Raw genomic sequence first — 576,716 nt, 5'->3', positions numbered from 1 at the left:
ATCTCAGCAAATGCTCCTGAAATTGTCAAAAAAAAGTATCTTTTGCCCATCACTTCTAATTATTCCTTCAAAGGTTGCATAATAAATAAATACTGAAACAAAATTAGATATTACTTTAATTGAAGTGATAAATCAATCCAAAGATAATTAGAGTGTGGGAGAAAAAATATGTTAAAGAAGAGAAGAGACCAAAAGGCCTGTATCTCATTTATTATGAAGAGACTCTAGTTTCTTGATGCACGACTTTAAGTATAGTTTTGCAAGAGAGGTTAAACATACCCCCACATATCTGTGAGTCACAACCCCCTCACTCCACTTCTGAGTATTAAGGGGGACCTGCAACATTTTGGGGTTATAATGAATCAGGAATGATGAGTAGATTTCAAACCACAAAGAAACTACCATGTACACGGTAATGTGTACAACCTCCAATTTACATCACAAAACAGACAAAAGTTTCAATGTGTGTAGAGTCATTTTGCCGTCATTGTCTGGATTTTAGAATGAGGCAAAAAAAACTTTTCACGGACATGAAAGCGGCCCTTTTGCACCGTAAACATGTCTTAGAGTATTTTAATAAACCGATATAATAGTGTTTTATGTTTATGATTTTATGTATATGATGTTGATAGTATTTAATATTTTCATGAACTAACACGTAATGTACAAGGCAACACATTTTTTAGAGTATTGCAAAAAAAGAGCAACCTGTCAGCCAACTAAAATACACTTTCACGTCACAATTCGCACATTCTTCTTTCACATTCACAATTCTCAACTCTTGCTCTGGGCCTTGGCGAGACCAACGATTTCTCATCTGCCTGTGACAATATGGTAACCATACAGTAGTTTCACAAAGTCAATGATTTTACACTTTTTTTGGGGTAAAATTGTGATACCATCAATTCATTTTTTCACAATTTGAGAAATTTGGACTGCAAGTCCACCTCCTTCTAAATCTCTTGCAGCAGTCTCTTGACTCAATCCATGTACAGTATTTAGGGAGAAGGGATTCCATTAGCCTCAGTCCTTCTGGACAAAGGCTAACAATGTACCTACAATTACTCATTTAATAAAATACTCAATAACATGATAATTGCCTGATGTTTCAGAACCTCTGTATAAAAGTGTGCTCTTCAAATCTGTCATTTAGTTCCAAAACCTTTTTTTATTACAGTAGGAGAATAACAGCAAAGCTGTACACTTTCAGGATGCCAATTTCAAATTGACATTATAAGTATACACATTAAATGTGGAAGTGTTAAGGAATTACAATCAAATGAGTAGAGCTCAAAGTAGAGCTGAATGAAATACCTAAAAGTATAAAGAAAAAAATGCTCTGGATCCTTTTTCAAGAATTTAGGGGAATGAGAGGAGGTACTGGAATAAATATAAGGACAACATCAGAAACACAATGTGAGAATAGGTAAAAGGAAGTGAGAAATAGGGTCCAAAGATATAGAAATCCGGACGAAATTCCAGAGGAAGTATATTTTTGGATAACTCACTTAATTTTGCAGAAGCTCTGTCAAGTTGGTTGGAAATTGTTGATGGAGAGAAGGTTTGAAGGATTGTCACAGAATTTGAGCAAGTCAGGACATTCACTCTCTTCTTGTTAAGCAACTCCAGTGTGCTTTCAGTCCTGTTGAAAAGTAAATTTTCTTCCCACTCTTTCTGCAGACTAAAGCATTTTACCTTTAAGATTTATTGTACTTTGCTCCCTCTATTTTCCTCACAATCTTGGAAAATTTCAAGCACCTACTGTTAAGAAACAGCTCAGGAGATATTTTTAGCCAACGGATTCATTAAAGGCAATTTCCAAATAAATCTCCCTTATACTATATAATAAAGTTCAGATTCCAGTACTCTAAGAGAATTCAGATTACCAGGATAAAAATCAGGTTTCAAGTCTGAAAGAGCCACTCTCTCACACCCATGCTCTGAAAATTACATTTTGGATGATAATAATGTCTGCTACTGTATTAATGCCATGGTCAATTCCTATGGACACACTATATTACCTCATTAAAAACAACCCAGTCACTGTCTTCTCTGCATGAACAACAAAGTATGAGTAACTGAGAGAATGAAATCCTTTTCATTATGTTGAAGATGGAAAGAACCTTTTCCTTGTGTTTCAATCAGTGGGCTTTGTAGCTTCAGTTTATTTCCAGTTCCAGAATGAGAAGGGAAAAAAACACTTAGTTCTCAAATCAAAATTAAATTCATTCCAAAAATCCCTGGAAACATTCTGTGGGCTAAATGACTATGTGACAGAATAGGAACAAGTAATAGGTTTATTCCATGCTGAAAAAAAGAAGAAAGAAAACAACTTTTCGGCCGTGGAGCCTTCTTCAGTTGTGTTGCGGAAACGCTTCACAGCCAAAACGTTGTTTTTTCTTTCTTCTTTTTTTCAGCATGGAATAAACCTATTACTTGTTCCTTTGCAGCCTACGCCTTGTACCCACCTGAACTATGTGACAGAATGCCAACTGTACCAAATTAAAACTTGGTTGTCAAACACACCTTAGGTACTGACGCATGGAGGAGTTGCAGGAAAGCAAACAAAGAAGAGATGGGGCATACTCACAGTTCTCAAATGGCCCAAGCGTCATCCTGATAATGTACTGGGCACACCCACCCCTGACAGAGACAATGGAAAGCCCCCTGAGGGGTAATTGCTAATAGAAGGATAAAAAATATCTGAGCCTGGACAGAGGGGGCTGTCTCTCCTCTTCCCACGAGCCCGTAGATACTGTACAACACAGACAGCGCAAGGGAAGTCGCAGCCTGCAAGACCACAGAGGAGAGGAACAATTGAACTTGTTCCAGAAACTGCATACCACGGGAGACATTGGCAGTGGAACAGAGGCACTGTGCAGAGACCTTTAAGACCTGGAGGCAAGGAGCAAAGAGACTGACCAGATGAGCCGACACTGAACTGAGAGTAATGTAGTGCAGCCTGCAGGAGGACTTCCAATACAGCCCAAACTGGACTGGGTGGCTGTTCTTCTCCATACCATCGAAGACTTTTACAGATTAAGAAAAACACTTTTGTAGCACTCTCTCCTCATTCCCTAAAAGAACTGCTGACCTGCTGGAATCCATTGTGCCCCTTGGAGTTACCTTTTGTTGCTGCGGATCCTGTTTTTTTCTGCTTGCAGTAATTGTGAATGTTGAGGTATTTCGAAAATAAAAAGGGCACTTAGATTATACTGAAGAAATAAAAGGATGTTCTTCGATTTAAAATAAACATTTTTGCTATAGCTTAGACCTGCTGCATCCTACTTTAACATAAGAACAAGTAAAAGGTTTATTCCATGCTGAAAAGAGAACGGAGAAAACACAACATTTCGACGATGCATCATACTTTTGACTTTTAAAGCTTGTCTGAATTGCCAAGGCGGAGGCTAACCGAGATGTGCAGAGCCACAGTAGGACTGTAAGTGAACTGGCATAATCGAGAGCCTGGGGCTCCAATTAAAACAGTGTTCCCTATCTGCATTTCAAGGCCTCAGTGTTCCAGCCCCAGGCAAAGTTGGAAGTACTGTATGTACAGTACAATGCGTCAAGTAGATTCAATCTCAGCAGATTTGACAGCAAGCCTTGTGCTTTCTTGGCTAAACACAAACTCTTTCATGAAGCAGAAAGAGTTAATCATCCATGAAGACTTCTTTTCAGCTTGTAGCACCTTCACTCATGGCTGAAGGCAACTGGGAAGAAAAGCCTCCAGGACTAAGGATGTATTACAGTTCATGCCCTCTTCTATGCCCTCTTATCTGCTAAAATGCTGACTCCTGTCTGTGGTTCTGAGAACTACCAATTCAAACATTTTAGTATTAATTTCCTTTTTGTATTTTTTACTTTCCCATATCTGCACTGCTTCCATCTCTTATGTAATAATTGGCCTTTTAGAGTGTCCAGAGCTCTAGAGAGGAATACAGCTTTTCTTTCTTTTTCTTATTGTTGTTTCAGAAACACCTTAGACACTTTAGACACTGTGTCCCCTAGTTTTTTTTTCTTAATCACAGGACAAATGTATCAATTTGGGGGCATTTTTTAAATAAAAAAATCAGGCAACTGTAAAAGTGTTGAAGATAATATCTGTGAATAGTATTAACCCTGTACAATTTAGTCAGTTTCAGGACTACCCTCATTGAGGTGCTCTGCCTGAAATGTAACTACAGTAACTATACCTCTGTAGAAGGGGAAAATAACTTTTATTGTGGATGTGTTTGCAACACTATTGAGTATTCCCATCTGCACCTGCTCAAACAATCATGTGGATTAATGAAAAATGAATTAGTGCCAATGAGAATCAAATCAGATGAAACGAAAACCAGCAGATACAGGGGATTTCCAGCACAAGGGCAGAATACCAGATACCAGTGGAACAGGGTTGCCATGTGATGCAGGATCTCTTTACTGATGTTTTTATAAGAGAGGTGATACATCCGATAGTCTTAATATTCTTAATTCTTAATAGTCTTAATTCTGATGATGTTTCTTTCCATCAGAGTTCATGTCATTTGAAATGGTGAGTTTACATCTCAGCAAATGCTCCTGAAATTGTCAAAAAAAGTCTTTTTTGCCCATCTCTTCTAATTATTCCTCCAAAGGTTGCATAATAAATAAATACTGAAACAAAATTAGATATTACTTTAATTGAAGTGATAAATCAATCCAAAGATAATTAGAGTGTGGGAGAAAAAATATGTTAAAGAAGAGAGGAGACCAAAAGGCCTGTATCTCATTTATTATGAAGAGACTCTAGTTTCTTGATGCACGACTTTAAATACAGTTTTGCAAGAGAGGTTAATCATACCCCCACATATCTGTGAGTCACAACCCCCTAACTCTTCTTCTGAGTATTAAGGGGGACCTGCAACATTTTGGGGTTATAATGAATCGGGAATGATGAGTAGATTTCAAACCACAAAGAAACTACCATGTACACGGTAATGTGTACAACCTCCAATTTACATCACAAAACGGACAAAAGTTTCAATGTGTGTAGAGCCATTTTGCTGTCATTGTCTGGGATTCAGAATGAGGCAAAAAAAAACTTTTAACCGACAAGAAAGCGGCCCTTTTGCACCGTAAACATGTCTTAGACCTGAGGTTTAGAGTATTTTAATAAACCGATATAATAGAGTTTTATGTTTATGACAATATGTTTATGATTTTATGTATATGATGTTGATAGTATTTAATATTTTCATGAACTAACACGTAATGTACAAGGCAACACATTTTTTAGAGTATTGCAAAAAAAGAGCAACCTGTCAGTCAACTAAAATACACTTTCACGTCACAATTCACACATTCTTCTTTCACATTCACAATTTGCACCTCTTGCTCTGGGCCTTGGCGAGACCAGCGATTTCTCATCTGCCTGTGACAATATGGTAACCATACAGTAGTTTCACAAAGTTAAAGATTTTACACTTTTTTTGGTAAAATTGTGATACCATCAATTTATTTTTTCACAATTTGAGAAATTTGGACTGCAAGTCCACCTCTTAATCTCTTTCAACAGTTTCTCGACTCATTCCATGTACAGTATTTAGGGAGAAGGGATTCCATTAGCCTCAGTCCTTCTGGACAAAGGCTAACAATGTACCTACAATTTCTCTTTTAATTCAATACTCAATAACACGATAATTGCCTGAAGTTTCAGAACCTCTGTATAAAAGTGTGCTCTTCAAATCTGTCATTTAATTCCAAAACCTTTTTTTTTTACAGTAGGAGAATAACAGCAAAGCTGTACTCTTTCAGGATGCCAATTTCAAATTGATATTATAAGTGTAAAATCCTGGGTTTGGTGAAATGTTTCAGGCATTCATGTGAAGGACAACAGAGCTTTCACTGGCTGATTATCAAACGTTATTGATAAAAACAAAAACAAAAACTAGCCGACCAAGCCAGAAGAAGACAAAGAATCCAAATAACGGACACAGCGCGAGCCTGCATTCTCTCCTCAACCGTCCACACCACACTTTTCCCTGGGTCAGAGATGAAATAAAACTTCACTCGCACCAATCAAATTACCACACACTGAACACTGAACATGTTAACCCAAATATGTCTCACATAAGTATTTTACTTTACAGTATATTTGTCTAAAATGTGGAAGTGTTAAAGAGTTACAAACAAATGAGTAGAGCTCAAAGTAGAGCTGAATTTCACCCTAAAAGTATAAAGAAAAAATGCTGTGGATCCTTTTTCAAGAATTTAAGGGAATGAGAGGAGGTACAGGAATAAACGTAATAATAATAATATTAATTGCTTACACTTATATAGTGCTTTTCTGGACACTCCACTCAAAGCGCTTTACAGGTAATGGGGACTCCCCTCCACCACCACCAATGTGCAGCATCCACCTGGATGATGCGACGGCAGCCATAGTGCGCCAGAACGCTCACCACACATCAGCTATCAGTGGGGAGGAGAGCAGAGTAATGAAGCCAATTCATAGAGGGGGATTATAAGGAGGCCATGATTGGTAAGGGCCAATGGGAAATTTGGCCAGAATGCCAGGGTTACACCCTACTCTTTTTTGAGAAACACCCTGGGATTTTTAATGACCACAGAGAGTCAGGACCTCGGTTTTATCTCTCATCCAAAGGACGGCACCTGTTTACAGTATAGTGTCCCCGTCACTATACTGGTGCATTAGGACCCACACAGACCACCACCCCCTGCTGGCCCCACTAACACCACTTCCAGCAGCAACCTTAGTTTTTCCCAGGAGGTCTCCCATCCAGGTACTGACCAGGCTCACACCTGCTTAGCTTCAGTGGGCTGCCAGTTGTGAGTTGCATGGTGATATGGCTGCTGGCAGGACAATGTAAGGACAACATCAGAAACACAATGTGAGACTAGGTAAAAGGAAGTGAGAAATAGAGTCCAAGGATATAGAAATCTGGATGAATTCTAGAGGAAGATTATTTTTGGATAACTCAATTAATTTTGCAGAGGCTCTGTCAAGTTGGTTGGAGATTGTTGATGGAGAGAAGGTTTGAAGGATTGTCACAGAATGTTAGCAGATTCATGTCAGGGCATTCACTCTCTTCTTGTTAAGCAACTCCAGTGTGCTTTCAGTCTTGTTGAAAAGTGAATTTTTTTTCCCAGTCTTTATGCAGTCTAAAGCATTTTACCTTGAAGATTTATTATACTTTACTCCCTCTATTTTCCTCACAATCTTGGAAAGTTTTGTTGTGGTAAATCCTTGATCAAAGGAGCAGGACACAGTCTTGCGTGGATTCAGTTGTTTTATTGAGCTTGTCGTGGAATTTTATCGAAGAAGAGCCAGGAGAGGTATTCTCATTCACTTAGTAAGGTCTTTATTCATATTGCAATATGGGAAAAAGCCATCACCCATCTGTGCAGAGAAGCAAAAGCTGATTCAAAAGCAAGCAGGGAGAGCCCTTGTTTCATATCTTTTTTAAGATGATGCAACACTTCAAGGACAGGCAAAGTAGTAATTTACCATTCCTTATAGGTTTTTGCTTTAAGCAAAGAAGAGCAGTTATTCCAATAGTTTCTCATACTCCCTTCTTCAAGCAGCAGAGATAAACATTATTAAAACATCCTGTGCCCTTGACGAGTTGGGTGCTATCACACTTTGTGCATCACAGCTCTGTCTGTAAACAACATTTTTAGGATAAAACACCTTTTCTCAGTAACTTTCCACTACAAGCTCAATAATTACATCAACACGTGTTGGGTCTGCCCTGCAGGACAGACAATCCTGCAAGGGTTTCCCAGTTCTTATATACAGTCAGGAGAAAGTTTGTTTCACAATCTGATTGCTTGTCCTGTTCTTTGATATGTAATAACTTCTTGTCGTGTTCTTTGATCTAGGTTCTGTGCTTGCAGCAGACATTGGTCTGCTGTGTCCTGTTTGTGGGTGTCATTTCTGTCTTTTATTATGTAGCATTAAGCCACTTGGGCTGCTAAAGCAAGTCAGCTTTATGGCATCTTACTGTAAATTTTGTTTAAGGCCAAATAAACTGACCCCATCAACAGCTCTCACAATGTGCTTCAGTGGTGAAACTTTGATGCTGGATAAGTGAGATATACTGTATACATGTCCCACTTCAGTTTTCAAGCACCTACTGATAAGAAACAGCCCAGGAGATATTTTTAGCCAACAGATTCATTAAAGGCCATTTCCAAATAAATCTCCCTTCTAACATATAATAAAGTTCAGATTCCAATACTATTATTAGATGATAATAATGTCTGCTGCTGTATTAATGCCATAGTCAATTCCTATGGACACACTATATTACCTCATTAAAAACAACCCAGTCACTGTCTTCTCTGCATGAACAACAAAGTATGAGTAATGAAATCCTTTTCATTATGTTGAAGATGGAAAGAACCTTTTCCTTGTGTTTCAATCAGTGGGCTTTGTAGCTACAGTTTATTTCCAGTTCCAGAATGAGAATGGAAAAAAACACTTAGTTCTCAAATCAAAATTAAATTCATTCCAAAAATCCCTGGAAACAGTCTGTGGGCTAAATGACTATGTGACAGAATAGGAACAAGTAATAGGTTTATTCCATGCTGAAAAAAAGAAGAAAGTAAACAACTTTTCGGCCATGGAGCCTTCTTCAGGTGTGTTGCGGAAACGCTTCACAGCCAAAACGTTGTTTTTTCTTTCTTCTTTTTTTCAGCATGGAATAAACCTATTACTTGTTCCTTTGCAGCCTACGCCTTGTACCCACCTGAACTATGTGACAGGATGCCAACTGTACCAAATTAAGAATGGTTGTCAAACACACCTTAGGTACTGACGCATGGAGGAGTTGCAGGAAAGCAAACAAAGAAGAGATGGGGCATACTCACAGTTCTCAAATGGCCCACGCGTCATCTTGATAATGTACTGGGCACACCCACCCCTGACAGAGACAATGGAAAGCCCCCTGAGGGGTAATGGCTAATAGAAGGATAAAAAATATCTGAGCCTGGACAGAGGGGGCTGTCTCTCCTCTTCCCACGAGCCCGTAGATACTGTACAACACAGACAGCGCAAGGGAAGCCGCAGCCTGCAAGACCACAGAGGAGAGGAACAATTGAACTTGGTCCAGAAACTGCATACCAAGGGAGACATTGGCAGTGGAACAGAGGCACTGTGCAGTGACCTTTAAGACCTGGAGGCAAGGAGCAAAGAGACTGACCAGATGAGCCGACACTGAACTGAGAGTAATGTAGTACAGCCTGCAGGAGGACTTCCAATACAGCCCAAACTGGACTGGGTGGCTGTTCTTCTCCATACCATCGAAGACTTTTACAGATTAAGAAAAACACTTTTGTAGAACTCTCTCCTCATTCCCTAAAAGGACTGCTGACCTGCTGGAATCCATTGTGCCCCTTGGAGTTACTTTTTGTTGCTGCGGATCCTGTTTTTTTCTGCTTGCAGTAATTGTGAATGTTGAGGTATTTCGAAAATAAAAAGGGCACTTAGATTATACTGAAGAAATAAAAGGATGTTCTGCAATTTAAAATATTTTTTTTTGCTAAAACACTTTTGTAGCATTCTCCTCATTCCTTAATGATGGGGCATATATCATATATGGCACCGTCTTAGTGGCAGCCTGCTACAGCAGCTCTGTGTCTCTTTGTTGTCTTTTTGTTTCTTTCAGTTAGTGCTAGTGTGTTATTTGAGATTTGAGATCACAACATGATGGATACTAGGAAGCTGAGATACTTTTTCTTGTTTTTTCTGATGCTCTGACCTCTGTTTCTATCGGGTTGGAATGCCGATAGCTACAGAGGCATTGTGTACATGTGGGACCAGCTGATTAGCGCATCCGGCTCTACTCACTGAAGAGGAGCCATCAGTTCTGGAGGAGCTGAGGAGAAGCAGAGGCTGTAGGGCTGGTGCAACGCGAAAGGCGAAGAGAAGGAGATTTAAACCCTACCTTCCTTCGATCATCATGGGAAATGTGAGGTCCTTAGCGAACAAGATGGACGAACTGGGAGCATTGGTGATGAGCCAGTGGGAGTATAGAGAATGCAGTATCATGTGTTTCACCGAGACGCGGCTGCAGGAACTTCCGGACTCGAATGTTATCATCGGCGGCTTTCAGACGGTGCGGGCAGACAGAAACACCGAGAGCGGTAAGAGGAAAGGAGGGGGGCTCGCTGTGCTTGTCAACAACAGATGGTATAATCCTGGACATACTCATGTTAAGGAGCGCGTCTGTAACCCGGACATCGAACTGGTAGCCATAGGACTGCGTCCATACTATCTGCCGCGGGAGTTTATATGCACCATCTTTGTTGTTGTTTACATTCCACCTACGGCAAACGCAGAGGCAGCGTGTGATGTCATAAACAGTCACAGCCAGGCTACGAACAAAGCACCCTAGCGCTTTTATGGCTATTTCAGGGGACTTTAATCACTTCTTTTGAGTAGACAATACCATCCCCACCAAAGACGTACACTGCTTTACCAATAACAAACCCTGGATCACCAGCGACCTGAAGGCTCTTCTGAATGACAAGAAGAGAGCCTTTAGGAGGGGGGATAAGGAAAAGGTCAAGCGTGTACAGAGGGAGCTAAAGCAGAAGTTAAGAGAGAGCAAGGACGCCTACAGGAGGAAGGTAGAGGACAAGCTGCAAAGGAATAGGGTGAGAGATGTATCGAGCAGCATGAGAGAGATCATTGGTTTCAAACAGGCTGGGGGTGCAACGGAGGGGAACCTGGAGATGGCCAACGAGTTGAACCAGTTTTTTAACAGGTTTGATTCAGGGCCCTCTGTGGCTCAACACCCATCCCCCCACAGCCACACGCTCCCTAACCCTTCACAGCTGTGACTACCCAACGCCTCCTCCATCCCCCCACAATCATGGCCACCCACAGCTACGACCCCCAACAGCTCGGAGTCATGACGGTCTCTGAGCAACTTTTTAAATAGGCGTGTACTACGGGCAAACCGGGCTCCTTTGTTTACACCAGAGACCAGCTCTTCATGTTACGAAAGCCGGCAGTGTTCTCGGGTGAGCGATTGGAGATCCCCAGAGAACTAATTCAATGGAGTAGAGGCTGTAGATCCGGAGCAACGTATCAGGCTAAAAAAAGGAGATACAAACCTTCTTTACCCTCCATCATAATGGGGAATGTACAATCTCTTGCCAACAAGATGGAGGAGCTAGCGGCGCTGACAAGGAGCCAGTGGGAATATCGTGAGTCCTCTATTATGTGCTTCACAGAGACTTGGTTGAATGAACTGGTTCCCGACGCTAACACTACAATAGAGGGTTTTCAGATAGTGCGTACGGATCGGAAAATCAAGGAGAGCAGTAAAAAGAGAGGAGGAGGGCTAGCAGTGTTTGTGAGTAACAGATGGTGTAACTGTAATCATATAACTGTAAAAGAACAGCTCTGCACCCCGGACATTGAGCTACTAGCAGTTAGCCTGGGGCCATATTACCTACCTAGGAAGTTCACGCAGGTTATTGTTGTGCTGGTATATGTCCCGCCCTCTGCCGACGCAGCCTCAGCGTGTGATGTCATACACACTGTTACAGCTGGACTACAGACTCGTCACCCACAAGCCATGTTCTTGATAACTGGCGATTTTAATCATGTTTCGCTCTCCTCTACCCTGCCTACTTTTAGTCAGTTTGTTAAATGCCCTACTAGGGGATAACAAGACTTTGGACTTGCTGTATGCTAATGTCAAGAATGCCTACAGCTCCACATCACTCCCCTCCCTTGGCAGATCTGACCACAACCTTGTTCACCTCCTATCTCTGTACAAGCCTCTACAGGCTACTACAGCAACCAGTAACCACCAGGACAGTGAAGAGATGGTCAGCTGAGGCTAATGATGCACTGATGGACTGTTTTGAAACAACGGACTGGGAGATACTCTGTGAGCTTTATGGAGATGACATTGATGGTCTTACCCACTGCATCACTGACTACATAAACTTCTGTGTTGACAGTGCAGTGCCCACCAGGAAAGTGCGCTGCTTCTCCAATAATAAACCCTGGGTCACCAGTGATCTGAAGGCCATCTTAAATAGGAAAAAGAGGGCTTTCCAGGCAGGTGACAAGGAGGAGCTGAAGCAAGCACAGAAAGAGCTGAAGGTGAGAGTTAGGGAGAGCAAGGTGGCTTATGGAAGGAAAATGGAGGACAGGCTAAGGGAGATCAATGTGAGAGAAGTGTGGAATGGCATGAGGAAGATCTCCGGATACAAGTTGTCCGGCAGTCAACAGGGTGAGGGAGGCCTGGAGAGGGCCAATGAGATTAATCTTTTCTTCAACAGATTCGATACAGGGTCCACTGTCCATTCACCTCACAGGCCTTCACCCCAGACACCCACTTCATGTCCTCAGTTACCCCATCATGTGATTCCTCCTACTCCTACTCCTACTCCATCTTCCCCTGCCCTCCTCAGCCTATCCATCACTGCTAACCAGGTCAGAAGGGAGTTGAGGAGACTCAATGCAGGGAAAGCAGCGGGTCCTGACGGTGTCAGCTCCAGGGTGCTAAAGATCTGTGCGGACCAACTGGGTTTAGTGCTGCAGTACATCTTCAACCTTAGCCTGAGATTGGAAAAGGTTCCGATGCTCTGGAAGACATCTTGCCTGGTGCCAGTACCCAAAAAGGGGCACCCTAAAGTCTAGAATGACTACAGACCAGTGGCACTTACATCACACCTAATGAAAACTCTGGAAAGGCTTTTACTGGACCATCTCAGAATCCTGGTGAGTACAGCACTGGACCCCCTGCAGTTTGCCTACCGGTCACACCTGGGAGTGGGGGATGCAGTCATCTATCTGCTACACAGAGCTAACTCTCTCCTGGAGAAGACTGGGAGCATTGTGAGAGTTATGTTCTTTGACTTCTCCAGTGCCTTTAACACCATCCATCCACCTTTGCTGAGAGATAAGCTAAGGGCGGCGCGAGTGGACACTTCCCTGCTGTCCTGGATTATAGACTATCTGACCTGCAGGCCACAGTATGTACGGCTACAGAGCTGTGGGTCCGAACAGATTGTTAGCAGTACTGGGGCTCAACAGGGGACTGTCCTTGCTCCATTCCTGTTCACCTTTTACACCTCTGACTTCAGGTACAACTCTGAGACATGTCATCTGCAGAAGTTTTCGGATTACTCTGTAATTGTGGGGTGAATTAGAGAGGGGAGGGAGGAGGAATATAGGAGCTTGATTACCAATTTTGTGGAGTGGTGTCATCTTAACCATCTCCAGCTTAACACCAGCAAGATCAAATAAATGATTTTTGACTTTCGAAGGAATAAGTCTCCGCTGAACCCTGTTTCCATCCAGGGTGAGGACATAGAGGGCGTACATTCCTACAAGTACTTAGGGGTACACCTGGATGATAAGCTGGAGTGGTCTGGTAACACTGATGCCCTGTACAAGAAAGGTCAGAGCCAACTCTATTTTCTTAGGAGACTCAGGTCCTTTGGTGTGTGTGGAACACTGCTACACATTTTTTATGAATCAGTGGTGGCGGCAGCCATCTTCTACGCTGTGGTGTGCTGGGGCAGCAGCATCATGACAAAAGATGCAAATAGGCTCAATAAACTCATCAAGAAGGCTGGTACTGTGCTGGGGATGATCCTTGACCCCATGGAGGTGGTGGCTGAGAGGAGAATGCTGAACAAGCTCACAGCCATCATGAACAACACCTCTCATCCGCTTCATGGGACTGTTACTGGGCAGCGGAGCACATTTAGCAATAGACTGCTCCAGCTACGGTGTTCAAGGGAACGTTTCCGCAGGTCTTTCCTCCCGGCGGCTGTCAGGGTGTATAACACTGCCCTAGGCTAGGACTGTTAGCCCTTCATTTGCTCCTCTATGGACAGCATGTTTACTCCATTGTACTTTTGGGCAATCAGTCTGTATAAACCTGCACATTTTGCACATATTTTATTGTTTTTACAGTGACTATGATCAGCACATTTTGCACACACCTATGTATTTATTTATTTTTATTTTGTCTATTGTTTTATAACTATTCTGATGTCTGTTTTGCTTGTCTTGGGCTGGACTGCTGTAACACATCAATTTCCCTATGTGATTAATAAAGTATTATCTATCTATCTAGCTACTCACCCCCCCATCCCCCACAGTTGCCATTCTCCAACACCTCCACCATTAACACTTACAGCATTGACAGCACTATGAGCACCATCCCCCAGGCCAGGCTGACCATCACGGCTGACCAGGTGAAGAAGGAGCTGAAGATGCTGCACCAGGGTAAGGCCACAGGACCAGATAATGTCTGTCCCAGAGTTCTGAGGGCCTGTGCTGATCAGCTGAGTGGAGTGCTCCAGCGACTGTTCAACCTGAGCCTGCGCTTGGAGTGTGCTCTGGAAGACATCATGCCTGATCCCGGTACCAAAGAAAGGGTGGTCCTCAACAACTACAGAGCAGTTGCACTGACTTTTCACGTCGTGAAGACACTGGAGAGGCTGGTCTTATCCCACCTGAGACCCCTGGTTAGCTCATCACTGGACACCTACAGTTCGCCTACCAGCCCAATGTTGGTGTGGAGAATGCGATCATCTACATGCTGCAAAGGGCCTACTCACACCTGGACAGGGCTGGCAACACCGTAAGGATCATGATTTTCGACTTCTCCAGTGCCTTCAATACCATCCAGCCCTTACTTCTAAGGAGGAAGCTGGAGGAGATACAAGTCGATGCATCCATGACCTCATGGATCACTGACTACCTGACAGGCAGACCACAGTCTGTGAGACTTTAGAACTGTGTGTCTGAACAGGTAGTGAGTAACACAGGGGCTCCTCAGGGGACGGTTCTTTCTCCCTCTATACTTCAGACTTTAAGTACAACTCAAAGTCATGCCACCTGCAGAAGTTCTCAGATGACTCTGCAATTGTGGGATGTATCAAGGGTGGGCAGGACGAGGAGTACAGAGGACTGGTCAGCAGCTTTGTGTAGTGGTGTGGGGAGAACCACTTGGAACTGAATGTAACAAAGACAAAGGAACTGGTGGTAGATTTCAGGAGGAAAAAGGTCAAACCTACTCCTGTCTACATCCATGGGAGTGGCGTGGAGATGGTGGGCTCATACAAGTACCTGGGAGTGCACATCGACAATAGACTGGAATGGTCTAAGAACATCGAGGCCATCTATAAGAAGGGACAGAGCCGACTTTACTTCTTGAGGAGGCTCAGGTCCTTCAATGTATGTAGTAAGATGCTACATATGTTCTATCAGTCGGTGGTAGCGAGCACCATTTTCTATGCAGTGGTATGCTGGGGCCCTGGGATTAGAGCAGTGGATTCTAAAAGGCTGAACAAGCTCATCAGGAGAGCAAGCTCTGTCATTGGGTCACCCCTGGACCCCTTGGAGGTAGTGGCTGAGAGGAGAATGGTGTCCAAACTAGAGGCCATCATGGACAACGTCTCCCATCCCCTCTATGACAGGCTTGTAGAAATGAAGAGCACGTTCAGCAATAGAATTATTCACCCACACTGCGACAGGGAGCGCTACAGGAGGTCATTCTTGCCTTCTGCCATAAGACTGTACAACGCATCCACCTTGTGTCTGGGCAGAGGCAACATTGACAGTGACCTGTTTCTGGACTGAACAGTAAACTGCTACATCTGTTCTTTTTCTTTTCCCATTTACAACCGTTTTTTGTGCAATATATGCCAGGGACCCATGCAATACATTTATATTTACATCTATATTTATATTCATATGTGCAATACGATTTATCGGCGTACTGTTCTGTTCTAGTTTGTTCTTTGTGTGTCCTGGACTGTGAGTAACTCTTTTAGTGCACCCCTCAGTGCACTGATTGTATTGTATGTATTGTATTATTATTATTGTATCATTCGTTACACTGTGGCTGTGTTGTCTGTGTTAAGCTGCTGTTGCACTGCAATTTCCCTCACGGGATCAATAATCTATCTATCTTAAAAGGACTGCTGACCTGCTGGAATCCATTGTGCCCCTTAGAGTTATCTTTTGTTGCTGCGGATCCTGTTTTTTTTTGCTTGCAGTAATTGTGAATGTTGAGGTATTTAGAAAATAAAAAGGGCACTTAAATACTGAAGAAATAAAAGGATGTTTTTTTATTTAAAATAAACATTTTTTGCTATAGCTTAGACCTGCTGCATCTTACTTTCACATAAGAACAAGTAATAGGTTTATTCCACGCTGAAAAGAGAAGGGAGAAAACACAATGTTTCGACTGTTTAGCCTTCTTCAGACGTGATACTTTTACATAATTGGCTTTGCAACCAGAACATAAAAGTGAAATCTGTCTTTGTCAATAAGCCAAGAGACACGACTTAAGTTATAAAATGCTTGTTTGGCATATATGCCATAACCTTTCACTTGTACAAGGAAGTTCTGCTTGTACCTGTAGATTTGAGCAGTTTGTCATGTATCATCAGGCAAGTTCATTGAGACACAGCTATATGGGTGGTGCACTAAACAGCTTGCTTCACTAAACTTTACATAAACTTTATGTAATATAGGAACAAGTAATAGGTTTATCCCATGCTGAAAATAGAAGCAAGAAAACACCATGTTTCGGCTATGGAGCCTTTTTCGAGTGTAAGAAAGATAGGGCAGTCAGTTAAGATAATATAGCATGGGAAAACAAAAGCCAGGAGAGAGGAGGAGGCGGGAGCAGGGGAGAGGCAGAGTGGCAAAACAAGTGGTGTGAGGTTGAGAGAGGTGAGGAGAGGTGTGAAATTAAACCTACAAATGAATAGAGAGAATTAGAAGAAAACAAGTCTGTCGTAGAGAGAAGGGGGAAGGTGTGAACCAAGTTTCAGGATAATTTAAGTTTCTGATGTCTTTCTGCTATAGAAGTTAAGAACTGTTGGGGGGGTGTCACTATAGCTTGTTTGTTTCACTGTATAAAAGACCATCTTTTTTTACTTTTCTTTGAGTCGGGTTTGCAAGAGCTTGGCTTCCATATGTGTATGCAATAAAGAAGACATATGCTACACGGACACCCGAATTTCTGTCATTTTGTTTGGCATAACAATACTAATGTCTGTTGCTGGTCTGTGTGTGCATTGGCGATTCTGGGAGATGAACAGAACATGTGGTAAAGCTTAGGGAGCCTAGCACCCTGTCTGTATTTGGTAGGTGGCGTAGTTCTACATGAGGCAGGAATAATACTTGGTTGTGAGGTACCTTACCGTGACAGCTGTTTGACTGCTGAAAGAAAGAAATGAACGATTATTTAGTTTTAGGTTTCTCACTTCTATACTTCCATAGTCAGATCACACCTCTCAATGCTTTTGTCCCCCTCGAATTCATATATTTTTTGTGCATTGCTTTTCACTTCACCAGATTAGGATTCATACCATACCCTGACTCTAACAGTCATGACATTTTTAAACTCTTTAGAGACCTTATCTTATTTTGTGCATTGTTAACTATTTAGTTAATCTGTCATTTAGAAAAACCTTATCTCTACTAAAAATTCCACAGATTCCAAAACCTGCCTATCTTCATAAACCTCATGACTAGTAGGATTACGTTCTGGAAGGAAATACTGTTGGGCAAGACTGAGAGCACACAACTCCAAAACATCTGATTTACTGGAATTTGATTATCGCTGTCCAAAGAATTCCTGAAATCAAAATATAACTACCAAATACCTAAGGGTCTCAGAAATGAAATAGCAAATGAGGTTAAATCATGCAAATTATGTTACTAACCGGATCACTTTTTTCTAGAGCTGTTAAAATACCTACATACTGTATCTGCTATCAAGTTTTCTTGATTTGTTGATGGGCCTTACAAGGAAAACTTGCCTTTCCTTTTTTAAGTATATATAATATTAAATTAATGTTGGTTACTGATTATTTTAAAAATCTATTGTAGATTGATACTGGATGACTGTCCTTTTTTTGTTGTAGCAGTTTTGTACTTAGCAAGCAATTATTTGATTATGTTAAGAAAGTATTTACCTAACAAGCTTATCACACTAATTTGAAAATAAAATGGATTCTCTATCATAGAAACCAAAATTTAAATTAAATACACAGCTGGTGAGTATTTTATAGTATCTCATCTGGTACATATTAGTGAGTGTTTTTAACTGGGTGTTCTGTTACAACAGCTTCCTTAAAAAACGTTTTCAGTGATTAGCTACAGTAGGCCTGAAACAACAACAGACAACTCCAACCCTGATCCCAGAAAACCCCAGTCCAACTGATTGTATGATTAACCAATTAATTAGCAATTTCTAAACACCTGGAACAACTAAATTGTGATCAATTGCAAAGGATATGTTGAAGTAGTTTAGACATCATTTGTAGCAGAAATTGGTAGCTATAAAGACTCAAACCTTAACCCGATTAAGCACATTATTGTTTCCTCTGTACTCAGCTGTTTCAGTTTAGCTGCATGAAGCTAGCAAGAATTGCTTCCAACAAAATGGAACTTCCTATCAACTTATTTTCTAAGTATTGTAATGCAACGGGGGCGCAGGCGGGCGCCCTTGCCGCATTAGGTCGGCCCCATCCCGACTGAGGCTTAAACCCAGGACTCCCACGTCTCTCTGCAGCGACCTAGCCCCGTGAGCTAGAGATCTCTCTATAGCCCAGTAGCTGTAGTCCTGCTATCACAGGGAAGGGCGGTGACGTCACCTGCTCTGGTACGCCGGCTCTTACACAGTACCTGTCGGCCGTAAGCGTTACAGTATTTTTAAAAGGAAGTCTTAAAAAATAAAAAATACATCTTAATCATGCCTTTAAATATCTATCTTTTGAAGGTAGTATTACACCTGAACAAACTAGTTATCTCATTTTATGAATGACCTTTTTTAAAAAACAAAGCTCAACATAGAAGTCAATGAACTTACGTCAACTCATCCAATAAATACTAAGTCAACAGTTCCTATAAACATTTGAACTTTCAGAATTATTATAGGCAAGATACATCTGTGTTTTGTAAGCCTTGTTGAAATGTTTCTCTTTCTATATGTTTAAATTTTATTCTGTAAGAGACTGACAAAATCTCACAATATAGAATTAAATTTTAAATATAATTTGCTTGGATTTTCAATACATTTTTGAAGCTTTTATTTTGACTTAGAGGCAGTACCCTTAGAGGATGTGCCTTTCTGTTGCTAGAAATTGTTGCTAGCTTGTTACTGCTGTTCATTTGCACCCTCTAGTGGAATGAGTTTCCACTTCATTTGACCCAGGCACTGCGATATCCATCTACACAGTCCTGATTTCTCTGAAATTAGCTGCAGTTAAAATTTGGCAAAGCACCTCAAAAGAACATATCAAGAGTCTGGTGATACTGATGGGTCTCAGACTTGAAGCAGTCATTGCATGTAAGGGGTATGTGACACAATACTAACTTTACACTAGCTTAATTTACTTTCAATTGTTCTATTACTTATGCCGATGTGAAATTAGAGTGGATTGAACACAAAAAAAATTCTAACATGGTTTAAAATGTATGCACAAAATTACACAAGTATCTCCAGAACTAAAAGCTGAAGGTCTGTACTTTTGTCTCACTTTAATCTTTTGATCTGAAATACGAATGTCATTAGTACTCAGCAAAAATGACACATCTCATACCACTGTACCAATACTTACACTTTTTGCTGTAGATTGTCTGCAGTGCCACAACCTCTTAGACCAATATCAGATAATTCTGGTGCCTGCTGTTTTGTCTTCTCTCCTTTTAGCTTTTAAGGGAGCTCGTGCAGCTCTTTTTAAGGCTTCTGATCCAGGATGTTCTAGTTTCAAAAGTTGCCAGATATTTGGTGTTATCACTCAGTTCACTAAAAGAGCTACACAAATATGATAATAACTACCATCCACTGAAGATATACATTAAGATTAAGAAAAATCTTAATCTTGACCATAGCATGAACTGTACAGCTAAACCTATGTAACTGTACATACCTATGTATGTAACATTTTCAAATAAGATGTTATTAACAAAGAAACACAGAAAGTCAGACAGCTACATAAAAAAACAAACACATTAAAACACTGTGTCCCACAATCCTTTCCCACAGACTTGGCACAAATTCAACCCCTAGTGCAAGCTCAAGTGGATGGTATGGACCATTTGCCTGTGTGTGGTCTTGAAAGCCTGGTCACATCCAGTCAAGAAGTGCTGCAATAAAATAAAATTAACGATTTTTTAAAAAAGTTACAGTTATAAAAAGATCCACTTAAGGCAACACTTACTATGCGTGCCTTTCAAGGTCATAGCAGGTCATTACATCAAGGAAATAACAATTTCCTTCAGGTTTATTATGCCTCTGAGAGTAGCTTTACGGAATAGTAGCTGTATAGAATAAATTGACTATGCATTTCTTCCCTGAATCTAAGTTTATTCTGAGCAACATCAAGATAATATTTATTTCATAAGCAAACATTTAACTGTGTTTAGTCAATACCTGTTAGATTTGATAGTTTATGCCCTTCTGTGTAAGTTAAGTGCTATTTTTAGTACGGGAGGAATGTTGTTTATATATAAAATGCAGTCTAAGTCATTCAAGAGTAAGCACAATACTATTCGAGACACCTCACTGTATCTCTTTCACAATACTGCAGCTACTGCATACAGTATGTGTGCATTTGTTATGTGACCTTAGATGAAATGTTCATATTGAACGTATTTACTTTATTAAAAATTGGAAAAATACATTTTTGAAAAGTGACAAAAACACTTCACTATTTTGAGATATTAATTATTTTACTGTACGTTTGGGTTTTATGTGGAAAGCAAGTCTCTGCCATCTGCCCTCACCTCTATAAGTACTGAATAAATTTGTAATTAAATAATAGTAAGAAAAAAAATGGAAGTGATAGGTCCAACCTTCAGTAATGCTTTCAGAAATTGCTTGTCTTTTCAATGTTTCTGATCCTATGATGGTCTTATGACCACCCCTTTGACTCTGCCATACTTTGCTGAGACACAGCTGTGAAGGGGAGCAAACAATAGGCAGAATGGGGCCAGTGACTGGCTACCACAGTTGTGACAATGCCTGATATTGTGACATGATGTAAATTGATGATAAATTAACCTTTGTCACATTGCAAGTGTCAAGTTTTTTCACTATGTACAGAATCATAAGCAGGTTTATGAGATCCATCTATTACTATTTTAAGGGTTAGGTCATAATGTTCCTGGGAAAACTAGGTCTCCAAGTCTGGCTTGGATTTGAATCAGTTTTAAAATTGTGGTCTGAAAATAAACCCATTTCCCTTTTAGGCTTCTTTTTATATAAATGTAGGATAAAGTTAAAATGTTTACTTAACTTTTACTGATTGCTGATGTAGATTTAGAATAATCCACCAAAGTTATAGCATGTTTAGCTATTTTTAAAATGTTATTGGTTTACTGGCAAACATTTAAAATTGGACTAGTATGATGTTGCTGATCAGAATTGATGAGGAGCTGAATCTGTTACAATGTGTGCAGGAATCAGCAAAAGGAGCATAGATGATCAGCATGATAGCATACTGGCACTGTATGGTAGTCTATAATATTTGTATGTTACTAATGACTGTTAGTTGAATTAACAATGTGATCAAATCGTTAAGGGATGCATGGTGGCACAGAAGTTTGCATTGCTGCCTTGCAGCACTGGGGCCCTAGGTTCAATGCTGGATCTGTGATGCTATCTACAGGGGGTTAATGTAATGGTATTCAGCTTTCCCCCTGCAGTCTGAAAACATACTGATAGGCTAATTGGCTAAATTCATTCTTTTGTGAATGTCTGTGTTTGTCTGTACTCAGGACCTCAATGAGTACCTTGCTAAGTAACAACTGGAAAACTGGGTGAAATACATTATAAATTATATACTGTGTGTATATATACATACATACAGGTATTTAAGTGTATACTACCTGTATAAGCTTCTAGGACATGCTGTATATGCAGAGCCCTGAAATCATACTAATAAATCAAGGTCTACATGGACATATCATATCAGAAGTAGGGACAGCTGTTTCTATAATGCTTTTCAGTTCAATGCAACTGAGCACAATCACATTTATTTCGGTTGGGCACCTTTATGTGACTTTATAAGGGAAGTAGGTCAGGTTACTGTTTTAGTTCCATCATATACTGTTTACATATCAAGTTATTTAAATATGCATTTCATAAAAATGATCATACAGTATGTCTAATATTTTGTACACAATTCCTTTAAAAAAAATCATACTTAGGAGAAACATTTCAGCATTTTCAGCAACATTTCAAATTTAGAGAGATGTTTTAGTTTTGTGCTCACTGCTGTGAAAATGTTGTTAGATATTTTAGACACAAGGAGGAGGTATATAAATGTTATGAACAATGTGTTAAAAACCTCCACCTTTTTTACTAAAAAATATATTAACATAATTTAATAAGGATGAGAGGAAACCAACAATTAATCTTTAAATCACATGAAAAAAATTAAAAAGCAAGATCATAGCAACTCACAATAGGTATATGAACATCCTATGGTATGTTGCAGTGTTGAGTGTCATGGAAGTTCATTATATTTACCACTCACATCTAACTGGTAGCTTTTACACATCATTAACGTCTTTTGTTGCTCTTAGCATAAATGTGGTAGAAGTAGGGAATATAAGACAAAAGAAAACACAGGAATGGGTAGGGGAGAGGAGAAAATTGAGGTAAAGAATTTGAAATCAGGATCCCAAATTCCAGGAAGAAATTGAAAAATAAAATAAAAAGGTTTGAAAGACTGGACAATCGCTGAGTGCTGGGGTATACAGTAGGTTTCAAATTTTAAGCATAATTTTGGCTCTCTTTTTAGTATAGGATTGATTTTTAAACTAACCATTGAGGAAAAATGTGACAGAGGGATCACTGTCACCGTCCACAGACAGTACATTACAAGACACTCGTTATCCATCTTGAGTTACACACGACTTCGCATACACTTTCCTATCGGCTAGCTAGCTCATGAGGGTGCACACTCGGGGCTTGGCTAGCAGTTTCCTATTTTCACACACGCAATACATTATCTCCTATTTCAAAATCAGTTTCCATTACCTGAAGAGACACAAACACAAACTCTGTTTCTGTTTATTTGTACTTATCTGTGTGAGAGCGCGCTCTGTTTGTTTTTCTCTTCCGTCTTGCTGTCCAACTTCCTGGTATGATGGCCTCTTGGGTCCAAACTCGATACCCGTTTTCAGCTTGGCTTTAAAATGTCAACGTGGAGTGGTGCATGCGCACATCTTCCGGTAAAGGAAGTACAATTTTTACAGGAGGTTAAATATAAGTGAAATATATTCAGGGTTGGTGTTTTTTTTTGTACATTCTGTTTACACTATTCTTTAAAGGAAAGAAGGAATTCCCATGTTAAGGAAATTAGTTTATCTGGGGTGAAATGCAGCTCCATAATTTTGTAACAGTGGTATAGTCCAGGGGGGCAGGGCTATATGGTACCTATTTAGGAAGGGGGGGGAGATCTAACAGGGTTTTAGTCTTGCTATCGCTAAAGTGTGGAGCTGATAGAACCTGAAGTGTGCTAGAACTCCTGACCTCTTTCTTTAGAGAAAGAGTTTGTTTTTGTTTCTTTTGTGTATGTGTACTAGTTCAACTTTGTTGTTTTTTTTGTATATATAAATAGTCTGTGGGGAGCATTGTCATAATATACCATCATCTTTGCACCTAAGTACAATTGTGGCTGAGCCATCATTTAGTTTTAAAAGGACTCACTTGGGCACCCCTCCTGCCCTCCCTGTGACATTTGGTGGCAGCGGTGGGATGGCTAGCTGCAAGACAGTGCGTCTTTGGAAAAAACGTGCAGGCCTGCGTTCACAAGGAAAGGCACTGCCACAGCTCAAAGCAGATGAGCCTTGGGACACGGTGGCCTCATCAGAGGAAGAAGGATGCTGTGAAGAGCTGGGAGCTAGACCTAGAGTAACCTCTCAACAAGTAACAGGTGTGAGACATGTGTCCAAGACAGAACCTCAAATGGAGATGGCGAGCCTGCTCCGAGGCTTTCTGTCTGGGCAACAAAAGAGAGAGAAGAGCGCCTTAGCTTCCTTGCAGGATATATTTGTTTGTTGAATTTTTTTTATTTTTTATTTTCTATTTTTTTTAAAAAGCATTCCTTTCCAAATGTGTGGGCCGGAATTTTTTCCACTTGCAAGGGTTTGCATTTCTCCATTTTGCATGATGTGTCTTGGAGGAAAAAAAGTCCTGTTTTGTGTGTTTGTGGAAATAAAGCGAGTTGGAATAGGAGGCGGGTGCCAGTTGCTGTTGTGGGCTGGACTGGCCACGGAAGGAGCAGTCTACACTTAAGAAGTGTGGATTCTGTGAAGGCCACTATGCATCTTTACCGTCACTACACCTTGATGGAAAATACCCAGTGACGGGCGGCATCTCATTGCAATTAAATACGTGTGTTGTTGGAGCTGAGATCTTTCTTGATTGTGTCCGACAGCTTCCAATGGAAAGCTATAACTCTTTGTTTCCGAACTGGCTGGATGTTGCTTGTCAACCCCGCAAATGGATTCTGTCGTGAATCTTCCACTTTGAGACGTTCTTGAGGAGAGACTCATGCTTTGGCTTCTGGTGGCCTTTCTGATGGTCGTCTGCTTCCTTTGGGATTTTCTTTGTAGCAGCTAACAATGTCCAGCAGCTCCTTTGGCGGGTGTACAGGAGTGACCCTTCTGAGTGTTGTCTGTTGGAATTGGAGCAGCTTAGGCGCTTGACAGAGTTGAAGCCAGCCGGGGGGGGGGGGGACGTGTGTCCCACACTCTTCTTCTGAATCCGAGAGGGAGGCGGGAAGGAACCCTTCGTCGTAGCGTCCCAGGCCTCCAAGAAGGAAAAGAAAAGAGTCTTCCTCAGCTGAGGAAGACATCATAGATGGGTTTTCTATAGCCGGCTTTGTTACCCTGGAGGCTTTAGAGCTGTATATGTGCCACAGAGCAATGTTTTCAGACTCTTGACAGTTTCGACCTGAGAGGGAATTTCTGTCTCAAGTCATTGTTGAGTTCAAAGGTGTTCCTGTTCAGTGCATTGAAATCAAAACGCTCCACTTCCAGAGTTGCAGACATTCTTTACAAGTGAACTATTACGAGCAGAGGGTTTATTAAACGTGATATTTGGAAGCAGAAGGGCTGAGCAGCAGTGAAGTAGTTCAGGTGGGTTTTAAAAACACATTACTTCAAGTAGTCTAACATCTAAACCGTACAGTAATTCCCATATGTGTTTGTTGTACGTTTTTTCATTTCTATCTTAAAACTCACTTGGATGAAACCTATACATTCCATCAAAATCAATTCAGGTTCAAGTAGCACAGCTTTTTGTTCTGCCTTGTTCTTAATTTTTTTAATTCAGACATAGCACCACCCTGCAGACTCTTTTTGTACTTAAGACTTCTCCCTGCTCTGCAGGTGTTGTAGAGAAGTGTAATCTGTAAATGTTTTAGCTATGGCCAGATATATAGCTTCTTTTTGTGTGGTACCAAAAGAGGAGACAATCCTTATTTCTTATGGGTCTGGTCTTGCTGTCCAGGGATGGGAAGTCCCGGCTAACATTGCCTCTTTACAGCGGGATGACTTATCTTTGCAACCCTTGTTTGTAAAAGCAGGTGTGGAGAGTGGGAAACTTAATACAGAATATCACTGCGGGGATGTTTATTCCATTGTTAATGATTTCCTATATGTCAGGGAGATGGGAAGCAAACGTTTGGTTGTACCTAAAATATGTAGACCATTAGTACACCTCGCACACACAATCCCCTGGGCAGGTCATCTAGGACAGCAGAGGACATACAGGCACATCAGTTCACGTTTTTATTGGCCCACTATGTACACTGATGTCCAAAAATACTGTACTACTTGTGCAGTTTGTCAAAAGACAAGTGCTGTCCGGAGATCTGATAGAGCTCCATTGTATCCATTGCCGGTGATCTCCTTTTCAGCGCATTGCGACGGATATAGTGGGACCATTAGAGAAGAGCCATACAGGATATCAATATATCCTGGTTGTATGTGATTATGCCACCTGGTTCCCAGAAGATTTTCCACTTCGCTCTATCACAACACCGAAGATCATAAGCGCTCTGGTGCAGTTATTTTCCAAGATGGGCATTCCAGATGAGATAATCACAGACCAGGGAACTAACTTCACATCCCGCCTGATGGGTCAACTCCACAAGCAGCTTGGCATCACTGCTATCAAGACCAGTCCCTATCACCCACAGACAGATGGCCTTTAACCAAACCCTCAAAAATATGCTGAGGGAGTTTGTCTCTGACACGGGTAAGGACTGGGACAAGTGGTTGCCATTCCTTCTCTTTCCATATAGAGAAGTGCCACAGTCCTCTACTGGGTTCTCCCCCTTTGAGCTCTTGTATGGGTGCACTGTCCAAGGACCTTTCAATCTTCTGCGGAAGACCTGGGAAGCCACTCCTGTTCTAACTTCAGAAAAAGGTATTGTGCAGTATGTGTTGCAGATGAGAGACCACCTTGAGAAGTATCGGGAAGAGGCTCAAGAGAACCTAAAAGAAGCCCAACATGCCCAGAAGCGTTGGTATGATCAGAATGCACGCCACCGGGAGTACCAGCCAGGACAGAAGGTATTGCCCCTGCTTCCCTCTGCAAACAGTAAGCTGCTGGCCACGTGGCAAGGGCCTTACACCATCCTCCATAGGGTAGGGGCGATAACATATGAAGTGCACCACCCAGACAAGGGGAAGGAAAAGCAGACATACCACATTAATCTCATTAAGGAGTGGAAGGAATGGAAGTCTGTGACCTCGCTTATGGTGTGTAAAGTGGAGGAGGAAAAGGATGACTTTGCCGGCTTAGAGGCATGGAAGCAGCAGACAGAAATTAACCTAAAAAACACTGTTTGTGGAGTTTCCTGTCCTGTTTGCACAGAAGCCTGGGAAAACCAGCATCCTTCACCATGCCACTCATCTGAAGAATCCTACACCAATTCGCCAGAGACCACATCGCGTACCTGAGAGACTAGCAGGAGCACTGAAAGAAGAGATCCAAACCATGAGAGACATGGGAGTTATTGAGCCATCGACCAGTGAATGGAGTAGCCCCATAGTCAATGTGCCCAAGAAGGATGGGTCACTAAGAGTTTGCTTGGATTTCCATAAGCTCAACGCTGCCTCCCAGTTTCATGCTTACCCAATTGATGGGGAGAGATCTAACGGGGTTTTAGTCTCACTATCGCTACAGTGTGGAGCTGATAGAACCTAAGTGTGTTAGAACTCCTGACCTCTTTCTTAGAGAAATAGTTTTTTTTTGTGTATGTGTACTAGTTCAACTTTGTTTTTTTTGTTTTGTTTTGTTATATATAAATAGTCTGTGGGGAGAATTGTCATAATATACCATCATCTTTGCACCTAAGTGCAATTGTGGCTGGGCCATCATTTAGTTTTAAAAGGACTCACTTGGGCACCCCTCCTGCCCTCCCTGTGACAATACAAAAATAGATTTTTGAGGGACATTTTTATTCTAATAAACTTGACTGGCTATTTTTAAACATAACTGTTGGACTGTTTGTTTTACTGTAGTTGCACATTGAGTACCTGAATTCTGCCTAACACACTGTTGTAGAGAAAGGGATTGAAGACATCTAAAAATAACTTTTTTATTAAATGAGAATGCTGTGCCACTGCAAGCAGGTTATACCAACTCCATTACTCATGAACTCCTCTTACCATGGCAACCAGTGAAAACAAATTGAACATGCTGTCATATCAGTACATGAACTGATGGTACCCCTGGAACACTAAGAACATACAGTACAAAATACCATGCCAACTTCTGTTAACTCATGTAATGGTTTTATAGTGTATCCTAATGCTCATTGAGCCCCAGGCTAGGGCCACCAGCATACTTTGGTATGGGACCCAAAATTAAATGCAAGTCCATGTCCATGGATGAAATCTTGCAGCAACTAGATGATTCTATTTTCTATCCACTGTTTCATTTTAACATTGCTGAATGATGCCAGTTTTTTATCATATGTACTGTACATAAAATGTAGAAATAAGAAACACACATTAGTTCAGAAGCTGTTATGGTCCAGTAGACCCTCCATCTGCAATGCTGTGTCTAGTATCCATCATATTAACATACATTTAGAAATTATATTTAATGTTTTGCACCTGCATCATGTATATTTAAATAGTCTGTTAATATAAAAATCAGCTATCAGCCCTATGATGAACCACAACATGTTTTTACAAATCAGTGTCAATATGTTAAATGTACAGTAAGATACAAATATTATTTTTCAAAAGTTCACATGCATGCTTTTCATGTACCAGAAGGGAACAGTTCCAGAACATGATCTGGAAAATGTTGTCATATCAAAAACACACTCCTGTTTAATGTGTCAAGGAAATAATGTTGCAAAATAGAGTGTTTTTAAAAGTAATGAACCCTTGTGTTGGTCAAGTGACCATCAGAAGAAAGTCTGAGGCTCCTCCTCTTGCAAACATGATCTCCTGTAGACCACTGCATAATATCTTAGGAAACAGTTTCAATTGTATGTTGCAGTAACTCATCTTTCCTTCTGTATTTTCCATGCATTTCCACACTCTATTATTCAGAAATCTTAGGAAGCCTAAGAAGGCGAAGGAGTTAAAATACTAATGGCACTTGACTGCTTTGAAAACAAATGATGGTCTGGGCAATAGTCTGTCATTTTGAATCTTCAAAGATTCCCAGAGAAGCTACTGGGCTTGTCACTTACCTAAGGAACTATCTCTATTGCAGCATAACTGCCCAGCAGTCCATCTCTCTGCCCATCTCTTAGTTACCCATCACAATCCCCTACCAGGCAGTCCTGGAGCCCCCCTGACTCAGTGTCACTCATCTGCCCACTCTATGACAGTATGGCAGCACCACAGGGATTTCCTGACTTTTACTTGCATTCAGGAGAGAAATAAACTATAATGCCTATTTTCGGCAATGCATTGCAAACAATGTTTGCAGCTAGAATAGATCATACGTAATTTAACAGGGAATCATTTTTTTACTTGAATGCCCATTAATATATTTTGACCTTGTCTAGTTGCAATAGCAATCGTCTGCCCTTGCAAAAAGCATTTCTAAGAAAAATAATCAACGTACAGTAGCTCTGAAATAAGTAATAAATAAGAAATGAAATCATAAAGTTAATCATAGGTAATACCAATAATCTGGCTCAGCTCATGCTGAAAACTATTTAGCCTCAGTGCCTTAAAGACATAGATTAATTTTATCTGAATATATCATAATTAACCAGCTGTGGTAGTGTGTTAGCAAAGGTATTTCAATTTTATTAAAGTTATTATTTTATTAAAATTATGTCTATTATCTTTAGCCAGGAGACCGCTTTACCATAGTGACAGAGCAGCATAGTTTAGGTATTAGGCTACTACACACACGTGCAAAAAAGTACTGTAATATAAAGCATAATTAAACAAAATACATAAATAATGTACTCTGTTAAATCAGTTCTTCAATAAAATAACTGATTTAAACTAAGCATTTACCACTTTTTGTATTGTTCATTTTACTATATTTTAGAATGTAGTTTTCTGTCTTTTTTACCAACATACAACTGACAAACTGCACTCTGTATAAAGCAAGCGATTATTTTCATTGTCATTTGTGATATACCTACAAATGACTACTTAAGGAATTACAGTATATTTTAAATGTACCTCTTTAGAAAACATTATCACTTTTTTGTTTGTAAACATTTTAAGTAGAAACCATGCAACGTACATATACAGTGTAAAAATGAAAAAAGGGAAACAAAAAGAAAAAGTAAGTCACAAACTTCAGTAATAATAAATTAAGCTCTTTTGTGAAAAATGCTTTTTTTCCCCAAAGCAGCTTCTCCTTTTTCTGAGTTCAGATTATGCCCGAGTCTATTCTCTCTAAGTCTGACTGTAAACATCCCCTGGCAGCAAAGATGTGTTGGAATTAATCTTGATCTCTGTTTGTTAGTTTTCTTTCTTTGTTAAAATCACTTCCATGCGCTAATCTTCTATAGCAATTCTACCACAGTTTACACAGTAAAGATTTATAAGGTGATTTGTCAGATATTAAAATAACTAAAATTTAAAATTCTTGACTATAGAATGTACAATTCTTTAACACATATACAGTATATGAAGATAATTTTAAAGGTTTGTGACTACACCAAACATTTCATTGCTTCTACTTTCTAATATTACCTTTCATGAAATTTATTATGCAAATGTTAAAAATCCTGTTGAAAATAATAAAAAGGCAACAAAAAACAAGGAGAAAAAGAGTCACCATTGTTTAAATGCTTGTTGGTCACATGAGGACCATCAGTTCTAGAAGATATCAAATTACTGCAAAGTTCCAGGCTGAAAATAAAGAAGAAACAATGTTTCAGCTGTTATACTGTACAGTATATGACTGGTATTTTCTTAACACGAATAATAAAAATCCATATTTTGGCAGCAAAAATCATTGTCATTACATTTGTTTTTTTGGTAAATCAATTATATCCTATATCCTGACAAAATACCCCCCCCCTCCAGAGACAAAGGCATCATCCCCTGTTGTCCCAGTTGATCAAGTTCCCACCAGAGCACCAGTTAGTTCCTCAAGAAAAGGAGATGCTCTTCACTATATGTGCCCTTGTAGAGGGGGTTTTAGGCCAGTGTTTACAACAGGCCTCTGGCTGTTGTCAGTGCCAAAGTAAACATCTGTTTTACTTCCAGGAGTTCAGTGTTTTCCTTTGGGACATGAAGGAGAGGCATTGCAGTATTTCCCATTGGAACTGTACCACTATCACTGCCACCACTCTGACTGGGTCTATTGCCATCTCCCTCCTGCTGCTTCCTTCACCAGGCTACTGACATTCTTAGTAAAATGAAACATCTCTTAATGTTTTAAGAGACAAAATACAGCTCCCTTTGAAAACATTTGAAACAGATTTAGTAATTAGCAGATGTATGATGGTAAACCTCTGATCTTAAAATCAATTAAGCCAGTATTAAATATTCTATAAATGTTTTAAGAAAGTATTTTCATGGCTTTTCAAAACAATTAAACAACATTTTTATATGGATTTTTATATGCATATTCTCTAATCTACTGCATTTTTGCGACTTTCTTAACTCAAAGGGTTTTAGAAATTGAATATGAATTTGCAATTTAAAGACAATTCCGTCAATCAAGCTAGGTAGTGCATTGAACCATAGTAATTTAGCTTTTGAATTCAACGGGGTCTTTAATCGAATAGCAAACCACATGTGTAATAGAGTTTGCAAAAAAAGTAATAGTTTAATAGCATAAAAGTTATATCCCAGCAAACTGTATAACACAAAAAGAAAAAAATACCACTCTACACCAGTACTGATGCTTCTCAAAGCAGCTAGTCATAGCTATTGAGGGATTAGGACATTTCTATACAAACCTTTTGGTTATTGTCCATAAATCCATTTTTTAATCCGTTTATGCAGTGCTGTACAGGTGTATCGAATGAGATCGATAGTATCATCGGTCCTCAGAAGAGGATAAACCGTGGACGTCAAAGACCCTGTGAAACAGTTCAAATCCGGGATTATTTTTGTCTTTTGTTAACCTTGGGATAAAAAGCGCTATATAAATGAGCAATTATATAAAGAGAGAGTACATTAAAATGAGTTCCAAAAGGGAAAAATCCAAACACGAAATCCACATTTCCAAAAAGGTTTGACTATAAGAAATGTGACCTTATAGAATTAAACGGGATACTCTCGTAACTATTGTACAATACTGCAGAACTCATTCGCTTTCATTCCGTTTTTACTACATTCAACTCCTCCCAGAGATTCCACACCGGGTTAAAGACCGCGAGGAAGACTTGTTAAAAGTGTTAAAAGAAAATGCCATTTGGTTTATGGAAAAGTAATCTACACCTTGGAATTTTTTTGGTTGCCTGTATGTTTGTGGCGATTGTTGTACAGATATGGTCTCCACATTGACATTAACGAATACACACACGCTTACTTCTGTCTGCTGATACCAGTGACATCACTGTTATTTGCTAGATGGTCTGGACGCATGGAGACTGTTATACTGTAGCCTTCACTATAAGTGACAATTATTGTCACGAGAGGAAGGGATGCATTATTTTTCTAACAAAATAAAGAGGAATGTATGCAGGGAGTTTACCTAATGCACAAGTGCGACGAAAATCACTTTTGTCTCTTGCTTGTGTAAAGAAGCGCTTTTCTTGTTAAAGAACAGAAAAGGCTATCCTGCACACGTGCATTGTGGTATTTTATCATCAGACACGATAAATAATTTACCGCCGTGGGGGCAAATGGAGTTGTGAGTATATTAATTTAATACATTCTATGTGAAGATTGTTAAAACCCGGTGAACACGCCATGCCATTTAATTGAATAAAATACGTAGCCTGAAAACTTTTCACGTTTAATAACCGGGAAGTTTAATGTGGGTGGTGTTTTGACTGTGCTTTTGCATTTTTGTTTTGATTATCAGTAAACAATCTTGTGTTAAGGAAAAGACAAGTACTGTGTTTATTTTTTCGGATTTTGGGATTAGCGATTTATATCTTAAGTGTTCAGAGAATTCGTTTTTGATCAGACATCAGACCTTCCTATTAAACTTTTGTGTTTTAAAATTGCCCTTCACGCAAATTACGTGAATAATTGGAAGTAGAAAAATATTTTTTTTATAAAACTGTTTCAATCATCTGTAAAAAGCGGCGATAACATACCATGTTTCCAATGTATTTCAAATTAATTATCTGTTGTTGCGTGGGTACTGTGTGTAATTTATCATTAGTATCGATAATAATAGGAGAAATAATAGATTAATATACCAATTGATCAAATCAACACAGAAAAACAGCAGAGTGTTCAAATAATGGACTTGTAATTGATCAAGACCTCCAACTTGGCCAAGAAATAATTGAACATTTCTTTTCTGAGATTTGCATCCTAAATCATTTTATATACAATTTATATTTATTTTTTGCATATTTACATTTTATGTTAATCCCATTTAGGAGTATTTTGTTAAAGGTCTAACACCTCTACTAAAGCTGTGTAAAGCTTTTTAAGGATTACTCATTTATCGTCTTTTGCCAGGGGCTGCAGACACGGGAATGTCAGTCTTTGCGGTGGACCAATAACTGTTTAAACTTATTTTAAAAATATTCTAAAATGTGTTACAAAAAAGGCTTAGACTCTTGTTTTGGAAATATACTGTACCAGTATGTTTTCTACACAGTTTGGGAGGTACTCTTTAAAACCTGTGTGTTCATATTGAGTGGTTTCCCGGAAACTACACTATATATAGTTCTCGTTTTCTTTAACATTATACATTATACAATATACTATATTTACCGTTAACTCTTTGTTCTTCTAATATAATTTTTTTGTGATTTTAATGTAACCCTGTATCTGAATCTGAATTGTATCTGAATTGTGCCCCAAAAGGAACTTTTTTTTATGTTTCACACTTCATGCGTTAACAGAACTTGAAATGTGTGTTTCATAACATTATGCAGAAAAGTAGCTGAAAAGAATAAGTAATTATATAAATCTTCGAAAGTAAAAAATGCGATCTTTAAGTACTGAATTGAAATTCCAGGGTTCTCATATTGATATTGAGAGAAGCTAAGTATGATGATTCTGCTGTGAGAGTTATTTTTACAGTTGCTTATCAAGACTTTATCCAGTTGAAGGTGATTCAATTGTAAACTTGTGGCCTGTCAGTGCAAAAATAAAAATGTTAGTTCATTCTCAGAAATGAAAATGAAAGAAATGACATAGTGCAAATCAAATCACACATGCTGTAGAATTTTGTTTCACTATACACATCTCAAATTGAACTGTATTTCATAAAGGATAAATTAATTGTGCTGTTCATTTATCAAAAGACCCAGGGCCAAGGTACGGTAGGATACAGCATGAATGGGAAATCAGTTCATTGCATGACTCACACACAGACATTGTTACTAATTTTCAGTACCAGTTTGTCTTGGACTGGGAGAGGAAACTGGAGCACCCAGAGGAAACCCATGTGAACAAGGGGAGGACATACAAACTCCACACAAGTAGCGCCCCAGGCCCAGAATTGAACCCACGGCCTCAATGCAGAAAAGCAGTAATGCTAACCATTGCATCAGCTTGCTGCCCATTATAATTAATCATAAATGTAATATTATTAATTATTTTTCTTATTAATAATCATCTCAAAGAATCCCAGAGAGCTTCGACTCTGTCCACATTGCCCTCCATTGAAGCAGAACCCACACCTGGGAAACACACTGCAGCCATTTTGTGCTGGCAGCCCTACCACACAGCAGAGCTGGTGGAGAAAAGCAAAATTCCTTTATCAATTGAATTATGTTTGTGCAAGCATGAAATGGAATTTAATGTGGGCATCAGGGTTAATGCGCCTGCTAGAACAGTCAGGACCTCAGTTTAACGTGAAGGACAGCACCTCCTGCAGCACAGTGGTCCTGTCGTCATACTGGAGCATTTATTTGGAAACTCTGGTCCAAAGAGAATAATGATACTGATTGGTCTTCCAACTGGTAACAGCAATCTGGACTTTAGAGGCCTCCCATCCTCATACTGACAAAACCTGGTCTTGCTTAGCTCCTGAGGTCTGAGAAGATCAGGTCACAGTTTTCCAGGTGGGTCAGTTAAGAACAAATTCACTTTGACAATTACAACCGGGAGATGTGCTTAGTGGAGATACTTAAGTGAAGCATGTTGCTCAAGGACATACTGCAGCATTTAACCTGGGATTTGAACTCATGGCTGTCCAGGCCAGAGGCTTAACCACTGTTAACATTGTGCCAGTTAGTTTAGTCTCCCTTCAGTGTGTCACAAAAAATGAAATATCAGGGTTTATTAATCAGAATTTTCTGTTTATTGTTGGACTATTTTTGTGTCCTCAAAACTTTATAATGTTCACAAATCATGTTCGTGTTCTTTTTTAAATGTTTAAATTTATCTTAATGTATTCATTTGTGTAAACACTAAAAACACAAATTGTTACAAAGCTTTGAAACTTGAATCGTGAAACAAAGGAAAACCCTATTTGGAGTGTAAGCAATAGGTTCTTTGATTCTTACTTTGACTGGGAACTGAAATAATGAATTTCATTCCAGATGAGCTCTGAATGACCTTATTGGATCAATTCATTGCTTAAATAGGAGCTGACATGCTTTCCATATAGTATCTCTGTTTATTGACCATTTAATGCTGCCTACACAGAACTTTGGCTTTCTAGGATAAAGACAACAAACTGATATTTAAAAAAATTACAGTTTTCTAAGCAGGCATTAAACATTTCTCTGCAAAGATCTGCTTGTTTTTGAAAGGGATACATTTCACTTGTAACTGCATTGATCTGAATAATTGCTCCGCAATGGGATGGTTTCTCATCCAGGGTGTATCCTGCCTTGCATCTGTTGCTTGCTGGGATAGATTCCAGCTCCCCAACCCTGAACTGGATTAACAGTTAGACAATTATATGTACTGTACAGTATATATGTCCAGTAAATAAGTAAACCATATGCAAAGAAGCAAATTCTGAAAGAATATTATTGTGCCAAGTATGATCCTTGCATATATGGGTCTAAGTACAGCCAACAGGATTTTAGTCAGCATATGTGGAGTATTTTGTATCCAAATTAATTTTACTAAGTTCAGAATGTTTCATTGTTGACTAGTTAAAACAGTTTTGATGCCAATATGACAGTAGACTCAAGGAACTTTAATCAATTAACTAGTGGTTGCTTGGGTGGTTTTAGATGTATTGTTGTACTGTTACCTTAATTTTGTTTCAAGGAATGGTTTTATTTCTGTTAGTTAAACCAAACTGATGTTTAGAAGTTGCTAATCTATGAACAAAGCAACAAAAAGTAACAGAAACTTACATCAGATTTGTTATGTACTTTTAAACAGCACTGACATGAAATAAGGCTTCCATTTTTGTACTTTAGGAAAATCCCCAGTCAATATCATGCAGATTTAAACAAAACAGATTAAACATAACAGGTTAAACAGGTTTGCAGTGCTGTGTCAAACAGTGTTCATTTCTAAATTTATGAATCCTGTTTTTACATCTTATCAATTACAACATACAGTACATCCCTAGCTAATGGTTCTAGACATTTTGCCAGTGAGGTAACATGCTGTACTTGTACAGTATGTATCTATGAAAGATTTGAATCCCTGACAGAACTTTCCTACTCCTTGAGTGTGATTGTTTTTAAAGAATGTGTTTTATTTAAGAAACTTTTTGATCTATAGAGTTTCTGTTTAACTCTTCGTTTGTTTTTAATTGTTTGTATTCTAACTTGATCAAGTACCGAGCTGCACTGGTTAAAGCCCATTCATTTCAGTTTGTCTTGTACAAATTTACCGCTTTCTCATGGTTCCTGCATGTTGGTACATTTAAATTCATGATTTTAAAAGCACATTTCCTTCTTTATTAGAATACTTTTTTTTCACAAATGATTCTGACTTTCCAAAGATATGTAGTGTATGCTATTAGTATTCTTGATGAGCTGGTACAGTAAATGTATAATTAAAAGCTGGGAGTACTTGAGGGAAGCACACAGTTTGAGTCAGAAGTGGTACATTCCTACCTGTGTACATAGTAGAGGTGTCTATGCCAATTAGACTGTGTGATACTGGGTCCAGGCTCAGACTGGCAACATTTGTGCTGTACAGCTTATCCTGCAGACTGTATAAGCAATGTTACTGGTTACACCATATAGGACCCTCCAGGCATCCATACATCTAGAAGTTGATTCAGATATTCTTGTGCTAAGCATGGCATTATTGTATTTGGAAGTACTTTTCTTTACAACCAGTTGATTTTGCATTAATACATACTGTATAAACCAGCCTTTGAACCACACAAGTAACTCTTAGATTTTACACAGTGCTCTAAAACTACATCTTTTAGTGCTATAAATGGCTTAAAACTGGCTTCCTGGCTACAGGTGGCATGCCTTCTTACACTGATCCCACCGACAAAATTTCCATAATTTCTGTATGCAGCCAGCCAGTTAGAAAGCGCTGTTGTAGTTTTTAGCAGATCATGACAAGTCAAGGCCACAGATAGTTGTAATGTATTGTGACAAGCACCAGATGTTTTAATGTAGTGTGTAACTTTCCACACCAGACCAAACCCACCTGTTTCCACTCAAACAATGAACTAGGAGAGATGTGCTTTGTCAAACAATTCTTCTAATGTTTTGACAGTCACAGTACATTCTAAACAGACAGTCATGCCTCGACCATTTCCTGTGGTTTCTGGGAAAAAAAAAACAGAGCAGAATCATTTGATGCATATTCTTAGATTGCATTTGAGCAAAATGAAAATAAAGAGAATGAGATATTAAAAGAATTTCAAATAGTTGATATTCTATTTAGCTTGTTCCATTTTTCAAATGGAAATTTTGATACTTTTTAATTTTCAGTGTTTTAAGAATATGACATTTTGTTGCTTTAAATTAGCAAACAATAAAAATATTGTGTTATCATAGCAAATGATAGTTTTTTACCATAGCATTTTTTAAGCATTAAGCATTTTACCATTATATACAGTTTTATCTACTGTATTTGGGGTAATGATGTTTCTTGGATAAATAAACTAGCAACCAGTACTTATACATGTTCAGTTATAAACATAAGTAATGGTTACTTAACATCATCTGTAACTGTTAAGTAGAAAAAAATACTTTATATTATCATTTTAATTTAACACTATGTGAGCAGCTGTTTAATATACTGTATACAGTTAAGACAAAAAAAGAATCACATGTATGCTGTTTCATATTCATGATTCATCCATTTTTAAACTTATTTTCAAATAGAAAAAAAAGATAATAATTATTATGTTTTCTGTGTAAGCATATGTTATTTCATAGGAACAAGTAAAGGTTTATTCAATGCTAAAAAGAGAAACAACATTTTGGCTGTAGAAGTTCAGGTGGGTAGCTGCGTCAGCATGCGTAGGCTGCAAAGGAACAAGTAATAGGTTTATTCCATGCTGAAAAAAAGAAGAAAGAGAACACAACGTGTCGGCCGTGGAGCCTTCTTCAGGTGTGAAGAGGCTCCACGGCCGACACGTTGTGTTCTCTTTCTTCTTTTTTTTTCCAGCATAGAATAAACCTATTACTTGTTCCTTTTTGGCTGTAGAGCCTTCTTTGGGTGTCAAATGTATGTTACGTCATGGAAGTCCATTGAATTCAGAGCCAGTAAATGCAAAATTAATATTCCAAGATACCTATCCCAAATACCTTTAAAAAGAAGTTGCACAGTTATGCTTTTAAAGTTAACTGATAGAGATTTTATGATAATGTGGTCACATTCATGTTTCACATTCATCTTTCAACCTATTTCATAATTTGTTCTCAATCAGTATCAAGGCATTTCCCCCTTGTAAACACACTTGTTTTTAAAAAATATATCAATATGTACAGTATACTGTATATTAGCACATTTCTATGTTAATTTCTCATAAACATTGGATGTACATTTTTAGGACAGTGATCTAAGAGGGAAAATAATATGTATTAGTATGAGTAAATCTTATATTGTATCTTACATTAATAAAAAATCATTATTGACAATAGATTTGTACTGACATATGTCATTATACATTCATTTTGTGTTTTAGCTTAATACTGTATATTATTTGTATGAAACTGTAAAAATGTGTAATGAAGTATTAGTATAAAAAAAATCTTTGTAATGTTTAGTGAAAACACTTCTTACACAGATGTCAAATGAAGGTTCCTGCAGCCATTCCTAGCTTTATTATGGATTGAGACAAAACACTTTATAAAAACAGCAAAAAATCCTCTAAAGATACTAGATACAGTATCCTGCTTAACTCTATACTGTACATACACATGCGCATAGTTACCACTATCAATCAATCAATGAATCAATCAAACTTTATTTATCAAATGCACAACAATACAGTAAGCAGCAGTAATTGCTGGCAGTGAAATGTCTTTTCTGCAAGCTCACCGGGGGGAAATAAAAATAAAAATCACATAATTAAAAGTTACAAAATAAAGTTACATAATAATTGTACAATAAAAATTGAATAAAATAAAATAAAACTCAATATAAATAGAACTGCTATATGCCCAGGGTGAATGCAATACATTATGACCAAATAGTGCAATATGCAGTATGCCAAATACAGCATATTGCACTATTGCATGTATTGCACTAAATCCTCATGTCTAACAAACAAGTCTGGTCTAACAAACTCCATGCTCCCAAACAGTAAGAGATTATCACCTGATTTATAAATCCTTCTAACAAACCCCCTGTGCACATTCATATCCAAGATCTTTGTCAGGTAAAGGTACAGTACATGAAAAAGAAAGCCTCTTAGCTCCCCCTAGTGATAATCCCTTTGACGCTGCACTTATTGAATGGGCAATCTACCATATTTTGTAGACTGGAATCTGCACAAGGTTTAAAAAGAGTGAACCATCAAATCAGTGTGGCATGGTGGTACCGTACAGCTCTTAGATCCTGGGTTTGGTCTAACTTGGGGTGGCTTCTGTGTGGGGCTTGCATGTTCTTGCAGTGTTCATGAATGTTGTGTTGTATGTATGTGGCTAATTAGTGTCTTTAAATTGTCCCTGTGTGTATGTGTCTTGTCCAGGGTGTAGTTTTACCTTGCACTCTGTGTCTCAAGTTTGTTGTGATTCTCTGGTGGATGAAATGACTATGGGTGATGAATGATGAATTTGTAAACAGGCAAGATTCATGAGTTTATTGCATGTTTAAAATTCTGTCCTGAACCCAAAATATACAGCTGAGTCGTCTCATGTGTTGTGTTTTTGTTATGTAAAGTGTTTTATTATTTTATTATTCAAAATGCTAACAAAGTAGATGTTATAATTCATTTCAGAATGGAATTATTCATATTCTTTCTCCTTTATAACATCACTTTATTAACCCTATGCAATTTCTAGCATTAGGAATTTGTCTTTCCACATACCCCAGCTTGCTCTCCATGAGACACACAGATAGGGAGAGCCTGGGGTCAGAGCACAGGATCTGCCATTGTACAGCACCCCTGGAGCAGCTGGGGTTAAGGGCCTTGCTCAGGGGCCCAACGGAGTAGGATTCCCCTGCCGACCGTGGGATTTGAACCCCCAAAACATTTTTTTGGTCTAGTCATCAGTATGGTAAACAAATGAACAAAAAGTCTGAAATTATTATGGATACTGGTCAACATCGTCTTACATTTCAGAAGTTGGCCAGTATTGCATCATTTATTGCAGAGGATACATTTCAGACCAATCATTGTCTGGGAATAAACTTTTATAAAGTCATTTATATTATGGGTTCAATGTTCTTTACTCAGGAGTTCTCAGAACAATCATTTTAGGACAAATTGTGAAATTGTGAAAAGCAGCTGAAATCCCAGACAATTAGCTGGCTAGCACCCAGGTCTTGCTCTGACTTCAAAGACAAGTAAGCTAATTCCAGAGGTAGTCATGCATACCCAGGTCAATGACTCCTGAGCTTTCACTGCAGGACAGAATGTTGAAGTGTTCAGAGAAAAAGTGTACTTACAGGGAGAATAATCAGCCAGTTTAATATAATTTTCTGCTTATTTGCCAAATAACATATTTTAGTCAGTAATTTATTTTGTTTAGCTTTCAACAAGAGTAATTTATTCATTAATAATGTACATTTTACTTTGACTTATAATTTTCAGAGGCTAGTCAGTTTCTCAAGAGGTTCTGAAAAAGTTATTGTAAGCAGGACATCTGACAGCGTTTAAGCATCTGTAGAGAAACAGAAAAGCTATTTCTTATTTCCAAGAAAATATATTTGCTTGATCATGAGTAGTATAGATGTAATACTAAAAAAAACATGTGAAGGAACCCTAACATTCTGGCTACTATGCATCTGTGGTAACTACCACAAAATGAAAAAGTTAGTTCCAAGGAGAAGGAGCTAAAAGCACTCAAAAGGTCTCCAAAAGAAATGTCAAAACTACCTTTTGGGGAGGCATGCACCGCTTGACTGTCAGAAAAACAACCTGTACACCAGACAGAGAATCTGTTCTCAGCTTTAAAAAAATAGCACTCAACATCACCAAATCAATTTGCTATTTTTCAGGATCTGGGCACTCAAGGCAGCAGCTCACAGGACATGACTACTGCCGACCCAAAATCTCAAACACTGGTCTCAACTACATTTATTGCCAGTTCTGCTAGGAAAGCAAAAAGAGAAGTGGCATTTTTTGGAGACTATTCTTCAGAACACAGCAATAAAGATCTGCACTGGGGGCCAGGAGACAGCAACTCCAAAATTAAGGCACATGTAGGCCCAAACAACCTTGTTATAAACTGCACACTTTCCATCCATTACAGGTACAACGAAATTGGAAGCCACAGGAGTAAATTAGTGGTTTTCTCATGAATTGAACAAGAACCTGGTCAAGCTGAACAACTACACACATTAAACCTTCACCACAACACATGAGGATGAGGACATCATGTGCAGAAGAAGTCTTTTTTCTCCTTCACTGAAAACCTTTCCATAGCAAAGATCATCTATATATTTGTGATATATTACATCTAAATGAGACAGGTACCATTCATCTTAGTAAAATAATCCACAAATCCAGAAACATTTAAACTGAAAGGGAAGTGTGGGAAAAAACCAAAGTAACTTCAAAGAAAAGTCACTCTGGAGGCAAAGACAAAGGGAGAACCAAGGAGAACACCAAATCAAAGACTAGATAATTAAGAGCTAATAATACCTAAGAAAGAAAGATAGTTAACTTTATTGCCAAACCAACTCTCTGGTTGGGAATGTTTTGTGGTGCACTCAAAATGTCAGAGATACAAACAAAGAAAAAGCGTAAATACCATACACACATGATAAACAAATTCTACATTACAGTGAAAGTAGAAATCATTTCAATCAAGTGCAGAATACCATCCTAGCTGTCTGGAATGTCAAAGTCTTTGTGCAAAAATATCAATACATACTTTTATACCAGTGTTGAGTTAAAAGACTGAATAGAACAGCTGTTTTTTTCACTACTGCTCTGGTCTAGCTTTGATCCATAAAATCTCAAACAAGAAGCTCAAACAGTGAAAAAGCTGGATGGAAGTGGTCACTGATAATCTTGAGAGTTTTCCCGATTTAAACGTGTTGCATATAGTATATGGAAGCAACTATTCTTATGATCTTATTTACTGTACCATGACAGCTAGTTGGCTGCTGAATCATTAGCATATTACAGTGAATGCTACAGTTATTTTTGATAGAAAAGTAAAGCTAGCTAATTCTGTACTTACTTTATATTAGCTTGATACTAAGCTGCTGGGTCCCTGGGTTCAATTCCTGGGGTACTGTCTGCATGGAGTTTGCAAGGCACTGTACATACTGTACAAGGACGGTTCTGCACAAAATATTAAATACTGAACTACTTTAGAGCCTGTGATCTAACTCTGCCACTCAATGTAGTATTTCTTTGCCATCATACTTAAAGAAATCCTTTTAACAAAGATAATGATTATTCTTATTAATACATTTAATTTCCACTTTTGATATTTTTGATTGGACTTTTGATTCCACTATTATATTTGCTTTTAATATTCTCCTTGGTTTGAAAGGATTTCATATGCTGCACTGTCATGTGGATCGGAATAATGATGAACACATTGGTAAAAGATCTGAATGAAATCTAACAAGACTTTGATTGATAAAATAAAAGTACTAGAGAAAAAGAGCCCTGCCCAATGTGAAACAATAAGGGTATTGGGAGAATGCTGGGTTCTTGTGTGTGCTGCCTGTACTTGGTGGTGAGAGGCTAATTGTACAATGCCTTCAGAATGAACCATTGTCTTCCTCTTCTTGTTTAAGGCATAGAACAGCTAACCAAGGTCTGGAACACATTAGAGGATGCTCTGAAGATACTGGAAGTAAATCATCACCACTTTTCTCTTTATAGGAAGGTATGTACAACATTTTATTGGAAAAGGGCATTTAATTTAAGTGTTGAAAAGCGCCAGGACATTATGAAAAACAAGTCTTTTTTATTCAAAGGTTGGATAAAAGTTTAAGATTTAGGTATCATATTTGGTAGCTGAATCACTTTTTAAATAGCTGGCTGACTAATAATATGACTTGTTTTTCCACTGTCGTTATAAATTAAAATATAACAAAGGTGACTCATTTTAATTAGAGCAGTGAATAGTTTTTTTTTACAAAAAAGTAATTCTAAAATAACCAGAAGTGACAATGGATTGATATTATTTGTGCTACTCATTCTCATCATGAATGCGTTATCCTTTTATATTCCCATTTGAAGTCATTCCCACTTGCATTTGTGAATCTTTTGTCATGCTCGATTAACACAATATAATCTCTGTATAGTCATCTTGTAGCTTCTTGAGCACAGGAATGGTATCTGTAATTTATTTTTCAGATATTCCAATGGGAATCAGTATGTAGAATCTTTCTGCATGTAAGTGTATCTTTGTCTGCTTGGATGAATGTGTGCACATGAAGATAGATTGAACATATGAATCAGTTAATTGCTTCCTGTTTTTTCTTTGGTACCTTTGGATAGCTGAAAATAATTTACATGCAAAACAGAACTTAACCTTCATTCTTACTAATTAGCTCATGCCTGTACACATCTCTAGCTAAAATCATTGAACATCGAACTGGAACACATCCCCATGGTTAACATACTGAGGAAAAGAACAGTGCCCTGAGGCAGATTGTCCCATCATGTGATCTGAACACAGGGGTTGGCAAACATTCAGCTACAATCAATGCTGTGCTCTTACAGTGCAGTGCACTTGCACAATTGATTAATATGCGTACTTTCAAGTTTTTCTTGAAAACATTACCTGTTTATCTGTTATTTGTAAGTAAATGAAAAGTGTTCAGCCTCATATGCTGTACATGCATAAATGCTTTAGTGTGCCTATCCTTTAGTACAGTAGTATCAGTTAAATTAAATATTGACAAACATTTATATGACTTATTATGATAAACCACTGAGTTTGTTTCAACAGTATAATATGAATGTAAATAAACTGGACGTTTAGACTTTATTTGCAATCATTTTATACGAATATACATTAGTAAAATAGATAGTAATAATAAGTAATTATAATAATACTATTTTTGTATTTTACTACATATTTGCACTAGTTATTTATTACTTTAACAAACACATTCAAATGTTGATTCAGATGTTGATTGCTTTTTTATTCCAGTTGACATTATCACCTTAATAACATTATTGAGGGACAACATTTTAGAAAAAGCTCTATACAACATATGAAGATATTATTAAAATATATTGGGATTTTTTATATCTTTAAAATCACACCATGTAGTTTTTATTTTAGATATTATTAATAGGTCAACATTCCTTAAAATAATCAGAAAAAAGTTACATAGTATAAAATATAGAATAGCCTATTAATTGCAGTTCTGTGCTTTTATGCACATTTGCCCATTTACATTTTTTCTTTAAGCAATATACACATACAATTATATTGTGATAATATGATTTGATAAGGTTATCATATTATGATAAAATTATTTTCCCACCCCTAATTCAGAATATATAAATTGCACATGCATACAATATGAAGTAAGGCTATATTTGTCCATGCCAACAGATACAGTATTTGTAGCTGTCACTTCTTCAGTAAAATCTGTTACCTGCTGAGTGATGATGCCAAACGTTCAGTTGCCTAAATCCATGTATCTTTTGTTCAGATGTATCAGACTTGTCAGAAAAGGCTAGTAAGTTAGGGCACTCATCTTTTATGGACTTGACACTGAAATACAACATTCACAACATGACAAGACAATCAAAAGCAATTAACTGATGACAATATATAAGAACATAATTTCTATTATTTTTTAAAATGTTTTAATTATTTCATTATCTTGTAATTAAACTACAATACTAGCAGCCTCACTATAAAGAAGACCAGCTGTAGGAGAGGAAAGTTACTCCAACAACTAAGCTTCGGGGAAAATTGAGGAACCCCTGATTTTGTAAAGTATGTTTTATGCCGTGGCCGGCTCCTGTGCACTGTCATAGTTGTATTGAAAAGCTGAGATCTACACTGGTCTGGCTCTCAAGTTCAGATGGAACGGAAGTACTCGTGGGAATGCCATGGTTTCCCGTGGCAACCAAAGGCAGCGAGCCTTTCAGGCTCCCTTGGGCGTAACAGTCTAGAGTAGAATCTAGAAAGAACGCACTAGTTAAGATAAGATCACTTTATTGGCCATATACAATTTCTTGTATTAGGAATTTGTCTTTTCGCATACCCCAAGTTGCTTTCCATGAGACACACAGATAGGGAGAGAAGCTTGGGGTCAGAGCGCAGGCTCAGCCAATTATACGGCACCCTGGGAGCAGTTGAGGTTAAGGGCCTTGCTCAGGGGCCCAACGGAGTAGGATTCCTCTGCCAGCCGAGGGATTCAAACCGGCAACCTTCCAGCCACAGACGTAAATCCTTAGCCACAGAGCCATTGCACCGCCCAGTTATGACCTCTTCCAGTCTTTAATGACCAAATAGTAAGGACCTTAGTTTGGTAGCTCATTCACAGAACAACACCTCCTAGCAGTGTCATTAGTCATCATAGCGGAACATCTGTTTTGGAGCCACCTGCTGGTCATGTTGTACCACTTACTGTAGCATTCTGGCTTTGTGTTCTCCTCCCATCCCAGTTTTACCAAAGCCCACCATTTACTGTTAATCTCTTGTTCTCAGTACTTTGAAGATGATCAACTTTTGAAACCGTGTAAACAAGGTCCTATATGTATTCACTTTGTGTTTTATATTTAATTTTAATGTTAGATTAAAAAAAAAGTAGTTTGGCTTGCAGTGAAGGCTGGTTTATGTTAGCACACTGGCTACATGCAATACAAGTGATAGTGTTTTCCATTGATGCAGTGATCTTTTCCTCTAAATTATGTAGTTATCAGGAAGATGGCGCACTTGTGTAAGATTTCTGAGGTTCATGAAGGGATAAATCAGTTGACATCTGTACGAAGTGTACAGTGATGCAAAGTGTTCCTCAGGCCAAACACCTGGTGCTCCTCAGATCTCTGTTTTTTATACAGCAGACATACAAATATATATTTAATCAAAATGTATAAAAAGAAAAAAAAGCTGCCAAGACATTGTTAAAAATGACACCTTGACTTCTTTCAAAAAGTGGCTACTTTAAATAAATAAATTCTCAAAGGTCCTATAAAATATTACAACTGATCTGATCTTCTGCCTGAACTACAAGATATTTACATAATGAAAGTGGAAGAAGATATCACATCACTGATGCATTAATATATTCAATGACAAAAACAGAGTGGTCTTGACAACAATGCAAAGGTATCCGTAAATTCATCCATCCATTTTCTAACTGCTTCTTCCAACTCGGGGTCACAGAGGAGCCAGAGCTGATCCCAGCAAGCGACAGGATGAAGGTGTGATCCACCCTTTGTGGGATGTCAGACCATCACAGGGCACACACAGACACAGACTCACCCTTAGGGCCAGTTTTCCCAGTAGCCACTTAACCTACCCATATGTTAATTGATTGTGAGAGAAAAACTGGAGCATCTGGAGGAAAGCCATGTGAATTTGGGGAGAACATACAAACTCCACACAGATAGCTCCCCAGGTTTGGAATTAAACCCAGGGCCCCAGGCTGTGAGGCAGCAATGCCCTCATGCCACGGTGCCACAGTTGTCATTGTTTAAAAATAATAATAGTTAGTGAGAAATTAATGTTTCCAGTTACAGTATGCTGAACTAACAATGTCAAGGGAGGTCAGCCTGGGTCAAGAAGAACTAAAATCCAGGAAGTCTTTAGGTTTCTCTGAAATCTTGTGATACATTTTGATTATCAAGTTTTCATTAACTTGTAATTGGTAAAGCTACTGTAAATCAGGATCAGGTCATCCCTGATATATATTTTTAAATGTAGAATCTATAATAGATTATTTCAATAGGAGAACCAAGATGACTAATGTCACCTTCAACAACTGTATGTAGATGCTGTATTTTTTAAGCTTCTAATGTATCCTTTCAATATGTACTAATGATTCACATTCTTAGGCAGAATTTAAATTGAGCTCTTAGTAAATAAGATCCCCGAATTATACATTAGTATTAATTATACATAACCTCTTTTCTTTCTGCATCACAATAGGGAAGACAACACAGAGTAAAACATGTCTTAGAGGTAAATGTTAAAAGTGATCAGACTGGTATTTATGCCTAAGGCATAGCTATAAGAACTTAAACACATCAACATTTCAACTTCTGTTCTTAAAACAGAACCTCAAAAAATAGATGTGTTTTTTAGAAGGAGTGGGCTACCCGAGTTTAAAAAGTCATTCCCAAATGCAAAAGCAAATATTTAGTAACTTTAATAAAATTGTATGCTTTTGAAATATTTGTAGTTTATTAAGTGGAATTTCTTAATCAAAAGTATAAATCGAGGATGTGGGTATATTTCCATCATACTGTATAATATATAGTATATACCGTATATATACCTTACATGATCAATACTTATTTGTGAGACATTTCAAAATTCCTGTGACATGTCATATTCTACTATTCCAGAACATGTGTTTTGTGCATTCACTTATTTTAATAATCAAACCTTAAGGCCCAATGTCATAAAAATCAAGTCTCAGTTTATGATCTTTTAGAACATGACATCCCCAGGCACATACAAACACAAAGCTTTGTTTTTCTAATTATATTTTATCTCCCTGTGTAAAAAGCAAAGAAGCTGTGTAAAATATTAATTTTTCTAATTTTATTTTTTTCGGTTTTCATTTTTGTATTTTTAGATAAACTCTTGGAATAAAAAAATAAGTTATTGTTGTGTATTTAAGAAATTAAAGATTTAAACTTTGATAGGTTTTGGCTTTGTGGTGCAGTGGTTAGCATTTCTACGTTGCAGCACTGGGGCTCTGGGTTTAAGTGCAGACCTGGAGTGCTATCTGCATGTAGTTTGTATGTTCTCCCCATGTTTGCTTGGGTATCCTCCAGGTTCTCTGGGTTCCTCCCACAGTTCAAAGACATACTGGTAGGCTAATTGGATTGTGGGAAAATTGTCTCTGGTGTTAATTGGTGTGTGTGTCTGTGTGTGCCCTGTGATGGACTGGCATTCCTTCCCAGCTGTATCCTGGTAGTGCCTATTGCTTGCTGAGGCTCTGATGAAGAATTGGATGAAGAGATTAGAAAATGGATGAGTAGATGCCATGCCAGTGCATTACTTCGGCCCCATTATCTCAACCTCCCTCATCCAAATGAGGGATAATAAGTGCTTTAGTGAACATTCATCTGTATTGAAACCTTATTGTACCATTGGGATGATGCTCTGTCATTGAGCTGCTTTCTGACATTCAACAGTGCTTTCTCAGTACTGGCCTACATCTGCAAATGTTTCAATCTACCTGAAAACTTCCTAATCAGACCCAAACCTGATTTGCCAGAGAATATCATCCTCCTGCTCTACAATGGATGAGTGTCTCCATTTCTCCAGCTACATTCACTCCCAGCAGCATATTTTCCCAGTCCATTGCTGCCATGATGACTGCGTTCACCTTCTTTTTAGTCCTGAACACAACCTCCTTCACTGGATATTTTCCTTCACTATCTCCATCCTTCCTCAGCCTTGCCTGACTTTTCTGACATCCTTTGAATTCCACCTCTTTGGAAATCTCCTCCAGCCTCTGGAGATCACCATCCTCCTAGCATTTGGATTCCAAGCCTGTCAGTCAGATGTGGGTGTCAGTATCAGCAAGCCATGCCATACCAATAGTGAATTGTCACTAATTTACCTATTACTTTCTTTCTTATTAGCAAGCTTTAGATGGCAAACTTTGTGGTAGTTTTGCTGGTTTACACAGTTACTTACCCATGTTTTCTCATGCTGTGGGTGCACAAGTTGCAAGAACAAGTTGGAGACAGAGGTAGGGTAAGGATACTGGATAACAATTAATACTTTAAGGCAGGTATAGAGGAAAGGTAGCAATATACCCCCACTTTAATTTGTATTGGTTTGCAAGCATGTTTACTAGGTTTAAGAGTGAAGAAACTGTTTTCAGGCCTAACTTCCAACTTCCTCCTAACGAACCCTAAGGAGAAAAAAGACCTACAGTATGCTTTTAGTAGGCCTCTTATATGCCTGTGGAGACAGCAGTGGGAATTTACCAATGCAAATGGGAGGGGGTTGAAGTGACACATAAAATGTGTATGTATTATGAAAGATTTGATGTACAGTATGTCTGTATTATACTGTTTTGTTGGTCTTTAATTAAGTGTGTAACAATCTAGATTGTTAATGTATGTTTGATGTTTGTCTGTTTTATGATTCATGTTATTCCATTGATAATGGTATGGCTCAAACATATACAAAGGGATGCTGCAAAATGTTTTGTCAGTAATAGTGACTCAGGAAGGAGAGTTCTAGAAATATTAAGCTAACTGGCTAATGTGTATGGTCTAGTTTTTTGTAGTTATTGTACTGTGTCTGCATTTCTGTTATCTTTTGTGTTTTGTTTATTGTGGTTGTTGTGGTCCCAGATGGGACACATTGCAAATAAATGAGTCAAGCTATTTTTTTAACCTAACTGTCAACTTGCCATTGTGAGACTCTTTCATTAACATTTTGATCAACATGCATTTTGGCGATAGCTAACCATACAGGATTGTGTTGACCATTCTAGTTAGTTTGCTTGCTAGTAAATAAGTGATTCAAGGCTCTCTTCCATCCATTTATTGAAACAAGCCATGGTATTAGCTTCAGCATATACAAATAAGTTGCATTCTTAAATCTGTACAAAGTAAAGGAGCCAATAGTTCTCTCTCTGCCAACTGAACTTTGCCAAAAGCATAGGCAAAGATTAGTATTATTAATTATTTAGTCCTTTTTGGTTTTAACATTACAATTCTTCAGTATTGACAAATATTGGAAACCAAAATAAAATGTCAATTTTTGTAGGAAAAATGAGGTGAAAGCATAAATAACCTTAAAGTATATAGTATTATATTGGCTGTTGGTTAATTGAATAATAATAGGTGTTTATTTTGTTATTATTTACATCAGTCAGTCAGTTACTGTAAGTATTACTTATTGTTTCTGCTTTAATAATTGTTCAAGCATAGTTGACATGAAACCTTATAAAAACATTTTCCCTTATTTTAAATAGGGGAAGAGTGTTTGCATTTTTATGCTGCTATATATGAATATGTACATATCAAAGCATTTTTTAGAACATTCAAACTTGATATAAAAGACAGCAAATGAAATAATAATTTAATTTAGTCTAACAATTTTAATACTTAAATTATTTTAGTACCTTGCACCTTCACAAAGTTGGAGCCCTGAAGCAAAGTTTTAATGGGAATCTGATCAACATTTATGGTTACCATCAATGGAGTGGAATATGAGACAATTATGAATTACATTATTTATAACCAACAGCAGATGGCTGTACACGATGGTAGCTCAAGAGTGAATTGAGGATATAATGTTTGGAAGGACCCTTCGTGACCCTTTTGACAGAGTACCCCGGAATTTGTCAGATAATATTTTTCTAGACACACAAAAGATCATCCCCAAAGGAGCACACTGTTATCATCTTGCATCTTACTATCATAGCCTGAAATATGTGACCCAGAAAAGATAGTGAAATCCTTTTTATACAGTGTAGCTTGCTCTGAGGAGAAATAATTTCCTTAAAGGAGTGCATCAGATAATAACCGCTTTGACAATGGTCACTAAGGTGACTTCTTCTGTTTTTTAGTAAGTGCTACTAAATTCCACAGTAGTACAGTGATTTTTTGTGTGTGTGGGTGGGCATAGTTGAAGTATATTAAAATGTAACGATGTTTGTATGTTTTAATGAGGAATGATATAAATTCTTTGGGGTTTAATGTATTTGTTAGTATTTGATCTGTGAACTTGTGGACATTGTGAATATTTGTATTTTCTGGAGGATGGAATGCTGAGAGGAAGCACAATATGCAAAATCCAGAATTAAAATAAAATGATTGGTTAACACAACAAAACAATTTAATGAGAAAGGGTTGATTATGTATTCTCAGTGATTACATTATGTACTTTATTATGGGTATATTGTGAAATGGTATATTTTGGATCAGGATCATATATCTTCTGTTTTTTTGCAGAAGACTGATCACTTCCCTTCCCTCTCCAGATGTTCTGCTTTTCTTTCAACTTTTGCCTTTTCTCTCAAAGTGTTCTTTTCTCTCAGGGCTCTTTCCCCTCTCAGCGTTTCTATGCCTGAAGTGTTCTTCTTGATTTGTACAATGAAGCCTAGAGTTTTGTAGATTTTCGTTGTCTTTTTGGCAGCGTTTAAAGCAAAAGACGTTCATTTTAATTTACTTTAAGATGCCTACAGTCCAATCATATACAGCGAGAAGATGTGCAGCTGTATCCTATCTGGAGTCAGGCAAAGGAAGTTACAATGCAGTACATCTGTCTGATCCCTGTATATTACTATACCACCCCTTACAGTACAGTATTTCCTACCACACAATTTGCCAAGTTCTATAGGCCTGTTAGCCCAGCATGACCACCAGCTCCTTAGAATCTTTAGCGCTACACCTTTCTTCCTGTTCTTTCAGTTGATTCTTACAATCACTCTCGTCCTGATCTATTAAACTTGATTATGATATATTTGATTTGGTTATGTATATTTTTGTAATATAAACAAGAACAGTAATGAGAATTTTTTATGTAAAATGTTTTTCAGCTTTCCAGCACAATTACTTGAAAAAAATCACTGGTAAATTAAAATTAAGTGACCTAGCTGTCATGGACAATACATTATTGTACCACGAGCAATGAGCATTGTACAATAGTTTTTCAGAAAATAGTCTATGAATGATACTTGTTCTTGTAAAAGCACAAAGACAAAAATGGGCAAGAGCCACAGGATAAACACAGATGAATATGGATACTATTTATGTTTCTCTTTGACTGTGAAAATATGACAAATATTGAAGTGACAAAAAAGCGATTACCAGAAACAGATTGATTTGGATAATCAATAATTACAAATACATAATCATAACCTCCCAAAGTAAAGATTTTACCAAGCATATACCTGAGTAGATGCTATAATTAGAGGCTTCTGTGTTCTCTGACACAGCTTTAGTTAAAAGAATGATTAAAAGCATTATGTTAATTTTCAATAGCTTTCTGATTTCTGAGATTAGGATGATAAAGAATCATCCATATTCTCTATTTTTGCAGAATAGGCCCTGTGACAGTGTGAAAAGTTTTTCCACTGCACACCATTAGAGGGCCCCCCAGCTGTTCCCTCTCTAACCAGTTTTGCATGAGAATGGGTATTAACACCACCCAGATCCTCATTAGAGAACCCTATAAAACATTCTCACACAATTCCCCTTGTGTTCGCCTCAGAATCCCGACATCGGCTGCAAGACAGCGGACATTCATATAACTTCGCAATCAGTGCCCAAGTGTCTCTCACTATTGGTTTAAATTTGACGGCTAAAAGAAACACATCTCAGAGACTGTGCATCGGCTCTCTACTTCTACCAGAAGTAGAGAGCCTTCTACCAGAAGCCAGCGAAAGGCAGCCCAAAAACCCACTCTGTCACAGGTCATAAATGTAATGTCTAAAAGAAAATGGTAACCACAAGCTGGCAAATTTAAAAAAATTTCAAAATTTCTTTATTCTTGAATGACTCATTCTCCTATATAATGAACCCAAAATTCAGAAGGAAAATATTTGAATGGTACAATATTTAAGAACAAGATTTAAAAAGAAATATGCAGGTGATTTATCTTGTTCACGGTTTTGTTGCTATTTTAAGTACCCAGACTCTCTGTATGCACCCAGTACAGTATCTCAGATAGGTTCTGCCTATCACATCCATTCCTGATGAATTACTTTATAAATAAAAACCAGACACCATATACCAACATATACCCTAACTTAGAGTGACATTTTCACCTTTGAAAGCTATTGTCATGGATGTTGGAAAGGGTGAACCGTGGAATGACAGGAGAACGAAAAGACCCTATGCATAGTGGCGAGACGGGGGTTAGCCTGGGCTCAGCTGTTCAGGAAATGTCGTATAGAAACCTATGCCCTCAGGTAGTGGACATGGGGCGACCTAGTGCTAGGCAGGTCTCAGGACATCCGAATGTCAATGCTGAGCGAAGGCAAATGAAAGACCCAGAAATATATAGCCCCAAAGGGAGACACTGGAAGGACAGCAAAGCACAGGAAACAAGAGACAGGACATAGAAGGAGTGCCCTCTGGCTGCAGAGGGTGTGACAGTACCCCCCCCCCCCCCCTTAATGGGCATCTCCTGACGCCCAAACAAATAAATGAGCTGCACAGCACTGGGGGGAGGAAAGACCTCATTTAACTGAAAGAAAAACTCCGGGAGTCCACGGCTGAGAGCTGCCCCCTCCTCCAGGGTATAAAACTTTATTGGGTAGAGGAAGGAGGGGTTGAGTAGAGCTCCAGAGACTAAAAACAAAAAAGACAAGTACACAAGCACAAACCACAACAAACAGGTAGGAACCAGAAGTTTAGACACACAGGGAGCAGGGGGGACCAAATAGGAGGGGAAGTGAAAAATCAAAACACCAGGCAAAAGAATAAAAAAGAAAAAACCCGGGGAAAAATACCGCAGACTGGGCAATAGGCACGTTCACATTCTATCACTGATATCGGAGTGGACAACCCGAGGAAAGCCAGACCGTAGTCCCCTCACAGGCATGGATGTCCGGATAGATATCCAGCGAAAATAATGGAGGAACGGCAAAAGGCTCACCAAACTAACGCTGATATCGGAGTGGACAGCCTGAGGAAAGCCAGGCACAGGACCCGCTCACAGACACTGAAGACCGGAGTGAAGACCGAAGTGATATCCAGCAATAAGGATGGGAGAGCCAGCTCAACATTCAATCACGGATGCCGGGAGAGACGACCCGAGGAAAGCCAGGTATTCAGGAGTGTATGTCAGGATGGCATAACACAGAATGACCTGACTACAGACACGGGTCAGGAGTCGCATCCTGCAATTAGAATTGAAGAACTGAAAAAAAAAGCCCAGAGAAAAAGAAAAAAGGCTGCAGAAAAAACAAAAGACGCCGCTTGTGGGGTCGAAAAAGGTTCAGCATTCTGTCACGGATGTGGGAAAGGGCGAACCGTGGAATGACAGGAGAGCGAAAAGACCCTATGCTAGCGGTGAGACGGGGGTTAGCCCGGGCTCAGCTGTTCAGGAAATGCCGTATAGAAACCTATGCCTATGCCTATGTACTTACACTCACTAGAAAATCAAGGGGATTCTATGTATGTTGTAAAGCCCAGAGTTGTTTTTGCCTTATTTTGCTACTTAACCTTAAATTAATATAAAATGCACTTTTATCTAACTATCTGCAGAATTTAGCAAAGGGTTATTTTATGGTAGACGTACAGTATGTTACTGTAATGAGGTAATACAGTTACCAGCAGTTTGGTACTTAGATGTTTAGAAACATTTTAGTAAACAGTAGTAAACAGTCAAATACGTAACTGGATTTTCCCATTGAGCAAAGTATGAGCAATCTGCCTACTTCACAGGAAATGTATGAGATAATCAGTTTGCCCTCAGGAAAATGGTTCCTGTGATACAATAACAATGATGCTGTTGACAGTTAAATAATATTAATTAAATAATGTGTTTTATCATAGCCATCACATCTTCATGTAGAATGTTATCTTTTTCTAAAATATCCAAAATCGGTTAAAATGGATCTATTAAAATCCTATTATCCTAATTTAAGGGACCATATCTGAACCTTTAAATTTTACAATTTATATTCACAAATTATTTTTAATTATTTTCTTGTAAATTAGAAGAACATATGTTAAGACGATCATAATGTACAGTATATGATTTTACTTTTATTTAAGAAGGGCTGAGATGCCACTTTAACTATGCCAAAGGTTAGTATGAAGTACTCTTTCATGCAGTTGTAGCCATAATGTTTTTAGTAAACCACAGAATTAAGTGTTGCTGTGGATTTTTCAATGAAGCCCCTTTCCGTATTCTGAACCATAGAATAGCCTATTAATGCTTGCATGCTGGAATGCAAGCAAAGATCAGCTTTTTGATAAGGAGCATCTCTCAGGAACAGTGGCAGAACCTAGGACAGTGGTTCCCATGATGGATGCCCACTCCTCGCTCCTGGATGTCTAGCAGAGAGTTATAGGAACATTGGTCTTTAAGCCACAGGTTGTGAGTCAATCATCCAAAAGATGACCAACCAATCAGGGATGTAGGGCATGGTGACCTTTCAACAACCGTATTTGTTGTATTTTAGGCCCTGGCTAGCTCTGCTGGTAGAGCCTGAGACTCATAATCTCAGGGTAGTGGGTTTGTTTCCCACGTCGGGCGCCAGGTCCTCCATGTTGGAGATTGGGCACAAGGCCACACGTAAGCAACTCACTTTCTTCCTTCAGAAGTGACTCACCTTGACCAACCATTCACCCTTGTGCATGAACTTTATCCTCATTTAGCTCAACACTAACCAAGAGGTCCTACTGAAGAGGACCAACTGTTAGCATGAGGCTACAGCAAAACTTTGTCTCTCTCTCTCCCTAAAATTCCAAGCTGCACTAGGACTGGTTGACATTGGGCCAGCAGAGCACAGATTGGACAGATTGGACCCCATCAGCTGTTCCTTCTGTGCTGGACTTGAGGATGTGTATAATTCTTTATTTAACATTATCAATCTCAAGAACTCAATTGCTATCCTAATACATGTTTGATATCAATTTATTTATCTAAGTAATAGTATTTAATTATGAGTTCTGAAATGATTAAGTTGGTATAATTGATGGTATACTATATCCATAATCCTTCTGTTTTTATGTCTTCATAATCTTGATTTTTATTATATCCTGGTAGCCCTCACATAAGAAATCTGGTGTTTCTATATAGGAAGACTGTTTCAAGTATTTGCTTTGTTTTTTTTTAATGTACACGTTATGTATTAATACATGCATTCAGTAGGTTTTGAATCTTTGTGACGTCTGCTTGTTAGCCGATTGATTCCTAATAGCCCAAAACAAAACTCACGCAATTTAGTGGTACTATTAATAAATTGTGCCAGTAAATTCACACAAACACCCACACAGTATCATCATCTGAGGCAAAGTGTTGTCTTCACATATCTACATTAACATTGATTTTCTGTATATGTGGTTATTTAAATTAATGTATTTTACATCCTCTGTGGAATATTGCAATAATACTTTATACATTGTAGAAGACCTATAAATTCATCATATTTTATCAAGTGGGATGACTGATCCATAGATTACACGGCAGTTGGGAAGGGATCCTACTACAGGGACTCGGTGATCCTGGGCAGCTGACAGAGAAAGCTAAGGTGAAGGCACTCAGGACGCAATGAGGAATAGAGTTGTAGTTGAGCTTTGGCAGACAGAGGGAAGGAATTGGGGAACCTCCAAGCTGGCAGCTGTGGGAAAACAACCACTGGATTGGTGCTAGTATTCAGGACTTTAGGCATGTTTTGGGTGTTAGGTTTCAGATCTCAGGGTCTGAGTTTCCTGGTTTAAGATTTTTTGTGGATATTACTGTGTCCTGGGGCAACCAAGGATAGTGAGCTGCTGCCCACACAGGCATGACAATCATTATTATGTATACATTTTACTGTTGTTTTAATCCTAGGCAATGATATAATAATAATTAATAATTGCTTACACTTATATAGCGCTTTTCTAAACACTCCACTCAAAGCGCTTTAGAGGTCATGGGGACTCCCCTCCACCACCACCAATGTGCAGCATTCACATATGATTTCATTTTTATGTAATGGAACATTATGACCTCAGAGGTACCTGTATAATGGTTGTATACTACCAACGTATATATAGACTAGGAATTCCAGCCCTAGTCCTGTAGAAAAAACTGTGTCTGCAGGATTTGATTCCTACCGCAAGGGGAAAAAAATATAGAAATTGGTCACAAATAGAAAACTGAAATCAATTATCCTGAGATTAAGAGTTTGGGTATAGCAAAAAACAGAAGATCTTCCAAGTCCAAGGCTGGGAAGCACTGGTATAAACCAAGAGTAGGCAACCTTGGTACCCATGTACCACGTGTTGATAGGTTTTTATTCTATCTATAAGGTGGTTAAGGAGACAAATCAACTGGATTTTTAAGGTTAAATAGGTTCTAATTGAAAGGCACATCTAAATTGTGCAGCAAGGACTAGGGTTGCTTACATATGGTGTAGAGTATAACAAAATGCAGGACTTAGAAACATACACCTAATGCAAAAAAAACACAGATGATCTAAAATATTAAAAAAATTATGCTATACAGTATGAGTATCAGAGCCAGTAAGTAATCTATGCAAAAAGATTTCAAGTAAAGGTGCTTGTGATCTGAGTATCAGGAAGAAACAGTGTTAGGTAGTACAACACTGGTAATAAGTGTTCTTTGGGATCTAGGGATGCTGACTAAGTGTGCATTCAAAAGAAGGTCATAAATGATATTTCTACACTGATGGTTCTACAAAAGGGAGTAAAATTGTGTAATGAAATTGTGTGGTCCATAGGAAGAATAGTGAGGAATTCAGTGAACTACCTACACTTCACTTGCAATTCTCCAGCAACTCGATGTTTTTGGCAGGCCTGGTCAGATTCACTGCAGTGTTTGAAAACTTTTTCAATGGCATTCTTCTTTATTCGTACAATTTATGACGACTATAAACACAAAATGTAACAAAGTGCCTGAATTAGAAGTTCACAGAGAATATGTCCCTTGCTGCATTGGGACTACTTTACAGAATCACAGATGGCTAGAAAATAATGTTTATATATGAGTGAATGGTTACAAATGGTTAGAAGCTCCCTTGTATGGGAAATGAACAAAAAACCTAAAATACTTGTTTTTAATGTACTGAACATTTTCTGGATTGTGTTATAAAATTATTAACACTTCATATTAAACTGTAGATTAAATAGCTCTGCCCATGCTTAATGATATTGACAGATTTATTGTAATAATAACATCTTGCATATACATATGCTTTTAAACCCAAATCACAAGTTTATATAGCAATAAATCTTATGTACCTCCATTTATAACATTATTGCAATATTATTTTAAATTATGGAATAAATCAGTTTATATGCTATAAGTGCAGTCATTTGACATGAGTATTTCCATTCTTGTAGAATCTGAGCCCAAAATCACGTTTAGAGAGTAGCAACGTGTCCTATTACTTGATATTTGAATAAAATATTTTGCTTTTCAATTTTAAGAAACTATTTGCTAAGATTAAATCATTTGTACATAACTAAGAGCCAAAGACACTCAACATTAAAACTTTACTATTTACGAAATATCACGTGTTTGTTGCAAAATATTAAGCTACCCATCCCCCCCTTCACATGCAAAGATGCACACTCACCAATCCTAGGACAGTGATAGTGTCTCGTGCTCATCCTCAGGCTGAAACACTGAGATTCTGCTAAGATACAGGCTTTGTCTCAGAGGTGTCTCTTCATGTCTTCCACTGGTCAAAGAGCCAGGGAAGATTTTCTTCAGATCTGGCTTGCAGGTAAAAATAAATATATTTTAGTCCTTTGTGCATTGTGTTTGTGTTGATTTTTTTGTTTTGTTATTTATATCTGAAACTTATAAACATGATTTGTTGTGAAGCTAATTATAATTGTGATTATAATTAGAATTTGGGTGCTACTACTGTAATTAAATGTAGAGAGAAAAAATGTTTGATTCAAAGTATTCTAGATTTTGTCCTCTGCATGTTGATTATTGCAAATCCAACTTATACTGTTGTTTACCAGGCATGTGAAATATTGTACTATTTTAATATTGTATATTATTACTATGTATTTGTTTATTAGTTATTTCCATTTCCAGCATAAACTCTACAGAGGAAGGAGACCTCCACTCAATACTTTCAGTTAAGGATATTTGAGAAGTTTACTTTCCATATTAGTCATGTTTTAGTGATCATAACATAATTTGTTTTTATGTCTGTCAATGTGCATTGTTCAGCTAACTGACGGAAAGCCCATCTTATTTAAATAACATTTGGCAGCTGACAGTTGAAACTAGTGTTGTGTCTGGTGGCAGACTGAAAAATACCAAAGGCATTAATACTGGTTAAGTTTGAGGAGAGGGAGCAATTCGGGTACAGACTCTATTTGCTGTATGATCTGTACCCTGAAATTCAGGTATATCATCTACAAAATTGCTTATCCATAGGTATTATTCTGATGGTGGCAGTTATCACCATTTAGTGACGTAAAGACTCAACTTAAACATCCAGTGTAAAGTGTAAAGCCATTTTGGAAAGTTTGTAAATGTGAATAAAATGTGATGTAATCAAGTTGCTATGCATGTATAGTATACCTAAGTAATAATACAAAATAATAATAAAAAACCTTTTATTTTGTTTCAGTTTTGTATGTTTAAAAAAAGGAGGATGTTTATGTTCTTATTAATTTTACATTTTCAATCTTGGTGTGTGGAACTCTGAATGATTAATTTGAAATATTGAAGTCTGAGTTTTCGTTCATAAAAAGAATATGCTTCTATGTCAAATAACAAGTTAAGAACCCTGTTCATGGGAAAAAAAATCTCCTTAGAATGTTTTCTTCTAGAAATATGAATCTCAATTACTTTAAAATTGCGTTTTATAATGTATTTCAGCAGTACCAGTTGTATTTATAATGTGAATTATCAGGAGTCAAATGCATTTTTCCTGTGGCTCTTTTCTTTTAATGTTTCAAAGAAGGTGTGATTAAAGATTTTTATTTGAAATACTTTTTGGCCTTAACAACCTTGATTATAATTCCAAACACTTTATGTCTTTAAATAAATATACCATATCATTTTGTGGTTGGCGCCAGTGCATGTTTTACAGTTCATGTTACATTAGATCATAGTCCTAATGAAGTTAAAAATAAAGTAAATGCATACCAATTCCAACATGAAAATAGCACAATTAGACCATTTTCACCTGGTTTTTGGCAGATCAGGAGTGAAATTCCTAACTAGAAAACTGTAAGCAGTTTTAAAGTTTACTAAGCAAATCCCTATTCTTTACTTTGTGAGTGAACAGTAAGCAAATGTAGCTCGCTGCCTGGTGAATTTTGAAGAAGAGCAGTTAGCAATACAGAGCTCATTTTGCCAAGCGGTTTAGTGTGATGAATCCTGCCAAATTTTAAGAACATTGGCTGGTTTTCAAAAAATGACAGGCAGACATCTTGGTATAAGCACGAGCCCTATTTTGAAGCATGTTGACTTAGTTGATCTAACAGTTTTTGGTAGGGGCAGTTAATAGTATGGGTAAGAGATACTGTTAGACTATGCATAACAGAATTAAGTGGTGGTCAAACAGCTGTCTTAGTTTAAGTAGGAATTCTATTTAAATGTATTGAATTTGCACTTTCTGTAAAATGATGTTTGGTTTTCAGTAAATAAGCCAAACAGAATTTGTAGTAAAGGGGTTACCATTATGGGATTGTGTGGTCAAGCAACACAATGACTTAGTCTGAGTATATAAAGTATTGCTGCAGTCTGTGATGTCCAAAGTATGTCAAAGTGAAACTAGCCAGACTTTAAGTCATTTATTTATTTCTATATATATACAAAAATGCAGGCTCACTGTGAATTAGTAGTTGTAACACTAACAACACCTTCATCCATGATTAGTACATGACATGTAGATGTATTGTGGTAGGAGCACAATTTCAGTTGAATATTCCAACATATATCCCAGCATTGAATGAATAAAAATATTCCATAGTAACATTTCAATAATTAGATACTGCTACATTCAGAGCTTTCCCACAGTGATCCAGTGTTCCACTTAGTATGGTACTGAATTACTTTGTATATAGCAAGAGTTGTACAAACTTAGTTCTGTATCTTAGTAACCTCTAGAGGGCAGCAGCTGTTACTTTGGGATCATTGCAATTGAGAACATTTGGGAACTGATTCCAGCAGATGCATTAACTGCAACTGGTATTTACCTAGTGTGCTAGTTTAGTATGGAGCTGCATACTAACCAATATAGGTCATACTATATTGAAGGAACATGGAAAATTAAATTGAGGAATTGCTTACATGTGAAAGGATCCGGGGACTTTATCAGTAGTTAATCTGAATAAATGCACAAAATAGAGTGCAAATTTATTAGAACACCTCAACATCTGTCCTTGTATATACAGTACCTTTGTACTTTCACTCAACACTACCTCATATAGGGCTGTGCTCATTCACTAAAAAAATACTGTTTATGGCTTAGGCAAACATTTGAATTTCATTAAAAAAACACACTTCTTATAGGGATTCTTCTCCATCCTTCCAGTTTTTTTTTGCTATATATTTTTCCTGTATAAACCTATATGTAGAATACAGTGATGAATTAAAACTATGCAGATCCGTGAGTCCGTCTATTTCGTTTGCAAAGCCAAACCTTAAAGAATGAAGATATGAATACAATTTGAACGAAGTCTAAGCTCATGTTTTCAAAGTATTAATACAATTGTCAAATAATGTTTATTATGAGAGTTTTGACAGGATTGTAATGTATCAAGTTTGGATCTGGGGAGGCACAGCGGTGCGGTCATTGGCATTGCTGCTTCACAGTGTTGGGGCCCTGGGTTCAGTTCCTCATCTAGGGTGCTGTCTGCGTGGAGTTTGTATGTTCTCCCCTGGTTCATATGGGTTTCTTCCGATCGCTCCGTTTTCCTCCCACAGTCCAAAAACATAGAGTACTCATAGATTAATCGGTTTCTGGGATCACCTGCCCTGTGATCGACTCGTGTCTCATCCAGGGTGTACCCTACCTTGTGCCTGTTGCTAATAGAGATATGCTCTGGCTTCCCTGCAACCAGAACTGGAAAAAGCAGTTAGAAAATAGATGAATGGATTCCATTTACACATCAATAAAGATGTGTAAAAGATGTGATTGCATCAATAAAGATGCAATTAAGCTAACTAATGATTGCACAATATACTGTATTTAATAAGAATATGGAAAGAATATATATTAATTATTGTGATTGCATTTTGACTTGGTGGTTATTACTGCTGCCTTGAAGGTTTTGGGTGCTAGGTTTGACTCCAAGCTGGCGTTCCTTCTCTATGGAGTTTGCATGTTTTCTCCATGCATACATAGAAGATCTTTTTACACACTAGTTTCCTCCCACATCTGAAGACGTGGTGATGGTAGAGTGTCAACCCATCCTGAGAGCAGCCGTGTGTTCAAGTCTCTCTATGCTTACTTTATTCTTAAAATACATGATTATATTTGCTATTATGTCCTTACCTAATCAATGATTAAACATTTGTATATAATACTCTTTGATAACTTTCTGAGCTCTTTTTCACTCATGCAAAACCCTGTTACAAATAAGTATTCTTAAATGTTTTTTTTTCTTATTTCTGAGAAATTTTACAAAATGAACATCGCAGCCTGTATCACATGATAAAGACTTTCAAATAGTTACACTCATGGCAAAATGCCCATCATCGATATTATCTTACAGTTATGATGTGAACAAGGCAGTGTCAGCTGAATTGCTCACCAGTCAAGCTGAAGATCACGGAGCCAGTCACAGATTATTATACGTGAATGCAGTTGTGAACCCAGTCTTCTGCTTCATTCTTCAAAGATCGTCTGTGGGCATTTGCGGCAAATGCCTGCTGACTTTGTGACTTCAGCTTCCTGTGATAGACACTGCTGGTATGATATAAGTCTTGGCCTTGGGCTTAGTTCAAGTCAGCTCAGTGGATAGAGCCTCAATCAAGCTAGAATAAGGGCAGTAGTGCAGGGAAGGGGTAGGTCTTCTTTATAAAAATGCATGGTGGAGAATGAGTGTTGACTGAAATGCCTCCAAGTATTCCTCTAACACATGACCTCTGGTAAGACTGCTGTATAGCAGTGTATATATGGCTTGTTTTGGCCTTTGGGTCAATATACTGCATAGGCTCTTTTGTCAGTTTGCCTTTGGGTTACATATATAATCACATGGTGGTGCTTGAGCTATTATGTAAACTGAGATCTTTTTTTCATCTTTGCCTAGAATTTGTAGTAATCTTTGAAGGTTCAAGGTTGGTTACATCAGATATTATTGAGATCTGCATGCATATAAAGATGTAAACATTTGAATTAATTAACATGTTTTTGATTTTTGTTTAATAGTTAGGGTTTGGATAATAAAGAAATAAAAAGTAAAAAGGTACCAATAATAATAATCCAAGTCAAGGACCAGAGATAGTTCCTCTTTCTTATTTGCCTCAGTGCTTAAAGATGCTAAAACCTGGTTTATATGTGAGCAAGATTTGATACTGTATGTGACAGAAGGTATTTTAGACTAGAGCTTGTCAGATATGCAAGATAAGAGATATTAAGCAAGTAATACTGAATCCATATTATATCCATATGCACAAGTAGTACAGCAATTGTATGAAAAGAAAAGTTCAAATTTTGTAGCCTATTTCAGAAGACTGGGGCCTAAGGGCAAATGTCTGCTCTCACTCTGGAGGACATCAGTCCACAAGGCTGTATTACAAGGTTGTAAATATTTTATTCAGTTAAATACTACCTACTCATTTATTACTGTGTACTGTATGTGGAGAGGAAGAGAATGCATTGCAAATAACTTAATGGTCACAGAAAACTTTCAAGCTAGACCATAGTAGCACAGCTCACTATTTTATTTAAGCTATGTCAAAGAAGACATCACTCTTATTGACCTGTACATTTTGTGACATCTCTACTACTTGAATATTTAAGTAAAACATGGTAATGCATTGCATGTTGATTTCAAATACCTGGCAATTGTTCCCTTGAGCATGCTACACAGTACCCTCCAACACTATTCATACCCCTGAAGAAATAGAAACAATAAACAGCAAATAACAGATGTTTTACCAATTGGATAAAAAATGTTCTAAAGTAACCTTAATATCATTGCACAGAGCAAGGTCATTTTTGTCATAAATATTTAAATCCCCAAATCATGAGGTTCATGTTTATTCACAGCCCTGTAGTTAGTATTTTGTAAATCTTTCTCTTGCAGGGCTTGAACTAAATACATCCTGTAGTTGCTATGTGGTTCTGGCACTTCAGAGGGGAAATGTATGATCATTCCTCTATGAAGTATTTCTCAAAACTTTGTTTCAGGGAAACCGAGATGTCTAAATTGAGATGGAACATTAATTTTGTTTGCAGTTAGCTGTTCCTTTGCTAATTTGAATATAAGCTATAGATCACTGTTATGCTGGAAAGTTAATTTTTGGCCAGGTTTGAGGCTCTTAGCAGAAAGAACCAGGTGTCTAAATGTCCTGGTACATGTTGGAGTTCTCGCCTCAGAATAAAGTAACCATGGAACCCAAAATAAGGAAATCTAGGGGGGGCGAAGAAAAGCAATTTAATAAATTAAATGATACTGTATAGTAATGACTAAAATATAGCTATAATCTATCTTTAAGAGAAATTATGTAATTTGTGTCCCTCAGGAAGATGGAGATTAGGGATAAATTAATTGAACCCTTTCTGTCTGACCTCTGAATCTCCATATGTATGTCCTTGGTGTCATTGCACAGATATGAATAATATAGTTCAGGTGGGTAGCTGCGTCAGTTTGCGTAGGCTGCAAAGGAGCAAGCAATAGGTTTATTCCATGCTGAAAAGAGAAGGCTCCAGTATAGAGTGTGCTCTGTTTGAGAGCGACTTGGAGTCTCTCGAATTTATAGTTCCCATGTCTCCTGTCTCATGCTTGGTTTGGATTCTCTCAGATCACCCCTGTCCTTGTTCCTTTCTATGTTGTTTACTGTATCTCAGCTTAGACTCTGGCTTGCTTTGACCTCATCTCATGGGCAATCCCTTTGTGCTTCTGCAGTGTTGTCCCAGCTTCAATCCTCTCTAGGTTTTACCCTGAAATCTGTTTGCCTGCTTTGCTTGGATCCCTAGCCTGCTGCCAAACTATGCTGCTTGCAGCTTCCCTGTTTTATTTCTCTCTCATGTGGTTCACCTTACAAATCAAACCGCTGCTTAGTTCCACCTAATTCACACTACACTTTTAGTTCTTAGGTTAGATTTAGTTAGGATAAGTGGAGAAACTACTTGCTAACCACTCAGCAAACACAAACAAGCACTCTGTCCACCTGTTTTCGAATCAAATGACTTTCCAGAAAATTCTTTGCCATGCTCTTTCAGACTCTGTGAAAGACTCAACTGAAAACATTTGCTCCTCATAACATAGGGTTTAAGATAGCTGCTGTTTGTCAAGTTGCCTTCTGGGAAAAGTAGCATTGTCCTTAGTTAGAAGGACTACAGTACAAACTTTAGTGGGCAGGCCTACACAGGATTGAAGCTTCTTAACATCCTCAGTCCATCTTACACTACCTGTGGAACTAACACCTTCTTATATTTTGTTGCAAAATGAGTTATATTCTGCAATTAATGAGGTTTGTGTGAATTTCTTACTCAGCGAAAACAGACTAATTGTATTTTTTTCCAGTTCCAGTGGTTCACCTCATGTCTTGCACTGTTATTTCACTTGCATTGCTTGACTCAGATCAGTTGCCTTGCTTCAGGGACACATTCAGAGCCATTAAAACTTAAAATATGTAGGTCATATCCCATGAGTGTGCAACAGACATGTTATGTACTCTTTGTTCCCTTTCCCCTTTTGGTTTCACCTAGAGAACCAAAATCCCATTGGCTTTTTGACAAAAAAATTACAACATGAGCCTTTTCAATTTTGTGCTCATTGGAGTGTGAAAACTTACAGAATGTGACAATTTCTTTCAAATGTGGAAATTAAAACCTAATCTCCTCACACATTAAAGAAAGGTACTCTACTATTTTACTTGCTTCTTTCGTATTCAATAAAAATGGGAACTGTGATCCAAACCTCAAAGCAATATTATTTTGTGATGTGTTTTAATAATGACCCTTTTCAGATCAATTGCAAAGCATGTGTATACAGTACGTGTTGTACATCCTTGTATTTTCAGAAATACAATCATGAGTGACAGCTTTATCTCATAGTCTGACAATTTGAAGGAATTTGTAAACATAATGCAGAAAGCTGTTAATGTTGTTGTGTCTACTCATCAAGTCAAAAATAATAACAATAGCTGAGATTATTCTTGTTTTTTTGTTTAAAAATAAATTAGTTGCTTACTTGGGGAGACGGAAATGCTATTCAGGACTTCCTCAGAGTAAAGTTGCTTGAGGAGACTTCAAGGGCTGCCATCAGCAACTGAAATACCCCTGACATTCCAGGCACCTGACATTTTTCTATTTCTCAATCTTTAGATTAAATTGAGCTTCAGAATCCAATCAGGCAAACAAGTGTCACAAGATCTTTTCATGCTGCTAAGGAAAATGAGGGGTTGTTTTTTTATATTTTAAAGTTTTATGAGATGATGCTGAGTTTTTTTTATTATTGATCATGAGTTTTATTAAGTATGTGACCTGCCTGCACAGATCCCCGCCTTTTTTGTTGTCAGTGGCAATCCAAAGCATTTTTTAAAAAATAACTCTTTAAAAATGTAAGGCACCAGGGAAATAGTTGTGTACCTTCAAAGGTACCACTCACTGATATCCTGTAGAAGAGCTTTTCACATGTAAAAAAAGTTTATATGTAATTTATAATGTTTATATGTTTATTTCCATCTCTAGTGTTATTGCCTACCGTATACATATTTGTTGAATTTGTTTCTATGTACAATTATGGTTCTAGAATAAGAACTATATGCTTTGAATTGTATATGAAAATGTTTTGCATCATCAGTGTGTTTCATGGATGTTTTGATGGATTTAATGGTTGAAACTTCACAAAGAATGCAGAGTGTAAACAACTTTGCTGTGAATGACTAGACAAAATGGAATAGACAGTACAGAGCCTGGCTGAGAGTATATGTCCTGGCTATGTGCCTGGACTGAACGTATAAATATTTTGACACTTGATATCACTCATTCTACCTGTTAAGTAAACATATATGTGCTTTTACTTTCAAATGTGCTTTTAAAGGCATGCCAAATATTCCTGTTCTTATTATAGTTTTCCTAGTTAGTATGTATTGTGTATTTCTTTGGTTGCTTACCATGTTCTGCACACATTATAAGGCTTTTATGTTGACTGAGTACAAAAAAGGAACCACCCTCAAAATCAAATTACTGTATGCTACTACAGTACATACTACTGCTGATACTGTACTGTGTGTACTCTTATGAAAGGGAACAACAGACATAATTCCCATACAAGTTACATATGGGACCACTGTGATGATGAGATACATTTCAACTCAGAAAACACTATAGGATGCAAAGTTTCTGTGCACCGGAAAATAAGTATGTTGCGTGGAATCAAAAAATGATTTTAATGGATGGACTAACTAATTTACTGTGCTGGGATATTAATTAATTTTAGCAGCTAACTGTCCTTGTGTCTAACCATTGGATTGGGGTTATTTGCCAGTGGACATTTGTGTGTGTATGGGGGGGGGGGGGGGGCAGAATGATGGCGTAATAGAAACCAGACACTGTGCAGGATGTGAAGCATTTGTACAGGAGGGAGACTTAGCAAAAGGAGAGAAAAGCAGGGAGCCTCTATTATCCACTTTGACTCTTTGATTTTATACATTTCTGTATGTGGAATTGCTAGTGTAACGTTAGCATGAATCAGGTTTTAGAGTTGATCACCCTCATGTGAGAAAAGTCTACTGCTGGATATGTAAAGAAGCTGCTACATGGGTTGATGAGGAAGAAAGCATGGAGAGTTCAAGTAGGTGTCTCTTTTTACGTACTGTACTGCAGGTTACCAGCTTTTCACTGCTTGGAAGAAAAGTTTTTGTTTGGGGGGAAGGGGGGTCAATTTCAAAAGCATTTTTCATAACAGATAATGAAAACAATGACTATCATGAAGATTTAACTAAGAATTATTGTACTGCTTCTGAAGGCACATATTTTGGTCCTAACAGCAACCCTACAAATAACTGTACTCCTTATTTAACTTCATTGTATTATTTGGAGTTTTTCTTGGTGGTGGTGGTTTTTTCTTTGAGGTACTTAATCTAGGTATTAAAATAGCCACAAAATTAAGAGTGTTAGAAGAATAAATCTCAGGATAGATTAGATAGTTATAAAATGTGATGCAGTCATGTTTGTTGTAATATTCTGATATACAGTATGCAGAAATATAAGAAAACAGTTTAATCTAAGATCTGAAACTCATACAGTATTTGTAGGGATCTGAATTTTGACTGAAAAAGTCACAGTTTTAAAGTGTATATGACTTTAAACATCTGTCAGGTTTAAACCCTGATAACTATGACCCTAATTCTTTTAAGTTAGAAAAGTTATATTTTTGTTCAAAGGTCTTCTAAGTCTCAATATTTTAGTTTTATTTTAATGTTGATACTAATACAGTTATTTACAAATGTAATATGTGAATCAATTATTATTGTTCTGACAATGAAAATAGTCAATTTATATATGCACTGATTGTTTTGAAATTATATACATGTACATTAGTTTATGTTCTTGTATGAAAATATATTAAAGGCTAACATAGCTTAATTTTGTTGTCTTAGTGTAAATATAAGTTTTCTTGAACTAAACTACTAAAATATGAGTTCATGTATGTTTCTGATCCTTGTATTTTTCTATTGAAGATTATACATATATAGAAGCATTAAAAATTCAACATTTTTTATTGTTTAAATATTGATAAATATTATCAATGAACGCATATAATGTTACAAGTACTGTTAGGCCCCATTCAGTCTATGGAAGAAACAATGCTAAAAAATAACCATTTAGTGCAGATGATATTGTGATTTCTTTTATATATAAATAATTTGATTATTAAAATAAACTGAGAGCATTACATAATATTGAAAATGATAAGTATTAATAATATTTATTTTCTTATATTATTATTTTACTTTTAAAACAGATGTAGATTTTTGTCCAATGTTTAAAGAACCTTTAGCAACAGAGCAATTTTAAAATATCTTGTAGCTTTGTAAGTATATAAAGAATTTCATTTTAAACTTTGCAATGACAAGAAAAATATGTCAAACAGAGTAGACAGAAATAATCGTGGATATTCTTTGAAGAAGAAAATGCGTACCTGGAAATTGAAAAGGGATTTCAGTAATGCAGAGCTGGTTATTTAAATTTGGTAGACAGTTGTCTGAAGAGACACTTTCCCTTGTTTGTAGAGCCAATTGCAATTGCCTTCAGATGGCTTGACATGGAGGTGACCTCACTTTGTGAAGTATTCCTTGTATTCCCTGAACTATGACCCCTGTGGTCTACCAAATCTCTTAAAAAATTACATTTTTCAAAACAATAAACAGATCCATATGGATTCGACCTGAATATAGCAAATGCAATGATGAGACCAAATGAGGTAATACAGTATATCATCTGATATGAGGAACTTCCTTTCTCATAGGGTTGATACACTGTATTTAAGGATCTTATCAATTTCATAACGTTTGTAACAGGGCAAACAAAAAGAGGTATTAAGAGATTGTCAATGTTTACTACTTACAGTAAGAGTGTGTATACTGTAATTTTAAAAGTTTTGATCCATGATGTATAAATACTTTGTGTCTGTGGATTATGTAAATTGTAAAGTTCCTCACTCGTGGGTACAACAGCAGAATCTGCAACATACCTGGCAGTTATGAGTTTCTACCCTCATTCGGGCTTAGCCAATTATGCGCTACTGCTTGGGGAATGCCACTGACAGTGGGCTAGTCACATGACACAGGCTGATACCTGTAATACCTGTATCACACAGCTCATTCAGCTTGAGTAGTTTTACCCATTGGTGATAATTATTATTATTATTATTATTAGTCTCCTAAAACAGTTCTAATTACTTGCAACGGTAAAGGTGAATGATGGTGAAAAGATTCCTACACTTATCTACACTGCTAAAGTGCTTTTCCAGTTCTGGATCCGGGGTGCGGTCTACATACAGTTTGGATGTTCTCCACATTTTTGTGTGGGTTTTTGTGCTCCAGTTTCCTCCCACACTCCAAAGATATACTGGGAGGTTAAATGGCTTCTGAGAAAATTGCTCCTGGTGTGAGCATGTGGTTGTGTCTGTGTGTGATCTACGATGGACTGGTGTCCCATCCAGGGTGTATGCCCTGTGCCCATTGTTTGGCAAAAGAGGGTCCAGCTCCCCTGCGACCCTGGATTGAATGAAATGGTTCGAAAATGCATGGTAGGATGATTGTGTATCTACTTTTTGATAAACCTAAATTTGAATACAGTAACTTTGGATTACAATATTTCAAATTCTCTGTTTTGGTTTGTATTTTTTTTTAAAGTATCCTGATGAACAGTGGCAGTGGAGTAATCACACCTTCACAGCTGCTGCAGTCACACTCACATATTGTAAATAATAGAGCAAAGACCCACAGACATACACATTTCATAAAATAACCCTGTAGCCAGCGACTGTGGGTGTGCAGTCTTCCTTCCACAAATCGAGCAGTCATCTTAGTCCTACAAAAGCCTCTAGCCTGGCAGCTCTGTGTCTGTACTGTGGGTGAAGACTGATAGTGAGTCTACTGGGAGCTCCTATTGTGCTAAACCATCTGGAGCACATTCTTGCTTCCCTAACTGAAATTAGTACATTAGTATTTAATTTACTTTAAAAGATACAGAAATATCTCTTATTTGTGGTTGAGGATTCACTCATTACTGTAGCATATGAAATCTGCATCAAATATAAAACCCACAAATCCTTATTTCCAGTTCAGGCTTCATTTTAGACTATATTTAGAATTAATTGTACAGTATATAGTAACTTGTTTGTGGGGGAGGTGAATGCTGCAGTGTATAATTGTATTACAGAATAAGTTTAATCAAAATTCTGTTTTTTTAAGTTGACGTGTACTGCTGTACTGTTGTAAAGATTCATTATTTGAGCATTCAGACTACTTGTACTCTAACTCACTCCATTTTTTAAAGATCACTCTGTTAACCCTGTATACCCAGTCCTAGCTCTTTGGGGGCTCTAGGCAAAATTTTGAAATGCGGCCACAATTTGCACATACAGTACACTACTATTATCAGCTCCTACCTGAACCTTATTTTACTATTTAGAACAATTAAATAAATGAATTAAATAAATGAAAAGAACAATTACATAAATTAATCCATTAACCAGCTTTGAAGAACACGTAATAAATAACTTACAAATAAGAATAAGGAGCACTCATTTTACAAAAATAACATATTTTAACATTGAAAGTAATAACGTGAAACATAAATCTGCGAACATCTAGTAAAACACTTCAAGTTGTCTATGTGTCTAGCTAGAAAATCTCTACATGGATTCAATAGTTCAATACTTACATGGATTGACAGATTCAAAACCAAATGGATTTCAAATGCACTATTACAGTGATTTGATGTGGTGTAGCTCTGTTTTGAAATCACTTGTCCTGCTCTTCTTTTCTGAGCTTCCTTCTTGAGGACATTATGCATTTATCAGTTGCAACTACTGTACATGATTTGAATTTTGAACCACTACAACATAGTTTAGAACACAAGTAAAAGGTCACTTGTATTGTTTCATTACATGTTTGATGTAATGGAAGATTAATAAAGATTAATAAAACTGACATTCACTACTTCCCAAAATTAAACAAATAGCATTTGGTCTAGTAGCTGCTGAAACTGCACTGATACTGTTAAGGTGAAAAGCGACAGTACGTCAACAGTGGAATAATAATAATAATAATAATAATAATAGTTATAATAATAATAATAATAATAATTGCTTACACTTATATAGCGCTTTTCTGGACACCACACAAAGCGCTTTACAGGTAATGGGGACTCCCCTACACCAATGTGCAGCATCCACCTGGATAATAATAATTGCTTACACTTATATAGCGCTTTTCTGGACACTCCACTCAAAGCGCTTTAGAGATCATGGGGACTCCCCTCCACCACCACCAATGTGCAGCATTCGCATATGATTTCATTTTTATGTAATGGAACATTATGACCTCAGAGGTACCTGTATAACGGTTGTATACTACCAACGTATACATAGACTAGGAATTCCAGCCCTAGTCCTGTAGAAAAAACTGTGTCTGCAGGATTTGATTCCTACCGCAAGGTGAAAAAAATATAGAAATTGGTCACAAATAGAAAACTGAAATCAATTATCCTGAGATTAAGAGTTTGGGTATAGCAAAAAACAGAAGATCTTCCAGGACCAAGGCTGGGAAGCATTGGTATAAACCAAGAGTAGGCAACCTTGTACCACGTGTTAATAGGTTTTTATTCTATCTATTAGGTGGTTAAGGAGACAAATCAACTGGATTTTCAAGGTTAAATAGGTTCTAATTGAAAGGCATATCTAAACTGTGCAGCAAGGACTAAGGTTGCTTACATATGGTGTAGAGTATAACAAAATGCAGGACTTAGAAACATACACCTAATGCAAAAAAACTCAGATGATCTAAAATATTTAAAAAATTATGCTATACAGTATGAGTATCAGAGCCAGTAAGTAATCTTTGCAAAAAGATTTCAAGTAAAGGTGCTTGTGATCTGAGTATCAGGAAGAAACAGTGTTAGGTAGTACAACACAGGTAATAAGTGTCCTTTGGGATCTAGAGATGCTGACTAAGTGTGGATTCAAAAGAAGGTCATAAATTTACAGGTAAAGGGGACTCCCCTCCACCACTGATCAGCTATCAGTGGGGAGGAGAGCAGAGAGTAATGTAGCCAATTCATAGATGGGGATTATTAGGAGGCATGATTGGTAAGGGCCAATGGGAAATTTGGCCAGGACGCCAGGGTTACACCCCTACTCTTTTTGAGAAATGCCCTGGGATTTTTAATGACCACAGAGAGTCAGGACCTCGGTTTTACATCTAATCCAAAGGATGGCACCTGTTTTCAGTATAGTGTCCCTGTCACTATACTTGGGCATTAGGACCCACATGGACCGCAGGGTGAGCACCCCCTGCTGGCCCCACTAACACCTCTTCCAGCAGCAACCTTAGCTTTTTCCAGGAGGTCTCCCATCCAGGCCAGGCTCACACCTGCTTAGCTTCAGTGGGTTGCCAGTTGTGAGTTGCAGTTTGATATGGCTGCTGGATGATGCGACGGCAGCCATAGTGCGCCAGAACACTCACCACACATCCGCTGTTAGTGGGGAGGAGAGCAGAGTAATGAAGCCAATTCATAGATGGGGATCATTAGGAGGCAATGTGGGCTTCAGTGGCTTCAGTGTAGCTTCAGTGGGCTGCCAGTTGTGAGTTGCAGGGTGATATGGCTGCTGATAACTACATCAGTAGTTAACGCAGATTCTATACAGAAGGATAACTACACTTACATTCACAACTGATGACATTTTAAGTTGTAACAAACAAACTTTAACAGCCTAGATTAACACAGCAGAAACAGAAAGACACACTGGGGGAAATTTTTTATTCTCATTTGTGAATGTGCCGATTAAAAAAATAATATGTTGCGTTGCACCCTGGTGGCCATGGGGCTTTATTCAGTCGCCTAGTTCACCTAAGCCAAGTGCTGGCCCTGGCTGTGGGTACTACTGACAGGTAAAGTGACAAGTGAGAAATGTTCATGTTGTAATTTTATGATAGTAGGAGGAGGTGTGCTGCTTTGTTCTTATTCTTAATCCTAATTAGCACCTGACTGACTGCCAGCTCAACCATATAGCAAATTGAGTTTGACACATTGCACCACTATTCAGAACTCATCATGTGCTACGATAAACACTGATCTTACCATTCCTTAACATTAAATCAGATACCCCCCCAAAACTGATCCAAATGATGGATTCTTTCACCCAGAAAAGAACAGTAGGGTCATTCAAACTGTACTCAGAATTGTGTGTTTGAGCCCTGAAAATGGGAAAATGAGCCCTGATGTGAATATTTGTGTCTGTCTGCCCTGCCTGGGTGTACCCTGCCTTGTGCCTGTTACATGCCAGGATAGGCTGTGGCTCCCCTGTGACCCTGAAATGGTTGAAACAGTTCAAACATGAATGGATGGAGCATGTCACATGGTCTTGGTTAACTCATCTTTGCTAAGAAGCATTTTAAGATGATTTTGAAAGCTACTGTAGCTAGCATTTTTATTAAAATGTACTTACTTAGCAGATGTTCTTATCCAGACATAGGGTGCAAAACAGCAAAATGTTTTATTTGGTTTATAATATAATGAGGCAGTCCTCAAGTTGGTGGTTATATTAATAAAACAACACAACATAAATAAACCCACAAGATGGGGCCTTTATTTCAGATGCAACACAAATAAGTGGTGTTTTTTTGGTTTTGTGGTTCAGTTATAATTCTTGCCTCTTCTTTAGGGCAGTGACAGATAAGCTGCAAGGGAATTTTGCAGGATTACTGGGATATACTGTGCTCTGATTAGCTTTAAATTGCCTCAAGAACAGGACTCATGAGTGGAAAGCTTCATGTGCGAAAGCTCATGTGAAAGCTGCTGCTCTTTTTTCAGCATTTTCTGAAAAAAAAAATTCTCATCATCGCTCTGGGTGTGTTCCACCATCAGCAATGCTGGAACACTGAAACAGCATGTTGCTAGCAAGCAGTAAGCCAGAGTTTGAAGCTTGAATGCATTCCAGAAAATTATATTTATTTTAGTCAGTGTGGCTGTGCCTCAAACTGGTCTTTTTGATATTTCTCTGCAAAACTCCATGCTTTACTTTTGTAGCACAGGTAAGCTAGTATGACTTCAGGTATTGTGGTGCTGACCCACTTGTAATTAAAAACAAATGCTGCAACGTCTGGTTTTATTCTTCTGTCATTTTCCAGTAAACCTTCCATTTCTAATCAGCAGATTTAAATACCACAATCAGTACATTTCCCACAGATGTTTGCAAAGAGAGGGTAATGTAAGTATTGTCAATTGCAAAAAGCTAGTTGAGGGAGTTTTAAATTTTATATCCATACACTGAAACACAGATCTAAACCTGGCCTTGATCAGATTCATTCTGTTCCAAGAAAAACGTTATCATCAAGCAAACAACAAGAGACTATTAAAGAAATCTTATGATTGTGACAGACATCCCATATTAGTAGCATAAATACTGGTTAATCACAATTTGCATATTTAAAAAATGCATTTAATTTTCTGAAACAAACAACATGAACTCAGTTTGTGTCGTAGTTAAAATCAGGCCAATACCTAGACACAGGAGGGGTGGGGGGGGCTACCTTCACCAGTGCTCTAAGCCACACACCTGCAGTTCAAACTGACACAGACAACTTGGAGAGACAGCTGTTCTCTGTCACAGTAGCATTTGTAGTGAAAACGTTTGTTTGAGGCGCTAAAGGCAATGTCTGAAACAGATGAATCTGAGGAATCTGAAATAAATCTGAAGGAAGAGACCTATGGTCTATGAATGTCACAAATAGAGCTGTGTAAATACATATTTATATACAGCAAACAAAAACATGAAGTATATATCAAATTATTTCCACATATACTAAAGTTTGCAAATAGGAGGCCATTCAACACATTAAAGCCATTTCACTTGACTGAACCGAGGATCTCGTCATCATGATTCCATCTACAATACATTCTCTTTAGATTGTGGTGGTGAATTTAATCTTCTGACAGACATAATAGCAGAATTATGTATCTTTTATACTTGTTTATTTACTGTATACAGCATAGTAATGATTCTAAGCTATTTAAGAGGTTTGAGTGGGCACCTGTGTCAACTTGTGTTGGCTGCAACAAGTAAATGTTAATTTCACCGTGAGAAATACAAAGGAGAAATACAATATTTCAGTTGTTCTTCAGATGTGTGTGAGAGAGAGAAGGAGTGAGGAAAATAAAGCACAGGAGAATAAAGGACAGAGTAGGTAATAAGGGGAAAGTAGGTGATAAATCGGTGATTAAGAGTGTCCAGAAGAAGGGAGGTCTAAGAATATCAAAAACTGTGTTATTTAATATTATCTTGGCTTTTAAGGAAATTTATTTCAGACTTCCAAAAAATAATTTGGAAATCTGTTTTTTTATTTTTTGCAATTACCTTAATATAACCTTCACACTTTAATATACCTTAATATTGGATGGTGCGGTGGCTCTGTGACTAAAAATCTGCACTTGTAGCTGAAAGGTTGCTGGTCAAATACAGTAGTTTGCTTTTTGTTTTTATTTTTTAATGTTTTTTTTTCTAAGAACATTTTGACAGTCTGCTCTGCAAATCTGTATGCTTCAAAATGATACCAATGCCTCTAAGGAGTTTTTGGTTCCTTGGCGTGGGTTAAATCTGTCTTCTGGCTAAGGCAGCAAGCTGGTCAGGTTAGAGTGTAAATAAATATGTCACTTTGTCAAAACACATCTGATAGGTAAAAGAATCTGAAACAGTAAATGCTATGAACTGAGGGAATCTGTCAGGTTTACCCTTGCAGTATACCACGAGAGACCGATCTGTAAATATTTGAGTGATTATTCTGCATTACTGTCAGCCAATTTCTAGTAATTAGAGCTACCTCCATCCTGCCTGCCATTCGGAAATGCCTGTAGTACGGCTGTACTGGACAGAAGGAGCAGACTAATGTACTGTATAAATTGTTGTTCCAAGCCACCTCTTTGACTAACGTACTGATACTCTCCAAAATTAAGCATGATAGCTACAGTATGCATTTATTTAGCTTGAAATATCCTATAAAATTAACTAACATTCTGTACTTTATCAGGGGACATTAATAATGTTGGGAAGTTGTAATTCTGAAATTTCGCTTTATTTTTTCATTGTCGATTAAGAGCTTCAGTACAAGTTGATGTTTGACCATTGCCCTTTTATGACTGTAATTTCAAAAAGTGTGTGGTTTTAAGTTGATTTTGGAATCACTCTAAGTAATCATCCAATCAAAAAGACACAGTAGAAAACTAGTATGAACAGGAGGCATTGTAATCCTTTACAGTGTATTATCCCGTTTCTTCAATTATGTTAATGTGTTTATTTGAAAGTGATGCATTAAGTTAATTGTTTTGTGCACACTTTGATTAGCTCTGCCTCAGTTCTTCCTGACTTCTTCCAGAAGCTTAGTAAAGTAATGTATGGTAAATGAACATGTTTCTTGTGTTAGCTTTTCTAGGGATGTGATTTTTATAGTCTGGAAGCTTTGTCTAAGATAGAACGTTTGTATAACATGGCTTTGTATAGTATCATAAAACATGTTTATTTGAATGTTGAATTATTTTAATAACAAAATCACTAAAAATAATTTAAAAAATAAATTTCATTTTTCCATTTTAACACCCATTCATGGAATTATTTTTTTAACTTTTATTCTAAATTCTAAAAAAGTGTTTGAAAATTTGCATCACACTGTTCTGTGTCACAATTGTATGACAAATCAACTAAAAACTTTTTACTTTATACTCACCAAACGTTATGAAGATATAAAGGTTCACATACCTTTAAAAACTCTCCTTGCTTTTTCTAATACAAATATTTTTGTAGTCAAGCATTAGTATATGACTGAATAATTTGAGTTTTTTTATTTCTCTGCCAATGCATTAGCTTAATGTTTACTAAGAAGCAAGTATACATGCACTCTGAAAAGTACAAGGAAAATAAAATTTTAGTTGTGAAGCCTTTAGGAGAAAAAACAGCAGACAACAGAAAGACAAAGGACTTTGATTGGAAAAATAAGTTGAATAGGTGAATGTGTAAGAGGGGAAAGGTATGACATAGAAAGATGGTGAAAAATTCCAGAAAGCAATCTATTAACAAGTGTGGAGTTTAGAAAGAGGTTAGTCAGGTGTGTTGTTGGAATTTCTGTGTGGACTATGAAGAGACTGCAGTAGCAGTAGACATGCCACTAGAGTTCACTAAATTCATCCATCCATTTTCTAAACCACTTTATCCAGTACAGGATTACAGGGGAGGTGGAGCCTGCCTGACAAACAATGAGCAGGATACACACTGATCGGACACAGTCCATGGCAGGGCACACACACCATGTTTTTTGCACAAGCTAATAATAATAATTGCTTACATGTATTTAGCGCTTTTCTGGGCACTCCACTCAAAGCGCTTTACAGGTAATGGGGACTCCCCTCCACCACCACCAATGTGCAACATCCATCTGGATGAATGAATTTACCAGTATGTCTTTGGATTGTGGAAGGAAACCTGAGCACTCAGAGGAAACCCATGTGAACGTATAAACTTTACACAGATAACAACCCAGGTAACCCCTCTTCAGGAGACTGGGAAAAGAATCAGAGTCCAGTCTACAGAGGTGAAGCGATCATCAGGCCTTTATTTCAGCTAAAGTTAAGGCACCTTACAGCAGCATGAGAGGAAGAAATTTTCTCTCCTTTTTCTTTCTCTGCTGGTTTCCTATGGCAGAGCTGTCTTTATAGAGAGATACCAGACATTAAAATTCTCATTCCCTCTTCCAGCAGCTGGATGACTTTCCTTCCTTGCCTTTCTGTTATTAAATACTTAATTTGTAGCTACCTGCAGTCTACTGTACATGTTATGTCAGAATCACAAGGACTTTTCACAAGGACTTTTTAAACACAAGAAGCATTTTAAACAACTTTTTAGAGATGTGAGGTCATTGGTGCTTTGGGTACTTACTGCAATTTTTGATATTATCATGGTGTTATATAAAATATATATATAAAAGTAAACTGAGGGAATCCTCAAGGCCAGGTGTCACATACTGCATATAGAAATTCACCCCAACATCTGTTTTTAATTGTATAAAATTGTGGTTATTAGTTCTAAGGTATAACAAATATTTTTAAAAGTTTTTTTAAACTACTTATCATGCAAAAATGTACTGTATGCAAATTATTGTGCAAAGTAGAATTTGTAGAATTAAGCAGTTTGTGAAAATTAAAAAAGGCAAGATTGATTTGAAGAAGTTATTTCCTGGTTTTGCGATACGTGTAACTAAACATCGTTTAGTGAAAACAGTTTAGTTTTAGTTACTATTACAGTACAATAACTGTATTCTGTTTCTGCTCAGACATTTGAGTAGCACAATAAACTGATGTTTGCCACAAAACGATAAGACAACAATGTAGAATGTATTAAAACAACACATCCAAGCACATATAAATGGGAACACCCCACTCATCTTCCTCAATTATTTTGTCAAGTCTGATAATTCAATTTCTGGTGAATCAACTGTGTTTTAAAGGGGAAGGCATTAGAAGTGAAACACGATGAACTAAAGATGAAGGATCTACACCAGTTATACAGTCCTCAGACAAGTAAACATAGAATGGGATGTTTGTGCTATTTGTTGTTCACCTAAAATCCAGTATTAGCACAAATTCATGCATCTGGTTTGTTATTAAACAGGTATAATTGAGAATAAACTTAAAAAACTGGATGTTTCTTTAATTTTATCATGTGTGTTGCTCAGACGTTCTATTAGACCTGGAGTTTTAAAGCATAATCACAATTCAATCTAAATGTATTATCATTATCATATCAATTGTTATTATCATTTTATCTCTTTTTTATCTCATTTAATATCTTGGCAATTTTGAGTCTATCATTAATGCCTGATATCTAACGGTAAAGCCACATGCTCTTGAAACAAACTTTCCTTGATTCTGGGTGGATCTAAGGATAAGAGAAAACTTGTTAATTATTTATAATATATGCATACATTTTTTAGTTTAAGAATTTGGACCTTGAAAATTCAAATGAAAAATTAGCAAAAGTTCATACGGAATTAGAGCCAGCATTTTACAAAAGCAATGCTGCCATTTTGTTTCACATACAGTACATCTCTTACAAATACAAATGAATTTATATAACATAAGCTTCAGGTAATGATGCCCCCTCAAAGCACAGCCTGGGCCTTAAAGGCCTGAAATTAGCACTTTGTATCTACTGTATGCTGTTAGCAGAATTGTCCATCTTGTGGCACACAGTTGTTTGAGAACGAACAGGATTTGTTTATTTGAGTTTTCTCAGAGCCTGTGAATCTGTAGTGTAATCTGAAAGACAGTTCTGCACTGTTTCACTTGTATGTCGGATGCCATAAGTTTGCCATAGCCAATGTACTGTAGTGCTTGCAGTGTGAAAAATCGATGGCCTAACAGTACAGATCTACAAAAGAATGCATATGTTTAACAAGGTTAATAACTAAGAGTGTAGTTGATATAGAGGTGATGACAACAAATAGGAGTGTTTAAAAAGAAAATAAAAAAATCCTGCATCAGTTAGCAGCTACTATTTGGATTAGTATTGTGATGCACACCTACTTTTCACCTTTCAGATTGATTTATGCTCATCTTTATTGAAATTGCCTGAAGGTAACAGAATGAAGATGTGAGGTAATGAACTGTGCTTACTGTGGCTTCAGAAGTTTTCTCAGTGCCATTTCTATTTGCCTATTTGTTTATTAAATACTATTACAATACAATTGATTGTTGTTAATAATATTTACTTATTTACATGATTATTTAACTATTTTAGCTATTAAATTGAAGTTGTCTTTGAAGTCGTGTGAACAAAAAACGTATTACAGAGAATATGTTTTATTTACAAAAACAAATATTTATTTATGAGTGCAAGATATCTTTCAATTAAATGCATGATAATGCACCTTTTACAATAACTTTCTAAGATGGTACTGAAGACCTAGGTTTGAAAACCACAGCTATTTGAATCTTGCCCTCAGTGGTCATTACCTATAAATCCTGAGTGCAGTATTGTTAGGTAAGAGAATATGAGGTGAAGGAGAACTTTCTCTGTACATATGTAATTTCTTACAAATTTACCAAGAAAGTTATGAAAAAACAATTAATCTCTGTGATTAATGTGAAATTAGTATATATACAATAAAACAATAGAAATTGAATCCCTCTCTTTGATAAAGGAATGATCCATTATGTTGTCCAGCATACCCTTTAAATCACGTGAAAATTTGTCTAAAACAAAAAGGTTACTCCGTCATCTTATTTATAGTGCCTTCTATTTACTGCAACACTGAAGGTTAATCTAATGTTTTATTTCTCAGTACTTGTTAGAGGATTTGCTTAATGGAGGATTGTACCTAGTCTATGAATAACAATTGACAAATAGTATTCATCACATGTAATATCTTTGTTTCACGTGTCAAAATTCTACAAATTATCAACGTTCTGGTCTTTAATGAAAATGTTATTTATTCTGCATTAGAAATGGCTTAATGCTATCAGCTTAGAACATGTTTTGTCAATGGGTGGATAGACTAGACCCATTTTTTTTACTTGTTTTGTCCTGCTTTGCATTCCTTCAATTCCCTACTTGTCTAGACTGAGATTTGTATGGAACTAATGAAGAGTGTCTTTCTCTATTGGTATTGATGCCTGGAAAAACTCCAGCACATTCCTGCATTCAATAAACACATGTAGTCTTCATGCCAACGGAGTAACAGTAAATACAAAGTATGGATTACTTTTCTGAAACAGGGCAAATCTTGCTATTTTTTTTATAAAGGATCCTTTTTTAACTCTTTTGCAGTAATGTTGTAAAAAAGTAGGCCATTCTAACATATATCAAGAAAATAATCTCACAGAATTTTTTTGGAAAAAGGAAGAATACTGTAAATATTATACAGACTGGATGGCCAAAAATCAGGCATTACTTTATGTTTCCATTTAAAATTGTTATTATGCTGTCATTATCATTTTAAACATTTAAAGACTATAAATGTTTTAGTTATGTTGAATATGTGCCATTTAAAACTTTATAACATGGTTTTAATCATTCCTAACTCAAAAAAATTTACTTGTCTTACATTCTACATTACATATGTAAGGCTATGAATGTGTTATGAACGTATAATTTTAATATATAAAATAGTGGGTGCAAGTGAAAAGTCCTGGGTTTAGAATAGCCAATAAGGCCTAGGCAAATCTTTGGCCAATGCAAAGAAATTAAAACTCCAAAACCACTCCAACACTGGGAAAACATTACTGCTATACTGATAGAACAGTTTAATCAAATCCAAGAACCTGGACCTGCTGTCACGGACGTCCAAAGGGACAAACCGTGGGGAGCAGGAGAGCAGAAAAAGACCCATATGCGTAGCGGCGAGACGGGAAAAAGGCCCGGGCTCATTAGTGCAAAGAGTTCAGGAATGCCGTATAGAAACCTATGCCCTCAGGGAGCGGACGTGGGGCGCCCTGGTGCTAGGCGGGTCTCAGGACATCCGAACCTAAATGCTGAGCCAGGACAGAGTGCAAGACCCGGAAATATATAGCCCAAGGGAAAGAGAGGGACAGGAAGGACAGCAGACCGGAAACTAGGGACAGGTCAGAGAAGGAGTGCCCTCTGGCTGCAGAGGGCGTGACAGTACCCCCCCCCTTCATGGGCGGCTCCCGACGCCCATACAAATAAATAAGCTGCACAGCACTGGGGGGAGGAAAAACCTCATTTAACTGAAAGGAAACCTCCGGGAATCCACGGCTGAGAGCTACCCCTTCCTCCGGGGTATAAACCTTTATTGGGTGGAGGAAGGGGGGGTAGAGAAGAGCTCCGGAGACTTAAAACAAAAAAGTACACAAGCACAAACACAACAGACAAAAACCTGGGAAAGACCAGGGAGACGAACCACAAAAAAAAATAGGAACCAAAAACAGGTAGGAACCAAGGTTCCGAGACACAGAGAGCAGGGGGGACCAAAAAGGAGGGGAAACCAGGAAGAAAAAAATCAAAACAAAAGGCAAAAAACAAGAAAAAGAACACAAAAACCCCGAGGAAAAATACCGCAGACTGGGCAAATGGCACGTTCACATTCTAACGCTGATATCCGAGTGGACAACCTGAGGAAAGCCAGACCGAAGTCCGCTCACAGACACAGATGCCCGGAGTGATATCCAGCGAAAAGAATGGAGGAACGGCAAATGGGCACGTTCGCATACTAACGCTGATATCGGAGTGGACAACCTGAGGAAAGCCAGACCGAAGCCCGCTCACAGACACAGATGCCCGGAGTGATATCCAGCGAAAGGCATGGAGGAACGGCAGAAAGCTTACCATTCTATCACTGATATCGGAGAGAGCCAGACCAGGAAGAGCCAGGCACGAGAACCCGCTCCAGACACAGAAGCTCGGAGTGATATCCAGTAATAAGAATAGGCAAGCCAGCTCAACATTCAATCACTGATATCGGAGTGATCTACCCGAGGAAAGCCAGGTGCAGGACCTGCTCACAGGCACGGAAGATCGGAGTGATATCCAGTGATTAGAATAGAGGAACTGAAAAAAAAAACAGCCCAGAGAAGAAAAAAAAAACTGCGGCAAGACAAAAAAAACGCCGCTCGCGGGGTCAGTAGGTGGCTCAGCATTCTGTCACGGACGTCCAAAGGGACAAACCGTGGGGAGCAGGAGAGCAGAAAAAGACCCATATGCGTAGCGGCGAGACGGGAAAAAGGCCCGAGCCCATTAGTGCAAAGAGTTCAGGAATGCCGTATAGAAACCTATGCCCTCAGGGAGCGGACGTGGGGCGCCCTGGTGCTAGGCGGGTCTCAGGACATCCGAACCTCAATGCTGAGCCAGGACAGAGTGCAAGACCCGGAAATATATAGCCCAAGGGAAAGAGAGGGACAGGAAGGACAGCAGACCGGAAACTAGGGACAGGTCAGAGAAGGAGCGCCCTCTGGCTGCAGAGGGCGTGACACCTGCCAGACATCAGTCTGGCAGCAAACCACACCACCACTCATGTCCCTGTAACATCTACAAAAGAATATTGTACAACGTTTTTGGTTATCATTATACAAACAGTTGCTGACCTACAGTATAAAGAATGCAAAGAAGAACCACCAGAACAAGCCCTCATCTTAAAGATGTGATACACAAAGAAGCATTATATTCTGGTTTGTGCAACAATGAAAGAGCTTAAACTGCATGCAATTCTAATTTAATTAATTTGCCTTGAGCTGTAATATTAGAACCCAAATACACGAAGCGTGTATCACCTCAAAGTACTATCAGGCAGGAAAAGGAATGTGAAGAACTACCCATTTCACTATGTATTCTTTTAATTAAGATCTGCTACCTTGCTGTTTTCATGTGGTTCATATCAAATTCTACCAATAATATTGTACTGACACATACAGTACTAAGGCCTTTTAAAACCAAAACTGTCCATTAAGGATATAAGAACATAAGAAAAGTTAAAAAGAAGTGCCAATTTGGGTGTTGTAGGAAATGTATTCAGTTTTCTCATTTAAATGTTTATTAAAAGAAGCCTTGTTCCTTCTAGCTAGTGGAAACATGTTATCCCGAACTGAACTCCCAATTATAATGGTCATTTTGGTTGGATTGACTTGATCTGCACCAGAGTCTGAGAGACTTACTTTTTAAAGAACTATTAGAAATATAATTATTGTACTTGTTTTAAATAATTCTAGGAGATTTTTTTTAACTCACCTAAAGAAGAACAACAGAAACAATGATTTATTGGTGTCCCTTAGTTTAAAATGTCACATATAAAGACTAGATTATTTCGCCTTTTTTGTGTGGTATACAGCATATACAGTATATAAACTATTATTGTAGTCACACTGTGTTTCCATAACAGTAAGTTTCATTAAAATTGCATGTCCTGTAAACTAAAAAAATATTATTAATAACCTGAATATGAGAAAGGTGTATTACTAAATAACAAATGCGCACAATGTGTAACTGGTACATCTGTTGTGGCATTCATGCCATACATACCAGTAAATAATAAATGTTTTTTTTATGATTTATGAATGGTGTAGGACAGTGTTATCATTCATTTGTAACTGAAGTGCACTATACAACAAAATATGACTTCTTGGTGGATGAGTGTAATGATCACTAACAACAGATGTGATACACGGAGGCTTGTTTTATAGGTGTCAAAAACTAAAGTTAAGACATCTATTCTGAAAACATTTTCTATGTAAATGTACTAAACTTGTTTTTTTGGTAAATGTTTACACTCTACCTTTTTGTTGATAAGCACAATCATGTCATTCTCTAGTCATTGAAACGTTGTAGAGGGTACTGTTGGTTGTTTATGAAGAAACGTACCACTTCAAAGCCACCAAGATACATGTCTTATGTGGTCTAGAGAGTGTGAGCATGTCTTTTTGGGGATCTAGTCATCCCCACTGCCTCTAGTGTCCACTCACTGCATACAGTAATGGGACATTTGTTGTGTCATTCTTTGAGTTTGCAAAAACTGGCTTTATTATTTTCATTGAATTTGTGAATACCTCTTCCACAAATAATAGACATTTATTTTAAATTACATTCAAAGAACCTGTTGACACAAAAATCAAATCAGATGCAGGATGATGGAATTTCAAAGACAGCTTTGTTGTAGCATAAAATCAAGTCATAAAGTCATGTCTGGACAAGACATTTCAGATGTAAAGAATTGGCAGACACTTGCAAAGGTGGAAACCAAAAGGTATTTCAGTAGGCAGAACTTCCTAAATTTAAATTCCATCACTTGAGTTTGTAATCTCTTCTCTTTGGAAACAACTGTGGTAAGCTCTGTATTTATCTTTTGAATTTGTCAGCTTTCCTTATTAAGGATTGTGTATAGTCACTGTGCTGTAGTTATTGTTCTAAAATGCTCAGTCAAAGCCATTATTTAGATTTTTTTTAATTGAAAGACTTTCATTCAAATTGGAAACACTCTTCTTTACATCATTATTTTAAGTAATGTGTCCATCTAGAAACTTCCCAGCTTTTTAAAGTAGGTAATAAGTTAAAAATGTAAATGGAAATAGGAGCACTTTAGAGAAGCTGAAACAACTGTTCAGTTGTTTCAGTTGTAAATTTTGGGAGCTTGAGTCTGTATAAAATTCAGAGGATTAAAGATTTGAAAATGTTTAGATTCTCATTCAGTTTCTGATGACTTCTTTTACTTTTGTGCTATGGATGTGTTGCTTTGTTTCTTATCACTTGTCATTTTTATTTCTACTATATATATTTTACTTTCAGTGACATTCTAAAGCTTTAAAGTATCCACTTTTATTTCAAATATTTATTCCATGTAGCACATGTGGAAATTTTGTGCAAACCTTTGTTTGTTGAGTTTTATGGCACAGTTGTTTTAAAATTTGTAAGATACTGCTTTTAACCATATACTGTACAGTATATTGTATTTCAATTTTATCTAAAAGTGTGCTTTGAAAGCTAGCATGTCAGTTAGTTATAAGGGAGCTGACAAGATCTAGAGTCACTGCACTATTTTCTTCTAAAGCAAAAGACAATGCTGATGTAGATTAGTAATACAATTAAAAATAACCTTTTAAATGTAAGCAAATACAATATGGATGCATTTAGTGAGGCAAATTAATATTTAAATGTCTATGTAGAAAACAAAAAGGTATGTTACATGTAAAGAAAATGCAAAGAACTACCCTGTAACTGGGAGTTCTTGGAAGATCTACAGTATCTGCCAATTGAAAATATATGACTATGCTATATAATTTGTAATCTTAAAGGCCTAATTAACTTAAATAGGTGTAGTCTTTCTCTTAATTGCCACAATCACTCCAATTCACAATAAAACATGAGTCAGATCACATCTTCAGCTCATGGTAATTGAAAAACACTTATAGAGGGACCTGTAAGAATTAATTTAAAACATCACACAGATTTCTCTGTTCTATTAATTGGAAAACAGCTTGGCAAAGACTCACACCAAGTAAATACTATAATGTGTCTTTTAAATTATGCTTACGTTCAATTAATCACTTCATTTTTTAATTGGAAAAGAACAATACATCATATATACAGCATATATCATATAGTAATACATATGTATCACAAATCTAATGATACATTAGATTGAATGGAATCCTTTTTCATACCTTCTCACTCACAACAGCCATATTATTAACCCAAAAAACGAAAATAGTTTTTAGAGTAATAGCTGGAGCCTACCCTGGCAAGCAACAAGCACAGAGCAGGGTACACTCTGGATGGGATGCCAGTCTATCACAGGGCACACACAGACACATTTACACATCGGCCAGTTCTCTCAAGAGCTAATTACAGTACCAGTATGTCTTTGAACTGTGGGAGGAAACTGGAGCACCTGAAGGAAACCCACACGAACAGGGGGAGGACATACAAACTCCACAAACTGCTGTACCACAGTGCCGCCTACTTAGATTTTCACTAAGCCTTAGTAAACAATAATTTATATGGAAGTATATATGAATTATAAATGATTTTTTAAAATTTTAGATAGGCCTTTTAAATACAACATTGCAAGCAGTAAGTCACTGTCTAATGCAAGAACTGTCTACCACATTTAGCTAACTTAACTGACACACAGATGTTATGTATTGTAATTCAGTGTTCACTAAAGAAAGGGTATTGTTGCCCTTTATGTTTCTAATTATCCATTTACTGTATTTACTTAACTATAATCTTACCAGCAGCTCTGAAATCTTCTGTGGCAACAAACCCAAGCAAGTGTCTGTTTCTCATTTGCTGTATTTGCAAGAAAAGATTATTTAAAAAGAACAGCACTACCCTTTGAAGAAAAATTATGCACAATGCAAAATTAAATAAAAAAAATGTCTTTAAACTGGATGTGTGTAGTACCACTGTATGTCATGGATTACACAGTTGATCTTACAAAAGTGTGAGAAAGTCAATTGAATTTGAATTTAAAGTGTGATCAGTCATTTTATGATTTTGTGTGCTTTATTAATAAATAAATTGCAAAAGAACTGTGCTCACAAGTTGCTATTAGTATTAAACTCCATGTAGAAGCCTTTTGAATGTAAAACAACTATTGCAAAGATAAATGAATGTAGCATGAAAGCTGTCAGTATTTTCACAGAATTTTGGAGAATTTCTAAATACCATCCACACACCACTCTGCTTTTAATAATTTGAGTCCTTTAGTTTTCTTTAAAAAAAATATCAGTCATTGCTAATTTTATGATCTTGCTTTTCTGATTTGTTATTTTCCAGATTTTTGTTGAACAGCCCTTATGACCAACATGAGCTGGAGCTTTCTCACCCGTCTTCTGGAAGAAATCCACAACCACTCCACCTTCGTGGGGAAAGTGTGGCTGACCGTGCTTATAATTTTTCGCATTGTGCTCACGGCAGTAGGAGGGGAGTCCATCTACTCAGACGAACAAGCTAAGTTCACATGCAACACCAAGCAGCCTGGCTGCGACAACGTCTGTTATGATGCTTTTGCTCCTCTCTCCCACGTCAGGTTCTGGGTCTTCCAAATCATAATGATCTCCACCCCTTCCATAATGTACCTAGGCTATGCCATTCACAAAATTGCCCGCAGTTCTGAAGAGGAGAGGAGGAAGTTTAAGAAGTTCCGGAAGAAGCCCCATGCCATCAAGTGGAGAGCAACTCATACTCTCGAAGAAGTCTTGGAGGAGGAAGAAGAGGAGCCCATGATCTATGAGGAAACCCTGGACGTCCATGAGATCAAGCCAGAGCACAAGCCACCAACCAGAGAGCAGCAGAAGCATGATGGCCGCCGTAGAATAATGCAAGAAGGGTTGATGAAAATCTATGTGTTACAGCTTCTGGCAAGAGCAATTTTTGAGGTAGGCTTTCTGGCTGGCCAGTACCTCCTGTATGGTTTTAGGGTCAGTCCTTCATATATTTGTTCCAAGAATCCATGTCCTTACAAAGTGGACTGCTTTGTGTCCCGACCCACAGAAAAGACCATCTTCCTTCTCATCATGTATGTGGTTAGCTGCCTCTGTCTGTTCTTAAACGTGTGTGAGATGTTCCATCTAGGTATTGGCACCATCCGAGACATCATCCGCAACAGGAGGAACAAGGACAAGCGCCCATCCTACAGCTGCCCATATCCCAGGAACATCCCTGCCTCTCCCCCAGGATACAATTTAGTAGTGAAGTCAGAAAAACCAAACAAGATGCCCAATAGTCTAATCACACATGAGCAGAACTTGGCAAATGTGGCACAGGAGCAGCAGTGCACTAGCCCAGATGAAAACATACCCTCAGACCTGGCTAGCCTTCATAGGCACTTAAGGGTGGCACAAGAGCAGCTGGATATGGCCTTTCAGACCTACAACAGCAAGAGTAACCCTCAGCCCTCCAGGACAAGCAGCCCTGCTTCAGGAGGGACTGTAGTGGAACAAAACAGGGTTAATACAGCTCATGAAAAACAAGGGGCCCGGCCCAAATCCAGCACTGAGAAAGCAGGGTCTATCATTAAAGATGGAAAGACTTCTGTATGGATTTAGAAATTATTTAAACGTGCTTATGACATTTTTTTTTGTTTTCAGATGGTCTAATTTTGCAGCACTGTTTCAAGGGTTGCTTACAGCTGCTTTATGACATTAATTGCCATAAAAAAATGTTTGTGTGGGTGCCTGGAAAGGTCTGTAAAAAAACTTCGCTGAAGAGAGTTTTGAGAATGTGCCTGATCTGGTACAAAGACATAAGAGGTGTTTTTTGCATTTGTTGCAAACTGAAAAGTGTTGAAAAGAACAGCTGCTTAAATGGTGGAAATAGAGTTAATTTAAAATCAGATTTTTAAGGTGCATACTCACTCACTGCATACTCAGTCACATAGATGAATATGACGGCTTTTATACATTTACACTGCAGTAACAGAAATGAATAATAGCTTAGCTCAGAAGGTAAGAAACTTTCTGGATACAATGTATCCAATTTGTTAAAGTTTAATAAATATGATTTTCTTTCTACGTAACCTAATTGAACTGAATAGAAAATAGGCTTAAATAATATAAGAGAAACAAACTGACATCCAGATAAAGCAACAAAGAGAATGGAGACCCACAGGATTATGTTGATAAAGTCTTTATAGCTTCATCCGTTCTATTTTTTTCCTTCAACCTATGTGTTTCAAAATTCCAAAAGATGCAGTACAATTTTTCAGTGGAAAATTGGCACGCGTATAAACGGAAAATGGTTGATGTTCTGTTTAAGAATCCGTGCCAAAATGTACCTTACAAGACAAGATGTGCAAAGTACCATAATTTTTTATTCCCACTGAAATAACAGTGCTGCATCTCCTGTAAGCCTCAAAGGTATTATTTATTATTATACAGCAAGCATGGCTTAGACAGCGAGCCCTCCCTAACACAGATGTTTTATTAGAGTTAGTATATTCCTCCCTTGTGATCAGTAACTTAGCTTACCTGTCATTATCCTAGGCAGCTAATAACAAACCTAGTGTCAGAGCCTCTGGCTTATGTTAGGGCAGCATGGTGGTGCAGTGATTACTATTGCTGCCCTGCAGTGCTGGGGCCCTGGGTTCAGTTCCTGGGTTGCTATCTGTGTGGAGTTTGTATGTTCCCGCTTTGTTTGTGTGGGTTTCCTCTGGGTACACTGGTTTCTTCCCTCAAGCCAAAGACCTACTGGTAGGTTAATTGGTTTCTGTGAAAATTGTCCCTGCCGTGGTTTGTGTGTTTGTATTTGTGTGTGCCCTGCAATGGACTGGTATTCTGTCCAGAGTGTGCCCTGCCTTGTGCTTGTTGTTGCCAGAATATGATCTGAGTCCCCCGTGACACTGAATTGAATAAATATCTTAAAATGCCAATCAGAAAAAAACAATCCAATTTGTAATCAGAATTTCTAGACTGATTAAAAAGTATTTGTTTTAGACATTTTGTATGGCTCTCCCATATTACTGTACGACAAACTGTTTTATATGTGGTAAAGGCAGGTAATTTGCTGTGTAAAAAATGATCATGGAAATTAGTAGACATTAATTTGAATTTAAATTCTAATGAATACATGAAAAGCAGGAATACAATTGCAAGTATGATTGTGCTCCAGTCAAATCAGTAAGTCAAAGACAAATTCCTAACATTGCATTTTCATGTTTTTTGTTTAATCATTTGCCTTAAGGCTCATTTGATAGTATTTTCACTTTTACATACAACACATTTCAGTGTAATTTATAGAGTTTTAAGACAACAGATTATTAATTTGGCAAAGGCACTGAGGCTCTGAGAACCAAGTTAGCACCAGTGTTGACATACATACTCCCTGTGAACAAGTATAACCTTTTGATCTGCAGTATGGCAGTGTTACACTGACAGATCACCTTGTACCTATCCTGGCATTACGCTGTTTATCTCAATAATTGCACAAATGGAAACTGTTACAAGTGGACACAGAGACTTAGAAATGCAATCTGTTTGATCAAACAGTCCCTACATTAAAAACACTGATACTCTATCGCATGTGTTAAGAAATATCGCAGGAATTTATCAAAATTCAACAATTGGCTGTATTTGTCACATACAGATTATGGCAGTAGTTTCTATAAGGAATATTTGTACTTTTTTATGAATCAGCACAATATTGGGTACTACAGATTTGAAATAGATTACCTGCTTTCATATACACCCAAAACAGTACATTTTATTCTAAAACAGTATATGTTAAGTTTGGTTAGAACATTGTACACAATACAAGTCTTTCAGGAATGCTTTTGGAGGCAGAAGTGTTCAGAATGAGCAATGGGGATGATTAATTTGCCTTGTGCATCAATATATTGACAAAGTGTGCCTTAAACATCAGCAAATACAGTATGTTTCTCTTTTGTATTTTCACTTCAATGTGTATTTATACATTTTGAGTGATGGATGCAATTTCTTTGCCTATACAGTAAATAAAACCAAAATAACAATGTGTTAAAATTCTTGATTCTCAAACAGAAATTCAAATAAGGATATTTTTATTTTGAAAGTGCTAAATTTCAACTTCAAAAGAAATTAAAATCACTTTACCTTGAAATTAAGATACTTTAACTTCACAAAACTTAATGATTAAAACAATACTTTCTTTCTGAACAATAATAACTTTCTTTGAACAATAATAGAATTGCATCTTTCTTTTTGGTTTTCAATTTTGTGTAAGAAAATCATTAATAGAATTCCATTTACCCAACAGACTGTAAACCTTTAAATGTATAAATAACTACAGGGATAAATATGTATGTACAAGGTATGTACAGTGCATATGTGGTAAAAACATATTAATGTATGTGTATAAGGAATAATATTTTGGGCATTAAAAAGCTCTGTTTCATTAAAATATATTTTACAATATCATTCATATCAAAATAATGTAAATGCTTTCATCTTTGGAGCTTTGTAGCTACTAAATGAAGAGATTCAATTTACAAAATACAAAGTGAACATTTGCAATTTTATGATATATGTAATTGATATGTCCATGTGTAATTTTCTACTACATAATTTGCACTATGGAGGTATGTGTGGGAATGGGCTGTGAAATAGCACAACTTATTAAATAAAGTAAGTGCTTCAACTTCCACAGCTGCTCCTGGCAGACTGCAGTTAGGCTGATTGTGCTTTTCTTTTGTGTTGTCTCACATTGTGCCAGGCTTCTACAGATTCATGTGTTACAAACATGAGAAAACACATGGCCACCTTCTCTCTCTGCAGCATCTTGTATTAGTATGAAGGAAAAAGGAGTCCTGACCTTTGAAACCTCTCTTCAATATATTTCAGAGGTGGAGTCCTTCTCACTACTTCATCTAGATAGCTCCTCTGTTTGGCTTCTGTCCCACAGTTGTACGTTACTGTTACTAATTCAACACATTTTGTTTTTACTAGTAAACAAAAAGTACTGAAGTGTCAGAAACTAAATAAATTAATGGAAAATCAAATAATAAGCATGCTTAAGAGTACAGTCAGTTTAAGATTAATAAGAAAGCATACCAAACATGAAAATGCACAAAACCAGGCATATGAGTTACTGGTCTACAAGATAAATACTGGAGATTAATAGTGTTTAAGTGTTTAGAGAGAACAGAAATGGAATGCATATATTAAATAAAGTGTTGTATCTCATTGTATATGCACTGCAATAACCACAACTAGTTTGCTTGGCTGAATATCATATTTACAACTTCTATTCCCACTGTACAGTTCAGTACAATTACAATTATAGTGCTCCTACTAACCTGTAATATATACAGTGCCTTGCGAAAGTATTCGGCCCCCTTGAACTTTTCAACCTTTTGCCACATTTCAGGCTTCAAACATAAAGATATAAATTTTTTATTTTATGTGAAGAATCACCAACAAGTGGGACACAATTGTGAAGTGGAACGAAATCTATTGGATTTTTGAAACTTTTTTAACTAATAAAAAAATGAAAAGTGGGGCGTGCAAAATTATTCGGCCCCCTTGCGTTAATACTTTGTAGAGCCACCTTTTGCTGCGATTACAGCTGCAAGTCGCTTGGGGTATGTCTCTATCAGTTTTGCACATCGAGAGACTGAAATTCTTGCCCATTCTTCCTTGCAAAACAGCTCGAGCTCAGTGAGGTTGGATGGAGAGCGTTTGTGAACAGCAGTTTTCAGCTCTTTCCACAGATTCTCGATTGGATTCAGGTCTGGACTTTGACTTGGCCATTCAAACACCTGGATACGTTTATTTGTGAACCATTCCTTTGTAGATTTTGCTGTATGTTTGGGATCATTGTCTTGTTGGAAGATAAATCTCCGTCCCAGTTTCAGGTCTTTTGCAGACTCCAACAGGTTTTCATCCAGAATGGTCCTGTATTTGGCTGCATCCATCTTCCCCTCAATTTTAACCATCTTCCCTGTCCCTGCTGAAGAAAAGCAGGCCCAAACCATGATGCTGCCACCACCATGTTTGACAGTGGGGATGGTGTGTTGAGGGTGATGAGCTGTGTTGCTTTTACGCCAAACATATCATTTTGCATTGTGGCCAAAAAGTTCGATTTTGGTTTCATCTGACCAGAGCACCTTCTTCCACATGTTTGGGGTGTCTCCCAGGTGGCTTGTGGCAAACTTTAGACGAGACTTTTTATGGATATCTTTGAGAAATGGCTTTCTTCTTGCCACTCTTCCATAAAGGCCAGATTTGTGCAGTGTAAGACTGATTGTTGTCCTATGGACAGACTCTCCCACCTCAGCTGTAGTTCTCTGCAGTTCATCCAGAGTGATCATGGGCCTCTTGGCTGCATCTCTGATCAGTCTTCTCCTAGTCTGAGCTGAAAGTTTAGAGGGACGGCCAGGTCTTGGTAGATTTGCAGTGGTCTGATACTCCTTCCATTTCAAGATGATCGCTTGCACAGTGCTCCTTGGGATGTTTGAAGCTTGGGAAATCTTTTTGTATCCAAATCCGGCTTTAAACTTCTCCACAACAGTATTACGGACCTGCCTGGTGTGTTCCTTGGTCTTCATGATGCTCTCTGCGCTTTCAACAGAACCTTGAGACTATCACAGAGCAGGTGCATTTATACAGAGACTTGATTACACACAGGTGGATTCTATTTATCACCATCAGTCATTTAGGACAACATTGGATCATTCAGAGATCCTCGCTGAACTTCTGGAGTGAGTTTGCTGCACTGAAAGTAAAGGGGCCGAATAATTTTGCACGCCCCACTTTTCATTTTTTTATTAGTTAAAAAAGTTTCAAAAATCCAATAGATTTCGTTCCACTTCACAATTGTGTCCCACTTGTTGGTGATTCTTCACATAAAATAAAAAAATTATATCTTTATGTTTGAAGCCTGAAATGTGGCAAAAGGTTGAAAAGTTCAAGGGGGCCGAATACTTTCGCAAGGCACTGTAGCTGTCATATGGTAAGTAAGTCCCAGAATCTTTGGAAAATTCCCATCAACAAATAACAGTAAAAGAATATAAATGGAAAATATCTTTATGCACATCTCCTTTTGCCACACTGATCCTGCCAACACTAGAATGAGGCCCCAAACAACTCATATTTACTGCATGTAATCAGTTTAAGCACAGCAATTGTAGCTCCCAGGCTACTAACAAAATTAAGATCAATTCATGAATTGGGAAGGACTTTTCACATCAGACAAGCCATTAATTTTATCTGTTAATTTATTGTCACATTCCTAGTATGATCAATACATTCTGTTTAAACCAATAGAGTATCTGATTGTCTAGTTCTGTGGTTACATGAAAATGGGAGTTGCAGAGTTGCTCTGTTCATAAAAGAAAAAAAGCCGCAGTAGACTATGGTATTTTGAATGGATTAGAGGAATCTGTTTTCCATTAATTTGTGGCGTCTGTCCCAGAAACTGCTTACTTTAATGTGAGACAGTTCAACCAACCTGTACAGTGACAAACTCCTCCATTCTAGTGGCTAAATTATCTCTCTTGAAGCAAAGCAGATCTGCCACACAAAACCTAAAAATCCTAACGCTACCTACAGGAAGAACATTAAGGCAATAATCTCCTTCCAGACCTTCGAACTTTAATGGATGTTAAAAAAAGTTAAAGCCATTTCTTATTTTTTCTTCAGGAAAAATATGTAGCTTGAAGTTAAACTTGTTAGAATTAGTAAAAAGGATGAATAAAAAGAAAAAAAAAGTGTGGTTGGTTTTGAATTTAAAATAAAGGGACTTTGTTTCTTTGTATTTCATTTGTAGACTTCAGCATCTAAGTATTTTTATTTTTGTGACTAAAATTTCAAAATAAAAAGATCTTACTAATGAATTGCTATATTCATTGAACATCAGACGTTTGGATGTTGTAAATAGATGGAACTAGGGAGGTTTCAAAGGTTACATTCCTTTATACAGTATGTGCATTTAATTGTCTTGCCTATCTTTTGGTGTAAGTATTTGGGTTTGCCTGTAAATATACAAATACCTTTTACAATAGCATTCATAAAGGGAAACAATAAGAAAAGTGTTAATAATAAGGTAGCTGTCAGTTAGCAAATCTAAGAACTAGTAAAATTACTATATAACTGCCATTGTTGAATTTAGTGTTGTCTCTGGAAATACTTGAAATAACAACACAATAACATAAAACCTTGCATAGGGTTTGATGAAGCCATTTGTTATAGCTGTTGTGTTCAATATAAAATTTATATTTTAGATTTTTTTAGGTACTCAATGTCACAATTGTGACAATGCAGGCCCTGTTGTAAAATTAGGAATAATGTGTAAATAAGAATTTTATTTTATTTTTATATCTCAGTATAAAGGAAGATGTTAAAGTCTGTATGTTTTTTTTTTGTTTAGTTGCTCTCAAATTTCATGGCAGAATCTGCCTTTAAATAAAGTGTATTAAAAAAGTGTTTTAAGATAATCACTGTTCAAATACACTGTTAAATATCTGACAACCTGTGCTCTGTTCCCTAGTATGTGATGAGGAAAATACACAGTTCAATGTTTTCCAGATATCTACACTATATACTGTACAGTTTGTTATGCCCAGCCAATCCAGAGTCTCTACAGTAACCAGTCAAAACAGCTCCTGGTGCCGTGAGAAATCATTTAGGATCTCTGTCCCAGCCACCTGCCCCCACTTAACAGGTAATTATTTCATTAGCTCCAGGTAACTTACTGTAAACTCTGATCTGCCCATGGTTAGGTGCTCTGTTGTTGGGGTTCCTACTGAAAATTATTCTGCCTGATTCACCCTGTCTGCTCAATCCTAGCACAGAACTGTTCTGTCAACCTGATGCCTGTTTGCCCCCTATTCACTGCTCCTGCTCAGCAATCTACCAGACCAGCAGCATCATGCAGCTTTCCAGTGCAAGCAGGATCCTAACCTGAGAGAAGAGGGTGCACGAGACACACAAGCACATTCAGACAATTTAGAGATAGCAAGCGAGTTAACCAGCATGCCTTTGGTAGGCTGGAAAAAACCAGAGCACCCAAAGAAGACTGGCATGAACATAGGACGAGCTTGATTCAAGGTTCAAGGTTCAGGACCCAAAGGTTATGAGGTGCGCCAACAGTGATAACCACCATACTATACAAGTCAATCTGGCTTTTTACCTTAATAAATTACAAATAAATTGGCAAAAATGTGGGACAGAAAATATCTATTTTTGCAGCTCTCTTCTGACCTTTGCCTCTTCTGACATTGTCTGTACACAAAAGTAATACATTTGTGTTTATATACTGTAGCTCGCTTACACTATACATATTAAGCCAGTGTCTTCCAACAGATTTCTGACATTCTTCAAAATCATCATGTTATTGTTAATTTATTTGGCTAATGTGTTTACCTAAACATTTGTACTCGTTTATACAGTTGGACATTTTACTCAAAAAAATATTTCTGAGTGAATTTCTATCAATCTGATATTCTATTTGGTGAAAATAAGAAAAATACATTATTTATTGTACAATCATCTTATTTTGTCTATGTAAAATATATCTATACTGATGGAAAAAAGAAACGCAACATTTTCTGGAATGAGAATACTATAGTTATAGCTTATGTACTTTCACAAAAAGTTGTCAATTTGTTTTAAGCCCTCTGACCAGCAATACAGCTTGTACAATTCAAATCTTAGGTCACTGCAAGAAGGTCACACTTAGTCAGTTTTCTTTGCATTCCCTAATGCCTCGAATTATGAGTTAGAGGGTCATTAGCATGCTGCAGACAGGCATGTCAGGTGCCAGTGTTGCCAGACACTATGGAGTAAGCCGCTCCACTATGTCCCGACTGCAGAGAAGGTTTCAGCAGACCGGCAGGACAGATGACTGCCCAAGATGACCACACCAGAGCAGGACCGACACATCAGACTGCTCCACCTGAGAGATCATATCAGATCTGCCACCTGTACTGCTGCTGAAACTGCCAGCAGACACAATGTCCGCATCAGTGACAGGACAGTGAGGCTCCATGCTGCTGGCCTTAGAGCAAGGCGACCTGTCAGAGGCCCTCTGCTCACACCTCCTAGACATCACACCTGACTCGGAGGGCCAGAGTGTGGAGGAGGAGGTGTTGCATTTCTTTTTTCCATCGTTTCCATGTTCAAAGAAGATTAATTGTCCCAATTTTAAACTGCTTAAACCATTCTGTAGAATTCCTGGATGTTAAGAAGGTTAACCATGGAAAAGCATGTTTAATATAAAATATAGCAAAAGAGAAATGACAGCATTATTTTGCATTTGTAGACTCCCATGACATAGTTCAAAGCAAAACACAAATCAAGGTGAAAATGAAAACAGTAATGGTTGAATCATTCGTATTTTTTATATGTTAATAATCCAATTGCATCAGCCATGTAAATATCGGAATCCCTGGATATGTAACAAACACTAGATCTCAAATATTTTTACCAACAGAAATAGCAAAAGTATTGATTTTAAAAGCCCCCCTTGGGGACATGTAATAGCCATGGTATATTCGAAGTCTGACTAATTTCTGGACAGCAGTGTTACAATTTTGTAACCTGATCACCTCTGTAAATACGTATGGCCTGGTCAGTGTTAAGATGGGAGCTCTCTAACAAAAGCTAAGTTGATGCTTTGCGTGCTGTTGGTGCATTGGTACATGGCTCTCCTCTTCTCTCAGGACCAAACCAGTGTCCCATGATACTAACCAGGGACACTATTGCATGAGGTACTGTTCTTTGGAAGGGATTTGCAACCAAGTTCCTGACTAATTAGTCCCTTAAAAATCCACAGCACTGTCTGTAAAGGTAGTGGTTCTACCACACTCTTGGCTTGAACAATTTAAATTAACTATATTTCCACCTGAATTCACTTGATGAAATAGTTTCTCACTTCTCTACTTGATCTGTGCACGGGGGAGTGGCACTAGGTCCTATTAGTATGTACAGTATATGTATAATCCTTCAATATTAAAAATGCTATATAAATGCAATTTCATATTATTCACAAAAAATATTTTTATTTGTTTCCTTCAATGTAAATAAATTGCACAGGCAAAAAAGAGAACGTTTTAGAAGAGGATTATATTAATGGACTGGTAGAGCTTTAGAGCAGATGTTTGCTTGGACACAGGGTGCCATGAACTATAAAAATGGACAGGATTAAACAATTAAAAACTGCTTTTGATTCCAAGATTAATTGAAAGCCCTGATCCTTCTTTTCTGCATTGTTTAAAATGATTTATATTAATGAAGCTGCTTGAAATTAGTTTAAAAGAAAATCATTTGGAAAGTTGGAGAATACAGTAAGTGGTTCATGTCATGTTCTTAAAGGCATGCAAATGCTTACTGACACATTGCCTCTGGCTTTTGCTATTCCAAGGTTCAAGAAACATCTGTGTATTTCAGGACAACCTGTTCCTCTGGGATATCTTTAATTACTAACAGATCAATTGTCACAAATTGCTCTGCCCTTCCACAACAACACCCATATTTCAGCCATTCTTTAGCAATATTGCGGTTTCCTCTGCAGCCATGCCATGTCTTGTTCTTTCTCTTTTCATATTTTTATGGTTTTTTTTCTTCAACATTTCTTATTCACACACATATTCATAAACCTTTTTACTTGCAAAGATGTTATAAGGAACATGGACATTGTATTTGAAAATACACTGTGAATACACTTCATACAGTATATACTTCACAGCTGCCATTTCTCACACTGAATCCGTGCCTTAAAAGAAAAAGTTAGTGTCAATCAGAAGACTGAAGTGGCTCGCGGGGACGATAACTTAAGCTCACTGGTGCTGATCACAGAGGTCACTGGCGAGTGCAAAACTAAAAAACACCTAACCAAAATTTCCACTCACCGCAAGCAAGATATGGGGGATTCCAATCACACTCAGCTAATAACACAGCTCAGACTTAAACCAGAAATGTCTGGGAGATTTCTCTCAACCTGTGCCCTTTCATTTAAACCTCTTCTACTCCTTCTCTTTCACCGTTTAATCAATTTCTTGTTTGGCGAAATATTGAGAAACGTTTAAAACACAAACCTTTTTAGTCAAAGATTTATAAAGTACAGACACCACAAATTACAGAACCATAAAAATGTAAAAAAAAAAACAAGAAAATTACTTAAGAATGTAATAGCCTTCAATGAGTGTTGCAATATAGAAAGAGTCAATTGATGAGGAAACTAGATGCCAAGCTTTCTTCTGTTCATCAAGTGTTCTCATTCAATGTGTTATAAGGATGAAGCAAATACCATGCATTACAGTCAGCTAGTTAAGTCAGCTAGCCTATGAATCAAAACGGCACAGTTTTTTTTTCTAATTAGATTTGAAACAGTGGAAGGGTATCTGTTTTGTGCCTTAGTTGCTATGTTATGATTTATTATACAACCTCCCGAATAACTGACTTATTTTAAGAATGTGTGAAGATTTGTACTACAATTGCTGTTAAAATTCTCTACAACATTGTGTTTAATAGATTCCTCCAGTAGTTGGAAAGAACCAATTCTGGTCTAAGTTGCTAAGCCCTAGACTATGGTCTGGATTATTAAAAAATACTCTTTGTATGTCTCAAGTAATCAAAAATGGAATACAAGGTAAAAATTACCACACCTAATTAATGAAAATCAAAAGCACAATGAAGCTCATAACAGACATTTGGTGAGGACAAAATGACAATATTTGAAAATCATCTCTCTAGAGTTTAAATACAAAGACATCAGACCTTCCTTTCTAGCATTCTTTCCTGAAATGTTCTTCCACCACCTTTGCCTGATTTAAGGGAATCCATCTGCCTCATCATCATGGCCAGACTGTCATTTCTCAATTCAACTAGCCTAAGAGATGGATTAAAAATGATCACAAAAATCAGAATTAATTACAGTACAATTTCAGCACATAACAAATTAATGACATCTCCTGGAATGGTCTGTAACACATTTTTTTGGTTGTAATGAAAAGCATAGGCAGCACAGAGGTGCAGTGATTAGCATTGCTGCCTTGTAGCATTGGTTTCATTTATGGACATTGGGTGATATCTGCTAGTAGTTTGTATGTTCGCGCTTTGTTTGTGTCGGTTTCCTCTGGGATCTCCAGTTTCCTCCGACAGTCCAAAGACATACTAATTGGCGTCTGAAAACAATGCCACTGGTCTGATTGTGTTTGTCTATGTGTGTCTATGATGGACTGACATCCTGTTCAATGTATCCTGCTTGCCGGGTTAGACTCCGGCACCCCCCATGACCCTGTACTGGACAGAGCAGTTAGAAATCTGATCTGTATACAAAAGAACCTGCCACTTCTCTCACATAAGGGCAAACCATTTTATGACTGTATTTGAAGTGACAAAAGGTGATGTGAGGCTTGACAGGCAGCAGCTGAACATCCGAATCCTGCCGTAAGAGACAGTGCCCTTATTTCCACATTGAAGTACCCCTCACACCATCATGTTCAGATCACAGGTCATAGAAAGCATCCAAACCCAGTGGCTCATTCTAAATATCTTGGCCTGAAAGCATGACTGCTGTATTAATCTGTCATCAATTAAGGTTAATTTAACAAAAAATAGCATAGTTGTAATGATAAATAGGGCCTTCATAATGCCCCAAAATTGAAAAGGTGAGGCTGTGAATGAATGTAGCCATTTTTCATAATTTATTCGGATGTTCTTCTCAGTTTAAGTCACTGCTACTACTAGTAATTCAAGTATACACATGAATTGTTCATATCAACAGCAGAACTGAAATGTTTTATTTTAGTAATCACACACCTTAAAATTAAAATTATAATGCATTTTAACCATGAGTAAATTTAAAGGATATTTTATTTTTTAAAGAAATGTCTGATTTGGTATTTTTTATATACCAGAGTGAATAAAATGCCCACTGTTGTCTGGGTCATTAGTTCTTGTTATTGTTTCATTGAAAATTGTCATCAAACATAAAAACTATTTTTATATAAACAGACAAGTGAGAGAATTACAATTCATAGCTTTTTTAATGTCCACTTTGTTTAAGTTTGTTTCCAAAATAATTACTTCAAAATTCTCGCAGCCTTTACACTTTTAGACCACTAGATGGAAATATAGCAGAAAGAGCCAAGGCTTTAAAAACAGCAAACGAGGAGACATGTCTCATTCTGCGGCTTTTTCATAGCGCGCAAAGACTTCTGGGATTTAAAATGGCTTCAGTTTTGAAAAGTTAGTTATGGAAGATTCTCCTTGGAGAAAAGAAAACTTGTTTTTCTTAAACGCTGATTTTTATCTGTTGTCTTAGCACCTTAAAATATAATAATGTATAACTCTTGTGTGTTTCATGGCATCGTTGGGACGGCGGTGTATAGAACTGTGTTCAGGTTGAACTCCACTCATGCAATGACAGGCAGACCCCGGTCCTGCCAAATCATTACAGATGCTAAGAGAAATTGCAGGCAATTGCATGACAAAGCAGGATCGAGCAAGTTTATCCTGTACAACCTGACCCACAGGACTTTGTTGAAACTTCAAGGAAAGGACACCAGAATTTTTCTACAGGGTCTTATTACCAATGACATCGAGCGCCTGGCGGTTAAAGGTGAGCAGAGAGCTCTCTACGCACACATGCTGAACGTTCAAGGGAGGACGCTGTTTGATGTCATTATATACAGGTATAATGTACCTTGCGTTTTCAATTTAGTAACGTTTCTCACGCTGGCCTTTATTAAGGTTGTTGTTGTTCAGTATTGTTGGACAGTATCGTGACAGTGCATATTTTTGCAGTAAGTAACGCATACCGTTAAAGGTTGAGTTTAGCTGTCAAAGGCAGTTATATATGGGAGTAATACAGTTTGGAGGAGGAGAGAAACATGCTATTTATCGAAGCAAAGTGGAAAATTATCTCGACATTAAAAGCCAATTGACTTCCCTTTAGTATATTTTGCAGTGAACAGTATAATTGCAGCAACGAGCAAAATTGTATCTTAAACATCGTGTAAATTGTGGGCGTGTGGGTTATTGCGCACACGCCTGTGCACTAGAGATTAGTGAGTTTAGTCCTGTCTTCTAAGATAACGTTGGCAGCAAAGTAGAACGAGCAAATGCAAACCTTTACAGTACTTATTTCATTCATTATCTTTGCGTTACATTTGTGAAAGTTATTTCATAGTTTTGACTTGGTTTAAATCTTCTCACCCCCTACCTCCTTTTTTAATTGAAGCTTGACAAATAACGAAGAGGGTGAATGCAGCGTACTCTTGGAATGTGACAGCACAGTGACAGACTCCCTTCAAAAACACCTGAAGGTCTATAAAATCCGTCGGAAGGTAACTGTTGCGCCCTGTTCAGACCTGTCGCTGTGGGCAGTAATGCCCCAGGGAGGAGAGGAGGACAGCAAGACTGCCGACTTGGAGCTCACATGTTCAACTAGCGTGCGGGTGTGGGAAGCAGACCCTCGTGTGGCAGTGATGGGCTGGAGGCTGGTTGTGGACAAGCAAGTGAATCCTCAGGAACTCATACCACAGAGCCAGCAGGGGGACATTGATGACTACCATAGATACCGATACACAATTGGTAAGGACAGAACTATTGTGATAATGAGTAGTCTAATGTAAAATGAGTATGGTATTTGCTGCAGGTTTTCAGCTAATATGTAGGAAATTGGTGTCTTCTCATGGTGAGCTACTGCCTTCTCCTCACCTGTGTGTGTGCTGCTTCTTTTCAGGGCTCTCTGAGGGTGTGGAGGACCTTCCTCTGGGGGTGGCTCTCCCCCTGGAGTCCAACCTGGTCTACATGAATGGGGTCAGTTTCACCAAAGGCTGTTACATTGGTCAGGAGCTGACAGCCAGGACTCACCACACTGGCGTCATCCGCAAGCGCCTGATGCCTGTGCGTCTGTCTGGCCCTGTCCAGGAGCCCGAGAAGGACATCTGTACTGCGTCAGGGAAGTCAGCGGGGAAATACCGTGCCGGCTTAGGATCCCTGGGTCTGGCGCTGATCCGCCTTGCTCATGCTAACGAACAGCTTATCCTCCAGTCCTCAGAGGGTGTCAGACTCACGTTGAAGGCTTCTGTACCTAACTGGTGGCCAAAGGACCAAAAAAGTATTAAGGAATCGTAAAGGAAATTCTTAACAATGTAGGCGCAATACTCAGGATAGGCACAAAACTTTGAAATGCTTGTGATAAGGACAGTAAAGTAATGGTATTAAATAATGTGTTAAACTATGTACATATTATCTATCCCTTTGTATAGATAACACTGGTGTTTGTTTCTTGGAGTCTGTATGAGTTTGAATTTGATTCTTTTGCAAATTGAACCACATAAATAAACTTTAGTTAAATGAACTATATTCTCTAGTGAAGTGCTATATTGAGACCATTAACTGGCTAAGCTTATCATAAGTTTGTCATCACAGGCTCTGAAGTACTGTGTTGATATGCAGTGCATTTTCTTTCTGTTCTGTAGGTGATATCTCTTCTTTTCTGCTGTTTATATTTTACACTGAGAAAATGCTACACAAATGGTATGTTTTCCTTCCTTTAAGAATTTATGTACAGTATGTACTTTTAAGAAGTATTAAAATATACTGCAAAATTATGTTTTATTGCTATTCATAACAGTATAATTTACATTTAAAATGGGATATTCACGTACTAAGTTAAAAACAAAAATACTCAGAATAAATGGAAGCAAGAAGATAAGATTACACAATTTAGCTAAATAAAATACATTTGTTTCTACTATTCAATACTACGGTATATTTTCGTTCCATGTTTTGAAGAGCTGTTCTGTACTGGATTGTAAAGCTCCGCAGGGATTATAGGGTTCCAGTACAATAGCTCTGAATTGCTATCATTTCTTTGGCAATATAGTTTCAGAACACAATTGTAAAACTGTAACAGGCTACTTTAGAGTGAATATATTTATATAAAAATCTGCAAGCCTTAGGTGCTTCCAGTAAATTCACACTTAATTGGGATGGCAAAGTGTTTCACTAGGAAGTCACAAGCATAAAATCAGCTCTTCAGTCAACTAAACAATAAACTAAAAATAAGATAAAATAACAGCGACCAACATCATTTTTTACTGTGCAAAGCAAAATCATACGGTCTCTCCTGAACTGAGGTTATAAAGAAAACACTTTTTTTTTCTTGCTACAGTGGTATTCTAAAGTGGATAGATATACTACAGTCATATGAACTGTAGAAACAATACAAGTGTAAGTAAGACTAAATGCCAGTAGAAATCATACACTGGAGTACCATTGGTAAACTTTGATACAATTTTAGTCCTACTCTTTTAAAACAGAGAAGTGTTTATTATTATTTCTGTATTTTTTGTAGTTTTAATGTGGGATTTGCTGACCAGTTAATAATTCACGTGTTAAACTTAATCTTGTTTTTTAACTGTATACGACAATTACATAAGTTTAAATTAGTTGACTAATCTAAACTAAAATTTTAAATTGGTGAGAATTTAATAATAATTATAATAATTGCTTACACTTATATAGCACTTTTCTGGACACTCCACTCAAAGCACTTTACAGGTAATGGGGACTCCCCTCCACCACCACCAGCATTCACCTGGATGATGCAACGGCAGCCATAGTGCACCAGAACGCTCACCACACATCATCTATCAGTGGGGGGGATAGAGTAATGAAGCCAATTCATAGAGGGGGATTATTAGGAGGCCATGATTGGTAAGGGCCAAAGGGAAATTTGACACCCCTACTCTTTACAAGAAATGCCCTGGGAATTTTATGACCGCAGAAAGTCAGGACCTCCATTTTACGTCTCATCGGAAAGACGGCGACTGCTGGCCCCATTAACACCTCTTCCAGCAGCAACCTTAGACTTCCCCAGGAGGTGTCCCATCCAGGTACTGACCAGGCTCACACCTGCTGAGCTTCAATGGATTGCCAGTTGTGAGTTGCAGGGTGATATGGCTGCTGGCTTTTTTTAGATGTATAGATGTGATAAAAAGTCACATTACATACACATTACCAAGTCTTTTAATGTTTAAAACTGGGCAATTCTGAAGGTTCTTGATATCTTTTGACAATGTCATATTCAGTCAAATACAGTGGTACTTAACTCCTGCATCACTTAAATGCATCACATCCTGTGATGTAGCCTTATTTAAAAACAAAATGGTAGTGTCTGCAGTGATGTTATATTTGAGACCTGCAGAATTGAGCAATGCATCAAGGAAAACTCATAGCATGACAATTAAAGTGAATTATTTAAAACATTTCATTAAAGACATTTTGAACCCACTGCTTATGCCTCACATTTCAGTTTATCTTTCTTTAAAAAATCTTCTTTAAGACTGGGAGCATTGCAAAAACTTAAAGTGGTTAGGTACCATGAAACATAGCTCCATATTTTAATTTTCAAACATTTATCACCACAGTTCAGTTCAAGAAGAAATCTTGAAGTAAAAAGCTTATGATGCCCGAACAGTATCAGTGTGCTTAACATCAAAATCTATGTGATCTTGAAGCTTTTTGGCTTAACTTTGAAATTCAGATGGGTTGATAAAATGCTAGATATAAAATATACTGCTATGTAAATGAAACTTTGAATTCTGTGAGAAAAAGAGCAGTAGCTTAAAGATGTTGATAGAGATAAGAAGGTACACTTGATGAAAAGATTGGTGTTTTTAGGGTGCAATGTGAAATTTTACTTCCAGGTATCCCAACTAGTAAAATCTTCAAAATTTAAACTGTGGCTTATCCTTTCACTGTGTGCTTTTATCATAAAAGGTGTATATAGGAGATAATTTTGTTACAGCAACCGAGCCCTAATTCCTACTGTGTTGGGAACTAGCTTTGATCATTTATCCTTATATGTATTCTTGATTTATATTCTGTAATAATTTCAGCTTGTTTGGTTATTGCATAGTCATAAATGTTTATTAAAAATGTTCATCTTGAGACCTTCACATATTTATTGTAATTACACATTTTCTAAACTGTCTTTTCTGTTTATAAATTGGACCAGCTACCATATGGGACTACCGATAGTGGTGGCCATAAATAGCTTAAAGAAAGCTTCAAGACACTAGAATAAAATAGTTATAAACTTGGGCATGGGAAATACCAATTACAACAAAAGGAGTATTAAAAGTAGGAAATCTTTAACAAGTATAACTTATTAGTTATAAAAAATCTCCTACAGAAAGAAATGTTTCCAATTCTAAGTGCCCTCAAAGATGGACAAACCTTAATGCAAACTGAGAAGGTTAAGGGAGTTAATGCTGGTTTCTGCACAAGAAAAGACCCAGGACAATCTGCTTTCTAAAACTAATGCCACATTGGGAGAATTGTTTCTCTAAAGCAGATACTTGGATCAATTATGAATCTGAGATACTGTATCTCTGTATCTAAGAGAGTAAGCTGTGCCTTTGGGTATAGAAGGAAATAAATATTTCCTCAAATATCTTCACCGCTATCTCAAGGTCTTACCTGTTAGGTTTTAGTCCTCGAAAAGGAGACTCAAGTTGTGGAAGCTTTGGCCTGTATGATTGGTAGAGCTCCCTCACTAAACTTTAGCTGAGTGTCTTCTACATGGGCCACTCACTGACCATTCACCTCTTAGCTTGTAATAGCATTACTTTATTTGGGTGTCTTGTATTTCTTAAACAAGTCTCTGCCTATTTGTCAACTTTTTGTTCCTCTTTATAGGCTATTCAGAACTTGGTTTTACTTTATAGTTTAATATGTTATCCAAAAAATCAAGAGAACAGCAGGGGAAGAACATTTAAAAAGTGGTGATCGTGATCAGCAGTATTTTTGTATTTAAACTTATGGTTTGGGACTGAATACATCCTTGCTCTCTGAATTTAATTTTGTGCTTATTATACAGTTATTCCTAGTTATGAAATGATGAATGAGGACTTTGGGAATTTCTTTGCATTTAAAAAATCTGTATTGCAGTTCATCAGAACTTCATGCAAGGAATTTCATTCGAAAGCTACAAAAACACCTAGAAGCATTCTAAGCAGAATACCTACTTACAGAAGAATCTTGAAATATGATTTATTAAAATATAAAACAAAAATATATTTTTGCTTTGAAATACTGTGAGAAATAGACCTAAGAGCCCTTCTGAAAATTGAGGTGGAGATTAAGTGTCTATTCCTATTCCAGTTCTGAAGGTGGTTCTGAGACCAAATTGCTGTTCAAGCACCTGACCAAGAACTCTATTATTTCCCCATCTAGCAATTGCTTTGGCATCAAAATTTCATCACAATCAATGAAGCCCCAGCTGAGGAAAAAAAAAAACTATTGATATGCATTGAAACTGGACACATTGTTCTCCAAGGGAAAACAAAAATGCATTTGAAATGTTCGTTTCAGAACAGGTATTTTTCAACTGTTACCTCTGCAAAAATCAGTTTAAGCTTTCAAAAGAAGGAACAAAAGTTTCTGCACACTGAGCATAGAGTGGAAAATAGTGAATAAAAATGTAATGGAAATACAGTATTTTAAAAACTAACATAAAACATGAAATATTTCAGTAATGCAAACATTTGGAAAAAATGAACAAAGTGCAATAATGCAAACTGTATTTTGCTATATATGTATGAAGGTATCAAGAACCCTTTCATGAATGGATATTTTTCTTATGTTTTGATTAAACATTGGTGGTGGTGGAGGGGAGTCCCCATTACCTGTAAAGCGCTTTGAGTGGAGTGTCCAGAAAAGTGCTACATAAGTGTAAGCAATAATAATAATAATAATAATAATAATAATAATAATAATAATAATAAACTACAGTGAAGCATTGTTAAATCATTAGACAATGCAGGACATCGAATGTATAGGAGATAATATATACTTACTGTATGTACTGTAAGTCAAAGACAAGGCTGTAACATTTTACAAAGTGTAGCTGTAGCAGAGATTTGTACACGTAGTGTATTTAGAGTGCATTAAATGTTTTTTGAAAACACTGCTCAAAAACCATCAATAAAAATAATTGTTGATGGTAGTGAAATTGAAAACAGAACCTTATGAAAATCATCATATTTGTTTTCACCAGGTCTTCTCTTTTGGTATGGCAATGCAATAAATTGGACTATAAAGAGGGAAGCACAAATTATTATAAGCAAAAATTGCAATCAGTCTCCATCTTCATTACTTCATTACTTCATTACTTCAGGGCATGAAATAGGATCCAGCAACCTCAAAAGACACTTACAAGAAAGTCAAAGAAAAAGTGCAAAAGCAGAAACTTGCCTATAATAAAGTGTTTTGTTTTTACAAAAAATCTTAATTGTTATATTTTCTATAATAAAAACCAAATTCCATCCATGACATCCTACATCCTGTATGATAACATCCTGTAGGATAAGCTATTTAGCTGACTTAGTTATGATAAACTATTTTTTGTTTTATCCTGTAAAACAAACTGTAAATACAAATTGGGACACACCTAGCTTGAATAGGTAGAAAAGACTTGGGTGTTTATGTTAACACATCATTTAAATTTTCCAGACGTGTGGGAAGCAATAAAAAGATAAACGTTTGCTAAAAAAGTCAGAATTGTACAATGCCTCATTACAATTGGTCACCAAGGATATTGATGCTCTGTAATCAGTCCAGACAAGAGAAGCAATGTATATTCTGGGGTTTATGGGAATGTCCAACACTGAGAGGCTGGATACAACTGAACCTTTTTAGTCTTAAACAGAGAAGACTAAAAGGGGACCTTATAGAAGTACTCAGGATCTTCAAAGAAATTGAAAAAGCAGAAGATTTCTATAGAATGAACAGTGATACAAGAAGCACAAGACCAAGAAATTCCTTATCTAAAGGGTAACAGGAGGATGGAACATACTACCAAGCCATGTGGTTCAATCTGATACCTAGACCTCCTTCAAGAAAAGACTGGATTAGGTCCTAGAATCAATACATTAAATGGGGCAGATGGCCTACTTTTATTTGTAACCTTTCCTATGTTCTTCAAATTAGACTACCTGTATTTACAGTAAAAAATTAAAAATTACCAAAAGAATATTGGAACATAATTCAATGCATCCCTGCTATACTGATGGATCCTTTATCCTTATTTTGAAGTTTCTCTCTTTTACAAGGAATGCTTAATGTTATATAATGGTTTACAGTAGACAATTTCACTCACTCAAAATACATTTCACCTGTATTTCCACTCTATTGTCTCATTGCATACATCTAAAAACAGATTTTGTAATACCCATATTTTGTGCATTACACAAAATTACATTTATTTCCCATAGCTTAGAAAATGTTTCATATATAAAATGAGATGTTTTGTTCTGAATTCTGCTTTAGACTTTCTACACTGCAGACCAAATGTATTCAATAAAAACAAGCTTGACAATTGACAGAACAGCTCTGCAACAAGAGAAACTGACACCCAACTGTAATTTCTCCTGACCACCTTAACAGTACAGTTGGTCTTTAGTTGTCACCACTGAATTCACAGTAGTGGTTACAAAAAAGCAGGAGAGCAGACTGAGCTTCTGAGACTAATTAGAGAGGCAGTCTTTAGCTCAAGGCTTGTCAACAGGACACCTTTTGTCAGGCAGGCTGCTTATATAGAATATAAATAAAAGCAGCAGACAGATCCAGCTATTCCTCTCCATGTGAGACTTAAAATTCTCAATAAAAACCGGACCTCGCCAAACCTACTACTTTGAATACATAAACTGCACATACCACAGTTGAGAATTAAGTTATTATTCCAAACAAAACAAGAATTAATCCTAGAACGTAATCAAATATTTTGTCTTTCATAGGAATGTTGTAATGTGTTGTGAGAGTTATTATGATTACAATAACACAAATATTATAGTTAGAATATCTGATCCCTGGGAGTTTAATTTATATATTGTATTTACTCTTGTACTGGTTTGACACATATTTCTTGTATGAAAAAATGCATATTTTCTGAATAACTGTGTGCACCATTTGTTTTTACTGATAGATTCCTAGAAGCCACAATTCCATAAGGAATGTCATTCCCAATTTTAAATTGTGTCAGCAAATTCACAATATTGATCATTGCACTGGTGACCAATAAACCATTTATGGGATCAACACCTTAATTACCAAGCAGCTTGCCAAGAGAAGATAGCCACAACTTGTCAACCTTTGTCAGTTGCCTGCAGTGGTAAAAGAAGAGCATCAATTAACAGCAGTCTAACACATTAGTGCAAACAGGTGTGATCCGCAATACTATCAGAATATTTTTAAAAACAATTTTTACAGTTACACTGTAAAAAATATTTAAATCCATTAGACACAAGTATAGTATTTTTTCCGCAAAACTATATATTCTGAAGCATTTTAATATGCATATCCCCAATTGTTAATTATGCAATACCGACTGCTGACTGTGATATTCCGTATTTTTGGAATACGCCTAACAAAAAGCAGTAGTTTACATCTGTTTATTGCAGACTATCCCTCTTTTGAATGATTGTCAGACTTTTTTCTGTATTCTTATTTACAATGCAAATTTTATGATATTTTAACATACAAAAATGTCCAAAGGAAACTGACTCACTTAAGGGGGTGATAAGGTTTGCAATATGCTGAGAAATGTACTGGATAAGCACAACAGACCTAGATAGCTACTGGAAACCAACATTTTGGTATTAGATGATTCCACAGCATCTGTTCAAAACTCTTTTTCCATTTTCCAAAATCTGTAGCTTTCCAACAACCTGTTTCAAACCTAAAACAAATGCTTTAAGATAAATGTTATTGTTTATAAATAGAAGTTCTGCAAAATACACAACAGCTATGGAGAAAAAGTAATAGAACGTCCTCAAAGAAACAAAATCAAGTGAACATAAAGCAGTTTAAGTTTGTATTTAAGAGAATTGTATGCACTAAACTTCAATATATTCTCTAAAGGTTAACTCTTGAAAATTAAAACCTTTCAAAATTGAAATACATTTTTTCATTTCAAGAAGGTGCCTTTCTTCAATAAAAAAATCATTGCTTTTGTGAGAGCATTTGTTACCATTTGTATAAGATGCTGTATTTGAAAAGCTAAAAAACTGCAAATAAATGAAACATGAAACAATGTATCAACTGTAATTTTTGATGTGATTATCCAATTATGAAAACAAAAGGCAAATCCATCCATCTTCTAAAAGCTTTAATCAATACAAGGTTGCAGGGGAGCTGGAATCTATCCCAGAAAGCAACAGGTACAAGACATGACGCAACCTGGACAGCGTGCCAGTCCACTGCAGGAAACACACAGAGACAGACACACGCACAACAAATATCAGGGCCAATTCTCCCAGAAGCTCATTAACCTACCAGTACGTCCTTGGACTGTAGGTGGAAACTGGAACACTTAGCAGAAATCCATGTGCACACCACTACAAACTCCACACAGATAGCATCTCAGGAACTGAACCCAGGGCTCCAGCATTGCGAGGCAACAATACTAACCACTGTGCCACCCTAATCACAAATAATTTTGCAAGTAAAGTTAAAGCTACTTTAAAAAACAGCATCTTTTTGTTTGGGATTTTCAAGAGGGGAAAAAAATCTGTTAAATTAAAAAAAATGCTTATATTTGTGCCTCCTCTTTAGCAAACCATTTACTGTCAAGAAAAAAAAATATGTAGGCCGCTAAAAACAGGTATCGTAAAAAATATATGAAACATTTATATACATATTATGTAGAGACAGCTAAGGAGGTAGTTAGAATATCAAAAGGCAAAGTATTTTAAACATTTGTCATTTTATTCCCTTAAAATTAAAATGTATTTCAGACTATTTGGGTTAAGAACTGCTTAATGCATATGAAGCAAAATATCCCTATGCCTCAATTTACAAATGTAATCTTTTCCTCAAAAACCATAAACCAAAAACAATGTCCATTACATTAGATGTTAAAACTTCCCAGGGTTTGGAAAATAACCCATTATTACCTGTTTTTACCTGAACAGAAACCTGAACTGTCAAAGTACACTGGGACATGTTTATGATAGCTACTCTTTTTACTGTAGTACCAGAGTTGGCAAGACAAATAGTCAAAATAAACTGTGTAGGTGCAGAGGCGCTGAGGACTTGTGTTGCTATGAGGAGGGCATCTTCCATTTGTCTACAAAGGACACACCTCCGTAATAGTAAAAATCTCTTCATAGCTAAGAAAAACAGGTATAAAAATGTATATATTCCTTGTAGAAAAAATTGGAAAACTGGCAGTTCTTAACTTAAGGGATGAGTATATTACTTATTTTTATCCCAACACCGCACTGAATCAAAGTAGAATTATTGCCTGCTTACTCTTAATTCCAACATTTGCCTTACTTAAGATACACTAAATAAATTTGTAAACACTAAAAACTCTAATGCACTGGTGTACTGAACCTGAGGATAGAACGTCACCTTCATCTACAAAGGACAAAACTCAAATACACTGATGTACTATGGAACCTGAGGATAGCACGTCACCTTCAGCTACAAAGGACACCTATGCAGGTAGCAAAAACCAAATTTATAAATACAAAAGGGAAAACACTGAGCTTGAAGATGTTAAAAAAGACAAGTGTGTCAGCATTATTTTTTAGCTGTAGGGATGCAATAAATAAAACAATTAAAATTAAGCATGATACCTTAGAATGGTACAATGAACTAGTGAGACTGTCCACAGAATGACTAATGAGAATGTCCACGATATTAGTTATCACAATAAAAGATAACTAATGAAAAGATGTTACTACTATGGAACTCTATACTCAGAGGAATGTCCTACACTTACAAACTAAAATAAATGTTTACAATTGATCAAAGAAAACTGCTAAAGGACTTGGTTCAAGTATTCAAAATCCTAAAAGGCAGACAACATTATCCCAAAGAGCTCCTTCAGAATCAACAGTGAAACACTACAAGTTACAAAAGAAAGTTACTTAAGTTACTTAAACTAGAGGGAGTCCATGAGGCACACAAAGGGTTGTGCGAGTCTGAAACATATTGATGTTTCAGCCATGTTGAAACAAGTCCAGCCATGTTGTCAAAACAATACCACTATTCAAGAGATACGTGATTCATATGTTTAGCTATTGCTTTACTAGCTTGTAGCAAAAATCATACTAGCTAGAGTGATTGGTCTCCTCTTATCTGTAAATATCTTATGACAGGAAGCCAACAATTATTTCCACACTAATGGGAAATTAGCATTGAGACAGTTGTAGTCTCTAGATGAAATTCTCCAGAATTATATTTTTTGATGGAATTTTGATGAAAGGATGTTTTATCTGTTGGCAAGGTGTAAAAGGAGACCAGCTATTCAACTGAGGAATGTATACAGATTTAAGAAATCTCATTACTACATTTCTCTCTTAATACAGATAAAGTAAACATTTCAAGCAGAGCAATTACATTACCATTGAACAGTGAGGAAGTCTGCAAATCCTTTAAAGGTAGAATCAATTCAAGTGACACAGACAGCACTTCTAAGTCACCCACCCATAACAGAACAGATCAGATAAACAGATTTGCTCAAGGACAAACAAGTTTCAATGAATTTAACCAATTGTGGGCTCCAAGCAAAGCTAGGAACATTCTATTAAAAACCACTCCTATGATAGTCACATTATTATATTATGCAATTGAATGTACCCTAGAGGCTACTATTACTTTTCACCTTTGGAATTTATTACCATGGTCACAACTTAATGAAATTACAAAACTTCCAAAATTATTTTTCTGCGCAACATTACTTCAGTAATAAAGAATAAATAAAAATCGTATTTGAAAATCTTTCAATGAAGCGGATTTTCAAGAAAATAACACAAAGAGACGTCACCAGTAAATAAAAGAATGCTTTAATAGTTTTCCAATGCTTTAAAAGCCCTATTTTACACAACTTATGCTTCAAGTCCAGACTTATAACATCAATAATGCCTTCTCCACTAAAGTGAAAATAAACAGCAAATAAGAGGCACTGCTGGGCTGGTTGGTGAATTCTTGAAAATCCTGCAGTGCATTTCAATATACCATTGTACTACTCCTCTCATTAACTTTGCACACCTGCCAATCACAGGCAGCCCACCGGATTCAGACTGAATTCCTCTGCAGCACAAATGAAAGGAGAAAAGATGGGCCCCAACTCTACAGGTAGACAAAATAAGCCAACCATTTAGTTATTAATTTGAAAAAATACAACATATATCCAATTTCATTATAATTTCAGAGGGTGATTTTACTAGGTAGGAAGGCATGTTCTATCCATGATTAGATTCCCATTCCAACATTTTACAGCTCCTTTAAATACATTTTTCCCTGCCTTGCTCAAATCAGAAAGACAACCGATGGCCATCTCACTCAATCTCATCTCAATAAATCACGGATTGCTCACGAACGGAGTGAGAGGACACAGTAAGTGAGGGACACGGTGGCAGAGTCAGTCAGCCTATCGACGATAGACTCCAAATGCTGCAAAGCTGAAGAAGATGGTGATGCCAACAAGGGAGGCGGTGGCAGGGGCGGTGAAGAACTGGCGATACTGGATCTGGAAGTACCACAGAACTGAAAGCATGAGCACGAACAAGGGTACCATCAGACTACCCATGTTAAGGGCCACATGAACCTGGTCAGCTGCCCGTGCCCCTGCAGGCACCTGTGGCGTGGCGTGCTGAGATATGTGGCAGTGCAGGACACAGTTGTCAGGCAGGTTTAATGAAGCAAGGGTCTGGGCATCATCTCGCAAAAGCTGTCCCTGGTATATCAACCGCACCTGGTGCTCCTGGCCTGCAAAGTAAGTTCTGCCAATAAATAAAAAAATAACAAAAGAGAGAGAAGAAACAAATATCAGTTACTGTTTTGGGTCTTACTTTAACAACACAATAGGTATACACTGGGATAACCTATAACAATTAACCTTTGCTTAATTTATGTACATTGCTTATTGAAAAATCACATATGAAGTGTTCATGGACAAATAAATTTCATTCATTTATTGTGAAGTGCCCTGTATAAGGGCATCTGATATTTCACAGTGACACTGTCTTTCCTGCTCACAGCTTTTGACCATAGCTCAGAAAATGGAGTGCAAAATGGGTGTTTCAATTTTATCCAGTTACACCATTATGTAATTACCACTAGGTGGTACTGTTATAATACAAATCTGAAGCAATGTGAAACTAAATTATTATTCATTATAATTTGTTTACAAAAATAAAGAAGAAACTAGATTTTTGCAATATAATGACAAGACTAATGCAATGGGGTGCAAATTACAAATTGTAAACATTTATACCTAAAAAAAATACATAAGAAAACTGGCACTTATTACCAGATACAAGTACAGCATTTCTACAGCATATTGGTATGGATTGTCTGCAGAGAACATGTAGGTTTAAACTATCTGTCATTCACAAAGCTCTAACAAAGATTCTGATGTATACTACCATAAGTAATAGTTATATTTGAACCAAGAAAATAAAGTACTCTTTATTCTGTAAGTCTCTGGTGAGTCCTTTTGCTGGAGGCTACTCCAACAATTCTACGGGTATTAACATACAATATCTTCAATTCTCTTCAGTCACAACACCTTTATAGGCGATACAGAAGAAAGAAAATACCTCTTGCATGGAGTTTCATAGACAGACTAAGGTTGTTTTTTTTTAGCCTGGAAAGATCAAATGGGAATTTGATTTGGGTATTCAAACTTCTGAAAGGCACTGACCAGGTCAGCTGAGGAGACTCCAACTTCAACATTTGTGTGTCATTTAGGACAGAAAACAGTAGATTGTTCTGTACGCAGAATATTGTTAATCTAGAACCAACTTTGACGACTGGATAAGGGCATCTGCTAAACATATAATGTCGTTGAAGCCAACTTAAGCTACTTATGACCAAACAAGAAAGATAGCCGGAGTACGCTTTCATTTGTCAGTTCCATTTTAGTTTGGTTTAGGTTTTTCAGCCCTTAAAAGAAGACTTTGAACTGTTCAGTACAGCACATACCTGTATATAGAATGCAATTATGACATGATATTGTTACTGAACTGCTACTGACATGGGGTTATTTCAAAATTCTGCTTTTTGGGGAATTGTTTTTTCACACTAAGTTGCCTTTTTATCTAATTGGCTATGATCTCTAACTGAGTAGGCTTTGAGAGTCTTTGGAGCAGTTGTGTCTGTCACATCGTCAAAGAAAGAGGTAGAGCTGTACTCCATCTACACTACTCTCTGTGCTCTCCTGCTGTGACAAGAGGAACCAAAAAGAACATTCACAAACAATTCAAAATCCACCATGTAGGCTTTCCCAGAGATGATTACTGACAAAAACGAACTAAAACATAACATCTGTATAAGCAACTGGTATTTCACCATGACAAACTCATATTGAAAGAAGAACTAACAAGGACAAAGGCACAGAACGGGATTGTTATTTTCATCCCAGGATTATTTTACTCTATCTGACATCCATAAAACAGTGTGGCTACCAGACCTGTCTTAAAATGTGATCTAATTCAAATAAAGTACCACCATACCTCCCCACTAAGCCTCTTTCAAACTCACTATTTGTAAGCACTCTTACTCCATCAGTAGTTTCATCAGGCATTTCATCATACCATTTACATAGTGGAAACTGTTACCTATCTACATGAAGGTGATCTAAGCCTACCGAAGTCCACTGTAATTTCATATGGAATACAAAGTTGGCATTGTATTGGGCATTTAAAACTTCCTGCCATCTAAGAAAAGATTTAAAATAATTCCACTAATACAACAACAATACTAATAGCAAGAATGAAGACTAAGATGCCCTGTGTTTTTGTAAATATTCATGCAAGACATCAGATTTTATATTTTATTAAAATCTGTGTTTTGTATAAATAATAAGGTCTTGTAACAGATTTAACAGGCACTGGATTGTATAGTGCTTTTTTTCTTAATTTAAAACATCACTTTACCCTAACTTCAAAACCTTTGCCTTTTATCATTAACTGCATTATCAAAGATTACACAACGGGTCACCAGAAAGTATTACTGAGCTCTTCACCAAGGAGATATCCATAAGAATATTTTTTCTGGGAAAAAATAGACAAAGTGTATAGACAAAAGGATGCAGTTATTTCCTTAGAGCTTGAATGGCTAAAATGCATATCTGTTATACAGCAGTAATAAACAAAAGAACTGCATGGAACCATGTCTATTAAATGAAAGTCTGACATCAGGATTACAAAAAAAAAATTGTGTACCATGCCTTTGAGAGAAGTGTTTCCAGATTTTTCTTACTGCTGCTGTGAGATTCCCCTAGTGTCATTCCCAAGCACAGGCAATGACAAACACCAAAACATGGAAGAACATTAATGCACAATACTCAGACTAAAATGGGGCATAATCAATACTATCTTTGACATTCACATTATAACTGTGTCAGTATCTGTTTTATCTGCAGAAACTTTTACGTTTCACTGCAACATCATTACAGAAAAAAACAACATAGCTGAGTTTCTGAGCTTAACATAATAGGGACTAGTCTTTGGTAAAGGCAGGTATTCATTGTGCATTGCAAAAGTATAAATGTATTGATAACCCTGCTGATACAGGGTCAAAATATCATATAAGTGAAAGATTCACTTATAGGATAATGTGTCCTGCTAAAAAAAACCCTAAATAAATCATTGCAATGTTAATAGCACTGTGATGGGCAAAACTGTTACAAGTACAATTCTCCCTATGTTAGATGACACTCAATGCAAATTTGGCTTTACATAAAAATATTTCTGTGGTGCACATAATAAAATTGTTTCTCAAAATGGAGAATTTGTCAAATTTACACGCATAAAAAACAAGTAGTGCAGCAGGTTCCTTTTGCGGAAGAATATCATGGAGTAAGAGTAATGCAATCTCCACCAGCATCAACCAGAGCAGTTTTACACTTCAGTGTCACTTTGCTTTCACATATGTGAGGAATCCTGTGTCTATTACTACCGTTTTTCATTGAAAATTATGCGCATGCGCAGTAATTTTTATTTACTGTATTTAGTTTTTAGTTACTGAGGAGTACAGCGTAGTGTAATGAATTAAAAAGCAATTCTATTTACAGTCACAGCCAGGTGATATAAGGGAGGATTGCCACAATATCATGAATAGTAATTCTCAATATGTATTCAGGGAACAGGTAAGAAATTGTCATTTCTGACTTACAGAAGACTTGGATTCCATAAGGAATACAATTTGCAATCTGTAAATCTCTGATATGTTTTTCTTCTTATTTAATCAGGACTACAAATATAACTTGAGCAAACTGTATGCAATTACTATTAAGTCTAAGTCCCTATTCTGCATTGCTTCAAAATGAAGGGTTTGTTTTGTGAAAGAAGCTGATTTATCAGTTAAAATGTCAATAACATAAGAAGAGTCTCTAGAGAGGGTCAATCATGAATAATGCATAAATGTATTTAAAAATTTAAAAACTCCAGAAAGAGAAATCAAGACTTTTAATGTAAACATTCAAAACTGAAAAGTACAATTTACAAGACAACATCATTCTTTTTATTTTCCTTTATCAACACTGCAGACAGAAAATTGGGTATATAAACAAAAAAGACTTAAAATGCAATTTCAACAGAATTTTTGTTGTGAAGTGAATATATGTGTAACCTTCATGTACTGAAAAATCAATTCCATGGGTTTATATTTAAATTATAACCCAGTATCCAACATTTTAGGATTATCCTGAAAATATAATGACATACCTTTTTATATAGCCAATGGTGTCCTCAGGCTTGACTTGTGCCACTCTTTCAGTATCATTTAAGAATTTAAGCCGGAGCACCATGTTCCTCTGGTCACTGGAATCACCTTGGGAGGGCTGGGCATCGGCATTTGAAGCACTGGGCTGAGGGAAGTCGGAAGGACTAGGACTGATTAGGTGACTTCCTGCAGTCTCTCTGTGTCGCAGACCTTCTCTGAACACCCCACCATCATGGCTCGCTCTCTCTGGGCCCTCCTCCCCCCCTGCTTCTGATGGGGGCATCTTTCCCTCATCCTCCTGGCTGTCAGGGGCTGGAGTGGTTTCCTGGTGGTCTGTGCTGGATGGTGCTGTTGCTCCCAGTGTGCTCTGGGTTCCAGTCCTGTGCTGGGGGACTGTGGAGGTTGTCGGGTCTGAGGTGAAAAGCTGCTCAGAGCGGTCAGCAGTATGAGTGGAGGCCCAGGCCAGCACCAGCACCAGCACTAGAAACACCACTCCAAAGAGCAAAGTCACCTCGTCCCCTACACCTTCAATCAGAGCCATCCTGGGTGTGTTCGGGACCAAGGCAATGTTCAGCTAGGCACCTAGATGGAGTAGAAAAGTGCTGTCACATTATCAGGCAATAAGAGTAAATTTTACTACTGAGCGCTGCATTACTGTAACTGCCACATAATCAAGCTGTACAGTTTCTCATTATTTCATGGAGATATTATTTTATGCAGCTTCATAAGGATCAAAAACATGGTCATTCTTTGTTGTGAAAGAACTGTTCTTAGTAACAGATTACATTTATATTTATATATAAATTATAAATATAAATTATAATTTATATATATTTATATGAAAAAACAGTTGACTGTATATCCACTAATGATCTTTTCCAGGGCAAGATTTTCAGAAACGTACGGAAAGCATTAAAACTAAATGTTTGCCATTTGCTTTCTGCCTAAAGAATGTTCATTTTTCTTACAAAAGGGTAGGGAAAGGTGAAATAAAGCGATAATCCCATGAAAAATGCAACAATAAGTCAGATTTTAATGAAGTGATAAGGAATTTATAGCGCAGTGGAACTAAATACAAGATCTTTGAGTTCCACCTCATTCATCATCAGAACTGCCACCAGCTTCCGAGAGGGAAACATTTCCTCAAGCGACAGGGGGTATCCTCTAGGCACAGCTACATATGTCATATTTCCATTTTTATCTCTCTCTTAAAAAGCACATTGTGAAAAAACTTGGCACAGGCTTTCTGAGCCACAACATCTTGAAAATTATGCCTGGGTAACCTAGTTTTTTTTTTAGAAGTCCAAGGCATTTCCTTGGTTAGATTAGTGATGACTTTAACTTTGGCAGGAGACAAGTGGGAAGCAGGTGATTACACAATACAGTACATGAAAGCAAACCAATTAAGGCAAGAAAGATGGACCGCTGTTGCTATAGAAAGCTTCTGGTACATTAATAATGGATTAGGTGAAATCAGCGTATTGAAACGTATGTAGCTGCTCTGTACCAAAAAGCCTTATTAACACCTGTCACTTACAGGTGGCTAAGCTAATATCTGGAAGAACATTAATAAAAGATTAATCTTTTTATCAAAATCAGGGATAAACTGAGAACTGCTTTATCTTTTAATTTTGGCTTTAAACAGCAATGTTGCAGTTAGTGATATACAATTTTTTGTAAATTCTTTGGAACCTGCTTGGACAAATAGAGTAAAACCTGAGTTCAGACATTCAATACAGAAAAACAACAGTGCCTTGAAGGATCATTTGAAATAGCTTTAAGAAGCAGGTATTTTAATTATTTAACAACAACCCTAACCTAATGTAGTTTAACTCTTCATGCCCTTCATATTATAGAAACACTTTCTCTGAAAGAATACTAACTCAAAAAATAATAATCTAAAGCTATTTAAAGTGCCTTGTAAAAGTATTCAGTGTCCCCAAAAAAAGTGTCCCATTCTGTGATTGTAAATTAATGCATTCACATTTTTAAAAACTTAAATGCTCAAACTGAAGGTTTCTAAGGGTTAAGTTACAGTTCATGTCAGCAAAGGAGAAAACAATTGACATAAGTTGATTGCATATGTATTCAGAACCATGAACTTAACATGTGGTGAAAGCACCTTTGGTTGCAATTATAGGTGCAAGTCTTTTCAGGTAAGTCTCTACCATCTCCTCATACTAGCTTGGTGCAATTTTTATCCATTCTTCTAGGCAGATTTGCTCAAGTGCTTTCATGTTGCTGCAGGATCACTTATCAACAACAATTTTCAAATCTTTCCATAGACTCTAAATATAACACAAATCAGGACTTTTACTGAACCGCTTAAAGACAATCACTTTCTGATTATTTTTTTCACTCCACTGTAGCTGTGACCTTGTGCTTTGGATCACTGTCTGTAGTGTCTGAGCGAAAATGATGAAGCAAAGAAACCGAAAACTTACCATTACCACAAGAAATGGGAGCATGATTATTTTTTTGTACGATCGCATTCAAATCTGCAATGCTAGCATCTACGTGAAAAAGGGAAATATAGAACAACATTTCAAAACTGCACACAAAACATATGATGTGGACTTTCCCGCTAATACTGAGTTACGGAAAAGAAAAGTGGAAAAATTAAAATCTCTACTAGCAGCGGTCAGTTTTCACGAGGCCTCATAAAAGAGGGAAAGCAGCGATCATCGCATCGTTCCATGTGAGCCACGTTCTGGCTAAACACAACAAGTCATTTAGGGATCGAGAAGTAATAAAAAAGTGTTTTCCGAGGCTGTTTGGAGATTTCAGAAACAAACATTTTTGGCGAGGTTCAGACAGCTGTTGCCTGAAATCAAAGTTTCTCAAGTTGTCTAAACATGGTGAATATGCCCAATTAGAGGATGACCAGTGGCTTCTAGATTTAGCATTCCTCACAGACTTGACTGAACTGCTGAATGAGTTGGCTGGCGTTGGGAACAGCACCAGATACAATACTTGACATGTAGACCAAAAAAACCTTTTGTCACTTTTTTGCAGGATCATGCTTTGTTGCAAACTCCAGGATATGGCAGGATATAAGATGGGTGTCACTTTGAGTGACTGGGATAATGTTGAGAGATTCACATTCTCTTTTATCTCTGCCACTAAACTCTGTCGTTCTTTCACGGTTGTTATTGGCATCTCTTGCCAGTTTCCTCCCTGCCTGGTGAGTAGACTGTGCTCACAGTGATATTCAGAGACTTATATTTTTGTACACTTCATCTAATCTTTGCTTTTCAATTACTTTATTGTACACTTGCTTTGATAGGACCTAAGTCTTCATGGTTGTGTCTTTGCGTGAAATTCACTACCGTACCAAGGATCCTAGTTCTGAAATAATGAAATCCACTATTACTGCCCCCAATTTGCACTTAAATTAATTTAGGTTGCTTAATTAAATGCTACTTCAAAGTGTCATATTTGAAAGGGTCTGATTACTTTTACAATGCACTGGACAGGCAGCGGCACTTAGAAGTCTTGAGTGCTGAATATTATTAGATTCCCCCCGAAATTTCAAAATCAAAAATGAAGTTTTTTTCCATTCATGGAAAGGAAATTTTTGACAAGTGTGAACTTTAAATATAGCCAAGATTCTTTTTTTTTTTAGTGAGACTTAATTCACATCTGGCTCTTTGGGAGTCTCTGGCCAGTGTCTGCCTCAATTCTGCAGTATCTTTTGACATTACTTTGCAGTTCTGCCAGACCAGAAGCCCAGGTTCAGAGCTTTTCTACTGGCAAGACATTCAAGCAGAAATCATCTTACATGTGTGTTTTCTGCTTCAGCTGCAAATGTTATCATTTGATGAGGTTCCAAACAAAATGGTGTTTATTATAGTATTTATCTTGCCAGTGCAGTGGTGACAAGGATGTTTACATGGATTCTGCAACTAAAGTGTCTGCTGTCTGGGGATTGCACAGCCATGTAAACCATTAATCTAAGGTGAACAAATTCCAGTACAGCACTGTAAATGTGGGAATGAAACCTTTAAAAATGTTTATGCAGGCCTCTAAAATAATGATGGAAAACTTGTTTTTATGTTGATCCTAAAAATCATAAGCTCTTCAATTCAAATAAAACCTCATTAGTGTTAGCCATGCACTGGCTGTAATTTCATGGGTGTATTGAGAAAAACAAAACCAGAGATTCATCTTATTTCTTAAATACAACCATTTCATTTTTTGCACTGATAAACCACATGGCTTCCACACAATGTTCCTCATCTCACGCTTCTTAACTTTTAATTCTAAACCAAATTCTTACATTCAGTGCACAGATTTTATAATGAAGGTTCTTTAAGAGACTCAAAAGTCACTGTCAAACATAATTATGCAAGCAAGTATAAATGTGCTTCTCTGACTCATTTAGAATGTTCCAGAAGCTGCGATAAACTCAATATTGCTCTGACCTGCTACCATACTGTAATATTTAAAACAATTAATGTGGCATTAATGATATTACTACCATTTAATGTCAATAGCTTATAATAGGACAATGCATTGATGACAAGCTAAAGTTTGTTTTAAAATTTGAGTTGCATTTTTTGTAACAGAATATAGAAATTCTACATAGATAATTTTGTTCCCCCAAGTGATAACACTTCATACCTATCCTCCCACAATTAAAAAAAAATAAGTCGTCATTAGAAACTAACATCATTAAAAGACCCTGAATTTTTTTAACTTTGTGTACACTGCATATTTCATACTTTATCAAGTCTTTTCCAATGTCCAAATTCAAAAGTGTTCTGCCTGAGTAAATTTCATGATAAAATCCTTGAATTGTTTCATATTTAAAAGCTAATTCTGTAACACTAACCGTATTCATTGGGTAGTGATTTGCCAAGTCTCAAGAATGCCTTATTCATAATACACGAAAAAATCATGTTTACCGTATCATAATCTTACCCAGGAGCTGGTCCTGCAAGCTGTGCAACAGCTGCTGTGTTCAAAGCCTATAGCCTTTATAGACTTAATTTTTCCACCCCAATGGGTCTCTTCTGCTTCTTTCCCCATCAGTCCAAGTTGAGTAGCACCTCAACAGGACTATCTGGGCTAGAGGCTGGTCTGTACACGGACAGGTCCCAAACAGGTCTGAAGCAGTCCAGTTTTACATCATATTTAATTAAACACTCCAGGCGAAAGTTTCCCCAAGAGGGGTATAGATGCAATGTGTCGAATGTTTTGGATTCCATTTACAACATGGCAGGAAACATTTGAAACATGGGGAAAAAACTAATTTGAGACTAAAAAATAAAAAGCTTTTATAAGAAAACCTGACTTGAAATGGTTTGCAGTAAACTGTAAGCAGTAAGTTTCACAGGCTGTGAGGCATAATTTGTTTTAATTGTTTAGCTAGATCTTGTGAAAATATACTTTCTGTAATTCAGAAATATAATGTGGTAGGCACATATCTTGGGAATATTAATATACGGTATGACCTACATGTTACTCATGTCTTTGAAACAGGACAACAATCTATCATAAAGCCATCTAAAACATTTTACACTGAACAAGTGCTACTTTTGATCCATTAAATTATCAGGTTTGCTGATAATTTCGCCAAATATTCTAAATTTTCATTGCCTTCCTTATTTTTTATGTATTTCAAAACTTGAATGAATTAATGTGAAACCCTTCATAATTGTTTTGTGTTAAGGGCAAATGTAAAAACTGCCCATTTTGTAAATCTGAACTATGCAAAATGTACAGTGTTATCCTACAAGGACCAATTTTTGGGAAAAAAAGACTAAGGTAAAATATTGTGAAAGCCCCAAAATAAAGACTCCCACCCTACAAAATGGTACATTTAAACCAGCAAGTGCTCATGAGTTTTGTCTGAATGGCTATGGTTTGTGCAGCCTCCTGTTAAGAAACAGGCTTTCATCTGAGTCAGAAACAATAACTGTTTAAAATAAGTGTTTCTTACATTTGTGTTTGAATAGCTCATGTTTTCAGACATGTAAAAGACCTGCATTCTCCGTGGAAAAAACAATGGAGCTCCAGCTTCACTCACAGGAGACTGCCTACAAATGACTACTACAAATGTACATGATGGAATGAATTGTTAATGTAGACAACACACTGCAGATGTAAATGTACATGGATTTACTACAGATATTAGGTCAGAGGCACACTACATAATAAATCAAACTAAATAGTACACGGCAAACGTCTCAAACATTAAAATAAGCTTCAAAATTAGTTACAGTACATATAATTCCAGTGTACTTATTTGTATAACAACTGTGCCAATATGACTGTTGTTGTCAGGGAAACATCTAGGATTAAGGTTTTATGGATCAAAATAGACTATCATGGTTGTATTTGATTTTTTTGCTTCATTTTAGAAATGGTATTCTTCCTGTACTGCAGATAAACATGCTGTAACAATTTTATGCATTGCTGTGAATCTTCACTGACACTGTCATAGTATTATATATAAATAATATACAATACTGTTTGCTTCACAGATGCCCTTATCCAAGAACATTATCAAAATCTACAAAAATAAAAAAAATAATACAAATGACAAGAAAAACAAATCAGTGAAAACAAAAGTGCAATGTTAGTGCATTAAGTGAAATAAAGAATGTCTATTTAGAGGTAAAAACAATTGATCACAGTAAAGAAGGAATACCACTGAGCAGAGTGCAGTAATATTTGGTGGGAAGCTCATGACAGTGTGAAAGCTATCAAATGTGCCATCTAAATAGATGAGTCTTGAGGTTAGCTGTGCTTATAGCACAGTATATTTTGGCCTAAAGTTAGTTTGTTGTTAACACTTTATTGCACAAAACATGCATTTTCTCTAATATCTCTATAGCATTAGTAACCTTTTATAACAATGTGTATGCCATTACAACAAACCTCATCCAAAAAATTCATGTGGATCCCCATAAGCTTTCTTTTTTGTTTCATAAATCAGGCAGAAATAATTTCCTTGGTATTCTGTATAATGTATTGCAGCACATATGATAACATCTCCATATTTTTTTCCAGGAAGTTAAAGAAATCAGGTTTTCTGGGGAAAGGCACTGCAATGCAGATATAATTTTCTTGCTCCCATTATAAGCCATAAACCAATTTTCTTACTGCCCGCTCCGATAAACTATCAGTCCAAAACTAAAAGTAATTCCCCAGATATTACAGATAGTAGTAAGTTAGAATGTTTTCCTATAAGCATCTTATAAAAATAATGTATATTGGTATATTTAGTGTCAGAGTAACTTTATTTCAATAGTATAGATACTTTGATTTAAAACGATCAAATTCTCAAGCATCTGTAAATGTTTCTTAAAAAGTAATGTTAAAATATGCCAATACTCACAATTCAAAAGTACCCAAGACGTAATAAATGTAAAATGAAACAAACATCTAGATTAATAACTGGATGCAGCCTGTCAGTTACCATTCTAATATCTAAATTTAATCTAGATAACATTTACTGGGTTAAAGAAAATATGAAAAGGAGATTGATGTTTGTTATTTTATAACCTTGCAGCATGTTGGTTTGAACATTGTTGTATGCCAGGAGGTCTCTTGTCACTAATTTTCACATAGGATTTCCCCTACTCCAGGCTCCAGCGCATCTGGGAACACTAGATAAAAAGAGTATTAAGGTGTTCGCACAGCTGCAATGATATCTAGTCATCAAGTCTGATCCCAGTGGAGACAGGCGGCTGGACCATGTATCAGGTTGTAACTTTCCAGAAGATGACCATCTGCTCAGGGCGCCATGTGAAATACTCAAAACTACTAACAGCAAGGAACATATATATAGTTTTCAGAGAGAACAGAAAGGAGTGATATAACAGCTGTAACAGCAAGTTACAGCCTATTGTACTCTTCCACCACTGGATTCCTCCATGATGAATTGAAAGTTATGAGATATTGAAGGGGTGGGAAGCAAAGTTAGGAAATAACTCACCTGTAAATACTATATTTTTTAGTTTATGAAAGCAGTTCTACCTAACCTTCCAGGTTAAATTATCGTGTTACAGATGTAGAGGAAAGGTTAGGATGTAGGTATTTGACTCTAGAAACTCACTCCTTATGTAAATAGTTAATTTACAACTAGTACAAATATTTGTTAGTTTATGTCTTGGGTACACAGGATATTAGTTACGTAATGATGCTTCAAATTAATTTTTATACCATGAAATTAAAGAATCACATGACCTCATTCAGGGCCGATATTGACTTATCTTTAAACATTTAAATATTACCGCCCTCTATTTGTCAGTAACACCTATCGATGTAACCATAAACCTCTGTGCAAAAACAAATAAACAGTTACAATACACACGTCACAAACTTCAAAAATATACTCATAGCTTCTGTCCGTACAAGTAGTGGCTAAAAAACAGAAACCCCAATGGTATATCACTTAATAGGCTACCAAACATGAGCTGCATGTGCTGTGGCACAGAGTCTTCCGGCACCTGGAATTTTGCACAAGGGATGCGTCAGTAGTCTTCCTCTCAAAAGTCAATCAACACATGCCTGGCTCCTGGAAGCGCAAAATGTCGTCTCAAGAGTCCTTCCTAATTACCACCATTAACTATCGATAGCAGTTTAACTTCATATTATGATTTATTTATTCTCTGTGCTTCATGATCGTAAATTATACCAAACAGCAGGCATGACACATAGCTAGCTACATGAAAGCCTCAAAAGGTAGGCTAATGGGTAATACAGTCTGTGAATGCATATACCCAAGTACTCAGACACCATACAAATAGCCGTTATATAAGAATAATTGCAAGGACTCAAGAAATTCTTTGATTTATTCCAATGCCACTTTGCATACTTTAAAAAAATTAAAGAGCACGCATATTTTGAAACCTCAGGAGTGAGTGATTTATCCAAACAGATGCCTTATGTGGGGCTTCACCATGGATTCTGTCAATTAAAAAAAAACACCAAAAAGTAAACATTGCAGATAACTTACTCTACCCTGGGTACCTGAGCAGCTGGACTATTTTAATAATCTTCACCATCTGTAATTGCCCAAATTCCCAGTGTTCACTAGCATCGTCTCTGTATGCTCACATTTCAAATGTAATTCATTCATTAGGCAAATTAATTTTGCATGGTGACTTTACAATGAACAATTTAAACAAACAGATATTCAAACAGAGAGGATTTAATTTATATTTAGAGAAAAGACCTTACCTTTGGAAATTTCTTAGGTATTTGTGAGCATTTTGATAATTACCACAAATGCTGCACTATCGTGTCTGAATGTTACAAACACCATATTTTATTGCAGAGGGATTTTAATGTCTCCTGTAACAGCCCAAAAAAGAAAGAAAACTTGTTTATTTTTACACCCCCTTTTAATGGCAAGAAATGTCTTTATTCGTCCTAGTCTTAAAATACCGAAAAGAAATACTTGATTCGAATAATTATTCAAACTTGTGTTATTAAAACTGATTTGTTTTTGCCACACGTGTCTAGAACAGGTGTGTACAAAATATGTCCCACAGACAGGCCTGCAAAATCCATTTGGCCTGTGTGGAAGTTGCAGTCAGAGCCATCAGCCAGGATTCTATCTGCATCTTGCTTGAACCTGCACAGCCCACACACATCACACCTTGGTTACTGTTACTGTAGCAATCTCACTAACATGCTTCCTGTGGTTCTCTTCCACGATGCGATAACACGCCTGTTTCAATTGCCACAGATAAGAGTTTGACCAGGGAGTATCTTTGTAAAAAAACAGGAGGGGAAGGCCTTCCCACGAGATCCAAGAACAAACCTCTTCTTTAATTTCTCCAAAATCTGAAGCTAGCTCAGTAATGGAACTACTGTATCATCGCTCTCACTGAAACTACAGTGTAGCAAATTGATATTTTTTTAGTAATAAGGGTCCTATTAAATAGTGATAAGGGTTTAATAATTAAGCAATGAGAAGAAAAATATTGCAAAACAAGTGGAGAATTTTTTTTGGTAGAAGTGAATGGAAAACCAAATTGCTTGTTTTGCAAAACAGGTCAAAACAAAAAGTTAAAAAAAACAGTTTTAAAAGTTATTTCTCTGCCATTTTTGTATTGCGAATATCTAAAAAGTACTATTCTGCATTTTCAATGTTAATTTGCCATACAACAACCCTTAAACCTTGACTTTTGCTGATTACATTTACAAGTTAAAAACACTAAAGCTAAGATTACTGCTAATCACCAATCCCAGGGCCCACATAATTTGCATTTAGTCCTGTGGTCTACAGACTGATATACAATATATATGCTTATCCCTCTGTTTAAAAAAGTGATTTGGTCCTCAAAATTGGTCATAATGCAAAATTCTATATAACGCAAAATAAACATTACTTCATATGTAAAGACAGGTTTAGAAAAGTGACAAATGTTACTCGCTATTACCTTAAGAATGCTAAAGTGACAATACAAAATTGCATGATTGTATATTTATGATAATTGGCCCATTTAACATAGTATAGGAGTTATCAAGATAAATAACATCTTAACTTTTGCGAAGTGCATCTAGCTTCAAGGCAATACCAGTGTCTTTCTATCCACCTCCTTAAATGTTTATCACTTCAAGTTTTACAGTACATTCAGGGGGAAGTAAGGGCTTTCTTAACTTTCTCTGCCCTGTAACATCCAGAGCAATGTCAACATCATAAAAAAGGAGGGTGTGCAACTACGGCTGGGCGATATGGCCAAAAACATTATCACGATAAACATTTTCATATCAGTCGATATCGATAATTATCACGATAAATGTCAAATCATTATTTCAAGTTTAAAGGCAGATTTTTTCTCCTGAGTGAAAGTTGAAGAAACCAGACAGTTAATTAGTAAATTAAACAACTCTTTATTTTAAGAACACGACAAACACTTGCCAAACAGCAGAAACATTAAACAAATCTGAGGTAGAGAGTATTCAAGTCTTTTTTATGTCAAAATATGCATGAGTAAAATTTACAAAATAAATATCTTAATAGAAAAATTAAATACTGCAGTGTGATAAAACACACATAGAAGATGGCTCAGACAGACTGCAAAGTTTAAAGTGCTCTGTTTTATGTCTGATCGTAAAAAGCCAAAATATCTCCAAATTACCGAAGTTGAATGACCTTTTCCGTCAACGATGTCATCGTCCTTCGAGCTGGTCGTTGGCAGCACTACATTTGTTTCAGTGTCGCTCATTTCTCCACTCTAACTACAATCCTGTCAGCCACCACCGTGTGGGTAAACAACACCACGTTAGCTGCCCGGTCTGCAACACGCACGCGCAGTATTTTGTGCGCATGCGCATATCATGAGCAAAGCATAAACATATATATATGTATATATATATCGAACATTTATCGAACTTTTGTTAAAATTATATAGCGGAAAATTATCATTATCGAATTATCGCCCAGCACTATGTGCAACCATAAAAATCACTAAGTTTGGCTGCTTCCCTTGTGATTTACCTTAAAGAATTGTCTTTGTAGCAAAAAGTCATAAATTGAGGGTCTGTATAGGATGGGGTGGGCATTGCATATTTCTTACTTTCAACTGAATAAAGACTTACATAGTGTACAATGATCACAGCTATCATAATTTAAGTATGGGTAAAGCTAAAAACACACCATGCTCATAGTTTAAACAGTTTTTCTACACTGGCAGAAAATCTGGAAGCAAAAGATTCTAGTGAAGATGCAATAACTGCTACAGATCAAATATGATTGCTGTGCCAAGTATTTTGATAATTATATATATGGCCTGCTTGAAACAGATTTAAATGAAATCCATCTGACCATAGCAAATTATTTTATACCTCTGGTTTAGAAGATCTATTTGCCTTTAATAATGCCCAACACTTGATGCATTTGGAATGCTGATTGTAGGCTGAACAGTAGTGCAGGGTTTCCTGGCTGTGCTGCAAATATCTGGCAGCGATTAGCTACGCAAAGGCTTATCCAGCTGTAGAGGCAGACTGCAGCAATATGAGACAGTATAACAGCACAGAATTAGCATAATCCACTCAATCCAGATTTTTTCTATTGGTGGAATTACATTATCTCATGCTCATTAAATCAAGATTGTACAAAGGTCTTGGTGAACAGTGCAAAAGAAAAAGGAATTCACATTGTTGAAAAGATTACACATTTCAGACTGCATGGCACGTCAAACAGAATGACATGCTGTTCGGCCATGGGATCATAAACTTGTAGGACAACAGCTGCATATTAACAATTACTGTAAGTGTGGACTAAAGTCAAGTAAAAGTAAGATGCTAAGATTTTAGTGCAAGATATTTCCTCATTATCTTTAATGACGAATGTGGTAAAACGAATACAACAGACAGCCTAAGCGTATACAATTCTTATTTCAGAATGGCCTAGCACATCAGTGCCAGTATACACAATGAAGCTATGAAAACACATTTTCTACATCTTTGAAACACCTTTTCTAGATATAGATCTATAAATCTTTATAGATTTCTTTTTTATTGAACCTATTCATCTTTTACAATACCACCTTCTCAAATTTTCAAAACTGAAAGGTAACAGGGATGGATTTTTAAATATCCTGCTTTGATCCTCATCCTTTGAGACTGAATTTGTTTGATGTAGGTCTAAAATTAGTACCAACCTACAAGTGCATTTTTAGAGAGGAAGTAAAAACTAAATAAGCATTGCTCTCTGACCTCCAAACATTAAGAGCAGCAATCACAAATCTCATTAAAAAACAATTTTCATGAGTAATGCAGCAGCATCAAAAATCAATAATATTACACCTCCCATAGGCTCACTAACCCCTTCAATGCTACAGTCTCCAAGAGGTTTCAAAACAGATGCAGAACCACTCCCCTAACAATATGGAATAAATCATTTTCTAGGACAAGATAACACCAGGCATGAAAAATTGTTAAAAAGCACCTACAACAGAACTGGAGTGTAGTACTGGAACAGAACATGTAGTGGAGTACTGGAACTCGAAGAAACGTCATAAATGCAGCTCGGCTTGCAGACTTGAAAGCTTACTTCTGATGATCTTTTAGTCTGGAATGTAATTGAAAATGATCAAGCTGACTGTGTATGATAATTGAAACATGCGGGAAGCTTTCAATTGTGAAATGACGTCCAATGTCTTAACATGCCTGCGTGATTTCTTCTCTTAGTTTCTAACAAACTACTCGATTTAGCTGGAACAAATTAACTTACCACACTTTTTAGTTTATTTTGGATTAATTTCTTACTATATGTTAAGAGTTTGCAAATTAAAACATTAATTAGGTTTAAAACATAAATCACAATAAATTGCAGTGCATTTTACATCATTGCGTAATACATCACAGATTCCAAAACGTCTCTGTAATGTCACGTTACCAATCTCACAAACGGGTCCTCTCAGTGCAGCCTCCTGAACCATGGACAGATTGCAGTGACTTTTTCCCCAACACATCAAAACCACTGCAAAACATCTCTAGACAAACTAAAATCAAAGACAAAAAAAGGATTCACTCCAGTATAAAAATAGTTAGACATTCAAAAATTTAAGCTTGGGTTGTCTATCTTTGAATGTTAAATATTGTGTCTTTACCCAAGGAGTAAGTTAGGTAGACTAAAAATTTAGTTTCAGATTGAGATTGAGGTGTTCTCTGCATAGGAGATGGATGATACAGAAGAAAGCAGAACACCTAACTCACTTCACACAAAGTATATTCAAGTCTAGCTCTTCTGCTTCTTAACAGTTCTTTAAACAGAACAAACTGTTATATAATGCTGGATCAAAAAACTGTTCCGAGGAAGAGACATGAAGTAAAGGATACGTCACTTTTGAGTGAAAAAGACATTTAATAACAATTAATGCACACTTTTGGGAGTCCTTGTGTTTCTCAAGTACAAACTTTGTCAGATGAAAACAATAAATATTCAAAAACTCTAGAATGCAACATACTAAGATATATTCAAATATTCTATTGCAATAGTAATACATGCAATTTTTAAAGTACAGCACTCTACGATTTACATGATTACTTATCCACTGCTCTCTTGACATAAAGCAACACTACTGTAAATTTAAATAAGCAGTTTCTGAATCACTTCCCACAGTCTCCAACTAGTCCATTACACCGTATAAGTAAGCCACTTACCAGATAACATTTTAAACAAAAGCCTATTTTTCCTATCAACCTGTCTGTATGTAATTGACTGGAAACAGAATAATAGAGATTGTAGTATAACAGCAATTAATCACTCTCAAACCACAAAGCTAAAGAATTTTCAAGCAAGTATGTAAAGGGGCATTTCAATTGCCTCACCATTTATTGCAAAGTGTATGTATAGAGTGCAAGAGAGATAAAGTACTGTTGTTACAGCACCAAACCTTGATAACACCCTATACATCTCTCTTTTCCTTTTGGGATACTTCACAAGTTCTACTATATATAACTAAAGAAATGTACCCCAGAAAGTGAACCTTTTGTCATCTTTGATCCCTGTCAGGTACAAGTCTTTCAAGCCATAACTTGAGAAAAACAGCTTTCCTCTTGCAGGATAGATACAAAACAGCACAGTAGTTCAGGACTACGGACATCCTGATGACAAACGCTTTACAGCAGAAATTCTCAAACGGGGGGGGGGGGGGGGGGGGGGGGCATGAGATAAAACATCTCTTTTGTTAACACCTGTCAGAACTGTTCATCCAAATGTTAAAAAAGAATACAGTAGATGCTAAAGATAACTTCTCCTCCACCCAGTCTTCTGGTCATGCTTATATAAACACTAACTGACGATATACATGTTGTAGTCTTTTCCATTTCCTTCATGGGGGAAAGTTCCTTGCTTCTAGATTCGTTTCAAGAAAAACCAACAAGACTACAGAAATTTGATAAAACTGCTCCTCACTTTTCCAAGAGCCCTGAATCAGTCAGCGAGTGAAAGTTCAAGGGTAGGTCCCTTACTGGGCAACTATGTCTACACATTCCGAGTAGAGCTGAGCAGCTCGATTTATTGTTAGAGGATTCATTTGATTCAGCTCTGTTAAGTGAACCAACCTTGATTACTAGGAGACCAGCCTTGGCCTCCTAATAATCCCCATCTATCAGTTGGCATCATTACTCTGACTACTCTCCACTGATGTGTGGTGAGAGTCCTAGATGGATCATCCAAAAAATTATTTCCAGGAACTACAGTATGTCCAGAACCATGGCACTTAAGTGCCAAGTCTAAAAAAAATCTGAACATATTTCTCCTGTGCTGAAAACCTACACTGGCTACCAGCCACTTACTGGACTGATTTTAATTCTCCTGGTGCCCTACCAGTTGGTACACAGTCTCCCATGTATCTTCAGGAGTACCTATCCCCAAGTTCCAGTTCGCTCACTTCGTTTGCCTGATAAAGGCTCCAAACTGGTCCAAGGACTTCTCATCACATGTTAGGGTACCAAGATTTTCAGTTATAGCTCCCCATCTATGGAATACACTTCCTGTTTAGATAAAAAAATTACTTGTTCTTATTGGCCTTCAAATCTTAACATTAATCTTTCTTTTACTTTAATAATTTCTACATTGTTGGATTATTTTTGCTTCTGTACACTCTCCATTAATTTATGCAGAATTTATGGACAGTACTTTGAGAATATGCCGATTGAAAAGCACTGTAGAAGAATTAAACTGGTTAATTGGGGCATATCCCCGTATTTTAAAAAATCATCAACTTAAAAAGAACATATTTAACCTTCTACAAATGTTATGAGAATTTCCTTAAATAAATAGGACTCGAAGTTCTCTGTAACAAGGCCAGACTCATTCAAATTACTTAGCCAGAATCTGGTCTCTGGCTCATCAGGACAAAGACTGATAACGCCAAGGACGTCTACCATAGCACAAGCTTAGAGGAAAAGATGGGCAAAGGTCTATCTTTTTCTGTCTCACTCTGTTTCCTTCTTATCTTACTGTAGTTTCCTCTTGCTATTTTTTTCCCCTAGTCTTTTATCGCTCTGTACCTTTCTGGTTTATGTGTTTGTTTAAAACATCTATATTTGATAAAGTAGAAGATTCAGGTACACAGGAAAACTGCTCCATTTAATACCTGTAAGCATCCCCTGTAGCTAGACAAACACCTCCAATTCTACCCATTGTTCCCAGGCTCTCTGTTAAGGGCTTTCAATAAGATGTGAAATGCAATTTTTGCACACAGATTTTGTCACACTTAAAGGTTGTAATAATACTTAAACTGTATTGTGTGTATACACTACTTTCTGATGAGAGCTTAGCCTATCATGCACAGTTGGCATCTGCAAAGTAAAAATCAGCAAAACATAAGTGGTGTAGCGGCGAGGCTTATTAATAAGAAAGAATTAAGTGTTGTGGGCCTTCCCAAATGAGGCCCCATTTCTATGTTCATCTCTGTGGTGCAGCCACAGAGAAACTATTCATGCAGGCTGATTTAAGGTTCCTTTGATAAGGTTTCCTAGGACAGCTCCCAAAGGGGGATGCACTTAGCTAAGCCTGGCTATCATGATCAATGGTCATCCATTGGCACCTATCTGTCTAGGGAGTGCCAGTTGGACATCTGGACTGCATTCCTAAGTGTCAGGAGTAAGTGACTCATATCTCACCTTGATCAACCAATCAGGGACTGGAAGGGCCGAGTAACTCACGTGGGACTCTGATGCCCATAGAACTTTCAGCCAATCAACAAGCTGAAGTTCCTCCAGGTAAAAACAGGCAACACAGAGAGCCTGAGAGATTCAGTAGGATTTTTGGAGAATTCTGTGGACAATTCTAAAGGGAATTCAAAGGAGAATTCCAGGGCAGGACGGCCCATGAGCAGAAGGCTCCCAAGGGCAGGACATTCTCGCAGCGCGCCTCCTGACCATCCTGAGACTCAGCCCGGACAACCACGGAATGGCCAGTGTGTCCGAGTGCCAGAACTTTCTTTTGTTCTAAGAGTCTAGAGTGGAGGTTGCCAGAGTGTAACCAGCAGGAGGCCTCGTGAACAGGTCGGAACTGTGGACAGCTGAATCACTATTCAGAACTAGCTCTTCATCAGGAACGAACCGGTCCTCTTCCTGACTTGCTGGGACCCACAGTCACCTTTTCTCCTGTGCACAAACTGTGCTAGTTAAAGCCAACACTAACTAGCCGTCAGTGAACATCAGCAGCGCACCGTCGCAAGCCGCACAGCACAGCCTGGCACCGAGCCAGAGAGCGCGGATTGGACAGCAACAGCCTGCAACTGTTTCTTTGTGCCCGCAGGAGATCTGAATCCCCAGAGATTGGATGAGTATTCAACTTCAATGCATTACAGTTCGAGAATTAAATTGTTATCCCAACCAGTTGATATCAATTTAATTCTTAAGAGTTATGTACTTGTTTTGAGTATCTAATGTAGAAGTTATAACCAAGTTCATTTATGAAACGGTCTTAATGAATGATATACTGAACGTATGTCCTCTTGATATATGTAACTCTTTGTAACTGATTGATTATATATCTTTTGTATTCTGATAACCCTCTCGATAAGATCTGTTAGGTTTATATGCATATTCTATGTATTAATAAATGTATCCTCGTGTATTAGTACCTGTGTGTGTGCGTTGTTCGAGTTATGTCGCATGGTTGGATTCTAAAGCCATCAAAAGAATCAATTTTGTGATTTACTGCTACAATTAATAATTGTCCCAGTAAATGCCCAAACCCTACAGAACTGGTGCCTTCAGAGAGCCACTACATTTACATTTTGGCTATGGCAACATTACAGTGGTATCAAAAGTATGCCCTAATAAGAGCTTGATATAACCAGCAAAATACAGTCTCTACACACAGCCCTCAAAAGCCCATGTTTTACTTATGCATTTATGAGGAAATTGACAATTTATGACTGCTTAATGTTTACTGTAGCACTTTCAATGCAAGTTTCCATGTTCCTCCTTTCATTCTCTGAGTGCTGAGATGGGAACCGAATACTTTTCGGAGCTGCCGAGTCTTGTCTCCCTGAACAGAATGGCTTGAATCAAAAAATCACCAGGAGAAAAGAGATTTGTTTTTGGTTTCACTGAAATGATTTGTTCAAAAACAGCAAATTTCTAGAATTCTTTAAATACACAGCTCTTAGCAATGACGCCATTACACCTGGCCATTGGGAATGACATCTGAATGCAAACCAGAAGGAATTAAAAAAAAAAGCCAAAAGGATTGAACGCAGCTGGGCACTACCAGATCTTTTCAACTAAACAACAATCAGATTGAAATGGACAGTGACTTGAACAGCATTCTTTCATCCTTCAAACCTACATTTTCTGAGCTCTGAGAGAAAACCATCTGTTAATTAAACTCATTTGATTCAAGACAAATTCAATGTCAAGACATGTAAATGATTGCAAAAAATCATTGCTTACTGCAGTTTCCGTTAGGTTTGAATCTGAAATATTTCAGTAGTACGTTTTATCAGCATTACTACAACTACTCAAGTGTTAATTAACATATATATTGACTGTTCATTTTGAAATTTTCAGTTGTTTTTCAGTACATTATACTGAAGCACAGATACAAGGGTAAAATTAGTTGATCATGTATGACAACATTAAATATATTAATATAAAAACAGACAATTAAATATTGCACAAAATAACTTGCAAATAAGTCCACATGCAAAGGGTTACATTTCTTTCAGTAAGAAACTGGGGGAGGCATGCAGGTTTGGTAAAAACCAGAAGGGGGGGGGGGGGATTGTCAAAAATGTACAAAATTATGCTCTACACACTTTTGGGGGGTTTCAAAACCACTGATACTGATGCTCACAACTCTGGTCTCCTCCCTTCCTTTAGTTTTCTGTAACCATGACTGTTAAAGAGAGAAAAGAATACAGCCGCACAGTCTATTTATATCATCCAGATATGACCCATTTTTTGGGGTTCTGACTGATTCTGACAGGGCCTGACAATTTGCCATGCTGGAATTCATATACACAACTGTAACAACCAGAGCGATTTGTTTTTGAACTAATCACTATTACATGCACTCAATTATCACAATGAGACAGGTACAGCAGCAAAACATGGAGAAGATCTGATAAATGTTTCTTTGTGTAATAATATTTTAAATACTTGACATTAGAATGATTTTTGTACTTGTCACAAGACCCCAAAGACATGGGGTAACACAAGACTGAATTGGTTGTTTTTGTAAAGAGAACCGGCTTATCTGGTACCACACATCAGTTCAACAACTTCCCAGTATTTATGCTGCTTTTTGAGTCACACCCACTGAATGTTAGGTTACTATAAAGCCCAAGGCAACAATGTAAAACAACTAATCTGCCTACAAAACAAAACACCCAATCTTGTGAAAAGTCAAAGAAACACAGCCTAGGAACAAACTGTCCAAGTCCTACTGCTCAGGCGTAGTGGTGATATTATATAGATATTATAAAGAACAGATGGTTACTACACTAGGTCAATCTAGCAACATATTAGCTTCACAAACATTTATAAAAGCTTACTGTATTTGATGAAAGTGTACAATTTAGTTTATGATCTCTATCAACAGTTAGATTTAGATAGTAACTGTGAAATATTTATCCTCCAGTTTTGAGCTTCTATTTTGTTGTTCTTGATGCTTATTACATTTACAGCCCTAAATAACATGGAAAGAAGTGATGCCTTCTCAAGTATCAGCTAGTATTCTATATTCTTCAGTTAGATTAATTTCATTTAGTAATGCAGCTTGTGCAAGCCCAGAGTGCAAAGAGCCAGGATACCAAGGTAAACACTTCTCTTATGAGCATTACTGTGGGATCTTTCCTAACTAAGTAGTCAGGACCTTGACTTAACTTCTCTTTCAAAGGCCAACACCTCCTACTGCACAGTATCCCCAGTTTCAGTACTGGAGTACCAGCTGAAAAAAAGGATGAGAAATTTTGACATAGATGAGAGAGTGCCACTTACTAGTCCACCAACACCACTGAAAGCAGGACCTATTTCTCCTTAGAGCGGGAGATCCCAAACCTGGCCCTGGGGACCTACAGATCTGCTGTGCTTTATTCCAGATCAGCTCTCAGTTACCAAACTTTACCATTAATTGACATTATCATAATATTATATAAGAAGTCCTTGTTAACCATTTCTAAACATGCTATAGGCTGCCCTTTAGCTACTGTTTTAAATAAGTAATTTAAAATCTCCAACTTTTGAAAAGTTCCATTCAAGCAAACTCCTAGTTCAGTAAAGAGCTGAAGTAAAGAACATTGCTGGAAAACTTTAGGTATGTGTACATCAAGGAAAGGATCTGAGGACACCTGCCTTAGAGATGTCCCAGATCCTGTCCTAGGCCCAGCTTTGCTTAACTTCCGAGATCTGACAAGATCAGGCTAGAAGGTGGACACTCTACTATTTACCTTCCATTTCCTACAGTCATAATTGACAACAAATCATAAAATTGCATGGAAATGAAAAAGTAAATACAAGCTACAAAAAATAAACTAGTGTCTTCTTAATCTAAGACTGCAGCTTTGAATAACAAATTCAGTAGTCATTATTATGGCCATTTCTTAGAATGACTGTAAAATTATGAGAGCCTAAACATCTGTAATATACACGTTTCTAAATTAATTACAAAAGCAAAAATGTCCAGCTTAAAACAGCAACAACATAAGAATTACATTATATATCAATAAAATACCAGAAAGCTGAAGCACAGGAAAATGGGTAATTAGATCCTGAAACCCAGGAATGGTCTATTTATTCTGCTTTTGAGGATGAGGACATGAGGATGAATGATGATTTTTCTAATTATCAGCATAAAAAACAAACTCTCATGGATGGCTGATAGGTGAAAGTTATTAAAACATGGAGTTCATACCCATGATATTTCAGCACTGCATTGTGACTCATGCATTTTGAATCTCTAATGCCAAAGTCAACCAACATATCTGCAATCATACAATCTTCCCCTGCAGAGCTCCAGCCATGAAGACAGGCACACTTTAACCCATGTCAGTTCACACATGCACCATGCACACATCAGGACTGAAATACCTTCCTTAAATTGTGGATCTGAATGATACAGAGAAACTGTGGGATCTAAGTCTAACTCAAGTCTAGTTTTCTGTTATACAACATTATAACAATTGAGAGAAGTGTTACAGATACTAGAAACACGTAAGATAAATCTCCAGGGCCCAATTGCATTCTACCATTTCTTCTAAAGGAAACTATGATTTTCTATTCCACTTATTTCTATTTCATGTAAGGTTATGAAACCCAAAATACAAAGATTGCTAGAGAATCACCTGTGTGGGAGTCGTTTCCAAAGGTTGATGATCATGAATTAAGAAAAGGCAGGTCTTTCAATATGCTACAGGAGGAAATGATACACACTGATTATAAAATAGAGTATTCTTACATTTTCAATTATTACATTTCGATTATTAATTTGCAGCCTGTTGGCCTTCAAGCCAATGCATATATTTTGAACAGGTTATTGCACAGAAAACAGATCAGATAAAGATTGGATGCTAAAATTTAGGTAATAAGTGGAATACCTCAAGGATCTCTATTGGGAGCACTGCTCTTTTTACTTATATAAATGCTCTGGCCAAAATTCTGGTAAAATAAGCAAACGAATCACTTTCACAAAAGATAATAAAAGAAGAGAGCTAACAAACACTACACTCGTGGTAAAGAAAAACCAAAAACAATACTGGGCAAACGAGTACACTCAAACTCAGTGAAACGAATTTACTTAACTATTGTAAGGTATCTGCTCTCTACAATATGTAAAGTAAATAGGATAATTAACCTGCTGAACCGCTACGTGAGCGTATCGAGCCACTTAAATATAGATGTGCAACAAACTGTATTAATTTGAAATTCTATTTTTAAAATACTTTATGACATTTAAATGCAACACTATTAATCTGACACTGGTTACATTCCGGAAAGAGTGGAGAATAATACTCGAAAGGACCGCACGGAAAATTCCAGTGTTTATTAAGCGGCATACAAAACGACGGTTTATGGACACGTCAAAACAGAAATCTGAAGACCTCTACTTGATTCGTGCAGATCGGAAATATCGCCCTTAGAAGAGAAACCTGATTTTAAGAGGCCCTTCACGTTCACATGCCATGATTTATATTTGAGAACAATCACCCAACACAGAAAAAAGACAGGCCGTAAAACAAAAACAGTGATGGGGAGATAATATATAAAATGTACAGAACTCCAACAGGGACTTATTTTATACTGAATACAATAAATTTAGATTGTTTTAACAACTCCACGTACAACCAAATTACATGCACCTCTCATAATAAAAAGTAACCATGAATACTTTTACTCTAACGACTCTCTGCTGCATTACTGTTAGTAACAGTATTGCATTTAACACGCAGCAACACATACTAAATACTACAGCATAAATTTCTATAATTAATGTAAACTTACTGGTAATGTTTTCGACTCCATCGCAAACAATTCTCACTCCGCTCCACTTTCACACTTCCTGAGTGCAAGTCGAGCAGGATATGACTCAGAGTTCTTGAGCATTCTGGGAGTTGTAGTGCTCTCATGAGTTACCACTTTCAACCTGAAATTTGTAATGTATGTTTTTTTTCCGTTTTTTTAAATTTAATATCGAAATATTGTATTCACTTTATTTTTTAAACTAATTATCTTTGAAATCCATTGCACTTATTACTCTGTGCATCAAGACTGGTTTTGAGATATTTCCATATGAATATGATATTTCATATTAATTTTGAATGCATGAATTAAAAACAAAACTAAATATACAAGCAGAGTTTGGAGTTTGGGGTAAATTAGGGTGTACAGTATGTGTAAATCAGCATGCTTTAGGGGAACTGGCAGGGGACAGGGGAGCTAGAGCCTATCCTAGCAACCAAGGCAGGATACACCTTGTACAAGACACCAGTCCATTGCAGGGCACACACAGACATGTGCACACTCATGCCTAGGACCAGTTTTCCCAGAAGCCAATTAACCTCCCAGTATGTCTATGGACTGTGGGAGGCAACCAGAGCACCTGGAGGAAACCCACGCAAACACAGGGAGAACATAGAACCTCCATGCAGACATCACAATGCTTTATCTTTGTGGGCAATTAGGAAGTTCACATTTACACAACAGGGAGATTGAGTAATACCTCTCAAATCATGATGCTTGTACATTGATCTCATCTGTCAACACCGAGCTGGAAAAGCAGTTTATTGAAAGTGATGGTGATGAAAGGAGATGAACCCTGAATGGGAGACATTTTCTTTTGCTTTATTACATTAATATAGGGCTTAGCCCCAAACAGGACAATTTTAAAATTGAATAGCCATGTACATAGCTGGACATGAGAATATTTATTTCTAAATAACTTCTCAAGATAAAACAGAAAAACATTATCTTTAACTTTAACATTCTTTAACTGAATGCTTACATGCTACATTATCTGTTGTTTTTCTTGCAAAACTCTTTCCATTTGGTGTCATTGACCACTTTATCCCACTAACAGGTCAAATATGTATTAGAAAAGTCCACTGTCTTCAACTAAATCTATTATACAGTGTGACTGCTGCTTTTATTACACTGTACAGTATAATGATTTTCTATTTAAATGCCTTTACCATCTTACAAGTTACAGTAATTTAAAATACTTAACTTACAATATCTATTGTGTTCATTTAGTACATTGTATTAAGTTGAAGTACAGTGTCATTTGTAATACTAGCCCTGAGTCTAAAACATCACCATATTAAGTAGCTCAGGTGGGTAGCTGTGTCAGTACAGTATGTGTAGGCTGCAAAGGAACAAGTAATAGGTTTATTCCATGCTGAAAAGAGAAGAAAGGAAACACAACGTTTCGGCTGTGGAGCCTTATTCCGGTGTTAGCCGTATGAAGTTTAATTGTTTTTGTCTACTGAGGATGTACAGTGTAGTATTGGTTCTGCCCCAATTTCTGTCTCTCTTGAATCAAGTGGTTAACTATGTTTTTTAATAACTGAATTTAAAGAAAAGATTAAGTCAGTCAGCTCATTTCAGGTAGGTCAGTGGATACCTAATACTATTCACTTCTAGTTTTATTTATGATTTCTTCATCAAAATAAATAAATGTGGAATGCAAAAGAGAATAATATTTTTCTCATGTCTTAGAATTTGAAATAAATGTGCCATATATAATGTGTAAAGATACCTTTAATAGATAAAAAAGATGGTAAATTTAATTCTAATAATTGGTATACTAGTCAGGTTGACGGATTATACCAAATCAGTGGATTAGCAAATGCTGCAGAAGCTGCAAAGGAACTTCAAAAAGATTTAGATGGAGTGGATGACTGAGCAAATGTCTGTGAGAAGACAACAGAGACAAATGCAGAGTATTAAATGCAGTTACGAAAACATGAACAACTAATTCTTTTTCATAGCTAGCTTCTTTAAACTCTGTGTTTCTCAGTGTTATTAATTTATGTGGACAATTCATTTCTATCTTCTACATAATGGAATAACAATAAAAATAAATGGAAAAAGGCAAACAGAATGCAAGTACATATACTTAATGGCACATAATTTTTAGTCACAGCAGTATTTCAAAAGTAAATTTAATGTTGTGCAATACACTTAAAATACAGCTTTGATCACTTGTTTCAAAACCAGGTATATGTATTGTTCTGACAGTATACAAAACAGATCTATGACAATCAGAACTTTGACAATTGACTTTAATATTTTTTAAATTCCATCCATCCATTTTCTTATCACTTTATTGAACAGATGGTCATTGGGGAGCCAAAGCCTATCCCAATAAGCAATGGGCACAAGACAGGATGCTCCCTGGATGATACACCAGTCTACTGCATAGATAGATACTTTATTGATCCCGTAAGGGAAATTGCAGTGCAACAGCAGCTAAACACACACAACACAGCCACAGTGTAACGAATTATATAATAATAGTACAATACATACAATACAATACAAGAGTTACTCACAGTCTGGACACACAAAGAACAAACTAGAACAGAACAGTACACAGAAAAATCGTATCACACATATGAATATAAATATAGATGTAAATATAGATATGGATGTAAATATAGATATAAATGTATTGCACAAGTCCCTGGCATATATTGCACAAAAAATGGTTGTAAACGGGAAAAAGAAAAGAAAAAGAAAGAGAACAGATGTAGCAGTAGATGTGTAGATGCGTTTAGTCCAGAAACAGCTCACTGTCGATGTTGCCTCTGCCAAGACGTAAGGTGGATGCGTTGTACAGTCTTATGGCAGAAGGCAAGAATGACCTCCTGTAGCGCTCCCTGTCGCACCGTGGATGAATCAGTCTATTGCTGAACGTGCTCTTCATTCCTGCAAGCCTGTCATAGAGGGGATGGGAGAAGTTGTCCATGATGGCCTCTAGTTTGGACATAATTCTCCTCTCAGCCACTACCTCCAAGGGGTCCAGGTCAGACTCAATGACAGAGCTTGCTCTCCTGATGAGCTTGTTCAGCCTTTTAGAATCCACTGCTCTAATCCCAGAGCCCCAGCATACCACTGCATAGAAAATGGCACTCGCTACCACCGACTGATAGAACATATGTAGCATCTTACTACACACATTGAAGGACCTGAGCCTCCTCAAGAAGTAAAGTCGGCTCTGTCCCTTCTTATAAATGGCCTCGATGTTCTTAGACCATTCCAGTCTATCGTCGATGTGCACTCCCAGGTACTTGTACGAGTCCACCATCTCCACGCCACTCCCATGGATGTAGACAGGAGTAGGTTTGGCCTTTTTCCTCTTGAAATCTACCACCAGTTCCTTTGTCTTTGTTACGTTCAGTTCCAAGTGGTTCAACCCACACCACTCCACAAAGCTGCTGACCAGTCCTCTGTACTCCTCCTCCTGCTCACCCTTGATACATCCCACAATTGCAGGGTCATCTGAGAACTTCTGCAGGTGGCATGACTTTGAGTTGTACTTAAAGTCCGAAGTATAGAGGGTGAAGAGGAATGGAGAAAGAACTGTCCCCCGAGGTGCCCCTGTGTTACTCACTACCTGTTCAGACACACAATTCTGAAGTCTCACAGACTGTGGTCTGCCTGTCAGGTAGTCAGTGATCCATGAGGTCGTGGAGGCATCGACTTGCATCTCCTCCAGCTTCCTCCTTAGAAGTAAGGGCTGGATGGTATTGAAGGCACTGGAGAAGTCGAAAAACATGATCCTTACAGTGTTACCAGCCCTGTCCAGGTGTGAGTAGACCCTTTGCAGCATGTAGATGATCGCATCCTCCACACCAACACTGGGCTGGTAGGCAAACTGTAGGGTGTCCAGTGATGAGCTGACCAGGGGTCTCAGGTGGGATAAGACCAGCCTCTCCAGTGTCTTCATGACGTGAGAAGTGAGTGCAACTGGTCTGTAGTCGTTGAGGACAGAGGGACACCCTTTCTTTGGTACCGGGACCAGGCATGACAAACACAGACTGAGCCCAGATTGGCAGAAACGCCTGGCCTTTATAGGACAAGGGGCAGGAACCGGAGGCAGGTGCAGGGGATGAGTACAGAACAAGGAAGGGCTGGAGTGTCCTTAAAAGGAGGGGTTTATGATCGTGACAGTACCCCCATCCTTTCCAGGGTGGCTCCAAAGCCCTAAACAAAAAAACAAGGAAAAATAAAACCAGATGGAGTCCCGGGCTTCCAGAGTGCCATCTGCGGGGTCCTGGTGTTGGCTCAGCTTTGGAATATGGATGCCCAGAAGCCCGCCTATCCGCGAGTCCAGGAGCGACTCGACGGCACAGGCTTCATCACAACGTCCTGACCTTCTGAGTCTGGGATTAGGGGGTGTCTGGTCCCGTTATCCCCTTTTATTCCCCCGTACTTCCGCTGTATCCCGCTCCGGCTTTTAACTCTGTCTGTCAGGATAGATTACCTGGTCTTGGACTTTTGCTACACTCATGGATTTGCCTCAGCCACACCTCCCCCGAACACCAGCGCACCATGAACATGCCCCCTGTTTTCCTTTCAGCCCTTTGCATGCTTTTTCCCCCGTGTTCTCCTTACTCCTCCCTGAATTGTGTTGTCTGCATAGGGTCCTGAAAGAATGCTATCGTGACATAACTACTCTATAGTCCAAGATGTTTCATTTTGGTCCGTTTATACACTGCTCAACTGTTGAAAATAAGTTGCCTTTCATGACGATCAAAACTATGCTGCTTACCACAAGGAGTGTGCAAGTCAAGAACAAATCACAAAGCTACAAAATATTAGAATTTTAATGAGGTGGTATTCCTAATAAACAGAACAACAAGTGGAAATTCCACATTAAGTATATGGAATATTGCCATTATTGTATTAAGAATATTCACAGATGTGTTCTTATCTTATATAACTTGGCATGGAACAACTATTCAGAATGTCTTGATGGCTATGAAGTTAATTCCAGACCAAAGTAATCTAAAAGGGTAGGATTCATACTCTGCTATACAAGTCTCTGAGTCTTTGAGACTGACTGCAATGCGGGAATAAATTACTTCCATACAAAACTTTCCTAATTTGCTGCCTTTATTAAAGTTCTGAATAATTACATTTCTCAATTTGCATGAGCTGCTGGCTGTCTCTTAATAATTGAATTCTTAATATACATATACTGTATGTTAAGAGTAAAACAATCTAGTTTTTTAAATGCAAAGTTCAAACTTTTGATTGCTTTTTTGTGAAGTAATTTACATTAATTTGAATGTCTGGAGACTTTTAACAGGCCGCTTAAAAAGCACTTCATCAGATGACTACATTGCTGGGGAAGAGTTGAATTGTGTGTTAACATTAATTTAGAGATCCCAATAAATTATGGTATGTTTCACAATCAGCTTTATTTTAAGTTCTTATCAAGCTCTTCACTGTTAAAACTTTTACTTGTTCACTTTCTACTGTGTAGGCAATTTCAGCAGTGCTTGTTATAATTTTAGTTGGCAGCACACTAGATATATAATAGTTCACAAACCTTCAGGATTCTTCTCGAGTCTCCATCAATTTAATTTTCACTTCCCATCACTTTTTCCTAGCACCCTGGGAGGTCTGAGAACTCTGACATGAAATATGACATTGTTTTTCTGTCCAAAGTTGTGTTCTAATTCCCCAGCAATAAGTTTCAGTCAAGCAAAAAAATTGCCTATGTGATGCAATTCAGTCACAAATCATTTTTCTCTGACATCTGAAAAGTCTTTCTTAGCCTCCATAATCACAGCATAGGATTTAACTATACGGGGATCCCTGTCCTCCAGACACATACTGTACATACTTTTGTGGTACAAAGAACCATAGCTGTCTATGTAGCTGTATTTTTATCAAAATTGTCTGATTTTCAATAGAGGGCCTTACTGCAAATATACAAGTAGCAAATCATTTTGAAGAACAGCACATATTATGGTATATTACAACCACTGTCCTGCAGCCCGTGGCTGCCCTGAGAAACTGAGAGGTCTCACAAGGGATCAGTTTTCCATGGACCTTCTTTCAGCCTGTTCTCTATCATCACTAATGAGGATAACAGTGATTCCATTACCCCTTTTCCATACATAGTTCAGAAGCACCTCTGTTGCAGTGCTTCATCATTACTGTTCACTGGTAGTACTGCCAACACACCCTTCCACCCCACCCTCCGGCTTTTTCTCTCAAACTCACTCTTCGGTGTTTTTTCTCCAAGCAATCCATTTTCGCCTGAGACCTCTGCCCTCTCCCCTGCTGTCTTACTCTTGCCACTACCCAGGTCTTTTCCTGAGCATCATCATCATTCATCCCAATTCCCAGACTGTCCTCACTTAGCCAGCAAAGCGGCCTTCACTCTTTGCAGTCCAAATCCACCTGGAACCCCAGACTTCTAACCATCTCACCTGTTTCATTCTTGCTACCTACCCAGCTCCTGAGCAGCTTTAATTACCTGGATTTCTAGAACTTACTTTGGACAGTCTCAGTTTTGTTACTAAGCATTCATCTTTCTGTGTAGTCCTGTCCTGCCACATATTCTGGCACTCACAGTGAACTCCCTCTGAACAGCTACTGAATCAGTCTTCAGTCCATGCAGGCCATCCGCACCTGGAACCTTAGACTCCTCTTTGACTATCTCATCCTCGTCGCTGCTCAGCTTTTTTTCCCCAGTAGTATCAATTGCCTGAATTCCAAAGGCTTGTCTAGGACTTCCCTCTCTCTGCTACTGAAGCAGCATTCCCTTTGTGCAGTGTTACTCTTCCGGGAACCCAGTGCTTAACTTGAACTCCCCATATAATTAGCTAACTTGGCCTTTCCTCCATGCAGTCCCATCCGACTAGAAACATCATTTGCCCAGGAGCACCGGCACTCATCGTGGACTGCCCCAGTACAGCTGCCGAGTCAGCTCTAACTCCAAGCAGTTCAATTCCACCTGGAACCCCAGACATCTATCCTGCTGTCTCTTCCTTACTGCTACCCAGCTCCATTCCTGAGCACCGCTTCACCTTTGTTTTCCTTTCTCTCAAGCGGCAACTTCCTGCTTCCCAGCAGAGCCTTCCCTGTTCCTGGGCTCCGTCTGGGAGCTCTGCCCATGACTGTGTAGTCCAGGGTGCCCTTAGGCAGCTGCAAGAATAATGGAGACCAGACAGATGCTGCACACAGGTGTCACGGACCTCCAAAGGGACTAACCTTGGGGAGCAGGAGAACGGAAAAAGACCCATATGTGTAGCGGTGAGACAGGAAAAAGGCCCGGGCTCATTAGTGCAAAGAGTTCAGGAATGCCGTATAGAAACCAATGCCCTCAGGGAGCGGACGTGGGGCGCCCTGGTATTAGGCGGGTCTCAGGACATCCGAACGTCAATGCTGAGCCAGGACAGAGTGTAAGACCCGGAAATATATAGCCCAAGGGAAAGAGAGGCACAGGAAGGACAGCAGACTGGAAACTCTGGCTGCAGAGGGCGTGACAACAGGCAGAGGTTCAAAGCCAGGGGTGGGATGGTGGTGTAACAGGCAGGCACTCGAAGTTGCACAGCCAGTCAGCCACACCACTGAGGTGGAGACAAGTAAAAGCACTTGGGGGTAAAATCAAGTGGGATGGTCAGGCGAGCATGTAGTCATTGCACTGGTTCAGAAATTGGGCGATCCAGATATACACAGGGAGACATAAACACAGCCAAGGGGAGATCAAGGTATCAGGGTCAAGAGCATGTACTAAGGTCAGGAATCCAAAACAAAGCACAGAAGACAAAACAAAGCTAGAGACTAGGGAGTACAAAGCTCTTAGGGACTCAGAAACAGAACTCTATGATGGAGCCCTGAGCAGAGTCTGAACAGCCCTTAAATATTTCCCCAAAACACCCGAGCAGGCAAGATGATAATTGCATCCAGGTGATCTGGGTCTCCTGTTATTTGGTTTCCATGGCAACTGGAGACAAGTACAGGGAGGAGTTTAAGTATCTTTGTAGACATGTCACTTTCACTATCCAGGCAATGTGGTGTATTTACATGTAAAACACAAGGCAAACAATATTAGAATATATCATTAAAAGGTCAGGACTTTAATCAAGGGGTTATGTTAAAAGTAAACAATGTATTAGTAAAAGCTCATTTGTAATACTGTAAACAGTTTAAGTTATTGGATCCAGTTCAGAGAAGAGCAACCAAATACATTCTTGGACTCAAAGGAATGTCCAACTCTAACTCCAAGAGTGGACGAAGGTACATCTACTGTGAACTTAAGAGATAGAAGGAAGTGGAGATATGGAAATTCTGGTAGTTGATTGCTACAGCAGGTGGCAATACCTTCACATTCATCAATGAATTGATTAATTACAGCCAGAAAAACAAAGCAAGCATCACAAAAGGACTAGAAACATTCTTCTACCCAGCCTGTAAAGGTGACAACATTGTTTTGTCCTGTCTTGGCACCCATGGTGACTCCCTGATCTGGTAGTAAAAATTAATAAAATTAAAAGCATTTAGGGTGACATCTAATATGGAAGTAAGGTGGGATATCCTGTCTTTCAGAGCTGTGAGATCATCATCACGAGGAATGAGGGTTTACAGAGATATACGATTATCCACAATGAAGGTATGACACACAGCTGGAATGTATGTCTATTATCATTTATATATGACGGCAGACCCTCTGCAACTGGTTGCATGAAGCTAGCAAGGAAAGAGAAGACATGAATCAGGTTTGTGAATCTTCAAAGGCAGCTGAATTGAAAATTATGGAAAGTCTTCAATAAAATGATTATCAGCAGGAAGTTAATTTTTCATTTATTAAAATAGGATTTTTTTTGTACTGTATGTATACAGATTCTTTTGCCACAGAATGCATATCCCTTGCAATCTTTTGATAGCAATTCTGTGTTCTGTGTTCAGAACGTCTGGAATTCTCTTTGTGCAAGGCTGGCTATCTTGTTTCCAGGGAACAAAATGGTAATGGAAGCTAAGACATTGTAATGGTTATGTAAAACCAGTCTAGCATGTCCTGCAACAAACTCCAAAATTAAACTGCTTACTTTTATGCAAACTCTGAACACCTCTCCCCATTAAACACCATCTCTCTTATAATATATTAATTTATACAGGACCAATGCACCTACATATACACACGTATTATAGAAATTAACCTAGAATCCACTCAGTGACTTAATTACAGTATATCTCAGGTGAAATTGTTTCGAAACATCTTTAGGGGAGTTTTTGATGGTCTCAAGTGGCAGGTGGTTAGTGCAACCCTTTCATGGAACTTCAAACAGTAAAACACAATTCATTCCTAGGGTAAAAAAAAAATCTTTATTTTATAGGCTGACCCTTTGAAAAGGATGTTTTCTATTTGCAATGCAGACTATCTGATGTATGCACCATTCTCATCCAAAGTATCTTTAACCACCGACAGACATTTTCTATTCCAGACACCTGGTGCTGCAACAGATGTACCTTGCAAATACAACAGACAATATATACTGTACATGATCCAACTAGCCACTGCAGGATCACCCAGAGGACTTTGTGCTTGTACAAACTGTCCTGACATTTATATAGGGAAAGCATGAAGAATACTGGCAGCCTGGGAACATGTCAAAGCAGTGAAAATCAAAGACATGTACAGGCCAATTGTCCAACATAATGCCCTAATTGATTCCTTATGATTACTCTGATCTCTGTATGTGTGTTTTTTCACAGGTGCTCAATGATTCCTGTGCAAGAAAGACACCAGAGGTCAGTATTATCATTAGACTGGTTTTACACATTCTCCTAGTGCTTGATAACCTGTTTCCTTTTTAGTCCCTTCAATTCACAGACCTAGCTTCCACATTTCCCTTTGGATTTTGTCTCCTTGTTCCTTCACATTAACCTCCAATCATTCTCACCTCTTCTTTTACTTTTCCTGCCAGACATTTCAACCACTGATTCCTTCCATCAGTCACACACTGTGTCTATAGAAGGCTGCAGGGATGATATGTTGTGTATTTGAAATATTTTACTCTTTCTATTACAAGTTTTGGAATGGAATTGTCAAGGAAATAGGTCTCTGCTGTAATCTATTCTAAATAAATGCTTGAGCAAATGGACACCCGCCTGTGGGAGAGAAAGTGGTCATCATGAAGTGGAGAAAAAAACCAAATTACAGTAGTAAAAAGCGACAATCGACTGCTGCTGTACGTGCAGTAGACAAGGTCTAGTATTCCTTGCCACAATCCATTGTAGCCAGAGTTTTCTAAAATAATAAGGAAATAGCTCTGTTAATACTGTATTTTATATCCTTCAGCAGTGCTCAAACATAGATGTAATACACTAAATACTACAAAAGTATTAATTGGTGTTTAATCTAGTAAGGGAAATCTGCCGTTTGATTATGAAGACCCCACTAGATTGTGAAATTAATTAGCATTATTAATAATTATATACTAATATAGAATCATTCTACAAAATTGGTAGAACTGAACAGAAATTCCAATGTGTTTAATTAGATAGGTTTATGCATGAAAGCACTAAAATGGACATTTTCATTTGGTTGCTTATACCTGCTGGCTATAATTGCAACTAAAATCTGGTTGTGATCTGAATCTGATGCAGATCTTAAAATACTCTATTGATAGGAAAATACATTTTAAATGAAGTATGAGCTGGTTTAATTATGGACTCTATTGTAAATATTGTAAATAAGCTCTAAAGTATAGTTTAACTGACTTTTGTTAAAGAGTAATATAAAAATAATTTAAATGATAATTATATTGTAATTATTTCTCAGAGCAAAAAGGCATGAGAATATTTCATTGTTAAGATCAGAGGGCCTCTGCACCTGCAATCATTGAAATATCCCCATCAAAGGGGACAGATATGAAAATGAAAGCCTGATGGAACAATACGCATTTTAAAAATGGAGAATATCTGAATGGATCATTTCCAAGTGCACTGATATGAGTAATTTTTACACAAATGGCTGTAGGAAGCTGGGACAAGCTTCCCAGACATATTGCCAAAGCTAAAGCTCTTCTTTTGTGGAATAGCTGGATGAGAACATCTGGTCATTCAGCTAGTACTGTAGGAACTAAGCAAACGTAATAGGCTGAATGGCAAAAATAAGTGACCTTATTTTTTATTTATTAGAGTTAATTCTAATTCTGTATTAAAATATTATCGAGGATTTTGATGTTCATGATATTTTTCTTTACCTGTTTAACTTAATAAACTGTCATTCGAAGAAACTATAGGGTTGGCTGTGTGTTAGAACCATGTGGTAATTATCATTCTCTATATTAACTTGCAGGGAAAAAAAACATAACATTAACAACAGCAACACTCCTTGTTTTCTGTTCTCCCAGCAAATAAACTAAAAATACACGAGTCTCGCAGCTGACATTTTCACAGCTAAATAAAATCCTTGTTCTCCTAAGATGAGAAGGGAAGACCTTAACTGACATGGAAATAATAATATTTTCACAGTAATTTAAAAAGCTCAAGCATGCTACATGTTGGGATTCTTTCTGAGCATGAATCACAGCCCAGGATTATAGATCAATGAGCTGCCAAGACAGGGGAATTATTGTATGTCATGGACTATGATAATTAAAAAATACAGTACTTGCTCATCAGATCTGTATTTCATCATTTGTGCTAGATATCATACAAATACTCCATAGACCCATACTCTACGTTAAGAGATAATTCTTTAAGAATTTAATTCAGGTAGCCGTGGGGGTTGACCGGGTTGGTGTCTTGCTTGGTCAAGTTTGGGTTTGTGGACCAAGCTACACAGCTGCTTTATTTAATTTGATAGCATAGCTTTTTAAAAAAATATCTATATGAGATCCTTCAATCACTTAGTTAATTAAAAGAAAATTAACTCTATAGGTCTCACAGCATCCTCTGATTTTTGAACATTCTTAATGTATGTTCATATGTGTTTTTGTGTCCAGTGTACAGGATGTGTCCTTAAGGTACAAAAAACACAGTTTCCTTTTTAGACTGTGTCACATCCCATGTATGATTCATTGAGTGTCCCTACTGTCAGTCTGCAAAGTGCCAGTGGGATTGGGTCAATTACAGGTTGCTGTTGTATCTACCTGTAGTACTTGCCTGCATCAATTGGTTATATAATACCGATGGGAACTAATCTTACCCTGAACTTACATAAGCATTGCAACACATTTCAAAAGACACCCTTTGGTGTCAAATTCCTCCTGCAGGTAAGATGGGTTGCACTGATTGTAGGATATTAATACATTACTGTTTTTTCACCTGAGTGAAAACATAACTAAAAGATATACAGTACCAACCAGATGTATTCACTTGTAGGAACAAAAAAAAACATTATATACAGTACAGTAACAGGAAGATTTACAGAAAATGTGCCCTGTTGAAAAACTCTAAAGCATTTCATGCTGTAATCCGAATAGCATTGCACAGAGCTAAGTCATACCTGATGTCCATCGTAATCGTACAATTTAAGTGCAATCAGCATGGATTAATACTATTTTTTTTTATTAAATCAAACAAAACTATGTCTCAGGAACAAAGATGCCATGTGACCAACATGACATTCCATAAAGTCTTATGTCATGAATGAACTCCAATGAAACCTGAAACTAAACAAACAACCTAAACTTACAGCATTAATTGTACTGTAACAGGGGACACAGAACTTCGCCTGAAGTAATCCTTATTGCTTATGTCCTTTCCAGTCATTCCTATCAGCATACCAAGACTTCTATTCTTAAGAATGTTAATAAATTTTCCTAAGATCTTAGCAAAAGCCAACACTGCTTCAGATCAAATACATTGTTGTTCTTTGCAAAAGACATTTTAAAAAAAAGTCAAAACACCCAATCTACAGTAAACCTGTAAATCAAGTCTGTGCTGCCCCAGGTCATGGTTACTATTAAAACAATCTAGGAATTAAAGTTGAATTGGTTAAATTGCCATGGTAATATACTGTTTGGTGTGGCACAGTGCAGAGTCATCCCATGTCATCTTGTGCACGTGTTCTCTTCTATTGAAATCAGGCTATGCCTTTTTAGCCTCAGCACTGATGAGATTTACACTTTTAATACTGTATTTTTTGCATGTTTTTTGTCTTGTTATAAGCATATGGAAAGCATTCTTGTGCAGTTTCTACTTTTACTGAGCTCAGTACAGCATACAGTATACTGCAATGCAGTGGATAATCAAACTGCTATATAAATTTATCTACTGTATAAATAACTTTATACAGTAAATAAAATAATGTGGTATGCGACAGAAACCGTCTAAAGATGTTTCACATCTAAAACACACATCATATCACATTTCACATCGATAAAGATGTTCTACTTTGCTTACTGAGAAATACCTGTAGGTTCCCCCACTACCAGGTTGTAAACCTATTTTTTGTTTCTTTGCAGCCTACGCATGCTGACGCAGCTACCCACCTGAACTACATCAACTATTACTACCCCTTCCTTGCTCTTGGAAACTTTGGTCTCACCAGGTGACTGAATGAATTCAGATGGTACATGAGGATGCTCAGGACCTTCTCCATTCCTGCCCCTTGGCAGCTCAGAGGTGACCCATGGCCAATGCTCCACTATCTTGGCCCTTATCAAGACTCTGTGTGAACAAGATGGGTGAACTGTGGGACACACTGCTTACACTGATCACAGCATGCCTACAATCTGCCAGAGTCAGCTGGGAGATGTGGACAAGGATTCAGTATACCCAGTCTGTACCCTGAATCAGGATGCAGATTCAGACTAACTTTAATGATCTAGTTAGTAGATCCCAGAGATTAAAGGAGTTTTTCTGCTAAGTGTTGGACCCCTGCAACCTATCATGGCAGGCTTCTGTAAGCCCACTGGTCACCTTATGCCATGCTGGTCCAATACAGTTTTCACTCCTGACATAGTTTTCAGTAGATGTGTCCTTCCCTACCTCACCTGTCTCCCAGCAGCTGGGCCTTACAGAAGCAGCCTCCTATGCACGTGTTCCCTGCAGTGCAAGTTCCGTTCCTGGGCACTGGGCTCCCTCAACGATGGTTCACAGTGCCTCGCTGTGTCAGAGTCATGTCTCCAGGCTTTGTAGAAGTGGCAAGACCTAGACAGCATTGCCTCTGGCATGGCTGTAGGGCAGAACATTAGGAGAGAGGTCCCGACTACTGATTCACTTATGGTTGTCTGCCCCCCAAAACATTCCAGAATTGCAGAGTGTGTGGCCTGCCATTTCCTACCCATGTTGAGATAGAGGGCATATGCCCCATAGACAACCTAGACCCCAGAGGCATACAGTATGTACAGTACATAATGTGGTGGCTAACATTCTGTGCAGGAGTGGGCCAGAAGGTACAATGGGTCTGGAGGAGTTTCAGGAGGTGAACATGGGTGAACCTCTTTGACTCTGAGAATCAACATTCCCCTAGCAGCAGTTGTCCATTGAGGAATGGAGAAGCTCCCCAAGGCATTGATTTTAAAGCACATCGATGATCCAGGCTGTTAATTCTTGCCTTAAATTCAGTTGCACCCCTTGCACTGAGTCCTGACTGTTAGGATATTTCATCCTCATTGGTGATGAAACAAGGTTTTGGGTCTTTCTTTCACACAATGTGTAGCATATAGTGGAGCTTGGTTTCATGTTACCAATCCATGTAATCGCATTCTTACAATTTCAGTGAAAAAACACACATTTTTGGAGAAGAATAGACCACGTTCATCTCTCACTTAATGAAAACATTGAGAAAAAATCTCTGTGAATATCTGAATTTCTATCCAACTCTAAGCTCATTTCTGCTTGGTGTTTATTTAACATGAATTGCAAAGTTTCTGAAAATCCTGATGAGACAAAAATACTTTTAGTTTTAAAAGTACATGTACTGTATACCTCTGTGTATTTGGTCATTTGATCTGGATTCTGAGAACAAATTACAGTCATTTTTTGTATCTATAAAACTGTTCTTGCTTCCTATGGGGAGTGTTGTGAAGTCTCTGTAGGAAGTAGGAACATTAAATACATAATATATCTGAAATATTCTTGCTGTCCAGGTCCAGTACTTGGTTTTGAGCTCAAGATGACATTTATAAACCAGTAAAACATTGGTATTCTCTGGGTAACAGTTACATTTTTATGTTCTTAATACATAAATGAAAACATTTTTCCAGCTTTTTGGTAGTATTTCAATTCCTAAAGAGTTCTTTAATATGATAGCTAACATCAATTTAAAAAACAATTATTTTAATGTCCAGTATACATATCACTTACAATTGCAAAAAAACAAACAAATTTACCAGTAAAAATTCTGAATTGCATATCCAGTGTATCGATATCTTATTGAACTTACGTGACATAGCTACTGTAAATTCATTATACTGATTAACATGGGTGGTAACACTAATGAGAAAAATGGTGTGGAAGCAGGATCTTTAAACAGAATGGTCCTGGATCACAGACACAGTAAAGGTAAAATCCTCATTTTATTTAGTGATAATGGATTATACGAACACAAGCAACACCTATTTAGACTCTTCTGCAGACTCTTAGTAGTAGTCAAATGGCTAAGCTATTTGATGACTCTGAAAAAGCTTCTACCTTGTGCATTTTGCAATTTCAGCTCTCAGAGCTCAAAGTTCCAGACTTCAAAACCTCAGAACTTGTTTGGCTTTTCTCTTTCATTAAATGATGAAGTGCATCTAAGTGGACCTGCTTCTTGTTCCCAGATATCAAAAGCAGGACTCTGGAAGCCTGTGCTTCTTGTATTTCTTTTAAACCATCACCTGACCAATCTTATTTTTTCTGGTCAAGTAACAAAATACAGAAAGTCCTTCCTCACAGCTTTCTGGGAAATAACGTCACTTTTGGAAGCAATGCAAGCTCTACAGTTATGACTCAGATATAATGTGCTTTTGCACCAGGTCCATTCTTCTCAGAGAGCTTGGACAAACATGTGGCTGTTCTTTGGTCTCTGCATCCTAAATCACAGACATTATCACTGCCCACTCCACAAATGTACAATTGATCTCTGGTCTGGTGAGTAAAGCATTCACAACATAATAATGACATTCCTATCATGCAAGAATACGTCCTAGGATATCTAAGTCCTAGGTATCAATAAATATGGGTGGAATTTTGTAGTGACACCTGGCTAGAACATTATACTGGGACCTTGACATCCATTTTGATGAGTTGTACTGGCATTGATGAACTTTGTCCAGCTGTAACATTTTGCCATGTTAGAATTTACTGGTTGTGAATGCTCCAGACAGAAAGCAACAATACACTTATTGTTTAGTCCAGTCTTCAAAACACTGATGGAACAAAGAACTACTAAAGATGTGCGCATTGGTACAATTCTGTGTTTTTTACTAGGTTGCAGTGCCCAATCAACTTTCTCACTCACGGAGGAACAAGTACAGTTTAAGTCCAAGCTGAGAAGTAGAAAAAAGAAAAGAGTGATATTAGCCTTTACTTATTCATTTGCAGCCAACGCACGCTGACTTATCTCCCCACTCTTCTTACCCTTATCTCCCCCTTATCTCCCCCTTGCCTTCTTACTAATGAAGGTATTTAGTACTCATGCATCTAAGTCACTTGACATTGTCATGGTGAGTCATGGTTAACATATTAATCAAAAAACAAAGCCAAATAGCCAAAACTCATCTTTATTTTTTTTCTAAAACAGATAGATAAGACTTTATTGATCCTGAGGGAAATTGATGTGTTACAGCAGTCCAGCCCAAGACAAGCAAAAAAAACAGACATCAGAATAGATGAAAAATTAGAATATGTACAGTAATACAAAATAAATATAAAATAAATAAATAAAAATAAATACATAGATGTGTTCAAAATATGCTCATAGTCCCTGTAAAAACAATAAAATATGTGCAAAATGTTCACAGGTATATACAGATTGAGTGTCCAAAAAGAAGTACAATGGAGCAACATGCTGTCCATAGACGAGCAAATGAAGGGCTAACAGTCTTAGCCTAGGGCAGCGTTGTACACCCTGTCAGCCGCCGGGAGGAAAGACCTGCGGACACGTTCCCTTGAACACCGTAGCTGGAGCAGTCTGTTGCTAAAAGTGCTCCGCTGCCCAATAACAGACCCATGAAGCGGATGAGAGGCGTTCTTCATGATGGCTGTGAGCTTGGTCAGCATTCTGGCTCAGCCCCAACACAGAGCCAGCATTCTTGATAAGTTTATTGAGCCTATTTGCATCTCTTGTCATGATGCTGCCGCCCCAGCACACAACAGCGTAGGAGATGGCCACTGCCACCACTAATTCATAAAAAATGTGTAGCAGTGTTCCACACACACCAAAGGACCTGAGCCTCCTAAGAAAATAGAGTCGGCTCTGACCTTTCTTGTACAGGGCGTCAGTGTTACCAGACCACTCCAGCTTATCATCCAGGTGTTCCCCTAAGTACTTGTAGGACTGCACCCCCTCTATGTCCTCACCCTGGATGGAAACAGGGATCAGCGGAGACTTATTCCTTCGGAAGTCCATGACCATTTCATGTTCAGACACACAGCTCTGTAGCCGTACCTGCAGGTCAGATAGTGACAGATAGGGGAGTGTACACCTGTGCTGCCCTTAGCTTATCTCTCAGTAATGGTAGATGGATGGTGTTAAAGGCACTGGAGAAGTCAAACAAACATAACTCTCACAATGCTCCCCATCTTCTCTAGGTGAGAATTAGTTCTGTGAAGCAGATAGATGACTGCATCCTTCACTCCCAAGTGTGACCGTTATCAAATATGTTTCATAACACATCCATTAATTATCTAATATGACCCATCAAGCAATGGGAGCAAGATGGGGTGCACCCTGGATGGGATGCCAGTCCATTACAGTGCAGATACAAACACCCACACACTCAAACCAGGGCTGATTTTGCAAAAGCCAATTAACCTACCATAATATATAATATATAAATATATTTATATATTTATATATGGTTCACAATAAATGGTCAGGATTTTTCCTAAAGTAGGAGTAGGGCAAAGTAGTGATTCTTAAATCAGTTTTGATAAACGTCCGATATCTCACAATTAGATTACCTGCAGTGCTAATAAATTACCAAAGGTCAAAGGTAATGAAATGAAATCCAACTACTGCATAGTGTGGCTTAGGACATGTTGTGTTCTTTTCAGTACAGGAAAGTTATCGGTTCTTCCTTCTGTCCTGAATCATGCCAAAGGTTTAACTCCACTGTTTCTCACTATGATGAAAAAGACTAAATGACCAGGGGATGGGAGTACTAAGCTTTTAACTTTGAAGATTTTAACTTCTTCAGACATATATCCTCACCATTTTCTTTGCTCAATATTGAAAGTAATTTTTGAACCTGCCTCGGAGTTTAAATTCTTTTTTCAAACCTGTCTTCTATTAGGAATATCATTGCTTTTTAGTTTAATTCGAGCAAACAGTTTTTGAATTATAATATACTGATATATTTCAATGTCATTGTTAAACATTATTTAAGAACATCATAATTGCAGTTTTACCTGCATGGAGTGCCTCACAAAAAATATGAAAGGCAGTTATCTAAGAAATGTGTCTGTAAAGCCCTGGTTTAAAGCACATAACCTAAAGATCAAAGTTCAAAGGGAAAGGTAAAGAAAAAGTAATGATCTCATCAAGTAAGTAAATTGAGTTTATTTAACAGAAATATAATCTACCTCCAATAACTATAACAGACTTGGGATTTACAGTCCACAATCAAAACTAGATTCTTTATTATTACATCTTTAGAGTTTTTATTTTATGCCCACACAGTTTTTCTCTACTTGTCTGCTTAAAGCAAGGATTTCTGTTTTGTTCAGGGAGAAGTAAGAAGGGCAGAAAAGGTCCTCTGGCGCAACTACTAGAATGCAACACATTTTTAACACTTCAGTTATGGTGAAGTTACATATTTCCTGAAATCATAATTGAGATAGTGAATATCAATCCATTATCAAAAAGCTGCTTCTTCCTGGTAAGGGTGGGATTACACCCTTGTTGTTTTTGCCAGACTTTGCATGGGGATATTCAACATGCTGTTCAATTTACTGGCCATTAATTTACATTTGTGGGATGAGTGGAGAAACTGTATCACTGTGCATTGACTGCAAAGGAACAAGCAAATGTTAATTCTGTGCTGAAAAGGTGAAACTCTACATTTCAGCTGTTGATTGTTCTTCAGGTGGTAGTTCTTAGACTGTCACAGATTTCTTTTGATCTGGGCATGATGAGTTACCACAAACCTGAGTGCTTAAGACCAACCTTACAATGTTGAGGATTGTATGTACAGGTGGAATCACTTCCTGATAATCACCCAATCATTTGTACATTTGGTACTCCTAATTCTACATACCCTCTTAATTGAATTGAATTGAATTGAATTAATTTTTTCACACATAGATATTGAATGCTGGCTGATTGTTTAAAATAAATAATGGCAAATCTGAATTTTTGTGCGTTATTTTTCAAATGAGGTTAATTTTACCTACTATTAGGACTTGGTGAGGACTAGATGAAGGTCAAACAAGTGTAAATATGTTAAACTATGAAATCTTCAGGGGAAATACTTATTTTTTTACTACATTGTATGTACTGGGAACCTGTGAGTTATCAAGCTCAGAGGTTGTGTGTTGCATAAAGGCAAACAATGTTGATGGACTGTGCGACAACATTGTACAAATTGATATTTTGGAAATAAAAATAGTTTGGGAATATTGTTTACACCAAAATTGCAACAGATCTTTAGCTCCTTTATGGTCCATTATCACTTGATTTTAGCAGCACTAACAAATTAGAGGAAACCCAGATGTGGTCAGCAGTATTCAATGGTTGAGATCTAGGTAAATGTCAAATCTTAAGGGGGTGTACTTACTTTTTCACCACACTGTAAATATACTGTTATATTCATAAGGAAAGAAAAGAGTGCAAAATGATGACACTAACAAAAATACAACAACAGCATCTGAATGAAAGTCATGTTAAAATCCAGAAGCGAATAACAAACTTGTATTCCAGAACTAATAGCAAGGTGACATTTTGCTGAATACAAAAATTGGGAAAAGGATTATATAAAGAAAAAAAGCAGGAAATCCTGTAGCAAATGTATGAAAAGTTTTCTGGGACCTCTGAGTAAACTGCCATGTCTAGTGTCAGTGAATTGTTCAGCTATGAAAGTAAAGAACATTGTATTAAAATTGAATTTGGTTCTATTGCTGACAAAACAGAAAGATCATAATATTGCGTCAGTTATACGTTTTTTGCTATACATGCTGGTTTGAAAAAAATGCCTGTCAGCATTGTGCACTGGTGCATTCCAAATCCCCCCAAAAAAACATTAAATGGAAGAAACAGGAACAGATAAACAGATATCCATTGCTTAAATTAATATATACAGTAACACACATCCTAGGTTATCATGGTACCACACTTCACACTGCGTTCCATAATTAACATTTGCAATGTCTGCTGCATACAATATGCAATAGTCTTCTGACTGTCACTGTAAAACCTAAAGGCTCTTGTTGAACTTCCATCTCAAAGTGAAAATGTTCAAAAAAGTATAGTGAAACATATTTATGCACTTTCATTAGAGGCATTAGTTGCCAAAATAAAAACAGGTTATCAGGTCAGTGGATTACATTTGATGTAATCCAAGCACTTTTGGACAGAAAATTCTCAAGAATGCTCTCCCACAAAGCTTTTGATTAAATTTTTTGCAATAGTCACTGTAACTTTTACATTACAGTCCACACTTCTATAGGATTGGTTTTGCTTCTCGGCATGGTAGACTTTTCAAAATCCAACAGCAGCAAATTTGGTCGTCACAGAGGATTTAAAAGAGAACAGAGATGATGTATCTATACTTTGATTGTTCAATTTGTGCATGTGTTGGTCAAGAGCATCCTTTCCCTGTTTGTCCACATCACAGCCACACAGGGTGCAGAATACATGATGATCAACCTTTCCACTTTTTGTTATAGATTTCTGTTCTTTTGACCACTCTGAATCAAATTAATTTTTTTGTTTTGGTATTTGGGGAGTAATCTAATGTTACACTAGTGGATAATGCACAACAATGATTTAAAGTCTCTTTAATGGTAGCATCACTATGTAATACATCACAGGAAATATTGAAAATATACAGTAGTGTTTGTTGCCATTTGTAGGATAAATGTAAACACATGATTAAATAACATACATAAACCTATAATATGAACACAGAGTGAGAGAAGTGGGAGCAGGTCAACAGTTTGGGGGGGTTATACAGTATTTTCCTGAGTTACACATACAATCCAAAGGCCAGTGTTTTTGTTCAGTGGTATGTGGTGTGTTCTTTTCCTCAGAGAGACAGGATTGGGCAGAATGGAAGGAATGGTCCTTGGGAATTGTGTTCTTCTTCTGTTTAATAGAAATTATTATGTGTTTGTTTTTTTAGGTTAAGAGACACAGATGTTTATTGTAATTGTGTACTGTATGTGTATAGCATGTAGAATAAAAGACTAATGTATGTAATTTACCGTACTGGTCTTGCGTGAATGATTTGAGGTGATCCTGCAAGTCACTGTATGGAAAGCCACAGTTTAGGTAAATTGTGTTAGCTGGCAAATTCTTCACATTAAACACAAAAGAGGGAAAATGCCACATTGTTTTGAGTCTAGGGAAACGGATTTTGAATTATACATTATTAGAAAGAAGACATGTACAATAGTTACACAATTTCAAGAACACCTGATGCCAAGTGCAAAAGTTTCAGTCTTGGAGCCTTTGTCCTTGCAGATTTTAACAAATAAATCAGCAAGAAATGTTCATGAAGACACTACACCTTGTTTTGATTAGCAGCTGCTTCTTCATTTACAGTGAACTTTGCTTAGCTATCACCTAAGCAAGTGAACGTGGCTGACCTAACCTGGAGAACAGTCCATTCAAACATTTATGTCACCATCAGTAAATATTTGACAGACTTCTGGGGCATCAGTAAAGTTTTGTGTGTATACTGTATCTCTCTGCACTGAAGTAGCAGTTTTAACTGCATGGTCATAGTCAAGTTTATTTAATACAGCACTTTTAAAGGAAATAAAAGTTTAATCTAATGCCTAGTTTATAGGAAGTGCTTTATTTTGTGGGTTGATAATGATAAACATGCCAGAGAATATAATATACGGTTATGTTCCATATAATGTAGATTAGTTGTAGCAATGCCACCTGGTTATAAATGTTTTGCTAGTGCAACTGTTAACAGTTTGTGCTCCCCCAAAATGCTTTGGAAGTACTGCTAAAGAGAAATCAATTTGCAAGAATGTGCAGCAATGGCACAAGGAGGGAGTACAAGGAAGTGCATTTAGGATAGGATGGAAGAATCTTAAAGAAGCTACCCAGCCTTGTTGTTGAACATACTGTAAAAAAGGTCATATGGCCCATCTAGTCCATTCAATAACTAGTATATAAATGATCCATCAAGCATCTCATCAAGCTCTTTCTTGAAAGTAACCAGGCATCAACAATGTGGCTGGGTAACTCATTAAAGAAGCTGGTACTCTAAATATGATACCTTGGTTTCTGTCATGAAATGGCTGGGGGTGATCCTAAGATCTGGTACTGGCAATCAAACCAATTAGATAATAAGGTATCTTACAAGCTCTTTCCATGAGATTCCATGAGGATGCATGAAAACAAAGAGCAAAATATCTTTGCATTAATGTTTTTATTGGAATTGTATTTTAGATGTTGATTTTTAATTGACAATATTGTAATAAAATTTATTTTTGCAAATGTTAATTGCATTTGTATTGGTTTTTGTAATTGTGCTTGTGTCTCACCTGTTGTAGACCCCGCATTTTCCTTGTTTCCTGTCTGTTCTGCAAATTGCGTGTCAGGTTACAGACTGTAAAGCAAAGTGTAGTTCAGGACCCTATGCAGACGATATAATCTGGAAGTAAATAGAGAAGGACGGCAGGGAGGAGACGACAAGGATCAGGATGGGTTAACAGACAGGGGGGCGTGACGACGGTGAACTGGTGCTCGGTGGGCGTGGCCAAGGCAAACAAGGAGTCCATGGGGAAAATCCAGGTTGAAGTCCAAGGTCCAAAACCGGGTGATCCATCCTAGATGAGACAAGACATGGTTAAAAACAGGAACGAGATTTTACAGGCACAGGGAATAAAAACAGGATGAGGAGGCCAGACGCTCCTAGCCCCGGACTCAGATGGTCAGGATGCCCTGATGAAGCCTGTGCCATCAGGTCTCTCCTGGACCTGCTGGTAGTCGGGCTTCGGGGCGTCCATCTCCCAGTACTGAGCCCGGAATAGTGAGAGCGCCAGGCTTAAATAAGGAAGGGCAGGACTCAGGGCAGATGCATGTAATCAGGTAAAATAGAAAAGAGCCGGAGCGCCCTGCGTCGCCTCTGGTTTAAACGAAATCTTACCTTATCATCAAGGACACATGGAGGTGGAGCTTGGTGTGCAGTATTTAACCTACTACTAATTGTGTAGCAGTGTAGTCTAGTTTTAATCTTTGTTGTAAGTGTAGCTGCGTCTGTGCACTATACTGTTGTAGTGTTTGGATTTATGTAGGTTGGACACATTAAAATGATCAATACGACATTTCCTGGAGAAACAGCAGTTTATTTTTGTGAAATGTTTTGTGTTTTCTCTTTTATAAAGATTTTTTCCTTTCACAAAAGCAGCTCTGAAAATAGTCACGTTTTTGGTTTTTTCTGTCCTGCTTATTTTTCATTAATTCTGTGACAGATCCTGGACTAACTACCTGGTAATTTAGCTGTAATTAGTCTTCACCACATTTGTAGAGAAACTTAAGCTTGTGTTATAGCTCAGTTTTCTGAACATTATGAGAAGAACATTATGATTGACTACTGAAGAAAGTATATATGTCAGCTGTGGGGAAGAGTGGATAGGGCTTTGGCTCCAGAGCTGGAAATTTGCAAATTCAAATCTTGGATCTCAATGTGAGATGCTATTATATACCCTAAAGTAAGGTACATAAGTACATAAGGCCAGCAGCCATATCACCCTGCAACTCAAGCTAAGCAGGTGTGAGCCTGGTCAGTACCTGGATGGGAGACCTCCTGGGAAAAACTAAGGTTGCTGCTGGAAGAGGTGTTAGTGGGGCCAGCAGGAGGCGCTCACCCTGCGGTCCATGTGGGTCCTAATGCCCCAGTATAGTGACAGGGACACTATACTGTAAACAGGCGCCATCCTTCAGATGAGACATAAAACTGAGGTCCTGACTCTCTGTGGTCATTAAAAATCCCAGGGCATTTCTCAAAAAGAGTAGGGGTGTAACCCCGGTGTCCTGGCCAAATTTCCCATTGGCCCTTACCAATCATGGCCTCCTAATCATCCCCCTCTGTGAATTGGCTACATTACTCTGCTCTCCTCCCCACTGATAGCTGATGTGTGGTGAGCATTCTGGCGCACTATGGCTGCCGTCACATCATCCAGGTGGATGCTGCACATTGGTGGTGGAGGGGAGTCCCCATTACCTGTAAAGCGCTTTGAGTGGAGTGTCCACTATATAAAACTATATATATATATAAAGCGCTATATAAGTGTAAGCAATTATTATTATTATTATAAGGATAGAAATGGATGATGTTTAAAAAAATGCATCAATTAAATAAATTAAATGCTTTTCACGTTTGTTCATCTCTGGCTGCTGAGAAATACAGTTTTGTTCCCCATCCCTGGATTTTTTGCTTTACATCTCTAATTCTTAACAATACAGTGGCAGCTATAGAAAATGTCTGGAAATCAGTCCTCTTTTTCATTGTTTCTTCTTTTCTACTTAAATGCATTTGACCTATATTATAACACCATGTTTGGTATATCTTGCAAGTCTAAAATTACAGTACCTGAAATATTTTTTTCTATGCATGTATCCTTCTTCAAGTGGTTAAACATGAGCTAGTACTACAGGAAATGTTGCTTGGTCTAGCCCTGGAGACCCCTGAGCAATGTTAAAGATGATTAGTATTCACTTCACTCACAGAGTCTGCCAGCATCCAGAGATGCGAACTGACAGCTGCTTGCAGTTCACTAGGAACAGCAGGCTGCAGTAATTAGCTGAACAGTGAGAATCTTTGGCCATTAACAGAATATACAAAGCCAAATGGAGAGTAGCCCTAGCTCCACATACCATACATCTGCAAGTACCAAATTACCAGAGATAAGAGCACTGGAGATTGAAAGATTAGGCCAGCCAAAAAAATAACTCTTTTCCATACAGAGTTCTGAAGTATTATGTGAAAAGATAAAAGTAACAAAAAAGGTAAAAACACATAGTAAAAAGCAGAACTCAATGTATGCCAACATCCTCTCACAACGTTAACCTCCTAGTTAAAGGTACTTAAGATGGAAGATCCCACAATTATAGATGTAGGCCATCATTGCATATTGATTTATGAGACCATTGTTGTTGAGATGAGATGAGATGAGATGAGATGAGATGAGATGAGATGAGATGAGATGAGATGATGAGACCATCCAATTTGAAGTGTTTCTAAATGGGCATTTTCCTGTGTCTAAGGAACCTGCAATGGGTGTGATGCCAGAGAATGTGTTGGTACAAGTATTACTCCTACCAAATCATCATAATGTACTGTTTTTGACATTTAGATGACACTTTTTTGGCTTACACCTTAACAGTATTTGGTCCTGACTTTTGAGTTAAGGAGACCCTATTATGTCCACTCTTGCTATACTCACATTTCAATTATTTCCACTTCCCAATTCATCTCCCCAAATACATGTTCATGCCACTCGAAGCAAGTGAGCAACTCCACACCCTCACAGAGAATTGTGCCAACTGCCATTTGCCTGAGAGGTCCTATATTACCAATCACATCAGTGAATATCGTATGGAATTAATGCTGCTATGTGTAGCACCTGTAATCACTACTGGAGGTAATTTTTTGTAGTACCATTTGTTTCTTGAAAAAATGGCATACCATGGTAACATCAGAAGTTGTCAACAAAACAATGTAATGGGAAAAGGATGGTTAAGCACAAAGAGGTATGAAGAAGACTGACATAAATGGTAGGAAAATTACCATGACTAAATAGTAGGAAAATGTGCATTTTCTGTGGATATTTACTGTCGTAGGTGGCACTCTGAGTTCGCTCCTTGTTTGCGTGGGTTTCTTCCAGGTGCTTCAGTCTCCCAAAACAGTCCAAAGACAGACCGGTAAGTAAATTGACTGCTGGGAAAATTGGTGCTGGTGCGAGAGCATTTGTGTTTGTGTCTGTGTCTGCACTGAATCTGTATATTCAGGGTGTATCCTGCCTTGTGCCTATTGCTAGCCAGGATAGGCTCTGGCTCCCCTGCGATTCTGAATTGGATGAAATCGTTAGAAAATGGATGGATATACTGTCCTAAATTTTGATGAAGGAAATAAGGTATGAAAGGTGTGAGTTATACACAATTAAAGAATGTAGTGTAAATGAGTATCTCGGAGAATATTTAAAGAATATTTATATAGCATACACACATAATGTTTGGATGATGAAGTTGGAAAGATCTGCTTTTTAGTGATGGACAGCTTTGGGACAAAGGGGGGTCTGCTCACAGTCACTGGCCTCTGCCAGACAATCTGTTTCTGCTTGCCCTTGGTTTCTCCTCCATGTTTTTGTTTTCAATAAGAGACAGGCCTCCAACTGGCTTTTGTTCTCAAGCCAAGGGTTTTGCAGTTTCACCACTGCCTAGGCATAATCCGATGCCAGGAAAAAAAAAAGTAGTTTTCCACTTAAATTTTTTATTTGGTTCTTTACAATAATGCAGCTGCAGCAGATATCAACAAGCAGAATTGGTACAACACAAAACAGTGTTTATTCATTAAATTTCACCATCTATACACAATACAGAAGACTCACCTGACTTCTCTATAATCCCTTTAACAACCTCCCCAAATCACACTCTGAGTAAACAGTAAGGAAGGTAAGTAAACAGATTACAAAGATTTGTTTTAAAACTAAAATTGTACTGTGATTTTATGAGAATACTTCTTATAAAAAAAACAAATAATGGATTTACTAAAGGAATGTTTATTCCGTTAATCTATTTGTTATATTATAATACAAATGAGAATTCTGAAGAAGAATATAAGAGAAACTTTTGTTTAACACTTATCTTTTCACTTATCTATAGGACAGCAATAGTGTTTAATAAAACTGTGCTTTTGTGGGAAACTTTATTAAAAGCTGATTGTTTTTTGATTTTCCATCACATTACAATAGTGATGGACTTGAGCACTACATTCCACATGTCAGTAGGGACAAATTATTTAACTGTTTTAATCATAAAGATAGGTTAAACATAATGTCTCGGAGGAGAATATCATACTGCAAAATAACAATAATAAAAAACCCAAATCCATTTTAGGCGGAACCCTAAATTGCATAAGTGTTATTAATAAGTGAGTACTATAAATTGTTATTTATGTTAGAATTAAAAATAAAAAATACTTGGTGGGAAACAACACATGCTGTAAAACATCACAGGAACAACTTTTGTTTCTTGGAAGTATGGCATCTCCTCTCATGATATTTTTTACCTATTTTTGTCAGGAATATAGGTAACATATGGGTTTTATGGTTAGAATTGCACAAGATTGTTATAGTGATTTAATATTTAATAAACAGTTCTTTTATTTTTAAAATAATGAGGTGCTCATGAGTGGCATATGTTGATGTAGAATTTTGTGGAATATTTACAATTTTGTATTTGCATGATACTGAGTGCAGCTGGCAGCTATTTTATTCTATAGAGTCAGTATGGTTCACTTAATTATTTACCATTTTTAAATGATAATTGTTGGGCTTTTATTATTTTTAAGGAAATAATTACATTCATACAGTAATGCACCATGTTGAAACTGACTGCAATTTGGATAATTTATTCGTCACCTATCCTACTCATTGAATAATGCATTGTACACATTGGCAATCTTCGGACCACTTTCAGATTCGCTCTTTATGTGAACAAAAGAGCTTCCTTTCTGTATTTAAATTAATCAGATAACCTGTGTAAATTAAACTGCAAATGTGAACCATTTTAATGTTTCTAATTGGAATTTCCTTGATCCAATATCGTTGCTGGGTGGCATCATTGCTAAGCAACTACTAATCAGTGTTATGGCCACCATGAGAAACTGTTCAACTAGCCTGACTATTGGCATCATCCTAACACTCATTATCCAGGATTATAGAAAATGAGAAATTATCAAATAAAAGACACAGTATGTATTGTAAACCAGTGTCACTCGCATGGGTATAATAAGAGGATGTAACTTCCTGGGTTGGGCTAATTTCCTGATTGATAATATTAGGAACGCCACATAATTATTCAACAGTAAGTTTGCTGCATTTATTTATGTTTTCAAAATGATTTTAAAAAAAGGATTTATGTGCTTTTTGAAGAACTACTTCAACAAAACACTAACTTATATAGTTATCTTTATCCCAGAGAGTTCAAGAACACTTTACTTATAGGAAGACATAGAGTTCATACACTAATAGTTATGTAGTAACCAAGTAATCAGGAGCTCAGTGTTACATCACGCACTATCCTCTTAAGAAGGTGTAGATCTCCCTTGAGCACCTAGCCACTCACCTGTCCCGTATCGTCACCATACCCCCTGCACTTCATTATTTCTGTCTGATTTATTCAATCCCTGCTCAGTACTTTGGAAGCTCTCCCTCCATATACTCTGTGTACATTATTTGTCTGGTATTTTCCTGGTTTCAACTAGTCTTTCTCCTTCTGACCTAAGTTTTCTGGATTGCATGTTTGGCTTGTTGTCTCGGTTCCCTTGTCTACTGGTTTTCAGATACTCAGATTTATGAACTTCTGGCTTACGACTTAGGATTGTGTTTTGAACTCAGCATTACATTCTGCACAGGATTCCCCTTTACTTTCCTGGCAACCGTAACATACTGTAAGACTGAGACGTATATGGATCCCGCAGAATTGGATGCCATGGAGAATCTAATGGACCAGCAGTCACAGGCTCTTCTGCAATTATAGGCTTCTCTGAGTCAGATTTCAGAACAGCTAACTAGCCTGTATAACACTGAACATGTTCTGACCCCGCCTGCAACTCCTGTGGCTTCTGCTCCTACTCCATCACCCACTCCTCGTACCGCCGCTAGTAACTCCGGAAAGGTATGATGGCAATCCTTCTAAATGTCAACAAGCACTCTCAGAGGAACTCAAAGATCATCTGTCTATTTTTCCTCATGGAGGAGGATTCACTGGATGAAGTAATCGAAACTTGATAACAGAATCTGTCAACAGCGTGAGGAGAAACCTTTGCGATCGCAATTGACTCTCTCCCTTCCAGCCCTTCCTTCTAGTACTGAATAACCCACGGAGATAGCTCACTCATGCCTTACTCCTGAAGAAAGTCAAACGCCAGAGAGAGGGTCCTGTCTTTATTGTGGACATTTTGGACATCTTCGAGCCTCCTGCCCTATTAGACCTCAGAGATCACAGGTTCACTCCCCAGGCCAGGTAAATCAACCCTCAACCCCTATTAAGAATTCTAATGGTCTTTATCTTTTGGCTGTGTTATTTTGGTCTGGTAATAGTTTACCCCTATCTGCTTTTATTGATTCAGGAGTGGCCGGTAACTTCCTACTGTAGATACCACCCTCGCTAGGAAGGAAGATACCTTTGTTGCCTGTCAATCCTCCTCTACAATTTTGGACTCTAGATGGATCCCCCATGGCATCTGGACTCATCCCTTGGCAAACCTGTGTACGTTCCCTCCAGATTGGGTCTACTCACTGGGAGTAGCTCCAATTCAACCTACATTCCCGGCTCGAAGAGCTCCAAGGCGGATGCGCTCTCATGCCAAATTGACCCTCCAGAAATGACACAGGAGCCGGAACCCATTATACCACCTTGCAAATTCATATCACCCATCAGATGGGACATTGAGGAAGAGATCAGGCAAGCTCAGAACAATCACCCAGTCTCCCCTCGGTGTCCTCCTGATAAACTTTTTGTTCCTAATTCTGTCAGATCCTTGATTCTTAGTTGGGGCCACGACTCCTGATTTGCTGGGCATCCTGTGATTCAACGTACTATACCACCAAGTTCATCTACAGACACTTCTGGTGGCCCACTATTAAGGAAGACATCTCTGGGCATGTAAGAGCATGTCATCTCTGTATCCGAATTAAGTTTCTGCGACAAAAGATAGCTGGCTTCGTTCAACTGTTGCCAGTACCAGAATGTCCATGGTCTCACATTTCGGTAGATGTCATCACCAATCTCCCTGAATGGCAAGGACACACCACCATTCTTGTCATTGTGGATCATTTTTCCAAGTCTGCTCACTTCATCCCTCTATCAGCTCTACCTTCTGCTAAAGAACTGGCTGATCTCTTTGTGATTCATGTATTCAGATTACATGGAATTCCTAGAGATGGCGTTTCAGATCGTTTCAGATAAGCATATCATCAACAGACTAATGGCCAAATGGAGCATTTTAATCAGGATCTCCAGACCTTACTCAGAGCCTACATATCCTCTGCTCAGGATAACTGTGTTACTCTCTTACCCTGGGCCGAATATGCTCACAATTCTTTATCCACCTCTGCTTTGTCACCCTTCCAGTGTGCACTTGGTTATCAACCATCCCTTCTCCCCACTATTCCCCTGGATACTCCAATCCCCGCAGTTATTGAATATATTGTGAACCTCCAGAAACTGGGACAAGGACAAGAGCTCTCACACATGCTTCTATTAAGCAAAGAAAATATGCTAAAAGACTGTGTTGTTCTATTCCTCGACTCCGATGGGGGCAGTTAGTTTGGTTGTCTTCACGTAACATTCCGCTAAGGCAGTCTTCGCGTAAACTTGGTCCCCGCTACATTGGACTTTTTCGTATCTTAGCACAAATCACCCCAGTCACCTATCTTTTAGCACTACCCTACACTACACTCTCAGAATTCATCCCACATTCCATGTCTCCCTACTGAAACCATTCCATCGATCTTCTCTTTCACGTCCCCTCTCTCGACCTCCACCACCTCATATTAAGAAGGCGTAGATCTCCGTTGAGCACCTAGCCACTCACCACACCCCCTGCACTTCACTATTTCAGGAAGTCTTGGTTAATTCAATCCCTGCTCAGTACTTTGGAAGCTCTCCCTCCATATACTCTGTGTACTTTATTTGTCTGGTGTTTTTCTGGTTTCAACTAGTCTTTCTCCTTCTGACCTAAGTTTTCTGGATTGCATGTTTGGCTTGTTGTCTCGGTTCCCTTGTCTACTGGTTTTCAGATACTCAGATTTATGAACTTCTGGCTTACGACTTAGGATTGTGTTTTGAACTCGGCATTACATTCTGCAAAGGATTCCCCTTTACTTTCCTGGCAAACGTAACACTCAGCTTATTGTCTCATTGAAACAATGAGGTATTATTTTGAAATTTGTGGTACTGTCACGACCACCAGTCATCGGAGATCTACCCACAAATGAGCTTACCAGTTACAGCAGCTGACTAATCACAACAAGTGCCGCCGCACCTGTTAATCATCACCACCCGCTGTGCTGTTTTCATTCATCGCTCTGAACTCTCTGCTCTTTGCTCAGTATTGATTTCTCTCCTAGAGAGCTCCTTGTGGAATACTCTTTCAAACATCCTCTTTTGGCATTTGCTTTTGACCAAGAACACGCCTGACGATTTGGATTGGACACCTGTGTTTTTGCTGCCTCTACTCTCTCTCTCTCATCTGCATAGGATCCTCCTACTTCCTCACTTGGATTCCTAACAGGTCCAAAGTGAAGAGTACCTCCTTATCATCCACCAAGACCACCTATAGCAGCACCTCCGTTATCCTTAAAAGTCTCCCATTCCTGTACCAAGCAGATCAAGACAGCAGATCTGGTCTCTGAAAAATCAGGCAACACTGCTCTCAGCCTTTCTTATTAATGGACTATGGTCTGAAACAATTAGCTTTTTTAAATATCAAATTTACTTAATTCATGAAATAAGTTTTTTTTTTCTCCTGAATAGCTGTATGCCAACCTTTGTATTATACAATATTGTTCCACTATAAGGACTTCACTAAAATACTAAAAAAGTGCTATCCTAGTTTTATACATTCCTCTTCTACAGATAGCCTATTGAAAAATTAAGGTAATTTATTTGTACTTTGCTGCTTATTTATCTTAGTCATAATGATAAAAATATCCCAAATCCTTCTATTCAGTGTATATACTGTAGTAATAGTGTTGCTTTATTTTCTATATCAGAATATTTTAAAAACTGAAGCTTGCTGGTTTAATATAACATGCATTATTCTTTGGGCTTTCAAATTAAAATCCTTGAGCATTTGTACACTATGAGCTAAACAGTCCTTAATAATACTGAACATGTGATTATATAAAGGAAGTCTGTGATCAGGTTGGATAATTTGGCTGGGGAATCATTTTTGTTCTCAGTATAAATGCCAACAGGATCATGCCGCACAACTGCAATCCATGCTGTCTTCCAAATGGCACTTAATCTTCTCTGTTATGGTTTGAAGTGTGACAAGAACACATTGCTTGATGACTCATTCTCAGAGCAAACCATGTTTGAGAGGAAATAAGTAATAATTGATTATTTTAATTAGGGATTAAGGGTAAATTAATTGGGAAATTTACATTTTAAATCCAGAACATTCCATCTATAGTCAGTCCTGCAATACAGCTAAGACAGCATTTCTTTCATTTCCTTAAAGTTTTAGGGACACAAGGATGTAAAGGTTACAAATGAGAAAAGTTTATTTGACATGTTTGGGTGCAAGCAAGATCTGAAGACCTTAAGCAGCTGTTTCTTGAAGGATCTTAGAAAATCTGCTTTGGCAAAATGATTAGAAAGCTTGTTACAGAAACCCACAACCCTTTCTGTAAAGAAACACTAATCTTAACAGTCTAAATGTTAGGAATTATTAGTGAGGACCCTTTACAGAAAACCAGGGCAATCTCCAGAGGTATAGTCGATAGAACAATCCGAGGTCCGAAAGCCGAAGGTAAACAAGCCGGTGCAAAAGTACAAACCAGAAGCGAAGCCGTAAACTATGAGGAAGCTGAGAGTCGAAACCAGAAAGCGAATCAAAGTACCAAAACCGAAAACCAGGAGACATATTCGAAAAACAAACCAGGATCAGGAAGCCAAAAACCAAGTAGTAATTAATTGCTAGAATTGAAGTAGCTCCACCCAGGAAGAACCCTAATATTGAGCACTGTGGAGAGTGTGAAGCAGCATTAAATAGGCGGGGGTTAATGGGCTAATTGGGAACAGTGTTGGAATGCAAGGTGGAATGACGAGTCCTCTGGGGGCGTGGTGTAACATTAAAATGCAAATTCCTTACATAGGTTTGTTATGAAAGATTGACATACTGTATCTGTATCTCCCTTATTTTTATGCTTTATACTGGGACCTTCCACTGTCTTATCTTTAGGATATGAGAAGACTGAAGGATTTCTGAGTTTTGCATAATTAGTTTCCTTCACCCTTAACCTCAAATTCAAACTCAAACTCAAACAGAAAAATGAATCAAAGAGGGAACATGAATTGCAAGTTAGTCCTAGAGTCAGACGGTGTTGTGCATAGAGACATAGACTATCTTCAGGATTGATCAAGAAATGCTTCTTGCCAGTTACAGGCCAAGTCACGTCACTAGCCAACTGTGACTGGGATTCCCCAAGTGGCAGTGAACAATTCACAAAGCTTTGCCAGGGTACAGTTGGGATTAATCTGCCAGGGCTTTCACAGCTTTTGGGCAAACAGTGACTCCTGTAATGCGCCAGGTACCTGCAGGCTTGTAATGACAGATAGGTTACTCCTCCAAAAGGTATTAAGTCTCCTGTTAGGCACTATGTAACTTGCAACCTGTCAAATGATGAATGACTCTGCAGATAAGCGTGTCAGAGAAACATGTCATCAAATCTCACTCTCTCTTGAGTGGGTGCAGGATGATATATTACAAACAATACTGATTAAAAACAATAAAACTTAGGAAGTTTGCCGGTTCGTATCCTGCGGCCGGCAGAGGAATCCTACTCCGTTTGGCCCCTGGACAAGGCCCTTAACCCCAACTACTCCAGGGGTGCTGTATAAAGGGATGACCCTATATTATGAACCGTTCTTTCAGGACCCTATGCAGAGGACACAATCCAGAAGGGAGTGAACACACATAGGGAGGAGACGAGGAACTGGGCTGGCAGAGGAAACGGCAGGGGGGGCGTGATGAAGGTGCTCAGGGGGGCGTGGTCTAGGCGAACAGTCCAAAAGGGAGTCCAAAGAGAAGTCCAGTGCAGGCAAAGGTCCAGAGCCGGATGATAAATCCAAGACAAACAAAACAAAGTTAAAAGCCAGAGCAGAATCCTACGAAGGATCAGGGGGAAAAGGGAGAACCAGGCGCTCCAGGTCCCGGACTCGGCTGATTCAGAAAACCAATGCAGAGCCTGGAACAGAGTGAGCGTCTGGCTTTTGTAGAGAGGCAGGAACAGGGAGCAGGTGCACAAAAGAAATTAAAAAGTGAACGAGACAAACAAACCCTCAGTGCGAATCAGAGAATATGGAGGAGCTGGAATAACAGTGTGGCACATGAGCCTCAGTCAATACCAATTAGTATTCTGGTGCACACGTTCCCCAATTATGAGTCAAGACATTGTAATCAATTTGCCACAGAATGAGCAGTGTATGCAGATTTGTTTAAATCACTTGAACACAGAAAACTGAGGCCTTTTTACAGGCACAGTTTCCTGTACAGTTGGAATCTGCTCCAAGAGCTTTAAGATTTAGAGAGGGGATGTAACGAATGGTTGAATGGGAGAATATTTCAGCAGTCAGTCTTATTTGACTGCAAATTAATCTTTCTGTTGATTCCCCTTCATAAAAATACTTAATTTACACCTCTGATAGAAATGCTTGCCACATAAACCCTCCTAGAGTAGAAAGGCTACAAAGAGGCTGAATCTCCCATCTGTAATCTGTGATTTCTTTAAAACATTGTAAAAAGTTGTTGCCTCTGGTATTTTTTCATTTTTAATTATGTAATCATGCTTCTTTTTCTTGCATTAAAAGGGTTATACAATCTTTGCTACATTCAGTCTCCATTGCGGTTGTTTCCTCAGAGTAATATCGGCAGTGTCTTACTATGGCTGCCCACAAGGCCCCCACTCTGTAAATCTGGAAAGGTCAGACACCTGTGTTAGCAGTTGTCTGAGGCTATCAATATTTTTTTTTTGTTTCTCATTTTTCAGTTTTCATTTTGTTCCATAGTTTGTCCCGTCTTATTTAATACAGAAGCCTTTTCATATTATTTTTTATATTTCTGAATAAAGTTTTTGCATTGACTCTTCGAATGTGGTAAAAGAACCTTTTTTGATTTTTTAAAAAACAATTCTTACAGTCAGTATGCCAGAGTGTTATTGAAATAACTGTCACTGCTCCAGCGGTCCTCAGGGAGCCCGTGGAAGTGTCACAAAAGCTCTGGCAGGGAATTTTCCATTAATAATTTCCTTAAATAATTCACACAGTGGGGATGGGGGTCTTGCAGAGCAATTTATAACCAGTGTGAATTGGACATGATCCAGGCATAATAAAGGGCAAATAACTTCAGAAGACACTTACCCTTTAGAGAACTAATGTTTGTGTCACCATAGTCTGTACAAAAAACACAGCACTTCAAGAACTGAATTATTTTAATCACATTTCTAGTACTATAACACAATTTACTGTCACAATGCATTAGCTGTGCTATAAAATGAGACTAGCTGTTTATAACTTTTGAAATTAATCAGATTTTATTGCAAGGTTCTCATAAAATATCAAAAATTGGGAAAGCATCATAATGATATACTGTTCTGTACATACACATAAGAGCATCTCTCAAGCAGCTTCAGGTCTTCAGAAAATATTTATCGCCACAGAATACATATACTGTAGATCAGTATAACTGAAAATTGGGGAGTGTCCATTGATTTCACCACATTTCAGATCATGTTTTTCTTGACAAATCCAAATGGAAAAGTTCTTTAATTCACTGTATTATTCAAGAGGTCTATATTTGGCTTTATTTTCTGAAGATACAGGAGCTGAGCAAACTCAGCGGAGTTTGCTTTGGAATAGTAAGACAGTATCAGAGTCTCACATTCCAAAGTGCTTGGATAGTGAGTCATTTCAGAATACCACCTCTCCTAAAGAAAATGCTTATGCACATCTTTCATACACATATCTTTGAAATTGTGACATTGTTTCAACAATGTCAACAATTGTCCCTTATAATTTCTATTATTAGATTTTTACTATTTACTACAAATAAATAAAAATCAGAAGGAATATTTGAATATGAATTAGCCTAGACAATTCTGTGTTTTTACGAAGGGAATACATATTTGCTTACCTAGTGTTCAGGAAAAAATAGGAAAATATTCCACATTTGTTGACTGTTGACTGAACAGAAATGAAATATCCTAGTGAGTCTCACAGGTATGTAAGAGCATACAAAATTTACAAATGAGAGAAGGCCATTTGACACATTCGGTTCCTTTGGGTTTTAGTGGTAATTGATTTGAAGATCTCACCCAGCCATTTCTTGGAGGAAGTTATGGTATCAGCTTTGACAATTTGTTTGATACCCTTTGTCTATAAAGAAAGCCTCCTGTTGTCGGTTTTAAATTAACTTCCTCTTAGTTTACATTTGTGTTTTTTCACAGTTCATTCTAAAGGAGCAACTTTTCAATTTTTTGAGAATTTTGAGTAATACTCATAGTCTCTTTTGCTCCTAAGTAAAAAGAATAATTTTCTTTAGCCTTTCAGAGCAGGATAGTCTTAGGAACCCAGTGTTTTTAGAAACTAAGTAAGGTAACCATTTGTTAAGCAATATATTAGTCACATTCCTAATCGCAAAGGCTTTGGAATTATTAATAATTGTATTAGTACAGTTCTTAATGATAAATTATTAATTACAATCAATTTGTGAGATTCTAAAGTTCCTTAGGAATGCAGAGAATGATATTGTTGTAAACCTCCAGAGATTGCAGTTCAATCTCTGATTTGTGTTTCCTTAAGCTGGTGCTAGTTATGACCAATGTCAAGTGTGATCCTTCATTGTTAATGATAACAAGGTGGTTTCGTTGATAAAACTATGGAACATTTACAATATCTCCCTTCTACCCACATTTACTGGACTTCAGTAACCAATTTAATTGTTCTTTTGATTTAGTTGGATATTTAATCCAATCCTCTGAATATTTCTAATTACTGCTTCTCTATTCTAAACAGTCTGTGTTGTCATGCAGGGTAGTCTCTGCATCATTCTGTGGCAATGGATTGGCATTTCAAGGACAGTTGGCAAACCAGGTCAGTGATGTCAGACAGGCTTTGTACTGTAGGCTGTGCGGTTCCTTGGATAGCTGAAAAGGCTTTTCTTCCAGAAGGTAAGTTCCAGCACACCCATCTGTTTTGAGGAACAATGCTTCCAGGTGAAACAGCATCTCTGTTTGTCTTTTTAGAAGGAAAATGTGTTCATGAGAACACTTTAAGACAAAACTGACATTTATAGGTAGACTGTTTAACTTTTTAGAATCACAAATACAAAGATTTCACATTCCAAGAAAAATGTTCTTCCTGCCATCCGATTTTTTAACCCTTTAATCCAATACAGGGATGGGAAAATCCAGAACATATCCCATCAAGCAACGGATGAGACACAGAATACACCTTGAACAGGACACACAAGACAAAAGACACAGACATAAACACACACACTCAACCCAGAGCCAGTTTTTCCAGAAGCCTACCGTTATGTCTTTAGACTGTGGGAGAAAATCGGAACACCAGGCAGGAACCCATACTAACTAGGGAAGAGCATGTAAACTCCACGCAGATAGTGCACAAAAGCTTAAACCTAGGGCCTGAATAATTCAAGACGTCAATGCCTGCCACTGTGCCTCTCTTTTTCCCAGGAGATAATATTGCTAATCAGAAATTCAATTGAATTGGATCATATGACATATGTTCAATATTCCTTTAAGCAATTGTTATTTTTATTTACTTTACAGCAAATATATTCACACAACAAATGTTAGTTATTTTTACCACATTAATAAAAATGCTTTTAGGCTAGAAACAGCCTACTCAATACAAACAAAACGTTAAAAAAAGTTGAAAGACAAAAACACTGTTAAGACAAACTACATTTATTTTGTATATAGTTATCAGGAAACTTTTAAATAGGACAATAATATGATACAGAATATTGCTCTCATTGGTTGTGGTGGTTGTGGTTTTATTATTTGCAAAAAAAAACATTCTACTCAATAAAACAAAAATTTGTGTACATTTGCTGAGTTATCCAGCAGGTGGAGCTTTAGGAATAATGTGTTTTTATTCCACCCACAGCTGCAGTATTAGGTAAAACCAACCTTACAGCACTTGTCATTGCTGCAATGCCATTTGGAAGAACAAGTGAATTGTTTCCTATAATGATGCAAGTTCATTTTTGCAGCAACCTGTTTGTCTGTAGGACTCAGACATCTGTAAATGCTTGCCCTAACACCTCAACTCAGTGTGCTGGAATTGCATACATTTATTGTTCTAACCTCTCTTTCAGGGTCACAGAGCTAGTTTTTTTCTCTTTGACTGTTTTTTCTGCTGCATTATGATTTTCAGTGCGCACCACAGAGAACTGTGGAAGGAAAAGACAGTAGTGTATCAAGTGAATAGAAATACGTAATACTGCACACAAATTGATCTGTCTGCCTTTGACTGTTTCCACTTTGTGATGTTATGTGCACCCAAGTACCAGATTATACGATTCCACTTGCACTGCCTTTAAGTGCTCAAAAGTACTGTAATCATTAGTGATTTTATGGTCTTTTAATCCAATCCATCTTTCCATTTCAGCTGTATCATTTATGAGAATGATGTAACTAGAATTTATGAGAATGGTATAACCATTGTGTCAGAATCATCACTGATGCCTGGATGAATCTTTGGAGACATGAGGTTTTAAGGATGGCATGGAGGATTGCAGTATATAAATCAGCATAGACTTAGAAAATATAGGTTTTGCAGTGCTGGTGGCCTGGGTTCAATTCTGGACCTGGGATGCTATTTGTACATTTGTACATTTTTTGTACATTTTCCCTGTGTTTGCATAGATTTCTTCCAGGTGATCCAGTTTCCTCTCTAAGTCCAAAGATACTGGTAGGCTAATTGCCTTCTGGGAAAACTGGCTCTGGTGTGCGTGTGTGTCTTTGTGTGCACTGTGATGCACTAGCTTTCTGTCCAGGGTGTATCCTGCCTTGTGAGTGTTGCTTCCTGGGATAGGCTCTGTCTCCCCTGCAGATCAGAATTCTGAATTGGAAGAAGTGGTTAGAAAATTAGGTCTTGCCTAATGAATTTTTTTTACAAGCAATGGAAACAACAAATCCTCACAGCATATAATACAGTGTATTTAGATTTTCAGAAGGCGTTTGATGAGGTTCCACATACTATATCAACTCTCAATTTGCAGGTGATCAGCATTCAGGGAAACAGCATTGTTTATACTGAGAATTGGTTCATAAATAGAAAACATAGAGTACATACAGTATAAGTGGTGAATACTCAAAATGGATAGCAGAAATTAGTGGAATACCACAGAGATCTATACTAGGATTATTGCTCTACTAAAATATCAATGATCTAGATTCTGGTATAGATAGCAAACTTGTCTGCAGATGAAACCAAAATAGAAGGATTAGCAAACACTGTAGAAGCAGAAAATGATAATTAAAAAGATTCAGATAAAATTCAAGGCTGGGCAAACTCTTGGAAGATAACATTTAATATGCAGTAGACAAGTGCAGGTTTTTGCATGCAGGTAGCAAAACCTGAGACAAAAGTTACTTATGAAAAGACTTTAGTGCTTATGTTGACTTATGATTTACATTTGTCTAGACAATGTGGGGAAGCAATTAAGTAGGCAAACAAAATGGTAGGATACTGTACATAGTTAAAAGAGTAGAATTTAAATCAAGGGATACTACATTACAACAATACTCATTAGGTTTCATTTAGAATCTTGTGTACACTTTTACTCATTACATAATGTCTAGAGCTTTAGCTGCTCTACAATCAGTCCTGAGAAAAGCCACCAGATTCAAGGGAATATCCTACATACACAGGCTGGAGAAACAAAAACTTTTAGGTCTTGAAGAGAGAAGACTATGATGCGAACTATTACAAGTATTCAAAATCCCCAAAGGCAATGACAAAAGCAATCCAGTTCATTTCTCCATATTGAACAGTGAAACAGGAACCAGAGGACACATCTGGAAACTAAGTGGAAATAATATTTAGAGTGGAAGTGTATTTAAAACTGAGAAGTGGAAGGCATCTATCCAAAGGGCAGTGGGAGTATGGAACAAGCTATCCAGCCATGTTGTTGAAGCCAGCACCCTGGTGTCTTTCAAGAAATGGCTTGGATCAATTAACTACTAACTACAATTGGAATAGATTAACCAAATTGATTCCTCTGATTTTTAACCTTTATTACATTCTTAATTTATTACAGTGAAGGGTTGTTCACACTCACCAATGATTCATTTTTATCCTTAGTTTATCTGTTATTGTCAGCTGTAAAACAGTTACTGCAGGTTGGCAAAGGTATAAAAAGATCTGAATTTTTTGGGGGACAGACTATTTAGTGTAATTTTAATTTGAAATGTATGAAGCGCTGCAGAAGAGATATACATTTCAGTTACTTTAAGTAAGCCAGACTGTCTTTAAGTCAGACTGGGCATTTTGATTATCTGAAAACAGATAGCAGAAAAGTACTGTATACAGTACCTCTCCAGGAAATTCATGAAAATCAAACCTAAAATGTATTTTCTAACTTGAAATGAAGGAATTGTTTTTTTCTCAAAGAAAGCTTTAAACACACACATCCGTCAAAGTTTGTATTTTAATGTTTATTTGTACATTGGATAGGCATATTTATATTACTTTTAACTGGAAAATACAGTTTTGATTGAAATTCAGACATTTACGTTAAAAAAAGATTGTTTTAATGTAATAGTTTTTTTAGTATACCTAGTCAAGCACTGTGTTTCTAGCAGAAGACCAAACACTTCGACACTTCTGCCACAGAAACATGGCCTGCATGAACTGCAGTTAGGATCAAGTATCAGTAGCACAGCAGACAAGCACATTGAGGACACTTTGGTATATAAGGTTAGCAGAAAATGTTGTGCATGACAGGCCTCCTTATAAGTAGGCAGTTCATGAGGCCTGAGCACATGAATCTCACACTGGACAATATACTTCAAAAAGAGTTTTTATTGTGGCAAAAACAAAATTCATGATGCAAAGAACAAAAACCTGATCTAAGACAACCCGAGACCCACCTATGACTAAGTCCCTTTATAGTCTATACCAAACAGTCTAAATGATTCACATGTGAAAATAAGGCTCTTATCCCTCCATCAATTAACTAATTAACCAAACAATGCACCTCATGTAAACTTTTTTATAGACAACAGAGAGAGATCTAATGGCCTCTAGTGGTAGATGAGCTGTAACTACCATCCTCTCTACAGCTAGTCTGCCACAGCTGGTTAAAAATGAATAGTTCCGCTCTGTATAAAGAATGAAATTTGTTAGATGTGATGTAGTTAGAAATAGGAATCAATACTTAACTGTTCCAAAGCTTTTTTTTTAAGTGATAATTATTTCAATGATAAAATGACACCAGTAAACCCCATTGGAATAATAAGAAAAGTTTGGTTTAATTTTGTTGGGTATTCAACTGAGCCACTCCAATGCATTTTTCTGACACTCATGCTGAAAGACCTTTTACATGGCAAAGGACAGTGATTATTAACCGAGATTCCCATAGTGGTTCTGCTGTTTTAAATTGTCAGCTCCCAAGTGAGTGGAACAAGGAATCAGTTATAGCTACACAAGGCTGACTTGAGCAAAGTTAACTGTAAGCTCAGGATGATACGCTATTAATATAGGTCAGTGTGTAAATGACACAAGGGAATGAAACAGTTGTGAACATAATGTTTTCATTCAAGTCTTTCCTCCTGGGCACTCAGGTGACATTTTTCACTACTTGCCTCATGGACATATTTGTATGCATATTTTCTTCCTGTGGGCTGATACTTGTCTTTTGCTGGAAAATCTTTTAAACTACCCATCCATTTTCTCACCACTTTATCCAATTCTGGGTCACAGGGGAGACAAGCAATGGTGCAAGACAGGATGCAACCTGGACAGGACGCCAGTCTTTCGAAGGTCACACGCAGACACGAGCACACACTAACAACAGCATCAACTTTTTGCAGAAGCCAACAATGAGACAATGGACAATGAGAGGAATTTGGGGCATGTGGAGCAAACCCACATGAACATAAAAACTCCACACACATAGCTCCCCAGGAATTGAACCCAGTGCCCGAGTGCCAAAAGCAGCAATACTACCCACTGCACCACTCTGTCTTTCTTTAAAGTAACCAATTACAAATATTTTTAAAGATACTGCAATGGATGTACAAGTAATTAGATTAGTTAAATTCTGAGTTGTACACCAGATGCTGAAGCATTACCACCTTGTAGACTGATCTTGAGAGATTTCAGGAATTAAGTCTGTGTCTGGACAGCATTAGGATAGCAGACACTCCAAACTTCTATTAGTACTGTTGTTGGACCTGTTGCTTGGACCTTCTGGATCAGAATTAGCAAATTAATGCTATAGAATAATACCAAAGAATACTGTGTGGTAGGTGATGGATGCAATGTAAAACCACAATCCTGACTACTCAAGATAATAAAAGATCCCATGGAACATATTTCAAGAGTATACATGTTAAACTCCGCTTTAAGCTCATACATTATGGTTTTCTTAAATTATCTTAATTAAAAATGATCTCAGTTTCAAATTACCTTAATTCAATTGATGAAGAAAAATTTGGTGGCTAAACGGTTGTGTGCTACTTCCATGGCTAATGCACATCAGTGTTAGATGAAGTAGATCTCCTCCTATGTACTGTATGAAGCAATCTAAAATTCTTTAAAATTAAATGTGTTAAACATTCCAAGTGATTCCTTTTCTTATTCTTAAAATTAGGGTGCTAGTTTACTGCCTAAGTGTGCATTTAATTCCGATATGATCTACTTTTTTGTTTAAAGGATTATTATCATATATTCTTTATATATGTTTTAATATTTTCACGTTTTAAAATATGTCTATATTTATTTTCTGATATGCTTGCATAATATGAAAATATTTTCTGCATAATCAGCAGTTTCCTGTTGCATAATCTTTGTTTGCTGACAGCTGCATTTTTATTTTTACAGTATGAAAGTCAAGGCCTTGACTGAGGAACTCAGGGGAACATACTGTGTGTTCCTCTTCACTTTTTAATAATGAAATAAAGTATTGAGTTGACACTCAGATCATATTTTCTGTTTGTACTCAGAATTAAAGGACAGTTATCTTCCCATAGACATGGTGGCTAGACCTACAGTACCTTTGGGAAATGTGATCAACATTTTTAGAAATCATATGAGATGCAAATGATAAAGTAACACATAGTAAAGTTTAAGTGAAAACTACCTTTGGCTTAATTGTCATTCACTAATACTCAGAGTAATCCATGAGCTCACTTTTCAATAAGACAAATTCTATGAATCCTGAAAACTGATTTTATATCATAATATATTGTTAACATTTCTTTTAACGTCTTTTGAAAATTAATTTATCCTCCTACAAATACATTAAAACACCTACTGTATATCACTTTCTAGGTTATATATGTATGTACAGTATAATGTGAGGTTCCAGTATATAGTAACAGTTTAACAGTTGGTTGGTCATCCTTTCATTTTTTTAACAGCAGTGTACTTTTCATCAACAAGACTTTTTCACTCTTCATTTCTTCATAGACTGGCTCAAGCTCAGTAAACTGATGCAGGGATCATGGTTTACAACATATTACAAAATTGCTTCTCCAATTTAGGGCAATGTCATACCCAGTGTGCTAATCGTGGGTCATAGTACAGAGACTACTGTAGGTAATGCATACAGTATTTATTTAGATTCAGCATCTACAGTAAGACATTTATTTTATTTGTACAATATTGTTTCTGTGTGTATCAACAGCTCACTATTAATCTCACTTGATTACCATTAAACTCAATACGTACAGAAGAACATCATAAAATATGACAGTTATAAAACTAACAGGATGAAACAACTAGTGTAACAAGTTCACTCGTGATGAGCATACTGATTGCTGGCAAATAACATAGTGTTTGTGACAGTTTTATCTGTAGTTCTCTTGAAAATAAAACCTCAGTTATGCTGAGCTTGATATTCTAAAATGTACATCACATCACATGTACTGTAAGTAGGAGCTCTCAAGTGACTGAACCTATAAATGTGCTCAGTCAGCCCTATAAACTCAGGCATCCATCAATCCAGTTTCTAAAGGCTTCATCCACTTTAGGGTTGCAGGGGAGCCCAAGCCTATCTTAAGCAACAGCTGCAAGATGGGATACACACAGATGCAAGACACACACAGGGATGTACAGTAGATACAGACACACTCACACCTAGGGCCAGTTTTTTCCCAGAAGTCAATTAACCTAGCAGTATGACTTTGGACTGTGAGACAGAGCCAGCACACCTTGGAAAAACCCATGCAAGCATGGGAAGAACATGCAAACTGCACACAAATAACTTCTCAGGTCTGGAATTTGACCCTGGTCTCAGTGCAGCAAGGCAGCAATGTTAATCAGCATGCCAACCTAGCTCACACAGCTCCAGTTCAAATCTGGCCTATGCCATTAGCCATCTGTCACTAAGTTACCAAATTGATGGTGCACATTTGGGTTGGGTGAACTTGCCATCCAGGACTTACTTTGGAAAGAGGTCCCTGTGACTTCTTAGCTGTATTGTCAGTGTTAGTCACATTATTCTGCACATCAATGGTAAGTTTGCTGTTGGAATTGTGAGGTTTCCTGAGAAGAAGTGGCAGATTGTAAGAGCACTCACTTCAGAAAAAAATCATGCATAGTCCTGCAATGTCACAAGGGTAAAACAAGTTGATTAACATTTCGTGCTTATAAAAAATAATAAAATGTAATTAAGAATAGAAAGAAAAAGGCAACTAGCTTGTGTATTATCATTATAATTAGAAATGACTAGGAAAAAGCATGGTTTCCAGTAAAAGACCTCATTGTCATGCAAATTACTACACATCATTATGTGCATTGAATTTTTGGTGGCGATCTCTTAAATCATTTCCTGTGTTTTTTTGTGATATTTTAAAGCATGTTGATCCCCAGTTGCTGCCTGAATTTTCATTCTTTGTAATTGTAGCTCACTTCAGCATATCCTTTGCAGACCCGGGTTAATCTGTAATTAAACTCTTGTGAGTTCCAAACTTATGAAGGCTTCCTGCCAGATCAGTAATGAACCTAGGCAAGCTAGTCCATTAGTGATCCTCTTGAATTTACAAAGTAATGAAGCTGTTGTAAAATCATTTTATCTCAGCAAATTTAGAAGATGGATTGATGACCCGGTTGATCTTTCTTATACTTGCAGAAACTGGAAAGTCAATACGTGCACAAGGACTGTTTCTGATGTACAGTGGAAGTTGTAAAAGTCAAAGATCCTGTGAGACCAGTGCTCCTCTGTTGTGCTCAGCCATCAGGCCCTTTACATATTAATTGTATGTTTATGCTTATTCGGAAATCAGAATATTTATTTAAATGCTTTACAATGTTTTCCTAAGTGGTAAGCCCTTCAACTTTGAGTGACAAGACCCTAAATGAGTTTTGCACCTGACATTCTCCTCCACAGAAAGAGAATAAGCCGAGGGTCATTTCTACATATTGCATGACAAAGGAGTCCATACTGAGCCGGCATCCATTGTACCCAGGAAGGCTGAACAGAGATTGACAAGGTCAAGATCAGCTTTCCAAGGCTGACAATCTGTTTACTTTGTACTGTATGTTGAGTAAGAACGCCAGAATGCCATCAGACTGACAATGTACAGAAAAAATGACAAGCTAGTATCTCACTCTGAGCTTTCATAATTAAAGTGTGGAAGATTAATTGCTTACTACATGTACCTGTAATCAAGCTTGCTTTCCAATAAGCTAATGACAAATGGCACCACATTTATGCAGTTTTTTCTATGTCTTCTACAAGTCTTATGAGCATCTAAGGACAAATAGCAGTCTTTTTTTATATTGTATGTGTACTGTGTTTCTGGAATTCATGGATTTGGATTTTGAATTTTTGCAATGATTACATATTTTCAGAAAACATTTGATTACTCGACCTGACTGTAAAATGCTTGAATAACATTGGCTGTGCTTGAGCACTAGACCATTTCACATTGATGATGGGGAACAGGAAATGAGGTGAATTAATCTGTTGGATGTCAAGCCTGGTGAAAATGAAGAAAACAATCACAAACAGGAGTCCATATGTGCAGCTTATGGACCAAACACTGCCTTCATGCCAGTACCATGTTCTCAGATCACCTCAGGTGGACTTGCCACCGATGGAACCAAGCCTTCTTTAATGAAAAATTAAGTTTGTGAAGATCAGCATGATGAATGTCCTTGAGTGTGGTGGGAATGTGCAGAATGATATACATTATGCTGAAATGATTGATAGGAAATCCAAGTGTGATTTAGACAGGAGTGCCTAGTAGATTCAGGACTCTGCTTGTATTGATTAATGACAACATGGCTGCGTGATGCTACATTAATTGGATCCTGGGCCCTTGCTACTCTTTCTCTGAGCTTACAATGATTTGACAGCCCAGCACTACAATGCACAACTTCATGCTGTTTATGTAACTATGGCTTTGTTGTGAGCTGAAAAGGTGACAGTTATGCCAGGGGCAATACTGCACATCAAATCTGAGATCCATCGAACACTAGTGAGATGAGCTTAGTTGACACAGGGCATCCAGGACAGAGACCAGTCAACAGCACTTGCTTGTCCAGGCTCTATGAGTAGGACAGAATCCCACAGGAAAGCATTTGCAGTGTGGTGCAAAGCATGCGTCACAGATGTACAGCTTGTACTGTTTCCAGCAGTGGCTACACACTATTGTTCTGTAACTTTCCCAGCAGACCTCCTGTTGATGACAAATGTTGATCAGTGTAATGAATTTACCTAGGACATGTCTGATCTTTAAAATTGTCAGGTGCACCTTGGGAATATGTTACAAATGATATATGCTAGGTTTTATATTCAGTATGTTCTAAAAGTTGTATCAGTTGAGTATATTTTCAAAATTTAAAGTTTGGATCTATTGTTTCTGTAAGGATGATAACTTCTATTCTGAAAGGAAACTGTGTATTTCAAAATAGCACAATATAAAAACAGTATTATAAAAACAGGATTTTTTTTTTATTCAACCATACATAATCCCATAGAAAATGTTAAAATATGTAACCTCAAACACTCTGCACAGCAAAGTGTTCTTTACTTCTAAAAATAAATACCTCAATACTTTTATTAAAACTGGTGTCATAAAAGGATCTAAACTTAAAATTAGAAGAAAAAAACAGCTATGATGAACATTTATATAATTTCTTTTAGAAGAAAAACAGTACTGTTTAAGCATCCTGGCAAATTGTCAAACATTTTAATGATATTTATATAGATGTGAAATGCCCTGAAGAGAGAATTTGCTGCTTTTGTTTAGTCAGAAATTTGGCATCTCTGGTCAAAACCATCATCTAAGGAACAACTCTGTGTTCAATGTTTTCAGTCCAACAGAATTACAAAACTGATCATTCAAGGCCTAGCCTTTTGTTTTGAAAGTACTTTAGGGCTTAATATACAGTGTGAGTTCTGGTATATTACAACAACAGCTTTGAGGGTAACACATATTCTTGAAATCTTTATGCTTGACTTTTTATATGGTGCTCTTTTTAAGTATACAGTACTTAGACTGTCAACTAACTGGGTTGGAATTCAAAAGTGAGTTTTTCTTTTCAACAACACAGTACTTTCTTTAAACTATCGAGAGTGTGATGGCAGTGACAGTTTGTAGAGTAGCCACTTGTTTAAAAACTCCAAAAAGGCACAAGAAAAAAAATCAATATGTTTTTGTAAATGGAATATATTAATTATAAACCTCCTTAGTTTCATACATTTTTCTCATTTGCAGTACATTCCTCATACATGTGGGCAAAAACGTTTTGAATGAAATATTATAATAAATATTAATCACAGTTACCCTCAACCCATCAAAAGCAATGTGTAAGCATTTATGAGTTTGTACTCTGTATCATTTTAATGAATGCCTTAAGCAGAGTACTGTATAGGCTCTGTGGCTTGGGACGCTTCAAGCTACTCTATCAAGTTTCTGTCAAGGTTGTCTTATCCTTAGGAATTCTGGTGGCACAAAGACAAATTCCTATGACTTTGTACCTGTTTTTCCATTGTAAAATCACAGATGATGAAGTAAAGACAAAAATAGCAGGATAAATTCAGTGCAGCCAGAACCATCTGGTACCTCCTGACTGTGTAACTCACCTTCTCAGCATGAAGGCATGCGGTTACAGATGACACCAACATCCTGGACTGCTGTGATTGTTTGACAGCCTCAGGCATCTCAACATCTACCTTTAACTATTTATAGTGGAATCCATTCCAAAGAAAATCCAAAGTGTGTAAGGACTGAACTACTTTACCTTGGCCTGAGTAGCTCAGTCTTATTTGATGGAACCACAGTAGGTTTGATGAGGCTCTAATCAGAAGATGACTGTATGAGGCTTTTAAGTTTGCCTCTAGGCTCTTGGTTTTCAGGAAAAGTTACTCTAATCTTGTTTGGAGGAATTGATTATAAGAGGGCTCATAATAAACATTGGGCCTCAATCACTAAAGGTTTTTACGTGATGATATGTATTTTATCCACTGACATATCTTGGGGTAGATTACCCCTTATGTTCTAAATAAGGCCCAATATGTATTATTTTGGATTTTTATAATTATTTTATACTTCATGGTTTTTACCCTTTTTTGTATTCATGCACATACTGTTTAAACTGGAGAATCATTTTTAATCTTCAAAAAAGCATTTTTCACTTTTGGTGTGCGCATCCATACTTTAAAGTTTTTAATTTTGCCTTTGGAAGACAATATTGTCCTAATTGGTATGCAGATGGCATTTGCAAAGAAATCTATTGCATGTGATGGAGTTCTACACAAAGTCAGCTTGAAATAAACAGTGACATAAACAGGAAAACTATCCAGCTGCTATTTCGTTCTGACTGCAACAGTCAACAGCAAAGGATATTATTATTCTGGATTCCACAACAGACAAGAAGCCAGGCAATCATTTGGAAAAACAAGTTTGGCAACTTCTAAACAAGGTTACATTACTGTCCACAGCCACAAAAGCCTCATGTTTTTCATTTTAAATCCCTACTCTAACGTCAGTATAAAAGTTTTTCACTGTGTCTAGGCTGCTTTTACTGTAAAGTACAATGGGATTTTGTGATGCTTAAGCATTGTATATGCAGTTTCTAAAGAACAGAACTGTTGTTTCAATCAGTCCTTTTAACCATATCCTGTAGGTTTACTTGTATTTTTATTCTTGATTTTTTTACAACAATCTTGCATATAACATTGAATGACAGGAAAATAATTAGGCATTCTTTCTCTGTATATCATCCCTATATTATGATTTGTCTGTAACCTCAGCAGGGCACGTTTGCTAACATGTAATGTCTATGTATTCTAATGTCTGATTCTAATAGACTATACAAAAACATTCTCTGAATTGCATCACTTAGCATTTCGAGTCACAAAGACAAATAGAGGGCGGGATGCAGCCATCATCACCTAAACTGCTGTCTGAAATATGTATGTGACATTCTTGTGCTTTATATAATGAGGGCAAGTCCCTCTATCCCTTTCCACATTTTGATGCAATATATAGTGAATTAATTAGAAAAAAATACAGGGAGGAAACTTGATTTTGACCCTAAAAAATTGCCAGAAAGTTTCCTGGCCTCTATTTCTGATGCTCTGTTAACTTCCACTCACCCTTAAACTTTAATGGAATTTTTAATTGGTGTTAAAGGATGTACACCAGGACATGGTTAGGTGAGGGAGAAGACAAAATGTGAAATGCATGACTAAATAATATCTACAGTTACACAGAAAAAAATCATTTCATGCATTTAAATTATTTTACCTAACTAGCCTTGTACATTGTGCCTTGTGCCGTGCGTCGGTATCATAATATATTTGTAGTCTTCACTCAATAGCAATATATTTTGATATTCATTATTTACTACACATGAACACATTTTCTGTTTCCTGAAAAGTTATTCATTTCAGAAATCCAGGTTTCCAATTGTAATTATTACCTTCTGTGGTACACTGTTACTTTGATGTGTAGCTGGATAATGCTAAAAAAATATAAAACCATATATAGAACGTTAATATACATTTTGGCACAAAATGTACAAGTTTACGTGTTTAGAGTGGGGTCATATAATGGCACTGGATGTTTTCAGGTCATTGTTATCACAGATTTTTAAAAGCCTGGTGTGAAATTCTTGCATACAACAAGATGAAAGTTAAAGTGCTAAGATGAATCATGCATTTTCAAATAAATCTGCCAGCTAATGACATAGAATAATAATGTGGAACTAAATCAATCAGTCAAACATTTTTGATTTTATAGAGTGCATTACAATGGACAAAGCCATTTCAAAGGCCCTCACAAAAAGTAAATGATTTAAAGGCATTTGGTTTTTGAAAGTTTACTTTAAAATTAAAATTTAATAGATCCTATATTCAAAACCATTTTAACTTCCATGTATTTATTTGAAGGATGTAAAACTATGAAGAACTGAAATACTACTTAACAAGGATACCACATACCAGGTCATATACAATCATACAGACAATCATGTAGCAAAGAAAGTAGCAAGCAAGAAGGGACAGAAAGGTACTGTAAGTCTAAATAACTTCTGCAACAGTAAGAGGCAAATCAGTTCAAGAGACAAAGGTGTAGTAGATGAAATAATGACACCCAGTTGCAGGCTTCTTAGTTCGAGAAAATATATGAAGGCCATAGCACACAGAAAAATACAGTCAGAGAATTCATCTGGTCCAATGACTTGCAAGGTTTACAGATGACATAGGTTGCTGCAACCAAATCAATTATCCTTATTGCTTAATGTTTTGGTGTTCACTATTTAACTGTGTTTGCCACAGGTTTCATGATTTAGTCAGTTATCATCATATAAACACTTTCCAGTAATGAACTGTCTCAAAATATCATAAGCCAGGAAGGAAGATAGTGGATCATCTCAGCTTCAGAGAAGAGGCGACTTTTGCAGATTTACACAAATTATGTTTAATTTGTGTAAATCTCTTATGTTATGTTATGTTATGTTATGTTAACAAATTATGTCAAATAACACACAAAACAACAAAAGACAAAGCTATTATCAGGGAAATGACAAAACAGTTTTGGTAGCACATATACTGACATCAGGGAATGGTATTGAGTAGTGGACGTTGAGTATCTGACAAGAAGCTTTCTCTTGAATTGAGGTCAGTCATTGACAGACCATATTTGGCTTGTTGGCTATGGTAATCCCAGTTTAGAAAAAAGTGAACTGACATTGATTGTACTGTTCTTTTGTTCCATTCTGTGTTTTTCTTTTGTTCTTGATTTTTGCTTGGCTATGCTTAACATTCAGCAGGTTGTCCTGTATCTGATCACCTCTGGCACTAATGATGTGATTTAACACTTATGCAGCAACCAATGTCACTTAAGAATATTGAAGTCAGAAAATTAATCAAAACAACATTGACAACTTTAAATAGACTTCTAATAACTCTGTATTATGCTTTTTGTAAAACTCATCTGCATAAATACAGAGATACTTTTTTTGATGCTCAGCATATGAAATTGCAAAACAGAAGACATTTTCTGTAGGTTGAATTTCTATTTCTATTATCTGTAAATTAAGAACAATCACTGAATATTAAGCAAAATCAGTCTCTCACTAAGCAACCAAATGGTCTGATTCCTCATTATGTCACTTTTCATATTGGATATTTCCCCCCTAAGGAAGTTCCAAGTAACTTTATATCTTCTTAAGCCTACCGAGCTCTGAATTGTAAATACATATAGTAAAAGATTGTATTGAAAATGTAAAACATGTGCTGTTACCAAGATCATCCCTTAAAATACTGAAATAATGCTTCAAATAAATGATGGCTGAATAGTGCATATTCAGTATATCAATTTTTGTCACTATATATACTCAAGAGACAGTGACAAGCACAGTATATATTTTAGAAATCTTAAAGTCTTTCTAATAAATCATTAGGCTCTTATATTGAGAATACATGCTGAGAAAGACCTATTTTATCATACAACTTACTATCTTGTAATTGCATACTGGTAGCTCAAATAAATGTAGTATACACTACAACCTGACACTTCCCTCATTATTATGCATATTTATGCAAATTGAACATGGCCATGTTGAGTATCTGTGGTAAGAATATGTCATTAGATACGAGAAAATGGAAACCAAGTATCTCAAAAGCATTTTCTTCAATTGTGAGTGTCATATTGGAAAAAATGTTGACTCTTTTTTTTGAAAAATATAACAGAGTTGGCTAATTTATAATGCATATCTCATTTCAGAATTCAGAACATTATAAATGATCGAGGTGAAAAGAAAATAACATTTAGTTTTCTTCCATTGAACTCTTTTAATGTTTAGTTTTAGTTTCAAGCAGCATCTAGTATTGTATTATTTTTGTATTGGATATAAAGATGCTTGACTCGCCCCCAGGCATTTCTTCTGCTAATGATATGCAACTGTCCATCTAGCTGACAAGTCTTCATCATTATATCTTATTCCATGTGCTCTGATCGATGATCTGTTAGAACCTCTGGATGGTGATATAAGTTGGGAAAGCTAGCACAAGTAAATATGATTTATTGGAACTTGTGTCAAGCTTTTACTCCAGTCTCGTTCTGGGACTTCACGGAATCCCCTTACTGGCTGTGTAGGAGCCATGGTGAGTTTCCTAGAGGTATGCACACAAAGAAATTGACAAACCTGATTAAAAGGAAAAAAAATACAAATAATAATCCAAACGACTAAATTATTCACTTTAATTCAAAATGTAGTCATAAATATCAAAAATACAAGAACAAAAGAACACAATAATGATAATAAACTAAATGTGCGGTCTACAAAATGTTAATGAAAAGCCCTTTAAATTGCCAGCTGCCCTGTCTGACCAGACACACCCGATTATAGAATTCTTGAAGTCTTTCTGGTTTGGAAGGAATTATGTTCTATCAACTTTACAACATTACAAAATGTTGAGAATTTCGATAATTTGATGAAACTGTGTTTGCTGGTCTGTAGACAAGACCTTCCACAGGCTACAGTACATTTCAAGAACTGTGGAGTGGATCCATACAACATATACTGTACTGGACCACACTGGGCTGGCATGCTCAATTAAAGGATTTACTACAAAAGGTGTGGGATAACCAAGTATTTTGTAGCTTTTTTGGCAGGTAAGCTCATTACTCTTGGGATTTTTGTATGCTGTTAATGCCAACTGCAGGGAATTACTTGGCTGGTTTTAGCTCATTACACATAAAGTCGAGAGAAATGTGTGGTAACGCATTGTCTGTTTCTTGGAGATAATGAATTCATCCAGTTTTTTTGGAAAGAATTAAACACATCAGGTATTTGTCCATATGCTTCATGCAGAATAAATCCTTTTAGGGATTGTTTGCTGAGATCAGTCTGTCCTTAATTTGTTTGATGCTGAAATGAAAAGTGCTGTCATCAGCAAAGAGGCAGAGAGAAATTGTCAGAAGTTTTCCTAATAAAGATGAAGACATATAAGTATGTCTTAGTTCCCTCCCTAGGCGGTGACTTGAATTTGCTTTGCCCAATACATCCTACTGAAATGCACCCTACTGTGAAGAACAGTGGTGTGGTGGTTGATGAGGGTTTAGTTTTATAGACATTTTCTTTTTTGCTGTTGTTGAAGCATGCAGTCAAAAGCACCAGATGTGTGAACTAATACTTCTTTTGGCCTCCAGAAGTAAAATGCATTCTGTTTTGTCTACACAGACCAGTTTTCATCAGTGAATATAGTTTCCATTCTCCTGTCTCTTGCAGCCTTGATGCAGTATAAAGTCCCCTGTAATTCAGTAAACAGTAGCATTTAGCGGGTTTACGACCACAGCAAGTAACATAATACTTCTTGTGCTGAAAACCAATTTGTTGCAGTTTATTATAATATATCGAACTCCAGAGTGACAAGCAGAATTTCAGTTTCATTATTTGTCTGAAACCAACATGTTCCTGGTCAGTGCTGTGATGAGAGACCTCTAAAGAAACCCCAGTTGTTGAAGTAAATGGTACTGGAGGATTATTCTGTGTCATTTTTCCCTCTGTATGAGAAATTCTCACCCAATGCCCCTGTATACTGTGCAGAAGGAGGTGCAAACCTTTGGATGAGATGTTAAGTCAAGGACACTGCTCATAAGAGGAATGTTAACTTAGGTGATGTAGGTAATTACCCTCTGGGTTTGCACAATCTTTCCTATCTAAACCCAACCCTTCAGTCAACTGGTAAAGTGATTTCTACTTTCTCTGCCAAATCTGCTGTGTAGTCAGGAAGCCAGGGCAGAATGGTTAGCAAACATCCATCAGGCGGGGGCTGCAATTCAATTCAGTGAAACCTAAAAGCAGAAGGTCTAAGTCAGAAGAAAATTGATAAAAAAAGTTGAATGTAAATCTAATGGATGATGTCATTAAAATTTAGTTAAGTAAATTGTCCACTTTCGGAAAATAAATACTTTACATATGTTTGCAAAACAGATATGCTGGTTAGCTTACATGTACAGTGCCTTGAAAACATATTCAGACCTTTGAAGTTTTCACATTTTGGTGATGATTTAAAGCTGACACTTTGAAGCAGCAATTAATATTTGTTATATAGTCTTCTTCACACATTCAAAGCGTATAGCCAACCTAAAATAATTTGTGCACAAAATTACCTTAATGGGCCACATTATTTAATTTAGTTGAGTGGCATCTGTCTGTGTGTGATAATAGTGGTTCAAAATAACTACACCTACCTGTACCTCTGGTTGCTCTCTCAGTCTGATTGTGAATTTCAAGTAATGATTCAGCAATGAAGACCAAGGAGCTTTTAAAAGACATATAAAAGCACAAGCTGTCCCTCCAAACTGAGCAAACAACTGTGAAGGAAACTGGCTAGGGAGGCCCATGAGGTCAACGGCAGCTTTGAAAGTTACAATTTAATGTCTGCAATTGGAGAAAATGTCCATGGGTGAACAAATGAAAGAAAACATTGCAAATCCTGCATGGGGTTTGCAACAAAGTATCTAAGTGTCACGATGGCTTCTCTCCCTCTCAAGGGCGCTCCAGCCCTTCCTAGTTTTCTTCCATTGCTTACACCTGTTCCTTTGCCCAGCCCCTCTTTAGTTCCACCTTTAAAGCCAGATGCAGGCGTTTGCCTGGTGCTTCTCATTGAATCCTGTTTTGTGAGAGCCTGGGTTCCGGTTCCGGTTCCGGTTCCGGTTCCGGTTCCGGTTCCTGTTCCTGTATTACTTTGGATGGATCCCCTGGTCTTGGATTCTGCCTCCTGTATTGGATTTCCCTTTTGGATTTATGCTTGGATTGTTTGCCCCGGACTCACTTCCCCTGGACACCTGCTCACCTCGGACACGCCCCCCTGTCTCCTGACCCACTTCTGCATGATATTTTTCCCTATTGTTTCTTCACCTTCCGGATCGTGTCGTCCGCAAAGGGCCCAGAAAGAACTGTTTCTGACACTAAGTAATACTGCAAACATGTGGCAAAAGGCTTTGGAGTCAGATAAAACAAATTGGACATCTAGCACATATGCACACATACAGGTCATTTATTAATCATTCAACATCATCCTTATTGTCAAGGATGGTGCTGGCAGCATTATTTTATATTTCTGTTTCTCATCTGCAGGGACTCAGAAGCTAATGGAAACTTAAAGATTATAGATAGAGCAAAGTACAGGGGTATCTTAGAGGAAAACCTTGACTTAAAACTAGAACAATAATTCAAATTTTAACAGGATAATGGGTCAGAGCACAAAGACAAAGGTACACTGGAGTCACTTAAGAATAAGAAAGTTAATGTCCTTGAGTGACCAAGCCAAAGTCTGGACATGAATCATATTGAGAATATGAGGAAAGACTTGACAACTGCTATTGACAAGCAAACCTCCAGCTACTTCAGAGAGCATGAGCAAATGTGCCCATAAGAATGAACAGAAATTGCACCAATCCAGTGTCCAAATTTCCTAAAGATTGACTCAAAACACTTGTGGCTGTAAATGCTGTCAAAGGTGCTTCTACCAAATATTGAATTAGTGGGTCAGAGTGCGTATCCAATCAACATATTTCATTTTTTTTTTCAGTTTAGTTTCTACTGACATTTAATGTAAATTATCATGCCTTTATTGCCCTTAAGAATTCAGTCTGAGCATTCAATATTACATTTAGACAATGTACAGTATATGCATCATTTTGGAACTTCACAAAACTTGACTCCATATAAAGGGACCAGACAATTTAAAAATGTAAAGCATATATGATTTCTCCAGAATGATTAATGTAAAAATGCAAATATCTTACTAGTACAGTAACATTTCTTTGGCAGGCTAAATGTGCAAAATTATCCAGCAGAAATAAACGGTACAAAATCAAGATCATTTCTCCATTTTAAATACTGTATATCTAGTTTTTCATAAGGCTTTAAATACATTTTCTCATAAAATAATAATTCTCAAATTGTTGGTGTTCAAGAAAACACAGGTATTTGTATTCAGAATTGGTTAAATGATATAAAACAAAAAAGAAATAGGAGAATTCGCAAAGGAATGTCAGAATTTAGACAGACTGCACAGACACCTGAGAGATGACATTTTAATGTAGACAAGTTATACGCAAAAACATAAAGAAGAAAGAGAAACTGGGAAACACTAATCTGAGAAAAGGTAGGTGTTTACACACTGTAGACACACTATTTTCATTTTCTATAACAGATTGTCATTCATGGTACTGGAGGTCCACACAATTTATTTATTTTTCCACCTGAGATCACTTCTTAATTGATTGACTTAATTGATTCTTAATTAATTCTTGACTTGAATGAACAATGTTTTCTTTTTCTATTTGAAAGTTAGAGATTTTAAGTAACTTATTGTTACAAATGGGCAGTTATGAAAATGGTGAATTTCAGGAATTGACTGAACAGTTTAGTAAATTAGTAAATAATATTCATGAGCCCCAACTTGTAAGCAATTTCACCAGAACAGTCGGCAAAATTAGAGGCACATGAATTATTGATTCTTTGGCACAGCTTTGATGGAAAGAGTAATAATCTAGGCATACATGATTAAGCAAATATTTATTAACAAGGACAAGACAAACACTATACTACTGTATATACAACAAAACATACAAGACAGAAGGTTACTATGTTTACAGATTGTACAAACAATGAACTTCATAGACTAATTATTAAACTCTTAAATAATACCCACAGACGCATAATAAAAGATAAACTGCCTTCTTAATAAATGCAATACAGCCTGCAGTTAAATATCTCTCTCTCTTCAAACCCGGGTGCCACAAAATAAATGGAAGCCTATCTCCCTGTTCTTAATCTTATTTCAGGAAGATTCCACTTTGTCCGTGCTTCCTGCACTCCCATCCCCACTACTCTGGACCTTCAGTTCTCCTCCTCCGGATTTGTCACTTTTTCCTGAACCATAGCTTTCCTTTCCTCTTAGAGACACTTTCTAGTCACCTCTAGCTGTAACAGTATGAAATTCAATAACTAAAATGCAACTTCAAAATATTTGCTGAACTTCAAAATTGATTTTAACATGGTTAAAGAAACTCTTAAGGTAGAAAAGCCTGTTTTTATATAAAGCGTGTAAAATTCAGATCAGATTATAGATACTTTTTTAAATTATTGACTTGAATAATTTTATTTTAAACAAATAAAAGAGCCCCTTCAATCTGAAGTTCAAATATCGAATGAATCATGAATAAAGATTTGTTCCCACCTTTGCAAGCAAGCTAGCCCTTTCTATGCATGAGATGCTGAGACTGGAACTGCTGCTGCTCCATGCTCTTTGTCATTTTGATCTATATTTGAAATATTTATACTGAAAAAGTATCATGAAGATATACAGTATGTGACTTTATAAAGCTAATTAAGAGTACTAACTATCCTCCTCATTAGGGGGATAGCAGTTTATTTAGAAAAATGCTGTGTATTTCGTTGGTTTTCAAGAATTGTTTGGAAAATTCTGAACAAACAGTTAAAGTAAGAACAGTAAAATGTTGTTCTGTTATGACTGATTATATAAGAGTGGATACTTTTAGTATCACAATGATTCTGACTATATTATTTTTCTCCTCTATAGTAATGACAGGTGTCCAAGAGTCCTTTGAGTCAAGGCTAACTTAATGATTCCTTTACCAAAGTTTTTGTTTATTTAAAATGCTTCACAGCATTTTTATTTTATCTTGTGGTGCAATTAAATGGCACACAATATAGTTAACACAAAAGGTTTGTTAGACTAGTCATTAGATTTTACTGTATTTATGTTCCAAACTAGTTCTTACAAACTCAAACTGTAAATGTAATCTTCAGCATGTGTTTGATGAAGTTTTGAGTGCAGGGTGCAGGGTGCTGCCCCCCACTTATTTGTTAAGTGAGGATACATGTTGAACTATTCAAAATACTCAACCTTTGAAGATCAAATTTATCAGAAAGATTTGTCAAATTCTTCATCAGGAGCAATTTACATTCTGTACTTAAAAAAAGCACAACATCAGCTTCTTTGATGCCTAGACCAGGCTGTCACCAGAGTGAGACAATAAATAGTCCTTGTGTTCATCCATATAAAAATAGGTTCCGTGTCTAAAAAGTGGAGAAACAAGACAATTTGTTAAGGTTGCAAGTGTTAAGGTACAAGTTGTTAAGGTTGCAAATCTCCCCAAGGGTTTTCCCAATAAAAGGTAGGTCCCATGCAGGAAATTCAAGTACTACAGCAGCCAGGCACAATCAACACAGTACAGTACAAATGTAGTACAAATGTACTGTAGTAATACAGTAATACAATACAATTAATACATTTAAGAAAATGGAATAAAGAATTACAAACAAAACAGAAGTACACACAAAAAAGTATGAATGTACAGAACACAAGGAAGATGTAATACACATTATAGATATTCCACACTCTCAAGTATATTGCACAGGGTAGGTGGCTTCTCTAGCATAATCTTATACCTGGAAATACAGTATTACAGTATGCTATATGCTGTACCTGTCTTTGGAGTCTCCAGATCGGATTTATAACTTTGTTATAATTTCATAAAGAGTGTTTGTGCTATTGAAAATGTAAATCAAAAATAATCTATTGTGTGAGAAAGAAGGCACATCTCATGAACATATACTGTACAACACTTACATACACACAAATATAAATTATTCATCTGATTCTGGAATTTCTTCATCAAGGTCCCAGGCAAACCAGAGATGTGAAGGCTGGAAAGTGGAAACCTCCATTTATTCCTTTGACTAAAATACTTACCGCTAGACTGCTAACTCACACCTGAACTTGGGAGCAAATCTCTCCTACAATTAGGTCTCTACATTAGTTGCATATAAAGTCATGTGTTGAATATATGATCATGTTACTGAATTTCAAGGCTCAAAACATTCTGTATCCATCAAACATCTCAGAACATATTCAGACCTCGTCACTTAGGCCTCATTCAGGTGACGCTGGAGTTTTGCTCCCTGTACCAAGGAGTAAATCTCAGACTTTTGGTGCCCATGCCTTTTGAGTCACTGCTCCAGTGTGATGGAATGACCTTCTCCAGACTCAATTTGTTCAGAGACAAATTATTTGACTGTCATCAAATACAAAATTTAAAGTAACTGTTTTACCAGGGCCTATGTTTGACTGCCCTACATTCTATCTGTATAAGCCTGTGTGCAATTGGTTTTTTTGTATTTTACTTTTTATTGTATTTTTTGTCTTTTCCTTAATCACTTTATACAGCGTCCTTGGTTTTGTAAAGGTGCTACAGTATATTATTATTGTTATTATTTACATCTCTAATGTGTGTAATTGTTTGTTGTGTCCCATTGTGTCTATCTGTTACTGTGTTGTAATGTAATGTTACAGGATCTCTGCCAATCAATGTTTATGAGCTGTACTGTCTTAAGATCACATGCTGTTGTTAAATGAACTGAACAGAGCCCAGTCTTAGTAAGTGTGTTCAAGTACAGTATGTGCATCTCAGGTGGCTGACAGTTTGAATAATGACAAGGAAGAGTTGTTTGTAAGAGGCTACAGTTTGAGAATTAAGGTGGAGCAGAGGTATGATTCATATAGTGAGCTCAGGGTAACTCATTTAGCTGACAAGAATGACAACCCATCCATAAATTCAAGGCTGTGGAGACTCGCAAAATAAACTAGAGCCCCCGTAACGCGGATGGTGTACAGATGTTATGGTGAAAGCAAGGTTGAGAACATCGGAAACAGTAGATCCTGAGGCAACGCACATAACATAGTTCAAGTGACTGAGGACGTTTAAGAGCTCATGTGGAATAAGTGGAAGGAAGTGGCAAGAACAGTCTTAATGTAGTCAAGCTTGGCATGTGGCAAAGAGACACAAAAGGTATGATTCATGGACAATCACGTGAGGCCCAAAGAAGGGAAAATGCCTTTTCCTCATTCTGAAGGAAACTCTGAAAAAGGAGAGAAAGTAATCCATGAAAAGAAGGATAGAGTGGACCTTGTAATTGAAGGAAGATTCATCAGAGTGCTTCTGAGACTGTCAAAAAGCATTTGGCAGATTACAGTATGTCAAATTACACTGCCAGAACACTTGTCAGTAACAAGAACAATTACCATTGTGGAATTGTAATCCACTGATTACATTGCCCTAATTCAAGGGTTCACCTGTGCTTTCTGTGTGCGATAAACAATTAAACCACATGACTATATTTTCCTGCAAATTTGTTTTTTTTTAAATAAATATGCTCATTTTGTCAGCTTTGTTTTACTGGAATGCAAATAACCTTGATCTAGCAAGAGAAAGAAAACAAAAGACCCTTTACATAACCCTCTGTTAATTTCAAGCCATAGCTTTGTTTTGCTCTTTGGATAACAACAAACAATGATATATGAGTGTTACATGAGAACATTGTATTAAGTTATTGCATTTGGCTTTAGCCTTTTTTTTTACGAAAAGCAACAAAATTCAAGGATCCATCTGTGTCATTGTTTTATAATTTCATGTGAGATGTAGGAGTGAACACCCACTCTTCGGGTAGGAATGCAGCACTACAGAGAGAAAACTCTTGTTATCTTCCTCGTTGAAAAGCCTGGTGAGGCGCTTATCTGAGGAAAAAGAGAAACAGATGTGAGAAAGAAGAGACAAGGTGGGCGGGTGAGAGTGAACTTGAATACCAACTGGCTGTTTTCAGGATTAAAGAGATCTCCCCCAGCATGTACACACTGCTTCTTAGATCCTCTATTGTATATAGTGGTGCAAAGAAGTATTGGGAAAACAGAACTGATCTGCACTTGTCCTTTTCCTTCCACTCACTTTGCAGAAGGGGCATCCTTCCCCACATCCTTCTTTTGACCACTCACTATATTGACTTCAGACATTTAAATGTTCTGCTTTTAAGGAACTGTTTATTCCATTTTAAATAGTGGTTGTCGAGATTACAAGTGAGGGGAGGGCTTCTATTTGTGGGATTCGGGTTATCACTGAGAGTTGTTTAGCGAAGTAATGTCAGCTATCTAGAGTATGTGTTTTATTTAAAATGTGATGCACTAGGTATACATTGTTCACAGATGTTTTTTTATCCAGCTGGATTTACAGCAGGTGAAGATTAATTTCTTATTTTTTTCAAGCAATATCTTTCATATTCATGAAAAACAGAATCACAAAATGTAGTTTTGTGTCTGACTCCTAATCTGCTGATAAGACAGCACCTTTTTTTCCAAATAATGTATCTATTGTATTGTGTTATTATCAAATGCAATTTAGCTGTTGCATGATTAGTTTGCAATACCTTGGTATGGAAGAAATCTTTTTATTAGTTTCATCTGTTTCAACAAAAGAACTAATGAAAATAATTCCATATCAAAGAGGTTTTCAATATATATATATAAAATTAGCTTTTGGAATGATGGGTTAATCTAGGGTTCAATAACAAGTGAACAGGGATATGCTTTTCAAGATTCTACAACAAGAAGTTGGTAAAAACCCACAAGACAGCATGGGCAAACTGTTACAAAGCAAGTGTCACAGATGTACAGCTTATACAGTATTGCTTTCAACCATGCCCACACATGCAATTAGCCTAAGATTTTCAAGGTATACCACAGTATACTCTCAGTCATTCAACCCTGTTGCTAAAAACTGTTAATTGACATAATTAATTTCCCTACCTGATCTCTGTAAAATCCTGAATTGGTTGTTTGAAATCAGATGGGTGGATAACTGTAAAATAAAAATAAAATAAAATACCAGTGCACCTGTTACAGAAATATTTTGTCATTTTAATGATGATACCTTTGTGAATTTATTGCTGTGATAAGATACAAGTTTCTATGATGTTCAGTATACTGTAAATTGGTTTCTGTTTTTTAAACAGAAAAAGAAGTGAAGCTTGACTTTCCCCAAGAGGAAACAATTTCAGAACATATGAGTTAAGGTGATAATTGACTCATTATTTATAGATACAAGCATGTAGGATCACATAAATCGAAAAGGGTGTTTTGCACATGACTCTCCATAAATATCTCACACTCCCCCATATCACTAAACCAGTGCTTAGATGCAATCAGAATTAAGTATGCCTTGTGTCTGGGAGATCCCAAAATAAAATTTGCAACTGCTTTAGCACAGACATTCCTGAGATCACAGGAACATAGAAAGTATTGAGTACACTTCCAATCTTTAAACGACAGAAGTGGTGTCTTTTGAGGTTCGGCAGAAAACAACCTTGTAAATTTTCAAGAAGACATTTAATCTATTTTAATTTTTTCTTTCTAATTTAGTAGTGTCCCAGCTATCTCTAAGTGCATTTTCCCCCTTTTTAATTTCAACAACAAATAACTTGTTTAATAACATCTTTCAATACAAATTTAGATCCTACCAAAATCAAACCCTTACCAAAATCCTTTGACAGCAGACATGTACGTCACCAAATGCATGCTGCTTTGATCGCATTTCTTGTTTAATGAGAAATGTGTTAGATCATTTTCCCTTTGATTTGATTTGATCCATCATTGATTTGATCCCCAGCATCAATACCTGAGTTTAGACTGTTAGTTTATGAGGCAGGTTGCATACTATATAAACCAATACCTTAAGACACACGTTTCAGTGACTATTTTTTTTTACTTCAGAAACAAAAAAAAATGAAAAGCATAAACACCATACAAATGCAGTATAGTGCAAATGGTCGAAACAGATTTAGTTATAATATTGCTCACACAAAACCCATGCATCATGTCATCAACATATAAAAAATATTTTTTTAAATGTTGAATGTATCTTAGAATTGGTGTAAAGAATAATTATCTGTGCAAGGGCTTGTTGTTACGAGTTCGGTAATAGGGACCGAACTAATGAGTGAACCCACTTGCAGGAGCGAACAAAGCCAAGTCGTAAACCGAAAGTAAACCGTAATCGTAGGAACGAGCCGAGAGTCCAGGGGGAGCAAGATATCCGAAAGGGAACGTGTACCGAAGCCGAAGTGTGATCCGAAGTCGTAGTCCGTAGAGCAATCCGAGAATCCAGAGGTAGCCAGTTATCCAAGACAGAGCGAAAGTACCAATCCAAGCCGAGATCCGAAAAGCCGAAGTCCAAAGGGAAAAACCGTAAGCCGAAATCCAAGACAAACACAGAGTAGAAGAAGCGCAACCAGGAAGCTCGATAGGGAAAACCAATACTGAGCAACGAGGTAGGGAGGGACAGGTGTTTAAGTAGGATGAGACGGGGGTGTGGTGGTGAATGGGAAAACTGATAGGTGAACTGATGGATAGGGGCTACACCTACTCCGTTGCCGAGAGGCAGGGATCGTAACATTACCCCCCCCTCTACGGGCGGCTCCTGACGCCCTAACGGGACGATCCGGGAAGTTAAGGTGGAAGTCTTTGATGAGATTGGGGTCCAGAATATCCTTCTCCGAAACCCAAGAGCGCTCCTCCGGACCATAGCCTTCCCAATCGACGAGATATTGTAGGGCTCCACGAGACCATCGGGAATCCAGGATTTTATTGACCGTGTAAGCAGGGAGTCCATCAATCACTCGAGGCGGTGGGGGTTTTTGTTGTGGTTTAGACAGGGTGGATCTGTGAAAGGGTTTAAGGAGGGAAACATGGAAGGTAGGATGGATCCGAAGAGTAGGAGGCAAGGCCAGTCTGTAAGTTACAGGGGTAATCTGGGCGAGGACACGAAAAGGACCAATGTACCTGGGAGCAAGCTTGCCAGAAGGTTGCTTAAGAGGAAGGTTACGAGTGGATAGCCAAACAAACTGACCGCGTCGAAGTCTGGGTGGGATCCGGCGGCGCCGATCAGTTACCTTTTTCTGCTGAGCTGAGCTGCGAAGAAGGGTGGCTTTGGCCTTCCTCCAGAAGGTCTTCAGGTTAGAGATATAGTCCTGAACCGAAGGGACCTCTGTGTTGGGGTGGGAGTCAGGGATCAGAGGAGGCTGATAACCTAAGGCACACTTAAATGGAGACATGCCAGTAGAAGTAGTATACAATGAGTTGTGTGCATACTCAGCCCATGGGAGCAAGGACACCCAATTATCATGGGTAGAGGAGATATAAGTCCGTAAATAGGTCAGCACTTCCTGATTTATGCGTTCTGTCTGACCGTTGGCCTGAGGGTGGTAAGCTGAGGTAAGTGAGACTGAGGCGCCCAGTGACTTACAGAAGGCCCTCCAAAACCGGGAGACAAACTGAGGGCCCCTATCTGAAACAATATCCTTAGGGATGCCATGCAATCGGAAGATATGTTGTACAAACAATTCTGCTAGTTCTCGAGCTGTAGGTAAAGATGGTAGGGGAATAAAATGAGCAGATTTAGAGAAACGGTCTACCACTACCATAATAGTTGTGTGTCCATGACTGGGTGGAAGGTCAGTAACAAAATCTACTGAGAGGTGGGTCCAAGGACGATCCGGGATGGGTAAGGGTTGAAGTAGGCCCGCTGCCTTCATTCGGGAAGACTTCATTTGGGAACAGATGGCGCAGGCCTGGACATACTCCTTGGTATCCTTAGCCATAGTTGGCCACCAGAAGTCTCTGGAGATGAAATCCAAGGTACGGTGGACTCCAGGGTGTCCAGCGAAGCGGGAGTCATGACCCCATTGTAAAACTGCCGATCGGAGGGGATGAGAGACAAATAACTTGTCCTGAGGACACTGAGGAGGTACCTTCTGCCCAACCAAGGCTCGTCGGACAATCACCTCAATGTCCCATCTTACCGCAGCCAGGAACTTACCAGATGGAATGATGGGTTCTGGGGTCGATTCGGCCTCTGGGGGGTCATGGATCCGCGAGAGGGCGTCTGCTTTGACGTTCTTAGAACCTGGAGTATAGGTGATCAAAAAATTAAACCTGGAAAAAAAAAGGGACCACCTAGCCTGGCGAGGACAAAGACGTTTGGCCGACTGCAGGTACTCCAGGTTTTTGTGATCTGTGTAAATCAAAAAAGGGTGATGAGCACCCTCTAACCAGTGCCTCCATTCCTCCAATGCCAGCTTAATGGCCAAGAGCTCACGGTTACCCACGTCATAGTTCATTTGGGCAGGGGATAACTTCTTGGAGAAGAAGGCGCAGGGGTGGAGAATCTGTTTTTCTCCATGACGCTGAGAGAGAACAGCCCCCACACCATGACCAGAGGCGTCCACTTCGACTACAAAAGGCAAAGATGGATCAGGGTGTTTTAGGATGGGGGCTGTTGTGAACAGGTGTTTCAGACGCTGAAATGCTTCTTCGGCTTGAGGGGTCCATTTGCGGGTCAAGGAGGTTATGGGAGTGACCACCGAGCTGAAGTTTCGAATAAACATCCTGTAAAAATTAGCAAAGCCGAGAAATCGTTGAATGTGTTTGAGGTTCTTGGGTGTGGGCCAATCAGTAATCGCCGAGACTTTACTCGAATCCATTTCCACACCCTCTGGAGAGATGACATAACCTAAAAAATGAATCCTTGAAGCATGGAAGGTACACTTCTCCAGTTTGACATATAGTTTATTCTTGATGAGCCGGGAGAGTACTTCTCTGACGTGGAGAACATGATCCTGGAAGGAATCAGAAAAAATTAGAATGTCATCTAGATAGACCAAGACAAATCTTTGTAGTAGATCACGAAAGATGTCATTAATAAAAGACTGAAACACCGCTGGGGCATTAACCAAACCAAAGGGCATGACCAAATATTCGTAATGTCCATGGGTAGTCATAAAGGCCGTCTTCCACTCGTCCCCTTCCCGAATGCGGATTAGATTATAGGCCCCTCGTAAATCCAGTTTGGTGAAGACTTTGGCTCCATGCACCGACTCAAGTGCTGCTGGAATTAGTGGCAAAGGGTACCGATTCTTGATTGTGATCTCATTGAGACCACGATAGTCGATGCAGGGACGAAGCCCACCATCCTTCTTTTCCACGAAAAAAAAACTGGCACATGCTGGTGAAGTGGATGGACGTATAAGTCCAGCTTTCAGAGAATCCTGTATGTAGACTTTCAGGGCCTCAGACTCAGAACTGGAGAGCGGAAAAATACGACCTTTAGGAGGGATAGTACCTGGCAGAAGGTCAATGGCACAATCATAAGGTCGATGAGGTGGGAGGGTCAAGGCCTCCTGCTCATCAAAGGCTTCCTGTAGATCGGAATATTGAGGGGGTATGGTAGGAACCCCTGAAGGGGATGTCGCCGTGAGCTCAATTCGTACTGGAAGACGACAGCAGTCTTTAATACATCTGGGTCCCCAAGCTAAAATTTCTTTTCGGGACCAAGAAATGTTAGGGTCATGCTGTTGTAGCCAAGGAAAGCCCAACACCAGAGGATGTGTTGGGGTCTCAAGGAGATAAAACCAGATGTCTTCCACATGGGTGGCGCCAATCTGCAAACTTATAATTTCAGTTTGCCATCTAATGAGTCCTGGAGATACGGGGGAGCCGTCAATCGATTGAACACGAAGTGGTGTAGTCACCGGGGTCAAAGGTAATTTCCAAGTTTGAGCGATGGAGGCATCAATAAAGTTTCCTGCCGCCCCTGAGTCTATAAAAGCTAGAAGAGGTCTCCTTACAGTACCCCAGAATAGTGTAGAACGAATAGAAAATCCAGAGGAAAACTGGGGGGATTGAGAAATCTCACTCACCTTAGGAACTTGAGAAGGGGGGCTGCGCCTCAAGGACGAGTATGAGGCAGGGCAGGCCGCTTTAAAGTGTCCTAATTTCCCACAGTACATGCAGCGACCCTCTCGTTGGCGCCTCTCTCGTTCTTCCGGGGTTAACTGGGTTCGGGCTACTTCCCTAGGTTGAACAGAGTCGAAAGATCTGATAGGAGAAAGCCGAGGAGCCTTTAATATTGAGGTCCGAGATCTTTCAGCACTCCTTTGACGAATTCTGATATCCAATTCCAATACTCGTGAAATTACTTCTTCCAAGGTACTGCCCAATTGCGGCATATTTACCAGACGATCCTTTATTTCTTCACTGAGTCCTTGACGGAAAAAAAAAAAATTAGGACCTCGTTGTTCCAGTGAGTCTCCGCTGCTGCTACTTGAAAATCTATAGCATAGTCTTGTACAGACCGGCAGCCCTGGCGGATGGAGGAGAGGCGGAAGGCAGTGTCTTGACCAACTACAGGATCACAAAAAACCCCCTTAAATTTTCCTAAAAAGAGATCATAATCCTGAATTTGAGGAGCCTCGTGATCAAGCAGAGCAGTAGCCCATTCCAAAGCGCGGCCGGTTAGCAGTGAAACTATGAAGGCGATCTTGTCCTGAGGAGAAAAAAAAGGTTTCCGGATGGAGCCTGAAAACCAGCGCACACTGTGCTAAGAAGCCCCGACATTTCGTAGAGTTGCCATCAAACCTGTCAGGTGGAGTTAGTGGAAGAGGCCGAGGGGCAGGTGTAGCAGCTGGCGGGGGTGGAGCCGAAGCGGCAGCTCCAGCGTTGCTTCCTAGATTGCCGATGGGCGGCATTGCAGACAGGTGCGTAGAGATCTGTTGGACAGAAGCCTGGAGCTGGAATAAGGCTTGTCCGTGCTGATCCAAAGCCGTGCGAATCTCCTGTTGCTCCGCTGGGTCCATGTTTAATGGCTCAGTATTCTGTTACGAGTTCGGTAATAGGGACCGAACTAGTGAGTGAACCCACTTGCAGGAGCGAACAAAGCCAAGTCGTAAACCGAAAGTAAACCGTAATCGTAGGAACGAGCCGAGAGTCCAGGGGGAGCAAGATATCCGAAAGGGAACGTGTACCGAAGCCGAAGTGTGATCCGAAGTCGTAGTCCGTAGAGCAATCCGAGAATCCAGAGGTAGCCAGTTATCCAAGACAGAGCGAAAGTACCAATCCAAGCCGAGATCCGAAAAGCCGAAGTCCAAAGGGAAAAACCGTAAGCCGAAATCCAAGACAAACACAGAGTAGAAGAAGCGCAACCAGGAAGCTCGATAGGGAAAACCAATACTGAGCAACGAGGTAGGGAGGGACAGGTGTTTAAGTAGGATGAGACGGGGGTGTGGTGGTGAATGGGAAAACTGATAGGTGAACTGATGGATAGGGGCTACACCTACTTCTGCCTCCTCCGTTGCCGAGAGGCAGGGAGGCAGGGATCGTAACACTTGTACACTGACAAGATAAATAATGAAATCATTACAATAATAAATGAAAAAGTGGTGATTCCTAAAAGGTGTTCACAAGTGACCCAAATGTACTTTTGTAGACCTGAAACTGAGGGAATGAGTGGATATGAAGAATATGTGCTTTAGGACCTGGAACCATACTGTAGGTATTTCTTTTACAAAACAATTTTAACAAACAGGGAACCAACTATAAAGTCAATAATAGTTTTTATGTGATAAACCTTCATAACATGTTACAATTAATGAAACAACAAATTGGCCATTAGTAACTAAATAATACAGAATGGTAGAATGTAACATTTACACAATAAAAAGCTTGACAAATAAAATGTTAAGTTTTAGGTTTACAATCCTATTCAAAGGCAATTTTTTTTCTTCTCCTGTATTACTTATCAATTAAGACAATAGTATTTGTATGCAACATTAATTCCCAGATTTATGAATGCATGCCCTGGGGTTTGCACATTTGTATAAGCTCAATATATAATCAGAAAGTAGAAAAAAATGAAATAAGGATTTGTTTTATACAATTATCTTTTTGTGCACAATGTATCCATTTTTAGTTTGAAAACTGTAAGCATATTAATGTTAATCAAATTAGTTTCTAGCAAGGTTGTTATGGTATTGTTTAAATCACTTTAATCAGTTCTATATACAGTATCCAAAATTAGAATTGAAATACATTTTATTGTCTACATGCAGTGGAAATTTTCAACAATAGACAACAATAAAACCAGTGTATATACAGAGTTCATAAACATTCAGTGGATTTAACAGAGGTACTACATATAATCAATGTAATATGAAGAACAATGCTGTAGATAATATTCAAATGTGAAGTGTATCAATATCTATAAACTGTTAAATCCGTTTCAATACTTCATGAAAAAGCTTTTCATAGTAAGACACAAGTACAATTAATAAATAAGTTATAAATACACCTAGCCTCACAACCCATAGCCACAACACAATACTACAATACTAAAAGTAATCTGCATTTCTCAAATGGACTTAAAGGTCATATTAACAATGGTGCTGAAAATATTTTAAGGCTAATGATTTATGAAGTTTTATACAAAATTTAGGAGGAGGTCAAACCCTAATCTCGCCCACTTCCACTCTCCTATGTATAAATATCACGACTCTAGAACATCCACTCACGCATTATCTTTCACTCCCACCCCTCCACGCCATCATCACCCTTACAGCAGCTCTCTGGCGTATCCTTCGTAGAATGAGGAGGTGTTCATACACCCTCATCCTTACAATCAGGCTGCTTTTCCCTCCTCCAGGGGAGTTATGACAATAAAGCAAGTAATCCAAATCACATCTTTACTGTCTCATTTAGGGCTTGGGTTACTGAACTACTCAATTAAAAGAAGGTATACTTTACAAGGAATTCCTGGTAATAGTAAAGCAGCAGTGGAAATAAAATAATAATGTTATAAATGATTCCATCAAACTAATGGTAAACAAGAAATAGCATGCTTTGACTTCACTGGACTTCATGCAGGGTGTCACACAAGCATGTTGGTTAATGCTGCTGCTTCATAGCTCTTGAGTCTTGGGTTCTGTTCCAAAAAGGAAATGTCTTGTGTGTGGAGTTTGTATGTACTTCCTGCATTTGTTCAGGTGGGTAGCTGCGTCAACATGCGTTGTCTACAAAGGAACAAGTAATAGGTTTATTCCATGTAGAAAAAAGAAGAGAGAAAACACAACATTGCGGCTGTGAAGCCGTCTTTGGGTGTGAGAAAGACAGGGCAGACATCAAAGATTAAATAGCACAGAAGAACATAAGCTGGGAGAGCGGAGGAGGCAGGAGTGGCAGAGAGGGACAGAGGCCACTCAGGAAGTGCAAAGTGGAGAGGGGTGAAGAAAGGTGTGAAGTCAAAGAAAGATTACATTAAAATAAGTCGGTCATTGAGAGAAGGGGGACGGTGTTTCTGTTGTCTTTCTGTTATGGGAGTTGAGAAACCGTTCTTTGAGAACAGAGACAGAGAGGTAAGTGTGATCATGGCTGTCTGAGGTGAAATGAGAAACTATAGGCTTGGAGAAATATTCAGTTTTCTCAGCCTTAACATGTTCTCGGATGCAGTCTCCTAGTCTCCTCCTGGTTTCCCCAACTTACATAGCTGGGCATTTTTTGCAAGACATACAGTAAATGAGGTTGCTGGAGGTACAGAATTGACCTGAGGGGCCCTAAATGAGCATGTTGTTAGATACTGTATGTATTTGCAGGTGATGCAGCAAGTTCTGTTGTAGAGGAAGGTGCCTGGTGGGCAGGGGTGGATTAATGAACAGGCTAGCAAAGGCTGTAGCCTAGGGGCCCCAGATTGATCATGGGCCCCTGAGTGGCTGGGGTATTTTTTTAAACAGACCTGCGGGCCTCCATTGGTCCATACAAATGTTGAATAATTTGTGAACCAATGTTGGTGATACAATGAGTTCGCAGTTAAAATTTATTTTGGTGGATTCATCAGGTGATCTCTGGTGCAAGTTTACAGTAGCTAGCCTTAAAATGTGCGATAGAAAATATGATAGCGGGGCACAAACATGAAAAGCACTCCCACTTCCTATAGCTCGGATCCAGCATGCTGGGGTAAAATAAATGAACAGATGCGGGCATACTGGGCTAAATTGGGTTCGAAATCGTGTCAAAACCTAGATGCGGATGTTGCAGCATCAGAAAGACAACATAAATACCAAAAGAGGTATTTCTCTAAAACCCTCTTCAAAAGAAAACTTGGTAATGGCGAGTGTATGTCAAGAGAATGGCTGCTGTATTCCCCTTCGAAAGGTAGTCTTTTGTTTCGCATGTAAATTATTTGGGGGTGGTGATAATCAGTCAGGACTGATTGTAGGCTATAGTGACTGGAAAAATGCCGCCGCCGCACTCTTGATTAAACACGAAATGTGGGAGAGCCATAGAAAGGCTATGGTTGCATACGTTATCCGCTATGCTGATAAAGGTCTAACAGATTCAGAACTAAAAAGACAGTTTGACAATGAATATGAGTACTGGACTAATGTCTTGAAAAGGGTGGTTGTAGTGGTAAAGTTTGTAGCAGAGTGAGGGCTACCTTTTAAGGGACGCAGTGACACGTTCGGGTGTCCAGACAACGGGAACTTCATGGGTGTCCTCGAAGTTATCGGCGAGTTTGATCCCTTCTTGAAAGCCCAAATAGAAAAATATTTAATCGTTGATGCAATGTATTGAATGATTTGAGTCTATTGACTGCAATGGACTTGCACGAGTTGGGAGTGTCCCGCTGTTCTTCAAATAATGCGCTCAAACAGGATGGTCATTGGTCTCTGCTGTGCTGATCTGATTTATTGATTGCATTGCTGTACTTGCATTAAAGGTTATTGTAGTGTGTGTGTGTTTGGTCACATGTGTGATCCCTGCATGTTCCACCTTACATTCCGTTTGAATCGGCGGTAGCAAGCTCTTACCCCAAACACGTCACTGAATTATTACAGTATTTTCTCTTGCTTTTTTCTGGTAATGGGTTGGGGGGGCTACACAACGTGTAGCCTAGGGGCCTCTGATCACCTTAGTCCGCCACTGCTGTTGAGGATGATTGCCCAATGTGGTCAAGGGAGCTGTGAACAAGAAGTTTATGTCGATTGGGTTTTCGGCAATATGAGATGATTGGGTTGTCGGAAAAAAGGGTAGTAACGGAGGGATCGGCCTGTAAAATGGAGTAGTTGTTAATGATGGTCTTGGAGATAGAAAGTGTGTTAGAGTGGTGAGGAAGCACCAAAGGAATGTGGTTGTGAGACCGGGAGTTCCTGGTCGAGTTGATGATCTAGGGGTTTTTGGCCTGGGTGAGGGCCCTATCGATAACATAGGTGGGGTATCCCCTGTTGATGAAAAAATAATACATTTTGAGTGCTTGGTTCTGGAAATCCATGTTGTCACTGCAGAGTCGACATAGCCTGGGAATTGTGAAAAAGGGAGAGAGTTTTTGGTGTGAGTGGGTTGAAAAGAGCTGTACAGGAGATAGCTGTGTGAATATGTGGGTTTGTAATAGACAGAGGTGGAGAGTTCTGCATTTGTATGGGTTCTTACTGGTCTTCCAGTTTCCTTCTACCTTCTAAACACATGTTGTCTGGCTATACTAATTGGGGTTTCTAAATTGTTTCCATGTGTATGTCCTGGAGTGAACTGGTATCCTGTCCAGAGTGAAATTCTGCCTTGTTCCCTATGCATCTAGATTCCAGCCTGCTGTGATCTTTTCCAGGAATTAACAATAATGGATATTCACAAGTACAGGATAACAATTTCTATTGAATCAAATAGATACATTTGTAAGTTTGTTTTACCCTTTTTATTAGTTTGGTTCAAATTTGAAACCAAACCGATATTAGATATTTTAAGTAACAAATACAAACTATCTTGTATTGTGGCATATATACTGTAGTAATGCTTTACAGCTGTCAAAGCTGCTACACAAATGAATAACAGGACAATGAGGCTCTTTTTCTATACATAATATAATATATATTATGAAAACCGTGATTAAAATGATGAGTAAATGTGTGTACACAAATAGTCATAGAAACCTATTATTCAACAACACATAAGATAAAAGGTAAATCAGATATTAAAAACCATAAAGAATGTCTTGGATCATCTGGTAAAAGACACACGGAATGATTGTAAATGAGTTATTAAATGAAAGATAGCAAACATTATTATAGTTGACTACTAGTTCTCGAAAGGGGCTTTCATTGACAGTTGTACCACATACTGAAGTGTGAGGACAAAAAAACAGATCATTCTCACAGGAGGAAGAATATGACACCTTATTATGAACAGTAGGTTTTCATAGTAATGCAATGGACTGAGAACCACTTGTACACTTTCACTCAGGATGTACGAAAGGTTCACTGAATAGTAAAAGCAATAAAACCAGAAATTATTCAATTTCATTTCAATTCAATACTTTATTTCCATAAGAGTTAAGAACATAAAAAGAAAATTTTCACAAGAAAATTGATTGGAATTTGCCTCAGTGCAGCGTACATAAAAACAAAACAAAACCCCACATATTACAGTATACTAACACAGTATTGTACATATTGCTCAATCAAAGGTCTATTCCTCTGTATATTTACAACATATTCACTCCCATGTAATACTTGCAACATCCACAATCTATATATTGAGGTGCCTAATGGCCTCTAAATAAGTGCTATTATGCAAATGAAGAGTACTATATACAGTATGTTGCTTTGACACCTCCTTCTTGAAGTAAGAAGTTTGAAAAAGAAGCTGGCGGAATGGATGTGGTCTGTTGACACTTTTATAGCTTTCCATTTGATGCAGCTGTCAAAAATAGTGGGAACAGAGGGAAGATCGAATCAGATGATCTTGGATGCTGTGCGTATGATTCTTTCTGTTTCCACTTTTGGGCAGTTGTATTGTCATACCACATTGTTATTGAGAAGGTGACCATGCTCTAAATCACAATTCATTTGCTTCCTGAATAACTTTCATTCATATGTTGTTGAAAATACAAAACTACAGTATAGGCAAAAACTATTTATGAAATGGCTTTGAATGGCTATTCGTTGAAGTGGTTGACTGGATTAATTTTACATTTTGATGAATATCCAACTTTCTGTGAAACACATTTTTTTAAAATAATAGCCTTTTGTTTTATATAGTTTTCATTACTATGGTGGTTTCTCAACTTTACTCATATTGCTGACATATCAACGTACCTTCAGCCGACACTCTGATTGATTTAATCTTTAAATTCATTTGGCACATCATCCAACAGGCTTCAGTCCCTTAGATACCCAAATTAGGTGAAGATGTTAAAATGTGATACATTCCCTTTCCTGTAGTAAAGCTAGACCTATAAATCTTTTTTCATCTTCATTTATACAGTAGTGATCCATCTCATCTTTGACATCTTTAAGCTTCCACATGCAAAATGTTCAGCACGTTATAGGGGTTTCTTTTGTTCACTGAACACTCACTTGAACATTTTTGTTCAAGTGAAGAAAGTATTTGAAAATGATAAATATGATTTATTCCTTTTTTTAAAAGGCTTTTTTTCTGATATCCTTTGACATCACCTCTGTTTTTTGGGATTGTGTCACGCCCCACACATTAAAATGGATCCAGCGGACCAGAGTCAACTTTCTATTCTCCACGAACACTCCCAGAACCTGGACCTGCTAACTACGGCAGTCCAGCAACTAGCTGACCACTTTGCACTTCCACCGTCTCCCCCACCTGCAGCTCCTGCCCCTTCACCCCCACTTCGAACACAAATTAATCTTCTACCCCCTCCCCTCCCAGAAAAATTTGATGGTGAGTCCTCCAGCTGTCAGGGCTTTCTGACTCAATGTCAGATGGCTTTCCACATCCGCCCAGACTGCTTCCCCACCGATGGAGAAAGAATTGCTTTTATGGTATCTTGCCTCTCTGGACGAGCTCTGGAATGGGCTGGACATCTCTCTCGAAACGCTCCTGAGACTACCAACTTCTACCTTTTTCAGACAGCTCTACAATCTGCCTTTGGGCAGTTGCACTCTCGCCACCTCATTGTTGCACGCCTCACTTCCCTGACTCAAGGATCTCGCTCTTTTCAGGACTACTCTTCCGAATTCTGTTTTCTGGCTGCTCAACTCGCTTGGGATCACAATGCCCTGATTCACTACTTCCACCTCGGATTATCTGATGAACTCAAGGATCACGTTGTGCACCCCTGGACTTCCCATCACTTGACTCCTTCATTTCTCGAGTTTTTGAACTAGAGGTCAGGCTTCAACAGCGAAGGTCGGACAATCGAACCCCTCCCACACCCTCCCAACTGCCTTCCTTCCTTAGACTGACCTCTGAGGAGAGAGATTGCCGACTTCGTGAGGGGCGATGCCTTTACTGCGGTTCCCCTGATCACCTCCGAGCCACCTGCCCAGGTCTCCCTCCTCGCTCCTATCCACCCGCTGTTATGGCCAGTGTCACTTCTTCCTCTCCCAGATCCGGACTCTTTCTCCCAGCCACCCTGTCATAGACTACTGGACAGACCTCTCTCTCTGCTTTTGTTGATTCGGGCTCCGAAGAGAACTTCCTAGACTCTGGACTCGCTTCGTCCTGGAATATTCCCCGTTTGCCAGTCACCCAGCCCATTCGGCTCCTCACTCTTGATGGCTCCCCCCTCTCCCCAGGTCTGGTGAAGTGGCAGACCCCTCCCCTCACTCTTCGCATCTGACTGTCCTATAGACCTAATTCCATGGGTTTTACCCCCTAAGGGCCATGTCTATTCACTCTCCAACGAGGAGACTCAGGCTATGGAAGATTATATCCAGGAGTCCTTGGAATCTGGTTTCATCCGCCCCTCTTCCTCACCTGCCTGCGCTGGTTTCTTCTTTGTTAAAAAGAAAGACGGCTCTCTCAGACCCTGTATTGATTATCGCGGTCTGAACAACAACTATCAAGAACAGTTATCCCCTTCCTCTGATTTCATCGGCTTTGGAATCACTCCGGGGCGCCACTATTTTTTCTAAATTGGATCTCCGCGGTGCTTATAATTTGATCCGCATTCGGGAGGGTGATGAATGGAAAACGGCATTCATTACTACCCACGGTCATTATGAATACCAAGTAATGCCGTTTGGACTGGTTAATGCTCCTGCTGTCTTTCAGGGGTTCATGAACGACATCTTTAGGGATATCTTGCACAAATATGCCCTGGTATACCTGGATGATATTCTAATCTTTTCCCGTAGTCCCCAGGAGCATGTCTCTCATGTGTGCGAGGTTCTTCATCGTTTGATTCAGAACAAACTCTACGCCAAATTGGAAAAGTGTACTTTCCATGTTACCAGAATCCACTTCCTTGGCTACATCCTCTCACCCCTGGGCATTGAAATTGACCCTGCCAAGACTGAATCCATACAGAACTGGCCAACACCCCAGAATTTAAAACAAATTCAACGCTTCCTGGGATTTTCCAATTTTTACCACCGTTTTATTAGGAATTTCAGCTCTGTTGTCTCCCCCATTACAGCTCTGACCCGAAAGGGTCCTGATCAAGGGAGATGGACTCCCGAGGCAGACCAAGCTTTCCTTCATCTCAAGAGACTGTTCACCACAGCCCCCCTCCTCCGTCACCCAGACCCCAACCTTCCATTCATTCTCGAGGTGGATGCCTCAGCCAACGGAGTCGGTGCCATATTATCTCAACGTCATGGAGAGAAGGGTATCCTCCACCCCTTCGCCTTTTTCTCCAAAAAATTGTCCCAGGCCGAGACTAATTATGATGTTGGAGACCGAGAACTACTGGCTATCAAACTCGCCCTGGAGGAATGGAGACACTGGTTGGAGAGGGCCCTACACCCTTTTACAATTTCTTACGGATCATAAAAATCTCTCTTACCTATAAAAGTAGTACTGCCAAACGTTTGAATCCACGGCAGGCCCGCTGGTCACTTTTCTTTTCTAGGTTCCATTTTTTCATTACTTATACACCGGGATCCAAGAACATAAAGGCTGATGCCCTATCTCGCCTCCATGATCCTCCTGGCTTTTTGGACCCTCCTGAACCTATTATACCCCCTGAGAGAATCGTGGCTGCTATTAGATGGGACCTGGAGAACCAAATCAAATGTGTACTTCTTAACCAAACCGTTCCCCCCCAATGTCCTCCAGACAGACTCTTTGTTCCTGATACCATACGCTCCACTGCTCTTCGCTGGGGTCATGACTCACTATTTGCAGGTCACCCCGGTGTCAAACGTACCTTGGAATTTATCTCTAGACATTTCTGGTGGCCTTCTATGAGGACTGATGTTACTGGGTACGTGCAAGCCTGTCCCATCTGTGCCATGTCCAAATGCTCCCGTCTTAAGAAGCCCAGTTTACTCCAACCACTCCCAACCCCTAGAAGACCTTGGTCCCACATCTCAGTGGACTTTCTTACAGATCTTCCTGAGAGTCAAGGCAAAACTACCATTATGGTCGTGGTAGATAGATTCTCGAAGTCGGCTCATTTCATTCCTCTTCCTGCCCTTCCATCTGCTCAAGACATGGCTGACCTCTTCATTCTTCACGTCTTCAGACTTCACAGCATTCCTGAGGATATCGTATCAGATCGAGGACCTCAATTCATTTCAAGATTCTGGAGAACTTTTTGCAAATCTCTTGGGACTTCCACATCTCTCACATCTGGCTATCATCCTGAATCCAATGGACTGACGGAAAGAACCAACCAGGACCTTCTTACTTACCTTCGATCTTACGTCTCTGCTTCTCAAGATGACTGGGTCTCTCTCCTCCCCTGGGCTGAATATGCCCATAACTCTCTCTCTTCCTCCACCACTGGGATGTCCCCCTTCTATTGCTCTCTAGGATACCAACCCTCTCTTCTCCCAGACTCTATCCCCGATTCGGATATTCCCTGCCTCCAGACGCGCCTCACTTTCCTCAGGAGAATTTGGAGACAAGCCAGATTCGCCCTCCTGAAGACTTCCTTGCGGCAGAAGACCACCGCTGACCGTCATCGACGACCTGTGCCCAGACTACGACGAGGACAGTTTGTCTGGCTGTCTGCTAGAAACTTACCCCTTAGACAGCCTTCACATAAGTTGGGACCCCGTTATATTGGACCTTTTTGCATCCTCTCCCAGCTCACCCCTGTAACCTATCGTCTTGCTCTTCCTCCAACTCTCAGGGTGCACTCCTTCCATGTCTCTCTCCTGAAACCCTACCACAGATTCCCCCTCTCCCGGCCTCGGCCACCTCCACCCCCACCACGTCTCATTGACGGTCTACCTTCCTACACAGTCAATAAGATCTTGGATGCCCGCTGGCTCCGAGGCCGCCGACAATTTCTAGTCGACTGGGAGGGCTATGGTCCTGAGGAACGTTCCTGGGTCTGTGAGAAAGATATTTTGGATCGCAGCCTCATCGATGACTTCATTCGTACTCGGTCTCTTGGGTCGTCAGGAGCCGACCCTAAAGGGGGGGTACTGTCATGCCCCACACTCTCCCTCGCAAACGACTTCACATTCCCGGAACCTCTGCTTCCCAATCTCATCCCTGATTGAACCCAGCACATTCTCACATGCACCAGATTCCTCAAATTCACACTCCCTAACCAATCATCCAATCACACCCCTTTCCTTTCAGTATTTAAACCCCCTTCGCACACCTTCCCACTCTCACTATTGAGAAGCCTTCATAGTATTCTCCAGTGCGCGTTTCCAAACCTTTCGACTGATCTCCCGTTACGAATCTTCTGCTTCTGCCTCTTGACCTCGCCTTCTGGATTTTGACTTTTGGATTGTTTTTGGATATCTCTCATTACTGGACCCTCTGCCTCCCTTATCGACCCAGCCTTTGGATTGTCCCTTTGCTACTCTGCGTCCTGTGGGATTCCGGTCACGCACAAGGATCCTCCTATTCCACATATAGGTTCCGTGACAGATTGGTGTTATGTAACATGCAAATCAAAAGTAAAAAAATAATATAAAGTTATAGCACTATTTTTTTACAGAAAAGACAATAGCAAACAGAATTACCACTAGAACCATCTATCTCTCTGGACCTTGTAGACATCGGCTCCACTTGGTTGGTTTTATCATGCGGTTGTCAGACTCCAGGCTATCAAAGGAGATCTTCTGCTCCCAGCTTACCCAAGGCAATCACACCAGAAGAGGAAGCAAGGCATGGCAAAACAAAACTTGAAGAAATGCAACATTGATATAAACCCCCGGGAGTTCATGGCCCTTGACCAAAACAGATGGAGGAGGAATATTTGGACGAGAGCCCAGCACTTTCAAACTGAAAGGTGTCAAAACAAGGAAGCAAAACAAGAGTGTTGAAGAGAACTCGCCGTTGCCGGATTGCACAGAACATGACTAGATATCTCCCGAGATGACACAGAAGACCATCATCTGCACAAGGGACAAGAGGGATAGCCAGTAAATGAGCAATCAAACTTTTGTAATAGATTAGTCTCCCATTTGACTTTTGTCTTAACACCAAAATTATTTCATCTAAAAATGCAAATACTATTATAAACCATAACAACATGAAGACGTTTGAGTGGGGGAGATGCACCAGCATACGAGCTGAGGAGAGCAAGTAGTACTTAATTGCCTACCAAATAGTAGAAATAATGTTTTTATTTTCTTTTTAGTTTTGCAACTTGGAATGAAAGCTTTACTTTTTCTATCATGGCAATAAAAAATAATAATAAAAAGCAAGCTTGAAATTGTTGCTGCACACAAAATCATTCTGTTGCCCTGGCTAAGGTACTTACTTTCAATAACAGTTTTATTAAAATATTACTTACATTTTGTTTTGAGTAATATTCCACATAATTTAGTAGAACCCAAACTGGATCCATACATATTTAATTACATTTTATTGTTGATTACTTTGGCCATGCTTGTTAGTAAAATCAGCTTTGAATATCAAGCACCAAAGGACATTTATAGTAAGTAGTTAGGTGTAATGTAATGACAATAAGAGAGCAGAACCCAATTAAAAATGAACTGATAAGGAAATATAAATTCCACATACTGTATACGAAAAATGCAAGTATGCAAAAGAAGAAAAAATGTCTCAGAGTGCAAGGCTTTGTACATTCCATCACTCATTTCAAGGACCAACAAGAGTCCGTGTCTATATACAGTACTTCTTCGTTCTGCTTCATTGACTCACAATCACAAGCTATCAAAAGTTAAAGCTTTAAACTTAAATCATGGAGACCTTCTTCAAAGCATCTGACTTTTTTAGATGTAGCCAAATGACAAAAATCTGCATTTTAGTCAGATATCACTGACACAAAGATTATATACAGTACTTCTTTCATTTTTTACATTTTTCCTTGTTTGTTTGGATTTTTTTTCTCATTCTTAACACCTTTTTGTAGAAAACAGTTGATTTTGTCATGTACCACTAAAGGCCTTCTGCATATTTTTAAAAATGTTTTTTCAATGTTTAAAACATCATTTTTAAAATGTATTTTACTATGTCATGTCAGTACATGATACATTTGAACATGTTTTTTGCTAATGATTTTTGGAGTGTTCACACCTTACAACCGTATTATTTTCACCACATATTTTCTCTTTGTACAAGTTTCTGGCAACATTTCTGTAGCTATCAAAACAAATGCAGCATATACTATGCAACTTGAAGATTTTTGTTGCTCTTCTTTTCTATGTAGTAATAATACTAAGCTGCCATAGGTCATGACAGAAAGCCCGGCAACATTTTAAGGCGGAAAAGTAGGTTTATGAAATCTCGTGAACCTTGAGACGATGTAAGAATCTGTACAATATATTCAATGCATCCATTACTGGTATGCAGCAATATTTTTAAAATGCATGATGGAGGATTCAGATGTCATAGTTGGATGCTTAAGCTTTAGATTCTGATTCACAGAGGTTAATCATGTTCATTAATTTCAGGGATCTGCTTTTTTTTTTTACTCTAAAACACTATTAAATGATGTTTGTCAGCAAAACATAGAAAGGTCTGCAAGGTGCCAGAAGACTTTAATATCTCAACTAAAATTATTTGTCAATTTCAATCTTATTTTTCAGATCATCCGATAAACAGTATGGAAGCATTCATCAAACACTAACAGATTACGGAACAGCTTCTACCTCCAGGCAATAAGATTGCTAAATAGCCAAGCTGCAGCTCCTTCAGCAAATCAGCCGTAATGGCTACATGGACAACCAGTTTTCATTGTATTCGGCATACTGCAGTACTTGGACATAATGTACTGCATACACCCTGGACACATCACAGCTCTATTTATATTGAGCTCTGTCTGAGTTTATTTTATTCAATTTCTATTGCACTATTATCTATTATTATGTAACCTTATTTTGTAATCTTAATTTTAACCTGTAAGCTCATAGAAAATACATTTCATTGCCAGCAACTTCTGCTGCACGCTGTATTGTTGTGCATTTGATAAATAAAGTTTGATTGATTGATTGATTGATTGATTGATTGATTGATTGATCAGAGGAAAGAGGCTCACATTCAATATACTCCATATGATCAGTAAATAAATTAGAAGCTAAATCAATTCAAGTTTTTTATAATGCTATAAACAGCAGCTTTAACATATCAATCAGAACCTTAAAACTCCTCACTATAAAGTTCCAGCTAGTACAACAGTTGTCAACAAAGGTCAAACATCTTTGGTTATGGAATGGCACTGTCTGGAGATGAAAAGATGAATGTACTGTAAAGCCAGGGTCTAAATGAATTAAAAGCTTTTATTACCTTTACCAATCTTACTCAGGGAAAGCTTCATGAAAACTACCCACAAAAGTAACAAGATGAAAGCCTTTTAAAAAGGGAATTAATCCTATCAATGATTTTTCAAATACTGTTTGCTTTTTTCTCTTGTCCCTGATTAGATACAGTTAGACAAATAGTTCAGTGAACAAAAGAAACCTCTATGAGGGGGAAAACATTTGGGATTTTGAAGCTTAAAAATTGTTAAGGTGTTAATTGAGAGCAAAGAAGAGGTGGAATACTATAAATGATGTGTATATTTATAGTGTAATATTTAATTCGTTTGTGATTTGGAAAATTAACAACCAAAATGAAATTCAAACTCTACATCCAAATAAAGTAATAGTTGGGAAATTAAAAGGCTATAAAGGCTCATAAAGGCTATAAAGATGTCATTGATTTTTTGAGTTTGTGATGATAAGCTTTAGCCTTTCAAGCTGATAATTATGATAATTCATTAAAACAGTACTCTTCATTAAAACGGCCCCTAACTATTGTGCAATATACCACACAGCCTTTGACAAAAATAGCCTTTTAATCATTAAACCTTGGTAATCTAAAAACAAATCATCATTACTAAATACAAATCAATATGATCAGTTGATCAATTTTCACTCAAATGGACACAAATATGGTGCTTGCAAGACAATGTCTCATTTATTGGAATTCCTACAGATACAGTATATGGAGGACAAAGCTTTATTAAAACCATGTGGTCATTAGCTTAAGGATGTTCTTGTTATATCACTGGTATGCATCAACAGCACAGCATGTCTAAAGTACATAGTCTATCTCTACCAATATAAAGAAGAGCTCAGGACTCAAGTTATAGATAGACCATGCCTGCACCTTCTTCATATTTTAAACAATGGCTTTACAATTTGACAATGATCAATTAAACAGGTAGATACAAATAACAAATTTGGAGACTTTGGTCAACCATTAGTTTTTCCTCCATTGGAGCATTGCTTTTTTAATTGATCAATTACATAAACAAGTTTTCTTCATCTCTCAATGGCAGTTTTAGGCGACCTATATAAATAACTGAATTGCAGTATATGAGGTACCCATGACAATGGTGGAAAGAGTGGAGAGAAAGATCAACAAGCACCTTTGAAAGTGGCCGGGCCCCTCAAGCTTCAGTGGGGTTTAATGTAAGATCAGGACAACTCCAACTCCACCTGTCTTCAATTGTGGAATAATTTATGGTGGAAAGATGGAGGGTAGCAAGAGCTGAGACAAACTTCCAGCATTGGGAAAAAGCCAGCTTAAAGGAAAGGAGAGCTATGGTTCAGGAAGAAGTGAGGAATCAGGAGGAGGAGAACTGAAGGTCCAGAGTAGTGGAGATGGGAGTGCAGGAAGCACAGAGAAAGTGGAATCATCCTAAAATAAGATTAACTTGGACAGCATTTTGGACAGTTTGTACAACTGCAGTATGATGGAAGATAACACCATACAGGCTCAGTGGTGAGAGGGGTACCATGGAACATATCCTCTCTGGGTGCAGAGTAGCACCAAAGGAGGAACAGATGGCACCAAGACAAGGTCATGATGACACTCACAGACATCCTGGAGAAAGAGAGATGGGAGAAAAGATAAGCTCACGGAGTATCTACAAACACAGTTTTATTTGTCAGGGAGGGTGAGAAGTGGACAAGGTCGGGGAAAATCAAAGGTTTTATCTTGCATAAAGCTACATCGTAGGGGCATGCGATTGACCTTGGAGGATGTCTGCAGTTTGTACAAACATCCCAAAGGCCAGATGTGGTGATGTGGTCCTAAGGAGCGAGACAGATCATCCTCATTGAGCTGATGGTCCCATGGGAGGAAGGATGTGAGGAGGCCTTTGAGAGGAAAAATGACAAATATGAAGATTTGGTACAAGACTGCAGAGGGAAAAGGGTGGCAGACATGGTGGTTTCTGGTGGAGGTTGCATGCAGAGGATTCCCTGCACAATCAGAGAATACTGACAGCTGTGGGGCTGACTTGGAGGGACAAAAAGACAGCAGTTCGAAGGCTGGGAGAGACAGCAGGGAGATCCTCATGCTAGGACTGGAACAGAAGAGAGGAGTTGAGCTGGTGGCAGGGAGGAAATGATCAGTGACTGAATATCACTGCTGACCTGTCAGCCAGAGGGCATTATGGATAAGGGTTGAAAGGCCTGGTAAAAGTTGGGTTCCACTTGATGACATTGATCCTTGCCAACATCAATAGTGAACTATTGACTAAGAAGAGCATCTGTAGATGTATATAAGATGACCACTGCAGAACTGCAGGACCTGTAAGCATAGTTCAGGACCCTATGCAGATGGTATAATCCGGAAGTAAGTGGAGTAGGACAACGGGAAGGAGACAACGAGGATCAGGGCAGGTTGACAAAAGGGGGATGTGACGACAGTGAACTGGTGCTCGGGGGGCGTGGCCATGGCAAACAAGTCCAAGGGAATCCAGGGGGAAATCCGGGGCGAAGTCCAAGGTCCTAATCCAAGTGATCCATCCGCAACAAAGACAAGACAAAGTTAAAAAATCCGAACGGGAACAGGGAAATAAAAACAGGATGATGAGGCCAGGTGCTATGAGCCCCGGACTCAGCTAGGTCAGGACATCAATAGGAGGCCTATGCCCTCAAGCCACGAACGTAGGGCGACTTGGAGGTAGGCGGGCCTCTAGGCATCCGCCCTCCAATGCAGAGCTGGGAGTAGCGAGAGCTCCCGGCTTAAATAAGTAGGGGCAGGATTGAGGGCAGGTGCTTCCCCTTCTCAATGAGTCCATACACATGAGAATGAGAAGTCTGCCTTGTTCTTTCCATCATAACACGGAACACTTTTAGAAATATGAGGTCAAATCTACATAAACCACATGGATGCCTTGTTTAAAGTTTACTGACTGACATTACAAATGTATTGGAGATCAGAAAGTGCCATATACTCCATCATCTTGAGGGACAACAGATTATAATGGACTGTTCATGTACAGCATGCTTGTATCTCTGAGAATGAATTGGTAAGAAAGACAAATTACAATTGTAATTTTCATTTTCCTCTTGTTTTACATGAGTACTGTGTCATAATCTGTACTTCTGGGCAAAAAGGTGCTCTGACAAAGGAATGATGATGTCACAAGAGTAATCATTAGCAATATTTCGGGTTAAAATCAAGCACTGAAGCTGCTGTTAAAAGAAAACATCCCTGTCATCTTTATTATTCACTTAGTCTGAAGAGTTTCTGACTTTGAGCCTATTACCCTTCTAATGATTCTCTAAATGCATACATTTAGGGAGATTTGTGAACTTGAATGAATTGAAAAGAAATGTAATCCATTAAAGTCTCATTTATTGTAAAAAAGAGACTAGCTGAGTGCTTTCATGTCATTCAGCAACTTTATGATACCATTATCATTTAAAGCTCTGAAATCCCTCATGCTTTATTGAGTTTGATTCTTTTTAGTTTTTTACTCATCATTTACTGAGTACGAGGGGTTATATGTTCTTCCCACTTTTTCACTGTTGATGTGAGGATGTCTGAATTTAACTTGTTGAATTCCTTCTGATGGCAAGTGCTGATATTCCTTCAGGAAATCAATAAAATGCAGATTTTTCTATTGGTAATGCAATTGATCCAATTATACAACAAAGAAATCTTAACATGTTTACTAATAGCAGTCAGCTGTATCTTCTGAAATTGATGATTTTAATGGAAAGCAGAGATAGCAACTCTTATTTTACAAATGGTAAAGGTAGGGTAGGTGCATGTATGACTGGTTTAAGGCATTGATCAAGAAATTGACTCCTTTTTAACTTATCAATACATTGGAGCTGCCTTAGATGAGTACCAAGTTCATAAGATGACCAGGAGAGAAGACTATATTTTAGCTGCATTGAGATATGAGATGATGTACTGTATGATTGGTTAATTTGTTAAGACCTGTTGTAAAAGACTTTTCTTGATGTCTCTGGTCATAATGAATACTCATATTTTAGGATTTTAGTCTTTAGTCTCAAGTTGTGTTAGACTCTCAGATTTGAAAGTTGCACTGAAGGTTGCACATTTATTCAATATATTTGTTTAAAAGTAACCACATAATGGGCCAAAGCAACATATAAAATAACGGATGACTAAAAAGTCTAACAAATCAACTAATCATAAAGACTACCTGTTACGATCCCTGCCTCCAGGCTACGGAAGAGGCAGAAGAAGGCGTAGCCTTACTCCATCAGTCTACCTATCAGTTTTCTTATTCACCACCACACCCTCGTCTCATTCTATACTTAAACACCTGTCTTTTCCTACCTCCTCGCTCAGTATTGGTTTTCCTTTCGAGCTTCCTAGTTGCGCTACTCCTCCTTCTGCCTTGTGTTCTTCTTGGTTTTCGGTTTAAGTTTTTTTCCCCTTTTGACGACGGTTTTTCGGATCACGGCTTCGGTAACTCGTTCCCTTTTGGATCTTTGGCTCCCGGCTCGTTTCTTCGACTACAGCTTTCTTTGGATCACGGCTAGGCTTTATCAGCTCCTGCAAGTGGGTTCATTCACCGGTTTCGGTTTCTCTTACCGAATCCGAACAGAATACTGAGCCATTTAACATGGACCCAGCGGAGCAAGAGGAGATTCGCTCGGATCAGCACTGGCAAGCCTTACTCCAGTTGCAGGCTTCCGTCCAACAGATTTCCGCGTACCTGTCGGCAATGCCACCCACCGGCAATCGAGAAAGCAACGCTGGAGCTGCCGCTTCGGCTCCGCCCCCGCCAGCTCCTACACCTGCCCCTCGACCTCTTCCACTTACTCCACCTGACAGGTTTGACGGCAACCCTACGAAATGTCGGGGCTTCTTAGCACAGTGTGCGCTGGTTTTCAGGCTCCATCTGGAAACTTTTTTTTCTCCTCAGGACAAGATCGCCTTCATAGTTTCACTGTTAACCGGCCGTGCTTTGGAATGGGCTACTGCCCTGCTAGATCGCGGGGCCCCTGAAGTTCAGGATTATGATATCTTTTTAGGAAAATTTAAGGGTTTTTTTTGTCGTCCCTTAGTTGGTCAAGACTCCGCCTTCCGGCTCTCCTCCATCCACCAGGGCCTCAGGTCTGCACAAGATTATGCCATAGATTTTCAAGTAGCAGCAGCGGAGACTCACTGGGATGATAAGGTCCTTATTTTTCTTTTTCGTCAAGGACTTAGTGAAGAAATAAAGGACCACCTGGTAAATATGCCGCAATTGGGCAGAACCTTGGAGGAAGTAATTTCCCAGGTGTTGGAATTAGAACTCAGAATTCGTCAAAGGAGTCCTGAAAGATCTCGGACACCAATACTAGAGGCTCCTCAGCCATCACCTACCAGAACTTTAGACTCAGAACAACCTATGGAAATAGCCCGCACCCGGTTAACCCCTGAAGAAAGAGAGAGACGCCAACAAGAGGGTCGCTGCATGTACTGTGGAAAATTAGGACACTTTAAAGCTGACTGCCCTGCTTCATACTCATCCTTGAGGCGCCGCCCACCTTCTCAAGATCCTAAGGTGAGTGAGATAACTCAATCCCCTCAGTTTTCCTCAGGATTTTCTATTCTATCTACACTATTCTGGGGTAATAAACGGAGGCCTCTTCTTGCTTTTATTGACTCAGGGGCGGTAGGAAACTTTATAGACGCCTCAATCGCTCGAACTTGGAACTTACCCTTGACCCTGGTGACTCCACCTCTTCATGTTCAATCTATTGATGGTTCCCCAGTATCTCCAGGACTTATTAGGTGGCAAACTGAAATTATAAGCTTGCAGATTGGCGCCACCCATGTGGAAGACATCTGGTTTTATCTCCTTGAGACCCCAACACATCCCCTTGTACTAGGCTTTCCTTGGCTACAACAGCATGACCCTAACATTTCTTGGTCCCGTAAAGAAATTTTAACTTGGGGACCCAGATGTATTAGAAATTGCTGTCATCTACCCGTAAGAATTGCACTCACGGCGACGTCCCCTTCTGGTTTTCTTACCATGCCCCCTCAATATTCTGATCTACAGGAAGCATTTAATGAGCAGGAGGCCTTGGCCCTCCCACCTCATCGACCATATGATTGTGCCATTGACCTTTTGCCAGGTACTATCCCTCCTAAAGGTCTTATATTTCCGCTCTCCAATTCTGAATCTGAGGCCCTGAAAGTTTACATACAAGATTCTCTGAAGGCTGGATTTATACGTCCATCCACTTCACCTGCATGTGCCAGTTTTTTTTTTTGTGGAAAAGAAGGATGGTGGGCTCCGTCCCTGCATTGACTATCGTGGCCTCAACAAGATTACAATCAAGAATCGGTACCCTTTGCCTCTAATTCCAGCAGCACTTGAGTCTGTGCATGGGGCCAAGATCTTCACCAAACTGGATTTACGAGGGGCCTATAATCTAATCCACATTCGGGAAGGAGATGAGTGGAAGACGGCATTCATGACAACCCATGGACATTACGAATATTTGGTCATGCCTTTTGGTTTGGTTAATGCCCCAGCAGTGTTTCAGTCTTTTATGAATGACATTTTTCGTGATCTGCTACAAAGATTTGTCTTGATTTATTTGGATGACATTCTAATTCTAATTCCCTCCAGGATCATGTTCTCCGTGTCAGAGAAGTACTTTCCTGGCTCATTGAAACAAACTTTATGTCAAACTGGAGAAGTGCACCTTCCATGCTTCTAAGATTCATTTTTTAGGTTACATCATCTCTCCAGAGGGGGTGGAAATGGATTCAAATAAAGTCTCCGCTATTACGGATTGGCCCACACCCAAGAATCTCAAACACATACAATGATTTCTTGGCTTTGCTAACTTTTACAGGAGGTTTATTCGAAACTTCAGCTCGGTGGTCGCTCCAATAACCTCTTTAACCCGGAAAGGACCAAGACAAGGTAAATGGACCCCTCAAGCAGAAGAGGCATTTCAGCACCTGAAACACCTATTCACAACAGCCCCTATCCTAAAACACCCTGATCTTTCCTTGCCTTTTGTTGTCGAAGTGGACGCTTCTGGCCATGGTGTGGGTGCTGTTCTCTCTCAACGTCATGGAGAAAAACAGATTCCTCACCCCTGTGCCTTCTTCTCTAAGAAGTTATCCCCTGCACAGATGAACTATGACGTTGGTAACCGTGAGCTCTTGGCCATTAAGTTGGCATTGGAGGAATGGAGGCACTGGCTAGAGGGTGATCATCATCCATTTTTGATTTACACTGATCACAAGAACCTGGAGTATTTGCAATCGGCCAAACGCCTTTGTCCTCGCCAGGCCAGATGGTCCCTTTTTTTTACCAGGTTTAATTTCCTTATCACCTACATCAAACACCTACAAGAACATCAAAGCAGACACTCTCTCACGGATCCACGTCCCTCTTGAGGCCGAATTGGTTCCTGAACCCATCATCCCTTCTGGTAAGTTCCTGGCAGCTGTAAGATGGGACGTTAAGGTAATTGTTCGACAAGCCTTGGTTGGACAGACGGTATCTCCTCAGTGCCCTCAGGACAAATTGTTCGTCTCGAATCCAGTCAGATCCGCAGTTTTACAATGGGGACATGACTCCCATTTCGCTGGACACCCTGGATTCCAACGTACCTTGGATTTAATCTCCAGAGACTTCTGGTGGCCAACTATGGCCAAAGATGTCAATGAATATGTCCAGGCCTGCTCTATCTGTTCTCAAATGAAGTCTTCCCGGATGAGGGCGGCAGGCCTTCTTCAACCCTTGCCCATCCCTGACCGTCCCTGGACCCACCTCTCAGTTGATTTTATTACTGACCTTCCACCTAGCCAAGGACACACGACTATTATGGTAGTGGTAGATCGCTTCTCCAAATCTGCTCATTTTATTCCCCTGCCTTCCTTACCTACGGCTCGAGAACTAGCAGAATTGTTTGTACTGCATATCTTCCGTCTGCATGGCATCCCTAAAGATATTGTTTCAGATAGGGGCCCTCAGTTTGTCTCCCGATTTTGGAAGGCCTTCTGTAAGTCGCTGGGCGCTTCAGTTTCACTTACTTCTGCTTATCACCCTCAGGCCAACGGTCAGACGGAACGCATGAATCAAGAACTGCTGACCTACTTGCGGACCTATATCTCCTCTACCCATGATAATTGGGTATCCTTGCTTCCATGGGCAGAGTATGCACACAATTCGTTGTATACTGCATCTACTGGCATGTCTCCCTTTAAGTGTGCCTTAGGTTATCAACCTCCTCTTCTCCCAGACTCCCATCCCGACATGGAGGTCCCATCGGTTCAGGACTATATCACAAACCTGCAGACCTTCTGGAGAAAGGCCAAAGCCACCCTTCTTCGCACTGCAGCTCAGCAGAAGAAGGTGACTGATCGGTGCCGTCGAATCCCACCCAGATTTCGACATGGTCAATTTGTTTGGTTGTCTACCCGTAACCTTCCTCTAAAGCAACCTTCTGGCAAGCTTGCTCCCAGGTACATTGGTCCTTTTCGTGTCCTCACCCAGATTACCCCAGTAACTTATCGGCTGGCCTTGCCTCCTACCCTTCGGATCCACCCTACTTTCCATGTTTCCCTCCTTAAGCTTTCACAGATCCACCCTGTCTAAACCACAACAAAAACCCCCACCGCCCCGAGAAATTGATTGACTCCCTGCTTACACTGTCAATAAGATCCTGGATTCCCGATGGTCTTGTGGATCCCTGCAATATCTAGTTGATTGGGAAGGCTACGGTCCAGAAGAGCATTCGTGGGTTCCGGAGAAGGATATTCTGGATCCCAACCTCATCCGGGACTTCCACCTCAACTTCCCTGATCGTCCCGCTAGGGCATCAGGAGTCGCCCGTAGAGGGGGGGATAATGTTATGATCCCTGCCTCCCGGCTACAGAAGAGGCAGAAGAAGGCGTAGCCTTACTCCATCAGTGTACCTATCAGTTTTCTTATTCACCACCACACCCCCGTCTCATTCTATACTTAAACACCTGTCTTTTCCTACCTCCTCGCTCAGTATTGGTTTTCCTTTCGAGCTTCCTAGTTGCGCTACTCCTTCTTCTGCCTTGTGTCCTTCTTGGTTTACGGTTTAAGGTTTTTTCCCCTTTTGACGACGGTTTTTCAGATCACGGCTTGGCTTCAGTACTCACGCTCTGTTTTGGATCTCTGGCTTCCCCTGGAATATCGGATTGCTCTATTGTCTACGGTTTTGGATCACGCTTTGGCTTCGGTAACTCGTTCCCTTTTGGATCTCTGGCTTCTCCTGGACTCTCAGCTCGTTTCTTCGACTACGGCTTTCTTTGGATCACGGCTAGGCTTTATCAGCTCCTGCAAGTGGGTTCATTCACTGGTTTCGGTTTTTCTTACCCAATGTAACACTACCGTCCTAAAATATTATTATTCATTATGGAAAGAGACATTAAGAAATCTAAATATTGTGTACATTTAGTACTACTGTACTATACCATTGTACTGCACATACAGTAAATGCCAATTCTTCCAATTTACAATATCTGTATTCTTCAGTAGTGATTTCTATATAAAATAAGTGCCAGCTACACATTCATTAAGTCCAGTTGGGCTGAAGTGTAATGGGGGTGAGAATGGAGATATACCTTCTAGTCCTTTCAATTCATTCAGTCAGATAGTCAACGTGTCCTGGGAGGCTACCTGTCACGGACGTCCAAAGGGACAAACCATGGGGAACAGGAGAGCAGAAAAAGACCCATATGCGTAGCGGCGAGACGGGAAAAAGGCCCGGGCTCATTAGTGCAAAGAGTTCAGGAATGCCGTATAGAAACCTATGCCCTCAGGGAGCGGACGTGGGGCGCCCTGGTGCTAGGCGGGTCTCAGGACATCCGAACCTCAATGCTGAGCGAGGAGAGAGTGCAAGACCCGGAAATATATAGCCCAAGGGAAAGACAGGGACAGGAAGGACAGCAGACCGGAAACTAGGGACAGGACAGAGAAGGAGCGCCCTCTGGCTGCAGAGGGCGTGACAGTACCCCCCCCCCTTCATGGGCGGCTCCCGACGCCCATACAAATAAATAAGCTGCACAGCACTGGGGGGAGGAAAAACCTCATTTAACTGAAAGGAAACCTCCGGGAATCCACGGCTGAGAGCTACCCCTTCCTCCGGGGTATAAACCTTTATTGGGTGGAGGAAGGGGGGGTAAAGAAGAGCTCCAGAGACAAAAAACAAAAAAGTACACAAGCACAAACCCAACAGAGAAAAACCTGGGAAAGACCAGGGAGACAAACCACACAAGACAGATAGGAACCAAAGTTCCGAGACACAGAGAGCAGGGGGGACCAAAAAGGAGGGGAAACCAGGAAGAAAAAAATCAAAACAAAAGGCAAAAAACAAGAAAAAAACCACAAAAATCCCGGGGAAAAATACCGCAGACTGGGCAAATGGCACGTTCACATTCTAACGCTGATATCGGAGTGGACAACCTGAGGAAAGCCAGACCGAAGCCCGCTCACAGACACAGATGCCCGGAGTGATATCCAGCAAAAGAATGGAGGAACGGCAAATGGGCACGTTCGCATACTAACGCTGATATCGGAGTGGACAACCTGAGGAAAGCCAGACCGAAGCCCGCTCACAGACACAGATGCCCGGAGTGATATCCAGCGAAAAGCATGGAGGAACGGCAGAAAGCTTACCATTCTATCACTGATATCGGAGAGAGCAAGACCAGGAAGAGCCAGGCACGAGAACCCGCTCCAGACACAGAAGCTCGGAGTGATATCCAGTAATAAGAATAGGCAAGCCAGCTCAACATTCAATCACTGATATCGGAGTGATCTACCCGAGGAAAGCCAGGTACAGGACCCGCTCACAGGCACGGAAGATCGGAGTGATATCCAGTGATTAGAATAGAGGAACTGAAAAAAAAAACAGCCCAGAGAACAAGAAAAAAAAAACTGCGGCAAGACAAAAAAAAAAACGCCGCTCGCTGGGTCAGTAGGTGGCTCAGCATTCTGTCACGGACGTCCAAAGGGACAAACCGTGGGGAGCAGGAGAGCAGAAAAAGACCCATATGCGTAGCGGCGAGACGGGAAAAAGGCCCGGGCTCATTAGTGCAAAGAGTTCAGGAATGCCGTATAGAAACCTATGCCCTCAGGGAGCGGACGTGGGGCGCCCTGGTGCTAGGCGGGTCTCAGGACATCCGAACCTCAATGCTGAGCGAGGACAGAGTGCAAGACCCGGAAATATATAGCCCAAGGGAAAGACAGGGACAGGAAGGACAGCAGACCGGAAACTAGGGACAGGACAGAGAAGGAGCGCCCTCTGGCTGCAGAGGGCGTGACACTACCTCTAGCTATAAAAACTGTGTTTCCGCTGCAAGTTTCATTACTGTTCCTGTGACTGTCACTTTTCTGGTGGGAACAGAGAGATCAAATATTACTTTTGTTTTTGTCAGCTGCTTGGTTGTTTTCTTGTTTTGTATCAGTTCTGCAATGCATTTGTGTTTCTTCAGTTAAAGTACTATTTTGAACTGTGTGTCTGATTCTGCTCCTACTTATTTTATACCGTCTGAATCGTCTGTGACTCTGTCACAGTAGCAAATAATGTGACCAGAAAAGGTCTAGGAGAACATCCAGATAGAATTTTTTAAGGAAAACATGTCAGATTGTAATGGAGAGTGGGATTTTTTTCTTCTATATTTTTGCTTCTCATTTGGAAACCTGTAAAAGTAGGAGTACGCTCAAGACGACACATAGCAGGAGAAAGAGCACACTCCATGCCCCCTCCAGTAGATGACAGTAGGCTGACTGTGAGTTTTGTGAGTCTGACACCAGTTTTGTTGTGGGCACTTTCTGTAACTAAAATGCCTCACAGGTTGGTAAGCTGGCATTAGCACCAGCTATTACAATAGCCTTTACAGCTTCTACACCAGCTAATTTCTTTGTCTGTGCAGGCTATCCAGAAATGAGGGGTATCCTTGTACAAGTCACACAAAAAGCAGACAGCTTTGGCCATTTCCCAGAAACCCCAGTCATATCTGCTTTAGTACCTTCCAGATCCTCTGCCCAGCAAACCCTGGAATTATGGATTTATTTTTCTTATATCCTAGTCTCTAGGGTCATTTTTACTGGGGACATTCAGTCTGGGGTTGGACCAATACATGTTTATTTCCTCATTCAATATCCTGCCAGTGTTGGGGTTGTGTTGTCTACATTCACCACCACTGCAGTAGGGTCATGTTAAGTAATGTCAGATAAGTAGCTGCCAGATATCAGGTTCAAAATAATTCTTCACGTTTATATGGTGCTTTACATAACAAAGTATCCCTAAATGCTCTAGATATTGTAACGAACAGTTTTTTCCGGACCCTATGCGGACGACACAATCCGAAGAAGTGGGGAAACACTGGGGAAACGTCATGCAGGAATACGGGGCTGAAGACAGGGGGGCGTGTCCAAGGTGCGCTGGTGCACGGGGGAGGTGTGGCCGAGGCGAACAATCCAAAAAAGTAATCCTTAGAGAGTATCCAAACAAATGGGTAAGTCCAAAACCAGGAGAACCATCAAAACAAGGAATTAAAACCAGAGGCCGGGTCGGAACCGGCGAACAGGGAACAGGAACGGGAACGGGAACGGGAACGGGAACGGGAACAGAGATTAAAACCTTAACCAGGTGCTTCCAGGTCCCGGACTCGCACGATACGGAAATCAGATGCAGAGCCCGGATGAGCGTCAGCGCCTGGCTTTTAAGGTGGGCTGGGAATAGGGATCAGGTGCACAGAATAAAGTCTAAAGTGAAAGGGCTGGAGCACCCTTAAGGAGGGGGGACTATAAGCGTGACAGATATATGACGGGACCCGCTTCTTCCACTACTAATGTACAACTTCCCCCTGGGGAAGCGCTTTGCTATACAGTAAATGAGGTGGAAAACTGAAACATTTCCGCAGCAATTTAAATTAAAGGCAGTTTTAGGAAGGCAAGATCGTGCAAGACCAGGGTGGAAATTATCAAAGATACCAGGAATAACACTCTTAATGTTATCAATATTGTCATAGGATCTTTAATGCCGAAGTAATCTGGGCTTTGTTATAATGTCTTTTCTGAAGAACAGCACCTCACCTGTGCAGAACACTGTCCCAGATCACTGTACTGGGCATTGGTCAAACTACTGTAGCTTTGAAGGCAAGATTCCATTACTTATGAAGCATATAACAGTGTTATCTCCTGATTTATTTTCAGCATTTACAGTATTTCATAAAACTAAACTAGAATTAAGAAATTTAACAAAAAAGATATGCCCTATGAAAATGTACCATTTTTTAAATGAAATATACACATTATGCACAAAAAAGCAGTATGTCCTTTTGAATTATTTTCTCTATTGTATTGAATAAAATCTCATTCAATGATGTTCTTACCAACCAAGCAAAGCCTTGTATTGAATTAAATGACATAGCCCAGACCTTGGTAAAATAGAATAATTAAACATAGAAGGTTAAAACTAGAAATATAAAGGGTGCATTTCAGTTCATCACAGGGCAAGGAAGGAGGTTTTTTAAAGTGGTTTCCAAGGAGATCAGAAAGTTGTAAACAACGTCTTTTAGAAGGAAGAGATTAAGGTTCTCTTTAAAACGCTGCAGAGAGAATGAGGTCATACAGTAAGCCTTCCTCTGGAGAGACAAAAACATTGCATATCCAGATACTGTACCTAAGAAGCAGCGGTGCAACACACAGAAATTGGCTACTGTTAAGAAAGGATAATTAATATTAATTGACTCAATCACGTATTGATCCTGATTATTAAAACACATATTAGCTGTAGATGTACAATGTCTTGCAAAACTATTCATCCCTAATTAGATGATTTGGATGAATAACAATGATTATTATTATTATTATTATTATTATTATTATGCACCCCCCTCTCAAAGTACAAGTAATGAGGATCACCCTCCACCTTGTGTAGTAGCATCCACCTGGATGATGCGACGGCAGACAGACTGCACCTGTATACTTACCACACATCAGCTACCAGAGGAAAGGAGAACGGAGTAATGAAGCCAATTTATAGATGGGGATTATTACAAGGCCATGATTTGTAAAGGCCAAAGGAAAACTGGAGTACTGGAGTAACACCCTACTCTTTTCCAGAAACACCCTGGAATTTTTAATAATCACAGAGAGTCAGGAAATCGAGTTTTATATCTCATATGAAGGACGGCTCCTTTTTTACAGAATAGTGTCTTCATCACTATGTTATGAATGTCAGTTCCCAGAGAGGTTGTGTAAAGGACCCAGTGCAAAGTATTGTAATGACCGCGGGTTTCAACAACGGAATTGATTAGGCAAAGGACTCAGGGAATGGGGTTGAACAACACATTTATTAACTCGAACCGGGGAAAGGTACACAGACAGGGAGAGGGGTTACAGCACTGCACCTTCACTAACACACAGACACGAAGGGAAGAGGCTGTCTCTAAGCCACCCCACTATTTAGTCCTGCAGTTCTGCCCCCAGGTGCTGTTCTCAGCCAGCCTTGCATGTGCATTGCAAAAGCACCCCCTGTGGTGCTACAGTGCCCCCGCCTAAGGGAGTTGAGCATCCCGCCGACCACAAACCATTCCTCCAGGCTGCACACTCAAGGCAGGCTGCTCCGCAGGCTCCTCCTGCTTGCCTCTCCATCTGGGCAGGCCCTCCGTCTCGGCTAGGGCTCTCTCACCGCGCGCTGGGCCTCTCACCGCGCCGCTCCGGGCCTCTGACCACTCTACTCTGTCCTGCTTCTGATACCAATGTAACGACCACAAATTTCAGTACAGAATGGAGCAGGCATGGAACTCAGGGAATGGGGTTGAACAACACATTTATTAACCCCGAACTGGGGAAAGGTGCACACACAGGGACAGGGGTTGTACCTACTCTAACACACACACTGAAGGGAAGAGGCTGTCTCCCAGCCTCCGTCCCACTATATACATTCACGTAGTCCCACCCCCAGGGGCTGTTCTCAACCACCTTGCATGCGCATGGCTAAAGCACCCCGCATGGAGCTATAGTATTAAGGAACAAAAGGTTCGGGAATGCTTATCCTCATATTAGATCCGAAGGGCGGAGGTGCCAAAAAACGTTAATCCAAGAACGTAGTAGAGAGAAGCTTTAGTCTGGAAACCGGGAATGAACAAACATGAATAATACTGTAGGTGAAGGCGAAGGGAAGACTCTTAGTGGAGTAAACAAAATACTGAGCGGTTAGCATACTGTGAAAAGGCTTTACGTATGATAGTATTGCGGGGGTGTTGTAGTGATATGGCAAGATGATAGTTTGGCTGATGTAGAGGCCTGTCTGTGCTGAGGTCTGTGGTTGTGGGGAGCTGGAACCGTGACACACTATACTGGGGCATTAGAACCCACCCCCTGCTGGTTTCACTAACACCTCTTCCAGCAGCAATCTTAGCTTTCCAAGAAAGTCTCCCATCCCATACTGGTCAGATTCACTAGCTTAACTTCAATGGGTTGCCAGTTGTGAGTTGCAGGGTGATATAGCTGCTGGTATATATGATAGATAGATAGATAGATAGATAGATAGATACTTTATTGATCCCGTGAGGGAAATTGCAGTGCAACAACAGCTTAACACACACAACACAGCCACAGTGTAACGAATTATATTCTAATAGTACAATACATACAATACAATACAAGAGTTACTCACAGTCCTGACACACAAGAGGAAGCTAGAACAGAACAGTACACAAAAAATTGTATCACACGTATGAATATAAATATAGATGTAACCATAGCTATAAATATAAATATAAATGTATTGCACAGGTCCCTGGCATATATTGCACAAAAGTGGTTGTAAACGGGAAAAAGAAAAAGAAAAAGAAAGAGAACAGATGTAGCAGTAGATGTGTATATGCGTTTAGTCCAGAAACAGGTCACTGTCGCTGTTGCCTCTGCCAAGACCCAAGGTGGATGCGTTGTACAGTCTTATGGCAGACGGCAAGAATGACCTCCTGTAGCGCTCCCTGTTGCACCGTGGATGAATCACTCTATTGCTGAACGTGCTCTTCATTCCTGCAAGCCTGTCATAGAGGGGATGGGAGAAGTTGTCCATGATGGCCTCTAGTTTGGACATCATTCTCCTCTCAGCCACTACCTCCAAGGGGTCCAGGTCAGACCCAATGACAGAGCTCGCTCTCCTGATGAGCTTGTTCAGCCTTTTGGAATCTACTGCTCTAATCCCAGAGCCCCAGCACACCACTGCGTAGAAAATGGCACTCGCTACCACCGACTGATAAAACATGTGTAGCATCTTACTACACACATTGAAGGACCTGAGCCTCCTCAAGAAGTAAAGTCGGCTCTGTCCGTTCTTATAGATGGCCTCGATGTTCTTAGACCATTCCAGTCTATCGTCGATGTGCACTCCCAGGTACTTGTACGAGTCCACCATCTCCACGCCACTCCCATGGATGTAGACAGGAGTAGGTTTGACCTTTTTCCTCCTGAAATCTACCACCAGTTCCTTTGTCTTTGTAACATTCAGTTCCAAGTGGTTCACCCCACACCACTCCACAAAGCTGCTGACCAGTCCTCTGTACTCCTCCTCCTGCTCATATTTATACATTAATATTTGTATTCAAAACTTGAATTTTCAAACAGAACTGAAAGAAGTTATACGTCCGCAAAAACTGCATAATTAAATTAAAGCTTAAATATGTTGATTGCACAAGCAATCCTCCCCCCTCCCCCCTAGTCAATACTTTGCCAATATCGTTGTGAGTCTTAGTCTCTAAGTCTTACACTGGGATCTATTTTATTTTTTCTTTAAGATGATGTACTTTTCTTGCCTTCTTTCTTATACCGCGGCAAACCAGGGTCTGAGGCGGACAGATTTCACAGACATCTGCTCTTTATTGTGCATAACTTGTAACTGACACAGAATGGCAAAAACCCGCCAAGGCACACAAGTGTCGTAAAGCGGTAACCCCCAAAACCCAAAGCACAACAGTGTCATAAACCCCAAACGGACGATGTGTGCGACATAACATTCCACCCCCCCTTCGGAAAATGAAACAAACATTAACTGGTGTTAATAAAGTAAATGTATAACATAACACTGATCGCTAAATGGACTGAACAACATAGAGATGCAGACCACTCTCCACTCTCTCTCTCCTGACCTCTGACCCCAGAACCCAGTCTTATATAGTATCCCTGTGCACTGTGTTCTAATAAAATAGTGCCGTCACAACACAGTGATGACGGTTGGCAGCCCACAGTGGGCAAAGAGGGATTTCAGGCAGTCTATGACAGCTCAGGTAGTGATTGATCCTGTGGAGGCTACTTCTGGCCATTTTGAATGGAGGTCACAGGCCACTATGAGGAAGCACTGATGGGGAAGGACACCATGCAGTTCCCCACAGATGTCCAGCTGAAGCTGATCCCAAGGCTTAGCCAGACAGTCTAGGGACTGAAGAGGAGGACGAGGAGGCCCTCCTGTTTTCACGCTAAGGAGACAGATCTAGCTGTTTCTGACCAGTGCCCCTATGTCCCGTCGATTCCTGGCCACCACAATAGATCCCAGCACTGTTGCTTGACCTTAACAAAGCCCAGTTGCTCTGCATGTGCCATCTGGAGAACACATGCCTGGAGAGTAGCTCAAACAACCATGCAGGCCGCCCGGGCAATACATGAGTCATTCCAGCAAGAAAGCTCATCTTTGATTCAAAGGAAGCTGCCCAGTTCGAAGGGTCTTTGGAGGGCCAGCCTGAGCGTATAAAGGTGCGGAGCTGGAAGAGCACCGGGTCCAGTTCTGAGGCCTTCTGTAGTTCCTGGAAAGAGACTGTGGCTTGAAGTGGAGTGTAGAGCATTTGGATGAGGTCGGGCCCGAGTGTGTCTGAATCAGGACCTCCAGGCGGGTTAGGAAAGGAGCAGGACAGTAGATCTGCAACTACATTCTCACATCCTGGAGTGAACTTAAGTGGAAAATTGTACTGCTGTAGCCTCTCAGACCAGCAGTGGAGTCTGAGTGGTTGAGGCCCTGTTGCTGAAGTGGCGAGCAACGCAGTGAGGGCCTGGTGGTCCGTCTGTTGCTTGAGTGCACAACCATACAAATACATCTGCCACTTCTCACATGCCCAAACACAGGCCAGGGCTTCTCATTCCCAAAAAGAGTACTTCTGTTCAGTTGGACTGAGAGCCTGGGAGGCGAAGGCGATAGGTCTCTCCACCCCATTGTGAAGCTGGGACAGTATGTCCCCTCACGGCGGTGCTGGAGCCGTCGCAAATGACGAAGGTGGGGCTGGAGAGGTCAAAGTGTGCTAGGACAGGCGGTGAGGTGAGCTGAGCCCTCAGGAGACGGATGGTTTCGTAGCTCGCAAGAGTCTACACCCAAGGGGTATCCTTCTGCAGCAGCTGTTGCAGCTGGGCTGTAGTGGCTGAGTAGTGTGGCAGAAACCAGAGATAGTAGGCAGTCATTCCAAGGAAGGAGGCGACCTGAGCTGGCATGGTAGGCTCTTTGATGCGCTGAATAGCCTAAATGTTGGACTGCAGCAGGGTGAGGCCGGCAGCTATAAGACAAAAACCCACAAACTCAATGGTGTAAGCAGCCAACACACATTTCTCTCTGTTGAGGGTGAGGTGGTTGTGGTGAAGCACCTTGAATACCTTGTGGAGTCGTTCATCATGGCTGGCACAGGTTGGGCCATGAACCACATTGTCATCAAGATAGAAGACTACTCCAGGGATTCCAGTGAAGATAGTGGACATCATTTTCTGGGAACAATTGGGGGCGGAGCTCAATCCGAAGGGCACCCTTGTGTAGCGAAAGACGCTGATGTGTGTGACAACAGTTGTCAAGTTCTGGCTGTCAGGGTGGAGAGGAATCTGGAAGTAGCCCTGACGAAGATCCAATTTCGTAAATATAGTGGAACCGGAGATCTGTGAGGTGAGCTCTTCCACTGTGGGGAGGGGGTACTTGGTACTGGTATGACAGCTTTGTTCACTACCTTCAGGTCCACATAGACTTGCAAGCCCCTGGACTTCTTCTTCGCAACCACCAAATTGGACACCCATGGGAGGGCGTCGACCAGTTCGGAGGGGAAGCAGAATGTGGCGCAGTGGCTGGATGACTGGGCGCACGGTGGTGTCTATCAGGGGATTGTGGTTAAAAGAGGTGATGCAACCAAGGCCATAGAACACTGCAGGCCACTGGGACTGCCACAGAGAGCTGACAGTGAGAATGGCTGAGCCGCTGTTGTCCAGAAGAGAGAACCCGAGGTGAATAAAAAGGTCCAGTCCCAGGGGGTTGGCGCCATGGCAAATTAAAGACAAAGACAGACCTGGTGCCATCACGCACTGGTAACCTGAGTGAGCCCACTATATCAATTTTTGATCTGCCATAACTGCCAGAGGGTGGTGGATGGTGCTGAGAGAGGCAGGTGAGAGAAAAACTGCTCCACTGTTGAGAGATTGAGGATAGAGACAGCGGCCCTGGTATCCAGCAACAGAAGAATACACACAGCTTTCAGCTCAACAGTTCATGTTTTGAAAGCTCTGGGTGCTGCATTCACTGTGTGAACTGTGGTGGGAGCAGAGGATGGCGAGGCTGAAGCTAAACGCTGCGGGAAGGCCGGCTCTGAATGGCAGACCTTAGCAAAGTGATTATACTTGCCACATCGTTGACACTGATGCCTTTGGGCAGGCCAGTTCTCAGCCCTGGTGTCATGAGAGGATGAACAGCAATTCCCGCAGCGCCTGGGAGGAGACGCACGCAGTTGCTGCTTGTGCAGCACGTCTGTGTAATGTTTGAGAGAGTCTGGGCTGTCCAGATGCTTTGGCTGCTCCACATGGCCGGCAGCAAGTGTGGGAGAAGGAGCAGGAGAGCACGCTAGTGTAGAGGACAAGAAAGCGGCAGCCTCTGTTTGAAATGCTATTTGGGTAGCCTTATTCAGCGTTAGGTCATCTAGAGCTGCAAGCAATCTTTCTCTGACTTGAGGTCAAGTGCAGCCCAGTAAGTCTCGAAAGAGTCCCGCCAGCAAGTCCAGGGCAGTGGGGGCTCGCCAGGTAAAGCGAGGAATGGGGGAGGTGGTGGGAGTGAAAGCTCCATCCTTGTTGCCAATGTTACACCGCGGAAAACCAGGGACTGAGGCGGACAGATTTCACAGACGTCTGCTTTTTATTGTGCATAACTCGTAAATGACACAGAACTGCAAAAGCCTGCGAAGGCACCCAAGTCCCGTAAAGCGGTAACCCCCAAAACCTAAAGCGCAACAGAGTCGTAATACACAAACGGATGCTGTGTGCAGCATACCACTCTCCTCACAATTTAAATGACTGAAGTCCTTTATTTTTTAATTTTTTAATTGTTTTCTGATTTCTTTTACATTAGTTGTAAAATAATCTGTATGGTTTTGCAGCCAAAGCAAACCTTACTAGGAATGTCTGCTAATAGAAGTTTAATCTGACTTTGTCTGATTTTTCTTATTGCATTACTGTGACAGCCAACCATTGTAATGCCCTTGATGATAGATAGAGATTGCCCCAGGAATGAATATTCTTCTCTTCCATTCATCAGTTTTTCAAAATCAGAGTCACCTGATATAAAATCAAATATTAGCCATGAGGTGTGGAAAGTCACTTCCCCTGAAGACTATTTCCCTGGAAATTGTGTCTTAATACAATACACAGTCTGTGCTATGAAAAACATATTTCCCCCTCAATTTCTTCTCCATCATTTCAGATTAAAAGTCAAAGTTAGATGAAAAAAATGCTTAGATATTTTAGAAAGTGCTTATTATTGATATACAGTAGGCCTCAGCTCACAAACCAAACTAATGCATCAGAAAACAATTTTAAATTGCACTTTCTTATGACAAATATTAAATCAGATTATTTGTAGTCTGTCTAGTAAGACTTTTAGACAGATTCATGATATTGTGACAGTGGTTGTGACATTTTCAAAGCATTGTATATCAACTAATAACAGGAGGTGAGTAGTCTTTTTTAAAATTGGCAAGGTTAACCATGTTTTATTTTTAAAAAGACATTATATGACCTTTAAGGTCTTGCTGCATCATGTACTATAAACACTCACATTTTTCTCATACTCATATCTCTCTGACTGAGCTGCTGCTACTGTATGTGGTCACATTGTGTGGAGGACAAAATGCTATCATATATTGTTAAATATTTCGAATTTGTGTTTTTAGGAAGAAATTGTGCATACCATAACAATCAATTGCAGCAAAACCACTGTGCAGTTTCAGTAATAAGTTTTATTATGATGAGAAAATAATAAGATTGACACCACAATCACACCCATGCTATCTTTCTTTTTGGACTTGTTTATATTAATGAGTTAGACTGCAAATAAACCAACAAGATTTTTTTGAGAACACTTGAATTTAAAATATTGCTTTGATCAAGACAGAAACATATGTATTCTTTCAAGACTAAGTGACTAAAGGGAATATATGAAATGACTTATCAGATAGGTTTCCATTTCCTGTCACTTAAAAAAAAAGTCTACATATTTAAAAAAAACAACTTCCAGAAATAAATGTGACATTTAGAAGCAATATCTGAATATTTTTTGTAAATACTAGATGATAAGTGATAACATATGCAACAAGCTCTCTTAAATTTTGTTGTTACATTGCTATTTCTGACATGTATTATGTCTTCTCAGAATTGACAGAACATTAACCCACTGTTTAATTAATACTCAATGCTTTGCAGTTAGTATTAGAGAATCCTCTGATGTGATCAGGCAGGGTGGATGAAAAAAATATATTTGCAATAAACACACTTTCCTAAATAACATATTGTAACACAATCTATAAGTGAAAAACAAATATGGAAACATTCTGAAAAGAAATTACAAATGAAAACCTAGAAAAATGGGTTGGATAAGTGAACTTGGCATGAAGACTTTCTGTAGGCACTGTACAGAATGTCTTGCCAGACAAACAGCCCTGTCAACTACTTTAGGACAGTCCCAAGAAGTTACCATGGAGAATGCGAAGAAAGAAAGCTAAATGAAATATCTAGATTCTGAAACTTGTGGTATCCTTCCAGTGTCTTATCACTTCAAATGAAGTATCCCTCAACTTATCGGTCCAGTTTTCCTACTGTTGTTTTCACATCCTGATTATTTTAAAGAATATATAAGTAAGCAGTGTAGTTGTTACACAGTATTGTCTTTAAAATATTTTACAAGACTATTTAGTCATCTAATATAGCTGTTTGTAAGGGACTTGGGGTATTCTGTGTGACATTTGAAAAAAGTCGTAAGGTCAGAGTCAAAATGATACAAGATGAATATGTCAATGAGTCTCTACTCAAAAGCTACTGTATTTCCCTCTTCTGAGGACTTCCACACATTCCTGTCATTCTACTGGCTAAAGTGGTGGATTGTATTTGCATCATTTAAAATGATGTGCATTGTGCACAGCAAGGAAAGGACATTCTACATTAAATCCAACTGTATAATTTAATGTGAAAGACAGTGTTGTTTTCTCTTTGGTAAACTGTGAGAGGATGTAGGACTCATGCCATTTACAGAAACACATACTGTACAGTAAGAACTGTAAAGCAGTTGCCCTCTTGCTTCTTATGCATGTCTATCACCCAGTGACAATGATTAAAAACAAACTTAACTGCTGTAAAATGCCATTTATTTAGACAGTACGCACAATTATTAAATCTGAAGAAACCACACTTTTCTCAGAACAAAAAAGTGCACCTATACAGTTCACTGTAGTATTCAGTAAATCTACAACAACAAGGATTGTCCTTATTCACAACACACTGTATTAGTCTCACTTTTTTATTACTGTCTATACCACAAAGTGTATTACTATATATTGTTAAGGAACAAGTAAAAGGTTTATTCCATGCTGAAAAAAAGGAAGAAAGAAAACACAACATTTCGGCCATGGAGCCTTCTTCAGGTGTCACACCTGAAGAAGGCTCCATAGCCGAAACGTTGTGTTTTTCTTTCTTCCTTTTTTTCAGCATGGAATAAACCTATTACTTGTTCCTTTGCAGCCTACGCATGCTGACGCAGCTACCCACCTGAATTACTATATATTGTTTACTACCAATTCCTTTTAGAGACTACTAGTTTCAGGTTTTTTTTTCATGTATCTGTTATACAAAAGATTTTGTATTTTTGGCAGGAATAAGCATTTATTCCAGAGATTATGTTTTTCAAAACTCAATAAAAAAACTTAAAATACAGTGAAGATTCAACATAATAAAAAGGATCAGAAAAATTTGCCTTTAACTAAAATGTGTTCATTTTAATTCCGTGGGTTGCTGTCACCCACTTCATATTCAATTTCAACACCCTACACATACTTACTCTTTTCTTTCTACAGACTTTTGATGCTTACCACAGAGTAACTGTAAATGTATAGACCTTTCTTATTTTCTTTTTATTTCTGCCTGCATATTCTTTTATTTCATAATGGAAAAAAATGAAAAGCTGTTGACAAGAATATTTGACAACCATCCACAGGAATCCATGTAGCCTGTAGCCTAGCAACAAGCAAGAAAAGTCAGGTTTAGTGGGCAGATGGAAAAAGGAGGCACCAAAATAGAATATAGTTAGATTAATGTGCCTGCAAATGTGTAATAAATTCTCGTATCGTAGTAGGAGATCAATTAGCAATTAATCAACTATCAATTATCTTCCAACAATTGAATGTTGTACTATGGACTGTTTTTTAGATGTGGAGTTGCTGCAAAATGAAGGATTCCTGTGATAAACAAACATTTCCACTGATGTCAGCTTGTCTGAAAGTACTGTAATTTTATAATTACTGTAAGATGGTCACAAATCACTCACAAAGTCTCATACAGATTCCTCTCCATCTGAATCATATCTTCACCTAAATCAGTGAAAAACAGGAGCTTCTTCTTCTCAGTTTTACTATTGATTAATCTATTCTGTGCCAAGAATTAAATTGACCACATTTAAGGTGTTCAGGCTTCTTACGGATGACTACAGATAGAAATGTCTATATACAGTATGTTCTAATATTTTCAGAATGTTCCAATTATAACGTTAAAAATGTCATAAATGTGTCTTTTGTAAAATGGCCAGAAAATGTTAAGAGAAATTTTAATTGATTTACAGTATGTAGTCAGAGGAAGTCACTGAACACTAAGCAATTCCCTTTAGTTCCTTTTGGTGTTAAGCCTCACGTTGCCTACTTTTTTATATCTCTCTGTGTTGAAACATATTTTTGGTTCATTCATTTAGAAACCCAGCTGGAGCCATGTTAATTAGTTTAGTTAATTTAGTTTTGTGTGGTCCAATTCCAGTCCTGAAAGGACAGTGTGTTTGCAGGTTTTCATTCCAACTCATCTTTTAATCACCTACTGTAAATCAGATTGCTATTGTCTTAATGGGATTAATTTACAAACATCTTCCTGCTCTTGAGGTGCTGAAGCTTAAAAAAGACATAAAAAGAATGCAATGTGAAATAGTAAAACTGCAACTTGGAGTGGTTGGAATTGGATCTCCCTGATTTATTTAATTGTACAGTACGTACAGAAAGAGAGTTTGAATCAAAGTACAGAATGTGTCACTAGTTTCTGTATCACTAGTCATGTTTGGGGAAGGAACATTACAAAAATGAAGACTCACTAATACTCTTACAGAGTAATGAGGGGGACATATTTCAACTACATTAAACTCCATTAAGCAAGTACAGAAAGAGTCTGATCAATTTCTAAATATATCCTATTTGTCTATTTTTTTTAATACATACAGAATAGCAAATGAGTCCCTTTCTTTTTTGTAATACCAAATTACGATACAGTATGTAATGGTAGAACATGAACAAAACATGAACCTGGTATAACATACAGTGCAAAAAGAACTGGCTTTAATCACATGATGTAGCACAAAACATTACTTTAAACTTATTATTAAACTCATTTCTTTCTTATCATTTTCTCCTTAATATTAATAAAGTAAAATAAACATTTACTTTAAAGGTATGAAAGCCCTATCTACAAACCATATATTTTTGAATACACAACTGAATTCTTCTCAAGATGTACCCTTGTAGGCAAGATTAACAGTAAAGCTAATCTATTTGGTTGGCATGTGTTCCTTGTACAGAATATAAAGAAGGAGCATTGGAAGGGTGTGAAAGCAACTCTAAAGCCTTGATATACAGTACAGTAAAAGTATGTTCTGAAAGACAGACACCTTTCCACATTGATAGCATCCCAGGAATTGAACCCAGAGACCCCATGCTGCAAGGCAGCAATCCTAACAGCTGCACCACCATGCCCTCCAATTCAGTGTTGCAGGGGAATCCAAGCCTATCCTACCAAGCAATAGGCACAAGGCAGGATACATCCTGGATAGAACGTCAGTCCATCACTGGGCACACACAGACACAAACACACACCCACTCCAATTCTCAATCAGTTTTCCCAGAAGCCAATTAACCTACTGGTATGTTTTTGGACTTTGGGAATCAACTTTAGGAATAAATAGAGTGCTTTGTGTAATGGACAGTGTGCTATGTTTGATTCAGTTCATTTTCTTAGATTTTGTTGGACTCTCCAGGCTAAAGTATTCAACTCAGAATACATCACTTATCAGTATTTTGAATGACTTCAGTTCCAGATACCATGGAGGATATAGGAACGAACAATTCATTACAAACAACAAATGTGTTGTTCGAGAGGAAGTGTAATTGTATTTTCAAACCATCTATGTTGTTATTTACTGGAACTGCATGTACGACAAACTGAATCAATTTAATATAATGTCATTGTAACTGATAGATGTTAAGGACTGCAACTTTCAATTGCATATAAAAAAGTATATTTTATTTTGAGTACTTAACATGCTAGCTAACCTAAGCAGCAGTGAGCTTGAGAAGAGTATCTCTAGAGGGCAAGAGTTTTACACTTCAGATTTAGGTACATAATTTCCTACAGCCATCCTGTTGAGCTGTATTATGAGAAAGTAATACAGTAATAAACACTTTATAATCCTGCCCCTTGATTACACAGAATCAGCTAATTCTTTTCTTTGCAATAAATCTTATTGGTTATGAAACACAATTATGATGCTGTTTACATAGAATGAAATAGATGGGGTGATTCTCTCTACCAATCCCCCTGCTATTTGCCTCTTCCTAATAGTGTTATTAAACAGGAATTCATAATATGAGATTTTGGAAATCCAACTTCACATAGAAAATTAATGTGCAAAGCTATGCAGTCTAAGATACACATAGGTCTTTATATAAAACAAATGCCCATAAGAAGGTGCTAAACACAAACATCTTATCAGCACCTATAAACAATGAATTTAATCACTATTAATTATTTGTACTTATGTGTTTTGCATGTATGTTATCAGACATCAGACTGCCCTGATAATGATTCCCTTTCTTCTTCTCTTTCTAAGTGTCTTGTGATACAAGACTTCAGACACATTGCAGCACTGTCTCAAATGTTCATACCCAAACCTAAAATGTGATTAGGATTAAATATGATTAGAATTTAACTTCTTTGGTTAACAGTGTTCCCATTCAAGTGAAAACAAGGATAAATGATTGTAACTTAGAGAAAGGCTGGCAAACTTCTCATTTTTCATGAGACTGATTGCTCCCTGAAGCATCAGCAGAAGCTCAACTTTGTTGATGTCTGTATTTGCAAGATGAAAATGTGCGATATGTATCATGGCTCAATTAAAAAATAATTGTTCTATGACATATTAATACATCTCCAACTTCAATTGTAACTAAGCAAACAATATACGATATAGTATTATTTTAATTATTATCAATCCATTTCCAGCCAATGCTTTATGCTCAAAGGATCAGAGTGAGCCTAAGCCAGCCAGTACAAGGCAGTACTACTTCCTGTGCAGTTTACAAAGATACCGATTAATCGGCACATCATGCTTTGGGATTGTTGAAGGAAACCATAGTGCCTAGATGAAGCCCATATGGCCAAAGGGAAAAAAGTAACACCACACAGAAGGTGTCTGGGTCCAGAATCGAAACCAGGGCCCAAGAACTAAGCAACTCTAACACCACCTTCATCACACCTTCTTACCCATCCATGAATTTTCTAACCCTTGTAGCCAATTCAGGGACGCAGGGAAGCAGTAGCCTAACCCGACAAACAACGGACGTAAGGCAAGATATGTCAAAGATGGTACTTTCGTCCAAAGCCGGACACACACAGACACGCACAATTTTCCCAGAAGCCAATTAACCTACTGTACCAGTATGTCTTTGGACGGTGGGAGGAAACCCACCAGAACATGGGGAGAACATAAAGACTCCGCACAAATAGCACCCCAGGAATGGAACCCAGAGCCCCATTCTGCCACTCAGTTGTATCTCCTTTTAATTTAATTCTAATTTTATTCTTATAAATTACTAATCTAATTATTTTATATTTTATTGTAAAAGCTTGTTGTTTACTAGTTTTTAGCAGAAGCATAGTTTCTGCTTACCTTTGATTGTAATGTATATGGTATGATTCCATTCGTTTTTGTAACATTTAACTGCCATTTTCCATCTTAAGTAGATTAAGTGTCTGGTTTTTGAGGTTATATTCAGTATATTGCAAATTACAAAATAATTATAAACTAAGCCACATACTTAGAATGGATTAGATATTGCGAGCTGCATATCTGGAACACATTCCAAGAAAAAACACAACAATCAAATAAATATCATGAAGAAAAACAGAGAAATGAAGTAGAATGAAAATGAAGCAGTATATATACTGTATATATATTAATCTCTGAAAGACAGCCAGAAAGTTAAGAACACAGGACATAAAGTATGGCCATTCAACTGTGATTTAAATGCTAACATTTATTGAGATCAACCAAAGAAAGGTCAGGCTCATGGTAGAAATGACCTTGATCACCTGACCACTTTCCAGAAGCATAGAGTGGGGAATATCTTTTTATATTGTGGGAATATAGCTCTGTGGTGGTGCGGTGACTCTCTGTCTAAGGATCTGAGCCTGTGGCTGGAAGGTTTCTGGTTTGTATCCTGCGGCCGAAGAGAAATCCTACTCTGTTGGGCCCCTTAGAAAGGCCCTTAACCCCAGCTGCTCCAGGGGTGCTGTATAAATGGCTGACCCTGCGCTCTGACCCCAAGTTTTTCTACCTTTGTGTGTCACATGGAGAGCAAGTTGGGGTATGTGAAAAGACAAATTCCTAATACAAGAAATTGTATATGGCCAATAAAGTGATCTTCTTCTTCCTCTAGGGATAGACATGTACTGTAGCATTGTCTTTTGGGGACTTTTCTGAGAAGACACAGCTTGTCCTGGCGAACAGTTATGATTCTGAAACTAAGAGCAGATGATTGAAATTGGATAGCCTAGGCCCTTTGCAGATTGTATGCATATATTCAGGCCCTAACTGGGAACTGTGGAAGGACCACAGAGACACCTTCTCCCAGCAGAGAATTAAAAGCACTGATGATTATATATACTGATGCATCCATTCAGAATGCATGTTAAACTTCATGCCAGCAGAAAGCACACTATTGTATACCACAGTTCTGACTAGCATACCAGTCCTACACTGCTCAAAACAGATCACTAGGTGGCACTTTGTTGCATTACATGTTACTTAAATGACAGCTTCATGGTTTTTCTCTAATAATCATATTTCTTGAAAATATAAAATATTTTAGACGCTACTGTATATACACATAAGATATGGGGTGATTATGTGTCATCAATAGAGTCTAGATCCATTAGACTGAAATCTCTCGTATTAGACCACTTTGGTACTTCAAAGAATAGTACTGTTACATTCAAATGTTCGAAACCTACTTCTTTAAATTCACTTAATATGGAATCATGTACTGTAACTAAAGGGAAGTTTTGATACCTGAAAATAAACCAAAATACAATGTTTCCAAATGTTATTAATTTATGAAAATAAAAATATTTATACAGTAGCTGGTAGTGATAGGTGAAAATAAAAAATAGGTACAAATGGTATTCCACTTTCTTCATAAACATTTTCTGCATTTAATTCTTTAACTCGCTCTTTATTTTTCGAACATTTTGACATAATCATTTTAACTACATTTCCCATGAGCACTTGCAAGGTTCAAATAAAAAAAAACAATAAAAAACATATAAATGAACAGACTTATACCGTTCGTACTTGTAAACCAACAACACTCAGTGGGGCCTGCAGGACCTAAGGAAGCAGAACCATGGATTTCTGGGGGTGCAGCTTTTGCAGACAGGGGAAAAACTGGGCCATATAAATTTATGTTTAATGTTTTATTTTCAGAGGCTGAAAAAAAAAGTGAAATACTGCAGCATAGTTTTGTTGACAAACTGCTACTCATGACACAAGTAGAGCTAGAGAGAAATTAAGTTATTTATAAGTTATATACTGTAAGTAATTTTATTCAGTATACTGTATACTGAAATTAATGTAAATAGAAATATGTGTGGATAAATTAGTTACAATAACTCCTGTGTGCTGATCCTACTTTTTCAGTCTGTTCACAAACGTTATCTGGCTTATTTGTGTATTGTATGTTGATGATAGGCACAGATTTGTCTAGTTATTTCATATTTTATTTATCGTTCCTAAACAAAATCCCAAATTGAAACTTTAACTTTATTACATTAAACTAATAGTATTTCTGGATCCCTTAAGAAAGGTGACTGTAGGAACTTGGAACTTCTTCTAGTCAGGGCAAGGGGTCTCCTGTTGGAGCAGTAGGTGTTCTGAAGAGAACAACTGACAGATTAGTCAGACAAGGAATGAATATTCTAACTGCCCATCATTTGTTCAGGGCATTGAGTGATGCAGACCTAACTGTAAAGCTGTTTTAAATGGACAAGGACACTTCATACAAAGCCACAGAAGAAATGTCTCTAAGTCAACCAGTTTTACTTTCGACATTCATCAACACTTATCTCAAGGAAGATGACATACAGTATAGAGATGTGAGCTTTATATGCTCAACACAAGTGCTAGAATGTGATTCCTTCAGCTTTCCCTATCATCCCTTTTCTACTCAGCTTTCTCTAGAGCTGTTTATTATTATGCAATTATCTGTTCCTTCTCCAATTGATTAACTTTCTAATTACATATCCCCTCAAATATAAAAGTTTGTTTTTGAATATTTCAATTCAATTATATAAGTTAATTTTAATTCATTTGAAATAACTTATTACTGCTGTCCACTGTGTTACTGTCATGTCAACTATGTTTTAAATTGATTTATCTAAAATAAATAGCAGTCTAAAAACATTTGCTGTGTTTGGTTTGTATGACACAAAAATAGGACTATTATCTACAGTAATTTGCTCAAATTGAAGAAAGTTTTCATTTTAATTGTAACTTTTGTGAGAAAATGGTAGTAACCTTTTTGTGGTTTCATATTTAATGGATGTTTAATCTAAGTTCATCTTTAGATAAAAAGAAGCTTTAAATAAAAAAGTGGGTCAAAGGAAAGTGCTGTATATTCATGAAATGTTTTAATGACCTATACACATTTCTAAATTCTGTGCTGTATAGTATGCTTATAACATACAGTAGTTAAAAATAAATACTGTTTTTATCCATGATAGTAGCAAATAACACAATAACTTGTTTTTTTACATTACACTAAACCAAGTAATGTACATAAAACAAAAGGCTTTTTTGAAAAAAATATTGTCTACTATTTGTAGACAAAACTGTATTTGACATTAAAATTGCATGAGAGGTGTCTTTATCATGTAAATCAACCCAGAAACCAAGAATTCTGATAGCAGGTTGTCTTTTTGTCTTTGGAAATAGTTCCTGCTGTCAGAGGTTTCTGATATTTGTAGTATCTGCTATCAGATGGGAATTAATTAAGATTCAAAATCAAGAATCAAGATCTTGCCATATAAAAAATCATAGCCAACAAATGCATAAATATTTTTCTGCATGCGTTTGCACGGACTTAAAATGAATGAAAAGACTGAACCTGTTCAGCAATGCTGTATACACAAACACATCACTGCTACAACACACGTGTGAATCAATATTAGATGGTAAAGGTGCAGTAGATGGTAAAGATGGTAGATGGTAAATTAGATGGTAGAGAATTGCAATTATGTTTACCATTGTAGTAACAGTAACAACTAGTTATATAACAAATCTAAAATCTTTTAAACTTGAAAATATGAACCATTTCTATCCCACCATCAACATGCAGCTCACAACTGGCTACCCACTGCAGCTAAGCAGATGTGAGCCTGGTCAGAACCTGGATGGCAGACCTCCTGAGGAAAACTAAGGTTGCTGCTGGAAGAGATATTAGTGGGGCCAGCAGGGTGTTCTCACCCTGTGGTCTGTGTGGGTCCTAGTGCCCTAGTATAGTGAAGGGACATTATACTGTCACAATGCTTGGTGGAAAGCGAAGGGCATGACAAAGCAAAGAAAGGCATCATGGCCATCCACTGCAACCAAGGAAGTCTCCAGTCATGACGATTACTCGTACCACATGACCCAGGCATCTGAGGTCGAGAGAGTGGGACTGCCCCAGTGCAACGGCTTCCCCACTTCAAACAAAGCTCTCCTGCACAGGTTTCTTCATGCAGCTCATCTTCCAAACAGATGAGCTGCACAAAGTACAACTGTCATCAACGGACAACCATCATCACTCACTTGTCTCTGGCAAGTGTGGAACCATGACTTTGGCCAAAATGCCACAATATTTAGACAGAATTGATTTACAATATGCTGTTTTTGGTATTTCATGAATGAAGTTTTCATTCATCATTTTTTATTCATGTAATTTTTATTTTTGAAACATTGATAAACATAATTATTTTTGTTTATATAAAGTTTTTATGTATCATATAATGTTTTGTTTACAATGTAATGGAAAATTAAACTTCCTATCAAACAAGCCCATAACTTACATATGGATGCTACAAAGTGATAGGGAAATCTCCCTACTTCCCTATTGTAAAAATGCATCAAATAACCAGGAGAGACCATTTTTAACTTTGGGATTCTTTTTACAAGAAACCAGAGTTTCCTTAAAATAGCAGAATGTCCAGCTCTCTTAACAAGATTCAAGAATTTAACACGAATCTGGTCTTTAACGATGATCTGGACAAGATCCTCTGACCTGGTACAATGCTTTCTTCTCTCTCCTTTTTCTTCTTTTCGTCTTGTCTTCCCATGTCCTTTCCTTTCTCTCTCTCCAGAAATGTACTGTACCTCTTTTATCGCCTGTTGATCCCTCTTAATCCTTTACCAAGAACCTAATTAACTTAGGTAAACCAGACAATTCCTTTTATCAATATGTCCCAGACCACCTACCACTCAAGAAGTACAGGACCTTATTTTTTTTTCTTGTTTCAAAGCTCCAAAGAACTGCAAATAATGATACTAGCCAGGTGTTGATCATTGTCTCTAGTTTCTTAAGACACCTCAATATCCAGTTTCCAATAATCATAACAATACATACATTCATTTTCTAACTGCTTTATCCAGTGCAGGGTTGGCTTGGAGCCAGAGCCTATCCCAACTAGTAATTGGCACAAGGCGGGGTACACCCTTGATGGGACTGCAGTTCAGAGCAGGGCACACACAAAGACAAACACGCACACACTCACAATATGTCTTTGGGCTGTGGGAGTAAACTCTATGAGCACCTGGAGAAAACCTACTAGAACACAGGGAGAACATATAAGCTCCACGCAGATAGCACCCCTTGTGCCACCACATACTGTACATACTGTATACATATACATATACATATACATATACATATACATATACATATACATATACATAGAGAAGAGTGTTTTGCTCTGTAACCACAGCTGAAGGGAGTTTGCAATATAACAACATTTAGCTGGTAAATGTTGCTTTACTTACAAGAGCAGGCAAAATACTACCCTGACAGGAGATAAAGCTATGGTGTCAGTCTTTGGCCAGCTTCAGGGCAGAGAAAACATTAGATCAGGTCTCCTGTTTAATATGCACAAAAGTGAGCAGCATTCCCAGCACAGCAGAACAAGTGAGATATTGAAGTCTGGAGAGTAATATGTTCACCTAACTCATGCTGAGGCACGGCATTGAGAGTGGCCGGGCCGAAGCAATGAGAGAGAGACAACCGTTTGTCTTTGTGTTTGCAGCAGGTGTGAGATGCTGCTGCTGTCAGTGTTGGGAGAGAACAATACTGCATCATGGGAAAGCAGACTAGTAGGCTGCAGCTTTAATACCCTAAAAAAGAGGGGAGAAGTGGGAGACTGACAATCTGAGAGCACAACAAGATGGTTGGTGAAATGTCAACTGTGTTGTGAGAATCAGTAAGCTAAATCAGTAGTGTGTGTACCAGAGATAGGTAGGGGTGTATAGGGTATAGGGGTGTGATAGAGGGCCCCTCCCCTTGGCAATAATAGGTATCGGGTGAAGAAAAGGGTCTATCAGGCTGCTGACCTCTGTTGGTAGGCATGCAGTGGAGGCAGTGTGAGGGAGCCATTGAGCCAGATGTGTGAAGACAGTGAAGACTGGGCATCAGTGGAAAAGCAGGCTGTCAGGCTACTGGCCTCTGGCAATGAGTAGTACAGAGAACAGAGGTGTAGTAGAGGAACCTCGCTCTATAAATGCAAAGTGTGGAATGGGAAGATGAACCAGGAGAACTGTGAGCTGAGTGAGACAGAATCGTCTGGGTGAGAGAGATGCATTGGAAGCTATAAGAAGTATGAGTTGTGAGTAAAGGCAGTGGTGGTTGGAGAGAAAAATGTGCATGGAGCTGTGAGAGCAGTCTGTGATGTGAAGTTAAGGCATTGGAGAGGTTTTGTGGTGTGAGATGAGTTATTATTGCTGTGTGTGAGATCCAGTCTGGTGGTGTCAGGTACAGCAGCTGGCAGCAAACCTGGAAGTCTCAGGGCTGGCTCGCAGAGAGTGAATACGCTAGTAGCCATCATGACAAAGTTACAGCAGGGAATGGGAGGCTTTGTGAGAGTTGAGGAAGCAGGAGGCTGATTGAGATGTGTGTGACATTGGGGGAGCAGGACATAGGAAGAATAAAACAGGAAGACAGGAACCAAGAGACTCCATGTGTGTTGTGTCTAGGAAAAGAGAGTGACTTCCCCAGAAGTATTTTAAGGGGTATTTTAAATAAGAACCCTTAATGACAGCAAGAAACATTTTGATTTTAAGGTGCAGGTAACAGTAGCAGCATTGGCTGTTGCTTTGTTGGCCCCCTGGTAAGGTGAAGAAGGTTGTAGAGCAGGTCTGACAAAACAAGTCTGGGGTTTTCCTCTGCTGCTCCACAAAATAGACTAGCGTGTACTGTAGATGAGAGAGCTGGAGATGAGGTTCTTTGAGCCCGGAGATCTGCGAGTTAATGGCTCAGTGATATGAGTGAACCTCAAGATGACCTTGGATGATTATGAAAGGACAGAGGCGTATATGAGTAGGAGACTGAGAATCCATGAGCCAAAGGCTCAGAGTGCTTAATGTGTATATACCTCATCGCCTAGCTGCCCCGACAAGGAGGCCATATAACTGTACCATTCTCGGAGAAGGATTTCCTGATGATGGCCATGACCCATAGTGTCTCAATTTACAAAGGTTTGCTATTAGACTGATTCAGTATAGTAAACATTTTTTTTTTATTCTGTATCACTGTTTATTTTAATCTGTAGCACTATTCTTATCATGGTGAACCAGTACTACTCTATCTTGTTCTAATCTTTTTGCAAATCATGAATAAATCTGATAGATTGGGACTTTTTATTTTTATTCTGAACAACTAATTGCATAGGCTTGGCCAGTCTCCATTTATGGCACAAAAATACCAAAAGATAATAGAAAATGATGAACAGCAATCAGGTTTTGGCTGTTCTCCTGCTCATACCTATTATTAAATAAACAATAACACTTCAGATGTTGAACAAGAACACCAATCAAACCAAACTATATTTTTCATATTGTTGGCCTACTTAAAAACATTTAGTGTAAGGCTAAGCTACACCTGATGTAACAACTAATATTCTGTTTGTACATGAGAATCAGTGGCATAGTAAAGATTGGCCATTTTTGCCTTTGGATAATTTGGATGGGAAATGTATATACTGTATAACAAAACCATCTGCTGTGCCACTGGCTCCTAACCATGGTTCTGGAGAAACACTGTATTTTTTGTTTTTTTTTGCTTCAGCTGATAATATCTTAATATTTGTAAATTATCCTAAAATGTCAATAAGATTTGTAATTGTCAATCCTGCCCCTATTTGTGAGATTCAGATCTTCCTTCATTCAGGTGTGTTCCCTAAAATGGCAAAACTAGATCTCTGTTGAAGGCCTCTTTGTGTGAGTGCCTGATAGCACAGTGAAACAAAACATGTTATAACATTGTACTGTAGTTCCTTGTATAATGCTAAAATCACAAGACATAAAACACAAAATGACAGTTTTTGTATTCTTCATTTCTATTCTATTTCACAGTAAAGAGGACACAAGACAAACTGAGTTGATTTCTTTATTCTTTTATCAATAGCTACGCAGTTCTGCACAGTCCATTTAACCTTAATGCATGACAAAAGAACCTTCCCCTGCATTTGTGAATACAACTAGTGTTATAACATACTCATGAGTACCAAACATGACAAATTATTCAGATATAGGAGCCATTCTTCAGACTGGGAGGGTTTTGTGTGCTAACATTGCTCCTGATAAAAATGTTTTAATTTTTTACTATCTTTGTTTAAGACCTGAGGTTTTTAAAAGTGTAGAAGATCTCATTGGATCTCCAGTCTGGAGTGACAAATTAGCTGGATAAGAAGGTATTGTTTTGTAGGTGAGGTTATAAGTTCACAAGTTGAATAACCTTTTTCATTACACTGAATGTGGTTTACTGAATAAATTCACTAGACAGCAGCCTATCAACTCCAGAGTCAACAGAATCCCTTCTGTCAATAGGAGACTGTACAGTATATGAGGGACCGATAGAGGAAGATGACTTACTCTCAAAGAGAACAGCTTTACTCCTAGAGTTATGAAAATCAAGATATTTCATTTTAGTTCATGGAAAATTCTCATTCTTCTTTCCCAGCTGATAGGAAATGGTGGAACCAACCTGGGACAAGAACAGGGCCCAGCTGTTCAGTCTTAAAACAGTCCTTGGGTTGACATTGTCAATACGGGGAGCATGGTGGAGCAGTGGTTAGCATTGCTGTCTTGCACTGCAATTGTGTATCCACTTCCACTTCAAAGGGCAATGAGAGATATGGTTGGCAAAGGATCAGAGCTGTGGTGAAGCAGGACTTCAGTTTCTCAAAAACCTCCAATGCCTCAAGGGTCTACCTGCCCTGGCTGGGCCCCTTCTTGGTGGGAGACGTGATGGGGGCTACAAATGTTCTGAAGTTGCAGGTAGAGAAGCAGTAGAAATTGGCAAAGCTCATTCAGTGTTGGATCTGTTTAAGGGTGGTGGGAGTGGGCCTGTTCTTTACTTGCACAACCTTTCTGGAGTCCATCTGCAGGCCAGAGGACGAGAGGATATGTCCCAGGAAGGCCACCTCTACCTAGTGAATTACTTCTTCAGTTTTGCATAAGGTCGCGCTCCCTGAGATGCAGAAGGACCCGTCGAATATGTCTGTCATGTCCTGGGAAATGTTGCTGCCCCAGTCAGTAAGCACTCCTCGCTGCTTTTTCTAGCTGAGGTGGGCAGGTCAGGCACCAGTGCCCCTTCCCACTGCAAAGACCAATCCCAGAGGATAGATGGAGGCATTCAGTAGGTGAGACGTGGGTCCTTCCCAGTTGCATTGGCTCTCCCTCAGCCCCCTCGGGTGATAGATACTTTATTGATCCCATGAGGGAAATTGCAGTGCAACAGCAGCTTAACACAGACAACACAGCCACAGTGTAACAAATGATACAATAATAATAATACAATACATACAATACAATCAGTACAGTGAGGGGTGCACTAAAAGAGTTACTCACAGTCCAGGACACACCAAGAATTAACTAGAACAGAACAGTATGCAGAAAAATCATATTGCACATATGAATATAAATATAGATGTAAATATAGATATACATATAAATATAAATGTATTGCACAGGTCTCTGGCATATACTGTATTGCACAAAAAAACGGATGTAAACGGCAAAAGAAAAAGAAGAGATGTAACAGTTTACTGTTCAGTCCAGAAAGAGGTCACTGTCAATGTTGCCTCTGCCCAGATCCAAGGTGGATGCGTTGTACAGTCTTATGGCAGAAGGCAAGAATGACCTCCTGTAGCGCTCCCTGTCGCACCGTGAATGAATCATTCTATTGCTGAACGTGCTCTTCATTTCTACAAGCCTGTCATAGAGGGGATGGGAGACGTTGTCCATGATGGCCTTTAGTTTGGACACCATTCTCATCTCAGCCACTACCTCCAAGGGGTCCAGGTCAGACCCAATGACAGAGCTTGCTCCCCTGATGAGCTTGTTCACCCTTTTAGAATCCATTGCTCTAATCCCAGGGCCCCAGCATACCACTGCGTAGAAAATGGCGCTCGCTACCACCGACTGATAGAACATATGTAGCATCTTACTACATACATTAAAGGACCTGAACCTCCTCAAGAAGTAAAGTCGGCTCTGTCCCTACTTATAGATGGCCTCGATGTTCTTAGACCATTCCAGTCTATCGTCGATGTGCACTCGCAGGTACTTGTACGAGTCCACCATCTCCACGCCACTCCCATGGATGTAGACAGGAGAAGGTTTGACCTTTTTCCTCCTGAAATCTACCACCAGTTCCTTTGTCTTTGTTACATTCAGTTCCAAGTGGTTCTCCCCACACCACTCCACAAAGCTGCTGACCAGTCCTCAGTACTCCTCTTCCTGCCCACCCTTGATACATCCCACAATTGCAGAGTCATCTGAGAACTTCTGCAGGTGGCATGACTTTGAGTTGTACTTAATGTCCGAAGTATAGATGGTGAAGAGGAATGGAGAAAGAACCATCCCCTGAGGAGCCCCTGTGTTACTCACTACCTGTTCAGACACACAGTTCTGAAGTCTCACAGACTGTGGTCTGCCTGTCAGGTAGTCAGTGATCCACGAGGTCATGGAGGCATCGACTTGCATGTGATGTCAGGAATGTTGGGGATAGCTGGCGCAGAGGCTGATGGTACTGGTGGTCATTCAGTGAGTTTCAGGTGGGGTCCTCCATCGCCTCTCCAGTTGGCACTACCACAGGTGTGTGTCCAGCAGGATGGCCATCGGTGAATGGTAATATGTCTTGCAGATAAAGACTTAAACATAGTCAATCACTAAACAGCACTAAAATGTCTGACATACATTTGGAGCATTAAAACAAAATATATATAGTACAGTATATCCATAGGAAATACTGCCATTAAAATATGTAATATATTTTTTTAAATCTTGGAATATCACAATGAAAATCAAATAAGGAACTGGGAGTGTATAACTAATAAAGTTAGTGATGTTATAAAAAGAAAATATACACTATATGCTGTATGCTATGAAATCATTCTCTGATGCCTTTTAGTTTTATTCCCATACAGTAACTTTTACTGTTAGGATTACGACCTTGGGCAGGAGAGGATGTCTCACAAAGTTGTCTGTCTTTTTTTCCTTGTGTAAAAGTATGAGTATGAATTAAAAGTTACAAGGATTTTTCCCTTCTGAAACCATACTTTGTTCAGTGGAAAAGTGACTAAGGCCCCTTTACATGTGAGTTGATCCTCCCTGTAATGACAAAAGACAGTTATGTCATCCTCATGTCTACATTGCATCATTTCAAATATGTTTTTTTATGTGTGAACAAAGAATATTCCTTTCTAACAATCATAAAATATCTGATGGAAAACACTGATTTTCGAACTGACATCCTATTTTGGTGAAGTGTACCAATTGTCACATAAATCACACATTTAATGTTTTGCCTATTCTATCTTTTCACTCAGAGCTTTGCTACTCACACAAAGTATAAGAATGAGATACTTTCTCTTCCTTGGCCTTATTTTGCAAAGCAGTCATCCTTAATCTCAGTGCAGTTTTCCCATTTATCTTTTACATTTACGGTTCCTTTATAAGAGAACTCTTCTGACTGTTTCTTCAACCAATGGCAAGGAATGTAAAGGAATCTTCATAAAACCATGTATTAGGCAGTGTAGGCTTCAGATGACAAAACAAATAATAGTCACTCAAAACTAGGTTAGGGCTGTCAGGTGGACGATTCAGCTCCCAACCCACATTAGGAATTTGCTGTCATTGCAGCCCTGGATTTGTGAGCTAGTGAATCATCAGGGCTGGATTTACATAGTTGGACAAACAAATCAACATGATACTGACCAATGATTACAGTTTTGTGCAGAATGTCATCTATTAACAGTACATCTTTTTCAATCTTTTTAAATCCAAATGTTTCTAGGTCATAATCATGCCATACCGCTATAAAGACCTGAAAACCCTCTACAAAAATGAAAACTAAATAACGCAGATGTTCTTGGTTTAATCTGTTGATTCCTTCCTCGCTCACTTTGTGCTGTTAGGTAGTAGGTGGAGGATTATAAAGCAAGTGAAGGGTTTTAGACACAGGAGCCTTGAACTTACAGTTTATCAGAAATCTTAACACTTTCCTCTTGTTTCAATTTGTGGGATTTGCTCAAGAATTCAGTTTCATGCATTCTCATGAAACTGATCTATTGATCACTAAAACTTCAATGACCAGTGAATTTATTTCTTTCAGTGGTCAGTATCTGATTTCACAAAATCCTTAGAGAATACCATGATAATTTTGCAGTTGTTTCTTTAAGAAAGACAATTTTGGAAACATGACACATGACAAGCAAGGCTTACTTGTCACAGCATAATAAGCATACTAATCTATGAGATATAAAATCAGTATACATGTAGGTAGATGATTAAGGGTTGAGTTGACAAGCTTTTGTTTCCTTCAAGTCATTCTGCATTATTTGGCATTTTGAAAATGTCTGAGTATTTGGAATATTCTATTCCCATCTGCTCATAGTCAGTTACTGTAACGGAGAAGGTATAAAGTTGTAGAAGGAATACCTGAATCCTTCTAGATGAAAAATCTTAATATTTCTGATGCAGAACATTTTGAACTTACTCAATGAGGGTGTTGATCACAGTTGCCACTTTTCAAGATTTCGGACCTGAAACACCTGCTGTTGCAGCATCTGCCATGTCAGGTAGGTATTACAGCTGCAGCTGGTCTCAATTAACCCCTCATTATCCAATTTCCCTTACACACCCCTTCCTTCACTATATAAACCCTAGGTTCACCTGGTAACATTGCTTGGTACTAGGATATCTTGGTAATAGCCTCCTGGGCTCACCTTGCCCTTTCCTCCTTAGTTGACGCTTTGTTTTTTTTTTCCTCACTCTTGCCTCGCCCTTATTGGATTTGTTTGCCTCTCTTCTTGTGTACTATCTGGACTTGACCCTGCCTGGAAGAACCGACCACTTGACCTTGTCACCTGCCTTGGATACCTCGCCTGGAAACCCGCACAGGGTTTGTGAATTACATTGTTCTCACAGTAGGGTGGTAGCCAAAACAGTGCAAAGGGATCTGCCTCAGAATTCTCAGTACAGTGCACTCTTGGCAATCGCAAAAATGACCTCAAGGTCCAATAGCAATGTGAAAGAAGCAATAGAACCAGGTGGAGGTGGAAATATTTAGTCTTGCAGTGAGTGAGGGTAACATACTTTTTAAAGAGCTGAAGCAACAACAACATTCACCTCTCACTGGGATCATCTTTTTTTAAGGGGCTACAGATTCTTCAAACTGGAAAAAGAGAAGAAAGCAAAACTTGTTCACTTTTGTCATTCTGTTAGTCTGCAATGATGAAGGTTTATTCAAGCATGTCACAAAAAAAAGATAAGGCATGCTTTTAAGTTCAGTATAATTTGAAACTACTTGTATAAAGTCCAAAAGAAGTTGTAATTTCAGGAAAGAACATAATGAGCGTAATGAGATAGTTTAGGGAATAAAATTCCATAAGATAGATATGGAGTCAGTAGAGAATGAATGGCAACAGTATAAATATATACTGCTTGAAGCAAGGAACAGATTAATCACAAAAGTTAAATCAAGAATTAGTGGCCCAATTAAGAAAAAGCTAAGTAGAACCTTTTAACATTTAACAAACTAACATTGAAAAATAAACAGGATCTAACTGCAGAGCTATAACAAATTGTAACTAGTCAAGGTCGTCAAAATGGGTCATCCTCTCATTTTTAACTTTTCTTATGTTCTTATGTAAGCACAAATAAAATGCAATATTAAAAAGGAGTGTATAGAAAATATTAGGCTAAATAGAAAATTATATTAAGACTTTAAGGATAAACAAATAACTAGTGTATCAAATTAATATTAATAATTTCCAGTGTGTAGGTATCTACCACAGAAGAGACTGAGAATATGCCTGAGGGGGAAAAAGGTGTATACTAAATAGTAATGACACAGGAGAGGCAAAAGCTTAGAGGTATTAGAAGCAATTAACTAAATATTCAAATTAACCAAATATTTAAACTTGATGACATTATAGCAATTGCTCTTAACAATGGTATTTATTTGAGATGTTAAACCGAGGTCCTGATTAACCATCATTATAAAAGTTCCCATGGTACTGTTTAGAAGAGTAGAGAGCAGAGGTGTTAACTTCAGTGCCTGAGCTTAATTCTGCTTGGGCAAACTGACCAACTTAAAGTTCCCCCCTTAACTAAATTGCTTAATTCATTTCTAATTTCTCTGCCTGATCGACTGCGTAGTGGGGCTGCTGATGCAGAACAGCTACTGCACATCATCCAAGTGGGTGGTGCACTTCAGTGGTCAATGAATTGGGTTTCTCCCCATTTGAACTTTTTTGGGATCCTTCATAATGAAAAGTATTGCAAACCGTTATTATGCCTACTAGAACCCTACTAACAGTCACTCAAGAAAGGGATAATACCTATTGAGATGAAAATTGATAAAAAAGCGCTCATCAATACCAAGGGAAACAAACCCGAATCAAGTATTATTGACCAACATGTGTATTTTATCTTACATTATGGGAAATAAACTAAAGTTTACAAAGTAAGACAATCCATACTGCACTATGTTGCAGACACATATTTCAACACTAATTTAGAAAAGGCAGGTCTTTTTTAATTTACTTATTCAGTCTTTTTAACAATCAATAGCAGTAATGGATGCAAACATAGAATACAGTATGGTGCATTTAGAACTTCAGAAGACTTTTGGTGGTATTCCTTGTAGAAGATTAATTTTTAAATTGCATCCAATAAACAAACTGATTAATGGTTAGAAATGAAGTACAAACAAGGGGTGAATGCAAAAATTAGGGTGATATAAGCGCACTTGGGTTCTGCAGCAGGACAATGATACAAAACACACCAGCAAGTCCTCCTCTGAATGGCTTAAGAAAAACAAAATGAAGACTTTGGAGTGGCCTAGTCAAAGTCCTGACCTGAATCCGATTGAGATGTTGTGGCATGACCTTAAAAAAGCTGTTAAAAAACCCTCCAATGTGGCTGAATTACAACAATTCTGCAAAGATGAGTGGGCAAAATCACTTTTTCACACAGGGCCATGTAGGTTTGGATTTTTTTTCCCTTAATAATAAAAACCTTCATTTAAAAACTGCATTTTGTGTTTACTTGTGTTATCTTTGTCTAATATTTCCATTTGTTTGATGATCTGAAACATTTCAGTGTGACAAACATGCAAAAAATAAGACATCAGGAAGGGGGCAAACACTTTTTCACACCACTGTATGTTCTAAACACTCAGAAAACCCTCAGACTGCTATCAATTTTTACATTGCATCTACAAAGGATAAAATAAGAGATAATCCGCCTTCTAAACTAAATAGAACACAGCTTGTGAGTAAATATTTCTCTGCAATCCTGGATGCCACCAAATGTATGGGAACCTGCACATATAATATGCATAACATATAAAATGCATCCAAAAACCAGGAGTGGCCATTTTGTTTCAGAATAGAGATTCTTTAACCAGGAAATCAGAGTTCCTTAAAAAAAATCACAGGATAGCAGGCTCTCTTAACAAGGTTCAAATACAGTATGTAGCTCTAATCTCGTCTTTCCAGTTGATCTGAAACAAACACCTCTCACCTCCAATATCCTTCTCTGCCTTTACCTTCTCCTGCCCACTCTAATTCATGTCACTAACTTCCACTTGTCTCTCAAATATACAGTTAACATATCTTCCACTACTCTTCCGTTTCTAGACATCACCTTTTCCATTAACTACCCCCGACTCTCTACTTCGGTCTATTACAAACCCACTGATTCACACAACTATCTCCTGTATAACTAATTTCACCCCAAACACTAAAAATCTCTCCCTTTCTCAGAGTTCCTTCGGCTGTGACGATTCTGCAGTGACGACATCGATTTCCAGAAACACACACTCAAAATGTATTCTTTTTTCATCAACAGAGGAAACCCTATCAGTGCTATTGACAGGGCCCTTGCCCGAGCCAAAAACACCCCTCGGACCCCTCGAACATAAATTCCTGCCGTAACTGCATTCCTCTGGTGCTTCCCCACCATTCCAACACACTTTGTATCCCCAGGACCATTAATGACAACTTTTCCATCCTACAGGATGATCCCTCCATTGGGGCCCTCTTTTCTGACCACCCCATCATCTCATATCGCTAATCTGCCACCTAATCTACCACCTAATCTGCATAACCTTCTTGTTCACAGCTCCCCCGACTGCCCTCAGCAACCATCCACACCGGGCACTTTCCCTTGCAACAGATCTCGCTGTATCACCTGCAAGTACATATCTAACACCACACTCATTCAAGGCCCCTCAGGACAATTCCAGATCACTCAGATGATATTTTATACCTCCAGCAACGTTATTTACTGTATCTCTACAGTAAATGCCCAGCCATTTACATTGGGGAAAAAGGAAGGAGATTCGGAGATCACTTCAGAGAACATGTTAGGGCTGTGAAGATGAAAGATTTCTCCAAACCTATTGTTTTTCATTTTACCTTTGATGGCCATTATCACACTAATGTCTCCGTCTGTGTTCTCAAAACTGGTTTTCCTAACTCCCACATCAGAAAGACTCCAGATTCTAGACTCCTAAAATTATCCTGCAGCTAGGATCACACCTTTCCTCTTCTCTCAAAGACAAATTTTCTTCTAAATTCTCTCTGTTCATTGTAGGTTTCATTTCCCACCTCTCTTCACCTATCCTGACTTCACACTACCTGATTGGCCACTCTGTCTGTCTCCTGCTCCCACCTCTCACTCCTCCTCTCTCCCAGCTTTTGTTCTCCTATGCTACCTTACCTGCCTGTCTTTCTCACACCTGAAGAAGGGTTCACGGCCGAACCATTGTTTTCTTTCTTCTCTTTTCAGCATGGAATAAACCTCTTACAAGTTCTACAATGGCCACTTTGCCACTGTGTTTCAAAAACTTGTCTCATTGCAAATAAATATTGATTCTGAAATCTAACATCTATAAATATCAACAATATTAACCATGTCCTAACAGTTTTTATCTTGTAGATATCCTCAAGTTATTACAGTTAGAAAAATGTTCATACTAAGATTCAAGACAAGATGAATATACTATAGATTAGAAACACAAATGGCACCAAGGCTTCTTTTTTTCAAATCTTTTTTTCAGGGACTGACCAAAGAAAATCTCTCTTAATTCCCTTTTTACTTCTGGTACACAATAACCTTGTAGCTTTATGCTTACTTAAATGAGAAACTTCTTAATTATCATTCCACAGGCCAGTCTTCAGGGCTATACATTGAATGGTTCATTTCCTACGACAACCAAAGAATCTTTCCACATTAGAAAATGCATTAAAACATTTTAATCATCATGGAGGAGAGTAATTTCCGTTTTAATGGACCAACTTGTATAGAAATTCTCATGCTTATGGCAATGATTTCACATAATGTGAGGTTTAAGTGATAACTGACAATGAGAGAAAGAAAGTCTCTCTAAGTTAATTTAAATATGAAGTTAGTGAAGCAGTTTTTGTCCCTTAAAAGCATTATGTTTAAAGAAGACAATGTATTCTGTGCCGCTGATGCAAGTGATAAGCATAGTCAAGGGAACAATATCTGAAGTAACTGAAAGCATTTTGGTTGATTACATAGCATGCTGAATATCTTTTGCAGTCCAGTGAATCAATTTACAAAATATGATCTCCTTCCTAACAAATATATACTGATGGAAAAAAGAAACAACATTTTCTGGAATGAGAATACTATAGTTCTAGCTTATGTTCTTTCAAAAAAAGTTGTCAATTTGTTTTAAGCCCTTTGACCAGCAATACAGCTCCTACAGTGAGGCATTGCAACTTGCCAATCACACGAAAGTTCGTTATGTGCACTTTTACCCAGGTGGAACAATGCCTGATCACCTTTAAAAAGGCCTTAATTCAAAGCTTAAGTCACTGCAAGAAAAAGGCCACACACTCAGTTTTCTGTGCATTCCATAATGCCTCAAATTATGAGGGAGAGGGCCATTGGCATGCTGCAGGCAGATATGTGATGTGCTAACGTTGCCAGACACTACGGAGTAAGCTACTCCACTGTGTCCCGACTGCAGAAAAGGTTTCAGCAGACTGGCAGGACAGATGACCATCCAAGATCCAGTTGCCCTCAAGTGACCAGAGCAGGACCAACACATCAGACTAGTCCATCTGAGAGATTGTTCCAGATCTGCCACCCATACTGCTCCTGAAACTGCCGGCAGACACAATGCCCGGTGACAATGCATCAGTGACAGGACAGTGAGGCTCCATACTGCACCTCCTACACATCACATCCTGCTAGCTTGGGCCAGACAGAGGCTGCGATGGACTCGTCAGCAGTGGCATCAGGTCCTCTTCACGGATGAGTCACTCTTCAGCCTGTTCCACGCAGATGGGAGGGCCAGAGTGTGGAGGGGGAGGTGTTGTGTTTCTTTTTTTCCCCATCAGTATACTGTATGTATAATCTGAATTTAGAAGAGGGCTCTATCCTAAAAACACTACTCCTATTTGACCATGACTCCTTTGCTGATAGGATGGTGGGTTCAGATGAGGTGACAGCCCTAACCCAAGCACTTGTCCCCAGACTCAGTAATACTTGACTTTTTGAAGGAAGATAAGGGAAGCCTTGAAGCAGCAGTCTCTACTTATTGAGAGCCCTTATTTCCATGGCAGATGTGGTCCATGTTGACAAGATGACCCTGGAGACAAGGATAGCTGAGTCTGAGAGAGTTATCAGCTATGTGTAGTCTAGCCAGGCTGTGAGTGAAGAGCTAAGGAAGTCCCAGATCAGCAACAAATTTCTTCTAACAGGAGCTGGAAAATGCCAGGCAAGAGGACATGGCTTCCCTCACCTGTTCACAGTTTCCAGCCCAGTGATGAAAGCGAGGGGCACAGGTAGGGAGTCTTGAGTCTCAGTTCTTTCAGAATGTGTTACATCGTGGCTGGTTGTTGTGTACTGCCACGGTTGGAATGACGCGCTGAGATCTAGTGGGAGGATTTCTCTGTGAGGCTTCGGCAAACCAGAGTGTAAGAGAAACAGAGTCAATAAATAAAGGCAGACAGACTGTGAAGCTGTCTGACAGGAAAGCCTGGTGCAGAAAGGCTGACAGGAAATGCACACCTCTGGAATCAGTGCTGAAGGGGCGTGTAAGAAAACCGGCTCAGGGACGCCATAAATGTAACGTTGCCATAGCAAAATTAAACGTAGTGGCTCTCTGAAGGCACCAGTTCTGTAGGGTTTGGGCATTTACTGAGACAATTATTAATTGTAGCAGTAAATCACAAAGTTGATTCTTTTGATGGCTTTAGAATCCAACCATGCGACATAACTCAAACAACGCACACACACAGGTACTAATACACGAGGATACATTTATTAATACATAGAATATGCATGTAAAACTAACAGATCTTATCGAGAGGGCTATCAGAATACAAAAGATATATATTCAATCAGTTACAAAGAGTTACATATATCAAGTGGACATACGTTCAGTATATCATTCATTAAGACCATTTCATAAATGAACTTGGTTATAACTTCTACATTAGATACTCAAAACAAGTACATAACTCTTAGGAATTAAATTGATATCAACTGGTTGGGATAACAATTTAATTCTCGAGCTGTAATGCATTGAAGTTGAATACTCATCCAATCTTTGTGGATTCAGATCTCCTGTGGGCTCAAAGAAACAGTTGCAGGCTGTTGCTGTCCAATCCGCGCTCTCTGGCTCGGAGCCAGGCTGTGCTGTGCGGCTTGTGACGGTGCGCTGCAGATGCTCACTGGCCTGCTAGTTAGTGTTGGCTTTAACTAGCAAAGTTTGCGCACAGGAGAAAAGATGACTGTGGGTCCCAGCAAGTCAGGAAGAGGACCTGTTTGTTCCTGATGAAGAGCTAGTTCTGAATAGTGATTCAGCTGTCCACTGTTCCGACCTGTTCACAAGGCCTGCTGCTGGTTACTCTCTGGCAACCTCCACTCTAGACTCTTAGAACAAAGGAAAGTTCTGGCACTCGGACACACTGACCGTTCCGTGGTTGTCCGGGCTGAGTCTCAGGATGGTCAGGAGGCGCGCTGCGAGAATGTCCTGCCCTTGGGAGCCTTCTGCTCCTGTGCCGTCCTGCCCTGGAATTCTCCTTTGAATTCCCTTTAGAAAAGTCCACAGAATTCTCCTGAATCTTACTGAATCTTACTGAATCTTACTTTCTGAATCTCTCAGGCTCTCTGTGTTGCCTGTTTTTACCTGGAGGAACTTCAGCTCGATGATTGGCTGAAAGTTCCATGGGCATCAGAGTCCCACGTGGGTTACTCAGCCCTACCAGTCCCTGATTGGTTGATCAAGGTGAGATATGAGTCACTTACTCCTGACACTTAGGAATGCAGTCCAGATGTCCATCTGGCACTCCCTAGACAGATAGGCGCCAATGGATGACCATTGATCATGATAGCCAGGCTTAGCTAAGTGCATCCCCCTTTGGGAGCTTGTTTCTTATCAAAAGAAAACATCTTAAATCAGCCTGCATTAATAGTTTCTCTGTGGCTGCACCACAGAGATGAACAGAGAAATGGGGCCTCATTTGGGAAAGCCCAGAACACTTAATTCTTTCTTATTATTAAGCCTTGCCGCTACCGGCGTTAAGATCAGGAAGCCAAAATAGAATGGTTTTTCTGAAATTCTGAGTTTCACAAAGGCAGGTTTCTAAAGCAGCAGGGAATTGCAATATGTATCTCAATGTCAAAACACTGATTCAACTGGGTTTGGGGGCTTAAATATAGTGCCTGATTGGAGGATTGATTGGATGATTGTTCCCTGATTTTAAGGGAGATGGATGTGCAGACAGGCAGTGCAAGTACGATACTCTATTTCCCCAACTGAAAGAAGAAATTGAACAACAAAAGATTAGAAACCACAATTTAGTGTGGAAAACTGGGAAGTAATTGAAGAACTACTGTAGTATTCACTAAGGAAATGAACAAAGAGAAATTCAGTTCTGCTCAGACCATGAAGGATGCTTAAGAAGCTCTAGGTACAGGAATATAAGCAGAAAGCCAAGACATTCTCAGACCTTGTCAGAATTGCTGGATTTGATAATGAAGCTCAAGGTCTAACAGTACATTACAGGAAGAATACAGTATAAGCAGTACAGAAGTATTAAAGTGGAAAAGTCAGGTATTCTGAAGGGCCTTCAGGAAAATGTGGAGCAGACTTGGATTGCTAAAATACCCAAGTCTGAAACAATGGCAAAGATAAAGGAATTGTCAGAGTCTTAGAGCCAGCTACAAATGGCAAAGCTAGACGCACAGAAGGAAAGCAAGGAGCAGACTTCAGTTCAGCAGCTCCTGAGCAAGACAGTGCAGGTAGAAAAAACCTAAACTATGAAGAAAAATTGGAAACCCTGAGACAGAAGAGGCTACTCATGAAAAAGAACTTAGGTGTTTATGTTGACACATTTGTATTTTCTAGACATGTGGGAAAGCAATGCAGAGGCCAATTAAATTATACCGTATATATATAATGTCAAAAAATAATCTAGGAATATGATATTAACATTTTACAATGCAGCAGTAAGACCTTATTTAGAAACTTAGAAATTTTGGAGGCTACAATATGGAAAATACTGTATTTTACAGTTTTAGAATCAGTCCAACCTTGCCTTGCGTTAGAATTGGCTTTGCCACCCTGAGACCCTGAATTGGAAAGAGCAGTTAGAAAATGAATAGACGAATGGAATCAGTCCAGACGTGAGCAACTAGATGCATTCTCAGAATTAAGAAAATGTTCCACACTGACAGGCTAAAGGAACAAAACCTCTTTAATCTTGAGACAGCCGAACCGATTTCTTCAGAGTTAACAGTTAAGTACAAACCAGAGGACGCAAGTGGAGACACCTCTTTACATAAAAGATAAATAAATGTGGAGATGGAAATGGAAAAGGCTCCTCAGCCATGTGGTTGAAGATCCTGGCTGCCTTCAAGAAATATCTGTTTGAGATCTTTGAGTCAATTAATTAACTACACCAAACAGGCTAAATTTTACAAAATGACTCTGGATGGATTGTATTTCAACCAGTTACAGACCCAACTGAACCTAACCATAGCAGAGGTGTAGGTCACCCGAGAGCATCTAGTCATGGAGAAGGAAATAGACAGGACACTTCAGGAGTACTTTTAGGAAATTGAAAGTAAAAGCCCTTTGTTAGGAGAATCTGGTCCAGAAGGTACCTGGTGGCCTGGTGGAAAACTGAAGACACTGACCAGGTCTCAAGTATTGCTGGAGGTAAAAGAAGAGAAGGTCCTGTCCTGAAAAGAAAGGAGATTCCAGAAGGAACACACAGTGGGTAACTCAAGAGGTAATTCTGAAGTGAGTAATTCTGAAGATTAAAGATCTCTCCAAGCACATTGTTTCTCATTTCACCTCTGATGGCCATGACCACTCTAATCTCTCCATCAGTGTTCTCAAAGATGGTTTTCCGAACTCATACATCAGAAAGACTACAGAAACCAAAATTATCCAGCAGCTAGGATCACACCTTCCCCCTTCTCTTAACGACAGACTACTTCTCTTTGAAATGTTCTCCATTCATTGGAAGTTTTATTTCACACCTCTTTACACCTATTCTGACTTCACACCTCTTGATTGGCCACTCTTTCTGTCTCCTGCTCCCGCCTCTCACTGCTCCTCTCTCCCAGCCTTTGTTCTCCCTCTACATTACCTTTGCTTACTGCCTTGTCTTCCTCACACCTGAAGAAGGCTCCACGGCTGAAATTATATAAAAAATAAACCTATTACTTGTTCCTTTGCAGCCTACGCATGCTGACGCAGCTACCCACCTGAACTAATTCAGGAGGTAGTTTGGCCAGGCTCACCCATCTTCCACTGTTCTCTGCTATGACCCGGGGGGAGGTGTGGCCGTTGAATGGCTGATCTTAGGTCAGAAAGTGACTTACCTTATGGGAAAGGGGGATATGTAATGAGGCGGCAGTTTCAGGCAAGATAGCAGCTCTTGTCTAAACTACATTCCCTATAAATAAATGAGAAGATGGTTGTGTGGAATGACCTGTCACCCTCAGTCACCTGACCAATTGGAAGAAGACAATTTTAAAGAAGTCTGAGAAGTGATGCATCAGAGGAAGAAGAGTGCGAGAGAGCCATTGGCAGAGGGGCCTAAAGGCCTATGTTTTTTGTTTTATTTTTGTGAGTTTTAGAGCTGGTAAGCAGCTTAGAGAGAGTGACTGACTGAAGAAGATTAGCAAGAGTTCAAATAAGAGTTAGGTTTTGGTTCTGTTTGTTTTCTCTCACTGTAAATAAAAGAGATGTTTTTTCACCCTACAGCAGCAGTTGTATGTCTGCTTTTCCAAGTTCCCTGCTAAGACATCCTACTCCTGAGTATATCACACTGTGTATGACCTTTTTGGGGTTGCTTTGTTTTTCAATCTCATACATACGCAACAAGCCAAATTAACCTCCTCACATTTCTATAACATATTGACTGTACTTTCTCACACTTGTGTTTACAGTTGTAGCAGGTTTCTCCATGGAATTTCAGTGGGATTAATTTGACTAGACTTGGCCATATATTTCCACAGTTTGTTGTTGTCACGGACGTCCAAAGGGACTAACCGTGGGGAGCAGGAGAGCAGAAAAAGACCCATATGCGTAGCGGCGAGACGGGAAAAAGGCCCGGGCTCATTAGTGCAAAGAGTTCAGGAATGCCGTATAGAAACCTATGCCCTCAGGGAGCGGACGTGGGGCGCCCTGGTGCTAGGCGGGTCTCAGGACATCCGAACGTCAATGCTGAGCAAGGACAGAGTGCAAGACCCGGAAATATATAGCCCAAGGGAAAGAGAGGGACAGGAAGGACAGCAGACCGGAAACTTGCTTAGAAGTGAAATAAGTGAATAACAAATAAAAGAAATAACTTTGAGTTCATGTAAAATATAGCCTTTTAGCAATGCAAATTAACTCTTCACCACACATCTATGGTGCTCCAAAGAGGTCTGATACACAATCAGAAGTTAAAATATACAGTACATATAGATATCAACACTTGATTCAAAGCCTACACAAATGTTTTCTAATATAAGACCAACTTACTTATCAAATGTAACTTAGTTTGGGTAAGAGTAAGCTAAGCTTGTCAGTTAGCCATATTTGATTTGCGTTGCCAGAATTTTCAACAAGTTGATTACAACAACCCAAGATAAACATTACACAAGCAGAAAGTATGAACAGTTGTAGCGGTTAACTTCTCATATTTAATAATCAAATCTAATTGACTCATTGTCATGTGTTTCTTGTCATTTTAGGAAAAATATGATATATAAAAATGTAGAACTAGAATATAGTATATACTATATAGAAACACAGAAAATAAATATATATTTAATATTAAATTTTAACTGAAATATAGATTGTCTCTTTGCATGCATCTTATTTCCTGTAGGGGGTCTAGGATAAACTTTTTGCCATTTTTTTTGTCTCTAAGAGTGACAGTTCTCATGTGAAGCAAATACAGTAGGTAGCCAGAGTAATCATGTTTTTATTTTTAAATTACTTTTGAAGGGTATTAAATAAGTGTTTTGCTTGTAGCACGGTTTCTTTTTTCTTTCATTTACTTTTTAAATGACGGCTTCCCATGCCATGAATGCACCATGATACCAAATCTTTGGATTGGCCTGATGAAAACATCACTTTCAATTGAGGCTTTACATGTTTATTTGCAACAGCTGAAATGGAGTTGTAAAAAATGCATAAGACACTGAATTGTGTATTCTGAAGCTGTTTATTTTCAATGCTGTTTTCCGTTCAGGCATTGTATCATACTAAAATAAAAACATACTTTGTTTTCAGCCCATTTAAGTGTTTGTCAATTGTTTTGGTTGCATACATAAATTAAACAAAAATAAACATATCCTCCTGTGGCATTAACTATATGAATTCTGCAACCCATTTAACTCACCAAACTTTGTATAATCATTGGAGAAGTTTTTGTAGACTAGTGAAATTGCTCTTTTTTTGCTCAACACTTTGCTTCACCAACTTTGACCAACTTTGTGCATTTGCTGCCTATTCCTGTTACCCCTCAACATTTAAAATACATCAATTGGAATTATGTTTGGAGAATGATGTAGCCAGTCTAAAATTTTAAACTTTTTTCATTTGAAAATGATGGGCTCATTGGTTGCATTGGCCGTATTTTTTCAGTTGGGCCGTCTGTTTGTGGATTCATGTCCCTTTCAGTTACCCAATCTTTCAATTAATCCTCTAATTTGACACCACATTTAACCCCAAACCCCGCCGAGTCAATGCTCTGACATTAAGCTTACTGAAGTAGTGAAGTTCCCTATCACTGAGAGACTCCAGTTCTCCAAAATGCAGCTTTTCTTATGGCGTCCAGTCAGCACCGATTTCAGCAGTGTGCCAGTCCCATCAGCCTTTTTTTTTTCTCCAGGCTTCCGGTAAACCTCACTGCACCCAGCTTCCCAGTCAGTCCACCTGCATCAACTCGAATCTCTACTAAACTTAAATCTCAGTCTGTCATTCCAGCTACAGCCAGCCAGTGTAATACAGGCACAAGCACAAGCCATCAGTGCAACACAAGTGTTTCTATACATTGAATTATTCTCTGCTGATGACATCATTAGTTACAGTACATCTTCAAAAAAAGATTTAGGTTGTGGACCTAAAACTGTGTAATGCATTAGTAAGGCTTTAAACTAATAATAGAATAGTTATAGACTTTTAAAGATATTGCTGCTCTGGAATTAGTCCAGGAAAAAGAAAGGAGATACAAAATATAAATACAAAGATTTACAATAAATACAAAATACAAAGATTAAAGACATGTCCTACACTGAGAGGATGAGGGAACTGAAATACTTTAGTCTTCAACAGAGATGATTACGAAGGGACCTGATGCAAGAAAGAATAAGACTTGGATAATGTCCATACAGTATATCCACCCATTTTCTAACCACTTTATCCAGTTCAAGGTCAGGGGCGAGTCGGAGCCTATCTAAATAAGCAATGGGATAAACCCTGGATGGCTTACACCCTGGACAGATGTCATACAGTACAGACACACACACATTCATGCCAGGGCTAATTTTCCTAGAAGCCAAATGTACAGAAACTGACCACAAGAGGCACAAGAGTTGTGGGAGTATGAAACAAGCTACTGTACTCTGTCATGTTACTGAAACTGACATTTTAGGATTAAGATCATCATTGAAATCATAAGATCAAGAGTATGAATGGGGCTAGGATTAGTTTTGGTTTTTTGATTTTGAGTTTTGGTTAAGGAGTTAGATGAAAAGATTTAGTCTTAAGTTTAGCATTATTAAGTATTACTAAGTATTACTAAAAGTTTGAGTTTTAGGCTTGGGGTTAACATAAAGATAATTATTTTAAGTTTAAATAAAGGTTTTTAGAGGAAAGGTCTTATTCTAAGATTATCTTACAGCTTAAGGTTGTACAGTATTTTGAAGGCTAGGTTTAGTTTAAGGTTAAGTTTAAAGTTTAATGTTTATGCGTGGGCTTAAGTTTATTATTTTATAGTTAAGTTAATTATTTAAGGTCGGAATTTAATTTGTTAATATTTGTTAAGCTTAGATTTAGAATTTAAATGTTACAATTTGTCTTCAAGAACCATCAAATCCCTGTTTTACTTCACTTGTAATGCATTTCACTTTCAGTAGTGTGTAAATTACTGTAATATGTATTAGTGACCAACTATTCCCTTACTTCTTCTCCAAACACATGTTAGCATATTTGGGTAAAAATATGTAAGAATAAAATTTCTTTAAACTAAGTCCGAACTAACCAATTCAAATCTTAGCACTGACGATGTTGAGCCATTTGTGTGCCCTGGGGTGTTTAAATGTATCTTCTTTTTTTTTCAAAACACTAGCTTCTGTCTCCTAACTTTGCTGTTTGAACTTTAGGTTAACCAGGGTTTGCTCAACAAAACATGGAATAAGCATTTGAATTGGTTTGCCAATCAATTTAATACTTTTCCAAAACTATTTCAATCAGTGAAGAATTAGAGACCTATATGGCTGGTCCTTGAGAATTTTAGTTCAGAAATTACAGTATGTGTGTGTGCTCATAAATATGAAGTTTAAATTTATTATAACATATTAATCATTATAATAATAATTTATTACACTTATGTAGCACTTTTCCAGACACTCCACTCAAAGCGCCTTGCAGGTAATGGTGACCCCCTCCACCACCCACCAATTTGGAGCCCCACCTGGATGATGTAACGTCAGCCATAGTGCACCAGTATGCTCACCACACATCAGCCAGCAGTGGGGAGGAAAACAGAGTGCGGAAGCCAGTTCGTAGATGGGGATTATCAGGAGGCTATGACAGATAAAGACCAATGTGAAATTTGGTTAGGACACCGGGTTAACACCCCTACTCTTTTCGAGAAACACCCTGGGATTTTTAATGAGTAGAGACAGTCAGGACCTCAGTTTTACATCTCATCTGAAGGATGGCACCTTTTCACAGTGTAGTGTCCCCATCACTATACTTTTCCCAGGAGGTATTCCATCCAGGTACTGACCAGGCTCACATCCGCTTAGTTCTGTGGGTTACCTGTTGTAAGCTGTAAGGTGAAATGGCTGCTGTTATATGTAGCATCTGTAATCATAATCACAGTATTAATAGTGTATGTACTATATAAGAATCCAGTGGTAAAATATGCTATTTATAGCAACTAATTATTTCTCAAAGACAGTTCAATTGTGTTGGCTACAATGGCAGTGATGGTGCAGCACTGCCTTTTGTCAGACAAGATTAAAATAGCTTTTCGAATCACAGCGATATTCTGTGCCTGTCTAATCCATATATGGTGTTCTTCCGGTAAGACAAATGAAAACAGTTATGTCAATACAATATTGCAGCTTAGTTACTAGTGTGATGTGCCTTTAGCAGCAATGTGAATCAGTAATAGCCAGTACCACACACACCCCTGTGTATCTGGCTGTTTTTCAGGTTTTCAGATATGCAATAGAGAGGATTTGACAGTAAAACACTGCAACAAACACAGTTTGAAACCATGACTGTAACAACAAATACATCACATAAAATATTGTTTTTCAAAAGGTAATAAAATATATTATCCTTCAAAGGACAATATGGCACACAAACAGACACAAACCAATATGTCTTTGGACTCTGTGAGGAAACTGGAACACCCAGAGGAAATCTTCAGATTCTCAGGGAAAACATACAAACTCTATTAAGATAGCAACCTGGGTCCAGTATTTAACCCTGGGCTTCAGAACTGCTAGGCATTAGTGCTAACCACTGCACACAGTGCCATTTCAAACTAATTTGAGCACATACACTTCAAGAAACCCTGTACGTCTTTTCCAGACCATGGCTAAACTTAAGTAACACCATCAGAAGGCACTTTCTATCTTCTTACGTGTACACTCAGTGAAGTTATGGAGACAGACTGAATATTCATGCTTGTTGGTCCAACATAGCTGATGACATTGAGGGAACATTGACTCAGCATTGTTCATCTGGGTCAATACTGATCAAATGCTTCCTAAAGGAAACTTTGGTACACTTTTTCACTTGTAAAGAAACATATTGACAATCACTGACTCCACTCCTCTACGCATTTCATTACATAAAGCAGGAGGAGAGATAATGCAATCCAACAGATAGATAGAATATTGTATGTTGCACATGGACTTTGGTTCTCTCAGTGGTCAGAAATGGTGTAGGTCAGTAACAAAGGAAGACAAAGATTCTAGCCAGGCATTTATGTGACCGAGAAAATATAAGTTGTTTTATGGCCTACTTATAGTATTTGTTTTTATTTATTTTCTAAGCAGACACCCTTACCTAGTTTGGATCACATCAACAGAAAGATAAATATAAATCCACAAATAATAGCACAGTGACTTTTAAACAATACACGGATCAATGCAGTGATATCACAACAACACTGACATTAATTACTTCATCAATATATTACAAGTAGGAGCAAAAATTACTCAATTTAAGACATAAATATAACCATATCCAGAGATGCTATTAAATACCAACATTGTGTCAAAGTAAGTAGAATGAGGCTTGATAAGATGTGAACGATACACGAGTTGTGTCTTGCATAGTGGAAAGGGATAGCAAGTCCAGTAAAGCTGGAGTTTTGTTAGGTGTTTTACAGTCAGAAGGCATTTGAAGATGAAGAACATAGGGGAAGAAGGACTATTCTGATGGCAGACGAGAACAGAGAGAGTGAGAAGATGTGTCAGGTGTAGAGAGAGAAGGTTACAGGCAAGGATTGAAGTGATTAGCACAATCAGTCTGAGCATAGTAGGACAGAATGGCAGAAGAAAGGGAGAGGAAAGACGTTAAGCAGAAGAATTGTAGATGAGCTAGAGCAAAAGTATAGCATGAGCATGGAGACTATATAGACGAAAGCTGCATACCTGTATGTAACACCAGGACAAAACCAAAATGTGGATGAAAAGCTGAGCAGTTAGTAAAGAAAGCATGGATTCTGTGAATGGTGCTGAGAACAAAGTGCCAAAATACAACCAGATGTCACTGTCTTTTGTCAGCTTTTGTAATGTCAGAGTGCTAGTTGACCTGGTGTGTAGTAGGCAATATGCAGTAAAAAAGCTTGATTTTTTACTGTGGTTTTGTTTTTGGTTTGTCCACATTGCTGTAGCCTTTTCAAATTGATTCTATTAAACTAACAATCTATGAATAATCTCTCTTGTTTCCTTAAGTACAACTGCTACAATACACTCATCTCCTGGGAAACTGGTTATCTTAAATTCTTCTGATACCAATACCACTTCTGCATCTTCTATGCTAAAACTTTTTAATATTCAACTACTGTACGTGTTTGCTTAGCTTGTCAGATATTTTCTCAGTAAGCACCTGAGTTTATTTCATTCCTTACTGTTCTTTTTCAGATCAGAACAGAAACAGAACAGAAACTTTATTGTTGTAATATTCTTTATTACTTGCTTTTCTAATATCCTTTTATACCTGTGCTTGCAATTTTTCATTGTTTTATTTTACTAGGTAGGTCACTTGAGAACAACTTCTCTTCACATTGATGACCAGGAATTCCATTTTTGCAGCAGTGTATGTAATGGCAATTTGAGTGATGTATTGTATCTTGCTCAGCATCCCACAGAGGAGTTTCACCTACAGCTCTGTGATCCAGAGTCCTAACCGTTACTTTATACTGCTCTCCTAATTTATTTCACTCTCAGTTTATAGAAAGAGACAACTGATATAGAAGGTTAGTAAACATAATGTTAAATCACAATAGAACAATATGTGATAACCATACATTCAGGGGTTCCATACATAAATTATACTCTACAGCATGCATTGCATGAAAGCAATCAAATGTTCCCATGAGAAAACATGAGTAAATCCAAGTATGTGGCAATAATGTGGCAATCAGTATACAGTATCAATTAAATATAGAAAACTAGGTCTAAAAAATTGAAAGCTCATAGAATGTGAATGAAAACCTAATCACCTCGCATATTCTGATAGATGCTAAAACCATGTATTACTAAGCTACTGTAACTCTATCACTTTACTTGCACAGCATGCACTCACAGGTGTTGTGCAAAATTTAAAGTGGTGTATACAGCTGGCAATACATGAAAAACCTGGCTACAAAACAATAACATGATTTTAAATTCTGCTGCTAATTCTGTGGTTTCAATTAATCTGAAGTGATAACTGTGGAAAATGCCTCTTGATTATTGAGACTGATGTCTCTTCCATTCTCTGCTCAGATGAAAAATCCTGTGGGTGTCTGAGGTACAGCTTAACATTTGAAAAGCAGATCCAGATTTGTTTTGCTGTAGAGAGGGTGAGCACTGCTGAAATCCACTCTAGGGTACATGTGCCAATTTTTGCATTTGTCCTATTTTTCAATGCAGATTATAGTTATTTAACCAGGAAACAACAGTGCTACTGAGAGAGGGACCTCAGCAGTGCGACAGTCATCTACAGTCAAAAAACTACTTATAGTATGTGTATATAGTACTATAGTATACAGTTATTGTACTTATAGTTAAAATATAGTACACATACTATTACACATCATTGTATTTTAAGTTATAAAGCAGAATTATGCAGTCAATTTTTGCATAAATTCCATTAGTGTATTATCTAGACACTGCAGTGTTGGAATGTAAGAAATAATAAGCAAATTGCACTCTTAAAATAAAGGTGCGGTTGTGGGCAACTGTTTCCAAAACACATGGGATAATTCGGGGGCCACTTATTAGACCCTTCCTGCTCTTAGTCTAACTTCAGGCCAACCTAAACTTTCCAAACACTTGAGCCAAAAACATATAAAGAATCTCTATGTGACTTCTTCATTTGTAGACCTGTCACTTTCTGCTCGTAAACTGGATATTTTTTTTACAAAGCTGTGAAAGTTTCTAGAAGTATCTAAAGTGTCACTGAGGAGTCATAAAAATAACTGTCATAAAAATGCAGCGCTATAAGAACTTGGAATGTAGGGTAGACATTACAACCCACCGTGGCAATGACAGCAACATTAAAAGTATCCTTTTATAGCAGTTTTTTTTGTAATTGGAATGTCTAATTTTGAATGAATATCAGTTGAATCTAGTAAATGGTGCATGGTGTTTCTGTACTCTGAACTGCATGTCAGCAAAATATGAGTTTTGGACATCCCTATGTGCTGTGCTTTAAATGTAAACATTATGGAGGCATACTGAGAATATATTTCAGAATTGTTTAACGTATTTTAAAAAATATATTTTACATTTACACGATGTACTAAACAGTTATCATGGTACAGTCATATAGATTACCATGCTACTGTTATGCATTGAAGTCTCAATTGTAAAATAGAGCCAAAGCCAAACTATAATGCACTTCAAAGTACGTGTGCTGTTAAAACACTGAGCCCATTTTCACATTACTCATATTATAAAACATTTAAATAACAAAGATAAAATGACTTGTGGCTCCTGTAGTTTGAAAAGATAAGGTCTTTCGAAAGGTCTCTCATTTGATAAAAAAGAGCAAATAATTATAGCCTAGTTGATATTTAAATGTCTTCATGTTTTTTGAATACTTCATTTTGAAATACCAGTGGTTCCACAAAAAGTAACACTGCCATAAATCCAAATAACATTTGGTCTATCTGGATTATAACATAAACCTGAACTGAACTGCCAGTTACAAAAGCAATCAGTTTCTGTTAAACAGAATGTGTCTGCCATGTACCAGTTTTATAAATCGCAATGACTTGGCAAATGAAAGGTTTTTGGGCATTAGAATATGAGATGATGCAAAATTAAGCTACAAGCTCTACAGTTATACAGACAAGATTTAGCACTGATCAGAGGAGACCTGTGTCCCATACTGGCAACATTGCAAACCTGCAGGCATGTGGAACATTGGATGGTTGCTGTTATGCTGCAAACCAAGAAAGCCTGAACTAACCAATTCGAATCCTAGCACTGACAATGTTGAGCCATTTCTGTCTCCTAACTTTGCTGTTTAAACTTTAGGTTAACCAGGATTTGCTCAACAAAACATGGAATAAGCATTTGAATTGGTTTGCCAATCAATTTAATACTTTACCAAAACAATTTCAATCAGTGAAGAATTAGAGACCTACAGTATATGGCTGGTCCTTGAGAATTTTAGTGTCAGAAATTATGTGTGTGTGCTCATCGATATGAAGTTTAAATTTATTATAACATATTAATAATTATAATAATAATTGCTTACACTTATATAGCGCTTTTCTGGACACTCCACTCAAAGCGCTTTACAGGTAATGTGGACTTTCCTTCACCACCACCACCAATGTGCAGCTTCCACATGGATGATGCGACGGCAGCCATAGTGCCCCAGAACGCTCACCTCACATCAGATATCAGTGGGGAGGAGAGCAGAGTAATGAAGCCAATTCATAGTCGGGGGTTATTAGGAGGCCATGATTGCTAAGGGCCAACGGGAAATTTGGCCAGGATGCCAGGGTAACACCCCTACTCTTTTCAAGAAACTCCCTGGGATTTTTAATGACCACAGAAAGTTAGGACCTCGGTTTTACGTCTCATCCGAAGGACGGCGCCTGTTTACAGTATAGTGTCCCCATCACTATACTGGGGCATTAGGACCCACATGGATGGGAGGGCGCTTCATGCTAGCCTCACTGACACTTCTTCCAGCAGAAACCTTAGTTTTTCCCAGGAGGTCTCTCATCCAGGTACTGACCAGGCTCACACCTGCTTAGCTTCATATTAAAAAGCCAATTCATTCTTCATTGCCAATATGCAGCCAGTTATATTGTTTGAAAAGCATTTGGCCACTTAATGGTAAGTATCATTCTATTAAGTGTACTATGGATATCTGATGCACTGTTTTTCCTGTTTATGCTAATAGGACTCCACAACTGCCCTGCAGTCTTGAATTTAAATGTAAAAGGTTTTGTCACACTAAAATCTCCTTCATTCATATAGCTCACATGATGAAGTGATGATAAACCACCAATTTGGCAAAACTGCTAAGTGGGTTTCTTCAAGAAGTGTTTGGCCAATGCTTTCTGAAATTGGTAGGTGCCGTTCCAGTGATTACGCAATAACAAGAGTGAAAAAGAAATCTAGGATGGCCTCCTGACCACTATTTTGTTTTACTTTCAAGATATTGAAACAGTTTTATCAATTGAATTAAAACTAGGCATGTTTCATCAGTGGTCAAATCTGTTTCAGACTTAAATCTTACAGGTTGCAGAGAATTTCGACCAGGTCACAAGGTACTTGGCACAATCTGGATTGTAATACAAACCGGTCCTATACAAATTATATTTTGGTAAATTGACTCCATACACAGTTGGTATCATTCTACTGATGATATGTTTACTGTACATTATGATGAAGTGGGGATTCTGTGCAAAAAAAAGATGTAGATCTGATTGCCTTTTTTCGGTAGTTCTGACTGGTACAGCAAACCTCCATTGTTGGTCTACACAGTGCCACATAATTTTACTTTACTATTTTGTGACACTGGAATTTCATTGGAAGTATTTAAAACTGCTTGCTGTTTTCAGTCAGCCTTTGGTTTTTGAATGAACATTGAGCCAAAACAGGAAAGAGTGCATCGTGTTACCAGTTAACAGTATCTTGTTGTAGTTTTCTATGTTGCATAGGATACATGCAGTACTCTGTTATGAGCAGAGATTGATGTGAATTTCCCTGTGTTGATGACTGTGGGCTGCCCTGCATCTGAAATAATGTTTGATGCCTGATAGACTTGGCAAAACTATAACTCTGCCTTTTACTGCTATGAGTCATGAAAGATATGTTGCCACAGTTTTCTCTCTTAATCATCACTTACCCTGACTTTTGCAACAACTGACACACTCTGACGGCCTATGTCCCCAAGTAGCACACCAAGATAATTGTACTCCCTATTGTGGTATTTGTCTGAGGTGCTGTCACCATCACTCCTTTCATTAAACTTGTTTGCTCTTTGGAATTTTCCTCAGGCCATAAAATATTTTCAGACTTTTCAGGAACTCTAAACTTCAAGCCACTGTGAACACCATGTATCTCATCTGATAGTCACAGTTTTTAGCATTATTATTTAACCAGTGTAACAGTAACATCCCCAAAAAAGCTTCCTTATTGTTTGACTGACGTGTAAGTAAATCAAGAAAGCAGTCGCTTGTTGATTAACCTTAGTTAAGCATTTCCAATTATTTTCCACTTTCAATTATGACACACAAGCATAAAACAATTAAGGAAATTATAGCGGTTGATGCCTTGTGTTCAATAAAATCAAATGCTTCATTGTTCATTCAATAATGTATTGAATATAAAAATAAATTATATTTAAATGTGCTGCAACCCTTACTAGGATTAAGTGGCTTTGATAATGGATGGATATATTTAAATGAACCAAACTGTATTAGAAATTTTTATTCAAAGCAAGCCTCAATAGGTACAATAATTGCAGGCATTGAAGTTAAAGAACATAAGAAAATCTTCAAATGAGAAGGGGGCATTGAAATCATCTACTTAATTTTGTATTTTTGTAGCTAATTCTGCATAAGGATATGCAAGTAAAGAGGTAGTTTAGTCACACAAATGCACTTTGCAAACTAAACAATTTTTAGATGTGGCCCTAATTTTGGATTAACTCAACCCTCTTGGTCTCCTTCCTGTTTATTTCTGGACTTTAAATAGTACCCTAAAGACTGATTTGGCACAGCAGGAAGCACAGACTTAACTACACTATGTCATAAAATACAGCTGCTAATGATTTCTGGGATTCCTAATCAAGCACTAGCTCTAACACTTAATGATCCTATGGTGCTTATCGAGAAGAGGAGTGATTATGACCTCAATGTCATGGTTTATATTACAGAAAGGGCTTGTACAATCTGGCCTTCCTAAAGTCACCCCTTCATTCAACCAGTTAACTAACTATTCAGTGCTCTACCTGATGTGCTGTGTAGTGAGGCAGCAGTATAATGGTAACCAGGTGGATGCTGCACTTCGGTGAAGGATGAAGTGGGTCCCTTTGTATACTGTATGTATAGTGGTTTGGGATGAAAAACTGTACATAAATTAAAATAAATTAATTATACTTTTTCACACTGTCTCAGGGGGTTCACTATTGATGAAGTTCTACAGGTCGCCCATCTTTTAGAACACTTTAGAACATTTCTTGGAACCCTAACATTGTATGCCTGAAGGTCTCAAATTCAAATTCAAGTTCAAATTGTTTTTTGTACCGATATAAAATTAGCTTTTTACTCTCAACACATGAATGTGAATTATTGTCTTGATGAGGGCTACACCTGAATATTTTGACCATCAAATGCTAAAATGTATGTGAAAAGCTAGATTATTGTTGCTGGGGTATACTAGTTTTAAAATAACCTAGCTTCTCATAAGAACCTTTTGGGTAAGCAATTGGTCATCACTTGACAAAAAAAAGTGTTCCAAAACATTTGGGTACTTAAGTTTTGAGCCTTGTTTTAGGAGTATTGGTTTAGCACATTTCAAAGCTACAATATGTCAAATTTCTGATCTTCTTGTGTTGAATGCTGTTTTTGTTTGAAAACAGTATCGGGACATGTGAGCATGTCAGAGTCTTTGACCTTCACTCATCTATGCCCATGAATACATGCACACAATAAAAAAAAAATCAATCATCACAAAACGTGTTTATGAAGGGCAGGGGTAGAGGTTAGTCCTTTTAACTGTACCAAGTGAGCTTTCATTCTGAAGGAGTTTGGGTTTTATTGTAATAACGTCGTACAGTTTCTGTACACAATGTGCACACACCTCTCGATGTTCTATTGTTTTCTTTTTTGAGTAATTGCCTAGAAGAAGAATTTGTTAAATCATGCAGCACTGCTACCTACCCAAATGCCTTTAAAGTTGGAAATTGATACACTCTGAACTCCTCTGACTCCCTTTGTTTCTATTCCCTAGACAGTTCTTTTTTCTATGATATTGTCATTTTATCTTCTTCCAAATTATTCTGTTACATAATACACAGGTATTAAAATTCCGTGCAGGTTCGCTTTAGCCTGTCTCCGCTTAAGCTTCCCCATCATGTTAACCTCCTCAATAAGCACCTCAAGCACTATTACGTGCGTGGTGACGCCACAGCGTGCGGAGGAGGAGGGTGGGCTGGGACCACTTGGACTCGAGGCGGATTCGGTGGCGAGTTTATTTTAGCGCAGCGGCAACAGAGCTAGTCACTAGAGCTGGGTGCTTTGCATTGCATTATTTCATTGTCTACAGCTGACAGAGCAACCAAGGAGAACGATTTTAATATATTAAAAGTAAATTGAAAGAGAAACGCGTGGCACGCACAAGAAGCGTGCAGCTAACAGATACTGTAGCTATCATTGATAAAAGCGCAGGACCCGGCGAAAAAGAAAGAAGGAAAATGAACCGCTACCAAGTTTTAATAATATGAGCAAGAATCGCTTATTGTTCTAGAAGGAAACATTCAGAATTACTGCATTAAAATTCTCCTGCTTTTTAAGTCTCCGGCTCCCTGAATCTTACGGACTTCTTTTGAAATAATCTCGACCAGTCTTGCATTGTTTACATCTCTTCCCACTACGATGAATTTCCAATCTTCTGTCCCGGTATCGGTTTCGGTGTCTGGTATCTCTCAGCAGTCTCAGCCGGCGATGCCCACTCCTGGTACCGTCCCTGCTCCAGTGCCGGTTCCAGTGCCTCCATCTATACCATCACAATTCGGATCGGGACCGTCCTCGGGCTCGGCGGCGGCTCAGTTCGGTTCAGGAACTGTATCCGGACAGTCTTCCCAGTCCGGCCCACCAGGCTCTCAGTTCGTGCTGTCCAACTCGGCTGCCATCAGAGCTGAAATCCAGAGGTTCGAGTCAGTCCACCCGAACATTTACGCCATTTACGACCTGATCGAGCGTATCGATGACCTGGCCCTGCAGAACCAGATTCGGGAACACGTAATATCCATTGAGGGTAAGTGTGGATAATTTGGTTTAATATCATTAATAACTGCTGGTGATATTCAGTGGAAATTGTCGCTCGCGAGTTTCATCACAATGGCAGCTGGGCAGTATTGTCCAACTCCATGTACTAACACAGCGGCGTGATTTGACTTTGTCAAAAGCTGCCCAAGCGGGAGTGTGTCCTTTCTGTAGGTTCATGTTGAAACTGAAGAGACCATTCTCGCTATGATCTCACAATTTCAGTTGCACTAGTAGTTTGCACAGAATAGTTCACCATTAGAGGGGTGTACAATTTACGCGGTTTTGTCTATACGTGAAACATTGCAAAATGCAAAATATGTAAATTGTAAAAACAATAACAGCGTTTACTGATTGTTCCAAAAAATGTTTTAAACGGTTACAATGGCAGTGCATATCACAAAAGTTATTTTACTTATAGGGTGCAATCTCTAAAAACGCGAATCCGCTCTTTTTTCACTGCAGAGCAACGCTACATTAGTTGCAGTAATATTGGATACATCTACAGTTGCAACAGTACTTTGCGTAAGGCAGCACACCAGAATCCTCTCTGTTCAAAATGCGTCGCAGTAAGAATTTTGAACGCAGGAAAAAGGAATGGGTATAGTCATCACATTTTCAAGAGAATTCCGGAAACAGATACTACACTAACCCATTCATTGTGTTTCAGTTCAAGTTCTCACCAACCGTATATTTCTGTATTTAATGCGTATGCTTCTTTGCACTGCGTTTACAGAATACACTGTGTAGATTAGACACTTCACAAGTTTGTCTTCTTCGCAATTTGAAGCGTTAAATAGAAGATGTGTTTTTATAAAGCGGCTTTTATGTACGTAGTATCCTTTTTTTTGCCGTTTCTGGTTATTAAGTTTAAATCATCCCTATTTTGGATGTAATCACATTTCGTACTGTAGTACTGTATTTTTTTAAAAGATTCTCTGTTAAAGTTTTAAAAGTGTTAATATATACTTGGATCAGGAGTGGCCTCTAGTATGTCAACACTCGAGTTAGTCATGTAAATTTATTAGATTTTGTGCATCTGCTTAACCACATAATTATTTTCTGAAGCTGGGTGGATGGAGACAACAACCTTGTCTAATGAATCCTCTCTCAGCTGTGCAATACAGTAACTGTAAGGGTCCAGGCAGTGTTAAACAATTACTGACGCCCTCACATCTTTTTGAGTGGAAAGGGCAGATACATCTGCTGGCTTTATTACCTGAACATATCTCTCATGTGGTGTAATTTAAAGGCCTTGAAGTACTCTTGATGTGTTTATCTTTTGCACTTTGAGGTTAATATTGGATTTCTCTCCTATTAAACACCAGTAGTAAATTAGACAAAGGGCCAAATGGCTTAGAAGGTAGATCAGTAGGGGTTGTTTTTCAGATGATTTGACAATGCTACTAGGCAAAGTATGTTTTGATAAATATAGCCATCAAAATTATTTCTGACGCATTTTTAGTCATTTGTACCTAATAATGGTCATAAGCATTGAAAATGGTTGATAACCCTTGGGAGGCTAAGAAACAAGTGCCTGTACCTGTGGAAATGTTGCCATTTTGTACATGTTGTGTGATCAATATTTGAAGACCATTTTCAAAACATAGTTCTTGCTGCTGTCTAATGCAATGATGGAATGTGTATATTCTCCATAGCTGTAGAAAAGAGCATGCTGTACTCTGTCAAAACTCTGGATAAGTACTATAGTAGGCAAGTAGTAACTATATATAATACATGTTTTAGCTGCTGCAAAGCAGTTCAGTTGTTACAAATCTCTTGATCAACACCATGGATACACACATGCCCAAAGGATATATGTACATATTAGTCTATCAAGCGTAATAGACAATTAATAAGCTTTAGTAACTTAATCAATGTGAACCACAAAACTATGCAATGTTATGTTTGGTGCATCTTAATTAAAATCCAAACATTTTGTTTGTGCTGCGGGGTATACTGTGGATTTCATGTAGTAGAGCATAATAGTGCAAATCAAGCTGACATTGTAGGACTCTGAAATAAAATCCAAAGTGGTGTCTTGTAAAATCTGAATATCTTTAAAAAAGATGATGCTACTGACAAGGCAGTCAATCTCTTTCATTTAAAAAAAATCACTGTTTATTGTCAGAACAATGCTTCTTTTTATAGGAGCTATATATTAGAAATTCTGAAAATGTTATGATAATGAATCATATGAATCAAATGAAGATAAACGCTCTTCACATGTGATTTGGGAAACAGTCATTTGTTTCCTAATTCAGTGCACTTCAACTAGATAGTATAAGCAGAACACAACACCTCAAGAATGCACAACTTTATAATCTTTGCAGAACACAATGTACAGTATGTATTTAGATATACAGCTTTTATGTGCAAAGAATGGGGTTTCTTATTAAGAATGTATCTTATCCATGTTGCCATTTTGAGCTCAACCTGCAGGCATTGTGTATTTAAGTAAACTGCAGTAAGTAAACATTCATGTCATATTTTCCTTAAAGTGATTTGACATAAGTCATCACAACTAAATGATGTATTCAGTTTCTGTGGCCTATAAAATGTAATTGTGCTAGGATGCTGTAGTATAACTGTCAATCATTTTACGGTCTTCTGTGTTCCAGAGACGAATCAGCCAAACCTTATTTTTGAGTTTTTCACAAACAGTGAAACTACAGTAGTGTTGTTGTTTCACTTTGTGTTTAAGCTTTAACTTATTGTTTCAACGGGATATATGCATTTAACCCTGTCAGCTATCGCATTTTTCTAGTACTTCTAAACATTTGGTTTTAATCTCATATGTCCTTTTGTCAGTTTAAAATAATCTTCTGTCCTTCCAATGTACTGTATAGGATTTATTTTTTGCCTGATGGTTTGTGCACACTGGGAATAAATTACTTAGTACAGTAGTTTGGTAAATAGTCCTGAAAGGGTAAAAAACTAACAGATATTGAGATTGAGGATTGTTTTACTAGTGTTACAGTACATATTGCACATGCTACTGTTCAAAACGGAACTTTAATGTATTGCACTTACCTAAATATATAGAGAAAATCATCTTTGAAAGATGAACTCAAACATTAATTTTGGATCGGAGGTGAAGGTTTATAGTTAGCAGCTCTTTTTTTTTACCTATGGCAGTTTATGCTTAGCTTAGTGTGCTACTGTACACAAGTGTTTTGTGTAGTGGTTTTGGCTCCTTATTCTATCTTGCAGAGTCATTTTGATGGGTTTTGTTTTGGTGGGGGGTTAGTTGTTGTGGTGAAGGTTTAATGCTCTGCTTTAAACATGGCCCCACTAAGATTTTTCTCTTGCAGCTTCTTTCTCGCTGCAGACTGCCTCCAGACTGCCCAGTCTTTGATTTAAGCCTGCTTGTTGTACTGTGCTAGATTTGTGACACTGTCACCTTTCAACCCTCAGCTCTTGTTCTCTCCTTCTGTGCAGTCAGCATTAAACCAAAGCAAGAGCAAAACAGGGCATTCTGCAGTACAAAAAGAATGTTCACAACTGACATTTAGAGCTGCAGATCTAAAAACTACAGTAGACTTGGGAAAAGGAGTCCACAAAAAGGGGTTAACATTGAAGTGATCATTGATGGTATTCTACTGTCATGAATTAAGAATATTGTAACAGACAACATTAATATAAAACAAACTGCAGGGGTTTTGGCATGTTCTTTGAAAGCTTTGAAATAGAGATTTTTTTCTCTTAATGTGCTACCTCTGTGTCTAGCCATTTATTCACAAAACCTTATCTGTAGCATCTGTTGCATAGATCAGTAGTACACAACAAACAGAAATGGGGAAATGTCATGAGATAAAAATATGATGTGATCTGGTAAAACCACAGTCTTAAAAATCTTTCTTCCATTGCATTAAAGCTGCATGAATCTTTAACAAGACTTAAGTCTTACCGTTTAAATGCTAATGCTTAGTGAATTATTAATACAGTTGTTTGTTCATTATGTATAAAACATTGATCCAAATTTATCACCTATATAATCTACTTCTGTATGCACAGAATTTCTTTTTTTTTCCAAGTGTTATGCATAAAGAAATATGCAACAATATGTTATCCAGTGCTATTGTGCTGCCCAGGTAAACAAACCTAAGAGGCTCACAGAGGATGTGCAATATGACAGTCTGTACCTTTAAATCAAAACTCAATGTATTATAAGGTGAATGAGAGAGATGTGTGCAAAAGGAGAACCACAGGATGTTAAGGCCAAACAGGCTGCTGTTTGTTTTGTTTTGTACAGTACTTTGGTTTTAATATTCAGAAGGTCAGAATGGAGCAGGCCCTTCTCAGTCAGACAATATGAAGTCTACAAAACTGTGTTTGTAATCCTGTGGTATAGGTGGACTCAATTGCTGGATGCTGTTTTTTCCAATTTGCAGGAGCTGAATATTCCATGCTCTGGGGTCATGATCAAATGCAGTGCCAGTTTTAAGCTTGTGTATCCTGTGTTGAAAATGCCAATGTGATGTTATAGTTCTGCATAGTGTAATGTTTTTTTTTTAAAAAAAAACAATAAAGGCCTATAGTAGAATAGTGTATGAGGGTAACAAGTTTTCTTTTTAAATCAGCAAAGTGTTTAAATTAAAACGGATTGAGCAATTTGTGTGGCCTTGATTAAAATGGTTACATAACAGGTTTTAACAAAGGTAGAACAAATGGGAGAGAAATTGTTTGATCATTATGTAATCATGCCTTGTATGAAAATTAAATACTCAAGGTTCGGAGCTTAGGTTACTTATTTAAATCTGATTATTTTTTAATTGGTATGAGCAGCTTTCTTGTGTATGTATGCCAAAATCACACTATAAACTGCAATGTGAATGTATTTTATTTCTAATTAAATTTAGCAAAAAACCTGCCAAAATGACATTCAGTTTGGTCATTGAAGTTGTATGTTGTTACCTGGCTTCTATTTCTGAAATTTAATTTTATGGCAGCTCCAATGGATATTAGTGAAGTTTCATTTTTATCACAGGTCAAAGGTTGCAAGAAGCGTGTCAAGGAGTGTGGAAATGCAGTCTTTCTACAATGGCATATTATTATGATTCTGATCCTGGGGAAAGATTACTTTCATTAAGTAGTCATTAAGATCAATTATTAATGACAGACATAAGACTTCTCAAATGTTAAATGGCTATGATGAAGTATTTTAATACTTTTTCACAGATGCATGTGCATTTCACTTGGTTAACGTAATTGAATTGAATATCTGAAATTGAAAATACTATCCCAAATGATAGGATTTTTTACACAATATGGTTAATGTTCAGCATTTCTTGAAGGATAACATCAGTCTTTTACTGACATTCAGTTAATATGGTGAATAGAAGTAGCAAATCCTATTTCACATTTTTAAAGAAGTCTGTATGCTTTGTTGCCGAAATTCTTTTTGTAGCCATTTTGGTAGCTGTGACTTGTGAGAGCATTGAGTTGTTAGTGTAAATTTGTGCACAGGCCAACAGCGCTGCTTTTGTAGAGTCATTCGTGTCATTATTATTCTTAAGGAATGGATATAAGCTGTTAAGCCTTGATTAGTCTTGTAAATATTTAACAAAAAGCCATTAAAAATGAGATGAGGCCAATTGGCCAATCTAACCTATTTGGTAGTTTGCAGCTAATTGATTCAAGAATATGCAGCCTGATGGTTTTATTGACAAAGCTTTGTTATTGTCTATTACTTTAAGATTTTGCAGACTATTCAAATTTCAAGTATTATTCCGTATTTTTAATTTGGAATCACCAGATGTCAATCAGATTGGTTTTATGTTGTAACTCTCTCACAGCAGGCACGGCATGGGAACTGTCCATAACTTTCCCTGGAAAAAAAAACACTGATAAAGTCTTCTGCCGTATTTTAACTGAGTTCTGCAGCACTGCTGGAAGACTGATAATGTCTGACTGGCAACAGAGCCAGAAGGCAGATGCAAGCAGTGCATCATAGGGGTTCCTTCTGCACGGAAAAACATTGGCTACCTTGGCGAGTGAAAGCTTACTCAATCCTGCTGTCGCTCAGTGAGTTGTGTGCCTCTACTTGTGGAATCCTGGTTGTGGCTGGCTATTGATAAATTATATTAAGACAATGGCTGCACTCAATACAAGTGTTGTTTTTTTTACTGATTGAAACACACATTAACCTTTATTCTTCTTATTTAAATGTTCTTTTCAAATTAAAACTCTATTAAAGACATTTGAGAACAGGATAAAACTCATATTTTTCTCAATGAATTCATATGAATTGTAGTGATGTAAAGTGTGTAAATCTCTGGTGATGGGGTGATTTCTTTAATTTGTTTAAACCTTGTGTACAACATACGTTTTCAATAATTGCACACTGCACTTCAACCTTTCTCTTTTTAACAGCAGATTTTTCTTCAACATTGCATTTCATGGTTCATTTATCGAATGTTATTGATTAGTGTGTCCTGCACATGATGAAAGAGAGATGTCAGTCCCACTAGAAATACTGTACTACAGTATGTGTTTCTGCTCTTCAAAGCTGCATTTTTCTTACCAGCCATGTACAGTACTACAGTTGCTGTTGCTAAGGAACAAGAAGTGCTCATGCTTTCAGATCCCAGGGTTTCGATAGTTTACTGTATATGCAGGTCTTTTTTTGTTGGATTGTGCCATTGAAATCTTGTCAAAACCAAGAATGTTAAGGTGCTGTATCACTCCACTGTATTAGTCACCAAATAAAAGACCACACTGACATGTGAACATGGATCAGATCTGCCAGCCTACACATCCCTCTTATCTATTCTGTCTTTCAAAGTTGAGTATTCTTATTCCTATACTTTTAGTGTTTAGACTGAGAAGGAGACTAAAAGACTCATTTCTCTATTTCCATAAATCTACCTGTAGAAGATTTTAATAAAAATGACATGTTAAGCGTTTGTCTGGTACACTGTGTTTCTTATACTAGATTAGTATGAAATCTGTACGAAGGACTGGCCTTTGCATATCTTAATGTCCTTAGTGCAGAAGGCTCATGAAGCAGGTTATCACCAAGAGACACTGCTCTCAATTATTAAATAATATTAATATTGCAGTGGCTTAATGTGCACTTTGCCTTGGCCAGTGGAAAATGTCATAATGCCTTCAGGAAGAATGACTTTACATTAAACTTGCACAGAGACCTCTATACTTTAGGTGTTTATCAAGGATGATGCCCATCTGGCTTTTGCTCTGGTGTTGAGACTGGATTTCCTAACAAAAACTCTAGATAGTTTTTTTGTGGGTACATGGTAAGGGGTTAGATATGGAAGGACATATAACTTGTCCTTTCTTGCAGCCAAATACATATTTGGATTACTTGTGCCTTGCCTTCTAAACCACAGGATGCCCAGTTTTTTTTTTTCTACCTGCATGTGGTAAACTGTACTCATCTGTATCTGCCAGGTGTTTGCCCAGTATTGTTTTTAATCTACATTATATCCTTCTGAATTTTATCTGATTCTTCTGCACTGTTTCTCTAATCCTTCTAATTTGGGACCATCTGCAAACTTTTACTAGTTTGCTTACTACAAAATCTAGATCACTTAAAATATAAAAGAAGAGCAGTGGTTCTAATACAGATCCCTCTAGTACTCCCATAATTATATCAACCCAATTAGAGTATTCAGTACTTCTCTGTACTCTGTTTTCAATTTGAATACTCAATTCAGCCACTCACATTTCCCTGAATGCCTTCTTTCTGCAATTAGGGAATTCCTTATAAAAGATTAGCTTTCAGTCTAGTGAAAGCCTTCCGAAAACACAAATATACCATATCAAATGCTCTGTGTGTATTCATTGCTGTTGTTGCCTGTTCAAAGAAATCTAACAAGTTAAGCAACAGCTCCATTTTCTGTATGCATGTTGACTGTTCCCTGGGATATTATTTCCATGTACTGTAAGTGATCCTCTAGTTTTAGTTATGTTTTGCATTAAATTAATCCTGTATGCTGATGGGGGGCTGTTTTTATGCGTTGATTGGTGATGCTCCAGGTTCAGTGGTGTTGTAATATTTCTGTCGACATATGTAACCCCACCAAAACAAAAAAAAACTTTCAAAATAAAATTAAAACCGGTGTTTTCAGTTGTGTAAAGTAACAGGGATAATGAGTGATTTATGGTTTATGTTCCACTCCTTGTGCTAACTGGACAGAACGTGTAATTGACCTGGGACACTGAAATTTAATCTAGAGTTCGTTCAAATGTATTGTCCACTAATGTGCCTGCTGGTAGTTTTTGGAGGCAATGAGCTGCAGAGTCTGTCTAGTATGAGTAAAAACAGCTTTTCTCAAGCATCAGTACAGGTAATATTGGTAATTTATAGTCTATCTACTCAATACCATGCTACCTCACTCTGAGCTGTTGCTTATAATCCTGAACTATTGCAGCTTTCATTGTGATTTACAGTATGTTAATACTATAGCTGTAGTGATTACTGTAACACACAGATTGTCTGAAATAAGACTGGTCTGAAACTAAATTTGAGTCTGTTTTTAATTCTTTATGTTTGAAAACCGCCATAGAAAGACTTTTGTCCAAAATGTCCTGAAACAAATTATGTTTTTAATTACTTAAGTCTTGTACACAACATAATTTCCTTTTTTTCCATTTTTATACTACAGTTTAACTGACTCTATAAATACATTGTAATTAAGTTGGAAATCAATGCATGATGCAAATAGGTTGCGGTACCAGAGCTTACCACAGAGAGAGGCCTGGTGTGCTTAAACTCGCCAAATACTTGTTGTGGTTTGTAACTGTGGAAAAATTAAAGCATACAGTTTTAGAATGCCAGACTTTCCCGTTGACTTAAGACTTTGCTGCTTAATTATTTTATTAAACTTCTTTTATTTCTTTCATTAGTAGCTTTCATTGTTCCCTAAAACAATGAGGCAAGGTAACTTGGTGATTAGCTTGGGGTTTGATTCTGAATTTGGGTGCCTTATGTGTGAGTTTTGTTAATTGTGCCTGTGTTCATGTGTGTTTTCTCTGTGGGTGCTCTGGTTTGGTCAGAGTACACCAAGATAGGCAGCAGTAATTAGGCTGCATTGTCTGTTCTACGGTGTCCCTTCTTTTTGGCTTGTCAATTATTGTTGTTCTATTATGGGCGAGTACTCTCAGCCCTGCCTTGCTCCCTGTGCTTAATGGCTTAATGTTCTTGTGATTGTCACCACAACAGGCAACTTTCAGATAATGTATGGATAAATGTTTCCTAAAATAGAAACCAGTCGTTGTCTAAGTATTTTGTTTGCTACTGTCTAATTGTCCAGTATAGCAGAGACATTTGTGCTGTGCTATCTAATCTGTCACAGTGCTGTACGTTGGCAAAAGCAAGCTAATTATTACAGACCTTATTAATTTTGCCAAAGATTTGGCCATACCACTTTGCTTTTAGATAACTCTATAACTTTAACAGAGAATAGCATTATTTTTTGCTTGCAATTTAGTTTAATTGAATCTGAACAATTCTCATTTATGTCAGTGTGTCTTCTAATAACCTTCAATACCTCTGCAGAACAAGTTCTAATTACTAACGATGGAGAGATCTTGATGTGAGCTTGTCTTAGAAAATGGAGGTACATTTAAGGTGCTTTCAGACCTGTGGGTTTGGTATGAAAGGAAGTGCTTTGTTGGTGTATTAACTATAGAAATCTCATTGCTTTCTCATGTGTTTAATTTTGAATATGTTAGAATTTTTTATAAACATAGTGTAAGGTGTTGTTGAATATCAGTAGTTCTTACATTCTCAAATAGGTTTTTACAGTTGTTCAGTTATGAAAGCTCCACTGGGCTTGGAGCTTTTAGTGAAGTGCACCAAGTTAATGTATTGTAGTTCTAGAAAGAGATGACCCACCAAATTAGGATTATTATTGCTTTCCCACCAGTATCTGAACAACACATGCTGATGAGGTTCATTCTAAAGCAGCATGAACTGATTATTCAATTATTCAATTGGAGCTTGAATTTCAAGAGGCCGATTTTTGGGGATACTTCATCACTTTAATCAGAAGATACCTGCTTCAATTAAATTTGATTGCTATGAGTACTTTCTCTCAGGTTTCTCCAATTATGTGATCAAGTGAAAATTAGCATTATTTCTGTTATTTAAAAACATTTGCATTTCATTTGGACTAATAAACCATTTCAGAACAGAGCTTTGTGTGCGGTCATAAATAATTGACAGGTTTGATTGACTGGCTTTTCTACATGGTCCCTTTCACAAACAGTTGTCCTGTTCTTGGGTGAGGACACTATTTTCAGATATTTTATGTAGAATCCAATCCATTGCTTAACACCAAGTTATAGAAAAGGTGCAATTTTTTTTGTTTTATATGAATTGATGTCATGACAAAACTTAAGCAATCGTTTTTTTGACCTGATTCAAGTTCGCGAAAACCACTGACCAAAAATGAGTGTCTTATGAACTGAAAATTTATTCTGTAGCCTCCAAAGTGAACTCATGATCTTCAACCTGCTTTCCAATTGAAATACCAGTTTCCCAGTCACTTATCACAATTGAAATCTACAGTAAGGTGAGGTAAATGGAGTTAAAACATTTGACTGCCCTTTTTGGAATCATGATTCTTTTCAGGTTGTTTACAGCTTAGTGTCTTTTTCATCAATCATTTTGTTTCCCAGACTTCATTTTATTGTTGATTCTGATGAGTCCCGTCCATCAGTGTCACCGTACTGTTGCTTTCTCTTGATTTACAGCAGAGGAAAAAAAGGTCTAAAAATTGGTCTGCATCAATTCCTAGGAGAAGAATAAGATCAAAGCACTCTGATATTTCTGACTTCCTTTTTCTAGTGCTTATTAAAAGGAGGAGTGAAAAAAATATATTTTTATTTGAAGTTTTGTACATATGTGATTTTTAGTGCAATAAGAATACAAGCAAATGATGCTTGTTACCAGTCTTGGTTGAAGCACCATGTTAAATTGAAGACCTAAAAATAAAAAAACTATTACTTGTGAACTACAGTGGATATAAAAAGTCTACACACCCTTATTGAAATTGTAGGTTTTTGTGATGATAAAGCCAGTAATCAAGATAAATCATGTCAGACATTTTTCCATTTTTAATATGACCTTGCAACCAACAAAATTCAAGAGAAAAATAGATAATTATTAGAAAAAATAATTGAAATTAAAAAACCTGATCCCTGGTTACCCTGGTTGCGTAAGTGTGCACATATTTTTATAAAATATTCAGAGTTAACCAATCACATTCAAAATCATGTTCAAAGGTAAGTAGCGTACACCTGCCATCAATGAAAGTGATTCTGATTAACCCCAAATAAAAATCAGCTGTTCTTGTAGGATGTCCTTGAAACTTTTGTGGTTGTATCCTACTGAGATAGCCATGGTCCGCAAGGAGCTGACAAAACATCTATGGATCTTATTGTTGAAAGGTACTGATCAGGAGATGGGTATAAAAGAATATCAAAGGCATTGGATGTACCATGGACTGCAGTGCAAAGACTATCATCAATAAGTGGAGAAAATGTGGCACCACAGGGACATTGCCAAGATCAGGAAAAAGTTGAAGACAGGACAAAGAGAAAACTTATCAGGGAGGATACCAAGAGGCCTACAGTAACATTAAAGGAGCTGCAGGAATTTCTGGCCAGTACTGGTCACTCCTTGGATGTAACAGCAACCTCCCGTATTCTGCACATCTGGGCTATAGGGTAGGGTAGCAAGACAGAAGCCATTTCTCACGATAAAGAACATCCAAGCCCGTCTCCGTATCAAGATATTTTGGCACAACACCTGAGCCCAGACCTCCCATAGAAATCCTGTGGAATGACCTAAATAGGGCTGTGCACCGGAGATCCCCTGGCAATATGAAGGAGCTTGATCTTTTTTGCAAGGGAGAGTGGGATAAAATTGCAAAGTTCAGGTGTACAAAGTTGATAGAGACTTATTCACAAAGACTTACTTCTGTAATAAATGCAAAAGGTGCTTCCACAAAGTATTAGGTGGGGGGGGGGGGGTGTGTGCACACTTATGCAACCAGGGTGTTGTAGGTTTTTTAATTTCAATTATTATTCCTGAAAATTATATATTTGTTTTTCTCTTGAATTTTGTTGGTTGCAAGGTCACATTAAAGATGAGGAAAAATGTCTGACTTGATTTTTCTTGATTTCTGGCTTTAGATTACAAAAACCTTTAATTTCAATAAGGGTATGTAGACTTTTTATATCCACTGTATGCTGTTCCTGCTGAGGAGTGCTTAAAGAAAGTTTCAGTTTCTGGTTTTGTACTTCACAAATTCATTTCCACTGCCAGTTAAATACCATTTAACTTCTTCCACCTCTGAAACCATCATTTATTTGTTTTTTTTTTAAACAAAATTCCTTAATTTTCATTGTGTTTTCACAAGAGATGTTTTTGGTGATGCGACATCTTCCAAATCACTCACATTTAAAATTTCACTGATCCTAAAGTATGCTATCAACCTACCTGTAAACACCTAATATGTCTAAGGTAACTGTGGGCCTCTAAACAAGACGCAGTTGGTAACTGGTGACATTTGGTAAAATTAATCCACATTCTGTTAAAAGCTCTTGAAGGTGCATTATGTTATTTATGTACTCTGACAATTCTCAGTGAAGATCAGGGCAGCTTTTTTATAAAATGGTAGTGGTATTGCTGTTCTTTTATGGTTTGGAGAAAGAGGTACATTTTTCTCAGTGACCAATATTTCATGCAGAATAATCCTGGTAATATTCCTGAACAGGTGGGTTTTAATTATGGTTTTAATTTGTGCCAAGGCCTCCATTGTTTTTATCTTGTGCCTTCCAAATTGCAAGCATACCATTGCTGCCAAAGGAGAACAGAAAATAAGAGGAGGATGCAATTAAATGGATCGAACTTTCCCTCCCTCCATTAGATCTGAAATTTGGCATAGTGAACTGCCATCTTTAGCTCTCTTTTGGTTTTTCATCTTCACCACAATCCTGAGGAATTTGTAATGGACATTTCTGCTAACTGAATTATGTTCCCTTCAACAACAGCACCACATTTTCCATGTGTTACTGCCAGTTTCACAAAATGCGGTTCACATTACGAAGAGTTTGAAACGGCTTTCAAAACTGGAATCAATATGTAACCATAATACTCAAGTCTGCAAACCGGTCTAACCCACATCTGCAAGGGCATTTTTGATGGCAGCTCCCATGTAAAAGATGATGAAGTCAACAGTTTTAGCTCTGTTTAATTTATTAACAACACATTGCGCTACTGTTCTTGCAGGGTTTTTGTCGCAACTTGGTGGCCAGGAAAGATGCTTCTACTCTGGGGCTTGCACGGTCAGCAGGAGTCCTGTGTAATCCGAGTCATCCCTTCAACAGCTGCTTTTTGTTTGTTTGGATCGCTATTGGATTTTTATCTAAGTCTTTCTTATGGGAGGCGTTTTTCTCCTTTTTAAAAGGGTATTCTAAGCAAAAAAAAACAATCTGCTGGGACTTCTAGCCTTTATATTGCAGGACCATTTCAAAGTTCACATTCTAAACAAACCCAAACATTTTGGGAATTTTGGCTTTTATGATCGCAATACAGTATTTTGGGAATTATAGACATCTCCTTGCTTTTGATTGTCTGTTTGCTTTTTGGTCACACACTCATCATGCTTAGCTCATGTATGTGCTTATGAACCAAGCTGACAAGGGAAGAGTTCATTTTAGTTTTTACAGTCATGTGCCATCATTGATCTTACAAAGAGGGAGAAAGTGCTAATATGGGTTACTTTGCAAGCCTTGCAAAGCTTTAATCTCTGGTGCAGTGTTGAGCTCCAGGTTACCTTATAAATTAAATTAGTTTATTGTGAATTCTGACAGTTCGTTACCATTACAGTATCACAACAAAGCTTTCCAAAATGGGATTTCCTTAAAGAAGGTTCAGAGTGACACTGAAAAAAACTGTACACTACAATCTCAGCACCATAGTTGTAAAATACTGGTTCCATAATGTTAAAATATCACAGGAAATATGCAGTCTGTTTAAGAAGAAAAAAAATAAAAGTTTATGTGCAATTTTACTTATTGGATGGGAGTACAGTCCTACAGTAAGTAATTAAAAAGCCTTTCATTTGTGAATACACACAAAAGGTCGGACTGTAGTTGATCTCACTAAACGCATGAAGAAAAAACATTGAGTAGAATTTCATTACTGTGATTTTCGGATATAAGATATTTTTCTTTACTGTTTTAAGACTTTTAATAGTTTTGCTTAAATTCATGTTTTTATAAATGTTGCTATTAGGGAGGTGAGAAATTGTTTCCGGTATGCATTTTATGTTGTAATTTCTTTTTCCATTTAAGGGTTATTTTGCCTTGCTGCTGCTGCTGGGCTTCTATAAGTTCTGAAATGTATTTGGTGTTAGCTTCAGTTCTTAATATTTGTGGGTTCCTGGTCTTTAAATCGTTTGATGATGTAGCTATGGCAGTGCAGTACAAAGAAGGATTAAGTACATCAAAATCTGGAACCATATCAGTTCAAGGCTAAACAGCTTTATTCTTCAATAGCTGCTGTTTCATACTGTTAAGCTATATTGTGTCAAAGTTTAGACTTGTACCTCACTGTTTATACTGTTCTGTATTGTAAAACATGACCCTGTCTTGGAGGGAGAGAGTAGCAGAAAGTATACTGCTAGTCTTGGTGTCATTTTAATCCCAAAGAGAGTAATGGAAAAATCTAATTCTATTCACGTTTTTTGCTCGTTATTTTAATCAGCAAAGTATTGGTTTTGGAGAAACAAATACTAACTAGGTTATTGTAGGCCATGAGATGTTTTTGTAGTCTTATGTGAAGCAATTTAGAGAAGTGTACCAGTGACAAATCTATTAAACATTATGGACAGAATCCTTGGAGTGCACCTTGCTTAGAAGTTGCACATTGCTAGACTTTTTGTGGTAACTGGAAGCCCATGTCTTACCCGTGTCAGCTTAGCTGAGTTAGTGACTCATATGGAGGAGAACTCGTGCCTGTTCACCACATGGCACTGCTCCCTTCTGAACATCAGTCTGCTGAACTCGGCATGAACTGAGCAAATGCCATCCCTCTGTTCCACAGGTGGACAGTTCGTGTTTCAGAGATTGAAAAGAAGGTCAGCCTTTACTTAAAGTTAGGAAGACCCTTAATGATCTAACTTTGTCTTTGCCTGTATAATTATTGTAGAAGTTGGATTCAAAAGAGTATTGCGCAAAAATGAAATTGAAGCCCGCATGAAATGAGGAAGAGGAAGTCGGGGTCGGCCTTGTTTATCAATCATAGTTGTAACTATGAATAGTGTGGTGAATAAAAAAATAAAATTACTTGTTTCTTCCTGGTGATTATTGTAACTTGCCACTAGCTCCTACCTGAGATTTCAACCTGAGGTTGATGCAGTTGTGTGGTCTGTTCCCATGGTAACCTGGAGCTGAACCACTACCTCCTGCCAGCCTATCAGCAAGAGCCCTCACACCAGCACTGAGTAGTTTAGTCAGGGAGATGTGCAATAAACAGCAACTGGATCACTGCTTTTAATTATAGCATATTGCGGTAGGAATATACACATAAAAGCTATAAACAGCTCTAAATACTGTTAGCAATTTTATTTCACTTCCATTTTTACACTTGTCTTGAGAAGCTAAAACCACTGAAGCTGTAAATTAAGGTGGCATAGTAGAAGTAACTGGTTTACAGAACAAAATCTCAAAATGAAGGATTGAAAACAGCTTGAAGCTAACTAGTTTTTGTAAACCTTCTATTTGCCTGGACACCAGAGTCCAGGACAGCTCAGAAAGAATTTGGGATAAAAATGCTTATTTGTATTATTTAGCAATGGTCATTTAGGTCTTCAATACCCATGCAGAGTGCTTACAGTATTACACCACTCCCAGTTACAGCCTGTAGTCTATTAAATAAACCACAAGCAGACTTATTAGAGTGTCCTTGTAAAAAATAGCTCATAACCTCAAGAGGATGCAAACTGTACAGTATATACATTTGACAGACATCTAAAGAAATTTAAGGTCCAATAGAAACCAAACTGAAATTTGCGTCTAGGTAAATAAAGCACAGACAGTTGCAAATCATTATAATATTGTAGGTTTTAATTTTCAAAAGGGCTACATCCTTGTTGAACCTGTTACAGTCTGTTGAAGAACCGCTGTCAGCCTTTGTGTCTGTGGTCAGTTTTGGGGGGAAGAAAAATGAACAACATCCTCTGGGGATGAAAAGTCATGAAATGGTTAGCTTTATTTTTACATGATCGCCTTGATATTCCCACCTGAATTATATCCCTCACTTTGTGATCTTAAGGCACTACAGGCACTTCTTACACATTTCTGAGAGTCAGGATGTGAATGATTTTTGGAGACCAGTTTGTGCTCCAGTGTCCAATATTTTGTCATTTCTCATCCTGCACCCTTTAGATAATGATACCAATCTTCGTCTTTCACAGCCCCTGAAATGGCATCTGGGTGGCTGATTTCGTTAGCGACTGAAAAGGTGATGATATTTGATATTGTTATGATATCTGTGCTGTTCATGTTCATGGAGCTGGGACAGAGTGTTCAGAACAGTGGGGGAATGTTGGACCCATGACTCAGTCAGATCTTTAATGCCCTATATGTCTGCTTCTGTTGTTTTCATTTAATTTCTGGGAGCCTTTGGCATAACGCATAGTAATCAAAATGCTACATCAAGAGGCATTTTGAGGGGTGGGGAATATTTAGTTTTTTTTGTTTCTGAAAGTTAATAATGTGTTCACAAAACTAAACTGCATGCCTTTCTTTACTTTCAAACATTTAGGAGTTGCTGTGTCCAGTGAATGCATTTCTAAAAAATACTTTAGCATTGTTTCTTACAGCATAACCTAAAAATATTTCTGGAATCATTATGGTCATCAACACAACATTGTTCCTACTTCCTCCAAAGGTTGCTGAACTTAGAACTTAGAACTTTTCAGATGTGTCACTTAAGTGTGAAGTGTAGTCAGAATTACTACTTTTGCATTAAAAAACATCTTCCTCCACCTTTTGGAAAGCAATGAAAACACCTGTATACAGTATGTCCAGTGTCCACTGGTTTTCATTCCAGATATGCTCATAAGATAAAACAGCAGGTTATTAGCTTAACTAGTCCAATTCAACAGCTTCTGCCAGCTCTTCAGCTGCTATGCTTTAAAGAGACCTTGAAAACCTTCAGACTCACAACACCTTCAGGACCAGGAATGGATTTAAGTTTCTTTATCATCTGATGAATTTTATGCGAGGTTGTTCCCAGAGTTTATTCTGTGCCTCACACGTTGAATGCGATTTTAGATTTTAATTAAGTTTAAGTTTAAATTAAGTTTTTTTTTTCATTGCGAGATAAATTCACTCCAGTTTTTGTGCTTATTTATTTAATATTATATTGGTTGTGCACTTATCCCACTTTAAGGAAACCATCAAGACCAAAGTGCCATTCCCTGAAGTCCAAGGTGAAATCTGAATTCAAATCTTATTATAGATTTCTGATGCTGTTACTATCGCTTATGAGTGCCATCTTAAACGAAGGACATTCATTAATTTCCTATCGCAAAAAGGACACAAAGTGACATGATAAATGTATTCTTCATGATATATAGAGTATTACCAGGCAGCAGGTCAAATTCACTTTTAAAACATTTTTCGCTTCTGCCCGTGTCAGGTTGCGATCTATTGTGCTTTATAATTGGGATGAAAAAGTGGCAGTAGTTTCATGAACAATGTAAAAAGTGATTATAATCATCTACTCCCAAGTGTAGCTTTGACCAAAAACATTTTTCTTGAATCCCATCCTGTGTTTGGGCATACGCTGTTCAATTTCTCCCCTTAGTTGTTTGTCAAGGTTGAGTGGAGCTTTTCTTTTAATACTAGAAACTACAAATTTTTAAACACAGATCTAAGCGGTTTTATATGATGTGCATGACTTTTAGTAAAGATGCCTCAGCATTAATTAGCATTAACAGCATTATTACAATGATAATTATGCACTCAGAGATAAATGTTTTTTGTTAGTTTTTCAGTAGAATATTTTTACGTATTTTACAGGGAAAAAAACGAATTTGTTATGCAGCATGACTTTTGCCAATTGTTGCTTGCAAAATGGAAGGTTTCATCTTTTAGGACAGACTTGCAACTGTTATCTGTCCAAAATTAACTAATTACAGTTGAAGTGACAGCTGTGACAAAATTGAAAATCAAACATCTCTTCAGCACTGAAGGGATCAATCAGAAATGTAATCTCTGCTCTTTAAACTGATGGTGTCTGAGTTTACATTTCTTCAGTGTGTTATAGATTAGGAATTTCTGGCTAATGTATTGCTTCATTTAGATTAATCTAATTCTACAAGGCCAATTTAAGATGTTGCCCAGTCTTGCACAAAGTGCATTTGCATTCATAATTAAACTTAGTTTGCTTGAGACAATTACCAAAGAATGCTAATAAGCTTTCCTTCAATGTCAGAAGCTCATCCAAGTACGCATACAGCAGCACTCTGACGGTACATTAATTGGCATCTCTTTAGGGTCTTGAGGTTTTACAGTTTAACAAAAAATTGATCATAATGGACGAAATGTGTAAACTGTGGAGAAAAGGAGACCTTCATACCAGCTCTGATGAATGCATAACTTTTTTAAAATGTTTGTGTGAAAATTCAGTTAATCTTAATTTGGTTTACACTTTTGTCTAAACTGTCTTCCATTTACACAGCATAATACTGGACTCATGCAATCTGAGTGAAGTACCATGTGCTAGATGACCAGCAGCAATATCCCTTCAGAAATTTTAATCCACAGACCTCCAGCTACAGCATAAGTTTAGAGACCTAAGCATTACTCTTCAGGTATGCTCATAGAATTTTATGTATGAATTGTGTAGCTTTCACATTATCTTCCTGATTGATCCATCTCACCTCAAAATTGAGTACACGTACTGTATGAATGTAGAATGAAAAAGTACCAGACATTGCTTTCCATTTTCATTACCTGTTACTGTATAATCTCTACAAAAGACATCTTTGCCATTGTGCCTAGGAATCTCATTCTAAATGTAAAGTGCTTTGGTATCCCATTGGATGAGAAGAAGCACTATAAAGGTAGAAGGAATTATTATATTAACATAAAAACATTCATACTTTGTGTTAGCTGAGCCTCCATGTGATTTTTAGTGCAGATATGCAGGTTTGGTTCCAAAAAAAAGTTCTGAGTGAGCACTGAGCTGACTTTCCTCTTCAGTATTTTTCTTGGACCTGCAAAGTTTTTTTCCCTTTTACTCTTTTGGGGTCACTGAAGCTTTGACCTACATATGGGAGAGAGAGATCACTTAGTTGGCCTTATACAATTTCTTGTCTTAGGAATTTGTCTTTTGATATACCCCAACTTGCTCTCCATGAGACACACCAACGGAGAGAAGCTTGGGGTCAGAGCGCAGGGTCAGCCATTTATACGGCGCCCCTGGAGCAGTTGGGGTTAAGGGCCTTGCTCAGGGGCCAAAGGGAGTAGGATTCCTTTGCCGGCCGTGGGATACGAACCGGCAACCTTCCAGCCACAGGCGCAGATGTACGCCGAGAAGAAAAACAAGTGCTTAGAATGGACGTTTGTTCTGCTATACATTAAATGTTAACATGTTATGAAAGACTAATACCACAATTCATTGTCTTGATCCGTTCAGAGACCAGCATTTTGAAATTTAAAGCAGAAAAAAAAATAGTAATGAAAGTGAGTAGTTCAAAGCTCCCTTTTCTTCATGTTCTATGAAAATCCTCTATAATGCCACAGAGGTATGCTGGGTTGTAAATGTGAGACACTGAATCATTCTCCTGTCCTTGTAATATACAGTAAAGGTTCACACAAGATTAGTCATCCTGGGGACAATTACAGGCTTTAAATGTTTATGACTTGAGACTCAGATCCAAAGTTTTTTTTTACTTCAGAATTAGAGGTCTTCAAATGCATGTAAAAAGTGGTCTAATTCTTTGTGTGTCTGCATTCCTATTTTAAAGTTGGTTTTTTAAGAACATGCAGAGTAGTGAGTGTCTGGATTCTCTACAGGCATGTAATGTGTTTCACCTGGGGGAATGAACACTTTTGCCTTGTCCTTTCATTTATCTTAGGCATGATATTGTGAAGGAAACAGGAAACGATTACCACATTATAGAATCAAACTTCTGACATGGTAATAGAGTGGCTGAGTTTATTTGCTCCATGTGGTAATATTTCAGATTTTTTTCCCCATTGTGGTTCTGCTTATTAGTGTAATCAACCGATTATAATTCTTTAGACATTAAGTAAATGAGTTAGACAAGAATTAAAGTGTATTTAATTCTTTAGGAGTCTGAAGTGCAAAGAGCATTATTTGTCTTTAAAAAATAAAGTATGTGTCAAATGTAGGGGTGAATAAAAAAACCTTAACTTCCAATGTGAATCTGTCATTCTTATTGGAAGAAGTTAAATGCTACAGTATATTAATAATGGTCCCCATTTACTGTAGCTAAGATATGAAACATTAGCAATCATGCATTAATTTAGAGGAATGACAAAGAAAATGCCATTTTGTGTACTTAGATTAGAATGTAGGCAAATGTATTCAGCTGTTATATGGCTACATTAATCTCATAATCAAGAAATGGGCATGCGTGCACTCCGACACATGAATAGAACCCTGGCACATCCTATAGTCAAAAGGCAGGTACAAGAGTTTGGGATGTAAGGAAAAGATCTCACTTCTTCACTTCTGACTGGTTAGTGTTTGCAGTTGGGGGCACATAGATCACTGGTATCACTCATTATGACCCAATGTGCACATACTGTAGCATGTGGTCGGGGAAAAAAGGAGCTATTGACTGTATAGTAGGGGGTATTCAGGTCAAATCTGTTAAGTTACAATGAGAGGTGAACTTTTGTGGAACACGTTGATACTGCACTTCTCTATAGTGGTCACTGTTTCTTCTTCCTTTTTAAAAACACACTAAGAGTAATAACAAAATACAAAAATGTTATTTGTCTGGTTGAGTTTAAATGATATGCTGGATGTCAGATGATTTTTCCAAAATAATTTGACATGTAGCAGTGCCAGCTTGGTCTTTTTTAGTAATGATAAATTTAACTGACAGTTTTTTTAGATTTGCCTTTTGCTTTTTTTGGTATTATTTATTAAGTAATACAGTGGAATCAGAAGATAGCGTTTGTGCTGTAGATGTGCAGAAGCCAGCAACACAGTAGGCTCTTTTGTTTAATTTCTGTTTTTTTCCATTCATAATGTGCTTTGAAACTTTATTGCCATACTGCTGTGGTCCAGAACACTTCTGGTTTGAGTTCAGTGAAGGATATAAACTCAACAGATCAAACAATTTCAGCTTTGCCAGCATTTTTCTTGTCCTATGTATACTACAGGTCAGAAAGGTTTTGTTGCCCTGTCTCCTTTCTGGCAGCACATGGCTGTGCTTTTTGTGAGAAAGACCAATTTGGAGGTGTTGCTTTCCTTTTCAGAATGCTTTCTGCGAGCTGGAAGAACCCTCTTGCCTTCTAGTTTATGGAAGAGGTGTTACAATGATTGATGACACCCACTACTGGCATGGGGTAATAAATGGGGTGTGAGCTGACCACAAGGAGTTCCTAATGGTGAAATATATGTCCGTCACATTTAAGTGCATTCCAGTGCTTCCATTATTATGAACAGTATAATTCATGAAAGTCTCCCTGATCCAAGCAAGTCTTTCCTTCATCAGAACAGTCAAGTGAGTATCAGTTTATTCATTGAGAACTTACAACAGCAGTCTGTGGACTGTCGGAATAAATCATACTCATAATGAACAGAAGTTGCAACCCTGTATTGTGAATGAGTTTTTTTCCCCCCATATACACTAATTTCCACAGTCATACTAGACAGACACTGTATTAGATGGTGGTGTACTGTATGTCTATTAAATAAGAGACATAATTCAGAGACGTATATTGGCTCCAGAGTGGTTTTCAGTATTGTTAAACATAGCTTTAATAAAGGAGTGGACAATAAATGTACTATCTATTCATTGGCAATGTGACCTAACCTAGACAATTTAATTCAATTTAATGTTAGAATGCCTGTAAAGTAAAATGTTCAAAAAATCTAATTCAGTAAGCTTTACCATATAACATATATATGAGAATGTAGAAAAAGGGACACTGATATAATGCTGTTTGAGAAAGTGAGCTTTAATGGCTATACAAGTGATATTGTTGGTTGTTTCTCAAAAGCAATATGTTATTTTTTTCATGCAGATTTGCAGTATAGATGGCATTATACAAAATAATGTAATTAACAACATGAAAGTCTTAGTCTTCTGTGCAAAACACAAGCATGGTCGCAGCATGGGACAGCAATGATTTCCAGTATTCCCAGTATTGAGGATTGAGGTTCCATATGATATCATCTTTTACAGAACGTGTGCAGTTGAGTTTGCTATAAAGTAAAGAACTACTACTTCAGATGCTGTGTAACATCAGTGGCTGGTATGATTTTTTATGGTTGGCTTTTCAGGAAGACTGAATAATTGTAAGATTATTCTTCTTAATAATAAAACAAAGTTTTCTCAGAATTCAAGAACAAATATCAGTGCAGGTCATCTATGATTATATTGGGCACCTTTAATGCTGCATAGAAAATGTAATTTATTCATCAGTGAAAATGATGTACATTGGCCATAAGAAATGTTTCATCTTAGGCAAGATGCAAGAGGATGTTTTACATGGAGGGCTTTACAGAACTATTCATGCTTAAAATTGAACTACAGAATGGAACTTTATGATAAAATCAGGGATATTAAGACAAGTCGACGTGCCAATCAGTAGGTAACAGTTTTTTAAAAATGTATATATGTTATATGATCATTTAAAATTGCAGCTTATCCAAATGGAAAACAAAATAACCTCCCAATTTTTGACATTTTTTAACAAGTCACAAATTTCTATTAGCTTCTCAGGGGCAAAGTACTAACTTGTTTTAAAAAACATGTATGAAACAGAATGGAAAAATGCAGATCTGAAATGTTTTTGATTACCTTAGTTTTAAAAGTGCTGAACAATTCCTGCATTCAAATAATATATGAAAATACAATCCAACGAGTTGGTCTAAAATGTTTTATGAGACTCCATGAAGCATTGAGTTTTATAATACATGTAAGAAAATTATGGTTGAGACAGCTTATGTAATTAGTGTTAACATGCGTGTTGAATGTAGAATGCTGAACATTCACTCAAGGTCTGTCTCACACAAGTTATACAACTGTCAGATATAGTTTATCAATCTTTTGCTCTTATGGATTACATTTTTATGTGCAGTGTTAGTCATCTAAGCAAATTTGAATTATTTTTACTTTGGTTACAGAATCTTATCTCCATTCAATTAGTTTTGCTTTCATTAACTGAAAGGTTGTCTTTCATTGCAACATTTCAGATATTTTATACCTAAAAAAGCTGTTAAACTAGACCCTTTTGCTGTTTGTCATCCTAAAAATTCAACTTTTGGAATGTTGTGCTACCTTTCAAAGATTATTTTAATTCTTTGAAATGAAGTTATGTTTGCAATGAAAAACAGTTTTTATCTAAAAAGCATTACAATCATTCAGTCATTTTTTCCCCCAATTTGAATGGCTTTAATGGCCCTAAGAAAGTAAGCGATATCCTGATTTTTCTCTTGGAGTTAAACTATTTTCAGGTTAGATAAGTCTTGTTGTTCCTGAAACTAAGCAATTAATTAATTAATTTTAATTAATTAATTAAATGGAAAGGTGTAAAGATATTTTAATACCTGAGTTTCCATGAAAGATTACTGTACGTACACTGTAACTGAAATTCAGTGGTGGTTTCAATGTATTTCTCATTTTAACCGGTTTGTGTGGATAGAGAATTAGTTACTGAACAAAAAAGTAGTATTCAAAACATGAGGTAAAATACTCAATAGAACCATTTTAATATGATACTGGAAGAGATAGAAGGCTTTTTGGCGAAATGATTAAATCATTTTATTCTAGCTGATTCTTGAAGAAAGTCAGTGTATTGGCATCAGAAACATGACTAGGTAGCTTGTTCCAGAATCCCTAACCCTCTGCAAAAAAAAGTGCCTCTAGATATCAGTTTTACTGTAAATGTACTTTACTGTCATTGTGTCCTCTGATTCTGGTTTGATGGGGTCAGGGGTCAGTATTCACACCAGCACAGGGGATCTTAATGTCCTAAAATCTGATGACCTCAGCAATTACAAAATTGACTTTTAGAGCAATGAGGTCACTTAGAATAACCAGATATGCTTACAGTTAAAAAACTAAGACATTGATTTCTAAACCATGCCATAACAAAGACTTTTGGGGTTTTAATGCTTTCAAAATAAACTGAAGTGGTTGCTATAGTCTTATAAAAAGCACTGTGCACACATGATGGAAATTAATTCTTGCCTGAGATTAGAAGGTGCTACTGTACTTTCCTTACACAAAGATCACTGGGTTTCACCTGCAGGATTGCCGTAGAGTGCTGGTTCTTTGTAAATTGAAAGGAAATAGCTTGATGTGCTCTTGAGATTAAGTCACTATAATCAGCTCTTTTACAAAGGAAGACTGTTATGTCCTGAATTGCACAAAATTTGAATAAATAGGGAACATAACTGAATCTCATATTAAGAGCAGGAGTTTGGAAAGCCAGGGGACTTGACATCTAGATCATAAAAGAGACTTGCAAGACTTAGCACCCCAGTGGAACATTATACTAATATAATTTTGGTGTATTTTTAGCATATTTCTATTGAGGTGAGTATTTCATTTACAAGGCCATATATCCTGAGAATTGCTGATTTTTCTTTTCCATTACCACTATCATTTTTTAAAAATTAATTTTGGTGTTATTTTTTGTTACAACAGTGACAAGGAGCTAGTAGAAGGTAGAAATGTAGTATTTTTTCTGTAATAAAACTTAATTCAAGTAAGAATTCATTTGCCCTAAACCATAGTGTAATCTCTTAACAAGGCTGCAATTGTTTAAGACTTTGAGGTACAGTATGTTTTGAATTGCTGTTCTAGTGTTCAGTTGTATAAGATGCATAACCCCGTGGAGGCCATGTAGTGTTGGCAGAAACAGTATATTGTTTTAAAACTAAGCTACAGATCCACTTATCATTATTGCTTAATTTCAGATGGATTGTTAATTTGTAGCCATACAGGATGTGTTATTGAAACCACAGTTTTTTTCCGAAAGCTCAAGTACAGCAAGGGATGTTATTAAACAAGGCAGTGTGTACTATTTGTAATCTCCAGTATGTTAAGAGCAAATTCCAATTGAAAAGGTCATTGTGCAAAGAGATTCTATAGCCTCCCATCAACACCCTTTTCTAGAATGAGTGGGATAAGGAACTGGACCAAAATGATAAATTGTGCCTAATTAAATATACTTCAGTGAATAAAACAAAGAGAAAGACCTCTTAGATGAATAGAAAATGACATTACTATCAGGATAAGGAGGCCTCTATTCAGTCATCTTGATGTGCTGAGTGAAGAAGAGTATACATCACCTTTCACTGTACATTCTTTATGGCACACTGGGTCACTGAGCATCAATATTGTTGTATGTTAACCTACTGGTATGGAAATTGTGCTATTATATAGAAGACCACATTACATTGAGCCATTCATTAGAAGTGTTAATGTGGTAGATAGCCATTTGTTTGAATAACACGAGAGCCCCTTTAAAATACTAATGCATACAAATGCTTAATGCTTTGGTAATAACGTCTTAAGAGTGCTATATCCTGAACAGTCACTAGTACTTGTTCCTTCATTCCTCTAACATCTGCTTTACTTTCACGCTCGAGGAAGAATTACATTAAGATCTTATGAGATCCATTACAGTGTTGAGGCGGTGATAATCCCCAACATTTACATTCGCCTTTCCTCACTCCTGCACTGATTCACATCCCTTCCAGCACAGACCTAGTGTACAGATCTGTGGATTCAGTTTGCTGAAGTGGTGTACATCCTCATTTTATATTTAGTAGCTGTGCCATACCATATATCTACAGTACAGTGACGAGCCTGTGTCCTCTGATGCTTTGATTTGCCTAATTTGACATGATATATGAGTTGTTACTTTGACAGGCTTGAGAAAGCAGTTATTTTTAGCTCTGTAGAACTTGCATTGTGAATGGAAATCTCATATGTATTCATTCATTTTGGGGTGACATTTTCACAATTGCCTTGCTCCCTCACTCGTCTTTATGATTTTTTGTATGTTGCAGGCATTACTTTATCCTGTTGTTATTGAGGATTATGCCATGGACTTTAGTGTAAGTAGATGGTTATAATGACCATATGTAGCCAATGTTATGTTGGTGGTGGCTTTCTATGTAGAAAGCCGAAGCCTCCTGGGTACAGTTGCATGATTGTGTCAGATTTTTTCAGATGAATATAAAGGAAAGACCTTTTTTTAATGAAAGCTTTTTCTTCCATTATATTAGGATGCCTTCAATGGCATGCTGTTTTGGGTTCTCAAATTTGAAAACCAGATCTATTTCAATTCCTCAAATGAGGCCAATCTGTCCATTTCTTCAGATATATCGTTGCTGTTAAGTTAAAAAAAAAGTTATTTTTCTTATTTCACATTAATTCATTTATGCCGATAAAATGAAAGCAGTAGCATGAAAAAAAAGTTTTGTCTTTCTGTAATCCAAGTCTACATTAAATGTTAGGTGGTTGTGTTTGTAAAGATTTTTTAAAAGTATTTAGCAACACTATTGGAAAGAACTTGTCAAAGATTCTTGGAATGACAACTAATAAATATAACATTAGTGAAAACACTTTTCTGCAGATGTATGTGGGGGGGGTGGACAAAATAACAGAAACACCCTTACAATATATTAATTTTAAGGACCTAATAAGTAGTAGGGCCACCCTTTGCCTTCAGAACAACTTCAGTCCTTCTTGGAATCCTGTGGTACAAGTCCTGAATTGTGTGTAGTGGGATATTGCACCATTCTTCAAGAATAAAAGACTCCAGTTCTTCGAGGAATGAAGGAGGTGGAAATCTACTTCACACTCTGTGCTCCAGAACTTCCCATAAAGGTTCAATGATGTTTAGATCTTGATGATTGGGGAGGCCATGGAAGGCATTTGACTTCATCCTGTTGTGTTCATGAAACCACTCTTGAATTTGATTAGTGGTGGGGACATTATCGTCCTGGAATATGGGAACATCATGAGGGAGCAATGTTTGCACCATAGGATGCACCTAGTCCTTTAAAATGGCCTCATCATACGACCATACGACCATGCAGAGCAATCATCAGACCTAATGACTCCCACTAGATGGCTGCCCATACCATTACAGATCCCCCCCCCCAGTGCGTTGGCCTTGGATACTAGCGGTTTACGAATGGCAGCCCTGCCATAAATCCCAGCTTTGTGAAGCTCACAACCTACAGCTTTTGTTGAGACTGGGACACAGAGGTGCTGATTCAATTCTGTCGTAATGTTTGAGGCTGTACTTTTGTGCCATTTAGGAATTATCCCGTGTAGTGTCCGTCTGTTCCTGTTGGTGAGCTTCGTCTTGCGACCTTTGTTTCTCTTTGCTGATGCAGTTTGTCCATGTTTGGCATATGCTGTCATTATTTTTGGGACTGTTCCCCTTGACACATAATTTTGCAGTTTTTGTGACCAATGCACCTGCAGTTCGGGCACCGACTATTGGGCCTCTTTGGAACTCTGTTAGTTGCCTCATGTTGCTTTTAAAACTCGCATATCAAAGTGCTAATTGTCAGACCACTTTTATAGCTGACACATACTGCTAATTGGCAGTCAACCTAATATGACTCACCTCTGCAGCTAAATCACAACTAAATTGTGATTTAGTTACTTCAAAGTTAAACTCCTTTTTCATGTGCTGTTTCTGTTATTTTGTCCACCTCCTGCATATATAAAAGGTGTCTGTATATCAAAAAGACTATTCAGGCTCAGGAGCTAAACCTAAAGGAATCAAGAGTCTTTGAATCTTTATGGGACAGATTAATTAAACATTCTGAATGATGTATTATGGGTAATAATCCCCATATACAGCATAATGTACTGTATTACGGGTATGTAATTGACCACCAAATATAAGAAATATGTTCATAATTTGATGTCTCCAGAAAAATGGTTGACATGGTTCATGACTGCCTTCTTACCTAGTTTGTCAGAGCACCTACAGTACAAGATTCAATACTTGTATTGAGGTCATATTTTGTGAAGACTGAGTGAGCCAAACAGGTGACAAAACTGAAACAAGAAGTTATAGATCAACATATCTGACCTCTATAACATACATAGTCTATTTTCTACACTAGTTGTTAAATGGTTTTTATTACACTATATGGAAAGTTGTAGAAATTATTAGAAGGTCATTTATTTTGAAGAAAGGTCCGATAGATCCTGAAGTAAGATGATGCCAAATTAGGTGGGTTATCAACCATTGGTAGAAACAGCAAGTGTTATTCAAAAAGATTAAGGCAAAACTAAAAGAAGCAGCAAATAAACTGGCAAGATGACATTTAATGTCGGCAAATGCAGGGTTTTATATTCAGGTTGAAAAAACAAATTATAAATACAAAATAGATAACTTTAGAGGTTATCAGCCTCTTGTACAGAAAAATAGAGATACTCCTTAGGAATGACTTGGGTGTTTATTAAAACATTATTACATCTTCTAGTTAGAGAAAAGATATTGCCGCTCTGAGTCCAAAGAAAAGCAGCCAGGTGTGTTTTGGGGCTTAAGACCATGTCCAACACTAACAAGCTCAAGGAACTGGACCTTTTCTCATCTTGAGTAGAGAAGTTTATTAGGGGACCAATTGCAAGTATTCAAAATTCTCAAAGGCTTTGATACAGTCAACCCAGTTTACCTCTTCAGAATCAATATTAATACATGAACCACAGGAAACAAGTTGACAATGTGGAAATACACTTAAAACCATGAACAGGAAGCTCTTCTTTACCAGGTGAGTTGTAGGGCATAGAACAAGCTACACAGCTCTGTTGAAGCCGGTACCCTCAATTCTTATAGGAATGATGGAATAAGTTCATCGAATTAACTCATTTATTTAATTTATACTAAATTCGACATTTTTTTAAAATACAGCAAACATCCATTATCATTTTATAACCCTTCAGTGACGTACTGGGACTGGTGTTCACCAACCATCTTAGTCAGTGTTATTATTCTAATTTAAATTTGACAACTGTTAATGATTTAAAAGTTTATCAGCATCATTATGACTAATTTATACATTATGTCTGTCATAAGATATTTGATAACAAGATCCCTTAATACTCCTGGTTTATCTTAACTGAGTAATGAAGTATCAGTGAAATATTGTATGGTACAATAATGTAGCTTTCAGGATTGATAAAAGTGAGGCTGCACACTTCCTTAGAATTATGACTTCCATATCTTTGGAGTAATGACACGATTCTTCGATCTTCTGGTCTTAATTTGGCATTTTTTTGGTTTCTTCAATTTTGATACCTTTGTGTTTTACCATCTGATTGCAGTGCCACACAGATTTCACTCACCACAATACTTTTCCAATAATATTCAAATTCCTGTCAGTATGGCGAAAAAGTCAGTTCAGTTAATTGTTTTTCATTAATACAGTATAATACAAGCATGTTAATTGTTTTTCATTAATACAGTATAATACAAGCATGTAAATTGTCTTTCAACTTTGAAATCAGCTTTACAGATTTGGTGTGAAATGTTTGAGTTTGTGCAGTGGGAAAAACTTTACTTTTGTATGAAGACCAGTTTGAATTGGCAGGCCTGCTGTCTGTTTTAAGTGCTGGGGGATCTGAGGAAATTGTTGCTGTACTGTGCGTGAATGCTATCGAATCCCTCTGCTGCTGAAAAGGAGCAGATGCTTCATAATTCAATTCCCCAAATTAATGGAGGGGTTAAAGTATTAAAATAACTTTATGGAACTTAATTGTTTACTAAATAAAGATCTCATATACCTTCAGGCTGTTGAAACACGCTGAGTTGCTTGTATAGGGTGAGCCATATTTCTATATCCATAGGGTTTTGCGTAGTGTCTATGACAGTTGCATTGTTATTTTGTTCTTTGACAGTACCTGATTTTCTTTATTCTTAAGGACCTTGTTACACAAAGCAATCTCCTGAAAAGTTTTATCCTTTGTGACCCCATATCCCGTGTAGGTTGCCATGTGTACCACCCCTAGCAACCTACTGTCAGCGCTTAAGCAATCACCTGGGTACTAGATCCATCAGTTTAGATGGCAGCCCTGCTCCAGGTGACAACTTATCTAATCAGGTGCAGTGAATTAAGTCACATGACTGCCAGCTCTGGAGAATAAGTGATAAAAAATGGGCTCCATTAAACCCACTCTTCCTGGACCCAGGAAATCGAACGCTTGCTGATAGCATTTCAGAAAGGTTAGCAGTCAATTAAAAGTTTTCTGATTTGATCAGATAGTGAATCTTAGCTGTACTAAATGATAGTTATTCTGTATAAAGGAGAATGTTCTGGCCCATGCTACAGAACCTCATATCTACAAATATACTTAATGTAACTTTCAATAATTATGAATTAATAACAGAATTAAAAATAGAAAACCGGAATTGCTATTCCTTCATGGAGGTGTTTTTATATTTTCATTTCCTATGGCCTCAAAAAACAAACAAACAGGAGTTTGATCAGAATGTGAGCTGACAATCTTTTGTACAGTGTACATGGTTAAATCCCACTGTAATGATTTGACAGGCAACAGATTGCTATAACTTTTCTTACTAGCACATTTACTCAGGGGTTCAGGACCTTCTCGTTTTGTATATAAAATCTTTTGTTTTGAAACAAAGCCAAATAAAACTATATCCCACAGACTAAGCTTTCTTGGGATATTACAGAACAGACAGATACCAAATCATATTTTCCAAATATCAGCTCTGCCAGGGACTTTATGACAGAAGATGGCGTAAACTGATGGATGACCTGTATTCAGTTTTAATCCCTTGAGTCTCTAGGATCCATCCTCCTTCTCTTACCTAGGCCATCAGGGAGAGCGTCTTGACCTTTCCTTTGTGTCTTGATGACAAAAAGATTTGTCAGCCTCCTGTATAGTCACCGTTGGCAATTGAAGTTGGTGTCTGTGCTGCAGGCGTAGGACGAGCTAGTGGCAGTGTAAACGGGATGTCTATCTCAAACTCCCATTTGTAATTTTAAGCTTTGATTATTTTTCTCTTAAATTATTCAGTGCTCTCCCACAATACACCCCCACAGCTCCCCCAGCTGTCAGTACGGCAGCACAGATATCACACCTACTGTACAAAGGAAATCTACCGCACTAGTTCTTCAACATTGCAATTTTCTACTTTAGACAGTGTGCATAGAAAACAAATGAAATGTTACTGTTAATTTTGCATGGTATCTTACTTGCATTTTATTTACAGTCCTTGATTTACATGTTCCAGTTAGAATTTATTTAAAATAATATTTATTTCTAACACTATAGGGATTTTCTAAACACTCCACTTAAAGCGCTTCAGGTAATGGGGACTCCCCTCCACCACCAAAATGTGCAGCATCCACCTGGATGATCCGGCGGTACACTCACCACACACCAGCTATCAGTTGACAGGAGAACAGAGTGATGAAGCCAATTTATAGATGGGGATTATTAGGAAGCCATGATTGGTAAAGGCAAATGGGAACTTTGGCCAGGATGACAGGGTAACACCCCCACACATTTCAAGAGGTGCCCTGGGCTCTTTAATGACCACGGAGAGTCAGGATTTCGGTTTTAAGTTCTACCCGAAGGACGGTGCCTTTTTTTATAGTGTCCCCATCACTATACTGGGGCATTAGGAGCCCCACAGACCGCAGGCTAAGTGCCCCTTACTGACCCCCCTAACACGACTTAGTTTTTCCCAGGAGGTCTCCCATCCAGGTACTGACCAGGCTCACACCTGCTTAGCAGCAGTGGGTTGCCAGTTGTGAGTTGCAGGATGATAACGGCTGCCTGCATATATTCATATTAAAATTTACAATGCAAAAACATTTTACCTTCTGAGTATTTACATGTAGGTTTTCTTTTTCACAAATTTGTAGCTTTGTGCATTCCTGTTCATGATAGCACAACTTTACTTGCCCTGAAAATACTCAAATCTTCCGTGATGCACATTACCAGGCCTGCAGCTTCTTTTTACACGATAAGTTAAGACTCTGGTTATACAGACAGCTGAGATATAGAAACATTTAACAATGTTAATTTCTAACATGGGTTAACCTTCCTTATGCCTTTTGGCTTTAGGGAAAAACGTTTTTTTTGTTTGTTCATTCCTTGCAATTCCAATTCTTCAGTTAACAAGAATATTGTATGTTTTTTTTCTGGGTTTCAATGCAGTTTCAATTCAGCAGTCCATATGCCATCTTGGATGCTTTGCACCTGTGATAACATCAGACAACTTGCATTACTGTGAAAGGATAAATTGCTCAAATGGACTTTACAGTTACTGTAGTAGCTACTTGTCTTTTTGACCATTACTATCCAACATTAGGCCAGATTCCTGTATTTTCTGGTCTTGCTAATGGCTTTGGTGTATTATTTTAGATAACCCCTGAACCTTTTAGGTTTTATCAATTCCTGACAAAAAAGCATAGTCATTTTTAAAAACAAAATAAACCTGTAAGATTTTCGTGTACTGATTTTGTAAAACAATAGACAATTGTTAAAATGTTAAAATCTTAAAGATTGTAAATCTTAAAATATTACAATCTTAAACTGATGATAATGCAGAAGTGGATAATGCAGAGTGGATGTAGTAACATCTCGCTGGAACCTATGATTCAGGCTTATAAAATAACCAGTCTAATTTTATCTACACTAAAATGTTTCTTAAGGGGATATGAGCTAGCTCAATGGGTGCAGTGTATATTCATTAATATTTTGACCACACTGTATATTGTATCCCGTATAATTAAATTCAGCTTATACCTTTGTTCTTTTGAAGAAAGATAGAAGGCAAAATTCAACCTTAATATCACTTGAGATGTTGGCTGTATGCTGGAGGTTTTTCTCAATACAAGTTGCTACAGTATGTCCAATCATATTCCATTATAATAAAGGCCCTGTTGCCATCAAGAGTTGGCCTTGTTGGATGAACATGGCCACCCAGGCAAAGCTATAATCTGAGCTATTTCAATAAGCCTTCACCTGTAGCTTGGTATTTGATATGGGGACATATTCCAAGGCTCTGAAAAGTTACAAGTATATGTTTGAATCTGTGTTTTAGCTTATCACATTTCTTTCCGCTCTTGTGTTGTTTATTATATATATATGAATGAAGATCTGGTGACTGATCTGGTTTTCTCTAATTGCAAGATTACAGAATACATGTTTGGGTGCAGTTAAGTTATTACCATCACAAGTTTTTTTTTTCTCCATGGAATGCGATAAAGAAGTGGCACTCACAACCAAATCCTGACAAAATTGTGTTGTTTTTTTTATAATGTGATGCTGCATCGTTTGAGGTATAAAAGATAATGCATTGGGTTGCAAATATACCACTTCACACAGATGACACCTACTGTAAGGAGCATTCTTTGAATGGCCACCATCATGTTCCATGTCGTCTGAAATAACAATGGCAATCCTCTGGAAATCAGTGACACTGTCATAGTAGTGTTGTTTTGTTCAATATTTGGTCCAAATAGTAATTCACAAACTGCTCTCCACAGTTCCCTTCAACTCTAAAGTGCTATTGAACATCATCTACCATGTGTCTATTTATAACGTCCACTGGTAGACTAGATAATTGAAAATGTAGGGGAATTGGATTAAATTGTAATGGCCTGGAATGGAGAGCCAAGGTGTTTGAATTTTCTGCATGTGATTAATGTTGACTTGATTTGAATGAGCTATTACCCATAATAAAGGTGATACTGCATCTCTTGTAGAACATTATACCAAATATAAAGAGAACAGATCTAAAAACAAAGATTTTTGGTCATTTCTTAGCATACATCAAAGATGGTCTTTTTAGGCATACAGTTTATGCAAGAAACTTTCAAATGATACAAAGATAAGAAAGAGGTACCTAATAGCCAGTCATCAAACTAGTGTCACAATTGGAGATCTGTCCCTCTCTTGAGTACTACAGTGCCTACTTTTATGACTATTTTGTATTTTTTAGGCTACAAACTGGTATGAGTAACCTCTCATACTTATCTATTGTACAACATCTCTTACATAATAAGTTAAAGTGTTTTTTTTAAATACAATTTTATTAAAGGTTATTTGGATATAATGACTCATTCTTTTTCTTGCTCCCTAACCTTTGTTGTGAAGCATGTTTTTGCCCAAGTGGCACTGTGTAGGAGTTTATCGCTATACAATTTTATGGTTTCCTGACGTTTTATGCCATTTTGTTACACGTGAGCATACTACTGGCACAATCTGAGTGAAATACCTGGTTTAAGCGTAAAGGTATTGATTTTTTTTATTTATTTCTTCTTCATAACTATTTAATGCATCTGTGGGTTTTAAAAGGTGCTTTAGAAAAAAAAAGTTACTATTTTATAAGAGAGCAGTTTCCTAACTTGGTTTAGATCTAATAACCTTGTATGGGTACTTCTGTGTCCGGAGCCCTAACCACTGAGAAACTGAGAACAAGTTTGTAATTTGGTTCCCTGCTTCTTGTCCCTATGGCTTTGTGTAATGCGTGGTTTGTATAGGATGTTGATAGGAAAGCAGCGGTGGTGGTAATGGAGAGAGGAGCTACAGTTAAAAATATGTAACCATAAATACAGGAAATCATCACCCAGAAACATCTGTTTTTCTTCTGCTTGTAATATACGGTACTATTAGTGCTTACTGAATTTGAATAATCCCAAGTTTTATCTTGTGACTTTGATAGATGTCATCTTTGATTTCTATAAAACATTTTCTATCATGGTGAAACACTCATCACTAATTATTTGCTAAATATTTTCTACACAGTTTTTTAGCTCAGATTTTTTTAAAAACTTTTAAAGTCCCCAATCTCGCTGGTGCTGAATCAGTCATATAGGCAGAAAAAGAAACTTTTGTGTTAGTCTCTAATGCAGTGGCATATAATATATTTCATACGGTGAACATCAGAGGAATGGGGTATGAAGATATGTACATGTGACTTCACACAGTGATGATAAAGTTTGCACTTTATACATGTCTGCACCACACATTTAATACTGTATATACGAGATCCTTTAAAATGTTTCTATACAATTTAGATTAGTAGTAATTTTATTTTTAATGCAAGGTTAATAAAAGATTACTAAAACAAACATCATTGTGAATCATCAGATTTGATAATTTCATGAAATTAGTAATTAACATTAAAATTTTCTTTAGTTAGAGCATTTCTTAATAGTTGTTAAAGGATATACCATGCTCTCTATTTGACAGATCTTTCACTCACACTAAGTGCTTGTCTGCTGCAGACAACTGTAGCATTGATGTACAGTAGTTAATAAAAGAACCAAGTGATTGGTATTGATTTCAGAAAACAAGGTAACAGTGGTGGTGGGGGAGACTGGATGTAGTTTCCATGAACTAGTTAATTACTTTGGTTACTGGTATTGATTGGTTGTAGAGCTATTATTTAGTTTGTCCTATATTCTGAAGGGAATACATTTTGTTGTAAACTTTATCCAGGTCTAGACTTCTTGGTGCTAAAGGTTACCATCTATCAAGATTATTTATCAGAACCTCGTGTAACCTGGCTGGTTGTTCTTAAATGCTATTATTCTGTTTAGAATTTAAGTCTTTAGACATGTTATGTTTTGTTGATCTGACATTGTCCATAAAGTGTAGATCACTGTTGATGTATTTTTATATACCTAACTTTGTTTGGTCTAAAATGTTGTAGAATATACTTTCAGCTCTACTGTTAAAAACACAATTGATACCTTCCAGCTCCTACATTTGAGTATGGTGAATATATCTCATTTACTGTAATTACTGAAGAACTGATGAGGATGGTAACCTACCACGTCAGACAGCAATACTCATATTACTACCTTGTCATCTGATTTCAATCGATCTTAGAAACTAAGCAAGGCTGGGCCTGCTCAGAGCTTCAGTGGGAAATTTAAAAGGCAGACAAATTGGCTACTTTAGTTGGTGTTGGTGGACCAGTATTTGGCACTTTTCCTTCGCTATCAGAACGTCCAAATCCCTGCTCCTGTGTGGTGACTGGGGATGCTGTGCTATAGGAAATGTTGAACCTGAGGCCCTTACTACACAGGTCATTTAAGCACACAAAGTAATCCTGGTCTCATTGTCTGAATCCTTTCTCGATTTGAACAATCTGTCCCACCTAAAATTCTGTTGATCACTGATCTGCTGTGTGATAATGTTGCTGTTGCATAATGAAGTATTATCGGTTACTCAGGTGTATGTTGTACTTAAGTGGTGGCTGAAGTGGGACCTGTACTATATGAAAAGTTGTAGGGGATGCAAAGGACCTTCATACATGCAATAAATTATGATTGCTGAATTCCTTCCCTTGTCCTCCCTAAGTAGGAGCTTATTGTAGCCTGAGGATAAGGCGGCATGACACAATAGTTCAGATAGTAAGTACAGTATGCTATGTGTAAGTAAATGGTAAATAAGCTTCTAGTCCTAATGATTGGTTTCTATTCAACATGTAAACATAAAAATATATCTTGAGTTCTTCTATTCATTTCCCTTAGCATCCTAAATTTAATGTTGTGGATATTTGAATCTCATTACCTGTCCTGAGTTTATCTGATCAGTTGGACACCCCTATTCCTAAATGCACTTTACCTAAGCTGTTCATTTGCATGTTATTGAATGCTATTGAGACTTCTAGTATAAAGGTTCTTTTTGTGCAATTTTATGTAGTTGGTGCTTTAACACAAACATTATTAATTGAAGAATCTCTGGACCTAATCCTAATCTTTAAATCTGTTCTGTGCAGATTGAATGGTAATTCTTGACTACATCAAAGCTCTCATATTGTAGGACAGGTAGCAGCAGAGCCTTCAAGGTTAGAGTAATTCTGTGCTTCCTCTCCAGCATGCTTTAGTTTGCAGATCATTGCAGTACTGCATAAGGATTTAAGAATCTGTTAAATTTCTCATTAAAAGGCACATGCATTAGGAAAGCAGAACATATGCTTTTCTTTTTTCATCACATGGTGTTTTTCTTTTTTGTTGCACATCATACTCTGTTATTCATTGAAGGTTTAGTTTTTCAGAAAGGTGTGTAGGATATGGACATTGTGCCACTGAGCAAGCTTACAGTATAGGGTGGCTTTGTAACTTTATCTTACCAGTTATATCCTTACACAGCTCAAATGAACATTGTTTCACTTTGGCCACATTGATGAATTAAGGATTGATGAAAGCAACTTACTGTAGATTTTTTCTGGAGATCTTATAAAGCCAGATTCCTCAAAATATTGTTGCAACAAAATGACCATCCTAAAATTACTTCCTAAATTCTTGTAATCATGACTTTGGTCAAAGTACAAAGACTGTAATGTACACTTTGTGTAAGAAACGTCATGGACGCCTGCTCTTTCCTTGAAATAGACAGACCAGGTGAATCCAGGTGAAAGCTATGATCCCTAATTTTATTCTCCTTGTTACATCCACTTCAATCAGTGCAGATGAAGGAGAGGAGAAGGATTTGTAAGCCTTGAGACAATTGAGGCAAGGATTGTGTATGTGAGGGAGAATGGGCAAGAAAAAAGATTTAAGTGCCTTGAAATATGATAGTAGGTGTCAGGCGCGCTGGTTTGAGTCAAGAGCCCTGTATGTCTGGAATGGTCCACTACCCATAAGACATCCAGCCAATAGCAGACAAGAGGTGGAAAAACGGCTCTTTGATGAAAGAGGTGAAAGGAGGCCAACATAAATTGTGCAGATCAAGAGAGTGTCTACAGTTAGTCAACTGAGAGTCATGTACAACATTGGTTCTGAAAGGTCCATAAAAGAATACTGCTTGACACAAATGCTGTGTGGCAGCCAGTGACTTTACAGAGATCTTTTAGCGAAAAAACAAGAATCTGCGGTTGCAGTGGGCTAGAACGAAAATATTGAACGTGGGAGGATTGGAAAAACATTGCCTAGCCCTGCTGTTTCACGCTGAAGGGGGGACTAGGGTATGGAGAAAACAACACGAGTCCATGCATCTGTCATGTTGTGTGTAAACATTGCAGGCTGGTGGTGGTGGTGTGATAGTGTGGGGTGTGTTTTCATGGCACTCAGTGGGGTCCCTTGATAAAAGTAGAGCAACATTTGAATACCCCAGGATATCTGGACTTCATTGCTAGTCCCTTCATTCCATCTGCAAATTGATTTTTTCAGCGGAATAATGACCTGTCCCACAAGGCTAAGATTGTCCAGAAATGGTTCCACGAACATGGCAATTCAGTTTAATGCAGTAGCCTGCCCAGTCACCAGATCTCAATCCAGTTGAACACCTGTGGGATGAAATGGAACAGGTGTTCAATCAGAGTACAGATGCACTACCAGCCAATTCAACACAACTGTGGGAAGCACTGGAGTCAGCATGGGCCTGCATCCCTGTGGAACGCTTTCGACATCATGTTGAGTCTGTGCCTTGATAAATAGAGCCTGTTCTGAAGGCAAAAGGAGGTGCAACTTTTAGGAAGACGTCGCTAATGTTTTATACACTCAGTGTATACTGTACACCTATACTGTGTTTATCGGTGGTTTCAATTTGTTGCCACCATTAACTTGACTTAAAGCTCCTAGGCTGTTATTTGCCCTTTTAGTCTTGTTTTTTTCCCTGTCGAATTAAATTGAGATGTAGCTTTTCAGTTTTACCTGCCTCTTTTTATGCCAGTATGAGTAATGTGTTTACTTTCATTTTTAGGATTTCTTATGACAAACCCATCAAAATACAGCAGACCTGTGTGTGGGTTAAGGGGGGGGGGGGGTGCTTACAATATGTACCAAAAAATGTTTGATGCACAATAATGTTGTTTCCTGCTGTTGTACGTTTCAGCTGTAAGCTGAATCAGCTCTAAGCATGATTTGAGAATTCATTAGCACATTAAGCATCCCATGATTATTTTTTATTCCAGCTCCACAAAAAGCATGCTATTCTGCCAGTGCAAAGGGTGGCAGATGGCTTGTGACAAGAAGGGAGGCTGAGCTGTTTGAGTTGTGCAACAGATGGAAACGCGGAAGTAGCACCTAGTCTCTAAACTTGCCAGGCTTTCTCATATCTGTTCACCGTGGAGGGGGCCAGGTTGCATTTTGAACACAATTTAGGAGACTAGTATTACACACTTGAAGGATATGCTGTTACAGTACATCTACCTTTTTTTCTGTAATTTGAACAATTAGGTTTAGTTCCTTCAAGTTATGTAGGGTCAGAGTGAATCCTGGTTATTTCTGTGTAACAATTTCTGGTTCAAGATTTTAAAACCACAATAAGTATTTAATCTGACCTAGTAACATGAAGCAAATGAGAAAGGGCACAGAACAGACCCTGTGATATCATTTTTCTTTCATCCACCTTCTGGCTAGTAGGTAAAGGGCCTCCCTCCCACACAAAAACAAACTCTACAATATAGTGAAGACCCTTTAAAAGCTGATTTAATCATTTTTTCCAGGTACCCATCTTGGCAGTGAAGCCTGTGCTGTTCTAAAAATTTAAAAAGTATTAATCAAGCACTACTAGCAGTTGTCAATTTTTCCTCCCAGTTTAGTGTTGAAAATAGTTTGCATTCTAAGGGTGCTTGTTGAGTTGTGAACTCAATAGTGAATAAATTAGAGACACTTAACCTGTCACCGTGGTCTTCAGGCTTTTTCTTTAAACCATACTTAGCAAGTTGGGTGGTTTGGTTATGATTATAGGTTTATATTCGATTTAAGATCTGATCGTTTGTGGTATGACTATTTTGAAGTTTAAAGCTCTGTAGTGCTAACTGAAAAACATTACTATGCCCACGTGAAAAAAAAATGTTTTGTGCGTTGATTAACCAGGTGATACATTTTGTCTTTTAATAAAACAAATTTTAAATTAGTGCTGCAGCAGTAATCTGCTGTATCATCCAATTTGAGACTATGAATGAGAACATGTGTTGTGAAGTGATCAACACTTTCTCTCTGAGTCAGACCATGTGATGGCTATATCACCTGATACTTCTTTATGTATCATCCCTGTGCTTCTCATTGTCATTCACATGCAACAGACTTTAACAGAGAAGCCCATTGGAGGCCTGGAATCTATTTGAGGATTACTGGGCTGTGGAAAAAAAATAAATCCAATTTCTTAAAATCAATTAAAGTACAAGACCTTGTCTCAGTTTCTTTTTGCATTAATTGGCTTTCAAGGACATTTTACTGCTGATAACGTTTGTATAGCACAAGTGTCACCTACTTTTTACTTTTAGGAAATTTTGCTACTTTTTAAAAGGCATAGTTTGCAATTCTTAAATTGGGCTACTCTTACTGGTTTCTTCTTGTTTTCATTCCAGCTGAGCTCTGAATGCTGTCTCTGTTCTGAAACACTTTGCTTATAATAACTTCTAACTTCTAATCTAAAATTCTGGAAATCTAAAATTCACATTTCCTTTAAAAATTCTTGAAATGTGCAAATTTGTAAAAGCTGAAAACAACCTATCCAGGAAATTAACAACTAATTGGTATAGTCAATATCCATTAACTTGCCAGTAGCTTTAATAAAATGAAAGCTACTGCACTGCACTGGGGTCACAAAGAGTGCAGTTAGGAAATGAAGTGCTAGAACGGCTCCAAAATTATTACTGTTGACTGAACACAGTCAGATATAGACTCCTGGTATCAGCAACACCTGTCTCCCCTTGAGCAAGATCAGTGCAGCATCAGTAATGTATCTCATAATGCAAATACGGCGGTTTAATATTGAGGCTTCAAGAATAATGATTGGGGGTTCGGGGGAAAGGATTATGCAGAAATGTGTTATTTGTCAACTGACAGCATGTGTGGTTTCTCATACTCTACCTAGACGTCAGCAAGTCGTCAGTGGAGTTTGAGCTTGACTGCCTATGGTGTGTGCTGCAGGGTATGTGATAATGTAGAAAGAAAAATTGATGTGTCTGGAGCCAGTGAGATTTGCACCATTACAGTGTAAATATTTCTTTGCTTGTTTTTTTCAACATTTTTGGGATGGTTTTTAAAGTTTTTTTTCTCTTAATGCTGCCTCCTACAAGCTCTTCAATGGCTATGCTGGAGACACTCTAAGTGTTCTTGCAGGCCTGAGTAGATATTACTGCTGCAGTTTCTGTAGTTCACAGTTGTCTGATATTAAGATGTGGGTGCTACAGAAGAAAGCTAAACTATGGCCAAGACTGAGGTTGTGCTCATAGGCTTCCAACATCAGCTGCATCTGAAATCGGTAACGTCTTTAATGGTGCTGCTATCAGCTGTCCTGGTGGATGCTGGAAACGTTGCTGTTATCACTTGAAGTGCCTGCTCAGAATTTCACAAGGGTATCTTTCCTCCACCTGCTTAACATTGCTCAGTTAAGACCCTTAACCTTGCTATACCTTTGTGAAGCTGAAGTATGTCTTTATTTCACAGGGATTGAACTACTGTTACACCTTACTGACTGGAATATTTTTTATGGTTCTGTATAGAATTCAGTACTTACTTAAAGTGCTGTATATCAGTATATACTGTAACTTCTGCCCTTTTAAGTGTACTGGTTTAGAAAGCATTTTAATTGCCCCAGGTTTACTAGTGGTGAACTAAAGGCACCAAATGGTGTCCAGGCTACCTTAAAGACTCATCATATTGAGAACTAGATTATACTAATAAAACGTGCTTATTCAAGTCTTCGTACTTTGTCAAAGACCGGGCTCTACACATTTGGAGATTAAACCTTGTGTGCGGTATCATGTCTGTGGAGTTCATTGCCTACTGTAGATCAGTTACAGCAAATTTTGTTGACACAAACTGGTGACTTCTAATGTACAATTTAGGACTATTATTGTTTTTTTAAGCTTGTGGTTTGCTTTCCTCAATTCATTTTTGCTTTAGTTTTTTGTTGGTTTTTTTGTGTGGGGGGGTCATTGTACAGCTTCTGGGGTTTCCTGAAAAGTTCTTAAACTAGAGTACACTACTACATACTCTATAGAGTACTGTAGAATTTTATTTGACCATCTTGACTACATTTATGTATCTTGATGTCTTCAAAAGACATGCCTTTTCTTTTAAAATGTCTCAAGTTCCAATCTGCAATGTTACATAAATGACTGTTATAACAAATATGGTTTCTGAAGTGATGTTGTAAAAATAACATAAGGAATAATAATCATTATGCCAGTTAGTTTTATTTAGTATCCTCTAAAACTTATATTTTCTGTATGTTTTTAATATGTAGATATACTCCACACTTTTATAAAGATGAGACATTAACTGCAACATGTTGAAGACCCCTTTAAAAGAAAATGTGTGTGTTTCCTTGGGTTTATAAATAACACATCATGGTGTTTTATTAACATTATGTAAAATGCTGTTATTAACTACATCTACTGTATAAAACACTGAAATTTAGTTTGTAACTTTTTTTGTCCCTGTACTTGACTGTTCTCAAGAAATACTGCAGCAGCCAATTTAAGAATGCCAAAGCAGAATGTGCATCACTGGGATCTTGCAACCAAACACTGCTCTGAGGAAACCACTGATAGACTTAAAAGCCACATAGAGATTGTGCTTAGATGGAAAAACGTAAAGATGCCATTCGTCTAACCCTGTTAGACGTAAGTAAATTGCATAAAAAACGTCTAGTGGGCAATTTTTTTTCTATTTCATTAATCTTGGTATTAAAAGACCTTAAATCTTTTCACTTGCAAGAAAAAAGCAGTACTGCTTATATTTGTTTTAATCTTGTCAGATAAACAGCATCGTCCTGCTGCTAGATTCAGTTGGAATGTTTGCATGTAATCTCATTTGCAAAGCACCCTGGAAGCCCCTTCCATAATGAAAGAACTGTCTGACCTAAAGATTCCAATTGGAGCTCAGCAGAAACCTCAGTAGACACATTTCTGGACTTAGTTATAAATAAAATACTCCAGGTTCAGTTGCTCAGCCCCACAAATCGTTTTAGGTTTAGTATAACAAGTACAATATCTCTTAAGCTTGTACCCTCTAGTGACAGACAGGATGCAAATGACCAAGCTGGAAAGATATAACTTTTCAAGCTATAAACATCTTCATTTCAAGCACTCAACCAGTAAAATTTTATAAAATGTTAAGAATAGCAAAAAAAATAGGGTCATGCCAGCTACAGGTTATTCAGTGAACTTTATTAGTCAAACCACTTACAGTGACCATATGATACTGTCACTGGTCACTCTGAGTAAACCAGAGTTTAAAACTAACATTAAAATGAAAAGGTATACATTTGTTAGTTCAGCATTAAGGCTTTGCCTTCATAAAATAAAATACTAGAGCTCAATGCCTGTTTGCTCTAAATGTGTAATAATGATCAGCTGTTCACTATATAACTGAACCTGAAATCAGATTGGTAGCAGTGTTTGGCTTTTCATGTGGTTTGCTTGTTGGCAGGAACAGTGCACAGCTGATCTGTATAAATCATTTATTACAATTGAACAAGTAATGGGTTTATTCCATACTGAAAAGAGAAGAAAGAAAACACGTTTCGGCCATGGAGCCTTCTTGACACCTGAAGAAGGCTCCATGGGTGAAACGTGTTTTCTTTCTTCTCTTTTCAGTATGGACCAAACCTATTACTTGTTCCTTTGCAGCTTACACATGCTGATGCAGCTACCCACCTGAACTATTTATTACAACTGATTGGATGTGATTATGGAGCACACTGTTCTTTTTTCCCCCCATCACGATTAGGGCAAAAGAGGATGGTTTAAATAGTGCTGAACATTTTCCCCTTTGCTCCAGTTCAAGTACAGACACAATGCAGCAGGAAAGAGATAAAATCACTCAATTAATGGGATATTCCAGGACAAAGAAGCACCGCCTGTGGATCTCGTAGTTCAGATCACATAGCTATTAGTCACCTGAAAGCTGATCTCTGAAAATATCCAGTAGTGCAGTGGTTGAGCGCTTTTTCCATTGCCCTAGGAAACCACAGCAGGGAGACGGATGTCTCTGGAGACCTGTTCTCCAGCTGGCTGCCAGTTTTGGAGTCAGTAGCAGGCTGTGCTGCTCAGTTCTCTCTGCTTTCTGAGCCCATTCAGTCACCGGGCTGGAATTTTAAATTGAGATTCACATTAGATTTTGACTGCATTTTTAAATTATTTCCCTGAATCATACATGCATTGTGAACTATAATATTTTGTCAGAATTTATTTTAAAAGCACATCACTTACATAGTGGTAAAAAAAAGGATTACAGACATACGTGAATCCTGTTTTGCTCAATTGAATTGGAGATTCTACCTGCTTTAAGGATTAGTAGTGAATAATTTAGAAGACCAAGAAATAGTAATTCCAATAGTCATTGAATAAGAAATAAAAATAAGTAATAAAGAAAAAATCCATTGTAATTTTACTGTCCTAAAGTAGATTTATTATTACTTACAGTACATCTTGCATTGATGTTTGGTATTTTTTCCATGATTAAAACAAATTTTAATCTGTTTTTATTTTCTCTGATATTCACTCACAGGCCTGGAATCAGGTTTTATACAGTAAGTAACTTACAATATTCAAAGATTAAAGACTTGGAAACAGTAGTAATAGAGCAATTGATTCAAATAAAGACACTAAGAGCCCAGAGTGGAATGAAAACCAGAAGCCACAGCAGCCTTCTGGGGTCAGAAGTTAATATCAGTGAACATGCGGAAGGTTGCAAATGAGGAAATCTGGCCTGTTGTCGTTGCAGCTATTAGAGCTGAGGATATTTTCCGGCCGTTTCTTGAAAGATACCAGGATATTGGCTTTAACAACATTTGGGTGTGTTGCTCCATACTGCTAAAACCCTTTGTGTAAAGCATTTTTAAATGCATTGCCTCATAGTTTCTAGCTGGTATTCTTGTCTGACAAAAAAAACTTTAACCTGTCAATATAGGACAGTCTTTGTCTGGGAATGTATCTAATTGTTTTTATCTTTATTCTACTTATTTTTTGTAATGCTAATGCAGTATCCAAAATTGTTTCCTATATTCTAAATGAGATCTTATTAGTGCATTTTACATTTATAACATAATTCACCTCAATATAAATTCTGTACTTTTAACTATGTGTTTTAACATTCTGTTAAAACATATACACCCAAGTCATTTTCAGAAATAGTTTCCTCAAACTCAGCGTTTCTTTTTTTTATTTGATACCTGCAGGGAACACTCTGTACTGTTAAGCATAATTTGACAGGTGTTTACTTAGTCTTGAAACCTGTCTAAATCTTTTTGAATTTCCTTTGCTGCTTCTACAGTGTTTGCTAATCCTTTTCTTTTGGCTTCATTGATATCAAATTAAAAGCCTTTATCATTATACAGATCCCTGTAGTATTCCACTAATTACATCACCTAAATTTTGGTATTCATCCCTTATTTGTGCTCTCCGGTTTTTAGCCAGTCCAAATCCACACGTTACTTTGAATGCTTATTTTCTTTACCAAAAGCCTTCAGAAAATCTTAACATATACAATTGTATGAAGTATCTCATCATTGATGCTGTTGCCTGTTTAAAGTACTCTGCAACAAGTTTGAAAAGGTAGGTCTTAACTATAACCATGTTGACTGCCCCTAGGAGCTACTATCTTACCTCTTAAGCACTTCTAGTATGAGTATCACTTCTGCCTTTTCTATACCAATACAGTTTATTCCATAACTTTGTCCTTCCTCAGCCTTAGGTATTTTGTTGATTGTTCATATCCCCCTTTTACACAGTGGAGAGAGGTTCATATAAAAGCACTTCCTTTTTCATTATCTAGACATTTCCCATTATTACCACTGGTAAACTTTATTTCATCCTATTGTGTTCTTTTGCTGTTATAATGATGATGGGGAAAAATAGCTTGTATTAATTTTCGTTTTCATTGCAATGATCCTTTCCATCCCTCTATTACTCTTTCTAATACCCCTTTTTACCTTTGCTTATAAATCATTACTATTGTTCTTTAACTGGATTCTACTGTTTTTAAATGTTTTAAAGTGCTTTGTTTCTCCTTGTGGTTTTAATTGATCAATGGATTTATTAAAACATTAAACCCACTGCTGGTTTGTTCTTCAATTCAAGATGAATATATTTAGTTTCCTTTTTTTCTATACTGATTCCTATTTTTCTTTTTTTTTCCTCTCCGACTTATTCCTCCATAGTCAGCTTTCCTGAAATTGTATGTTTATGATTTGAACTCAACTAGAGCAGGTTCCAGGTATACTTCATAACATGCCATATTATGATCACAGTCCCTTAAGTTTTCTTTCACCTGTTTTCATTATTCCCTTAATTGTTTGTAAAAACTGTAGGTGGTCTAAAATTCTCAGTTAGAAAGCTGTCTTATTTAACTGTTTCTTCTGACATCTTTTGATTTTTCTATGCGAGGACAATTGGAAGTCTCCTGCTGTATGTAAATCACTTTTTTCTTTGCACATTCTTGATTTTATTTTACACTGTTGAATTTTGGTATCTGGTTTTGGTGTTGTGTTGCATACTACTAATGATTTATATACATCAGATGCATATAATTTTAGAGAAACCTCATTCCTCTGGTGATTTAAAATGAAACGTGCAACACATACAGGACTGTGGTAAGACCTTTTGTTGCCAGTTAACGTAGGAGCATTAAAAACATTTCTTTTTAAAAGATAAAGTTAAAACTTTGTGAATTGTATTTTCAGTTTGTGAACATAGCACTTGTTTGTTTATTCAAAGGGGAGCAGGAAACAACAATGTGAAATCTATTGTTTTTTAGTTTTTTTTTAGTTTTAGAAATCAAATGAGGAACTTCAAAAGGTACAGAATTGTTTTGTTTTTCTCTTTAGTTGGCTTTTAATTCAAAAACCTGATGATAAGCTCATCTGTTTGCCACCACACAACTGAATTTTTGAAATCTGCTTAAAATCAATGCATCAATCCATCTGTTTGCCCTCACTATCTTTTTATCACTCTGAAAAAATAAGGAAGAAAGGAAAATGGTGCATTTGTGTACATTTTGGTCACACACACAACAGTTGAATCTAAAAACCAAAATGATAAAGAATGTTCATGGTGGGAATACTAAACTCTTTATCCGTCATTAATAAGATAAAGGAAAAACTTTGGCTTAACGCTTCCAGGCACAAGTGCATGGATTTTTATTTGAGAAATATTTATTTTGGATGACATGGTGGCACAGTGAATAGCATGGCTGCCTCTGGCACTGGGGCTCTGCATTCAATTCCTGGAGTCTTATCTGTGTAGAGTTTGTATGTTTTCCCATGTTCATGTGGAGTTCCTCCAGGTACTCCTGTTTCCTACCACAGTCTAAAAAATACTAGTAGGTAAATTGGCTTCTGGAGAAATTTCAACCTAGTGTGAATGTGCATGTTTGTGTCTGTGTGTGTCAATAATGACCTGGCATCCTATTTAGGATGTAGAGTATCCTTGTGCCCATTGCTTGCCAGTATAGGCCCTGGCCCCCTCGCAACTGTACTGGATAAAGAGGTTAGAAAATTGATAGATGGAGAGGAGGAATACTGCGCTATTTCACTGAGACATACACCTGTCAGTGAAGGATGGAGGAATGGTATTTTTTCTGCATTTATTTGCCAGCCACAAAGCTTGTTCATCCATTAGAGATCGTGATTGAATTCTTAAGCAACACCTTCAAATCTCTACTTTTGCTTCTGGGCTTTTAAATCATACGAGTTAAAAGTAAAGCAAAAATGTCTGGACTTTTTCAGTCTAACCATGATAAGGTTCAAAGATAGTGAGTTTGGGACTGAATAAGATGGCTTGACAGCACTTTACATAATAGTAATTATCTTGGCAACTTGGACCACTGAAATGTAATGCTAACATGATGATTTTTAAAGACTGGAGCTGCCTGAAGCTGTCATGGCTTTTCGTCTGTAATATGTCATCCCTATTGTAGCTTCTTTCAAGAAAATGCTGGATGAAATCCCCAAATAAATTAGCTGCTAGCAACCAAACAAGCTACTGTAGATGAGCTCAATGCCCTTTGTAACCTTTAAGTTCTATAGAGTACAGGGCCAGGTGTGCTAACAGGTTGTAAATTCCCATGAGATGTGATGTCCAATTCTATTTTCTGTAGAGCTTGTTAGTTTTTCTGAGTGGAGTCCATTTGTGTGCATTATAACCAGATGTTTTGTATTTTGTGGTCTAAGATGAGGAAGAAGACAGTTTAGGATATCAACATCCAGTAAACAGGAATTTCAGCTGTTTTGTACATGGTCAGTGACCAATTTCCTTCTGGGCCTCCAAGAGAACATTTTGTATTGTACATACGAATTATATTTACAGGATGGAAACACTTCATTAATTCCTAGCTTGGTTGTTTAATGGTTATCTTGTTTGAAAAGGTGTGCATGCTGTGAACTCCAAAATATTCCTGTGGTTGGAGAAATAGTTCGTAGTCAGTATTGTTTCAAACATTTTCTGCCTTTTCTTTTTGCTTCCTTGTTTCTTGCCACTACTTTTTTGCCCACTCTGAAGTAACTTATTTAAATATTTTGCTCTGTAATTGTTGAACAATAGATTTTGCTTTCTTTGGAATTACTGGAATATTTCTTATTGATCATGGAGTAGATGGCTTAGCAAATCTTGTCACCTTGTTTTAGTTTCCAATTTAACTTTAAGTGGTTTAGTCTTTTTCATCTGATTTTGAATAATGTATGCAACCTATTACAGTCCAACACAGTGAAAAGGCCAGTTAATTAAAGATAAATAAAACATAATGATCAACATGCCAGAGCTTGAGGCAGGCTACCAGACGTATTTTGGAATGAATAATGAGCTACTGCTTTGTTAATAGCTTATAAATTTTAATTTTTTTATGGGTTTTACTACATATTCATGCATGTTCACCTTGAGAGCTATTCTATATACAGTAAACCTGAACCAGTGTACTTCATGAAATTTTTGCATCAGCTCTTTGCTGTTGAGTGATGTGATTATCCTTAATTTTTATGTCATGACTCTCACAAGCACAAATGGAAATGGCATGGATGGACTGACAGTCATTTTTTAGAAAAACAAAATTAAGTGCTAATGTACAGTAATAGTGTTGGGAGGCATTTACCAACTCCTGTTTTGTGACCTGTTCATGTTCCTGTTGTTCGATTAATAAAATCTCCAAAGCTCTATAATTTTAATTTTTAATTTAAGGTCAAAAGAAAAAAAGTAAAACCAAAAAACTTGAGGAGACTGATGTTGACAGAGTAAACTTGCATTTACTGGCCTTTATTGTCATTTAATCAACTGTTCTACTATGTTTATTAAGACAATTATATTACATAAATATAATTACATAAGAAATTTTCAGGAGATGCAATTGCATCCAGTTATTAACACCCCTACCAACCCTGAAGTTTCTCCCTTCCACATGCTCAGTTGTCGAAGAGTTGTTGAAATTGGAATTTAAAAAGACATTGGGAATTAATCCCATTCAATTCTTTTAGTGGAATTTATTCACCTTTCAGTTATGTATCTGGCAGACATGAAGAATTGGGGGAGAAATATTACTTCCAGAATTCTTCCAGATTCTCTTTCAGCTTTACGATCTTGATCTGTTGTAGATTATAACCAAAATAAACCCACTATGAGTGGTTCAGTAGCTGAAAATGACAGGTCTATAAACAGAAGTAAGGGTGGAATTGTTGTAAAATGGAGGAAAGTTCAGGAAGGTCAGATTAAGTAGTGCCTGTTTCAGTAGAGGCGGACTTCTATTGTGTGTTTTCCTAGGATTCTGGGGGTGCTTGAGGTGCCAGAACAAAGTTCTTGTATTAAAAAGCAAGAATTTGGAGCAATATTAATGATGCATAGAGAGCTACTAATGCACCTACCTATTTGCTAGAAAATCATAATCAGCCAGCTCACCAACAGTCAAAAATCCATAAATAGCTTTTTTTATTGAGGCTATTTGTAGAAAGTCTCAAGACTGGAATTTACTTTTACAGGGGTAGTTCTATATATAGGATAAGAAATTGTTAAGGATGTTTTTTGACCACTGTGCATATAAAACTATCCTTCCAGCACCTGGATAAAAATCTAAACATGCTATAGGTTGCTGGTTTAGTTGATGAAGAACAATCAAGAGTGAAGTTTAGTTTAAAAAAGGGAAGAGGAACTGAAAAAATATTCTGCACCTAAAGATAATGAAAATGTTACATGTATAAATTGTATAGTAGCAAAATGGCTGCATGTTTTAAAATTACACATATTCTGCATAAAGATATAACAGGGTTTTGTATGCTGTGAAGTGCTTAAAACATTTGTCTTCGCCTGCTAGTTAGGCAAGCTTTTGTGTATTTAGATCAGTAAAGATATACTTTTAAAGCTGATGGAAACTGAACATACAAGTGTTTTACTGATTTTAAATGCCAGTGTTAAGTTTTGGTTCTACAGTGATGATACACCTTTCTCACTGTAGTGAAAAAGCCTAACCTGTGTTGATTTCTAGGTATTGGGCTTCTGCCATGACTCTCATCTTCTATTAAATTAAGGCATGAAAATACAGTGAAGGGATGGAAGGAGGAGGTTGCCTTTAGGGCATAACAGCAAGCATTCAAGTTGAAGCTTGCCTCAGTTTTCATCAAGTTCCACAGCTTTCACGCTGCTTTTAAATTAAAGATATTAGGTTTAACATCAACATGTACGGTATGTATCGTCTGTATACGAAGAAACATTAAAATCACAAATTACTATTGAAATCCATACAGTATGTTTTTTTGCAAGCTTTCACCATGGGACTTTAGCTTTCTAAATGAACATTTAGCTGCACCACATTGAAAGATGGATGAATATTTACATTTTAATATTTTTAATTAAATTTCACCATTGTGAATGGCAAGAGAGTGGTGTCATAGTTTGTAATACATCATATACAAATTAGTGTCACTTTTTATCTAATTTAGCTCTGCCTGTGTGGAAATTGCTTATTACTCCATATTATCTCTTGGAGGTTTATTTTGCAGTAAATTGCTACTTTAAAAAATATTTTGAATTTAATTTGACAATTTTTTACGCTGAAGGTCTCTGCATAGCATTTGTGCCAGACTTGCAGCTTAATAACAATCATAAGAATCAGAAAATGTTTAAAAAGACCTGATTATTTTTTAGGACATTTTCTTTTTTATGATGGATATACTTAGCAGTGTTTCATAAGATAATCAATTTAGGATTATTATTACAATAATAACTTACTATTATTGTAAGTTATTACAATAGTATATATGGGTCAAATTTAAATATTCAAATCTTTGTATGTTTTTTCAGTCATATGATTTTTTTTTTAATTTCCCTTTACTGCATGGCAGTGTCTTCTACACTGGATAGAGGATCCCCAAAATGATAGTTCTGGAAAGATGCCACACTTTTTAAAAAAATATTACTTTTCTGTTGTGTGGAAATATTAAGATGTGTAGATCCATAAGATCCAAAATAAATGTGAAAGTACAACTTTTTATTCTTATTTGTATTTGTACATTTATTTTATTCAAATATAAATGTAAATATAATTCCACATATTTGCTAATATTTAAGTACCTACATTTTAGATTAGTAAAATCAGTACAAAAGTGCATATATTCTAAGATGTTATGATATAGCCACATTATATAATATTTTTATTGATATTGATAAGTATGGATAGATGCACTTCTGTACTTTTCAAAATAGGTTCACTCTTTTGTAACTCTATACAGTATTGTACACTTGTCTGTTCATCAAAGATCTGGATAATCTAAGACAAAACAGGAATTTCTGGAAAGAGCATTGACCTGGTTGGAGGAAAAAATGTCTAGTAATCCTGTAAACAGATTTTACTCCACTAGACCAACATATTTTGCAATACATTGTCTCTATATCACACAGGCTACCTGACATAACAAAGAATAAATTACCCCTGTAAGTCTTTGGTAATGAGGAGTCCTGCCAGTTATTAAAAAATAACTTTAAATAGTCTTAATCTGAGGGATTGACATATTCAATATATTTTGAAGGTAATATTATCAAACTGACTGGTTCTGATTTTGGTAGTTTTTATTACCTCCTAGTCTTAAACCTGCAGCAACATGGCTCGGTTTATTCCTACTGTACCATAATTTTCATAAGGAAAAGGCCGACGAGTGTTGATGAGTTTATATAGGACTTGTTCTTCATCTTATAGCTGTTACGCATTGTTTTAATGCAGGGGATGAGTGTGGTTTTGTACTGTTTGAGATGCACTTTAAAACCCCTTACAATAATTCTTAGTAAGAAAATGTTTGTTTGATACGGTCCTGTGTAGCCTATTTAGATAATTTACATGAAAATTGCTTCCTACTGCAAATACTAGTTGTATTTGAAGGACTGCACTTTGTAAAGTATGTTTTGGAGTCCCAGCTCTTTTATTAGTTTGTGCACTTCATTTACATTCTGAATGGAATGGGCAGACCAATATTTAGCAGAAAACAAGGGGGAGAGGAGAATACATTTCCATACATTTTGTGATTTATTACAAAGCCATAAATGATACGATCAAAATTGTGTTTTAAAACATGCAGACTGACTCAGGTCCTTTCTGTATAATTAATCTAAATGGAAGTACAAGCTTATTTTTACCCCCTCAGCAATGGAAGTTCACAGCTCTAGATTATTGGATAAGATGCAACAATTACAGAGCATTAGTAAACAAGCACCTTTATGATAGTACTTTACTACACAGAGTTGATAAATTAAACTAGATATGTTTGTTATATAATTTTTAAAGATGACTATTTGTTACTGCATGGGAAAGATAATGAAGGACACTTTTCTGTTTCTAAGCAATCGGTGTTGGCTTGCAGCTTGTTTTAGTACATGTGTCTCTGTGACAACGTGTATATACATGTGTGCATTTGTAGGTCACGTGTAGGTGGCAGTGAGGGGGTGAAGAGTCCATTATGTGCTTGGTTATTCAACTGAGCTCATTGTTAGATGTTGTTGTTGATGCTTAATATGTTAATGCCACAGTCCAACCCCCGATCCTGTGCAAATGTTTTTGCCTTATTGCAGAAAACTCCAGCAACAGGCTGTGGCAGTGAGAATGAAGTGTGTTATATAACAGCAGGGAAGACATTCTCCTGCAGCTCTTTAAGTTCCCGGGATTTACAGGTTATCAAGTTGCCCAGTCAGTAACGAGTTGCGGAGTGTGGTGCCACCAGGCAGCGTGAGCACACAAAAGCTTGAAAAACTTTAGCTTCCGTCCCTCCTGGTTTGTTTATGAAATTAATCATCCTCGCAGCATGGCAGGCAGAATCTCCCTCACCAGGTGTTCTTTGACTGAAATTTCAAAATAGCTGATGCCCCTGGTGGTGCATTGATTGGCCCAGTTTGTTTTGTTTTAGCTTTCAGGTTTAAACACCAGAAGTAGCTTGCTGGAAAAGGCACATACTAGATACAAAAAAAATGCAAATGTAACTTTTGGGAAAATATATCTCTTGGTAGACATTTTCAGAATGCTACTAGAGGAAACCTCTGAGAATCCAGTGCTTCAAAAATACCATTTATTAAAGCCTATTTCATGTTACTAAAACTTGCATATCTGTTAGAGCAGTTATAACTGTGATTCATTGTCAGTTTGGACATTTCTTGGTCCTGTTGAAGGTCAGGATTACAAGTGTAATAAACATTTCATCTGATCTCCACCTGACTTCAACAGGAGCATACTGCACTGCAACAAGAATTGTTAAACTGTTTAAATGGCAATTGCTTTAAAACTAATTATCTTATCTTTACTGATAAAACTGATTCTATTCAAGTTAGGTTCTGCATACAAGGTAGGTACAGTACCTCTGTTTCACAAGAACGGTTGAATTGTCTGTTAAATTGTTCTTGATTTTTTTTATACCTTTGTAATTCAGTTTGACTTCAGCTTTAGTTGGAACACAAATCAACAAAAACGGTCATTTAGCATTTCAAGGTCATTTAACAAATTTCAATTTAAAATACTGTATCCCAGAATAAAACTGGATGGAGACTTACATAAGCCATGTATTTGATATTTTCTAAAATACCATGCTGGACACTCAACTTCTCTTAACTATAGATCTTTTAGTATATGTTTTTTGGTTTTGCTTTTTGGTATTATTGTACATATTAAGAATGAGGAACTGATGGGAGGGTGAGAGAGCTTAATGTGTTCAACCAGAAGTATTCACCACAGAAGCAGTGACTCAAAATGTAGTACAGATTCTATCTTCCCATTTATGATTCATGTTTTTGTCGTTTTGCTTCTTAAAGCTTATTTACCACCTCATTGTTCCAAACCTAGACAGACTGATTTGGTAACTGTAACTGTTATTTAGTCAGTTGTAGCTTTTTTTTTTCTCCAGAAGCTTTTACCTGGTAATTGTTGGCCTATCTCAGTCATGGCAGTTGTAAAATCAGATTTGTTCTCTTCTTCCTTATCAGAAGTAGTTTGTTACTATAACTAGTTGTATCTTATTGTTAGCAGTCTAAATCTGCCAACTTGGCGATTAGTGAGTACTGGCCAGTGTTTTTTTCTGTATTAGATTTCTGAAAGGAAGCACAGTTTGTTTTGGGACCTCTCAGCCTCAAGCAGGGCAGTGCACTGTCCTAATGATAGAAGTGTAGAGATCAGCCAAGCAGAACTCTTCCTGTGTGGCTCATATACCCAAGAAAGGAGATGTGAAAGGTGGAAATACATTATTAGAACAACCATACAAGGGAGGTTTTTGGACATTGTCCTTGAAAAAAGACATTTGTTACTTGCCAGATTTTTTTTCATCTTAAATGTTACATTTGTTTTTGAAAGCATGAACCTGCTTTGAACTTACTGTGTCAGTGTGTAAGCACTTGAATTTCAATGCCAGTTGGAAACCAAGCACGTTATTGTAAGCCAGGATACTGCACAGATTTCCCTTTTCTTCCGTCAGATTTTTTTGTGAAAAAGATTAAACAATTTAGGACATCAAATCTGTTTCTACTGTCTCTTACAAGCACTTATAAAAATGCCATTTTACTTTGGGGAAAACATCCCACTTTCCGCATGTCATAATTTAAGTGCTGTAAAAATCATTTTAGACTGGATGTTTTAGGGCAAAAGTTTAACGATAATTCAGATATTACAGGCTTACTTTATAGGCTGGGGATTGTTAGCTAAGCAGTTGGTTTTATAATCAAAGGACCTTATTACCCATCAATCTGTGCCTTAATATGTCCTTGGATTGTGGCTTGTCCTTGAGTGTGACAAATGTTAGAAATTATAGCAGGAAAACTTTGCAGAGTGTAGTGAACTACACTAAAGAGTAATACTAACTTGATCTGTTTGAGCTTAAAAGACAGCTACTTTTAATGATTTTACAAAGATGAGTAAGCTTTAAAAGGCCTTGATTAAAAATACAGAGGAAATGATTTGGTCTGAGAAGGGAAGTGTATTAGGTCTTCCAAAGCTGTGTTTAAGGTTAACAGTGTATTTTCCTAGTTAGGCATACTGTACCACAGCTAAAAGAGGAGTATTTATGATGATCAGAAGAAATTTACCCTAAAGTCTAAAGAGGCTAAGGCTAGTTTAGAGGGTTGTGGTTTGATCTGACCTCCTGCTGCTTGCCAATACTTCTGTTACTAACCTGTATAAAAGACCAGGTTCCCTAGTTTTGAGGGAGTGAAATGTGCTGGCAGCTGCTGGAATCATTTGTTGATATCGGCAGGCTATTGGGGAGGTAATAGAGCTGACGGTTCTCTTTCCTGCACATCCTTCATGCGTTTCAATGCTCATTAATGCATGCAAATGTCAGAGTGAGTACTGGCAAGGACAGTACAGGTGGGGCCAAGTGCAGCAGTCCCTGTAAACAGATCCTGTGAATTGAGTGCTGGGCCATGGAGGCTTCATTCAGTGCTGTAGACTTTAAATTGGTGTCCTTCCACAGTACTTAAATCAGTTTTAAACATATTCCTTTAAATGAATAGGTTATAGTTATGTTTGCAGTTTCTCATTCATTGTGGGTTCTTATGTATAAAACAATCTCCATAATTCTCAGGACAAAAATGGCCACATGATAAATTATAATCCCAAAAGACAACATGCATATATTTGGTACAAGAAATATACTGTACCAAATAAATTAAGTAAGGAAGAGCAGCACTGTGGCATGGTGGTTAGTATTGCCTTCTCACAAAAACATACCGGTAGGTTCAGTGGCTTCTGGGAAGATTATCCTTGCTGTGAGTGTGTGTCTGTGTTTCTCTGTGTGTCTGCCTAGCAGTGGCCTGGCATCCCATCAAGGGTATACCCTGTTTTGTGTCCGTGTGCTGGGATAGGCTCCAGCTCCCCCGTGACCCTGAATTGGAAGAAATGGTTAGAAAATGGCAGTAAGCAAGAAAACAAAAGCTGTATAGATGTATAAAGATGTATAATCCTGCCATTTAACAAGATGTGTTTTCATGTACCGGCATTTAAATAATTATTATATTTAATTGCTTGGCTTTCAAAGAGTGAGAGTTTATATACAGTATATATCCACCAATAAGTGGATGGTTTATATGCATTTCTTTGTTTGCTGAGGCTGAGAGTTAATATAGCATTTTTCATTTCTTAATGTTCCACCAGAAAGCTGGATTCACATATTTAAAATTGTGAAAAACAATGCTGTCAGGCAAACAAGTGAACTATTCTATATAAAAATTAATGAGTGCTGTAATGCAGAGTGTTTGTCGTAATTTTCTATAAAAAAAAGTTTTAGATGGTGTCACAGCCCGTCTTAATACAGAAGACTCATTATGCAAAACTGTAACTCAAAAGAAATTTAAACAATGGAGGAAAAACAATTTATTAGCTGTCTTCAGGTGTTTGCATCTCTGGTGTGTAAAATGGATTGGAAACAGTTTTGTTAGATCAGAGCACTGATATTTTCGCATAGCAAAGTGAGCAGGGAACCTTAGATGTCTGAGAAAAAATAATGGCATTTCCCACTAGTCTTACTTTAATCCCGCATAATATGTGGCTTCTTAAGACACAATGAAGCATTAATATGTGACAGAAGAACTATTTTTTTTCTATGATCACATACCCCTTTGTGTGGTAGTACTTGTATAGCAGAAAGACCCTCATTCATTTTATCTCTCATTGTTAAAAAAATGCTGTTCAATAGCTAAAAGTTCAGTACTTTTAAAGGAATGGTTTTTTGAATGCTTTTTCTTTTGGCGTTTTCTGACCTGTTTCTCATGTGTGATCGAACAGAATCAACAGGAAGTGCATCTTCTTATCCATTAATTTGTTTCCAGTTCCCTTGTTATGGTGAACTGGTGTTCTGGTGGCAGCAGGGGTTCATAAATCTTAAAATTAAAACGTAAATTTACATGGCAAACAAAAGCAATGAATACTCCAAAACCTTGCATCAATTAAAAACATGAGACAGCCCTACAGACATAGTGTATTTTTATTCCAGTTCCAATTTTTCTAGTCAGTTACAAGTTGCAACACATCTCCACACCTGAAACCGCTGCAACTTTTTCTCAGGCCAGAGTACTGATGCCCTTTGTCTTAACAAGAAGAGTGAGTCCTTAGAAGTGGGAGGAAAAATAATGATGTTTTCTGCTAGTCTTTCTTTAATCCATCTTTGTGGCTGCCTAAGACACAATGAAGCATTGTCACATCAGGACGGCATCATATTTTAACATTGGTGTGCTAATTTATGCAAAGGAGGTTATTTGCAAACTGTAACAGTGCAAGTACATTTGCAAACTCAGACACCCCGATTGGATTTGAATCCTAGCACATGTTTGCTGTTACCTTCTTTGTTGAAAAAAGGTGGTTAACCCATTGCCTTTCAGCCATTGAATCCTGCATAATTTCCTTTTTTCTTCTGTCATCATACATCTTGATTTAGCCTTTGGTTTTTGATTCTAAAAGCAATTATGGTTATCTTAATTGTACATAATGTTGAACTTTACAGGGGAGGCAGATGCTGACAAGTGTTTATGAATGACCACTAGGTCATTATGTTCTGGAGATGCCACAGTTTTGATTTTCTTGAAGCACACTTGACTGAAACAAGCTCACTTCCCTACTGTAGTTCATATAGGTATAAGAATTACAGGTTAGACACTTGTTGTTTCTGGATATACTGTATGAACATTACACAAGCCTTCACTGGATTGTACTCATGCTGCAGACTTTTCAATGAGTTCACTTTCTTCAGATCCTTCATGGTAGGGAAAAAAAAGCTGAGAAATGAACTGCTGCAGGAAAGAAAGATAAAGGGCACTCAATCTCTCAATTAATTTCTCAGAAATTTAATGTGTGGAATCAACACTTTATCACTGTCAAAATCCTCTTTTCCCCTCCCTGATCTCAAAAAGCAACTTAAAATGAAGGTTACCTTGTTAGTTGTACCCATTAGTTTTACCCAGAGCTAAAATGGTTAGATCATGGAGTTCCCAAGGAGAAAAATACATTTTTAATATCCATATTCAGGCAGAGTTACTTAGAGAAATGACTAATTAGAGGCCAGCAGGAGTGGATACAAGTCATTAACAAAAAATGGTATGTGTGTATTTTACCCATGAGCCATCTTCTAGTGGTTTAATTATAAAGTCTTAATATGCATAGATATGTTCAGAGTTTTTAGAAGACCTTGACACTTTTCATGTGCACTATTTCTTGCATTACTGTCACCTAGCACATACTGTACTATATGTAGCAGATGGGGTAAGTTGGAAAAGTGGTGTATAGTGTAACATAATTTCCAAGGATAAGGGGACACATCAAATGCAAAACATCACAATTATGGTTGACATCTGCTGTGTAAAACAAATCTGCCCAATCCATGATAATAGAGGTGAAGGAGCTCAAGGGAGACTAGGGCAATTGACAATCTATAGTAATGTAGGCAGTTTGGTTGTGCTGGAAAAGTTAAGAAAAGCTTACTTTTTTTCTGCATGTACATATACCCTTCTTGCAATGTGTCGCTACTTTATCCACTGCTGTATTTATCCAATACTGCATTAAAACCAGGCATGGTCCTTTACTCTATGTGGTTGTTGCAAAGGAATCTATGGCATTCACTGCTGATGCAGGATCTTCTTCATTTTCTTTTGTTTTGATCTCTTTTTTTGTTAGTTTTCCTTAATGTACCCCAGCAGTCTTATGTAAATATAAAGTTGCATTTATTTTATAACAGGAAGGACAATTTCTCATTGCCAGTTTCTCCAGTAAAATAGGAAGTCTATGAAAGAATCAAAGTTTGCCTTTGGAGTTTTGATTTGTTCTTTGTTCAGGGTGAATGTGTGAAACAGTAAGGTGTTACTACAGTAAATACATTGACATCCTTAGCAGCCAGCCAATATTTGTGCTGGTTTGAGTTCTATTTTCTCTAACACTTACACACAGCCTTTTTTGTTCAGTGTGAATTAATATAGGAGTAGGTTTCAGCAGAGCTGAAGAGTGGGATGGAGTGAACCTTGGGCAGAAAATGCTTGCCATCTAATAGCTGCCATGATTAATATCTGCAGGAGATATAAGAGGCTTTTCAGATTTGATGTTTTATTCATCCCTACAAAGGAGAGAGTGTCAAATAATGGTGATAGTGATTTGCAAAATCAATAGAAAATGAATGAAAACCTATAGTAAGAGATTTTTGCAAATTAGTTGCATTGTTTAATTATATATAAAGTGCTCAGAAAGAGTATTTTACACTTTTAACAAAGGTTTTGGGTTATTTATCAAAAGCTTCTCTCAGTCCAGAAGGCTTAGTTTTAGCCTTGCGCCTGCTGCAATATAGGATGTGATTGTCAATCCATCTCCACACTGAACAGACACCCTGAATTCACTCCTAAATCGGGACTGAATTTGCTAATCCAGAATAGCAAAAACCTTTTGTGTTCCTTAAGTGAGCCCACTAAACAAAGATGCATCTGATTCAGTGCAATGTGAAGCTTGGAGGAGACAGGTTGCCTTCGAAGCTAAATATTTAAACCAACTGTTTGATTTAATATTCCTCAGCCATAGTTATCATTAATTAATTAGATGGAATCCGTCTTTGTCTCTTTGTTTTTGCCCCCTGCTCTGACCTTCTGTCCTCTTGTGTAAAATAAGGTTTTCTACAAATTACAGTGCTGTTTTATTATTCAAAATGGTCTCAGGCATTGTTGTCAGGGTAAGCCAGAGATGTATCGTTCAGAGTTGCATATGTGCAAACAGCCGAGTAAGAAGTCCAAACCAGTATCAATTTGTCTGCAATAATATCTTAAATTGTTACTCCAGTGTGTCAATACACAATACCACTTTTATGTACAGTAAGAAGCCTCAAATGCACGGTTGCATGTGCACATGCAGCCTGAAGCTGTTCCCTCCAGACATGTGGCTATGCATGGTGTTTTTGGACATTTCTGTATCTTTGAGAAAAACAAAAAACACATTTAATAAGAAAAAAAACAGCCTACAGTACACCCACAACTTGAAGTTGAACATTACAGCCTCATTTAGTCTACAAAAATCCAAGCATTAGTGCACGAGACATTATTGAAAGTGAATAATGGAGGTGCTTTAATATGTAATTTGGTGCTGTTTCAGGCTCCTTTTGAATTCTAGTTGCTTTTGGCATCTTATTGATATTATTTTGAATTTATATTTTTTTGCTGCCAAATATAACTTCTAATCTGCCAGGCCATCACTAATAAATATTACATCCTACATATGAAGGACGAACTGCCTTGGAGTATGAGCAGTGATAGCAGTGACCTTGCACGTGTGGGGAAAGTACAGTACCTGATGTGTACTTTCACCACCATTAGAATTCTTACTACTTTTTTCTGTTTAATTTTTTTCTGTAATTGTACTGTAGTAGACATATTTCTCTGTCTGTTTTGGATCACTTCACAAAGCGTTATTTGCCTAACCTGTATTGACCTTTTCCATTACAACAGACAACCTAACTAAATGTACAAATAGTTTTATTTTTGTTTAGTGATATGGTCTATTAAGACCACCAAACTCATTTCACCTGCAACTGGATCTGAAAACAAGCAACAGGCACAACAGATTTGTTTTTCCATAGTTGTGCATTGAAAGTACACCACATTACAAAGTGTAATTTTACACATTGATAGTTTTGTCACTTGAATTTCTATTGCATTTCATGAATTGATATTTTAGTATTTCAGATAATTTGCCCATGTGAACATTTTACTGGTTTTGAAAAGCCAGTTAGGATTGCTGTAGTTTGCCCTTGACCTTGATCATACTGTGCCCTCTGTATGGCCATGCTGTCCCAGCCCTCCTGGCTCAAGATCAGTGCTGCATCAATTCTTCAATTCTAGCAGTGAGTTCTTTCTTTTTATCCTCATTAGATTGCAGACGCACACTCCCTTAGTGCTTGGGGTACAGTCTTTTTACAGCGTCGAAAGCCAGGGCTTCTCCAGCATTAATTTCATAGCTTCACTGCCTTTGTGCTTTGATCATTTCTTCTTCAATATTGACCTGGGGATTTTTATTTTTCCTTCTCCACATAGTAAATGTAATCTCCAAATGTAATGCACAATTCTTTGGTGTGTCCAACATTGGTTCACAAGTGTCGGGTGAAATCTTATTGAACTGTATCCTTCACGTTCCCAGTATGCCACCAATCTGATCATTCTATTTTAAGTTGGGAAACTACCAACCATCGGGAATCAGGAAAGCACTTTATCTTGTGCTGAGTGGATGAAAAATGTGTTTAAAGAAGTAATCAAAACAAGACTTTCCAATAATAGAATACCAAAGAGCATGGCACCTTAGAATGAACATTCAAACATTTAATAAACTAAAACAGCACTGCATAAGAGATGTTAGGAGACTTCATTGATCTATCATAAAGATTCCAGAATGAATCTTGATGAATGAAAGCTGGCCCTCACACTACATACTGTACATCAAATTTTAGAAATGTAGACAAAGCTGGGCTCTTATATAAACATTTAAAAAATAAATTGCTGAAAAGAACACCTGTTCAAGTGTGGAGGTTTGACTTAAAATACAAAAATATGATAACGAATTTTACCAGGAAATCTGTTTTTTTTTTAAAGATTGGTTTTGGCTATTGCAGGCTTTATCTGAGGGTCTTTAACCGGATTTGAAATTTATTTTTGAAAAAATTTGGCATTCATTTCATTGCTCTGTTTACATTTAAGATATAAGTGACAGCAGGTGTTTTCACCAGATAACAGCCTACTTCAACTCCGTTCTGCTCTGTTGAAAGATAAAAGCCTTTTATCTTCTTGGCTGGAAATGTAGGAACATTAAAATGTAATACATGCCACTGTTCTCTTGTAGTGAAGATCAAATCTTGGCCACACCCAATTCAGGATAAGAAACAGAAGTGGCACAAATTGTTGTAAGACATCCTGGAGTGGCCTGGGTTATTTTCTTTTGCAAGTATATATTTACATCTATTCTTATTTATATATTGTACATATACTGTACACTAATAAGGAACAAGTAATAGGTTTATTCCATGCTGAAAAGAGAAGAAAGAAAACATTTTGTCCGTGGAGCCTTCTTCAGGTGTCTACCCATGCTGACGCACCTACCCACCTGATACTGTATCTACTAATATATAAATATATGAACATGTTAGGGCTGTGAAGATTAAAGATTTCTTCAAGCCCATAGTTTCTCTTTTCACCTCATATGGCCATGATTGCACTGATCTCTCTGTCTCTGTTCTCAGAGAAGGGTTTCTCAACTCCCATAGCAAAAAAACAACAGAAACGAAACTCATCCTGGAACTAGGTTCACACCATCCCCCTTTTCTCAATGACTGTCTTATTTTCGTGTGATCGTCTCTATTCTCATGCAGGTTTTGACTTCACACCTTTCTTTACCTCTCTCCACTTTGCACTTCCTGAGTAGCCTCTCTGCCCCTCCTGCCTCCTCCCCTCTCCCAGCTTTTGTTCTTCTGTGCTATTTCATCTTTGCTGTCTGCCCTGTCTTTCTCACACCTGAAGAAGACTTCAAAGCCAAAACGTAAGTTTTCTCTTCTCTTTTCAGCATGGAATAAACCTATTACTTGTTCCCATATATAAGCATATATAACTAATCCCTCTTGGGAAAAACAGATTATTTGTGAATTCATTTTTAAAAAGCTTTGCATCCATTACAATATTCTCTTCATTCAAGGTGACACTTTTAAAATGCTCCCTGTGGATACACCATTGCATAAGTAACTGGATAAGTGCAGTGATGGGTGTATGTTTGAATATTACTTTTCCATTAACATGTTTAACAAAATGCATTTATTCCTACTTGACTTAAAATATTTTGCATGAAGCATTTCATGTGCAGTGGAAAAGTTATCACTTGGAGTACCGAGATTCTGAACTTGTGAACTGAATACAGCAAAATCAGAAGCTCAGATTTCACTGTAGCTAGAATTTTTCTAGAGAGCTTGTTTAAAGAGTGATAAAGTGCCAAACCAAAGGCTGGAGCCTGCTCTGCGGCACATCAAGTTTTCCAGAACGCAACAGGCCTGCTTACCCGTGCCATAGCCCTGAACTATCATGGTATAGAATGTGTGGGAACAAATTATACCCTTTATTAAATAAGCTCTATGTCCTCTCAAGTGCATGTTTATTCCATCCAAGGATCAGTTCATATATATATATATGAGATAAATATATATATATTAATTTTAAGTGTAAATATGAAATACCTTGCACTTGCAAAAAGAGACACTTTCTACAGCCATACAAAGGCAATAAATGTTGGGTTTAAGGCCAGCCTTTTTTCAAGACATGTTTATGGATGCATATCAACTTATTTTATAAATTAATTGTTATAGTTCCAAATAAAATGGTCTGAGATGAGGAAAATCAGTTTTGCAATTTTTTTTCAGTTCTGTAAGAAAGCTACCAAATGGGTAATGAGAGCCATCATGTGGGAGCAAAATATTGGCTGTTAGAGTTGTGTGTGTGTGTGTGGGGGGGCTCTCTAGGTCAATGACTCATAACTCCAATCCACATTTGCTCTTAATGACCTAGCTGGTAATTAGCTTAATTTGGGTAATTTAACACATTTCAAGGGTCTTCAACTGTTGACGATTTAAACAAAACCTGGAAAATCTACTGGGGGTAGACACTTGAGGTCTTGAGTTGTGTATCTAATGCTGTAAGTCAAGCCAGTTCAGACACAGTTCAACTGAAGGAAAATGAAATTTATTCCTGCACTGTTTTTTGTGCACGTTTTCTTTTTTTTCATTAACACATTTTTATTTTAATTTAAAGCAAAGAACAAATTAGAAAAACATAAAACATGGATAACAATACTCCCTCCACCTGACATTGGTGATACCTTTCTTCTAGCTCCTGAGTAAAGGATCCCCAAACTAAAATTATAACACTGCAACAAAAGCACCATTGGAAATGCCTTTGACTGCATTGGCAGCAGCCCTCCTATCCCCTATGATTTCACAGCCCAGCATCCAGTGATGCCTGAGGAGGCGATGTGGAGGATCCCAACCCAGAGTCAGCATCTTTTTAGCTGTAGTCAGATAAACCAACCAAATCTATTTCTGTCAATGTTAGAGCCTCATATTAGTCATTAGCTAGCAAGTGTACAAAGTAAGAACAGGGAATATCCTTTTTTGAAATTATGGACAAAAAGGGAGAAACCTGGTTCTAAAATTTAACCGCATCTGCATTGGTTTAACACTCATTGTACACTGTATTTATCATACATTGAATAAACATGGTTTCTCAGTACTGTGCATGGTGGAAAAAGGGATACATTTGTTTATCTTTAATCTTTGTGTTAGGATTTTTCTTGTCTTTTTTTATTTGTAAAACACTATCTGATGCACTACATTGCTTACTTTCTAACGGGATTATTCCATGCTGAAAAGAAAAGAAAGGAAACGCAACCTTTCGGCTGTAAAGTCTTTTTCAGGTGTAACAAAAGTAAAGAAAGGAAATGTTGCGTTTCCTTTCTTTACTTTTCGGCGTTGTGGACTATGCATGCTGACACAGCTACCTACTTGAACTTCTTTCTAGTAATAGGATTTATCATGTTAAATATTCATTATAATATTGTTTATTGTTTATTGATTTCAGTGCCCAGAATTATTAAGCTTGGCCTGGTCCTGAAGATATTGGACAAGAGGTTAAAACATTGTTCAAGTTTGAATGAAGTTGTAGTGGCATAAGTTAAAAATCAAATCATTTTAAATAGAACAGTCTTCCTTGTTCATGGCCCCTGATGCCTGTACTGAAATTTGATAATTGCCTCTCGATAGAATTCAGTCGCCCTTTGTCTGGATCTGTGTCAAAAAGGAGGCAATCACATAGTAATACTTATTTAGCAATCTCCTTGTTTTTTTGTTTAGGCATATGAGGCAAATTGCAGCAAATCCAACAGCTAACATGTCATTTGGGAGCATTTAGCTCATATATGTTCCAGGACAAAACAGAAACATTAGTCATTCATGTCAGAAACCAAATCCAATATCAATGGGGAATTAAAGTCTTGAATAAAAAAAGAATATATAGCAGCTGCTAAGCAAAAGTGAGGAAACTGAAAAGGCATAAAGTCCTTAGTCTTTCTCATTAAGAGAATCACCCATTTCTTGTAACAAAAAGACAAGGTATTAAATGACACTGTGTTTAAAAATACTGCATGTACATGAAATCGAAAAGATCCCAATTACTTTTAACTGCTGTAACACAGAACCTGAGAGCTGTCACCCATATACAGCTGGAAGTCAATCCCAAGAAAGCGTGACACAAGTTTTGTTATTTTATTTTCTCCATCCAATTTGGACCTCTCCCTTTGTCTTTTGCACAGAGATAAACAGATGCTGTTCATCTACAAGGGTAACTTAAGCACCTCAGGGTACACTGGAAACAAACAGGAAGCTTGCTTCCCTTATTCATCTCTTCATTTTTGCATCTCTTCTGGGCTGATGGTCAGGATAAAAATACATTACAGACTGCGCAGATGAGCAGACTGAGCAAATATGACCAGGTTGCCTGCATTTTTTTTCAAAGGGATATCTACCTTGTTTACTGGATACATTTGTAGACAAACACCTGGGGCTTGTTGTGATCTTCAAAAAGGAATGATCTCCGTAAATCCTGTGTGGTCTTTCTTCAGTGACCATTTGTCGTGCTGAATTAAAAATAATACGTAGGGAATGCTTTTTTAGGGATTCTAATAAGAACATTATGTTCAAATTATTTGTAGTGTGCCCATCTTGACCACCTTGCATTCTAGGCTTTCCAGCTTTGCTGCAAGTGTCCTTTATCATCTCTATGCCCAGTTTTATCAAAATCCAAATTCAAATTTAGAATCTGCATGCAAGTTTGTAGTAATTGTAGCAATATAGGATCTTACTGCTGTCATCTCAGTTTTAATAGATATGCTTACTTTTCCTTTGACTGCTGCAGCAGAGACATCCATCTTAACCAGCTGAGGTGTCTTTTAGTTTCTTCTTCTGGAAGGAAGCTGGAGAGCAGGCCACTGTTTTCACAACCCCGCCATCTTTCTGTCACAACAGAGGCTCAAATTAAATATTTAGATGCAGGCGACTGAAGAGAAGAGGTTCTGGCAATAAAAACGTGAACTTTGGGTCACCATCATAACATAGTGGTTACATAATTTGTCTTCACTCTTTTATTTTGATTATGAGAAGAAGTCGTAATGACTGAAATGGTAAACTTTGAAGTTTTATACTGTCACAGAGCCCTTAGTTTGGCTCTGTGACTGATATATTGTTTTTCCCATAGACAATTAGAATTTTCTAAAAGCATTGAAAAATGTTGCATGGGACCTACAACATGTATCACTCTTTTTTATTGGACCCCCACAAAGTTAATTTCTTGTTTCTCAAAGCCAAAGTTTGCTTTCTGTGACAACAGATAATATAACTGTGTTAAACTCTACCTATTCTGAGGTGTATTTTAGTGCATCTGCAGTAGAACACTCATAAATACATTGCATATTTATTTTAAGGAAGTCACGTACATTTTGTGTGCTTGTTTTACTTGGATTTTGTTCTGCTCTGCTATGTGCAATAATTGAAAGATTGAAATGCCCTTTAGAGTTTGACAATGAGAGCTGCTCCGTTTTACGGTGTGATTCACATAATTAATATTCAGCAGCGTTAACAGCTCACAAGGCACTTGACTTGACCTTGATCTTTTATGCCATAGCGTTGTCAAAGGCAGAACCAGTGTTTCTGAATAAACACGGGATGAATAAGATGGAGTGCCATTATATTCTTTATCTGCTACTGTGTGCACTACTTTTAAATTTATGTTCATGTATTTAAACACCCCCTCTTCTCAAAATCATGCTCTGAAGCCATTTTTGCATCAGTATCTCATACCCACGCTTTGTACTCAGTTGATTGATGTCCTCTGAAGTGCGTGTTTTGTGGTTTAGAATTCTGTGCAGTTGCTGATGAGATCTCTGTTTACTTATGGCTCCGGCCATCTTTCAGCTGGGTCAGGGAATGAGCCCTTTGACCTGGAGGTGAAAAGAATCGTATCCTTCTGTCAATCTTTGAGTGATGTACTTCAAACAGTCTGTGGAATTCTTTTTCTGGTTTCAGACTAGATGCTTCTATAGATGTTATTGAAATGTCAATTTAAGAAATCAGAATCCCACTTGCTTAACTTTATCAAATTGTTTTAACTGTATACTAATTATTGTAAGTTTATTTTTTTTCATGTGGCAAGAAAATTAAATTTTCTTTAGAGAAGGTGGTGGAACTGAGGAAGCAGCAAGGATTGGGGGGCAGTCATCCATAGTGTTGTCTCTCCCCAGTAATCTTTAAGATTGCAGTGCTGTTTTTATTGCCGGAAGTCATTGGGAGTAATGTCAGGAAGTCTCATAGATTTGAGCTTGTTGAAAGGTTCCTTCCGGAGTGATTGTATCAGAAACATGCTTTTGGGTTAATCCCCAGAACAACTGGCCTTGGTGCCCTCTGTGAAACACTGTGTTGCAGGTGGGGGAAACTTACCTTTTAGATATATGTGGCAGTGCTTCTTAGGACACTCAAAGTATGAATGTTTATGAAAAATTTAAACAGAAATGCTATCAAGAAATGGTTAGCAATCTTAAACCTTTTATTTTTTAAACAGTTATTTCCCTTCTAAGTTACTATCTTTATAAACCCCATTAGTCATGAAAAAAAGAACATTTGGAGTCTGTAGAGAAGTTTAATTTACAATTAAAATTCCATTTATTCTATACCAAATAATTGGCTGAAAATATGCAATTTGGTCCTAGTGGACTTTCATTAACATACTACTTATTCATGACAGTTGTGGCTCAAAAGCTGTGAATTAATTAGGATCAAATGGTACTTTAACGCAGCACTTCCTGGCTAACATAACTATTTAATAATTAGATGAGATTCATCTTGTAATACAGTTATATTCTAATATACTGTTATTAAAAAATGAAATGTACTAAATATCAATTTTAATAATAGTCAATTATAATGTTGACAACATTCTAATACAAAAGGAGATGAATGGGACAAAAAGTATTAGTATGTTACTGTATATAGTCTAGAAATGCCAACAAAGTCATGGTGTGAACCATGAAATCAAACGTAATGCTCTTTTCAGGATCTTAGTGATGTTATGGAGATTAGTAAAGAAGCATGCAGTTCTAGTAATTGTTGAGGTAGCCTTAGAGCCATCTTTAACATTGTTTAACATTGTATCATAGAATTAAATGTAGTACATGTATCTAATTTGTTCAATAAAGTTGTTTAAAGTTTACTTGAAACAGCTCTTTGGTCCTCAAGGATAAGAATTATTTTAATTGAACACACTTAATAGATCAATAACTTATTTTTCTAATCTTTAGGAATCGGGGACTTAGGGTTACTTATAAATTGTATTAAACTGAGGCTCTGTCCTGCAGCAGGGCTGGAGAGCCCTCAAAGAGATTTGTTTGAATTCTCATCTGTCTGGGAGAACTATAAGGATATCAGGATACCTTTAATCCATTGCCCTTCACAAAACACTTGCACTGAGGCAAGGCGTGAAATTTGTTCGCTGATAAACAGATTTCTTTGGGCATGCCTACCGAAGCAAACAATTGTATCAAAGCTGGGATGATTTCCTTTGGCTTTTACGGCCCTGAGCGAGGAAGCTTCAGGACACCTAACTGCAAAATAAAAGACCACCAATAGCTCTTTCCCAGTGTCCACAGCTGTTGTTTGAAATGGGTTGACAGCTCTGTGAGGCAGCTGTAAGCAGCTTTTTGTTTCTTTAAATTCTTTTGACAGTTGGGGAAGAGTAGCAGTATGCAATGCAGTGACCCACAAAGCCAAGTTCGTTTCCCAACCGTGTCTTCTGTAGCCCACAGGACTGTATGTGAAAGGTAGTGTTAACCTGCTGCTTCTTTTAGGATTATGAGTGTAGCTCTGCTCGTGCTTCTCGTCCTCCCTCAGAATGAGTTGTTTATCTTCAGTAGAGGCCTCTTCAGCAAAAGATTCCTGTATTTCTGCCCACTCTCGCTGTTTTTTTATTACCCTGTTACTTTAAACTCTTCATTAATTGTTTAGTTTCTTGTTACAGAAGGAAGACATATTTCTTTAAAACTTGCATGCATATACTTTTCAGTTGACTAAAGTTTCTTATTTCTACTGTTATACATTTAGCTATAATGCTTTACTTTGGGTAGTGATGTGAAACGGCCTGCTTGGACTTCTCTATTATTTGATGAAGCTCTAAATTAAAAAAAAAAAACAAGCAAAGTAAAAACTAAACCCATTGAACAATCGAGCAAAAGCCTTAACTGTTGTGAACTTTTTGTCCTGAGTTTGTTGGCACAGTCTAGGGTCAAAAGGGTCAAAGGAATGCAAAAAGGATTACGGTTGAAAAAACTGTTGACTTAAGCAGCTATGAGAGCTATACAAAGGGTTCTGGGAGAAAAGAGTGGTACTGTAGACCAGTGAACTTGAAGATTGCTTGGATCTATACTTTTTTCTAAAGGCAAAAGGTAACCAATGAGAGGTGTATACAAAACTACAAACTGAAGTAGAGCTTGGAAATTCCTGGGCTTGATTTTCTTCTAAAACTATCTCCTACAACCAGTGATGTGATGTGCTTGCAGGTTGTTGTTTATTTGCAATTCAGTCTCTTTTTTTATTCTGTAACATTCTCCTATGAGGCAGATGGGAATATTGGAAGTCTTTTCATTTTTATTAATGTTCGAAACAAGAAGAAAAATGGATGCCCAAAATTAGTGAGGCGCTTTCCAGCAGAAGTTAATTAGAAACAATTACAGAAGCAGGATGCAGATTCTTGACTGCGTTATGATTTATTTGATTCTGGCAGCATTTCAGAACAGAAAGACCCTCATGTGCTGATATCAGATAATCAAGTATTTGCTTCCTGCTTTTGTAATTTCATTTTTATTCAGTGACAAACTGTATTGTTTTGTTAATCATTTTAATATGCTTTGTGATATAAAAACTTTTTTGAATGTATCCCTTTTAATAATGCAGTTAAAAAATGAATTGCTTTGGCTGACATCCGACACTAAGATCTTCTTCCTTCTACCCCGCTTAATGGTCTTCAACCCTGTCATGGAGAGACAGCTGAAAGAGCCAAAAATAGTGCAGTCTTTCTTTCACATTTTTTTCGGCCCCTCAGTCTTTATGGAGCTGTCCAATTATCCAATGACATGGTGCTGCTTTTATGCGTGTTACTGTGAGGTATATTGGAGACTACAGTTTACTAATCTGGAGGTCTAAAACTTATTTCATTGCTAGGCTAAACTACATTTAAACTACATTAGATCTTCAGTGGTACAGAATGGGAAATATGATATACTATGTATATCATAATGTTCTCTATACTGATTTAAGGGATACCAAGGAAGAATATTTAACCATAATCCTTCATAATAGTGAAAATATTTTTTAGCGTTTTTCTTACAATTTTGCATTTATCAGACAATTACTGTTGACAGGTTAACTTTTGTGTTTTTTAGTGTCTTAAAAAACTTTCAATTTTATTATGTTTTCTACCAGAAAATGCAAACATTAGTGACGTGTGTTTTCTAAATACACATTCACCCTTTTACATGGTAAGTACCCTATTTTACTCAGAATTACATTCTTCCCAATCTCTTCCCTTGAGCAATTTTCTCACAGATGAAATTGTAGAACAGATTTTAACTCAGTTTAAATCTCAAGTTGACTAGACTGTTCTAATGCCTTATTTACTGGGGTATTTTCTTTATGCCCTAAATTCTGCAGCACCTTTGCTAACTACAGCTATTCCACATCAGCACATACAATATCTCCTATTCCCTGTAAAATGTATGGGTTCCCAATGAAAATAAGAGTGGTTTAAAAAAATCCCCTATTCCTATAAAAGCACTGTGTAGCCTAGCTCCAGATTACTTTAAGGACATACTGGATGCGTTATTGCATGACTCTCAGTCTGAGATCTGCTGATTCAGGGACTCCCACTCTGTTGAAAACCTGGCTCCATATAGGTAATAGAGCCTTCTTATGTTGTCATTGCTCTTATTGTTGAGCTGTCATTGTCCAACTCTATTAGAGACTTGGTGACTTGACATTTTCATTTGCTGCTTAAAGAACACATTTTCCTAAGGCTTTAATATGTACAATGTAATTTTACTCTTGGTTTCCGTTAGTTCATTTTCTGAACTTTTTTCCCTATTTTTTTTCTGTTGTCCTTATCCTCTTGTATAATTAAAAGTTTGACAGAGCGTTTACTACAGTATTTTTCTTGAACTATTGTTTTTAAATAGGTGAGAGTAAGGAAAATAAAAGGGAGAGACCTATTGGGTATCTGTTATTTAAATACGTGTGTTAGTCTAAATTCTGTATCTATACAGGTAGAGTCCAAAACAAAGGTCTATAATTTCAGGATAGTAAATGAAAGAATGAGACAGGTTGCAAAGTGTTGCAATGTAATAAAATATAAAAACACAAGCGAGTGAACTCCTGAATTTTGAAAATACTCTGCTTGAAACAGCAGATTAATCCTAAAAGTAAATTGGTATTCTGTATTCCTGCTACTTTAATGAATCAATAAATAATTGCAAGAACGGGTCAAAAATGAAAAGACAGAGAGAGGAATATAGTAATAGGGGCTCAAATATTCTTTACAGCAGCGGTATAGGAAAGAATGAAATAAGTCTCCTGGAAAATAAGGGAAATTTATAGACAATGAAAAGGCAATGGCTGATGTGTTTATTGAATATTTCACAGATTAAATATTGCCAGAAGAACTATCTTTTTATCTGTCAAGTGTTTGTCTAGTCTTGATTTCTATCTGAATAAAAACATGGCTGAAAAGGATTTCCAGATCAGTTAACTAATATCAACAAAACAAGTTAAATGTGCAGAAGAACCTCCTCCCATTTGGAACCTTTATTGTCTTATGAGAATTACTTATGTTTTGGAAAGATTTCAGTGCAGTGTAGTTTTCTCATGTGATCTAAGTTTTGATGTTAGCATGTATAGTGATTTTACTTTTCTGTAAAATGTTTTAATACCTCTTTCCATGTGTAATCTTGAAACCCAGTGATGATGGGAAATGCAGTGTTTTTTTACTGTACCTCATCTTTAGATTGCTCATTACAAATGAAACGTATACATGTATTGCTATACAAACATCTTACGCATTTTCTTAATTCTGGCAGTTACAGGCCATTTGCTGCGATGTAGCATTTTTCTGTTTGTGATCTACTTTTATTTTGACTCCAGTTTACAAGATTCTTTACACACATTTACATCAATGACAAATTTTCTCTATAGAGAAAACAAGAATTTGGTATACATCAGCAAACATTGGAGATTTCCACTAAATAGTTTAACTTGTTGACTTCCAAGCCTAGTGAAACTCGAGAAAGAAAAGTTTATTTCAAATTCAAAAGTTCATTTTGGATTAAATCAGCACCCTGCTGTCTGAAGTTTTTCTTACTAGCAATTTGAACCTGACAATTTGATTTAGCCAAACAGTTTACCATTGATAGACCATAAGTTATGACACCTTTTGAAGTGTGATGGTCTGGCCAAGAGTGTCAAGTCACTGCAGACCTCCTCCACCTGCAGTGATCAATAGCAGCCTGATTACATGGCATTACATTGATCAGGTCCTGGGGCTTCACTTGCTGACTTATTCTGACATGCCACCCTTATAGAATGAAAATACATGTCCTCATGCTGCTCATGTAACAATGGCTTTTTTGTGAGAGACATGTGTGAAGTATGCCTTCCTCGCCATACTTGCTCTAATAAACTCAAATAAAATTTCCCTGCCAACCAGGCAGGTAGAGACAGCTTTTCAGGTTTTCTTTCTACTGATGCTGAAGTTCAGTGGATCATGGTGGAAAAGTACCCTTTGTTGAAAAGTATCCATGGTAGAAAAGATCTAGAGTGCAATAGACTTTTGCGGAGAAGAAAGGTAATCATGGGAACATCTAAATTCTGACCAGAAGGATTTTTGAGTTTCTAAGAAAATGATCTAGAACCAAAAATCACTAGTATACTAGAAATCTAAAAATCATTGCTTATGACTTAAATATTGCTACACTCAAGACCATCTTTGCAGGAATTTTTGATAGAAGGACATGGCCTATTGAAAGGAAAGTGCGAAACTGCTGGTGTTTAAAAGGCTCATGGATCTCACTGTGTTCTTAGCAAAGGAAAGACTGCCCTTGAGAGGTGGCCTAGAATTCAAACTTCTGTCCAAATATGACGCCGTTCTTGAGCAGCATCTGAAATACACTAAAACTGACCAATTTTAGGTGCCTCTTGCGGTATCACAAGAATGAACTCATATCATCTCTTGTCCATGAAACATTACCGAAAATAAATTTAATTTAAAATTATTAGTTCCATCTTTGATGCTACAGTACTTGTGTTGATCAATTTGTTGAGAAATACTTTTAGGAAAAGTTGAACTTATAAAACTGGGGGAGCTGTCCAGCTGCAGTGCTAAAACTTTGCATGATTTATAAAGCATTTGCTTGTGAACTTGGACAAATGCCGACAATGGACTGTATGAGGGCTGGCTTATGATGAAGCTAGGTCAATAATTGGTCACCTTTGATATTGTACTGCACATTGTTGTGTACATAATCTAAATAGAGAAATTGTAACATTAAAACATACCATAAATGAGTAGAGTCTCAAAAAGTCACACCAGATATACTGAGGAGTGTGCCGACACATGAAGCCCTCCACAGAATTGTTATACAAGCACAGCTCCAAGAAGTGCAGATCATATAAAGGGATTTGCAATATTTGAGACTTTTTGAGTTTGTCTAGACTCAATTTCACGGACAGTGTTGAGAAAAACATTTACTGTACACCATTAAAATGCCTTTGAAAACAGTAGATCTACACACTGCAGTCAATTGACAACTCTGTGCAATAGACTTAAAAGGCATGCGCTCGGAAGAGGTTTTTGAAAACATGGCATGTTCTGCCCTGCAACTAACCCCCCCAAAAATTGAAAATGCCATACTTGAACACTTTTTCAGGACTGAAGATTTTGAAGGAAAAGTAGAGTTTTTGATGAAACTGACACTGGGAGCGCAGTATTTGGCAGCAGGATGTGTTTTTGGATTAATTCATTTTATGTCTTGGATGTATCTGGACCACAGTTTCTGAGAATTTGCAATTTGACTTTGCATCAATTCCAGGCCTTTCATCCAAATCACCTTTTTGATCAAATTCCATTGAGAAGCTCAATAACTTGGCTCAATTTTATCTGAGGACGTGGAGGTTGACAGGCTTTTGTAAATGACTCTAAAGTAAGAGTCAACATCAGACTTTCAGTTTCCAGACCAAAACAAATTTTTCACAGGCAAAATAAAGTAATTCCTCATTGCTAATGACATACACCAAGGTTTTCCTAATCTTTCAATTTTCTACTGCATGTTTCTCACTATACCAATAAGCAGATCAAAGTCAAAGCAGTCTGTTGTAGCTGAAATGCATGAGACTTGACTCTAATTGTCATGTTTTTTTACTGAGAGGGAGATAGCAGCAGAAATTGATTTCCAAGGATAAAATTCAAATGAAAGCCCACCATATTCTTAATATTTTTGACATTCAAGTTTTTTTTTTCGTTTTAGAAATTTACTGGACTATTTGACTAGAGGGCTAATTGGACTGATGCACAGTCGACATCACAGCCTGATCAAACTTTAAATTTTGCTCTAAATTCAAATTTGGCATTGTTGGGGATCTCATATGAAAAAAGTCTAAATCTAGTCTACTGCTTTATTAGGGCAACAACTTGTGGTTATGCTTGTTATTGTAGAACACTTGGTGTTTGTGTAAAAAAGTTGTGACGTCATTGAATTGAACTGAATCTTATGAGGTTTCGCTTGCTGTAACTCACACCTTCAGACATTAAGGAGATTTTTTGCACCTGTCCTCCTTAAAGTATATCACATTCAGATATATTAAAGCATTAGGTTGAAAAAAATATCAGAAAATGAGAATGGGCAGTGTAGTGATTTTTAAATCTCATCAAGCAATGTTTTGAATGATTATTGTAAATTGGCATCCAAATGATCTGTTGACCCAATCATCCATTTTCGATAACAGTTTAGTTGTAACCTGGAAAACAGTGGGGGCAAGGATATGCCCAATCACAATTTAGAAATTATAGTTCATCCACGTTTTGCTCTGTATTTTGTCTTGTATGCCAAATCACTGATTCTTTGACAGTACTAATCTGACTTGTCATGCCCTGGGTTAGGTGTTAGGATAAATCAGATTTTGCATGCAGAAGTTAAACAGTCTTTTCATATACTTTGTTTTAAATTCTCATTTAATTTTCCTCTCCCAGTCCTAATCCCAAGTGTCTTGCCCTTATGTTGTTCTCATGGCTTAAAGAGTAATGGTATGTCATTTGCACTTTTCATGGGAAAATCTAATGTTTTTCAATCTCCCTGTTGGTCAGAGAGATTATTAAAATATGTGAAATACATTACATCCAGTGAATTTCGGACATATTGTGCTTAGGAATTTCACCAGCTGGGCTCTGGGCAGCACAGTCCTCTGTCGGCAATGGCTGTTTTAAGCAGCAGAAATCACAGTAGATGAGAAATAAACTTCACAAATTCCTCAGTAGTCTTGGACACTAAAACAGTACTCTTTCCTTTTTTGTTATTACTAATATAGGACAATAAGGTTCAAATTACAGGTAATGGGGGAGGCTATTTTCTGTCACAACTGTAAAATCCCCGAAGACTTGCTTCCTGCAGAAGACTGACAGTTTCTGCTTAATGACAATGCAGTCAGTTCTCCAGGTAATGAGGTCCTACACAAGGGGTTACATAAAAAAAAATCTACTTGGAATTGTGAAAGTGTTTAAAGAATGTATATACAGAATGGCAGCAGACTTTTGTTTTTTGGTGAACCAAATTCCTTGCTTCATAATGTAATATGGCAAACCTACCCTATATATAGTACAGTATATCTGTACTAGTGCTGCCATCATTCTTTCAGTGACATTTTTATTGCATAAAGTGGAGCTTCATTTGTTCATATAGAATACTCTGGAAATTGTACACATAGTGCCCTCCCTGTATACTTTATGCAAATGTGTATCTCCTAATGTACACTTTATATGACAATTAAAGATTTTGAAATCTTGGTGTACACAGAAAGTAATGAGATAACAACAGTATTCTTATCTTTATTTCTCCAACGTCCTTATTTTTTCTACTTATCAGTTGGTAAAGGGGACTGAGAGTTGATTACTTCATTATATAAGAGCAGAGTGGTTATTGGACGGTTATTGTCTCAGGAAAGAGGATGTTTGACTCCTGTGGGTACATGTCCAGTTTCCAGTAGTTAATTGATTCCAGATATTCTCAGAGGTCCCTTTCAAAGAGTCGCATTGACTCAGCATTTAAAATTTGGCTGGGAAAGAATTATTCCACCCACCTCTTTCTGCAAATATTCTGTCACTCTGGAATATTTTTCCACTCAATGGAGCCATACCACATGGCCATGGTTAGGCTGGACATGACATGGTTTTTCAGGAAAAGGTGTTGATCGATGCATAACCGTAATGAAGAAGAGCTTTTTCTCTATACCCCCAACTTAACAGAGTGACAACACTTCCATTTTATTTTGTTGCTTCTAGTTATGGTCCCATAAGAAGAAGATAAGATTCCAAAAATTGAATCTTTGTGTGAGAAGGGAGAAGGACATCTAAATAAGATTAGACAATAAGGAAGAGTAGTAACTACAGGGTTCTACTGTACACGACGGTCCCGATTTTGAGTGAATTCTTGATCTGCTTGGAGAATTGGAACCTCTCCCCCTGAATGAATGAAGAACAGCTGTGTGCAGTCCTGGAATTGCCTTAATCCCTCTTGCAAACGGTATCTTCAGACAACAGACAGAACAGCCTAATAAGTGTGGTAAATTTAATCTGGCTGGTTATGTTTGTGTTGTATTCAAATTATTATTATTATTATTATTATTATTATTATTATTATTATTATTATTATTATTATTAACAAAATAATATAACAGGCGGCATCTCACTTCATACACTTCCAAAAACTCTCTTTAACACATTGGAAACATTTTGCAGCTGAGCAGCATGTCTGATAATTTTAAAGTTCATTGTTCAATTTAGGAAGAAAATACTAAAGAACAAATGACTATATGCAAAAAGCAAGGACTGTTTGTTAAACAGATTATTTTTTATTCTACAGGCAAAACACTGTAATCACAAATTGCCCAGAAACTAGCCTGATAATTCCTATATATTCTATAAATGAAGACAAAACACTGTACATAATTAAATTCTTTGTGAGAAACCACATTTGTAGAAAACAAAAAATTAAATATGTATAGAGTGATTTTCTTAATGGACATTTCTAGTATTTGATTAACAGATTAGTGATCATTCTGTTTGTGTGTTCTCTTTTCTGTCTAGAAAGGTGCTTGATGTCTCTTCGCGGAATATTGCTTGGCAGTTTTGTTATTATTTTTTTGAGATTGTGATTAAAATACCCCCTTATTTTATGGAAATGATCAGTTTCAAATAAAACACTGAAATCTGAACTGAAGTATTTTTTCCATGTGGAGTCAACATGTAGGTGCCCTACAGTAGGTGCCTATCTATCTGTCCTGTGCTGTATACAGTATAAGCTACACAGTGACTCATTTCTCCTTAAGAGTATTTCTCAACCATTATGCATGCTGTTGTGGTTTAGGCATAATTACAAATAGCTTTTGATTTTAAGTTAACTGATCCTAGCAAAATAAAAACAGAAATGTTTGTTTTTAATTTGTGTCCATGTTTTTACTTCCTTTGTTTCTTAGAAAGGTTAAATAGTGAAACCTGAATAGAGAGGGAGCTACAGTATTTTTACGGTTTCAATGAAGTCAGCTTTTTACTAAGGAACAACAGGTTTGTTTTGACATTTAATATATATGTACCAGTCACTGAAATGAGAATCTATGTGTAATTAGAAGTAATTGTGATTTTATAGAGTAGTATGCTGTGCATTTTTCTAAAGTTTTTTTCTTGTAACAATTCCTTCTTAAGCCCTTTTGTGTGATATTAGTGTATTTCTAAAAATGTACTGTAGATATACTGTCACTAACTGTGACATTTTGTCTTTGACAGTTATAAAAAATAGACATTCCAAATATTCAAGATTACAGTAATCATGGCTCACTTCCAATTTTGTCAGATACTTTCAAGTAGAATTCTAATTTTATAAGAAAGTGATGCTTCTATTCTCCCTATAAAATTTAGCATCTGGTAATAAAATTACTTTCAATGCTGTTTTGGATTCATGTCTGATTGTTAGAGTAACAAAATAGCAGCTGAACATGAGTGTATTGTTATAATGTATAATGTTTCTACTACTGTATGTGTATTTTCCGTAACGTTTGATGGTTTCTGTGGTGTGTGTTTATATCAGAGTAGGAGCCAGAACCTACAGATTAGATTGTTAAAGACAATGGCAACATAGTCAAAGCAGCTGTAATGCATTTGAAAGAATCCCCCGTAGCACTAATGTACTTTCACAGCTGCATTTTAGGACATCACACAAAGAAAATCATTATTGCTGGCTTTCTAATAAAGAAAATGCCACTCATTTCTTTTTCTCTCATTGTTTTGAGTACTGCTCTTGGCAGTGTCATTTTCTGTCTTAGTTCCTCTTTCTCTTCCGTAGTTTAGTTTTCAAATAGACTTGTAAGTTCCAGCTTAAGTGAGAGCTTGGACTGTGGCAGGTGTTGTGTATTATTTTGACAGGGTACATTGGGGAAAGTAAGAGAAGTTTGACAGGAATTTGTTGGACTGGTCTGGCCACCGTGAGGAAATTCCACATAGGATTCTCTGAGATGATGAGCACTTGATGCAGATTTGGGTGCCTGTGCACTCCTAGGAGACAGTTCTGAGCAAAAGACAAAATTCACAGTGGGTCTGTAGTTGCTTTTTCTTCTGAAACATTAGACAAAATTCTTCTTGTCTGCAGCCCAGATTGGTAAGAATGTCCTTTGAACACAGCAAAATGCCAGAGGCCCTTGTTCTGAATGTTTGCTGGTGACTTTTATTACCTTATTACCTTTTTATTTTTTTGCTTCATTCTAATGCATCATTTATGTGTTTGATTGAATTGCTAATCATTTTTGTTCCCTTCAGAGCAAAGGATGTTTATGGGCCTTGAAGACAAGGTAACTTTGGCCAAAGTTAATACTGACTTAACCTGTTAAATGTCAAGTCTGGTTAAAATTGAGAAAAACCTGGAAAGGAACCAATGTGCCCATTTATCAAGAGAACAACCCCATCAGCACCCGTCTCTATCTGAGGCCTTCACAATCAGCGATTTAAAACCTGACACGATGTTAAAGTCAAGCACAGCCTGTCAATGATAGACCATGTCTTCCAGCATCTCGCCAAGATTAACAGAGAGGTCCATGATTGATGGTAACCTGACTGTACAGTGCTTCATTAAGAGAAATAGCAACTTGTCCTTCCTGTAGTCTTATCCTAACATAACAGCAGGACACCACATGTCCTTATGGTGCTTGTGTAACAGCAGCTTTCCATCAAGACGTGACTGTGACAGTTATGCCATGGATCATAATCATCCAGCCATCCATTTTCTAACCACTTCATCCAATTCAGGGTCGTAGGGGATTATATTATCAGTTGTTGATAAACACGATTTATTTCATGCTGAGGTAAAGAAGACTCCTAAATCCTTAAGAAACGCCAAGACAGTATTTTAGAATTACCCCACAAAAGACAGAAACCGTGGAATCTATTTTTTTTATTAATAAGGCATCACTGCAGGACATTGGTTAATATGAATGCATTATTAAAAATGAACAAAATGCCATATTCAGCTGTTTTCTCAGATTATTATGCTTTCAATCTTTAATAATTCATTTTTTTCAGATAATATTGATCAATAGTTAACCTTTTTCTGCTGAAAAAAGTTAATTGGGAAATCACTGTTTTTACTTTTTTTCTTCTTGGTTTTTCAGTTAATTTCAAAGTTGGTCTGAGAACCCCTCCTCTAGATTTGTTTGAGTTTTCTTAACCTGTCATAGAAGTAAGATTGATTTTTTCTTTAGTAAAATGGTTTGGCAACCTTTTAATGGGTGGGTGCTACATTGACAAATATTTATTCAGTGTATTATTCCCATCTCAGGTGTGAGAAGAGTTATTTTTTGGCGACTCTGTTTCGTGATGTACGGTAGGTAAAATAACACTAGGCCTTTTATTTAACATTGGAAGGTAAAACACGTGTATGGGGCAAGACAGCTAGGGATTACTCACAGACCAATATCCTAGAACGCCCAGTGGAAGTGGGATCAGAAGAGAATCTTTGAGGCTTCTGCTCCCAGAGCTATGCAGTAATTGCACAGAGTGCTACTGCTGTGATATGGATTTTTTGTGTCATTTATTTTGCTCCGTGTGGAAAAATTCCTCCCCCACAGTTTGCTGCTGGCTGACAAGTGGGGGAGCGGAGTAATGCAAATTCGCCCGCCTTTCATCAAGCACACTTTCACAATTCACGAGAGATCTGGGGACATCTTACCAAATAACAGCAGCAGCTCTAAGAAAAGACACAAATCTTTTTAGTCTCCTGAAATTTTACGCGGTGCTTTTGCCTAGCTGTAGTTAAGATGCTCTTGCTTCCTGATCCTTTGATGTTCTATAATAGCCTGTTTCTTAAATTTATGTAACACGTTTTTCTCATCTTGCGAATACATCTGATGACTGTTGAGGAACAGCAGAACTGATTGTAGTACACATTTTGAACATCTTAAAAAAGATACTTTAGAGTTTTATGGAATCATGCTAGCAAGATCTAAGCATTTTAAAACTGAAACTTGAAGGATGTATACAGTACATCTCAATTTAATAGTGTATTAAACTATCAGTGACACTTCTAATCTTTGATTTTCATCGAACAGTGATTTATCTAAGGAAGAAGTAGTGAAGATTCCAGATGAATTAACTGAGTTCAACAGTATGTATCGGTACTTATACTGTACCTGCATGTAGAAAACACACAGTTCATATGCAGGGATGTAAAGCAAAAGAGTAATAAGGGACAGATGACAATTCTGCTTTCCAGCATGGAATCAGCTTCTGCTTCCTCCTTTGTAGTCTGCATGCTGATGCAGCTCCCCCACTCAAACCACTTTGGTACAATGTACTAATCTCTGATGTAGCAGAAAGGCCTTTACACAGCAATAAAGTGTTCAGAAAGAGTATAATAATCTTTGTGCTGCCTTGAACAGAAAATGACCTGGTTCAGGTTAGCGGCTATGAGTCATTTAGGAAAGCAGGTAAAATGGGCTTCCATTAAGCAGAATGTGCTGAGAGTCTGACAGGAACCAGGGTGTGATAATAATAATATTTAATAATAATTGCTTACACTTATATAGCGCTTTTCTGGACACTCCACTCAAAGCGCTTTACAGGTAACGGGGACTGCCCTCCACCACCACCAATGTGCAGCATCTACCTGGACATCCCCAGTGATGAAGCGTCCATATCGGCTACAATTCCTAGAAACGGGCATCTGGACTTCAACCCCAGCTGGAGAGCATCCAGAGAGCTTCCATTGACAAGGCTAGAATAATAACAATATAAACGTTATTTTATATAGCGTCTTTGAAGGTGGCTTCTCAAAACGTTTTACAGAACGACAGAAACAGCAATAAAAACCAACAAGATAAGATCACTTTATTAGCCATATACAATTTCTTGCATTAGGAATTTTTCACATACAGTACCCCAGCTTGCTCTCCATGAGTCACTCAGGCACACAGATGGGGAGGGAGAAGCTTGGGGTCAGAGCACAGGGTCAGCCATTTATACGGTGCCCCTTTAGAGAAGGTCTGATATCCTTAGGGATACAGTTTCAACTTCGGGGCATAACAGGAGGCCCCGTCACCCATAGAGTGTAGACGTGTTGGTTTGGGTAACAGAAAGGAGACCACAATTAGTGAAGGTTGCGAGGTGGTGAGTAGGACTACTGAGATGCCAAGCCATGCAGAGTCTTATAGGTGAGCATGAGGATTTTGAAGTCGACACGAAACATGACAGGGAGCAAGTGCAAGGACTCCAGGATAGGAGTAATCCACCAGTGAGGGATCTTCTGGGTTGGCAAGAACAATACAGCTGATGACATCTTGACAGCAAAACGTGTTGCATAACTGTAACCAATTGCCGTCTGTCCTCTATCTAAACCAACTTATCATTGCCCTGTACAAGAAAGGTCAGAGCCAACTCTATTTTCTTAGGAGGCTCAGGTCCTTTGGTGTGTGTGGAACACTGCTACACATTTTTCATGAATCAGTGGTGGTGGCGGCCATCTTCTACGCTGTTGTGTGCTGGGGCAGCAGCATCATGACAAAAGATGCAAATAGGCTCAATAAACTTATCAAGAAGTCTGGCACTGTGCTGGGGATGAGCCTTGACCCCATGGAGGTGGTGGCTGAGAGGAGAATGCTGACCAAGCTCACAGCCATCATGAACATAGCCTCTCATCCGCTTTATGGGACTGTTACTAGGCAGTGGAGCACTTTAAGCAACAGACTGCTCCAGCTACGGTGTTCAAGGGAACGTTTCCGCAGGTCTTTCCTCCCGGCAGATGTCAGGGTGTATAACGCTGCCCTAGGCTAGGACTGTTAGTCCTACGTTTGCTTGTCTATGGACAGCATGTTTGTTCCATTGTACTTTTTGGACAATCAGTCTGTATAAACCTATGCACATTTTGCACATATTTTATTGTTTTTACAGTGACTATGATCATCACATTTTGCACACACCTATGTATTTATTTTGTATTTATTTATTTTATTTATTTTGTTGCCTTTTGATTTTTAACTATTCTGATGCCTGGTTTTGCTTGTCTTGGGCTGGACTGCTGTAACACATCGATTTCCCTACGGGATTAATAAAGTCTTATCTATCTATAAACCAGAATTCTGCCAGAAGACTCTCTGCAAAGGGATGTTTTGAACAATCTCCCAATCATCATTTCCTGATCAACAAAATCATATACTGTAGTTGGACTTTTGTTCAATAAATATTTATTGTAGCATCTACTGTCTCAGGTGGGAAGAAACTGGCTGTGGCAGGATCCAGATATCTGCTCCCCACTGGATTTTTACATCTCGTCTCATAACAGTAGTATGCTAGACTGTAATTATTAACCTCAAGCCATCTTTTTGTTGTACCAGTGATTTATTTAACTTGCCATGTACATCCCAAAAGAAAGCAAAAGATAAAGACAAAGTGGTCTAAATGGTGGAGAGGCTGGGCGTGGAGGTAACAGGCACCTACTAAATTCAAACACCTAAATGTCAGTTTTTGTTCTCAACCATTGTACATAAAATTGAGCTTGCACTTGGGATTTTTATGCATCCTGGCATCTTTTACCTAAGGAAGCACTGCTGAATTAAAACTGAAAGGTGGTAGAATGTTTTACTTCTGCATAATATTTTCAGTTATATTAGTTGTAAAAGACAGGATCTTGGTTTTAATAACAACATTGGGTTACTTTGCTTGATTTTTATCCAGTCCTCAAATGTTAGTTCATAATCTTCCAGGTTTCTACAAATTACTGCATCTTTAAAGATGAAAAGCTCATTTTTTTTTTCTTCCGTCAATGTGTATCGTTTTCAATGCCAGAAAATACTATTGCTCTATCATGCCCCCAATTACTTGATTTTTCGTCAAACAAACCCCCGATAAAAGTGGCTTTTTGCTTTCAAAGCTGTGAGTGGGTGGAGATGGAGGAGGATGAGGGTGAACAGTGAATTTGCTTGTAAAGAAAATGTTTCTATAATAAATCCGTCTCTGTTAAAAGTGTGAAGCACAAAATCATCCCATTGTCATTCAATAAAAGTCAGGTTAAAGCACATTTTAGTAAAAAGTACATCTTTGCTTTTTTTGTTGTTTTTTTTGTCAGAAATTATTATTAAAGGGGAACTGCAACACTAATTTTATATTCCGAGATTAGAAAGAATCGTCATTGAGTGCGTTTCAAACCACAACGACGGTAAAATGCATAGAGTAGCGTGTAAAATTTACATCACACAGTAGAATAAAGGTCCAGGTATGTGCAGCACCATATCGCTGTCATTGTCTGCAATTCTGGCAACAAAACATCTGGTTTTGTGAAAAGACCCTATTACATTGTAAACAAGCAGGCTAGTGAATACATCTCTATTAATCCAACAGAAATAGAATAATAAATTAGATTTATCATAATAGAAATAATGCACAAACCCACCTTTTTATTGTTCATTAATTTCAAAAGCTTGAGAGTAGGAGCACATTAAAAATGGAGAAAGGATTGTGCTGTGCCCCATGATTGAGAAACTATTGAGATGGCAAGATTTCAAAGCTGTAAACGGGAATCTCACCTGAGGAAGGCATTCTGTACAAAATTATATTATTATACCTGTGCAAACACTAGCACGCATCCTCATATCTCCACGGCAACAGGACAAGTCATCACTTGGTCTATTAATTAATCTAATGCCATTATGACAAGATATGGGCAATTATCAACACAGCCTACGTGCAATTAAGCCAGCACTTACTGTACCTTGTTTCCTCCAGGTATTTAAGCCCTACCTTCATTGTATTTTTTTTCCTATCAGTGCTCTGTTTTTAGATTTTTTTTTTTCTGGTTTAGATTCTCCTTTGTGTACTGACTATGGATTTTAGATTCCCCTGTGTTTTGGTATTCTTGCTTCCTGTGCTTCGACGCAATTTGTTAGACTATATCCTGGTCAGATTCCTGTACCCTGAACCCTTGCCTGTTTCTCATTGGCTCTTCAATCCATCTCTTCTGCCTGTCTGACTGTGGCTTCAGCTTCCAAGTGAAAGTTTTAGTTGCACTCTCATCTGCTGGCTTGTCTGTCTCCTGCAGAGCATGTGTATCAATTCCCTGGTTCCTTGTCACTGCACCTTCAGGTAGTGTAGAACGTATTGCAGAGCTATATAAAAGTGTTCAGCTAGTCAGAACTCTTGTTTTCAGAACAAAAGTATTATCATACAGATGTACAGATGAGTTCCCCAGTTTGCATAGTGAGGCCATATGCTTAGTTGTAAATTGCAAGCCCACAGCACAAGCAGCAACAGGGAGGTGTTGATAAGAATAAAGATGATCATGTCTGTTCAGTTGACAGAGGAAAAGAGGGTTTCAAATCCCTCAAATTTCAAATACGAAATATATTCAAAAATTCTCATCCATTTATATGAGCAGAACATGTCAAATGCTGTTCAACATCTTACACTTAGTTTTGATGGAACACTAAATCCATAGTTAAATATGCAATAATCATTCAGGTATTGATTATAAACAAATTACAATTCATTCTTAATTAATGTGCTTTAATTAATCAATCAGAAATGAGTGATGAATGTGGGTGTGAGACAACTGTTACTGATAGTATTTCAGATTCACAGATAACTGGCTGCCCAACGGTCTTTCTGTTATATTGTAAATGTAAAGAAATTAAGGTCCTTAATTTGTTATATTGTAAATGTTAATTTACCATAGTAACCTTAACATTACCTTAAATAACCTTGTAATTTTGCCTCAATGAATCTTCCAGCCACCCTGCTAATGATGAAAACCTGATTCAAGTCCCTAGAACATGATGACTCAAATGCACTCTGAGGTTTTTACAGGTTGCGTTTCTCAGGTGTCCTTGTGAAAACTTTGACAAATCATAACTTCAGTTACTGTACATTTCCATATACAGTACTATTTTCCAGCTAATATAATAATGCAGTTTTGAGAAAGAAGAGTGTTTCCAAATGTTTTGAGGTCGTCTAGATGAATAAGGAGGGGTACTGCATAAGAAGGTACCAAAGTAATTTAAGTGAAAGAGAAGATCTCCTGGATGAGGAGACATCTTGAGATTCTGCAACAGAGCTAATATGCATTTTTTTTTGGTAGATTATCAGGACTAAGTAAGTCACTCGCTACACTAAAAATTCTATCTCCCAGAGCAATTTCCTTTTCTTTAGAGGGAGCTGTTAAAAGGGACATTTTTTTTATTAAGAAATGCCAAGGAAGGCATTCAGAAGCAGCAGAAGAGAGGTAAGATAAGGCTGTATTTTATGTCTTGTCAAAACTCTTGAAACAATTAGTCTTTTCAGAACTTTGTAGCAGTTTTGGTGATAGTTTTCTCCCTTGGTTCAATGGTTGATGAGGTAAAGAGTGAGGAACAATTTTTAAGACATGTGGCTACCATTGAAAATCAATACTGACAGTCCTTCTGTGCACCGTCTGCGACTTCCTGTTTTGAATACTCTTTTGACAAGGTTTGTTGATGTTTGGCCAAAACTAAGGCATGGTTTTCACAACACACCTTTGTTAAAGCCAGCACAGACACCTGCTTGGACTGTGTTTGAATGAATTTGTCCAAAAAATGATATGCAGTGCCTTAAGACTAAGCTCTAAAATTATGTGCATAAAAAATATCTGTCAGGTTCAGTGCAGGGTTTGCTGAGCATGTATCTGGGAAAGCTGTTTCTTGACATACCTAACATAAGATGACACTGTGAAGAAATATTTTCCTAACTGTATATTAATAAGCTTCAGAACCTGAATGTAACAATAGATCAGGTCTATATCAGGAGATATTTCTACGTTAAATTTCTGTTCCTAGGTTTTTACTGATTTTTTACTACTGATTACTATTGCTTGTCTGTTAGTATTATTGCATAAAGAGAATAAAATATGTAAACTGTATGTAATGATTTACATTTTTGTTTCTCCTGATTTTTTAAATTTAGCTATAAAATTTGACAATCCAAGTACGATATTAACTTTAGAAGAGATAAGTGTTTCTTTCTAAGTTACTGTTGTGACTGGCAAATTTTCCATGAGTGTTCAAAAGTCATGCTGGACATGGGTTAGGTTTCCTAAAATACTCACCTGTATTTAAGTGAACCTTATCTGGTGTCCACCATTGCATTGGATACATGCATCTGAGACAAGGTGCAACAGAAACATTACCCACAGACCACAGGATTGTTCCTTCATCCAATCAGTAAAGCTACTGGCAAATCATCAGTTTTTGTTTTTAACTGCTTGACATACACAGCTCATCACACAGGTGCTGGATTGAGTTAACGTCTGGAGGTAAAGAAAGCTTGTGCATGATGGTGATCTCAGAAGGTATTAAGAGACTCTTGGTGGTATGGACTGAGCAGCATCATGGTAAAAGATTGCATGTGGAGTTTGGTGTTGCTGTTTCAATTAGTGGAGTGCAAGTCTCAAAATGTGACTGTTATGCCACTGTGGGCATTAACACCATAAATATTAAGAGAACCTTTCAGTCTCAAGTACCAGTATAGATTATTGCCCACATGCATTTTTTCATAGCTTTGTTGAATGAATGAAATTGGTTAACTTGTGTGACTTGTCTACTCATCACCAGAGCACATGCAGATGCACAGATGCAGCATTTCTTTAACATGTATTGTCACAGTTCGTCATTTAAAACTCAAGGAGAACAAAAGTGAGTATGAGCTTTAACATTGAGAATACCTTACCCTACCAACCTGTATTAATACTGTAAGTACTTACTCAAGCTGTGGTGTCTCCGGGAGAATAGATGAATGTAATAAGTACAAAAGTACTCACACCACACACTCTTCTTTTATGTTAGTGAGGTTTCCTCCTTTTCCTCCGTTCGTCCGTCTTCCAAACCAGTCCGCAATCCGTTTTCTCTGTCCTTGTTCAGTCTGTGTTCCAAAAGTTCGTAAGATCCAATAAATCCGCGCTGAGTCCAAATCACAAGCCGTATACCGTTATCCTTTATTTATACCGTAAATCCGTTGTCCTTAAGTCTTTGTCCACTCCAACCAAATTCCACTCTCTTCTCCAAAATGCATTTACCTACTGGCTTCCGCACCGGTTCACTGTTTCCGGGGCATATATATTTTGTTTCCTGATGAGACTCACCTGCGTCTCGTTGTCTTTTAGACTGAGCCCTTTCCATCTGCGGGTCAGCTGGTTTCTCTTAGCGGCCATATTGGTCAGGTCTAAGTCAAGTATAGCGAGCAGATCGTTCCTAAAATACCAGTCCAGGATGACCCTTCCTCTGGTCCTCTTACATACCCTCCCCCTGAGATCAGCCCCGTCCTCGGGCTGTCTAGAAAAGAAACAATGCATTTGGGAGAGGGCATCGACATTACCTTGTTTCCTTCCTGGTCTATAAACCGTTTGAAACTGAAACCTCTGGAGACTAAGGCCCCATCGCGCAATCCGATTATTTTCGTCCATATTCCTTAACAACCAGGTTAGTGGCGCATGGTCAGTATACAAGATAAATCGTTTTCCCAATAAATAATATCTTAAATAATCCAGGGCCCATTTGATCGCAAGACATTCTTTTTCGATTGTGGAATAATTTTTCTCCGCAGGGCTTAATTTACGGCTAATAAACAAAATGGGGTGCTCCAATCCTTCCATTTCTTGTGACAGTATGGCTCCAATCCCAGTGTCGGATGCATCAGTTTGTACCATGAATGTTTTGTTAAAATTAGGTACCTGTAAGACCGGCTGAGATGATAAAGTCCTTTTTAGTTCTTGAAAGGCCCTCTCTTCCCTTTCTGTCCATTTGATTTTTTCCGGGAAACTCGTCTTTGTTAAGTCGTGCAACGGGGCGGCAATGGAGGCAAATCTTGAAATGAACCGACGATAGTAACTTGCTAATCCCAAAAATGTTCTTATTTGCTTCTTTGTAGAAGGTTTAGGCCAGTTTTTAATTAACTGTACCTTCTGTTCTTGTGGCATGATCATTCCCCTTCCAATCGTGTAACCGAGATAATTGTCTTCCCGGGTCCCTAGACAACATTTTCTTGGATTAGCGGTTAATCCCGCTTTTCGCAAAGCCACGGTTACTGCTCCCAAGTGTAGTAGGTGTTGTTCCCAAGTCGTGCTATGAATTAAGACGTCATCTAGGTAGGCAGCCGCAAAATCTCGATGAGGTCTGAGTATTTGGTCCATTAATCGCTAAAACGTAGCAGGAACGCCGTGTAAACCAAAAGGAAGGACCCGATACTGGTATAGCCCCTCAGGGGTGGCAAACGCGGTCTTGGCTTTAGCTTCTTCGGCTAGGGGTACTTGCCAATATCCCGCCGTAAAGTCCATCGTACTGATATATCGGGCGTTACCTAATCGTTCGATCAGCTCATCTACATGAGGCATAGGATATGCGTCAAACAACGAGATCTCATTTAATCTTTTGAAGTTATTACAGAACCTAACAGTTCCATCTGGCTTGGGTATCAGTACTATGGGGCTAGCCCACTCGCTATGGGATTCTTCTATTATCCCCATTCTTAACATTTTTTCTACCTCTTCCTTAATTAGTTTCCTTTTTGCTTCTGGTACTTGATAGGGGGTCAGCCTTACCCTTTTTCCTGGTTCCGTGATAATCTTATGTTGAATGAGGTGGGTTCGACCAGGACTTTGGGGAAAAAACATCCTTGTTTTCCGACAGGAACTCTTGTAATTCTTGCTTCTGCGCCGGAGACAGGTCCCCCATGGGGACAGCCCCCGTTTCTTCTTCCATAGGGTCAGGGGAGAAGTGGGTGAGCAGAACTTCTGCACCATGCCATTTCTTTAGTAAATTCACACGGTAGATTTGATGCTGTCCTTGTTTAACTTTATAAGTGACCGGACCCATTTTTTCCACCACCTCATAAGGCCCCTGCCAGGAGGCCAGGAATTTACATTCCAGGGTCGGGACCAATAGCAATATTTTGTCCCCTGGCTGAAATTCTCGCACTATAGCTCCCCTATCATAAATCTGCCGTTGCTGCGCCTGGGCCTTCTCCAGATTTTCCTTCACAATAGGAACAACCATGTTTATTCTTTCCCTCATTTGTTCCACATGTTCAATGACAGTCTGTAATGGTGAAGGTTGATGCTCCCAGGACTCTTTGACCAGGTCTAATAATCCCCGTGGTCTCCGAGCGTATAATAACTCAAAAGGAGAGAACCCAGTCGAGGCCTGCGGTACTTCTCGGATAGCAAACATTAGATAAGGGAGCAATTGATCCCAATTTTTGCCATCCTTTTGCATGGCCTTCCTCAGCATGCTTTTCAGGGTTTTATTAAAGTGCTCCACTAGTCCGTCTGTTTGTGGGTGATAAACGGAGGTTCTGATGTGATGAATACCCAAAAGCTTACTTAGGTCTTGCATGACCTTTGACATAAAAGGAGTCCCTTGATCGGTTAAGATCTCCTTAGGGATTCCCACTCTAGAGAAAATGTGCACTAGCTCTCTAGGTATGTTTTTGGCCGTAGCCGTCCTCAGAGGAATGGCTTCAGGGTACCTCGTGGCATAGTCCACTATCACCAGTATATACTGATGTCCCTTGTAGTTTTAATCAGGGGTCCCACTAAGTCCATCCCAATCCGCTCAAAAGGAGTATCTATTATTGGGAGGGGAATCAGAGGGTTTTTATAATAAGGTTGTGGGGCAGTTTTCTGACAGGCCGGGCATTCCCGACAATATCTTTCGACGGCCTTGTATATTCTAGGCCAGAAAAATCGAGAAAGTAGTCTTTCGGCCATTTTCTTCATGTCCAGATGTCCTCCCAAGAGGTGGCTATGGGCCAAGCTGAGGAGTTTCGACTGGTAGGCTCGGGGAATGAGGAGTTGCTCCACTTCTTCTTGTCCTCTCTTCTGCACCTGATAGAGGAGATTGTTTTTTACCATAAAATAAGGGTAATTCAGAGGACTAGTATTATTACACAACTCTCCCTCAATTTTTCTCACATGTCCCCAAGCATGTCTTAAATTTCCATCTTCCAACTCGGCCGTTCCGAATCTACCTCGATGTTCTGGTGGCTCCCAGTCTGGTAAATTCATATTTAAGAACTCATCTCCAAGTTCCGAGCCTTCTCCTGGTTGGTCCGCCTCTCCAGGGGAATCTGTGTTATCTTCTGTATCTCCCGGACAGGGGAGTGGATTTTGACTAGCCAATTGGACAGTATTCAGAATTTGAAGAAAGTGGGGACAGTCACGTCCCAACACCACAGGGTAAGGCAATTGTTCAACCACCCCTACAGTCAAACTATACATTCCCATTTCTGTAGTAATGGAAACTTCCACCGATGGATACACCTTAGTTTCCCCATGAATGCACGTAATAGGTATCCCCACCGCTTGACTGACCTTGGTCCCTTCAGGTAGGGCTGTAGAGGTCACCAGGGTCACCATACTTCCAGAGTCTAACAGGGCCTCGACAGGCTTTTCCCCTATCTTGATTTTAGCAATGTGGGGCGCCTCGCAGGACGGGACGCTCGCCGTGAGGTAGTTGCACTTGACTTCCTCTCTGGTGTCCACCTGCATAGGTTCACCCCAGTTGGGACAATTACTGGCCAAGTGTCCCTCTTCATGGCACTTAAAACACCTTCGGGTCTCTTTCCATGGTCGGGGCCTTTGAACTGATCTTTCTTAAAAAGATGTTGTAAATTGAGGAGGACATCGATAGTCCCGGTACTTCAGTGACTGAAAGTTTGTTCCATTCTCTGAACTCTCAGGTCTCCTCCTCTCCTCTTTTTGAAATTCCCCCCTCTCTTTCTTAATCAAGGTCTCTGTGGCATGGTGTCTGTCCACTAAATCAACGCCCTGGTCTAAGGTCTGGGGATCCCCGTCACTCACTTTTCTTTTCAAGGGAACAGGCAGACTCCTCACAAAGTGTTCCAATACTACTCTTTCTACCACTTGCCCTGAGTTAAGTTTGTCTGGCTGAAGCCATTTCTGCGCCAGATGTACTAGGTCAAACATCTGAGATCTAGTGGGCTTGTCTACTTGATACTTCCAGTAATGGAACCGGACTGCTTGATTCGCTGTGGTTACCCCTAATCTCGCCAAAATCTCCCTTTTTAGAGTTTCATAGTTCTCTGCATCCTCTTCTTTTAAATCGTTATAAGCTTTCTGGGCTTCCCCAATTAAATAAGGCGCTGCTCTCCCTGCCCATTGCTCTCTGGGCCATGCATTCCTGGCAGCTGTTCTCTCAAAGGTGGCTTCTGACAATTGTTGTATCAATTGTTCCATTATTCTTAGCAAGAGTTTTCACACAAACCGCATCCTCCACCAATTGTGGTATCTCCGGGGGAATAGATAAATGTAATAAGTACGAAAGTAATCACACCACACACTCTTCTTTTATGTTAGTGAGGTTTCCTCCTTTTCCTCCGTTCGTCCGTCTTCCAAACCAGTCCGCAATCAGTTTTCTCTGTCCTTGTTCAGTCCGTGTTCCAAAACTTTGTAAGATCCAACAAATCCGCGCCGAGTCCAAATCACAAGCCGTATACCGTCATCCTTTATTTATTCCATAAATCCGTTGTCCTTAAGTCTTTGTCCACTTCAACCAAACTCCACTCTCTTCTCCGAAATGCATTCACCTACTGGCTTCCGCGCCGGTTCACTGTTTCCGGGGCATATATATTTTGTTTCCTGATGAGACCCACCTGCGTCTCGTTGTCTTTCAGACTGAGCCCTTTCCATCTGCGGGTCAGCTGGTTTCTCTTAGCGGCCATCTTGGTCAGGTCTAAGTCAAGTATAGCGAGCAGATCGTTCCTAAAATACCAGTCCAGGATGACCCTTCCTCTGGTCCTCTTACAAGCTATAAATCATTTACTGGTAAACATGATTTGTAGTGAAAAAACTTTAGGTTCAGGATCATAAACAGATCGGTCAGGTAGAGCAGGTGTTGTTTTTTACTGATGCCAGTTTGTTTAGTGTACAATAGTAGTGGGAGGCATACAGTAACCTATGCCGTGTTATGTGACCATGATTCTTGGAGCTGTTTGGAGAAACTTGAAGCTGTTCTTTCTAATAAACCACACAGTTTACCATGATTTACTGTACCCATGTTTGCTTTTATGAAAATATAAAAAAGCAGTAATGGAAAGCATCTTTTGGGAAGTCAATAAAATACAAATAAAAAAAACAAATAAAAAAAACTTCAGGACTTTCTTTTAGTCTAAATAGTATAGATTAAATTCTTTAAAGTATGGACACTGTCATACCTTTTCTCCTTTAAGTGAAAGTGGTGTAGTGAATTATATCTAGGGGTTGGTTTAAAAGGGGAACAATTTTATGAAAAATAGTTATTAATTTGAAAGTTTATTTCACAGATGGGGCCCATATTTTGTGATTTTGGAGGAACCTGTGAAGTTGCCAATTCAGTAGATGCGTACTGTCTAAAATCTAAACAGGATGTGGTGGCTTGAAGATCGATGGTTTTTATAGTGAATATAACTAAATTAACCATAAACACCCTACTGTATATCTTTGGCCTCATAAATAGTCGTATATGTTTGCTGGTAAGCCTGACATTTGTTATTATCACTTCCTGACATAGAGGCCAAGGTTTAGCTCACATTTTTCATTTTTATGCAAAGGTTTATAATTAGTGTGACTATTTAAATGGCAACCTGAAGTCTCCCAAGCAAAATACTAGAAATAAAAAAAATCCTGCTTATGAAGTCATTAGATGAACATTTTAAAACAGTAATAGAAATTAAATTAGGCCAGATTGTAAAATAGCGACAATAAAGCTCACTTTTTATGTCTTCAGTGTCTGTTGTGGCTTAGGGAACTAAAAATCTAAGTACATTGGTTTGAAAAATAAAAAGTAAATTATTTTGTTTTCATGTAGACAGACATGAGCTCTCTAGGTTGCCTTGGCAACAAGTACTTCCATTTGTAACTGAAAATAGATGTAAATTTGACTATTGAGCTGGCATTGGACTGAGTTCATGCCAGTGTGTGTTGGTGGGATAATTGTTTGAAGGAGATGCAGCAGCTGCAGTGGAGAAACTAGCCTGACATTCCGCTGCACTGTTGTCAGAACCTAACCTCTGCAGCATGCATTGATATACTGTGGCAGAATGAAGATAATGCTAATGCGCAAATACTGTTTGAGCCACTGTGTGATTTATTACACAGTATGTTTAAATTCCTTATTGTCCCTTCAGTGGAACTATTGTGACAGTTTTCTTTCCACAACTTAGGCAATACATACAGTAGTTTTGGATTGACTTTCAAACAGAAAATAGAATTTAATATTTTTGTCTTACACATCCTGTTGTTGCAATGAATGACTTTGTAGTTGTTCAAACTATTCCTAAATGTCATCTCCACAATACAAGGGCTGATAATACCTCATTCTTATACCCTGAACACCATTGATATACCACTGTAACCTGAAACTTTATAGCATTAATATTGTGCTATGAAGATGTTCTCATCCTTCATAACCTAACATTTCATACTAGAAGCTCTTATACTATTCATATTGCCAATTACAAATTTTACTATACTATAAAATTTTAATTATATCGAAACTAATAAGTGACATAAAAGAAACATAGTGAACTGTAAAATGTATTCAGACTCACCATTGAAGTCGTAGGTTTGCTTTGCTTACCAAATGTCGCACCTCGGTACGTGGCTTCAAAGGGAGAGCGAATGTTGGGGTTAGTTGTAGGTAGAGCCGCTTGGATGCATTATATATGACATTCCAGGTTGAGGGTCTCCTCACTCCATTGATGCAAAGGAACGTTGCTTTTTTGAAGAAGGTGTGAAGCGTAGGCTGCTTTGCTTGCTACCACTTCTTACTAAGAATAACATTGCAGCAGTTGATGTCATTCATCTGCCTTCTTTGATGGCACTGCTTTGCTACAAATTTAGAAGGTGTTCTGAAAGCATTTCCTGTGCACTAACAGCTTGATTTACAGTAAATTCTCCGAAATAACGTTAGTTAGACGGCTTCTCTCATGAACAATGTCTTGAACACCTTGTCAGCTTAGTTGCTATCTTCTGCAACATAATGTGCGTTTCAGGCCGTTAAAGTAATCTACATTCACATTCTCCCCTTAAGAACAAATCCTAAACGTTCCATGTGTTATCTTTACTAAATTAAGTTGAATTGAGAGTTTCATAGATGTCTTCAAAGCTTACAAATTTATGGGCTGCTTCAGGCCATACCTTTCTGCACACACCATTTAAACATTGGTGAAAAGTTTATCCCAGGCTGTGCCAATATTTTAAGTGCCTTCCATGATGCTGAAGCCCTTCTATATTCTTTAATGGCCTGCTTTTCCTCTCACTTAGTAGCCTTGAGCATCTGAGAATTGTTTGTCTGTGATAATATGCCTTGAAGGCAACAATGACTCCCTGGTCCATTGGTTGAAGGAGTGATGTTATATTTAGTGATGTGATATAAACGATTTCTACTTTAAGAGAAGACCGCAGGATACCAATGCTTTGTGACTGGCCTGGGGCATTATCTAACAGTAACAGAGCCTTTTTTTTTCTCAATATGTCAACACACTAGGCCAGAAACTAGATATAACCCACTGTTGGAAAAATATCTTCTCACCCAGGCTTTCAGTTGTATCTCCAGATTGCAAAATTATTGTCTTTTGGATTTCCTTTGAAATCTTGTGGGATTTCTGAATAGCAGACAAGCAAGGGTTAGTGCATTGCACACCAGCGGTAATGTTAATCTGTCTTTGGCAGATTTAAACCCTGATACTTTCCTTTCATTTCTGGATATGGAAGTGTGTGAAGGCATATGTTTCCAATAAAGACCAGCCTCATGAAAGTAAAAAAAAAATTCAGGAGGATGTACAGTACAACCTCTTCTATGATGTTTTTCCTTTCGCATTTGCGGAAATCTAGCTGCTCCCTGTTATTCTATATTAGCTTTTATTACCACTGTTACCACTATGAATGAATTGGAGGTTTCTGTGCCACTTAATCATTATTAATAGTCTGAGACTGTCCTCTCATCTTCCCACCTTCAAAGTTGCATAAACTTACTTTGGTTTTGCCATTATCAAAGCAGTATATAAAGGCATGTTTTGCTGGTTCTGATCAACCGTTATTCATAGAATTCTTCATATGTGTATGTATACAGGTACCTCTTGTTCAGATTAATTTTGGATCAGTAAAAGGAGTGGCGAAATAACCAACTCTTTTAACTTTATTAGCAATACTCAGAATAGGGAATTCTTGCTTTAGAGCCAGAATGACTTGCTTGTGTTTTTTTCCTTTGAACAGACATTTGGGTATAAATCTACTGTTTGTTTCAAATATGTCACTGTTGTGAAGTTAAACATTGGATAATAGTGAAAGATAACAGTGATACAATATTTCACAAAGGAAGTGGTAGTAGGAAGACAAATGAGAACTGAGAACAGCAAGTTGCAGTGTGTTGGAGATTAGAGAGAAGAACATAAGGAAACATTATATGACCAAGGTATACAGTGCTCATGAATCCTTAATATATTGATAATAAAGGACTATAGATTAATACAATTATTATTTTCAGTGTATTATACTTTTAATTTTGTGTAAAATGGTAATGATTTTTATACTCAAACTATTGAATATGTGCATACTGGTGGGCATACATTAATTTGTTAAGATGTATTAAGATGTACAGAACAAGTTAAGATTAACTCCTTGCATGGTTTATAGAACTGTGCGAGATGTCAAGAGTATGATGCTTACCATGTGAGGAGGTCCTTGAAAACTTATAGCTCAGTGGCAAACTTGGATTTTAAATTTAATTTCCTTTTAAAGTGAAATGTGGCATGTCAGGTGCTGATCTGCATTATTTTGGTTTATGGAAGCCTACAGCATTTGATTCACAGAATAACATAAATGCAAAATAATTTACACATCAGACTAAAATCAGACAGCTTTTTATTTAGTCTTTATGCTCATTTAAATGAGATGAGAAAATGGTCTTCATTTCTGACAGCGATGAGTAGGCTGCATATGCGGTCATAAATAATCATTTTTTCCCATTTAGCACCAGAGCAGGGTGTTCATGCTTCTGTTTGGCTGCATTCATGCATTTTTTTTAAACATAGAAGACCTTTTGTGGGAAAAATGTATTAAACTCCAAGTTTTCCAAGGCTTCTTTGGTCTTTCTAGCTTCTTTAATCAGCCAGTAAGAAGAGAAGTAGGATAATATAAAGCCTTTATAGAAAGTTGCTGTCATACTGGTTTGCAGAAAACTACTGGGGATATGGGCTGGAGCCCTTTAGAATTAGTTTTCAATAGTCTCTGCATGATATTCTATGGGGAATTTGGGGCTGCGTGCAGTCTTTGAAAAGCATTATTCCAAATCACGTTACGCATTGTCAGCCCTGCTGCTTCTTTTGTCTGTGCACTTCAAGCTCTTAACATTTTGCTCTGTTTCTCAGTTCTATTTCTGGATTTCGGATTTTTCTGGGCCTATTTTTCATATGAAATCTAGAACGAGTATGTTGAGAGAGAACTGAACATGTTGCTCCTGTTAACATTTTCTGAATCAAGTCAGACTGTGCACAGGGCTGGGGGGGGGGGGGGGCGCAGTAGGCTTCCGGAAACTTCCACCCAGAGAAATGGGTGAGCACAGCCACACTCCAATCATCCCTCCTTACAGTCTGTCTGCAGCGAATTCTAAAGCAAACAGATGGGCTATTTCACTTGTGCCATGTGCTGTTGGCGACCTCCGTGTGACCTGTGAACTATGTTTCTTGTACCACTGGAGTGAAAGGCTGTCTAAGAACTGACGTAGATAGAGCAGGGCCATTTGTCTTGTGGAAAGAGGGCTGACATTTTCCAGACGCATCTCTGTTGATTTACAGATTCCAAAATAGCTCAGGTGATTCCTTTTTTCTTCTTCACAGGTACAAGGTCTTTTTTTGACACTAGAAAAAGAAGCCCTTGTGGGTTTGTCATTCATGAGTGTGTGAATTGAGTAGTGCTGCACTGTGCTCTCATTTATCTTCATGATGTGGCTATATCTGATGCCGACTGACATCTCATACATTAAAGAAAATTGTAGAAAACAATTAAACAAGACTGCAATAATCTACATGGAATAGCGTTTTTTATCAGTCTAGGAATGTTCATACACCGCTCACTACTAAATGCTTTAATGATTTCCTCTTAAGAGAGGGGGGATTAATATTTTACTTGAAATGATTATTAACATGTTGGTACTGTACTGTACATGTCTTTTTGTAAAAGTTTTTGTTGTTGTTGTTAAGTTTTTTAATTCATTACATATTATAAAGCTGTAATCACAATTAGTACTTCCCACAACAAATGGCCTAAATTCAATCATAAACTTGCAAGACCTGAAAACAGTAAAATGTTGTCAAATGTGCCACACCTTTATTTTAAATCATCCATACTTGTCCTATCTTGGCTTGGTCTCTAGTTTTTTTTTTTGCATGTAAATCTATATTGATACAAGATGTTGTACTAATTTAAAAAACTGTTTAGATTTTGTTCAGCAATGCCATCAACATGAAATGTAATATTTAATTTGGTTAATAGTTGTATTTTTAAACTTTCAAAACAGTTCTAAACGCAGCTGTTTAGAACATAATCGTGTTTTTTTTTCCATTCAGAATTAAAAGTAGTATTTTTGTTATCATGAATATTGATATAATATTTTACTGTACTGTACATTTAATAGAAGTATATTTTTATATATTATTATTAAAGACTAAAGGTAGGGGGTTTGGTGCAAACAGTATTTCGTGCTATTTATCTTTTTGACTATGGGACATTGGTTAAAATTGAAGTTTTGTGCTGTAGACGTTGTAATACATACTGCCCTGAATGTACAGGGAGAGGGAAACCTACTGTGCAGTTGTAGAGACACCTGCTGGTCACACTGTATTTGTGCTAGTCACAGTTCATTTTTAGTGCAGTGGCCTCCTTTCATGCTACAGTACTTCAAACTGCGGATACCATGTAGGAAAAATGAACCGTTTATTACCTTTTGGATGTAGAATTTTTGAGGTGGTGGCAAAATTTAAGCAACTCTTATAACTCATAAAGCATTTATTTTTCATTTCGCTGTGGAAACAAATTCTGTGAATTTCGAACACCACAACTTGGTTATTAATTATCATGTCTTATAAATATGAAGAATACTTTTGGATTAGTATTGTAAATGTATTCATTTAGTTTCCTGGGCTTAGTGTAAAAAAGCTCTGCTGTTTTTGCTGGGTTAGAGCATGTTTGGTCAGGAAGTCTGGGTCTGGTCCTTGATGTGTTTATCCTCGTGTAGTCACCAAAGCTCTGGGATTTTATATTCCTGGTATGTGGTGCAGAAAACATTAAAAGTAGGATCGGTGATGAATCCATGAACACGCAGAACCATAGTTACAGTACGTTTGTAAAATTAAGATTGGTGATGTACTGTACCTAAAATTGTGGCTCTGAGTTTTTACTGTATGTTTATGGTTAAGCTTGCAATTCTTTGGCTATTGTGACATGATCTTATTTTGTAGTTAAAAATAACACTGTGCTACTATAAAATGTATGACAGTATTGAGAGATGATAAAAATTATTTAACTTGACCTTTTAAGCTTTGTGCCATACAATGGGCAGCTTAAGAAAGGATTTAACCGGATTCCTCTTCTATTACTGCAAGCATCGGAGACTGATCAGCTTATTGTTTGCTTCCATTAGCTGTTTTCAACCTTACCTTTTCCCAGAGGTGGGTTAGTTTACCCTAGAAGTACACAGAGCTTATATTCATCTGTCTTCTCGCACACATGAAAAGTGGCAGCATATGCAGGGATTTGATCTATTTTTGTTACTCCACTACATCTTGCATAATTGTCATCTCTGCAAAATGGATTGCTTCTTGCCTTTAGCTGTGCTCCCACAACATGGCAGATTCAAACACCATATTTTACATCAGTTACAAAGAAAAGATTCTATAAGGAACAGAGACAGTAATTATGCATTTGAACACTGGGGCGAAATTTGAGAACAACAACTTTTTATAGATTGATTTAGAAATATTAGGACATCACTTTTTAAATTCTGCATACAGACTGTTTTTTTCACTAAAATGAGTGTGTCTGCATTCCCTGTTTTTCTCTGTATTTTTTATTTTATTTTTATTGGACATATTTCTTGCCCTCAAAGAACCCTCCAGTGCAATGGATGCCAGAGGCTAATGGGCATTTTAATAATAACTTTAAAAATGTGCAAGGAATTGACAATCTTTTGTCTTTAAATGGAGTACTGTATATATTGTATTATTGCAAATCTGTATACTGCATTTGGTAGATTTTAATAAAAGAGAACAATAATAATGATAATGATAATATAAATAATAATTGCTTACACTTATATAGCGCTTGTCTGGACACTCCACTCAAAGCGCTTTACAGGTAATGGTCCTCTCCACCACCACCAATGTGCAGCATCCACCTGGATGATGCAACGGCAGCCATAGTGCGCCAGAATGCTCACCACACATCAGCTCTCAGTGGGGAGGTGAGCAGAGTAATGTAGCCAATTCATAGAGGGGGATTATTAGGAGACCATGATTGGTAAGAACTAATGGGAAATTTGGCCAGGACACTGGGGTTAGAACCCTACTCTTTTCAAGAAACGCCCTATATGAAATAGAGAAATAGTGTAATTATTTTGAATGCATCTATTGACTCTCATGTCATGTATACTTTGAATCAGCAGTCTAAGATGAAATGTGATCTGTTTGTAAATACAAAAAAGACCATGTTTGATTTTGATTTGAATTTAGAAAAAATGCAAACTGAAAGAAATGACTAATTGTGATGGCCTTTCTCTTGTATTACACATTTCAAGTGCTTGCATTGAACACTGTTGGTACTGGCATGCTACACCTTTACTTTCGTCACTTTGTACAGTATATCGGTTATAAACTTCGGGGCTGCCTCTGGGTTTGTTTTTTGTCAGGACTTGGGCAGCTGTGAACTCTACAGGATTGTTTTACAACCATTATTACAACCCTAGGACATCTTTTCTGTAAAGAGTTTAAACAAAACTAATAAATCACAAAAAGCTGTATTTAAATCAGAGATGTACTTGTGCTGCCGCTACATTTAGATTGAAAATCATAAAGATTTATTAGAAAAAGACTGAAATATATACCTTTTGAGTTAAGTCTAATTTGTAATTCACTCTGGTAGCTAATTTGAATTTGTGTTTTATGCAGATTTTAATTAATTGAAAACATGCCATTTAAACCAGTGGCAATTTAGAATTAATCAGTCATATTTTATCTTCCCTGTTCCAGCACTTTATTTTAAAAAAACTGTTTAAAATGGGCTGCTTTTGTAAGGGTAATCTGTCAAAGCATGTTGATTCAACTGGAAGCTTCATGTTCTGAGACATTGCATGACATTGAGAGCTGTGAAGTGGCAACATTTGGGTGGGAAATGAGAAAGGAAAGAAGTTGGAGCAGACCCATCTAATGAATTCTGAAATGGAAGGATTTAATTCTGGATAGTGATATGTTTTATGTCCGTTTCCAGATATTTAATATCACAGGCATGCAAAATGAAAGCCCTACGCTTATCGGTTAAGTATTTGCCTTTTATATACTGCAACACTTCAGAAAAGATAAAATGGCAATGTTAATAAATACATGGAGAGCATGCTTCTGAGCTAGCATGTGCAGAAAATGCTCAGAGTTAATGTTTTCAGTTGCACTAAAGTGATGCTGTGGTACGGAGAACAGAGGGAATTGTTGATAGGAACATCACAGTGTGAAGTTGCTAGGACATTTTAATCCTTTTGCAGTCTGATGCTTCGGCATCACTGACAATCAACCCAGACCCAGTCAACAACAGAATTTTACCAGAGAGACCACCTTGAAGGATTGTCAAGGAAATATTATCGTCTGTGTACATATTCTGGCCCTCTGTGATTTTTAAACCAATTGCCTCAAGACATGTCAGTGATCTGGCATGTGTCTTTCTGGATGAATGGCAAAAAGCACTTAAAATCTGTGAAAGTGTCTCTTTTGGTCTGTGCTGCATACTGCTTGCACACTTGTGTTCCAGAGATGTCTTTCACTTATATAGGGATGAAGAGGAATGAGATGATGCTACAGTCAGAACTAGAAAATTTATTTTACATTGTTGATAGAGAATCAGAAGAGTCTATGTTAAATCAGGCTAAACATATAATATGTATATAATTATTAGTGAGATTCCCATTATGCAAATTAGCTTTTTTGCTTGAACATTGCTTTGGCAAATGTGTGGTTTCGGGTTGTCCATACACCCGATGTTAAGGTCTTCATTTTGGAGAATTCTGAAGGGGCCATTCTAGATTTTCCTTTTTTTAGAACAATCCTAATTGTACAGAAATACTGTTTCTCTCATTATATCTCATTGTACACCGATCATCCTTAAACTGTATACCATAGGGCTCTACCAAACACTACTCATTGTCAAAATATTTTTCTAAACAGTTCTTGTACCAGCATAATATACTACCTGCTTTTTACGGTAATCTGTGCTGCAATTAATTCATACAGGACATCCTCATAGATCTAAACTCATCACAAGTATTTCCTACCTTTCTATTTTGCTATCTCGCTGCAGCAGCTGTTTCTAAATATGGAGTAAATTAAATGTAAAGCTCAGACTGCAGTTAAGAAAATTGTCAATAAAGAGATGTATGGAAGGCAGTGTTCACTTGTAAGACTGAAAAGTAATTTCTAGTTAGGCTGAAGTTTCTACTGATGGAATGTGAAGAATGTCACAATGTGTACATGCTTTTGTTATTAATAGAATGCAATATTGAAAGAGCTGATTTGATCTTTCAGAAGGCAAATGCAACCAAGTGCTTCATTGCTGTGCAGAAATTATTAGTTTCTTAGGGCAAGATAACACTCTCAAATAAAATAGATTTGCATGTACTGTATGCATACATATGGCATTTTAGTGGAAATGAAAATGTTTTAATTGAGCTGTCCTCATGCTGACCACAGAAGTGTAGCTGATACTATATGAAAGGGCTTTTGGACTCTACATTTTGGTTTATTCTCAAATCCTGCTTTTACAGTATCCGTGGAAGAAAAAGTAAGCTTATCCTTCTAACTATTATCTGAAAAATACTGATTGTTCATTACTGTGAACCCTTCCTACAGTAATTTGTAAATTCAGAATGTGTTGTCTTTAATTTAGTATCATATTCAGTGCCTAGGCCTGTGTGGCATTTTTAGTAACAATGTACAAGCTGTTCACTTACAAAGGCCACATTTCAACTAATTACTGCACACGTGCGTGAATAAATACATAATCAGATTTGTATTATTAGGTTTATGTATGAGGTTATGAATTTGTTTTAAATAGTGGCTCCACACCTGTTAATACCAAAAAAGCAGGGAAAAGGGTTGTGTGTCACAAGAGTTCTCCGTGAAGTATAATTGTACAGTACCTTAATCTCAGGAACACAAGATTGTAGTTTTTTGTACTAAGTACTTCTCTTTGGTGTAATACAAAATTGAAATGAGTACATGACTCTTTATTCTCTCTTGGGGATCCTTTTTTTAATCATAGAACCATTAACATGAATTATAAAGAAAATTGGAACATGATTACACATTCATCACCCATCTGTTATAAAAGGTGTGACTGTTCAGTATATTCAGCAATGATCTGAAGCCAAAGAAGTTTGATCATTTTATATTTTAATGTAGTTTTGTCATGTTGTAAGACCTTGAAATAAATGGTGGCTCTTTGTTAGATCTATTCACATTTTCATTTGGTGAACACATATTGAGTCTTTTGTAAAGTGAGCAGGAAAACTAGAGCATTTATTTGTCATTACGCTCTGTTATTATGAAACGTGATATTTCAGGAGAAGAAGTACTTTCACTGGACTGAAAATACTGTAATTTGATATAGTAGCAGCCATAGTGTTTCATTTTTTTTGACAGTTAAACTGAAATATTTTCAAATGCTGCCTTGCTGAAATGAATATGTAAATAGTTTTACTTTACTCCTGCCAAAGGCAGCACAATCACTTGGCGGCACAATTTCTTGTGCCTTGATGTTAAGAAGATGGAAAGGGATCCACTGTGTAACAGCATGTAAGAAGAGGAGAAATTTGTAATATATACCATTACTACACACGGAAAGTCATAACCAATTTTTGTCCCTATTTTATCCTTTCACATGATCTTTACCCAGATTATTTAGAGTATCAGTGTGTGCTGAGTTGTGGGTCCTGCTGGGATAAGAATCATATACATTGAAAGACTTCTAGCCTTATTTACAAATGCCATGCTGTGCATTGGCGCTGTGTGAAATATATGCCACTCAACAGTTAGTCATACAGAATTTAAAGATGAACCAGAGCAGAAATAACTACACTGTAATAGCTAGACTGTTGATGTGAGAGAAGAATAAATTATAAGATGATGAATTTGCTGAGCTAATCTGAACCGTTTTAGTACAATAGAGAAATTGTGAATACAAATATTATCAGGTACTATCTAGAGAATGCCAGTAATTAAGACCACTTTTTATGGATCATTAAAAGCGCACCTGGCTCTTGATATAGGAATATGATTGGACGTCACCATGGCTGCATTCTGACACATTAGCAACACTTTACAAAAGCAACTTTGTCCAGTATAAGCTTAATTTCAGGTGTATTTTTGTCAGAAATAAAGCATTTGCATTTCCCCTTTAGTTTTCAATGATTAAAATCTTAAGTTTGAGCTAAGGTAGAAGCATGTACAGTACTTTTCCACATTACATTACATGGGTTACCGATTTTTTGCTTTCTCCCCATTCATTTAAAATATTTTGTTTCTAAAACAGCCACATATCGTACAATTATTGCTGTTTGGGTCTTTATGCAGGTAGGTAAGTAAGGTCAGTACTGTTGATGTAATTGTTGTCAAGCATAGTCTCCATGCTCTGCAGCTGTGAGCTTTCAGCTTGTGGCTTAAATGAAGCAACTTCTGGGCATTCCCTCAGAGCTGATACGGCAGGCCGCTAAACAATGTTTGTGTTGTGAGAAACTGAAGAAGTCTGGCCAATGATGTTACCTTGGCTTCTACTGTGTCTTGTTGGCATTTGCGCTTCACTTATGCTTCTGCATTAAAAGCCCAGGGTAAAAGGTTCCATTTTTTACAAGTGAATGTCATTTGGCACGAAACAAGAGGGAAATAGAAAATGGCACTCGATAAACAGTGTACACATCAGGAAATAAAAAACAATGAACGTCACAACGACACACATGATATTATACTTGGGTTAATCTGTGCTACATCATTATGAAACAGGGATGAAAATATGCAGTGAATTTATACAGTTTACTTTGTGTATATGCAGTATACACAATATTCTGTACAGTAAGTAACTAATGCAGGCTGCACAGTATCAGAGGTTAAAATAAAAATGTGTTTTGGTCATGAATTCTGTCTTCATGTGTGAGTGTATAACACGACTAATGTGCTTGTCTGGGCAGAGCCAATATATTGCAACTTGGAAAAACTGATAGACAGTATGAATAAAGTTCCAACATTGAAAGAGCATGTTTCACATTGTCCTAAAGAGGGTGTAACCGCAGTGAGATTGTCTTTTATTTCTCAATAAATTCAGAATTTCTGAGTTCTGATGAAGTCTAGAGGGATTCACAAATGTGTTGTGAAATCCTCTGCTCCTCAAATATTCCATCCCTCAGTTTCTTCATCTGTGATGGTGCAAAGATTTTTAGCTCTTTGGTTTGTATGCCATCTCTTCTGGAGCACAGGAAATGATCAGAGAAGTAGCTGCATAAATGACTGCCAGAGGATTCGGACTCTGAAGCTCTTTAGGCTTAAAAGTGGCATCAAGTGGTGGTGGTAATATTTGCACCAGTAGGGTGTTAAAATGTATTATTTATGCAGGCTTTGTGGGTCAGTGGCCTGAATCAACATTAGTGTGTTCTGTTATGATTTGCCATTTGGTTTCATTTTTGTGTGCTGGAGCATATTAGAAATGCAAGGGCTATCTTCACCCCTAATGAGAGGATCTCCCCCCCCCCCCCCACAACTGTTTAAAGTATGATAGTGACCGGTTGCGATAGTGATGTGCCCATGGGAAGTGTTAGAGCTCAGGTTCTTTTCCTTCACTTACCTCATTAGTATGGCATACCCTAGCACATGTGGTACTTGGGATATGCACTTGGGAGTTTGCAAAGATGAAGGTGGTGTTTGCACTCCTGATATACATGCTCTTGTCCCAGTTTTAACCACTCAGAAGAAATGGCACAGAAAGTGCTTTCTTTGAACATCTTGCTGGCAGCATCAGTGGTAGGATAATCTCTTAATCTGTCCACTCCATAATCCTCACCCTCACACAGCAAGGGTCTCTCAAAACTTTGTTTCAATCTTGGATCTGCTTCATACATTTGCTTGTTTCTCACCCAATCACACACATTTAGGAGGAGCGAGGTACCTGTAGATGTGTATGTCAACAGTTCCTAAATAAAGTCACCAATCTAGCAGTTGCTTCACAGTTTAGGTGGAGGAACATTCCTGTGGTTCGTGTGCAATGTCTATGTGCACTCTTTGCATGCTTGTATGTAAGCTAATGAAACACATCATGAAAACTGTGGTGCCTGGTGCACATTACTGTTTTCGTTATACTGTTGTTTGAACTAGCTTTATAAGCACCCTGTAGCTATTTATATCTATATAACCATCTATATAGCAAATACTCCTATATCTACAACAGTACTAATAAAATGATACTGTTTGTAATTTTAAAAAAAATCGAGTTATTCAGTAAATTTTCTTTTTTACTTGTTGCCTGTTATGCTAAATGAACACATAATGGAGTGACCTAAGCTTTAGGGTAACAAATATTGCACATCAGCAACAGAAAATAAACTTTTAAGTAAAAGGCTTTTGCTGCAGCTTAAAGTATTTGGGATACTGGGATCGCAAATCAAAATCTTTTCTCCCATTGCATCATTTGACCTATTGAGTAACTGTCGGATTGAGTTTTTAACTTCCTGGACCTCAGGGTCCCACAGATCAAGTATTTCAATTTGCACTAGGGATTTATCAGTTTTGGAAGGTTAGTGAATGTGTGCTTTATTGCTGTCTTTGTGGTCCCGTTTTCAACATCGTCACATCAGTATCCAAGAAAACATTGAGTAGTGCTTTCTGACTTTGACAATACAGTATGTCATTATGTCTCTTAGCTCATGTTTGCTTTATATCAAGACCACAAGTTATGTTTTAGCACAGGAGAACAAGTATTTTTTTTTTTTATCTGTGACAAATAAATTGCAATTGCATCTCTGGGGTGATTTGTTGTGTGTTAACAATAAACATGATTTGTCCTGCATATATCCTAGGGGGACCTTGCTCTCCAATCCAATAAAGCTGACTGAACTATTCAGTTTGAACTATTCAGTCTCTGCTTGAAGTACTCCAGAGAACCAGAATTCTTGCCCTTTGTATGAGGTTGATTCACTGCAGGCATTTGAGGAAATTGAGGTGACTTTTTCATTTGTGTGCATAGAACTTCTCAGGTTTGGGTTATGGCTGTCAATGGTATGTCACAAAGTACATTGGGTAAAGATTATGCTCAGCCATTACATAAAAAACCCATCCTAGTTAATAGAGAGGTTTATGCACAGCATGTGGATATCATCTGTGTTGTACTACATTTTTTACAGTGCAGATGTTTTATGTTTCCATTGATGAACATTTTGTCAAGTTTTTGAATTGTGGTATCATTTAAGAAATTGGAAAAAAATGGCAGAAAAGGCTCCAAAAATCTAAAGGTGAATTTTCAGCAATATTGTATTGGTATGAAATTCAGAAATACTACAGAGGTAGTTATAAGGGCTTGTTTTACTGAGTTGTGCTGTGGAAAGATACTGGGAGTTAATTTTGAGGTTTTGTCCTTCTGCTGAAGTTGTCAGAGCATATTGATCCTTTGTCAAATGTGATCAGAGATCACAACTTAATGTGCAAGTGAAAACCCCAGTTTATATGTAATATGGACCAGTGACACAACATCTGTGATGTGAAAATTTCTTTGTTGTTGTTAATACTGTATATATACAGTATTTGATGTTTATCATCAAATGCAGCTGAGCTTCATAGCTTCTGATGCGTGTGATAGAGCAAAGAGGCACAACATGACATCCTTAGTCTGTAGCCATAGAGAGCACTTTCTCTAATGTTCTTTACATACAACTGTAAGGAGTATGTAAGCAAAGTGATGTAAAATAACAGGCAATTGCAGTGCACAGTAATACTGAAGACAAAGTTGCTATTACCTCTGGAAAAAAAACATTTTAATGAAATGTCTTGCAGCTATCTGTACAGGTACCATGAAACTGAAGAGGAGGGCCAGGAACTGAAGAACAGAGTATCATTTTCTGCTGTTGTACTTTACTTTACCTTTTAAAGAATAGCATTGACCTGTTTTGACATTATGGTCTGAATGACAAAGAAATCTGAAGCTGATCGCTGAAAGTTTAAATTGCTGTAATACTACACTTAGGTCTCCAAGACTCCTTGAGCTCGACTACTAATATTTTAGCTTCATTCTCTTTGTATTTATTTGGACTCCTTTCAATATAATTTTTATATTGTTATTTAAGAAAGAGCAGGACACTAGATTGCCTTATATTTGAAAAGTTTCATGAAAACAGACTAAATGATCTTCAAAATTGCTGCGATAGTGAAATGTGTGATGGAGACTTAATCAGTTATACAATGATTAATGGAAAGAACTGTTGGATGAAAAATGATCTAATGGAAACAGCAGTACAGTATGTAATTACTGAAGCTAGAATCTAGCATTTTATTTGGAAAACCATTTTGTCTAACATTAGATGTCAAAAGACCCTTTTAAGTGAAATGTGTCATGACCGCCTCTTCGCTGCGGGGCGTGTTGCAGCTGCAGTGGTCTCAGGCCACACCTCTCTCCTGCCTGCTCTGTACTGGTTGCCGAGGAGACGAGATACTCGGAGTACTTGGCTGTAATGAGAAGTCACACTGCATCGGGTGTTCTGGGTTATTGAAGTCCTGATTAGTTCCTCCTCTGCAATCGGACGTTGCGTCACAGACCACCAGCCAGTGTTTCCCAGTGGAGTCCTCCCTGCTTTCTTCCCGCTCCCTGTCAGGAATTCCCCTGAATTCCTTATGTTTCACATCTCATTCTGCTCGCCCTGCCCTGCCTGGATTTTCCAATTCGCTTGCCTGACCTGTTAAGGGAGCTTGTCTCTTATCGTGTTCACCTCCACCAGTCTAGTTGGCTGTTTGCTGTGTAAGACCAGGTCTCAGGCTGGGGGCAGGGCTGTGTGTGGCTGTGGGTTCGGTGCAGCAGATACAGTATCTGTCATTAGCATGAACACTTCTGTTCCCCACAATTCTCATGTCACAGGTTTCCTGTTTACATTGGTGTGTTCTAGTGGTGGTGTTTGCTGCTGTACCAGATTTGCAGTCCTCGTGTGGTGTTGCTGCTAGCTGGGGGGCCTGGCAACTCAACCCCGTCCTTCCCATCCCCACCAGCTTGCACTCACGTCCTGTTCCTTGGCAGCCTGCTTTTCCACCCATTTTGATTCCGCCTCAGCCTGCTAGCCTCTCTGCCTGTTCCCTGTCCCGACTTGTCTCTGAGATTCTGCACTGGCTCCGTTCCTCAGTGGGCATACGGTCCTGCCCAGTCCTTGGTGTATCCTCTGCAGGCAGCCCTGACAGCGTGTGCTCTCAGTTCAGCCCAGTTCCTGGTCTAGCCACTACAGCCAACGCCGACAGTGTGCTGCCTGCCCAGCCTGGCTCCAGGTGCAGACTGACCAGCTGTGCCCATCCATGTGAAGGAGCAGGCCAGCCACTCCCTCCTAGACTGTGACCCTCTCGCTCTTTGGTCTATAACACCTTCTCGACAGCCCCCGCTGGCAAGGTGGGTGGTGTGGCATAACAAAATTAATATATTCAGTAAACGGGCTAAGAAGGAAAACTGGACATTTTAACGTGCTGTTACTGTATTTGGTGGTGGCACAGGGGTTAGTGGGTAGTCGTGTAGTCTCGTACCTCACTGCTCATGCTCGCTTGAAACTCAATCTCTATGACTGGGCTAGTTGAATCGCTGTCCCGGTCTTTGGGATCTCGATGCTTCTATGAGAATGACTATATCAACAAAAAATAATTTCAGGTTTACAATTTTACATCCACTCAATATACTGTAGTGTGCACAAGTTTTTGTCAACTTGAAATGTTTGCGCACACAAGCCATTAAAAATTAGAAGGAACATTGCTCACAGCTCCATGGTCCTGGGTTCAAATCTCTCTCTGCTTGAGTGGAGTTTTGCCTTTGTTTCCCTGTGTTTCTGTGGACTTTCTCCAGGTGCTCTGGTTTATTTGCTTAGTTTAAAAGCATGCCGTCGAAGTAAGTTGGTATCCCTATGTTACCGTTTGTACTGTATGAGTGAATTTGTGTCTGTGTTCCTTGTAATGGGCTGGGTGTAGTGCTTGCATTGTACCCTGTGCCTGCCAAGTTAGACTCAGACTCAGCACTACCTTCTCAAGATAAATTGGCTACTGAATATGGATGGTACTAATCTAACTCTAATAAGAAATAGAATAGAAATCAGATTCAAAATTAGTTCTAATCTGCAGTGTGGCTATAATGAGTCTATATGGCGAAGCTTACAAAAATAAAATTTATGTAAAGAATAACATTATTTTGAAAACATTTTAACTTCCATTTGTTTTGTTTTGAGCTCTTTGGAATTAAGTACTGTGTGAAGACCCCATGTAGTGCAGTAGGATTTTCATTAAGTCAGTTTTCAGTCCCCCTGCAATCATTTGTAGATTTAAGTGTTGGTACATTACACTGAAAACATGCACTGCAATTCGGAAGAACAAAATCCTTCCTTCAGAAATTGTACAAGTAGGTCATACATGTTATACTTTTTTATTTAATCTCTGTCCCTATCTTTTATAACCTTCTACATGGGTATGTAAAAAATACCTTCAAATTTAGTATTTTGAATCAAAATAATAACATTTCAGTTATTTAAAATGAGATTAAAGAGGTTTCATTCAGGAAGTACAGTATATGATTGATAGTTTATATATGGAAAAGAAGGCTGATTTATCTGGCACCCCAACTGCTAACCTCTTTTACACTTGTGAGCAGGGAGTCTATTAATTACGGAAATGTCAAGGTTTGATGCTCTATTTCCACATGCAGGGAAGAGTAATCTTCTAATAATTATTAATAATTGCATTGTTATTGGCATTGCATCTTAACTTTCTATCAACACAATGCATACATATGGGAATCATAAACTCTACAAGGTTTGCTTCAATATTTTGTGTACCATGGATATCTACATGGACAACAGAGCAAAGAAAGCATTTTTTCATGCTGATGGTTCACGCTTTTCAATTTTCTGAGTGATTATTAACTCAAAAAAACTTCAGGAAAAAAAACAGCCAAAATAAAGCTAATGGCACATTTCTTCAGTATACTTAGTATGTTTGGGAATGTGTATGCAAACATATGTTAGTACAGTGGATATAAAAAGTCTGCACACCCCTATTGAAATTGCAGGTTTTATGAAGTCTTTGTGAATAAGTCTCTATCAACTTAATGTTCTAAGGAATGTGATAACACCTTAACTGCGAGATAATTTAATAATGTATAATCTTTTGGAACCTTTTCAGTCAAGCTTCTGACGGTTCCAGAGCACTGAAACAGCCCTGGTAAGGGTGATTCATGATTTCTTCATGTCTTCAGACTCAAGTGCATTCCTATTTCACTGGACATTAGTTCTGCTTAGGTATCTAGCCTAGCATGTCTTGGTTTGCCCTTTGTTTGACAGCTTGACTTTAACAGAAAGTAGTTATAATGGAATATCAATGTCTGAGACATCTGAAGAAACACAAGGTTCAGTTCTGGACTCTCTTCTCTTCATTTACATTTTACCAGTTGGCCAGGTCATCTGTGATGTTAACCTCAGGTCATCCTTCTATGATCTTAATGTGAACTATGATGTTAACTTCTGCTGTTAGTCTGACTGAAATTAATGGATGGAATAAGACAGAGAGATCCAGGTATTTATCAGATAGTAAAATCTGGATCCAAAATGTTTTTCAAGCTCAATAGTCACAAAATAGAGAGACTACTTCTGGTGGAAAATACAAGTTTTGCAACACGGATGCCGTTAGCAGGATCTTTAAATTATCTTTAAAGGTTAAGAAATGTGTTCATAATTGGGCATTTTTAATCTATTTTGTCCCAATCAAATGCCGAGAAACCGGTTTTCTCTAGATTGGACTAGTTTCTGGCAAAACTAGTACATTATCAACAGACTTCAGTATATTCAAAATGCTGTTGCTATTAAAGTAACCAAATCTGAGCCCCACATTGGCTTTCAGTATCTTGAAGGATTGACTTCAAAATCCTTCAGATGACCTATAAAACACTAAGCAATCGGGCTTCTTCTTACTGCAAAGATTTGGTGAGCTGTTATGCCCCATCTTGACAGCTCTGTCTTGCTGTGTGTCATGATAAAACCCCATAGACAGAGCAATACAGCTTTCTACAAAAATGTGCCTGAATTGTGGAATGTTATGCTGTATACAGTATGAGTCTGTCCATCTTGTCTGTAAAAGCCTCTTAAAAGCACTTCAGGCTAGTGTTTCCCAACTTTTGATGGAGAAGTTTTGTTTTTCTCTCTCAGAATGTCATTTGTAGCTACAGTATGTACTGCTGATGTAACGCCTCTACTGCATAGTTGTTTGAGAAGACTTAAAGTGAAAGGCACTATATAAAATTATCAACAAAACTGAAATTCATCTAATTATATGCAACGAAATATAAGCTTATTTAGGAAAAGCAAATAAAACTGTGCTTACAAATAATAGTTCACTGGCAAATTTTGTTTTAAAGTGGTGGCATGAGAGATCTCATAGGTGTTCTGTTACAAGGGGGAACTCATTATATCCAGGGCTGAATTCTAAGAACTTGAAAGATTGAATATGAGAGTAGGGCAGTCTTCCCATTTAACAGATTGAAAACTGAAGGGTGTGCTCTTCAACAAAATGACTGGGTAACTTGTTCCATGCTCTCACAGCCCTTTGTAGAAATAAGTGCTTCTTCTTGATTTTAATTTTTTTAGCCATTCTCTTGAGGAAGAGAGTAAAAGCTGTCTCCATTACCTTTAGTATTATTTCTCTTCTCATCTGCAGAACTCATATCCTCTTCTTGTGTTCTACTGAGAATCAGGAACTTGCTACTTTATTCTAGTTTTGAGCTGTTAGACGTATTTTTAATAAGTGCAGGCAAGGACGGGACTTTAATGGGCTTCATGTGGATTAAGGAAATAAGCAGTGATAACACAGGGCATAAACTCAACTAAAGCACCTGTAAATTAGAAGCTGCAGTTTAATAACACTAGGAGCCCTAGCATTCTAGTGAGAACAGTGACATAAAGTCTCTTCTTAAAGGTCGACAACACCTACAGCACAGTGTCCCTAGTCATAAAACGTGGGCATTGGTTTGCATATTGTAGTCCAAATAGAAAACTGCTACCTGTTGGTCTACCAGCACCATTTCCAGCATTTTAGAACATAAGAAAAACAAGAGAAGGCTGTTTGCTTTGTATCACACATTTAATTTTTTGTTGATTTGGTTTTTACCTTGTACAATGCTTTCCTGAAACTTACATTAACAATGATGCACATAGAAAAATCAACTTGCAGTCAAATTGAACTTTGTGCAAACCTGATATAAACTTTTTTAATTGATTCTGTTTGCACTCAAAAATAGTTTTATTAATCAGACAACGTTTTATAGAGCAGAATGTCAGAATTTAAAAATTGAGTAGAAATACAGTACACAAGACAAGTAAGATCTCTTGCTTTCCATTTGAAGCACAATACTTGTAGCCTATTTGGACCTTTCACACAAAAGGGAAATTGACAGCACTGGTAGCCACTTTTTGAAGTGAAAATGTTGCACAATACAGGTGGAGCAGTCCTAATACAGAGGTGAGGCACCACTCTTGCAGTATGTGGAGACATTTTTCATTCTCTGAGAAGTGAATTTAACGCCATTACGTCCTGTAAAGCTAAGCAATTATTTTAAGTTAGGGTGCAAAATACAAGTCTTCTGTAAATCTGTAATTGTAAGTAAAGTACTAAATGTCCACGCTCTTCCCACAAAGGTGCTGGTACACTGTGGAAAAACCTGTTTAACTGGAGACTGCAAGTTATTTTTTAAATGTGGCTGCAAATGTCAATGTTTCATTAAAGATATTGTGGAGTTGAGAGTTTCTGATTCAATTAAGTGCCCTTGTTTATAGGAAGATGGAAGTTAACTCTATTACATCTGGCTGCATTGATGTGTTGATCTTGTTTTATTTTTGTGTAAGGTTGACTAAGCACAACTAGACCATTTTATTTACGTATAAAATAACATGATGTGCTTACAGAGTGGTTGTGGTACCAACAGCATGCTTCATATTGGCTGTGTCTGGCCAGGTTTCTGTCATGTAATGCAGTTTGAGTCTGCTCTTGGGGGTTGACTCAGAGCTGATGCTGTGCTGTGCTCCTCAGGTTTAATGGTATTAGTAATGGCTAGTGGAGTCATAAGCCTTAGCCTCTAGCTGTTGGAAATCCTTCATTCATTCTTGTCATCTCTGGAGTGTAGAGTTACTCATATATAGGCTGGAGTCTTTATTGGCCTCACCTGATTTAAAATGTTTTTACTTTAGTGGGAACTATGCATATTAAATTGCAATGACCATTTCACATTAGAAACAACTATCAAGTAATCATATCCTGTAGTTTTGCTCTTATTAGAGCTCATCAGTGATAAACAGCTGTCAGTCGATGCTTGTCTCTACCTAAAGAAACATGAAACAGAATTAAGTCTTTTTAGTTGTTTTCTGTTTGTAGTGTTGTCAGCCTAATTTGCATATTTTCCATAATATGATAGAGTGATTGAGGGAGAGAGACATGACAGCTGTAGGGAGTAGCTGTCAGCATGGCTAGGATTCATCTTTAGTGAATATTATAAAAATCAGAGAACTTAATTCTTCATGCAGTGTTCTCCTCTATTTGGATGAGCCCTCAGTGATGATGTTACATGGGAGGCACAAACTTTTTTGAGGATGGAAATTGGAAAGGAATTTGATTACAGGCCTGAACCAGAAGCACTGCCAAAGCATAAAGAAGTCCCCTAAGCAAGGTGAATGGTGAAGAACATTATTCTTCCTAATTTGTATTGTATAATGTTAAAACTGGTTTTGTAAACTTTCTGTTTGTTATGTTTTCAGGACCCTAGGCACAGAGCTAAAACAACTGCACTTTACTGCTGAAGTTGTACAGGTCTTTGTAGACTTCCTGGTTATAAATTGGTTACGTTTAGCAGTTTTACACAGAGACTGTGTATGATGTTTGTGGGCCTGTCCAAGAGCCTGTCTAACCCTCTGCTGTCCTAAAGGAAGTATGAGGTAACATGGAACCTCCTAATACATGGCATGCATTGTTGACATGGTCAAAGGTCTGATATATCTTTGGACACCTGAGTTTCTGCCAGAGGAGCACAGACAAAAAAGTAGCTTGTTATGGAATACCCTGTAAATATTCTGTTTAATGCACTGCATTTCTACGAAAGAGCATAAATCAGGGTGTGAAAAGCACATGCATGTTTATTGTTACTGCTTTTTTTTGTTTTCCTCCTGTTCTCTTAATTTATTTTCTGGCCTGCTAGATATTATAACACTACTACACCTGCACAGAACACAAGATATACAGTACAACTTTTAACATGTTTTACAGCTCAAATACAATGGGATTCTTAGAGATTTGAGAGATGCATTGTAGGGTGTGAATTCAGAGAGCAGATTTGAAAATGTGACAGTCACAGAGAGTGAGATTTAGTCTCCGTAGATCTTTCCTGGTTTATATTTAAAGGCTAGGTTACAGCACATTCAAAGATAGTAAGCAGCAGGATAATCAGAAAAGGTCTATCCAGCAGTTTATTTTTAAATTACATGTCAAGGCAATTGATAAAGAATCAGCTCAATTTCCTGCTGATGTTTAAAATGGATTGAGCCTTTCCTTTACCAAGCAAGATAGTTTGTCAACAAATTGGAAAATATCCTTTCTGTTAAAAGACACTTGAGACTGTAGGTAGAATAGTTTGTTGTTTAATAACTCAGACTCCAACATGATAGAGAAATGTCAGGACAATTTTTCTTTTTTTCTCTCCACTTTCTGCTTTGAAACTATTTGATTCATTCATTTCATTGTATTTTGGAAGCAGAGTAGCAACATTTTGGATGCAATACTAATCACAACTTGAGAACTGCAAGGGCCTGAGGCAATTCTTCATTTTTATGAAGTGCCTGGACTCTGACAGATTGAAAAGTTGTTGATATGGTGATAAACTGGACAAAAAGGGTGTCTATTGCTATTTTGTTGGCATTTTAAGAGCTTGTACAGTGGTAACTGTACCAACTGAGATGCTATACTTTTATATTAAACAGCTCATATGTACTGTACACTGCCATTTGAGTGACTTAGACACTCAAGGCTAGTAAGGTCGTCTTCAGTATTGACCGGGACAGTATTAGATCAGCCAATGTACTGTATTGGATATAAGATACAGAATCTTATATTCGTCCCAGCGAAAAAGCCTCAACATGTTCCAAGTTGACGTCTGCCCCACTTTCCAATGCATAGACCACAACTGGCTGAAATTGGAACAGCAGCTGGGCAGAAATTGTCACTTTGTTTCTACAGAGTACTCTTAACACATGGCAGCCAGAAAAAAAACAAAAAACAAAAGGTGGTCTCACAGCGGCACACGTTGAACTGACAGTTTTGACTGATAGAAAAGGAGATGGCGGACTGAAATGCGAATATTTTGTGAAATCAGAAAAGATAGTGTTCTCTGTATGCCGGGTAACATTCAGTTCATTGGCCATTATCTTAGAGTCTTGTTTTTTTCACAATTATCAGTGTTTTGGCAGCATACCTGACTGCTTCTGTGCCTGATTTAATTAAAGAGGGAAGTTTTCTTGGAGTGGATATGAATGGCTCTGTCAGCTACATAATGAACTTCACAGATTATTGTCTTCACACACGTGGGCGTAGAGGAGCAGAGACAAAAGGCGTAAATTATATGGATGCCTTTGCCGGATGTGCTTGCTATTAATAGCTGTTCTTTTGAAGCTTTAGAAAAAATTACAAAAAAATCAGCTGGCATGCTTGCTTTCCTCCAAAGTTAGGAAACATTAGTTCAGGAGGGTTGTATAATTGCAAGGATTGCTTGTGACCTCCTTTGCAAGAAACATCCTTGAATACTATAGTATTGTTTTCTGTTGTGATGTCTCTAATGCCCTTCAATAATGTTGGCTTCTCTTGTCAAACATTGGCAGTTTGAAAGGTTGGAGGAAGTGATGCCCTTGTCATTTCACTTATTTCTGTTTGTGTCAAGGTTGGTTTCTTCCAGCTTTTTTTTTCATTTTGTTGCCAGCAGTGTTAAATCGGAAGACAAGAAAGAAAAGGCAAAGAAGAAAAGATTACACAACTGAAAATTCTGTTCCTGCAACTATTCCTTTTTGTTCCTGAGCTGCTGACTTGATTATAAACCTATGTGATACCAGTAATTTAACTTGGTCAGTGGTCTGCTCTTTCTCTGTTGGAAATGTGTGGAATTTCAGTGATGTTTTTTGTGCCTGCCTTTTTGTCTGAAACAGATGATCAAGCCTCTTTGGGATACTGCCTTACAAGCAGATTTTTTTCACTCCACTATGTTTGTCTTTTTGATCTTTAACCGTAAAGCAAAGATTTACCATAGATGTACCATATTAACTTATCTAAACCCTCCACACAAATCCTGTATTGGGCTAATTATTAGCTGTTTACACAGAGGTGTTGACTTTAGAATTCTCCATTATTGGAGGCAAAACATCTGCCAAGTGCTTTGCTCAACTTAACATTTATCTGGTACAGCTTTCTTGCTTTGCTTCGTTTTAGTTCGAAGAAACCATACATCAAAAGACTTCTAATAAATGACTTCAGTGTTCATTGTCTAGGCCTTAGATGTTGCTCACAGAATTTGTTTGACAAAACTAGAGAATGGATGTAGTGCCTATTTAGCAAGGGTTTATGACAACACTACAGAAAAATTGCTTAGGGAACACATTTTCTGATTTATTTAGTGTTGTTGATGGGTATATTGCCCAAGTTAGATGTTATATGTATTCTTTTCATTTTGAGAAAGGAGCTGCTTTTGAGAATTCTCCGTCGAGAACATTTTGTGAGCACTTTTGTTCTACAGATATAAGTAGTTATCCCCCTTCATTTTAAATTAAAAAAATAAGCCTGCTGTTTCAGTAGCTCTGCATTTGTTTCTTCTGGCACCTCATATTTCTCCCCTCATATTTTCAGGGGAGACAGTTTTTGTTTACTTTTTACAGATATGGATACTTTTTTTAATAAGGCATCATAAATTAGGAGTCTCCCTTTAGGTTTGAACAAAGCTATTTTGCAAGATGCAGCCACATAAACCCGAAAGCTTAGTTTAACTGTTTTCTTCCAAGCTGCATTGGAAAATCATGTTATCTGGTATTTTAAGATGGATAAAAACAGTTTTGCTCCTGTATCTAAAGCCAAATTTAATTAGTACCTGTTGGATAGTGGAGAAAAAGCTACAGTAAATAGTTAAGAGTCCTTAAACTTAACTTAGCCTTATACTTAACCTGAAAGTAAGCAAGAATTAAAGAGTATACAGTAGTACCATCCTACGCAGAACTGTAGTTGTGCATCCAAGGAAATAGTCGCCCCCATTATCTGGCCATATTCCCAGCAATCACTGCATTACTGCAGTGCAAATTTCATAAACAGTTTTTTAGAAAAACAAGCTGTAACATATTTTTCTTTTCCCACGGCAAGTTTAAAGACAACCTATTGAAAATCTGTAATGACATAGGTGTGGTATTGCTAGGTGTATAGATATGTACTTTACTACACATAGTCATCTTTCTTCTCCAGTAGGGGTTTTGTAACAAAAGATTATTTTCATATCAATCCGTACACTAAATATCGGAAAACAATTTTTGGACATAATAGATTGGCAGAGTGGCTGTGAAAGACACTTGCCTCAGCGCTGTCTTTTTTTTTTCTTTTCAAGCTCTTGATATCCAGGAGGAATAAAGTGATTAGCTGTTCTAAACCAATGATAATTAATTTTGAATGTGTGCAGTCTGGGAGAGGGGATAGAGGGATGCTCTATGGTTATGTGGTTATCCCTCCTCTACACCTCCACTTACAATATTTTACTAGTCGGATTTTTTGAAAGAGAAAGAGAAGCACTGGGATTTTAACAGCCTCCCACTGACGTCCTCAAACATATAATTTTCTCTGCGGTAACAGACCTGTGACGTGCAGAAGTCGGGGGTGCAGTGAATTTTAAAAAGATCAACGCCCACGTCTGGTCCCGCTACTGCAAACATCATTACCATAAACTTTTTTTTTCTGTTTTCCCTATTCTTTACTATGGTAATTTAAATTATTATTTGTATGTATTGTTGTTTTACTCATATTTTGTTTTGCTGCAGAATATTCTAGCAGCTACCCTATGTTTTCTGCTTTCTGCCAGGAACTGTTGTTGAAACAGCTGTTGTGAAAAAAAGTCATTCATTTGATCTGCATAGATTAAATTATCAAAGAGAGCCATAATCCTGTCTGGACAGTATTTTTTTTCATATATTTTTCTTTTGCTGTTGTTTTTTTTATTTCAAGAAGATCAGTGCTAAACCAGCATTGTGCTTTTCAGTCACTTTGGTCTTTGTATTTGTTAGACGGTGACTTTTATTTCTAGAGTCTATTAATTAAGTAAGATAAAGGGGATAATGTTTCTTGACCTATCCTAAAACTGGCTGCAAGTTTGCAGAAAGAGGAAAATTAACAAATGTCTACTATGTACGTGGTCTGGGCAGTATGTATTACATAAGCAAATAATGTTGCAGTTTTCTGGCATGAATGCTGTGACAGGATAAAACAAAGCTGAAAACACCTTTCTGGATGGCATTTGGGGCTGGAAGGAAGTGTTTGCTAAATATGCCAGGGGTGCTGGAATTTGACAGACCTGCCCTTTTTATTACTGGTCATCTTTGAGTGATTTAAATTGTTCAAGTCAACTGGCATTTGCTGAAACCTAATTTGTAGTTCCAAGTCTGTTTCACTCAAACAGTTTTATAGACAAATGGAGCAGTACTTCTGCAGTGATGTTGATTGAGCTGGGGGGTAATGACAGTTCGATATGAGTGAAAATGGAAGTTGCCCCCCTGTGAAGTACATCAGGCATGAATAATGTTAACCCTGGTCTTAGAAAAGATTACCTTCCCTTATTCTGTTTGACACCCCTACATTATATCCTATTCATACTAAATAATGACAGTGTACGATAACTCCCTTGGTATTAAATTGTTTTCTATTAACTTGTCTGCAGGACTGATTTTTTAACAATTGCATTCCTGAAAGCCACACTATATCATCATTAGAAACATAACAGATGTGTTGTATCATCATTAGAAACATAACAGATGTGTTGCTTTCTTGAGTTTAATTCTGTGCTTTATCTTAAAGATGTACATTTGGGAAAAGTTCTTGCAAGTGCAACTACAAATCTCTTGCAAATCTTGTAACTGTTGGTGGGAGAGTGTCAATGTGAATCAATTTTTACTCTGAAGCATGTATCTCTATTCATTTTATATCTAGTTTCATGTTGAAAAATCTGGCATCGATGCTGTTCATCTAGCATTTACTGTCTATAGATTCTGACAGCACCTGGTCTGATTTGGTTTAATCTGGTCAGATCTCAGAAGTTAAACAAGTTTGGGCCAGGCCATTACTGGGAGATTATTTGGGAGACTTCCAAAGAAAACCAGTTTGTTACTGTAAGTAGGGCTGGGCGATATGGCCAAAAACATTATCACGATAAAAATTTTCATATCAGTTGATATAGATAATTATCACGATAAATGTCAAATCATTATTTCTTTAAAGTTTAAAGTCAGATTTTTTCTCCTGAGTGAAAGTTGAAGAAACCAGACAGTTAATTGGTAAATTAAACAACTCTTTGAGCTGGTCGTTGGCAGCACTACATTTGCTTCAGTGTCGCTCATCTCTCCATTCTAACTACAATCTTGTCAGCCACCACCATGTGGGTAAGTAACACCTAGTTAGCTGCCCGGTCTGCAACACGCACGCGCACTCGCACAATATTTTGTGCGCATGCGCGTATCATGCGCAAAGCATAAACATATATATCGAACATTTATCGAACTTTTGTTAAAATTATATCAAGGAAAATTATATCGCGATAATTATCGTTATCGAATTATCGCTCAGCACTAACTCTAAGTGATGTTGGTGAAGGTAGTGTCACTCTTCCCTGTAGATCAGAATTTCCCGGTCAAACCCAGTATGATGACCAGGAACTCCCTGCTGGAAAGAGTTAACCCTATGTCCTGGCCAAATTCTATTTGGAGTTTTAAGAAGCTGAGCAGCCTAAAGTTATGCCTTCATTCAAATCATTAAGTAATTTCTCATTTTGATACTTAATCTTCTGTGTAGTGGGTCATAACAACTGTCACTCATCATACAGGTGTGTTGGTCTTCAGTGGTAAATGAAATGGAGTAAAGTAGCTCATATTCACCCCCCTATCTTATTACGAAATTAAGTGTGATTTATCTACTCCATTGAGTACTAGCTCTGTGAAAACCCATTTTGGACAACTTTGTGATACTTAATGAAATTTAATTTCTGGAGTTCATGCCTGTAGCACAACATTTTTGTTGATTTTTAATGGATAAACATGTAGGGAGTGAGCTAATGTATGATGGAGATCACAAAGGCCTAATTACTGAAGTGACAATGTGCGTAAGAGATGACTACAGTATGTGTAACATTTACTGAAGGGCAAGGGCAGAAGCAGGCTGTGAAGAAGAGATAATCCACTATCACTGGTATTTACGCTTGCAGTACTGTTGATATCATTCACTTGTTTTTTTCAGTGTCTATACTACCATTGACAACTCTTCACTCTTTCATGACTGCTGTATCCTAGCTTCCACAAAGAGTCTGTGGATTCTGCAAGTGGTTAGAAAGAAACCTTTAGAATGTTTGAATTCAGCTTTGAACTTGCCTTACACAAGTTAAATTTAGCACTGACATTCAAGTACAAAATTCAGATGTTAGGAAAGAAAAGTCCATGGGGGTAGCCAAGTGTTTTATCTTTCAAATCTTTATATACATTTCTAGAGCTTGGAAAAAGTCACTTGGGTTCTGTTCACACATGATGAAAATCTGCTGAGATGAGGTGTAATCATGCCGGACACCTTTAGTTCACTTGCTGAGTCATTTCAAGACTGGTGTCGGTGGAGGGGCTGTCAGTCTTTGAAACCAGTCAACTATAATGGCAAGACGCTATACAGTACAGTATATATTATGTATAAATAAGTGATAAGCCAGGCCTCATGTTTCAGAGTACGTGTATGTCTATGGCTGTTTGAGATCAGAGTGGTGAAACAGATCTTAAATCGGAACAGTTTAGTCCCAGGCATCGTAAAAAATAGCGATTTGTAAATTGGGACTTCAGATTTGGGTAATTAAAATGAATATCCAAAGACTGAGCCAAAGATACTTAATATATCTTAAAAATGCTATTGTAAAAATAGGTTTAAACTTTCTAATAGCACTTCATGTCAATAGCTGTTTTACTCTGGTATGTGGCATTTTTGTGCTACCTCAGCATTCTTTTCCAGCTTTTTGACATCCATACAGCATCAAGAGGAGCTGGCTACACTAACAGCCTGGGTGTAAGGTTTGGTTCACTGCATCATAACAGTCAAATTGCAGTGACAGCCTGTATCACATCATTACCATCAAGCTACATTGTAGGAGTTTCTTCCCTACTGTTTTTCAGTATATGCCTGAGCAATAATACTAAATAATTTCTTGATGGGGGAGGAGGTAATGGCTATGAACATAGCAGTAGGCAATACAGTTCAGAATAGTTTGCTACATTAACTGTTTACATTACTTTTAACATCATCAATGCTGATGCATTTAAAACTAGTATTAAATACTAGTTGTATCTTAAACTTTCATTAGAGTGATACATTTCTAAGAAAATATTGTAGACACTGCATGACTGCAATGTTGTTTGCTGGGAAGGAATTGACGCCTGTATGTGAGCCTCCCCATTTCTGTTCTTTCAGACTTGGCTGCTCTCAAGTCAAACATACTGTACATGTTAGTTAACAGTCACACCCATATTTCCATTCCATGTCATGCTTTATTGTAAGCAGTGCCCAAATTCACCAATAGTATTCCGTAGATATTAAATGATTTAGGATTTTATCATGGGAAATTTAACAGACCAGTAGTCACTTTCTTGTTTGACTTTATAGGAGATCTTAAGTTTGTTCAGCAGTTCTGAAGATTGATAGTCAGGTATTATAACCCTCTCCTCTTGCTGATGAAAGCTTTCAGAAACAGTGTCTCCATCCTTTTTGCTTGCCTAGGTTTTTTTGTCTCCCAGCAGAATTCATACCTTACATAATATTTGGAAATTCCACTGCTCTTGGAGTGCTTGGTATATCTGGTATAAAGCCATTGTTAAGCTGCTTGTGGTTCACTGTGAATGTTTGATGTACAGATTTAATCCATATGTATAAAGGATAACATAATGTTCAAACCTCACAGAGGTAATGATATTCATACCTGGAATAATAACCATTGCTTACATAACCTTAGCTGTATCTGAAAACTGGAAGCATTTTTCTGCATGTAAAAGACAAGTCCAGCTGGTATTGAAAGCGTATGTATGCCCTCTTGTGGTCATAAACCACATAGCACCTTGTATTTTTAATACTGCAGAGCAATTGCAGCATTGCAACTCGTGAAAAAAAAATCCTCCAATGCTGTCTCTTTTACTAATGCAAAAACCAATTGTGGTCTTGATTAGTTCTTGCATGGAGGGAAAAACTAGTTTCATTTTAATACTTGATGTGTTAGGTACACAAACGATTAATTTCCCCATAGACCTAAGCAGCAAATGTGTTTTCTGAATCAATTTAAAATATACATGAAAGGGAATAGATTTCTTTAGAATTATTTAATTGCAAAATGAGTTCTGTAAGGGCTGCTCATTTTAAAATATTTATTCTGGAGAAATTGGTCTGCAGTTACTTAAATTAAATCTGCTGTTAAAACAGAAAATCTAGAAGAAATACACAGTGAGGCCAGATATAGTTTTATTGAAACACTTAATGAGATTGGATTTAGCGATGAAACTCTTTTCAAATGTTGTTATTGTTAAATTTAATAAAACTCGACTGAAATATCTTTCTTTTTTAAGGTCAAGTCACATGAAAATCAAGCAAAGATTGAGGGTCCTGGAGACTAATCAATTTGAATGAGTTCTGTGCTGCACTGTGCTGCTCACATATCGCTGTAATCAAAACCTTGTCTCTTTACAGCAAAAATGACTTGAAAAGGGACTCTTTGTCCTTTTATTTTTTTTCAATCATGCCATCAGGTGTTGATATATAACATGAAAACAGTAACTTGTAAGAGTTGCCTTTTTATCTTTTATTTCAACAGGAAAGCTGTTTCATAGCTTGTTATGCCTGTTTGTAGTGCATGAGCTGCTGCTTCTTTTTAGATATGCCAACTCATTACTGCAGGAAAATAGATTCTGAAGAGATCCCTTGGGATGGAATATAAAAAGAATGAGGTGGGGGTGTATATCGATGTCTCGCAGGTTTCAAAGCACAAAACCCTACCTATGTTCAGCAGAGCCACTCTCATAGCACATGCCTTTGTACTGTATGTCCATATAAGCCTTTGGTTTTGACTTCTGTTGGTTCTGAAAAATTGAGTTCTTAGGTCAAGACCTCTGTTTATCAGTAAAAACACGAAGCTTTCCTTCTATATTAATAAACCTGCATTCTGCTCCACCCTGCTGATTTTTTATTTATTTCTTAGAGTGGTTTCTGTGTGGGAACGTACTGTGCCATGTTTTTCTTTACAGTAAGATAATGGGCAAGTGAATGCTGTGAAAGAGTCAAGCCAGTGGTGACCTTGTGTTAATGGAGATGTGGACAGTTTAATGGAAGTGCAGCAGCGTTGTTTTGGCATCTTCCAGTGTGCCGGAACCTCCTGCATCTCTCGACCTCCTGAGTCATGCTCATTTGGAAAGAGAGAGAGAGAGACGGAAGGATCAGAATAGAGAGGGTGAGGAGGAAGGAAAAAACACTGAGAGTTGTAATGACACTGTGTGCAGCATCAAATGCTCCAAGGTTAAAACTGTATCCAAAGAAACAAGAGACATTTTTGTAAGGACAATCATCACAATATACTGTATGCCTGAGCAATGTAATCTGAGCAATTTGATGATTGTTTTATCTTAACTGGGAGACCTGAGAGAAATTCTAAAACATGTAAAACCGGATTTAAAAAAAAGTTGTTGCAGTGATATTTTGAACATATCCATCAGTCCATTTCCTCATTCTACTGAAACAGCAGTTTTCATTTTTTTATGTCAGAAAGTATAAGTCTAGATAGATACTGTACTGTACATCTCAAATGCCTACAGTATCTCCTTGCACTGGGCCCTTTCACTTCTTCCCTGAATTCACTAGGTATACTACGGTCTGGCTAAATACCTTACAGTTGAATATACTATGTCATTGATTTCTCCAGTTACTATACATTCAGGGTTGACTAGAGACTTTTTTGAAGTGAACAGCTTTACATATTATCCTTATCTCAGTGCACTTCACTTCACAGCAGACCTAATTACAGCGTGTTCTCATCTCTGCCATCTCCTGGGGAAAATTAAGCTAATTCCTCTCCTAACCTGTAATTTATCTACAGTAGTACCATGTTACTTGTCAAATATTTGTAGTTTTAAATTTTGAAAACTGTAACTAGTAAATAATAAAACAGTTTCCTTCTTTTTTTATTATACAATAGCAACCTTTAGGTATCTTTATAGTAAAATAACAGATTAGGTTTTAAAACAAAAATCAGGCTACTGGAGATCTTTCGTAAGGAATACATTTAAATACTGTATCTAAACACCCATTATCAGAATGCCCTCTGAGTAATAGAGGTACTGTATCTAGGAAACCTTATTTTAAAATGAGTGACCTGCATTTGTTACTAAAAATAAAGCATTTCTTGAAGCAGTACTGTTAGAAATGTATACAATGAAATATTTGTGTATATTTGGTACTGCAGTGTTTTTTACTAAAAATTGTTACCAAGCTGACCTATGCAGTAAGTGCTGATACAGTAAATTAGGAGATATTAAGGAGATAAGTAGGTCTTTTATTAATGTATTTTGGGTCTATTCCATTTCATAACCAAACACTTTTAAAATGTGTCTCTATTTAGAATCCTGTTTCAATTGATCGATCTAGAAACCTAATCAATTTTCACTTTGGATTTATATCTGTATTTAGTAAGGCACTTCAATACATAATTGCACTTTGTAATATTTGCTTTGGTTTTTAAGTAGTGCCAGAAGCATTTAGATTTGAACAAAGATAGTGAAGCTCCTGCATTATGAAATGCATTGCTACTTCTGGAAACAAGTTTTCCAAGGAAACCACATTTTTCTCATTCTTTCGTTAAGACCAGTTTAATCAGACAACTTATTAAAAAAACCTAGATGTCTGTATTGACAAAACTCAACGTCTAGCCTCTACTCTTGGAATGATTTGTATTTTAGAATGTCTTCCTTAGTGGCGTTGCAAATTCTAACTGATATAAGATGCCATTCTGAAATTATCCGTACAGATCACCTTCTTTCAGACAAATGAAAGTCACAGACTTGTTGCGGGTATCAGTTTAGTTTTACTGCTGCACAGGTCTTGTACAAGTTACATGTGAAAAAGAGGAGGGGTGAGAGCCAACATCTGGCTTGCACTGCGTGTTTGGGAGTAGAGCTACTTCATTGTACAGAAATCTTGAACCCCTGCCAAAACCTCACAGGGACATAGCCAATTTAACATTTTCAGACTGCCACAGCTTAAATTCTCCTGAAGAGACACTGCAGTGCTCTGCGGGAGGGATACAGGCAGCCATGAAGACAGAGTTTCAGGTAAAATAGGATGAACCAGTGCGGGATATACAAGAGGGCTACCCGATACCATTCTGACTGTCAAGGTTGGGATTATGCTAATCCTGTTAGGCATGCTTTGGAGGACACTCAGTCTCTGCCAGCGTGTCACAGAGCTGCAAGATTAAGGGGAATAGAAATGACTCTGAACACCTGATGCTTCCTTCTTGAGCCAGTCATGCGTTTCAGTGATTTGTTAAAGTGACAGAGAAATGGTATTCTTCACACTCCCTGGTTGCTGTACTGTGCACTCTCCTGCAGTTGCCTATGTTGTAAAGACATAGAAATCAGGAAGAAAAGATGTTAGTCTTAGATTTTTTAAATTAAGATTAGAGATTCAGCAACAACAACAAAACCAGGTTGTTGTTGTTGTTTTGATGAGAGTGTCGGTGTTACAGTAGTTGCCTTTGTGTTCAATAGTTTAGATGCCTTTGTTTGTGCTGGACTCAGGCCAGGGTGTGACCTGATATCTCCCAGATTCCAGGAGAATTAAGGTGCACAGAGTGAAAAAGAAGAACTTTGGCTATGATGCAGTGCTTTGGAGGGAAAAGACAACAGAAGCCCTTGATTCTCTGCAGTGAAGTGGAACATCTGACTGGGGAGGAGCTCAGAGTCATCTCTAATCCCTGTTTTATAGAATCAGGTAATCTCTATGCTTCCCTTCCACTTTCACTGGCAATTAACATTTAGAAACACGTTAAAATATAGAAAGTATGGAATTTTTATTATTATATATGCATTATTATAGCATATAATTTTATAATTGTAATTAGAATTTTTTTTCAGCAACATTAATGTTTGTATGTATAATAACTCCTGTATGCATAGCTTTAATTTTTAAAAATCCTTACCAGCTGTAATTGCAAGTGACTGTAGACTTATTTTATACAAAATAATGCATTTGATGTTAGGGAAACATTACAACTGTTAAGCAACAGTTGATTACAGTGGGGTGGGGTGGGGGCTATCCCAGGAATCAGATGTGAAATAAAGGCTCAATGTTGGTGGAATAAGTAACTAATTGGTTACCAATAGAGAGCTGTGTCTTTGCTTAGGTACAAAAAGTGATTTGTCTGTAATGTAACTCTCTAATGGTATTTGTTCAAATCTATAAAGACATGTACAGTATTAAAGTGCAGTGGTCTTAGAATGCATGAGCAGGTCTTTTTAAACAAATTTGATACAACTATCACGTTGTCATCTCATTTCCCAAACCAGTAGATCAGTGGTGTGTCTGCAGATAATTAAATGTTTCAGAATGTTAAGAACTAGAAAAAATGCATTTTCATCTTAAACAATTACAATGGGTTTTAAGTACTTTAAGATCGGTAGATATTTACACTGAGATTTACGTATACAAAACAGTCCCCAACAACAGAATATGAAAGGAAGGGGCAGCATTGCAGGAATATTCTGTTTTAAGATGCTCTGATCTTCATCTTGAAAACAAAAAAATGTTTCCTTAGGATTTTGAAGGCAGCATTTAAAATGAATGAGAATCCTCATTCATTAAAACAATCCAAATATACCTTCTCCCTTGAATAGCATGTCAGAGAGGGAAAGGAGCCATTATTTAGATGTTTTTTCTTGGTTATTTTGCTCAGGTTTCTTCTAATCTCGCACATATAGTAGATATACAGCCAGTCTGTAAAGCCACACTTCTATGGTCTTTGAGTTTGCCTAAATTCCTGGTACCTGTGCAATCTGCTGTCCTTCCTGTCATTGGCTCCAGTGACAGATGGTGCCAGGTTTATCTGTACTGCAATGCCTAGCTGACAACCAGCTCGTATCCTGGTAGTCTTGCAGAGATTGGCCTGCTGTTACTTGGGCAACTAATGCCACCATGTCCTTGGCAGAACCTTAGAATGCTCTGGGTAAAGCAGTTAAGTCTAAAGTTTAAGAGAAAAAGATCTGATATCACTGTATTAATTATAAGGGGATAAGGGGTGAAGAATAAATACAGCACATTTCCAATATTTTGCACCTCTCAGAAGTGTTTTTCACACAGCATATTTACGAAAATCGGTAATTTGTTTTGACTGTGCAATTCTTGATGAAATTGGTTGAATTTGGTTGTCTCATTTTGGAACTCCTGCTGTCCTTGGCTTCATGTAGTTCTGTGGGTTAGGCCCTTGTCTTCTCTTCTTTTAGACCCCCACTATATCTTCAAAGGCTTTTGAATTCTACGTGAAGAAAATGTATACACTGTATATTCATTTGCATCCGTTCTTTTTTTTAAAGGTCTAATTTTTCATACTGCCTTTTAATTTTTAAGACGTTTCTCCAATCTTCTTAAACTTTCTTAAGATACTGTTAACAATACAGTAACTTATTTTATACCACTGTACTCAATTTCTGTCTTGATGATATATGCTGCTTAATTTCAAATTATAGGCACCTTGAAATGCACTATATAAAATAGTTTATTATTATGTTTAAAAGCCTTGGATTTTTGTTATACAGTATCTTTATCTTAAGTTAATAGCTAATGTCTCTGTTATTAATACAGTATTTTGTGATGAAGGTGTCTTGTAGAGTACACTGTATGCAAAACACACAATGTGAAACCAAGCATATATTTTTGAAGGTTAAAACTATAACTGCTTTAAAAAATATAGAAATTAGAACGAATCAAAGTATTGTGAAATTGTGAAGATGCTTACTGACTGCTTCAAGAAAGTATTAAAGAGGTTCTTGAGACCGTATAATAGTGGGCATTTTAGATGAATAGGATTCATGTGATGCCGTGTGCATATTGTCATCTGAAAGTGCAGAAGAATTTGCAGCAGAAATTCCTTTCATTTCTGTTTCTTGTCAGGCCATACCTGTTGTGTTGAAACAGGCTAGAGTTCACTATGTGTGTCAAGGCTGCGATGTTTTCTTTTTTATTTCTTTCAGATTCTTTTTAGTGAATTTGTAGTCTGTAAAATACACCAGTCACCCAGATATGTAACTATTCCCCTCAAAATTGTCAAGATTGAGGCAAATCGTGCACACTAATTGTACAGAAAATTTTAATTTCTTAAAGAACATACAGTGGTGTGAAAAAGTGTTTTTTCCCTTCCTGATTTCTTATTTTTTTTGCATGTTTGTCACACTGAAATGTTTCAAATCATCAAACAAATTGAAATATTAGACAAAAATAACACAAGTAAACACAAAATGCAGTTTTTAAATGAAGGTTTTTATTATTGAGGGAAAAAAAAATTCAAACCTTCATGGCCCTGTGTGAAAAAGTGATTGCCCCCTAAACCTAATAACTGCTTGGGCCACCCTTAGCAGCAACAACTGCAATCAAGCGTTTGCGATAACTGGCAATGAGTCTTTTACAGCGCTGTGGAGGAATTTTGGCCCACTCATCTTTGCAGAATTGTTGTAATTCAGTCACATGAAGGGTTTTCGAGCCTTAACTGCTTTTTTAAGGTCATGCCACAGCATCTCAATCAGATTCAGGTCAGGACTTTGACTAGGCCACTCCAAAGTCTTCATTTTGTTTTTCTTAAGCCATTCAGAGGTGGACTTGCTGGTGTGTTTTGGATCATTGTCCTGCTGCAGAACCCAAGTGCGCTTCAGCTTGAGGTCACGAACAGATGGCCGGACATTCTCCTTCAGGATTTTTTGGTAGACAGCAGAATTCATGGTTCCATTTACCACAGCAAGTCTTCCAGGTCCTGAAGCAGCAAAACAGCCCCAGATCATCACACTACCACCACCATATTTTACTGTTGGTATGATGTTCCTTTTCTGAAATACTGTGTTACTTTTACGCCAGATGTAATGGGACACACACCTTCCAAAACGTTCAACTTTTGTCTCGTCAGTCCACAGAGTATTTTCCCAAAAGTCTTGGGGATCATCAAGATGTTTTCTGGCAAAACTGAGACGAGCCTTTATGTTCTTTTTGCTCAGCAGTGGTTTTTGTCTTGGAACTCTGCCATGCAGGCCATTTTTGCCCAGTCTCTTTCTTATGGTGGAGTCATGAACACTGACCTTAACTGAGGCAAGTGAAGCCTGCAGTTCTTGGGATGTTGTTGTGGGTTTTTTTCTGACCTCTTGGATGGAGGTCGCTGCGCTCTTGGTGTAATTTTGGTCGGCCGGTCACTCCTGGGAAGGTTCACCACTGCTCCATGTTTTCCCCATTTGTCGATAATGGCTCTCACTGTGGTTCGCTGGAGTCCCAAAGCTTTAGAAATGGCTTTATAACCTTTTCCAGACTGATAAATCTCAATTACTCTGTTCCTCATTTGTTCCTGAATTTCTTTGGATCGCAGCATGATGTCAAGCTTTTGAGGATCTTTTGCTCTACTTCACTTTGTCAGGCAGGTCCTATTTAAGTGATTTCTTGATTGAGAACAGGTGTGGCAGTAATCAGGCCTGGGTGTGGCTAGAGAAATTGAACTGTTTTAAAACTAAAGAAAACTTAGGTTACTCTGTCACAAAAGAGGCAATCTTTGCAAAAAGTTCCTCCTCATGTTAGAACTACTAGCTGCGGTACTTTCTATTTCATTAAAATGAGAATAGCTCTATCTAATCTGAAACTAATGTTCACCACTGCATTGCTCTCTTAGTGGGTTGTGCTATCATTATAGCTTATGAACTGTGAAGATACTGCTTTATCATTATATTGTCTGTGGAAATGGAAAAGGCAATATGTTTAACTGCAATCTTCTTTCTTCACTTTTAATAGTGTGGGCTGCTGACATGAGGATGTTGGCCTACAGGTATAGTGTAATTCAAGGTTGAAAGTTATACGTAAACGTGTGTTGCATTTACATCATTGCCCTAAAGGCAGTATTTTGAGTCTGTACTGTAAATGTATTAAATGTTGTTTACTTGCTTTATGTGGTTGTTTTCCTGTTGAACTGGTCACAAGAATGATGGAGTTTATCAAATGGATTGTTACAATGCTGTATTTTGATTAAGACCAGTGTCAAGAGCAAGAGGGGGTGATTGTCCTAGGGACTGAGATCATTAGATGCCTTTCATCTTTGCATTAATGAAAGTGCTGTACCCTGTGCCTGTATTCTACTGAGGCCCTTATCCTCATACTCAATTTGTCCTTAAAACCTACAGAAACAATCGTTTTGTTACACTTGGCTGGGCATAATACCAGTGAGTGACAGGATTCATGGTAGCTCATGCTGTCTCATGCCTTATTGCTTTGATACAATTTAGAAGAATAACTGTACAGTGTGCCTGTACGTCAAAGCAATCCTATACAGTAGCTTTGCTGTATTATTTCTGTATAGCTTTGCTGTAACTTCTGAGCGCAGGGATTTATGTTTATATATTATTTTGTGTTTTATGATACATAAATAGGAAACACAGGTTTGGCTAACGTGTATTTGTACAGTATGTGTTGGAGTTCATGAGAACACATGGATACTAAACACTCTCAAAACATAATAAAGCCTTCCCTACTATCACATTGCATGAGTGTTTTCAGTGTTGATCAAGCTGATGTGCACACGTATCAAAAAAGTAAATTCTCATGCCATCTGACCATGAAAACCAGTTGTCATTGTCGATCTGACCGGTTGCAATTGTAATTCAATAAATAATTGTAGATGTAAAAGGCAAATTCAATTTTCAAGTTTCTTCTTTCTGCGGTTTTGCCCACAGAAGAGACTGCTTTCTTGCAATTCAGCCATGAATTCTGTATTGATGCAAGCGATGTCAAGTGGCAGTTTTTAACAATTTGAATGTTTTCAAGATGATGGTTTGATTTGGTGATCTCAAACTGTTGCCTTTGGATTTATGTTTCCTATAAATATTTACTGGGGTAGATTCAATTTTTCTTAATTCTTTTATGGTTATGCCCCAACTAGTGGACCTTAATGACCTACGATGTGTGCTACTGAATGTTTTTCATATATCTTATGCTTTTATAGCCCAGGGAATAGGGAAGTGTTTGGAGCTCTCTATAGATTTCTGGATGTTTCCATTACATTTTCACATCAAATGCAAATCAAATAAAGCAGTAGAAGATAGATGGATAAAGAAATCTGATGTTATTTAGTTAAATTTTTAACTTTGTTAATAGTTAAAGAAATAATGAGAGCAATAACAAAAAAACGTCCAGTACTGTGTCTGTGTTCCCAATGCTTATTATAACCACTAGGTTGCACTGCTTCCCACTTTTACTTCTGGTTGTTTTTTACTAAGACAAATATTCTACTACAGGATCTGTTTAGTTTTTACTGACCCTTTTGCATGGGGCTGATTTTATTGTGGGTCACTTGAGGATAACCCTCATATGCCTGAATGATTTTAAAGGGCCTCAAAAGATGTTCTGATACAGTATTACCACAGCCGGAAATAGACTGCTTCAATGTTGTTGGTAATTCCTTATTCTGTGGGATTGTTGATGGTCTTAAAGGTAAGGTTATGGTTAAGAGAATCTTAATCCTTACTAGTCAACTCTTGCTTTTAAATTGTATCCAAGGTTAAAGTGCCTATCAGGTATCTGTAGATTAAATGATTGTGACAACTGTAAAGTGTTGTAGTGTAATGTATTGATACAGGCGATATTTTTACACAAGTAGATATTTAATTCTGATTTGCATTCCAGTCACTTGGTAATAAGCTTAGGTTAATTCTTCAACAACTTCTGTGCAAGGTTTCCATACTATAAGCAAAGGTAAAACCGTAAGATGTTTAACTGGTATTTTTTAGTATTGCTAAGCATTAACTATTTTGACTTACCATCTAGTAGATTTTTAGTATTGTGAGCTTTATTGTGAGGTTCGAGCATTAATTACAGCTTAACTTGAAATATGTCATTAAATTCCAAATCCCTAGATTTCCCCTTTTAACTTTTTTTTGCACGTCTGTGTTTCATGCATTAACAGTCTCCTGTTGTCTACAATTACACATTTGTTATTCTATGACAAAAACCACAAAAGACTAGAGGTTCAGCTAAAAGGAATCAGATCCTCAGCTAATAGTCACTGCATGTAGTTGGTGAGCCACATTTGGGAGTTGCTATAGTTACCAAAAGGCCAGAAGATTTTTTTACACTCATTTTATTTCTCTGAAACTGATTTTCTACTGTTTCATTTGTTCTTTTCACGAGTACAGTTTTGAGCACTACAGTCTTTAAATTATTCATTAAATTAAACCTAATTATAAATGCATGAAATTTCTCTTTCACCTGAAACTTTCTACTTTCTTTGGCCTTTCTTCCCCCTTGCTAACATTTTGGGATTTATATTAATATGTAGCATTAATCATCGCTGGTGAAAAGGCTGATAACATTTTTGATAAGCAATATATATTTCTGCTTCTATTTGCTTCTTTATGAGAAGTCATTCTTTTGAGTTCATTTGACATGTAGTGCATACTGTCGTTTTTCATTCTTGTAAGTGTTTGGTGCTTATATACCTGCTGCTTAATGGGTGCTAAAATAGGCTTGTGGCTTTCATGACACTGTGCTTTCTTGAAAGAGAATTCCAGGTGATGTCTGCCAGACAAGGCACAGGCTAAACTCAGTCCCTGAGGCTGCATTAGTTCATTATCAAGCACAGAAAAATGACCATTGTGGGGTCTGTGTTATTAACTGTACTGCCATTCTTTACCTTCCATCCACTGGTCACCTACACCTTAGAACAGCAAGATAAAACTATGGACTGACATGGAAAGAATTTGCAACACGTGGATGTGAAAAACTTTATAAAACATAATTTTCTGAAAAATAATTTGTGGAATGCAGTGCTTGCCCAAGCTCATAAATCTGTTTCATTTTGATTACTTTTAAGCATCTAGTGTCTACTGCCCCTCAGGGGACTTGATTCACCTGTTTCTAAAAGTGCAGTACTTGAAAACTGACTCTTAAAGCTCTGCTGGTGGATTAAATAGGGGTGTGTTTGAGTAAAGGGAGGGAGGAGACTTCTGCTCAAAATGGGAATACTTTGGTAAAAAAACACCTACTGTATAAGAACAGATAATGCTTTCTTTTCATTTGTATGAAAATTACTGAAGTATCAGGAGAAAGAATATACAGGGAAGAGGAGAGCTATAAAGTTTGCATTATAAGTCAGACATTCTTCTCTCCTCTCCAGCACCAAGAGCATAGAAATTAGTTTTTCTTTTTGTTTGGTTGTTTTTTTCCCCTCTCTTTTCTGCGGAAGAAAGAATGCTTGATAGACAGCATGTGAAGAGAGGATGTAAGAGTGGTTTTCTAGGACAAAGCAGTCTTTCATAGTGGAGTTTCCATTGATGATCTTGCTGCACAGGACAGAAGTTCAATTTTTTATTTCCTAGTTTTTTTTTTCAGTCATCTGTTCTCCATCTTCAGTACCATTTTGTTAGCTGTTTGTTCAGTGTTGCTACTCCTGGCATTGCAGAGAGATCCACTCTTTGTATTCCTTTGTATTCCTGTTCTTTGGAGTCGGGCATGGGTAAAGCTGTATGTATAGAGGACTGTTGCTTATCCACTACCTCCATCCTGAACTGCTGCATTGAGCAACAACAATTGCTGCAGGCATTGTGCTAACATTTTATATGGGACACTCTACAAGCATAATTTAAAAAAAGTTGCTTATGAAGATAGAAGAAAAATTAGCTTTCTGGCTATTATCCAGGTACAATCTGTAAAGGATTTGTTTCTTTTTGCCTGCAGCTGTAAGAGAGCTGTAAGAGAGTTGAAGTACAGAACACAGGCGTCCCCATAGTATGATGTGCAAAGTGAAAATATACTGGTTTTGATAGAAGGATCTACAGAAGTGAGACTTGTGAATGCTGGCATGCTGCAGCAGAACGGGACTTTTTACTGTGGCTCTGTCACTCAGTCTAATAGAGATCAGGGTAGTCAGAGGAAGGCGGGGATAGGCAACACTCAGACTGCCTCCACTGCTGAGAGCCAGCTCTCCTGGGAGCAGCAGGGAGTGTGTTCAGGAGAGCATGGAGAGAGCTCGGGGCAGGGGAGGTCTCCTAGAGATCTCTGCAGCAAGCCTTCTCTGAAAGCGGACTGCAGAGGCGGAGAGGGGAGGGCAAGTGAAAAAATGAAGATGGACAGGTTTATTGAACGGAATCACTCCATGATAAAGTTTTCCGAAGTAGCCCGGGAAGGAATGCCTCCACCTTCTGTGCAGCGACGACAGGTACAGCACCGAACAGAGGACAGCTCAGCTTGTATCGGCACTATCTTCTTGGCTCAGGGCGAGCAGCAGGGTAATGACCGTCTGTCCTCTGGGGGCTCTGGGTCCCCATCTAGTCCTGGGGAGGTGGTGTTCCGACGGCTTTATCAGAGCCAACCTGATTGCAGCAGGAAAGTTGTGAGCATGTACAGCTCCTCATCCAAACTGGAATCAGTCTTGCAAACTGCCCAGGAGAGACAGAGGAGACCCAAAAGCATTTGTGTTCTGGCAGAGTTAAATGCTGCTGAGACGACCCCTCAACACAGCAGTAACATTAGTGGACTTTTAGATATCTTCCGGCAGCGCAGAGCCAAAAAAGCCGAGCTTCGCTTCTCGGAGAGAATCAAGACCAATATTTCTAGGAGGAATATACAGGAGGTTCCCTTGAGGTCCACACCAAGAGGGAAACCACGGCCAGTCAGCATGACCTTCCTAGAGATAAACAAGCGAGTTTCTTGCGATGACCTGGCCTCTGACAACTGTCCAAGCTTCAACCGCTCATCCAGTGACGGGGCCAGCTTCCAGAAGACTGGCTTCCGCTGGAATTTTTTTAGCAGAGTGGCCAAAGAAGGGGAGAGGTCCCCTCCGCTCAACAGGAAGGGTGACAGCCCCAAGAAGACATTGGCTTCATTCCGGAGGAGTCTGAGTTTCCGGATAAAGAGGGGCCGAGAAAAAGGGGAGAGCGATGACCAGAGAGAGAGGCTACGTACCAAAAGTGATGGTGATGAAACCTTGTATTCTACACGTCCATTTTCCTATCTGACTGGGAGAAGTCTGGCACCCTCTAGGGACAAGGCAGAAGATGGGGGTATTCAGTATGTGAGGTACCAAAGCAAAGGGAAGCTCAAAGTAATGGAAATACCAAATTATCCGGCCAAGCTTTCAGAGCCCAGCACAGATGAACCCAGTGTTTGGAAACTGTTGACAAGCCGCTTTAAGAAAAAGGACCAGCCGTCTAAAGGTAAATTTGATATAAATTCTGTGAAGAGATAGCCTAGTCAATTTCTTCTGGCAACAAATAAAAAAAGCCCAGGGTCCGTTGCCATAGAAACAGATACTGCATCAAAGCTTAAGGTAAGCTCTGTATGGATTGATAGCAGTATGTATGTTTTTTCCAATAGACTCCCTGAACTCCTCTTCAAAGATTTTAAATTACAAAGTTTTGAGTCAGGTGCATACATCTTTTTGGATTTTGGATTAATAGACTGATTTTCTTTAACATGAGAATAGGATATTTGGAATAGGAGAATCGGGGGGATAGAGGGCAGATTAATCAAAACTGTGATCATACAGACAAAGGCTGGAAACTGTCCAAAGGTTTAAAGCCTACAAGACAGGAATCAATTTCCTTCTCCTCAGTTTAAGTAGTGGAGTGTTATATTGCATCTCAAAATCTTGTTAGACAGTTGAAACAGGTACCAGCTATATGACCAAAGTACATTTTTTGCACTGTCCTGCTTCACTGGAGGCATGAGGGCATAAATAATCCTCTGGGTAACTACTGAGTTTACAGATTGTGCGTCAAAGTCAAGAATAATCTGACCGATGGACTCCTGAGTAAATGTGCACGTCTAGAAACAAGTATTATAGTCAAACACTTTGAAGCTGTTTTTTTTCCTCTTAATCATTAAAAGCATTCTTTGGAGTAATGCCCACATTCTGTGCTCAGAATAATTTAGTAATCTGTGTGTTTCTGTTCTCTCTGTCTTGAATGCAGTTTGCCATACTTTTGTTCAGTACAGAGTGCAGTGTTTTTTGATCCATAATAAATTCTTATATGAAATTAGGTATTCTTCATATGGATACAGCTCTTTATTGATGTAAAGGAATTTATATGATGGCATATGAACCTTTTTATGTGTTAGTATTTTGGCATTTTAAGAAGTTCAAAGAAATTACTATATGTATAAATATTCCATATTTAATCTTATTTTGGAATGGTGTGTTATGTGCCTTAATATTAATATAAAAGGGTTTTCATAATACTATACAGCCCCCTTCAACATCAAAATAGTTAATTTGTATTTAAATAAATGATAAGTAAAATATTATATGTTTTATTTTTGTGTAATTACATGCACATAATCATATTAGAACAAAAACATACTTCAATCTGCCAGACAATGCTAAAATAGAGAAACATCATGACAGTTTGTAAACATCAGCCCCCATAATCTAGACGGTTTTGCATGGATGTCAGAAAAAAACTGGTGTGACCAGCCACTTATTAAAAGAAATAAAGGGTTCATGAGATTGTAGCAAAGTGCTGTCTGTTGAAATGTGGTTTGCTTTAACCTGCATGAAAGTATAGCAATTAAGCACGTTAATTATATTGTTATTCTAGGAGAGGCTGTTGGCAAACATCACTCTTAAAAAAGGAGACAGTTGTACATGGCTGTTTAGAATATGATGGCTGCAAACCTGTATTTTAACAGTTTATGCACTGTAAGAGAGATGATGTTGTTATTGGCATCATATCAAAATGACAGAAATCTTACTGGATGTGTAGAGCATGGTTTCAACGCATTTTGCACTAGCAATGATTTGTTTGTTTTATTTTAAAAGCAGAGGTAAACAATCCTATCTACTGCATGGAAGAACTCTTCCTGATAAGGTTGTTGTAATATATTCGTAGCTGATGTCACTTTTGAGCTTTATATCACATTGTTGCAATAGAAATTTCATGCCATTTACTCTTGTAATTACTTCCTTTAGGGATAAGTCAGGGTTCTCTTTTTGCATTCGATAATGATTCCTAAGGAAAGGCCGCACTGAGATGAGATAGATTTTATTGATTTAATATCTGCACAGATATTTAACAATTGCAAATAATATTAATAAAAATACAGATCAAGGAATCATTATATATTTTCTGTACAAAACATGACATACTGTCAAATTGAAAACATTAACGACATTACTATATGGTCTTACTCTTGTGCATTAGCACAAGCATAACAGCTTGAAGCACAGCATTTGGATGGACCGTTCCACCACTTCTCTTTTTCCATGTGGCGGTAACCATGGTGATCTATCTGTAGATGATTGTTGAGAAAGATCTTTTTTTTATTTGGGCATTGTAGTCCTAATGTTGCCTTGTATTGTCCTTCTGGAAATTACCACTTTAATGTCAACTCAAATTATGTAATGGAAAAACAAACTGTTGTCTCGCACACTTGACTGGTAAATGTACTGTATTACAGAGTGGACTTTGTGTAAAAGTAAATTCCTCGCCACATCTTCATTCTTCTACCACTTCATTGGCCAATTTAAACAAGACAGCCATCAAAAGTCTGCACACAACTTATGATCTGTCAAGGGCTAATAAATAAGTGAATAAAGTGTTCCATTACTCCCCCTGCCACCATGTTCAGTGTTCTTTGGCTCACAATGGATGATGATTTTGTCTCTCAGCTCTTACTAACTTTCACTCATGTATTAGCCTCTGAGCATGTAGTTGTTCAAGCAGGTGGTAATCAGAAATCATTCTGCTGCTCTAGTGAATCTTTCTTCCTGGAATTCCTTGTGTTGTAGTCATTAAAGCTGGTCAGTAGTTCAAAAGATGGTTGTCACCGTTGTGATGGTCCAGGCATTATGTGGTGACTCTCAGCCTTCGAGGGTATGGCCTGTTCCTCCCACATTGTCTTCCTAGCTTTGTGGGGCTAGTCTGCTGATTGTTGAAGCAGAACATTTCATTATTTTTGCACTTTCTCACTGACAGAACAGAATTAGATAATCTTCATTTATCAAGTGGAAAACGGTCATATCCTTTTCTATTTTATGTTAATTAAAAGCACTGAAATAAAATTTTAATGACTATAAAGAATGTTAACTCATTTGAGCTATGTTACAGTACATCAACAACGATCACCTGATGTTTTCTTCTGAAATCACATGCCCTGAGCACAGTGTTCTGTTATTGCAATGCTACTAATCAATGACCTGTCTACGTACCTTTTAAAATGTAATCGCATGTTGTATGTGCCATGGCTGTAGAACGAACTTGTATTTTCTTTATGCATCAGCATGTTTCATTTCATAATAGTCATGGTTGCTGCTTAAGGTGGAACTAAGCAGCAGTTTGGTTTGTGAGGTGCAGGCTGAGAGAGGAACAACAGGGAAACTTTGGGCAGTGTGGTGTGGAAATACAGAGCTTGATGAAGGCAAACAGTCCAGGACTGTGGTCAGATGCAATCAAGGTTCAAGGATAGAGACAGTAGAGGCATAAAAGGACAAATGCAGACAGGACAAAGGTCTGTAGCACGTGAAATTAACAGGGCCAGAGCACAAAGGGACATATTCGGAGATGTGATCAGGATGAAGCTAGAGTTGAGCATCCAGGGAGAATCACAAGTGAAAGCAACAGGAACAAAAGCAAGTGGTTCTGTGGTCAAAACTGAACGCTAAATCAGAGCCCTGAGCATTGGCCATGTCTATCTTCAATATCCTGAACCATCAGAGGTGTTTGTGGTTGTACATTGCCTGCAGATGATTCAGGTTTCCTATCAGAATATTGCCATGGCAACCGGCACTGCGTGCCAGGTGAGTAGAGGTGTGGCAGGCTGCCATGGCAGAATGGGAATCATAATCTCATCCAGATTTATTCATACAGATTTGATTCTACTTGGAAATTACTAAAAAAAAAAATTTTTAAACAACTTGTGGTGCCGATGCATCAAAAGTCATTCACTATTTTTGCATTATTATTGCGTGAACATTCTTCCAGTAAAGTGAATACATTAAGAAATAGTGTGAATGTAAAATGTTTCTGTAATGAAAAAGATTTTGCTGGTCCTGAAATATTCCTGTTGCTCTAATGAAGTAATTTCTGAAAGTCACAAGAATGGAAATACAACCATTAAAATATTTCCTTATAGAAAACCTGGAAAAGAAAACTTACTGTAAATGTGGCAGTAAGATTTATTAATGCCAGGAGGTTTTTTTTGTTTGCTTTTTGTGCTGTTTAGGCAAGATACAATCCAATGTGAAAACACTGAAATAACTTGCAGTAAGTGAAAAGGCTGTTATTTTTTATGACTAATTTATACACAGCAGACAGTTACCAGGGTTTTTAAATCACACCCTAAATACTGAGTGTATCACAGCTCTTAATATGATATTATCTAAATAGTCTGAAGAGCAGTGCTTTAGTGATGTTTTTTCCTTTGTTTTTATAACGTCATCGCTCTGCAAGGCCCAGTGTTTCTTTATGGCAGCCTGGTCTGTCAGGGCTGTGGAATGTGGGCATGCCCCACTCCATGATTGAACTGATGAGCTTCTAACAAAACAGTTGAGTTTTGTGTTGAAGGTGTTTCAGCACCTGTTGATACTTGCCCCATTGCTTTAGAAGTTTAGTTGAATGACTTATATTGTTCCTGTAACCCATCCTGATTTTCAAATGTGAACTTCAGAATTAAGTATGCCAGGAGCCAGGCTTTAGAAAGTATAAGCTCCAGTCATGTCAGTGGTGTACCCCAATCCAGATGTAAACAATACTTAAATGATCAATGTCTTGACGCTCTGATGGGATGTACAGATAGAACAGATATTAATTTTCCTAGTGGCTACAATTTTTTAAAATGGACATAAAGCACGAGTTACCCTTTTATTGTACAGTATACACTATAGAATCTGGTAAAATAAGCTATCTGTAAACATGAAAGCAATGTACAGAAGTTGTTTTAGCTGAAGTTCTTGGATTACTGGCTTTTTCGACATACTGTATGAACAAGCACCGTTATATAATAAATAGTGATAGTTTGGTGGATATTGAAGTCAGAAATCTAGCACAGAGAAGAGATGAATTTGTCATCTGATGGCATGCAAAGATGGGTATTTTGTCTTCCTCTCTTATTGTAAATAAGTTATTCATAAAGTTATAACTTTAGTAGATAAGTAACTTTGTTTTACTATAGTATCTAACATAATGATCCAAGTGTTATTGTTTCAAACATTTTGCAGACAAAAATGACTAAATATCCAGTGGTAAGTACAAAACCTTTTCCTGATCCATTCATGAGTTTAAATCTGCGTCCCTGGTCCAATAACGTCAAGCGTTATTGTTTTTTGTGTAGCAGTTGGTGATTAATATTTGGATGCAAACGATAGATTGTGGCTGAGGTGTAAGACTCTTCCTTAATAACTCCCGTTATTAAAAAATCTTACTCAAGTAGGAATAAGAAACTCACGTGTGGAAGGTTCACATACTTGAATTTCATCAGAAGTAGTCATCAGCTCTAGATCTGAAAATGCATCGTGGTATTTTGATAGAGATAGACAGGTATTGATGTGCATTGATTTTGATCAATTTGCATAACAGCTGGTCAAAGTATATCAAGGTTTTTGCATTAGCCAGCAATATTGATCATGTCTAGGAAAGCATTGATTGCAATACAGTGAAAATAATTATCTTCATTTTAAAAGGGCTCTGAAGATGGATAACCAGGCCTTTTATGTTTTCCCTGCTCTTCTACCTCTGTTCTAGAGGCGAGCGATTTTCTTTTTGAACGGTCTAGAGGGAGAGCTGGGTGAGCCACAGTACCATCAAAATGTGCTTTACAGCTTGAGCTTAAGCTTAGAGCTGGTTTCTCGTGCCTTCACACAAAATGAAAAATAGCTACTTTTTCAATACATAGTCCAGCTTTGATTCACTCCAACAGCTGAACAATATAGTGCTTTAACTCTATAAATTATTCAGATTGTTAGTTGTTGCATCACTCCACTGAGGGATGCTGTGCTGGGATAGAGTTCTCTGTAATTGCCTAGCTGTAGTGAACAATCTGACTTGCTTATTTGATGGATGCACCGCGTTGCATTGAAAGTCAGGAAAGCCGTATTAAAACTTCCTACAAATTTTTCCTTGCATTCTGTTTTAGTTATTACTGTATTATCTATCTGTATCTAGATTAGAATCTGTTACTTCAGTACTTCTCTTTATTTTTAAAGAAATGGAGTGTTAAATGGTCTAGTGTCTTGGTTAAATGCCACACTGGGTTGGGGCATTCTGGCTTTCCTAAAATTCCCCCCAAATCCAGTTGAAGTAATTTCTCACTTCTCTATGTAATCTGCTGTGTAGTGGGGCTGATTGCATGTCTTCTGTGTATCACTCGAATAGGTGCTGCACTTCAGTGGTGGCTGAAGTAGGTAGCCTGAAAATTAAAGCACTTTGAGGTGAAAGATGCTCTAAAATGTAATGATTTTTAGAATTAGTTTTGTAAATTGAAAATGTGTGGCGCAAAACATTGCAAATGATCATCTGTCCAAATTCATATAGCAATGCATGCACTATTCCCACCATTATTTGGATTTACTACATAAAATATGCAAGGTATTTCAAAAATGAAATATACATCTATGATATTTAGTTATTTAGAAGGTTTATAGAATCCCATTGACTATCAAAGAACACAGAACATTTACTGAAATGCTGTAAAATCTGATCCTATTAAATTAGGCTTTTACTGTTTATTTTTGCTGTATGGCCATACATATGAGTCATTCTGTTCTACCAATCTATTAAATCTGCCTTATTGCCCAATAACCGAATCTTTGGAACATGTCAGTTCTTATTATGCCGATGAGTAAATATCTAATACAGACATAGAAACAGTGTTGCACCATATCACTACAACAACACAGGATTAGCACATGGCTCAAGCTAGAGTACACAGTTATGGCTACTGGTTGTGTGCCAGTACTATAGGTGAGTTTTTTTAAATGTAATGGAAATTTTACGAAGGAGTAACATCTCATGTTGTTGTTAATTGAAATTTAACTTCTTTTTAAGTCTTAAGTGTGTTTTTAAACAAAGATTTATTTCTGTTTTACTGTTTTTCTTTCTTGTCTCTTAATATTAATTTGCAACATGTATCCATATGTAACAATCACCTTTTGTTGAGAGTCCCAAAACAAACATTGCAGTGGAAATAAAATTCATGACATGACTTTATGCTCATTGTGTTTCATTTTGGAATGGCAGAAAAAGAAAGCCCACAGATTAATACATACGTACCTGCTAAAATAGTATAGTACAGCTACATAAAAATACTATAGTAAGCCTGTAAGGTCTGTTTAAAATGTAGCTTTGAAGTTTCCAGTTTCATTCAGACTGTCCTTTAATGTTGCTTAATTCTGATATGGCCTTAAAAATCAGTTACTGCCAACTTTGAAGCCTGGTTACAGCCCTCAGTGCTCATCTCTTTGTTCCTCCTGAAATCTGCAGTAGCCTTTTAATTAAGTTATCGTAGATGTATAAAAGATGTTAATCATATTATCCAAGGATGTTCCTTTTATTTTTAATGGATTATTCCATAGTTCATAAATATCAGTACTTGGATTTAGCAATAATAAATTAAATGTTTCTTTTGCAGAATTCTGCAGGGACTAATTTTCTTCTTTAATGTTCTTTCAGGGATTTTGTATTGAGTTGTCTAGCACAGATTCATTTTGGCTGTGCATGTAAGGGATCCTAAAGGCAAGCATTCCTTTTTTAAATTTTAACCCCCATAACTTCCCCTTGCTTGTCTCTGAGATTGTAAATTACATGCTGTTGAAAAAACAAAAAAAAAGTTGTAGTGGCTGTTTAACCTTTGGGTAGTTTTTGATGGTAGGGTGAAGTTTAGATACCTAAGGGCCATGAGTCTGTTTCCTTTGCTTGGCTTGGTTATATCATATAAAAACGTATTTGTTCTGTGAAGGCTTTGCCTTGTCTTTCTGCCCACTTGAAGAAATAGGTGAAGATCTTTAACAGACTGTGTGCTTATTGTACTTTGCCCGAAGACCTTTGTCAGTAAATTCTTTCTCTGAGATAAAAGAATAAAGAACCTTGTGTGAGACTGCATGCTAAAACACTCAATTATATCTTGTTTAATCTCACTTCTTTGTAGCACCCTTGCAGGAATATGTGATGGGAAGATAATTAAAGATGACTATGCTCAGTTATGTAAATATTTAAAATGTCAATGGACACTGCAGTGGGTACTGAATTAGTCTAGCTTGACAGAATGCTTGACTTTTCACAAGAAACTATAAAGTTATAAGAATCGGCAATTTTGGTTCAGTATTCTATTGTAACTGAATCTTTTGTTGCATTTGTACATATCCTATAAGCTCTCTATCAAATATCTGTAATGGAAAACCTGATGCTTAAACCTATTTCAGTCCACTATGTCATGCTTTTCCACTAAAACCCATAAACATGACATGACACATAAACAAAGCAAACCATTATATCATATTAAATACAATACTTTCCTTTTTACATTGCATTGTCCCTGTTTATAAAAACTATCTTTATTTTAAGAATTATTAAAATATAAATTTCTGGTAGTAACTGGGTCTGCCGTTGAATAGCACTCGTACTGAATAATATAAGATACGTTTCAGCTCTGTACTGACAAAAGTGTAGCTGATGTCTCTCACAATAGCAGACATTAGGGATTATCATAGAGTCCAAACAGGTCTTGACTGTCATCCTTTATTATTACTTTTCAGTACATCTTAAACAAAATTACTATGTATTAATCCATGGATTTTGGGCTTTTCTTATGCTATTATGTCCCTATTCAGCTTTATATTTGACTGAATTTTTTACCCCAGTAAATCGCTATCTTTCATGAACCATATTGTTAACATTAAGTACCACAATGATCATATTCAAAACTAAGACTGGAATATGGCTTTCTAAAATCAGCAAGCTTATTAAAGATAGGCCAAGTGATTCTACTTTTTTTTCCATGGGCCATCTTCTTGAAATCTCTTGTGTTTTCTCCACTATTTATTTTCATCTTCACAGCAGCCTGTGGCTTTTTGATGGAAAGATCTGCTGTGAAATAGTTCCTAGAGCTATTTGTTAGTTTTACATTAAATGCATCTTTTCTTCTTGTTTATCTTTCTGCTGTCTTATACTCTCCCCTGCCTCTTCTGCCGCCCTATGCAGCACGTACACACAACTTGTTTCCGTTCTACATTTTAGATAGCTGATGAAAGTGTGCTTGCCCTTGACCTCTGATAGAATTAAGCTTGTGGTGATCTTTATAGGACTGTAACAAGCATCAAAATGGAACATAATATGAACAGCCCAAGCCTGTTTTCTACAGGCAGGTGGAGCCTGTTCTAATTTTCAGTGTTGCCACAGATCTTTCACTTCTTCTGTATATTATAGTTAACCATTATAACAAAACATAATGTAGAAAAAAACACAGGGAATTGGATCTTCCAGAATAAGGTCTAATTAAACAAGTTCTTAAGAAAAAAACATCCGACTGTGCCATCAGGTTTTGCAGTAGCTAAATGTAGCCTTGGAGTATTCCTCCCCTAATAGCAATGCAGATGAATATAACTGAGGCTTATCTAGGAGTTTTCCAGTCTCCACCCAACTTATTAAAATAGTTTCCACTGCCACTGTTAAATTCAAGCTTGAACTTTTACTTGGTTGACATAATTGGTGGCGGATCTTACCTGTAGGACATAGAAGTACTTAGCGTTTTAAAATACATCAAAGAGGATATTTAAAGTTTTCCTCGGTAAAAACACTGTGCTTGACAGTGGTTTGAAATTGAACTGAGAGTTCTTTTTAAAAAATGTTTCAAAAATCCAATAACATTTCAAAATCAGTTCAGTGGAGCCCTTTACCAAATCTTGGTTAAAAACTCTGCGCTGTGACAGAACCATAGTATGTGATCAAACAGCCAGACCGTGACAGTGCTTTCCCTAGACTTCAATGGATTCCTCTTCATATTACTACTGCAAGAAACATATGATAGAAATTTGAACATGATTTTTCCCCCTTATGATTTCCTGTGGTTTTTGATTGGTCTGGGGTTCTTCAGTGCTGCCTAGTAGAAAGTAGAAATCCCAGCTATACTGAGTTGCTTATATGGGCTGGAAAATTGCATGGAAGCAAAAACAAGTATTATTTATATTCACAGTGGCTGAGGAGGGACAGCTGTCTTGGATTTTGCCATCTACTTTTTCTACATTAATTCCTACTGAGAAAGTTAATGGTAAAACCAGTTTGATATTTCTCTGTCTTCCTGACCTCCTCAGTGGAGAAAAAGTGGGTTCAAGTTGTGAAGAGGCTCTGGCTGGACTGTGAGATTGGAGAATCCTCATTTTCAGTTTGTACTGTAGCTCTAATATCATGGTAGACTGGGGGAAGGCATGCAGACTGGAACTAGAACAATTCTTACTTTTAATCTGAGTGGAATATACTGTATGCATGGTATTGCAGCAGAGTTAGAGTATAACACAGCTTAATTGGTAACATTAAATGTCTTTAGGTTCTTGTGCACTTTTTCTTGAATATGTGCTTTGGGACCTCCAATAATTCTCCTTTGATCAAATTTTCATCAAATCAAATTCAATAAAAGTCGCATAACACCCCCTCAATTCACTGTCTGTATTGCAGGTCCAAAACTGACCTAGGGGCATTCTGCCAATGCAGCCAATTAATAAAACTGTAAAGAACATGTCTATCAATCAGTTTTCTACTTATTTGTGCTTTATTTATTAAAAAAAGAATCCACTAATGCAAAATAATTTTCCATTATATTGGTGTAGTTCCTTCAGTACACATGAACGCAGGGTCTTTTCTGTGAGTTGCTTTTTACACTTGGCACTGTCCAGACAACTCAGCTTTCCTGTGCTCCTTTGCTCCTGCTAAAATGCCACTTTAATGAATTCATCTTTTGTCAGTAAAGATTTGAGTGTTCCAGACTGCGTTTAAAACGTTCCGTAGCCTGAGGGGTAACTTTGATGGGGGACCCCTGTTTGTGTAGTGCTCATTTTCCACAGAGAACTAGTGATTTGTATTGACAGTTCACTCCTCTATTTTTGGGTCTTTTCTCTGTGTACTGGCTTCAGAAATATGAACACTGGGCTGTGTTGTTCTGCATCTGTTTTATTTTGCCATCTGTGTACTAAAATATGAAGGGTCTGCACTGTAATAAGGAACTGCTGTCTTGTTTCCTTTCCAAAGTTTAAAATAGCAACTTTATTTTGAGCACAGTCCACTACTTCCGACCTCCACATTGCATATGTTTCAGTTTTATAGTAGTTTAAAATTGTTCTATGAATATAATTTTTTGTATGCTTTAGTATATACAGTATTATATACTGTATAGATCCACTGAACAACCGCCTGAAGAAGGTTTTATGGCCGAAACATTGTTTTCTTTTTCTTTTCAGCATGGAATAAACCTGTTACCTGTTCCTATATTATATATATTATAAGTATATGGGCCATTATGCTGGTATGAAGGTTATTTCTCCCGCCTCACAGCTCTAGGGCCAGAACTGGTGTCTCCTTTATGTGGAGCTTGCATGTTCTCCCTGTTCCTCTGTGGGTGAACACATTTCCGCCCACATGCTTAAGACACTGGCTACTGTCTGTGACTAGTGCATGAGTGTGGGTGGAATGGATTACCCTGGGTGTGGACTTGCCTTGCACCCTTTGTTTTCAGGATGTGCTTCGAGTTGCTGCAGTCCTTGCCAGGATTAAGTGTCTTTTGGCATATCTATGTATGCATGGTTGTACTGGCGTGCTCCACATTTACCTTTCTAAGTAAATGAACTGTAAGATATTTAACCTAGTCTATAGCTCATAGAAATGATTTTTTTACTACAGTTTAGTAATAAAATACAGTATTTAACCATAGTTTGGCAGTGAACTTTTACTGCTGCTTTATATACAATGTCATATATGTATAAATACACATACTGTATATATTATAGACAAAGGTTAGCCAACCCTAGTCTAGGAGAAATGCAGTCCAATGTGTCTTCAGTTGGTTAACACATAAGGGTAATAAAGCATAGTGAATTGTGATACACAAACTGTACATGTGTAGTGTATGTGTTATCCTTAATAAGAGATTCCTGTTGGGTTCTTTTTTAACTATGACATTGCACATAAATGACAAGACATCTAGTTGTACAGTACATGTATGAAAGTACTTTTTCATTGAAAAAATATATTACTAGTGCCTGGTTCCATGAATTTCCTTAAATATTAGGCAAAACATGTATTTCCCCCAACTTGGAAGCTGCTCTGTGCAACACACTTTCACTTAAAAAGAAAACTAATGAGAAATTTCGCTTGAGATGCAACTGGTCACAGCATCTAATATTGTACATACCCAGTTTTCTCTATGAGAGCCTGTACAGTAAATCAACTTGTTTTAAAAATCTCTCATTTTGATAATCCAGGGACTTGTTCTTATTTGACAACCTGGTAATGCAGTATCAATACTTAAGCAGTCATAATGATCCAGGAAATTAAAGCCCTAAGATAAGCACATATTGAAGATAAATAATATTACTTAGACTGTCTCTACAGCAGAATGGTAGTAAGTGGAATGTTGCTTAACTGGTCTTTTACTTAAAATAAGTAGCTACAATGGTGACTCTGTTATGTCTTAAGATATTGAGTCATACAGTGTAGTTTGTGAATATACATTTTGGATTTCTGCAATTCATAGACTGGGTGAATGACACCATCCCCCGCAAGGCTTGTTTAAGGTGGCGTCTTTAAAAGCCTAGTAATTGAGGAGCTGTGTGTTTCTCTCAGGTCTGGACATGCTTAGAGAGGTGTGACAAGATGAGTAACTCAGGAGTTGAACAGGAAGAACTGCAATAAATGTCCCTTACATAAATTAATGCCTGTCTAAAAATAACAAGCTCCTCATCAGAAGGAAAACTTCACCTTATTGCTACTGGCAAGACCACCATTTTTTATCTGTCCTTCTACCCAAAACATTACTTGGAAAAACTGACAAAACAAAATGATGAATATTCAACAAAGATTTTAGAATGCTATTTAAAACTATGCTTCCTACAAGAAGGTGGCTATGGGCTTTATCTGCCTAACTGCTTTCCTGCTGGTTTGTCAGGTCAGGGAAAAGATCTTTACAAAACCTAATTTATATATCTGTGTATTTGTTGTGCTTTTGTTTTAAGAAATTATAAATAAATCAATACTTTCTATATTGAAATGCATACTCTTTATTTCAAAACAGCATGCAAGGTATAGTACATATACATTTCCATAGCAATTTAGTAGATCTGTACGATAAGTGTTGTTTATAAATGCAGACTTTCTGTTGTTTTAGTCTTTTTGATGATGATAGAGGGTTGTTTATGATAGAGACAAAGTGCCTGTGTTTTATGCCCTGCAGTAGATAGTATCAGAGGTGAATGGAGATTTTGAGATTTTTTTTTTTTGTGGTGTGTGCCAGAGCTGAGATCTCAGACATGATGGAGGTTTTTCTATGATTAAAATGTTCAATTTTCAAATTGTCTTTTCAGAACATTACTTTGTTTGTTCAAATTAAGGTAAATACCATGAAATACTATTATGATATTGTATTCTTTAGTACAGTAGCTTATGGACTGTAATATAGGTGATCAGGTTACAGTATTTTTAGACTGAACTCTGTTTATAATGAGTTGAAAATCATGTGTAATACCAGAGTGACAGCAGTTACTGCCTTGTTGCCTGAGCTTGTCGGACCTCATAAGTTAAGCAAGGGTGGGTCTGGCTAGTACTGGAGTGGGAGAATTTTAAGGCAAAATCATCTGCTTCTAAAAAAAGTGTAGGTTAACACCATTTGTGATCTTCTTTCTGAATCAGTGTTTCTAAACCAGTGCTTTTAGTATGGTGATGTGCTTGTCCAGGGGAGGTGCTGTCTTTTTGATGAGATTTGAAAGAATCCAGAATATCAGCTACAAAATTGCTGATGGGTAGCTTGCTACACACTCCTACAACTCTTTGGGTAAAAAATGCCTCCTATTTTTAGTTCCTTCTGGTTCATGTTTTACTGTTAGTTATGAAAATAAATGTGCTGGGTTGACTGTCAAATCCTTTTTGTGGATTTTGTGCCCTCATAAACTTCTTTGCTCAAGACTAAAAAGGATCAGTTCCTTCAGCGTGGACAGTTTCCAGAGCCTATCTACAGTAAACCTGAATTCATCTTGTCTTTTATACTGATGTTCTATAACAAATGGCTTTTTAAATTATATTATTGTAATAATGTAGATTTTTTTAGGTTTTGGGTGTTTGGGTGAGCCTCAACCTTTGATTCAATGCACTGAAAATCCTTCCTAACTCTAATACTACAGTGGATTTTAAAGATCTCACTTAAACCTTCCAAATGTTAAAAATAAAACGTGATGAATTGAAAACATACCAGATGGATGCAAGGGAGTTTTTTTGGAGACCCATTGGAGCTCAAGTATTTGATATGCTCTGGTTTTGAAGTATATTGCCTTGGATTTAGGAAATCCTTTGGGACAGCGCTAGGAAGTTTTATACTTCCAAGGAGGGGAGGAACCCCTGGTGGAATTTAGCAGCCAGATTAGGTCACTTATGGAACTTTACTAATGAAATAATGCATTTAAGCTGGTGATGACTCTTTTACAGTTCACTGCTTGCACTCATCCTAGAGACTGACTAGATCATATTACTATCTACATGTTTAAGCATTCCACTTTGTTTGCTTAAGAGCCAGTGACGAAATGCAGAAACAACAGCGAATGATACAAATTTGACCTTTTAAATGACCGTTTTCCTGTCCTGTGAATACCTGTCCTCATTCAATGGCATTTTGTTACACAGAATGGGGCCCAGTGTAAGCTTTCTTTACTCTAGCAGGCAACCTGCATTCAATATGTGCCAATCTTTGTCTGAAAAGACAAATCGTTTCCAAATCCATTGTGTATTTTTATGTAGGCCAATGTGTGGAGTGATTATTTTGTTTTGCTTTCTTTTGTGTGAGAAATGCTGTGTGAAGTAGTAAGGACTATTGTGAAGACATTTGATGGCATCTCACCTGCCACTGACAACTGTTACTTATCCTCTTACAGACTCCTTTGTGAACAGTCAGGAATGGACTTTGAGCCGATCAGTACCGGAGCTTAAAGTGGTAAGTAAAGACTCTCTGATCCATCAGTTCTGAAATATCAGTGCCACCTTTTTTGAGAATGTCTGCAGTGTGTTATGATAATAAAATCATTTTGCATGGGGACATGGTTTTTAAGAAGGAAATATGTAGTTTTTATGTTTTTTCTTTTCAGCAAAGAAAATGTTAAAACCTGTGCATGAGTGCAATATTTTCTCCAACCTGGTAACAGAATATACAGTACAATTAAGTACTATAAATAGACCACCTTACTGTTGTCCCGCTATCAGTTATCTGTGTTTTTTGTAGTTTTGTGTAAGTAAATGCAAAACAGTTAATCAAATAAATATTGAGAATTAGTCACAGAAATATTGAGAATCCCTCACATTTTTAAACATCTACCTTTGTCCTTCAGACCCTTTTCCAGAGAGGTCTAACTTTATTTTACATCTTTCCATCCAGTCTTGAATTATTTCTGTTAACCTCTGAATTTTCATTAAGAAAACCTTTTTTTTGTCAGGCGTTCAAGAAAGCGGCCATCAGAAGTGGTTTTGAAACTAGGTGCTTTTAATTTTAGTGTCAGATATAATTGAATTTATAGTATATAGTAAATAAGTTTAATCTCTTATTGTGGCACATTGTGAGTAGCCAAGCAATGGATCCGTTTTTTGTATATTTCGGCTATTTAATTGGATGTATGATCTGAAGCATTTTTTAAATTGGTCCAGTGTGTGTTTTTTTAGTCTTAGGCATTTAAGCTTGTAGTTTTCTGTAAATCCTGTTAATGGTCTCCATTTCAGAACAAAGCCAATATGAAAACTTTGCAAGAAAATCATCTGGCAGGAAATGGGTCATTTTAATCAACCCAGTTGGTGTGGCAATGCTTAATGACTTGCAGTAGGACTCTGACAATGAATGACAGTTTTGGGATAAAATAGTGATATATACTGGAAGTAATCCATGAAAGAAACAGCAAGTGGTATTCCGGCTAATCCAGAAATATACATTTTAACGACAGCAGAGCCTTAAGGCTTTGATTAATCTTGCTGTAATTAGCATTTTCTTCCAAATAATTCCACTCCAGGTCTATTTTCTCAGCGTAAGGTCTGTTCAAAACATCTGGCACTGGCTCGTATTTTAGTAATAGAAATGAAATATTACTTTATAGTAAGTTGTACCTGAATAACAATAGCTGCTTATAATGCAAAAATGATTCAAGGAGGAGGTAAAAAAATCAACTTCTGAAGAAAAATGTCAAAACATTTGCACCTGGACTAATTTGTTTAGATGAGATTTCTGTGGGCCCTTCTGGGATCTCTGGGAGTTCAGTCCATACCCATGTCTGCGCTTTGAAGTTGTACAAAATGATGCATTAAATGCATCTAGTAGGTTTAGATTTAACCCAGAATACCACAACCATAAATAAAAGGAAAATGCTTTGCAACACTAATAAGGTAAGCTGTACAACCTTGATGATATTCTGTAGTATGGCATTCCCTCCAACCAATTTCAAAATAAACACTGCATTTTTGGATGGTGCAAAGAAACAGGTCAGGTAATATTTTACATGATAATTAGTTAGCCACAGGGCTTCTATATACAGTAGTTGGTAATTAAAACTAAAAGAGAAAAAAGAAACTACTGTACATCAGCACTATCTAAACTTGGACAAAGTCTTTGAAGGTGTTTTCTTCTGTCTTTGCAGCACTTTAAGCATGAATAAAAAAAAAAAAAACTTTAGTGTACCACAGGAGTTACTGACATACAGTACACAGGTAACTGCAGTTTTAGGTTAAAGGTGTATTGTATCTAATCCACAAGTTACTCGACTACAATTCATATTTGTTTCCCCTATTTTGTGTTTTGTGATGTTCCTAGAATCTTATACATGTACTGTATATTATAGTTAACCACTATTGAAAGAAGCTTTTTGAAGTAAAAAGTTAAAAGTATAAAGCTATTTTACCATAAGTAAGTATACAGGAGAAGAAAATGGCATCACACAAAAGCAAATACGTAGTCTAAATAAACTTCACGATGCTTTTGAATTTTAAAACAGGATGGAGAAGTATTTTAGTGATACAGTTTATACTGATACAGATGAGCACTATTTAATTATTTACTACTTAAGAGAGACCTCCTGGAAAAAGTAAGGTTGCTGCTGGAAGAGGTGTTAGTGGGGCCAGCAGGGGGCGCTCACCCTGCGGTCCATGTGGGTCCTAATGCCCCAGTATGGTGACGGGGACACTGTGCTGTAAACAGGCGCCGTCCTACGGATGAGACATAAAACTGAGGTCCTCACTCTCTGTGGTCGTTAAAAATCCTAGGGCGTTTCTCGAAAAGAGTAGGGGTATAACCTGGCCAAATTTCCCAGTGGACCTTACCAATCTTGGCCTCCTAATAATCCCCATCTATGAATTGGCTTCATTACTCTGCTCTCCTCCCCACTGATAGCTGATGTGTGCTGAGAGTTCTGGCAAACTACTGTATGGCTGCCGTCGCATCATCCAGGTGGATGCTGCACATTGGTGGTGGTCCTCATTACCTATAAAGTGCTTTGAGTGGAGTGTCCAGAAAAGCGCTGAATAAGTGTAAGCTATTATTATTATTATTATTATTATTATTATTGCCAGAAGAAGCATTTTGTCTAAGAATGCAAATCATGATTACTACAGGCTTGTTGTATAGAGTTAGTAAAACTAAAGAGCAGGTAAAGTTTGTCAAAGAGTCTCCCTAGCTTGGAATCATTGAAAAAAATACTTTTCTTTGTAAACACCCTATGGGGTTTCCAGACAGAAAGTCACAGTAATAAATCCCTCAAACAACAACAGCAGCAAGAAATACATACATTTTCCTATTAATAAAAGAAAGGTGTTAGCAATAGTTTTGGGTCTTTTCTCCCTGCAGTTATAGATTATATACTGTATATTTATGATTTATTGTTAGATATTATTTTTCTCTCACTGCTGAAAAGAGTTTGTGTACCCAAAGGACCCATCAATTTTCCATTTTCTAACTTCTTTGTCCAATACAGGGTTTTGAGAAAGTCAAAGCTATCCTGGCAAGAAACAGGCGCAAGTCAGGGTACACCTTGGACAAGGATGCCAGTCCATTGCAGGGCACACATAGACACAAACATACACATTTTCCCAAACTGCGAGAAAGCAACGCTAACCACTTCGCCACAGTGCCACCCCTGACCCCCAATATAATTATGGGAATTACATGTTATTAGCATTATACCCTTGTTTAGTAGAAACTGCTTATTTCTTAAATAATTAAAATAGTTTATATTTGCCATTATCAATGTTTTTTAGATGAAATGGTATAAGAATATGAAAAAAAGACACTTATTATTATTAGCACAGTTAAAGAGGGTAATTAGAATCAGGTGGTTAAATAATTGGATAGTAAGGACTGAGCATGGGCAGCCTACTGTATACTATATGTCCTGTATGAGGCTCAGAAACTTTGAATTTGGTCTTCACCATACAGGTCAGGGGAAACATGTCATACCATTACCAAAAGAGATTGCAAACATTGTTGATTATGAATAGACTCATCAGTTTTTGAAAGGGTTGCAAATTGCATTCTACAGATTTTGGGCACACATGAACAGATACAGATATTACCATCTACAAATGGTAAATAGTCACGAATATAGTGACTCTACCCAGGACTGGTTGTCCTGCCAAGAACTCTCCAAGAGCAACCCAGAAATTCATCCAAAAAGTGACAAAGAACCCCAAAGTAACATCTAAGGGTCTGCAGGCTTTTCTTGCTGTGGCTAATGTAATTTTACATGCATTGACTGTTAGTAAAAGACTGAACAGCAGTTGTTTTCAAGAGAGAGTAACCATGGAAAACCCATTGCCCTCTAAAAGGGACATTGCTGCCTTGCTCACGTTCACCAAACACACCTGGATGATCCCCAAGACTACTGGAAAAACCTTCTCTGGACAGAGGAGTCAAATGTTGAGCTTTCTGAACACAATAAGAAACCTTTTGTGAGCAAAAAGCAAGCACTGCCTTCCAACACAGTCTCATCCTGACCATCAAGCATGGTGGTGGGAATATGATGATTTGCTGCTTCAGGACCCAGATGGTTTGCCATTATTGACGGAACCATGAATTTGACATCATACCAGCCAATTCTGAAGAACATAAGGCCACAAATTCTTCAACTGAAGTTGAGCTTAAGGTTGGGCATGCAGCAAGTGAATTTGCAACATTAAAGCAGATCTACATTGAAGAAGAAAGTTTTGTTTTGGATTGAAAAAAGTAAAAGTACAAGCCTGTAGGGAGCCTGATGTCTGCTGTTCCTGCAAGGAAACCCCCAAATGCCATCAACCTGAAGCAGTTCTGTAAAGATAAATGGACCAAAACTATTAAAAGCTGAATTGTGAGACTTATGAACAGCTATAGGAAACATCTAGTTGAAGTAATTGCTGCACTTATAGTATCTGTTTCATATCTCTTCATGTTATCCATTTAATCTTTATTGTTCATTAAGACTTTCATGAACATATAATTATGTTTTGGTCTAAAATACATTATATGAGAATGCAGATAAACCTAAAGGGTTCACAAACTGTTTCCAAGTGCTACATTACAATGGCAGTTGGAACTTGGGCAAAGACCCTGTTAAAACACTCATGGTTTGAAAAGACATTTTGTGACATGGATTTTGCTTCATGAAAAATGGTATCAACTGAGATACAGTACAACCGAGAAATTGATATGATACAAATCATATTGTTCAATTGTGAAATATAGTAAATCAGCAATTTGGAGACCTATAATTTGACCTCTCTAAAAGAAATGGTTTCCCCAATTCAGTCTGGCTTTACAAGAAGGACATCTGCCAATATGCCATATACTGTAACAAAATGCATTGTTTGTACAAAAGTAATTATTGACTTCAATTTCCAGATATCCCTATATTATAACAGTGTCTTAGAAGAAGTTTTCTTTTAAAGAACAGCAGAATAAATACTAAGGAAAGGAATATTAAGTTGTGTCTGTTTTCAAGTATTTTTAGCAAAAGTAAATCATGCAACCTAAGTATTCATTTTGGTATTGTTTCCAATGTGACACACCATGCTTCATGCAAGTAATAGCAAATTCACATGCATATAATCAACTTGACACCATAGGGCTTCTGAATCTCATGCCAATTAAGTAGTGCATTACATGCTTTAATCTTCTTAATTTGTGGGTTATGTAGAAGTTTCTGTATCTTTCTACTATAGCAGTGTTCTTCCCATTTAGTCTAATAACAGCCTCTCCATTGTGGGTGTCTTTTGCCACAATTAATTTGTCTCCAAGCAGAAACAATGAGCTATTGTGCTTCCTTTTCATGGACGAGGCACTGTTTATTCAGTAAAGGCACGTGATTACTGTGCACCTTGCCTTCCCTATTCTATTACACTGCCAAGGTTATTTAACCATAGGCAGTGAGTGATTCACTCATTTAAGTTTTTTTTAATCGGGACTTCCAGGTTGTTGATGCTCTTATAAAGTGTTTACGTGCAAGGTCTGTATTTGAAACTCAAGCAAAGCTTTCATTGGGTTTACTACCTTCTAATTAACTGTGGTGCAAAGAAAGAAAAGGCTTAGATGAGCCATTGTTGTAGCTTTGTTCCCACACACATACTCCGTCTCAGCTTGTGCTGACAGCTCTCCCTTTCCTCCCCTGTCTCCTGATGTCGGCTCCCTTGTGTGTTTTGCTGTTTAATAATGCTGTTCATACAGGCGTGATGCACACTTCTGTGTAGCTGCTTTGCTCATTCGTTAAGATTATACAGCTCAACTCAGGGAACGATAGTATTATTTCTACTACTAATTTATTTGGTCAATGCTTTTCATCTTGACAGTGACTTATATTTGTATACAACTGGAAATATAGCTGAAGCCATCCGGGTGAGGTGCTTTGCTCAAGGGGACAACAGTGCCCCGCCTTGGATTGAAACACGTGTACACATGTACGGTAATAGTCTTTGCCACCGGTGACTTTATTTCCGGTGACTTTATTTTCCTGCTCCTAGTTTAAAACGTTTCTGGTCTGATTGAGCTGGTATGTGGTTGGCTGGCTTGCAGTTACCCCTGCTGGACAGGCTTTCAAGCCAACTGCAAATACTTGATTCCAAATGTTCAGCTGTCTTGCTACAACATTTTTAACAAGCGTAAAAGTATGGCTTAGTACAGGATTTTTGACTGTAATATTTGTCTGGCCTTAGCAACAAATTCCTAGTTACACATTTTCACTTTAAGCATTAAATAAGTAATGTTTTTTTTATAATGGTAACTACTTAAACTGCTTATAGAAACATGCATTTTAAATGCCCATGTCATTTGCCTCTGCCTCTGCCAGTATTATAAAAGTAACAAAGTTTTATAGTAGAGTGTGTTAGGAAATAGCCAATTTTATATTGGGGTATACCATATAATATTTATTTGACTTTTGTCTTGGAATAAATCATTGTATGTTATTTCCCATTCATTCTATGGAGTGCTGACTTTAATATTAAATGGCTTAAAGAGATTATTCTTGGCCTTTAAGGAGGTACTCTTCTTGGGGATGAGATAAGCTACAATATAGAGTTGCTTGGAAGTTTGCTTCTTTCCTTTGTCTTTGCCCGAGCCTATTTTTTGTTGTTTCTCTAATTATTATTTTCGAATAGGAAGTGAATTACATGTGGGCCTTTTCTGTGTTCTTTCAGCCTGTGGGAACCTTGGTAAAATTAGCACTTTTGCACATACCATGCTAGATGAGTAAAGTTGAAGCACCACATCAACAAACAAGAGAGACACTTAGATGTCCAGAATTACATAGACAGTAAAATTCTCCACCTGCCCAGGTGAAATTGTTAATTGCAAAGCACACTTTTATAATTACTCTTGGCGAAAGAGAGACCTCTCACTTAGGAAAATCCTTAATACATTGATTCATTTGTTTTGTTATCCAGTACTTCCCATGCTAAATTATTACTGTAAAGTGCTGCTGTGTTTCTTGTGACTTTTCCCTACAAAAATGCAAGAATGGTGTTAAATGAGACATGTCAGGTAAAACCTTGTATCCGAATTCCAGTGCCAGCTTGCAGTATCATCAAGGATAAATATACACATTGATGATGTTTAATTATAATGTTCTTGGTCACCTTGGGATGATTTGTTATAATAAAACGTACTGTAAAATGTAATAGCAGGGGGAGATTTGGCAAACTAACCTGTTGTTTGATTCAGTACCACAAATGTTATGAAAAACTGGTGTGAAGGAACATGTTAAGTTCTTCATTGGTTATTTTTTCTACAGGGCATTGTGGGTAACCTTTCAAGTGGGAAGTCGGCCCTGGTTCACCGGTATCTGACTGGCACATATGTACAGGAGGAGTCCCCTGAAGGTAAGATCAGATGGTATCCGGCAGCTGTGGGTTTGCCAAGAGGCTAAGGAGCAAGTCTGTAATCAGGCCTGTCTGACAGGAGCAGGCGTGTCTGTCCAGTAGTGATTGACAGCATGATAATACGCTGAAGGACAGGTCTGGACAGGCATGCATTAGCCTGGAACATTTATATTATTGCCTCTGAAACATACAGTTCTGACCTGGAACCTAGTTTAGAATCCCCTATCACATAATCACCATATTTTACTGTAAGAAGACATCTGACCAAACAAAACAACATTCATTACTTATTATTTCTTATCAATTATTTCCTTGGGGATATGCAAAGAAGTGCATATGCAGTACATACACTACAAAAATATATTATATATAATATAGAATAATATATATTTAATAGCTCTTATTACTTCTGAAACTTCATTTTATCTAGAAATGTGTTGGTCTCTACTGCATTTAGTAGCTATGCTAGAAAAATTATCTTTGGAATAAGTATTATGCTTTAATTTTAGGCTGATTATAATTCTGATGGAAGTACTTAATGCATACTCAGATCTTGGCTTGTTTTGCATCCTTGATTTATGTGCTGCAAATATGTTACAAAACATTGGATTGCAAGGAGATATGTTTTGCCAAGAATGTTTCTTGTTGCAAAATGGTTTCTGAATGAATTTGACATTTCTAAGTGACTTTCTTAGGCTCTTGATGTGTGCAAGAGTGTGTGCAACAGTTCTGCTGATATTTACCATCTCATAACATTCCACCTGATTTGTATGTGCTCTATGGGTCCCCTTTGACAACAACAGCATCTATCACTTTCCTTGAATATTAATCTCAGAACTAGCTTGTTCACCACAAGCCTTTGTCTCTTATCTAAGCTTCCCTTTTTCCATTCTACCTGTCTGTTTGCACATCAATTTTATACTTTGTGGCCTTGTCATCTCCCCCATGTCTCAAAACTGGTAATGTGCATCTGTTTCCATGGAAACATAGGATTACTTTCAGAAGAGCTCAAAGTAACAGCAGTGTTACCACCTTCTAGCCTCAGATCTCTATAGTTAGGCTACTGAGCACGTTTGGGCCTTGTCTGTACTGGCCTTTAGGAACTTCCACATAAAACCAGGTTGCTGTTATGTGTGTTTCTGGTGGACCAGTAGGTGCCAATGTTCCTTCTGAACCACAATTACCACAAATTGCCACACCACAGTGGAGCCTGGAGAAACCCTGCTGTGATAGGGCATTTTAAAAATTCTTGTGCATCATTTGAAAGAGTAAGGGTATTAATCAGTTTTCTGTGAATATTCTAGATTTAAACACTCTGACCTGCCTAAAGTTTCTCTTTAATTTAACTAGTTCAGATGTGTTTTTTTTCTGTTTAATCTATTTGTGAAGTTGCTGTGCTTGTACATACTGTAATGGTTGATACACAGTATTTCTATGTAAGCGCGGCACTTCAGTGTAGTAGGTACCCTTTATGTGAAGCGCTACAGTGTCCTTTGGGCTACAAATTGCAATATGCCTGTAAAGGCAATTTATTTTATTGTTCTTATTATAAACTTTTTCAGGGATGAAAATTGTGGAGGTCATTAAATTCTCCCTTCTTTAACCTGTACGTCACTTATAGGCACTTCAAACCTCATGATTGTTGGCATTTGACAAATCTACTGTAGCTTTGCCTTTGCTATCACACCACAGAGTTTTTGTTAATACAGTAGCTGTAGAGTCTAACTAGTTCAATGTAACTGTATATGCTGCATACGGCATATCAGCTCTAACTAGCAGAGCAAGTACAATTCTTATGGATTTTTCACTTCACCTCCAGAATACTGGAAATAGATTTATGAGATGGATTTGCTTCTTAGTTCTTAATTTTAGTGCTTCACAGTACATTTCGTATTTGTCTTTTTGTTAATCGTAGCATGATCAATATTACTTGGACTTCAAACACCAAAATACTGTACTGTTTAATCAAAGCAACATCCCAAAAATGTGCTGTTTTCAATTGCAGATATACAGTAGATATTAAGATAGAAACATCTGAAGGTATTAAGACTAAGAAAACTAGGCTTAAACTGCTTTTCATTCAACTAAATGGTAAAATCATATATTGTGGGAAATGCAGTTCCAAGGGGCTTTGTTACTGATGCCTATCTAGTTAGCTTCCCCCAAATAAAATCTCTAGTTTACTTTTATTGACACATTAAGATATATTTGTTTTTCAGATAAAGCTAATAACAGCTGACCAAAGAAATCTTTTGAGGATTATTTTAGAATCCAACAAGACTGGCCTGGGGCTTTTTGTGTCTCTAATTCTTCATTCTAAAATTCAACTGAATCTATTTTTCTAATCCATGTACATATTTTATATTTTAACTTTGAGGTACCTGTATAAGGCAGATGTTCTGACAGAAGAGTTATAAAGACTACCTATCAAACTCAAATATTTCTAATATACTGTATGTCATCAGCTCAGTTGTTTAAAACTGAAATCCAGTTTATACAGTACCAAATTCAAGTTTGGAATTTGGTAAAGAGAGGGAGGGGGTTGTATAGTGAAAAGAACGGATGTATTTAGCTTTGAAAAACAGCCTGTGAGTTTGGTGAAGACTGAATGTCTAAATCCAAATTTGTCTGTTGAATGTCCTTCACATACATGAACACGCACGCACGCGCGCGCACGCTTACCTCCCTTCTGGGCTCTTTCAATTTTTTTTCTTCCCATTATTTTACAATAGAGTAAATCAGAGCAAATTAAAGTGGCTGAACTCAGCTCAAGTATTAAATCCCTAAATCAATACTAACACTCTGCCTCTGATCAGGCTATATAATCATCCAGCAGAGCTTTAAATTATGATTGCTATTGAGACAGTACAGATGATTGCTTGAATACTCCCACAGCCTCTACCTGCCTGAACACCCTGCTTATAGTGTGCTGTGCTCTTCTCTTGAGGTGACTGCAATTTATTATGTGATCATTGTTTCGTCTAGGGCACAGCTCCAAAGTACCTAGGGATCTTGAATCCCCATGAAAGGTTTTACATAAATATTCATTTCATCCATAAATTTAAACATTTCCCCAGTGGGATAGGATGGAAGGTGAGAATAAGGATGTAATCAGATTGCTTCTACAGATCTACTCCTAACAGGCTCAGATGATGTGGAGGCAGGTTTTGAGTCCTGGTGACAATAAGGAAAGGACATTTAAATAATGCAATGCAAATATGTTCTTGTTGTTATTCGTAAACATGTTTCTGGAAACAATGTTACAATAAGTGCTTTAAGGGTGCAGTCATTGGATAGAACATTTATATGAGTGACTGTGAGTCTGAAAGTGATATAGTGAGGAGGAAGCTTTCTAAAATTGTTAGCTACAGATTAAAGCCTTAAGATAATAAAATCAAAATGTTCTTAGGAGACAAATCTAGGAACCATGACTCTGTAACAGTAGGCATAGTTGTAGGATTAACTTTTAAGGTTTCATGGGTGTTCTTTACCTCTGAGTAGAAACCATAGGTTCTTTATTTTGTGTAATCGCACCAGCTATAATCCTTTTGTTTAATTGGTTTAACCTAGATCTTCTTTAATCTTTAAAGAGGTTTTGCATAGAAAAGCACATTTAGATGATTCTCTTACCAAAATGTACAATTTCCAATCTAACTTACTGTATGAGGCAGAGACAAGATGAAAGATATCAAGCCTGCAGTTCCTTACATAATATGCAACAAATTAAAGTGTTGGATATTTTTCAACAACTTTTTATCTTTTGCTTTTTTTCTTCTTTTCAGCACTTCTCACTTTTGCTTTCTGACAGCCTGGTTTTCTTATCATTTAATTACAAAACACATCTAGCTCTGCTTTCCATGGCATCTTCTGACTCTGAAAAGAAATTGCTTTGCTTTTTCCCCTCCCAACAGAATAGTCTGCTTCAGCACTTAATCCAATACATCCCCAAACAGTCTGCCCACAGTAGAAATTCTAATACCAGCCAGACGGTTGCTAAAAGATTTGAAGCCCATGAAATGATCCCAGCATGATTGCCGCCAGTGGAGTCTTGAACATTATTGTAAATCTGTTTCACCTTAGAATAAAGTTGTTTTTAAAAACCTGGCTTTCAGGTTGAGGCTTAGATGTGAGCTGATGCCCTACGGCTAGTGTATACTGTTATCACTTACAGACAGAATGTAATCATTTCTAAGATAATGAAATCCTCACAGTAGTTGTGCTGTCCGCCATGAGATTTGTTTGTTCTGCTTTTTTTATTTCATATATAAGCTCAACAGTCAATTTGTTGTAGAGTATAACTGATACTTAAAATATACTTGCAAGGCTGTTTTTTGTCATTTTATCATCTCTTTTTTTTTCTTTCCTTGCAGTACATTACCCAGAAATGTAGCTCCTGGAACTGGTACTTCTAATTTGCTAATTGCAGGACCATCTTAATGCTTAATAACTGAGGATTAGCCTTACCCGAGCTTTCATAAAAATAACATTCAGTTGTGGAAGTTCCAGTACCGTACCAGGGTCTGATCAAAGGAAAATAAAGTCATTGAAGCATTTATAATGATGTGCCTGCAGTTTGAAAACCTTTAACAGTGTCATATCAGTTATCATTTATGAGGAAAACTCTGACTTAAAATCAAAGCGCTATTCAGAGTCATATGGAGATGACCTTGGCACAGGTAGTTGCCAGTTTGGCTCATTGGAGCTGTCAGGTTGGCAGAGCGACAGACCGGAATGGCAGAGGGGTATTCAGGTTACAACTGGGGTAAGCTGCCAGAGGGGCAGGAGCAGCAGAGCCTCTTATGGCGTCAGCAGATACTGTACCCAGCTCTCATGCCAATTTCCAGTTTTCCACAGAGCTGCACTGACTAGACTTATATAATTACAGTACTAAGAAAAGGTTTGTAAACCCTCTAGTTTGGTCTGTATTCTCGTATATTTTAGGCATAAACCTCATCAGATCTTTATGAAAGTCTAAATGAAAGAAGATGAGCTCGAAGACATGAGATGTATTTGTGTTATGCAATTCACTAAACCTAAAAGCACATCTATGACTGATGACTGAAGAAAAGGAAATTTCCCGTATTGGACTAGACAATTCAAAGTTCAGATGTAAACCCCATTGAACTTTTGTGGCAGTATCTGAAGCAAACAGTTAATGCAAGGATACCCTCAGAAGAACTGACACTGACAAGAACTTGACACTGTTCTGTAAGGAATTCATATTCGTGACATTGTACTGTCAGATAATAATAAAGGACCATCACCAACACGTCTGAACTAAAGGAAAGGGCTGCAATTTATGATACAACCTCTAAGATTTTAATTTGAAACTCTAAAATCACAAATGTTAAGTAAAGGAATAGTAATTTTACTTTCTCTGATAATTCATTTACTTCCTAAATGAATACTGCATATATATATATATTCCATGTATAACATTGGGATGTCAGATTTATTAAATCAACTAAAAAAACAGCATAACAAACATATTTAAAAACAAGTAATAGGTTTATTCAGGTGAAGCAGGCTCCACAGCCGAAACGTTGTATTTTCTTTCTTCTCTTTTCAGCATGTAATAAACCTATTACTTGTTCCTTTGCAGCGTATGCATGCTGGCGCAGTTACCCACCTGAAATATGGTTCAAAACGGTGTACTAATCAAGCAAAACCTGTTGTAAAGATGAATACTGCATGGTAAAAAAAGACTTCAAAACTCAATTTGTTCTTATTGCAGCTATTGGATTGTAACACTGTAATTCATATAAATATCAAAGGCATGTGTGTTATTCTCCAAAATGCATTGCTCTGTAATAATCATTCAGCATTCTAGCATTTTGATATGTAATCTCATTGGCTTTACTTGTAGTTTTTAGAATTGTATTATCACTCATTCATGAAAACAATTTATATTATACTCTAGGTGATTTTTGTTTAGAGTAATATGATGCTTTTATGAACTTTAGAATCTCAACTTGTTCATAAATAAAAAACACTGCCACGCTTTATTGTATGTTGTATACTGTAAATGTTTTCATTTCAAGTCAGTGTAGAATCAATCATTGTTATAGTAATGATATTCATTTCTGCACTTTCAGATTAAGTGCTAACTAGGTTAATAATTGTTAAAATACTTTTTATTTTTAATGAGAGAATTCCTTTTACTTCATTTTACAAAGCTGTTTCCCAGTGCTATGGAATTAATTTGTGTACACGTTGCCTGACTTCAACAAAATAATTACAGCAGGTATCACCATCAGAATAATTTGTATGTAATGAAAAAAGAGTAGGTGACAAAAAACTGCCGTGTAATATACTGTATGCTTATTTTCATTGGTTTGTATGTTTTCTTTCTTTTTGTATATGTTCTGTGGGCAGAAATATCTACAAGAACTCTTTTTAACAAAATACTGTTTAAATTTAGTTCTGTCTGTTTGTCAACCATGAGCTAACTGTGATTTCCTTCTATAGGTGGAAGGTTCAAAAAAGAGATAGTTGTGGATGGGCAAAGCTATCTGCTTCTTATCCGAGATGAGGGTGGACCCCCTGAGCTGCAGGTAAGACCCCTGTGTACCTTTCTCTTTTTATGCTTCTTACTTTTGTGATGGATTTCCGTCTTCTGGTTCATCTCAGACACTTTTCTGCTCAGAAGCTCAAACTTGAAGCTTGAGCTTAAAGCTCTGGAAATAACTAGTTACAATAACCCTTATTCCAAAAATTCCCTTTTTTTGTATGGAAGACATAGACATCATCAGAATCAGAACTGCATGTCTGAATTAAGTGCTGTAAACTTCAAACATTCAGATAGTAAATATCTTGATATACTATAAGTGTTGGGAGTGAAAAGAAATGGGTTATTCTGTTTCATGTTTGATGAAAAATTACTCGGATATCAGAACATTTTAGATAATATCTTAATATTACCATACAGTATATCCTAAAATGAAAAGTTCATTACTTGTTACTGTAGGTTGTAAGAACACAGAGCTTGAAAATATGCTTTGTATCAAGTTGTACAACAAACAATTTCAACTGACATTTAGAATTTGCTAAGAGTTACTACAATTATTAATTTGTCAGGTACTAAATTTGGTCACGGGTGATATTGTGACACAATGGTAAGAAATAATCCTGATTAGTTTGGCATGCATTTTGAGAACTGATCATGTGACCCGATGGGTAGATGGGAACTGTATCGTCCAGACAGAAAAAGAAATTGGAGGGGCGCAGCTCTTATTTACAAGAAGAAAAGAAACAGGGAGGTCCCACACAGTTGGGGAAAAAAACAAGCAATGTAGTAAATAGCACTAAAATAGGATAAAGACAAATGTGTATATAAAGTGCAAGTCCTAAAAGTAGTAGGACTTTGAAATATTTACAACAGCACTCAGTGTAGCTTTTCCTGGCATAAAATCTTTCTGGAGGCAGCAGAAAGAAAAGAGCATACTCTATAGTAGACAGATGTTAAATAAAACATGTAGCACCTCCAGCAGAATTTAAACTAAATTTAGATTAATTTGCAACCTTACCACTTGTCTGGTGGGAATGTGTTTGAAAACCATATACATGCACTGCTTTACGGGTAAATGTACATTTGTTTTGCAGTTTAGGGAATTTTTCATGTTGGTAAGGCCGGGTGTTAAAATGTTTGAATCTTTGTTGATGAAGTGGAAAGGTACTGTAATAACCACATCATCACAATGTGTATTTCTCAAATAAGATACAATCAGTTTATTGGCCATATACAATTTTTTGTATTAGGCATACATCTTTTCGCATACCCCAGCTTGCTCTCTGTGAGACACAGACAGAGAGAGAAGCTTGGGGTCAGTCATTTATACGGCGCCCCTGGAGCAGTTGGGGTTAAGGGCCTTGCTCAGGGGCTCAACAGAGTAGGATTGCTCTGCTGGCCACAGGATACAAACCGGCAACTTTCCAGTCACTGGGGAAGATCCTTAGCCATAGATCCACTGTGCCGCCCCATAAATTAATTTATCTGTGGTCTGTTTATTTTTTAAATGATTGTTAATCCCTTGTTCTTGCATATACGGGGTAGGGCTTATATTGTTAAGCACTGTGCATCACTGGCTTTGTTAATAGTCATGCAATTAGCAAGGACTTTTCATCTGCAAGTGGACCAAGGAGGGAAGCAATAAGGGAGATTGTTCCTGTAATGTTACATAAGAAAGACTTATGTTAGCCTGGTCTCTGACTGTGATTTTAGTTCATTCTATTATCTTCTTATGACATACTATGAAATTAATTTGTATCTGTGCTTTTCAGTGCCAAATACTATAGATGTACTTATTTGTGGTTTGGACTAAAATAAAGCTTGGCTCAGCATCCTGTTAGTGGTTTGGATTAGGAGGAGGCTTGGTTTAGCATCCAGACTTAAAATAAAGACATGTATACTGTTCTTCAGTGCATTAAATTGCTAGGCATGTTTAACTTGATGTTGATGCAGGCTTACAGCAGTTTCCTGGGATCACCACAGTGTAAATGCAAATTGTTTGCTTCCAACTCAAATTTGAATAGATTTAGCACATACTGTATTCTGTTCGGAAGATCCAAAATGCAGAAGGATTATCAAGATATGAAAATACAAGGACCTTTATATTAAGTCCTTAAATTATGCAATTTTCAAGTTCCTAAGTAATGGCAAAATGTTTTACAAAAAATACAGTAATATTGATTGTATTACTCTTTTTTATTAATTAATCAGGAAATTGTGTTGAGAATAGTTTGATAAACTATGCAATATAAGTTTGAATGCACATTAAGAGAAAACTGATTGTCAAAATCCATGTGAAATGAAAATATCGAAGTATAACATTTATAACACTTATTAAAGTATAAAATGTTTCTAATGTAGAAAGTAGATTTTCTATTGCTTAAATTCTGGAAGAAGTTATGGATTACTGAAATTAAGATTCTAACACTATAGATTTAATGAGTGGGGGCAGACAGCAGCATTAGTTAATTTTCTGGTTGATTTAGCTTGACCAACTGAACCCATAAGCACATTTCTTGACACTAATAAAACTCTAATGCTATAGTGTTCTTTAGAGACAAAGCAAAACTTTGAGACTGTAAAGTACCATACGCATATAGAAACCTAGTGTAATAAGCTGTAAGACTCCTACAGTATAAACCAATCCCAGAGAAACAGTTTAGAAAAAACAGACGTATCTCTCATAAATACAGAAAGATAGGTTTTTTTGACATTGTTGCCCTTAGTGTCACACAAGACACTCTTTCATATAGTTCAGGTGGGTAGCTGCGTCAGCTTGCATAGGCTGCAAAGGAACAAGTAATAGGTTTATTCCATGCTGAAAAAAAGAAGAGAGAAAAACAACGTTTCGGCCGTGGAGCCTTCTTCAGGTGTGAAATCACACCTGAAGAAGGCTCCACGGCCGAAATGTTGTGTTTTCTCTCTTCTTTTTTTCAGCATGGAATAAACCTATTACTCTTTCATATAGACCAATGAGACACTTCAACAGACAAAATCTGGACAGCTGTTATGTATTTTGCAGCTTTTCTTAAAATGTAAAAGAAAATGGGCTACTGTGTAACATTGGCCATGTTAAAGGCAAACGTAGAAAGACAACAATTTTGTGATTGACCTCAATTTTGTGATTCTTGTTCAAGCTATTCTTGAACAAGAATAGGGCCAGTAAAACAGCACAAGATTTTGATATATTTGTAGTCCTGTTTTCCACTTAATTCTAGTAGACTTGCTTACTAAGACAGAAAAGTATAGTGAGATGTGAGTTAACCTTCATGTTCAGCTTGATTTTAAGGTGGAAATCTGGTCAGGGAATGTAATGGGAGAATTTCATGCTTCTCAAACCAACCATTTGTTTCTTGTGACTGAAAATGTATTAATTTGGTTGGAGTTCATGATATTTTGGTCATTGAGTTTACATACAGTTTTTTAAAGTAATATTCAAATTGTGTCTAATTATTGAACTGAATAATTTTGTAAAATATAAACTAAATTGGAGTAACATTTTACTGCCAAAAAATTGACCTTTACTGCCATCTGCTGCATGATTTTAGAAAACACATTTTTCAGTGTATCTCTCTCATAACGCTTTGAATCATTTCTTTGTCACTTTTCCAGCATGGCAGTCTGCAAGGTGTGATGTATGTTGATCTCTCTTCTTCCCCTCTACACAGTTTGCAGCCTGGGTAGATGCTGTGGTCTTTGTCTTCAGCTTGGAAGATGAGATTAGTTTTCAGACAGTGTACAATTACTTCCTGCGGCTCTCCAGTTACCGCAACACAGCTGAGGTACCCATGGTACTGGTGGGCACTCAAGGTGAGGAACCTTAGAGGCAGAGAGATGATTTGAAGACTCACACTTGGTTTGTTCAGCATTGATATTTACTGCTCATGAAAGGGTATTGTAGATTTAAAGTATTTATGTGTATGTTTTATGTTTGATACTTTTGTCATCTGGGCAAATTTTCTCAGTATATTATTTTTGTCAAAGGCCAGGTACAAGTACAGTAAACCCAGGCCAATAATGAATTTCAGTAAATGGCTTCAGTAATGGCTTCAGATGGGGTAGTTGCTAGTTGTATCTAGGAAATGTACCATTTCAAATTAGGGGGAGCAATGTTGAACTATGTTAAGGGTTATTACATTCTTAAATTAGGCAATTGCTGATACTTTAGCTGCCAAACCAGTGGCATCAATTTTTTGTTCCTGTGTTTTTTAAGGATAATAAATGTCAGCTAATAGAATTAATAGTAATCAGAAGGAGATTGAAGCGATTGAGCTGCAGCTTTACGATTCATAATTGTGTGTGTGAGCTTCAACCATTTGGTCTCCTTATTTCATAAAAATGAACACTCCTTTTGTATTTTGTTCACTGCTGTTCATTTAATTCTAGATGCAATCAGTGCAGCAAACCCTCGGGTAATTGACGATTCCCGTGCCAGGAAACTGTCCAATGATCTGAAGAGATGCACGTACTACGAGACCTGTGCCACATACGGGCTCAATGTGGAACGTGTCTTCCAGGACGGTGAGAGCACAGTGTTGTAAACATCTTCTGGCAAGACATTCTTGTTCTTTCTTTCAGGTTTTAAGACTGTTGCTGCTTCCAGGTAGTATGGATGTTTTTGAAGTGTAGGTTTGAACCGATTTGTTAATAAAAATTTGAATAAGAGAGGTTTGTTTCCTGATTCCAATTTTAAAAATGTACTATGCCTTTTATCTTTGCCCTTATACATGGAATACAAAATCCCATATTATTTCCTTTTTATAATGTTTGGTCCATGAACTGAAGTATACGTCAACTGTTTTCCTTATCCTTATGGCCCGTCTGTAACGGATTTTGTGATGTGAGCCAGTTGTGATGTTGTACTAGGGAAGAATTCCCAAAACATAATTGCCAATGTAGATTTTACAAGCTGGCTAATCTGTTTGTGGCCTATGTTTAAATAAGTTATTCTGTAGATCTTTATTAGGATCCAGCAGTCTTTACATCATGTCTTCAGTGTTTAATAGGAAAATGTTGTCTTTTCACTTTGAACTTCAAACTTTGAAAGGTGTGACCTTTTCTAAGTTAAAAACATGAATACCTGAACTATATTTGAGTTGGAACAATCACATTCACAAAGGCATCTTTTTTATGTTTTTGTCAGATGTTACTGTTGAAGAAGAAACCATTACTTCTGGAGTCATATCTAGTTTATCGTCATCAGCAAAATATTGAGAATCTTGAACCTTAAGTTTAAATTATCCAGTGGCCCTGTGTTATTTGAAAACACTTGAATAATTCATTATTTTAGAATGCTATAGAAAATGTTATATATTATTCTGAGAAACCCTGATATATAATGGGAGGAAATTAATGATACAGGCTCTGGAACAGGCACGTGCTATGACTTTTTAAGAATGTCTCTTCTTTGTGTTTGTTCTTCTCTCCCTCCAGTTGCCCAGAAGGTAGTAGCTTTGAGGAAAAAACAGCAGCTGTCTATTGGGCCCTGCAAGTCTCTGCCCAACTCTCCCAGTCACTCCTCTGTTCCTTCAGCCTCCATTCCCTCAGTGCACATCAACCAGGTGAGGCTCCAGGAGAATTAGAACTGCCTCCACTTTTCTGAATAAGGCCTTTGATTTTTTTTCATCTTCATAACATGGCCCACATAAAATTCCTCTTGGAAAACATTGTTCTGTGGATTTCAGCCATCAGAAGGCGAGTGAGGGAAACACAAAACTTTTCAAAGTGTACCAAACTTGCCACTTGTGACTTTTCAGTTTTTTTGAAGGGCAGTTGAAAATTAGCATTGGAGAAATAAAGGATGAAACTAAGGTGGAATGAACGATGAATGAATAATGTTAAATAGTTACCTAGTCTTGGTGGATGGAGAACATTCTAGAATGATTTGTGTTAGCTAGTTGTGGCAGAGGAATAAATAATGATGATCCACCCAGATCATGAGGATCTCCCAGTTCCATGTAAACAATTTGTTATATCTTTATTCTTTAGTAACAGTTCTTTAGAAAAATGTAAACAGATCTGAGATGTGCTCTGGGTTGTCTGCACACATTCCTTATTATGTGCTTGAAAATAAAGTGGGGGGAAAAAAGATTTTAAAGTAAATACAAACATTTGGCAGTTCCAATCTTGAATAATGTTATTGATCCTAATTCCTAAAAATAAAGAAGTTGCCAGTACTATATATTATAGAAAAAACTGAAAGAACATCTGTAACCATAAGTTACTTTGAATCCATTTAACATCCTAGGCAAAATACTAAAAAAACTAAGATTTGTACTTCTTTGGAATAACTGAGGTTGAAATTGTCAGATCTCTTTCCATTTTGTGAAAGCTTCATCACATGTCTCTGAAGCTAACTTTGTCCTAGGTGCTTGCTTCTCTTCTCTCCAGGAATATGAGCTGGTTTCTAATTAGCCCAGGTACTATATAATTCAGTTACGTGAATAGCTTTATTCATGTATCATCTGCTCAGACAATCTGGCTGATGAGGAAGTATAGAGACTCTCTCTTCAGTCAGTAATTTGGACAGATAATGGAGGTATTTGTCATTATACAACAGTTAACAGGCCACCTGTGTTTATGCACAAATTGCTTGAGGAAGACTGTAATTTAAACTTTTTTGGTTCTGTGTCAACTGTGGTACTTTCTGATCTAATAAAACTGCAAATATATAAGTATTGAACTATATGAAGAAATACATAGTTTGTGAAGTGATGTTTAACCTCTGTCTGAAGAATAAAATAATAGTATTCATACTTGTTGTATGTTATGTACGTAACCTACAGATGAGGCCTTCCAGACAGCAGTGGATTACACATTTGAGTATCAGTACTGCAACATGAAACACACAAATCTTTACTTCAGGTTTCTATGGCAACCCTGGATATATAATTGCTGTGGGTCAGTTGAATTTCTCGACTTGCCTAGCAAAACCTGCAGCTGCCGAGATAGCAGAATGGCAAATACTTTTAACCCAATCCATACACGGGGCATCTATTCTCTGGGTGCCTGAAAACAGAGGACCTTCTGCAGATGTGGTCTTTGAACAAAAAGAACATTGTGGGTTTATACCCTATTGTCTATGTAAAATATTTATCATTCCTTAACATAAAAAGTATTTTAACATTTCTTTCAAATGCAAAAGAGTATCATAAAACTAATAAAAAGATGTAATATGCCTTTTATACCTTAAATTATTTGATTTGATTTTGAACTAAGCATTAGACATTATTTGAATGTATTTTTTTTCTTTCAAAGCATTGGTGTGAATAGCTTGGTGAATTCATTTGGTCATCTGGAATAGGAATTAACTTTTTCACAACAGATGGATTGAGCTACATCAACACATGGTGCTGGGGCACTGTAACTGTTACAGAAAACACTGGCATTTTGTTGCATTTGTAAAATGTGAATGTCAGTCTGAATTGTCATGTATTGCCAGGGAGTTTAAGTATAAAAATAACTGACTATATAACTGTTTTAATAGAACAGGAATCTGTGTTGTACTTGGCTCAGAGAAATGCCTGTTAACTACATGAATTTAATAGAGGGTGGCAAAAAGGAGAGAACAGTTTTACAATCCATTGCTGCAGTTTAATGGAGTGCCAAATCAATGTGTCTTTTTATTGAAGCCAGGGTTCATCACTTTGAACTGGTGTTAGAAATTATCCACACTCTTACACTTGAACAGTGCTGTAATAAATTGATTGGAAATGTGGGAAAATGGTATCTTCAATTTTGCAGATTTTGTAGGTCTCTGTCATCACTTGTTTACAGCCTGTGAAGCTAATGGCCCTCAAGGGCAAGGTTAATCTAAATACTTTTTCAATGAAAAGTGTCATTAAAGATATGCTTAAAACGTTGCAACCTAAAACTAAACTGGTTACACCATAAGTGGCTAAATGTAGATATGAATAATTCAGTTCTTTCGGTGATAATTTGTAAATAGAGCTACTATGATTTTTTCCCCATAAGTCATCAGCCCTTATGTTTTAATAATTTTGTCTGACATTCTCTAACAAGTTCAAGTTCAATACTTGCCATAATTAGTTGCATGGAGTTTGGTTTGGTGAGCTTATGCAATGAAGACATACAATACAGATATACAACATTTTGCCCAACAGTGAGACCTGATAGAATAACAGTAAGATGTGGAAGAATTTCAAAGTTAAAGTGAGGTTTTCGGCATCTCACAGCCTCTGGATAGGTGCAGTTACAGAATTCATCCATTGAGGCTGAAATCAGACTTGTTCTTTGTGTTACTTTACAGTCCAATATGGATAATTGTATGCAGTGGATTTATGCCATTAATACAGTCGGTTACTGTTCTTAGCACATTGTCCCATATACAGTACTGTCGATGTTGTCATCCTACTTTTCTGTGTGTTGACGGTTCTTCTGTTCTGTTTCCTTTATCTTTTTTTTCAACGTCTTGCAGGCATCCAATGGCGGGGGTGCATTCAGTGACTACTCTTCGTCCGTTCCCTCAACACCCAGCATCAGCCAACGGGAGTTAAGGATTGAGACCATCGCTGCCTCCAACACACCCACCCCCATCCGCAAGCAGTCCAAGCGGCGCTCCAACATCTTCACAGTAAGTATGCGCCAGCTGATGCAGGGGACCACTCACTCTCATTACTAGATACAGCTGGGGTTTTACGTAGATTCCCCCCAGCTCCTCCTCAGAAGAACTTGAGAGAGTTCAATGTAACCAAGGCCCTAAACACCCTACCTTGAACTGACGTTCACTCTTACAGAATATCTTTGACTGTAATCACTTTATTTATGGGTACAAGGGCCTGAGTTATTTTGAAACCTTTGTAAATGCCTTGATTAATAATGTCCAATGCGAAGAAATCCCATAACTGAATAGTAATATGCTGCTGGTGAAACTTCCCTTTCTTCTATTTAGAGTTGAACCTTATCTCTGGGATTTTATTCCCTGTTCACAAACCTCTCCCCACCCCTCTCCCCTTTCCTTGGCCCTGTGAAATCTGCTCCCTCTTTTTAGCAGATCCTCACTTTGCTTCACAGTGGCTCCCCGCTGGGCAGCGAAGGGGCTGGACTTGCCCTCCGCAATGCCCTGACCACCACCACCACCACCACCACCACCACCACCTCCCCTGTTCTCCCGGCGGCACTGCTGCCCCGCATGCAAGCCCAGAAGCAGCTGCAGCTGTAGCAGTCACAGCTGGTGCATGCACTCCCCTGTTGCACAGCAGTTGGGGAGGGTAGCAGAGAAGGATCTGTGCTAGTTCCCCTGTTTTTCCCTCCCCCTAATAGGTAGTGACTAACCCTGTCAACCAGAGAAATGAAACGCTGCTTCTTCGCGTGATGGAGGTGCCGAAGCATGCCACTTTCCCAGTGTGGGTGCCAGAGTGGCAGGCGGAGCGGGAATTTCAGCTCATGACCTTCTGAGGAACTGCCAGCAGGGGTTCGTTACACAGGCACAAGAGCAGCAGCAGCCCCCCAGCCCCACCCCCACCCCCATTGACGGCCAGCTTTCCTTCTCTTGAAGGAAACCTGTGTAAATGAAGTGAATTAAAAAGCAAGAGGCCATTGCCGTTTTTTTTATTTATTTTGGTTTGCAAAGCACTTGCAGTAGGCCTTTCCTACTTTTTAAAAGCAAAAATGTTTGTTTTTTTTAAACTCAATGCTTCCCGTTTTGGACAACTGCACAAGCAGTGACGAATGGTTTCTATGCCTGACTTGGAAGAAAAAAATGAAAGAGACTTGTTCTTAATACTCATTCCCAACCCCACTCCAAACCAGCCCCTTTTTGTTACTAAGAGCCTCTTGATAATGTTTCAAAAAGTGACATTTTTTTCAAGTTTGTAATGTTTTTTTCCCCTTGCATATGTTGCTCTCCTCTAATTCCAGTTTTAATTACTAAGGTGCTGTATTCCTTTTTCTAAAGCTTTTTATTGGTCTTTGGAAATTCATCTAAAATCGGGTGTTTCACTCAGTTTATCAAGATGGCTCAAACCTTCGGTCTGGACTACTGAAAGTAACAGAGAAGGACAGCACCAATATGTAAAGTGACCATCTTTTAAGACACTTAATCTGATATCAAAGCATCTCTTAAGGCCTTAATCTCCATAAATTTTATGTGTACTTCAAAATGAACCCTGTTAAACTGAAGGCCCATTTGGAAAGCGACTATAAAAAAAATCTCTTGAATTCTTGATCACCTTGTTCAGCAAGAATAAAGGGAGTTTTTTAATTTTATTATAAGCATAGACTATATGTATAGTCAATATTCCTAAAAGCTACTTTTCAATCCAAAAGGGCAATATTGCTGTCAGAAGCACATTTAGAAGTAATTGTTAATATCAGTAATATTTTCCAACTTTGTTTTTTGTCTGCAATTAATTTGTAAAAGTGTGCAGTCAATGGATAAACTTTGGATCTGAAAGATTCCATAAAAGTCTCCTTCAGTGTAGGATATGGAATTGAAGAAAAAGGACCAAAAATCTGGAAGGGACATTCTTGTTAGGATATAGGCTTTGCTACGGTTCAGATTTGGAAGCATTATTATCGTGCATTGCAGGAGCACAAAATTCATGTGACAACAGCTTTACTACCTACATATAATAAATAAATGCACAAATATATAAGCAGATACAGCATCATCATGGTCCTATACTGGAGATTTTTTTCTCTTTATATACATGTGTATAATTGAAAGGTCAGTAACTGAAAAAGACTTTATGTTCTGTTCTGTAATTTAACAAGGCAAAACAGATACATATCCCCATTACTTAAGCTGGCCATTTTTAAAAATAATGTGATTTAATTATGAACTAAAGATTTGTGAACATTGTCAGACGTCACTTTAGTTTAGGTTTAAGACTTCCTTGGGCACCAGTTTTAGGTTTCTACAACTTTAAAGGTTGAGAGAAAAACTGCCCAATCTGTCCTTAAACAAATGCAATTCAATTTAGGGAGTGTGAAACAAGTAGTTTTTAGGATGCTGGTTTCCTTTTTAAATGCATATGTCAAAGGTTATCTCAGGAAGGGGGATGCTGCATCTTCGAGCATTGTTCATTCACCGACTCTTCACCTGCTTCATCATTTACCAGCATCATGTGCATCTGTTTTGTTTGCCAATGGCTGTAGTAACAAAAAGAGTCACTAGATGGCAGCAAATTTTAAATTCCTGTCCTAGAGCTTCCATTCTGATCACCTTTTTTTTACAACCATGTAAACGGTGAGCTAATCCAATATTATGAGAGTGAGAAGATAATTTAAAGGCAGTTTTGTATTTTTATCTATGTCTTCAGAGCTATACCTTTTATATGTATTATAAACTGTGTATATGTATATAGCGGCACAAAATGGATTTCTTTGCAAGGCTTTGTAGTTGCTTTTATGCATTTCTTGTCTTGGTGAGCTTCTCTTGTCACCAAACATTTATTTTGTCTCCCACTCATCCATGGTAACTCCATATTTGCCCGTGTCTGTCTTGATGTTTTCATCGTTGACAGATTTTGTTTTTATTATTGTTAATGTCCACTGAGAAAGTAAAAATAATTGGTTTAACTTGCCAAATCTTTTATTCTTTCAATATTTGCAGATATGTGCTTCTGTTTCCAACCTTTCGTCAACAAAAAGGGCTTTCCAACTCCTTCCAAATTAGAAGAACTTGGTGGCGAAAAAAAAACACCACAAAACATAAAAAACCCTGCACCTCGCACCCTCTAACAGTTCTCCCACATTGTCATGGGCTGCCCCAGCCTGAGTGATTGAGTTCTGGGAGCAGAGTGTGCGTAAGGGGAGTGAGCTCTCTGGCTGTGTACCCTGTGCAGCAAGGGGTAATGCTCCGCATTTCCCTGCCAGTTGCACAGTGGCAAAAGAAAAAAAAAGCCACTATCCATTCGATAGGAAGTTGAGTAAATTTGGGATCAGCCGGTTCATGCGCAAGGTAAATCCTTAATTCTGCACAGTGGGACCATCAGACTCTAGGAACGCAACACTGCTGCAATACAAATTCCTTGTACTTTCTTCACACTTTGTTTCAATGTCTCTGGACGTTTTCTACCCCCCTACAAGACTGCCATTTACATACATAACACTGCCTTTTGCCAAAAAAAAAGGACTTACGGACTAAAAGCAACGCTGTTTTCTTTCTTGATTTATTTTGTTTCTGTTTTTTTTTATTTGTTTTTCAAGCACATATCTGAAGATCAGTGGTTTGGTAAAAGGGATTAAACAATGTTGGTTTATGTGGTTGTAATAACCCTAGGGATAGATTTTATGAAGGCCTTCATAATTTATAATTTATTCTTATGTGATAGGAATAAAGTGTGATAAATGAAAAATGAAGTGTTTCAAGTTGTCATGGATTGCACTGAAATGTACGAATGTAGTTATTTATTCATTGATTTATTGTTTTTTTATTTTTTTGTGTTTTGTTTTGGTATGAAGATTATAAACTGTTACAAAAGCACTTTTAACTGATTGCCAATTCATAGACTAATGTACATCTTGTATTGTATTTTATTTACAATGGTATTCTATAGAAAATATATTATATACAGTATATATTAAAATAATATATATATAAAACAGCTATATTGTCCTTCTATATTTTGTGAGGAACTGCTATGTTTGACTTATTTGTTGAATATTTGGAAGTGAACTTGTGATATTATTTGTATGGTGTCTGTATAAAAAGAAAAAATAAATAAAATCTTTAAAAATATATAACAGAGTGAGTTTACTTTAACTTGTCTCTACCTTGTTCATTTGCGGCTGAGCATTATTCACCATGCTATGAGTGAGTCCATCACTGTCTTCTATGTAGAGAATGAATGTGTTGGGGAAAAATTAACTAAATGTGCTTTTTTATTTTTATTTGTTGATACTTTCCAGGACTGGCACGGAAAATCCATGGGACATCTAAAACCTAATCACTATATTGATGAATAACTAACTGTCTTCTCATAGCAACAAAAATATCAACTACTGTGTACATTGCACTGTTAAAAGTTCTCCCCACAGTGAAGAAGATGCCACCATGGTGTTGCTGAACTCGGCAATGATTCATGGATGAATTGTCTCTTTTTTTAACTGCACAAAGTTGTGATCTGCTGGTTATGCTTGACTTTTGACTAACCTTTTCTTTTCCCAGGAATGTGCTTGGTTGAAAATTTGAGGAATCGACCATGTTCTGTGCCAAAGGGCAGTGCTACTTTGTGCTTCAATAACCTATTATAATTTCTCCCTTCTTCCTTTAATAACGTTTGTTTTTCCTCCCTTGTACTCCAAACGTTGGTATATTACCTGTGCAACAGTAAACACTCTGAACACATGATTAGGGGATCTGAGATTGAACTGGATTCTGTATTTTGTGGGTGAAATCAGAACAAATTTTGCCTTGAGTCATGACTCATGATACTTCTGAGCTCAGTGGGGATGATGTTAAGTGTTTGTTTTTTGTAATCGATTTTGATATTGCACGTTAGTGTATTGTTCTTGTTTGTTTCCTGCTTTGCTTGTTTTTGGTTATCGTTTAGCTTATTTTTATTTGCTTTTTCCCCTCCCTACCTCCCCTCCCTTGCTGTGCCTGCAGTGGTCTAGTCCTGTCACCCAACTGAAACTGTTTTGTTTTCTTGCAGTCTCGGAAAGCCAGTGAACAAGCAAAGAGCATCGACTGTAAAACTGACAACATAGGCAGTGGAAGAGCCATACCAATCAAACAGGTTAGTAGTGAGTCTGCTCACTATGCGCTATGTTTTTGCATAGTTTTCATAAAGCTGCCTTTGTCTGAACTTAATCCTAAAGGGAACAGGTAGGTACAAGGAAACTAAGTAGAAATCCTGCTGTTGCAATTCTTTGATTGAGGTTAAGCATGGGATTTTTATATTTCTTTTTATTTTGTTGAAACTGATCTTATACACTTTGGTTGTATATTTCCTAATTTGTTAGAATTTCAAATATAAAGATATATATATTTGATGACCACATGACCACATTTAACTTTTTAAAAGTTGTCCCCAAAGTTTACTTTTGGGTTGCAGTGCAGATTTTCACCAGCAGGTGGGAACAGAGGGCAATGCATGCTCTTGAATTGCTAATAGCTAAACCAGAGGTAAGTTTTAAGTTTGTCTGAAGTGTGACATTCTGTAGCTTATTTTTCTAAACAGTCCATCTTTAATCCATCTTTAAACATTTTCGTTATTACTAGCTCAAGAAATCTGAATTTGTTTCAAAAGAATACTACATTGTTTATTTTAATTGGAGACCAGCATGTAGTGAACACCAAACATGATTTGAATAATCTTTTGCTTTAAATAGACAGTTTCCAGGTATACCATCCCTTGTTTTATATGTGTCAGAAATGGAGATTGTTTTTAAACTGTTTTTTTAATTGTATTTTTTATAGTTTTGTTTTGAGTCCTTCTCTGATATTTTATGTTTAGAAGTTACTTTTCTGAATTTCACTGTGTGTTTTATAAGCAGGCAGTATTCTGCAGTGTCGAGATCCTTGAATCGATAAGCTGTTAAAAACCAAAAGAGTTAGATGAATGGAGTCCTCTCATTTGTTACCATTCTTTAGTTATTCTGACTGATTTCCTTTAATGGTTGTTTTAATATATCACCACACGGTGGCATTACAGAATAGGGCTGAGTAAAATATCTTACTAGGACTATCATAATGTTGCTTTAACAAGATGTTTTTTTTAAGATTGCTCCTGTTGAATGGTTTAATTCTTTCTTGATTTTAACAGAATAGTGTAAATGCTCCAGCAGTTTTTAAAGTTTTCAAATGTAAAATCTTCCCACTTCCCTGATCCAGTAAATTGCAAAACATTCTACTGGTTTATGCATAACATTTTTTATGCTAGGCTGTGTTCCTTTACTGATACACCCTTTGTAAGCTTAACTACATTAATTCTGCAAAATAACTTCTGAGAGACCTTTGCCATTTCATAATTGACTTAATAAAAGGCCTATTTAAATTGTAGCTAGTAAAACTCTTGACACTATTTATATAGCTGGTTGAATATTCAAGACCAGTATAAGAATGTTCTTAAGCTACTATATTGGTAAGTTTGTACTTTAAATATGGCATCAAAACCAGTCTCCATTGCAGAACTAACAATTTGTAGCAATAAGGTCTGGACTGACAATAAACAATGTTTTTTTTATTCTCTTATTATCTTACTTAACTGAAGTTTTAACTACATGTCAGCATACACATCCGCTGAGGTATGCTGACACTGGCCTTCTGTACATTATTAGAGCAAACTTTGAAAGGAAAGAAGAAAACATTCCATTCTAGTCTCTTTTAAAACAAGACTGAGGCCTTATATGTTCTTATTTTAATGAATCTGTTATCATATTTTACTAGCATGCTTGTTTTTATCACTATGAATGATAAATATGTATATTCATATTCTATTTCATTTTCTACTATAGTGTCTGTATTTCAAGTTCTGTTGGTACACACTGCTTTGAGCTGCATTTACAACACTTGAAAAATAATAAAATATTATTATTTCAGCCAAATTAATGTAGTAGGTCTTTTGGTTGTGACCAGTCCATGCCATATGAAAGCAGTCACTTCTGTCTGATCTTTACAGGATATTTGAATAATTTAAGACCTTGGAGTGGAGTTTGTCCCCTACCTTTTTGACCCCTAAATTTTTAAAGTACAATCCCTCCTAAAAATATCATAGGAACAGTTTCCATAAACAATGTTTTTTCTTTTAAACGTCTTAAGAGAAAGATTCAATTTTATATGACACCATTTTATAAACAACTATATTACAACAAGATACATCCAGAGAGGGGTGGTGTATAGAACAATATTTAAACTTTAGCTTTCATTTAGATATCATTTTGATTTTTTGATTTTTGGTTTTGAGGAGTTTTATTTATTTTATTTTTAATGCATGAAGCAAAGATTTAGTACTACATTACTAGTGAATAGTTCCAGAATTCTTGTCTGTGTAGGTACTGTATGAAGATAAAGATCAGTAAGAATTAGAAAAAAGTGTCAAACAGGTATTGCGTCCAAGTATAGAGCTCAAGAATGTTAACATTTTACTTGGAAGAGTTTGGGGAATCAAGGGATTTACATAAACAATATACAGTAAATGAGAAGACACCCATAGTTCACAGCTTAGTATTAAAGTGAAGCTAAAATTTCCATTTAGTCGTTTTGTGAAGGACCCCAACCACCTTGCTGAAAAGTCTATTCCAGACATACAGTGGCTATCAAAAGTATCCACCCCCTTGTATTTTTTTACATTGTATTGTTACAAAATGGAATCATGTGTTTAACTGGGATTTGTTGCCATTGATCGACACACACACACAAAAAACATTCTGTAATGTCAAAGTTAAAATTCACCAAATTCACCAAATGTAATTATAAATGTAAAACAGAAAATACATGTGTGAGTGTAAATATTTGGTTCCCTTGCTATTACACACCTAAATAGGCTCTTATGTGTTTGGAAGCCACATACAGTAATTAGTTTAATGGTGTCCTCCCAGGTGCAATTAAGGTGTTTTACATGAGTTCAGGTCAAACACACCTGTATCTGCGGGGAGCCCACAGTTGATTAATACAGCTGCCAACAAAAACTACATCATGAAGTTTAAGATGCATTGAAAGCAAATCCAGGATTGGTATATGAAAATATACCAATTTTTGTTTGGTATATTTTTTGTTTGCCCCCCCCCCCCCCCCCCCCCCCAATGCACAGCAAAGTCTATTATTGCAGAACAAGGGGGCCCTAATAAATGGAGTATCTGGGTGAGAAGGGCACTAGTCAGGGAGGCTACCAAGAGGCCTATGACAACTATAAAGTAATTACAGACTTCCATGGCTGAGATGGGGAAAAACTGTATAGGACAGCCATTGCCCAGGTGCTTAAAAAATCTGGGCATCAGGAGAGGGCGGCAAAACGAAAGCCTAATGAAAAACCTCAAATTAACTACAGTTTGGACTACAGTTTGTCAGAAGGCATGTGGGAGACTCTGAGACCAAATGAAAGAAGATTCTATGGTTGGATGAGACCAAAATTAGCCTTTTTGGTCTCAACTCTAAGTACGGTGTTTGGCAAAACAGCACACCATTCCTGCTGTGAAGCATGCTGGTGGCTTAATCATGCTATGAAGGTGCTTTGCTGCATCATGGCCTTGGAAGACTTGTGAAGATAAAAGGAAAAAGAATGTAGCAAAGTACAGAGAAATCCTAGAGAAAAAACTACTGCGAGAGACCTGGAATGTGGAAGAAGATTCAACTTCCTACAGGACAACGACCCAAAAATGAGGCCAAAAATGTCAATGTTCTGGAGAGACTGCGTCAAAGCCCAGACCTCAGTTCAAATGAGACTCTTTGGCAGCAGTTGAAAATTGCTGTTCACCATCAGTCCCCATCTGACTTGAGGGCGCTTAAGCAGTTTTGAAAAGAGGAATAGGAAAAATAATTATAGTGTCCAGATGTGCAAAGGTTGCAGAGACTTATCCATGAAGACTCTTGTCTTCCAAACTTGCCTCTAACAAATATTGACTCAAGGGGGGTGAATACTTATGCAGTCAGTTATTTTCTGCCTTATATTTACAATTAATTTTGGAAGATCTGTGGAATTTTTATTCACTTTGATATTATGGAGTGTTTTGTGTCATTCAGTGGCAAAATATACATTTTAATTCCATATTGCAAAGCAATAAAATGTGAACAAGTCCAATTGGGTCAATACTTGTGATAGCTACTGTATGACTTTGTGTAAAGAATCATATACTATTTTCTATCAAGTTTTTCTCTGTTTCTCTATTATGCTTCTGAGTCTGAAGTAATCCATTTTATTTATTTAAAGTGCAACTCTCTCAATCCTGAATTCTGACTGTGATTTTAGTTTTGTGGTATGGTGACTGAAGCACAATTTTAATAGGGGTCTTATTAGTGTATTTTAAACAGTAAGCAAAATCATGCCTTGCTTTATACCCAAGCATCATTTGTTTTTTATTGCTTCCCTATATTATTAAGAATTATAGCCAAATCAACATAGTGATATATCAATTTCTCATGTAATCTCGTTCATCTCTTAATCACGGTCCTACTGTACATACTGTGTGAAGCACTTTGCAGTTATCAACATTAAATTTAATTTACTGAGTGTCAGTCCAATCCATGATTTTATACTTCCCTTTCCTGTGCTTAATACTCCCACTATTTTTGTATTTTCCACAAATACACCAAATTAACTAGTTTCCACAATTAAAATCATTGATGTAGATCAGAAAGATGCCAAAAGTGAGTCGCTGATCTACTGTATACCAATTTTTACAAGTAGCCCAATCAGAGGTTATGCACCTTAAGATGACTCACTGTTTCCTGTTTGTAAACCAGTTCTTGGCCTCTGTGCATTCTTATGGATATAGTGCTGCTGTAATTAAAATCAAGAGTTGGCTAGGCACATGTTGCTGAGGATCCATACAATTTCTAACTGGGGCAGAATCTGCATGACCTTTATTGTACCTTACTGTATCTCCCAGCCCAGTCAAATGAATGCCCATTCATGAGTGTGATTGATGATTCCTGTTCGTCCTCAAGGGGCATGCTAAAATAATGTATTTTAATTGGTTTCAGAACTGGAAGGTGCAATCTCAATAATTAAATCACATCCTTTCATTGAAAATTTGTCTTGGAATTTGCAAAATTAAATTTGCAGGCTGACTGGTGAGTATTGAGGCTTTTTACAAGATCGGAACATGTGTGTGTCTTGGGAAATCTTTTCAATTAAAGCCCCCAAAGTAGACTTAACTACTGTATATTCAACATATTATACAACTTTAGGACCTATTCAAATTGAAAAAGATAAATTAGCATTTTAAAAAGATAGAAACATCAAATTACACATCCCACAATTGACACTGTTTAGGAAGCATTTATAGATACTTTGATATAATGATTAATTTAATTTATTAATGATAAAGGGAGTTTTACACAAAAAATACAAAGTAATGAAGACCTTTTGTACATGAGAAATATATGAAAACACAGAGCAAATTGCCAGAGACCCAGTTTCACAGGCACTGTCTTCAGTCTGACTCCCTACCAAGAAGGCCTTTGCTGTATGCTGTTGTTTGCTGACTTTCTTTGAATAATCCCTTCAGAGCTCTGTATTTAGCTTCGAACTCTTGAAGCTTAAAAGGTCACTGTCAGTGCAATGCAGTTAAGTTTATACATCTTCCCAGTTAGTATGTAAAACCTTTACCCAGCCTATCTAAAGGATTAAAGATGCAAAGCACCAATCACCCCAAGTGAAAATTCTTCAATTAGTGACCATTTTAAAGTAACAACAACAAAAAAAGGTGGTCTAGAGGTCAGCCTTAGAACTGCTAAATATTTAAACCTGCTAAACACACTAATCCTGCCCCTTTTCTCTAATTGAATTCAAGTGTATAGTTCAAAGGAGATTTTCTCTGGTATCATTTCAGTTTTGACAGTAGGGAGTTGTGGGGGGCTATAGTAGGAGTTGAGGGTATCATAAGGACAGTTCAAATCCAATTAGGGAAGGAAAGGGGGGCTGGAGGGATTATTTAGGGGGTTGACTGCAAGCCAGCCCAGTCAAATGCACAAACAGCAGAGATCAAAGGGGCTGTGCAAGCAGAATTACCCCCTGCAAGGTGAATTACACACTCTCACCCCCCTGTAAAAATGGTAAGTAAGGAAAACAATACTTTCAGGAATAAATAGCAGTTAACACTAAGCATTTGTTTTATCCCCCCATTTTTCTTTATTTTTTTACCTCTCCTTTGTCAGTACAAAAGGATGAACTATCACTCAGCTTTTGCGGCAGGAAGCAGGTTTTACACGAGTGCCACAATGAGAGGGGAAGATGTTTCCTAGCTGGTAAAATATGATCTGTGTCTTGTGGCCGAGCTGCTGCAAAAGAACTTGATATGTTGCCATAGTTTCACTAACCTTGCTGGGGAGACTCAGAATCAAAAGCATTTGTCTGTTTGATTGTATGTGTTTATATACGGAAACACAGAATCTTTAGTAGATACAACTGAAAAGTTTTGAAGATAAAACTTTTTTAGCATTTCTACCATCCCCACAATGTGCTGTTAAAGCAGTGATTAAAAAGGACGACGTCTCATTGATAATCTAAATGCTTCATATATGCATTCGATTTTTCATCAGTTTTTGCACATTAAACAATATGCATTGGGGAAGAAGGTGGTTGCCTCTAGATAAAATAATGACGAAATGGATAATGATGTGCTCTCTGTTGATAAAAATGTTTGGTGATTGATTGCCAGATTTACATTACTAGGATTGTCTGAATATCTGATTAAATGTAAGTGTGTAAAGAATACTGGATTTTCATTTGCTTTCTTTTCATTATGTTTTAGCTATTTTCTGTTATGGTGATTTTCAAATGCAGATTCAGTGTTCTGGCATAATTACAATACGTATCTGGCTAATCTGCTATTTCAGTCTCTGTTCAAGAAAACAATGTAACACTAGTGGGTTTTTTTTCCCAGGTGCTTTTATGCATTAAATAAGTACATGATCTACAATTGTGTTCCTGTGAAAACAGGATGATAAAATTATAGATTAAAGTAAATGTAGAATATAAACATAGTTAAATAGAATGAATACATAATTATTCTAAATTATATATTGTAGGTGAACTGCAAAGAAAAGAAAAAAAAGGTTTATTCTTGGTCCTTAAGTGAATTGGTTAGTGCAGGTGAGAAGGAGATTGAGAAACTAAAATTGTTTTGATCGTGCTGTGGAAGATTATTTTTTCCATGATTCCAAAATATACTACAGCTTTCTTCCTTCCAACCTCATGCTTGATTCTATGCTTCTGAGCTATTTATACAGTATATCCACTATACATATATTACTAACTTGTTTTCATTATAGATTAATAACATTATACATGGTTCTACCATTATTTCAAATACTATTTAAATAACCATTACTAGAACTTTAATGAAATAGTTGCTAATTAAAGTTTTTTGCCAGTTGAAATTCAGTATCTCCACCCTCTTCTCTTGAAGGCAAGCCAGTGGCTAAAGAGCTGTTGTGATAATGTTAGACAGAGTAAGTGAAGCAGAAGAAAATAAAAAGCAAGCAAGGGACTAAAGAAACAGTGGAACTGTAAATTACTGGTTGTACTGTGTGAAATCTATACCTGTGATTAAGAAGGGCTGGATTGTCATGGCTGTTGATACACAGGCAGGCCTTCAGGTCATACAGGGTCAGTTCCTGATGTGTTAATAAGGATTAAACCCCTCTGGATGAGGTGGAATGAAAGCATTTTAATTCCTGCTTTAGCTGAAAGAGGTGAAATACCCCCCTCCCCATGCCACACACACTGGAGCCCTGAACCTGTTGGTCTTCTGTTTGATTCACTAAGTGTGTCTCTGTAGAGAAGCGTTAATTTACAGTGGATTTAGTGCACAGATAAAATATGCAGATCCTAGGGGGCAGTGGATGAAAGATAAGGGGAAAAAAAGAGTTGAGCGTTAGCTCAACCACTGACTACATTGTGTAATCTACAATTTGGAGGCCCAGCACAGTTTAAGAAGCGTATAAGACATCATACTACTACAATGTCGATCACTAGTACTAGTACTCCTGGCTGACTGTAGTGTTTGGGGAAAAAAAAGAACATTTTTGTCGTATTTCTATTTTGCTTTTGTTCCCAACATGAAGTGTTAAGCAACACTACAGTAATATATAAAAGAATATTGAGCTGGGAACAATATTTGTCTTCACAAAATTTGTCAGCATGTGAGCTAGAATGCTATTTTTACATTTCAGGGATATAAAAATCAACATTTATTGAGTGCATTTCAAACCACAATCAAAGTACAAAGCACGCAGTAGCATGTAAAACCTCTAATTTATATCAAAGTAGAGAATTCCAGGTATACGTACAGCAGTTTCACATTGCCATCATTGTCTGCGATTCCGAATGAAACAGAAGAACTTTCAGTGACCTAAAATGGCCCTATTACATTGTAAAGAAGGTGGTTTGTGAATACATACAGGTATCTTTTGATCTAATATAAAATTGCTATTAGTCGTAAAACCATATTAAAAGGATGTGCTGATATCACCCTCTCACTTAGTCTCTTTTCACTGGTTACATTTTATGGACACAAATGGTAAGAATGGCACCTGGTTAGACCACAAGTTTTGGTTCAGTATCTGACATGAAAATATATTTCATATTATGAATCATACTCATAATCCATTCATAGTCATCCATAAAACTCCACAGCAGAGGAAATTTTCATACACTTCGTATCATAAATTGACAATATTTGAAAACAATCTTTTTGTGTTTCAATACAGCATATGCTTTAGACCTAGTGATTTTTGCGACTATATCACACGACACATTTATCTAGACTGCCGATTTGATTTTAATTTAATTGAATTTTAACACATCTACTTCGAGTCATTTTTGCCAACAAATACTACCCGTTACCTCTGCATCACGTTGGAACATTTCTGCAGTGAAATGTCTGCTGCACATCCTGTACTTATTCTCTTGTACAGGATGCTGAATCTTATTGAGAAACTTGTCGATGGGACCAACATCAGTGTCCATGTTTATTGCCCATCTCTTGGCTAGTTGAATATTTCTTTGGAAAAGGAAACAGTTTGACTTTCTGCTGATCCAATCCTTGGTTTTTTGTGTGTGGCCACTATGTTCTGCACAGTTAAATGCTTAACAGTGTGGCCTCTTTTAAATTGTGTATGTTCGTTGAAGAAGCCAAAAAAGGATAACATTATTTGGAGACCAAAGAACTTTATTTACAGGTGCTAGTAAGCAATACCTGTTTTTTTCACAATTTGTGCTCTCGCTCTCCTACATGGCAAAACGAGTGATGTGCAACAACATGCCAACCACACAGTATTTTCACAAAGTTCATGATTTTGTGCATGATATCAGAATTTGTACAATTTTGCTATTTTTTCAATTAATGTATTTCGTAACCAAGACTTCCTACTGGCTCTGAGAAATGGGGACTGAAGTTCCCCTTTAATTTCATGCTAAAGAGTAGACAGAAAGAAGGTGTGCAACATTTCAGCTGTGGAGCCTCCACTAACATGAAGAATGCTGGGAAACCTGTCACAACTGGGACATCACAACCAAAGTAAACAAATGGTATAACATGAACTTATACTATCAAAAATGGTATTACTAGTATTACTAATTGAAAACTAGTATTTTCCATAATATTGGACTTGGTATCCTCCCCACATTTAGTCTTTTGCTGGATAAGTTGTATTTCTTGTTTTCTGCATTAATTTTTGTTATGTCACCTATTTTAAATTGCCTTTAGCTAATTCTGTTTCCCAAGTCAAAACACTAATACTGCTAATATGAAACAAGCCGAGCTACTCCACAGTTAACATCATAGCCACAGAGTATTTGCCCTCATCAACTCTCAAGCAAGTTTTACAGATAATGCTGATTGCTAATCTCAGACTCTAACTGGCATGTTTGTATAAAATAGTACATTTATTATCATCTGTTTTTCAGTGGTACATCCAGCAATATTCTTTGCAAACAAAACAAAGACGTGCACAAAGCCCTCTGCAGAAATCTGACCTGGCTTGAGTGCCTGTTAAACAGACACCTGCTGTTGTATGTGACATCTCAGTAATAGCTAAATGGCAGGGATAACATTATCAGGAATAGCCACTGCGCCTTCAGTGGAAGAATTTTCCATGATTTTAGTACACTGGTAATGGTCACTCATAAACACCCACTCATGGTAATAACATAGGGGCCATGGCTAGTCTTGGACTATAAAACCCTCTGTAACTCTGGTGGAATTTGGGGCACTGTGGGGGATGCACTTTGTGTGCGTCTTGATGCAGTGTTCTCCATAAATGGATGTTTTCATCACAAATTAAACTAATCTCAAACCTTTACTGAACTGTACTGTGACTCCTGGCATCCCAACACTCTCCAAAAGAATAAAGATGACAAGGTCAAAACTTTTTTTTGTTACAATCAAGCAATATACGTTTCTGCTCAAAAGATAATACATATAAACATTCAGTACCATGTATACTTTATGTATAATTATGTGCATAAATTTGAACATATTAGGGCATTAATAAACTTTGTGTTCAACCCAGTGATTTCAGGTGGCCATAAGAATTGAGGCACATTCACCTTAAAGTACATTTCAGAGTGTAAAAGTCAGTAATTAGCTGCATATCCCTTTTAGGCAATAACTGCACAAAGTCTGAAAACCATTGAGCTCACCATATTCTTTGTGTAATCATTTGAGATGTTTTTGCAACTTTGAGTTCTTGCCTTTTCTTGAAGGGTACTGAGTTCATTTTTATTTCTTCAGCATGTAAAATACATGCTCAATTGAATTTAAATCTGGGGATTGACTCAGCCAGTCTTAGATAGTCCTGTTTTTTCTCCTAATGAACTCCTTAATTGGTTTGGCCGTATGTTTTGGGTAATTGTGATGCTGCATGGTTAAGTGCCGCCCAATAAGTATAGCACCATTTTCTTCTTACATAAGCAGCCAAAATGTTTTTTTTAACTTCACAATTCATTCATTTGCTGTCATCAATACAGCAAGTAACCCACTATAAAGACCTTAGGGGACCTTTGACTCGAATGTGGCCCAGTCTTTACTACTGTTGAGATACTACTGAAGGTTGTATTGAAATCTAAAATTAGGCATCAACAGAAGATTTTATTAATTATTTGGTATGTTGATAGTTTTGAGAGTTGGTACTTAATTTTGAATGTCTGTTGTAATTTTTTTAAGGGGAACTGCTAAATCTTGAGCAAAAAGCTACTGGTGAACAGTTGGAAGTGGAGTTCTCTACAATGTCATTTGACCTGAATTTTTTAAATTATATGGAACTTAATACAGTATTGATGGAAAAACTGCAAGTCAGTATCTCACGAATACAGCAAATGGGAGACAATTTAAAATCTTCCATTTTCCCTTTTTTTATTTAGGAACAATGTTTTTTTTTTTAGAACAAATCTAAATGAGCTTTTGTGCAGTATGTTAAATTATAAATTAAGGTATACTTTTTTATCTCATTTTGTCAAAGTTGTTTCATGCAAGTTTCCTGGTCTTGAGAAATGCGAAGTGGAGGTGTCTTAAAATTAAAGGAGATATGGCATCATCCAGAGCACACAGGCCAGATTAGACAAGCACCCTGCTGAGACACAAGATTACTTTTAAATTACCATTTGCAATTTTCAATCAATACACGACTGCACAATTAAGTCTGCTGCTGAAATTCTGACACTGAAAGTGAAGAAAAGACACAATTTCCCCAGCAATTAGCCCTCAGAGAGCGATCTCAGGTTTCTGCACAATTTCACGAGGTACTGCTTCACAGTTTTACTGTGGGGTCTTCACTGTTGCCACAATATTTTAATCTTCCAGTTCTAGTCCTTTTAATTTCCCTCTAATTTCAACCCAAATTAATTTGAGTATTAGATAAAGAAAGTAAGGGAAATTTGAAACATTATGGTAATACTATGGAGCAAGTGGGAATAATTAGGTGCAGCATATAGTAATGCAGAAGATGTGTTGAAGAATAACCTTGTATTCATGTTACAGACTGACTTTGGTTTCCCAATGTGCAAGTTTTCCAGAATGCTTTTATGTAAAAAACGAAATACATATATCCAACTTTTTCAACATATTAAAATTAATGTTAGAATTTACAGACAGCAGGTTTCAACTTTTGGCAAAGACAAACCTGAAGAAATTCAGTGTTTAATGAAGATAATTCATGATCATGTTATAGACTGTCTTTCAGTATTATACTTGTCATGATATTAAATCACTGTTTTCTTATATATTTTATTAACTTAATATGCTTTTTAAGGGAAATTGTGTAGCAGTTGGTTTTTGTTAGTGGTTTTTCAGTGTTTGAAAAAGAAAATCTAGCTTCCATTTAAGTCGTTTTGTAGAAAACTGGTTATTTGCTATTGAATCTTGTTTTGGATAAGAAAAAGTCATCGTTAATAATGCATAAAGTCTTTTGTAACATAAATGATGATGTTCAGGACAGAGGGAGTTGATGTTTCCATTAACTAGTTAAGTGGTGATTATCCTTGCTGTTTTCACACATGCTTTTGATGCTCCGTCAATGAATTTCTGTGCATTAAGAAACTCAATGGTTCAAACTACATCAGATGCAACAATATTTCAAATGTTTTTTTAATAAATAATATATTTATAAAAATAAAATATAAAGAATATATTACTTTTATTATTCATGAACTGCCATGTTGCTTCTTAAATTTAAACTTTGAATCGTGATGGTCTGTATGTCTTCCATTTGCTTTAGAAACATATATTGTTCAGCACAAGTCAATTATCTTGCACAACTGGAAGTTGATTTGCGACTAGTAATCATATTGATTGGTTAATATTATATTATGATTTGCACATACACAAGTATTCTAGAATGAGCAAACAACAGGGCAAACTATTTCTGGTACTCTTTCTCACATTAATGCTATTAGATGTGTTCCAGAATGTTTTTTTTTCCTTGTAAATTTCATGTAACAGTCTTTGCTGGAGACTTTCTTAGTGCAATCATAAATGTATGGATATTTGTTATATCAGGGTAGATTTAGGAATGACTGGAGAAATGTCCCAGTGAGTACAGTACTCCATCAATATCATCATGTTGCTGCCTTCCAAAAATTTATTTTGGCATTTGAATTTGAAGTCAGAACACAAACTAGAAAAGTGTCTCTGCTTCAGTTTGTACCATCATTTTTTAAAGTTTTTCTTTTTCTATTTAATCATAATTTTTATTGTTTTTTGTCCTTGAGTAAGTCTGCTGACCCACAGGAGCCTGAAGTTAGAAATAAATCATTTTGATGGATGTTTTGTATTTTTTGGTTAATGATTTAGTAAAAGTGAGTGAACGCCAGTAGTTAGGTACTTGGTAAGGCAAATTTACACCTAATTTTCAGGAAGTATCCATTGCATTTGTTTTATTGAATTCTGGAAGGGTAACAATGGATTTTGTTTGTAGTGTTCTAACTCTGAAGGATTACTTAACTATTTCTCAAATCCCAAAGATGGCTCCATAGCCAAAAAGTTGTGTTTCCTTCCTTCTCTTTTCAGCATGGAATAAACCTATTACTTGTTCCTATTTCTCAAATCCTACTGTTTGACTTGGAAGTTTACAAGGGCAATAATTCCATAATGCTGCATTTAGGTATTTGGCTTCGATTTACTTCCATAACTGGTAAATTAATTTTCATCCAATCTGCTCTCTCTGTTTCTTAGGGGATTCTTCTAAAGAGGAGTGGGAAGTCTCTGAACAAAGAGTGGAAGAAGAAATATGTAACGCTGTGTGATAATGGTGTCCTGACTTACCACCCCAGCTTACATGTGAGTGTCCCCAGCCTTCTAGCTGGAATGTTCCATACTGCATGTCTCATAGCTGATGTAATCTGTACAGGGTAAAAAAACTGGTTTTGTGTTTACTAAATGGTAAATAGAGAGGTCAAAATGGTGTTCTAATTAACAGTGAAGGATTGAGTGTTTTCTGTGGGCGTACTATCAACCTTTTAGATATAAATATATTGATAATAAGGGCAACCAATGGGACAGTCAGGTTTTTTTTTAATCTGTAAACCGATTTAAGATTCATAACCGTGATGGGCACAGATAGAAACAGCAAATGAGTGTACACTGTATGTACAACAAAAGCAATAAGTCAAATCAGAAGATCCCTGTTTTAAAGAGTATTCAGAACCTGCTCAGTGAGGTAAGTGTGGTAAAAGCATCAAGGTATGAAACAGACTGATACTCAATGTAGATGGTAACAAAAAGTGCTTAACATTGCTAATGGAGTTAATAACATGAGAAGTACAGACTTGTAATAAAGCTGACGTTTTCTTGAAAAAAGTTTAAAATAACTTTTTTTTTTCACTTTAGCAATAAACTGGAACAATAATTCCTTGTGGGCTTTCTGAGGTACATTTACAGGATATGTAGTTATCGTGCTTGTAGGAGTCCAGAGGTATGATATGCTTGGCGGTTTTATTTGAAAATCGATAATAAAATATCTAAGCAGTGTGTTCTTCTGGAAGTGTAATCCACTGCCTTAATGTTGAGGCTGGAGGGGGAAAGCTCTGCCCTCTTGCCTGGCAGTGGGATGCTCACTCTTTCATAATGGAGATGTGGTGCTGCAATGCCTGCCGTGCCACACCGTGTTTTCTGCTTGTATTTATTATCCTGCTCGCCGCACGGCTGAAATGCAGGCCTGCCTGGGACATACATCTCTGTCACGTCCCCACTGTGGCGCTAATGTCTCTTAAACACTTCACAACAGACAGGCAGCACCCTGCCTGACACAAGCTCTCCGCACACAGTCTGATGCTCTCCCTCTCTTTTTCCTTCAGATTATTTTATTGCTTCATTTTTTATTATTAAAAGACGGTAAAACAAATTAAACAAAAATAAATATTCTAACCTTTCACGTAATGTGTATTTTTAAAACTTTGACAAAAACCCTTTCCTGTAAGCATTTGTTTTTAATCTAAAGACAAGAACTTTCTCTAATTTTTCTGTTTTTTCTCCACTCTCTATCCTGGAATCATTTCTTTTGATCACAAATTACCACAGAGTATTTGAATCATATCTTAGAAAACATTTTCATTGGGCCATTTTGCATTTCTTTTCTTCTGCTTTTATTTAGGTAAGATAAATGACTCTTAAATCAAGAGCTAAGGAATCTGTGAAGATCTAACATATACAGTATTAAACATCCAAGAATAATGTTATCTTTAACCTGAGTCAACCTCACATTAAGTTCTGGTTCTACACCAATGATTTATTTTATTGTAATTTTATGTTTTAAAGTGATACAGCCCAAAGATGACTTAATCATTTTTGTTCTTCTTAAGTGAAAGCAAGATAAATCTTCACCTTCATTAATGAATAACCACAAGATTTTAAATGTAGGCTGTTAAATGTAATCCAATCTACTTTTTACATTCTGGTTAAATGTGCCTGGATTCCACATTTCTGTGGCAATTAAACAGCATGAACAACAGAGGGAAAAAAATGGTTTATGGTACCAATAGTACCCAGTTTTTGTCCAGCTTTGCCTTCAACACTGCAAGTCCCTACTGATTGAAATGTTTTTTTTTACAAATTTAGGCAACTTGCAAGATTCTTTAAAAATGAATGACAAGATTTGCAATGGTCCATTGTAACAGTTTATTCTGTGACTTGTGAAGAGGCTTAAGACTAGAGAAAGTGTATGTGTATTTTTGATCATTTCAGTCATAAATCTACCCCAAAACTTTATTTTAAAAATAACCTGTCAGAATAATAAGATTTAACATGTCACCTTTCTTCTCAAAGCACTTTACAATACATTATACGCATCTTAGCCAAAATAACCAAAGCAGACATACATGACAAACCATTCCTAAAAAAAACTTTCTAAAAATGTTTTTTTAGATTTTTAGGTTGACTTGAAAACACTCAATGTGGCTCAGTCCCTGATATCTTTTGGGATAACAGCTTTGGGGCATAGTAAAACAAAGTCCCAGTCACCCACAGAGAAAGCTGGAAACAGACATTGGGAACACATACTGTAGTAAATAAATCATAATCAGCTGAGGACAGTGGAGAGAGTCACGTGGAAGGGAGTACATATACCATTTCAGTTACTATACCATGTATAGTTTACTGCTGGGAGAAACCCAATTACTTGACATCAGTAATATCACAATGAAGAAGCTAATAACAGATCCCGTGAATGTTTTATTTTTCTATAGTGATTTGTTCACAAAATTGTACAATTATAAACATCTGTACTGCTAAATTTTATTTTATCCTTGTAAAGAGCTCTTAAGCTTTACACCTGCTTCCGGCAGTTAGTTGCATCATGGCATTATTGTGTGCGATGTAACCTGTGATGCTCCTGGAACCATCTATAAAATATACTGTATGCAATGAGTTATATGTGCTTTCTGTTATTACCAGTATCATGCACAGAAATCCACAGCACACTGTTCAAAGAATTGTTTGCTTCCAGGAGGGCTTGTGTTGTTCGTGCCTCACTCGTGTCTGGAATGTGTGTTTGTTTCTGCTCAGTGGAGGTGCCGCAGGATGGCTGCCTGATTCAGTGATGCTCTTACAAGTCCACTGGCTGCCGCTATCTGTCAGCGCCTATTCCAAACAGAGAGAGAGAGAAACAGAGAGAGAGATTCCCTTTCATTTCCCAGCCAGCAGAGCCATCCACACAATCACCTTCTGTTAATTCTATCTGCAACATCAATTAAATTGTTTGTAGAAACTAATTGAATGTGGCTTAATCACACATCTTAATAGCTTTCCACGCTTTGAACTCGCTGTTAATTCCAGTAATAAAATAAAATGAGAGCGCTCACTGGGTAATTAGCGAGGAGGCTTGTGAAGAAATTAGTGCTTTATGGCGTGTAATAAAAGGAGTGGAGCTGGCGCCTGATTCAATAGGCGATCTTTGCATTTCTGCTGATTGCAGGGATTTTGTTTTTTATTTATTTACTTATTCAAAGCAGCGGAATTACTTTTTTTCCCCCTTAGCTCTGCTCAAATCACCAGATTTAAGTAACTGAAACTATTCAGAACCATTAAGCAATTTCTCTGCATCTTCCGTGAACTTGGACTGTGAAAGGTTAAATACTGTGTCCGTCTCTTTCTTGGCTAGTCTTTGGTGTGGACACCTTAGGTCTACTGATGTGTGTCTTCTCTCCTGTTTTTTTTCCTTTGGTATGGAATTATTTAAAATTTAATGAAGTTGTTGGTGATGTTTGAATTATTATTATATTAGTGTAAATATCAGGAAGTTCGGAACATTGCAAAAATATATTTTTTTCTATGAAGAGGTTTAATGTTTGCAAGGAGCTACTTAGATGAGAGGTACTACTACTGTATGCAATAGCTTAGTATTCAAAGTAACAGATGTAAAGATGTGTACTTCTAACACAAGGGAATCTGATTTGTGAGTTATCTGAAACCCTTAATGCCAGGTTCAGGCATTTCAGCCGTTTAAAGAGAGAGGCTGAATTCAATTCCTCCTTCAGTGGCATTGCTTTCGTTTCTGTTATTCAATCTGTTGCGCTAGCACTTTGTAATTCTTTATCCAGCAGCTTCAGAAATAAAGTTAAGGTATTGGTATTAACATTATTGACATCTCAGAAAAGGTGGGCTGCAGATTTTATAAGTGTTAAGAAGTTTGATGTTACAGAAATAAAGCTTGTTTATTTCTCATTAAAAACAAATTCATGGCTTTTCAGTCTGTTTTTTTTTTCATTCTTGGTATGCATTTATGTGTATTGGAACACTTCTTTAAAGTGTTTAAAGTATTGAAGGTCTTCTAAAAAAGAAAGCCTGTGCTTTCATAGCTTATATTGTACATAAATTTCTGCAAAGCCTATGAATAACTCTATATTAGCTTGATATGTTTTGATTTCTATGATACAAGTACAGTTTTCTCAAAACCGCTTTCCTGCCTTTGGCAGTTTTGTTTACCAACTACCATAAAAGGGTGTTTGCCAGCTGTGGGAGAGTTGTTTTACCTCTCAAAGTAGAACTTTCCTCTCTTATGGAGGTTTGTTACAGCAAATAAGGGATACACTTTTTTTGTTCTACACATGATTTTTAATATAATCTGGGCCTTTATGTGTCTAATTCCAGGACTACATGCAGAACGTCCATGGGAAAGAGATTGACCTGCTGAGGACCACTGTGAAGGTACCTGGGAAGAGGCCTCCACGAGCTGTGGCCACCACAGCCCCAACAGCCAGCCCCAAAACCAATGGATTGACCAAGGACCGCAGCAACCTGCAGCTGGCCACTGGCACCACTGGTAAGAGCCAGCCTTTTCAACACTTTTCCTCAAAAACCAGGGGTGGGTGCATAGACTCAGAACATTCAGAGTACAGTCAGAGTGTTTCTACAAGACATTGTACAGTATGTGATGTTTGATTTGGAACAAAGCACATGGTTACCATTTCTCATTTTAGTTTCCCATAAAGAAAAGGTCTAAATAATTATCTAAATAATTGGTCTAAGATGCCAAAAATCTTGGGGCAGTGAATTTAAAAAAGTTTATACTTTACACAGAATATTGAGAGCATATGAATGTGAAGTGACTTTGAATGAGGCTGTCACTGGCATACAGTACCATGGGGATCCAAACCTTTTTATAATCTGGTGTAGTACTGCTAGGTTCCAGCATCATTTGGGAGTTTTTCAAATAGTTTGATGATGAAAAGTTGAGGGGCAGCTAATGCAACATGAGAAGAAGAGATCAAAAGAATTTTGGTTTAACACACTGTATGTCACTGGTTTAGTATAACAAGCAACAATAAAATAAGTGTTGTAATAGGATTGGAGTAAAATACAGTAAGATAAAAGTTGGCATAACTATAGCAACTGCCTTCAAAAATGATCAAGATGTTTTTGATTCTTCAATTGTGGATTCATCAGCAAGAGAGGATAAGAATGCTACAGAGTGTTTGAATAATTGATTTAAAATATTTTCAGGTTAAGCTAAGAACGCATTATGTACAAGTGCAACCCTATCAAAAAATAGTGCAGATGTATAAAATAGTCAAAAAGATTTGTAAATTGAATCGTCTAAAAAATGTCAATGTGGGTAGTTATCAAACCGGTAGTGATATTTCTGAAAGAATCTAATAAAAATTCTGCTTTAGAGTCATCAAACAGGACTGAATTTAAGGGAATCCACTAAAATTAGGAGCAGCTAATACCAGGACTACAAACTACAGATCGTACAGAAGGCTTTAGGTGTATGAAACAAACAGTGTACTGTTTGTGGAAGCTGAGTCACTTGGAGAATTGACAAACTCTTGATGGGGTTCTTGGATCATTAAATTACTAAAAGCTGGATGAGCAAGATAGACGTTAGGCCTCTTCTCATCTGTAAGCTGTCTGTTTTAATTATCTTAATATATGCCCCTAAAGTTGGATTAAACAAAGAACTCCTACAATGATTCTAAAACATTAAATCTCCTTTTTTTAAAACTTTTTGGTCCCTTAGTCATAAAGATGGTAAAATAAGCCGCATCCCCAAACTAATGATTTCACATTCATCTTCATAAATATAGAAAATAGCTATTTAACTTCTTTACACATTTTCTGTTATTTAAATGAAATCTTCAATCTAAACAGTGGTATGCTTTTTTTTAATAAAACTCAATTTTTTGCAATGCAATTTGTCCATTTTTTTTAATACCATGGTTCATTACTTTCTTACTAAAGGAATAAGATTAATGCAGAAAGGAAAACAGAGTAAGGGGCCTGTACATTGTAGTACTTGTGCCCTTCAAGAAAGGCATATAAATAGCAAAGCTCCCAGCTAGCTGGGGAGCTGGAAAAAGGAGCATTGCTGCTGAGGGCGGTGGAGAGGGGTGGGGAACGATCGTTGGCATTAGAGGATGAGTAATTAAGAGTAATTAAGAATTAGGTGAGGAGGTGGAGGAGACCTGGGATTTAGGAGCCTACGTCAGAATGACCATTGAGCAGTGACCAAGTTTAGAGAGATGGAAGCAGCTGCAGCAGTATGCTGGAGGTATGTGGAACATGAACACAAACACTGCAACAGACAACAGAAACCCACCACAATGATCACAGTTTGCATTGGTTTATGCAGTGTAAATGTCATTGATTTGATCATTCATGCTAATTTCTATTTCATTTGTTACTCAATTGCCAGCTTGACCAGGGAGCAAGACGAACAAATATCCAACAATCTATTTCTCAAATCCTTTTCTTGGTATTTGGTAATGACATAAACTTTATAGAAAAAAAAATAAATTAAACACAAATATGGGTATTATCAGCGCTATCTCTTTAAATTGGTTCCTGTGTAAATGTGTGCATTTCTGGATTTATACCATGTGGGAAATTAGTGTACACGATGAATAGTATAGGGTAATACCCAAATCAGCCATTTATAGAACTAAGAATATATACATTGCACATTCTTCTTCTCAACATTGACATAAAATTAATTTAATTTGCTATGAAATTTTCCTTACCAGGCTCTTTTTAATTTTATTGTTTTCTCTTTTCCACATACAAAATTCATTTTTCAGTATTCATATTTTTGCTGAGCACCTTACACATACAGTAGATTACAGCCTCTTTATAAAAGATAACTACTGTACGTACAGGACCTCTACTGTATAGTAGCTACAGTATATAACTTTATCTGTGTCCTCTGTAGACATTTGCATTTTATGTTATTGGGTTGTTTCCATTTTCAGCATACTGCAACAGCCGACTTTGGGTGCTTTTCCCTCCCTAGACCACTAATAGAGGATCCTGGAGAACTTCCCCTCTGATTAATTACTATTTACTGATGTAGCTTCATTTTGGAAGCTTCTGATATTTTTACCCCTCAAGATAAATAATGCAAAGATGATGTCTGATGATGCAGGTTTTACAACAAATTAACCATATATAGTATTTGCCTTATGGCCTTAAAAATGAATGCCCTCACAAGTGGCACACTTTCTTTTCAGATAACGCGTAATGTAATTCTACCAAAAAGGGCTAAAATTGACTTTGCTGGTTCTTTCAACAATAATTATCCTTACTTGTAAGTACGTATTTCAAAGGAAGAAAGTTTCAGTTATAACGTTCACTCATTGAAATGTGACGCTCAGAGCTTGTTTTATTAAAATCAATCATTTTGAAAGCAGTGGAATTTTTTGTGTTCATACAGTATAACTAATATTTCTAAATCTTTACTTGGTAAGTAGTGAGAGTCCCTTAGATTCACTGCTGGTAATTCTTGTGAGAAGGACAAGCCTGTCCAAGCTGAGGGGAGGCTGTGCTGGGTCTATGTTGATTACTTGTTGAGGTGTTGGTGCCCCGCTGTACTGAATCATGTCTTGACAGCCCATGCCTCTTTTCCCCTGACTGAGCTGCGGTTCGACGGACAGATTCCAACATGAACGACCCACAAAGGTTAATTAGTTGAAAGGAAAGCATAAGATGAAAATGTTACACTGGAGGATGGGTATTGTGTTCAAGCCCATAAACAATTAACCTTCATGAGTTTGTGTAGGAGAGGCGTGGGAAACCACAGGGGAGAAAGAGAGAGAGGAGAGATTGGGGCTGAGAACGACTGATAGCGTAGAGATGGAATGAAATAAGCCCTATTAAAATGTTTTTGCACCTTTTTAATTAGATTTACAGGGGAAAATTTATGCCTGTCATTCTCTGTATGTAAACCCTGGTATTTGTTTTCTGAATTCAGTGCAATTTAAGTAATTTAAGTTCAATTTTGTAATTCACGTTTCCATTTACTTGATCAAAATGATGATAAGCCAAGTACATTTTACTATAGAGCAATGTGCTTAATGTTTAGTTGTTCGTATCGCATATAAAAATGAGCCAATGGAGAGATATATTATTAAGTGCAGTATTAGAGCAGAAACTGAATAATTTTATAAAAGATTTAACTTAAAATCCAAAACTGTTTTTCTTAGAAGGAGCACTTTTAGACATTGCATTTGTAATATTTTAACTGTGTTTGAATAGAACAAATGAAGGTGTTAATCTCACAATATGGTAAAAGGTCACAAATCACTATGTGTCTGCTTTGAGTGGAGAGCCTGCACTTACTAAATTATGCAATTGGATTTTGATTTCATTAGGCATGCAACTGATGAAATGAACAAAGGGCAATTTTTCATTCATGTGAGAAGAGTGGCCCTGTCTTCATTCATTGGCTCCCAAGATCTAAAAAGCTTTCCATGAGCAAGAGAAGAAAAAGTAGCGAGAGAGAGAGACGGTGTGTCTGAGGGTGAATGTGTGTGTGTGTAAGACAGTGCACGTCTGTCGGAGTCCTTATTTAATTCTTCTGACAAGTCTTTCCTGGCAGATTTTAAATATTATTATCCTGTTAACGTGCATTCAGTTGTGTCACTGATGACAGATACATTATATCAAAGTATTAATGACCCCCATCAGTTTTGATCAGCGGCACATGAGAGAGGCTTTGAGCTCCAGTTGCTTGAAGTGACTTGGGGTTCTTTGCCCTGTACTGTAAAACGCTTTGCTTTGGTGGTAAAGCCTGACCTTGCACTGGCTGAGCTCTCTATATTATTACACAGCTCGTGACTCTTCAGCAGAACGACCTGATGTGTTTTATAGAGTCTCGCAGACTCCCGGTGGCACTGGGGTCGCGGATTACACGCCGCAGCCTCCGATGATGTGAGCACCACATTAGCATTAATGCTTCATTATCCCCCCACTTGTACATAATAGCAACAACTCGATGGAGGGGTCAGGCAGCGTCACGCCTCATCAACTCCTGACGAAAAAATCTCCTGTCCCCCTTGCTGCCTCTGCTGAGCCTCCAGAAGAGCTTTTTTTCTGTTCTTCCAGATACAAAAAAACCCACATTTGTGCAGGGCTTGTATATTTGTGCCGTTTTTTTAATACTTCTCTTTTGTTGTATATTATTTATGTTTTGCTCCAGCTACTAATGTTTATTGCCATGCCTAGAGGTTTTTGAAATGGTTGTTGGTTTGGAGGTAGAAAACCTAGTGGTGGGGGAGAAGTTGCTTTTTGTCCCTTTTTGCAAGCATGTTGAAGATGCTTATTTTCTGTGGGTTTTGGCATTCCGTGCCATCGTCCTTATAAGAAGGTTTAAGAGAGATTGTTCATTTTCCTCAGAAGAATGTAAGAAACAGTCACTTGTTTCTCCTATTTCTTGATGTGTTTTAAAGTTTTAAAATTAAATGTGAGAAACGGATATCCTGAAACAGTTTTGGATTTTTAAAATATATTTCATTTAAAATATAGTTTTTAGGTTTCAATTTTAAGTGTTTGAGCAAGAGCCCCCTTCTAATATAATTATTAAAAATGGTAGAAATCATTCCCTAATACAGATTTTTTTCACATTTTTTTAATCCCAATTTCTGTAGACAGATTTTAAATCTTTAGGAGAAAGCAGACGTGCTGTATATGTTTTTATTTGTGTTAAAATGTTTATTTTGTTCACTAATGCTTTTCTGCTAAGCAGATAAAACAATCCGTTCTACAAACCTTAAACATATGTTACATGGTGTATATTATGACAATTGCAAAATCTGCAATACTTCACCGTATGCTTTTAACATAGAGTGTTAAAAGACCGCTTACTAGAATATTTAGAAAAAAAAGTGTCTTGCATTCATGGCACTTTCTTTTGCTTTGAGGAGCTCTTTGTATCCTATTGCTGTTTTATGTAAAACACAATTGCACAAGTGTGTTAATGTATCAATGTGTACAATCCTGGAGTGCATTAGATTAATATAAACAACCTACACAATTGTGTCTCATAAAAAAACAGGAAACCTTTTGCGCTCTGTTGCTGCCTAGCCCAGCAGTATTAAATTGTGCATGCCGACTTCATAAGCACTCTGCACATCCGTTCAATTGATAAAAGTGGCATGTAAAAGATGATAAAGTCAGACAGCGGTACACTGATGTTAACATCTGATTATTTCACTTACTGTAATTACATTATCTGCTCTTTTATGCAGAATTATTCTCTGAGGACTAATTGATGGATCCATGTTTAATTCATTAATCATTAGCATCAAATTTGACAATTACGATCTGAGATGATTGTGGAATATCAAAAGCAGTCAGGGCAGTTTTTTTTTCCTCCTGCCGAAGGAGAAGGATGCTATGCTGCATGTTGCTAGTTATTTGAAACACTTTTTGAGCTTTTGCTTATTTTTCACTGGAAATGTACAAAATATTTAAGCATTAAAAAATGGAGGCAGGGAGAGATTCATCATCGATTACAACCTGCCTTTTGAAAAGGCCAAGCCAGAGGGGAAGACTTATCATCCTTTAATCTTGCAGCTCTACATGTATGACATGTATGTGTTTTTTATTATACATTGTTACCCACATCTTTATCATTCAGTAATAAAGATGGAAAGGTTGCCAGTTCAAATCCTGTGGTTGGCAGAAGAATCCTACTCTGTTGGGCACCTGAGCAAGGCCCTTAACCCCAGCTGCTCCAGGGGCACTGTATAAATGGCTGACCTTGCACTCTGACCCCAAGCTTCTCTCCCTGTCTGTGTGCCTGTGGGTCTCAGGGAGAGCAAGTTGGGGTATGCGAAAAAGACAAATTCCCAATGCATATACAAAGAATTGTATATGGCCATTAAAGTGATCTTCTATCTTATAGCTTCAGGAACTATATGGTTCTGGAGGTCAGTGTGTGGCACTTGTCCAAGGTCCACCGTTCAGTCCCCTTCTAAACCCATTGAGCAAGGCTCAATCTCTACAATATGGCTCTGCAGCTCTGTGCTGTGCTGTGATCATCACCATCTTGAACTTGACGCCAGGCATGGGCTCAATGTCTATTATTGGTTGCTTTGAATAAGATTTGCATGTGGCTTTATTAACAGTGACGAATCTGGTTTTATTTTCAGTGATGTAAGTGATGTTGATGCAATGCATTATCTACCATGGGCATCGTTCAGAGAAGTTTAAATAATCTTATATGTGACACTGTCATCACATTTGTATTCACTGCTGAATAAAAGCTACTTTCATTAATTATTCTGTTTTATGTAAGCCAACCAGAAAGAAGTATACAAAGAAAAAGTGTCAAATTCATAAAGTGTTGGCATGCCATGTTGCTTGACGCATTCTTTACAAATGTAAACTAATGAAGAGGTTCGAGACTTGATAAATGGCATTCCAAATGCAAGATTTGCAATACCTTTTTAGCAAAGAAAGTCAGCAACCGATGTGTGCATTGCTTGCAGTTTGAAATATAAATGAAAAGCAAATACATCCCTAATCAAATACATCGAGGCCTTTACTCCCTTACATTGCTCCGTTAACAGTATACACCTTCTATACACATACTGTACAGAGTAAATGGAGCCAACTTGCTGTTAGTTCCCACGTCATTCACTTTGCACTTTCTTTTTCATCATTTACTGATTCCACCACTAGGCACTTGAGATTCTTTGTTCCTGACTGGTTGTGGGTCCACATTGTACACCTGAAGGTGTGAGGAATTGCAGGATTAATCATTGTTTTGTCAATATGTGAGGGACTTTGAAGCATGGTAATATCTCTGAGATTCTTGTTTTTAACCTCTTTTAAAAACAATTCAAAGATTCAAAAATACTTTTAAACCTGGAAAATTGAATGACAAAAGAGCACAAGCTATATGAGGTATATTTTACATATCTAAACAAATATATGTATTAATGAAGCAACCCCACTGTTAAACAAATTTGCTGCTGTTCCATTTTAATGGTGTTCATTAAATGTTAGAAATGAGCATTTTGTTCCCATTATGAGAACAAGAACTGCATTTATCATGGAGTTTTCATGGTGATTCCCATCCTTCCCTTCCTGATCAAGTGTGTTCCTCTGAATGTTGTGTGCATGTTGCCTCTCTCTCTGCATTGCGGAAGAAGTGCTGTCTAGTTTACTCCTCAGTTCCAGTGCTTTCCAAACGACTGTACATTTTTAACATTTGTATAAAAAATGAATTACATTATTTTTTTGACACCAGAGTCTCTGCTTTAATGATTTGCAAACAGGGGGAAATTTGTGATGATTGCTGTATTTTGAACTCCTTCACAGTTGCACAGTTCTGTGAAATAGCTTTCAAAAATGTCACTTTGGTAATATAAAAATTGGTGCTATTGCCTTTTAATTTATTTTCCTGTTGAAAGTTTATTATGAATGACTTCAGACTGCCTTTTTTAAAAATGGTTTCTAGTCTTGTTTGCAAGAGAACTATTGCTAGGGCATTTTGTCTTAAAAAGTTTAAATGTGACCCTCCCCAGATTTGATGACTTATTGGAGCAGGTTGAATGAATGATGAAAAACAGCAATAATATATCTCCAAAACTTGGGATTTTTATTGCATCTTAGTTTTAATTTGTAGCTATATGTTAAAACAAAGACAAAACACTACATTTTTTGCTCAGTTATTGACTTTCAATGCACCTTGTCGAAAATTAAATGTATTATCGGTAGAGTAAAAGATTGTTGCTAATAGCTAATGATTTCTCCAGCATATGATAAGGCAAGTCAAAACACTATTATAACTAAAAAGAAGATACTGTTCTCAGTGTATGAAATAAAAATTGTACATGTAGTAGTTTGTTGTAAGAAGTCTTAATGTAGGTTGTTTACAGTATTGTACAGAGTAAATAAGTGTACACTTGAAAATGATGGCACATTCATATTTCTCAAGGTCAATGCTTAATGGAATAAAAGTTCATAATGAGCTGCTGTTAGCAATTAGTGTTGGATTATTTTTACAGTATGCCATCATTTATTTTGTTGTTTAAAAAAACCTTTGTTTTCCGATCTTTCCATCGTAAAAGATCTAATGATTGGTAAAGCAAGCTGCATGAGAACTTTTCTGCCCTAGTAAGGCAACCAGTTTGCCAGTAAAAATTGGTTCACTGGAAACATTAGTCCATTGGAAAGCTCACCATATCTCTGAGGTTGTTAGAGAGTCAGTTCAATAATTAAGCAATAAAATGGCACCCTTAACTAAAAGAAAATGTGATACTGTACATCTGGGTCCAAAACATCTACCTTTCTGTCTGTAGTTTGGTATGTAAAGAATGGTAAAAAGGATAGTGTCACTACATTCCGGTAATTTCATATTGGGGTTAGTGAAACCCCATGTGGCATCTAATTATTAAAATATTTTATATTGTTTATTTTTTACGACATTAAATAAGGACCAATTTCTCAGCACATCCAAAATTTTACCAACCAGATCCAGCACTTTTAATTTTGATATAAATACTCCACGTAACATTGCCAGAATTATCAAATTAATTTTGCATTTGTTTTCTCCAGTAACATATAGTACACTTTCAGGATAAAAATAAAGTATTATCTTTTAAATAGCTGATTTATTTAAATAATAATCCAAAAATAGTGTAGCCAATTTCTAGTACAAATAAAGCTTTACTGTAACTTAAACACTGGAAACGGTGAAATCAAAGAGGGATTTGACTAAAGAAGAGATAGGTTGGAATTAGAAATATGTAACAGTAGTAATGTTTAAAATGTACAATCTATGAGATAAACCTTAATTACAGCATCCTATACAATTTTATTCAGAACATTAAATTAAGAATGGCCATAATTCTGACATTAATTACAATTGCAGGCAGGTTAAATGCATGTCCCTTCAGTACTAATAATTCTTAAGAGTTCAAAATCTAAGAAAGTACTGGTAGTCAACTTAAGTATCGGTTTCAAGATAAAGCAGGCCCAAAGAAAAAAAAAAGTTTAGGCCTGAAGATAAGTATTATATTATTTGCTCAAAGCATTGGGAATACACCATCCAGTTTTGATGTTGTCTTTCTGGGATTCAAAAAGAAACAAACTAATTTATATATTCAGATTGATCAGATAATAACCGTTGCGCAAAGTGGGCTGTCATTCATGACAGTCAAACTTGTGGAAAAAAACAGTTTGTCAAGAAATGTCAGGTTTCTTAATCCTTATTAAGAGTTTCTCTTCATCCTTATTGTTACTAATGAACCGTGTTTAATTCTAATTTTAAGAGCAAAATTTGTTGTTTTTTTAACATTTGTTTAAATGCCTAAAGTTTGATCCTTCTCATTTGTAGTGGTGTCTGGGGGAGAGAACTGTGTGTGAGGTGGTTTTCATGTCATGGTTAGGATTGTCTGTTATATCAAATTAAGATTTTTGTTTTTATTACTGAAGGATACATCTAGGGATTTAATGGGCAGGTAACAAGAAAATTGGGCCCATCCTGCTTGTCTGGACAATAGTTTGCTGAAGGGTCCAGTCGCCTTATGAACATTTATTTTAGTTAAAATTATATATTATTTACTACAGAGCAGTTTAGATTTCACTTGAATATGGTCAGTAATTCTGCATTTTACCTAAAGAGGTACAGTTGAATGAGCAGTTATTGAATAACACAGCAGTGAAAATGTGCTTTGTTTTGTCTTTTGGTTTAAGGGTTTACTGGGTATTTAAAATGATGGATAATAATTAATAGTGACACAACCGTCACTGCTGGATCCTTCAAGTTATTTTCTTTCTTCAAACTTTAAGACTTGTATTGGATGCCATTCTTTCTGCCAGAGAAAGTGAGCTGCTCCCCCTGCGTGTGAGTGTGGGGCTATAGCGGTGAGCTCTGATTCGGGAGCGTTGATTTACAGAAAGCTTTCCCAGCGTGGCAGCCTGGCACGTCTGCCTCCCTCACTGTTTTAGAGCAAGTCCCCCGATGGGAATCGAAAGATTAATTTTCTCTGGCCCAACAGGATAATTACTGATACTAATTAGACATAATTACTCGAATTTGATACACTTATTACTCGTGGTAATGGGTAGGAAGCATTATCTTAACAAGAGTGAATGCCATTTCAGATAAAGTACAGTATACACTGATAAAGACAATATGTATACAGTAACTAATTCAAATGAAAATGTTTTTTTTTTTTTACTTGGGCAAATGTCTGGTTGCACAACAATGTATTTTAATTGGGTTGTCCCCACCATGAAAATAATTTCATTTTTAATGTTTTATTTTTTTTATTATTTATACCTCTGTCAAAGATGGTGAAAGCTAAATTTACATGGCTTCTATGGGTTTTTCTTTTATATTGAGCTAGATAGATAAAATACAGTAACGAAACAGTGCTACAATTAATACCTAAATAAACACTATTAAATCTTGGATTTCATCCAACTGAAATTACTGTTAATTACTCTCTTTTGTTATAAAGTGGTCTATTATAATAATGCCCTAGGAGAATATCTGCCTTTTTGAACAAGAGATTAACATTCTAGTAAAAGTCTTTTTGATATGTTATATTAAAATGATACTTTCAATATGCATCTTTTTAAATTAAGCATTACATTTAAGTATTAATAATATAATACCTAGTGTAATGTTATTTTAGGCATTAATATTTTTGCCGAAATATGTAAATCTATATTCTACATGTAGTAGCTATATTTATTGTTGTAGTATGTGAAGAGTGTTTAAAATTTTTCACTAATAATTAAGAGGGACGATTCTTTCTTAACCTGCAACAATCAGATTGATTTCCTTTGGATAATAACTGTTGAAGTAGGGCCATGCCTAGAATATTTTGTTAAAAAAGTAAAGAATGATATGGGTACACTCTTATCTTTAAGGTACACTTATGGAAGATCAGCCTCTGCTTAATTTACATTTAGATGCATTCAAGTTTTGTTGGGAATTTACAAGTCATTGTGAAACATATGGAAAACAACTTAAGCCATCAGTTATATTTTTGGTTTTGCTTTATGAAAAATCAAGTTTATAAACATAAGCATATTCCCTGAATATCCTGCAGTTTTCTAAATAACACATAGTAGGTGGGATATAAAATTAGGTCTGTATGTGACCAGAACAGTTGTTTAATTATCAGAAATGATTTTGGTATATTACCGTTTTAGCCAGGAATCATGAGTGCACCCCTCTGAGTAATTAGAGAGACTGGGAACAGTAGAGTCACACCCTTAATTTTAGGGAATACTGCAAATAGTGAACTCATAAGAGCATTTACAAAAACAAAAAGACTTACAGTATATGTCTAAGGAAGTGATCATCGACTTGCATGTCTCATAATTGCAAACGATTACTTGATTTGTAAGGATTGATGATTACTGTGAAATGCTGTCAGTTTTAAGCCTAGTTAGATTTAAAGTGCATGTTTTCAAATAATTTCCAATTAATAATAACCTTGTATTATTGATCATTGCATCAATTATAATGATTCTCATTTATAATTTTCTATTGACTTTTTTAACACATTATTCTTAATACCATCATATATTTTCCAAATAATGTAATGGACAATCAATATAATTGTTTTATCTATTAGTGATCCTGCTATTGATCTGACCTTTTATCAATTTAGGCCCTAGTGAAGAGATTCAAAGTTTGATTCATTTGTTCATACATAATTAATGCACAGTTAAGAAGTGAAGCATAGAATCTGGCTTGTTTCTGCATATTCTCAAATTGAAACAGGAATGAGGACTGTCATTTCTTCTTTGCTAAGGAGCAGAGTACTGAATCAAGTATGTCTGTTGTGATGAATATGCTTTGTGTACAGTTCGTTCCATATCATAATGGAATAAAGGTGGAAATGTTCTCGAGAACTGTAATTCTTTTCACAGAAAGAGGAGTGAGGGGTTTCGTGTGCGTTAAATGAATTAATAAGGGTTGGGAAGGCAGCAGGGTGTAAAGTGTCCATGGCGCTGCTGATTGGGAAACATCGAGTCTGTTAGTAGATGCTGGGAGAGATGGATGTGCCAGTCAGAGGGCTGAGGCAAGATAATTACCGTTCGGAGTGTATCTTGTTAATTAAGGGCTAATTAGACACAGAGTCAGAGGAAGGGTTTACACATGTAGTGGGGAAGATGAACATGAAAAAGGCAGTGGCAGCATTGTAATACAGAAAGACGCAGGATCAGGGAGGGAGGGAGCCCATGCAGAACTGATGAAAACCATCCAACAGTTAAAAATGCCAACTTCATCTCCCAACTTGGATATGCCACACACTATACAGCATACACTTTGTTTTGCTTGTTTACTCCATCAGGCTTATCTTGTACTGTGTCTGCTCATTTTGTTTTTTACTAAAACCAATTCAGAGACTTGCCTTATAATATGCAGGCCTATTGAAACATCTTATTTTGTTCATGTTGTCTATTGATTTTATCAAATGCAGTTACATTTACATGATCACGGTTGCAATTTAAAACATAAATCGCAAAAGGCTTTATTGTATTTGCCTTAACATGGAATATAATTAATTGGAGATTAGAGCCATTTCTGTTTAGTTTAGTTTGAGTATGACTTCCAAATGAGTCAAACAGAGCAACAGAGGAAATATTACACATTGTAATGTTATGTTATTTATTGTTTAATGATTTAATGAATCAAGACTGGTTTTGAAAGGTACAGTGTGATGCAGGTTTTTGATGCAGATTTTATTCGTATTTTAAAATAGATTAATTTAAGGTTAATTTTAGTTTAACTATCCCCTTCTCCCCAGGAAATATACTGTTTTTTTAAATGGTTCAATGACATTGCTGTGTATGTGGTGAATTAATATTTCTTTTTAATGGAGGTTTTCATGGAGGTTAGACTATCTTTAAAAAGGAATGCATTTTCACTTGAGTCATTTTTTTTCTGTTTTTGATGGAAACGTTCTATAAAAGACGTGGAGGCGTTTTGTTTTTCAGAACAAGATGTTCAGTCTGGGTGAATGGAATAGAGATCTGTCTCTTGGTCACTCTTGTTTCTCCTCTTTCTCCCAGGTGCCCCTCACTCCAACAGCAGCGGGTCCCTGCAGTCCGAGCGCTCAGTCAGTGGGATCAACCTGGTGGCCTTCAGCTCCAAGCCCGATGGAATGCACCAGCGCTCTTTCTCTGTGTCTAGTGCTGACCAATGGAATGAGGCCGTCATCAATACCAGTGTCAGCACCGGGGCTGGTAAGATATGGGTTTGCCATCAGTGCCACCTTAGTCATCTCTTCATGCCTCATTTCCGTTATTATTTGTTTTTCGTGTTCCTCTTTTTAGACAATTTTATCACTGACAATTGCATTTTAGTTTTATTTTAATCTTTTATTGACTTTATCACCTCCTCCCTACAGTGCCCTTTTTTGTTCAGTTTTCCTCCTCTTAAACTTGTGCTTTCAAGGTGTGATTTTTTTTCTCAGCTTTTAAAATAAATTTGAGAGTGCTTTAACTTTTTTATTCATAATCTGTTTAATTGTCAAAACTATTTGTTGATGCTTCCCACTACTAGAAAGATTATCAATAATCTGAGCAGTGTGAGACACAAGATTGAGCCCTTTGACTGTTTCTAGTCTTCACTAGAAGCAAGGACATTACAGCAATTAAGAGACTGGGAAAAAATATATATGCTAAAAAGAACTTTGATTACATCTGCAAATGTAAAGTTCTAGATATAAGGCAGCTTTTTCTAGACATCGTGACTGTAACCACCAGTTCATTGGTATAATTCAAGAGCCATCAGCAGTTGCACTATTTTATATCTGAGGAATTACAGACATAGTGACTTTCCTGCTCTGGAGTCAGCCATTCAAAAGTTTAAAACCAGAATGACATTACTTGTATATTTCTGTAGGGTTAAAAATATCTAAGAAGCTACCTTACAAGAAGGTAAAATAAAATTAACTCTCGGTAATATTATTTTACTAATAAATAAGAAATAGATTTATCAGAGAATTAGAAATGGATATTACACTGGCAAGGATGAAGCGGCTATTATGACCACTATGATGAAGATGACGATGGTTGTTATTATTAGATATGCACAATTACCACATAAGGAAGGGAATAGTTTGCCATTTGAGATTAAAGGTTATTTGCGCTACAGTCATTTTGCCCTTCTCCCTCCATCGTTTCAGTGCAGTTGAGTGAATTAAAATAATACATTTGCAGAGCGTGACCACTTCTCCCCGAATTGGAAAATAAATGCTTTTCTGGCGACATTCATCACCAGTTATTTCAGTCTCTTTGTGGTTGGCAGTAAAAAAGCACTTAAATGCACATCAACAGAATAACAGTCATTTCCATGCATGTTTGCCCCCTTGTAGTTCTCATTAGCACTGTGCTCCCTCCCCCTCCCCCTTCCCCGTTAGGTCCCAGGGGCTTTCGCAGTTTAAAGAGTGCTCTTTATGATCATTGCCGGAGTCCGACCGCGCAGCCCGCAGTTCCGCAGACGACAGAGGCTCTCATTTGTAACTGTGAAAAACTATCAATTTCACGAAGGCTGAGGCAGCGGCTCCATCATCCCCCCTCCCCAACTCCCATCAGCTCCCTACTGAAAGAGAATTACTCAGATAGTTAGCACTCTCGCTGGGTTCCTTTTTGGGTGGCGGTGTGGGTATACGTGTCTGCGCAGGGTAAGAGCGCTGTAGGTATGTGCCCATGGCTCCCCGTGCCTGAACAAAAGTGAGTGCCCACAAAGGACTGGAGCCTGAAGTGAGACGGCTGGTTTCTGAACTTGAAAAACAGCCCTGTGAAGACCGAATCAAGGGTCCCCACTTTGCAGAGTGATCTTTTCTTACAGTTTGCTTCCGCTTAAAGTCATGTCTTGTGTGGTTGTGTTTTTTTGACAACTAAGAGAAGGTTTCAAATTAACTCTCCTGTAAAGAGTATCATGTATCGTGTATGATCTTCTTGTAAGCTGTTTAACCCCCTGATACAGTATGTATACTTGTCTTTAACTACTAGGTAAGTCACCCTGATATGTATCCTAGCGCTTCCTTTTTTTTGCACAGCAGTGACTTTTTGCTGGAGGACTTAGGAGGAATTGTTTATTTTGTGTTTTAAAATGCAAGGTTTTAAAGAAAATGTTTGTTCTATTGCTACTATTGCAACACACATCTATACCTATTCAATCAGCTATTTTTTTTAAATACTGTACCTTGATCAGGGGTACAGAGTGCTACAATTGGGATTTAAACTTCCGTTTACAAGTCCAGACCTTGACTCTGCCTATTGTCCCATTAAAGATGTAGCTTCTTCCTTCATAATATGAATGAAACTATTTTTACTATTTTTATTAAACTATTTTTAAGTCTCTCAATCATTATATAGCTGCTGTATCAAAAAGATTTAGTGACTATTACTATGGTTGTACCCAAGACCCAAGCAGACAAAAGAATAACTGATTTTCATTCATTAAGATCGCAAGTGTGAAAGCGGAGAATCGGAAGTTAAGAAAAAAATCTGATACTCTTAAACCATTCATCCAGTACAGGCACTTAATTGTAACTCAGGTTAAGTCCTTGTAGTGTAGGCATCACTGGTTCACTTCTGAGCTATGACCTGGATTCCCTAAGCACAGAATCACAATTTAGACAAGCTAATGGACTAGGGTATTATCAGCTTGTCACACAGCAATGACATGTAAGGGTGTCTTAGCGTTGCGGTGTTGCTTGTGAGGGGTCCATTCATCTTACAACAGATGCTAATTCTGTTATGGACAGATGAGGACTCACTACTCTCAAACTGGCCCTGGCAGTATGTGTATCAGCAGAGGTGGTGTTGCCCTCATCACTCTTATGCTAGTAATGGGAGTCATGGTGAAAAGCATCATCTGTTTACCAGTTCATATTAACAGGATATGCAAATCCAAAGTTATGTTATCTTTTTCTAACACAATTCAGTAGTAAATTGGTTGCTCTCTTGGTGGGAAAACTGGAAAAGAACAGTAAATTAGCTTGTTTATTTAGGTAAAGAAGAAGAAGGAGTTTGTGGTTTATAATACTGAATTTATAAACTATAAAAATATGCATCTCTGTATCAGATGTAAGAAATCACAGATACAGTGATAATTTGTTGGGGGTTGTGGTTGTATGAGTTTTAGTACTGTTTTCTTTATTGGATTATATTTAATTGGACCCAGTATGAACAAGTAAATGTTACCTGCATGTGAAATGTATGCTTTTAAAACCTTGCTTACATTTTTTATAAATTTCATGAAGCAGATCTGAATAAATGAATAGAATGGATTAGCAGTTTACATCACAACATTATACTGAAATACCATCACTGCATTTTGAATGAAAGGCAGCTGCAAAATTGCCTGACTATAGGAAATCATACCAAATACCCTTAACATGGAACAGTTCCATTTTTTAACATAGGTTAAGCACTCACTTCAGTCTTATCATGGGAACATACCAGAGTAGAAAAATTGTGAATTTAAAAAAAAAAGGTATACCTTATGCTTTCATGGCTAACATGCACTTTAGAAAAGATGTTTACTTCACTTTCTAGATATTTTTTTGTCATGATGTTGAAACAGCATGGTATCCTGTCACACCGTAACACTAAGTCACTTACATCAGTGACAGCATCATAAACTTTAGAATAATGGACCTTCTCTGTCCTACATCTCTGATGCTTTCAAACCTAAGTTGAGACTCCTAAGAGTATTAACATTTATCTTCTTTAAAAGCTCAACAGGACCGCGTGTATTGCTGGTATTTATATTATGGTACAGTACATTGCTCCTTCTTAATGGGAGCATTCTAAGCCATATCCCACAAGATGTAATTATAACTTACATATTCGATGGGGACACTATACTGTAACATCTTTAGCACTGTGCTATCCTTCAGATGAGACGAAAAAACCAAGGTCCTGACTCTCTGTGGTCATTAAAAATCCCTCGAAAAGAGTATGGGTGTAACCCCGGTGTCCAGGCCAAATTTCCCATTGGCCCTTGCCAATCATGGCCTCCTAATAATCCCTATTAGTGATTAAGGATTTAATTAGTGATTAAATCCCTAATCACTAATAGCTGATGTGTAGTGTGTCTGGTGCACTATGGCTGCCGTCGCATTATCCAGGTGGATGCTGCACATTGGTGGTGGTAGAGAGGAGTCCGCATTACCTGTAAAGCTCTTTGAGTGGAGAAAAAGCACTATATAAGTGTAAGCAATTATTATTATTATTATTATTATTATTATTATTATTATTATTATTATTATTATAAAGTGCTGTCAGAGTAGGACATCCCCCTAAGCCAGTGTTTGAATCAAGGACTATCACTCACAATATCCAACACCACATTAGAAGAATTTACAAGACGTAGTAAGATTATGGGCTTCCACCATCATTTGGGGTTCATAATAAGATATATATAAATCTGGTGGTGTCTGTCACACCCTGGGTTTAATATAATGTTCTTGAATAATGCGAGATAACTTTTATCTTTTACTGCTTTTACTATGGTATAATTGTCTCATTATCTAAGGCGAGCTAAGATTGAAAGAAGCAATACCATCCACATACAGTACACAAAATATCCATTTTTTTAAGGACCAAACTGTCCAGCCTAAGAGCATTTCACTCCCTCCTTCGGTGTCTGATACACATTTGAGGCAGCCTTCTGCACCTGCAGGGCTGAAGCAGTAGCCACCATTGGGTCCAGCAGCATAAGAGTCTCTTTCCTTCCCACACTGAAATGAAAGCCATGTGATAAGAATGAAACTCCTAGAGAATTAGAAGTGTGATCTCCTTTGTCTGTCACTAGATACCTTAAGGGACAGAGCTGACTAAGTGGTCTGTGACTAAAGTTGTGTGCAGTGCAGCCACCTCTCAGGACAGTTCACAGAGTAGTGTGTCCTCTAGGTAATTCAGGGCAGCTACCATCCCCTTGGAAAACCCAAAAAATAAGAGGAAGAGTGTACATGTTCTCTGGTAGGTCAGTATAACTGAAGAGGCCTTGTCCTGGAAAACAAATCAAATATACTATCTGTGTCTTGGGCAGATGGGATGTGAAAATATTCATCCTTTAGGTCAACTGTAGTGGCCTACACTGGAGTCAATTGGAATATAGTAGACCCATTGGAGTATATTAGAACATAAGAGAAACTGGGAAAGTGAGGCACTTTTTTACACAAAAGGCTATGGAAATCTAGAACATGCTACCCAGCCATGTTCTTGATACTGGTACTCCTAGCTTCATTCAAGAAGTGACTGGATAGGATTCTACATTCCTTTTTTAAACAATTAGATGCTAAAAACCAAATGGACTAGATGGGCCAGGTAGACTCCTCTTGTTTGTAACCATTTTTATGTTCTGATATTCTCAATATTTTTTTATCTGACTATCTTCACTACTTAATTTAAATGACATGGGTCCAAGAAAGAAGAAAAATCAATCAGTGTGTTTCAAATGGAGAAAAAATACATCAGATTTAGTTTAACCAGTTTTAATCTTGGACAAAATAATTAAAAAGGGTCAGCAGCAAGAATGCCACACAAAAGATGCTGTATTGCAGATTCGGAAGCTCAGAAGCAAAAGGAAATTGAGTTCGGCTAAGTTCTCAAGTACTTCAAAACGACATTCTCTTGAAATGAAATTCTGTTCTTATTTGGTTTCTTCATTTTCCACTCATCTCCAAATTGTTGGGCTTTTTATTAATATGAAAGGTATTTTACAGTATGTTTAAAATGAATGTTATCAATTTTAACAATGTCACAGGGTTTGTCATGGATTTGAAAAAATGTGAATTTGAATAAAATAAATTCTTGCTGTACATTTTATTAATCGTTAATTTCTGTATTTACAGGCATTGATGGTGCATTTGGTATGAATGGAGAGGGTGCTTTATATCCTGTATCACAGTTTAAATGCCAGGGATTTTGATTTTGTTGCTGGTTTCTAATGAAATTTGACATTTAGTGGTGAGAGAGCAGCAACGCAGGATCAAGGCTTGATTACCGTGCTCTAATTGATGATAATAAGGGGAGTCTGTGATTGTTTCTAATTTTGCTATTAATTGTAATGAAGGATTTGATTGAGGATAAATTTGGTACAGTGCCGAGGGCGCAGAATTATTCAGCTCTGCATCCGGTGCCTCTTGAATTACTCCAAGTGGAATATCTTTATCTGTCTGCCTGAGATGTGTTAAAGTTACAGCCCCCTCTTTGTTAGCATTCTTCATCACAAAACCTGTTTATACTCTAATCAGCCTGCTGTATTATAATGTAATGTAATCACAGGTCAGCCTAAGGCAAAGATCTCAAGATACCTATTCCACTATACAGTGTAGTATGTAGTGAGCTGATTAAAAAGCAGTGTTAAATGGCTCAGGCTCAAAACAGTATTTTATTAGGTACTAGCTGGAATGTAACAAAGAAGCTCATTTTGCAGTTGCGTAGGACCAAGATTTCATTTCTTTCTAAAAGCAAGAAGATGTAAGTTGGCAGCATTCATGCTAGTTGGCTATTGAAATGCTGGGCTCCAGACATGTCTCTTTTAGATTATATAGAGCACTGTGTAGTGAATATTTATTGTATTATGTAAACATTACACCTTTTTCAGTGTTGTATTTTTCTCTGATTTGTTAATTAAACCAACCTTACATCTTAACATTCAAAAACTCTTTCAAGCACAGATTGCATTCTGTTAAATCAATCACATCAACACAGCTATTGGTGAAATCTGAAAAAATGAACTTTGGCTCTTCATTGTCTTGAACTTGTTTTCATTTTCATCTTGTAGATATTCATCATAGATTTGTGCACTTTCTTATTGTACATTGTACACTTTCTTTTAATGACAATGCTGCCTATACTTTTGGCTGAGTTAGTAAGCATAAATCTCTTTATCAATAACTTACACCAGTGGTTCTCAAACTGTGGTACATGTACCAGCAGTGGTACGTGGAGTGCCGCCAAGTGGTACGCCAAATGACCCTGGAACTGTCGTGTGCGCTGAAAAATCGGGACGGGTTTTCATATTTTGTATTTAAATACGCATCGAATACGCAGCCTACGTACTATGATACAGCGCGCGCTAATACTTCAGTGGACACAAGAGATACTCTGTAATTCTATACCACTCTATAGGAATGCGTGCTACGGATGCAAATGACCAATTGTATTTAAAAAAAAGCTACTGTATCTCCAGCAAATAAGGAGAAAGGAGAATGTGCGGGATTTTGGAACAATGCTAACGTTGTAAATACAGGAATGCATAGAAATACGTGCTACGAACGCAGGTAATCTTGTGAGCACACGAAAGCGTGATAACAGAAAAATCTTTAAGAACTGTTCTAATTTGAGAAAAATACACCGAGCGTCTCTGTGTTTTGCTCCCATGCGCATGAAATAAAAACTTTAAATAAATACGGAAATAAAAACGGAAACGCGGAAAAATGCAAGCTTGCAGATTGCTAAAGCAGGTAAGCTACACTATTTTTGAAGAACCTTATTTACCTTGGCAAAAGAGCTGGCACGTATTATGTGTAGAGAAAAAGCTGCTAAACAGCTCGACCTGCTGCCCCCCTCCCCCTGAAAGACACAGTCATTCATAGAATTATTTAAATGAAGGATTATATCAAAAGTACACTGATAGAGCGCGTTAAGATGAGCAGATGTTTTTCACTGCAATTAGATGAGTCTGTAGTCGATTTTGCCAATTTGCTCGTTTACAGTACGTTAGATACGAGTCTGAGGGCATGTCCCATGAAGACTTTCTGTTCTGTAAACCGCTACCAACAGGAACTACAGGAGAGCACATATTTCAGCTTCTGAATGAATTTATCGAAGAGAATGGCCTCGACTGGATAAAATGCGTCTGAGTTTGTACAGACGGTGCTAGAGCAATGACAAGCCGACATAACGGTGTAGTCGCACGAATTAGATAGGTTGCTCCAGAAATTAATGTACGCATTACAACATCCACCGCGAGACCTTTGCCGTCAAGAAAATGCCTGACTATTTAATATCTGTTAGACTCTGTTTTTAATTGTATCAAGGCTCGAAAAATTAATTCACATCTGCTTTGCTCAACTAAACAGGCTCACCCCTCTCACTGAAATGGTGCTTTTTTATTAGTTGTTGTTAATGTTTTTTTCTGTAAAATACTTTGAGAAGCCACCTTTAAAGGCGCTATATCAAATTAAGTTTATTATTATAATATTTATTATATGTATGTGTGAGTGTGTGTAGCACGCGCGCTCATGTTGGTCATTGTTGGAGAATTTCAGGTGTTCCTATGAGAAGATGACTTGTAGGTGGTACTTGGATGCTTTGGTTGGATTAGGGGTGGTACTTGGTCCAAAACGTTTGAGAACCACTGACTTACACGTTTGACTTAATACGCAAATATTGAACATACACTAAATGCACTGAATAATTCTGAGATAAATGCATTTAGGTCATATACCTGTATTCAGTACATCAGGGGAGTAATTCATATCGACTCCATCTGTTTTACCATAGCAGTAAAGACTTAACGCCTTATGCTTTTTTCCAGTTCATAAATAGGGTTTACTGGCATGGCAGTTGAATTAACACAACAGAATGCAAAGCACCCTTTTTTCATTATTTGCCTTTGGTAAAATTCTGCATAAATAGATAAATAAGATCCTCACATCAGTTAGCTACTAGCAACCAAACTAAATAAGATGAACTGAATAGTCCCCTCTCATTTTTAAAACGTCTTGTGTAACTGAAATATTTTTTTTACGTAAAAGAAAGTGTACAGTAGTCTATGGATTATAAATTCAGTAATTCCATTTATTTAGGACAGTGATATATAGTTTAACTTAAAATTACCTATGCTACTTTATTATCAGAGAATTAGCACTAATCTACTGCATTACTATTTTTTATCTAATAAAATGTGAGAATAGTTGTGATATCATAAATGTTCCTCCATAAAACAATTCTGGAACATTGATATTAATAAACTTCATCACTCACATTTTTCATGTTCCGGGAAGATGCTGTTACCTTTGTTACAAGTGATTTAGATGATTGTTTTCACCTTTCTTTATTTTATTGTAAACTTGACATTAACAGCCATCCCACAGCTCCTTTTACTATCATCTTCCTCGTCAAATTTGGGCTCTTTCATCCAAAGTTTTGTAAGTTCTGAGCTTTGGTTGCTTTATGCATGCTGCTAATTTTCTGTCACTGTGTTATTCACAACATAATTGTCACATTATTTATCCAGGCAGTGGTTTAACAGGTGAAAAGCCTGTCACTGTAGGCAATATGGACAGTCTGTCTTATGAATTATGTGTAGAAAAGATAATAAATAAATTGGCTCGAATAACACATTATTTTCTCCACATTATTTTGTTTGGTTTTTTATTTTGATTCTCACCATTAGTCACTGTACACTATCACCAATGGGAGAAGTGTATTATTATTTTTATTTTTTTTAACAATGAATAGCTGGATCATTGCAAAATATCTAAAATACTTTTTAATTTATATATGCATGAAGCATTCCTTGTTTGTGCCTCCCTTGTCCTTTTATTTCTTTCTGTGTGGTCTTGAGGTACAGGTGGAAGGCACAAGAGTCCTTTTCCGGAACATTAAAGCCTAGAATTGATAATTAAAAGTGATTATGACACAGCTCTCCCTCAGGAATTTCCCCCCTTTAACCTGAAGCCACATTAAATAAATGTAGTTTGACATGCTACAACCATCTTTTTCTGTGGAACCATAAGGAGCAGTGCTGCAGGCCTCAGACAGGACAGACGCTGGGGAGGAGGCTCATTCGGCCTGCACTCCCCCAGCTGTCTCTGTTAGCTAATGACTTCTCTCTAGGGGGGCTGTGGGGGCCCTGGCAAATTAAACCAGACACCCCGCTTAATGTTACGTAGGGGCGCTGAACCGGTGTTACCAGAATTCTTTCCAGGCTTTAAACTTATAGCTCTGTGCATTTTATTTTCTGTTTTATTAATAAGGAATTAAAATATTGGGTGTTATCATAACTCATAAGTATACTTTAGCATATTGTGTTCAAATGTCTAAGAACCGATGGTCAATTCAATTGGGTATTTTGTTCAATTTCATTTGAAGTAAAATTAAGATATATGTAGTGAAGACTGCCAATAGGTGTTTAAAAGATATAGAGAAGTAAAAAAAAAAGAAGCTTGGAAGTAAACCTCTTCCAAATGGTGGCCTAAGCAGTATATTTATTATTGAGTAGTGTGCAGTATCTGAATAATTGTAAGAACAGTAAACTTTAAAGACCATGTCTAAACATCTCATTACCTGCTTTCCATATCACTTCATGAAGTGCATCCAGATATAAAAAAACAAAAGTAAAACTTTATTCATAAAAAGATTTGAAAAATCATACGTTTAATGCTTTTCTTAATAATTTTGTTCAGCCAACTCCTGATATACTGTAAAAAGGAAGCTTCAGATATTTGTAAAAATAGTCGTATGCTTATTTTATTCACTCTTTCATTTCTTACAGCTACAGTTGATGGGATAATGAGAAGGAATGTTTAACTTGAATACAGAAGCAGTTTTCAGAGATGGACAGTCCATCTCAAAAACCAGAACCAGAATTCCTGGTAGAAAGTGTCTTATCCACTGTGCTGAAGCCAAAAGTAGAATTGTAAATAATCTTAAAATTTCAACAATCACAGATTTTGCAAATCAGCCTTTTACTGATGCTAACTTATTACTCACTTGTGCTCCTAAATCATCTTGTGGCTGTGTTCTTCAAAAGAAACAAGGAACATTTTTATGTAATACTTGACATAAATTGTTCAAGGACCAGTGTTACGTTTAAGACAAAACAAGCTGCCATGTTATTACCTGTAAGTGCAAGTGGAGTATATTGTATCAGAATCAAAATTCCCAAGATACAGGAACTATTGAGTTTTTCTGTTTGTGTTTGAAAACAAACGAGGAACCTGGCCTTTAGCCGGAGGTGTTGAGGGACTGTCAACTGCACATCTTCTGCTACCCGCTGTGCCCACTGCAACCCTTAAGATAACACTGGCTCTGCTGTCAGAATAAGTAATGGCCAAATTAGTGTTGATATTGTACACTGGCTAATAGCACCGAACACAGTAATTATGAAATGAACAACTATGGGGATGGAATGTCCCCACCCCCTTTCCAAAGCCACACAAAATCTTGTACCTCGCCCTCACCAAGGGCCAGATTAAATAAATGTAGTTTGACACACTACAATGAACCTTTTATGTTAAACAATGAAATGCTGCCACTGTCATGCTGGGTCTGTTGAGGCCAATATGGGTGCGCTCATTTGGCATTGCTGCCCCCGGCTGTCTGGGAAACCTAATGACGGTCCTGAGGGGGTGATGGGAGGTAATGGCTCCCTCGGTGCTGTCAAAAACAGGCACCAGGAAGGATGACTCTGACCAGGCATACCCACCCCTACCCAACCGAGGAGCAGGTTAATATCACATTTGTAAAATCACTTACAAGAAGCATCACCTGCATTTAGCCTCGGCCATTCATGGACACTTATATAGAAAGCTTCGCCCTTGGCTACCAAAATACCCATTTATTACTAAATGCTGGGCAAGACTTCAGCTCACATTTGCAGTTTTTCCATTGTTTGCTTCCTATTTTTTTTTTATTCTTGTGGTATTATGTTATATTGTGTGTCATTCTCTTGTTTCCTTTTTCGTCACATTTGGTAGAACACTTTTATGGTGCTAAGTTCCTGATGTTAACAATTGTCATTGTTGAAATATTTTATAGGATTTTGTGTGGTTATTACAGTATGAATAACATGTATGTACTGATTTTTCTCAATTTATCATAAGCAAAGTGTGGAGTTCTAACCATTTTCCATTAAAGAACACTGCAGAAGAAATAAGTAAAGTATGATAAACCATTTAATTAGTTCTGTAATATGAGCATAATAGATAGATGACAAACAGAATTAGCCACAAATTGTTTTGAAACAGATGTTCTTGAAATGCACATTTTCAATGAAGACTTGCAGAACTACAGACCCTTTTTACAACGTCCCATTTGGTTAAAATTGCAAAATTTGATATTTTATTCAGAATGTGAATGTTCAAACTGAAGACTTCTAATGTTAAGAGTAATTATAGAAAATGTAAAAAAAAAATTAAACATTCATACCTGTGAACTCACTTGGTGAATACACCTTTGGCAGTAGTTATAGCGCAAGTCTTTTTTGGTAAGTCTCTGTCAACTTTGCATAACGGATTGGTGCAATATTTATCCATTCGTCTTGGCACATTCACACAAGCTCTCAAAAGAAGAGATTCTCAATAGGCCAAGTCAGGACTTTGATCGAAAGTATATTCATTTTCTTGTTCCTAAGGCCAAAGCATCACTGAAATGCCTTGTTCTTTTGGTCATTGTCTTGCTGAAAGGTGATTTTTCATCCCAGGTTTAAAGACTGAAACTATTTTCCTCTAGTATTTTCCTGTATTTTTATTCTGTCCATTTTCCCTTTTATTTGAACAAACTTCAGGTTCAATGCTGAGGAGAAGCATCCCCATAACTGTCACTACCATGCTTGACAGTAGGGATGGTGGTAACTGGGAGATATTCTGTGTGGGGTCTGTACCAGACATTTACACCAAATAATTCAAATTAGTGCTCCTCTGCTCAAAACACCTTTTGCCACATTTTAAGATACTTTCTTCTAAATCCCAGTGTGGGCTGTGAGATTACTTATTTTCAGTAATGGTTTTATTCTTGGCTCTCAGTCATACAGTATAGTTTTATGAAGTGTTCTGGATATTTGTGAGGTGGTCTTGATATTTGTGAGGTGTTCTTAATATGTGTTTACTGATGCACATTTTCTCAGCCATTACACTTTAGCTCTTCAAAGTTAACCTTGGACTCACAGTAGCATCCCTCACCACCTTGCCTGGCTGCTCAGTTTGGAGAGATGTCCTGATCTACGCACTGTCATGGTGCAACAAATCTTCCATATCTGGATGATTGAGTAGACCATGCCAATATGTATATTTAGACACTTTTAAAATTGTTGTACCCTTTTACTGATCTGGCATTTCAGTAACTCAATCCTTGACTTGCTTTGAAATCTTGTTAGTCTTCGTTGTTTGACACTGTGCTTGAAGTTCACTACCTGAACAAGAAACCACACAAAGACAGGTGTTTTAATTCTGAGATCTTGAGAACTACTGTTATTGCATACAGACAAAACCCATTTAGATAATTGTGTGGCTCGTTAAGTCATAATGTGCACCTTAATTTGGGTTTGCCACAGCAAAGGTTTTGAATACTTAAGCAATTATGACTGTTCCATTTTTCTTTCATAGTTATCTATTTCCGATTGTGTTTCTTGGTTTGAATGTGTACAGAATGATGTGTATGCTATATAACAAATATTAATCACTACCTCAAAGTGTCATGACTGGAAGCTTTAAAGCAACATAATATTGAAAACTGTTCAAGATTCTAAATACTTTTACAAGGGACTGTAGTTGTTTTAGTTGCTTTAGACCACTCTGCTGTACACATAAATAATGAAATTTGTAATTTGACATCTCTGGTGTCTCATGATGTTTCGTCATGGTAATTTGATTTTAACTGACCCTTTCAATGTACTTTGAACATCAAGACATCAGTAGTTAGAATTTCATACCTAGTGTATTATTACCATTGTATACTTTATTATTCTTTTTAGTCTGCTTTTGAAAAATGGATGAAGATTTTTGTACTTTTTTGCAATAGGAAATGTATGTTATTACAGGTATGAGTATTATAGGACGTAAATCTCTTTTTATTGTTTCAGATTTTTCTGTTTTTTGTGTACTTTAGTTTTTTTCACTTCATTTGATTACATAACTGTTTTCTTAAGCACTACAGTATATTTCTATATTTTCTGAATGGGTATCTGGAGTTTTATGATTGGGTAGTACAGTACAGATGTGAAATCATCTCTTTTTTTTTTCTTTTCATCAGCTAATGGAACTGCGGACTCCCTGAGCTCCAGCCCCAATGTGTCGAGTACAACCAGTCCTAAACTGGAGCCTCCACCTTCACCACATGCCAACCGCAAGAAACACAGGCGGAAAAAGAGCACCGGCGCTACCAAGCCTGATGGGCCAGCCACTGGAAATGAAGGTAACAGTACACTGCTTCACCCCAGAAAATACTTGTAGAAACCAATGAATGAATATTTTAATCCATTGGTATACTACTTTTCATTCTAAGGCATTCTCGTATCCAAAGGTCCATTTCGGTCCATCACTGAAGTGCAGCACCCCCATGGAAGATATGTGTTGGACTTAATGTTCTAGCATATGGTGAAGAAGTGCAGAATTGCCTCAGCAGTTGAATTTCTGGAGTGCTTTAGATCAAGTGTCACTCCCAGTAGTTAAGATTGATCTTAACTTCTGGGATTGACTGAATAACACTTGCACTCAGCAGATTTTTCTCTTCATATAATGCCCAGTGTCTCTATTGGAAACCCACTCTATGCAAAATATACAAAACATTTTGCTGGTTTGTTCTCACCACATGAATCGGCAAGGTGTTTTAATGAGAGCTAACATGGGTTGAGGAATGGGCAAAGTTGTTGAAAATGTACCCTGCTGCTTCCGTGTACTCTTCTCAATATAGTTATTGACATTTGATCAGCTGTATGTGATAAAAATACTGTGCTGTACCAAATGCATGTAGATGTGGAAACTTCCAGTCCTCCTTCGTTTCTACTTTGTGGAAGAGTGAGGATGTGAGAACAGGCCCTGACTTTTGGAGAATGGTGTAGCACTTCCTCAAGGTGGAGAGAGGGAGTGTGTGCACGATTGGGATACAGGGAAAGGAGGGGAATGTGCTCTTTCCTCCAGTTCCCACCCTGTCAGGCTCCCAGCGCTGCTTTGTGTACCAGCCATACTGAGGAGTTCAGCTGCTTCCCGCTCCTATTATCCTGGCTGATTAGATTAGTTTCAGTCTTTCTTCCTGTGTGCCCGCTTCAACGCAGCCCTATAATGGGAATCGGACAAAACAATTTCAGCATCAATCAAGGCGAAAGGATAAAGAGGGGTGGGAGGGATCATTTATTTACGTGACTGATATGGGGTGCTTCCAAGTGACGGATAGCAAATGTAGCTGACAAAATCGGAGGGGCAGCTCTGTGTTCACGTAGTTGATGAGATTTAGATTTATAGATTTATGTTTGGAAATGGCAGCAATTATGCACTGTTGCTACAAGGTTTCAGTTCATTTATTTATTTATTTTAATTTTGCTTTTCTCGGATTGATGTATGAAAGCATTCCACTGCCCTTTTTCTGTAAGATAGACAGTGCAGGTCAGATGACCGGATTTGAGTAAAGGGGGAATTTGAAGTGGATTAAGAAGAGGCAAGGAATCATGCAGCGGTTAATTAATTTGAATTAGGAAGTTGAAAGATAGAGTGTGCCAGTCATTTTCTTTGCTTCCCATCCAGAAAGAGTCTGATTAAAGGAGTCATTTATTATTAAAAAAAGCTGAGTGAACTGATTAATACAGAAGAAAAAGTAATTTGTGTTTAGTTTCTTATAGAAAAGATCTACTTTTCTGTACAGAATCATTTAAACGCACTTAATGCATAGCAATCAGAATGAAGCTAGATATCAATAAGTCAATCAGTGTATGGTGCAATATCAACCTTGATTATTTCTAAATGATCATTTCTGCTTGCTCGTTGTGGGTTTGGACATGTACCACAATTAATAGAAAAGTTACATACAGTATACATCTCATAACATAAAAACATGTCCTTTGACACTGAAGTAAATAAGTCTAAAGCAATCCTGAACATGTATAAAAAGAAAAATAGAAATCTGCTTACCTGTCTTCAAACACTAAATGCTTTAACAGTGAATAGCTTACCTACTGTAGTGATAATCACAAAGTGTTATGAATTAGTTCAGTATATACCCCATTAAAATCAAATTAACTACCACTGGCAAGTCCAGTGCTTTTGACATCTGAACTACATATATTTTTCTCTAAATATTGTAATTAAAAGTATTACATTTTAACACATTTTTAACCTTCTAAAGTGGAAAGTCAAAATTAATAGTTTTAATTTTTCAGCTTTACAATCTCTGCTATTTCACTCAAGATCATAGAAGGCAGGAACTTCCATCTGTGAGTGTCCTCTTATTACATAATCACTCTTTTTGTTAAATCTGGGCATTGATACTTGCGATTGTGCACATACTGTAGAACAAGGTAAACTACTACATGGAAGAAGGTAATGGAGACTGTTGCCACATACTGGGATTGTACTCCAAATGAGAATTAATTCAAGAGGTCTGCCCTGCAAGTTGATAGTACTAACCATTCTCCAGAATGTTTCTATGTACATACTGTATAATTAGTTTAGAACACCCACGACACATTTAAGAAGCAAAGTTGCAGTTTCCGTAGTTGTTCATGCTGTTTCAGACTTTTTCAGACTGTTTTCAAACTTTTAACAATTGATAAGCACTGATGTAAAGCACTGCTCCATAAAATGACATATTTCACCAAATGATGGATACATAAAAGACTGTCTATACAAATCTGAAGTCTACTATGTAATTAGCTCACATTTTTCAATAAGCTGCATTAAGAAAACACTGCCTGTACTATTTCTGTGGTGTAATTTGTGACTGACTGGGTTACCATCTAACTGCTGGAAACTCTTACAGAGAAGCTGTTGATTTCGTCCTCGGCAGGGGAGCAGTAATAAATTGTGTACCCAATTAATTATGATTCTTCTCCAAGATGATGTATTGCATCTCTTAAAAGGAGTGTATTGTGATACACTGTCTAGCAATTTACAGGCCATGAAATAGCTGTTGGGTTATTAATCAATATGATTTACACAGAACATAAATTTATCAATAATGCTCGTATAAATACAGTCTTTTAAACAGAACATACGTGCTTTCATTGGCTTTGCCAGTGCTTGATCTCTTATGTTGTATTTAAAGTTAGCTCTAATCCTGAGCTGCTGCCCAGGTTGAAAGATGACAGAATCATGTGCCAAATGTTAATTCTTGCCTAGCTGGCTTTAATTTGAAAAGGTGCTTGTAACGGATATTCTGTGTGGAATTCAAATAACAAAACAGAAATATTTGGAGGTTGTAAATTTACTATTTACCTTATTGCTTCTAATTAACAGAAAACACCAACAAATGTCTAAACTTTTCAGATGCGCGTGGTGATGGAAAAGCTTAGTCTATAATGCCATGAAACAATCTAATTTTAAAAATGGGCTAAGGGTTGATTTTTAGTTGCGTTTTGCCCTCTGGAAACAATTCAGGAACATGGATATCTTCATTGTGTCACATTGTATTGATGAGTCATTGGCCTTTTTACCATGGACTGACTTTTGTTCTGTAGTTTTTTCAGAGTGAAGTGGAGGTGATGGGAAATGGGCATAGTCACTTAATATTTAATGAGAACTGCCAAGTATAATTATCTACCTAAATAAAAAATTAAAATATACTACAGTTTTTTTGCTAAATAAATACTAGTTCCATTTGTCTTTTTCTGTATTACAGGAGTCTTACTCTGTATTTCAAGAATTTCCTATTAGCATCAACATGTCTGTTCTAGTGAGCGGGTCTGGAATACAGACATATTGCTTAAATATCTGAGTCACTCATCTATAAAATTCCAGGTTGACTGTTAAAAGGGGAAAAAAGGGAGAAAAAAAAAGTTGGTTAGATCTTAGAATAAATTGCTATCAGTTTATCTCATTTACGGGGTAATCAAAGGCCGAGAATGCACAGAGAAATTGAATTTTAGTTGTTCTGAAGTATCATAAATCAAAGGAGCCGTTGCTTTTTAAAAAAAAAATCTTGGTGCTTTAAATGGGAAGAGCCAGAAGTGTTAGGGAGTCTCTGTAAAGTTACCATCCCAACGTGATCTTGAATCTTGAAGAGTTTGGTTGGAGCATTAAATTTATGTTGAACAGTAATTCTGCTGCCTGTGCTTTGTCAGATGTTGCTGCTTTAATTTACACTAATCTACAGTGCTTTGTATACAGAAAGGGATGTGCTAATTAAGACATATCTCCTTGCTCTCCTCATTTACAGAAATTTATAGAAAGTGCAAATCTGTGTGTTTGCTCCCCCTTTGGGTGTATATCTCCAAAATGACTTACCAGGAGATTTTGTACTGAATCTCTCTCTAAACATACAGTAGAAACCAGCTATCTTTTCATCTTTTCTACCACAGATGATAGATGCAGACACTGAAAATCCAGTTAATGGTGGAAAGACATTTTAATGGCAAATCCTGTACCAACCAGTTTTAAATTAAATTAGTGATAAACATGCATCTCATTGGGGTAGACCTACCTACGTTATATTGTTATCATTAGAAAATACTTAGCAAATATTTTGTTTTAGAATAGAACTGTGTCTGTTTTTATTATGTGTTATCGATTATATTTATGATTTCCTTAGTGTTTGGCATTTATTGGTGTTGCAGTTATATTTCCTTATATTAAAAAAATGTCCAAGGGGCACTTTGTACAGAAAAGTGTTATCTAACAATAAACTGTCTTAAGTTGTTCTTGCATCATCTGTTTAGAGCTGTGCTACTTCAAAATTAAGGAAAGCTGTAAGGGTCACTGTGCAATTAGTGCTTAGTTGGACCGGTCCTTCAGAGAATATTAGCATGGACTGAACAAAATCTTTCTGGTTCTCTTGGTCCACAAAATGTTTTCTTTCTAGTGCTTTGCAAAGGAAAGGTTACTAAAAATATTGTTGATTTAATGAAAGGCCTTGCATTTTTAAATTTGTTTTACAATCTAAAATGTTTTATTTTAATTACACGTGCTTTGAAGGATACTTTTCCATTCAAGGTGAAATACTGCCATGGGAATTTTATGGAGGATTTTTTCCCCCACTCATACCTGTGCTTACCTATCACAGCAATTGAAATGGGCCATCTAGGCCTCACCTATTCCACTGTCCCTTGTGCATATGTACACTCTCGGTACTATGTCCCACTCTCGGTAATGCACAATTCAGACGGCCCCTAATCCCCCATTCCCCTGTCATTGCAAGAACTCCTCAGGATAATGAACTTCTCATGTGCTTAAAGAATGATGCAGGGTGCATGGCGAGACGACTGACAGCCCCTTAATGTGTTTCTCAGCGGCCGCCCAATGATGGGCTTTTTGTCTTCGTTTTTTAGGTTTAAAACCCACGGGAAAATTGATGGCCGATAAAGAGTTTTGTTCTGGGGCGGCGCCTGTGATTAATGCAGTCTGTCAGGGACTGTCATTAATGTATATCTTTTAAAAAGTGTGTAAAATGTTCATTGTTTCCTGCATTTTACAGTGCGGCATGGAGAAGAGGCAAGGAAGCACTTAAAGGCTGGTGTCTCAGAGATGAGAGTGGAATCATTCCCATTTTTATGATTCAGTACCCTAAGGGGAATTGAGACTTCTCTATTGCATTAACATAATTTAGATTATTCAGATAAAAATGCCTGAGTGTGGGATTTCATTAAATAACTTTAAAACTTTTTGTGAGTATAAAAATAGAGTTTGGGATTGAACGGTGGATTTAAGACTTCCTTCAAAGTCTTCTCAAATTGAAAATCATATTTGTCAAGGTTTGTGAAATACAGCAATGTATCAATTAGAAAAAAAAACATGGTCTTATGAAACCTGCATTGATAAATGCATTGACGCAATGATGCATTGATGAAAGCACCTCTATAAATTCTTAAAATGGTATACAGTTTTCAAGTTTAGTTCTGTGACCTGTGTGGCAGACTAGTTTACCTTGACAAATAAATGTACAGTGTTGTTGGAATGCTATATTGGAAACTGAATGGTAATTCTGAAAGAAGATAATCAGTTGGAATCCCTGTGTTTAAAAAATTGATGTTCTGAAAAAAAATTCAAATTTAATTTAAGTCTTCAGAAAAAGAAATTGAGCCAGTCACATAGATCATTAAGTTGAATGGACATCACAAAACATACATAGTTTACTGAAATACATAAAAGTGCTGAAATATTGATAAAACATTAAAACGTAACTTTTTCTTTTTTTTTCATGACTAACAAATAGCAATATTTTGTGATTTGCTATATCCATTATCTGTAATTTTATCAAATGGTTAATGCCTTATAAAGTAAGTGAGTCTTGGACATTTATCTCTCATAAAAAAGTGTTTAATTTGAGGAGAATGGTTTGCCCAATGTCTACAATATACTGTAGCATTTCTGATTTTACTTCATTCTAATTTTTTTAACTTGGCTCAGGATAGGTTTGGAGTAAAATTGTGCCCATAAGGACAATGGGCTTCAGAAACATTTTTTTCCCCGTGTGGTACTCTAATGCTTCTGTGTACTCTAGGATTAAACAAATCAGTTCAGTTGTTCCAGTCTCTCATGCCCTTGTACCTCACATTAACAGCTGTTCTATAATGCTATTCTACAATCTGTTAATGCAAATCTAAACAATAAGAAGGTTTTAAAGTTTAATTCAAAAAGATGCATTCATCAGTTCCATGGACAAATTCCATTTTCTGTCTGTTCTTGGAACAGCAACAAAGTCTTACTTTTCAGTATTTGTTTTTTTAATCTTTAATTTCCTCCCCCTCCTCCACCCCCCACCCCAAGTCTTCATATTTGTTTTTGTTTTTTTACTGAAGCAGATGCTGTTTGTAATCATTTATAACAAATAGTAGTGTCAGGAAATAATCAAAATTTCTCATTTCTGGTAAAAGAACAATTAATCAGAGTCAAAACATGTTAAAACAAATAAGTGTTTTGTTAAGAAAAACATTAACAAAGCAAAAAAATAGAAACATAACTCTGTTACATACTCTGTACATACACTGTAACACAGATGTACATGTCTGTGCATTTCAGAGGTCTACTTCTACAAACAGACCTACTGTAGAAACCCAGGATTGTATCCTTATAATCTGAAAACCGTGATGCCTGAACAGGTCAAAAAGAGAAATAAAAACCCATATTCTAATAGCTAGCTAGATCCTTAATAGAATGAATTATCCCTTTCTACAACATGGATGCCCAAAGAGTGAATGGAAATCAATCACCTTATTCTAAAAATGCAAACTATTTAGAGAATTTTTAGTCTGAGGATTCCGCAATAAAAGAAAACCTAAAATAAATAAGACAACAAGCTTTCCATTACTGTTCTTATTACTTAACCAGAACCTGGTCTCCAAGACTTATCGGCACAAGGTCTTCTCACATGGTTTTCAGGATAATGAAGTGACAGTGATGTTTTTTCTTCTCCTCTTTTTCTCTCTTTCTCCTAGGATTCCTTTCTTTTCCTTTTTCTTGTTTTCTCGGTAATTATACCGTGCCACGTAGTTTTTATGATTTACAACGAAGTTAATTAAACAGATTGAATCATCAGAAACCTTCTGATCATCTGTGTTTACCTGTCTCGTATTCCACCTGCAGCTAGCCAAATACCCATTGTTTTAGGCTTTCTGTATAAGGCTTTAGTAGCGTAATCAAAATGTGAACTGCAAATGTTATTAGACTTTCTAGTCACCTTGGATCATAACATCATGATACATATACAATATAGTATAACAAATACTAGAATGATAATGCAAACTATGTTAAGAATAGGTAAATGTGCAGTCAATTATACAGTAAGTTTATACATGCAAAGACACAAACGCGCAGTTAGGAACATAAGTATCTGGGACATGAACCCTTTGCATTATACTGAGCTATTTTGTTTTGATGTTTCCATGCAGTTTATCAAAGAAGAATTATTCGGAATATCTTGTATTTATCAAAGTTGTTTTCCATTTACTTTTCTGAACGTCTGAACGTACTTTTCTTAGGTATGACACCTCTTATGATCTTATGGTGTTCATATTAGGAGATTGTAAGGGACAGGACCTTGGAGAGTATTCCATCAATTTCGTTATGTTCCAAATAGGCCACCATTACATTATAATATTGCTGTCATTATGTTGAAAAGTGAATCCTTGTCCAATGGGACAAGGAGCAGTGCAGACAAGGTGGAGCGGTGGCTCTGTGGCTAAGGATCTGCTCCTGTAGCTGGAAGTTTGGTGGTTCAAATCCCGCGGCTGGCAGAGGAATCCTACTCCGTTGGGCCCCTGAGCAAGGCCCTTAACCCCAGCTGCTCCAGGGGCGCTGTATAAATGACTGACCCTGTGCTCTGACCCCAAGCTTCTCTCACTGTCTGTGTGTCTCATGGAGAGCAAGTTGGGGTTTGCGAAATAAGACAAATTCCTAATACAAGAAATTGTATATGGCCAATAAAGTGATCTTATCTCCATTTCATTATTAGTGCCTTGGACAATTCTAACATAACATCTCTTGAAACTCTACACTTTTTAACTGTATAGCCTTATTGCCTCCCCACATTGTCTTGAAGAGAAAAATGTCAATATACACACCTGTCTTTTTCATAGTTTGGTTATTCAACATCTGTATTCCTCATTTTATATTTGTCTGCGTCAGATGACTTTTTTCATGGGGTTAACACAGTCTGCCACTTTAACCATTTTTGATTTGTTTATGTTACTAGTTTACTACCTGTGCCAAAATCCATAACATTGATATAAATTAGAAAGATCACTGATCCTAAAACAGATCCCTTTGGTACTCCACTGATTATATCACCCCGGAATTCAATGTTCACCTGTTTTCCTTTTTTTTGCCTCATTTACCTTGGGGTTCTCATATCGCCTGGGTTCGAACCAGAGACAATCCTAAAACAGATGTCACATATCGCATAGTGTATAATCTGCAACTTTAGTCAGACATGACATGGAAAGAAATTAAAATTAAATGTTATTCCAACATGTCAGTGTATCTAATGTATACTAATGTATACTTTGAGTATCAGCATACAATATAAAAGGAATGTTAAAACAGAATCGATTGCCTGCAAAATGTCTTAATCCTTTACCACAGTGATGCAGGGGTTAAAGACCCTGGAGTCCACTTCAGGATTAGAAATGAAGACTTAACAGCTCTGCTAATGATGGGTGTTTATCTCAATACTTTGCATTGTCGTTCTTCTATTCAATCTCATTTCACAAATCTGTCCCCCGAGCCCCAGCTCCTGTAATGGCCCAGCTCTGATTGTTTCACTCTGGGATGGGAATAAAAAAAAAAGATTTCCTCTCTTACAAAACGTGCTTTAGACAGTTAGTGGAATAATTGCTATCATTATTATTACCATTATTGTTATTATTATTAGTACAACTACTTCTGTTTTTTTTCAGCATTCTTCTTTTTGGTGTCTCCATTTTTTTTAACAGTTCTTTTCTATTTAGTTCAAGTCTCCCCGAGGCCCGTATCTCTATAATGGCCCTGTCCTGATTGCTCTAATACAGGTTAGGAATATTGGGTTTAATGATCTGCAAAATGAGGAGGCTGCGCTCTGACATTTACGGATGGCGCTCGCTTTGTTTGTTCTTCAGAACCGGCCGTTAATTTGCAGAAATCAGAAACACCTCTCTCTATAATGATCTGATACACTCATACCCTCCAAACGGAAATAATAAATAACTTGCACCCCCCCCCTCCCCTAAATGCCACCTCCCATAGACCTTACAACCACATATATACACTAAAACAAACACCAACACACTCACAATGTCCTGCTGAAAATTCTAAAGCTGCAACTCCTGTAAACTAAACCCAACAAGTGAGACTGTGCTTTCTCATTCCTTTCTGATCACTCACTTATATCTGTTAGTAATACCTAGACTATAAATTTAGTTTCCTTAGGTAGTCCCTCGGGGAATGATTTCATTTCTAATAGTTGTGGTGCTTGTATTTTCGAAGGTGGTGCTTGTATTTTCTTCAGATCTGGCAAGGGATAGGCAAGCACAGTTTGTCCGATATACAGTAGATATAGGTTAAGTGTCTTTTTCCAAGTAGAGAATCGAAGTAGTTATTAAACTTCATATAACCAGCTAAACTTGCTATAATTCCTTTTCTTTTCTCTCTAGGTACTTTTTTCTTATTTAGAAATTGAGCTCTTTAGAATGTGTTTAGCCCACTTAGTGAGACAAAAGAATTGTTGTCTGATAATAAAGATTTATAAAACAGAGCATATACAAATAATTGCCCTTGAAAGAAATTCAGTCAGGTTTTTGTGGGCAGTTTGGAGGATTTATTTTTTAATTGTTCATTTAGAAGTATGATTTTCTTTACTTGTGAGGTATAGAATAGGCACTTTTTGCTAAGGCAGGAGCATATCAGGAGCAATGTTAATTCTTATCCTAAGAATGTCAAACAGTGAAGTTTCAAATAGAAATTATGAGAAAGTAGCAAAGGTGTGTTTGGTAAAGAGCGCATTACAAAAAACTTTGCACTTCACAGCCAGGCATTTGAAATGCTATAATAGCTTTGTGGGCCTTTCTGGTGCAACATCAAGCAGAGAGCCTCTGAAACCTTCTCTTTAAACCTCATTTAAAATACCTACAGAATTTTAACCATCTTCCCCAAATATAAGAATCTGGTCATTTTGTATTTGAAAGATATACAAGTACAGATTAACCAGTAGAACTTTATATTATTGTCATTGTCACTGTATTTATATATTAAAAGTAATTGATATTTTTCCAAATTTAAATTTCCTATTCTGTACATTTCACTGAAAATTGTTTTGCTGATTTTGCAATTGTAATTCGAACCTATTTCTGCAATAAAATGTTTGTTATTAAATTTAGTGACACTGGCAGTTTGGCCATTTAGACTATAAATCTCCTCAAACCAGACTGAAGGCTTTACGTATGGGTTTGATCTAGTGGGCTGAGATTAGTAGTAAGGATTCTACCTCAGTGCAAGAAGTCCACATTCATTTATTTTTTAATTCTTAATGGAGCTTCACCCTCCCTTTAGTGTTGGCCACTGAGAAGACACAGTCTGGGGCCAGTTCAGCTGGTGTACAGAAAAGCTAGGTGTGGCAGAGAAATAGTTAAAATGTATAAATCAGAGCAGCAATACTGAGACCAATGGAACCGTGTCAGAGACAGGTAATGATAAAGTACACACAATATAATTTCTGCTTTGGGAACACTTATCATTCTCAGTCAGTGGAGAGAGACCCATGTTTACACATAGTATCGATTAAGTAGTAGATGTATTTCTCTTGACTATCAGGGGACAAAAGTAGTTGTTAGAAACTACATGGTAAATATGCCTATTTAATATTCAGTAACTCTCAGACATAACTTTATCAAGTATAAATGCAGTTCATTTTAGCTTTTCTGATATACAAAATGCATACAGGTTAGGGCATCATCTAATGATAGAAGCAAGAATCCAGTAATGACAGCAGCATTAAACTGTTTTAATTCCAACCTGGGGCATTGTGAGGTCAGGTAGGAGCAACAAAAAGCACATTACTTTCTTAAACGGCAGCATATTTTCTAATTTCTTTTCTATTGCAGTGTGTTAATTAAGGCAAAATCATATTTGCCCTTTTCCTGCGCCTTGCCTTCATATTGGATTTAAATTGCATTCCTTCATGCGTGCCCGCCGTGGCGGCTTTGTTAATTTAGCTCTAATTTGAAAGGACTTGTTGCTTGTATAGTGTGTGAAATGGGGTCAGAGGGTTAACATGCATTACAAGCGGCAGGTTCTTCACATTCCCCTGCTCCAGGGGCTGGGAAAAAGGTCTCTGGCTTTTAAAAGACCATCAAGAAGCACTGATGAAACTCCACTTGCACTGTCTGCACTACAAATTGCAATGTACTCCCAATTAGTGGGCTTATTCTTCTCTGTTTCATTTTAAATAACAGTAACAGCAGTAATAATACATTTTTACGATTGTTTTTGTGTGCCTGGAGGCTTGGGATTTTTTCTGACCGTGCTTTGTTTTGGATGCTGTCCATCAAAACTTGATACCATAGACTCTTTTACACATCCTCAGTAATTATAGTAGCTGAGACATTCATTTAAAAACATGTTAAGAGCAAATGCCTAAGTACACTATTTAGCTGTATTTGTATATTTTGTAATTTATCTAAATGACTGAAAATACATTATTCCATCCACATGTTTACTATTAATTTTCTAATTAGGTGATTATTACCTGAAATGCAATTCTTACAATATTGTTATACTGTATACATTATTTTTATGTTGGTTTCAGCTGCATAAATGCTTTGGCAAAGGTAGGACTAGAAATGTGGTGTCTTGCAAAGTATTCACTCCTTTTCAATTATATCCTATTTTCCTGAATCATAAATGATGTGTACACCTTTTTAAGCTGAGTGTTTTAATCAAGATTGTTGAAGAAAGTTCAAGAAAAATCCAAAAGGAAAATAAGATAATTGTACAATTATTTACCCTCCTGAGTCAATACTTGATGGAAGAACCTTTATCTACATTTACAGCTGTGATTCTGTTTGGACAAGTATTTACTAACTTTGCGCATTAGGATGGTGCAATTTCCACAGTCTATATGACTGTAATAATTTGTAATTCTAGCAAAACTTTCCACCACAAAACATTTTGCCACATGTTTGTAGTCTCACTTAGAATTTGAGATGCCACTTAGGCCAGCTTTGTGGATTGACTTGGATGTTGTTGACTCATGAGGATTTTCTCTCATCTCAGCTTTTGAACTCCAGCACTTTCACAGCTAGCCTTGCAGTAATCACTGTGTTCAAAGGAGTATTCAGTGTCTTTAAAAGTTTTCATGCCATTCCCCTTATCTGTGCATTTCTAAAACTTTATCGTTGAGTTGTTTGAAAGCTCCCTAAATCTTTGCTTTTTCAAAATTCATTACATGTACAGTACGTCACTGAGGAGCTGGAGACTGTTGCTAGGGAAGGGGACCCCTAGTCTACTCTATTCTGCCTGTTACCATTGTAACCCTCACCAGGAATAATTATTTAGAAAATGATTTTGATAGGACTGAGGGACCTTCGAGAAATAGGTGTTTTTATTCTGAAATGTGAACCACTAATGCATATAGAGGTCATTCTACTAATTGTGAGTCAAAGTATTTGTGTGCACCTGAACTACTTTAGATACGCCATAGAAAAGGAGGTGATTACTTTTCACTTCTTTCAACCATAAAAATATTACTTTTGAGCATTCATATTTTGAGTAACAATATTTACTTTTAAAAAGTGCATATATAATTTGTAATTCAGCAAAATGAAACAATATTGAAAGGCGGATAATAAGATTACTGAGAGCCTTCTTATTAGTCCAGACTGTGCTCGTAGATAATGCAACTTATAGTGAAATTACATATGAAGGGGAATTCATATCTATAAGGAAATTATTGTAATAATTGTAATAATGTAATAATGTAATTAGCTTGAGATGTGTTCTCAATACATGGAATTCATACACTTGTAAATACATATCATTACCTATAAAATAGATAAGACAAGTTTGTTATTATTCTTATCTTGTTAATGGATTTGATGTGTTTTATGGTGGAAGTCTGTTTTTATACAAATACGTTGTCCCTTGCAACGACAGTTTAACTATGCGCCAACACTAGATTTACCAGTCATGGTGAAAAGATTACACAAATATATTAAGATAAAATACAAGTAATAGCTTTATTCCATGCTGAAAAAAGAAGAAAGAGAACACAACATTTTGGCCGAAGAGCCTTGTTCAGGTGTGAGAAAGACAAGGCAGGAAGCAAAGGTAATGTAGCATGAGAACAAAGACTTGTGTAGCGGAGCTAGTGTGGTGACGTCAGCGCCCTCACTGCGGATAGCAGGGTCCTCAGCTGCCTGGGCTGTTGCATTACGCCGGAGACCCGGCTTCGCGCCCCAGCTGTGAGGGCCGGAATGGGCAGCGGGGGGCACGACCCTGCGCGGAACCGTGACTGTCACATTGGTGCCGTGACCCAGGCGGGAGTGTGGAGTGTTCTTCACTGAGCCGAAGTTCACCAGGGGAGGGTGTAGCGGAGCTAGCTGGAACGGGCGGCGGGGGGCACAACCCTGCGCGGAACCGTGACTGTCACACTGGGAAAGAGGAGGAGCGAGAGGCGGGAGCAGGGGACAGAAAGAGGCCAATCAAGAGGTGTGAAGTCAGAATAGGTGTAGAGAGGTGTGAAATGAAACCTCCAATGAATGGAGAAAATTTAGAAGAAAAGTAGTCTGTCGTTAAGAGAAGGGGGAAGGTGTGATCCTCGCTGCAGGATAATTTTGGTTTTTGTAGTCTTTCTTATGTATGAGTTTGGAAAACCATCTTTGAGAACAGAGACGGAGAGATTAGAGTGGTCTTGGCCATCAGAGGTGAAATGAGAAACAATGGGCTTGGAGAGATCTTTAATCTTCACAGCCCTAACATGTTCTCTGAAGCAGTCTCCGAGTCTCCTTCCTGTTTCTCCAATGTAGATGGCTGGGCATTTACTGCAGAGATACAGTAAATAAGGTTGCTGGAGATACAAGATGCTAATTGAGTGTGGTGTTAGATGTGTACTTGCAGGTGATACAGTGAACTCTGTTGCAAGGGAAAGTGCCTGGTGTGGATGGTTGCTGAGGGCGGTCAAGGGAGCTGTGAACAAGAAGGTTGGGCAGATTAGGTGGTCGGCAATATGAGATGATGGGGCAGTCAGAAAAGAGAGCCCCAATGGAGGGATCATCCTGTAGGATGGAAAAGTTGTCATTAATAGTCTTGGGGATAGGAAGTGTGTTGGGGTGGTAGGGAAGCACCAAAGGAATGCGGTTGTTACGGCGGGAGTTCCTGATTGAGTTGATGGTCCGAGGGGTGTTTTTGGCTCGGGCAAGGGCCCTGTCAATAACACTGCTGGGGTATCCTCTGTTGATGAAAAAGGAGTACATTTTGATGGCTTGGTTCTGGAAGTCAATGTCGTCTCTGCATAATCGTCGTAGCCGAAGGAACTGTGAAAAAGGGAGAGAGTTTTTAGTGTGTTTGGGGTGAAATGAGCTATACAGGAGATAGTTGTGTGAATCCATGAGTTTGTAATAAACCAAAGTGGAGAGTCGGGGGTACTAGATGGAGAAGTTGATGTTTAGAAACATCCCTAAGATAAAATATGTGCATATACCTCAAAACTATCAGACAGTGACACTACACTAACAGACATGAAAAGTAATAAAGAAACAACCTCTCCAAACTAAGTATATTCTGAATGTACAGTACATGTAGTTCTGGGTCATATATAATCAGTGCATTACTGCAACCTATTACAGTGTACCCATTCTGCCTGGTTTGAATAAAGAAAAGAGGAACAAGAAACGATTTAGGTCATGCACATTTCTCATTAGTTATTACTTATTTCTGGTAAATCAGCATTCAGGAGCAAAAGCAGATCTTTACCTAAAGTATTGTCAACAAGCTACCCAGCCATGTTTCTGAAACTAATACCTTGGCTTATTTCACATAACTGCTGCATATCCTTGAATCAATTATCTACTAACTACTTAATTAGACATATGGGTGATATGGCATGCTCTTGTTTTTTTATATTCTTACCATCTCTTTGCAATGAATTATTAAGAATTCCAATAAGAAGAACATGATCAAATATTTGAGGGAGGGAGAACCTGTCTTTATCCAAGTCTTCTGTGACTCTCCAGCAGCTCTTGCAATTTAAGGGCAATATTTATCTTAGGTGTTGAGTTATCCCTCTATTCCCTGGAAAGGAAGAGAAAATAATGAAAAAATCACCTGTGGTGGAGTGTTATTGAAAGAAAGGGTAGGGTTTATACTTATAATTTCTTACTCTCAAATTATTTTTAAAAAGTACCAGAGCCATACTGTTGAGTCTGTCGATTTCTTCTTCTGTCCTTAATGACAAACAATGCCATAAAGCGACATTAACAAGATTGATAGACTATGTAGTGTATAGCACTTTTAAAATTTACAGTTTGCAGTTTCTAGTATTACAGATACTAGTTTCTGATATCTACAGATAGAGTGCAATTAGTTCATTGGAGTTGATTCATTGTGCAAACAATTTGTGACAGTTACACTAAGAAAAAAATAAAATCTTAATTTGGTTGCTTAGCTTTAACTAATAGATGCTTAATCTTGTTTTGTAGATCAGATATTCTCCTGCAGTCATCTTAAATCTCCAATGTGCTGAGTAGTTTGTCACTAAGGAAATAGAATCATAATCCACCTACCTTCCCATTTCTCTTGCTGTTCCTTCACCAGCAAGAGACTCATTCTGCCATATTTTTATTCTGTATTCATATAAATCTTAGACTCAGCCAGGCATTTTTATTTTTATGTTGTTTGCGCTGATTATTGTTTTTTCCTGCTCTCCCGCCCACTCTTTTTCTCTCTGGTCCCTAATCAAATTACCTGTATGAATGCCTGTAATTTATCGGCCGGTCAGCCAACAAAATAATTAGTTTTCTTCCAATGGTTATCAGCACCAATTGGAAGTGTATAATCTCGGGGCCCTGTGGAATACCTTTTAATAATGACTGAAACGAGCAGTTTATGTAGAAGCAAGGTGGATGGAAGGAAATATGTGGGGGGGGGCTTTCTTTCACCTCCTCCACAGTCATTTGAATTCCAGGTTAATTCACACCTGACCCAAATTAGCTTTTGATGTGCAGTAGAATGGAGCTTGAATTCAGCAGGGAGTGAGGTTTTACAATTAAGCTTACTCACACAGACATTTTCAGGAACACCTTGAAAACAAAATATTTTCTTCTGCTTCTTCATGTTCTCCAAAAGCAGACTTTTCTACAACATTGTTCTCTTTAGATTGGCTGGGAGGATGTGTCACACATTACGTCCAAGTTATTTCTACGCTACATGTAAACATTGCACACAGGAGACATTAATTAATGCGGAGATTGTTTCTTGTTTTACAGTAAGCATATGGGTACATACATTCATACTCTGTATTGTCTATCAAATTTGGTTTGTTTTTAAAAAACATGCAGCGATAACACATCCTAGAGTTTGCCTGCACAAAACTGGTAGAGAGATGCTAAGTTTTACCTACTCAACTTGATATAGGAATCTGGGTGTAAACTGTCAAGGAATATAAACATGGACTGTATTAATGGTTAAAAACAGAACCAGGTGAACCACTTGTGTACTTAGTGTTGGCAGGAAAGCACTCTTAATACTGAATGATTCCTCACACCCACTAACACCCAAATTTCCAATTTGAAAAGCTACCGTTTGCTCTACGTTTTAGAGTACCCATGGTTACAAAAATATTTTTAAAAAATCATTCATTCCAATTTGGCATCACTCTTTTAAACTCTGATGTATGAGCCCCTTCAGAACACTGTATTGACAGCATATATATGTATTGAATCTTATATTTTTTGTACTGTTTGGTATTGCTATATAGCATTGATTGTATACATCATGCCTTTCGGATTCATTGTAATAATAAAACGTTTGGTTCATGGATTGAAAATAATATTATACATTAAAACAGTTTAATCTGTGTAATTTCGTTTTGCTTTCCAATTACTCATTTATTAAAAGGGAACCCTAACCTCCATTTAAATACAATGCTCTAAGGTTTGTATTGATTCTGTGACAAACAGTCAATTTTTGTATCTAAATCAGTTAATTGAAGATGGTGTAGATCTAATTGGATTATTGCTTTCTGCCTCAAGGTGCAGTTCTCCTCTACAGCATGATGCTCGCAACATTAAAGTCACATTTCTGTTATTTAGAGGCATGTAGAGGCATGTACAGGCTTTGAATTGGACACGAGCAGATAGAATGAGAGAAAATGAAAGAAACCATACTTCAACATATCTCTCTATAGCCTGTTTTTATTGTAAGTTTGCCCATAAAATAAATACTGTGATTAGTTAAACCTGAAATGTAGTCAGTTATAATGTTCCAGTCTTCATCATAAAGCAATAAAATTACTTTGCTTTTATAGCTGAGGTGCTAGTTTAACATACCTATCTGTGTCTTCTTTGTGTTTTGGCATATTTTATTTTTTAACTGATTGGCGGTGCGGTGGCTCTGTGGCTAAGGATCTGCGCCTTTGGCTTGAAGGTTGCCGGTTCAAATTCCGTGGCCAGCAGAGGAATCCTACTCCATTTGGCCCCTGAGCGAGGACCTTAACCCCAACTGCTCCAGGGGTGCTGTACAATGGCTGACCTTGCACTCTGACCCCAAGTTTCTCTCTCTGTCTCTGTGCCTCATAGAGAGCAAGTTGGGGTATGCAAAAAGATTAATTCCTAATGCAAGAAATTGTATGTGGCTTTTAAAGTGAACTTATCTTTTATATAGAAAGTTTCCACCTGTGTTCCCTTTAAAGTGACAAGTGCTTTAATAGACATTTTCAAGTTTTGCTTTTGTAAATTTTAAAGGAGGGTGTGTAATAAAGTCATTCTGGGAAAGTAGTCTTGTCAAGTGTAGTAGTAATTTCAAGGAAAGTATGACAACTTGCCAGTGACTGTATGCAGTGGTGGGATGAGTAGTTTGTTCCCTTAACAGTCTGCACAGACTTTGTATCCCCCATTCTGTGCTGTGGAAGATCTGCAATACACAGCAGAATCCCAGCGTCTCAGGCTCTGGGGAACTGTACATTATGCAAATGAGGACATTATTTGCATAGCTCTAATTAGGTAATTACAAATCATTTTGCTATGAGATCAAGCGTGCGCTTAGACAAGAAGGTTTGTATTATTCAATCTGCCTCAGCTCTGCTTATTTAAGTAATTTGTTAGTGTAACTACTTACAGTAGCTAATAAAAAGAGAGCTTTATCTTCTGACACCCTAAATGCCATAGGTATTCTACCAGGAAACCTGTCTGTACACAGAGGTTAGAAATTTTATTATTGTTGGTGAGGGGGCAAAACATGAAAAGGCAATTAATTTTTCAAAACTGGAAGTTAAGGTCTTAATGAGAATACAGAGTGAAGTAACACTGACGGAATGTGCTATATCTGTGTGAGGTTGGCATACTGAATGTGAGACAGCAGTGTGCATGCTGAGTGATTGACAAAGCTGGGGTATTTTTAAACCATCTGTATCTCAAACCACTCTTCTAGTTGAATATTCAAGATTATTTTTTTCATTCCTATTGTTTTACAGCTGAAAAGATTTTTATACCTTCACAGAACAGTTGTAGTGTAGTAAGCATAGCCTTTTTCTAAGCCCTTCAGTTGTAACTAGGTTGATCAGAAATAATTGTTACCATTATTGGAGTAGTTATTATTTATTACCTAAGAGTTCCCAGTCTTTTTCCCCATTAACTCCAGTAATAATTGTTTTAGGCCATGCAACAGCAGTAGTAGTATATAGCATAAAAAAATCTGAATGATATGCCTACTGGAGATGAGATTTGCAAAAACTAGAAATGGTTCTCACCGGTCTGAAAAAGTGAAAGTTGATGTGAATAGAAATATTTAATACAATGGATGTCTTACTCAGTGGTGTTATTTTACAAAATGGGTGTTTCATTGTATGTTTGGTGGTGGGGGGGCAGCAAAGATCACATTACTAGGATTCCTGCTACCCCTGGGTTCTCCTTGTACTAACTACTTTTCCAGAGGTAGTGGCAGGGGGGATTGCTCCTGTCACCCTAAATCTCTTCCCTGCACTAAAATCATCAAACACACAACTCATGTTGTACTTTTAAAAATGTTCAGAATTCAAAATCAGGGGCTCCCCTGCCATTTAATTCTGTTTTCTCTTCACTCTCCATTCATTCATTTCACCATCCCTCAATGACATCCTTAGCCTCACTGCTGTGGCAGTGACAGGATAAACACGTGACGTGCTATATGCAGAAATGATGCATTATACCATGTTTGGATATTTCCCAAGTGTTATCAGCACTTTCAACTAACACTTCCTTTTTCTTTGTGTTACAGAGCAAGAGGAGTCGTTTGAGTTCATGATTGTGTCGCTGACAGGACAGATGTGGCAGTTTGAAGCTTCCACGTATGACGAGAGGGAGCTGTGGGTCCAGGCCATTGAGAGCCAGATATTTGCCAGTTTACAATCCTGCGAGAGCAGCAAAAACAAGGTCTGAACCTCAACAGCTGCGGTCAATTAATAGTGCTGAATATTCTGATATTTGAATATCGTAATATTGATGTAATATTTTATTAATTTTAGTTTATATACAGTATGTGTACTTACAGTGAAACTTGAGTAACTAGTTGTAGCAGAGCCTTATTGTATTTAATATTAATGTTTCCCATCACCTAACTGAAAAAAAAACATTGTTTGAAGTAGTTTCAGCATTTGTGATTTTCCTTTTCCTGTGGGGAAAAAATGGCACTGTGGCTGAATTTCTGCCCCACTCACAGTTAGAGACATGGATGAGGCAGGTTTAAACAGAATGACATACAGTACTGTACAGATTTGATTCAGCTTAGAGACATAACCCAAGGCCCTATCCCTGTGCAAAAGCATGGATCTGAGAGGTTTTATCCCTCCTTTGCTAGATGTGCTTTGCAAGTGACCAGCCCTGCTCTGCATCTAGGTTTTCACTGCTGTGAGATCTGGGAAACCAGGCTGCTGAAGGGCAGGCTCGATGCAATCTCTCCCCAGCTGCCACCTGCGAGACAGAGGCAGACAGGTGCACTGCAGCATGGGAGCTCCTTATTAAAGCTGACAGGCTTCAGGCGAAGAACACGGCCTGTGTCAGCAAGCAGAGTTTCGTTTTAATATTCTTTTTTTAATCAGGCGCAGACTGCCTTTTCTCATCCAAGAACCTCTCCCCCACCTCCCACCTAACCACCTCCTTCACATTCTCTCCCCTGCTTACCTGCGATTACTTTCTAATGAATAACATCCTGCTGTCATTTTTTTTTTCAGTCTCGGTTGGGCAGTCAAAGTGATGCACTTGCCATCCAGTCAATCCGCAATGTGCGAGGAAACAGTTTCTGTGTGGATTGTGAAGCACCCAGTAAGTACAGATTCCAGGTCTTGACACACCCTCTAGTACCCACACACTCATTCCTTTTTTACTTCTGTTTCTGATTTCAATGCTGAGCCCAGCTGTTGCCTCAGTCTCTTTCCTATTTCCCCAGGAGGCATGTTGACTGTGTAGTCACTATATCAAAGAAAAGAGTGCAGAAACATAAGGCGTTTATGTGGCCGAAAGTCTCATACACCATATTGAAATTGAACAGGACCAGTTCAGCTATTTTTACCACTCTTACATCAACATCAGTTGTGATGAGATACGTCAGACATTCACGAACCAAGTGAACTGATACATTACATGATAAATCTGAACCAGAGCTACTGTGTAATTACAAAACACATTTATTTTTTTCCCTTTAAAACAGATTATTAGCTGCCCAATAATATATGATCCACTGTTTAAAAACACTAGTTTAGTAATATATAAAATATATATGAAAATATCCATATCACTCAATGTAACTGAAACTGTTTATTTTAAGCAACTTCAAACTGACAAAGGATATTTTATTGAAACTGAATATTGTTTTGACTGGGATCAACAAATAAGACTATATGTTTCAGGATTTTGATAGAAGAAGATAATACAAAGATAATGCAAGATAATACAAATAATACAAAGAAGTTTGTATTATTTGGACTCCACTCCATTATTATTTTATTGATTTGGATTACATGGTGTTGCATTAAGACATAAAACAACCAGAAAACTGATTTTTATTTTATTCCAGTAACTCATTATTATTATTATTATTATTATTATTATTATTATTATTATTATTAATAATAATAATAATAATAGTTAGTATGTAATCATAGTTTACTTAGAATCTTTTCAAATAACTCAAAGTGCTGCACAATAGCACACACATAAAAGCCATAAAGCTATAAAATAATGAACTATAAAATAAATGATTAAATTACATAGTAAAATTATCAAACAAAATGAAGAGTCAAACAATTGTATTTCAAACACTATTGTAAAATGGGACTAAAAGTGAGTTTGAAAAAAGTCCACAGTCAGATGGAGTCTGTATTGGACTTGGCTTTATCATTATAATTATCGTGGGTTTATCATTATAATGCATAATCTTGCAACAGAGAAGAGAAGGCTCTGTCAGCTGTTGTGTGGAGACAGGTTTTAGGTGAAATAGGGAGACCTGAATCAGCAGATCTCAGATTCAGTTTTGCACTATACTCTTGCAATATTTCCTTAAGATATTTTCTGCAGGTAACTTAGAGCTAGACTGTTCATTGCTTTATACTGTGTGGTAAGCATAAGAGTTTTAAAATTGAATCTACATTTCACAGGGACCTAATACAATTTATCCAGCATAGTAGTTATATGCTGAGAAAGCACACTGGTTGCAGAATTCCAGACATATTAAAGCCTGTTTAATACTTTAGTGAATGCTTCAGTACTTTGTTACAGCAGTTAAATGTTGACCAAATAAAGGCTAACCGTTTAAAATTCTGTTTTTCATCATCAGATGAACAGAGCAAGGACCTTATCCTGTCATTGTTACACAAATGGGAATAGGATACCCTAACTGATAGGGCTTTGAATAGCAACACAGAGTCAAAATATGTTTTTTTTAACAATACCAGCAGAAACAACACTGACTAGCTTGTTACCTAGAATTCCCTCTCAATGTCTTGTTGGCATTTTAGAACTAAATGATAGATATGGCTTAACGTAGCAACATGTCTTTTGCTAAGGGAGAGTTGTAAAAAGGCCATGTGTTGTAAAGTCTGGTGTTGCTTTCCCACACAGACCCGGACTGGGCTAGTCTGAACCTGGGGGCTCTTATCTGTATCGAGTGCTCGGGGATCCACAGGAACCTGGGCACACACTTGTCCCGTGTGCGGTCACTGGACCTGGACGACTGGCCCGTAGAGCTCAGCATGGTGATGACTGCTATCGGCAATGCCATGGCCAACAGTGTGTGGGAGGGCTCAGTGGAAGGCTACACTAAACCAGGGAACGAGAGCAACAGGTGAGTCTGGGTTGAGAGAATGTGCCACCCACAGTACTAACTGCTTATTAAAAGCACAGTAATTTAGGAATCGTAAAGAATAAAAAATACATATAGTAAAGTGTATGTAATTCTTACTGTCTGTGGGGTTGTAATCAGTTTTGTTATCTCTTGTGGCAGCTTTAAGTTTTCTCATAGAAGCAAAATGTTTATTCTTCCATTTTTGTGGTACTACATTTGTCAAAGGTATGACCTAAAACTTGTGTATTTTCTTAATTATTTTTGTGCTTGGTTAGTTTCCGCTTGGATAGTCTGTACTAACAGAATGCCTTTTAAAGACTCAAGATGTCGGTGACCTGGTCTTTAGGACAAATATGTCAAATCTACATTCCTCTGTAATCAACTCTGCTGTGCTGTGACTCAGACTCTGACTTTCCCTTACCGTGTGGCCCTGTCAGAGTTTTTCTCTAATTTTCACAACTTTAATGATGCTAATCTCCTTCTAAGCAGCCCAGAATTTTTACTTGCTGCTGTATTTTTACTACGATCTAAAGCTCCAATCTTTAGAAACTCAAAAATCATGGTGTGTCATAGATGCTTTCCTTTCAGCAAGCTAATGTGCCTTATTTGTTGTACTCTTTCTGCAATTTTAAAATTGTTCCAAGACAATGGCCATCAGTGTCATCAACGTCTGACAAAGGAGCACTGGGTCATTCCATTTCCAAGTGATTCCCTATTGAATATGATAGATAACTGATGAGATTTAAAAAGTTCTTATATTATTAAGAACTGGACATAACGTACAGTACTAAAATAGACAATCTGTTTCAGATTACATGTCTCTCTTTCTCTCTCACACTTGTTCTCAATCTCTATTTCTCTCAATCTCTTTGAGTGCCAGGGTTGTATTTATTTATATTTTGTTCTTTTTTGTTAGTAACTCTTAACCTAACAGGCTAACAGGCATGTTCTATAAATCTCCCATGACACCAATCAATAGAACTAAATTCGTATTTTGAAGCACCCCCAGTGGCTGTACTGGATTAGTTCATCTCCAGCTCTGTTTTGCTGTTTGTCTTTTTGTTGTGAAACAAGCTGCTGTTGGGACTTTTCCCTTTTATTCATTAACAGAGCCAGCCAATATTTCCTCCTGTCTATGGATATGTAATCAATCTCCACTTGAGTACAAAATAAGCTTCTTGTTCTTGAAAGGTTTGGAAGCAGTTGAATAATATCTGTATTTTCAAATGTCTGACATCTACAGTATAAAATACAAGCTGGCTTTCCTAGCAATGAAGAGCTTGTGCATTTCATTTTTAAAAATAAATAAATGTGTATTTATTGTATATATTGTAAATATTTATTTAATTCTCATTTTTTAATGAACAGACCAAAAATTGACTTATGATCTTAACAGTGTTTAATTTATTTACAATATTGTTATTGGTCAGTCACATCATTGTGCAGCAAGGCCTTTGAGCTTTCCAGAGTAAGATTAGTATAACATTTTATTTTGTAGGATAAAAAATACAGCTCAGCATCCTCTCTCTGTTTCTGAAATCTACAATGAGCAGCACAGGAAGGTGAAGACCCTGCTTTCATGCTTTGTCACTTACCAGTGCATGCTTATCATTTTAATGATGCATTTAATGCACATCAAGAAACAAAACCTGCCAAAGTAGTAAATGCACTGGCATAACATATAAATATGTGAGCATAACATCATTATATATTAAGTGATTAATTAAATATGTATAAAAAATTCAATGGGTTTATTAGGAGTTCAACAAAAAGCACCGGATCAAGATTAGGTTAAGAATAATTGAATTACTAGACACACAATAAGGTGACCGTATGGCAACTATTGTCGAAGTTGCCAGGTGTGATTCCATCCAGCTCTGCCGTTGCGCGAGGGGATTAATAAAAGGATGAATCTCATCCCACTGCTCTGATTGTTTTTTGGGTGACGGATAGTGCTTGGGCGAGCCACCTGAGTGACAGTTTGATGTAATGCCTCGCTTGTAATTAACGAGACAATTATTGTGTTAAAGCTGACCCCAGGGGCTGCGCCCTTGGACCTGCTGAGCTCTGTCACTGATACATCACTAGAGACGAGTCCATTACTCTCATTCACTGGCACATTAGTGTGAGAGCTTGATTTAGACCAGATCTGTGCACTAAATGGAGCTGAAGAATTGGAGTCATCTTGGAGACTAAACAGCTGGCTGCTTCATATTTCTCTAGTGAACACTCCTAATATTTAACTGCCAGGGCAGCTTCTTTATTTCTTTTTTTAAATGGTTTAAAAGCCATTCCATCTCAGCTGCCTATTAGTTCTGGGGGAAAAATGACATGTTTTATTGATTTTGCATATTAAATAGTGTTGGTCCCCTCAGTTTTGCAGAGTAAAACCTGAAGGAGCCCGATGGATGTAGCTCTTTAAAGCAAAAAGATTTGAAATTCAAATGTCAGGTGCAGATTAAAATTGCACAAAGAATGTCTGAGGAGTTATTCATGAAGGATAAATAAGGTATTAAGCACAACAATCCTTTACATTGTTTTCGCACATTGTATTTTAAGTACCTTTTTAAACTTGCGTTTTTCTTTATGTAATTTGTTAGGACAGATCTACAATTCTTGTTTAGGTGAAGATTTATTGTTTATGAGATAATTATCTCATGCTTTGGCAAAGTATGTTTGAGGAAATTTTTGGAAACTTTAGATTTTCAAAATATTGTGAAATATACCCGATAAACCGTCTGTCTTTGGAGTTTCAATGATTCTTAAATCAGTCGAAGGGACTTCTACTCTAATCTAAAAGTATTGATTAATACAGTCTCAAGGAACGTATTGTTTGATGTTATTTAGGAAAAGTGTATCCTGAAGTGCAGTGTCATTTGTACACCTCAGCTGTATCACCTGTCAAGAGATGCTGAAGCTGATTTAATTGCCCTATTTACAGTGTTTCACGGTCATGGATTGAAACAGAAAAAGAATTGCTACTAGATTTGAAAATAATTTGTTTTTTTATATTTTATTCAAACTGTAAATTATTTAAATGCATCCTAATATGATTGAGGCAGTTCATGAATTTCTAAAACCAAAATTAAGGCCAGCATTGGTTGAAATGAATGCATCTCTGGTGTTTAATATAGAAAAAGACTTTCGATCTTTTATCAATGAATTTGCATCCTTAGGTGAAGTCACACCACGCACCTGATTTCTTAGTCATGCTGTCTTAGTAATTCTAGTACTCACATTAATGGAGAACACCTGTGCAAATGCTAGGACTGCTTTTCGTACTGCTATTTTTTTTAATTGCAGCCTTATTTAGTGAAGCTTTACCTACACAAGTTATAGTTATTCTAGCCGAAAGTCTAAAGTGAACTGTAAAAATAAACTTTCTTCTGCCTTACAAAAATTTAAAAGGCATTTAACTGTTTATTACACTCTTAACTGCTCCTGATTAAGAAAATAATCCATGCGTGGTGTGTTCTACAATAGTTAAATAAATCCGTGCTGGGCAGCAGGGATAGAGTATGTGCACATTATTCACACTGCTTCTGTAAAGTTGCTGGGACAGAGAAATAGCACTGATCTGTAGGTCAGCAGATTATAAAGGGGTTGTAGTTTTAATTATCATCTTTCAGTTGTTGTGTTTTGCACTACAGCTCTAATTGCTTGGCAGGACTGTGAGACCACAACACTGAATGAGGAAAGACTTCTGCTTGACTCACAATATCCACCAACCCACCTCCATCCCCTCCCCCATCTCTCCATCTCTGTCTTTCATTTCTGCACTGTCCTGAAGCAAAGCCAGATCTGGACGGCTATCCCTCATCTTCACAGGCCTCACTGTCACCTCCCAGCCGTCTGCCCTGCCCTGGGCCACATAGGTAATAGCTCTGATGAAGACCTCCACTTTGTTTCAGAAATAATTTGCTATTCTCAAACCTTGCGGGGCTAAGCAGTAATAAAAATAAATCACATTGATACCAACATGCTGTCATTAACTCCTTCATTTCCTCTCGGGGTTCTTCTCATAGATTAGTGGTGAAGATTAGTGGAGAAGTTCTTTTAAAACTGCTGGAGAAGACTACTCTAGTCACTTCTTCAGCTACAATCTTAAACCAGTGCCACAGCATATGAAAATTAAGCAGACATGTGTTGCGCAAAGAGGAAAAGACTTGTTTATTTTTGTTTGAGAGGTCTTTTTGTACTGTCTTTTGACATTGCTTTTTATTCAGTCAGAAAGAAGCTGTGTCAACCATTACATTCCAGGAACAGGAAGATTACTAGCTCTTTCATGTACATATTTGACAATTGCATTTTGTTCCATTTTCATGCTAATGTCTAATGTCACTGGTACAGATTGAGAAAATGGAGCAGCTGCACAGCCCTTTGCGACTTGTTCGAAAATATAGCTGAAGCCCTTAGTTTGAAGGAGAGAATAAAAAAAAACACGTCAGATACCTCTGAGGGCACATGAATTTAAACTTAAATGTCAACTTTATTAAGAAATATGGCATTTCTACTAAAATTGTTAATAATGTAGGTATCCCATCTTTTATACAACTATTATCTGGCAGAAAAGTAAGTAGTGCAGTGTTTGTGATGGTATCATTAATAGGGCACCTGTTGACGCTTGAAGAAACTACCTTGTCAGATCTTGACAGAGCCCAGTGTGTGTATGTGGACAACAGTGCTTGACAGCAAACTATTACAGGCCAAAATTCACTAAATATCTCTGTAGTCAGCATCTCTTATTCAGGGTACATTTATGTTCTTTTACCAGTGGGAAAAAACTTGGTATGAGCATATTTTTTTAATTTGTGCATTTTAGACCTTGAATTAGGCTAACTGTTCTTCAAGTTTTCCTTCTAAAGTGGCACTTTGTTAAATGGGAGACCAGTGCAGTACACATTAACCAGCAGAGCCCACTGGTAAAGAATTAAACCCGTCTACTGTGTTCAAACCACAGAGGTGGGTTTAGAATAGCCAGCTTGGCAGGCAACGTGTTACAGGGGTGAGTAATTAAATTAGACAAATTAATTACCGTAATGTCTCTGTCCAGCCCTTTATTTTAATTACACACACAGGTCAGTTATTAATAGCACAGACAGGGAAAGGACACACATTAGCAGTTGCACACTGGCCTGCATACTGCTTATTACTAACATCTCACATAGGAATTCAAGGGCTCAATAAATTTGCGCACAAATGGTTTTTTTGAAAAGTGTGTAAAATGGTGTACACTTTATACCAAACTTTAAGCCAGCCAATGAATTACGAAAGTTTGAAGTGACAATAATTTTTGCATCCAAGGTGTTCCTAGAATGTTGATTTAAATATATTTTCATTGTTCATAAAAAAGATCATACAATCATGAACATATATAAGTTTTAGATGTTGTTAAAATACACAACTTTAAATGAAAAGTTTAACATCACCTTTTTGGAAATTTAAATGTGGAAATGCTGCTTTGTTTTAGGTGTTTAGATGTTCAACACCTTTCTGTTCAAATTCTCCTGAGGCCCACTGTATACAGCAAAAGTACTACATAAAATTAGTACAACTCACCAGTTTGAATACATATACTGTATGCTGCACTGAATGTGATTTTTTGAAAGGTTCAGTTTTGATTTTTTAAGTAACTTAAATATTTTATCTGGGGGGTAAAAAAGGTTTTGTTTCAAGGGCTCATTCTTATTTGTAGTTCAGTGCTTTTGTTACGGTTTTGTTAGGGACTCCTAGTAACCATCTGAGAAGATTTTTAATTGATTTGAAGACGGATGCTCGATGACTGCAGTCCTCATCTGTTCAAAGCCCCAGTGATAATAGAGACTGGGCACAGACAGCTCCTGCCAGGGCCTTTGTTGCTTTACTAAGAGTGTGGGAGGGAGACAGCCTGTCACAAAGGGTTAATGATGGGAGATAAGGTGGGTCAGTAGGGAGCTAGCACACAAACAGCCCTGCTTTATCAGGTTGATACTGACAACAGTATTAATGTCACAATAAATCCCATTCTGTGGCAAGTCAGTTTGTGCCCTTAATCTCCTGGACTCTCCTCTTCCCTGTGATGTACGACAACAAGATCTAGTTGTGCTTAAGCAGAATGACAGTTATAATAATCAGACAGGTAGCATAAAAATGTTAATTAAAATTATTCTGAAGATAAAAAGACTTAATTTGAAATAGCAAAGAAAACTAAATTGTCTTTAAAAGAATCCATGGTATTTAATTTTAAAGTTGCTTTTTTCTGACCTTTTTGTCATATATTTTGAGCTTACAATACTTACAATAGCAAGAGTCCTAGAATTAAAAACATAAAATATATATTGCACTGCAAACAATTATGTAGAAATAAAAAGAAACAGTCAGAGACATGTACAGTGTAGTACACAGACATAATACTACAAGTTATCAGGGAATATGGAGAAACACCAACCTTTCGACCTTTTTCTTCTCTTTAGAAATAGCTTTTTGATACATTTCACTAGTATTGTACCGAAGAAAACAAAGTACAAAGTATCTAGAGGTAAAAAAATTTAAGAACGTGTTTAAACACCTTTGTTACAAATATCATGTTTTTCTTCTGTTTTGATTAAATATTCTTGAAAATATGCATATGTTCTTTTGTGCCTCTGTTCTCTTGGGTGAAATAATGCACACATGCAATGGCAGTAGAATCTCAGGGAGATAATTGCTTCCCAATTAAGGTAAATAGGATTGATTTTACAATGCTATGTGAGACTGGAGTTTCATTGTTTAATTATATGTACAGTGAAATGCAAGCCCAGGCTTACAGAGACCTAGTTGTAAAATAATAAAGGAAGCAAAGCATGACTAGAAAATTCTATTTGCGAGTTTATTTGCTCTTTGGACTGTGGAAGGCCCTTAGAAGATATCCTTAGTTTTCCTTTTTAAACCAATTCTTCAGTCCCAGAGGTGGATAATTGTGCTTAGTTATGTCAAAAATCTTTATAAGGCTCTAATAAGATAACACTTATGGGATTTTTTGAGATTTTGGTAGAATGTATTTAAATGTGTTGGATTTTGTTGAATAGAAGTCTTTATATGCATAGACACTTGCAACCCAGAATTCTTTAGCTAGGATTTGTATAGATTCTTTTCCAGAACTGTGCACAGTGGATATTTCTCCCAGGAGAGCTGTCTGAGTCGGTGCACTTTATAATCTAAAAATGAGCTTACATAATACTAAAGATGTGTTGTTTCCATATGGTATGACAACATCATTAAGCTGTATTCCAGTATAAAAATATTAATGTAAAACCGAAATTTATTAACTTTTTTGATGCCACAGCCTCATGGTAAAAAACGAGTTTCTGCTCAAATTTAAAGGCTGCAATGAATGATGGGAAGACAGTGCGATTGTTACTGTTTGGTGAATTAGGAATTATACCCACCCTAATCAAGCCACAGGTTACTTCATGTGGATCTGCAGATTCTGGAAACGTCATTTTCAATGTGCAGTTTACCTTGTTATGAGATGAGATCAGACACTAAGACTACATTGCCTGGTCTGTTTTGTCATTTTAATCTGTAGCCAAAGGATTCTTCATTCATTTAAAAATGGAAAAAAAAAAATCCAAGATAGAATGACTGATGGAGGGAGTCCCAGGGATCAGCGTTAGACTTGAGGAGCTGTTTCAGGGGTAATTAAAAATGTTTACAAGGGCTGAAGAAAAACCAAAACAAATGAAGTTAAAGCAACAAAAACACTGCTGTTGAAGGGACTTACTTATTTTGAATTTTTACTATGTCAACTCTCATTCCCAGCCCCTAGCAACCTTTGAAGCACAGGGGCCCTACTGTTTCAATGGGTCTGCTTCACTCCCTCTTTCTCTGGCTGGAGGTTAAACTGCAGTCTACAGGGACACTTCCCTCAGAACGGCATGGGTCCTCCTGCTGAGAGTGTTGTTTGGACAGTTCCCCCCTTTTCTCCCTGTGTTCTTCAGTCAATGTTTGATGTCTCTGTTGTGGATTCTAAACTCTGAGATGGGGGTGGGTGAGTTGTTACTGCCTGATTGTTCAGGAGGGCCTTTCTTGTGCTTAATGTGTGTGTGCATTCTCCATAGCTTCCCCGAGCAGGATCCACCTTAAACCCCCCTCCCTTTTTTTACCCCCCCTTTCATACATAAAAAGGTCCTTGAAGGAGGGAGCTAACAGGGAAGGAGAATGCTCATTCCCTGTCTCTCTCTCTTTCACTCCGTCTGCCTCTCATTTCCCAATAAATCCCCATTTCCTGTTGTCTTTCAGGCCTGACTAATTACTCTTGTTTGTTCCTCTTTATTTGAATTCAGTCATGTGTTCTTTACTGGATGGGCTTGGGGTGCTCAGTTCAGAAATCATTCTGCCATTTGCTACTTAATTACGTTGAAGTCACAATCCATTCCTGGCAAGTGTTTTACACCGAGAGAGCTATTCTCTTAAAAATAGGGGGAAACAATGAAAGGCACTAAAAGTCTTACATATTTGAGAAATATATAAAACAAATAATCGTGTGCTCTAAATATTCTGTTACCTATATATGCATCCGAAAATTGGATAGATCACTCAGAGGTACAGTAGATTGAATATTTCTTGGATTATGTCCACAAGACCCCATCCTCAGTTAGTGTTTTTCTGAAAATGTTACCATTTCTTACACTTTCGTTACTGTCTTATATTTTGTGCATTATTTTCAAATAAACTCAAATATATATATTTGGCAGTCTTCAGAATGGACTATCTCAAAATCCATTGTAAAATATCAATTGACTTTCATTTCCCCAGACTTTAGATAATTTAATGTGTGGCCCATGCATTGATGGTCAATCTGTCTATTGAATGGAATGGAAAGCACAGTATACCATATCAATTACTTTTTTCACAATTTAGATAAAGTTCAACAGAGAAGCTGTTTCTTTTGGTTCCTAGGTCAGTAACGTCATTATATTTGTGATTTGTTGTGCGTTAATCAGAAACTGCGAAAACAATAAAAAATATGCCTCCTAAATATGGCTTGAATATTGTCTGCATGTCAAGCCTAAAAGCAAACTTTCCAATTCGTAAGAAATGAACTCCCCATTCTGCTGTTTCTTGTCTACCACTCCTCTGTCCCCTAAGCAACCTCTGAGCACAGTGGAAGTATGTGCTGTAAGGGTGGAGAGTTTGGGGGGTGTCATCTGCTGGATTTCCTGAATATTGTCCCCCTCTGCCTCTCGGTTTCTCCCCTGTGGAGAGAGTAAATTTCTTCCTCCTCGCTTTTTTTCCGCTCCTCTAGCTTTGACATGCTAAATCTGCCTCTCATTCAGAACTGCTTTTTCCTGCCACAGAGGGGCCAAGGGGAAATGCCAGCTTTGAGTCTCGATTTTCTCCCTGCTACCCAAACTTCTCACTGTTTAGTTTTCTTTTATATTTAAAACAAAGGCGGGGTGGGGATTACTATTTCACTTCCTTTCCAGTTTCTCTTTCAAGTTGCAGCATCCAAGAGATTTCCGATAGCTCCCTTATGCTTAAACTTTATTCTACAGTCTTACAAAGAGAAATCTATTTTGCATTAGTCTTAAATTTTATTTTTTGTTTGAATTTTGTAGTGCCAAAGAGAGGATTCTTACATTTCAGGCAATAGGCCTTATATGAGTCAGCAGCTTGTGGGACAGGATGGTGATGTCTAGCTCTATTCATAAATGCAGTACTGAAGCAGATGCAGTACTTAATATATCAAAAGATAAGCACTAACCTACAAAGTCCTTCTGATTTCTTTATACTATTTGCCTTCCTAACTAAGATCATAACAGTCTGTATATAATGTTAAAACACCCCTGAAAAACATTTTCATCTAAGGATTGTTCTAAAGGTCAAATATGAAGTAGTACCTGCAACAGGATTTGACATAGTACCTTCCTGTTGCTACAGGATGTGCAGTATGATAATATTTGTGCTACTTTTATTGAGGCAGGTATGGCAGGTATTCATGTAGTTTCCATTAACTTTTATGCACCAGCCGTTTTCCACATTTTCTATTTAAGATTCTTAGAAAACTTTAGATTCTTTATTTTTCTCAGCTAACAAAAGCATTACTGTTGTCTTGTTCCTAAATATGTGTAGCCTTTGACATCAGTGTTTCATCAAGATTACCTTCAGTGAGGAGTCTGCTGTTTCTTGTCAGCCTCTGGTGTCAAGTGTCACATTGTGACACTGTTGTAGTTACCCTGAAAATCCTGTGAACGGGAAAGGCCTTGAAAGGCCTGAATTCTTTCATATAACGATTAAGATCAGGAAAAAGAAAATGAATTGAAATTATCTAAACATGACACCTTATCACTACCCTACCTGTAGCAGAAGAGTGAGCAGAAGCTGCCTTATATTTGACTGGCCTTATTGGGTTGCCCAGATGCAATGAAGAACTGGTAATTCGTTACAGATTAACACTGAAAAACCAGAAAAGGCTACTATGGCTTCATGTCATCAATTACGATTCATGCATTGTGGCAGAATAAGCTGTCAGAGAGTATTTAAACTATAAATTATGTATACTTTAAATGTAGTCTTTGATTGTTTCGATTATTCTGAAATGTAAATAAATAGTGTTTATGTTTTTAATGTTCTACAACACCAGTCAATACATTGTTCTCAGGCTAATAAATATATATAGCATATTTTAATTATTACATTTTCTAACAGTTTTTCCATTACAATATTGTGTTGTATTTTTAAAATTTATTGAAAAACAGATATGTTAAATATATCACAGTAATACAATCTTCATTATGTATTTTGCTTCTTAAATCACTGCCTTGGAGTTGAATAAAATGCTGTGTCTTGAGTGTAGTATTGGACATCATTTTAGTTGCTTGGCATGGCTGTATTACAGTTCAGGCTTGAGCACCAATGAGGAAGTAATGGTTTATGAGTTACAGAGGTCTTGCAGACATATACTTTAGTTGTGTGTCTACAGTAATACGTAACTGCCTCCACTAATGTTTAACTGCTTTATTCTGCCACAGAGTCACTTTGAGGTTTAAAAGGTAATTAACCTCTGTAGGTTTTGTTGTGCATTATTATACAGAACAATAATCGTAGTCGCCTCTGCCTCCATAACCCTCTGCCAGGAGATGATTTAAAACATGACTACAGATGTTATTGTTGTCGTTGTTTCTGTTGTTGTGTTTTGTCTCCAGCTCACTAAAGACAGATGGTTAAATGTAAAGTGACGTCAGAACTCTGACTGATAGCCTCTGAGGGCCTGTCACTTCAGGATGGTTGTTTGTCCCTATCAGTGCAAGTTCTTCTCTCTGTCACTCACTCAGACACCCAAACAACAGTGCCTTTCTGCTCCGCTTATCAACCAGCCGGGCCAGGTCAAGGGTTAGCCATGCACTGAGCATGCTCAGAGAGTTGGATATTGATTTTTATTATTTGACTTCATTGCCGTTGACAAAACTGGCCTAGATGAAGACAGATAGAATTCTGAGGGAGACAGAATCTTTCTCTTCTCTTCTTCTTACAAAACCCTCCTAGTTTTTCAGTGGTATTCAGCACGATCGATCCCGCTTGCACCCTCCCTCACCCTTGGGAGGCTAGGGAGGGAGATTTGGAGCTGGATCTTTTGTGAATGTCCAGCGTTTTCAAACAAGAAGGCTGACAGCACAGATAAAAACATGCTCCTCTGTATTGTTAGTAGCAGACATGCTGTTCACAATGTGTAACCTTTAGATAGCTAACCAGACTTAACCCTCCATCCACCAGTTTCACATTGTCAATGCTCTTTATAGCTTCACAGCCTCTTGATGTTTCTAACTTTTTACAGTTGTTTTTCCATTATATTACACTCTGAAGATAAAGTTTATGATGTATGCAGTCAAGCTCTAGTACTTAGTAATTTCAATAGGCATCATTAAGGACCTTTACTTCAGTAATTTAATAAAGGTCTTGCTTATAAAATTATTGTGTGATTTTTAACCTTTTCTTGTCTGTGCCAGATGTTTTGCACCTAAAGTGCCTGGGATTCTAAAGCTTGAAACCAAAATCCATAGGAAAATAATCTGTTACTGTATAATGAATCCCCCTAGATAGTTGCTTGGGCTCAGGATGTTTTCCATTGCAATATGCATTGTGAGAAGTATGCAAATAAAATTGTTTTTAAGGAATCCTCAGTTGCACACTGAAGAAGTGTCTTTGAGTTTAACGTACCTTTTCCTCTCTGGCTTTCTGTCCACTACCGTCTATCATGTCTCGATGGCTGTCACCGCAGGGAGGAGAAGGAACGCTGGATCCGGGCGAAGTACGAGCAAAAGCTCTTCCTGCTGCTACTGCCGCAGTCGGACGTGCCACTGGGCCAGCAGCTGCTCCGAGCCGTCGTGGAGGATGACCTGCGGCTGGTGGTGTTGCTCTTGGCCCATGGCTCCAAAGAGGAGGTTAACGAGACCTACGGTGATGGGGACGGCCGCACTGCACTCCACCTTTCTTGTGCCATGGCCAATGTGGTCATCACACAGCTCCTGGTTTGGGTGAGTTAAGCCCCATATTGTGACAGTCAAGCCCTCTGTGATGAGCCCATAAGAAAATAAAGTACTAGATGTCACAGTTTCAAAAGAACAACCAATACCAAAACTTTCTTTGCTATGAGAAAACAACTCATGTTGTTTTTTTTCTTTATTTTTGTGATCATCTCCTTGCTTTTCAAGTTGATCTGGTGTTGTTTAAGGTAGCTCATTCTGAACTTTGAAATTAAAAAAAAATAGCTGGACCACCATTGCTATTTTACTATATATATTTACTTTATATATTTTATTATAAGATCCCACAACAAACAAGTGCCAGTTTGGGTTTTCCCTGTCTTGTTTTGTCACATTGTCTATTTGGAAATCCTCATGAGAAATCACCACAAACATTTGTGGAAGTACAGTATATTAGGTATAATATATATGCTATATGTTCACAGCTTTCTGTTATTTTATTAAGCTCATTAAAACAAACGTGCTTAGGATGTGGTGTTACTAAAATGTTTAGTCACATTTTAGAAGTGGACAATAGAGCACAACCACATCAATTCAGGCTTCCTGCGGCTTTTAATTTTAATTCAATTCGGGATTCACTATGTTTAAATCTATTATTAGGAGTGAAACATCATGAAAGGCTGCGAGTCAAAATTGTCAGATATCTTCACACTTTAACTTTCAGTCATGATGAATACTACACCTAAACCAGTAGCAAAACAGTAGATCGAGGGATTCCTGTTCATGAAGAATGCTGCTTTTGAAATGTTATCTTTTTTCAAAAGGAGTCAGAACTGAAGACAGGATGTTTAAGGCTCTACCTGCTTGTTCAATGTTCTATGTCAGTGGTTCTCAAACTTTTTGCACCAAGTACCACCCCTAATCCAAACAAAGCATCCAAGTACCACCTACAAGTCATCATCTCATAGGAACCCCAGAAATTCTCAATGACCAACATGAGTGTGCGTGCACACACTCACACATACATATAATAAATATTATAATAATTCACTTTGATATAGCGCATTTAAATGTGGCTTCTCAAAGCGTTTTACAGAAAAAAACAGTAAAAAAGCACCACTTCAGTGAGAGGGGTGAGCCTGTTTAGTTGAGCAAAGCAGATGTGATTTCATTTTTCGAGCCTTGATACAATTCACAACAGAGTCTAACAGATTTTCAGGGATTTTCTTGATGCAAAGCTCTCGCGGTGAATGTTGCAATGCGTCCATTAATTTCTGGAGCAACCTCTTTAATTCGTGCAACTACACCGCTATGTCGGCTTGTCATCGCTCTAGAACCATCTGCACAAATTCCCACACATTTTATCCAGTCGATGCCATTCTCTTCGATAAATTCATTCAGAAGCTGAAATATGTGCTCTCCTGTAGTTCCTGTTGGTTGCGGCTTACATAACAGAAAGTCCTCATGGGACGTACCCTCAAACTTGTATCTAACGTAAACGAGTGAATTGGCCAAATTGACTACAGACTCAGTTAATTGCAGTGAAAAACATCTGCTCATCTTAACACACTCTATCAGCGTACTTTTGATATCATTTCAATAATTCTATGAATGACTGTGTTTTTCAGGGGGGCAGCAGGTCGAGCTGTTTAGCAGCCTTTTCTCCACACATTATACGTGTCAGCTCTTTTGCCAACGGTAAATAAGGTTCTTCAAAAATAGTGTGGAGCTTACCTGCTTTAGCAATCCGCAAGCTTGCATTTTTCCCCCTTTCCGTTTTTATTTCGGTATTTATTTTAAGTTTTTATTTCATGCGCATGGGAGCGAAACGCAGAGACGCTCTGTGTATTTTTCTCAAATTAACTTAGAACAGTTCTTAAATATTTTTCTGTTATCTATCACGCTTTCCTGTGCTCACAAGATTACAAGCGTTAGTAGCACGTATTTCTATGCATTCCTGTGTTTACAACACTGGCATTGTTCCAAAACCATGCACATTCTCCTACCTCCCTATTTGCTGGAGATACAATTTAAATACAATTGGTCACTTCGTCCGTAGCACGCATTCCTATAGAGTGGTATAGAATTACAGAGTATCTCTTGTGTCCACTGAAGTATTAGCGCGCACTGTATCGCAGTACGTAGGCTGCGTATTCGACACGTATTAAAATAGAAAATATGAAAACCGTCCCGATTTTTCAGCGCACACAACAAAGTTCTATGGATCATATGGCGTACCAGCTGGCGGTGCTCCGCGTACCACTGCTAGTACGCGTACCACACTTTGAGAACCACTGTTCTATGTAATTATCCCTGGTTAGAAGGAAACTAGATAATGAAGCTTATCAGAAGGGATCTACCGATTCACAGGGGGTGAAGCTTTCTGTACAGCCAGACGAATATTTACTCATGTGAATGCAGTATTCAGGAGGGACTCCAATAGCTGTCAAGCTCTTTACTGGTTTAGCTTGTGAAACTGGGATTTGTCATTTTATAAACATGTAGCCCTCTTAGACCTAGTAACAAATAATTTGAAGTTGAATCTGACATTTGCAGCACTTTCAAGATGTGATTAAACCTTGTTAAGCAAAAATATATAAATATATACAAATATATACTATTAATAAATGTTGAAAATGTGTGACCTACAGTGGTTATGCTGAGAAAATAAACATTATGAACATTATTTGGGAAGAACCTTTGGGGAATTTGATTCTTTATCCTGTACCCTGTGGTAAATAAGATGGAGAAGGACACAGTCTGCAGTGAAAGTTTTCAGCATTTGGGACAGCATTGTTCTCTTTTCAAAAATCAGATATTGGGAGTAAATAATTTAATCTCTTGATCTTTCACCTGCTTTATTTCATATCAGTTAGCTCATCTAATAGATCTTGAATAATTAAGTCATTTCAGTGCAGATCTTTGCTGCAACCAATCCCTTCATTACTTGAAATAGTTCATTTTTAAGCAGATAATTAAAGTAGTTTTTTTCTCCAAAATTGACATTAAAACATTTAATTGTTTAACCCATGTAGTTTCAATCTTGTCAAATGTATTCAAACTGTCTGTCAGATTTGTCTGTTTATATCAACATAAACATTAACTGTAGTAATAAAACTTATTTTCATATAACATAAAAGTGCTATACCTTTCCCATCTAATGCAGACTATTTTAAATCTGTTGAAATCTCTCAGTACAGCTTAAAGTCCAAAACGCTGCAGACAACTGTAATTAGTCTTTTACAACCTTTTAGAATTTAATACAGTACCTGACTGAAAAAGTATTATTTCTCCATCTCCTATAAAATGGTATTTTCTGGATAGCATCTGTTGTATCTCATCAATGTAACTTGTACTCGGTAGAACTAAAGAAATATGTTGTCATCGAGAAGTGATGGATACAGCAGAATACAACTGGAATTAATCAGCTGCATTGAGCAGCCTTTATTTAGAAACAACACCTGTCTTATACAGTGGACCAAACCAATCAGCAGGCTCCCAGGAGGATAGCACAAAGTATTCAATAAGGGGTTTGTGATCCATGAAATTCATACAGGCAAATATGAATGAAACTTCATTAGTGCTCACAAATTAAGATCTTGCCAGCAGTTTAGTACAGATCAGTCATTCATTGATTTGTTTTATATTATATACTTAATGCTGATATTAATGATATTATATATATATACTTATATACTTAATGCTTTATATTGACAAGCTAAACTGAGGACACAGGTGGAAACTACATGGAAGTGCATTTAAAATGCAGAACATAGTAGGAAGTTTTTTACTCAGAGGATTGTGAGGGTCTGGAACAGTATAAAACATCATATTAATTAGCTATTATCAATCAAATGAGCTAGATGTGTATAATGGCCTCCTTTTATTGTAATCCTTGTTATTTTTTACTTACATCAATAAGCACATGTTTATTGTTTGTTTGATTCTTATTTTATCAGGTTTATTATTGATGTTCACAATATATAATAAAAATGAGCAACCACCATTTATTCATTTGTAAAGATAATATTTCTTAGATCAATGTATTTGCAGTTTTTTCCATTTCTACTTTTCTAAAAATATAAAGTATTTAATAGAAAATATATAAAGTTAAGAGCCAAATTAATTGTTTAACTTAAATGGAAAAGCTTTCTTCAGCCCTAAGAAGGACTGAGAAATTGAACAATGTTGAAAAATCGTGGAGATTGGGTTATAAAAGTGAAAAAATATTTTTTTTTTTCATAAAAGTTAAAAATGTGGGCATTTAGGTTTTCCATGCCCATTCTCTGTTGTGTAGTGATTCCATTAACTTACTCAAGTTAAAAACTTAGGACACCACAAGAACATGTCACAATCATATAATGCAAAGAAACAAGTCATAGGTTTATTCCATGCTGAATGTTTCGGTTGTGTTTTCTCTCTTCTCTTTTCAGCATGGAATAAACCTATTACTTGTTCCTTTGCAGACTACCCATGCTGACGCAGCTTCCCAAATGAACTACAATCGTTTTATGACTCCTTTGAGAAATTGTGTGCTTATCCGCACCTCTCTGTCTCATTCTGGACTTGTTCTCTTCTTGCAGTATGGCGTGGATGTGAAGAGCCGGGATGCTCGAGGGCAGACACCATTGGCCTACGCACGGCGAGCAGGCAGTCAGGAATGTATTGACATCCTCTTGCAGCATGGTTGCCCCAACGACAACCTCATCCCAGTTCCTACACCTAACTTGTCCCGCAGAAATACCAACGTTAACAACAACTCCCAGTGCGAGCTGAACCGCAGTGCCAGTGTCATCTAGCCCGGGGAGAGAGGGCAAAGTGACACCAGCCATATGTTACACTGTATTTCCTGCCAAGTTCTTCCCTACCTAACCTTTCCCTCCTCATTAGCAGACTGGGTGTGCATGACTGAAAAGTGCTTCCATGGCAACAGGAAATGGGTACCAGTACTCAACTGTAGGCTGGAAGCACACAGGGGCAGCAAGGGCTCAGGGGGGATAACGTCAGGATTCCCTTTATTCTTTATTCTTGTACCTCCCTTAAGGAAAGAAAACGTCAGTTGATTTACAAAACCGAACACCCCTCCTTTTTTTTAGTAACAGCACACAGATGGTGACAAGGGAATATGTGGCTTTGTTTGGTCAGGAGCTTCCTTAATTCAAAGGTTCACCGCAGATGTAGCTCCAGGCTCTGGTATTTTTTTTTTCAATTTTTTTTGTGTCATTTTTATAATTATGCCCGAGCCTAAATTTTGCAAAGATTAAAATAAAAGACAACTACAAGGTGTGGGAGTATGAAAGAAAAATGCACAATTTTTTAATAGGAATTGGAGAGAAATGTCTCCACACTACAGGCTTCAGCCAAATAACAGTGTTACTGAGTTGTGGTTTAGGTTTCAGCTTTTTTTTCAACTCAGTTTATTTTATTCAACTTAATCTTTTGTTTTTCTCCTCTCCGATGTTTGGCAGCGTACAAAAACTCTTCTTCAAGCTCACCATTGTTGTATAGGACTAACACAGTACTGCACTGGGACAGAAGACATTTTCCGGTCATGTTTGAAGCCGACGCTTGCCCATATACTAGGGCTTTACTTATCTGTGTTGAGGTCTGTAAGACATCAGCATCTACTTTACACTACAGCTTTAATGCAATTCTGTGCTCTCCGTTGTCTCAACAGCTTCCAAGCATTGTAGTGATCATGTATTGTTTTTCATTGCTATTGTTGCCTTAGCTATTTGCCTTTTTTGTGGCTTAGATGGACCTGGTCCAAAATGCCAGTTTTCATTTTAGAAGTATTCCTGTGCTCTATAGAAGACAATGGACTTTAAAAGAGCCCCATGGTGGAGTGGGTCCTATAGATTGCTTTTTAAAATATTTTGGTCCAGTATCCAGTTGTGTTTTGATTGTGTGTTTGTTTGTTTTTCAGTACATAATGTGTTTACCCATTTAAGGACCCTGGTGGTTGAAACACTTTAAAACCAAAATGCTAAAGAGTCTGCTCATGCAGTTGCAGTATTTTTTATAATGCACTATAGCAGAGTTTGGTCCTTAGTTCTGTGCAAAAATCTGAGCCCCTTTCACACTTTTTTCTAGTGCCCAAAGCCATAGGTTCTTCTTTCTGTCCAAAAATGATTAGGTGGACATGCATCTTTCCTGTGATTGTTGGCCTCCATGGCCTCCTGTTCTTACAAATTTGTATAATGTGTCATTACATCTGTCTTCCAGCTGTACTTTTAAAACCATTTAAGACCAAAGCAAATTCAAACATAAAGTGTGAAGCTTGTAATCAAAAGGAATTCTCCAAAAATAATTTAATGCAACACTTTTGTGGCCACAAGACTTTAATAAGGGGGAAAGTAACAGCTAAAATAAGCTTTTCTTGCACTTTATTTTTTTTTTGTACTGTACAGGTCACCCTTCATACTGAGAAGCAGGTATTGTGAGGTTAACGTCTAGAGAAGAAATTAAACCATTGTTATGACATAAACTGTCAGAACAAACAGAATGTTTTTTCTTTTGCAGGCAGTGCTAACACTAATTAAAATAGATGGAATAAAACTTTTAAATGGTTTCCAAAAGCCTGTGCTTAAACACTAAATCTAATGCACCACAGTTCACTATCTTATAGTAATTTAAATGCTTATTGAATGCCAGCTTCAACTAGTAAATAGTCGAATAAAAAAAGTATAGTGTCTTACTCAACTTACAAAATATTGTTTTAATGATCCATTTAGTTTGAACAGTTCTTTATTTTTTAGTATTAGTTTTTTACTTTTCAAAAGTGCAATGAACTTTACATTTTAGAGAGATGAATATATTATTTTTTACTGTAGTTGATTCAAGTCACTGGCAATTATGTGTGACCCTTATCAGATCAGGTTTAGATTTTGACTATTCTAGTAGCATGTTTCTGTTTTTGTCTGTTTTCCAGTTCAAGAGTATAGTTTAAAATGTTTTTTTTTCTTTTTGCTTACTATCCATTTTGTTTTGAATTATAGGATAGTTAGATCATAAAAGCATGCCCAGTTACTGTACATTTAGAAGCTTGTAAAAGTGACATCCATCACTGTTTTGAAACAAATTCTAGATTAAAGATGTTATTTTCACAAGTCACATATTTCTGCACAGAACTATGTAGACTTCAATACTCTAACTGTACATAAAGGGAAAACATAAACCTTCTGTGATAATCCTGTTGGTTAGAATCTCGTTACAGATTTGGGGCCCATTTGTCTCACCATTTTTAACAGTGTTAGAGAGCAAAAGGCTGATACATTAGCTATTAACTCTATTAACTCATGGACTGTTCGATGTCTTTGCATCCTAAAGGGGTTTTAGCGATTTCCAATGATCTGTTTAACCTGCAGTAAGGTGATGTAGTTTCTTACTGTACAGATTTTTTTATTGAAAAGAGCAGTGGGTTATTTTCTACAGAAGCAACTAAAGGTAGCCATTTATCAAGTAGAGACCAGTTGGCCTTATAGTCAGTCTTGTAGTCTGAGACCAAGGCTGTTTAATGTCTAATGCACTGTCCTGCTGTGAAGCGTATGGGAAGAGCATTCTTGGCAACTAGGGGGCAAACCAATATGTCTCAAATAAGAAAAGTGACTTAATTAATTAATAATTAAATGACCAGTCTTGTGGCCTTAGAGTTACAGGCAAAATCTGGAAAAGGGGATTGTAAAATTTCTGTGTTGCTATATGCTATAGTTTAAATTGTATTTGAGTTCCTGTGCGGTCATCCTTCAAAGATGCCTCTATGCTTCTTGAATTGCAAAATCCATATTATATGATGCAAAATTGCATTTTTAATTCTGACTTTATCCCAATGGTGAATGCTGAATTTAAATTTTACCACTTTGCTACAAATCACAAAAAAAATTCTAAGGAGACTTATGTCCATTATTGTCCCACTTTTGAAATTTACGTCTTAGACAGGTAAAACTCATAACACAATACATTAAGCACATGAACCTGTTAATAAATAAGAAACATACTGTACATGTATGGTGAGAAAGAAAATAAATATTTAAATAAAGTAGAAACTACAGTTGTCCAAATTAAGCTGGTTAATAGCTGGTTTAGAACTTTTTAACTTTAAAGTTCTTTGCACTTAAATCTAGGTAGTCTAAATCAACACCATGAGGGAAGGAGCTCAAAAGCTCACTGTGCAAGGGGTGGTCATGACAGACAATGATTTTATTGGCCTTCCACACTATTTATTTGACGTAGATGTAATTTTGTTGGTTGGCTTCACTATCCTGCTCACTCTGTATTTGCGTGTATTAAGGTTACCGCAGTGAATGTTAAGACTGATTCAAAGACAGACAGTTCTGTACAATTAAATCATCATCTTACTACACACATTAAAAGAGTGGAGCTTTTTCAAAAGAACAATTGCTGTTGGCTCTTCATACGTATGGCATCTGCATTTTCGTCAAAGGTTAGCTGAAAGGGTTGCAGTGTTTTCCTGACCTATCTTGTCAGATCTAGCCAGCTTATAGTTTTATCTGGTAGTTCTGATTTCAAGTTTTTGAAATATTTGCCAGCCACCTCTGGAGGTGCCTCATTTCTGGGTTGCCATTGCAGGGTAAGATTAAGGCATTCTGCACAACTAAAATGTTCTTACCTATAGTATGCAACAGATCTAATGTTTCAAAACATAATTCTGGAATTGTGTGCATGAAGAATATAATGAGATTAGTTTTTGCTAAGAAACATATGCGTATGTGTGACACCGATATGCCAAATACTCAGGATCATATGAAGGTTGTCTAGGTTATTGCCCTGTTTTTATTAGTATAAGCTGTCTTTTTGTAACTCAGCAAGGTCGACATTTTGGTGACTTATTACAGGATGAATAAGGAATCTGAAAACCTTAACCAAAGCTATGATGGTCTTTGATAAATGTTATTGGGTTTGCAACTTTTTTTAGCAACATCAGCACACAGCATATAATATCTGTTGTATCATGAAGGTTTACAATGTGATGCCATGACAACAGTTGTTATCTGTTTTAAGCAAAATAAATTCCATAACACAGAAGGATAAGCACTCACTACATTAATAAAGGTGTTTGTATTTTATTTTTGTAAAATGGAGAATTCTTTGTGTGTTTTCCCAAAGATTTGCTCCAGTGCATTTTTTTCCAGAAAAGGGTTTTTATTGCATAAACTTTTGAGTCATTTTTTATTATTTTTGGAGAAATTCTGCAGGTTTGAAGTTCTTAGATCTTTATTTGTCAAAAATATTATTTTAAAACTTGAATCGTGTATATGCATTCTCCACCAAAGTGGTACATTTTTATAGTTTTCGGGTTTTTATGTTTATCATTTGTTTTACGATAGAGTACATGCAAATTAATGCATTTGAGTAAAGAAAATGTCCTAGTCAAGTTTTTAAAAGTCTTTTTTCACCATATGTATTACAACACTTCAAATTCAATATTGCCCTGTATCTTACTGTACTGTATATTATAGAGGTTAACCTCTATGTTTCAGTTGCCATATTATCCAAATTTGAAGCTGTGCATGTAGAAGAGAAATTAAAGTACCAGTTGAGAATTTGAGAAGGTTTGAGATGCATTTAAATAAAAAACAACTGCACATTTTTTTCAAACACTTGAAATCTGTTAATCGGCCATTTAAAATTGACATTTGGAATGGAACATCCATGCTTACTTGCAAAGTTATGTAAAATCCCATAACACTTTCATACAAATGAATGCACTAGCCTTTGAAAATATCAGGGATATGCACTTTTTCATACAAGTCATTGTTACCTAAATCCATCAATTTAATTTTCAGTATGTTCAAATAATTGGGGTGTGGTATCTAAAGTCTCAAGTAAAATACTGCCTTAGGCCTGAGCAAAACAATACTTGCATACTAGGATACCTAATATAGCACCATATAATTATAGTGAAGCATAATAACATTTTAAGCCATTGCTAAACTGTAACTACCAAAATAAGTGTCGTTTCTAAATAAAATAACCTATTTTAAAATAATGTTTAAGAATTGCTGGGGTATAGGAAGAATATGGAACTTTTATTCTCTAACAATTAAAATCTTTTTAAGTAGTTGACCACGTTAATGGCACACAAAGTATAATTTACACTGATAATTTGGAGCCCGATTTTTTTGGTGAATTCAGTGAAACATTATTGATATAACAAAGTATCTCTTTACACCACAGTATCCAAACAGGCCTGGAAACCTATGCTTCTTTCATTGTTAATAGCCATCTCTCAACTGAAAAGTGCACAATAGTACATCTCTGAAATGTGATAACCTGCTGCAGCCTTGGCCGTCGATACAGTATCTGCACAAAGAGATATATTCCTGCACTGTGTTGCCAATTCTGTTGTACTTGTGTGAGGGTTTGTGTGAATGTGGGCCTGTGTGAGTAATTTTACTGATTGTTGTGAATGATTAAATAACCATGTGTACAGTTGTATAACAGGTTAGAAACAAAATATTGTAGTATAAGTGCTTTCCTCCTGTACAGATATTTTAGCAACAAGTAGTAATTACTGCACCCAGGACTTGCTTTGAAATCCCTTTAGCCTATTCACAGTGGAAAATCCCAAAATGCTGTTTTTTGGAGCACTGAAGGTAGGGGCGGTATAAGCATGCCATAATCAGTGCTGTTATTCATCCAAATATCTCAAGGCACAAAAGTAAAAATGCATGATTGGTCGTTTTCTTCTTACATTTTGGAAAACAGCATGCTCAATGAATCAGATATAAACCAAAAACTGATGCTCGGGTGTGCTGGTGATGGAGAAGACCTCCAGAGGCACATAAGCATTCTCCTATTTTAAGGATTTTACCCCCATTAAGCAAATCATGAGTGTAAAAATCATGGTCAGCATGCTTGTACTTTTAAGTGAGGGTCTCCCAGCAAAGCTCAGGCTGTCAGGTAGGTTGCCTTCACATTCTGTACATTTTTGTCATTTTCACATCTCTGCTTTATCATATGCATTTGCCAGACTGGGTGTTGAATTTTGCTTTAGGGACTGATGCCTCATCTACATCCATTTCTAAAGAGGTGCTAGCAAATGCAGATATCACATGAGGACTGCTTTCTGATAAAAGAAAAGCACTTGGTATACAAAAGAGCAGATAGATATATAGCCATTGTTGTAAGTGTGAAAAGTAGGTATAGTTGCCATTATTCCTGAGATAAGATGGCTAATGTAAGTGGAATAAAGCAATGAATTATCACAACCAAGTTGTGTAAGGGAGTTTCCAAGCAAGTCTACTGGAGGGATGATATTTTTTGGGGGAAAAAGTACCTTAAGCAGAACATGTCACTCTCATCCTATCAAAATTTCCTGTGAGTCTTCCTGTCCTTTATACTGCTTACAAATGATGGGGTGAAACAAGAAATAAGATATGTTCTACAACATCCCTGTATTTTCTGATCATTGTCAATGGTCCCTTAATTCTTAGGGAAAAAAGATATTTTAAAAAATAAATGGCTGGCTCAAAAAGCCCCAGAGGTTTGGAATAGCTCAGTTTAACTGCATTTGAAAAGGGAATGATGCATGGGAGCATTGCGGTGAAGGATTGGAGTGTTTCTTACCCTGTGATATTAAAAGGAAACAGCCAACCAAACTATTTGCGGGAGCACTTTCCCTAAAATGTAGCCATGCTAACTCCATATGATTTTATGTTGTTGAAGTTGTTCTAATTTGCTGTATTTTTATTTTTTTCTTAGTATTTGGGGTTTTATGGATATGTTCCAATGCTTATACATTGCCTGACTTGTGAGGTACTTCATGTATTATAATGTACATTTGAAATATTTATATTGCAGTATGTAAATATTGTTCTGATTTTTTTTTTGTGCATTTAAAAAACACAAAGCAAGGCAAAAGCAAAAAAAAAAGCTGCTATGTGCTTGGATGACTGTTGACTGATAATAAATGCTCCAATAAAGTAATGTAGCTGTACCCAAATTGTGGGGATAAGAAAGTTTGTGCCTGCAGTTTTACTTTGAAATTCACTTAAAAACACACTATGCCTATCTGGTACAAAGGAGTAAAGCATAATCTTCTAGATCATGAAGTAAAATATTGTTTTTTAAATATTTCATCATTTTCTAAGAGTTTCTAAAGTAGACAAATTAGAAGTGAGACAAAAGACAGCTTGGGGTCAAAGAGTCTATTCTCTTTTAAAATTGATGTGGAATTCAATTTTCAATTGATTAATTACAGCTTCACATAATGCTAACAAGAAGATTGAGCTTAATTACACTTGGGAAAACAGGGTGTATTAACAAAGTGTTGTTCTGTAAGCTCCAGTAAACCTTAGTCATAGTGAAGAATAAAATGCTACATGTTTTATTTTTTTGTTTTCAAGTTGTGCTATAGTAGAAAAGTTCCTGAAATAAATTATCTTCTTTAATTCTTTGCGGACATGCAGTATAGCAGCTTCACTAGGTGATAGATCAAAGGGCAGTGCAGTGGGTCTGTTGCTAAGGATCTGCACCTGTGGCTGGAAGGTTGCCGGTTCGTATCCCGCAGCCGGAAGGGATATCCTACTCCTTTGGCCCCCAACCAAGGCCCTTAACTACAAGTGCTCCTGGGGCGCTATATAAATGGCAGACCCTGAGCTCTGACCCCAAGCTTCTCTCCCTGTCTGTGTGTCTCATGGAGAGCAAGTTTGGGGTATGTGAAAAGACAAATTCCTAATACAAGAAATTGTATATGGGCAATAAAGTGATCTGATCTGATCTTAAAGGTAGTTATTTTTACCAGCCCTAATTTTTTTTACTGGGAACCTCAACTGAGTGGAAGTGTTAAATTAGACATCAAGATAGCTTTCACCACAGATGAAGTTATCTTTTAGAGATCATGTCAGTTGTTTGATGCTATAAATGATCTAAAATGCCCTTAAAAACTATTTACTTTGAGTTGGAAGAGGAGCAGCAGACAATCTAGATTCAGGTCAGCTCAGGTCTAAAGTGAGTTTTCCTCTCTGTTTAGACTCAGGTAATTAGTCATGACGCACTCTTGGTGTCACAGCTTGGCAGTGCTTCTGAATGGCTAAAGTGATCTGTGTTCAGGGTCAGATCATGGTCGTTTCGTTGTATAGGAAGTTTTCATAGCACAGCTGTTCAACTTGTGCACTTTCAGCTGTTCTTGCCTTCCTTGAGAAACTGCTTCACAAAAACTTTGCGGTTTGGTTTTGGAATGCAAACTTACAATTATTTGCAGCACATAATGGCATTGATTATTAACTGAAAACTGCTGGCATTGTCTGAACTTTGATATATTTTTCCATTTCAGTTGATTACAGATTCACCTAATGCTAAGGACAAAATGTATCTTTGTATTCCTCTGAAATACTCATCTCACGTTATTTGTGGGATTTATAGAACTTTAAAGAAAACTTAAACACCCAAACTGGTGTTGATGCCAAAGGAAAATTGAATGGTACAGAAGTGGCTCAAGGACATTCCATGCATCTTCCTGTGTCTGAGGAGTTTTTCACAGGGTACACATCAGTCTGTTGAATGTCCATTATATGGGGATTAAGATAAAGAAGAGGGTTTAGTGTCAAGAGACCATTTGCTCTGGGTAAAAGTGTCAGTGCCGGGAGGCGGCAAACCTGTTTTAATCCAGCCTTTATCTCCTAGATAATCTTGTTAGAGCAAATAAACTGCCCAAAGGGAGGTTATTCTCTTCTTCTACTCTTTTCTTGTGGTGTTTTTTTCTGCTCACTTACCAGTCTCTGACTTCCTTCCTCAGCTTGTCTTTACTGACAAGGAGATTAGGTTTGTGCCAATACAATGGTTACATTTCCTGTCCGTCTTTTTTTTGTATTTAGTAGTATACAAATCAATGCCATAGTAATTTGATAACACAACTCACCGTTATTGTTTTAAATATTTAAAGAAAAGTTTTAATCCTGATCAATCCACCCACCAAAATGTCAATAATTGTCCAGAGACATTTTTTTCCCCAGTTTGTCTATATAGTTAGGCATACTGTATACACACCCCATGTTGGACTGAATGTCTGTCATTCATCAGAATATTCATCAAAACATTTAGGTAACATTTTAGATAAGTGTTTCAAAATCTGAAACATTCCAAAAATGGCAATATTATGCGCATGAAGTAGGCAATTTCCAAACTAATTACAGTATAATCAGAATTTTGACGATACTGCCCCTCTCATAGGAAACATTTATTTTTTACATTCCACTTCTAGATACGAACACTTGGGATTACAAAATGAGAAAACTATCAATTTAGGAATTATAGACCACTTAATCCCTAATTTATAATATTTTCACCCGAGAAATGTAACTAATGACATAATTTAAATGTTAATGTTAATGACTTTTATTGCAAATAATCCATCCATCCTTTGTCTAACCTCTTCTTCCAATTCAGGGTTGCCTGGTAGCTGCAGCTTATCCTGGCAAGTAACGGGATAGGATGTCTGTCCATTACAAGGCACACACTCACACCTAGAGCCAGTTTTCCCAGAAGCCAAATTACCTTCCAGTTTGTCTTTCGTCTGTGGGAGCAAACCCATGTAACATTTTACATTGGGATGTGCCTCAATGAACAATGTTAACTGAAAGGATTTTGTCGTTATTGGAGTTGCAGGAAATGTGGCTTCCACCCCTTTCTAAGTTGTGAGATCCGTAATTAATTTGCTATGTTTTTTGTAATAGCACTGTGAAAATCAATGCTTTTAATTGCCTGGTAAGATGGAGCAATAAGATTAGTTTAATTATCGCAATAAAACTGAACAAGAAAGGAGATCGTTCAGTCTGCATACAGATATATTGTATCCATAGTGCCTTTTGGGCTTGATTACTAAGACATGCTTTTCTCTGACAAATGTGTGCCTAAGTGTCACAGTGTTCCAAAATTGAAACTACTATTTCAAAGTGACTTTAATTTCTTTTTAATTGTTTTCTTCAAACCAGCTTAGTCTTATGCAGCGTCATCATGCAAATATCTTTGGATCCGGACTCATCTTCATTTACTGACAGTTGTAGAATTGGAAAGCGTGATTTTGTGGTAATAAGCAGTGCTTCCTGAATTCCAGCCTTCATCACCTGTCTGTGTGGTGTTTGCCTGTACTTATCTCCATTTTGGGGTTTTATTAGATGGTTCAGTTTCCTCTAACCTCCCATGGAAATGCAGGTTAGATTTTAATTGGCTACTCTAAATTTTCATAATAGGTTTTGTTTTGTGACAAAAGGAAAGTACCTAAGCTTCCCACCTTAGTACTCTTTAATGAGCAGTGTGGCTTTGGTGACTGTCTCCTTTGCACTACACATACAGTAGTAGTTTTTCATTTAAGAATTTGATATATCCCTATATCTAACATTCATTCTGCATCTTCATATTCTGGTACCTCAATAAGGTATAAAAAACTCAGATGATCATATATGTTATATCTTTCTTTTCCTTCAGATTCCCCCATTATGAAGTCAGTAATTGTAAGAAGGTAACAAGAAGTTTGCAGAGAAATTCCATTCTGTACCATAATTTAATTGTCTGATTCTATCAGTAAAATTTGTAAAAGAAAGTCACTCCTAGCATTAGATTTATTTTTATTTGGATTCTTCTTTTTCATAACTACATGAGTACAGTTTAATTCCTTCATTGTTCTATTTTGTTTCTATCTTGAACATATTCAGCTAAATCACTGTCATCAAATATGTCACCTTGCACCTCAACACCTCAGCAACATTTTTGTTTCTCATTACTCTCTCCTTATAATAATTAATGTGCTTTGTTTCCTATCAGGTTTTATTTCAACTTTAATATCCTCAGTGTCACCTATAAGGCTATTATTGGCTTAGCACCTCAGTACCAAACTGACTTACTATCTTTCCACTCCCCTCCTCACAACCTTCTTTCATCTGTCTCTGGTCTCCTGTTCATCTCCCAAGCTTGTGTATATACTGTACTATGGGTGACAGGGCCTTATCTTGCTTTTCCCCAAAGCTCTGAAATTCTATCCACAAGGTTATCAGAGAGTCACCATCCGTGGATTATTTGCAATAATAATCGTTAACATTAACTTTTTATTTTTACATTAACCTTTTATCATCTTCTTCCTTCTGCATTCTAAACCCTTGTTTTTAATTGTGCTAATTTTGTTACTTCTTCTCCATGTTATTTTTTTTGTCTTGCTGTAAAGTGCTTTGAGAACTTGAGAAATGATTATAAACTATAAATTCAAATATAAGTATAATTTTCGGATAAATGCAAGATTTGTTTAAAGTTCGTTAACAAACCACGTGTTATTGGGTGATGTTCTTAAGAGTAGTTTCCAATGCTTAATGTTGGAACTGAAACAGATTGATAGCCTATATGTAGTATCCTTCTCTCCTGTTTTTTAAAATATTTTTGCTTTTTGTCAAACAAATTCAACAAAACAAATGTTGACTGAAGTTAAAACAAATCCATTTGAATGTATTCAAGAGTTGATATACAGGCAGTCAAATTATTAAGGTTTAGAGCTCTGGTCATGAACCTCACTCACCTCACAAAAGAAATAACTGTTTAATCCCAGCGACTGAAAGGACAGGGTCACACCAGTCAGGAAAGAAGGCTGAAGTGGACACCTGTTGGCTTGGTTACTCAGTTACTTGGTTACTGGCATTCTCTTTTGTTTATCATGTAATTCATTACAATAAAACTGATCTAAAAGCTGCAGTTGACAGGAAAAGCAACCAGTAAGGAGCCTAACTGGATTGTTCGAGTCTCCATACTACAGTAAATGCACATTTGTAAGTGATTCAGATCTTATTAAGTTCCCTGATAGAGTAAATCAACATTTCAGCATCAGTTAGCACTATAAACTATGGCCCTTTGGTTTTAATTGCATTTTGAACAATTTAAATATTTGATTTTGCCCCATTTTTTATTTTCTGCCACACTCTGCCATTCTTCTGTATTAATGTTCTCCGATGCCCCTCCCTTTTTTCTCTGTCTTTAATCAGTATCTCTCTTTTTCTGCTTCTCTGTGTCTCTCTCGCACACACAGTTCTCTGTTAATTTGCCGGAGAATGCATTAGCTGTAATGAAAGCTGAGGGCTGGGGAATCCTCCAGGGTCCCATTAATCATCCCCCCTCAGACAGGCAGCCTTGATTACAAGTGGCAAGAAATTCATTAGAGCCAGGCCTCTGACAACTTTTATCTCCGCCACTAGATCTGACTCATTAGGCAGCCAAATTAAAGCTATGATGGCCCTGATGAAATTCATCGCTTGTTTATCTTGTGCGATTTGATACATCTGCCCATACATCATCTAACAGGGAGCCACTAGACCCTCCCAGGAAGTCAGACATCAACCCTTTTTTACCGGACACCCAGCAGAGTCATATTTAATGGTGTCGGGAAACTGATGCCCCATGGACAGAACATTGACACTCAGGATGGATTTCACTTTGGTGTTTCCAACTTATTTCTAAGAAGTATAATGCACTTGGAAAAAGCCTTTATCTTTAAAACATACTGAAATACGAATGCATATAGGAGCTGGCACCACTCTGATCTAGAAATTATTATCATTATCATCATGTAATACGATGTGACCATCATAATGGAAAGAAATCTGAAATGAAGACTAACTTAAAAATATTAAATTTATGCAGAACTCCTTTTATGTTATCATCTATGGTGTGTAGCTTTAAATGTACTATTTTATTTGTGTGAAAGGTGCTAAGGTATGGGCTCCTGAGTGGCTCCACACGTGAAGACACTGGTTTGTGACACAAGGTTGAATGAACTCTGTGGCCAAGAAATTGTTTGAAATTGAACTACATTATTAGGTCACAGTGACCAGGAATCCCTTTGTAACTGGTAATTACAGGTAAAAATCAAAGATGTCTTGGCTTGCTATAATCATGGATTTATCAGCGTGAGCTCAATTTAAAGCTACCCTCTTCAGTGTGGAAGAGAACATGGATGGTTCAACAGTGCATGTTACAGAGAAAAGCATGAATATTGTTTTCATCCTACTCTATTGATTTGATCATGTGAATTTACTTACAGAATTTGAAATTGGGACAGTAAATTTAAAGAATGGCTTATGGCAACTAGGAATCAATCAATCAGGACATATGTCAAGTAAACCAAAACAAGAGTATAAATTAATCAATTTGACATGATGCACACAAATGGCTGATCAATCACTGTGGGGCTTACAAAAAGATAGTAGTATAGGACTAAAGTACATTGACAATAATACTTGGATTAGTGTGTACAGCTTCATAATAATCTCATAACATCAACATTCATAAATACGTGAAAGGCAACTTAATATTTAACTGATTGTAAAAATCACTGTTTATGAAACCTATACTGTACTTGTTTGGGATAGCATTTTTTGTATAACATATACTTGTTTGGAATTGAGAATGGTACTGATTCTAATTAGGTTTTTGAAAAGTCCAAAAGTTATCTCACTGGCACAGGAAGAGGGAAGAGTTCTGAGGGAAGAGGGAAGAGGGAAGCTGACTTCCGTTGTAACATGTACACAGCCTCAGGACTTGGGAACTGGTAACAATTGAGACTTAGATGGGAAGAAGCCTGGAATGGCTGCTCGCACGCACATATTATTCCTACTACACTAAATATTTGTTCATATACAGTGGTGTTGATAAATGTCAAACTATATTATTTCAGTGCTTAGGGGTAATGACAATGGAGAGCATGTACCAAAACGTCTCCTGTTGCTAAAGAAGTCTAATGCAGAATTCTGGTTTATATAGTTCTCTCAGCCTAGAAGTTACTTTCAGCTGAGTTTCTTTCAGTTTCAGTTTGGACAGAGGCAGTCACAGTAAAACAGTTAGTTTTCTGTGAGGTTGTTAAGGCTTCATAGAGCGTAGTAAATGGCATCATGGGTGTTAACTGGTCATTAGGTGTAATGGCCATCTTCATATGGTATGTTCCTCAGTCGTGGATCATTTTGACCCTGTCAGTGGATTATGACTGGTTACATCCAGCTGGAGTTCTAATCCAGATGTGCCTCCCTCTTGGAGCTGCAAGCATCCATGTTGGCATCAATATGTTTTGGTATGTTCCAAATTTATGGAAGCCTAGTTTTTGTTAGAGAGCAAAGACATCCTGTTTATAAGAGTCCCATCTCAGCATTCCTGTGTAGGTGAGTCATAGAGTTAAGCAGTTGCAGAGTATTTTCAGTTCAAGATCACAGAAAGATTACTTTTATAGTCTTTCCAAACACTTATTTCAAAACTTACTGTATTCCTAACTTCTCTGTGACACTACCATATGGGTATGAGATTTATTGCATTTTTTAATCACTTAATCAATATCAATTCCATATTCAAGATGGGATGGTGTGTGCTTAATAAGAATTTTGCCAATTACAAATGTATAATTAGAGTGTGACTGAGACTGAAAAAAAAAAACGAAAGACATCAGAATTGCCACCTAAAATGCAAGAGCTCATTTGAAGGGATAGTTTAAGATTTATCCTTGGCTATGGCTATATTTCATTATTTTAAACAACTTTCTGAGAAGAAAGATTTAAAGTCACATTTTGGTTTTGTTGTATATTCAAGTCAGCATGCCTGTGTAAATGACCATTTCCAACTGTGTCCGTCATTAGTTCAAAGCACAAGCAAGCAAGTGATATGGAACAGACAGAAGATTGTCCATTTTGATGTACTGACTACAGTCATGCAGCACAGTGACTTTAAGTCATACAGTTACTCTTTAGGGTAACTGCACTGGAGACCAGCAGCTCTGACTCATCTGGTTTCTGTAACTGGGTTATGGAATGTGGACAGATGATGCCTATACATTTTAGTATTCATGGCAGTAATCCCTCAGGTTATCCTCTCTTAATTTTTAAAATATTATTACCTGGGATTTGGTTAGATAGGTTACTTGGTCTAATTGCATAAGCTCATGGAGACTTATGATGGTGGGTGGTTTCTCCTTAGTGCCTTAACAACTCTGTGAACCATTTCATCGAGCAATGTTTTCAGACCAGTCTTATTTTTAGCCATCTTATTGTTATGGTGCTATTGGAATTTTCTAATATATGTATCTTTTGTGCCAGCACACATAACTTTTTATTGACCAATCACAAGCACACATTTCTTATATTTTATATTGTTACACTAATAATTTTTAAGATTGTTTTCAGCATTTTCTCAGAGGTAACGAATGCAAAAATGGTATACAAGTTCTGTTTTCTACAGGCATACAAATAAAGTTACCACCTTTTCAACAATTAAGTTCCTGATAAAAACTGTTCTTTCCCCCTTACAGTTCAGTGGGGAGGGCTCCTCCTTGCACTATTTCATGCAGTGGTATGGTCTGTTTTTCTCCATGACATATCGTTGGAATAAAGGGTCCCCTTTCTCAGCTCCCAGATGCTGATGAGATGTAAATTCACCCAGGTATGTAAATCAAAATCAGACTGTCCTGGTGAAAACTTGAAGGTGACAAACCTACATTTCACATCTTCTGATAATATACTTAAAATAGATCATATTTGACCAGTATGTCAGGATTATAGACTAGAGTTAGAGCTCCTGTTCTGGGTGACCTCTCTGAATTTTATTTTTCTTACCTCCGTTTTTTATTTGTGTTCATGATCCACCAAAGACAGCAGGGACACAGTAAAAGACAAAGTCTATAAGACATAAAGAAACTAAGAAGAAACTGTAAAGTTCACTTTCTCTTGTGCTGTCTAATATGTCTGCACTGTCGAAGTATTCAGTGGAACACAAGTGCAGCGTCTGAAAATTTAGATGATGGTAGTGTGCTCATAGATTGGTGTGATATCTTTAGGCTTAAACACGGAGATGTCAACTTTCAGCAATTGATCTTGAAACTGGAGTTTGTCTCAGGTGAACAATGGAAAAAAAAATATATGTAACACTTAAGCTGGAAAGTCTGTAATGCAAGGATTCCCCAAAGATTGTTCCTGAAAAAATTATGTTCATCATGTAGTGGGTTTGCTAGAGGGAACTGAATTTGAAGATCCAGTTGGACTCTTGTAAAAAGTCATATCGCCCCTATGTGAGTTCCAAATCTATTACAGTGAAACTTAAGCAAGGAAAAAAACACAGGATATAGATACTGTAGATTGCTCTTCTGGAGGTTGTGACAATCCCTTGATGTTTATTCTTCCAACGTCACCACTGCTCTACCAAATTATTTTAAAGAAAGAAGACAGTCCATCCCTGTTTTTCTGAAGTATCTGTGCTGTTTTTTGGATTATATGAATTATTGGAATTCAATGAAGGAAAAAGGTGTCCATTCTTCCCTGCTCTACCATACACAGCAATCAGTTACTGTACCTCAGTGCAGGAGGTCTAAGAGTTCATTAGACTTGAAAGAATTTCCTCTCAATTTAATAGAAGTACCATTTTTTTCTCTTTCAAAGAAATTGGAATTGTTGAGGTATTCAGTAATTGTAAAAATGAATATAGGTACAATCAGATAAACAGTGCCTTGTAAAAGTATTCACCCAAATAAACTAATTATATCACATTATGAATTATAAGTAATGTTTTTGTTTTAAAATGGATGTTTTTATTCAAAACTATAATGAAGTCAGATTGAACACTGTTACATGACAAGCAGATTAACATGAGCAAAACCTACAAATAAAATATAAATAGTAACAATTACTAATTGCAGTACTCACCCCTTTAAATTAGTACTGGATAAAGACAGTCAGTTTTGGCAGTCAGGTTTTATTTGGATAGGTATTGTATCTATCATCTTTGGACAGTGGAGTGGATAATTTCGTTTCTGGACAAAGTGGAGTTTTCGTGGTGGTTTAGGCCTACTGACTGTAAAAGCAGACACCAAAGGAAAGAGCAAAGTCTAAATCCAACACCTTCACTGCTCTTTAAGGTGAGCACAATCAATTACATAAATTTGACATAAACTTTCCTCTATGATGTGCCTGTACTTTTCGCCATCCATTTTTCCTCTGCCTTGAAAACCTTTTAACACCCTGCTGAGAAGAAGCATCCCCATAACATGATGCTGCCACCACCATGCTTGACACTAGAGATGGTGTTGACTGGATGATGCACTGTGAATTTTTTCCATATTTGCATTTAGACCAAAACTTCACAATTTTGTCTTGCCTGGCAACAAATGTTACTATATTTTTGATTATCACATGCTTCACTACAAACCCAGTAGTTTATATGAAAGGTTGTAGGCTTCTTTCTTGTCGTTCTGTCATATAGGCCATTTATGACTCATGGACATTTTCTCCCTTTTCAACCATAGACCTCTCTTGATCCACAACAAACTGTGAATGTGTTGCTTTTTTAAAGGGTTCTAGAAGAAGACCATCAGACTTATTAAAATTGCACTTAGGTACTGTAGATACATTGCTCTACTTAAGTGGCTTGAACTCATAGGAGAGGGCATTTTTGAAAGGGTGGACTATATAGCAGTGATGTGAAAAGAAATATTGTTTTAAGTGCTGTTAAAGTCCCTTCAGTGATAAGACAGCATGGAATGAAGATCATAAAACTGAAGATAAAGAGTAAAAAAGTGTGCTTGTTACTAAAGAGTAGAAAACAGTCTATTTTGTGGTAAGATTAATTACTACCCTCTGTCTCTTCTTTTATAGAGAAGCTGTGCAGCATCCACTGTAATTGTATTTTATGTAATATTGTAATAGAAATAAAGACACAAACATACTCATGTAATTCACAGATGTACTAAATATAGCAATCTGAAAGAAAGCCTCTCGGATACAAATCTGATATAGAATATGGTTGGTTTCATAGGAACACTGTTCTAGGGTTATGATAGTGATGATTGTTTCTCCACAAGGTACAATAGGTACAAGTTATGCAATTACATTATAAGAATACAACGGCATGGTGGCACAACAGTTAGCATTGCTGCTTTGCTGCACTGGAGCCCTAGATTAAATTCTGGACCGAGGATGCTATATGTGTGGAGTTTGTATGTTCTCCTGTGTTTGTGTGGGTTTCCTCCAGGTGCTCTGGTTTCCTCCCATAGTCCAAAGTCATACAGTACTGGTACTGTAGGTTAATTGGCTTCTGGGAATACTGACCTTGGTATGTGTGTGGGTCTACAGTATGTTTGCCCTGTCCAGGGTGTATCTTGCCTTGCACCCATGCTTGCTGGCATGGGCTCCCCCTCATCCTCATCTTGTCACTCAGCAGTGAGAACTAGGAGCTCCCCACTTTTTCTATCTGGCAAGAGAACATGTCAAGTTTTATGACTTGGTCTTGGATGGTACTTTTCTTTGATTCCAATATGTCAAGAGAGACAAATCAAATACATTTAAAAAGATCAGAATTACGAGATGAATGATGAAACATAACATTCAGAACACCTACAGTACCAACAACACTAATAATAGTGATAATGATTCCGTCAGCTGTACAAATTTAAAGGGGGGGGATCAGATTGGATTATACTGTATAGGGTTAATACACATAGCCTCTCCTTCCTTCTGTTCTAATTGGCCAAATAATTGACCAGGAACAGATAGCTTCATTGTGATTTCATTTCCCAACACTAATGGGTTGGGGCATAACAATTTTATGTTTGTTTCATTCCATAAATAAATTGCTGTATAAAATGACGTTGAGTTTCAATTTTCCCTGAAACACCTGCTCTAGAAAACACAAGGGTTCAATGCTTCCACAAGGGCCCGATGAACACTAGATGATCATTTCAGTCCCAGGGAGCTGTTTAATGAAACCAGGTGTTATTAACATTTTTCTTCAGTTATATGATATCCTTTATGAACAGCATATTATTCTTGAAGCCAAGCACTTTCACAGCACCGCTGAACTCCCAAAGCAGAAAAGAAATGCATTAAGGGTGAGAAAAGAATGCTCTGTATCTTGATCTACAGCCAGATTTGACAGACCTCTTGTCCAGTGTTCCCCTGTTACCACCAGAACCACAACCTGACCCACTCCAGCAGCTGATTTCTCCTTGCTTGAAAACACCAGACTCCACATGAGGCTTCATCAAAGGCATACTCATTCTTAGTTAAATCCGGCATAAGACAGCTTGAGTCCTTCTCTACTCATTTCTTCTGAGGGATCAGTCCTGGCAAGCACACAAATGTTTGATTAAACTTAATACTGTTTTCTAGCGGGAATGTAAGTGCACATAGTTCTCAATCCAAGTGAAATATTTATTTCATGTAATATAACATTATTAACAAAAATAGAAGGTAGAGAAGGAATTAGTTAAAATTTAATTGTTATAATGATAATATAAATATTATAATCTATTTGCTCTGTATCAAAGGGCCAAAGATAACTCTCATATCTATTTTGTATGTCAGTTCTTCGCTGAATTCAAGCTTTGTTTTCTATTTGTCAGAGTGAATGAAGTGTCGAATGGCACATCATACATATGGAGAAAATTTTATGAATTTGCACAGACAACTGACCACAACCCTCTTAAGATCCTTAGCTACACATTGCAGCCTATATATATTGTATTATTAATAAATCTTTATCGTGTACTCTGTTTTAGTAGAAATCTAAAGGAAAAACTTAGCGACAAATGTTTAAGCCATTGACTGTCTATCCAGTTGATTCAGTCAGTCCATACAAACTGACTTAATAGAATAGCCAGGTTTGCTGTTACTTTCAGCAATGCCCTTGACTCTTGTGACTACCCTTACAGTCTCCTTTCCCATAGTGAAACACAATGACTGAAATGCACTGTTCTCAGAAATGATGGGAAATGCCACATGTTGGCCCCTTCTCACTAGCATATAAGAACAGCGCAATACTTGGGAAATGACACCTCCTCAACCCTGAGATTATAAATTCAAAGCCCTATCGACTACTGCCCCACACCTATAGAGCATGGCATTCTCTAATATCTTGGAAGACCTGTATATATGTGTGTCTTTATGTCCGCAAATAAGTATATGTGAACCCAAATATTTGAACATAATTGAGGCCCAATGTTAAGGAAAAATCAGATCACAGATGGATGTACAGTATCTTTTGTCAAAAAAACAGGAACTGCAGAACTGTTTCTCACTGATTGGACCTCACCATAAAAGGTAGCCACAACTTGATGTAGCTGTTGTAAAAATCACAACTCCTGTCATTGCAAAGGAGAAAATATACCCAAAATATTTCAAATGTATCTTCAGAAAGGATAATGGACTATGGATGAAGGTTGTGCTGAACCTTAACAGAATAATGTACCCTGAAATAGCCCCAGGTGGTAATTATAATCAATTATGAGATAGAAAAAAAAGCCAATTATGGGATAATTTAATTTTCTTTTATTAACATTATACCTCAACAATTATTCTATAATTGCCTTTTTCTTCTCATACAATTGATTATAATTGCCAGCTGGGACTATTTAAGGGTACGCTCTATTTTTAAGTCTGAGTACAACCTTTAAATATATTCTCATGTAGTGCCCAGATCAAATCTTTTGGATATCAAAACCCTTAACAATAACTAGATTTGCCAGTAATGAATGACATAATAATGACAACCTCCATAAATGCATGACTAAACTGCACTAATGATTAAGGTGAAAATGGTTTGAGGTTGCTGTTGTTTTAGCTGCTTATATACTATGTTACCAAAATGACAATTGAAAATCTAGTCTATCCAGGTATCTGTAAACTGTATTGGATCAATTCAATTTGCATTTTTAAATTAAGCTAGTAAATGTTTCCTTGATAATGCAGTTAACAGCAAGATTAATAATGCCCCCTTCATAAAATAAATTAATATAAAAGAAAATATAAATTATCATTCCTTATAAACTCTCATATTTGCTACCTTGTTTTCTTTACCTTCTGCATAACACTTAGAAGACAGGTGTCAAACTATTTATCATACTGAGGTTGTTTCAGTATTAATGAATGTCTAATGAGTCTGTGTTTAATGTGATGAGAGATTGAACTCATGCAAAAACAAACACTGGACTGACAGATCAAAATGAAACCTAGACTAGATAGATAGATTCCCCTATATTATTGCAATTATCAGAAATTTCCAAAACCACGATATTTCTGATATCAAGATACCAAGATCTTCCGCTGAAAACATTCACTGTGGAGTATTCGGTCTCTTTTGGAAACTAAAATACAAAAATCATGTAGATGC

General features: G+C 37.5%; 4 protein-coding genes across 9 annotated transcripts; 3 read left to right on the top strand and 1 right to left on the bottom strand.

Moving 5' to 3' along the window:
• Positions 1 to 32,037: 32,037 nt before the first annotated feature.
• Positions 32,038 to 92,442, top strand: gjc2 (gap junction protein gamma 2). 3 transcript variants are annotated; one of them, XM_015354113.2, is made up of 3 exons: positions 32,038 to 32,309; positions 42,896 to 42,987; positions 88,104 to 92,442. In XM_015354113.2, exon 3 carries the CDS (start codon positions 88,124 to 88,126, stop codon positions 89,372 to 89,374), a length of 1,251 nt encoding a protein of 416 aa, XP_015209599.1. In that variant the 5' UTR covers positions 32,038 to 32,309; positions 42,896 to 42,987; positions 88,104 to 88,123; the 3' UTR covers positions 89,375 to 92,442. The 3 variants fall into 3 exon arrangements, with proteins under 3 accessions (XP_015209599.1, XP_015209601.1, XP_006634250.1); XM_015354115.2 differs by lacking the exons at positions 32,038 to 32,309; positions 42,896 to 42,987 and adding an exon at positions 67,830 to 67,898; XM_006634187.3 differs by lacking the exons at positions 32,038 to 32,309; positions 42,896 to 42,987 and adding an exon at positions 85,601 to 85,651.
• Positions 92,443 to 101,941: 9,499 nt separating this feature from the next.
• On the top strand, positions 101,942 to 104,108 carry iba57 (iron-sulfur cluster assembly factor IBA57). The gene is made up of 3 exons (XM_006634242.3): positions 101,942 to 102,435; positions 102,984 to 103,336; positions 103,488 to 104,108. The coding sequence occupies exons 1-3, from the start codon at positions 102,083 to 102,085 to the stop codon at positions 103,880 to 103,882; spliced, it is 1,101 nt and encodes a 366-aa protein (XP_006634305.3). The 5' UTR covers positions 101,942 to 102,082; the 3' UTR covers positions 103,883 to 104,108.
• A 10,485-nt stretch (positions 104,109 to 114,593) lies between these two features.
• Positions 114,594 to 142,011, bottom strand: tmub1 (transmembrane and ubiquitin-like domain containing 1). Its single transcript, XM_006634241.3, has 3 exons — positions 141,923 to 142,011; positions 119,497 to 120,076; positions 114,594 to 115,548 (listed from the first exon to the last, which is right to left on the bottom strand). Exons 2-3 carry the CDS (start codon positions 120,033 to 120,035, stop codon positions 115,197 to 115,199), a joined length of 891 nt encoding a protein of 296 aa, XP_006634304.1. The 5' UTR covers positions 120,036 to 120,076; positions 141,923 to 142,011; the 3' UTR covers positions 114,594 to 115,196.
• A 146,451-nt stretch (positions 142,012 to 288,462) lies between these two features.
• On the top strand, positions 288,463 to 562,548 carry agap3 (ArfGAP with GTPase domain, ankyrin repeat and PH domain 3). 4 transcript variants are annotated; one of them, XM_006634186.3, is made up of 18 exons: positions 288,463 to 289,289; positions 441,993 to 442,051; positions 449,343 to 449,430; positions 455,899 to 455,984; positions 459,607 to 459,748; positions 460,325 to 460,459; positions 461,372 to 461,499; positions 464,376 to 464,531; positions 469,558 to 469,641; positions 483,239 to 483,343; positions 487,649 to 487,820; positions 501,320 to 501,493; positions 515,252 to 515,413; positions 535,081 to 535,235; positions 536,033 to 536,123; positions 537,918 to 538,140; positions 550,379 to 550,634; positions 555,167 to 562,548. In XM_006634186.3, the coding sequence occupies exons 1-18, from the start codon at positions 288,908 to 288,910 to the stop codon at positions 555,380 to 555,382; spliced, it is 2,814 nt and encodes a 937-aa protein (XP_006634249.1). In that variant the 5' UTR covers positions 288,463 to 288,907; the 3' UTR covers positions 555,383 to 562,548. The 4 variants fall into 4 exon arrangements, with proteins under 4 accessions (XP_006634249.1, XP_015209698.1, XP_015209697.1 ...); XM_015354212.2 differs by lacking the exon at positions 288,463 to 289,289 and adding an exon at positions 417,222 to 417,637; XM_015354211.2 differs by lacking the exon at positions 288,463 to 289,289 and adding an exon at positions 425,678 to 427,092.
• Positions 562,549 to 576,716: the final 14,168 nt, after the last annotated feature.

Source organism: Lepisosteus oculatus, chromosome 6 (assembly GCF_040954835.1).
Source record: "Lepisosteus oculatus isolate fLepOcu1 chromosome 6, fLepOcu1.hap2, whole genome shotgun sequence".
Lineage (NCBI taxonomy): Eukaryota > Metazoa > Chordata > Actinopteri > Semionotiformes > Lepisosteidae > Lepisosteus > Lepisosteus oculatus.
This window is presented reverse-complemented; position numbering and strand designations above follow the sequence as displayed.

Excerpts from the sequence above, each read along its gene's own strand:
- gjc2 (XM_015354113.2), top strand. The coding sequence starts at position 88,124 with ATGACCAACATGAGCTGGAGCTTTCTCACCCGTCTTCTGGAAGAAATC.
- iba57 (XM_006634242.3), top strand. The coding sequence starts at position 102,083 with ATGTATAACTCTTGTGTGTTTCATGGCATCGTTGGGACGGCGGTGTAT. Across the intron at positions 102,436-102,983 it reads TTTGATGTCATTATATACAG|CTTGACAAATAACGAAGAGG; the intron begins GTATAATGTACC and ends TTTTAATTGAAG. Across the intron at positions 103,337-103,487 it reads TAGATACCGATACACAATTG|GGCTCTCTGAGGGTGTGGAG; the intron begins GTAAGGACAGAA and ends GCTTCTTTTCAG.
- tmub1 (XM_006634241.3), bottom strand. The coding sequence starts at position 120,035 with ATGGCTCTGATTGAAGGTGTAGGGGACGAGGTGACTTTGCTCTTTGGA. Across the intron at positions 115,549-119,496 it reads ACCATTGGCTATATAAAAAG|AACTTACTTTGCAGGCCAGG; the intron begins GTATGTCATTAT and ends ATTTATTGGCAG.
- agap3 (XM_015354211.2), top strand. The coding sequence starts at position 425,739 with ATGCTGCAGCAGAACGGGACTTTTTACTGTGGCTCTGTCACTCAGTCT. Across the intron at positions 460,460-461,371 it reads GGAACGTGTCTTCCAGGACG|TTGCCCAGAAGGTAGTAGCT; the intron begins GTGAGAGCACAG and ends CTCTCCCTCCAG. Across the intron at positions 464,532-469,557 it reads GGCGCTCCAACATCTTCACA|TCTCGGAAAGCCAGTGAACA; the intron begins GTAAGTATGCGC and ends GTTTTCTTGCAG.